Source organism: Molossus molossus, unplaced genomic scaffold (assembly GCF_014108415.1).
Source record: "Molossus molossus isolate mMolMol1 unplaced genomic scaffold, mMolMol1.p scaffold_m16_p_32, whole genome shotgun sequence".
NCBI lineage: Eukaryota > Metazoa > Chordata > Mammalia > Chiroptera > Molossidae > Molossus > Molossus molossus.
Window position 1 is genome coordinate 786,373 of NW_023425369.1, and position 576,716 is coordinate 1,363,088.

At 41.3% G+C, this 576,716-nt stretch overlaps 1 protein-coding gene and 1 pseudogene across 3 annotated transcripts; one reads left to right on the forward strand and one right to left on the reverse strand.

The window, feature by feature from the left end:
* Positions 1–21,280: 21,280 nt before the first annotated feature.
* FAM107B (family with sequence similarity 107 member B) lies at positions 21,281–293,452 on the forward strand. 3 transcript variants are annotated; one of them, XM_036281193.1, is made up of 5 exons: positions 21,281–21,694; positions 158,576–158,636; positions 280,252–280,435; positions 289,443–289,593; positions 290,693–293,452. In XM_036281193.1, the coding sequence occupies exons 1-5, from the start codon at positions 21,281–21,283 to the stop codon at positions 290,807–290,809; spliced, it is 927 nt and encodes a 308-aa protein (XP_036137086.1). In that variant the 3' UTR covers positions 290,810–293,452. The 3 variants fall into 3 exon arrangements, with proteins under 3 accessions (XP_036137086.1, XP_036137088.1, XP_036137087.1); XM_036281195.1 differs by lacking the exons at positions 21,281–21,694; positions 158,576–158,636 and adding an exon at positions 215,753–215,875 and having other exon boundaries at positions 290,693–293,445; XM_036281194.1 differs by lacking the exons at positions 21,281–21,694; positions 158,576–158,636 and adding an exon at positions 275,989–276,129 and having other exon boundaries at positions 290,693–293,445.
* A 101,420-nt stretch (positions 293,453–394,872) lies between these two features.
* On the reverse strand, positions 394,873–398,391 carry LOC118643221 (annotated as a pseudogene).
* Positions 398,392–576,716: the final 178,325 nt, after the last annotated feature.

Below are 576,716 nucleotides of genomic sequence, written 5' to 3' on the forward strand. Positions count from 1 at the left end.
CCCTGACTATTCCCTACAGGTAGTGGACACTGCCTGTGGTTGCCTCAGTCTTCTCACTAGCTATGCTGCTAGATATCATAAGATGCTTGGGATAGTAAAAGTAACATCAAATAAAAGGTGAAGGTAACTGTTATATAATAAGATTATTAACTTCTGCAGGCGAAATTGTTTTTACATTTTCAATTTTCTGGTTAATTGTGAGTAAACATAAAGAGCCGGTCAATACTGAGAGGTGTTGACATTTTTAATGTGTTATCAGTCCATTTCCTGGCTGAGTAAATGAAGTATATGAAGTATAATTTGCTCTTTGAAGCAAGGAGTTCTGTAACAGTTTATGTCAATATCAATTTCCGTTGCACAGTATTGATGTACAGTATAGATGATAACATGCTTTAAAAACATACCCTTGAAGTCTTTGAAATCATTACTTTTTCAAATGTTGCTGTCCCAAAAGTGAAATATAGATTATTAGGAAAATTGTGGGTTTCACCAGATGAAAAATTTTCTATGTGGCAGAAATTAACATTCATAATTTCCTTGTCTGATTCATGTAAACACACTGTCTTCATTTCCCAAGGCTGCCACCCCGAAGCACTGCAAAGGCTTACATACAATACAGATGCACTGTCTCATACTTCTGGAGGCTAGAACGTGGGGCCACGTTCCCTATGAAACCTTTAGGGGAGAATCCTTCCTTCGCTCTTCTAGCTTCTGGTGTTTGCTGGCAATCCTTGATGTTCCTAGCTTGTAGATGCATCACTCCAATCTCTGCCTCTGTTGTGTGACATTCTCCCCATGTGTCTGTCTCTGTGACTCTTCTTCTTTTAAAGACACCAGTCATAGTGAATTAAGAAGCCACTCTACTTCAGTATGACCTCATTTTAACTAATTATGTGTGCAATGACCCTATTTCCAAATAAGGTCACGTTCTCAGGTACTAGAGGGTAGGACTTCAAAGTATCTTTTTTTGGGGGGGACACAATTTAACCCATAACACATATTAATAAACTTAAAATTCATGAATTTTTTCCTGACCTATGTAAACATATTCTCCATTGGTCCTCCCAGAAGCATTCTCTATGCTTCTTGCCATGTTGTGTGTCTCAGGATGTTGACCTCTGTGGATTGCCTGCCTTCTCACTTCTTGTTGGGTTTGGCCAATGGGAGGCACCAGCCGGAGGAGAGTGAGAGGTTGGCTATTTATTTTCTCCATTCTCTGCTTGCATCTCTGAAGTTTTGGCTGTGGATGCATTTTGCTGGAACTATAGTTTCTAAGAGGCAACCCTGTTTCAGGGGACTCGAGCTCTCTCTGGGCCCATGGTATCTCCCCTTGACTGTTCTGACCCATGGGTCAGGATGCTTTGCCTTCCCTTCTTGGCTCCCTTATACCTGCCACACCTCTGTACAGTTATTCATTAAGCATCTTTAATTTTGCACTTTAAGTGTACCATCTGTTGCCTGCTTAGCTCCTGACTGATCAGTAACCAAAATATATTGCCTTGGGGAAATGGAAGTGCTGTGGTGGTCAATCTCTTCCTTTGGGGAATTATGATCCTTTATTCCACAGTAATTAACCTCAGTCCATGTGGTATTCCAATGGTGATTTCCTATCTTCTCACTTCTACCTTTATTAATTTGTGTTCTTCTGTAAGGAAGAGTTATCCCTTCCCTTCTATTTATTTATTCAAGCATTTATTTATATCATCAGTGGGTATTAATTTTGAGCTTCAAATTATAACTCAATATCATTATTGTTTATTTTATTACTTAATTTTTTCCAGCTTTAGCTCTTGGAAGCTCTTCCATGGTGGCTTTTGTGTTCTTTTAACATGCCACCTTCCCTTTTTAGTACTTCCTTACTTTCTGGTACCAGAAGATGCTCCAAGCTTATCTGATATTTTGTTTGCTCCAATCACTCCTCCAAAGAGCCCTGTTTCCTTTATTTGAGAATGGTATTTAGAAACCAGGATGTTGGAAATAGGTGTGCTCATTGCCACCAGGGTGTTTAGGTCCTCTCGGTGACAGAGCTAAGAAATATCTATATACTTATGGGTCAGTATAAACATATTATATATACATACATGTATATATATTTATTTCTGTATCTATTTCCTTTTTTTTTTATCCTCACCCGAGGACATTTTTCATTTTTTGTTCAGATAGAGTGGGAGGGAGAGAGAGGAAGAGAGAAACATCGATGTGAAAGGTACGCACTGAGCCAAACTGGCCAGGGCCCAAGGACATTTTTGCATTTATCTTCAGATAGAGCCAGAGGGTGAGAGGGAGGAAGAGAGAGAGAGAAATATCGATGTGAGAGAGACACATCAAGTGGCTGCCACTCACACGACCCCAACCAGGCCAGGAACAAACTGCAACTGATGTACGTGCCCTTAGTGGGAACCCACTCCCTCTGGTCCGCAGGCCAACGTTCTAACTGCTGAGCCAAACCGGCCAGGGCTCTGTATCTAGTTCTCTATCTGTATCACATATATTAGTCTTAGGGGTTTTGTGCAAGGTAGGGGAAAATAGCAAGCCACCTATATTTGTATTAACTGGACTATAAGAACGGGGAAATAATAGTATCCACATAGAATATATATCTCTGAATATACCCCTGTTATCCATTATATAACAGCTCCAGCCTTCTTGTCTCTCCCCCTTCAAATTACTCTCAAATTGGTTTAAGAGCTCCCAGGAGTCTGTATGAATGATATAACATGATACCGCCTTCAGGAACGAAGCTCTTATTTCTCCAGCTGCTGGCAGTGTGAGAGGCTTATAGCTATCAGCTAAGTTCCTCTCCCAGAAGTGCCTTCTTCTGAAGAGCTGGCTTGTCCAAAGTCAGGCTTTCTTTCTGGGGCAGGCCATGTTTAATGACTGGTCAATGTAGGTGTATCAAAGCCCTGCCCCCTGTATCTTAATTTGGAACAACTCTGAAGAGCCATCCAGCCCCTGAGCTCCTCATGGGACCAGCTGAAGTCTTTGATGTAAATGCATTGCAATTCATCTTCTCTCTTTGCCCAATCCTATTTCCTTTATTCTCTAAAAGAAACCACTCCCAAGAGTACTCCTCAATAATGTTTCTTTTTTATTTATTTATTTTTTCCTTTATTGATTTTAGAGATAGGGGGAGAGGGAGAGAGAGAGAGAGAAACATTGATGAGAGAGAACATCGATTGGCTGCCTCCTCCATGCCCCCCACTGGGGACTTGGCCCACAACCTGGGCATGTGTCCTGACCAAGAATTGAACTGGCGACCTCTTGATGCATGGGTTGATGCTCAACCACTGAGCCACACCGGTCGGACCTCAATAATGTTTCTACACATCAATCTCTGACTCAGAGTCTGCTTGCCAGGGAATCCCATCTGAATAGTCCTTTGCCAGAGTGGTCCTAGTAAACAGATTCTAAAATTGAGTTTTGAAGGTGGGTCACCTACCAGCCATCTGCTGATGAGAATCACATAATCGGTGATGGTAGAAGAGTGATAACCCCTGGTTGCAGCACTATTACCATTGTTAAACTTTGTACCAGTCTGAAATAGAGATCGAAAACTGGTAAAGGGATTGCACTGAAGAGTGCAATGTTTTAGACATTGTTGAAAAGAGGGAATTAGTAATTATAAGGAATATGAAGAAAACCAATGAGTTAGAGAAGACAGTGAAAGGCTCATAGTAATTATTTTTTCTTTTTTCTTCCTTCCCTTCTTCCTTCCCCTTTCCTCCCCTCCTCTTCCTTCTTCCTTCCTTCCTTACCTGAGAACATGTTTTTATTGATTTGAGAGAGAGAGAAATAAAGAAACATCGATTGGCTGCCTACCATATGCACCCGACTGCAGATCAAACCCACAACCTTTCCATGCACGGGACCGTGCTCCAACCAACTGAGACACATTGTCCCAGGCCTCCTTTCTTAATACTGTCTTCTCACTTGATTTCAGTATTTTCTCTTTCTGGTATTTCTACTCACCAGATATTGAACCTCCTGAGTTCATCTTCTCATTTTCTTCTCTCTTCTCATTTATTTCCATACTTTCCTCTTTTTCTAGATCCAAGCTCAGAAACTTTCTGATTCAATTTCTCCAGAGTAACAATCTAGTTTTTCGTGGGGTAAGGAGAAAGCAGTTCTTTGGCTGCCTGAACAAGAGAAAGAACATGGTGCCTAAGTGCTCTTTAACAAATTTTCAAACAATCCCCCACTTCTTCCAATCTCCAGATTACCTTGTGCCTCCTATTTCTAAGCCTTTGAGGTGGTGAGGAAGAGTAGCAGGTGAAGAGGAAGTTTATTGGAGAAGAATTCGCTTGTTTATTACCTTGTATATTTTTCAGACATATGGGTTTCAGTCAGTTACGAATTTGCCCTCTCCCTCCAATTTTATATCTCTTATCTTCTATTGTCTCTTTTGATATCCTCTTTGCCTTACGGATTTAATTTTTTAAATTCTTGTTATAGACTGAATGTTTGTGTTCTCCCCAAATGCATACGTTGAAGCCCTGTCCCCCAATGAGATGGTGTTTTGAGGTGGGGCCTTTGGGAGGTAGGTATGATTAGATGAGGTCATGAGGGCGGGGCCTCCATGATGGTATTAGTCGCCTTGTCAGAACAAGAAGAGACATGAGGTGAGGTATCATATCTCCCTCTGCCATGTGACAGCATAGTGAGGAGGTGACCATCTGCAAACCAGGAAGAGGGCCCTCACGAGGAACTGAATTGCCAACATCTTGATCTTGAACTTCTCAGGCTAGAACTATGAGAAATAAACGTCTGCTATGTAAGTCTCCCAGTCTGTGTTATTTTGTTAGAGCAGCCAGAGCTGTTACTTCAGTGAACTTCTTTTACTCTTATTTTACTATGTTTTAGCGATTTAGAAATTGCACTAGTGCTTTGAACCAGATGAATCAGGAAACACATTTGCTTTTTATTTCAAATTCAATTTCTCTTTATTTAACAAATGAGATTGTGTATGATGCTTTGTAATCTTTTCAAAAATTATGCAGTAAAGGATTTTAAATTTGCGGTCAAATTGCCAGGGGATCTTCCCTCCTCATTTATTTGTCACCACTTGCCCATAGTATATCATGCAGGGAAACAAGTGTGGTTAACACACCTGCCCCTGGGGAGGGCAGAGATTGTGAGGGACTCTAAGTCCTAAGTAAGGTGGGATGTGAGTACAGGATGAACCATTACCTGGGGGAAGCCAATGGGGAAGGACATAAGACATGTGGTTCAGAGCATGTGGTATTGGTCTTTATTAACTTCTCAGCACTGTCCCCCAAGCCCACTGCTTTTTCTTATGGCCATTCCAGGGAGATGAATGCACCACTAGAAGAATGGCGAAAGGAGCTGGGAAATGGGAATATCTGGGAAATCTCTGAATCTACCCAAAGATCAAAGGCAGATTGAAGGAGGCTAATTAGGAACCTGATAGATCAGTATTTCCTCAGAAGTGCTATAGAAGCTGTAATAATATAAATATGATTCTGAAGCTTGGAGCTTCACTGAGCATCAAATGGGAAGGATCTGCTTTCTTCAGCCTACCTAAGGCATCAGCCTTTTTAATGTCAGCTGTACTTTGGGTGGAAAGCAGAAAAACTTTGCTTTTGCTCCCTAAGAAAAATCACATAGTAATCGGCTATAACTTCTGTTTGAGGATTAAAGAGTGGTAAAGTAATCTAAAAATGTTAGAGTAGGGCAGGCTTAGCTCAAGGCACATCTCATGATAATCAAATCTAGTTTTGCAACAAATTTGTGCATTTTTGGTGGTCTCAGAGTGTTTGAGAAATTTTTATCAAAGGAAGAGTAAAAAGGGATGCATAACCCCATTTTTTATTCACTTTGATTCTAAAATAAATATGAGGAGAATAAAAAGATGTGAAATCAAACAATGACAATGTTATTGGCCTTATCTAGAACCACAGCTATGTTTCTGGGTCTTACACCTGAGTGACCTGTTTCCTGTCTCGTTACCCCACCATTCCTCTCTTGGTTAGTGACTTTCCTCCCTCCACCCTTAGAAGTAAGCCAGTCCCTCTTGCTACTTTTCAGGGACTGATACTGGACTCAGGAATTCTGTTGTGATTATTTGTCTTAGTGGAATGTGGGCTGAGGCCTGGAGGCAAGGGGAAGTCTCAGTGTCAATCCTACTGGGATAGGCAATGAAAGGTGGTTCTCAAGAGGGAGAGGGGGTTCCTTTCTTTCTCCGGGCTTTGTCTTTTAAGCCTAGTCTCTAAGGAGTCTAGATGGCATGAGGATAAGATGTAAACTTCCCCTTGGAGACTGGACAGGAAGGAAGCAGGGAGACCCTGAAGTGATAACATGGGGCTTTGGGACACTGACCTTATCTAGTAGTATGTAAAACAAACAAACAAACAAACAAACAAACAAAAACAACACTTTGCTTTTGAGAGATGTAATTCCCTTTTGTAATAGGTAAAATCTGTTCAAACACCACTGTATTAGTTAGGATTCTCCAGAAAAACAGAACCAATAAGATAGGTAGGTAGGTAGGTACATAAATACAAAGATACATAGATACATAGATAGATATAGGCAGACAGACAGATATAAGAGAAGATATATTATGAGAAATTGGCTCACATGGTTATAGAGGCTAGGAAGTCCCACGACCTGCCATCTGTAAGCTGTACACTTGGGAGAGCCAGTGGTATAATTCAGTCTGAGTTAGAAGGCCTGATCTGAATCTGAAAGCCTGCAAAACAGCAGAATGACATCCCAAAGCAGATGAAGTTGGATTTCTCCTCTCACACAGAGAGAGCAAATTTGCCCATCTGCCTATTTGTTCTATTTGGGCTCTCAACTGGTTGGCTGATGTCCACTCACATTGAGGAGAGTAGTTCTTCCTTACTCTTCTTTACTGATTTAAATGCTAATCTCTTCCTGAGACACTTTCTCAGACATACCAGAAATGATGTTTTACCAGCTACCTAGGCATCCAGTGGCCCAGTCAACTCGACACATAAAAATCAATCATTACAACCACAGACTAGTATAAGCTGTGTAGGAGAAGGGATAGGCTTGACTTTTCTTGGGCGGAGTTTGTAAAGGAGAAGGCAGTGCATTGTATCAGAACAGTGAATGGGATCCCCAAGGGGAAAGTGAATGTCAGGGGACAAAGACATGGGCTGTGAGGTCAGCCATCCTTCCCTACGCAAGTCATTACAGTATTTATTTCTGAAAGCCATGGGTTTTCTTTATTGCACTTAGCCCACTCACTCATATGCTGCCACTGGCCTTTGAGCTCCAAGAAAGTAAGGATCCTGTGTTGTCTGACTCATTTACCCATAGCAGCACTTAACTCAGAATCTGCTATATTTTGGGTTCTTAATAAATATTGCTTAAATAAATGAGTCATAATGTTGGTGTTTTACCTCTAGGTTCTATATGGAAAATGACTAATATTCTTAAGAAATTCTGATGATGGCGTGGAATGACTTCATTCACTCTTAGGTGACTGACATCAACCTTGCGGATCTTCTCTTTGAACAGTTCATGTAAGCCAAATCCTTGGCTTTTATCTGAGTCCCTGTCCAGAAATAATTACATTGGTGCTACATCATCTTGGGATGTTTCTATACTAGCTTTTTAAAATTGAAGAATTAATATTTGCATATGGTTTTTAAAAAAAAGTCAAACACTGTAACAGAGTAAATCACAAAAAGTGTCATCTTCCTAGGCCAGATGTTTAGTGTCTTTTCTCCAGAGGTAGATACTAACTTCTTAAGCACACTTCTATACATTTTCCTTATACATGTAAACACATACATGTATACACTTATATGTCCAAATTTACAGACATGTACACATATTTAATGACTTAGTTTTCAATTTGCTTTTGTCATTCAAAATATATCTTGGAGGTATCACACTTCCTGATTTCAAACTATACTACAAAGCTGTAGTAATCAGACAGTACAGTTCTGGCATAAAAACAGACACATACCAATAGAATAGAATAAAGAACCCACAAATAAACCCCTGTATATTCAATCAACTAATATTTGATAAGGGAGCCAATAATACTCAAAGAGAAAGGATACTCTCTTTAATAAATGGTGTTGGGAAAACTGGATAACCACATGCAGAAAAATGAAACTGGATTCCTATCTTATGCCACTCACAAAATAATTCAAAATGAATTAGACTGACATAAGCCTTGAAACTGTAAAACTCCTAGAAGAAAACATAGGTAAAAAGCTCCTTGACATTAGTCTTAGCAACAATTTTTTTGGATATGACACTAAAAGCGCAAGCATACAAAAGCAAAAATCAACAAGTATGACAACATCAAACTAAAAAGCTACTGCACATCAAAAGAACAGACAACAAAATGAAAAGACAACCTATGGAATGAGAGAAATATTTGCAAACCATATATCTGATAAAGAGCTAATATACAAAAAATATATAGAACACATAAAACTCAATGAAAATAGTGTGGTGAAGGCCTGGGTGGGGGACAGGAGCAGGGTGGAGGGGGTCAATGGGGGAAAAAAAGGGGACATCTGTAATACTCTCAACAATAAAAATAATATAAAAAATTATAAAAACAACAACAAAAAACTCAATGACAAAAACAACAGAAGCCAAACAATCCAATTTAAAAATGGGCAGAGGAACTGAATAGACATTTCTCCAAAGAAGATATACAACTGGCCACCAGGTACATGAAAATGTGCTCAACATCACTCATCATCAGGTAAATGTAAATAAAAAACACATGAGACATCACTTCACACCCATTAGAATGACTATCATCAAAAACACAATAGATAACAAGTATTGGCAAGGATATGGGGAAAAAGGAACCCATGCACACTATTGACAAAAATGTAAACTGCTTTAGCCACTATGAAAAATAGTATGGAGCCCTGGCCAGTTTGGCTCAGCGGTTAGAGCGTCGGCCTGTGGTCCCGAGAGACCCGGGTTCGGTTCCCGCTAAGGGCACGTACTTCGGTTGCAGTTTGTCCCCGGCCCTGGTTGGTCGTGTGGGTGGCAGCCACTCGATGTGTCCCTTCACGTCGATGTTTCTCTCTCTCTCTCCCTTCCTCTCTCTCCCTCCCACTCTATCTGTACAAAAAATGGAAAAATATCCTCGGGTGAGGATAAAAAAAAAAAAAAAAAAAGAAAAATAGTATGGAGATTCCTGAAATAATTAAATATAGGATTACTGTATAATCCAGCAATTCCACTTCAGGGTATATATATCCAAAAGAAATAAAAACAGAGTATTGAAAAGGTATCTGTGTTTCCAATACAGTATTACTCACAAAAGCCAAGATATGAAAACAATCTATGTGTCCATTGACAGATAAATGGATATATTTATCTGGATATAATGGGATATTATTCAGCCCTGTGGAAGATGAAAATCCTGCCATTTGTAATAACATAGATTGACCTGGAACATTATGCTAAGTGAGGTAAATCAGGTAAATCAGAAAGATAAAAACTGTATGATCTCACTTATACGTGGACTCTATAAAAAAGCTGAACTCATAGAAAGAGAGAGTAGAATGGTGGTTACCAGGGGCTGGAGTGGGGGGAGGGAATTGGGAAATGTTGGTCAAAAGGGTATAAACTTCAGGTTAGAAGATGAGTGCTCTGGGGAATGACACACAGCATTGAAAGTTGCTAAGAGACTACAGCTGAAATGTTCTCACCACAAAAAATAATGATAATTATGTGATGTGATTGTGATTGAGGTGTTAGCTAATGCAATGTTGATAATCATATTGCAATACATAAGTATATCAAATCAACATGTACATCTTAAGTTTACGTAATGTTATGTCAGTTATACCTCAGTAAAAATATATATCTTGGAGATTTTCCTTATTGCCACATATAAATTGATCTCATTCTTTTTTTAGATAAAAGTTATATTAAAGTAATACTTGCACCTGATTCAAACATGAAACACATGTAAGGGTTTATAATGGAAGGGAATCATCTTCTGCCTTACCTCCTTACCTCTAGCCCTGCTTTCAAAATTGATATTTATCTATCAATTTTAGACACTGTATTTTTTTTTTTTTTATCCTCACCCAAGGATATTTTTCCATTTTTTGTACAGATAGAGTTGGAGGGAGAGAGAGGAACAGAGAGAGAGAGAGAGAAACATCGACGTGAAGGGACACATCGAGTGGCTGCCACCCGCACGACCAACCAGGGCCGGGGACAAACTGCAACTGAAGTACGGGCCCTTAGCAGGAACCGAACCCGGGTCTCTCCAGACCGCAGGCCGACGCTCTAACCGCTGAGCCAAACCGGCCAGGGCTAGACACTGTATTAATTTTAGAATAAGATAGAAGAGTATTTAGCTACTTACTCCATCTTATCTCCTCCCAATATTGTTCCACCTCTATTTATAATCCCCCGTCTGGTTACCTCTGGAGCCTCAAACATCATACTTACAACTTTATTTCTTTTTGTATCAACTATAGAGACAATTTTCTGAATTTGAAATATGGCAATATTAGCAAGCCTATTATTCTCTGCACTTATATTACCCCTCCACAACAACCTTATCTTTCAGAATCTCTCAGCTCTCCCTTTGTTTTGCCATTGTCAAGGTTTATAAAGTTTTCATTCTATTTTGTAACCATAGTGAAGTCTTGTGTAATTTGTTGGTACCTATGGATCATATGGAGATTAGGATTCTTTTAGTAGCAAGTGACAGAAAACTCACTCAAAACAAATGAAGCAGGAAAGAACATTAATTTGCTCACATAATACCAAAGTGTGGGAAAAGATGCAGCCTCATGTGAAGTTTCATCCAAAAGTTTTATCAGGACCCAGTTGCTCCCTGTGCATTTATTTCTTAAATGCTACATTGGGCGGGTTCTATCCTGGGTAAGCTCTCCCTTCAAAGAATCAAGATGTTGGCAGCTGCTCCAGACTTTCACTCTTTTAACTTTAAACCCAGTAAACCCAGCAAATCAAATTTTGGGACTCAATCTGATTGGAACAATGTGTTCTTATGCGCAACCTTGAACCCACTGCTGTGAGCAGAGGCTTTGGGTATGCTGATTATCTAACTCTCATTTCTGGAATCAGGACTGGAGCTTTACCCAGAGCATAGAAAGGGTTCCCCCCAAAAGAAATAGGGGTACTGTTACCAAAAGAAAGGAGGAAAGGAGACTGTGCACCAACAATAACAAATACCCACTCTAGACCACAAACTCTAATGTCTTCAGGATTCTGTTTATATAAACTTAAGCTGAATGAGTGAAAGACAGAGAGAATGGTGGTTACTGTGATCTAACAGCAATGCAGTAAATTTTTAAAAATGTCATTAGCTGAACAAAACATATCTGGAGAACTAATTTTGCTTGAGAGCCACAACTGTGCAACTACTGGTTTGTATATTAATTCTGAAAGTTAAAAAAATGTAAATAGTATTTATAGTATTATGTTATATATAAAATGTAAACAGTTTTTATGGCAAAGCAAGTTGATGCTTTCAAATTCTCTAGGACCCCTGTTATGACTACTGTGGCACTCAAAGAGAATGTTCTTGGTATCCTGTTGCAAAGATTCCCCCCCCACCCCTTACTCTCCATCTATTGCTCAGAATCCAGTGGCGTAGTTTACTGCATATTTGTGTTATACTCTGAATGGCAGACAGTGTTGCCTACCCAGCTCCCAATCCCTCAGTCTTCCTTGTTGGGATCTTGTTGTTTGTTTGTTTTCCTTGGTTGTTGTCATTGATGTTGCAATTATTTTTAAATCTCTTGTCATGTCTTATAATCTATTTGTATTTTTACAAAAGGGAGGAAGGATTTTGAAGGTTGATGGGAAGCTCTGGGAATGCTGGCAGGACTCATCAACTGACTGGTTCACTTTAAATTAATAGACAGGAAGCTTTCTGCTATTATGTTGGATCCTAAATAGACCAAGAGATTCTTTATTCTTGGATACTGACATCCACACAAGCTACTCTTATTAGTTCATTAGACAGTTCATTCAATAGTTTAGATAAGACCCCATCATTTGTTTGTTTGTTTATTTTGTTAATCCTCACCCGAGGATATTTTTTCCATTGATCTTTAGAGAGAGTGGAAGGGAGGGAGTGATGGGGAGGGACAGGAAGAGAGAGAGAGAGAGAGAGAGAGAGAGAGAGAGAGAGACAGAGAGAGAAACGTCGATGTGAGAGAGACATTGATTGGTTGCTTCCCACACAAGCCCTGACCAAGGATGGGTATTGAACCCTCTGCCCTTTGGTACTTGGACCAATGCTCTAACCACTGAGATGGACCATTCAGGGCTATTTATTTATTATTTTATTTTATAAATTCATATATTCGTTTTATTTATCTATTTTGTAGCAGACAGAGGAGCATATAGGGAACTTCCAACTTCCATATTTAGACCTTCAATCAATCCCACATTTTCAGACCTATTAAGTTCTATTATACCTACTGCCTAAGTCAAGAACCTCTTTGGAGTTCTACTCAGCATGCTGGCTTTCTGTTTGTCTGTTTGTTTTTTATTTTATTAACTAATAATATTTTATCTGCTTTTTGTTTTATAGGAATTTGTTGAGTTTTCTTGTATATTAATGGCCTCTTTCTATGCTTCTCAGTATTGTGAATTTAAGCCTTTATAAGAAGTCCTTTACTGTTATCTTAATGGTTTCTTAGAGAGGGAATAACATGTACTTAATTAGCACACCATATTAAACCTGAAGTCTTTACATCCTTCTTTTTAATTGCTAGTAATTAGTTGTATATATCAGTGATTTTCAACCTTTTTCATCTCATGGCACACATAACCTAATTATTAAAGTTCTGCAGCACACCAAAAAATGTATTTTTGCCTGATCTGACAAAAAAAAAGGTATAATTTTGATTGCTTTTAAAAAAAAAGTAATTACCTACCCTTTTTTATTCCTAAGTGACTTAAAAAAAAAATCAGATGCCTATACTTGTAAATAAGGATTTCTGGTACCAATAATTAACCAATCAGATGTACACTTATTATGCGACATGACCAATAAGATGCAACTCTATCATATGACCTATATATTTATGGCTCAAGTCAGGGCATTCACACCAGACAGCTATTGTTGTGTTGGCTGTTGTCATTTTTTTATTTGACAATCTAAAGAAAAAGAAGTCAGTGCCCCTGACTAGTCAAGTATTGCATGTTTTAAAATTTCTTGCAGCACATCAGTTGAAAATTGCAGATACAGATGTTTTCTTATATATTAAAGTGTCTTCTACTGACTAATAATAAATTTTATGAGTCCAAATACTGCTGCTATGAACATTTTTTGACATACTTCTATGCACATGTATATCTGTAGAATAAATTCCTAGAGATACAGTGTTGGATTGAAGGTTTTTAGAAAGTTTCTCTTTGGAGTGTGTGTGTTTGGAAAGTGATATTGTATAGTGATTAAAAGCATGAACTCTGGGGCCAGGCTGCTTGGGCTCATAATCCTGGCTGTCTTCCTTACCCTTGCTGTGACCTTGGGCAAGTTACTTAAGTTTCCGTGTCTTGTTTTTCTAATGAGTAAAAAAGAGAATTAATAATATCACCTTTCTCCTAAGGTTGTAAGGATTAAATGAGTTAATTTGCTGAGATTTATACCTGATAATAAACACTCAATAATTATTATCTGTTAATGTTATTATTCTAGGTGAGGCTTAGCGACCACACTAGCAAAAAGAAGCCACTGTAAATTAAAAAAAAAGAAAAAGACTTACCAGCTACACTCGTGAAAAAAGAGTCACCGTTTTTGGAGAGCTGGAGAAGGCACTCTGTCCAGTGGCTCTGGCATGACTTTTGGGGGAGGTAAGGTAGAGCCCAGAGCAGGGCTGCAAATGGGGACAAGAAGAGAGATACATCTGGCCTTTGGGAGGAGCTTAGACTTTCTTACCTGGTAGTGAAATGTGGCCACATGAGAGTGGCATTGTTAACTGCTGTCCTTTTAATTCTAGACAGTGCTTGACACATAATTGAGTGAGTGAATGAAACCAGGCTTAAGAACTATTTTTTCTTGTCTTTAATTCCTTCCTGTCAATTTTAAGCCTTTAATAAAGTCTTGTTAACCATTACAACCTAGGTTTACTGTAAGCATGCTTGGGAGGGAGGGAACCTGGAAGAAGGAGCAAGTGAGGGAAGCATCATGGAGTTACTCTGCCCGAGGTCACTGTAGCAGCCGGAAAGAAGAGACACAAATACAATTCCTGGAGCTTGCTAAAAGCCTGGACCTCCTGCTACCCTGTAAGACTCGTTGTATTTAGATATTAAAAGGAGATTGATTTCTCAATACTGGAAATTCTTGTAGCACAGGGCCTGCTACATGATATGGTCTAAGTGACAGCTTTTTATATATTTCTAAGTTTTGGTAAAGATTAAAATAAAGCCCACATTTGATGCTGTAATTACTCTTACTCAAGGCATGTGTGACTGTGTGTGTTATAGATACCACAGCCCAAACAAGACATTCCCAGTACAGCTGTTATGTTGATAAAATGATTGCCAGACTGAGACATGAAGACCCGATAGGATAGCAGGGATGTTGGGCTTTTAACCAGCCCTCTTCAGCAGCTTAACCTTGCTTCTTGAAATTTCAAAGAATTGGATTCTGCCTCTGTAAAATGGGGATTAGTGCTATAATATCTACCACCTGTCTGGGCTTAAGAGTACATCTTGACATTAAATTAAAAGAGAGAGCAACCAAATAAATTAGAATGGGTAATATACCCTGAAATCTTGACCTGAAAGTCACCATTAATGGTAAAACCATTACAGTATTGTATTTCTCTAACATTCCTAGCAGATGCTTGGCTAAGGAAAAAAATCTCCATTTTGAGCACTGTCTTAGAATATGCCTACAATTTATTATTATTATTTTTACCATTCACATATTAATGTGTTGAAAAGTAGATCTATGTTTAAAAGGGTGTTATTTTCTGAAATTAAGTAATATATCCAGTAGATGAACAGAACACACATTCACACATACATAATACCTGTGTTAATTGTTCATGTTGGCCCATTTTGTTTGTTTTTTTGGTATTGTTGAAAATTAATCAAGGACTCAGCATAATAGAAATAAGAGCAAGTTAATAAAGACACATTATAGTTACTGTTATAACCCAGTAATTCTCCATCTGCTAGAAGAAGGAACCTCTCCTGGGTTCCTTGAGCCCGAGTTGTTTTTGCAAAAATTCTTAAAGAAATGCATCAGCCATGACCATGAGCTTAACTAATCAGGAGATGCCAGACGGGACGATGAGGCATTCAAGGCTAGGGTTTAGTAAATGTTAAAAAATATAAAACAAACAATTTGTGCAGCTACTAACTGCTGATATCTGCTTCTGTACACGTAGCTTGCTTGCTCTGCTAAACTCTTGAGTAACCCCTGTCCTATATAAGCAACCCGCCCCCTGAGCTCGGGGCTGCAGTTCTCCTCTGTGTAGGTTGGCTGCAGTCCCTGCGCAGGTAATAAAGCTCCTAATATTCAAAATTACTTGATGTCTGAGTGAGGATGACTCTCCTGGGTTACAACATTTGGAGGCCCCAGCGAGATCAACCGCGAGGTCCCCCTTTTCTGTGGGGTCGACCTCCTCAGACTACATGGAGGGCTGCCTCCTCGCCCTCTGCACCTACATTTGTTCTGGCTTTGATTCGGCTAATTCGGACTAAGACTTCAGCCTCGAGGATCTGGGTAAGGGATTTCCCCTTCCATCTGTTTTCTGTTCGGTAGCTCCGGAGCGTTCTGGGATTGTTGCGGGCGGGACGCCGCTCAACCGCACTTCCCCCTCAGGGTCGGGACGCCGACTCCTGACCTGGGAAACCCGGTGGGTTTCCATCTGTTCTGAAATTGGTACCAATCTGTTTTAATCTGGCACTTTCAGGTGCGTCTGGCACTTTCGGGTGCGTCTGGCACTTTCGGGTGCAGGAGACCCGGTGGGTTTCCATCTGGCACTTTCGGGTGCGTCTGGCACTTTCGGGTGCGTCTGGCACTTTCGGGTGCAGGAGACCCGGTGGGTTTCCATCTGGCACTTTCGGGTGCGTCTGGCACTTTCGGGTGCGTCTGGCACTTTCGGGTGCAGGAGACCCGGTGGGTTTCCATCTGGCACTTTCGGGTGCATCTGGCACTTTCGGGTGCAGGAAACCCGGTGGGTTTCCATCTGGCACTTTCGGGTGCAGGAGACCCGGTGGGTTTCCATCTGGCACTTTCGGGTGCGTCTGGCACTTTCGGGTGCAGGAGACCCGGTGGGTTTCCATCTGGCACTTTCGGGTGCGTCTGGCACTTTCGGGTGCAGGAGACCCGGTGGGTTTCCATCTGGCACTTTCGGGTGCGTCTGGCACTTTCGGGTGCGTCTGGCACTTTCGGGTGCAGGAGACCCGGTGGGTTTCCATCTGGCACTTTCGGGTGCATCTGGCACTTTCGGGTGCAGGAAACCCGGTGGGTTTCCATCTGGCACTTTCGGGTGCAGGAGACCCGGTGGGTTTCCATCTGGCACTTTCGGGTGCGTCTGGCACTTTTGGGTGCAGGAAACCCGGTGGGTTTCCATCTGGCACTTTCGGGTGCAGGAAACCGGTGGGTTTCCATCTGGCACTTTCGGGTGCATCTGTTCTGAAACTAATATTTTGTGTTTTGACCGCGGTTGTCTGTCTATTTGTGTTCCATGTTCTCTGCTGCTCTAACTGTTTTGCTTTCGGCAGGATGAGACAAGGACCATCAACGCCCCTTGAATGCATTCTTGCTAACTTTTCTGACTTTTCCAGGAGATCCCAAGGCTACAGAACACCAGCCAATCCTGGGGTCCTCCGGACCCTCTGTGAATTGGAGTGGCCAACATTCTGAGTTAATTAGCCATCTGAAGGGTCTTTTGACTTGAGTCTTTTGTTTGCTATGAGGTCCGTTATGTGTGGGGTTCCCCACCCTGATCAAAGGTATACATTGATATTTGGATTAGAAATGTCAGTGTCCGGAGGTTCAAATGAAAGGAAAAAACAGTTTTATTAACAATGCCTCCGCCTGCTCTGAAAGACAGTTAACTCCTCCCAGCCCCCGAGGAAATTCTATCTTGTCCTTCAGGACCTCTCTTGAGGATAGACTAAAATGTTAATTAACCTGAGTTTGCCTATTTTGGGTTCTTATCACAGAAAAGCTAGAAGATGAATTTGGATCTGTTAATGCTTTCAATGCCAGCCTGGGCTGCTCCTCTGCAGCAGGTTTGGTAGCAACTAATTTCCAACAGGCTTCTCTGAACTTTAGGGAATTAAATATAGGGATCCCAGGCACGGGTACAAAGTGCTCTTGGAGAGTTAAAAAACACTCTGCCCCGCATAAACATATGTGTTAGGATGTTGCTCCCCTTTCCTGCATCCTTTTGTAAACCTGGGGTCAGGGGAAATGTTCCCATTCCTCTGACTGTGGTACTGTTGGGGGAAGGGCTTCCTTAGACACTTTTCACCGTGTTCTCCTGTTAGGCCTATTGGCCCAATTGGCTGAATTAACAAAGGTAATAATAGCAGACTTAAGGGAAACAGGACACATAGAACAGGGTCACCCTAGGAAGGGAAACATGAGGAAGGGTCAGGATAGCAGGCCTAGGTCCCGATTAGAGATAAAAAAGACAAGGGCAAAGTCAGGTATAGAGGAACAAAATGAAAAGCCGTCCTTAATTTAGGAAAATGACAGGGCTAGGGCTCCTTCCAGCTGAGCCCTCTGGAGCCCAGAATAATACAAGACAATAGGGAACAAACTAGTTAGTTTCTTGGTAGACACTGGTGCAGCAGACTCAGTCCTGACCGAGCCAATGGGACCCTAACCTACTCCTGGACTTCAAAGAGGACTATGGACCTTGGGAAAATACTGTGACTCATTTGTTTCTGTTCCTGCCGGAATGCCCATACCCCCTACTCAGACATGATCTACTCCAGAGATCATTCAATTGCTGGCCACTGCCACTCCAGGCCATCCCTCACATCAAGTTCCCCAGGATATTGCCATCAATCCTGCCAGCCTGCCTCCAGATGATGACCCGGAGAAACCTCTGCAGGACTGCCTGGAGGCAATCAACACTGCAGACGACCACCCAGACCTCAAGGATGACCCACTGCCATCATCAGATGAGGTATTGTTCACAAATGGGAACAGCTATGTCCAGGAAGAAATCAGGTATGCTGGGGCAGCAGTAGTAACTCTGGATAGTGTCATTTGGTCTCAGTCATTAAACAGAGGAACTTCAGCCCAAGGGGCTGAACTCATAGCCCTAATCTAGGCTCTCTGATGAGACAAGGGGAAACTGTGCTGCAAATAAGGAAGCTTGACAGGTGGGGACCTCTCTAGATATCAGTCACTATGCCAAACCCAAGTTTGCCTCTGACTCCTACTTACACTGGGTCAGAAAATGACTTAGCCAAACAGAAAACAAGCCATGAAGAAAAGCAACGGATAATAGACACTGCCTGATGGGAAGTTATTAATCCCAGAGGCTCTAGGTCGGACTTTGGTCAACCAGCTGCACCAGACTACCCTGTTAGGTTACACCAAGCCTACTGAACTCCAGTAAGGTCACAGGGAAAAGGAGAAGGTAGAAGAAAACAAAAATATATAGGTCTAAATAGGGAAAGGAGAAGAAAAGCTGGGGATGTGCAGACAGCAGATAGATTAACAAGCTCTCAGGTTCACGTCAGGGGAGGGGCTAGGAAAGTCGCAGAGGGTCTATGTAAGTTGAAGAAGGGTTGTATAAGTCGTAGAGGGTCTATCAGCAAGCTGAAGAAGGATTATAGAGAGGGAAATAATATAAAGAAAAGGATTATACAGAGGAAATAAAAAGATAAGGAAAGGTAAAAGAAAGGGACATAGATATTACAGGAAGACAGGACATTGAAAAAATACTCAAGAAGGGAAGAAGATAGGACACTAAGAGGGGAGAGCTTGCCCCTAATAATAGAATAACAGTCTGGGATATAATAAAGAAAACCTTAACCAAATTTACTTTAGAAACCGGTGAAAACTGGACCACTCTGCTCCCCCTCACCCTCTTACAGTTCTTACAGGCTCTGCAGTCTTCCCAGAAGACCATCCATAAACACATCTGCGATGCCCTGCCTGTGCCCACCTCGAACCCTGTGCACCCTTTCCAGCCTGGGGACTCAATATAGATAAAGAAATTCACCACCCAGGGACTAACTCCGGCCTGGAAGGGACCATACACTGTCATCCTGCCTGCACCAACGGCTGTCAAGGTCAACGGCATCCTGCTCTAGCTGCACAATTCCTGGCTGAAGGCGGAAAAAGCAAAATAGACGGTGCAGGCTTCTCCAGATTCCTTAAAAATGAGACTCTTGCATTTATTGGGACTCTAATTTTTCTGATTATAACTGTACAGGGGAAATCTTAAAAATGTCACCACAAAGGGGATGTAATAACTCCATTCTGACCCTCAGTTACTACACGTACACACCCTAGCAGACTTTCTTTGTAAATATAAGGGCCTTGAAAAACCCAAAGAAAAATATGAAGATAAGGGGTTAATAATGGCCTTGGGGAACTCAGAGGAACCATGAGAAAAACGAGATTAAAAACTTCCCTGACAAAACAAGCTCCTCTTTCCCCCTTCTCTGTATCAGACCCCCCTTAACGGTGCCAAAAGCGGCACCAAAAAAATATAGTTTTTTTTCTGTAGTTTATGCCTTTAAAAAACAGACAACAAAGAAGGCAGGTTGCTGAGGATTTGGGGAATGCCCCCCCAGCCCGCCCATATAATAAAGTGCTCCTTTACAATCAGCTGTGTGTCTCTAGTTATCTCACTGACACCTTACAGCATTTCAAACACTAAGGGAAGCTTGCTGTTTTTATGCCAATAGATAGGAGTCATCAGAGGGAGTATCCAGGTTCTTAGGAAGCGCCTCGCAGAACAGGCCAGAAGCGAAGAGGCCTCTAATAGCGAATTCAAAGGCCTTTATAACTGGTCCCCCTGGCTCACTACTCTTCTCTCTGCTCTAGCAGGCCCCCTCATACTCCTATTTCTAGGACTATTTCTATAGACCTATAATAATAAACAAATTAATAACTTTCATAAGAGAGAGGGTCCAATCTATCAAATTATTAGTCCTGGCCTCTCATAACCAAAGGTTGCCATTAGATCAAAGATTTGATCTATGCATAAAACCAGTGGGGAATGTTATAACCCAGTAATTCTCCATCTGCTAGAAGAAGGAACCTCTCCTGGGTTCCTTGAGCCCGAGTTGTTTTTGCAAAAATTCTTAAAGAAATGCATCAGCCATGACCATGAGCTTAACTAATCAGGAGATGCCAGACGGGACGATGAGGCATTCAAGGCTAGGGTTTAGTAAATGTTAAAAAATATAAAACAAACAATTTGTGCAACTACTAACTGCTGATATCTGCTTCTGTACACGTAGCTTGCTTGCTCTGCTAAACTCTTGAGTAACCCCTGTCCTATATAAGCAACCCGCCCCCTGAGCTCGGGGCTGCAGTTCTCCTCTGTGTAGGTTGGCTGCAGTCCCTGCGCAGGTAATAAAACTCCTAATATTCAAAATTACTTGATATCTGAGTGAGGATGACTCTCCTGGGTTACAACAGTTACCAGAAGGGGCAATGTGTGATTCTGAAGCCAGGAAGTTTGAGGCAAAGAATCAAGAAAGATCCAGAAAAATCCTTGTGATGTCAAACCCAAACCTGGATCTCTCCAGACAAAAGATTCAAGTCTACCTCCTATTTGAATAATGAAACAGCTGCCAAGGTCAAGGACCCTCTTGGGGGTCTTCATTTGTGATAGATATCTGGGTGGTGTTTGTTTTGTTTGGGAGAATAAATATTTGAAGGGAGTAACTGAAGAAGGTTATGTGGCTGTTATGATGTTATTGATACACAGGCTGACGCTATTATGGCGGATACTATCAGGCTACATTATCTTTATGCCTCCAAGGTAACCTGAAGCAACTGCCTATTGACTTGGCACTACCTTACACTGAAGCGTTTGCCCTGCCTGGGGACTGTAACCCAAGCCAACCATATACCTCACAGACAGCTTTCTTTAGCGAAATCGCCCGGACAAACACTTCCGAAGGGTGATAGCCACTGAGTGACTCTCAGGGAGGGCAGCATGGCCATCTTCTAATCTTCTATTTAGGGGCAACTACTAGAAAGTCCTTTTCTTCAGGCAAGGAAATAGTTATTTATGATAAGGAAACTGAAGGTGATCTGAACCCCTGGAAAATTTTCTTTGCAAAACATGAACTTTGCTATGTTTCACTGCAGGTCATGTCCACATGGAAAGCAAGGCTCGCCAAAAGACTGAAATCTCCATCTAGAAGGATGCATCCATTTCCATGTTCAGCTCTGCTGGCCTGTTTTGGGAATACGAGGGAGAATGCTCCTTGCGATCAGCCCATAGTGTCTGATACTCATTCCACCATTTATGATCAGCCCATGGCCAAAGCCGGTCGACACCCAAGTCAGCAGAGAGGGGAAGAAGCATCTTCAGAGAAAAGGCAAGATTCCGGCACCCATTCAGACAGAAATGGCAGTGCAAATCGGAATTCAAGTAACCACATTGCTGTCCAGCCTGCCGAAACCGCTGAGGATGTGCCTGTGTCCCCAGATTGTGAATTGGATTGTGAAGTAGTGGCCTTTCAGACTTCTATCCCCAGACCATCAATTATTGAAATGCCAATGGTGAGTACTCCCGATGCTATTATAGAAGGAATGATGTTGGAGGAGAGATCTGATCATTTGGTGAATGACTTCAGGAGACAAACTTATTTAATATTATAAGTAAATAAGACATTGAGGGGAACTCTTATTAGTGAGAGGAAGTGTGTAAAGCCTCATAAAGTTCTCAAAGGATGTGGAGGGAGGCATTTACAATAAGTACTGGGGCCTTAGCAATGACCAGTATTGACCTTTAATTAACTGCCGTGGTGCTTCAGAGCCAACTGTGTCTCGGTAAAAGATTAGGGGTAATATAGTCTGGGAAAGGTTTTTTTTTTTTTTAAACTGGTCTGTGTATTTATAGGAAAATCCACACTGTGAAAGATTGGATTATAGGATTTAAGAAATTGCCTCTACTTAAAATGAATCAGGTGATATCAAAGCAATCTGGGAAAATTTGGAAATGATGATCACTGTATACAGAGCAATAAACAAAGGAACTGACCAATGTAACTATTCAGAATATGGATGTTTCTGTGATTGTTTTCAGAGACTTAAAGGCAGGACAAAGAAGTTATTTGAAAAATACAATGCTGCTACTCTTATAAAGCAGCATCTTGAGTTATTATCTCTCTTCTTTTTTTTGGCAATACTGAATTCTAATTGTTGAATATTCTAATTGGATTGAGCTGCACAATCATTTCAAAGTTTTTGGTAATTTCAAATTGGGGAGGCAGAGTAGAGGCAGGGTTTCTTGAATGGTGTTTTTCAAATATCAAGTACCCCTTGAGCATTTTTTTTGGTCATAGTCCTGGCAAACTTTTAAACATCATTTTCTTTCATGTAGTTTAACAAATCACTTTTGTTTGACTTGCTGACTTGAATCCAAGAAGCCTCATTAGCACCAAAAACTGCCAAATAGTGAAGTCAGGGTTAACACATAATTTAAAAAATAGTTTCATTTTACATCCTAAAAGCTTATATAAAATGATTAAAAAAACGATAATTTCACCAAGCCCTCTGTTACAGCAAGAACTATATTTTTCCAGTATCACTAAATCAAAATCCCAAATAAAATCCAAAAAATCTGTTCAATTTTCAGTTTAAGATTAAGATATTTTTAGTAGTACTGTAGTTAGCTGAGTGGTTGTCAAGGCCAAGTTTATATTTCTTGCATGTTAAATGAACTAATGATGTACTTGTTTTAATGAACTCAAGATTTTCTGTTGGGTAAACATTCTAGCAACCCAGGACCTACCCTATATTGCTAAGTACAGCAGCAACTACCAAGGTTTTTTTTTTTATTTTATCTTTGTTTTAGGGTTCTATGTGATACAGGGCATCAAAGTAAATATGTGTATTCAACTATAACTAATTAAACACAGTGAGGGAACATCCATATTTATTGTCTACTTGGTATGAGCAAAGTCATGGATAGATGACAGAGGTTAGATAGGAATTATGAAAGAATCAGCCCTAAGGCAAGGCTAAATATAAGTGTCCCAAAGAGAGATACACGTAATATGGTTCGAGGTTGGAGGGTCTGGAAGGTACTTTGTAAGGAAAGTGGAATTTGAGATTGGTCTCCAAAGAGGGGTAGGATTTTTAAAGGCAGAGATGAAGGAGAGGATGTTTAAATAAGAGGAAATAGTATGAACAAAATCGTGAATGTGGGGGAATGTAGTATGGCAACAGGTACATCAGATTGGCTAAATTGGAAAGATAGCAGGAAAGGTAGATTGAGACCCAAAGTGAGATGTCTTGAGTGATATAGTGAAAAGTTAATTCATTTGGCAGTGGTGATGCTTTGAGAATTTTGAGCAGAAAAATGTCATGCGTAAGATTTCATTCTGGGAAGATAAAAAGGTAGAGCTATGTAGGATGAATTAGAGTTGGGAAGACTGGAGCTGAGAGACCACTAGCCTGAGGACAGTTACAAAAGGAATAGAAGGAGGGTGAGGAAGGAGGGGCAAAGAAAGGACCCCATGGGGTAGCAAATGCAGTTGTTGACTCTGGGGTCCAGACTAGATCGAGAGTGTGGTGAGACCAAACTGGGAGTAATGAAATGAAAACACTGCAAAATCAAGTGTCAGGGTGTGCAGAAAAACTGGTTATGTGGGCATGGTAAATGAGCATCTAATCTAGTTGAAATGCAAGGAACTAAAATTTACGGAGCACTTGCTGTTTGCCAGACATTCTTCTAAGTGCTTTACACAGAGTATCCCATTGAATCACTATTACAGTGAGGTACATATTCTTATAATTCCCATTTAACAGAAGAGGACACTGACTCTTAGAGAGGATAAGACACTTGCCCAAGGTCACAGAGGAAGTGACAGAGCCAGGATTGGAGCCTAGTTCTGTTTGATTCCAAAGTCTGATCTCTGAATTATAACATACTTCTGCTCATTATTATTTGTGTGGTGTTTGAGGATTTCAATAAAATATTCATACATGGCCTGGCCAGTGTGGCTCAGTGGACTGAATGTTGTTTCATGGACTGAGATGTCTTGGTTCAGTTACCGGTCAGGACACATGCCTGGGTTTCGGGCTCAGTCCTCAGTGGGAGGTGTGCAGGAGGCAACTGATTGATGCTTCTCTCTCACATCGATGTTTCTCTCTCTCTAAAAAGTCAATAAAAAAAATAATAAAATAAAAGTCAATAAAAACATATTAAAATTATTTATACATGATCTCACTTTGTATGCAATGAAATTTATTTATTTGTTTATATATATTTTTAAAATCCCCACCTGAGGATATTCCTCCATTTATCCTCAGATAGATTAGGAGGGAGGGAGAGAGAGAGAAACATCAATGTGAGAGAGACACTTTGACTGGTTGCCTCCTGCATGATCCTGACCAGTGCCGTGGACCAAACTGAAACTGAGGTACATGCCCTTGACTGGAATCAGACCCATGACTCTTTGGTCCATTGGCCAATGCTCCAACTGCTGAGCCAAATTGGCCAGGCTGTATGCAATCACATTTAAACTCCATTTGTGTGTGTAGGAGTATATTTATATATAAATGTATCTTTGTGTATAATAATAATTACTACTTGATTTTTATTAATTTGCTTAACCTTTTTTTTTTACTTTTTAATCCTTACCAGAGGATATTTTTCTATTTATCTTCAGATAGAGTAGGAGGGAGAGAGGGGGGGGGGAGAAAGGGAGAGAGAGACATCGACGTGAGAGGAACACATCAACTGGTTGCCTCCCACACGACCCCGGCCAGGGCCAGGGATGAACCACAACAGAGGTAGTGCCCTTGACCGGAATTGAACCCGTGACTCATTGGTCTGCGGGCTGATGCTCTATAGCTGAGCCAAACTGGCCAGGGCAATTTTGCTTAACCTTTTTGATCTTAGTTTCATGGTGTATTACAGTGTAGAAAGGGACACTTTTCATCTGCATCCTACTTACAACAAGGCTGTGTTGATGACAGTGTGGGATTGCTTTGAGATCTTCTGATAAGTGCCATAGCACTGTCCAGATTTTTCATTACCTAGTAATTTTGTTCTGACATGTTTCCTTTCATTAGATGATGAATTAGCTTTTTTTTTTTTTTTATTATAATCTTAAGTGGTGGCAAAAATATTTTCCTTTGGATGCACTGATTCTCATCATTTAAGCTGCCTTGATAGAGGCAACAAATAATACTTCTTTTTTTTTTTTTTTTTTTTTTTTTAGTTCAGCCCCAGGACCTAACCATCACTAAGAAATGGGGACAAATGAGTTCCTCTATCTATCTTTAGTTAACTGGTGTTCAGACAGGAGGGCGATTCATTTAAATTTGAAACATCTGGTCTTAGAAGATAACTCAAGGTAGAGAAGACAAATGACTTAACTAGAAAGGAAAGGTGTCTGTGTGTGTAGTAGGCATACGTGTCCATCTATATAGTGACGCTGATTGGTCTTCAACATTTTTATGGCTGCCTCTTTCCTGTTCCAGGCCTGAAATCAAGGTGATGGCAACCCTAAAGTTGGAATGAGTCTTCTGATTTTAATTTTTTTCTTTCTTAGCGGTGTTGCATGTAAAGTGTCTTATAATTGGTGGGGGTCATACAGCCAATGAAATACAGAAGTATGCTGTTTATTTATTTTGGCCAAGAGTTACTGTGTTCTTACTGTGTGCCAGGACAGCACTAGCTGTCGGGAAACAAAGATGATTAAGACACAGTCCATGAAGTTGCTCACATTCTGGTGGGAGGTACAGTGTTAATGCAGTACGAAGAGGCTTATGAGTCAACAGTGGACGCCACAGGAGCACATGAAAGAGGCTCCCATCTTAGTCTTGGGAAGACAGAGGAGGTTGAAATATATAGAGAAGAATAGGTTTCTTCCTTATTCTATTATAATTTCACATAGAACCCAACATTGCACCCTTCCTAGTTGAATGGTACTATTTTTCTCCTCTTTCCCTGTTTCTTTACAATCGTGGCAGTTTTAAGAAAGACAACTCCCACACTAAGTGCCTTAAGAGTAGTTTGGTAGTTCCAGAAGGTCTTTCAATAACAGTTGTAAGTTTTTATCTTGTTCTTACCCTCCCAACGTAGTGGGCCTGCCACACGAAGAGAAAGTAATTGTGGTTTGGGAAATCATTTTTGGGTATTTTAACTAAAACTTGGTTTTACCAAAAGGAAGGGAAGCAGGGCCCATCTTGGAATTGACAATTGCTTGCTTTTTGTCACAGGCTGATTTTGCTACTAAACAGAGACATCCCCAGAACCCAGATGGTGGCCTGGACCAAGCCTCAGAGGCTCAGGTAGTCACTACTTTCTAGGGTTCAAGTTTCAGCTGTCTATAAACAGTTTTGTCAGTTATCTTATCTAAAAAATAGCCTATGGATACCCACATTTACAACAGCCTGATGTATAAATCAGAATGCCCTGATAGTTGTAAGCCTTGAGGACTGTCAGGATAGGGCTGACTAAGCCATGTGTGTTCTCCACAGGAAAATTACACATAAAAGGAAATGATGTTGGAGAGCATAGACTCAGAGAAAGGGGGAGTTACATTCTTTTATTGAAGCAAAATATACATTAAAAATGTACAATTTTAATTATTTTAAGCATACAGTTCTGTGGTATTAAGTATATTTACATTGTTGTGTACCATCACTGCTATCCATCTGCAGAACTTTTTTTCATCTTCTTCAACTCAAACTCTTTACCCATATAATGATTCCCCATTCACTCCTCTCCCCATCCCTGGCAACCACCACTCTACTTTCTGTCTCTATGAATTTAACTACTCTAGGTACCTCATAAGTGGGATCTCACAGTATTTGTCATTTGTGTCTGGCTAGTTTCATTTAGCATAATGTCCTCAAGGCTTATCCATGTTGGGACATGTCAGGGGCTTCCAGTCAAGATGGCAGCATAGGTAAAGGCAGTACTCATGTCCTTCCACAACCACATCAAAATTACACCTATGCCCTGGCTGGTATGGCTCAGTGGTTAAAGCACTGGCTCACACATCGAAGGGTCACAGGTTTGAGCCCTGGCCGGTTTGGATCCTTGGCCCTGATTGGGGTGCATGTGGGATGTGGGAGGCAACCAATCAATGTGTCTCTCTCACATCACTGTTTCTCTCCCTCTCTTTCTCTCTTCTACACTCTCTAAAAATTAACAAAGGATATAAAGAAGCCACATCGAGACTGGTAGGAGGGGTGGAGATGCCAATGGCTGGTAAAAATTGGGAGGGGTATCTCAGCTATGGAGGTCTCCTGTGAGGAACTAGGGGTCTCAGTCCATACCTCTAACCCAGGGTTCCAATGCCAGGAAGAGAAGTTCCCTTAAATTCTGGCTGTAAAAACTAGTGCAGATTGAAGCTGAGGGAGGCTGAGGCTTCTGGAGTCCCAGGTACCACCTTCTAAAGGGCCCGCACACAGACTTACTTGGACTCAGTCCCTTTGAGTCCCAGTACTGGGAGCAGCAGTTCAAAGGTACGAGGGACATATGGGGAGGAACTGAACTGTCTGGCATCAGGGTGAGAGCTGGAGGGGCAGCTTTCTCCCAGACAAAAGTGTGGTGGAGGCCACTGTTTCTTTTCTAAGTCCTTTCCCCACAAAGCCAGCAGAGGGGGTGCCATATCTGAGTCTCCATTAACTTGGCTATCACTGTTTGCCCTGCCCTGAGACCCTGCCCCACCAACCTGTGGGCCTACCCAAGCTATTTTCAGTGGTTTTTCTGTACAAATGCCCTGTTTTGGCTCATGCTTCAGCCTTTTCTAAAATCTCTCAAACAAACAGCATCTGGTGGCCCCAGGCCTGACACTAGTGGCAGCTGGCTTTGTTTTGTAGCTTGGCCACTCCTGCTTATCTCCAAGCCCAGCACAAGTAGCAGCCATCTGCAGATCGCTTTGCAGCTCATGCCAGGTGGCCCTGGGCAGAATATAGGTAATGGCTGATCTTGGCCTACACCTCCTGGGATGTTCCAGAGCCAGTGTACCGACTGGACAGCTTCAGACCACAGTGAAGCACCATCACCCAACCATCTCCACAAGTGCAAGCTCAGTGGGCATCAAGCCCTGCTTAAGTAAGTCCTACTTCGTGGGGTGGGCCCCTGATCTGTTGCAGCCGGTCCCTTCAGCCAGTTGGCCTGGGGGTAAATATCTCCTATTGACATGCCAACAGTAATCAAGGCTCAACTACCACTGGAGGGTATACACATCCCACATTGCAGGGGTGTGGGGCACACTTGGAATGCCCAGCTTAGGTGAATGGGGAGGCTGTGCCACTGGATCCTAAAGGACACCTACTGCTCTAGGCCACTCTACCAAGCCCTGGAGACATATTGTACATACCTAATATGTAGAAACAAACAGAGGGAGGCTGCCAAATTGAGGAGACAAAAAAACATGTCCCAAATAAAAAATTTAAAAAAAGAACAAAACTGCAGGGAAAGAACTAAACAAAATGGAGGTAAGCAATGTACTATATGCAGAGTTTGAATCACTGGCTATAATAATGCTCACTGAACTTAGGGGAAGAGTAGACAAGCTTAAAGAGAACTCAACAGCATTAAAAAGGACATGGAAACCATAAAAAAAGAACTAGTCAGAAATGAAGGATACACTAACTAAAATGAAAAATAATTTATAGGGAGTCAATAGTAGAGTAGATGAAGCTAAGAATCAAGAATCAAAACAGTGATTTGAAATATAAAGAAGCAAAACAAAACAAAACAAAACAAAACAAAAATACTCATTCAGAACAGCAAAAACAAAAAAGAAACTAAAAAATGAGGATAGTGTAAGAAGCCCCTGGGAAAACTTCAAACATAACAACAATTGCATCATGGGGGTGCCAGAAGGAGAAGAGAGAGAGAGCAATAAATTGAAAACCTATTTGAAAAAATAATGACAGAAAACTTCTAACCTGGTGAAGGAAATAGACGTACAAGTCCAGGAACTATATCCCAAACAAAATGTACCCAAAGATGCCCACACCAAGACACATCATAATTAAAATGCCAAAAGTTAAAGACAAAAAATCTTAAAAGCAGCAAGAGAAAAGCAGTTAGTTGCTTACAAGGGAGCTCCCATTACACTGTCAGCTGATTTCACAACAGAAAATTTGCAGGCCAGAAGGGACTGGCAAGAAATATTCAATGTTATAAAATGTAAGGACCCACAACCAAGGTTACTCTATCTAGCAAAGTTATCACTTAGAATCAAAGAACATATAAAGAGTTTCCCAGACAAGAAAAAGCTAAAGGAGTTCATCACCACCAAACAAGTATTATATGAAATGTTAAAGGGTCTTCTTTAAGAAGAAGAAAAAGAAAATTATATGAACAATAAAATGGCAAAGATATGATACATATCTATCAACAATTAAATCTAAAAAAGAGAATAAACAAACACACAGAACAGAAACAGACTCATAGATACAGAGAACATTTTGATGGTTGCCAGATGGGAGCTGGGTTGGAAGGATGGGTGAAAAAGGTGAATTATTAAGAAGTACAAGTTGGCAGTTATAGAACAGTCAAGGGGATGTAAAGTACAGCATAGGGAATATGGTCAATAATATCCTAATAATTATGTATGGTGTCAGACAGATAAGAGATTTATCAAGATGATCACTTAGTAAGTTATATAATGTCTAATCCAGTAGTTCTCAACCTTCCTAATACCACGACTCTTTAATACAGATTCTCATGTTGTGCTGACCACCAATCATAAAATTATTTTTGTTGCTATGTCATAACTGTAATTTTGCTACTATTATGTCTTAGGTGACCCCTGTGGAAGGGTCTTTCAACCCTCAAAGGGGTCACTACCCACAGGCTGAAAACCACTGGAATCACTGGGGTGTATACCTGAAACTAATATAAGATTATATGTCAACTGTAATTGAAAAATAAAAAATTATTTTAGGGGAGGAGAAAAAATGGCAGCACAGTGAATGAAAGCAACACAGACCATCTCCCAGGATCAAACTGGAATTACAACAAAAATAAAGACAAATCGTCAGAAAAAAGCAACAGAGAAGCAGCTTGCAAGGATCGTAAAACCAGGGACAGGGACCCAATCCTGGGCTCTGAGGAGAGGTGGTGACCTCTCCCTTGGAGATTCAACCCAACCTGGTGGCCATTGAAATGCAAATTGAGGCTCATTAATAACCAGCACCTGTCCCAGCCTCCAAAAATCCCTTTACGCTGAACACCTGAGGGATTTTTTTCATTCAACTGTGAAGCCAAGGCTCTTCAAGTAACTGTGACTAACAGCATCCAGGCAATAAGCTAGAGAATAAATGAACCATTTCTGGGCTTAAAACTCTGCTCAGGAAGGTAAGACTTGACAGTGGTGTTTACAATGGGTCCTCCCACGCTCATCCAAACCCAGTAGAGGGTGCCACAAACAGTAAAACACCAATACAAATGGGGAAAATTTGGCAGACTCCAAAGCCCAATGAGATAACCAAAATGGTGGAACAAAGAAAAAAATGCCAAATGAAAGAAAAAGAGACCTCTACCAAAGATGAAATAAATGAAGTTCAGTTAAGCAAGTTAACAGAACAAGAACTCAAAGCCATGATCTTGAGGAAGCGCCACAGCATGTGTAAGGACATGACGACCATGAGTAAAGACATAGAAATGTTGAAAATCAACCAGTTGGAAATTAAAAACCACCAAGAAGAAATGAAGAATGAGATATCAAAAATAAAGAACATTGGAAGGTCTAAACAGCAGAGTAGAGGAAGCTGAGGACCGGATCAGTGAATTAGAAGACAGAGTAGAAAAAATCAACCAATCAGAAAACCAAAAGGAAATAACAATTAAAAAACAGAAAGACAGCTTAACAGAACTGTGGGACAACTGGAAACGTAATAATATTCACATTGTAGGAGTCCCCAAAAAAGAAGAAAATGAGCAAGGGTTAGAGAATATATTTGAAGAAATAATGACAGAAAACATCCCTAATTTGGTGAAGGAAGAAGGCATTCAAATTCAAGAAGCACAGAGAGCCCCAAGTAAGAAGAACCCAAACAGGCCCACACCAAGACACATGGTAATCAAAATGCCAAAAATTGAAGGCAAAGAGAGAATCCTAAAAGCAGCAAGAGATAAGCAACAGGTTACCTACAAAGGAAACCCCATAAGGCTCTCAGCTGAATTCTCAACAGAAACACTACAGGCCAGAAGAGAATGGCATGAGGGAATCAAGGTAATGAAAAACAAGGTTCTGAATCCCAGACTACTCTACCCAGCAAGGCTATCATTCAAAATAGAAGGTCAAATGAAGAGCTTCCCAGACAAGAAAAGGCTAAGGGAATACATTAGCACCAAACTAGCACTGCAAGAAATGTTAAAAGGACTGCTGTAATTAGCAGTAGAAATAAGAAGAAAAATATAACCACACCAAACAAAAATGCCAATAAATAAGTACATATCAATAATCACCTTAAATGTAAATAGATTGAATGTTCTGATAAAAAGACACAGAGGAGCTGATTGGATAAGAAAGCATGACTCATCTATATATTGTTTACCCACCTCACAACAAAAGACTCACATAGGTTGAAAGTGAAGGGAAAAAAAAAAATCTTCCAAGCAAATGGAAAAGAAAAAAAAGGGTAGCAATACTCATATGTGATAAAAGAGATTTCAAAATGAAGGCCATAATTAGAGGCAAAGAAGGCTACTGCATAATATTGAAAGGATCTATACAACAGGAAGATATAACCTTGATAAACATATATGCACCCAATATAGGAGCACCAAACTACATTAAAAATCTTCTGGAGGACTTCAAAGAAGAAACTGATAGAAATACAATCATAGCAGGGGACTTCAACACCCCGCTGACATCACTGGATAGATCCTCTAGACAAAAAATTAGCAAGGAAACAGAGACTCTAAATGAAGCACTAGACCAAATGGATTTAATAGATATCTACAGAGAATTACATCCCAAAACTACAGAATTCACATTCTTCTCAAGTGCACATGGGACATTCATAAAGATAGACCACATGTTAGGACACAAACTAAGTCTCTACAAGTTCAAGAAGATTGCAATCATATCAAGCATCTTCTCAGATCACAATGGCATGAAACTAGAACTCAATTACAACAAAAACATGCAAAGACATTTGAAGACATGGAGGCTCAATAGCATGTTATTAAACAACAAATGGGTTACCAAGGATATCAAGGAAGAAATTAAAAACGTCCTGGAAACCAATAAAAATAAACACACAACAACACAAAATCTATGGGATGCAGCAAAAGCAGTTCTGAGAGGGAAGTTCATAGCACTACAGGCCTACCTCAAGAAACAAGAAAAATCTCTACTAGACTATCTAATCTCACAACTAAAAGAACTAGAAACCAAACAGAAAGAAAACCCCAGAGCAAGTAGAAGGAAGGAAATAGTAAAGATCAGAGCAGAAATAAATGACATAGAGACCAAAACAACAATTCAAAGGATCAATGAAACAAAGAGCTGGTTTTTTGAAAAGATAAACAAGATTGATGGACCCTTAGCTAGACTAACAAAGAAACAACGAAAGAGAACCCAAATACACAAAATCACAAATGAAAGAGGAGAAGTAACAAAGGACACCACAGAAATACAAAAGATCGTTAACAACTACTATGAACAACTATACGGCAATAAATTCGACAACCTAAGCAAAATGGACAAATTTCTAGAAACACATAGTCTCCCAGAACTGGGTCAGGAAGAGATAGAAAACTTGAACAGACCAGTAACAACTAAGGAAATTGAAGATGTAATCAAGAATCTCCCAGCAAACAAAAGCCCCGGCCTGGATGGCTTCACGGAGCAGTTTTACTGAACATTCAAAAAAGAACTAACACCCATTCTCCTCCAACTATTTCAAAAAATTCAAGAATAAGAAAAACTTCTAAACTTGTTTTATGAGGCTAGCATAATTCTAATTCCAAAACCAGAAAAAGAAAAAGACACTACAAAGAAATAAAACTACAGGCCAATATCCCTGATGAACATAGACGCCAAAATCCTCAACAAAATACTAGCAAATTGGATCCAGCAATACATCAAAAAAATTATTTCTCATGACCAAGTGGGATTCATCCCAGGGATGCAAGGCTGGTACAATATTCGCAAATCAAAAACTGTGATACACCACATAAATAAAATGAAGAATAAAAACCATGTGATCATATCAATAGATGATGAAAAAGCCTTTGACAAAATCCAGCATCCATTTCTGATAAAAACCCTCAGCAATGTGAGAATAGAGGGATCATATCTCGACATAATAAAGGCCATATATGAAAGAACTATAGCCCACATCATATTCAATGGGCAAAAATTAAAAGCATTTCCCTTAAGAACAGGAACAAGACAAGGACACCCACTTTTGCCACTCTTATTTAACATTGTACTGGAAATCTTAGCCACAGCAATCAGAAAAATAAAAGAGATCCAAATTGGAAAGGAGGAAGTGAAACTGTCATTACTCGCAGATGACATGATATTATACATAGAAAACCCCAAAGACTCCATGAAAAATTTACTAGACTTAATAAATGAATTTGGCAAAGTAGCAGGATACAAAATTAACGTCAAGAAATCGACGGCATTCTTGTACACCAATGATGAACTCACAGAAAGAGAAACTAAGAGAACAATCCCATTTACAATTGCTGCAAAAAAATTAAGATACCTAGGAATAAATTTAACCAAAGAAATAAAGGAGCTATTTGCAGAAAACTACAGGTCATTGAAAAAAGAAATAGAGGAAGATATAAAAACGTGGAAGCACATACCTTGTTCATGGATTGAAAGAATTAACATCATCAAAATGTCTGTATTACCCAAAGCAATCTATAGATTCAATGCAATCCCCATAAAAATACAAACATCATACTTCACAGAACTAGAAAAAATACTTAAAAAGTTCATACGAACCAAAAAAGACCTCAAAGAACCACAGCAATCTTGAAAAAGAAGAACAAAGTAAGAGGGATCACATTATCAGATTTGAGGTTATACTACAAAGTGACTGTAATCAAAACAGCCTAGTACTGGCACAAGGACAGGCACATAGACCAATGGAACTGAACAGAGAACCCAGAAATGGACCCAAGGCAATATGCTCAAGTAATATTTGACAAATGGGGGCAAGAGCATACAGTGGAGTAAAGACAGCCTCTTTAATAAATGGTGCTGGGAAAATTGGAAAGCTACATGCAAAAAAATGAAACTAGACCATCAACTTACAACATACACAAAAATAAACTCAAAATGAATAAAAGACTTAAATGAGACTCATGAATCTGTAAAAATCCTAGAAGAAAATGTAGGCAACAAAATTTCAGACATCATATGCAGCAGAGAAAATAAACACATGGGACTACATCAAACTCAAAAGGTCTGCACATCAAAAGAAACAACCATCAAAATGGAAAGTCAACCCACTGTATGGGTGAGTATCATTGCCAATGACATATCAGATAAGGGGATAATTTTCAATATATATAGAGTGCTCATACAACTCAACCAACGGAAGACAAAGAACCCAATTAAAAAATGGGCAGAGGAACTCAGTAGACACCTCTCCAAACAGGACATACAAATGGCCAAGAGACATATGAAGAAATGCTCAACATCAATAATCATCAGAGAGATGCAAATTAAAACAATAATGAGGTATCACCTCACACCTGTCAGAATGGCCACCATCAACAAATCATCAAACAACAGGTGTTGGCAAGGTTGTGGAGAAAAGGGGACTCTAGTACACTACTGGTGGGAATGCAGACTGGTGCAGCCACTATGGAAAACAATATGGTGTTACCTCAAAAAATTAAAAAGTTAACTTCCATTTGACCCAGTATCCCACTTCTAGAAATATACCCTAAGAAGACTGAAACACCAATCAGAAAGAATATATGTACCCCATGTTTGTAGCAGCACTATTTACAATAGCTAAGATCTGGAAACAGCCCAAATGTCTATCAGTAGATGAATAGTTAAAAAAGCTGTGGTACATGCCCTGGCTGGTTTGGCTCAGCGGTTAGAGCATCGGCTCGCAGACCAGAGAGACCAGGGTTTGGTTCCCACTAAGGGCATGTACCTCGGTTGCAGTTTGTCCCTGGCCTCTGTTGGGGTCGTGTGGGTGGAAGCCACTCGATGTGTCTCTCTCACATCGATGTTTCTCTCTCTCTCTTCCCACTGTGTCTGAGGATAAATGCAAACATGTCCTCAGGTGAGGATAAAAAAAAAAGCTGTGGTACACATACACAGTAGAGTACTATGCAGTTCTAAGAAAGAAAGATCTCTTATCCTTTGAGACTACATGGAGGGACCTGGAAAGTATTATCCTAAGAGAAACAAGCCAAACAGAGAAAGACAAGTATCATATGATCTCACTTATTCGTGGAATATAATGAACATAACAGTCTGAGGAGTGAGTTAGACCCAGAGACGTGGAAGTGGGGTACAGACTGACAATCCCCAGAAATGGGAGTGGTGGGGGAGAGATAAACCATAGAACTTATATGCATGTGTGCATGAACAATGGACATGGACAACAAAGCTCGGGACAGGGTGGGGAGCTGGGGGAGGGAGAAGGAGGGGGGAATCAGTGGGGGAAAATGGAAAAACATCTGTAACAAAAATTAATTAATTAATTAAAAAATAAAATTAGTAAATAAATAGAAAAATAAAAATAGTTATTTTAAAAAATCCTAGTCTACAATTTTATATAACACAAAGGATCTGAATATGAAATCAGAGTCACATGAATCAGAGATCCTGTCCAGTGTCAAGATTCATTAATAATTTCAAGAATAGGCAATCCAGAAGCAGATCTGAGGCATGAAGTGTGGCTCCTGCTGTGTGAGGTGACTTCACATGATCTCATGGCTGACCTCTTCTGGGCCAGAGAGTTACATGTCTATCACAGAAAGGAAGTTCCTGAGAGCCATCCTCAACTATATGTTTTTTCTTCTTTGACTTACTAATATGCAAAATACTTGAGTAAATTCCTAATGATTGAACTATCTTTGCTTTGTGATAGTATTTATCATTTCTAGGTGTTTTAAATTTTTGAATTAAAAAAATATTCCTGGATAGTCCAGCTAGTGTGGCTCAGTAGACTGAGAGTCATCCCATGGACTGAGATGTCCCAGATTGATTCCTGGTCAGGGTACATGCTTGGGTTGAGGGCTTGATCCCCAGGAGGGGGTGTGCAGGAGGCAGCTGATTGATGTTTCTCTCTCCTATCAATGTTTCTCTCCCCCAAGCCCCCCAAAATCAATAAAAACATATTTAAAAAAATTTCTGGATATAAAGTAAAAAAAAAAGAAAGAAAGAAAAGAAACATGTCAGAATACCCTTCCTTTTTAAGACTGAAAAATGAATGATATTCCATTGAATGTATATACCACTTTGTTTACACATTCATCTGTTGATGAACAATTGGGTCATTTCTACCTTTAAAAATGGGGAATAATACTGTTATCCACATGTGTGTACAAATATCTCTTCAAAACAATGTTTTTAATTCTTTTGAGCATACACCCAGAAGTGAAATTGGTGGATCATAAAGTAATTTTCTTTAATTTTTTGAGGAACTGACATACTGTTTTCTGCAAGTTCTACCACTTTATATTCCCAAGAGCAATGCACATGGGCTACAATTTCTCCACATCCATGCAACCACTTGTTCCTTTCTGGAGTTTTTGCTTGTTTTGATAATAGCCATCTAACGGGGTATGAAGTGCTGTCTCACTTTGGCTTTAATTTGCCTTAAAAAGAAATGATTAGTGATATTGGGCATCTTATCGAGTGGAAAAAGCACTGGCCATTTGAGATAATCTTTTTTTTTTTTTTTTTTATCCTCACCCGAGGATATTTTTCCATTTTTTGTACAGATAGAGTGGGAGGGAGAGAGAGGAAGGGAGAGAGAGAGAAACATCGACGTGAAGGGACACATCGAGTGGCTGCCACCCGCACGACCAACCAGGGCCGGGGACAAACTGCAACCGAAGTACGTGCCCTTAGCGGGAACCGAACCCGGGTCTCTGCGGACCGCAGGCCGACGCTCTAACCGCTGAGCCAAACTGGCCAGGGCCATTTGAGATAATCTTTGTAGAAATGTCTATTCAAGGCCTTTTCCCATTTTTTAATTATATTTTGTATGTATTGTTGCTTTACATAGTCTGAATATTAGCCCCTTGTCAGATATCTGATTTGCAAATACTTTCTTCTATTCAGTGGGCTGCCTTTACTCTGTTGATAGTGTCCTTTGATGTACAAAAATTTATAGTTTTGACAAAGTCCAGTTTTTTAATTTTTCTTTTGGTGCCTGTGCTCTTGGTGTCCTATTCAAGAAATCATTGCCAAATATAATATCTGAAGCTTTTTCTCTATGTATTCTTTTTCTGTATGTATCTCACCTGAGAATATTTTACTATTTATCTTCAGATAGAATGGGAAGGAGAGAGAGAGAAACATCGATGTGAGAGAGACACATCAATTGGTTGCCTCCTGCACGCCCCCAACCAGGGCCAGGAATGAACTGCAACTAAAGTACGTGCCCTTGACCAGAATCGAACCCGTGACTCATTGGTCTGGGGGCCGACGCTCTAATCCACTGAGCCAAACTGGCCAGGGCTCTCTATGTATTCTTTAAGAGTTTTAGTTCTTATTTCTTTTTTTTTTTCATCCTCACCCAAGGACATTCTTCCATTTTCTGTACAGATAGATTGGGAGGGGGAGAGAAAGAGAGAGAGAGAGAGAGAGAGAGAGACATCGATGTGAAAGGGACACATTGAGTGGCTGCCACCCGCACAACCAACCAGGGCCGGGGACAAACTGCAACCGAGGTACGCGCCCTTAGCGGGAACCGAACCGGGGTCTCTCTGGACCGCAGGTGGACGCTCCAACCGCGGAGCCAAACCGGCCAGGTTTAGTTCTTATTTCTTATAGTTAGGTCTTTGATCCATTTTTTTCTTTATTATTTATTTTATTTTTGTTACAGATGTTTCTCCTTTTTTACCCCATTGGCACCATCCTCTTCATCTCCCCTACCCCATCCCCAGCATTGTTGTCCATGTCCATTGGTTATGCATACATGCTTATAAGTTCTGTGGTTTATGTCTTCCGTCCCCCCAAGAGCCCCTCTTCTGATGGTTGTCAGTCGGTATTCTACTTCCATGTTTCTGGGTCTACGTATTCCTCAGACTATTATGTTCATTATATTCCATAAATAAGAGAGATCACGTGGTATTTGTCTTTTTCTACTTCGCTTGTTTCACTTAGGATAATACTTTCCAGGTCCCTCCATATCGTCTCAAAGGATAAGAGATCTTTCTTTCTTACAGCTGCATGGTACTCCATTGTGTATATATACCACAGCTTTTGTATCCATTTGCCTACTGATGGACACTTGGGCTGTTTCCAGATCTTAGCTCTGTAAATAATGCTATTATGAACATGGGAATACGTACATTCTTTCTGATTGGTGTTTCAGGCTTCTTAGGGTATATGCCTAGAAGTGGGATCACTGGGACAAATGGAAGATCAATTTTTAATTTTTTGAGGTAACACCATATTGTTTTCCATAGTGGCTGCACCAGTCTGCATTCCCACCAGCAGTGTACTAGAGTCCCCTTTTCTCCACAACCTTTCCAACACTTGTTGTTTGATGATTTGTTGATGGTGGCCATTCTGACAGGTGTGAGGTGATACCTCATTGTTGTTTTAATTTGCATCTCTCTGATGATTAGTGATGTTGAGAATTTCTTTATATGTCTCTTGGCCATTTGTATGTCCTGTTTGGAGCGGTGTCTACTTAGTTCCTCTGCCCATTTTTTAATCGGGTTTTTGTTTTTGTTACAGATGTTTCTCCTTTTTTATCCCATTAACACCATCCTCCTCATCTCCCCTACCCCATCCCCAGCATTGTTGTCCATGTCCATTGGTTATGCATACATGCTTATAAGTTCTGTGGTTTATCTCTTTCCTTTCATTCCTTTCATTGAGTAGTATGAGTACTCTATATATGTTGGAAATTATCCCCTTATCTGATGTATCATTGGCAATTATGCTCTCCCATACAGTGGGCTGACTTTCCATTTTGATGGTTGTTTCTTTTGATGTGCAGAAGCTTTTGAGTTTGATGTAGTCCATGTATTCATTTTTTCCTTTGTTTCTGTTGCCTTAGGTGTTGTATCAGTGAAAATTCTGCTGCATATGATGTCTGAAATTTTGTTGCTGGCATTTTCTTCTAGGATTTTTATGGATTCATGGGTCACATTTAAGTCTTTTATCCATTTTGAGTTTATTCTTGTGTAGGGTGTAAGTTGATGGACAAGGTTCATTTTTTTGCATGTAGCTGTCCAATTTTCCTAACACCATTTATTAAAGAGGCTGTCTTTACTCTACTGTATGCTCTTGCCACCTTTGTCAAATATTAAATTAGCATATTGCCTTGGGTCCATTTCTGGGTTCTCAGTTCTGTTCCACTGGTCTATATGTCTGTTCTTGTGCCAGTACCAGGCTGTTCTGATCACAGTCGCTTTGTACTATAACCTGATATCTGGTTATTTTGGATATTGCAATCTCACTTACTTTGTCCTTCTTTTTCAAAATTGCTGTGGCTATTCGAGGTCTTTTTTTGTTCCATATAAACTTTTCAAGTATTTGTTCTAGTTCTGTGAAATATATCGTTGGTATTTTGGTGGGGATTGCACTGAATCTACAGATTGCTTTGGGTAATATGGACATTTTGATGATGTTAATTCTTCCAATCTATGAACAAGGTATGTGCTTCCACTTTTTTATATCTCCTTCTATTTCTTTTTTCAATGACCTGTAGTTTTCTGTGAATAGGTCCTTTATTTCTTTGGTTAAGTTTATTCCTAGGTATATTAATTTTTTTTTTTTTTATCCTCACCTGAGGACATTTTTCCATTTTTTGTTCAGGTAGAGTGGGAGGGAGAGAGAGGAACAGAGAGAGAGAGAGGAAAAGAGAGAGAGAGAGAAACATCGATGTGAAAGGAACACATCGAGTGGCTGCCACCCGCACAACAGACCAGGGCCAGGGACAAACTGCAACTGAGGTACGCGCCCTTAGCAGGAACCGAACCCGGGTCTCTCAGGACTGCAGGCCGACTCTCTAACCGCTGAGCAAAACCAGACAGGGCTTTTTAAAAATTTTTTTATTTATTTTTTAGTTACAGATATTTTACCTTTTTTACCGCATTGGCACCCCCTCCCCACCCCACCCCTGCCCCGTCCCCGGCTTAGTTGTCCAAGTCCATTGATCATGCATACTTGCATATAAGTTCTGTGGTTTATATCTCCCCCCCCCCCACCCCCTCTTCTGAGGGATGTCAGTCTGTGCCCTACTTCCATGTTTCTGGGTCTACTGTATTCCTCAGACTGTTACGTTCATTATATTCCGTATATAAGAGAGACCATGTGGTATTTGTCTTTTTCTGCTTGGCTTATTTCACTTAGGATAGTACTTTCCATGTCCCTCCATGTCGTCTCAAAGGATAAGAGATCTTTCTTTCTTATCGCTGCATAGTACTCCATTCTGTATATGTACCACAACTTTTTTATCCATTCATCTACTGATGGACACTTGGGCTGTTTCCAGATCTTAGCTATTGTAAATAGTGCTGCTATGAACATGGGGGTACATATATTCTTCCTGATTGGTGTTTCAGGTTTCTTATTCCTAGAAGTGGGATCACTGGGTCATATGGAAGTTCAATTTTTAATTTTTTGAGGTAACACCATATTGTTTTCCACAGCGGCTGCAACAGTCTGCATTCCCACCAGCAGTGTATTAGAGTCCCCTTTTCTCCACACCCTCGCCAACACTTGTTGTTTGATGATTTGTTGATGGTGGCCATTCTGACAGGTGTGAGGTGATACCTCATTGTTGTTCTAATTTGCATCTCTCTGATGATTAGTGATGTTGAGCATTTCTTCATATATCTCTTGGCCATTTGTATGTCCTGTTTGGAGAGGTGTGTACTGATTTCCTCTGCTCATTTTTTAATTGGGTTCTTTGTCTTCCGTTGGTTGAGTTGTATGAGCACTCTCTATATATTGGAAATTAACCCCTTATCTGATACATCAGTGGCAATGATGTTCTCCCATACGGTGGGTTGCCTTTCCATTTTGATGACTGTTTCTTTTGCTGTGCAGAAGCTTTTTAGTTTGATGTAGTCCTATGTGTTCATTTTTTCCTTTGTTTCTGTTGCCTTAGGTGATGTATCAGTGAAAATTCTGCTCCGTATGATGTCCGAAATTTTGTTGCCTACATTTTCTTCTAGAATTTTTATGGATTCACGGGTCACATTTAAGTCTTTTATCCATTTCGAGTTTATTTTTGTGTATGGTGTAAGTTGATGGTCCAGTTTCATTTTTTTGCATGTAGCTGTCCAATTTCCCCAACACCATTTATTAAAGAGGCTGTCTTTACTCCACTGTATGCTCTTGCCACCTTTGTCAAATATTAATTGAGCGTATTGCCTTGGGTCCATTTCTGGGTTTTCAGTTCTGTACCACTGATCTATATGCCTGTTGTTGTGCCAGTACCAGGCTGTTTTGGTTACAGTCGCTTTGTAGTATAACCTGATATCTGGTATTGTGATCCCTACTTTGTCCTTCTTTTTCAAAATTGCTGTGGCTATTCAGGGTCTTTTTTGGTTCCATATGAACTTTTGAAGTATTTGTTCTAGTTCTATGAAATATGTCGTTGGTTTTTTGATGGGGATTGCATTGAATCTATAGATTGCTTTGGGTAGTATGGACATTTTAATGATGTTAATTCTTCCAATCCATGAATAGGGTATGTGCTTCCACTTCTTTATATCTTCCTCTATTTCTTTTTTCAATGACCTGCAGTTTTCTGCAAATAGGTCCTTTACTTCTTTGGTTAAGTTTATTCCTAGATATCTTAATTTTTTTGGCGTGATGGTAAATGGGATTGTTTTTTCAGTTTCTCTTTCTGTGAGTTCATCATTGGTGTACAAGAATGCCGTCGATTTCTTGACGTTAATTTTGTGTCCTGCTACTTTGCCAAATTCGTTTATTAAGTCTAGTAGATTTTTGATGGAGTCTTTAGGGTTTTCTATGTATAATATCATGTCATCTGCAAATAATGACAGTATCACCTCCCCCTTTCCAATTTGGATCCCTTTTATTTTTTCTTCCTGTCTGATTGCTGTGGCTAAGACTTCTAGTACAATGTTAAATAAGAGTGGCGAAAGGGGACATCCCTGTCTTGATCCTGTTCTTAATGGAAATGTTTTTAGTTTCTGTCCATTGAGTATGATGTTGGCTATAAGTCTTTCATATATGGCCTTTATTATGTTGAGATATGATCCCTCTATTCCTACATTGCTGAGCGTTTTTATCAGAAATGGATGCTGTATTTTGTCGAATGGTTTTTCAGCATCTATTGATATGATCATGTGGTTTTTATTCTTCATTTTGTTTATGTGGTGTATCACATTTTTGATTTGTGAATATTGTACCAGCCTTGCATCCCTGGAATGAATCCCACTTGGTCATGGTGAATAATTTTTTTGATGTATTTCTGGATCCGATTTGCTAATATTTTGTTCAGCATTTTGGCGTCTATGTTCATCAAGGATATTGGCCTGTAGTTTTCTTTCTTCATACTGTCTTTTTTTGGTTTTGGAATTAGAATTATGCTGGCCTCATAGAACGAGTTTGGAAGTCTTCCTTCTTCTTGAATTTTTTGAAATAGTTTGAGGAGAATGCGTGTTAGTTCTTTTTTGAATGTTCGGTAAAACTCTCCGGTGAAGCCATCTGGGCCTGGGCTTTTGTTTGCTGGGAGAGTCTTGATTACCTCTTCAATTTCCTTAGTTGTTATTGGTCTGTTCAAGTTTTCTATCTCTTCCTGATCCAGTTTTGGGAGACTATGTGTTTCTAGAAATTTGTCCATTTCGCTTAGATTGTCGAATTTGTTGCCATATAGTTGTTCATAGTAGTTGTTAACGATCTTTTGTATTTCTGTGGTGTTGGTTGTTACTTCTCCTCTTTCATTTCTGATTTTGTGTATTTGGGTTCTCTCTCTTTGTTTCTTGGTGAGTCTAGCTAAGGGTCCATCAATCTTGTTTATTTTTTCAAAAAACCAGCTCTTTGTTTCATTGATCCTTTGAATGTTTTTTTTGGTCTCTATGTAATTTATTTCTGCTCTGATCTTTACTATTTCCTTCCTTCTACTTGCTCTGGGGTTTTCTTTTTTTGTTTGCTTTGTAATTCTTTAAGTTGTGAGGTTAGACAGTCAATTAGAAACTTTTCTTGTTTTTTGAGGTAGGCCTGTAGTGCTATGAACTTCCCTCTCAGAACTGCTTTTGCTGAATCCCATAGATTTTGTGTTGTTGTGTGTTCATTTTCATTGCTTTCCAGGAAGTTTTTAATTTCTTCCTTGATCTCCTCGGTGACCCACTCATTGTTTAATAACATGCTATTTAGCCTCCATGTGTTGAAATGTCTTTGCTTGTTCTTGTTGCAATTGATTTCTAGTTTCATGCCATTGTGATCTGAGAAGATGCTTGATATGATTTCAATCTTCTTGAACTTGTAGAGATTTAGTTTGTGTCCTGTCATGTGGTCTATCTTTGAGAATGTCCCATGTGCACTTGAGAAGAATGTGTATTCAGTAGTTTTGGGGTGTAATTCTCTGTAGATATCTATTAATTCCATTTGGTCTAGTGCTTCATTTAGAGTCTCTGTTTCCTTGCTAATTTTTTGCCTAGAGGATCTATCCAGTGCTGTCAATGGGGTGTTGAAGTCCCCTGCTATGATTGTATTGTTGTCGATTTCTCCTTGGAAGTCCTCCAGAAGATTTTTAATGTAGTTTGGTGCTCCTTTATTGGGTGCATATATGTCTATCAAGGTTATATTTTCCTGTTGGATAGAGCCTTTCAATACAATGTAGTGGTCTTCTTTGTCTCTAGTTATGGTCTTCGTTTAGAAATCTATTTTATCAGATATGAGAATTGCTACCCAAGCTTTTTTTTCCTTTCCATTTGCTTGGAAATTTTTTTCCATCCCTTCACATTCAACCTATGTGAGTCTTTTGTTGTGAGGTGGGTTTCTTGTAAACAACATATAGATGAGTCATGCTTTCTTATCCAATCAGCTACTCTGTGTCTTTTTATGGGAGCATTCAAACCATTTACATTTAAGGTGATTATTGATATGTACTTATTTATTGGCATTTTTTTTTAGTGTGGTTCCATTTTTCTTCCCATTTCTCCTGCTAATTACAGCAGTCCTTTTAAAATTTCTTGCAGTGCTCTTTTGGTGCTAATGTATTCCCTTAGCCTTTTTTTGTCTGGGAAGTTCTTTATTTGACCTTCTATTTTGAATGATAGCCTAGCTGGGTAGAGTAGTGTTGGATACAGATGTTTGTTTTTCATAACTTTGATTACTTCATGCCATTCCCTTCTGGCCTGTAGTGTTTCTTGTGAGTAGTCAGCTGAGAGCCTTATGGGGTTTCCTTTGTAGGTAATCTGTTACTTATCTCTTGCTCCTTTTAGGATTCTCTCTTTGTCTTTAATTTGTGGCATTTTAATTACTATGTGTCTTGGTGTGGGCCTGTTTGGGTTCTTCTTACTTGGGACTCTCTGTGCTTCTTGAACTTGAATGCCTTCTTCCTTCACCAAATTAGGGAAGTTTTCTGTCACTATTTTTTTGAATATATTCTCTATCCCTTGCTCATTTTCTTCTTCAGGGACTCCTATGATGCGAATATTATTACGTTTCCAGTTGTCCCATAGTTCTCTTAAGCTGTCTTCCTGTTTTTTAAGTTTTTTCCTTTTGGTTTTCTGATTGGTTGATTTTTTCTACCCTGTCTTCTAATTCACTGATCCGATCCTCAGCTTCCTCTCCTCTGCTTTTTAAACCTTCGAATGTGTTTTTCATTTCTGATATGTCATTTTTTATCTCTTCTTGACGGTTTTTAATTTCCAGTTGGCTTATTTTCAGTGTCTCCATGTCCTTACTCATGCTGTTCAGCTTCCTCAAGATCATGGCTCTGAATTCTAGCTCTGTTAACATGCCTAATTGCTCCACATTGATCTCATCTTCAGTGGAGGTCTCTTGCTCTTTCATTTGGCTTCTGTTTCTGTGTTTCACCATTTTGGCTATCACTGTGGGCTTTGGAGCCTGTCAAGTTTTCCCTGTGGGTGTTGGTGTTCTCCTGTTTGTGGCTCCCTCTCCTATGTTTAGATGAGCGAGGGAGGACCCACGTTAAACACCACTGTCAAGTCTTACTTTCCTGGTTAAAGTTGCCAGCCCAGGAAAGGTACTGTTATCCTCTAGCTTTTTGCCTGAGGCTAGCAGTCTAGGTTACTTGAAGAGTTTTGGGTTGTCAGTTGATTACCCCCTCAGTTGCTCAGCACAAGGGGCGTTCATGAGGATGGGGCAGATGCTGGTTGTTAATGAGCCTCAATTAGCACTTCAATTGCCCACAGGGTGGGGTTGGATCTCGGAGCCAGGGGCTGCTGCCTCTCCTCAGAGCCCTGGGAAGGAGCAATGTGGCCACCGTCCTGGGTGGCTGGCACTCCGCAAACGCTCTGGGTGCCCTACAAATCCCGAGTGTCCCCACGCAGTTCCAGTCCAGTATGCCCTCCCTCTGCTGGAGCCCAAGGTAAGTGGCTGTGGCTGTTTTAGCCTCTGTCCCGGCTGCGCGGTGGAGCCGCCTGGGAGTGTAACCCGAGGGCACTGCTCCCAGCTAAGGCCGCTGCCGAGCTGCCGACCATGGGCTCCCAGCCCCCGTCTCGCGCCTTCGCAAGCCTACCGGGATGGAGTCAGTGTCCCTCGTTATATGGTCCTCGCAAGCTGCTTTTCTGTTGCTTTTTCCCGTCAATTTGTCTGCGTTATAGTTGTAATTCCAGTTTGGTTCTGGGAGACGGTTTGTGTAGCTCCGTTCACTCCGCCGCCATTTTTCAATCACTGGTATATTAATTTTTTTACAGCAATGGTAAATGGGATTGTTTTTTCAGTTTCTCTTTCTGTGAGTTCATCATTGGTTTATAAGAATGTCATCGATTTCTTGACATTGATTTTGTATCCTGCTACTTTGCCAAATTTAGTTATTAAGTCTAGTAAACTTTTGATGGAGTCTTTGGGGTTTTCTATGTACAGTATCATGTCATCTGCAAATACTGACAATTTCACTTCCTCCTTTCCAATTTGGATCCCTTTTATTTTTTCTTCCTGTCTGATTGCTGTGGGTAAGACTTCCAGTACTATGTTAAATAGGAGTGGCGAGAGTGGGCATCCTTGCCTTGTTCCTGTTCTTAATGGAAATGTTTTTAGTTTTTGCCCATTGAGTATGATGTTGGCTGTAGGTCTTTCATATGTGGCCTTTATTATGTCTAGATATGATCCCTATATTCCCACACTGCTGAGCGATTTTATCAGAAATGGATGCTGTATTTTGTCGAATGCTTTTCCAGCACCTATTGTTATTATCATGTGGTTTTTATTCTTCATTTTATTTATGTGGTGCATCACATTTAGGGATTTGCGAATATTGTACCAGCCTTGCATCCCTCGGATGAATCCCACTTGGTCATGGTGGACAATTTTTTTGATGTATTGCTGGATCCGATTTGCTAGTATTTTGTTCAGGATTTTGGCATCTATGTTCATCAGGGATATTGGCCTGCAGTTTTCTTTCTTTGTTGTGTCTTTTTCTGGTTTTGGAATTAGAATTATGCTGGCTTCATAAAACGAGTTTGGAAGTCTTCCTTCTTCTTGAATTTTTTGAAATAGTTTGAGGAGAATGGGTATTAGTTCTTCTTTGAATGTTCGGTAAAACTCCCCCGTGAGGCCATCCAGGCCTGGGCTTTTGTTTGCTGGGAGAGTCTTGATTACCTCTTCAACTTCCTTAATTGTTATTGGTCTGTTCAAGTTTTCTATCTCTTCCTGATCTAGTTTTGGGAGACTATGTGTTTCTAGAAATTTGTCCATTTCACTTAGGTTGTCGAATTTGTTGCCATATAGTCGTTCATAGTAGTTGTTAACGATCTTTTGTATTTCTGTGATGTCAGTTGTTATCTCTCCTCTTTCATTTCTGATTTTGTGTATTTGGGTTCTCTCTCTTTCTTTCTTGGTGAGTCTAGCTAAGGGTCCATCAATCTTGTTTATATTTTCGAAAAACCAGCTCTTTGTTTTTTTGATCCTTTGAATTGTTTTTTTGGTCTCTATGTCATTTATTTCTGCTCTGATCCTTTACTATTTCTTTCCTTCTACTTGCTCTGTGGTTTTCTTTTTGTTTGCTCTCTAGTTCTTTAAGTTGTGAGGTTATATAGTCTATTAGAGATTTTTCTTGTTTTTTGTGGTAGGCCTGTAGTGCTATGAACTTCCCTCTCAGAACCTCTTTTGCTGCATCCCATAGATTTTGTGTTGTTGTGTGTTCATTTTCATTGCTTTCCAGGAAGTTTTTGATTTCTTCCTTGATCTCCTCAGTGACCCATTCATTGTTTAATAACATGCTATTTAGCTTCCATGTGTTCAAATGTCTTTGTATGTTCTTCTTGCAATTGATTTCTAGTTTCATGCCATTGATGGTCTGAGAAGATGATTGATATAATTTCAATCTTCTTGAACTTTTAGATACTTAGTTTGTGCCCTAACATGTGGTCTATCTTTGAGAATGTCCCATGTGCAATTGAGAAGAATGTGAATTGTGTAGTTTTGGGGTGTAGTTCTCTGTAGATATCTATTAATTCCATTTGGTCTAGTGCTTCATTTTGAGCCTCTGTTTCCTTGCTAATTTTTTGTTTAGAGGATCTACCCAGTGATGTCAGCGGGGTGAAGTCCCCTGCTGTGATTGTATTGCTATCAATTTCTCCTTTGAAGTCTTCCAGAGGTTTTTTAATATATTTTGGTGCTCCTATATTGGGTGCATATATGTTTATCAAGGTTATATCTTCCTGTTGGATAGATCCTTTCAATATTACGTAGTGGCCTTCTTTTTCTCTAATTATGACCTTCACTCTGAAATCTATTTTATCAGATATAAGTATTGCTACACCAGCTTTCTTTTTTCTTTTCTGTTTGCTTGGAAGATTTTTTTCCATCCCTTCACTTTCAATCTATGTGAGTCTTTTGTTGTGAGGTGGGTCTCTTGTAAACAACATATAGATGAGTCATGCTTTCTTATCCAATCAGCCACTCTGTGTCTTTTTATGGGAGCATTCAGTCCATTTACATTTAAGGTGATTATTGATATGTACTTATTTATTGCCATTTTTGTTTAGTGTGGTTCTATTTTCCTTCCCATTTCTCCTGGTAATTACAGCAGTCCTTTTCACATTTCTTGCAGTGCTGGTTTGGTACTAATGTATTCCCTTAGCCTTTTTTTGTCTGGGAAGTTCTTTATTTGATCTTCTATTTTGAATGATAGCCTTGCTGGGTAGAGTAGTCTTGGATTCAGATCCTTGTTTTTCATGACCTTGATTACTTCATGCCATTCCCTTCTAGCCTGTAGTGTTTCTGTTGAGAAGTCATCTGAGAGCCTTATGGGGGTTCCTTTGTAGGTAACCAGTTGCTTATGTCTTGCTCCTTTTAGTATTCTCTCTTTGTCTTTAATTTTTGTCATTTTAATTACTATGTGTCTTGGTGTGGGCCTGTTTGGGTTCTTTTTACTTGGTGCTCTCTGTGCTTCTTGAATTTGAATGCCTTGTTCCTTCACCAAATTAGGGAAGTTTTCTGTCACTATTTCTTTGAATATATTCTCTAACCCTTGCTTATTTTCTTCTTCTTCAGGGACTCCTATGATGCGAATATTATTCGGTTTCCAGTTTTCCCACAGTTCTCTTAAGCTGTCGTCCTGTTTTTTAATCGTTTTTTCCTGTTGGTTTTCTGATTGGTTGATTTCTTCTAGCCTATCTTCTCATTCACTGATCCGGTCCTCAGCTTCCCCTACTCTGCCTTTTAGAACTTCCAATGTGTTTTTCATTCCTAATATGTCATTCTTCATTTCTTCCTGTTGGTTTTTAATTTCCCAACTCGTTGATTTTCAACATTTCTATGTCTTTTCTCATGGTGCTCATGTCCTTACACATGCTGTTGAGCTTCCGCAACATCATAGCTCTAAAATCTAGTTCTGTTAACTTGCTTAACTGCACCTCATTTATCTCATCTTCCGTAGAGGTCTCTTGTTCTTTCATTTGTCTTTTGTTTCTGTTTTACACCATTTTGGCTATCACAGTGGGCTTTGGAGCCTGCCAAATTTTCCCAGTGGGTGTTGGTGTTCTGTTGTTTGTGGCTCCCTCTCCTGGGTTTGGATGAGCCAGGGAGGACCCATGTTAAATACCACCTTCAAATCTTAGCTATTCTGGTTAGTGTTGCTAGCCCAGGGAATGGTAGTTATCCTCTACCTTTTTTTTTTGCCTGGAGGCTATTAGCAGAGGTCACCTGCAGACCCTTGGTTTCTGAGTTGCCTGATAAACTCCCTCAGGTGCTCAGTGTAAGAGGATTTCCTGAGAGTGAGGCAGCTGTTCGTCGTTAATGGGCCTCAATTAGCATTTCAATGGTTACCAGGTGGGGTTGAATCTCTGAGGGAGTGGCAGCCGCCTCTCCCCAGGGCCCTGGGAAAGAGTAAAATGACCACAGTCCTGCGTGGCTGCACTCAGGAAAGCTCTTAGCACCCTCCATATCCCGAGTGTCCCCACACAGTTCTAGTCCAGTCTGCCTTCCCTCTGCCGGAGCCCAAGGTGGGTGGCTGCTGCCAATTTAGCCTCTGTCCTGACTCTGCGTCATGGAGTCGCCTGGGACTTTTAACCTGAGGGCGCTGCTTCCAGCCAAGGGCGGTCGCGGCTGTGGCACCAGCCGAGGGGGTTGCACTCAGCAGAAGCCCCAGGACTGAGCCACTGTAGCGGGACACTGCAGAGGTAGCAGTAGCATCCAGCACAGTCCCTTGGTTCCCGCGAGTCTGTACGGTACCAGCCGAGGGCTTAGCACGCAGAGTTTGCGGGACTCAGCCTTGGTGGCAGCGTCCTGCCGAGTACCCTGGTCCCCGAGAGTCCGTGTGGCACCAGCCGAGGGCTTAGCAGGCAACAGAGTTCCCAGGACCCATGCAGGGTTGCAAGGGAGGCGGTAGCAGTAACTTCCTGCCGAGTTCCCTGGTCCCTGCCCAGGCCGCTGCAGACCGTGGGCTCCCAGCCCCCTCTTGCGTCCTGGAAAGCCTACCAGGATTGAGTCGGTGTTTCTGGTTATGTGTTCCTCCAAGGTGTCTTTCGGTTGCCCCTTCCTGACGATTTGCCTTTATTTTCGTTGTAAATCCAGTTTGGTCCTGGGAGATGGTCTATGTTGCTCCGTTCACTTCATCACCATTTCGGTTCTCATCCCTTCACTTTCAACCTATGTGAGTCTTTTGTTGTGAGGTAAGTCTCTTGTAAACAACATATAGATGAGTCATGCTTTCTTATCCAATCAGCTACTCTTTTTATTGGGGCATTTAGTTCATTTACATTTAAGGTGATTATTGATATGTACTTATTTATTGCCATTTTTGTTTGGTGTGGTCATATTTTTCTTCCTGTTTGGTGTGGTTATATTTTTCTTCCTATTTCCTCTACTTATTACAGCAGTCCTTTTAACATTTCTTGCAGTGCTAGTATGGTGCTAATGTATTCCCTTAGCCTTTTCTTGTCTGGGAAGCTCTTTATTTGACCTTCTATTTTGAATGACAGCCTTGCTAGGTAGAGTATTCTTGGATTCAAATCCTTGTTCCTCATGACCTTGATTACTTCATGCCATTCCCTTCTAGCCTGTAGTGTTTCTGTTGAGAAGTCAGCTGAGAGCCTTATGGGGGTTCCTTTGTAGGTAACCTGTTGCATATCTCTTGCTGCTTTTAGGATTCTCTCTTTGTCTTTAAATTTAGGCATTTTGATTACTATGTGTCTTGGTGTGGGCCTGTTTGGGTTCTTTTTACTTGGGGCTCTCTGTGCTTCTTGAACTTGAATGCCTTCTTCCTTCACCAAATTAGGGAAGTTTTCTGTCACTATTTTTTCAAATATATTCTCCAATCTTTGCTCATTTTCTTCTTCTTCAGGGACTTCTATGATGTGAATATTATTACGTTTCCAGTTTTCCCACAGTACTGTTAAGCTGTCATCCTTTTTTTTTTTAAATCGTTTTTTCCTTTTGTTTTTCTGATTGGTTGATTTTTTTCTATCCTGTCCTCTAATTCACTGATCCGGTCCTCAGCTTTCTCTACTCTGCTGTTTAGACCTTCCAATGTATTCTTTATTTCTGATATGTCATTATTAATTTCTTCTTGATGGTTTTTAATTTCCAATCAGTTGATTTTCAGCATCTCTATGTCCTTACTCATGCTGTTGAGCTTCCTCAAGATCCTGGCTCTGAATTCTAGCTCTGTTAACTTTCCTAACTGCTACATATTTATCTCATCTTTAGTAGAGGTCTCTTGTTTCTTCATTTGGCTTTTGTTTCTGTGTTTCACCATTTTGGCTATCACAGCGGGCTTTGGAGCTTGCCAAGCTTTTCCTGTGGGTGTTGGTGTTCTGCTATTCTCCAGGGTTTGGATGAGTGAGGGAGGACCCACCTTAAACACCACTGTCAGGTCTTACTTTCTTGGTTAGAGTTACTAGCCATGGAATGGTACACTTATCCTCTAGCTTTTTGCCTGGAGGCTATCAGCAGCTGCTACTTGAAGAGTTTTGGTTTGTCAGTTGATTGAAAAACTCCCTCAGGTGCTCAGTATAAGGCGAATTCTGGAGGGTGGGGCAGATGCTGGTTGTTAGTGAGCCTCAATTTGCATTTCAATAACCCACAGGGTGGGGCCAAATCTCTGAGGGAGGGGTCGCTGCCTCTCCCCAGAGCCCTGGGAAAGAGCAAGATGGCCATGGTCCTGCATGGCTGGAACCCAGCAAAAGCTCTGAGCGCCCTCCAAATCCCGAGTGACCCCACACAGTTACAGCGCAGTCTGCCCTCCCTCTGCCAGAGCCTAAAGTGTGTGGCTGTGGCTATTTTAGTGTCTGTCCTGGGTCTGCACTTTGGGGCTGCTTGGATGTTTAACCCGAGGGTGCTGTTCACAGCTACGGTTTCTGCTGTCTGTGGCCTCCCAGACCACCTCTCGTGCCTCCGCAGTCCTACTAGGATTGAGTCAGTGTCCCTGGTTATTTGATCTTTGCAAGCTGCTTTTCTGTTGCTTTTTCCCGTCGATTTGTCTGTGTTTTAGTTGTAATTCCAGTTTGGTTGTGGGAGATGGTCTGTGTAGCTTCCATTCACTCCACCGCCATTTTGGAATCTCCCAAGTCTTTGATCCATTTTGAGTTAGTTTTTGTGATATGGTGTAAGGTAGGGCTCCAAATGCATTTTTGTATATGGATATCTAATTTTCACACCATTTGTTGAAAAGACTGTCTTCCCCACTGAATGTTCTTGGCACCATTGCAAATAATCATCTGACCATATAAGTCTTTATTTTTGAGCTCTCTATTCTATTCCATTTGTCTATCTGTCTTTTTTGAAAAAAAATTTTTTTCTTTATTGATGTTAGAGAGAGGAAAAAAGAAAAAAAAAAAAGGGAGAGAGAGAGAAACATCGATGAGAAAGAACATCAATTGGCCACCTCTTGCATGCCCTCCACTGGGGATTGGGCCCACAACCTGGGCATGTGCCCTGACCAGGAAGAGAACCAGCAACCTCTGGGTGCATGGATTGACCCCAGAACCATACCAGCCAGGCTATCTGTCTTTCTTTATGACACTACTACATTGGCTTTGCAGCAGGTTTTGAAATCAGACTTACAACTTTGTTCTTCTTTTTCAAGATTGTTTTTGGCTATTTGGGGTCACTTGGAATTTCATATTAATTTTAGTATGATTTTTCCTATTTCTGGGGAAAAAATCACTGGGATTTTGATAGGAATTGCATTGAAACTATACATTATTTTGGTTAGTATTAACATCTTAACAATATTTGGTCTTCTAATCCATGAACATGGTTTGTCCTCCCATTTTTTTGTGTCTTCTTTAATTTCTTTCAGCAATGTTTTCTAATTTTCAGTATACAAGTCTTTTCCTCTTAGGTCAAGTTTACTCCTAGGTATTTCATTCTTTTTTATGCTATTGTAAATGATATTTTCTTAATTTCCTTTAGATTGTTCATTGTTCTATGTAGAAATGCCATGGATATTTTTGTGCATAGGCTTTGTATTCTACAATTTTGCCCAATTTGTTTATTAGTTGTGTGTGTGTTTGTGTGTATGTGTACTTGTGAACTCTTTATGATTTTTACCCATAAAATCATATCATCTGTGTATAGAAATAATTTTACTTCTTCCTTTCTACTTTGGATGGCTCCCTCCCCCTTTTTTGGAGGCCTCTAACAGGTCTGGTTGGAACTTCCAGTACTATTTAACAACACTGTGTTGAATAGATGTGGCAAAAGTGAACATTCTTGGTTCCTGATCTTTGAGGATAAGTTTCAGTCTTTCACCATTGAGTATGATGCTACCATTGACTGTGATGTAGGTTTTTCACATATGGCCTTTATTGTGTTGAAATAGTTTCTTTCTATTTCTAGTTTGCTGAGTATTGTTATCATGAAAGTGTGTTAAATTTTGTCAGTGCTTTTTCTGCATCAACTGATATTATATGTTTTTATCCCCTTCATGCTGTTAATGTGGTATTTCATATTAATTGATTTATTTTTTTGTATGTTGAACAATCCTTGTATTCTATGAATAAATAGAATAAATCACACTTGATCATGGTATAATCCTTTTAGTATATGGTGTAATTCTGCTTGCTAGTATTATTTTGAGGATTTTTACGTCAATAGTCATCAGAAATATTGGTCTGTAGATGTTTTTTATTTTCTTATAGGGTCTTTGTCTGACTTTGATCAGGGTATTGCTAGCCTGATAGAATGAGTTAAAAAGTGGTCCCTCTTTTTCAATTAAAAAAAAAAAAGTTTAAGAAGGAGTTAATTCTTTTCATGTTTGGTAGAATTCAGTGGTGATGCCATCTGGCCCAAGGCTTTTTGTTGTTGTTGTTGGGAGGTTTTTGTTTACTGACTAATCCCCTTAGTTTTATGGTCTATGCAGATTTTTTACTTCTTCATAATTCAGTCTTGATGAAAAGGAGCTACTTTGCCTTGGCCGGTTTGGCTCAGCAGTTAGAACGTCGGCCTGCGGTACAGAGAGACCCGGGTTCAGTTCCTGCTAAAGGCATGTACCTCGGTTGCAGTTTGTCCCCAGCCCTGTTTGGGTCATGTGGGAGGCAGCCACTCAATGTGTCCCTTTTACATCGATGTTTCTCTCTCTCTCTCTCTCTTCCTCTCTCTCCTTCCGATTCTATATGAATAAAAAAATGGAAAAATGTCCTCAGGTGAGGATATAAAAAAAAAAGACAGACAGAAAGAAAAGGAGCTACTTTGATAACATGGCTGAAGTATGGTGATTACAGGCACATAGAGAGCACTATCAATAGACTAGGCATGATGCTAAGTGCTTTACATGGATTAGCTCATCTGATCCTTCTAATTCTGTTTAATGTTAGTTCCTAATAATACCAATCAATGTTCTGCTTAAAACCCTCTGATGGTTCCCCATGTCGAGCGTTCACAGTAGTCACCAGTTCTATACAAACTATCCCCCACTATCTGTCTGAATTTACCACCCACTGTTATTACTGATGGGGAAACTAGGACTCGGGGCAATTACATATCTTATCATTTCTACCATTCCAGCAGATGGAGAAGCTAAAATCTTCAAAACATGACTTCCTTGGGCAGTAGAGAACTCACACTACCAATAACTTAATAGCTGCTTATTCTGCTTTCCATGTCTAGGTTCCATGCCCATCCTTCCTCTTTTCTTGGCACAGTATTTGTTAAAACCTAGCGTAGCTTAATTAATTGGGTTTCGGCTTCCTTGTTTAGAATCATATTTCAGCCATACTCTCTTTAAGCTATATCAAGGCCATGTTAATTAGAATATGGTGGACAGATTCCTGAATATCTATTAAGAGACAAGTTTTTGGAGGTGTTCACCACTACAGGCAACTGATCTTTCAACAATTTCAATATTCCACGTTTATAGTTGTCTTGAAGTCAAGCCTTGGGAGTGGCTATAGAGGGTAGTGCTGCTTAGAAGCGTATTGTAAACATTAGTGTAAACATCTATCATCCTTTATCTGAACCTAACTCTGCATCATCCCTATTTAAGCATTACTGGGGGCAACTCTGCTGGGCTGCATTTCTATTTTATAGTACAAACCAGTTTTCCTGTATTTATTTAGAATTAAATCCTTTCTTCATTTTTCTATGGGCCCCAGTACAAGAGAAAAGAATTCTAGGCTACTTATAAAAACAAATTTATTTTTATTTTTTATTTTTTTATCCTCACCCGAGGACATTTCTCCATTTTTTTTTTTTTGTTCCAATAGAGCGGGAGGGAAAGAGAGGAAGAGAGAGGGAGAGAAACATCGATGTGAAGGGACACATCGAGTGGCTGCCACCCGCACGACCAACCAGGGCCGGGGACAAACTGCAACTGAGGTACGTGCCCTTAGCAGGAACCGAACCCGGGTCTCTCTGTACTGCAGGCCAACGCTCCAAACGCTGAGCCAAACTGGCCAGGGCGAAAAAACAAATTATTAAGAAAGCTCTCTGCTAGACATATAACTTGACATACTTTTAAAATAGAAAGCAATTTACAGTTCCATGCAATTAAATGTTAGTTTTCTAGTTCATTTTCATGCTCCTGAGCAAAATCATGAACTGCCCCCACCCTGAACAAGGAAGATATCTAATGATCTGGTGGGAATCCCATTCCATTCCTTTTAAGCCCCGATAACTTCTTATGCTTGGTTTCTACTTTCAAAAGATGTTAAACATAGTGGCATGATAGTGCACGATATACCCAGTGTACTCAGACAAGAATTTTCCAAGCTAGATATTCAGTTGCATCCCAACTGGAAAAGAAAGAGAGAGCATCTTGGTTTCTCTTAGAATAAACTAAAGTAAATAGTCCTCCTAAAACCATGAACATTTACAGTGTACAGCTTTGACTATTGGAGACCATCCATTAATAACTGTAAAGAATGGCAAAAATGCAAAATTTTTAGACCATTTAGAGCTGATGGGCACATACATTCCAAACTAAGAAATAGGAGTTGAGTTTATAATTTCATTGAACTTTAAAGCGTTATTTCAAGTGAGGTTACTCTTGCATTTTTAATTCAAATAAGAATGATAAATATTTTCTAAGTAGGTGTTGATATGTGGGAAGGAGAAAGGTATAAAGGAAGATGTCAGACCAGTTTTGAGCAGCACATCAGAGAGAATCTGAGAATCTGCCCATGACCTAGTTGATCCTTTGCCCTCATTTTCACAAGTGGCTAACAAAAGAGCAGGGTTTACTTTGTACACAGCAGTGTTTAACCAAAGCACCACCAAGGATATTCCAATTCATTGACAAGACCCATTTTCCCCAAATACCTGCATCTGTAGAATTGGAATTTACATCTTCTTGATTATATAATATGCAGTGCACTATAGTTAGAAAAACAAAACAAAACAAAACCCCACCAATATTCTACTCACTGGCTATGCTGGAAATTTTAAAATTTCTTATGCTCTAGGTACCACAAGGGCTACTTGAATTAATGTGCTATATCAATCATGGGAAATTAGAAGTTCTTTTTTCAGCCAAGGACATATGTTATTAACCTGATCTAAATTGCCATAGATTTTGCACTCACAGTTCCTCTTTTCCGAAGAAAATAGAGCTCATCAAGTTAAGTTTTTCCAATATGATGTTGACATACTTGATTTTGTAATTCCATACCAGGAGAGGTGAGAGTTTGGAAATCTAAGGCAGTTAGAGGAAGGGGGAGTCTCCATAATGGGTATAGGAACTGCTGTAGGAAGTATTTATGACTTTGTTGTGGGAAGCTGGTTTGTGGGTGTTCCACATTCAGGTAAAAGGAAAATGACAACTCTGGCAACTGTTAGAATCTAAACACATAGGCATGACTTGGTTGTCCATAAAAAACAAGAACCTTCCCCTCAAATGAGCCACCTGCTTTAGGAGAGTCAGTTTCTGTAACTTAAAACATCAAATCTCTTGCCCTGGCCTGTTTAAAGCATTGGCCTGTGGTCCAGAGAGACCCGGGTTCGGTTCCCGCTAAGGGCATGTACCTTGGTTGCAGTTTGTCCCCAGCCCTGGTTGGGTTGTGAAGGTGGCAGCCACTTGATGTGTCCCTTTTACATTGATGTTTCTCTCTTTCCCTCCCACTCTATCTGAACAAAAAATAAAAAAATGTCCTCAGGTGAGGATAAAAAAACAAAACAAAACATCAAATCTCAAAAAGATAGCTCACATTATTTATGAGTAATACTAATTAATATACAGTAATTTTAAAATAATAAACTGACTTAAAAATTTAAATATTTTATTTTTATATAAAACCATGCATAGTCATAAAAAATTAAAATGTAATATAAGTACACTTGTAATTAGAGCTAATTCAAAGTTACCCTTTTTTAAAAAGTCACGATGATACATGATCAAGTAATCTTCACCAAATGCACCAAGAATACACAATAGGGAAAAGATAGTTTTTTCAATAAATAGTGTTGGAAAAACTGGATATCCATATGTAAAAGAATGAAATTGAACCCTTACCTTATGCTGTATACAAAACCAATTCAAAATGGATTAAAGACCTGAAAACTTAAATCTCTTAGAAGAAAACATAGGAAGAACGCTCTTTGACATTGATCTTGGCAATGAGTTTTTGGATATGACCTCAAAAGCACAGGCAGTAAAAGTAAAAATGAACAAAGTGGAACTATATAAAACTAAAAACCTTCTACACAGAAAAGAAAACTATCAAAATTAAAAGTCAACCTAAAGATTGGGAGAAAAATATTTGCAAACCATGTATCTCATGAGGGCTAATATCTAAAATATATAAGTCACTCATATTACTCAATAGCATTAAAGAATAAATAAAATATGGACTAAGAACCTGTATAGACATTTCTTCAAAGAAGACATACAAATTCCCTGATTCTGTATGCCAGAGAAGTTCCCCAACTTCTGTCCTTTTACATAAATAGCCTCTTGTATGCATATGATGTATAGGAATGTGACAATATTCTAATGGCAAAACCAGCAAACCTTATAGTCACATGGGGTGAAGGAGCCCTCTCTCTCTTTTTTTTAATCCTCACCCGAGGACATTTTTGCATTTATCTTCAGACAAAGTAGGAGGGAGAGAGGGAGGAAGAGAGAGAGAGAAACATTGATGTGAGAGAAACACATTGACTGGTTGCCACCCACACAACTGGGGATGGAGACAAACTGTAACCGAGGTACTTGCCCTTAGCGGGAACCAAACCCGGGACTCTTTGGTCCGCAGGCCAGCGCTCTAATCACTGAGCCAAGCCAGCCAGGGCAGGAGCCCTCTCTTAAAAGTTGGTCAAGGATCAAATGAAACTCAAGACCCAGGATACTGCTATAAAGGAGTTGGACTTCTGAACTTGCCACATTCTTACACTTCATTTTGCAAGGGCAAAAATGCTGGTCAGTCATGTACTCGAATACCATTCATTTCACAAGTGAAAAATGATTTCTAAAAAAATATCTTATGCGATTTAGTGAATCTTCTGGTTCAGATTTAGCTAACCTCATTTGAAACATTTGCTGTAGCCACCTCTGAATGCAAACCTCCGATTAGGGTCCTTCCCATACTAACTAACCACTGCTGAGCATTGACTCCAAAACTCTTTTGCTCTCAAGAATAAACACAGAAAACATATGTTTGAATTTGGTCTTCAAACATTGATGGATGAGGATGGGATGCTTGGCACCTCTGTGGCCATCCTGTAAGTGTGAGAGGACAAGCATGTATAAGAGCAAACAGTCTAGAGATGGCAGAACAGGAAGGCAGGAAAACACTTGGGTCCTTCAGGATGCCATGGAGTTGCTTTAAATGCAACTAACTGTCCTTAAGGTATAGATAATCTAAGTGTGTATGCTGAAGTATTTAAAAATAATTACAAACTGTTTCAACAAGGGTGATCAAAACCAAATACCTCTGGGAAACATTCAGGTGGTATTACAGCTATTTCAAACCCAGTATGTTCAGAAATGAACTCTCCCCCAAGATATATCACTTAGGATGCTTTTAGCTGCAAGAAACAGAAAACCTTAAAGTTAGAGCATATGGAAATGGATCATCTCACCTGAAAACAAGCCCCGTGGTAGGGTGGCTTTAGGATTGACGGATTAAGCAGTTCAGTGAAGCCACTGAGCATCTAGATTCTTTCATCTCTCCGCTCAGTCATCTACATACAGCATTGGCTTTATCCCGCCAGTGATTTCCTTCGTGGTTATGGAACAGCCACCAGTAGTGGGTGGGCCACATGCTTCCCTACCCTCCTCCACACTTTGGACAATTTCTTCTCTGTCACTGTTTTTTGACATTATCACCAGCACCCGGTTCCAGGTTGGTGTCTGCTCCTGGGCTCCCCTGGTAACTCAGTTAAAGCATTTATTAAACTGCATCTGTTTGTTTATGTGTCTGACTCTTCCACTGGACTGTGAAGGCCTTGAGGGCAGAGCCTGTGTGTGTGTGTGTGTGTGTGTGTATTTATTTATCTATTATGGGTAGTACCTAGAACAATGCCTGGCACTCAATAAATGTCTATTAGATAAATTAAAAGATTAATCAATAACATCAACAATCAGAAAAAGGTTTATGAGCCTTCATATATTCTTATCATGTAATCTTTGTTTAGTATTGTCAATGTCTTTGTGTTCTACTCATTATTTTAGAAATGGATGGAAATAATTTAAGACCACACCAGGGAGTAGGGGCCAAGATACTTTTCCCCCTTGAAGAGTAAACCACTTATTACTCAGGTTTGAGACAAAAGAGCCAGAAACATTTATTTTGAAGTGAACTCAGCCAGAGGAAGCAGTTTTCTTTTAACTGTCCTTCTAGTCCATTTTCTGGACCCCCTCAGTGAATTTCCCACATGGCAAAGCACCAAGTTCTTCATGTTTTTGTTTTCCTATTTGCAAAATGGGGATAATGACAGTTCTTATGTTTCTAGTACTATATTGGGGGGAAAAACTATCCAGAACTTTAAGCATTACAGAAGAAAATATAGAATATTAATATCACAAATAATACCATTCAAATGGGAGAAAACAAAGGCATGCATTTATTTCATTACTTTAATAGCATGTAAAAAGTATATGGATAATATGGTTCACATTAATAAGACACCTAGCTACATTAAAGACACTGCCAAGAATGGTTTAATTTATTTAATTTTTCACAATTTGGATTTACAAAGCTTTTTCTTGAAAACAATTATTTTTACTGATTTTCAGAGAACTCAATATTATAAAAGACGTTTGTTAATCTGATTTAAGTTTGAAGCATACAATTTTGTACTTAATGGCTTACTTTCTAAATCTGAGATAAAAGTCAGTGATTTATATATTATCGTTGTTAGAGGGTGTTAATGAAGTAATTTGATTTCATTTAGAACAGGCTATTTCTTCTTTGCTTTCGGTAATTAGTGTGACGTCTAACTTTGAAGCTTTAAAGTCTTCATTCACACCTTAGTTCAGCAAATTTTAGTGGGGGCCCAACACGTGCTGTGTCAGGTAGTGGGCATGCCACGAAGAACAAAGCACTAGTTTTACCTTTGAGTTGCTTGCTGTTAACACAGAAGTCATGCAACTAAATGGCTGCAAAATGATGTAACAATTGCCAAAATGGCACAAACATTTATTTTGTTTCTATTGCTTAGTGTTAAAAGCATTCATATAATTATATACACTTTTTTCTTTCTCATCCAAAGACATTTCCATAAACACTAACTGATCATATATGTTTTTCATAATCAAAATCTCAAATTTTTCCCATTTTGCTGTCTCCTAACTCCCTACTTGCATGCAGTCCTTTATTATTCTTTTCTCCTGTCTCATACTTACATGTCAGCATTTCTGCTGCCACAGAGAGTTTCTATCTCCAAGGTCATTCATCCATCCATCCATCCATCCATCCATTCATTCACCTTTCAACTATTGTGCCAGGGACTCATTTAGTTCTAGAAAGAACAAAATGATTGATACTTATTTCCTTCTCCTAAGGAGCTTGCAGCCTGGCTAACAAAACAGAAATATCCATAAGAACACAGGTGCCATGACAGAAGTATGGAGTACTAAGAAGGCAGGCAGTGAATCAACACTGCACAAGAGCAGAGTCTCAAAGCTAAGAAGGTGTTCACCCAGTGAGCAAGGCCAAGAAAGGCATTTTCAGCAGCCAGTGGTTAAGAACCTAACTCTAATTGACTTAAATAGGAAGGACATGTCATATCTTACATAACTAGAAATCCAGAGGTTGGTTGCCTTCAGAGTTGCTGAAAGAAGCAAAGAGAAAAATCATAAAAAGATATGAGAGAATATTATTTTTCCTTTATCTAGAGACATTATCAAGAAGAGACTCTGCCTGTTTTAAGAAATTCTCAATGGTAAAAGATTTTGTTTGCTGGAGATTTCCCTTGCCATGGTTTTCTCTACATGATATAGCAGCTTTGAAGTCTTATTCACACATCACCATCTCTCTGCAGAAGTCATTGGGCAGTTGTTTCTTTCATCCAAAGGATTTTCCTCTCAATTTCTTCATTTTCATCAGGGGAATTTTGGATTTGCCGTATCTGGCTCATTGAATAGTATATCAGAGTTCTCTAGAGAAACAGAACCAATAGGTGTGTGTGTGTGTGTGTCTATATATTTAAATATATTTCTATCTCTTTATTATCTATCTATATACCTACCTATTATCTATATACCTACCTATTGAGAGATTTTAAGGAATTGTTTCATGAAGTTGTGGGGACTTGTAAGTTTGAAACCCACAGGATAGGCCAGCAGGTGGACACTCAGGCAGGACTTGCTGCAGTCTTATGAAAGAATGCTTTTTTCTTTGGAAAACTTCAGTCTTTGCTCTTAGGCCTTTAATTGATTGGATGAGGCTTGCCCACATTATTGAGGGTAATCTTTACTAAAAGTAATCCGATTTAGGTGTTAACCACATCTACAAAATTCCTTCACAGCAACACCTAGATTAGTGTTTGATTAGATGCCTGGTTATCATAGCATAGCCAGGTTAACACATATGATGATCAGAGTTTGATGAAGAGAAAAGTTATCCTGGATTTTGGAGTCAGAAGACCTGGGCTGTAGTCCCAATTCTTGCTAAGTGGATCTTGAACACATCACACAAAGTTTTAGAGCATGATTTTTCTCTTTTGGAAATTTGGGGATGGAGTATAGACAAGAAGTTTCTAAGGCAGTGATGTCTCATTCGGCTCTAAAATCCTTAGAGCCTTTCAAGGTCACTCAATGTCCTGAATGTCTTCCCCCCTCATCTTAAAAGTACTCCTTGGTTATAGATTTTGTGATTCTTACTACAAGGGATCTGCAGCGAGTGAAAAGGTGTTCTCTGGGGAACAATGGATTCTCTGAGGTAAAAGGAATTGATGGAGTTTTTACTAGAGAGAGTACTTATAATGGAATTGGTTGGCAGGATTTAGATTGAGGAAGATGCTAGAGCATTGTGACTACAGAACCTCTGTTTTGGGGATCTCTGAATTCCATTTATTCCATTGCTGGCAGCTTTACTCTGCTGGAATCAACTATGGCCTATTGCCTTGTGTGATGTGTTCTGCTCAAGAGAGATTTCTCTAGGACCGCTGAGTCATTTTGAGCTTAATTTAGACCATAGTCAGTGTTAAATACTCTATAGAAGTGTCAAGTAACCAAACTTATACATTTCTTGACTTGGTTCAAATGGTCAGTTTCCAAGTTTCTATACCTTTAAAATCTGCTTTCCTCTGACAGTGAAAGTGTTGGCAAATAAATTACACTGTCATAAACCACACAACTTATATGAATGTATGCATGAACAGTGGACATGAACAACAAACTGGGGAAAGGGCAGGGAGGGTGGAGGAGGGAGGAATCGGGGGGGGGGAGGAGAAACATCTGTAACAATAATAAATTCATAAAAATAAAAAAAATTAAATTAAAAAGAAAAATAATAAAATAAAATAAAATGATTAATTACAAAACAAAAAAAAAATTAAACTGTCATAAAACAAGTGTTAACTCAGACCCTGGCCCTGGCAAGCAGAGGTGACCTCAGCCCTGTTTACTTACTACATTGTGTCCTTAGGAATCTAATCCAGGCTTTGGTGTTAAGTATTTTTAAATTTTCTCCAGATTTGTATTTCACCTTTGACTGAATAACTTTAAAAGGAAAGAAGTTCATAATTTTCAGTGTGTAATGGACTGCTACAAGAAAAATGAAATGCTCCATATGGCTGCAGACACATAGACGTACTGCACCTGGCAAGGTACACTGCACCTTCATTGAGGAAACCAAGTGAGGGAAGTAAAGCTTTTATTCCTGAAAAGTCCAGAGTCAGGACAGGGTTTACAGTGGCTTGATACAGGAGCTCAGAGATGGCACCAAAGACCAGCTCTTTCCATGTGGCTTCTCTGCTATTCACAGTGTCACTTTTTTTTTTTTTTTTTTTTTTTTTAAGGAGAGGCTCCCTTCATAGTCACTACATGGCTGTCAGTACTTCTTGGGGCTTTCACATCCTTGTTCAGTCAGAGGAGAAAGATCAGCACAGAGAAAAAACATTTCTTTTCCAGACATAAAACAAGACTTGAACTTTCTCTTATTGTCCTGATGTCCAAGGAGATGGAAATATACTGCTTGTCTAGGCAAGGCAGATCCTATCTCTGGAGCTGAACTCAAGACCATCCTAGCCAAAGTGCTTTGGTGTTTATTGGGGAAGGGTCACAATGGCTTCACAGGAGGCTCAATGACCCATACAGATATATTTCAGAAATTACTTGAATTAAAAAAAAATTTTTAATATGAAAAAAATTTTAGTTAATTTCCAGGTAAAAATTTCTAAGCCATTTTATATGGGGGAAGAGGATGCTGAAAATTTGGAAAACAATTCACAACACTCTCTTTGGTTATCAAAGTGGAAAAGTAATATTATTATTATTTATTTTTATTATTGAAAAGTATTCAATTTTTTTCCTCTCATTTTCCTTCCACTTATCCACAAATATAAATATAAGATGGATACAAGGAAAACTAAAAAAGAAGAATTCTAATTTACTATTAACTAAGTATTAAATAATTACAATGGCTCTCTACTGTAACTCTAGAAGTTCCTTCAATAAAGTGTATCTTACCCAAGCATCAACAAATCTGAGGAAGCCCTTTGCATGATTAAGGTGTGGCAAACAGGAAGGAGAACTTATTTTTTTAGTCTGATCTCCATGTCTTCAGTATAATGATGCTTTCTACTCCCAATTTGAACTTTTAGTTTCTGTTGCCATCCTGGGTAAGAGTGAATAGTAGAATTTGGTTTGTCAGATAAAGGGTGGTCATAAAAACTTAGTATAGAACTGTCAGAGACTACCAACCAGCTTTCAGGAGGCAGACATGGGTCTCTGGATGATTTGAACCTTGGACCTGGCTCGCAGTTGTTGGGTTTTGTGGCTCTGGGGACCGAGCTGTGAAGGCAGCTACCTAGGTCTCTGTGCTGAGTCATTAACCTATGCTGCAGAAACCATCTTTCTCAGGCAGAGTTTTCCTCTCAAAGCAGCTTTAGCCCAGGGGGAAGCAATGGCCCCACCCACTGGAAGTACTCTCACCCTGCCTACCAAGGGGTGAAGGGAAGCTTACGTACAGCTGAGGACTACAATCTGAGTCTTATTAAGTGACTGAAACTAACAGTCAGCCTATAGGTATAGGTGGATCTTTGAGATATTTGAATATTTGTTTGGCCTGAGACTCTACCTAGCAGAGTAAGACCAGACATTGGTGTTCATCTTGATCCCTTCCATAAACATCCAAGCCCAGCAGAGAGAGCCACAATCTGCTGAACATTGATACTCACAGGTAGATTTTTGCAGGCTCCAAACCCTGATAAACAGCCAAAATGGTGAAACAAAGAAACAAATCCCAAATGAAAAAACAAGAAAATTCTCCAGAAAAAGGGCTAAATGAAATGGAGATAAGCAGTTTATCAGATAGATTTTCAGAGTAATGATTATAAGGATGCTTAACAGCATGAGAAAAGATATAGAAATAATGAGAAACAACCAATTGGAAATCAAGAATGACATAGCAGAAATAAAGAACACATTGGAAGGACTAACTAGCAGATTAAAGGAAGCCAAGGATTGAATCAGCAAATTAGATGGCAAGGTAGGAAAAAACACTCAATCAGAGAACCAAATATTAAAAAACAGGAGAACAATTTAAGAGAGCTGTGGGACAACATGGAATGTAACAACATCCTCATAATAGGAGTACCAGAAGAAGAATAAAGTGACCAAGGGATAGGGAATTTGTTTGCAGAAATAGTGGCAGAAAACTCCCTAAATTGGTGAAGGTAAAAGGCATACAAGTTCAGGAAGCACAGAGAGTACCAAGCAAGAAGAACCCAAAGAGGCCCATACCAAAAATGCCAAAAATTAAAGACAAAGAGAGAATCTTAAAGGCAGCAAGAGAAAAGCAACAGGTTACATACAAAGGAGCTACCATAAGGCTGTCCGCTGGAAACCAAGACTATCCAGCAAGGCTATCATTCAAAACAGAAGATGAAATAAAGAGCTTCCCAGACCAAAAAAAAAAAAAAAAAAAAAAGCTAAAGGAATGTATCACCACCAAACCAATTATGCCAGAAATATTAAAGAGACTGCTGTAATAAGCAGAAGAAATACAGAGAGAAACATGGGCAAAATAAATAAAAATGGCAATAAATAAGTATATATCAATAATAACCTTAAATTGCTCTAATCAAAAGACACAGAGGAGCTGAATGGATAAAAAAGCATGACCAATATATATGCTGTCTACAATAGACCAACCTCAGAACAAAAGACTCCCACAAGTTGCAAATGAAGAGATGGAAAAAATTTTTCCAAGGAAATAGAAATTTTTTAAAAGTTGGGGTCCGACAGGTGTGGCTCAGTGGATTGAACATCATTCCATAGACTGAGAGGTCTCAGTTTGATTCCTGGTCAGGGCACATGACTGGGTTGCAGGCTCAATCCCCAGTAGGGGGCATGCAGAAGACAGACAATTGATGTTTCTCTTTCACACTAATGTCTCTCTCTCTCTCTCCCTTCCTCTCTCTCTCTCTCTCAAAAAAAAAAAATCAATAAAAACATATTTAAAAGAGAAAAAAGGTGGGGTAGCAATACTTATATCTGATAAAATAGACTTCAAAATGAAGGCCATAACAAGAGACAGAGAAGCCACTACATATTATTAAAAGAATTGATCCAACAAAAGGATATAACCTTGGTAAACATATATGCACCCAATACAGGCACACCAAAATATATTTTAGAAACTTCCGGAGGACTTCAAGAGAGAAATCAACAGTAATACAATCATAGTAGGGGACTTCAACACCCACTGACATCCCTGGATTGACCCTCTAGACAAGAAATGAACAAGGAAACAGAGACCCTAAATGATGCACTAGATCAGATGGATTTAATGGATATTTACAGAGAATTACACCCCCAAACTTCAGAATATATATTCTTCTCAAGTGCACACAGGACATCTCAAAGACACATCACATGTTACAACATAAACTAAGTCTCTACAAGTTCAAGAATGTTGAAATGATATCAAACATTTTCTCAGATCACAATGTCATGAAACTAGAAATTATTTTTTTTCTCAAATCTTTATTGTTGGATGTAAAATGTATTACAGATGTTCCACATTTTTCCCCCATTGACCCCCTCTTCCCCACTCCCACCCCGCTCCCACATTTTCCCACACTATTGTCAGTGTCCATTGGTTATGCATATAAGTTCTTTGGTTTATTTCTTCCCACCCCCCAACCCCTTTCCCTTTGAGGTTTGTCAGTCTAGCAATGAATTTGTGCTTCTTAATCCCTTCACTTTTTTCACCCATTCCCCCAACCCCCTTCCCAACTGGCAACCAACAAAATGTTCTCTGTATCTATGAGAATGTTTCTATTCTTCCTGTTCATTTTGTTTGTAGATTCCATTGTTGATAGATATGTATTCATTGCCATTTTGTTTGTTCATACATTTTATCTTTTTCTTCAAAAAGACCCTTCATCATTTCATATAATAACGGTTTGGTAGTGATGAACTCCTTTAACTTTTTCTTGTCTGGGAAAGTTTTTATATGTCCATCAATTCTAAATGACAGCTTTGCAGGGTAGAGTAATTTTGGTTGTAGGTTCTTGGTTTTCATCACTCTGAATATTTCTTGCCACTCCCTTCTGGCCTGCAAAGTTTCTTTTGAGAAATCAGCTGACAGCCTAATGGGTACTCCCTTGTAGGTAACTAGCTGCCTTTCTCTTGCTGCTTTTTTTTTTTTTATCCTCACCCAAGGACATTTTTCCATTTTTTGTTCAGATAGAGTGGGAGGGAGAGAGAGGAAGGGAGAGAGAGACAGAAACATCGATGTGAAGGGACACATCGAGTGGCTGCCACCCGCACGACCAACCAGGGCCGGGACAAACTGCAACCGAAGAACATGCCCTTAGCGGGAACCGAACCCGGGTCTCTCCGGACCACAGGCCGACGCTCTAACCGCTGAGCCAAACCGGCCAGGGCTCTCTTGCTGCTTTTAATATTCTCTCTTTGTCTTGAAACTTTTGCATTTTGATGATGATGTGTCTTGGTGTGGGCCTCTTGGGGTTCATCTTGTTTGGGACTCTCTGTGCTTCCTGGACTTGTATGTCTGTTTCCTTCACCAAGTTAGGAAAGTTTTCTGCCATTATTGTTTCAAACAGGGTTTCGATTTCTTGTTCTCTCTCTTCTCCTTTGGGCACCACCAAGATGCGAATGTTGGCACGCTTGAAGTTGTCCCAGAGGCTCCTTACACTATCCTCATTTCTTTGGATTCTTTTTTCTTTTTGCTGTTCTGATTGGGGATTTTTTGCTTCCTTATATTCCAAATCGATGGTTTGCTCCTTGGATTTACATACTCTATTATTGAAGCTGTGTAAATTATTCTTTATTTCAGTTAATGCCTCCTTTAATTCTAACTGTGTATCCATGATTTCTAACTGGTCCTTTTTTATGCTCTTGAGGCCCTCCCTAAGTTCACTGAAGTTCTCACTAAGTTCATTGAGCATCCTTATAAGCAGTATTTTGAACTCAGTATCTGTTAGGTTGCTTATCTCCCTTTCGCTTAGTTCTTTTATTGGGGTTTTGTTCTGTTCTTTCATTTGGGACCTGTTTCTTTGTATCCGCATTTTGGCTGCCTCCCTGTGTTTGTTTCTGTGTATTACTTAATGAGAGGTATGGGGCTCGCTGAGACCCGATGCTGCTCGTTTGAAAGAATTTAGGAAAAACCTGAAGCAGGATCCAAGACAGGCCAATCCTATGGTTAAGCAAGTGGCAACAGCTTGGGTGGGCTTGAAAGTTGTGTGGGGTGGGGCGGGGCGGGGCTACCAGTGTGAGCCAGGTTGCTGGAGTCCCAGATATGGCTTCTGTCTGCTGCCCCCGGGAAGGGCTCACAAAGGGAACAAAGGCCTCTTACAGCACGTTTGTCCCCGAAGAAGCCCCCTCTCCAGCCCTCACTCCAGTGCCAAACAGCTCAGTTCTTCCCTGTATGTCTCTGGTGCCCCTCGAGCTGCCTCCCCTCCGAGCTTAGAGGGAGAGAGTCCGATAAGTCCATGCGCTGGCCCTTCAGGGAGCTGCCTGGGGCTCCAGCCAGGTCAGCTTCCCTGAGCCTCAGTTTCCGCTGGTTTTTCCTGCCAGAAAAGTTATGGGGACTTCTCTTCCTGGCACTGGAACCCTAAACGGGGCACCTGGTGTGGGACGGGGACCCCTCAGTCCTCAGGAAGGATCTTCCCAGCCGCGGGAGCCTCCTGATTTTTATCCACCACGCTTGGGTGTGGGACCAGCCCGTCTCGCCTCCGCGCACAGCCACCACCCCTTGTGCCGCCCATCCTACCGGTCTGGATGTAGCTGCTTTTTTTAAAAAAAATTCCGTAGTTGTACAACTTCCATTCAGCTTGACCTCAGGCGGTTTTGAATGATGGTTGTTCTGTAGTTTAGTTGTAACTTTGATGTGGTTGTGGGAGGACGTGATACCGCGTTTACCTACGCCGCCATCTTTGCTGAGCCGAAACTAGAAATTATTCACAATAAAAACATTCAAACACATGGAGGCTAAATAGCATGTTATTAAATGGATTACCAATGAGATCAAGGAAGAAATAAAAAACTTCCTGGAAATTAGTAAAAATGAACATACTACTACATAAAATCCATGGGACACAATGAGAGCAATCCTGAGAGGATAGTTCATAGCATTACAGGTTTACTTCAAGAAACAAAAAAATTTTCCAATACACTATCTAACCCTACAATTTAAAAAACTAGAAAGTGAACAAAAGGAAAAATCTAAAGTAGGAGGAAAGAAATAATAAAGGTCAGAGCAGAAATAAATGACATAGAGACTAAAAATAAAATCCAAAAGATCAATGAAACCAAGAGCTCGTTCTTTGAAAAGATAAACAAGATTAATCAACCTTTAGCCAGACTCACCAAGAAATGAGAGAGGAGCCAAATAAACAAAATTAGAAATGAAAGAGGAGAGCAACTGACACTACAGAAATACAAAGAAAGGATTGTTAGAAAATACTATGAATAATTATACACCAACAAATTGGACAACCTAGGAAAAATGAAAATTCCTAGAATCATATAGTTTTCCAAAACCCAATCGGGAAGAGTCAGAAAACCTGAACAGACCAATAACAACTAAGGAAATTTAATCAGTAATCAATAAACCCAGCAAACAAAAGCCCTGGTCTGGACAGCTTCACAGGGAGTTTTACCAAACATTCAAAGAACTAACACCTATTCTCTTCAAACTATTCCAAAAATCCATGAGGAAGGAATACTTCCAAGCTCTTTTTAATGAGGCCAACATAATTCTAATTCCAAAACCAGATAAAAACACTACAAAGAACGAAAATTACAGGCCAATATCCCTGATGAACATAGACACCAACCCTCAACAAAATATTAGCAAATTAGATCCAGCAGCATGTTAAAAAAATTATACAATATGATCAAGTGGAATTCATCCCAGGGATGCAAGGCTGGTAAATATTCGCAAATCAAAAAATGTGATACACCACATAAACAAAGTTATAAAAATCACATCAATAGATACTGAACAGCATTTGACAAAATCCAGCATACATTTCTGATAAAAATGTTTCACAAAGCAGGAATAGAGGGATCATATATCACTATAATAAAGGCCATATGTGAAAAACATACAGCCAATATCATATTCAATGGGCAAAAACTAAAAGCAGTTCCCTTAAGAACAGAAACAAGAAAGGGATGTCCACTTTTGCCACTCTTATTCAACATAGTACTGGAAGTTCTAGCCACAGTGATCAGACAATAAGAAAAAAAAGGCATCCAAATTGGAAAGGAGGAAGTGAAACTATCATTATTCACAGATAATATGATATTGTACATAGAAAACCCTAAAGACTCCATTAATAAATGACTAGATTTGATGCTCAGCAGCATCAGCAAAGGCTCATCAAGAGCGGTGTCCCAACCCAAGCAGCAGGGCTAGAGCAGCTGAGACCTGCCCCTGACAACTGCAACAGCAGAGTTGGAGTAAAGCCCCTCCCTCCAGCAGCAGCAAAGTCCCAGGTGTGGAGCATCCTCAGCCCCCAACAGCAGTAAAGGATTGGGACCTGAAAGCACCCCCTAGCAGTAGAAACAGCAGTAGCATTGTGAACCAGGAGCTGACACTTGCCCCCAGCAGCAACTGATCAGGAGCTGGGCCCCACCAGGCAGCAGGGTTCCCCAACAGTACACCAGTGAGACCCACGTACCCCAGCAGCATACCAGAGGGACCCACAAACCCCAGCAGAGCACCAGTGAAACCCATGAACCCCAGCAGGATACCAATGGGACCCACGAACCCCAGAAGGGCACAAGCTGGACCCATGAACCCCAGCAACATGCCAGCAGGACCCACACATGCCAGCAGGGCACCAGACAAACCCACGTACCCCAGGAAGCAGCAGTACAAATTGGCAGCTAAGACCCATCCCCAGCAGCATCAGCAGAAGCTAATCAAGAGTAGTGCCTGAGCCCAAGCAGCAGCAAGTCTCAGGGAGCCAAGACCTGCACGACAGACCAATTCCAGCTGGCAGGTGTCAACCCTCCAGGACCCACAACAGGCAACAAGAGCCATACACCAGAACAGGCTGGGAGGCACAGCAGCCTTAGTTGATACACACCAACCTGCCTACACATTCCAACATCCCTCACTGGGCTTAGAACTACCAGACTGCTAAAATGGTGAGACAAAGAAACAACACCCAAATGAAAAAAAGAGAGGAATCACAGAAAAGGAACTACAGGAACTAGAAGAAAGCAACTTGTCAAATAAAAAATTCAAAGCAATGATTATAAGGGTGCTCAAACAATTTGATGAGAAATACAAGCAACTTAATAAGAATTATGAAGAGCTCACTGGGAACTACTTCAGCTTAAAGAAAAGTGGTAGAAGCTATGCATAAAAATCAAGAGGAAATAAAGAATGGCATAGCTGTTATGAAAAATACCTTGGAAGGGTTCAATAATAGATTAGAAAAAGCTGCAGATGGAATCAGTGACTTAGAAGACGAGGTAGAAAAAAACCACCCAAATAGAGCAGCAAATGGGGAAAAAAATTAAAAAGCAGGAAGAGAGTTTAAGGTAGCTGTGGGATAATGCAAAACGTAACAACATTCACATTATAGGTGTATCAGAAGGAGAAAAATCAGAGAAAGGAATAGAGAACCTGTTTGAAGAAATAATGACAGAAAACTTCCCTAACATGGTAAAGGAAAAAGTCATACAAGTCCAGGAAACACAGAGAGTGCCAAGCAAGATGAACCCCCAAAGACCCACAGCTAGACACATCATAATAAAAATGGCAAACATTAAAGAGAAAGAAAGAATCTTAAAGAAAGCAAGAGGGAGACAGAAAGTTACCTACAAGGGGGCTCCCATTTGACTGACAGCTGATTTCTCAATAGAAATACTGCAGGCCAGAAGGGAGTGGCATGAAGTATACAAAGTAATGCAAGGCAAGGGTCTGGTTCCAAGATTACTCTCTCCAGCATGACTATCTTTCAGAATTGAAGGAGAAATAAAGAACTTCACAGATTTAAAAAAAAAAAAAAAAAAAAGGGGGGAATTTACCACCACCAAACCAGCACTGCAAGAAATGCTGAAGGAGAAAGAGAAAGAGGAACACAGGCATAAAATAAAAATGGCAACTAATAACTATCTATCAGTAATAACCTTAAATGTAAATGGCTTAAATGCTCCAATCAAAAGACATAGGGTAGCTGACTGCATAAGAAAACATGACCCATATATATGCTGTCTCCAAGAGACTCACCTCACAACAAAAGACTTGGACAGGATGAAAATGAAGGGATGGAAAAATTTTTCCAAACAAATGAAATTTTAAAAAAGCTGGTGTAAAAGGAGAAACATCTGTAACAAAAATTAATTAATAAAAAATAAATAAATTTAAAAAAAATAAAAAGTGCTGGTGTAGCAATACTCATATCTGACAAGATAAGACTTCAAAACGAGGGCCATAATAAGAGACAAAGAAGGTCACTACATAATGTTAAAAGATTCGATCCAACAAGAAGATATATATAACCTTGGTAAACAGATACACACTAAATATGGGAGAACCAAAATATATTTTAAAACTTCTGGAGAACTTCAAGGGAAAGATTAACAGCAACACAATCTTAGTGGTTGATTTCAACACCCCACTTACGCTACTGGATACATCTTCCAGACAAAAACTTAACAAGGACATAGAGTCCTTAAACGATGACCTAGATCAGTTGGACTTAATTGATATTTACAGAACATTTCACCCTAAGCCTGCAGAATATACATTCTTCTCAAGTGCACACGGGACATTCTCAAAGACAGACCACATGTTAGCACACAAAATAAGTCTCTAAAAATCCAAAAAGATTGAAATCATATCACTTGATGAAACTAGAACTCAATTACAACAAAAACACACAAAAACATTCAAACACTTGGAGGTTAAATAGCATGTTATTAAACAACAAATGGGTTACCAACAAGAGCAAGGAACAAATTAAAAACTTTCTGGAAACCAATGAAAATGAACACACAACTAAAACCTATGGGACACAGTGAAAGCAGTTCTAAGAGAGAAGTTCATAGCACTACAGGCCTACCTCAAGAAACAAGAAAAATTCCTAATTGACTCTATAACCCTAAAACTTAAAGAACTGGAAAGAAAACAAAAAGAAAAACCCAGAACTAGTAGAAGGAAAGAAATAGTAAAGATCACAGCAGAAATAAATGACATACAGACTAAAAAAATAGTTCAAGCCCTGGCCAGTTTGGTTCAGCAGTTAGTGCGTCACCCTGCAGTCCAGAGAGACCCAGGTTCAGTTCCGCTAAGGGCGTATACCTCGGTTGCAGTTTTTACCCAGCCCTGGTTGGGTCGTGCAGGTGGCAACCACTCAATGTGTCCCTTTCACATCGATGTTTCTCTCTCTCTCTCTCCCTCCTACTCTATCTGAACAAAAAATAAAAAAATGTCCTCGGGTGAAGATTAAAATAAAAAACAAAACCAGTTCAAAAAAACAATGAAACGAAAAGCTGGTTCTTTAAAAAGATAAACAAGATTGATAGACCTTTAGCCAGACACACCAAGAAACAAAAAGAGAGGAACCAAGTAAACAAAATCATAAACAAAAGAGGAGAAGTAACAACTGACACCACAGAAATACAAAGGATTATCAAAACATACTATGAACAATTATACGCCAACAAATTGGACAATCTAGGTAAAATGGACAAGTTTCTAGAAACACACAGTCTCCCACAACTGAACTGGGAAAAGATAGAAAACATGAACAGACCAATAACAACAACAAAAGAAATTGAAGATGTGATTAAAAAACTCCCGGTAAACAAAAGCTCAGGCCCGGATGGCTTTACGAAGGTTTTAGTGAACATTCAAAGAAGATCTAATACCCATTCTTCTCAAACTATTCCAGAAAATCCAAGAAGATGGGAGACTTCCAATCTCATTTTATGAGGCCAGCATAATCCTAATTCCAAAACCAGATAAAGACACTACAAAAACAAAAACAAAAAACAAAAAACAAACAAACAAAAAACTACAGGCCAATATACCTAATGAATACAGATGCCAAAATCCTTAACAAAATATTAGCAATCCAGATCCAGAAATACATCAAAAAATTATTCACCATGACCAAGTGCAATTCACCCCAGGGGTGCAAGGATGGTACAATATTCTCAAATCAATAAATGTGATACACCACATAAACAAAATGAAAGATAAAAACCATATGATCATATCAATAGATGCTGAAAAAGCATTCAACAAAATCCAGCACCCATTTCTGATAAAAACGCTCAGCAATGTGGGAATAGAGTGATCATATCTCAACATAATAAAGGCCATATATGAAAAACCTACAGCCAACATCATACTCAGTGGGCAAAAACTAAAATATTTCCCTTAAGAATGAGAACAAAACAGGGATGTCCACTTTCACCACTCTTATTTAACATAGTACTGGAAGTCTTTCTTAGCCACAGCAATTAGATATGAAGAAAAAATAAAAGGGATCCAAATCGGAAAGAAAAAAGTAAAACTGTCATTATTTGCAGATGACATGATATTGTACATAGAAAACACTAAAGGGGATTCCAAAATGGCGGCAGAGTGAATGGAAGCTACACAGACCGTCTTCCAGGACCAAACTGGAATTACAACAAAATAAAAACAAATCATCAGGAAAAAGCAACAAAACAGCAGCTTGGAGAACCATATAACCAGGGACACCAATAGATCCTGGTAGGCTTGCGAGGCACAAGAGTGGGGCTAGAGGTTCACAGGCAGCAGCATCCTTAGCTGTGAGCAGGGCCCGGCTAGAGGTTCACAGGCAGCAGCATCCTTAGCTGTGAGCAGGGCCCTTGAGTTAAACTCCCAAGCAGCTCCACAGTGCAGAGCCAGGACAGAGGCTAAAATAGCCATAGCCACTTACCTTGGGCTCCGGCAGAAGGAAGGGGGACTAGACTGTAACTGTGTGGAGACAGTTGGGATTTGGAGGGTGCTCAGAGCTTTTGCTGAGTTGTGGCAATGAAGGACTTTAGTCATCTTACTCCTTCCCAGGGCTCTGGGGAGAGGCTGGGTCCCCTCCCTTAAAGCTTCAACCCCACCTGGTGGCCATTGAAATGTAAATTGAGGCCTATTACCAACCAGCATCTGCACTACCCTAGGGAAGTCCCCTCATGCTGAACACCTGAGGGAGTTTTTCACTCAACTGAGAAGCCAAGGCTCTTCAAGTAACCGCTACTGACAGCCTCTAGGCAAAAAGCTAGAGGATAACTGTACCATTCCTGGGCTAGCAACTCTAACCAGGAAAGTAAGACTTGACATGGGTCCTCTGTGGCTCATCCAAACCCAGGAGAGGGTGCCACAAGAGCAGAACACCAAAATCTACAGGGAAAATTTGGAAGGCTCCAAAGCCCACTGTGAGAGTCAAAATGGTGAAACACAGAAACAAAAGCCAAATGAAAGAACAAGAGACCTCTACTGCAGATGAGATAAATGAGGTGCAGTTAAGCAAGTTAACAGAACTAGAATTTAGAGCCATGATATTGCGGAAGCTCAACAGCATGTGTAAGGACATGACCACCATGAGTAAAGACATAGAAATGTTGAAAATCAACCAGTTGGAAATTAAAAACTACCAATAAGAAATCAAGAATTATATATCAGAAATAAAGAACACAATGGAAGGTCTAAACAGCAGAGTAGAGGAAGCTGAGGACCGGATCAGTGAATTAGAAGACAGGGTAGAAAAAATCAACCAATCAGAAAACCAAAAGAAAAAAAAACAATGAAAAAACAGGAAGACAGCTTAAGAGAACTGTGGGACAACTGGAAACGTAATAACATTCACATCATAGGAGTCCCCGAAGAAGAAGAAAATGAGCAAGGTTAGAGAATATATTTGAAGAAACAGTGACAGAAAACTTCCCTAATTTGGTGAAGGAAGAAGGCATTCAAGTTCAAGAAGCACAGAGAGCCCCATGTAAGAAGAACCCAAACAGGCCTACACCAAGACACATAGTAATCAAAATGCCTAAATTTAAAGACAAAGAGAGAATCCTAAAAGCAGCAAGAGATAAGCAACTGGTTACCTACAAAGGAAATCCCCTAAAGCTCTCAGCTGACTTCTCACAGGAAACACTACAGGTCTACCTCAAGAAACAAGAAAAATCTCTAATGAACTATCTAACCTCACAACTTAAAGAAATGGAAAGCAAACAAAAAGAAAACCCCAGAGCAAATAGAAGGAAGGAAATAGTAAAGATCAGAGCAGAAATAAATGACATAGAGACCAAAACAACAATTCAAAGGATCAATGAAACAAAGAGCTGGTTTTTCAAAAAAGATAAACAAGATTGATGGACCCTTAGCTAGACTCACCAAGAAACAAAGAGAGAGAACCCAAATACACAAAATCAGAAATGAAAGAGGAGAAGTAACAACTGACACCACAGAAATACAAAAGATCATTAACAGCTACTATGAACAATTATATGGCAACAAATTCGACAACCTAAGCAAAATGGACAAATTTCTAGAAACACACAGTCTCCCAAAACTGGACCGGGAAGAGATAGAAATACTTCAAATGTTCATATAGAACCAAAAAAGAGCTTGAATAGCCACAGCAATCTTGAAAAAGAAGAACAAAGTATAAGGGATCACATTTCCAGATTTCAGGTTATACTACAAAGCCACTGTAATCAAAACAGCCTGGTAACTGGCACAAGAACAGGCATATAGACCAGTGGAACAGAACAGAGAACCCAGATAAACCCCAGACAGTATGCTCAATTAATATTTGATAAAGGTGGCAAGAGCATACAGTGGAGTAAAGACAGCCTCTTTAATAAATGGTGTTGCGAAAATTGGACAGCTACATGCAAAAAAATGAAACTAGACCATCAACTTGCACCATACACAAGAATAAACTCAAAATGGAAAATAGACTTAAATGTGACTCATGAATCCATAAAAATCCTAGAAGAAACTGTAAGCAACAAAATTTCAGACATCATATGCAGCAGAATTTTCAATGATTCATCACCTAAAGCAACAGAAACAAAGGAGAAAACACACGGGACTACATCAAAATCAAAAGCTCTGCACGGCAAAAGAAACAATCATCAAAATGGAAAGGCAACCCACTGTATGGGAGAACATAATTGCCAATGACACATCAAATAAGGGGTTATTTTCCAATATATATAGAGTGCTCATACAACTCTACAAAAGGAAGACAAAGAACCCAATTAAAAAATGGGCAGAGGAACTAAGTAGACACCTCTCCAAACAGGACATACAAATGGCCAAGAGACCTATGAAGAAATGCTCAAATCACTCTTATCAGAGAGATGCAAATTAAAACAACAATGAGGTATCACCTCACACCTGTCAGAATGGCCACCATCATCAAATCATCAAACAAGTGTTGGCGAGGGTGTCGAGAAAAGGCGACTCTAGTACACTGCTGGTGGGAATGCAGACTGGTTCAGCCACTATGGAAAACAATATGGTGTTACCTCAAAAAATTAAAAATTGAACTTCCATTTGACCCAGTGATCCCACTTCTAGGAATATACCCTAAGAAGCCTGAAACACTAACCAGGAAGAATATATGTACCCCCATGTTTGTAGCAGCACTATTTACAATAGCTAAGATCTGGAAACAGCCCAAGTGTGCATCAGTAGACGAATGGATAAAAAAGCAGTGGTACATATACACAATGGAGTACTATGCAGCTGTAAGAAAAAAAGATCTCTTATCCTTTGAGACGACATGGAGGGACTGGAAAGTATTATCTTAAGCGAAACAAGCCAGAGAAAGACAAGTATCATATGATCTCACTTAATTTGTGGAATATAATGAACATAACAGTCTGAGGAATGGGGTAGTCCCAGAGATGTGGAAGTGGGGTACAGACAGACAATCCCCAGGAGAGGGGGCCGTGGGGGAGAGATAAACCACAGAACTTATATGCATGTATGCATAAACAATGGACATGGACAACAAAGCTGGGGACCGGGCGTGGAGGGAGGGGGAGTGGGAATCAGTGAAGGGAAAAGGAGAAACATCTTGTAACAAAAATAAATAAACTAATTAAATAATAATAAAAAAAAGAAAACCCTAAAGACTCCATCAAAAATCTACTAGACTTAATGAATGAATTTGGCAAAGTAGCAGGATACAAAATCAATGTCCAGAAATCATTGGCATTTTTATACACTAATACTAAACACACAGAAAGAGAAACTAAAAAAACAATCCCATTTACCACTGCCACAAAATATTAAGATACCGAAGAATAAACTTAACCAAAGAAGTAAAGGATCACTTCACAGAAAACTACAGGTCATTGAAAATAGAGGAAGATATAAAAATGTGGAAGCACATACCTTATTCATTAATTGGAAGAATTACCATCATTAAAATGTCCATATTGCCCAAAAGCTACAAATAGATTCAACACAAGTCCCATCAAAATACCAATGATATACTTCACAGAACTAGAACAAATCCTCCAAAAGTTTATATAGAACCAAAAAAGGCCCCAAATAGCCACAGCAATCTTCAAAAGAAGAGTAAGTAGGAGGGATTACAATACCAGATATCAGGTTATACTACAAAGCACTGTAATACAACAGCCTGGTACTGGCACAAGAACAGGCATATGGACCAGTGGAACAGATCAGAGAACCCGGAAATGAACCCAAGGCAATATGCTCAATTAATATTTGACAAAGGTGGCAAGAGCATACATTGGAGTAAAGACAGCCTCTTCAATAAATGGTGTTGGAAAAATTGGACAGCTACATGCAAAAAAATGAAGCTAGACCACCAACTTACACCATACACAAGAATAAACTGAAAATGGATAAAAGACTTATATGTGACTCATGAATCCATAAAAATCCTGGAAGAAAATGCCGGCAACAAAATTTCAGACATCATACGCAGCAGAATTTTCACTGATACAACACCTAAGGCAAGAGAAACAAACAAACAAAATGAACACATGGGACTGTATCAAACTCAAGAGCTTCTGCAGAGCAAAAGAAACAACCAGCAAAATGGAAAGGGAACCCACTATATGGGAGAGCATAATTGCCAATGATACATCAGATAGTGGGTTAATTTCCAAAATATACACAATACTCATACAACTCAACAAAAGGAAGACAAAGAACCCAATTAAAAAATGGGCAGAGAAACTAAGTAGACACCTCCCCAAACAGTCCATACAAATGGCCAAGAGATATATGAAAAAATGCTCAATGTCACTAACCATCAGAAATATGCAACAATGAGGTATCACTTCACACCTGTCATAATGGCCACCATCAACAAATCATCAAACAACAAACGCTGGTGAAGGTGTGGAGAAAAGGGGACCCTAGTACACTGCTGGTGGGAATGCAGGCTGGTTCAGCCACTATGGAAAACAATATAGTGTTTCCTCAAAATATTAAAAATTGAACTGCCATTTGACCCAGTGATCCCACTTCTAGGATTATATCCAAAGAAGCCTGAAACACCCATCAGAAAGAATATATGAACCCCTATGTTCACAGCAGCACTATTTACAATAGCTAAGATCTGGAAACAGCCCAAGTGTGCATCAGTAGACGAATGGATAAAAAAGCAGTGGTACATATACACAATGGAGTACTATGCAGCTGTAAGAAAAAAAGATCTCTTATCCTTTGAGACGACATGGAGGGACTGGAAAGTATTATCTTAAGCGAAACGAGCTAGAGAAAGACAAGTATCATATGATCTCACTTAATTTGTGGAATATAATGAACATAACAGTCTGAGGAATGGGGTAGTCCCAGAGATGTGGAAGTGGGGTAGAGACAGACAGACAATCCCCAGGAGAGGGGGCCGTTGGGGAGAGATAAACCACAGAACCTATATGCATGTGTGCATAACTGATGGACATAGACAACAAAGCTGGCGATGGGTTGGGGGAAAATGGGGAGGAGGGTGTCAATGGGGGGAAATAGGAGAAACATCTGTAACAATAATAAATTAATTTTAAAAATTAATGAAAAAATTGAAAAATGACTAGATTTAATAAATGAATTCAGCAAAGTAGCAGGATACACAATTAACATTCAGAAATTGATGGCATTATTATATATCAATAATGAACACCCAGAAAGGGAAACTAAAAGAATTCCATTTATTATTCCAACAAAAATATTAAGATACCTAGGAATATACTTAATTAAGAAAGTATAAGACCTGTACTCAGACAACTATTGGACATTGAAAATAGAAATAGAGGAAGATATTAAAAAGTGGAAGCATATAACCTGTTCGTGGATTGGAAGAAACCGCATCATTATAATGTCCATACTACCCAAAGCAATCTATAGATTCAATGCAATCTGTATTAAAGTACCAAGAGCATATTTCACAGATCTAGAACAAATCCTCCAAAAGTTTATATGGAACCAAAAAAGACCCGATTAGCCACAGAAATCTTGAAAAATAAGAACAAAGTTGGAGGGATAACAACAGTGGATGTTAAGTTATACTAAAAAGCCATTGTAATTAAAACAGCCGGGTACTGGAACAAGAACAGGCATATATAGATCAACAGAATAGAAAAGACAGTAAATAGACTCAAGACAGTATATGCAATTAATATTTGACAAAGGAGGCAAGAGCATACAATGGCGAAAAGACAGTCTCTTCAATAAATAGTGGTGGGAGAATTGTACAGGTATATGCAAAAAATTGAAACTAGACTACCAACTTACACCATAGACAAGAATAAACTCAAAATGGATAAAAGACTTAAATGAAAGTAGTGAAACCATAAAAATCCTAGAAGAAAAAGTAGGCATAAAAATCTGAGACATCCCACGTAGCAGAATTTTTACCAATATATCACCTAGGGCAAGAGAAACAAAAGAAAAAATGAGTAAGTGGGATTCCATCAAATTAAAACCCTTCCACCCAGCCAGTGTGGTTCAGTGGTTGAGTGTCAACCCATGCACCAAGATGTCACGAGTTCAATTCCAGGTCAGGGCACATGCCCAGGTTGTGGGTCCAATCCCCAGTGGGGGCATGTGAGGCACCCAATCAATGTTCCTATCATCGATGTTTCTTTCTCTCTCTCCCCCTACCTTTCTTAAAAAAAAAAAATCCTTAAGGGTCTCTGCAGGATGAGAACACTCAACACTTTGTAGACTATCCTGGTTCATCTAAAAACAACGAAAAAAAGGCTTCTGCAAAGCAAAAGAAACCAGCATCAAAATGAAAAGGGAACCCACTCTTTGGGAGAACATATTTGCCAATGATACATCAGATAAGGGATTAATTATCCAAAATATATAAAGTATTTATATAGCTCAATAAAAGAAAGACAAAGAATCCAATTTTAAAATGGGCAGAGGATCTGCGTTGACACCTCTCTAAACAGGACATACAAATGGTCAAGAAACATATGAAAAAATACTCAGTGTCACTAATCATCAGAGAGATAAATGACTATGAGGTATCACTTCACACCTGTCAGAATGGCTGCCATCAACAAATCATCAAACAAGTGTTGGCGAGGGTATGGAGAAAAGGGGACTCTAGTGCACTGCTGGTGGGAATGCAGACTGGTGCAGTCACTATAGAAAACAATATGGTGTTTCCTCAAAGAATTAAAACTGGAACTGCCATTTGACCCAATGATCCCACTGCTTGGAATATATCCTATGAAGTCTGAAACACCAATCAGAAAGAATATATGCACCTCTATGTTCATATCAGTACTATTTATAACAGCTAAGGTCTGGAAACAGTCCAAGTGTTGGTCAGTAGAGAAGTGGATAAAAAAGCTGTGATACATATATGCAATGAAATACTATGCAGCTGTAAGAAAGAAAAATCTCTTGCCCTTTGAGACCACATGAAGGACCTGGAGGATATATGCTAAGTAAAATAAGCCAGCCAGAAAAAGACAAATACCACATGATCTCACTTATATATGGAATATAATGAACAAAATAAGCTTATGATAAAAATATATCCAGAGACATGGAAGTAGGGAACAGACTGACAAACCCTAGAGGGAAGGGGGATGGAAGGGTGGGAACAAAGAAGAGGGGGTCAATGGGGGGCAAAAGAGGAGAACATCTATAATATTTTAAACAATAAAAATAAACAAAATAAAAAGAAAGAAGAAAGAAAAAGAAAGAAAGAAAGAAAGAAAGAAAGAAAGAAAGAACGAAAGAAAGAAAGAAAGAAAGAGAAAGAAAGAGAGAGGGGCAGGAAGGGAGAGAGGAAGGAAGGGAGAGAGGAAGGAAGGGAGGGAGGGAGGGAGAGAGAGAGAAAGAAAGAGAGAGAAAGAAAGAAAGAAAGAAAGAAAGAAAGAAAGAAAGAAAGAAAGAAAGAAAGAAAGAGAAAGAAAGAAAGAAAGAGAGAGAGGCAGGGAGGGAGGGAAGAAGGAAGGAAGGAAGGAAGGAAGGAAGGAAGGAAGGAAGGAAGGAAGGAAGGAAGGAAGGAAGGAAAAAAAAAAGAAAGAAAAAGAAAGAAAGAAAGAAAGAAAGAAAGAAAGAAAGAAAGAAAGAAAGAAAGAAAGAAAGAAAAAGAGAGAGAGGCAGGGAGGGAGGAAGGAAGGGAAGGAGGGAGGAAGGAAGGGAGGGAGGGAGAGAGAGAAAGAGAAAGAAAGAACAAAAGAAAGAAAGAAAAAGAAAGAAAGAAAGAAAAAGAAAGAAAGAAAGAAAGAAAGAAAGAAAGAAAGAAAGAAAGAAAGAAAGAAAGAAAGAAAGATTGATTTAAACATAACATTATTAAGTGGAAGCAAGGGTACATAAACAGCAAACAGGGCTGTTGAATTGTGGAGCTAAAGGCAAACAGACAAGATTGAGAAGGATTGTGTACTAAGTATCTTCAAAGAAGAAAAAAACCACACAACTTAGTGTATGTGTTTGTGTGAATGTGTGTGCACTGACATCTGTTAACACTTTTTTTATTTCTACCCTTTCAATAGTATCATAAATAGCTTTTGAAATAGAAATGTTGTGCTTAGGGAGCACTTATTAAAATTATACTTAGGCTGATAAAAATTGACCCTTCTTATACTTTCTTTTATACAATATTATGTTTGAATGGCTAAGATTCCATGAGCCTTATCTATCACATCTTACAATCATCAACAGATGTTGTCTTCACACAGAGGTTCTCACACACATGAGAGGATTATACACCACGGCACACATTTAGTTCATATTCCATAGTGGAATGTGAATTGGCTGTTTATAATCTATACCACTCTTATTAACAACAAAGGTTTACTAGAAGCTATATGTCTTTGCATCTGGACTTGGCCCTGGAGAGGAAGGAAAATTCTAGTCTGAACTTTTTGCAAGTGAAATGAGCAAAGGAAACCTTTTTGGTGTAAAGCTGGGTCTCTTCCAGGTATTCTATCCCTTCCTGGGGCTTTGTGCCAGGGTTGTTCAGAAAGCCAACTTTGGAGAGAGGAGGAGCAAAAAGGAAGAAACTCTGACATCACAGAGATTTGCTAGGCAATAGGATGAGTTTCTTTTTCCAGGCATCACCTTCCAAACTGCAGCTAAAACAGGAAGGAAGGATGCCCTCTCAGACCAGAGTGAATGGGTCAGTGTCTCTGCAGGAGTCAGCGGCATCAGCAAACAGGATATTGGGAAACCTGCAGGCCGGGAATGACATCAGCTTGAAATGGAAAAATCCACCCTGGCCCAGTACATTTAAAAGAGGGAGAATGTCCTATGTCCTGAGATGTAGCTCAGACTGGTCAGTAGTTGTCCGAGGAAGGTGTCTTTAGAAGACATTCATGGAGTGCCATCTGCTTCCATAAGAAAGGCCTTGGAGATGCCACCAGTGGGTTTTCATTCTAGCCTTGTCTCAAAATTGTTCTCCTGGCTCCAGGTGTTTTTTTTCCTAATGTTTTCCCTATGAACTGTTCGCTCTCATCTTTCCAGGTTCCCAATGCCCCAGCTCCTCAGGAGAATCACTAAGGTGCCTCAGCCATGATTGGCTTCCTTGATGGAATTAGATCTTCTCTTTTCCTTCCTTCATTCTTATCTTAAGCTTCATTCCCTCCAGGTCTACTAGCTGTGGTTGTGTTCATGGCTGTTAATGATCCCTCCATAACACATCTGCATCATTATAAAGTGGTTTGGGAATTATGCTTTATCTCAAAGACATGACTGCTGGTGATTTTTGGCACTACAGCAACATAATAGGAAGAATATTACTGGGAGAGGGTGGGTTCCTGGTGCCTCTGCTCCCTGAGAGGTAAGAGGCCGATGGTGAGAAATTATGTGACTAATGCAATACGGGCATATAGCAACTGCTGTACTTCTAACTCATCTCGTGTCTCTGAAGACACCACTATGACTGGGATGTGAACTTTGGCCATGACTCAGTTCTAATAAGGCCAGTACATTATTTCTTTGGCCAGGGAGTAAGGTGCTGGCACCAGGGGAAATTATTATATGAAGTATGTATATTTTACTTAGATGAGCTCACAGCTTTGCTCTACAGAGTACATTTTCACCAAGAAGGGGGAATGGGGCACTAGTATTTCATAAGCCCGGTTGATTGAGATGGGAAGGGGGCTGTCAGGGGAACGCAAAATCGTGAGGATCTCATTGAGGGATGTTGAGCATACAGTTTATTAGATCATGTGAGCAGGGAAAGGCTTTCCAGCCATCAGCTACCCCTCTGAGTGTCACTCAGGTTCCATGTGATCAGACAAACAGGCTTCTAGAGGCTGGCAGATCACATGATCTGGACTTTTGCTTCTTTTGAATGGCATTGTTCCCTGGCCGACAGACACAGTCATTCCATGTCAACAATTCATCTTCCCAGAAAGGCTGACTGGAACCAACTCCAGTTCTCTTGCAGCCATTTAAGAGGTGCCATCTGGTGCCAAACTCTGAGCATGCCACAGAACATGTGCGTTTTGACTCTACAAGCATTTGGGTTTTGTTTTATTTTTTCTTTTTTAAAAGGCAAGTTGCTCTAGATCCTAAAAGTCTAATTGGGTCTATTTTTACACCTTGCTTTGAGGAAGGAGAGGGTAAAATCCGGGCCAGCTGGCACTAGAGCAAGTAGGTCATACAGTCCCACTGGGACTGCTGAGGCTTTGGTGCCCCTGGAATTTTACCTGTTTTTCCATGTGCTGTATCTTGGTTAATTGCTGTACCTTTGAAATCTCTGGGTACCAATCAGAGTTTATAGTTGCAAGAGCAGAAATTAACTCCGGTTGATTGAAACAAAATTGATCAAAGAATAACTGGGTAGTTTATAGTCATCAGGAGGTTGAAAAATTAGGCTCTGGGCTACACAGCCTGGAACAACACCCCATGCTGTGCTGCAGAACTGGTCCTGTGAAGACTTCTATGGCCCCTGCTAGAACAGATGCTGCAGCTTACTCCTCCAAGTCTACCAGCTCTGGACACTGGCTGCGGCTACTAGCACCACTGCTATTGCTGGCCCAGAATGCAAATTTGCCTAATGGCCACTGCTTCCAGTTCCATCTATCTTAAACTGCTAGCTTCCCATTCAAAGTCTTGAGGCAAAGCATCTGGTTGCAGAAAGTTAGAGTAGAGCCTTTACTATAGCTACAGAAAAGACTGGGATAGTGAGCTTCTGATAACTTCTGCATCAAAAGTGGGAGGTAGGCTCAGCTTCCTATTGAGACTAAAAGGAATTCTTCAGACATAGGAGGAAGGTTCAGATACTGAGTGGCCAAAAAGAATGATGTCACTATCCTCTTTTAAAAAATATTTTTTATTAATTTTTAGAGAGAGGGAGACAGAGAAACAGATGTGAGAGTGACATTGATCAGCTGCCTCCCTTGGGATCAAGCCTGCAACACAGGCATATGTCCTGACTGGAAGTCAAACCTGCAACCTTTCAGTGCATGGGACAATGCCCAACCAACTGAGCCACACTGGACAGGGCTGTCCATTATCCTTTGTTAGATCTAACCTTGACCCTCATTCCCAGCTTGAAGACATTCATTCATTCAATAAGCATGCACTTATTAAGAGCCAGGCACTGTGTTTACTTCTGGGAGGAATACAGAGATAAAAGAGAAGGACCTTCTTCTCAAGTAGCCCCCAATCTAGTTGGGAATGTAGAAAAACAGAATAAGAATGGTATAGTAAGTAGTTTGACAGGAGTAAGCAGTGGGATACCTAATCAGAGGAGGTGACACATAACTTAAATCTTGAAGAAAAAATTGCAATTGCCAGGGCAAAGTCAGATGAAGGTGTTGTAGGAAAGAGAACTTCACTGTTGCTGTATATGATTGCAAGGAGGGACCTGGTGGGGGATGGGGTGGAGTGACAGGCAGACAGAACATAAAAACTTTGCATGCTTTTCTGAGGAGTTTGGATTTTATACTGAGGACAAGAGAGAATAACTGGGGACTTTTAATGAAAATCATTTTAGAAACATCACTTTATCATAGGAAATTAATTGCATGGGACAAGACTGAAAGTAACAAAACCACTTAGGAAGTTACTACAGGAATCTAGGGAAGAAATAATGACAGAGAGGTCCAAGAATGGTATAATTTAGGAGATGCTTTGAAGACAGAATTGACAGGACTTGGTAACTGCTTAAATGTGAGATTTATAAGAGAAAAATAAGTTAAAAATCACATGTAGTTTAATGGGTTGGACGGTGATGGAGAGAGTGATATCATAGATTTGAGATGGAGAAGCTGTGTTTGATTTTGGAAATGTTGAGTTTGAGGTGCCTGTGAGGCACTGGCGTAGAGATAGCTGGGAGGCAGAGAAAAGTAGGCTAAGCTGGAGATAGAAGGTGGTCATTGTTGAAGTCAGGGAAGGGGCTGGGATCACTTAGGGAGAAGCTACAGTGAGCAGAAGAAAAAAGGAAGTCCAAGGACTTGGACTTGGGTGGGGGTGACCAGCGTTTCAAGAACAGAGTAAAGGGAGCCTATGAAGGTAATGAGAAAGGTCAAACAAACAGAGGCAAGAGGAAAACCAGAACAGTGTGAAAGCTGAAGGAAGAGAGGCTTTTGAGAGGGAGGAAGTAGAAAGGTCAAGAGTCACAGGAAATAAAAAGTGCATTTATTTTGGTAGAATATAAGAACTTTATAAGAGTTGTTTCAATGGAATGGTGGCTGCAATATTGTAGTGAGTCTAGGAGAGAAGGAGGGTTAAACAGTGGAGATGAGGCATGCAGAATATTTGTCAAGAAGTTTGATTATAGAAGAGAAGGAAAAAGATGGTGCAGGGACCAAGGGGTGATATAGGGTCCAGGGAGGAATTTGCTAATATCTGGCCATTACTACCTTTCTAGCATTTTATTACCCAGTCCCATACTGACCTTTGAATGCTAGCAATCTATAGTCCCTATTTCCATTCTCTCCCATTATCTTAACCAAGAATTAAAAGAAAAGTAATTCATTCAGCATTTAACAAATATTTAGTGAGCACCTACCATATTCCAGGCAACGATTTAGGTTCACAAGTGAACAAAACAGACAAGTGCTGTCCTCAGTAAGCTCAGATTTTCCAAAATGGAATATAATAAATAAATTATATAGTTGTTAGTGATAAAATGCTAAGGAATAAAGAAAAAATAGGACAGGTAAGGGAGAGTGGGAGTCCCTACTGAGTGACATGCAACTGACATGTTACACGGTCTGTTCAGAGTAGGCTTCATTGCTCTTGATATCAGGCTTTTGCCTTTCTCCAGGGGAACTGGTTGTCTTGACAACTGTTCAGTATTTCAGCTCCCACCTTGCTCTTTCTATTCCCCATCCTGTAGTCTGGAGTCCTGCCCCTGAACCCTTACCTGGCACCTTGATTCCGGCAGTCATTTTTCTGATCACCAAAGCCATGGGAAGGCCTATCCTAGCACTTCCTGCTTTTTGGAAAATCCTAGTTTTTAAAATATATATATATATATATATATATATATATATATGTTTTTATTGACTTTTTAGAGAGAGAGAAAGGGAGAGAGAGATAGAAACATCAATGGGCTACCTCCTGCATGCCCCCACCAGGCATTGAGCCCACAACCTGGGCATGTGCCCTAACCACAAATCAAACCGGGACCTCTCAGTCCATGGGATGATGCTCAAACTACTGAGCCACACTGGCCATGCAATCCTAGTATCTTTGGACGAATGCTCTCTCCTTAGCCAGGTTCTGTCATAGTCTTTGCATGCCGTTTTGTGGCCACCAAACTGAATTTCCTCCCAAAACCTATCAAGACTAGTTTTTAAAAATCATAAGTAACAGAAAACTAACCCAAGTTTGGTTAAGCTGAAAAGAGAATGTATTGATTTGTAGCTGAACAGTCCAGAAGATAGACTAATTTTAGGCACAGGTATGACAAATGATGTCATTATAGAAAAATTGAACAGAAAATATAGTCTCCATATGCCCCTCTTCCCACTATCTCACCATCCGCCCCTCCCCCCGAACACAGTTTCCCCTATTACTAACATCTTGTATTAGTGTGGTATGATTATAACAATTGACAAGCCAATGCTGATATTATTATTATTTTTTTAAATCCTCACTTGAGGATATTTTTTTCCACTGATTTTTTTTTTTTTTGAGAGAGAATAGAAGTGGAGGGGACATCAATGTGAGAGAGATACATCAATTGGTTGCCTCCTGCACATGCTCTGACCAGAGCCAGGGATGTAACCTGCAACCCAGGTATGTGCCCTTGACTGGAATTGAACCTGCAACCCTTCGGTGCATGGGCTGACTCTCTAACCACTGACCCACACCGACCAGGGCAATACTAATATATTATTAAGTAAATCCATAGTTTACATTAGGGTCTGCTCTTTGTGTTTTATATTCTGTGAGTTTTGACAATTGTATAATGGCATGCATCCACTAATACTGTACAGTATTATACAGAATAGCTTCTGTGCCCTAAAAATTCGCGTGTTCCACCTATTCACTTCTCCTTCCCTCCCTCCCTCCACCTGAACCCCTCTTGAGTTTTGACTTTTCCAGAAAGTCATATATTTGGAATCACACAGTGTATGGCCGTTAGCCTTTCAATATTGGCTTTCACTTACCAATATCCATTTAAGTTTCTTCCATGTTTTGTCATGCCTTGATAGCTAATTTTTTTCTATGCCCGAAAAATAGTCCATTGCATGGATGTACCACAGTTTACTTATTCACCTATTAAAGTAAATCTTGGTTGTTTCCAATTTGAGGAAATTATAAGTAAAATTGCCATAAATATTAATGTGCAGGTTTTTGTGTGAACATATTTTTAATTCATTTGGGTAAATACCTAGGAGCATGACTGCTGCATAGTGTGGTAAAGACAATGATTAGCTTTGTGAAAAAAAAAACCTACTGAAATGTCCTCCAAAGTGGCTGTACCATTTTGCATTCTCACCAGTAATGAACGAGTTCTTGTCCCACATCCTAGACACATTTGGTGCCAGTGCTTTGGATTTTAGCCATTTAGCTGAATAGTCCATGGGATAGATTAATTTTAGGCACAGCTGGATGTCAAATGATGTCATCAAGACTCTGTCTTACTCTTTTCTTTCATCTCTCAGCTTTCCTTTCCCTTGGGTCGGCTCCATTCTCTTGCAGGGATTTACTTGTGGTGTTTCTCAATGACTCTAGGATACAGGCCCACAACTCCAAGTTCAGCATAAGGAGAATGTCTCTGTCCTAGTTATTCTAGAAGTTCTAGAATCATGAGTCCATCCCTGAAACAATCCTTGTGGCCAGAGGAATGAATTCTTTTCTTTCATGTATTCCTAGTGAGCATCTACTATGTGCCAGGCATTGTTTTAGGCACTGATGGTGATTGATCAGGCCCAAGTCACATGTTCCAGGGGTAAAATCTATCTGCTATCCAAACCACATGAACTGAACTAACAGCTGAGGAGGTCAGGTTCCCCAAGGTGCTGTTGCCAGAAGAAATCAGGTTAGATCATGGGTGTTGGACATGCAAAAACTACTGCTGAGTCTGCCCATAGACCCTGTCCTTGGTGGGTGGTTGTAGTTCTGTGTTCTGGATCACCCACTTTCTCAAAATCTAATTGCTACCCGGGTCTTTTCTGGCCAGATCCTGAGGTAGGACACCATGGTAGGTTGAAACACTTGCCATTGAGAAGTGGAGGCTGTTTCTTCTCCCTCTGAACTACTCTGTGATTGCTTTGACTAATAGGGTATGATGGAAGTAACACTATTCCATTCTGGGCATAGGCTCTAAGAGGATGGACAGCTTTTGTCTGGGTCATTTAGAAGCCACCCGCCATGTCAGAGTACGAATACTCTGAGACCTCTGTCCTGGGAGCAGTTTAAGCCACAAGAAGAGTCCAGGTGGATAAGAAGCCATATGGAGAGTCTCCAGACAAACAGATGAGGAATCTGCCCTCCCACACACCCTGCAGATGCTATTGACCTAATTCTGTAATCACTCACCTAACCTCCTTTTTCAGATGGTGAGTGACATGCTTCAGGCTATCCAGAAATAGGCTACTGCTGGGAATACCATGGGAATATTTCAGAGCTGAAGGGTCCTGAGAGACATCCCATTGAACAGATAAGATTTAAAAAGACCTAAGGAGGTTAAGAGTCATGAGTGTGGTCAGGAAGAAGAGCCTTGCCTGGAATCCAAGATAACCATCACTTTCACCACTTACCAGTCAACAATCAATTCTCTACAAATGCATGGACTCAAGGGTGGTATGGATAATTCCAACTTTGCTTTGAAATCCACTTATCTTTTCCCTAACTCTCACTCCCAACAAACTCACTATTCTGATTGCTTTATCTTATCTAATTTAAAACTATTTCAAGACAACCTGGGTTCTGGAATCAGATGTGGATTCAGGTCCAAATTCAGCTATTTATTACTCTTGTAATAAGTTATTATGCTTCAGTTTCCTTCGCTGTAGAATGGAGAAATCTTCCTCCCTGGTGGTTGTACATTTGTATGCATAAATAATGTTAAATTCCAACGAGGTCTTGTACTTACTTGTTTCTCACAAAGCTGGCATTCGGTAAATGTTCCACAATGGTGACACTAACTGCTGCTTCTTGTCATGGGAATCGAATGTGTAGAGATGTAGCTTTTGTTCATGAACAGGTTTCATTCCAAGATGTTCAGCATGCTTTTCAACATCACTCAGTCAGTGGGGTGAATCACATTTTCATATGGAGAAAAAAGAAACTGAGGCACTGCGGTGATGCCTGATCTAAGTACAGCCAACAAACTAGATGGAGAGAGCACAGGGATGGACTGGTCTGCTGGCCTGGGGAGCACTTTCAGATGTTAGGGAAGATAAATTTATCTTAGACCATTTCTGTGTGGAAATAAAATGCTTTTCTGATGAAAGAAGTGCTTTTCTTCATTCTTCTCCCCACCCCTTCTCTCTCTCCTACTTCCCTTTTCTCTCGATATCATCCTGGCACTGTGATATATGAATAAAAGAGAAACCATATGAACAAAACAAAAGGGCCTACTGTAAAGCAGAGATGAATGGAGTCTCTTTGCTTTTGTTCAGCAGCCTGATGAGGTCTCTGGCTCCATCATGCTCTGGGAATTTCTCTGGGCTCATTTGCTTTTTTTTTTTTTTTTTTTTGTCTCCTTCATTACTCCTTTTCTTATTTCTATCCTTCTGTGGGTTTACAGGACTTCACTTTCCTCACTCTTTATCAGGCAGTGAGATCTTTCTCCAGGCTGTCAACAAGGCCACCTGGTGCTGGCTTCCGACTTGACTGCTGGGAAATGACATTATCAAGGCCCCAGTGAGGCTTTAAGCCACAACATTCACTCTGTATTCTATTGGTAATATTTCCCATTGCATTCATTTAAGATCTATTTTTAGATGACCCTTTCAAAATTACAGCATTGACTGTCCTGAAATAATACTGCATGCCTGTGAGTGGGAACAAATCCCAGTACCTCTGGCTGGAGTTAAAATAAATTTTTAGAAATGACCAGTTAATGATTTATGATGTTTGCACTTAGTAAAGGTTTTTAGTGTATCTTGAACTTTAAAAAAACAGCATTGATTTATAGAGACAGTGCAGGATAATTCAGTGATAATGGAGGTTGTGGTTTTTTTGCACCAAACGTACTGTGCTTACATTAAGTATTGTTCAATTTAGTGCAAATGGAAGTTAAGAATACTGTATACATATGGAGAGCCTTAATTGTGAGTCTGTAAGAAAGCTATTCCAGTTTGGCTAATCCCTTAGAGGTGGCAGGAGGAAGAGAACTAGCCATATAGTCAGAGACCTGCTGGAAATAGATTACAAATTTACATAAAGATATTATTTCTTTTAACTTCTAGAAGCGAGACTGTAGAATGTGTTTTGAATTCTATCATTAATTCACTTAATTATTACCATCTCTTTGTTTTACCTACCCTTCTGTTAATTTATCCATTCATTCATTCAATAAATATTTACTGATTAGTGTCAAGCACTGAGTTATATAAATTAAGTGTATACAGGACAACTCAATCATGCTGCTGAACCACTAGCAGGGCAAATGTTAACTCTGAGTACTTCCTCAGTTAGTTTGTCCTCCCTTTCTGACTAGGTTTTTGACATAATCTTCTGGATATAAATGTTCTATTACTGTGTCAAGACCTCCAGTCTCCCCTCAGCAACAATATTTTCTCCCCAGTTCTATACATCAGTTTCTGAGGACTGCTGGAGGACGTTACATTTGGACCCCTGCTATCACTAAAGTCATACATTTATTCTGTATGCCAGGTATGGTGTCAGCAAAGGCATGGTAGTGAACAAACAGTGTTCCCTTTTTCCTGGAGCTCACATTCTTGTGTGGAAACACACAAGAAAGAAAGGAATAAAAAGAAAAATCAGACAGTCATAATTCCCCTGCAGAGAATCAAACTACATTGTAGGAAAGCCAGAGACCAAATGGCTATATCTGATCAGGTGTTCAGGGAGAGCCTCTCAGACATGGTGCTAGTAGCTTTACTTAGAATAACCCAACTGTAGGTAACCTAAAGGCCCATCAATGGATAAATAAACTGTGATATATTTATACACAGAATTTACTAATCATTCTTATTATCAGTTGCTATTTATTTTCTACTTATTTGTTCTTTAAAACTAGCACTTAGAAGTTTAAGTGATGCTCACAGTGTTTTTCACAGGCAATAAGTAAAATTATTTCTTGATCATTTACAACCACTTTTAAATTCAGGTTTCTAGTACGGATGAGGTATGAAACTGAAAGAAGTGAGAATTATAAGGGAGACTGTGTAGACAAACGGGAAGAGCATAGGGCCAGGAGTTATGCAATCTATGTTTTTGTTCAGTTCTGCCTCTCTCTTGACATGATAACTTGGCCTGATCACTTCCTTTTTATGGGCCCATTTCTTGACTAGAAAAATAGAGAATAAACCTGATGGTCTTTCAGGTCTCTTTTATTTATTTATTTTTATTTTAAGGCTGGTTATCATAATATACTATTTTAGGGGCATACATTTCTCTTTTGGCCAATGCTGTGCCAAAAGACAAACTCTTTTTTGAGGACTGCCATCTTTTCTGTCCACCCTCTCTTCCCACTGCTCTCTCTCCCGGCACCATAACTAAAATCTCTTGTAGTATTTTATGACATTTGACCTATAATCATGCTCTACCTTCCTCCTACTTTCCTGTAACAATAAGATATCATAATATATAATAGTGCTTTGGAAAATTATAGAGCATATGCAAAAATTAAAGATTAACATTACTATATTTCCTAGGAAGGAACTCTAAAATCCAACTAGAGCTGGACAATCACAGGTTCATGGAATTTGACTATGAATAGCATTCCAGTCCATGCTCTGGTTCAGAGAAGCTTGGCAGAACATTAGCCATACTTTGGCTTTAAACTCTTTGGAAAGGAGTCTTCCCAATCTCCCTAAATAATGAATTCCAATGTCTTATCACTTTCAAGGAAGGAATTCTTCCTAGAATCAGTCTAAAGCACATTGTCTTTTGCCTCAAATTTTCTTGCTAATCTTTTAATGATATATTTCCCCCAAATGGATCTGGAATTCAAGCTCTTTTTCCTTTACTGGGCAGACAGATATCCTGAGAGGTCAGTTAACCAGCTGTCACTCTGTTTTTAGTCAAGGCCACCCCTAAATAGTTCCAACAGATGTGTATCTGGCCCATCATGAAGACCATCAGATACTGGGGAGATGAATTCCACTTATTTTTCCCGCCAGCATGCATAGGACTTCAGAATAACTAAATACACTAAAATACAACCCAATTCCACAATATAAACCTTGAGACAGTAGGTGGATGACATCTTGCAGGACACCAGCCTGTGCAGCAGCCAACAGTGACTGGCTCAGGGCTGAACTGACTTGGCAGGTTAGACTGGGACAGATGGGCTTCTGTGTGCCAAAAGGGGAGATGACGTATATTAATTTGTTTTCTTGGAGGGATTTGTAAAACTGTACCCACTGCATTTCACTACCAAGGTACCAGACAAATGAACTATTTAAAAGCACAGAGCTGTAAGGAAATGCCAAGAGCAGTGCTAAATCTGTAGACCCAAGTTGTCACTCAGCTTAAGCAATAAAGACGTGCCCTAACCTTTGGGGCACAGGTCCTATTAATTCTTATTAATCACCTTTACAATAATTTAGTAGATGCTCTAATTCCCTCTCTGTCTGGATAGGCCGATGTAAGAAAGTGTAATTGGGCTATAATTTGGGTCTGACAATCTTGGTATCTGTGAGTGCCCCATTCATTACCAGGGAAACCTGTCAGCTTGACCTTTAATTCAGTTCCCCACATGGCTCATAAAATAATGATACAATGGATCTTTGATTCTGTGTATGGTAGGACATTTATTCTCCTTGTTCTCTTAATATTTTAATCTCATTACAATTGATTGGTGTTGCTTCAGTGAAGAAGACCCTATTGATTCTAAGTTCAAGTGTGTGTGCTTGAACAAATCTAGTCCCAAATTTATGTGGGTGTGGCTAGCAGTCCATTTATTTGATTTGAGGGCTCAAGTGATAACAACATTGGTTTAGCACCAGTTGTCTTTGCCAAAGTCCTGTATAAACACCAGGTGACCAAAAACTCTTTACAACCCTGGCCAGTTTGGCTCAGTGGTAGAGCATCGGCCCTTGGACCAATGAGTCACCAGTTTGATTCTGGCAAAGGGCACGTACCTTGGTTGCAGTTTGTCCCCTGCCCTGGTTGGGGTCGTTCGGGAGGCAACCAGTTGATGTGTCCCTCCTATGTTGATGTTTCTCTCTCTGCCTCTTTCTCCCTCTATCTCCCTCCCACTCTATCTGCAAATAAATAGAAAAATATCCTCAGGTGAGGATTAAAAGTAAATAAATAACAACAACAACAACAACAAAAAAACTTCTTTACAGAGACTGTGATAATTAATTCCCTCAATTTAACTGGATTACCAGATGTCCCAATATCTTGTTAAATATTATTGCTCAGTGTGTCTGTGAGCGTGTTTCTAGATGAAATTAGCATTTGAATCAGTGGATTTAGAATAGTGCCCTCCACAGTGTGGATGGACATCAACTGATCTGTTGATGGCCTGAACACAACAAAAAGTCAGAGGAAGGAGGGCTTGGCCCTGTTTTCTACCACACTGCTTGAACTGTGACATCTTATCTCACCTTCTCCTGCCCTTGGACTAGGATTTAAATCATCAGTGCCCTTGGTTCTCAGGTCTTTGGACTCAAACCAGATTATATCACTGGCTTCCCTGGGTCTCCAGCTTGCACACAGCAGACTGTGGGACTTCTCAGCTTTCATAATTGTGTGAATGAATTCTTCATAGTAAATCTCCTTTTATATCCCATTGATTTTGTTTCTCTGGAGAATTCTGACTAATATAGGAACGTTCACTGAAATCAATTCCAAAGGGCTTATGCAGTTAATATAACCAAACTGGAAATCAACTGAAGAAGAAAATGTTGATAAGCAGTGTGGTTTTCTGGAAAGAACATGAAATCCAGAGTTAGACAGACTCAGTTACTTATTTGCTGTTTGATCTTGGGCAGCTTGCTGGAATAGTTAAAATACTATGTGACTTGCAGAAGAAAAAATGGCGGCGGAGTGAATGGAGCTACACAGACCATCTCCCAGGACCAAACTGGATTTACAACGAAAATAAAGACAATCATCAGGAAGGGGCAACCGAAAGGCAGCCTGGAGGACCACATAACCAGGGACACTGACTCAATCCTGGTAGGCTTTCAAGGACGCGAGAGGGGGCAGGGAGCCCACGGTTCACAGCGGCCTGGGCTGGGACCAGCGGACTTAGCTGGAAGCTGCTGCCACCTCGGCTGCGTCCTCAGCTGAGTCCTGAAAACTCGGCTGAGTGCTATGCCCTCGGCTGGTGCCGCAGACTCCGCTGCCCTTAGCTGGGAGCAGCACCCTCGGGTTAAAAGTCCGAGGTGGCTCCATGACGCAGAGTCTGGACAGAGGCTAAATTGGCAGCAACCACTCACCTTGGGCGCCGGCAGAGGGAAGGCAGACTGGACTGGAACTGTGTGGGGACACTCGGGATGTGGAGGGTGCTCAGAGCTTTTGCTGAGTGCAGCCATGCAGGACTGTGGTCATCTTACTCCTTCCCAAGGCCCTGGGGAGAGGTGGTGGCCCCCTCCCTCGGGGATTCAACCCCACCTAGTGGCCACTGAAATGCTAATCAAGGCCCATTAACAACCAGGAACTGCCCCACCCTCGGGGAAATCCTCTTACACTGAGCACCTGAGGAAATTTTTCAGGCAACTCAGAACCAAGGTTCTTCAGGTGACCTCTACTAATAGCCTCCAGGCAAAAAAAAAGCTAGAGGAAAGTTAAGACTTGACAGTGGTGGTTAAAGTGGGTCCTCCCTGCCTCATCCAAACCCAGGAGAGGGAGCCACAAACAGAAGAACACCAACAGCCACAGGAAAAATTTGGCAGTCCCCAAAGCCCACTGTGATAGCCAAAATGGTGAAAAACAGAAACAAAACCAAATGAAAGACCTCTACTGCAGATGAGATAAATGACGTGCAGTTAAGCAAGTTAACAGAACTAGAATTCAGAGCCATGATGTTGAGGAAGTTCAACAGCATGTGTAAGGACATGAGCAGCATGTGTAAGGATATAGAAATGTTGAAAATCACCCAGTTGGAAATTAAAAACGACATACCAGAAATGAAAAACACATGGGAAGGTCTAAAAAGCAGAGTAGAGGAAGCTGAGGACCGGATCAGTAAATTAGAAGACAGGGTAAAAAAAAAAAATCAACCAATCAGAAAAACAAAAGGAAAAAAACGATTAAAAAACAGGAAGACAGCTTAAGAGAACTGTGGGACAACTGGAAACGTAATAATATTCACATCATAGGAGTCCCCGAAGAAGAAAATGAGCAAGGTTAGAGAATATACTTGAAGATATAGTGACAGAAAACTTCCCTAATTTGGTGAAGGAAGAAGGCATTCAAGTTCAAGAAGCACAGAGAGTCCCAAGTAAGAAGAACCCAAACAGGCCCACACCAAGACACATAGTAATCAAAATGCCAAAAATTAAAGACAAAGAGAGAATCCTAAAAGCATCAAGAGATAAGCAACTGGTTACCTACAAAGGAAACCCCATAAGGCTCTCAGCTGACTTCTCACAAGAAACACTACAGGCCAGAAGGGAATGGCATCAAGTAATCAAGGTCATGAAAAACAAGAATCTGAATCCAAGACTACTCTACCCAGCAAAGCTATCATTCAAAATGGAAGGTCAAATAAAGAGCTTCCCAGACAAAAAAGGCTAAGGGAATACATTACCACCCAACCAGCACTGCAAGAAATGTTAAAAGGACTCCTGTAATTAGCAGGAGAAATGGGAAGAAAAATAGAACAACACTAAATAAAAATGGAAATAAGTAAGTACATATCAATAATCACCTTAAATGTAAATGAATTGAATGCTCCCATAAAAAGACACAGAGTAGCTGATTGGCTAAGAAAGCATGACTCATCTATACGTTGTTTACAAGAGACCCACCTCACAACAAAAGACTCACATAGGTTGAAAATGAAGGGATGGAAAAAAATCTTCCAAGCAAACAAAAAGGAAAAAAAAGCTGGGGTAGCAATACTCATATCTAATAAAATAGACTCCAAAATGAAGGCCATTACTAGAGACAAAGAAGGCCACTACATAATATTGGAAGGATCCATCCAACAGGAAGATATAACCTTGATAAACATACATGTACCCAATATAGGAGCACCAAAACATATTAAAAATCTTCTGGAGGACTTCCAAGGAGAAATCGATAGCAATACAATCATAGCAGGGGACTTCAACACTCCACTGACATCACTGGACAGATCCTCTAGACAAAAAATTAGCAAGGAAACAGAGACACTAAATGAAGCACTAGACCAAATGGATTTAATAGATATCTACAGAGATTACACCCCTAAACTACAAAATTCACATTCTTCTCAAGTGCACATGGGACATTCTCAAAGATAGACCACATGTTAGGGCACAAACTAAGTCTCTACAAGTTCAAGAAGACTGAAATCATATCAAGCATCTTCTCAGATCACAATGGCATGAAACTAGAAATCAATTGCAAGAAGAACATACAAAGACATTTGAACACATGGAAGCTAAATAGCATGTTATTAAACAATGAATGGGTCACCGAGGAAGAAATCAAAAACTTCATGGAAACCAATGAAAATGAAGACACAACAACACAAAATCTATGGGATGCAGCAAAAGCAGTTCTGAGAGGGAAGTTCATAGCACTACAGGCCTAACTCAAAAAACAAGAAAAATCTCTAACAGACTATCTAACATCACAATTTAAAGAACTAGAGGGCAAACAAAAAGAAAACCCCAGAGCAAGTAGAAGGAAGGAAATAGTAAAGATCAGAGCAGAAATAAATGACATAGAGACCAAAAAAACAAGTCAAAGGATCAATGAACCAAAGAGCTGGTTTTTTTAAAAGATAAACAAGATTGATGGACCCTTAGCTAGACTGACCAAGAAACAAAGAGAGAGAACCCAAATATACAAAATCAGAAATGAAATAGGAGAAGTAACAACTGACACCACAGAAATACAAAAGATCGTTAACAACCACTATGAACAATTATATGGCAACAAATTCGACAACCTAAGCAAAATGGACAAATTTCTAGAAACACATAGTCTCCCAAAACTGGATCAGGAAGAGATAGAAAACTTGAACAGACCAATAACAACAGAAGAAATTGAAGATGTAAACAAGACTCTCCCAGAAAACAAAAGCCCAGGCCCGGATGGCTTCACAGGGCAGTTTTACCTCACATTCAAAGAAGAAATAACACCCATTCTCCTCAAACTATTTCAAAAAATTCAAGGAGAAGGAAGACTTCCAAACTCGATTTATGAAGCCAGCATAATTCTAATTCCAAAACCAGAAAAAGAAAAAGACACTACAAAGAGAGAAAACTATAGGCCAATATCCCTGATGAACATAGACGCCAAAATCCTGAACAAAATACTAGCAAATCAAATCCAGCGATACATCAAAACAATTATCCACCATGAACAAGTGGGATTCATCCCAGGGATGCAAGGCTGGTACAATATTCGCAAATCAATAAATGTGATACACCACATAAATAAAATGAAGACTAAAAACCACATGATCATATCAATAGATGCCTAAAAAGCCTTCGACAAAATCCAGCATCCATTTCTGATAAAAATGCTCAGCCATGTGGGAATAGAGGGATCATATCTCAACATAATAAAGGCCATATATGAAAGACCTACAGCCAACATCATACTCAATGGGCAAAAACTAAAAGCATTTCTGTTAACAACAGGAACAAGGGAAGGATGCCCACTTTCGCCACTCTTATTTAACATAATACTGGAAGTCTTAGCCACAGCAATCAGACAGGAAGAAAAAATAAAAGGGATCCAAATTGGAAAAGAGGAAGTAAAACTGTCATTATTTGCAGATGATATGATACTATACGTTGAAAACCCCAAAGACTGCATCAAAAATTTACTAGACTTAATAAATGAATTTGGCAAAGTAGCAGGATACAAAATTAACGTCAAGAAATCAATGGCATTCTTATACACCAAGGATGAACTCACAGAAAGAGAAACTAAGAAAACAATCCCATTTACCATTGTGGCAAAAAAATTAAGATACCTAGGAATAAACGTAATGAAAGAAGTAAAGGACCTACTTGCAGAAAACTACAAGACATTGAAAAAAAGAAATAGAGGGAACGTTGGCCTGTTGTCCAGAGAGACCCGGGTTCAGTTCCTGCTAAGGGCACGTATCTCAGTTGCAGTTTGTCCCCGGCCCTGGTTGGGTCATGTGAGTGGCAGCCACTCAATGTGTCCCTTTCACGTCAATGTTTCTCTCTCTCTCTCTCCCTCCCACTCTATGTGAACAAAAAATGAAAAAATGTCCTCGGGTGAGGATCAAAAAAAAAAAAATGTTAAAAAAAAAGAAATAGAGGAAGATATAAAAAAGTGGAAGCACATACCCTGTTCATGGATTGGAAGATTTAACATCATTAAAATGTCCATATTACCTAAAGCTATCTATAGATTCAATGCAATCCCCATCAAAATACCAACGACATACTTCACAGAATTAGAACAAGTACTTCAAAAGTTCATATGGAACCAAAAGAGACCTCAAATAGCCACAGCAATCTTGAAAAGGAAGAACAAAGTTGGAGGGATTACATTATGAGATTTCAGGTTATGCTACTAAGCCACCATAATCAAAACAGCCTGGTACGGGCACCAGAACAAGCATATAGACCAGTGGAACCGAACAGAGAACCCAGAAATGGACCCAAGGCAATATGCTCAATTAATATTTGACAAAGGTGGCAAGAGCATACAGTGGAGTAAAGACAGCCTCTTTAATAAATGGTGCTGGGAAAACTGGGCAGCTGCAGGCAGAAAAATGAAAGTAGACCATCAACTTACGCCCTACACAAGAATAAACTCAAAATGGATAAAAGACTTACATGTGACTCATGAATCCATAAAAATCCTAGAAGAAACTGTAGGCAACAAAATTTCAGACATCATATGCAGCAGAATTTTCACTGATACATCACCTAAGTCAATAGAAAGAAAGGAGAAAATGAACACATGGGACTACATCAAACTCAAAAGCTTCTGCACAGCGAAAGATACAATTATCAAAACGGAAAGGCTACCCACTGTATGGGAGAGCATAATTGCCAATGATATATCAGATAAGGGTTAATTTCCAATATATATAGAGTGCTCATACAACTCCACAAAAGGAAGTCAAAGAACCCAATTAAAAAATGGGCAGAGGAACTAAACAGATACCTCTCCAAACAGGACATACAAATGGCTAAGCGACATATGAAGAAATGCTCATCATCACTAATCATCAGAGAGATGCAAATTAAAACAACAATGAGGTATCACCTCACACCTGTCAGAATGGCTGCCATCAACAAATCATCAAACAACAAGTGTTGGTGAGGGTGTGGAGAAAAGGGGACTCTAGGACACTGCTGGTGGGAATGCAGACTGGTGCAGCCACTATGGAAAACAATATGGTGTTACCTCAAAAAATTAAAAATTGAACTTGCATTTGTCCCAGTGATCCCACTTCTAGGAATATACCCTAAGAAGCCTGAAACACCAATCAGAAAGAATATATGTACCCCCATGTTTGTAGCAGCACTATATACAATAGCTAAGATCTGGAAACAGCCCAAGTGTGCATCAATAGACGAATGGATAAAAAAGCAGTGGTACATATACACAATGGAGTATTACGCAGCTATAAGAAAGAAAGATCTCTTATCCTTTGAGACTACATGGAGGGACCTGGAAAGTATCATCCTAAATGAAGCGAGCCAAACAGAGAAGGACAAGTATCATATGATCTCGCTTATTTGTGGAATATAATGAACATAACAGTCTGAGGAATGGGGTAGTCCCAGAGACGTGGAAGCTGGGTACAGACTGTCAATCCCCAGAAGAGGGTGTTGTGGGGGAAAGAGAAACCACAGAACTTGTATGCATGTATGCATGAACAGTGGACATGGACAACAAACTGGGGACAGGGCAGGGAGGGAGAGGGAGAGGGGAATCAGTGGGGGAAAAAGGAGAAACATCTGTAACAAAAATTAATTAATAAAAAAAATACTATGTGACTTGAATAATTTATTCTATTTCTGAATATATAATATTATATAAAATATGTAAAATATATTATTAACTACCAGATTTAATGCTAATATTAAATGTTATATATATATTTTTAGATATTTTAATAATAAAATAATAGCTTCAAAATATTGTACTTTACACATAAACATGTTTTTATAAGTAGGAATTACATTTTGGATTAACTATGTGAATTACAATATAAAATATCAAGTGTATTGTACTTTCATATTTATAATACCTTACATTTGTGTAGAACTTTATAGTTTAGAGATACTTTCACATACATTTGCTTTTTAAAACAGCCCTCTAAAATAGTCCATGCAGGTATTATTATTCCCATTTTGAAGATAAAACCATTTATTAGGGCTCCAGTAAATGAAATGACATCTAGTAAATGACAAAGCTACCACTGAAAACAGATCTTCGGACTCCTGGTCTAATCAATATTTTCCCACGACAGCAATGCCTCCCCGACAAGCTGATGAATTATCCATCTCCTGGAAAGACTGATTTATAGAATGGAGAAATAGATGTGATTCATTTCCTTGCTCTTGCTCATGAGGTTTCAGAATGTAGTCAGTACTTGCTGAGCAGTGATATCTCTGCTGAGAAATAGCTGTTATAAGAAAACAAACTAAGAAAACCAATAGTGTGATTGAGGTGGTATAGAGATGGTTGTTATAGTCAGGTAATCACACAATTTACTACAAAAACGGAGGCACTTTTAAGAGTGAGAAGGGTCATTAATAATTACATGGGACATCAGGGTAAACTGGTATTGGCCCAAAGAAACCAGATGTTTGGTTACCTTAGATGTAACAGTATTACAGGGGAGTAATATGGTGAAAACAATGGAGTGTATGTGTTGAGAAATAAATTTGGGGGGCTAAAATTATTGATTTGGTTCCTCTCTCCCACAGGACTGAAAGCTTCATAAGGGAGGGCATCCTCTCTGTCTTGTTTTTCCAGTCCTAGCATCAAATGGGTGTTTAATAAATGAATCAATGAATTGACTGATATTTGTGTACCATTACCACATTTTGGATTTTCTCTTGAACATGCTCTTGAGAGTGTGAGTACGTTCAAAACAAAGCTGGAAGTGAGTATGAGTAGTTATATGATGATTGAACCCTTTAGATGTCCTCTTTAGCTGACTGCTTTGCATGCTTGTCTGTGATTCAGTTTTGCAAATAAATCACCATGCACTAAGAGGGAAATAGGACCTCCCAACCCAATATTCTAGTCTATAATAATATGTCAGGGTGGGGGAGCTCTTGACAAAGGGAAGGAATGTATTTCTTGATGCTTTCAGTGGTGGATAGCCCACCTCAATTACCCCTGCTGGCCCAGCTGGGCTTCTGTACCACTTGGAATCAATACCCTGGGATGGTTCTCTTCTCCTTTCCCCTTCATTTCTACTTAGTGTGTTTTGTCTTTATTTTTCTCACTGACTGTACTTCCAAGTTATGACTTCTACCACTGGTAATCAAACACACACACACACACACACACACACACACACACACACACACAGATATAATAGCATACAATGAAAACAGCACCACTGAAGAAATAGTCAAAAAGGGAGAAAGATAATTGTTGACTGTTCTTCAAAAAAGTTGGTGGATTGAAGTAAGCTTAAACAATGAAAAATCTTTGGCTAAAGAGAACAGTGCAAATGCAACTGATCTTAAAGATTCAAATAATGACCCAAACCATGGCTTTGAGTCTAGATCTGAGACCACCCACTAGCTTACCAATGTTGTGTTGGCTGGACATTCATTCCTTTTTACTTTTTGGATTATTCAATAAACTTCCTTGCTCTATAACTACATGAGGGTGGTTCCAGCAGTGAATGAGAGAGAGAGAGAGAGAGAGAGAGAGAGAGAGAGAGAGAGAGAGAGAGAGAGAATGAGAATGTGACAATGAATAATGACTGATGAGAGAGGTTGCTGATGATTGCAGTGCTTAGTGTGGCTCTCTTTCCTTTGTTTGGTATATAAGCGTTTCCTAGAGGGTATTTTATCTTTCATCTGCTCAGAGCTTTTATATTTACCTCAAACTTCCTGAAATAATTTTATAAGCTTCTTACTTAAAATTAGGAAGTGAGGTGAGCTGCTAAAGCAGAGAGATTTGGCTAAGCATTTGAGTGTCTGCTGTAGTGTGGGTTTCCCTAGAAGCCCCAGGAAGAGAGTGGGGAAGTGATCCAAGGAATAGAAACCGTTATTAACTTAGCTACCACAGTGGACAACCAGATCTACATACCACGGGGAAACTCTGGGAAGTGTGTAAACTACATGCTTCAGCATGATCCCATTAAAAGATGAGGGAGCTAGAGTATTTATACACCATCTCCTAAGAGTGATCAGTTGAGGGCTGCTAACTAGGAGGTGTTAACTTCCTGGTACTTCTGGCCTGCTATGCCTCAGGCTACAGTCTTTCTTAGTTCTAGAAGCCTTATGGCACAAATGCAGCTACTGACAGTTGGAAGTTCAGGCTGGAATACATTGTCACAGTTAAGATCTGAAAGACATAGCTTGTGCACTGTGACCAAAGCCCAAAGCATGATGGTGCTATTTCTGGAACAACATATATATGTTTTTGAACATCAGAGAATATCAGAGTTGAAAAGACCTCTTTATGGGGGAAGGCACAAAAGAGCAGTTGATACTTTGGGAAGCATGGCAGAGTCATTCAATCTGTCCTGGTCCTCTGAGGCAGTACCTACTGTGCAGGGCCATGTCATTTGCATAAAGTTGGCTAATACAGATTTCCAGCTGCCATGCAGGTAGACATGGTTTCTAGGAGGAAGTATGACACTATTGTGATTAATTCTGGAATATTACAAAAGTAAAATGTATTCCCAGAGATTTGACAAACAGCCAACCTTCCAGTTTAGTTTCATGTTGTCCAATAGCCCCCAGATTTATTTTGGAGTTGTTATGAACTGAATGCTTATGTCTCCTCTCCCCTGCTCCCCGAATACATGTGTTAAAATCTTAATTTCTAATGTCATAGTATTAGAAGGTGGGGTTTTTTGGGGGTAGTTAGGTCATAAGAGTGGAACCCTCAGGATTTGGATTAGTGTCATTATAAGAAGATGCTTGAGAGAGCTCTCCCCCGCCCCATCCCCACATGAAGATACAATGAGAAAATGGCCATCACAAACCAGGAAGCAGGTCCTCATTAGACTTTGGAACTGTAAGGATCTTGATCTTGAACTTCCCAGCCTCTAGATCTGTGAGAAATAAATATTTGTTGTTTACACCATGCAGTCCCTGGTATATTTGTTATAGTTGCCCAGCTAAGACAGGAGCTTTGATTTAACATAAAACCCAGAGTAAAAGATATTCTGTGCTTCAAAAACCTTGCCTTTTGAGGAGTAAATCTCAGTATCATTCTCCTTATCCCTCTCTCTCTTACTATCTTTAAGTGTCTCCAATATCAAGTAAAGATTCTAGCCTCTAGGACACCCAGTGAAGCTTCATTACCCAGCTCAGTGAGCCTGGCTTTGCAGGAAGCTAGATATTGCTGCAATTCTGAGATTCTCAACTGTTTCTGCAAGGCTCGTGGGTTTCAAAACACAAAGGCCCACCCAAAGGCATATGGCCCTCAGATGCTGTTTCTTTTCCCCCTCTGGAGTTGAGTTTATTTTCGTAGAAATCTAAATCATATGTTTCTGTTTCATTCATACCCAATTCCTAACAATGTTCCCTTGCAACCTTTTGAAGTTATGAGAGCCTTATATAGATACCACAGATGCACATTTTTGTGCTTTCATTCTCAAACTAGCTTTAGAAATGTTCATGCTTCATGTTCTCATAGTCAGTGACCTGGAAGAGAAGAGACTTGAATATTTGTGTTTGAGGCCTGGGAATTTCTCTGTTTTTCATGTGTGGATGAGCTTCTGTCACTGCATTTCCTCCTTAACCTTCTCCCTGTCCTCATTACTACCCAGCTCCTGGGAATTTGTGTGAAGACTAGGGACTGATTTTTCCTTCTGGGAGGGTTCTGGTCTAAACTTCTCATCCTACAGAATACTCTCCTCCTGAAAATGAAAAGTGAGCATATACTCCAGACAATTTCTAGAGTTGACCCAAAAATTCATAGTGGATCTGGTGTTCTGTGTCACACTAGTAGATAAACTATCTGAACATATGGAGTATCTGCAAAACTAGGCTAGAAGCTTTCTGTGAGTGCCTTGAGACTAGCAGACTAGTAACCTTTAGTCTACTTCTGTCAAACAGTGCCTGGCATATTGTTGGTACTTGATGTTTAAAGAATGAGCAGATGACTACTCAGTAGATAAGAGAGATACATATAAACATATGACTATACATACATATTCATGCATGTGCTCATCCATTAATCTCAAATTAACATGGCATAATAAACCCAGGTTCTAGAATGAATCAAGGTGAATATTTTTTCACTATTTAGGGAAATAAAAAGACTTTCCCCCCTGATAATGGTCTGAATGTTTGTGTACACCAAAAATTTATATATTAAAACATAATGCTCAAAGTGATGGGTTTAGGAGGTGGGACCTTTGGGAAGTGATTAGGTTATGAGAGGGGAGCCTTCATGAATGGAATTAGTGCCCTTGTAAAAGAGGACCCACAGAGCTAGCTTGTCTTTTCTACTACACGAGGACACAGCAAGATGGCCCTCACCCAACCCAACCATGCTGGTACCCTGATCTCAGACTTCCAGACTAAAGATTATAAGAAATAATTTTTTTTATGTCACCCAGTCTGTGGTAATTTGCTATACAGCAGCCCAGAGGGACTAAGATAAATGCTTAGTATAAAATCAACCCAAATAATAGAAATATTTGGGGTTTGTCAAAGTGAGAAAAGCTGAACTAGTTAGACAGTGATTTTCAACCTTTTTCATCTCATGACACACAAACAAAATACAAAAATTCTGTGGCACACCAAAAAAATATATTTTTGGCTTATCTGACATAAAAAATAGGTATAATTTTTATTCATTCACACTAGACAGCTATTTTGTTGGCTGTTGTCATTTTTTTATTTGACAATCTGAGGGAAAAGAGGTCAGTGCCCCTGACTAAACAGTCAGGTATAATGCATGTTTTAAAAATTCTTGTGGCACAGCGGTTGAAAATCGCTGAGTTAGAGAAATGCTAGCTGCTGAAACAGATGCTGAGCTTTCAGAAGTTTAACATAGTAGAATTTCATTTCTAACTCACACAACAGTACCGGTAGGCAGAGATCAGTAAAGTAGCTTCCTGCCTACAGTTGTTCAGGAACCCAGGGTGATGGAAGCTTTGCCATCTTCAACTCCTTGGGAGTTATTTATATGCCAGCATGGAGAAGGCCCACAATGTTTTATGAGTAGCACAAGAATTGGTATTGCTTCTTTGGACGTTCCATTAGTGAACATGGTGATATCCAGCTACACAGGAATATGGTCCCTGGCTGAGTAGCCACTTCCCAGTGACAGCTCTATTTAGGGAAAGAGAGTATGAATTTTGGGGTAACTATCTATCACTGCCATAAAAAAAAAAAAAAAAACAAGAAAATTTCAGTCCAAATTCCCCAAATTGATGGTGACATAGGTTCCCCAGTTCTGGCATTAAGAAGTTAAGAGACAGGGCTTGGAAATGGATTGTCCTCAGGGACAAGTCTCCCTTCCCCACAGCACTCCCAGCTTTGCAAACACTGAAGTAACAAGGAGCAAGAGTCCATCTTTGGGGCATGTTATTTGTATGTGGGAGGAACTATTTATTCCCTCTGGGACATGAAAAGTGTCTCATGCTCAATGTTTCTATTTAATAACATTGAGAAGGGACTTATTTTATTTTGTGCATTATTTTATTTTATTTCTAAGAATTTTTTTAAGCTAGTAAAAATGCATAGGATGAAGTAAAAATTCCATGGGTCTGAATTTTCAAAAAGACTTTCAATGATTCTGTGTCTAAGTTGATCTTTAAAACCATAGGCTCAGATATGGTTAATATTTGATAGATACTGATAACTGGAGGTGGTAACTTTTATGGTGTTTATTAGACTATTACAAACTTCCTTTCTGCTTCCTAAATGGTTTATTATTCATACACAAGTGTCAAATAACCTGTGGAATATGAAATAGAAACACAGAGCTCAAATGTGACTAAGTACTTTACATTAGTAATAAAATGATTCAAATAATAATTGGAACTAACTTCATTGTGCACTTGCCAAGCGTCAGGAAGTAACTTAAATACTTCACCTAGGTAGGCTATTTGTATCTTTATAAGTACTCAGGATCATTTTACAGAGTAATTAAGGTACAGAGACATTAAGTAATTTTCTCTAGGCGACAAAGTAAGAAAGCACAACCCCACTCTCATCTACTTCCTACCAATGACTGAGAAAAACACACTAAAGCCAATTGCTATGGGATAACTGGGAGAAAAAAAGGTTCAAGCAACAATAGACATCTGGCATTAATAAAACACAGATTTTGTTTTACCACATAACATTTTTCTTTGCTTGCTCTTTAAATTTTTGTACCATGTATGCTTTATACATTATAGAATACCCCAGATACCTTTCCAAGCAGTTTAACTGTTTTGTTCAATCTGAGGGAGTAATCTAGTTAGTGGAAAGAGATCAAATGTAGTAGCTATTTGCTGTCATTTCCATGGAAATAAAAGAAGAAATTCATTCAGAGCAAGAGGACTAAAAGATCTATGGGGTAGGCCAGGGCACAAGTGTATTCCTTTAATGATAAAAAGACTCAATAAACTAAAAGTAGAAGGGAACTTCATCAATCTGCCAGAGAGCATCAGTGAAAAACTTACAGCTAATATCATGCTTAATGGTGAATGACTGTAAGCTTTTGCCCTAAGATCAGGAACAAGACAAAGATGTCTATTCTTGCCACTTCTATTAAACATTGTATTGGTGGTTCTAGTCAGGGCAAGTGGGTCAGAAAAAGAAATAAAAGACATCCAAATTCGAAAGGAGTAAGTACAACTGTCTCTATCTGCAGATGATATGATATTGTATATAGAAAAACCTAAGGAATCCACTAAAAGAAAACTATTGAAACCAATAAAAAAGTTCAGCAAGGTTGCAGGATATGAGAGAAACATATACTAATAAATTGTATTTCTATACCCCAGCATCAAAACTCCAAAAATGAAATTAAGAAAAAGATTCTATTTATAATACCATCAAAAAGAATAAAATAGTTCAGAATAAATTTCACTAGAGGCACAATACTTGCACACTGAAAACTATAAAATATCATTAAAAGAAAATAAAGAAGATCTAAATAAGTAGAAAGATATCGCCTATATTCATAGATTGGGAGACTTAATATTGCTAAGATGACAATACTTTCCACACTGGTCTATGGATTCAACCCAATACCTATCAAAATCCCAGCCCACATTTTTGCAGAAATTGACAAACTAATTTTAGAATTTATATAAAAATACAAAGGACCCAAAACAACCAAAAACAAGCTATAAAAAATGATAAGGTTGAAGGACTTAAACTTCCTGATTTCAAAACTTAACTATAAAGCTAAAGTAATCAAGACAGGCAAGCATTGGCATAAAGATAGATATAATACATTTATGGAATATAATTAATAGTTTAGAAATAAACCCTTACATTTATGGCCAATTGATTTTTGACAAAGAGTTCAAGAAAATTCAAGGGGTAAAAATAGTATTTAAATAAATAGTGCTGGGACAGCTGGATAGTCACATGCAAAAGAATGAAGTTGAACCCCTACTTCACATACAAATATTAACCCAAAAATAGACCAAAGATCTAAATGCAATAGCTAAGATTATAAAACTCTTAGAAGATAAAGATGTAAATTCTCATGGCCTTGGCTATAGCAGTGCCTTCTTAGATATGACACCAAAAATATAAGCTATAAATAGAAAATAGAGAGCCCTGACCAGGTAGTTCAGCTAGTTAAAGATTGACCTCATATGCCAAAATTGCTAGTTCAATCCCCAGTCAAGGCACTTACAAGAATCAACCAATGAATGTATAAACAAGTGGAACAACAAATCAGTGTTTCTCTCTCAAATCAATATAAAAAGGATGTTTTTTATAAAAAAAAGAAAAATAAATTTGACATTATCAAAATTAAAAATTTTATACTTCAAGACTCCATGAAGAAATTGAAGAGAGCCCATAAACTGGGAGAAAATATTTTTAAATTAATATCTGATAAGAAAATTGTATCCAGAATATGTTAAGACCTTTTGCTACTTAATAATATACAAATAAACCACTTAAGAATGTTTTACTGATTTCAGAGAGAGAAAGGGAGAGGAAGAGAAAGAGAGAAACATCAATGAGAGAGAAACATAATCGGTTGCCTCCTGCATGCCCCCTACTGGGGATCTAGCCTGAAACCTAGGCATATACCCTGACCACTGACATCCTGGTGCATGGGATGACACTCAACTGAGCCACAATGGCCAGGCAAATAAACCAATTTTTATTTATTTATTTCAATACATTTTTATTGATTTTTTAGAGAGAAAGGAAGTCAGAGAGAGAGATAGAAACATCAATGTGAGAGAGAAACATCAGTTGGCTGCCTTCTACATGGCCCCTACTGGGGGTTGAACCCACAACCCAGGCATGTGCCCTGACCTGAATCAAACCAGGACTTCTCAGTCCACACGATAACACTCAATTCATTGAGCCAGACAGGCCAGGCAAATAAACCAATTTTTAAATGAATCAAGGATTTGACAGAGCATTTCTCAAAGAAAGACATACAAATGGCCAAGAAACATAAGAAAAGATGCTTAATATATTAGTCATTAGGGAAATGCAAATCAAAATCACAATATGATACCACTTCACAGCCATTAGGATAGCTATAATAAAAAAGACAATAATAATGATTGACAAAGATGTGGAAAACTGGGACCCTCATACACTGCTGGTTGGAAAGCTAAACAGTACAGCTATTTTGTAAAACAGATTGGCAGTTCCTCAAAATGTTAAATATAGATTGGCCATATGACCTAGCAATTCTATTCTTAGCTATGTCTGTATAAAAGTTGTACATGAGTGTAGTAAATAACAGCCAAAAGTGGAAACAACTTAAATGTCTAACTGATGAGTGAATGAAAAATATCTATACTATGGAATGCCTATTTGAATCTGAGAGCACACAGGCAAATGACTTGTTTGGGTTTTCCAGGGGAAATTACTAGTATTTTTGTACCTTTCATTCATCATAAAATATTTGCATGAACTTAAGTAACATAAATTTACTTTAGATTCTTAAGGAATAAAAAGTGTCACTGAAGGCAAAAAATTATGTTGTACTAGGACATTTGCGGTATTTGTAAAAGTCCTAATAATTTAATTAATTGATTGACTTTATTAATTTCTATTTCTTATAGATGTATCTCCTCCCCCCCCCCATGACACCCTCCTCCCATTCCCACCACCCCCACTCCCCAGCATTGTTTTCTATGTTAATTGGTTATGCTTACATGCATAAGTTCTTTGGTTTATCTCTCCCCCCGCCCCCATCAGCCCCCTCCTCTGAAGTTTGTCAGTCTGAACCTTACTTCTGTTTCTCAGGGTCTATTTTGTTCATCACCTTATTCTGTTCATTATATTCCACAAAAAAGTGAGATCATGTGGTATTTGTCTTTCTCTGATTGGCTGATTTCGCTTAGCAGGTCCCTCCATGTCTTCTCAAAGGATAAGAGGTCTTCCTCCTTCCCTTCCCTTCCCTTCCCTTCCCTTCCCTTCCCTTCCCTTCCCTTCCCTTCCCTTCCCTTCCCTTCCCTTCCCTTCCCTTCCCTTCCTTTCCCTTCCCTTCCCTTCCCTTCCCTCCTTCCTTTCCTCCCTCCCTCCCTCCCTCTTCCTTTTATCTTTCTTCTTCTTCTTCTTCTTCTTCTTCTTCTTCTTCTTCTTCTTCTTCTTCTTCTCTCTCTCTCTCTCTCTCTCTCTCTCTCTCTCTCTCTCTCTCTCTCTCTCACAGCTGCATAGTATTCCATTATGTATATTGACAACAGCTTTTTTATCCACTCATCTACTGATGGACACTTGGGCTGTTTCCAGACCTTAGCAAATGTAAATAGTGCTGCTATGAACATAGGGGTACATATATTCTTTCTGTCTGGTGTTTCAGGCTTCTTTGGATATATTCCTAGAAGTGGGATCACTGGGTCAAATGGCAATTCAATTCTTAATTTTTTGAGTAAACCACCATATTGTTTTCCACAGTGGCTGCACCACTCTACATTCCCACCAGCAGTATACTAGAGTCTCCTTTTCTCCACACCCTCACCAGCACTTGTTGTTTGATGATTTGATGATGGCAGCCATTCTGGCAGATGTCAACTGGTACCTCATAGTCATTTTAATTTGCATCTCTGATGAAAAGAGATGATGAGCATTTTTTCATATGTCTCTTGGCCATTTGTATGTCCTGCTTAGAAAAGTGTCTAAAATGGGTCCTCCTGCCCTGGTCAGTTTGGCTCAGCAGTAAAAGCATCAGCCTGAGGTCCAGGGAAACCCGGGTTTGGTTCCCACTAAGGACACATACCTCGGTTGCCGTTTGTCCCCAGCCCTGGTTGGGTTGAGCGGGAGGCAGCTACTCAATGTGTCCCTTTCACATCGATGTTTCTCTCTCTCTCTCTCCATCCCACTCCATCTGAACAAAAAATGAAAAAATGTCCTCGGGTGAGGATAAAAAATAAAATAAAATAAAATAAAATAAAATAAAATAGGTCCTCTGCCCATTTTTAAATTGGATTCTGTCTTCTTTTTGTTGAGTTGTATGAGTACTCTACATATTCTGGAAATTAACTCCTTATTATGTTCTCCTATTTGTGGGTTCCCTTTCCATTTTGATGGTTGTTTCTGTTGCTGTGCAGAAGCTTTTTAGTTTGATGTAGTCTCATGTATTTATTTTCCTTTGTTTCTCTTGCCTTAGGTGTTGTATCAGTGAAAATTCTGCTGCATATGATGTCTGAAATTTTGTTGCCTGCATTTTTTTCTAGGATTTTTATGGATTCATGAGTCACATTTAAGTCTTTTATCCATTTTGAGTTTATACTTGTGTATGGTGTAAGTTGGTAGTCCAGTTTCTCTTTCTTCTTTATTTTACATGTAGCTGTCCAATTTTCCCAATACCACATATTAAAGAGGTGGCCTTTATTCCACTGTATGCTCTTGTCACCTTTATCGAATATTAACTGAGCATAATGTCTTGGGTCAACTTCTGGGTTCTCTGTTCTTTTCCATTGATCTCTATGTCTGTTCTTGTGCCAATACCAGGCTGTTTTGATTACAACGGCTTTGTAGTATCATGTGATATCTGGTATTGTGATCCCTCCTACTTTGTTCTTCTTTTTCAAGATTGCTGTGGCTATTTGAGGTCTTTTTTTGGTTCCACATAAACTTTTCGAGTGTTTGCTCTAATTCTGTGAAATGTGTCATTAATGTGGGGAGTGCACTGAATCTATAGATTGCTTTGGGTAGTATGGACATTTTAATGATATTAATTCTTCCAATCCATGAACAAGGTATATGCTTCCACTTCTTTATATCTTCCCCTCTATTTCTTTTTTCATTGTCCTGTAGTTTTCTGTGAACAGGTCCTTTACTTCTTTGGCTAATTTTATTTGTTGCAATGGTAAATTGGAATTGTTTTTTAAGTTTCTCTTTCTGTATGTTATTGGTGTATAAAAATGCCAATGATTTCTGGACGTTGATTTTGTATCCTGCTATTTTGCCAAGTTCATTTATTAAATCTAGTAGTTTTTGATGCAGTCTTTAGGGTTTTCTATGTACAATATCATCATATCTGCGAATAATGACAGTTTCACTTCTTCCTTTCCAATTTGGATCCCCTTTATTTTTTCTTCTTGTCTGATTGCTGTGGCTAAGACTTCCAGTATTATGTTAAATAAGAGTGATGAAAGTGGACATCCCTGTCTTGTTCCTGTTCTTAAGGGAAATACTTTTAGTTTTTGTCCATTGAGTATGATGTTGGCTATAGGTTTGTCATAAATGGCCTTTATTATGTTGCGATACGACCCTTCTGTTCCCACTTTGCTGAGAGTTTTTATCAAAAATGGCTGGTGGATTTTGTCAAATGCTTTTTCAGTGTCTATTGATACAATCACATGATTTTTATCTTTCATTTTGTTTATATGGTGTATCACATTTATTGATTTACAAATATTGTACCAACCTTGCATTCCTGGGATTGATCCCACTTGGTCATGGTGTATACTTTTAAAAAATATATTGCTGGATTTGATTTGCTAAAATTTTCTTGAGGATTTTGGCATCTATGTTCATCCAGAATATTGGCCTGTAATTTTCTTTCTTTGTAGTGTCTATCTGGTTTAGGGATTAGGATGATGCTGGCCTCATAAAAAGAACTTGAAAGTTTTCCTTCCTCTTGAATTTTTTGAATAGTTGGAGGAGAATAGGTGATAGTTCTTCTTTGAGTGTTTGGTAAAACTTCCCTGTATATCTGTCCAGACCAGGGCTTTTGTTTGCTGGGATTTTATTGATTACTTCTTCTATTTCCTTAATTGTTATTGGTCTGTTTAGGTTTTCTGACTCTTCCCAGTTGAGTTTTGGAATAGTATATGATTCTAAGAATTTGTCCATTTCACCTAAGTTGTCAAATATGTTGGATATAATTGTTCCTAGTATTTTCTTATAGACCTTTATATTTCTGTGGTGCCCATTGTTACTTCACCTCTTTCATTTCTGATTTTATTAATTTGGGTTCCCTCTCTTGCTTTTTGGTGAGTCTGGCTAAAGGTTTATCAATCTTGCTTATCTTTTCAAAGAACAAACTTTTAGTTTCATTGATGTTGTGTATTGTTTTTTGAGTCTCTATGCCATTTATTTCTACTCCAATTTTTATTATTTCTTTCCTTCTACTAACTCTGGGTTTTTCTTTTTGTTCTCATTCTATATCTTTAAGTTGTTGGGTTAGATAGTTTATTAGAAATTTTCTTCTTTCTTGAGGTAGGCCTGTATTGCTATAAACTTCCTTCTCAGGACTGTGTTTGCTGTGTCCCATAGATTTTGTATTGTATGTTCATTTTCATTAGTTTCCAGGAAGTTTTTTTATTTCTTTCTTGATCTCCTTGGTAATCCATTTGTTGTTTAATAACATGCTATTTAGCTTCCATGTGTTTGAATATTTTTGCGTGTTTTTATTGTAATTGATTTCTAGTTGCATGCCATTGTGATCTGAGAAGATGCTTATATGATTTCAATCTTCTTGAATCTGTAGAGACTTAATTTGTGGTCTAACATGTGGTCTATCTTTGAGAATGTCCCATATGCACTTGAGAAGAATGTATATTCTACAGCTTTGGGGTGAAATGTTCTGTAAACATCAAATAAGTGCAAGTGATCTAGTTCGTCATTTAAGGACTCTGTGTTCTTGTTAATTTTTTGTCTAGAAGATAGATACAGTGGTGTCAGTGGGGTGTTAAAGTCAACTACTATGATTGTATTACTATTGAGCTCTCCCTTGAAGTCCTCCAGAAGTTTTTAAAATATATTTTGGTACTCCTGTATTTGGTGCATACATGTTTACCAGGGTTATTTCCTCTTGTTGAATTGATCCTTTTAATATTATGTAGCGACCTTCTTTGTCTCTTATTATGACCCTCATTTTTTTTTCCCCTCACCCGAGGACATTTTACCATTTTTTGTTCAGATAGAGTGAGAGGAAGAGAGAGGAAGATAGAGAGAGAAACATCGACGGGAAAGGGACACATCGAGTGGTTGCCACCAGCATGACCAACCAGGGCTGGGGACAAACAGCAACCGAGATACGTGCCCTTAGTGGGAACCGAACCTGCGTCTCTCTGGACCACAGGGCAATGCTCTAACCACTGAGCAAAACCGGCCAGGGCATGGCCCTCGTTTTGAAGTCTACCTTATCAGATATGAGTATTGCTACACCGGCTTTTTTTTTTTTCCGTTACCATTTGCCTGGAAAATTCTTTTCTATCCCTTCATTTTCATCCTGTGTGAGTCTTTTGTTACGAGGTGGGTCTTTTGTAGACAGCATATATATGGGTCATGTTTTCTTATCCAATCAGCTATCCTATGTCTTTTGATTGGAGCATTTAACCATTTATATTTAAAGTTATTATTAATAGATACTTATTAGTTGCAATTTTAATTTTATGCCTGTGTTCCTCTCTCTCCCCCTTTTCCTCCTCCTCCTCCTCCTCCACCTCCTCCTCCTTCTTCTGTCCCTTTAGCATTTCTTGCAGTGCTGATTTGGTGGCAGTAAATTCCTTTAGCTTTTTTGTCTGTGAAGCTCTTTATTTCACCTTCAATTTTGAATAATAGCCTTGCTGGACAGACCCTTGCTTTTCATTACTTTGGACACATCATGCTACTGCCTTCTGGTCTGCAGTGTTTCTGTTGAGAAATCAGTTGACAGTCTAATGGGTGCTCCCTTATAGGTAACTTTGTCTCTCTCTTGCTTCCTTTAAGATTCTTTGTCTTTAATGTTTGCCATTTTAATTATGATGTGTCTAGCTGTGGGTCTTTTGGGGTTCATCTTGCTTGAGACTCTCTGTGTTTCCTGGACTTGTGTCAGTTTTTCCTTTGCCAAATTAGGGAAGTTTTCTGTAATTATTTCTTCAAACATGTTCTCTATTCCTTTCTCTGATTCTTCTCCTTCTGGTACTCCTATGAATGTGAATTTTGTTACATATTGTATTGTCCCACAGCTCCCATAAACTCTTCTCCTGCTTTTTAATTTCTTTTTTCCCCATTTGTTCTTCTATTTGGGTGTTTTTTCTACTTTGTCTTCTAACTCACTGATTTGGTCTTCAGCATCTTCTAATCTACTATTGGGACCTTCTAAGGTATTTTTCATATAGGCTATGTCATTCTTTATTTCCACTTGATTTTTATTCATAGCTTCTCTTTTTTTAGGCTGATGTAGTTGCCACTGAGCTCTTTATAATTGTTATTATGTTGCTTGTAGTTCTCACTAAATTGTTTGAGCACCCTTAAAATCACTGCTTTTATTCTTTATATGACAAATTGCCTGCTTCCATTTCACGTAGTTCCTTTTATGGTGATCCCTCCTTTTCTTTCATTTGGGTGTTGTTTCTTTGTCTCACCATTTTAGCCATCTGGTAGTTCTAGGCCCAGTGAGGGATGTTGGGATGTGTACACAGGTCGGTGTGTATCAAATAAGGCTGCTGTGCCTCCCAGACTGTTTTGGTGCATGTTGCCTCTTGCCTGCTGTGGGTCCTGGAGGATTGGCAACTGGTGGCTGGTATTGGTCGGTCGTGGTAGGTGCCGCTGGGGTGTGTGGGTCCTACTGGTGTTCTGCTTGGGTGCGTGGGTCCTGCTGGTGCGTTGCTGGGGTGCCCTGCTGCCTGGTAGGGCTCAGCTCCTGATCAGTCGCTGCTAATGCTGCTGGGGCCAAGTGTCAGCTCCCAGTTTGTGCTACTACTGGCTGCTGTTGTTGCAAGGGAGTGCTCTCAGCTCTCAATCCTTTGCTGCTGTTGGGGGCTGAAGATGTTCAGCTCCAGGGACTTTGCTGCTGCTGAGGAGAAGCTCCACTCCAAATCCGCTGCTGCAGTTGTCAGGGGTGGGTCTCAGCTGCCCCAGCCTTGCTGCTGCTTGGGCCGTTGTGCCACTCCTCTGCTGATGCTGCTGGGGATGGGTCTCAGCTGCCACTCTGTGCTGCTGCTGCTGCCTGGGCATGGATGTCCACTCCTGGAGCCTCTGCTGCTGGGATGTGTCTTGGCTCTGGAACCTCAGCTGCTGGTTGGGGTGGGGTCCATTCCCACCCTGTCACTGCTGCTGTGGGGGCAGGTGCTGGGTTCCCAAGCTGGCACCACTGCTGCTGGGGTGGTTCTCGGCTCTGATCAGGCTGCTGCTGTGGGGAATGGTGCTCAGCTCCCTACTGGTTGCTGCTTCTTCAAGCAAGTACCTTGACAGTGCCATTACTGTGTGCCTGTCTGTGTTGACACAGCAGTGTCCACTGGTCTGATGGGTCAAGGTACACTGGTGGACTCAGGTTGGTTGGCCCTTGCTGCTCCCTGCTGCCTCCTCCCAGAGAAGACCAGCAGATCTTCCAAAATGGCAGGGCCTTCGGCCTGCAGGGAGAAGCACCCTGACAAGCCATTTACTGCAGTAGCCAGCTACCCCCTAGTCCACATCACAGGAACCCTCTGCCCCACATTTCTGCACTGCTCAAGGTTGCTCGTCCACACTCCTGTCCACTCACACTCTCTCTCACACCTTTAATTTCATTTAAAATTGTTCATTTCTTCCCTGAGGATAGACTAACAAAGTAGGTCAGAAATTTTATTTTAGAGGCATGAAAATAGGGCCAAGATAGAATGTGTCTCTGGCTGAACACCAAGGCCTCAACTCTGTGTGTCATTGGGTCAGGCTTTTCCCAGTGAACCCCAAATTAGTGGGCCACTGCTCTGACACCATCATTTGACTATGAAGGCTCATCCCCTCTTATCCCTAGCTAAGTGCCATGGGATGGCAAGGTGATGGGAGCAGCACTGGACCCCAGGAAGACCTGAACTCCAGTCTTAATTCTGTACAAATATGTACAAAATCAGAAATGTTGCTTCATCTTTTTGAGTCTCCATTTCCTTATCCATAGAACTGGGAATAAAATTTTTGACTTTTTCCCAACTCTCAATGTTGTTGAGGATCAAAAACACTAACAGCTGTGGAAAGTGGGGAGGCATTTATAACACAGAGTTAGCATTATCACTAATGTACTTCATCTATGACAATAATATGAGCCAACACTACCACAAAAAGCTCTTGTTTTTCCGTATCCTACATCTCTTATTTCACAAAAGCCAGGTAGGTTACAAATAAAGATGCATTTTCGTATTCAGGGAAGGTAGAGAACCAATCAGGCCTATATTTACCACTGGAAGCTAGTCTTACTGAGGAGTTTTGACTTAAGGATGGTTGATGCTTTCTTGCTACTCATGAAATCATGCTGTTATTGAATCTGTGAGGTTGGAGATCCAAACACATTTCTTCTCCTGATTTGGGTAAAGACCTCCCAAGAACTAAAAATTAAACATGACCTGTCATCAGCTGAAAAGTTTCTTCCAAATCCATAAGACCCATATACCAAAAGATTTCTCTGAGGTCTAAGCAGAATCCCTGACATTGTTCAGAAATGATAACACAGTACATTCTAATTGTTTAGCTGTCCATCACTGAGGATGTCCAGAAGGGGTTTTGCTGTTTTTCTGAGTTCTGGTTTGGGACTTAGCCAGGACTTCATAGCAGACCACATCCTTTCTATCTTACCTGAAGGTACCTCAATATTAATAATAATAATTGTGACTTATTGGGCACCTGACATGTGTAAGTCACTTTAAACAGTTTATTCACAACTTAATAAAGTCCTGTATAATGGCAATATCACACCCATTCTATAGAGGAGAAGACTGAGGAGAGGTTAAGTGATCTGCTTGAGGAGGAGCCAAGATTCAAGTTCATGACCATCTGACATCAGAACCCATGTTCTTTCCACCTCACCACATCACTACCTAGAATTGCTGGGAGTCAGCTCACTGTCTTTTTTTTTTTATCCTCACCCGAGGACATTTTCCCATTTTTTGTTCAATAGAGTGGGAGGGAGAGAGAAGAAGAGAGAGAGAAATTCGACATGAAAGGGGCACATCAAGTGGCTGCCACCCGCACGACCAACCAGGGCTGGGGACAAACTGCAACCGAGGTACCCTTAGTGGGAACCGAACCCAAGTCTCTCTGGACCACAGACCAACGCTCTAACCGCTGAGCCAAACTGGCCAGGGCAACTTACTGTCTTTAATCTTTTCTAGTTCTCTCTCCTTGAGCCAGATTTAATAACTTCTAGTAAAAAGAATGTGATGGAAGGGACTGTTACTTCTGAAAAGCATTGCAACTTCCTGCTTGCTCTTTCTTTTGGATTATTTGCTCTGGCAGAAGCCAGTTGCCATGTCATGAAGACACTCAAGCAGTTCCATGCATAGGTCCACATAAAAAGGAACAGGCCTGCTGCCGATGACCAGCAAGGAACTACCCTGTGAAGGAGCCATCCTGGAAGTGATCCCGCAGTCCTGGCCAATATCTTGACCACAACCTAGGACAGACTTTAAGCCAGAACCACTCACTGTGTGAGATAATAAATGTTTATTGTTGTTTTAAGCCAGAAAATTTGGGGGTAATTTGTTACATAGTGGTAAATAACTAATACAACCTCCTAAACTTATGTACTTTTCTTATATTTTTCTATCCTATTGAACTTTCCATGTCTCTTTTTAAATTTCCTGAGACATTTTGATTTTATCTTCCAATCTCTTTTCATTTTAGTTGTCATATTTGTAATCTCTAACAGTTCTTTCTTGAGCTCTGATTGTTTCTTCTTTTGCACTTAATCTGTCATTGTTTTAAGGATCTCCTTTCTCTCTGAAGATGTTAATGATTTTTTAAATGTTTCCCCTCTACCCTTTGTATTGTCTCTGAATCTTCTGAGTTCCTTTGTTTGTTTCTCTCTCACATGGGAAGTTGTTCTAAAATGTCTGCTGAGCCTTGCTTGTCCATTCATATTTTTAAAAGAGGAAGTACACAGGGGGTCAAACATTCAGGGAACTCTCTTTGTGAGGTATGGAGTTGCCAATTTGTGCTTTCAGCACAGAACAACAGGCAGGCCACCAGTCTTTTACTGTAAACATCCAGACATCAGTATTTAATGCACTTTCCTCTGGTTTAAGTATTTGAAGAAGGGTTGTCCAACCTTCGCCTTGGGAGTAACCTGGCTATATGGTAAATATAGTGGTTTGAAAATTTAGCACACCAATACTGAGAGAGAGAAGAAATGTAGTTTATTTTCCATCATTGATCCAACTCTGCTTCTCTGGCTTCCAACACTACTGTAGGAAGAAAACAATTCCCACCGTTTTTCCAGATTAAGTAGTCCCAATCACATCAATTTCTTTGGATAAATGCTCAGTTTCCAGAGCTCCTTCCTTAGCACCTTCCCAAGAATGAGTCTGGATTTCCAGGAGGGGGTTGGGCATGTTAGCTAAAGGCTTTGGATCCATGTGCTACCATCTGCACCCTCACTGCCCTCTAATTAAGATTGGCAGGTTTGGACTTGTCCTGGGCCTGCTGTCCGCTGAGGTGTGACAGTCTCTTATGGCATTTTTGAGCCATTATGTGGCTATTACTGGATTTCATGGTACTGGCCATTTGTATCTTGTCTTAGAGTCCCAGCACACTGTCACTTCTGTGTTCTGAGCCAAGACCACTAGCCCACCAATCCTCTGTACTCATAACAAGGCACACAAAAACTTGTAAAGTTCCTGAGCCAACTGTGAGGGTCCAATAACATGGCCTCAGAGTCCCTCAATGACCCCTTCCTACCACTAATGGTGAGCTAGTAGCTCTCCAACCCCATGTGGAATGTGGCTGTATAAGAACCTTTCCCAGATGCTTGCAGGAGCCTTCATACTAGACAACCATGAACCCTAAAGTTCTGCTCTTTCTGCTCAACCCATTTAATATGTATTCTAGAATTCTGGTGCAGAATAGGGAAAACAGAACACCAGCATCTGACAATTTCCCCCAACTCAGCTCTCCACCCTCTTTCCCTCTCCTCCAGAAATGTCAAGGGAGTTACATTATTTCTGCCTACTCACAGACTTTCTCTGTGTCACACATTCCTCCACCCTAGGTGGCATTCCCTCCCCGCACTCCTTGGGGGTTCTAATGGTAAATGTTACAAGGAAATTTTTTGAGTAGTTCCCTGTCACATATTTTCAAAATGTTTTCTGTATAACATTCTCTATGCTGCAAAATGAACATCCTTATAGATCAAGCCTTGCTGACATTTAGGAAATTGCTGGGCCAAGGGCCATGGACAATATAGAGGCTTTTGGGTATGTATTGTCAATTGTTGAGAGGGAGTAACATAATAACCCATTATCTTCCATTACAACAGTGTGGTGAACCTACTCTGCTTGGCCAGAGGACAGCATGGATTTGAGTGAGATTCTAAACCTGTACGTAGAACGAGTAGTGCAGGGAGTTCAGTTTTGGGGAAGGAGGGTCAGGGTTACCCTGAAGCTCAGTAGCCAAGACTGGGGCTACAGCAGAAATCTAAAGCTTAAGAACAGAAGTCCAAAGAGACAAGAAGCCCTAAAGGGAAAGATGGGCACACTTTTAGTCTTAGTCACCACTAAGAAAAGTGCCAGAATCTACAGCCCAAAGTGACTACAATTTTTTCTAAAATAAAGTCCTTCCTGGATACTTTCAAGGAAAAGGATTCCGAAAACACACACACACACACACACACACACACACACACACACACACACACACACCACTTCTTATCTGAAGGTCTGACTATTTTGTTCCTTAAACCTTTCCCATCAATTATTTTTATAACTCATTAAGTCTTAGACTCACTATACCAATGGTCTTGGCTTCCAGTTAGTCACCCTTATTTTGGAGAATTCCTAAAATATCAATAAACCTACACTTTTCTTAAGTGATGCTGACAGGCTAGGGTTGAAAATTCTGTCTTTGTAAACTTGCTCTTTGGCAAGAAGCTTGAATGTAAGCCTCCAATGACTTCAGGGAAACACATGTGTACCACTGGACACTAATCAAATCAGAATCTCTGGAGTGGTGCTTAGGCATTGGTACTTTTCATCTCTATCTATTTATCTATCTCTCTCTATATACATATTTAAATTAATAAACTTTTTTTTTTTTTGAGTTTTAGGTTTACAGAAAATTGAGTGGAAAATCCAGAGAGTTCCCGTATACCACCTGCTCCCTCCCCCAAGTTTCCCTTATTATTAACATCTTGAGTTGGTATGGTACATTTGTTAACAATCAAGCCAATATTGACACATTAGCTAAAGTCCATAATTTACATTAGGATTCACTCTTAGTGTTGTATATTTTAATGAGTTTTGACAAATGCATAATGACATGTATCCACCAATATAGAATCACAGAGAATAGTTTCACTGCCCTAAAATTTTGCTGCACTTCATCTGTTTCTCCCTCCCATCCCTATACTTTGATATCTACTGCATATTTCACTGTCTTCATAGATTTGCCCTTTCCAGAATGTTTTATTGTTGGTATCGTAGAGAATGTAGCTTTTTAAGATTCCCTTCTTTCACTAAGTAACATGTATTAAGATTCCTCCATGTCTTTTCATGGCTTGGTAGCTCATTTCTTTCTGTCTTTTTTTCCCCATTTCTTGTTATGCCTGATTAATATTCCATTTTCTGGATGTGTTGCAATTTGTTTATTCATTCACCTACTGAACCTCTTCATTGATTCCAAGTTTTAGCAATTCTTAATAAAACTACTATAAACACTCATGTGCAGGTTTCTATGTGGACATATATTTTCAACTCATATCAGTAAATGCTGAGGAGTATCAGGTGGTAAGAGTTATGTTTAGTTTTGTAAGAAACTGCCAAACTGTCTTCCAAAGTGGCTGTACCATTTTTCATTTCCACCAGTAGTGATTGAGGGTTCCTATTGTACCACATCCCTGCCAGCATTTGGTGTTGTCAGTGTTTTGGATTTTGGCCATTTTGATAGGTGTATAGTGGTATCAAATTGTTTTAATTTCCAATTCTCTAATGATGCGAAGTATCTTTTCATATGCTATTTACCATCTGTTTATCTTCTTTGGTAAGATTTCTGTTCAGATCTTTTGTCCAGTGTTATAATCCTTGTCCAGTGTTATAATCCTTGCCTGAGGATATGGTTTTTGTTGTTGTTGATTTTAGAGAGAAAAAGAGCCCTGGCTGGTTTGGCTCAGTGGTGAGTGTCGGCTTTCAGACCAAAGAGTTGAGGGTTTAATTCTGGTCAAGGGTACATACTTCAGTTGTGGTTTGATCCCTGGCCCTGGTTGGGGTTGTACAGGAGGCAACCAATCAATGTGTCTCTCTCACATGGATGTTTTTCTCTCTCTCTCCACCTCCTTCTCTCCCTCCCACTCTATCTGAAAATCAATGGAAAAATATCCTTGTGTGAGGATTATAATAGAGAGAGGAAGGCAGAAAGAGAGTGAAACATTGATATGAGATGCTGCCTCCCCTATGTGCCCTGACCTAGGATCAAATCCACAACCTAGGTATGTGCCCTGACCAAGAATTGAACCTGCAACCTTTTGATGTACAGGAGCAATGCTCCAACCAACTGAGCCACCCAGCCGAAGCTCTTTTGTGCAGTTTTAAAATTTTTGTTGTTGTTGTTTGAGTTTTAAGAGTTCTTTGTAGATTCTGAATACCAGTCTTTTGTATTTTTTTAATCCTCACTCAAGGATATATTTCTATTTATCTTCAGATAGAGTGGAAGGGAGGAGGAGAGAGAGAAACATCAATGTGAGAGGGACACATTGACTGGTTGCCTCCCGCATGACCCTGACCAGGGCTGGGGATGAACCACAACCAAGATACGTGCCCCTGACTGGAATCAAACCTGTGACTCTTTGGTCCATGGTTCCGACACTCTAACCGCTGAGCCAAACCAACCAGGGTGAATATCAGTCTTTTATCAGACACGTGTTTTTGCAAGTATCTTCTCCCTAGCTATTGCTTATCTTTTCATTCTCTTGGCAGTATCTTTTGCAGATCGGATGTTTTAAATATTAATAAATTCCAAATTCTCATTTTTTTCTTCAAATATACTGCCAGAGTTGAGATCTAATAACCAAAGAAAAGAGTAAATAAGGCCTGGCCACATTTCTACTTCACCATTGATTTCAAGAGCTGTTTTCCTGGGAAATTCAGCTCCATAGACCATGAAATAAGTGGGATATCATATCATATCCTTTCTACAGATGTCTGTCTGAAATGCACACAATGTTTTGAGAAAGGGAAATGGTCAAGTTGATCTGGGGTTCAAATCTCCTTTGGTAAAGAGACTAGGCAATTATACAAAGTGACAGCAAGATGGGAATTGGAAAGAAAAGCATGGGGATAGCATGTCATGGCTGGACTGTTGGTCAGCAATGTTAGGGGCTGAAGGCTCTGCCATTAATTGCCATTAACATGTGCTGTGCCTTCCACAGCCTGATCTGAATTTGTATTATTATTTTTTTCCCTCATAAGCTAGTTTTCTCCTCCATAAGATGAGATTCATTGTGAGAATAACATCTTTCTAATTACTTTTTTAAATATCCAAAAAGTATGAATATTTCACTATTAATAATTATAAACTGAGGGTAGGGAACCATGCTTATAAATGGCAAAAGTAAAGTGATTTTAACAGAATGAATAATAGAAAAGAATAATAAATATTTGGGCCCTCCTACTTATGGCAGTAGTGTGGCTCCTTAAAATATCCCAGCTGCCAAAGCTCTCAGAGGAAAGGGGAGTATGTGTCCCTTGAGATTAGAGTTCCCCACATTACAATATTGACTCATGGAGGGAAGAGCCTTGTCCTCTGCAGGAATGGGTTCACCTCTTTTCAACTGTGGGGACAGTACACTGGTAATCATTATTTCTTTTATCCTTGTTCTAAGCAGAGATCTCTGGGAGGTACTGGGAGGCACAAACTCTCTCAGCTGCTGCACATGATAATCACCCGACCCAGAGATCCAGTCTCTCTTTATGTCCTTGAAGAGAATCTCATTGTGGAACGATTGGAAGAAGCAAATGAAAGGTGGTTATGACAGCTTTTCAACTCATTTAACAGGTGGCTGTGATAGAATTAAAGCTAGACCATTAAAAATCATCTTTACTCCTTTTTAATGTGGTAAAAATACATAACATAAATTTACTATTCAAACCATTCTCATGTGTATAGTTCAGTGGCAATTAAGTACACTCCCACTGTTGTGCAACCATAACCACCATCCATCTGCAGAACTTTTTCATCATTCAAAACTGAAACTCTGTGCTCATTATAGAGTAACTCCCCAATTTCTGGTGACCACCATTCTACTTTCTGTCTCTATAAATTTGTCTATTCCAGTGGAGTCATACAATATTTGTCCTTTTGTGTCTGACTTATTGCACTTGGCCTAACGTCTACAAGTTTCATCCTTGTTGTAGCATATATCAGAATTTCAATCCTTTTAAAGTCTGAATAATATCCCAGTGGCTGTGTGAATGTATCTTTTCATATGTGAATGCTGCTGCTATAAACATAGGTCTACAAATGTCCGTTTCAATCCCTGCTTTTAGTTCCAGTAGTAGTACTGCTGGGTCACATAGTAATTCTGTTTAGCTTTTTGAGAAACCACCATATTGTTTTCCACAGTGGCTGCATCATTTTATATTACCACCAGCAATGCACATCTACACCAACAACTGGGTTTGTTTGTTTTTTAAATAGTAGCCATACTAATGGGTGTAAAGTGGAATCTCATTGTGGTTTGATTTGTATTTCCTTAATGGTTGATCATATTGAATATCTTTTCATGTGCTTATTGGCCATTTGTATATTTTTTTGGAGAAATATTTATTCAAGTTCTTTGCCCATTTTTTAAAAATACAGTGATACCTCGGTTCTCGAACATAATTCGTTCCAGGAGGACGGTCGAGAACCAAATTGTTCAAGAACCAAAGCAATGAAACCCAATAGGAAATAATGGAAACTGGATTAATTCGTTCCAAGCCCCAGAAAATGCCTATTTACTGGCCTAATTTGTATATAATATGTAGAAAAACATAAGTCTCAACAAGAAATAAAAGTGTACAGTATGTCTAAGGGTTAAATTCAGTGTAAAGCGTGACTCTCTCCACAAAGCGTGACTCTCTCTCTGCACTCACACTGACGACGCAAGCAAGGCGCGCTGGGCCGAATGAACGCCATTTGGCTCAACTCGGCTCATCTCGGAAGTTCGAGTTCCAAATATTTGTTCGGATTCCAAGACAAAATTTTCTCGAATCTCCTGGTCGAATACCGATTTGGTCAAAAGTCAAGGCGTTCGAGAACCGAGGTATCACTGTATTATCTTCTTTATTGATTTTAGAGAGAGAGAGAAAGGGAGAGGGAGAGATAGCAATATCGAAGAGAGAGAACATTGACTGGTTGCCTCCTGCATGACCCCCACTGGGGATTGGGCCCACAACCTGGGCATGTACCCTGACTGGGAATCGAACCTGTGACATGGGTCGATGCTCAATCACTGAACACCACCAGCCGGGCTTTGCCCATTTTTGAATTGGGTTGTTAGTTTTTGTTTCTGTTGTTGTTGAGTTGTAGGAGTTCTTTATGTATTCTGGATATTAGCCTCTTATCAGATACATGGCCTGAAAATGTTTTTCTCCCATTCTGTGTGTTGTACTCTGTTGTGATATCACCTCAGATATATCCACTTTAATTTGTACCACCCCAACTGGGCCAGATGTCCCCTCTATTTTTCCTGATTTTGTTAGGGAGCTGTCTCTGGGTAGACCCACCTTTTTGAGGATGGGCTACAACCTCTCAACATCTTTTAGAGTAAATAGTAGAAAATAATTTGTTAGTGGACTCTATGACTTCTAGACCTTGTTAGCTATCAGTTCAAACCGGTTCCTTTTTGTTTGGATGATTCAGTTGTGGTATTTATTTTGCATAGAGAATGGCCCACATTTTTACTATTACCCTCTTAGAACATTTAAAAATATAGGAGAAAAAAAGATAATAATTTGATTATTAAATCAAAGTCTTTATGAAAAAGAGCATTATTTCAACAGAAATTTAATCACATCAGGCTTAGGGAAAATGCTGAGCAGAAGACAGCCTTTAGCTATACATATACATATTTAACCTATGCATATAAAGTTGTGTTTATACATGGATAAATCATGTATTTCTCTTTGTTGCTTAAGAATTTTTCATTAAATGTGCTTGTTTGTGGGAAAAACTGTCATGATTCTTGCATTTAGTTATCAGTGTATTCCCTATTTTTCACTTGGGAAGATATTTTTTTGGCAGGGGCGTGGCTGCTATTGCCAGCAGCAGGAATGCAAGATCTCTAAAAGTTTGTTTTAAAACTGCTAACGTTGTGACGATTGTTTTATTCTATTTTGTTTGCTAAGAAGTACATTTGATTGTGCTTTAGCTACTCCTTACATCTCCTCAGCCTTCCATTTGTAAAGAACTGCTGCATTGCTGGTCTCAAAAGGCCACTAGAATTTTTGTTTGTTTTGCTGGTTTGTTAGTTTTAAAAACAAGCTCATGGATAAAAACAAAAGAACGGTGGTTACCAAAGGGGGAAAAATATGGGGGAAGACGAAGTGGGTAAAGGCAGGAAGTAACTAGACTTCGGGTGGGGAGCATGCATTAGTTTACGGACACCGAATTTTTATCTTGTACACCTGAAAATTATATAATGTCATTAACCAATGTTACCCCAACAAATTTAATTTTAAAAAATAAAATAAATTTACAAAAATGAAAAAAAGCCATCAGAGGGCCAAGTCTGCAATGGGCCAGTGTTGCAGAAGGTAACCCTGTAACACCACACAATTCCCTCCTTCCTCACCCTTCTTGTTAGAAAAGAAAAAAAAACCCTCGCCGGGGGCTAGCCATACCTTCTGTCTGGCCTCCTTTCCCAATGTGTAACGCAGGCTGATGGACTGGATGGCCTTTGCATTCCTTTTTTGTTCCCAAATTCCATGATTCTGCGAGAGACAGGAAAATAGAACCGGGGCTGTTGTTACCATTTAAAGTGGCAAAAACAGATGGAAAAATGGCGGCAGAGTGAACAGAAGCTCCACAGACCATCTCCCAGAAGCAAACTGGAATTACAACTACAACACAGACAAATCGATGGGAAAAAGCAACAGAAAAGCAGCTTGCGAGGACCATACAACGAGGGACACTGACTCCATCCCGGGAGGCTTGCGAAGGCGCGAGACGGGGCTGGGAGCCCACGGTCGGCAACTCGGCATCGGCCTTAGCTGAGAGCAGGGCCCTCGGGTTACACTCCCAGGCAGCTCCACAGTGCAGAGCCGGGACAGAGGCTGAAACAGCCACAGCCACTCACCTTGGGCTCCGGCAGAGGGAGGGCAGAGTGGACTGGAGCTGTGTCGGGACACTCGGGATTTGGAGGGCGCTCAGAGCTTTTGCTGAGTGCAGCCACACAGGACGGTGGCCATCTTACTCCTTCCCAGGGCTCTTGGAGGGGCAGCAGCCCCTCCCTCGGAGATCCAACCCCACCCTGTGGGCCATTGAAGTGCTAATTGAGGCTCATTAACAACCAGCATCTGCCCCACCCTCGTGAAATCCCCTTGTGCTGAGCACCTGAGGGAGTTTTTCAATCAACTGACAACCCAAAACTTGTCAAGTAACCTCGACTGCTAGCCTCCAGGCAAAAAGCTAGAGGATAACAGTACCTTTCCTGGGCTGGCAACTTTAACCAGGAAAGTAAGACTTGACAGTGGTGTTTAACGTGGGTCCTCCCTCTCGTATCTAAACACAGGAGAGGGAGCCAAAATATCAGAACACCAACACCCACAGGGAAAACTTGACAGGCTCCAAAGCCCACTGTGATAGCCAAAATGGTGAAACACAGAAACAGAAGCCAATTGAAAGAGCAAGAGACCTCCACTGAAGATGAGATCAATGTGGAGCAATTAGGCATGTTAACAGAGCTAGAATTCAGAGCCATGATCTTGAGGAAGCTGAACAGCATGAGTATGGACATAGAGACACTGAAAATAAGCCAATTGGAAATTAAAAACCATCAAGAAGAGATAAAAAAATGACATATCAGAAATGAAAAACACATTGGAAGGTTTAAAAAGCAGAGTAGAGGAAGCTGAGGACCGGATCAGTGAATTAGAAGACAGGGTAGAAAAAAATCAACCAATCAGAAAAACAAAAGGAAAAAATTATTAAAAAACAGGAAGACAGCTTGAGAGAACTGTGGGACAACTGGAAACGTAATAATATTCGCATCATAGGAGTCCCCTAAGAAGAAGAAAATGAGCAAGGGATAGAGAATATATTCAAAAAAATAGTGACGGAAAACTTCCCTAATTTGGTGAAGGAAGAAGGCATTCAAGTTCAAGAAGCACAGAGAGTCCCAAGTAAGAAAAACCCAAACAGGCCCACACCAAGACACATAGTAATTAAAATGCCACAAATTAAAGACAAAGAGAGAATCCTAAAAGCAGCAAGAGATAAGCAACAGGTTACCTACAAAGGGACCCACATAACGCTCTCAGCTGAGTTCTCACAAGATACTCTACAGGCCAGAAGGGAATGGCATGAAGTAATCAAGGTCATGAAAAACAAGAATCTGAATTCAAGACTACTCTACCCAGGAAGGCTATCATTCAAAATAGAAGGTCAAATAAAGAGCTTCCCAGACAAAAAAAGGCTAAGGGAATACATTACCACCAAACCAGCACTGCAAAAAATGTTAAAAGGACTGTGGTAATTAGCAGTAGAAATGGGAAGAAAAATAAAACCACACTAAATAAAAATGGCAATAAATAAGTACATATCAATAATCACCTTAAATGTAAATGGATTGAATGCTCCCATAAAAAGACACAGAGTAGCTGATTGGATAAGAAAGCATGACTCATCTATATGTCATTTACAAGAGACCCACCTCACAACAAAAGACTCACATAGATTGAAAGGGAAGGAATAGAAAAAAATTTTCCAAGCAAATGGAAAGCAAAAAAAAAGCTGGGGTAGCAATTCTCATATGTGATACAATAGATTTCAAAATGAAGACCATAACTAGAGACAAAGAAGGCCATTACATAATAGTGAAAGGATCTATCCAACAGGAAGATATAACCTTGATAAACATATATACACCCAATATAGGAGCACCAAAATATATTAAAAATCTTCTGGAGGACTTCCAAGGAGAAATCGACAACAATACAATCATAGCAGGGGACTTCAACACCCCATTGACAGCACTGGATAGATCCTCTAGGCAAAAAATTAGCAAGGAAACAGAGACTCTAAATGAAGCACTAGACCAAATGGATTTAATAGATATCTACAGAGAATTACACCCCAAAACTACAGAATACACATTCTTCTCAAGTGCACATGGGACATTCTCAAAGATAGACCACATGACAGGACACAAACTAAATGTCTACAAGTTCAAGAAGACTGAAATCATATCAAGCATCTTCTCAGATCACAATGGCATGAAACTAGAAATCAATTTCAACAAGAACATGCAAAGACATTTGAACACATGGATGCTAAATAGCATGTTATTAAACAATGAATGGGTCACCGAGGAGATCAAGGAAGAAATTAAAAAATTCCTGGAAACCAATGAAAATGAACACACAACAACACAAAATCTATAGGATGCAGCGAAAGCAGGTCTGAGAGGGAAGTTCATAGCACTACAGGCCTACCTCAAAAAACAAGAAAAATTTCTAATTGACTGTCTAACCTCAAAATTTAAAGAATTAGAAAGCAAACAAAAAGAAAACCCCAGAGCAAGTAGAAGGAAGGAAATAGTAAAGATCAGAGCAGAAATAAATGACATAGAGACCAAAAAAACCATTCAAAGGATCAATGAAACAAAGAGCTGGTTTTTTGAAAAGATAAACAAGATTGATGGACCCTTAGCTAGACTCACCAGGAAACAAAGAGAGAGAACCTAAACACACAAAGTCAGAAATGAAAGAGGAGAAGTAACAACCAACACCACGGAAATACAAAAGATCATTAACAACTACTATGAACAACTATATGGCAACAAATTTGACAATCTAAGCAAGATGGACAAATTTCTAGAAACACACAGTCTCCCAAAACTGGATTGGGAAGAGAGAGAAAACATGAACAGACCAATAACAACTAAGGAAATTGAAGAGGTAATCAAGACTCTCCCAGCAAACAAAAGCCCAGGCACAGATGGCTTCATGGGGGAGTTTTACCAAACATTCAAAAAAGGACTAACACCCATTCTCCTCAAACTATTTCAAAAAATTGAAGAAGAAGGAAGACTTCCAAACACGTTCTATGAGGTCAGCATAATTCTAATTCCAAAACCAGAAAAAGACACTACAAAGAAAGAAAACTACAGGCCAATATCCCTGATGAACATAGACGCCAAAATCCTGAACAAAATACTAGCAAATCAGATCCAGAAATCCATCAAAAAAATTGTCCACCATGACCAAGTGGGATTCATCCCAGGGATGCAAGGCTGGTACAATATTCGCAAATCAATAAATGTGATACACCACATAAACAAAATGAAGAATAAAAACATGATCATATCAATAGATGCTGAAAAAGCATTCGACAAAATCCAGCATCCATTTCTGATAAAAACGCTCAGCAATGTGGGAATAGAGGGATCATATCTCAACATAATAAAGGCCATATATGAAAGACCTACAGCCAACATCATACTCAATGGAGAGAAACTAAAAACATTTCCATTAAGAACAGGAAGAAGACAGTGATGTCCCCTTTCGCCACTCTTATTTAACATTGTACTGGAAGTCTTAGCCACAGCAATCAGACATGAAGAAAAAATAAAAGGGATCCAAATTGGAAAGGAGGAAGTGAAACTGTCATTATTTGCAGATGACATATCATACATAGAAAACCCTAAAGACTCCATCAAAAATCTACTAGACTTAATAAATGAATTTGGCCAAGTAGCAAGATACAAAATTAACGTCAAGAAATCGACGGCATTCTTGTACACTAATGATGAACTCACAGAAAGAGAAACTGAAAAAACAATCCCATTTACCATCGCGTCAAAAAAATTAAGATACCTAGGAATAAACGTAATGAAAGAAGTAAAGGACCTATTTGCAGAAAACTACAGGTCATTGAAGAAAGAAATAAAGGAAGATATAAAAAAGTGGAGGCACATACCCTGTTCATGGATTGGAAGAATTAACATCATTAAAATGTCCATACTACCCAAAGCAATCTATAGATTCAATGCAATCCCCATCAAAATACCAATGACATATTTCATAGAACTAGAACAAATACTTCAAAAGTTCATATGGAACCAAAAAAGACCTCAAATAGCCACAGCAATCTTGAAAAAGAAGAACAAAGGAGGTGGGATCACAATACCAGATATCAGGTTATACTACAAAGCGACTGTAACCAAAACAGCCTGGTACTGGCACAAGAACAGGCATATCGACCAGTGGAACGGAATAGAGAACCCAGAAATGGACCCAAGACACTATGCTCAATTAATATTTGACAAAGGTGGCAAGAGCATACAGTGGAGTAAAGACAGCCTCTTTAATAAATGGTGTTGGGAAAATTGGACAGCTACATGCAAAACAATGAAACTAGACCATCAACTTACACCATACACAAAAATAAACTCAAAATGGATAAAAGACTTAAATGTGACCCATGAATCCATAAAAATTCTAGAAGAAAATATAGGCAACAAAATTTTGGACATCATACGGAGCAGAATTTTCACTGATACATCACCTAAGGAAACAGAAACAAAGGAAAAAATGAACACATAGGACTACATCAAACTAAAAAGCTTCTGCACAGCAAAAGAAACAATCATCAAAATGGAAAGGCAACCCACTGTATGGGAGAACATCACTGCCAATGATACATCAGATAAGGGGTTAATTTCCAATATATATAGAGTGCTCATACAACTCAACAAAAGGAAGAAAAAGAACCCAATTAAAAAATGGGCAGAGGAGCTGAATAGACACCTCTCCAAACAGGACATACGAATGGCCAAGAGACATATGAAGAAATGCTCAACATCACTAATCATCAGAGAGATGCAAATTAAAACAACAATGAGGTATCACCTCACACCTGTCAGAATGGCTGCCATCAACAAATCATCAAACAACAAGTGTTGGGGAGGTTGTGGAGAAAAGGGTACTCTAATACACTGCTGGTGGTAATGCAGACTGGTGCAGCCGCTGTGGAAAACAATATGGTGTTACCTCAAAAAATTGAAAATTAAACCTCCATTTGACCCAGTGATCCCACTTCTAGGCATATACCCTAAGAAGCCTGAAACACCAATCAGGAAGAATACATGTACCCCCATGTTTGTAGCAGCACTATTTACAATAGCTAAGATCTGGAAACAGCCCAAGTGTCCATCAGTAGATGAATGGATCAAAAAGCAGTGGTACATATACACAATGGAGTACTATGCAGCGGTAAGAGAAAAAGATCTCTTATCCTTTGAGACGACATGGAGGGACCTGGAAAGTATTATCCTAAGTGAAATAAGCCAAGCAGAAAAAGACAAATACCACATGGTCTCACTTATATAGGGAATATAATGAACATAACAGTCTGAGGAATACAGTAGACCCAGAAACATGGAAGTAGGGTACAGACTGACATCCCTCAGAAGAGGGGGTGGGGTTTGGGGGGTGGTGGGAAGAGATAAACCACAGAACTTATATGCATGTATGCATGACCAATGGACATGGACAACTAAGCCGGGGGCGGGGCGGGGGTGGGGTGGGAAGGAGGGTGCCAATGGGGTAAAAAAGTTAAAATATCTGTAACAAAAAAATAAAAAATTAAAAAAATAAAAATAAATAATAAAGTGGCAAAACAAACAAATAAATAAATGGAGGGCTTGGCCTAGCACTAATATTAAAAAAAATAATTTTGTTAGAATTTTACCACAAAGTCAGGAGGTTAAATTTGGGGGTTAAAGAGTGCTTTCATAGACCTGGCTTAAAATCAGATGCGCTGCACACTTACTTCCCCAAGAAGTCAGCAGTAGAGAGAAATTCTCCAAGGAAAACTTGCCCGGGGTCAACTTCTGGTTCCAGTCTGGCGTCCCCGTGGAGCGAGGGCTAGTTTTAGGCACGTGACAGGCACGTCAGGGGTGAAGCACGCTGTGGTATGTATGCGTGCGCGTGCGCAAAGGTGTGAGTGCGCGCATGCGCGTGGGCGGGTACGTGCGCACCATACAGGTCAGTCTCTGTCCTGGTGATTCTCTGTAACCCCAAAGAAGGTTATTAGTGAGCTGAACTTTTGCGCTCGCCTTCAGTGGCATTTCCCCCTCTCGCTTGTGGCATCCAAGTGACCACCTGGGCCTGTAGTTCATCCAGAGCTGGTGAGATTTCACATAACTTTGCCTGTCAGAGCTGCCAGTGGGTAGTCCAAATTAGTCTGTTTCAAGACCTGGGAGGGGGAGTGTCGTTTGTGACAGAAAAGGAATGCCCTGGGAACCACAGCAGGTTATGCATCATGGATCCAGCTCAGGATACAGAGATAAGCCCAGGCTGGGTTTTTTAGCTTTCCCCCCATGTTCACCCCATTTTTATTGTCCTTTCAGAATCAGGACATTCATGTTTTTATTGGATCCAGTCTGATGTCGGCACTAATTACTCTCCCTACATTAAATTCTCTGCAAACAGTGAAATGCCTCTAAGGCTTCCATATGGAATTAAGCCATCCGCTCCATTTTTCTTGAGTTCTGAAAGTTAGAGGTTGTGGAGCCAGGTGCTTTCATCTCTCAAGGTGCCCTAGGGGATGCTAGGTTTGATGGCCTTTTAGTGTGACAGGGCTTCCCTCCAGCTTCAGAAATTGCCCAAAGAAATGGCTTCAAAGAATTGTCTTTCCACTGGGGATTATTTCTGTACTCTGTTGATTTTCTTCTGGATTTTGCTTGACCTCATTTTATCAGCTGCTCTCCCTGCATCACAATTGTCATTTCGGCTTTTCTTTTTTTTTAAAAAAAGACTCTTCATTGTCCTCCTCACTCAAAGGCTGGACACATGCCAATCTAGTCTACACGCAGTTTCCAAACCAATCTTCCTGATGGGCAATCTACACTCCACTGAGGGCTTCCCACAGCTTTGCAAATTTGAGTACAAAGGCTGACCGTGGCACTCAAACACTGTACTGTGTGTTTAACCTATTTCCCCTCCTCTACAAATGCCCCCTCTGCAGCCAGAACCTTTGTCTTATTCTCATCATGCACCATACTTTCCCTTCCTTTCCTCATATTGTCCCCTTACTGTGTATTGTGTCCCTACCTCCCATCGCTACCTGCTCACAGTATGCCCAGTTTCCATGCTCCAACTTAAACTTATTTCTGTCAGCCAGATTTTCTTACTCCTCCCAAAGAAATATTCTTCTGTCCTCAGACCCTCCACAGCATGTGCTCCTGCCAGTTTTGTGGTGTTCACATCTACTTTCTTTTACAAGTCATTTGTGTTTCTGTCTTAGCTTCAAAGAGAGCGGGGCAATGTTTTCTAATCTGTAGTTCCCTGAAACCTGGCACACTGCTTTGATACAGTGAACAAACAAGTCAGCAGGGATATGGTGAAATGAACCCCATACTGAAAATGAGACAGATCTGGAGCTGAGTATTAGCTGTATGATCTTGGTCCAATCACATAAACTTTTTGAGTCCTGGCATGCCTAAGTGTAAAATAAGTATGGTAGTTTTATCCTCAAAGGGCTATTACATAGCTCATATGAGATAACATGTGTGAAACAGCTTTTAAAATTATAAAATACAATGCACATATAGGTGTAAATGGTAAATATTTTGTGAATTAAATTTAGAAGTTTGCAAATAGTTTTTAAAAATCTCCAAGGCACAGGTATTATAATCACCCTCTAGGTTTTGCATTAGTTCTACCCACACTTAGTGTAACTTTCTTATGCTTTTATTCAAATAACTCTTTCAGTTGGGTCTTGGATCACTAAATTATAAAGACACGGAGAACTGTCCACAGTAGATTTCTGCCTCTCCCCAAGAAAATCTACCATGATTTAATGCTGTCTCTTGGCCTGCCAGGATTGGTGCAACGCAATGAAACTACAAGCACATGCTGCTTGGAGTGAGGGGAGCTTTGCAAGGGGACAAATGCTCCAGATTTTTGGACGCAGTCCCATTTATTTGCAGATTGGTACCCCCAGGTTACCAGTGGATTTATGTAAATTATTTCCTTGAGATGGCATTTCTGCAAACCATATACCCTAGCTTTGTCTCTTGCTTTTTACTGGAAGAGACTTTGAAGCCAAAAGATAACAAACCCTCATTCACATGCAAATGAAGCACTCAGTGCACCTGGGCAGGCCAGGTTTTTGCGAATGCATTAACATAAAGTTACAAAATGTCTATTTTCCAACCCCCAACCCCACAATTTAACTTGGCCAAGGAGTACTGTCACATGAATGATTTGTTTTCATGGATTTTTACATTACTGTGGACTATATTTATTTACTTGTTAATCCTCACCAGAGGATATTTTTTTCTATTGATTTTTAGAGAGAGTGGAAGGGAGAGAAGGAGGGAGAGAAACATCAGTGAGAGAGTGACACATCGATTGGTTGCCTCCTGCACATACCCTGACTAGGCCAGAGATCAAACCTGAAACCCAGGTACATGCCCTTGACTGGGCATTGAACCTGCAACCCTTTGATCCGAGGGCTAACACTCCAACCACTGAGCCACACTGGCCAGAAAGGGAAAGGGAGAGAGATACAGAAACATCAATGAGAGAGAACATCAACCAGCTGCCCCCTGCATGTCCACCACCGGGGATTGGGCCCACAACCTGGGCATGAGCCCTGACCAGGAATCAAACTGGCAACCTCCCAGTGCATGGGTTGATGCTCAACCACTGAACCACACCAGCCAGGCAATTTTTAATCTTGGTATTTGTTTTTCACGACCAGAAGTTGAATTGGGGCTGGGCCAATGTGTGGCACGTGGCCCAACAATAATAAAGGTGCAAAATTAGAGAAGCAGTCTAGGTAGAGACACATAGAGATGAATATCACAAACTACTTACAAGGGAAGAGAACAGCTACTTTCACTGAAGCCCATGGGCAACCCATTTTGCAGAGGGATAAAATAGCTTTCAAGGTCATCCTTACATTTTTCCTAGAAGTGAAGGCATTGTAAAGTGACTATTTTTATTTGCCCCTTCCCAGTTCCTCTATAGTTATTGTAAGAGGGAGAAAAACAGATTCTGAAAAAAAGCACTTTATAAATTATTGGCACCCAAATTAGAATTTAGCCCATGATTAATTTCTGGGCAGGTGTGGCCAACTTTTCAGCTCCATAAACACAAAATCCTATGTTATTTGAAAAGCCCATGGTACTTGCCCTGGAAATGATTCTAGATTTTAGGCCATGAAAATCTGAAGGAATGGCCCACTGCCATTTCTGGGACCCAGTTGGGTTTGGAGAAGTCAGGTTTGGGGCTCTGGGATGGGCCAGAGAGGAGGAAAGGAAGAATTAACCACAAGCAGATGAAGGAGAAGGGGAGCAGTCACTCTTTTCCAGCTCCTTCTTTAAAGAGCTGAAATGTTATATCCTTTCCATCCATAGTCTCAGCTAAAGGCCCAAGAATAGCACTGGCTCCTGTTCCAGGCTTTGGGCTGAATATCATGCACTTTGGTGGCTTTTTTCTTTCTTTTCTTTTCTTTTTTTTTTTTACCTCTGCACTACTAATTTATCAGCTGTCATCTGAATAAATTGTTAGGCCTGATTCAATAATGGGGATTGGGGACACACTTGATTCAGACTAAGAGTAAACAGGACAGAGGGAAGCAGACTGTGACAGTCTTCAGAAATACTAAAGAAACAAATCACTGGGACCAGTCACAGTGCCTCTGGTCACAGCCAACAGGTCTTTGTGGTTGGGTCCTCTGATCCCACCCTTATCTCTGAAGTCTGCTGATGATTTGGCAAGTGAAATCCACAATGAGAACCAGCCTCAGAACCCAGGTTGGACACCTTTCTGAGGTTTGTTAAAAGGGCAGGGAGACTGCTGGATATGTTGTTATAGTAAACACTGGCGAACAGACACAGTCTGGTTGGTAGTTAAAATTTCACTTGACAAAAGGCATCAGCTCTTTGCCATGTAGTTTACCATGGCTGAGTTGAGTTACCAGATTTCTCCAAAACAGCAGAGGGCCATGGTGAAGGCTGATTGCATCATCATGACTTCTGTATGTCTCTTCATAGCCCTGTGTGCTAAATGATCTCTCCAGGTTGTGTCTATCTCTAAGATCCATAACTTTATGAACTACTTTTATTTGTATTACTCATAAAAAGATAAGGGCCACATATTTTATTCTCACTTAGCATATAAAGGACCAGAGAAGTTAATTGAATCACCTAGACCCATGCAGAAAGACAGCATTCGTTCTGAAACCAGACTTGGGCTATTTGAAGCTCAGGGACCCATTGCCTCACCTTCTTTTATTGATCAGTTACATACAGCAAAGGTAGGGTGAAAATTTATTATTAAAATCAACACTTTTGAGAATGAAAGGGGACACAATTAATGGTCATTTGGGACATTAGGCATTAACCATTATATATGGGTATTTTAGGTGTAGGGGAAAGTAAGTAAGGTACATTTTTTATAAGGAAATCAACAGGTCTTGAGTTTGAATTCTTCAAAATCTATAGGATACTTTAAATTGACAAGCACTTATATTGCTTGCCTCTCATAAAAGGCAGAGTAGGTTGAGTAGGTTGGCTGCCTTTGTACCCAAAGGAAATATATGATGAATCTGCCCACCCCTGTCCCAATGTGACTAAATTTCAAATGTACCCTTCTCAGTAACACTTCAATCTCTACTACCTTCCCAAAGCAATAATTATTTCATAGTTCAAAGGGAGCCAGACCCTCCACAGAAGCAAATCTTTGGTGTGCCCCTGAGGTATATTTTGTTTGGCTTGCCCCTGCCCTTCTTTCTAATCCATTTTTCTAATCTAATCTGAGCACATGGTTAGCTGAGGACTGATTCTACCACATGGAATCAAAAAGGAGACTCCTGTGAGTTGGTTCCCCCGCCAATTTCTCACTATGTGGATATAATAACAGAGAGTAATCCAAGACTCCAAACCTGTAATTGTCTCATTCACAAACACCCTCTGGTCTTGGCTGTGAATTGTCTATCCTTGGAAGAGAAACTGCAGCAAAGTAGTTAAGAGCAATGGACCTTGGATATAGGCTTGGGTTTGAATTGGATATAGACTTGGGTTGTAAATGCTAACTACTGCTACTAGCTGCTTAATGTTTTAAGCCTCAGTTTTCTGCAAAATGAGGGAAACCATGCCTGTTTTATCAGAGTTTTCATGAAAATAAACTTAATATTGTACATGAAGCTTTCAGCTCATTGCCTGGTCCATTGTGAGCCTTCGTTATCACTGCTCATGCTTTTCACCCCAAAGCAGCAGACTCAGCCCTCGGCAGGCAAGTGAGGAAGCTTTGCCCAGAGTGTAATCTGCAGAATACAGAGCTGTTTCTTGGTCATGCCTTGGACTTTCTCCACTTGCTTTTGTATTTTAAAGACTTGGACTTTGGAGGACTAAACTAGATGAGAGTATAAACTCTGAGAGTACTAATTTTCCTCTTGCCCATAGCTACTGAGATCATATTTTATGAACCCTGAATTAAAATATTTAGTCTGACCATAACAGAGGATGTTGTGACTGATACTGTCTTATAAAATGCAGAATGTGTGGTTCCCTTGGACCCATTGTGCCTTGGCCCTCATAAATGTCTGTGGAATAAATGAATAAATCGATCAGACACCATCACTACTATCACTGGCATATATGTATACACAGAGAGTCCAAGAGAATGTATACAGGGTGTTTGCAGTTCTATTACATTTTGAAAATAAAGTGTGTTTTAATAAACACTGGCCTTATAATTAGTCAAAGTTGTATATACATTTTTGGGGACACCCTATACACACACACACTCACACACCCACACATAGACACACACAAACACATATATATTTATATAACTTTTGCATCCTGCTCTCTGTGATATATTTGCTATTTGTTCTGTCAGTTAAGGTCCCAACAGGAAACAGATGGCCCTCAAATTGGAATAATTCAAGGACAGCTTAATAAAGCCACTGTTTACAAAAGTGTGGGTGAGATGGAGAGGAACCACAGGGAGTATTCATAACAGTAAAGGAACTGTTACCACGCAGAGGCCCAAAGTGATGAGGATGGGAGGAAGCTGCAACAGGAACCTGGAAAAAAGAGCATTTCCTAAAAAGACTGTCTTGATAAAAGAGTGGCCTTGTTCTCCCTCCCTCAGATCTCCTGCTCATTATTGCCATGGACTGAACCCAGTGGGAAGCCAGAGGGTAAGAGAACCCAGGATATACTGATTAATGGGCAGACTGGGAAGAAGGATGGGGCATGTGGAAGTTATCAGGGACACAGCTATCTCTGAGATGCAAGCTACATTTTTAAGAGAAAATTAAAATGGAAAAGCATTATCAGAGGTTGTGTTTCTTGAACCTGTTTCCTACCTAGAATTCCACCATCTCCCCTTTCTGGGCACAGGGTGTTATCCCCCTGCCCTTCCTCAGATACCTGAGTGCCTTCCTCTTCACTCTCTCCTTGCACTCCTCACATTCTAGTGATTGGTTTCCTCCTCGAGGCATTCCTTGAGGCCAGTACTATGTTTGGTCCTTGTCTCTCCCACACATAGCCCAACAGCAGGTAGACACACAGAAGGAGTTCAGTCACTGTTTGCTGAATGAATAAGTTTCCCACAAAAAGAAAGCAGGCTTGCCATTTGACTTGGTTTTCTAGATTAAAGCCCAGAATCAACCCTTTCCCCAGTAAGCATGTCTCTTCCCCTTAGAGGAGTAGGCAAGAGAAGGCTGACAGAAAGAGGTAAGTACTGGTGAGCCTGAATATCTGGAGTGTGTCAGCAGCCTCTGTGGGAAGCAGTGCACCAGCAGGAAGGTGGGTGGAGGGTGCTTAGACCATGGAGCGATGTCTGGAAAAAGGCAACTCTGTTGATTAAAAGTTTGGATAACACTTAAGTTAACAGTCAAATTTTCAGTAACTTCCTTTTTCTTTCTGGAAGCTCTAACAAAATGAGATTCTGAAACAAATAGCATCAATCCTGATAGGAAGGGTAGAAGCATTGGCAGGAGGCTTGGAGAGGATGAGCAACTGAAAAATCTCTTTTCCAGACTTTTTCTTTGTTGTTGTTCAGTTTAGTTTTGGTGTGCTGTGTGTGTTTGTATGTGTGTTTGTACTTGTACATGCATGCACGTGTGTGTGCTTATATGTGCATGTGTGTTTCAGTGTATGTATGTACTTGTGTGTGTGTGTGCCCTTGTGTGTATGTGTTTGGGTGGGTATATGTTTGAATATGTGTATGTGTTTATGTGTGTGTTTGTTGATGAATGTTTGTGTCTGTGTTTGTACAAGTTACCCTGACCCTTATAGTCTAGGAATGAATCGTTCTATCAGGCTCCATCCAGAAGTAATAAGGGCAGAGAAGCATTTACAGGCAGAATGGAAATGAAAATGGCAGAAAAATCACTCTTAACAGCACTTTTACTATAACTTGCTTCCCTTCCCATACCACCTCACTCCCTAACACACACGTCTAATGGTCTGCATGGTTAGGTTAGCCCACAAACCATAAATATTTGCTCAGTGGTCACTGTGTGCAAGGTGACAGGATTCTATTCATTGTGTTGATTTTATATTGAAAGGGTTTGATTGAAGCAAAAAGATAAATACTGACATTTATAATAATCTCTTCCCAAATAATAAGAATTTGTTACTCAAAAGAGCTCAGGCTGCTTTTTCTGCTTCCTCCTTTATTTTAACTGGAAGCATGGCCATGACATTGCAAAACGCTGCTGCTCTCTCCATTTTGTTAATTGGTCAGGTTCCTCTTATCACGTGGGATGGAAGATGGTTCTTCTGACTCATTTTTCATTAGATGTCATTGCCCTTCTAAAATGATGTTAATAAGGATTAGTGGAGGGACATTATTATTTTTCATTGTTTTATTTGTAATACAGTCTGAAATATGACAGCTGTATATTGTCCCAGGGAAATCCTAAATCCTCTCTAGCAGGCTTTCCAGATATTTTGAGCATAAAGCTTCTGAGCGAAATTCCTGAAAAGCCATGAGTTCCAGGACACTACTTGAATTAAGAGCCAGTACAATTACATTTTAAAATGAAGTTTTAAAAGTTGCTTTAAAAGGTGTGCTTGGTCAGGACTCTGAATGTTGGTGGAACCTGGGAGAAGCAGGATAGCATTGAGTAACCCCAGTTTGGCATTTTTCCCCACGATGGATCCAGACAATATTTTAAGTTAATTTGGGCAATTAATAAATAGCACTTTATGTCAATTCAAGCTTCAAAAAGAGGTTGGGTTTTGGAACTTGAGTCTAAACTTCCTTACCAAGCTTTGGCTTGGACTAGAAAAATTAAGGTTTACCAAAAAAAAAATCCACCATCAAATTTTCACATATTCTGGAAAGTTCTACAGGAAACCAAAAGTTATTGGATATTACTGTCTAGGGGTATAATTTCTCATAGACATAATTCCAGTTTCCACAAATCTCATGGCTTAGAATACATTCTGAAAGTGATTTGATCAGGATATGGAAACCAGACCTCAAAAGTCTTCTCCAGAATTCTTACAAAAGCTCTAAAAAAGTGTTCACAATGGTGCAATTTGGGTCTCTGAAGGCATCCTTGTATCCTTCCCCACTGTCTGATTCCTAACAAGAGATTCCCTACTTTCTAATCACTTTGCCTAAACTCTGAGGGATGGATGGGAACGGATTCCTGTAATGGCTAATGAGCTGAGGATCTGGCCTTGCCTTTCTTTAAAGCTGTGTGACTATAATTCCTCATGTGGAAAATGAGGGTGTAAGATAAGAAAAAATATTATTATATTATATTATATTATATTATATTAGTCTCTGTCCCCAGGTCCTGACTTGGAATTCTTAAAACCCTTGTAAACAGGGAGAATCTTGGTTCTAATATTTGGTCTTTGACACCAGTTCTTTTTTTTTTTTTATTTATTTTTTATTTTTGTTACAGATGTTTCTCCTTTTTTACCCCATTGACAATCTCCTCCCCATTCCAAGCCGCCACGTCCCTGGCTTTGTTGTCCATGTCCATTGGTTATGCGTACATGCATATAAGTTCTGTAGTTTGTCTCTTCCCTCCTCCCACCACCCCCTCTTCTGAGGGTTGTCAGTCTGTACCCTACTTCCATATTTCTGGGTCTACCCTATTCCTCAGACTGTTATGTTCATTATATTCCACAAATAAGTGAGATCATGTGGTATTTGTCTTTTTCTGCTTGGCTTGTTTCACTTAGGACAATACTTTCCAGGTCCCTCCATGTCGTCTCAAAGAATAAGAGATCTTTCTTTCCTACAGCTGCATAGTATTCCATTGTATATATGTACCACAGCTTTTTTATCTGTTCGTCTACTGATGGGCACTTGGGCTGTTTCCAGATCTTAGCTATTGTAAATAGTGCTGCTATGAACATGGGGGTACATATATTTTTTCTGATTGGTGTTTCAGGCTTCTTAGGGTATATTCCTAGAAGTGGGATCACTGGGTCAAATGGAAGTTCAATTTTTAATTTTTTGAGGTAGCACCATATTGTTTTCCAGAGTGGCTGCACCAGTCTGCATTCCCACCAGCAGTGTCCTAGAGTCCCCTTTTCTCTGCACCCTCACCAACACTTGTTGTTTGATGATTTGTTGATGGCGGCCATTCTGACAGGTATGAGGTAATACCTCATTGTTGTTTTAATTTGCATCTCTCTGATGATTAATGATGTTGAGCATTTCTTCATATGTCTCTTGGCCATTTGTATGTCCTATTTGGAGAGGTGGCTATTCAGCTTCTCTGTCCATTTCTTAATTGGGTTCTTTGTCTTCCATTCGTTGAGTTGTATGAGTACTCTATATATTTCGGAATTTAACCCCTTATCTGATGTATCATTGGCAATGATGCTCTCCCATACAGTGGGTTGCTTTTCCATTTTGATGATTGTTTCTTTTGCTGTGCAGAAGCTTTTGAGTTTGATGTAGTCCCATGGGTTCATTTTCTCCTTTGTTTCTGTTGCCTTAGGTGATGTATCAGTGAAAATTCTGCTGTGTATGATGTCTGAAATTTTGTTGCCTACATTTTCTTCTAGAATTTTTATGGATTCACGGGTCATATTTAAGTCTTTTATCCATTTTGAGTTTATTCTTGTGTAGGGTGTAAGTTGATGATCTAGTTTCATTTTTTGCATGTAGCTATCCAATTTTCCCAACACCATTTATTAAAGATGCTGTCTTTACTCCATTGTATGCTCTTGCCTCCTTTGTCAAATATTAATTGAGCATAGTGTCTTGGGTCCATTTCTGGGTTCTCTATTCTGTTCCACTGGTCTATAGGCCTGTTCTTGTGCCAGTACCAGCCTGTTTTCATAACAGTCACTTTGTAGTACAACCTGATATCTGGTATTGTGATCCCACTTACTTTGTCCTTCTTTTTTAAGATTGCTGTGGCTACTCGAGGTATTTTTTGGTTCCATATGAACTTTTGAACTATTTGTTCTAGTTCTGTGAAACATGTCATTGATATATTGATGGGGATTGCATTGAATCTATAGATTGCTTTGGGTAATATGGACATTTTAATGATGTTAATTCTTTTTTTTTTTTTCTTTTTCTTTTTATCCTCACCCGAGGATATTTTTCCATTTTTTGTACCGATAGAGTGGGAGGGAGAGAGAGAAAGGGAGAGAGAGAGAAACATTGACGCGAAGGGACACATCGAGTGGCTGCCACCCGCACAACCGACCAGGGCCGGGGACAAACTGCAACTGAGGCACGCGCCCTTAGCGGGAACCGAACCCGGGTCTCTCCGGACCACAGGCCGACGCTCTAACCGCTGAGCCAAACTGGCCAGGGCAAATGATGTTAATTCTTCCAATCCATGAACAAGGTATGTGCTTCCACTTTTTTATATCTTCCACTATTTCTTTTTTCAATGTCCTATAGTTTTCTACAACTAGGTCCTTTACTTCTTTCATTAAGTTTATTCCTAGGTATCTTAATTTTTTTGCCACGATGGTAAATGGGATTGTTTTTTCAGTTTCTCTTTCTGTGAGTTCATCATTGGTGTATAAGAATGCTGTCAAATTTTTTTATGTTAATTTTGTATTCTTCTACTCTGCCAAATTCATTTATTAAGTCTAGTAGATTTTTGATGGAGTTTTTAGGGTTTTTTATGTATAATATCATGTCATCTGCAAATCATGACAATTTCACTTCCTCCTTTCCAATTTGGATCTCTTTTCTTTTTTCTTCCTGTCTGATTGCTGTGGCTAAGACTTCTAGTACTATGTTAAATAAGAGTGGCAAAATGGGAATCCCTGTCTTGTTCCTGTTTAAGGGAAATGCTTTTAGTTTCTGCCCATTGAGTATGAGGTTGGCTGTAGGTCTTTCATATATGGCCTTTATTATATCGAGATATGATCTCTCTATTCCCAGATTTCTGAGCATTTTTACCAGAAATGGGATTTTGTTGAATGCTTTTTCAGCATCTATTGATATGATCATGTGGTTTTTATTCTTCATTTTGTTTATGTGGTGTATCAGTTATTGATTTGCGAATATTGCACAAGATTTGCATCCCTGGGATGAATCCCACTAGATTATGGTGAATAATTTTTTTGAGGTAGTGCTGGATCTGATTTGCTAGTATTTTGTTCAGGATTTTGGCGTCTATGTTCATCAGGGATATTGGCCTGTAGTTTTCTTTCTTTGCAGTGTCTTTTTCTGGTTTTGGAATTAGAATTATGCTGGCCTCATAAAACGAGTTTGGAAGTCTTCCTTCTTCTTTAATTTTTTGAAATGGTTTGAGAATGGGTGTTAGTTCTTTTTTGAATGTTTGATAAAACTCCCCTGTGAAGCCATCCGGGCCTGGGCATTTGTTTTCTGGGAGAGTCTTGATTACATTTTCAATTTCTTCTGTTGTTATTTGTCTGTTCAAGTTTTCTATCTCTTCCTGGTCCAGTTTTGAGAGACTGTGTTTCTAGAAATTTGTCCATTTTGCTTAGATTGTCGAATTTGTTGCATTATAATTGTTCATAGTAGTTGTTAACGATCTTTTGTATTTCTGTGGTGTCAGTTGTTATTTCTTCTCTTTCATTTCTGATTTTGTGTATTTGGGTTCTCTCTCTTTGTTTCTTGGTGAGTCTAGTTAAGGGTCCATCAATCTTGTTTATCTTTTTTAAAAACCAGCTCTTTGTTTCATTGATCCTTTGAATGGTTTTTTTGGTCTCTATGTCATTTATTTCTGCTCTGATCTTTACTATTTCCTTCCTTCTAGTTGCTCTGGGGTTTTCTTTTTGTTTCCTTTCTAATTCTTTAAGTTGTGAGGTTAGGCAGTCAATTAGAAATTTTTCTTGTTTTTTTGAGGTAGGCCTGTCGTGCTATGAACTTCCCTCTCAGAACTGCTTTCGCTGCATCCCATAGATTTTGTGTTGTTGTGTGTTCATTTTCATTGGATTTCAGGAAGTTTTTTATTTCTTCCTTGATTTCCTCAGTAACCCATTCATTGTTTAATAACATGCTATTTAGCCTCCATGTGTTCAAATGTCTTTGCATGTTTTTGTTGTAATAGATTTCTAGTTTTGTGCCATTGTGATCTGAGAAGATGCTTGATATGATTTCAGTCTTCTTGAACTTGTAGAGATTTAGTTTATGTCTTATCATGTCATCTATCTTTGAGAATGTCCCATGTGCACTTGAGAAGAATGTGAATTTTGTAGTTTTGGGGTATAATTCTCTGTAGATATCTATTAAGTCCATTTGGTCTAGTGCTTCATTTAGAGTCTCAGTTTCCTTGCTAATTTTTTGTCTAGAGGATCTATCCAGTGATGTCAGCAGGGTGTTGAACTCCCCTGCTATAATTGTATTGCTGTCGATTTCTCCTTTGAAGTCCTTCAGAATAGTTTTAATATATTTTGGTGCTTCTATATTGGGTGCATGTATGTTTATCAAGGTTATATCTTCCTGTTGGATAGATCCTTTCAATATTATGTAGTGGTCTTCTTTGTCTTTAGTTATGATCTTCATTTTGAAATCTATTTTATCAGATATGAGTATTGCTATCCCAGCTTCTTTTCCTTTCTGTTTGCTTGGAAGATTTTTTTTCCATCCCTTCTCTTTCAACCTAATGAGTCTTTTATTGTGAGGTGGGTGTCTTGTAAACAACATATAGATGACTCATACTTTCCAATCTAATCAGCTACTCTGTGTCTTTTTATCATAGCACTCAGTCCATTTACATTTAAGGTGATTATTGATATGTACTTATTTATTGCCATTTTTGTTTAGTGTGGTTATATTTTTTTCCTATTTCTTCTACTAATTATAGCAGTCCTTTTAACATTTCTTGCTGTGCTGGTTTGGTGCTAATGTATTCCCTTAGCTTTTTTTTTTTTTTGTCTGGGAAGCTCTTTATTTGACCTTCTATTTTGAATGACAGTCTTGCTGGGTAGAGTAGTCTTGGATTCAGATCCTTGTTTTTCATGACCTTGATTACTTAATGCCATTGTCTTCTGGCCTGTAGTGTTTCCTGTGAGAAGTCAGCTGAGAGCCTTATGGGGTTTCCTTTGTAGGTAACCTGTTGCTTATCTCTTGCTGCTTTTAGGATTATCTCTTTGTCTTTAACTTTTGGCATTTTGATTACTATGTGTCTTGGTGTGGGCCTGTTTGGGTTCTTCTTACTTGGGGCTCTCTGTGCTTCTTGAACTTGAATGCCTTCTTCCTTCACCAAATTAGGGAAGTTTTCTGTCACTATTTCTTTGAATATATTCTCTAACCCTTGCTCATTTTCTTCTTTTTCAGGGACTCCTATGATGCAAATATTATTAAGTTTCCAGTTGTCCCACAGTTCTCTTAAGCTGTCTTACTGTTTTTAATCGTTTTTTTTTCCTTTTGGTTTTCTGATTGGTTGATTTTTTTTCTACCCTGTCTTCTAAATCACTGATCTGGTCCTCAGCTTCCTCTACTCTCCTGTTTAAACCTTCCAATGTGTTCTTTATTTGTGATATGTCATTCTTCCTTTCTTCTTGGTGGTTTTTAATTTCAAGTTGGTTGATTTTCAACATCTCTATGTCCTTACTCATGCTATTGAGCTTCCTCAAGATCATGGCTCTGAATTCTAGCTCTGTTAACTTGCTTAACTGCTCCATATTTATCTCATCTTCAGTAGAGTTCTCTTGTTCTTTTATTTGGCTTTTATTTCTGTTTTTCACCATTTTGGCTATCACAGTGGGCTTTGGAGCCTGCCAAATATTTCCTGTAGGTGTTGGTGTTCTGCTGTTTGTGGCACTCTCTCCTGGGTTTGGATGAGTGAGAGAGGACCCACGTTAAACACCACTGTCAGGTCTTACTTTCCTGGTTAGAGTTGGTAGCCCAGGAATGGTACTGTTATCCTCTAGCTTTTTGCCTGGAGGCTATCAGTAGTGGTTACTTGAAGAGCCTTGTGTTCTCAGTTGAATGAAAAGCTCGCTCAGGTGCTCATCGTTAGGGGATTTCCTGAGGGTGGCACAGGTGCTGGTTGTTAGTGAGCCTCAATTTGCATTTCAATGGCCAACTTGGATGGGGTTGAATCTCTGAGGGAGGGCCTGCACCTCTCCCCAGAGCCCTGAGAAAGAGTAAGACGATCATAGTCCTGTGTGGCTGCAACTTAGCAAAAGCTCTGAGCGCCCTTCAAATCCTGAGTGTCCCCACATAGTCCACAGCAGTCTTCCCTCCCTCTGCTAGAGCCCAAGGTGAGTGGCTGTGGCTATTTTAGCGTCTGTCCTGGCTCTGTACTTTGTTGCTGCTTGGGAGTTTAACCGGAGGGCGCTGCTCACAGCTAAGGCCTCTGCTGTCCATGGGCTCCCAGCTCCCTGTTGCGCCTTCGCAATCCTACCAGGATCAAGTCAGTGTCCCTGGTTATGTGATCCCCACAGGCTGCTTTTCCCCTTCGATTGTCTTTATTTTAGTTGTAAGTCCAGTTTGGTCCTAGGAGACGGTCTGTGTAGCTTCCATTCACTCTGCCTCCATTTTGGAATTTTTCCAACCCCAGTTCTTGATACAAAGCTCATAAACCCTTGTAATTTTGTGATAGGAGCATCTGACACAACGGTCCCAAATCCCTTGGAATTTTCTCATTGATAGGGGTGTCTTTTGTTCCAATTAGGCAACATTGGATGGGCTCCTGGATTGGATCACCCATGCTATGATTAATTAGAAGAACCTAGTCATGGTTAGAAACTTGGAAATTTCAGGCTCATGCCCTATTCACCAGAGAAGGAAATGGAGCTGGAAATGGAGTTAATAATTGTGCCCAAGTGAGGAAGCTTACATATAAATTCCCAAAGTATGGGTTTTGGAAATCTTCTGAGTTGGTGAACACATCTACACACCCAACTCTAAGGGGACAGAAGCTCCTGATTGGGGACCCTTCCAGACCTTTCCTTATGCACCTTTTTTATCTGGCTGTTCATGTATATTCTTTAAAATATCCTTTGTAATAAATTGGCAATAGAAAATGAACTTTTTTCCTGGATCCTGGGAGACGCTCTAGCAGTGGAGAGGGTCATGGGAACCTCCAGGTTGTAACTAAATTGGACAGAAGTTATAGGTAACCTGGGGATCTACTACTTGCAATTGGCATCTGAAGTGGGGGCATTCTTGTGGAACTGAACCGTTAACCCATAGGATCATTGTTAACTCCAGTTAGTGTCAGAATTGAATTGAAGTGTAGATAACTGGCTAATGTTGGACAATTATTCTATATGGGATAAAATCTCACACATCTGGTTTTATAAATGTGAATAGAATAAAACTGTATTTTTTCTAGACAGGGTATACCTGCTGTGACTACCATATAGAGTTACGAGAGGAATCAAATAAAGTCGTGTATTGGGCCGATAGCTAGATAAATATGAGTATACTAATTTTGCAAACCAACATGAAGACTGGTGCCCAAATTTTCAACAAATGTATGTATGACATTGGTTCACAATGTATGTATGACATCCTTTTGGCACATTCTCGCTCAAACTTGCATTGTCTTCCAGGGATATTTGGCCTTGTGCACTGCAGAGCTTGAAACAATATGATATGCATGCATAGCTTTCTGGAGTTTCAATTTTATGTAAAATAAAATTTGGGAGGGAGGTGAAAATTTTTTTTAAACAAATATTATTCATTCAGCAAGTGTTTATAGAGTGCCTATGGAGTATAAGCTATAAGTAGCTGAAGAGCCATGATTCTCTCTCATCACTCATTCAAGATTTGTAACACAAAACTGTATATGGGATATACAATTATCCTCAGTTAATCAGTGTCTTGTCTGTTCAGTTTGCTATACAAATTACCATAGACTGGGTGGTTTAATCAACAATCATTTATTTCTCACAGTCTAAAGGTTAAGAAAGAAGTCCAAGATCACCCTGGCTTAGTTGGTTGGGCATCATCCCTTGCACCAGGCGGTTGCTGGTTTGATTCCCAGTCAGGGCATGCAGGAGGCAGCTGATCGATCTTGTGCTCTCACTTTGATGTGAGGTGCTGGCAGATTTGGTATCTGGTGAGAGCCTACTTCCTGATTCATCTTCTTCCTGTGTCCTCACGTGATGGAAGGGGTGAGGAAGCTCTCTGGGGCCTCTTTCATAAGGGCACTAATTCCTTTCATAAGGGCTCCACCCCTGTGACCTATCTACTTCCTAATACCATTACCTTGGAGATTGACATTTCAGCATATAAATTTTGGAGAGACACAAACATTCAGATCATAGCAATCAGTATGGGCAACAAGTCTTACTCATTCCATTCCTCAGTAGTTTAAGTGTTTATTTGTTATTTATTTATTTATTTATTTTATCCTCACCTGAGGACATTTTTGCATTTATCTTCAGATAGAGTGGGAGGGAGAGAGGGAGGAAGAGAGAGAGAGAAACATCAATGTGAGAGAGACACATTGACTGGTTGCCACCCACACAACCCCAACCCGGGGCCAGGGACAAACTGCAACCGAGGTAAGTGCCCCTAGTGGGAAACGAATTCGAATCTCTCTGGTCCATGAGCCAACGCTCTAACCACTGAGCCAAACTGGCCAGGGCTTGAGTGTTTATTTTAATTTGAATATTTTTACAATCATGTAACTCTAAACTCAGGACCAGCATGTTGAAATATAGCTCTGAAGATTGTGTCAAACTTTCCTAGTTCATGGTTCTGAAATTTCCATATGATAAGAGTTGTTTTGTTCTGCGATTTTTTGGCCTGGGGCCCTATGGACCTCAAAACACTCAATCGTCTGTCTTTGAAATGGTCTTCCCTACTTCTGAGGAGCAATCACTCATTCCTTTGTAAAACTATATGATTTATGTGCTTCCTTATCTAGAGTTCTCTTCAGTTAACCCTTTCACTAAATATAGCTATGTAATAACTAGCTGCCCTTCCACTTAAGGTTACATTTTCTATTAATAACACCAGTGAGAAGCAAATATAAAAGAAAGGCAGCATGGTATGGCTGAGAAAGCAGGTGCTTTGACCCAGGCAGATAGTGTGAATTATGCCCCACTTAGAAGCATGCACACTTAGACAAAGTCATCACTCCTCCAGGTCCCCTGCTGTAAAATGGGGCCACAAATATCAACACTGAGTTCCTCTGATCATGTTTTTCAATCTTTTCCCCAGGAGTACCCTCTATCAGGGACCTCATGTCCCAGACTTCCTTGACATTCCATGGTCATTCTAAACATTTATATCTGTTCTACATACCTTTCTACAACGTACTAAAATTTGTCCTAATATACAAATCATGTTTTTCCTCCTATATCTGTGAGTGAAATCAATGCTCCAGAGAGTCTTTGCATACTTCTAGCATATTATAGCATGCTTTCAGGAGATACCCATCCTTTAGAAGTGTGGTTAAGATGATGCTCAGGACTGAAAATATTCAACAGGTGTGCATCAGTAAGAACATATTGGCTGTTAAAATATTAAAACAATTTTGTATCAATTGGTAGATAACTGCTCCCCAAGCCCTTGAGTGGTGTCCATGTCCCACATTACCTCTCTCTTCAGACCCCTGAGCTAAAGGGTTAAGACTTGTACCCCTGGGACCTGCAGTACCTGGTGGTCTGTACCATCGATGCTGTTAAATATTTTTAATATCATCTCATGTTGTGGGTAACATATTTGAAACTCCTGTTACACTCTGGGCACTAAATAAGCAGTAGGCATTTTCTTTCTTGTGGTTTTGGAGAATTCAGTCCTCTTGGGAATACATATTTTGAACAGCACTGTAGCCAGCATCCTTTCCTCCCCCACTTCAGAACACAGCCTTCCTTCTGTTAGGGAACTGCACCTTCCCTATACTCTGAGCTGTCCAACTGCAACACCCTCCCTACAGTGGCTCTTGGGATGGGCAGTGATATGGGTCTGGAAAATTATAGTCCCCATTCCCTCATAGAGATGTGCTTGTAACTTGGGGTATGTGACTCAAGATGGACCAATCATAGTCTTCCCCTAGAACTCTGGTTATGAATGCAGAAACTGGGTCACTCCTTGTCCCCTTTGATAGGAGCTCTCTGTCTACTGGGGTTCAGAGACACTGCTCTGAAATCTCAATGAACTGAAAGGATTTGGCCCCAGAACTTCTACTGGCCTTGACCATACAATGAAGGAGCAGCCTGAGAAGTGATAAGCTCACAGAAATAAACAAATGGAAATATTGCGAAAATGAGAGGTCTGAATAATATCACCTGAATACTAGACCCAATTTCCATCCTTTACAATAGTGATTCTCAAATTTGGGCGTGTATCAGCACCACTGGGAGAGTTAATAAAATAAGCCAGAGGCCCAGGCTTGTCAAGTTGGAAAGGGCTGGGTCCTCTGTATTTCTGCCATGTCCTCCAGGTGATTTGGATACACACCTAAGTTCAAGAACTACAGTTTACAAGCATGAGATCCAGTGCATCTCCTTGTTTTGTTGTAGTTATTTAAGTTTCCTACAAGCAGAGATGAAGAAAAGCACTTAGCACTCTATTGTACCATAGTGAATGAAGCAAACCTCTGCTCAAGGCCCCAGTGTTCCCAACCTTGGGTAGTTTAGTGAATTACAGTTTTGCTCATGAAGAATATAACCTCCATGGACTCAATGCTGGCCAGAGCGAGGTGCTGAAGTGGTTAAGGCAGGAGTGACACCATCCATCTTCTTGGGCTCCCCTGCATGTACAATTATCTGATGGGCTTTCCCTGCCTTGGCTTACCCTCTGAAACCCCAAGAAAGTTGGTGGTCTAAATGTTCCCACTCCTGACTACTGTAGTGTCTTTCCTATGTGAGGGGTGCCATGCTTCCTTCTCTAGGACCTGTGAGTGTAATGAACTTTGCATTTTTCCTGAACCTCTTTTCTACCTCCTGTTGGGGCCACACCTCACTGACCATCTCATAAAGTATACAAATCTCATGACCTCTTAATAAAACATCTTGGAATTAGTCCTCGAAAACAAATGAGAAGCCCAATTGTTTGCCAAATTGTAAGAGCAACTCTTCAGTGCATCATCCCTGTCACATTCCATTTCATTAGGTTGTGAAGTACAAGATGCCGTGTGAAGTACAGAAGTCAATAATCAGCACACCCCACTCCGGCTTCCCAGAACTAAAGTATCACCTGGAATCCTTTCTGTTAGAAGTGACAGGAAACCCAACAGAAATTGTTTTGATATATATATTTAATCCATGTAGTTTAAAAAAAATAAAAAGGATTGTAATCTCTGATTTAGACTGAAGAGTCCAGGGTTAACTTGCATCAGGCATGACTGGATTAGGGGCCCAAATGATGTCATGGGGCCTCTGTATCAGTCCATCTCTTGGCTCTGCCTTCCTTTGTGTGGACTTCTGTCTCAGCTGCAAGTGACAGAAGCAGCTCCAACCTTCACAATTGTCTCAGGTTTCAGGATCAGTGGGTAAGAATAGGAGTCTCATTCCTAAAAGTCCAGAGAATATCTCTAACCAGCCCTGACTGAGTCACATGACCACTGTGAACTAATCACAGGAAAATGCACTTCAGTCACTGACCACTCCTGGCATAGAGGATCAGGGGACTGTCCAGGGCATGGAGTTGTTTTATAGGAATCACAATTCACTGAGTGGGAAAGGGTGACTTTAAAGAGGAAATCAGGACACACCTACTAGACAGAGTGAGTGAATGCCAGGCAGCAAAACCAACAGATGGCTGCTACAGTTGGCCTCTTGTCATTTTATTCTAGCTTCACTGGGAAAAGCCAATAAGAAAAAATTCAGCAAATCACAGACTTGCACTGAAGAGAACACAAGAATCTAAGGAGCTCAGCCTTTTTTCACTACTACAGCATAGTTTATACTATCAAAGACAGATGCTTGTTTATTCTATGCTGCGAGCTCTCCAGTCAAAAATATTCCAAATATCCTTCAATCTGCAGATGATTCCAGGGCTTTGCAATTTTTACCAATTTATGAGAAAACTGGGGGAGGGGCAATTTAAAATGAAGTAATAAATATGTTTGGAGGAAAGCGAAAGGGCTAAGTTATTTCATCATTCTGGAATTCAGAGCAATAAAAAAGTAAACAGTCTTATTGGCTCAAAGGAGAACACTTTCATCTATGAAACAACTTTATTTGGGTTATTTTGGCATCTCAAGAGACTTTCCTTATGACTGTATTATAAAATAGCTCCTCATGTTGTTATTATATATTGTCTTGTTGGGCCTTGTGAAACAAGAAATTATTTGCTATATTTAGTTGCTGTGCAATGATGGGGCTTTAAAAAAACATTTATGTGTCTTTTGGTATAAACTCACATCCTTCTAAGAAATACAATTTTGAAAGCAATTTGTAAAAAATTTCTTACAACATATAAATTTGAGATAATTGAACTGAAGATTTGTTTACCCAAATTGCCCATGACAGTGCTATTTCATGGATTTTAAAAGCAGGACAAATTTTTGGAACTGGTCATTGATGATGAACATTTGAAGATGACTTTTGATCTCTAAAAAAAATTTGTTCCCAGGCAGGTGAAATCAGTTCCATTATGAGTTGCTACTGATCGTGATTTAAGGAAATTAATCTTTATGAATTGAAAAAGACATTTTTGGCCCTGGCTGGTTTGACTCAGTGGTTAGAGCGTCGGCCTGCAGACCAGAGAGACCCGGGTTCGGTTCCTACTAAGAGCGTGTACTTCGGTTTCAGTTTGTCCCTGGCCCCAGTTGGGGTCATGTGGGTGGCAGCCAGTCAATGTGTCTCTCTCACATTGATGTTTCTCTCTCTCTTCCTTCCTCTCTCCCTCCTGCTCTACCTGAAGATAAGTGCAAAAAAAAAATATGTCCTCGAGTGAGGAGAAAAAGAAAAAGAAAAAGACATTTTTGTTTTTCAACTCTTACTAACTAACTTTGAAAGACTGGTGGATTCTTATCACCAGCCATGAGATATTGCCAAGGAACTGCAAACTTAACAAATTAGAGAGTGCTCCTATGATGGATAATATCAGCGTTTGAGTTCATTGCAACACTGATTTCAGAATAGCTTCAGGTGTCATTTATGGAACCCATACCTATATGGTTTATTATGGTTCAGAATATCTTTGATCAGGCTAACTTCTTAGGTGGAACAAAGTATGCACAGAAAGTGTGCCTACCCAGGAAGGAAGCTGAGTAGCGATTGCCTGCAGTATATAATTCAAAGGATGTTGGAAGGGATCCTGCCTAAAGATTAAGGTCCCATAGAAATAGCCCCATAATAGGTATTCAACAAATATTTAGTCAATGAAGGAACAAATAAATGAAGAAATTAGCATAAAGCCATCTTGAAGACAAAATTCAAAAATGTAGACATTCCTCTTAATTTACCTCCCTTACTCCTAGCTGGATCTACTTGTATATTAATGCTACAGCAGTGACAATTGTCATTAAAGAATATCATACCAGAACTCAGAGAGTATGTTTACCCATCTTCCCAGAGATAAAAATAACAGATTCTGCAGGTCTTATTCTGTACTCCAAGGAGGATGCAACCAAATGGAAATTTGCCTTTATCACTGAAGATTATAACATGTTCAAAGTGTGTTATGAGAGCAAGGGAACTCTTTAAAGAAAATTTCATTTTAGAGAATTAAAATATTTGTGCTCAATGCTTGAGCTTTTTCTTCTTGTGTATTTATGTGTATTCAGTTCTATGCAATTTTATCGCATGTGTGGATTCACGTGACCACCACCACAAAATGCAGAACAGTTTCACCACACAGACCCCTTGTGCTACCCTTTTATAGCCACAGTCACCTCCCCTCCTTACCCCGAGCCCCAACCTCTGGCACCATTTATTTGTTCTCCATCTCTCTAATTTTGTCATTTTGGTAATGTTATATAAATAGAATCATGTAGTATGTAACCTTTTGAGATTAACATTTTTTACTTAGTATAGTTCCCTTGAAATGTATCACAGTTGTATGTATAAATAGTAAATTCTTTTTTATAGTATTTCATGGTATGGATGGACCAGTTTGTTTAACCATTCACTCACTGAAGGATATCAGGGTTGTTTTCAGTTTTTGGCTGTTACTAATAAAGCTGCTATAAACATTTAAAAAATAACAATTGTGAACAGTGATAGAATTTTTAAAAAGTCTTTGAATTATAAAAACTAAAACATAATTCTCTTATGTTTTACCATACTGGCAGGATTTCTGTTTTATGGATAAACACATCACCACTATGTCTAAGTAATTGAGGCCCCAAAATGTATTAGTTACAGAGGTCCCTGGGTTGTACGACTGAGGGGCAGCATTTATAGACACAGCCATACGTATGGCACCCTGCAGTTTGTAACCCAGTGCTCCCATAGTTATTCTACTCAAGAGCTATGGTTGCGTGTTGCTTCTCCAAAGTCTCAGTTTTTAAAAGGGTTTTGTCTAATTTTTTCAGATGTTGATCTCATATTAATTAGTAGATCAACAAAAGTATTGCTGTACATGAATGCATTATTTTACTTTCTCCTTATCTTTATTATTATTATATATATATTTTTTGGTTTGTGGATCTGGAACTCAGGAAGAAGAGGAATCCCAAGAAGAACCTAGATGCCTTCAGCTGGAACGGAAGACGACATCAGGTAGAGTACATGTTGTGTGATAATCCTTTCCTGGGCTGCTTTTGCTGACTGCAAGGCATGCAGCTTCCAGATTGCAATGGAAAAGTGATTGGAAACATGACTAGAAATGTCATTTGTGATGTATTCCAGGCACGATATCTGGACAATCTTGTCACAATGCAGGAAGTAGCTTCGTCTCTCCTTCCTTCTTTTATTGATTGCAGTTTGTGATAAATAAATACTTGCAATGAAGTACATGATAATAAGAATGAAGAAATTTCAAGTTCTGTAGTACTAAAATAAGTAGCATAATTATTCACTGAAATGTTTATGCTTACCTTGGAAGATGTTATTTAGATGCATTTGCTGTTTTTTTGTAATGTTAGTGTATAGTTAAGTATGCTGCTTTGCTAAATATATTTACCCCATAATAGGACTTCCTATGAGATAATATGGAAAGAAACAAATGATGGGCAAGTTTATAACTTAGTTTCTGACTATAACCAGCACCAATAATGAGATATAATTGTCATAAAAATAAATAATAATTGGATGGACCTAATAAGAATGAAAGCTACATCTTAATACTCTCAGCTTCTATTTTTCAATGGATTTTTGTTTGGTGTTTTATGTGATTCGAGTTTAGAAGAGGGCCCCAGATATGTCTGCCGCTGGTAGAGGTGCATGTTCTTGTAATTTAATGGAAATCAGGGAGCAGAGTTAAGAAAATGGAAATGGTAGTGAAAAGAATATGCAGAGTGAAGGAGGGCTGATGGTACCTTTCTTTGATATAGATGGTGGAGAGAATTAGCAATTAACCAGCTCAACCATCTCCCTCTATAGCCCTCCCACCAATAACAAAAATTGCTTTAGTTTAGTGCCTCTTTTTAGGACACGTCCCCCCTGCAGATCCTTGAATGACTGGCTCCTTCTCGTCAGTCAGGTCTTAATTGAAAGGTCTAGTGCTGCAGGCCACCTTTTCATTCCCAATCACTCTTCATACCGTTGTTCATTTTTATTTTTTTCATAACACCCATTATGATCAAAAATAATCTTTCTGTGTATTGGTTTATCTACTTAATGTCCCCTAGATAGTAAGGTCTTATACTTTAATGGTATCCCTAGCATGCAGGGCAGTACCTGGAACATAGTAATCAGTGGGTGAATTCTTACTGAGGCCCTCATGTCCATTATGTGAGATGCATTCTTTTTCTCTGTGTAACTGGGATGCGGGTGGGGTGGGTTTGATGCAACCCAACTCCATGCCTATTTTGGATTTCAGGGGAATAGAAGAAAATAAGACATGATGCTTGCCCTCTAGAAAACAAATCATGTCTGAGGGACAGATGCAGTTAGAACATGAGAAATAATGTAAAAAGGTTGATACAATTTAAAGTGTTACAGGGAGCACTGAGGAAGGGGCAAGAAAATTTGCATTGAGGAAGTAGGAGCTAAGAGGTCCTAGGCTTGGTGATTCGTGTATGGAATTTTGGAGTTTAAATGTAGGTATTGGAGAGCAGAGTTGGAGTTTACTGTTATACCTCTGAAAACTGTCCTGAGTGCCACTTTTGCACACGTACTACTGAGTTTTAGTTGCCCAGCTAGAGAAGAAGGCTGGAATGATGGCCATTGCAGGCTCAATGCAAATGAAGCCAAACAAGAGACTTTGTTTCTCAGCTGCTGTTGTAAGTGATGTTGTTTGCTCTCATGGCATAGCGTCCGCTATGTTCTGAGGACATCTGTTCACATCCAAAGCTTGATTGCCCCACATGTCACGTAGGTACCACTACTCATCAAGGCTTTTTTCTAAGACCAGTTGACTCCCATGAGTTCTACTGTGATATCGCAGGATGAGAAATCAGAGATTCCATTTTCAAACAGTCTGCTAGGGTTCCTAGATCGTTAGGGCCATGGTGAATTTTACTAGAAATCTAGTGTAGTGATAAAAATTTCCCTCAGCAAATACATTTAAAGTTGAAGATCTCGCCCTGGCCGGTTTGGCTCAGCGGTTAGAGTGTCGACCTGCGGTCCTGAGAGACCCGGGTTCGGTTCCCGCTAGGGGCACGTACCTCGGTTGCAGTTTGTCCCTGGCCCTGGTCGGTCATGCGGGTGGCAGCCACTCGATGTGTTCCTTTCACATGGATGTTTCTCTCTCTCTCTCTGTTCCTCTCTCTCCCTCCCACTCTACCTGAACAAAAAAATGGGAAAATGTCCTCAGGTGAGGATAAAAAAATAAAAAATAAAGTTGAAGATCTCCATGAACATCTTTCTATAGAACAGGGGGGACACAGTTTAGTTAGAAATCTATAATCCCAGTTTCTCTGTGACCAGATTAAATGGTTTTAGATTTTGGGTTGTAAGTAAAAGGATTATTTCCCTGTTTTCTTAAAAAACAAAGAAAACAAACCTAGTAACCTTATTCTCTAAGTAGAATTTTAAGCAGAAAATGCAGTTTCTCGCAATTTCTAAAAAACTTCTTGGGTCCACTGATTTTGGGGTGTTGTAGAGTCTCTCTTCTTTATTCAGGATTTACTCCAAATGTGTGTTTTTATGTGTGGCTTTAGTGTGCTTGTGTCTCTAGGTTTAGTCCATTCAATTCAAATCTACTGTGCTGAGCCATTACTTGAAATCCTATTAGGTATAAGTTATGTCTGTTGGGTTATTTGAAAAGTATGAACATATAATATATTAACTAAAATATGTTTCCTGAACGTCTACTATATGCTAAATATCATGCCGGAAATTATGCTATATTTACAGTGGTAAATAGAATAGACATAACTCCATGCTTTATGGAACTTGTGGGAAAATGAGAAATGCAGTCATTATACACCTAAAAAGAAAATGTAAATCATAGAAAAATTATAACCTTTAAACAAGTAAAATATAAGTTATAGATAAGACAGGTTGCTGTGGAAGTCTTGCCTTCATGAAGCTTAGTGTTAAAATAGGACCGTAAAACATGGACACAGAAAGCTACAACAAAAGGTAGGTTACAGTATGGGCTCAGACACGGCCAGGAGGAGGGGGGCATAGGAGTGCTAAAGAGATGGGAGACTTCCATTTGGGGGGTCCAGAAATTATCCAAGAGATCATGGCATATGAGCTGACTCCTGAAGGATAGATATAAAATCCATTTGTGAAGAGAGACACATTAGCTAGGGTATTTATAAAGTGAAAAGCAGATACTATAAATTGAATCCAAAGTGACATCTATTTGGAGTTCAGCCCATTTTTTGGTTGTTGACTTAATCCTTAGTCATCTGTCACTTTATCCTGAGGTCTGTAATTTACACTGGCAGGGCACACCCTTGGGGTAATGACAGGTTGATTCAGAATGTATTTAAACTTTGCCATCCTTATTACCTGTTTTTTGCTCTCTAGTAATTCTGTGTCTATATACATTTGAGGGTGGTAGTAGTTGTTGTTTTTTAAGTAAGTAGCCTGCCTGTAATAGAGAAGCCTAATGCCTACTCAGAATTGGATGGCATTTGTTCCTGACTTTATGGACATATTAACAGAGTGGATAAGGTAGTCCATTTATAATAAGTCCTTTTTAATGTGATACCGCATAAGTTGCTGCCTGCTGGTGCTCCATTTCAGCAAGACCGGCGTGGGGCAGCTCCATCAGATGGACAAAGTGTACCTTTGCCTCCAGCCTGCCCTCTCCATGCTCTGCCCTCCTCAGTGGGATTCTCTCCTCCCTACCGTCCCCAGTCTCTCTACCTTCAGAACATGCAATCAGTTCATATTAATTAACATCATTGTGTTGCCTCTTCTTCAGCCTATTGGCATTGTAACTTGTAAATCTACCAATGGAATGAAAAAATTTGGTGACTGCTGAAGGGATTAGAGACATCAGCAAACAGGTAAAGAAGGGAAGGGGCATTTCTGGCCACAGTCACAATGCGTGGTTAGCCACTTTCTTGACCTGAGCCTAGGAAGGCCCTGAATCATGGGGCACTTAATGAAGTTTCCATCAGATTCTGTGTTCAGCTGTTTGCAAGTGACATTATATCCTTTATTGAAGGTGCTATTTTAAAGATACAATACATCTGATATAGCAGTCAATGTAAAAAAAAAAAGATAAAAACCAAACCTGGGCTATGCACAAGGTAAAGAAATAATGAGGTAATGGACCCATGGAATGGTGATATTTGTGGAGGTATCGTGGAGGAAAAATGTCCATACTTTACAGTTCCTTTGATGTGACCCTGTTGTTGTTAATATCATAGAGGAAAAGTAAAGACACTTTAATAGTTACAAAGGAGAGATCATAATTTCAAACAGAGAGAACTACATTTCAGTGAGAAGGCACAATTTGCAGCCTGAGGTTAAGCCTGTTATTAGAAGTAGCTGAGGACAGGGGAAGAAGGTAGTTTACATGTTCTCACATGGGTTTATGCCTCATTTCTCAGCAACTGTTATATCAAAATTGTAAGACTTTTTGGTCTTTGCGGTTCCTGTCCCTCCCTCCCCTCTGGTCTTTCTTTCCATGGGTAGTCAGTCTCTCTTTCTTTTTTGCTTTCTCATGAAATGTGTTCCTTTTCTAGACCCTTCTATGGTTGCTCTGACTTTCTATTTTAGAAAAGAAGTTTTATGATGAGCCTGCATTTAATTTCTTTCTATTCCACTAAAAGTCCCTTGGAACAAGCACACATACATTACAACAGCTTATGAAAGGCATCACTTTTGAATAATAATATTAAAATTGAACATTACTGCCCTGGCCAGTTTAGCTCAGCAGTGTGAGTGTAGTCCTGTAGAGTAAAAGGTTTCGGGTTCGAGTCCTGTTCACGGGTGCATACCTGGGTTGCAGGTTCGATCCCTGGCCCCAATTGGGAGGCAACCAATCAATGTGTCTCTCTCACATTAATGTTTCTCTCTCTCATCTCTCTCTCTCTCTCTCTCTCTCTCTCTCTCTCTCTCTCTCTCTCTCTCTATCTTAAAAAATCAATGAGGAGCCGTGGCCAGTTTGGCTCAGCGGTTGGAGCGTCAGCCTGCGGTACAGAGAGACCCGGGTTCAGTTCCCGCTAAGGGCACGTACCTCGGTTGCAGTTTGTCCCCAGCCCTGGTTGGTCGTGCGGGTGGCAGCCACTCAATGTGTCCCTTTCACGTCGATGTTTCTCTCTCTCCCTCTTCCTCTCCCTCCCTCCCACTCTATCTGAACAAAAAATGGAAAAATGTCCTCGGGTGAGGATAAAAAAAAAATCAATGAGGAAAAATATCCTCAAGTGAGGATTACCGACAACAACAAAAAAATAAAATTGAACATTACTTTTTTAGCACAGATATTCAGGCTTACAGCCAACATAAAGAAACCACAGGTCTTGCCCATACTAATCTTATTTGTAGCCAGATGAATATAAATGATGTAGTACCAGTTTTCTAGAGACAGACAGAGATTAGCAACCTTTCAGAAGTGGCACATCATATCTTAATTTGTTCGTTTATCCCCTTGTGGAAAGGAAGACCAATGAATGGGCCAGTAATGCTCTCTGGAGAAAAAAATTTTTTTTTTTTTAAATCCTCGCCCGAGGACATTTTTGCATTTATCTTCAGATAGAGTGGGAGGGGGAGAGGAAGGAAGAGAGAGAGAAACATCAATGTGAGAGAGACACACTGACTGGCTGCCACCCATACGACCCCAACTGGGGCCAGGGACAAACTGCAATTGAGGTACATGCCCTTCATGGGAACCAAACCCAGGACTCTCTGGTCCACGGTCCAGTGCTCTAATGGCTGAGCCAAACTGGCCAGGATAAGAAAATTATTTTAAAAAATGAATTACATCCTTTCTGATAGTTACGTGTTTTCTTTCTTTCTTTTTGAGTAAAAGATGTTTTTTAAATGTTGGCTTGATCTTGCCATTTTTCTTGCCCATGCATTGCTTTAGAAGCAGGCCAAGTATTTCTGAATGCTGAAACAACTTTAAATGTGTTGAAAATTCAAGAAGACTTTGCAGAATCCTTATTATCTTTTGGGTCGCACTCAACTTGTGCTGTCAAGACCCCAAAATTGCAACACTTTGATCAAAAGAGGGGAGAATCCTAAAAGTTGAATCCATTTTATGACAGTGAAGAAGCTTCATCACACATGCTTTTTTTATTAAAGGTCACCTAGTGCTGAGTGGGGCCCAGCACACCCTCAGGGTTGGCTGTTTGTGTGATCTGCCTTTATTCAAGTTTTCATTTCCTGTGGTTTGTAGGCTTCTCAAGTGTGAAGTAATGAACCTCAAACGGTTAAAATTTTTCCACTAAAAATGGATGCAATGAGGAAAAAAAAGAATACATGTATTTTTGTAACCTTAATGAGGAAGTGAGACCAGGGTTCCAGTGAGCAGCTTCTTAAACAACGTGGTGTTACTACGTGTGAGGCCAGCCCCCTGAACTCAGAGGTCAGACTTTCTGGCTCGGAGTCTTGGGAGGTAACAAAATGAGACTCATTCTCTGATAATTCAGTCAAATAAAGTGTCTGCTTTTACTTTCATGTCATAAAAAAGTCAAAATGAGGTTTCCACCCCAAACAACCATATTTCTATTTTACCCTGCTTTGATTGTGCAAAAAAGTATCCTTTTTACCAATTTTTCCAAGGTTCTGGCCAAAGAATGAATAGAAAACGGTTCAGGTAGGAAAGTTAGGAAACAGAAGGGTGGTGTACTTTTTTTTCTCCTAAATTACTTTCTTTCCATTCCCTTAACCTTGGAACAGAAGGTCTGAGGGTTCTGGGAGGTCTACTAGAGACAACAGTTACTAGGATTGTAAATTACTAAATTCCTGTGTGAGATGTTTGGTCTGTAGGCTCACATCCTCACCTCCTGCTGGGTTTTTGCTCTCAGTAAGGCTTTTCCTGACCACCTTGAGCAGAAATACCTCCTTGCTTGTCTGAAAACCACTTACCACTCTCTGACACACCATCTCCTTGACTTGCTCTTTGTGTGTCTTCACCTCTAGAATGTAAGCTCCATGAAGGCAGGAGTGTTTGAGCCTTTTATGTGCTGCTGCAGACAGAAGGAATGCCTAGAACAAAGCCTGACATATGGTGGGCATTCAATAAATGTTTGTTGGATGAAAAATGAATGCTAGCTCTTTTCTTTTAAACTCTTGCTAAAGCAATTAGATCAATCAGAAACTGAACACCGAGTGTCTTCTGTTTGAGTTTCTTCCAGTTCCTAGCACAATGCCTGAAATATGAAAGAACTCAAAATAAATGGTTGTTTCAAAAATATATACATGCATGCATGCATGATGATTGAGTCTGGTTTACAACACAACTTTTGATATAAAACATATTGTTTGGTTGAGGATTTAACAAAGATGGAGTGAAACATGCTAACCCATGGGGTAGTCAAAGATGAGGTGGACGTGGTCTTGCCCTCAAGGCAACAAGTGTACTTCTTTTATCCTGAATTTTCCTTCTTTCCATCCCTTACAATTAGAACAGACAGTCTGAGAATTTCCTGGGAGGCCTTTTAATAGAGGAAATGCTAGTGGGCTTGTCGATGACTTTTAGCAAAGCTCTGATCCTTAAATTCCTTATGGGACTTAGCTATTATACTTTTATTTTAGTTGAAGGAATCCTACTATTTTGTCTCTACTTCAAATGACACTGATTGGAGGTTCAGTATCATATACATTCTTCCTAAGGAAGGAAAAGAGGCAGCCACATACTTGATGCAAGAGGTTTACCAGAGGAACACAGACCTATGAAGGTGACATATTCCTTAAGACACCACTGGACAGGAGGCCATGGGCTCTTATACTTTAACATATATTCATAAAGAGGAAGATGTTTTTAGAATTTAGTTGAAGATTCTGTATTATTATCATGAGTAGGAAAATAGTCTTCTTTTTTTAAAATTAGATTTTCTTCACCTGTAAAATCAGTGAACTTGCCTTAGAATCTAAGGAGATATTTCATTTGTGTCTAGAAATGGGTGAATGTGGGGGTGGGGGTGTTGCCTGCCTTGGACAGGAGAAGGAACAAGGCCATGCTTCCGGACTGAGGTGAAGAGAAACTTCCTGGCCTGCCCATTAAAATGTACTAGCCTGCTCCCAGCTCACTCCATTTTGCACTGAGAAGGTGTCAGACTAATGAAATTTGCTTTCCACATTTTCAGCACTTTCCTAAGAAACATCTATTAAGTGATATTACCACCCACGGCTCTGAACCACAGCATCCATTCTCCCCAGAGTCACCAGAGATCAGTCTCTGCTTTTTCTCCTCTCTTCTTGGGCAGATTATTTTTTTTACTCAGGAAATTCAACAGACCACTTATTATTCATAAATGGGAAAATACTAATGCAAATAAAATGACAGTTTGGTTTAATCATCTGTGTTCAAGTACACTTGACATGTTGTTGATCGACTGGGCACCTGTGACCTGAAGAGGAGCTGAAATGTACCTGCACAACAAATGTTTAGTTTTGGTATTGTGTCCACACCCCCATGAGACACCTCAGTAGTTTTATCACCTACTCTTCTCTATCCAATCCTGTGACCTCTCAGCACAGTACAGTTGGAGGCATGGAGCTTTTCAGAAGTTCATTCATTCATAAAGTGAAGTAGTCACCAGAAATGACATTTTCAGTGTGGTAATACTTGGAGCAGAATCACCTGATTTCTATGCTATTTCACTTTATTTTCCTGTTTGTTTGTTTAAAATTTGTCATTAGGCTTTTGTAAGAATCCCTTAGGGGAGAAAGAATTAGGAAGGTGACATTAATATACAAAGCAGCAATGATTGAAGTAGCACATATATTAAATGACTCAAGCTGTAAAGTGATGGTTTTTAAATGTTTCCATCCTGGCGGCATCTGTCTACCCACTTCTCCTTTCTCACTTCCTTTCCCCGCACATGAATAAAAAGGTGGAGCTTGTGCTGCATGCAATGCACTCTGGTGCCCACCCAGCTCTGTCCTTGGAGGGCACCTTTCCTCTCAGTCTCGGGATGTGGAGAGTGGAAATCACTGCCCTCTAGACATTCCAGATGATTATTGTCGCAGGTGCTCTTGGGGGAGAGAATGTGAAGTTTTTACATCTCAAAGATTGTTGTTGTTGCTATTTACCCATGTTTTCCTGCAAACATTTAAATGAGGTAGCATATTTGGTCCTAGTGTTTTCTGAAGTCAGCTTCATTTCCCCGCACTCACCACACCGCAGTTGCACGTGGCATCGTGGCATCGTGGCAATCATGCCTGACTACGCACTTAAACGGTTCCTGAGTGACAGCCACTGCTCCAGAATTTGTACAGAGGAGAGCACAGGCACAAGCAATAAGGTTGAAAAGACAGTAAGGAACTGGTCCTAAAGTTAGTTTTCAACCTTTCAACACCACGTACTATTGAGCAAATGTCATCGTCTGTGTGGAAGATAAGGGAGGCAGTGCTGCTGAAGTTGGGAGGGTGCAGACAACACGCAGCGCCCCGCCCAGCCGGCCCTCTGCCTTTCACTTCAGTGCACACTGGCCCCAGTTCCGACACCCACAAGTGTCTGCCTGAGGTATTTTCTTCCAGAAGCTGTTCTACTGCCCCTCAGCAGCAGTTCTCAAGGAATCACTGATGGGACTTGGTGAATAGCACCCTGCTCACTGGCCTCTTGGGAAGGACAGCTTTGGAGCACTCTCTGCACGGGTTCCCCAAGTCCACCCCCCCCCATGGTTAAGCCCCCGTCACCCACAGAAGTAACTGGCTGGACAAAGCCCTGTGCTGGCTCTTCTCCTTCCTGTCTCATCATCCTTCTCCCCTCCTGGTGTTCCCTTCACATCTACATAAATGCTTCTGGAGGAACCCAAACTAAGAGAGGGTCCCTTGGCACAGTCACTGCATTGAATACACCATAACATATTTAAAAGCATCAGTACTTCTGACAGAGAGCTCAAAAAACCCACACCTCTAAATGTAAAATAGCTGTTTTGATTACCAGTGCATTAACTGCTGAAAATGGCAGCTGGCTTAAGCTTCCTAAAACTCTGACCTTTACATGTTCTATCTTTACATGTCCACCGGGGGACATTTAATGTAGGAAAGAATGGTTTTTTTCCATCTTGAAGTTAACTATCACATAAAACATGTTTGTTTAGACACTGCCATATTTTGACTCAATTGGAGCATGCTTGATTTAAGAGTGGATTTGCCATAAAATCATTTATTCTTGAATCCCGAAGTGGCCTGAACGTTCAGCTTAATTTCTGACTGGATCTGTGTGCACGTGAATATTCAGTCATCCTGTTTGGAGTTTGATTTTAAAACAGCTTAGAACACCTCAGGTTCCTTATTCTTCATCACGGAGAGAGAATGAGGGAAAAAGTCAGTAAAATGCAATAGTAAAATGTTAACAAAGACCATTCTCTAACGAGTTATGGCTGAAGGTTGGTGTGCAGTCTACATACCATATACTCAGACACGGTGAGTAATTCTGAAAACCTGAAAGATGATTTTAATTGCTTATGACTAATATTACAATCAGGGCAAACTCAGCTTGTAGAAGTGTTTTGTTTGGCCTGCAATTTTTAAAATTTTTAACAATTGTTTGCCAATGTTAAAAAACTGGAAAACTTCCTGTAAAAATCTAAGCTCCAATTTCTCTTCAAAAACTGTAAGAACTGGACAACCCAGACCTGCATTCCTAGATGGTGAAAAAAAAGAAAAAGAAAAAGACAAATCAGCCGGCATTGCATCCTTTTGAGGCTCCTATTTCCATCCTGCCTGTGGTCTGAGGAGCAGGTAAGATTGTGTGTGGGCCATTGCTATGGGAACAGGAGAGGAAATGCTAACATCAAGCTGGGAAGCACATACCCCGGCCAGTGATCTTTACCCAATTCCCCAAAGCTCCTGCAGTTACCCTTTCTTCTGTGTAAGGGCTAATACTGTACTATTCAGAGGTTTTTCATTATTTCAGTAATAGAGAATTACAAACATTTTGCAAGTGGGTAGGATACCACTGAGAAACAAAATTACTTAATGGATGGATGTGGCCAAACAACTAGAAGTACAGTTCCAGTGGGCCCCTTGATGACCTAGGATGTTGAGGTCGCCAGAAAAGCTACAGACAGGGCCACGAGCTTCTCCTCCAGGCCTTCACCTATCATGGGAACCCAGAGGGCTATAGTGAAGGCCCTCTGTTTCAGCTTTTGCTCAGAAAGACTGATGTAAAATTCCTTTTGTGAACATTTGTCCATCTGGCTGTGTGCCCAGCACCTTCTAGATGGATGTCAATCTAGCATGACTCCAGAATATATAATCATCATGGAAAATTTCAGCTTTTCTATCCAAGGTGAAAGTGACAAAAGGGACAAATTGCCCGTGGCTTTTTATGAACCATAGCAGCAGAATAGATCAAGGACTCAAAAAGTCAGGGCATGTTTTGCAAAAGCCCAGTTCTAGTAGTTTGGCCATAATTATAAATACTGCGGCACCCATTCATTTGGTCACATGGTTAATTCGCTCGTGTGTTCAACAAGTGTTTACCGAGCCCAACCTTTATGCTGGGCACTGAGGTAGGGCCTTAAGTCTCGCCTTCTTGGTTTTGTGTTCATCTGGAGCCCTAATAGCCATGTTTCCAGAAGTTTATGCTTTACCATTTTTTCTGTGCCTGAATTATTTTCATGGCTGCCCTGCTCTAAGTAGATCTACAGTATGTAGTTCCTTCCAACAGTCTGAAAAAACTTAAAGAAAGTGAAAAATTGTACAGCTTTCTCTGCTCCTTGCCACTTATAACCCATTGATTGGATACTGAGTTCATCTGGTCCAGCTGCCATTTTTAATTTGAGCACATTCAGGTTCACATTATCTGAATTATTCTTTTCTAACAATTGAACACAAAACATCTGGTAACCATGGCTGCCTGATTTTCTAACAGTAACACTAGTTAACATTTATTAAGTACTTGCAGTGCATTAGGCCCAGTGCTAAGTGCTTTAAATGGATATCTTACTTAATCCTATTAACAGCCCTATGAATAGGTACTGTGTATCCCCACTTTGCAGATAAGGAAACTCAAGCTTACAATGTTAGTTTATCCCAATATAGTCCTGGTTGAGTTCGCAGCCCTATACTCAGCCATTTCAGCAATTCTGCAAAAATCAAGTACCATACTGAGAGGGTTCATTTTACATCCCTGAGTTGAGTACGTTTATCAGTAGGGATCTTAGATCTGACTTCCTTTAGAAAGCCTAACCCTCCTGGTTTCCTGTAAGAAGGGAGCATTGGGATTGGGTGAGTTCTTGGAATTTGTCCTAGGCATGTAAAGTCATACTTTAATTGAGATAAAGCATAGAAATGAGAGCCCCTCACTTGAAAAAAAAAGATTTGGTGAAGTTGCATATCTCTGTTTTAAGTGTTTCACTCTATTGGGACATTATGTTTAAATCTGGTAGAATCAAAGATAATAACAAACTTCTCCCAAACGTGGCTCTTCTTTCCAATTATACAATTTGTACAATTTCCATTAATGGTGTCAACATCCATCCTGGCTTCAAGCTTCAAGGTCAAGTTTGATTCCTTTTCTCGGCTTAACCTCCATATCAGTCTTAGTGAGTATCTGTGCAGTATTTCTCATTTCTATTTCAACTTTTCCTGCCCTGCTGTCACACTCCAATGTAGGTCATTATTCCCTTATACCCAAACTACAGTTGACCCTTGAACAACATAGATTTGAACTGTGTGGATCCACTTATACATGATTTATTTTTCAGTAACTACTGTGAATGTATTTTCTCTTCCTAATGGTTTTATTAATAATGCCTTTTCTATCTTACTATATTATAAGAACATAATATATAACACATAAACATACAAAATGTGTATTAATTCACTTTTTATGTTATCAGTAAGGCTTCTGATCAACAGTAGGCTATTAGTAGTTAAGTTTTGTAGGAATCAAAAGTTATATGCAGCCCTGGCCGGTTTGGCTCAGCAGTTGGAGCATCAGCCTGCAGACTAGAGAGTCCCGGATTCAGTTCCCACTAGGGACACGTACCAAAAAAAAAAAAAAAAAGTTATATGCAGATTTTCAACTGCATCAGAGGTTAAGGTCCCTAACCCCTGCATTGTTCAAGGGGCCACTGTGTTTTAATATTTTCCTAGCTGGTATTTCTGCAGCCAGGCTTTACCTGCTATTACATACCCTACACACCACCTATGGAGTGACTATTCACTTATTAACATCACACTTATGCTTGAAGGTCCAAGTCAAATTCTATAATCTCAATGGAGTTATGGAGTATATACCAATAACTAACCAATATCTGTCTTTGGCTCATAATTTTCAATTTTGTGTGGACATGTCATATCTCTGTCAGTTGTTTAGTCAGTGTTTATTTTCTCTTTTTTAGGCATAGTATCCTGACATTGTTGGGTGCAGTTTTAGGCCCAGCTATAAAACTACATTTTCCAGACTCCCTGCCAGTGATATATAAACTAAATTGTCAGGGAATGTCTTAATTTGGTTTCTCCAGAAGTAAATCCTGAGACAAGGATTCCAGCACAGCTTGTTTATTTTAGAGATCTCAGGAAGCATGGGTGGTAGGGAGGGGAAGTGAAACATCATAAGACAGGCAGCCAATCAAGGGTTGGTTAAGAAAACAATCAATTTAGTGACGGAAGCTTCGTCCTGTTGGGGAACTCTGAGATACACTTTAGGTAGTGGCAGTTTCAAGTTGGGGCACATTGAAGGGGAAAGGGAATGTGGCAGGGTTTTTTAATAGACTTTATTTTTTTAAAATATGTCTTTTTAAAATACGTTCAATCTACTGAGCCACACCGGCTGGTCTAGACTTTATTTTTTATAGCAGTTTTAGGTTGGCAGTAAAACTGAGCAGAAGGGCCCGGCCAGTGTGGCTCAGTGGATTGAGCATTTTCCCATGGACTGAGAGGTCCCAATTCGATTTCAGTCAGAGCACTTGCCTAGATGTCAGGCTCAGTCCCCAGTGTGGGGCGTGCAGGAAGCAGCTGATTGATGTTTCTCCCTCACTGATGTTCCTCTCTCTCTAAAAATCAAGAAGAATATTTTAAAAAGTGAGCAAAAGGTGAACAGATTTCTCGTATATCCCCTTCCCCCACATATACACAGCCTTCCCCTTTACCAGCATCCTGCACCAGAGTGGTACAGTTGTTGTAATTGATAAACCTACATTAACATGTTATTATCACCTGAAGTCCATAGTTAACATTAGGGCTCACTCTTGGTGTTGCAAATTTTATTTTATGGGTTTGGACAAATGTATAATGTCATGCACACACCATTATAGTATCATATAGGGTTTCACTGCCCTAAAAACCCTCTGTGCTCTGCCTATTTATCTTTCCCAACTTTCCATCCCTGACAACCACTGATCTTTTGGCTATCTCCATAAGTTTGTCCTTTCCAGAATGTCATATATTTGGAATCATATAGTATGCCATAAGGTTCATAATGGGAAAAAAAAAGTAACTGTATACAAATAAGACTAATTTCACAACCCCAAAATAATAACATGGGGGAAGAGACTTTAGTGTTGTTCATAGGACTTCAGAGGTAGCACTACTACTACGGGCTTCTGGAAAGCTCCTGCAAATAAGCACACCCTTCCTCGTTTGTCCTATCTAGACTATTGACAGGATATCATAGTGGCCACCTTGGACCTCATGGAGACTCTGAGAATCAAAGTATGAGTTAAAAATAGTGGAAGAAAAACAGGGCAATTCTGCGTCTCTAGTGACCCCAGGATCTCATACCAACTCTGGACTGCCTCCTTGCAGGCTTCTTTTATGTGTAAGAATGAAAAATAAAATCTTCAATCTCTTTTACACAACTCTTATTTGTATTCCTGTTATTTGTAGCCAAACCTAATCCCCTCTTACGTTTCTGTTATAAGATCAGGAAGCTTCTTGAGGTGAGGATTATATTGGTGCATTTTTTCTCATCATAGCATTCCACACACTCCACACAGAACAAAATCCTCATTAAATCTCTGTGAAATGAAAGAGTTGAATTCAACAAACTTGGAGAACTAAGTGTAAAGCACCATGTTGAATGATTTGGGCATCTGAAGATGAATAAAACATTGTCTCTGCTCTCAGGAAACTGATAATAAAATTGCATGTCTGTGCACACATGTGTTGTCACTGTTTGCAACCGACACACCTGGGTAGATAAAAGAGAGACAAGGTCAGCCCTCCATCTGTCTGAATAAAAACAAGATGCCCATTCACTCTTGGTTCTCTCCCGCCATCCTTGGCTCTTCAGCGTCTGCTGGAAAAGGCGAGCCTTGCCTGGTGTTACCATGACGTCTGAGCTTTGAGAGCTGTTTCCTTTCCTCCTAGACCGTAGAAAGATTATTCTAGTGATATCTGAATAGCTTGAGTTAGCTGTGTATGAGCACAGAGGAAGTGGTTCCCTAGCAACAGGAGCCTCTGAAAGCCTCTTAGCGCTCAGTGCTTCTCCCTGCTTTGTGTTCTCTCTCCTGCATGTTGCCCGTCAGCAATAGGCCAGAGTGACTGCACCTGCTCTGAATTAGGGCTGGTCAGTTAAACCCCAGCAGTTCAGTTCTACTAAGTGGAAGGGGCTCTGTTCCTCTTTTAGTTAAGCTTCTTCTTGAGGCCTGGGGCCTGTTTTGCTCCTGGTTAGACCATAATTACCTTAGATCATGCTTCTGTTTTTGTTTTTCAGATTTTGATCAGAAATGGAAAATACTGAGTTGCCTCAAGAAAATTTTAATTGTGTTGTTTTTTTAGAGGAAAAAAACCCCGTAGTTTTTGCATATTTTTAAATGATAAATCTCTTAAGAAAAAGTTTAGTAGACTTTTTCTTTCCTGAAGTGTTCCTTCTTACCCCATTCTTACTTTGTTTTTCCACAGAAACCAATTCTTCATTCCTTATATTTGTCAGCATCTCAATATGCAGTTTAATATACAAAATGGCTAGGGAAATAATAAAATATCTTCTTACAACATTGCCTCAGCCTAGCAAAACAGAGCTTTTAGAGACTGTCATCCTAGTTGGGGACACTGATCCTGCTCCTGTTCCAGTCCCAGTACCCTATTTTAAAGTGCAAATTTGTGCAGACAGTAACATAGTCCTGGCCTGGGTTCAGAATTACTGACTAGAAATGCCTTGCTTCATCTTCAAATAGTAATCTGTATGAGAACAATAATCTTATAGGAGATGCTTATCCATTTTTAACTACCAATCAGCTAGTATCTATTGGTGGCATTGGCTACCTGCCCAAGGCTGCTGGTGGGGCATGACAGCACATGGCTAATTATAATTGAATGTAACAGCTTCTATACTTTTTGCTATCTATACCTTTTATTTTTTTATTTTTTATTTTTATTTTTAATCCTCACTCGAGGACATTTTTCCATTTTTTGTTCAGATAGAGTGGGAGGGAGAGAGAGAGAGAGAGAGAGAAACATCGACGTGAAAGGGACACATCGAGTGGTTGCCACCCGCACAACCCAACCAGGGCTAGGGACAAACTGCAACCAAGGTACCTGCCCTTAGTGGGAACCGAACCCCGGTCTCTCAGGACCACAGGCCGACACTCTAACCACTGAGCCAAATCGGCCAGGGCTATACTTTTTAAAATATTTTTGTTAACACATTATCTTACCAACATGTGTTTGTAATTGAATGTGTCCGATGTGGGAGAGATCGTGTTGTGTCTTGTGGGAAAAACTCGAATGACACAATCTGTAATCTTAGGGAGGTCTCCATTTTAAGGAGGCGGTAAAATTTGTACACATGTAACTATCAAGCAAGATCACAGCCTAAACAAAGACAACGATGCAATGATAGACAATCTCTTTAATCAGCTCTTTCTACAAGGGGGCAGTGGTGGGGGTAGGGTGAGTCCAACTTTCTGAGTTATCCAGTAGAGTGAGTGTGAGGGAGGAAATCTGAGAAGTTACATCTGTTCTATAGATAAACAGAGGACTGGTCTACAAGACTATTTTTTTTTAGCTCTTTTTGTATTACCCTTACATTTATTAAAACAACAAAATGAATCAGCAAAATCCCCTGTGTCATGATATTCTGTTTGCCTCCAACTGGGATGTTTTTAATCAATGTTAAGAGCTTGACACATGTCAGCCAAAGTGACATAAACAGAAACCAGGAAAAGAATTTATCTGGGATCTGGGAAAAGTAAAAAATAAATCCTAACTTAGGGGACATTTGAATTGCCACTGTTTATCTTAGTTTCCTCCCAGGCATTATTTTCTACTAGCAAATGAGAAAGGAAGAAAAATGCATCTCAGGAGCCAAATCTTCTGGCTAGGCTCTCTCTCTCTCTCTCACTTTTTTTTTTTTTTTTTAACTCATCTTTATTGTTGAATGCATTACAGATGTCCACCTTTTTTCCCCATTGACTCCTTCTACCCAATCCCACCCCCTCCTGCCTTCCCACACTATTTTTGGTGTCCATTGGTCATGCATATATGCATAGAAGTTCTTTGGTTTATCTCATTCCGCCCTTCCTGCCCCCTTCCCTTTGAGGTTCATCAGTCTAACAATCAATTTGTACTTCTTAATTCCTTCATCTTTTTCACCCATCCCCCCAGCCCCCACCCATCTGGCAAGCAACAAAAAGTTCTCTATACCTATGAGTGTGTTTCTGTTCTGCTTGCTCATTTTGTTTGTAGATTCAATTGTTGATAGATATGTATTAATTGCCATTTTATTGTTCATATTTTTGTTCTTCTTTTCCTTCAAGAAGACCCTTCAACATTTCATATAATACTGGTTTGGTGGTGATGAACTCCTTTAGCTTTTTCTTGTCTGGGAAACTCTTGATATGTCCATTGATTCTAAAGGATAGCTTTGTAGGATAGAGTAATCTTGGTTGTAGGTCACTGCTTTTCATCACCTTGAATATCTCTTGTCACTCCTTTCTGGCCTGCAAAGTTTCTTTTGAGAAATCAGCTGACAGCCTTATGGGAACTCCTTTGTAGGTAATGAACTGCTTTTCTCTTGCTGCTTTTAAGATTCTCTCTTTGTCTTGAACCTTTTGCATTTTGATGATGATGAGTCTTGGTGTGGACCTCTTTGGGTTCATCTTGTTTAGGACTCTCTGTGCTTCCTGGACTTGTGTGTCTGTTTCCTTCACCAAGTTAGGGAAGTTTTCTGTCGTTATTGTTTCAAATAGGTTTTCAATTTCTTGCTGTCTCTATTCTCCTTCTGGCTCCCCTATGGTGCGAATGTTGATACCTTTGAAATTGTCCTAGAGGCTCCTTACACTATCCTAATTTTTTTGGATTCTTTTTTCTTTTGCTGTTCTGATTGAGTGTTTTTTGCTTCCTTATATTCCAAATTGACGGTTTGCTTCTTGGCTTTCCCTACTCTACTATTGATTCCCTGTAAATTATTCTTTATTTCAGTTAGTGCATCTTTCATTTTGACTGGACCTTTTTTATATTGTTGATGTTCTCACTAAGTTCATTGGAGGTCTCCTTAAGTTCCTTGAAGATTTCACTAAATTCCTTGAAGTTCTCACTAAGTTCCTTGAGCATCCTTATAACCAGTGTTTTGAACTCTGCATCTTATTGATTGCTTATCTCCATTTTGTTCAGTTATTTTCCTGGAGTTGTGTTCTGTTCTTTTATTTGGGACATGTTTCTTTGTCTCCTCAGTTTGGCTGCTTACCTGTGATTGTTTCTATGTATTAAGTAGAGTTGCTATGTCTCCTAGGCCTATTGTTGTAGGTGTCCAGTAGGATCTAGTGGCACAGTCTCCCTGATCACCCCAGCTGGGCCCTTGAGGTGCACCCCTGGTGTGGACAGTACACCCTTCTGTTGTAACTGAGTCTTGATTGCTGTTGGCACATCGATGGGAGAGATTTACTCAGGCTGATTAGCTTCCAGGACTGGCTGTGCCCACTGACCACTGGCCTCTGACTACCTTGGAGGATCAGTGATATAGGGGCCCAACACACAGAGCAAAAATTACTTCATCAGGGCTCTGGTATCCACTGAGTCCACTCATTAAGTGTGTTGCTTGTGGAGGTGGTTGGGTGGTAGGGCTTCAAGATGGTCTGAAGCTGTCCACTGGGTGTGCCGGCTCTGGGGCAAGGTCAGCCTCCACCTGTGTTCTACTGGGGCCACCAGGCATAAGCTACAAAGTGATCTGCAAATGGCTACTTCTTGTGATGGGCTTGGAAGTGCCAGGAAAAGCCAAATGGTGAACTAAGGTTGGCTGCTTCTAGTGCCAGGCCTGGAGCCACTTAACGAGAGGTATGGGGCTTGCTGAAACCAGATGCTGCTTTTTTGAGAAATTTTGGGAAACTCTGAAGCAGGATCCAAGCCTTTGGAAACAGCTTGGGTGGGCCCAAAAGTTGGGTGGGGCAGGGCCTCAGGGAATCATCAGGGCAGAGCAAACGGTGAGCCAAGTTGCTGGAGTCCCAGATATGGCGCCTGTCTGCCGCTCCAGGGAAGAGCTCACCAAAGAAACAAAGGCCTCTGCCAGCACGTCTGTCTAAGAGAAAGCTGCCTCACCAGCCCTTGTCCCGAGGCCAAACAGCTCAGTTCTTCCCTGTATGTCTCTAGTGCCTTTTTTTTTTTTATCCTCAACCAAGGACATTTTTCCATTTTTTGTTCAGATACAGTGGGAGGGAGAGAGAGAGGGAGAGAGAGAGGAAGAGAGAGAGAGAGAGAGACAGAGAGAGAGAGAGAGAGAGAGAGAGAGAGAAACGTTGATGTGAAAGGGACACATCAAGTGGCTGCCACCCACACAACCAACCAGGGCCAGGGACAAACTGCAACTGAAATACGTGCCCTTAGCGGGAACCGAACCCGGGTCTCTCTGGACCGCAAGCCGACGCTCTAACCGCCGAGCCAAATTGGCCAGGGCTCTAGTGCCTTTTATTTATTTATTTATTTTTTTGTCCTCACCCGAGGATATTTTTCCATTTTTTTGTACAGATAGAGTGGGAGGGAGAGAGAGGAAGGGAGAGAGAGAGAGAAACATCGACGTGAAGGGACACATCGAGTGGCTGCCACACGCACGACCAACCAGGGCCTGGGACAAACTGCAACCGAGGTACATGCCCTTAGCGGGAACCGAACCCGGGTCTCTCTGGACCGCAAGCCGACGCTCTAACTGCCGAGCCAAATCGGCCAGGGCTCTAGTGCCTTTTAAGCTGTCTCCCCTCTAAGCTTAGAGGGAGCAAGTCCAAATAAGTCCGTGTGCAGGCCCTTTAAGAGGAGCTGCCTGGGTTTCCCACAGCCTCAGCCTCCCTCAGCCTCAGTTCTGGTTGGTTTTACAGCCAGAAGTTATGGGGACTTCTCTTCCTGGCACTGGAACCCTGAGTTGAGTGCCTGGTGTGAGACAGGAACCCCTCACTCCTCAGGGAGGACCTTCCCAGCTGAGGTGTCCTCCTGATTTTTATCTACCACATGTGGGTGTGGGACCAGCCTGCCTCTCCCCCTCCTACCAGTCTCAATGTGGCTTCTTCTTTAATTTTGTAGTTGTAGGACTTCCATTCAGCTTGATGTTAGGCACTTCTGAATGATGGTTGTTCATCATTCTGTAGTTTAGTTGTATTTTTGATGTGGTTGTAGGAAGAGGCAATATTGCGTTTACCTACTTGGCCATCTTGACTAGAAGCCTCTTACTGAAGTCCAGCCTCTCTCTTTAATAGTCTATTCCCCCACAAACCGAGGAGTCTATCCAGAATAGTGTGCACTGTCACCACCATAGTCATGGGTAACCAGAAAAATCAAGTTATAAATCAGTGGAGGTGTGGGGAAGAAAGCACCAACTGAAGTCAGACAGCCACAGTGTGTTCTTTCTCAGGCTGGCTGAGACTAAAGGGGTACAGAAAAGTCATCTTAATATGTCCAGGTGACAAGCCTTTGGGGATAATTTCAGACTTACTGAAATAGTCACTATCTTCTGGAGTTGATACCTATTAAAGACTGATGAAGTGGAGAATGTGAGACAGGCAATAAAGGAGTTTTTCGTAGCCAGATAAGTGATTTTCATCCTAAGGCAGAAAGGACAGTTAGGTCTCAGCCATGAAAAGACCAAATTCCCCAAGGATATGTCCTAGATCATGAGGTTGGAGCTCTGATGAAACTAAGCGATTCCTGTGGCACAGTTCCCTCTTCCCACCACACTCAGGATTTTTATTTTGAGACCCAATTGCTTACAAGATCATAGCTGATTATTATTTTTAGGATACTGCAAACAGATTCCCCATGATGCTTGCTAAGCACGTACCAGGCTGTATTAGTCAGGGTTCTCCACAGTCAATGGTGTGTGTGTGTGTGTGTGTGTGTGTGTGTGTGTGTGTGTGTAGGGGAGGGGGAGAGATTTAATATGATAAGGAATTGGCTCATGTAATTAGGGAGGTGAGAAAGATGGAAGATTTGAGATCTGCTAGGTAAGATGGGAAGCTGGAGATTCAGGAGATCCAATGGTGTAGTTCTAGTCCAAAGACCTGTAAACTCAAGACCCAGGAAGAGCTGATGTTTTAGTTAGAGTCCAAAGGCAGCGAATATTTTCTCTTAGGAGAGAGTCAGCTTTTTGTTCTATTCAGGCCTTCAACTGATTAAATAAAGTCCACCCACCTTTGGGAGGGCAATCTGTTTTACTCAGTCTACTGATTTAAATGTTAATCTCAACCAAACACTCTCTCACAGAAACACCCAGAATAATGTTTGACCAAATATCTGGGCACCCCATGACCCAGGCAAGTTGACACATAAAATGAACCACCACACAGGCTCTGCCCCCTATGCCCATTCAAAAAATGTGAGGAAATTAATATTTATTGAGCACCTGCCACACCAGACACTCTATATATACCCATTCTTATAAATAAGGGAGAAATTTATTGCCTGTTTTATACAATTGGGCATGAAGATGATAGAATAGAGGAAGTATAAAGGAAGACCTCTCCTGTTTGTCAAACAAAAAGAAAGATGTCTGTATTTTGTAAACACAGTCATACCAATGCCCAGATTTGTATAGCATCCTTTGTAATGTTTTCACAATCACTTAATCGAATCTGTCATTAAAATATCTTGACATAGTGTGGAACCAATATAACTTTTACTTTACCAAGTAAAGAAACTGAGTCACAGAGAAACTAAGTGACTTGTTAAGGTCACATGGCAAATTTAAAGCAAAACCAAGATGAGAACCTTACATTTTCCGGCTTCTAGCACAGAGGAAAACATCAGCCATGCTTGTGATATTTATGTCTGCTAATCTATATGGTGCTGAGGGGCCTTAGCAGTGACAGGCAGCATAAGTGAGAGAAATCATGAGGTTCCAAGTACGTCAAGCTGGATGTGGGTCCCAGATCAAGCTCTGGTTTGTGGTTTGACTTTGGGAAATTTTCTTAGCTCTAAAATGGGATAACAAGACCTATATCATCAGCTAGGTGTGAGGTTTAATACAATATAGTATATAGAATGCACAATGCCATGTACAAAGTAAAGATTAAATAAAAATTAAATGAGTAAAGTGCCTGCAACCTAGTAAGCATTCAAGAAATGTTAGCCATCATTATTTCTGTTGTGATACTGTTGCAGATCCCCTCCACAACTCTGCCATCTTCCTGCAATAACACGATGCAGTGGACAGAGGGAGAGAGAATAAGTCACAGAGGGAAGGGAAATATCCCTCCTCCTTGCACTTGATCTCTCCTTCTTGTTACTGGCACCATAAGGTCATTTCCAAATAAGTTATATGAGAATAGCTTTTTATTTTTTTGGTACATGCCCCTAGCGGGAACCAACCAAACTCGGGACTCTCTGGTCCACAGGCCGACACTACAGCCACTGAGCCAAACCAGCCAGGGCAGAGAATAGCTTTGTAAACTCTTACATTGAACAGCTGTTTTCTTATGTCTTTGCCCAAAGTGACATTAAATTGCCCTCTGGAATTATTTCCTGGCTGCCTGCAGTGGCTGCTGAGGCTCTGTACCTGAGGGTCAGTCATCTGAAAGTGGCCTAACTTGTCTTTGCATCAATTTGTGTAACTCAAGTGTAGAGCTCAATCCAGCCACTTGTATTTTCCCAAACCAATGTTGGCTTAAATTATTCAGAAGTCTTGTCTGGCAGAGGACCCCAAACTCCTAACATGTGGTTTATCCGTTTATCTATCAAAATTGGTGGTTATTATTTATCTAATATATAGACTATGCATTATCATAATTGGGGTCATTAGAAAGTTTCAACTTGGTTTTATCTACCCAAGAAAAAACTACACAGTGTGTAGGACTTTGTTGATGATCAATTATATTATTTAAACAAACACATTTGGTTAAAGCACATTTTTCTCCTTCTGTTAAAGCTTCTGGTAAGGAAAGCAGTGTCTTCATTTGTGAAGCAAAAAAACATTCATGTAGTAGGATGTAATGGAACCAGCAGAAATCCTTTGAATCTAAGCCCACTTGGAAGTGGAAGCAAATTATGCTATGTAAAGGGGGAAATCATTGCAACTGGATTGTAACTCCTTTAAAGCAAGTTTTTATTTTAAAAAGAGAATGGGGCCCTGGGCAGTGTTACTCCCTGGTTAGAGTCAGCTCATGCACTGAAGGGTCTCGTGTTTGATTCCCATTCAAGGGCATGTACCTGGGTTGCAGGTTCAGGCCCTGGCCCCAGTCAAGGTATGTGCAGGGGGCAACCAATCAATATGTGTCTCTCACATCTCTCTCTCTCTCTCTCTCTCTCTATCTCTCTCTCTCTCTCTCTCTGTCCCTGCCCCATTTCTCCCTCCCTTCCACTCTCCCTAAAAAAAATAAAAATAAAAAAATAAATGGAAAAAAAATATTCTCAGGTAAGAATTAGCAACAATAAGAAAGAATGGAGAAAATGTCAGAACTGGGCTTTCCTTTGGAAGAAAAGTATATACCAATAGATTCTGGATTATTCTGTCTTCTTTAGCCTCTGTCCTGGGAATCACTAACTATCTGTGTGGCCATGGCCAGTTTGATGACTTTGCTGATCGGAGCCTCAGTCTCCCTATCATTAAATTAAAGGATTGAAATGTATTATCTCTAAGGCCCTTCTAGGTCTAAAATTCTATAGTGCTAGCTAAGATTTATGCAAGATGCTATCCTAAGAAATCAAGCAAGCAAAAAGAGAACTCACTGGTTTTATTTAACTTGGGGGAAAGCACCCTCTGATTATCCAGTATCTGCCACCCAATCAGCTCGTATCAGGCTCATGTAAGAGCTCTATTGGTGCAAACTGGTCTGTCCTCTGCTTTAGTTCTCTTGGAACTAAATCTCCCTTGAGGGATGTGGATCCAAAGAGAGTTCACGTAGGATGTGCCAAAGTCAGCAATAGAGGCAAATGAAAAAGAGAATTGATTATTTCCTGCCACTCTGGAGAAAATGTTCATTTATACACACACTCATTTAACCAACATTTATTGAGAAGAAGTATAGTATATGGTTCAGGATCTGGATTTAGATGTCCTGAGTTCAAATCCAGTTCCAGTACTTATGTGCCTTGAGCAATCTACTTAATTTTTGTTTCCTCATCTGTAGTTTTCATCTCAAAGACTTATTGTGAGGGATAAATGAGTTAATACATATAAAATATTGATAACAGTGCCCACCACAAAGAAGTCATTCAATAAATGTTGTGTGTTACTGTGGCCAAGCTCTACATTAGATACAAATAGGAACTCAGAGATGTCACTATGACAAGTTAACAGTAATCATAACTGCTTTCTTGTTATCTTTGCAAATAGTTCTTTGGGAAACAAGATTGCTTAGGCACAGTCCAAATGTTATTTTTTCCTGTTTTAACATTCCAAAGATTGAGTGTCATTCACAGAGAGGTTATATTTGAACTTTGTAAGTAGATACATTTTCTGTGGGAAGAATATAAAGAGAAAAGAGTATGATGCTTCCAGTTTGACTGGAAGCTTTTAATGAGCCCTTCCATTTCTAACAATATGGAGGACTTGATAACCTGAAAGCCATCCGTTGGAAAATAAATAAACAGATGAACAATCTAAATGTGCTACATTAAAAAATTAACAAAATTTTTTGTAAATACACAGCTAATTGTTAAAGAAATAATGGAAATTCCTAGGGGCAAAACCAAAGAGACGGCTAAAAACCAACCAGTAATCTCATAAACTGGGGCTATGGCAAGAGGTCTTGGAAATCTTGGGCCTTAGGTGTGATGCCCATATGAGTTGGGGGAGTATGTTAGCTATCTTCTTCTAGGTAACACAGTACACAAACTTGGCTAGAAGCAACACAGATTTTTTTATCTCACAGCTTCTGTGACTCGAGAGTCAGAATGTGGCGCAGGGTCTCCAATTGCTGCAATTGAAACATCAGCTGGGCTGAGGTCTCCAGAGAAGAAGCCACACTTGCTGGAAGAATTAAAGTCTATATGATTATAGGATTGAGAGCTTCAGTTGTGTTCCTGGTTTTTGGCCAAAGGCTGCCCTCAGTGCCAGGTGAGCTTCCTAAAAATGGCAGCCTCAGCAAGGCAGCTTTCGTCTTCACAGAAGTAAGAGCTCCAGAAGAATGGGTACTAGAATCTTATAAAGCAATTAAGTGCATGCCATCATCCTTGTAGTGGTCTGTTGGTTAGAAGCAGTCACAGGTCCTACCCACACTGGAGAGGAGATCACACAAGGGGTGAACACTAGGAGACAGAGATCATGGGGAACCACCTCAAGAATCTGACTGCCACAGGGCAAGGTCTGGGTCCCATGCGAGCCTTGGTATTGTAAATGAGACCCCTTCATTAAGCCAGGACCTTGAGGAACTTTCTTCTTTCTTTCTTTCTTTCTTTCTTTCTTTCTTTCTTTCTTTCTTTCTTTCTTTCTTTCTTTCTTTCTTCTCTCCTTCCTTCCTTCCTTCCTTCCTTCCTTCCTTCCTTCCTTCCTTCCTTCCTTCCTTCCTTCCTTCCTTCCTTTTCTCTCTTTCTCTCTCTATTTCTTCCCTCCCTCCCTCCCTCCCTCCCTCCTTCCTTCCCTCCCTCCCTCCCTTCCTTCCTTTCTCTTGATTTTAGAGAAAGAGGGAGAGAGAGAGAGAAATATTGATGAGAGCAAACATTGGTTGGCTGCCTCCTGCATGCCCCCCCCTCACCCCCCCGGGGATTGAGCTGACAACCTGCGCATGTGCCCTGACTAGGAATCGAACCAGTGACCTCTTGGTGCATGGGTTGACATTCAACCACTGAGCCATACTGGCTGGGCTACACCCTCATTTAAAGGGAGATACCAAAGAAACTTGTCTGTCTCAGCATGGGCTGCAGTGGGGGGAAAAAACCCCTCTCATGAAAATTCATGGTCAAAGTCTATACGATGCATAGGTTTAAGGTTCAAGCTTGTTGCAAAATCCTGTGACTCTCCAAGTTAAAAAATGAACATATAAAACGTTCTACCCTGGTCAATGAATAACCAGAAATGTTTAAAATTTCTTGTGAGAAATACAACAAATATGAAGTTAATCTGGCAAAGTAAATTCTCCGGGTACCTGGCAAAAACAAATGGAAACCCTTTTTGGAAGGATGTACTCACAGTCCTTTGAAAGGATACCCACCGATAAAGCTTCATTGAAGATATTACAATTTTAAATTATGAAAACTGTAAGGAGCTAATTCATTATGAGTTAGAGGCAGCAGTAGCAAGAAGCCAGATTAGATCTCCAAGAACTAAATAGAAAATGGTATGTATTAGGGGCTGAATTGTGTCCCCTCCAAATTCATATGTTTCAGCCCTGACCCCCAATACCTCAAAATGTGACACAGTTGGAGTTAGGGCCTATGAAAAGGTGATTAAGTTAAAATGAGGCCTTTAAACCCTGGCTGGTTTGGCTCAGCGGCGGAGCGTCAGCCCGCAGACCAATGAGTCACGGGTTTAATTCCGGCCAAGGGCATGTACTTCGGTTGTGGTTTGTCTCCAGCCCTGGTCAGGGTTGTGCAGGAGGCAACCAGTGGATGTGTCCCTCTCACATCAATGTTTCTCTCTCTCCCTTTCTCTCTCTCCCCCTCTGTCTGAAGATAAATAGAAAAATATCCTTAGGTGAGGATTTTTTAAAAATGAGGCCTTTAGGTTGGGCTCAATCCAATCTGACTGTGCCCTTATTAGAAGACAAGTTTGAGAAACAGTCACACCCAGGGAAGACCATGTGGACACAGCCATCTGCAAACCAAGGAGAGAGGCCACAAAGGAATCCAACTTGGTCAGCACCTTGATTTTGGATGTCTGATCTCCAGAAGTGTGAGAAAGTAAAGTTCTATTGTATAAGTCACCCAGTTTGCGAGATTTTATTATGGCAGCCCTAGAAAACTAATACAATATAGAAAAGGCTAAAAAATAAGAATGTTGCCCTGGCCAGTGCGGCTCAGTTGGCTGTGCATCATTCTGGGCATCAAAAGGTCACTGGCTCGATTCCCAGCCAGAGCACATGCCCAGGTTGCAGTTCTGGTTCTCAGCAACCAATCAATGTTTCTCTCTCACATTGATGCTTCTCTCTCTCCCTCTCCTTTTTTCTCTCTCTAAAATCAATAAAAAATATATATATATTTTTAAAAAGTGTGACTACAGCAAGACATGTTTTTAAAAAAGGAACATTAAAATGATAAGTAATATAAACAAAGAAATAAATACATAAGAATTAGACAGGCTGTCTTAAAAGCATAACTCAATGACAGAAAAACCCATCGTAGTCCATTCTGTAGTGCTAAGGGGGGGCCGTTGCAGTGGCTCCAACACTCCTTTACTTTTGGGCACGTGAGCTGAGACTTAGTCATTGCAACTCATTTCATCTCTTCCCTAAATTTTACTTATGCTCCACAAAGTGGCACAATAAATGACCAGAAATGGTTAAATTTCTTGTGAGAAGTACAACAAATATGAAGTTAATCCTGCAAAGCAAATGCCTATTGAATCATTACTTTCTCTGATTGCTTTGTGAATAAAATTTGTCAGCTTTCAGATTGGAAAATTATAATTCGGACATTTGGGGGCTAATAAAGAATTAATCTTCATTTATCTATTTATTAATTTACTCAACAAATATTTGTTAGACCCTTATTATGTATTATTTAATTTCGTTTGTTTAATGAAAGGTAATTTAGTAATTTGTGGATTAGGGATTAGCTGGTCTGTTCATGCTTTCATTCATCAATAAATTAACCTATTTCGTGAATTTAATTAATTAATTGATTGTTTTTTCTTTATTGATTTTAAAGAGAGGGAGAGAGAGAGAAACATTGATGAGAGAGAACATTGATTGGCTTCCTCCTGCATGCCCCCCACTGGGCATTTGGCCCACAGTCTGGACATGTGCCCTGGCCGGGAATTGAACCAGTGACCTCTTGGTACATGGTTGACGCTCAACCACTGAGCCACACTTGGCCAGGCTAATTTAGTTAATTTTTTAACAAGCAATGAAATAATTTAATTCATCCATGAATTTCTAATGTTTTTATTCCAAGGCACTGCAAGATTCTAAAGTATCAGATTGATTAAGATTTTCTCAGGATAGTTTTAGCATCATTTATATCTTCTTACATTATTATTTGAAAACAAGAGTCCATGTGTAGTATATTTACAGATTCTCTTAAAGTACTGTGTGAAGGTTATTTCTATTTGTCAGGTTCACTATGAAAGACCTATGTAAATTAGCCATGATCTCTTGAAGGAGACCTTCATTCAACGAGGTGCTTTTGACTAGCTGTATAGTTTTACATAGGTTGTTTATTTCTATATGGGCCTCCAGCTAATTTATGAACCCCTCTCCTTTCTGGCACTTCTTGTCCTGGACCACCTCTTCTCTGTTATCTGCTGAGCAGCCTCTCAATCCCTCTGCCATGTTGTGTGTTCCTGTTTCCCTGTCTTATACCCTATTTATTCTCTCTCTCCCAGCCCTTCTTCACTTCCATCCTTGTCCCAAGAAAAAGTTACTTTTGGATTTCTTTTATGTAATAATTTTTATATGCTTATTTCTGAATCCTATGGGAAGAGATTCTGATGGTCAGAAATTTGCACTTTTTTCCTGGACACATGACCTGCACAGTCCCACAGGACTAGAACTTAGAAGCACCTGCACTGGGCTTAATGCTATGTTGTCGCCATCTTGAAATGCTTAATCAGTTTTTCTTTTCTTTCTTTCTTTTTTTTTGTTCAGGTAGAGTGTGGGGGGAGAGAGAGGAACAGAGAGAGAGAGAGAAACATCGATGTGAAAGGGACACATCGAGTGGCTGCCACCTGCACAACCGACCAGGGCCGGGGACAAACTGCAACCGAGGTACGTGCCCTTAGCGGGAACTGAACCCGGGTCTCTCAGGACCGCAGGCCGACGCTCTAACCGCTGAGCCAAACCGGCCAGGGCTAATCAGTTTTTCTAACAAGAGGCCACACGTTTCCATTTTGCATGGGGCCCCACAAGCTATGTAGCCAGTCCTGCATTTTAGAGGGCGCTCAGTGGTCCAAGAGTTGTGCAATTCACTAGAAAAAAGGAACAGTCAGGATTGTTTATGACATCACTGGAGTGGGGGACTGGGAGTTTAGAGAAGGAGGGGGGATGGGATCCCCTTTCTGCAGTGCTCTCTTTTTCCTGAGAATTTCCTTAGCACACAGGGCCAGGGTTCAAGGGGGTGGTGGTAGTCTTCTTGTAAATCAATCAGGGATTATTTTGATCATAGTCTGTTTTGACCTACTTTTTGCCATAATCTAGAAAAGGAATCTATCACTAAAGACAGATCAATTCTAAAAGTCCTGCCATGAAATTTATACATCTCTTTCATCTAAACAGATAATCTAATATAAAAGATAGACAAGTCTATCCCAGAAAAGCCATGAGCAAAAAATTAGAAGTGGCAGTGAGGTAATTTTAATGGATGTTGGACATAAAATGTTATGGTTCAGAAAAGACATCCTGGGAGAGGAGACTTGGAAGAGGGGAATTATTTAAGAGGTGGTGTTCAGGCAGAGGTTTTCCCACGCAGAACTTTGGGAAAAACATTGAGATTCATAAGTGAGAAAGAAACAAAGGAAAACATGCAAGATAATTGGAGACTATCCTGGAAAAAATTTGTCTATGTTGATTTAAATAGAATGGTCTTTATAATGATCTGTATGATAGAAACAGAGGCATAGTTGAGATTGCAAATTCATGCCTTTTGCATGTTTTCTTTAAAGTCTTGATTATTGCACTCAGCTTGAGGTACGGAGGACAGGAAATTCTGCAGTGAAGGAAACTCTTATCCATACACAGCATCCTGCAGAAGGAGGAAAAGCTCCATCAGAGAGCTTTACCATGATGCATGTTGTTCATTTACTGTATAACCTCAGGAACATAGATTTTCTTAGACTGAACAATTATTCACACTTGTGTGAGTTATATGTTTTTTAACATTAATACTTGATTTGGAAAAGTAAACTTAAAAGACATAATTTCTTAATTTATAAATCTTATTTTTGCTATATATGATGTCAATACATTTCTTAAAATCACTTTAAAAGCCCTTTGATTAATCTTTGGTCCTATTTAAAATCTAAACTCCTTTAAATATTTTAAGTACATTTATATGCATGCAGTTTATATATTTATCTTTATTTCCAAGTCTTTCAATTACCCCTCTAACACCAAAACTTACTTAATATGAATCTAATACATATATATATAATGTATGTTATGTATATCAACTTAAATATAATGTTAAATTCTTCTAAATTTTTCAAGACTGTTTACAAACTGTTTTACTTTGTCAACTTAATAATCATGAAGCTCGTCCTAGCCAGGTGGCTCAGTTGATTGCAGTGTCGCTTTATAAACCAAATGGTTTCGGATTTGAATCCCTGGCAGGCCAAGTATAGGAGGCAACCAACTGATGTTTCTGTCTCACATCAATGTTTCTCTCTCTCTCTCAAATTAATTTTAAAAAACTCCTTGGGTGAGAATTAAAAAAAAAATAATCATGATAATAATTATGAGTATAAATCAATTATCCATGCTAATTATTAATTTAGACAATACAAACATTTCAAATAAAAGGCACACATAATGTGCGTAACACAAAAAATATGAATACTATGGCCCTGGCTGGTTTGGCTCAGCGGTTAGAGCATTGGCCCACAGACCGAAAAGTCTCAGGTTCGGTTCTGGTCAAGGGCACATACCTCAGTTTTGGATCAGACCCCAGCCCTGGCCGGAGTCATGTGGGAGGTAACCAATTGATGTGTCTCTCTCACATTGATGTTTCTCTCTCTCTCTTCCTTCCTTCACCCCTCTCCCCCTCAATTTATCTGAAGATAAATGGAAAAATATCCTTGAGTGAAGATTTAAGGAAAAAAAGAATACTATGAACTGCATTTACTTAATCATCTTTGAACTTAGTTCTAAGCTGGCCAAGAGTTAAACATACCCACAAAGGAACCAATTACAGTATCCCACATAAATTTTATTTTTCTCTCTGAGTGTTTTTGGGAATACTGTTTCAAGTAAGTAGGATTTCCATGGCAAGTGCAAGGGATCTTCAGTGAGATTGAGTTGCATATAAACTAGAGAGACTAGCCTGGGTGTAAAATGAAGAGCTGCAGACATCCAGTATAATTTTTTTCACCAATGGACTGTGTTACTGAGCCTTTAAACAATTATGTGACATAAAAATACCCATTTTGAAATAAAATATTCAATAGCATTTAGTCTATTCACAGCATTGCCCAGCCATCCCCTTTATTTAGTTCTAAAATATTTCCATCACTCCAAAATAAAGCTCTGTGCCCACTAAGCAGTTACTCTTCATTACTTACTACCCCTAATCCCAGATAACCACCAATCTGCTTTTTATTTTTATGGATTTACATTTTCTAGATATTTCATATGAATGGAAACATACAATAAGTAAACTTTCATGTCTGGCTTCTTTCTCTCAACATAATTTTTTAAAGTTTCATCCATGTTATAGCATGTATCAATATTTTTTATTTTTATGGCTGAATAATATTTCATTGTACGGATATACCACATTCATCCATTAATGGACATTTGGGATTTCTATCTTTTGAATATTGTGAATAATGCTGCCATGAATATGCCGGTGCATGAATTTGTGTGAACACCTGTTTTCAGTTCTTTGGAGTATATACCTAGGAATGGAATTTCTGGGTTATGTGGTAATTCTAACGTTCAGTTTTTTGAGGAACTAACAAATTGTTTTCCACAGTATCAGAACCATTTTACATTCTCTCTAACAATGTCTTCACATCTCCACTGACACTTGTTATTTTCCATTAAAAAAAAATAGCCATTCTAGTGGGTATGAAGTGGTATCTCATTGTGGTTTCTTGTTTTTTTTTTTAATCCTCACCTGAGGATATTTTTCTCAAATATCTTCAGATAGAGTGGGAGGGAGGGGAGAGAGAGAGAGAAAGAGAGAGAGAGAGAGAGAGAGGAAGAGAGAGAGAGAGAAAGAGAGAAACATCCATGTGAGAGGGACACACCAACTGGTTACCTCCCTCACAACTCCCACCGTGGCTGGGGATGAACTGCAACCGAGGTACGTGCCCTTGGCCAGAATCGAACCCGTGACTCTTGGTTCTCAGGCTGATGCTCTACCGCTGAACCAAACTGGCCATGGCTCATTGTTGTTTTGATTTGCATTTTTCTAATGACTAATGGCATTTGAGACTTTTTAATTAATGTATTATGCCAACAGGAACTCCAAGTCAGTGTCCTAAGCCTAGGTCCCAGGAATTCATGCTTATTTTTTTTCTAATTATTCTCAATTGTGCCCTCTGATTAGAGTAAATTATATCATGTGCCATTTCTTCCAAACACCAATTTCATTCCCCCCTCGTTGTTCCACAACCTCATTGGGTTCAACTAATATGTCAAATGTTCGTTTCTGCTCTGAATTCTTTTTACATTTTTCTGTCTCATGGAGCTGCTACTTTAAACGGATATTTGGATGACATCCTTTAGATTCTGCTGTCTGTTTACCAGCATGGTCAGTTTCTAAAGTCATTCTAATTATAATATTCTAAGTATACTATTAATGTAAACATATTGGAAACTAGGAAATTTTAGACTGTGAGAAAAGTATGTTTTGATAAAATGAGATTACAATACTTTAAGAACTAATAACCATTCATTTCAGAAAATTTTCTTTTTAATCATATGACCAAAATTTAGACTATGCTGCTCAAGCAATGGCAATTTACCTAAATTGCCTGGGTGGTAATTGATGCCTGGGAGGAAGTAGGCCCACTGGCGCCTGCCTTGTAAACGTCCTTTTTCAGGCCCACCTTTAGTCCACAGTCATATCTAATTAGGAGCATCCTGTGAGGGGAGGGATGTTGATGAGAACAGGCGCATAGCCAGTTGGTGCAGAAGAAAAATCTGGATAATAAATGAGGACTTAAAATGTGATGGCCAAGAGATGGAGTGAGGTACAAACAGCTCACATAGGGGCAGATTGGAAACAAATTCAGAGGCTGTTGATCCTGTCCTCAGGGGTACATTTTATGCCCAAGAGCTGTGCTGAGATACACAGAGATGTATAAGACACCTAAAGCTATAAAACAATGCATGTCAAATGCCATAGTCTGTTTCCATGAAGGCTTGTTCCTGTGATAACTATGACTCCAAATAAGAAACCAAAAAGCAGAAGTGGTAGGGAAGAAGATGTTCTTTCGCATCTAAATGTCAAGATCGCCTCTTACCCTTTGAGATGACATGGAGAGACCTGGAGAGTATTATGCTGAGCAAAATAAGCCAGTCAGAGAAAGACAAGTACCATATGATCTCACTTATTTATGGAATATCATGAACAAAATAAGCTAACGATCAAAATAGATCCAGAGACATGGAAGTAGGAAACAGATGGACAAACCTCAGAGGGACGGGGGTGGGGGGTGAGAAGAGATTAAACCAAAGAACTTATATGCATATATGCATAACCTATGGACACAGACAATAGTTTGGGGAAAGTAGGAGGGGGCTGGGAATGAGAAGGAGGGGGTCACTGGGGGGGGGGGGGGAAAGGGAGAGACATGTGTAATACTATCAACAATAAAGAATAAATAAATAAATAAATAAATAAATAAATAAATGTCAAGATTGCTAGCTCTTGGATAATTGTATGGTACAATGGAAAATTCTCAACTGCCATTCAAATATAAGACAGCATTGTTTTATTGTTCCTCTAATGCATTGTATGTTAGAAACAGAATAGAGGGGAGGGGATCTCAGTCAATTCATACTACAAGAAGGGTCTTGTGTAAACCTACGGCCAGTCAGGGGCTGGCAGTGGCCAGCAGTAGCCAGCAGTGACCAGCCCTCAAAAAACTAAGTAAAATCATCACCGTAACAGGAGATGGCTTTTCTCTTCTCTTCTGCTTTGGCAGTTTCAAAACAACCACTGTTTTAAAAGAATCCCAAGTGTACTTCAGGGGGACCCAGAGTCCCAGCCTCCCTTTCGCCCTAATGAGGGAGGAGAATATGCTTGGCTTTGATGTACAGCTGTAGATTTTCTAATGAGTAGTCAAGAGATCAGATTCCATTAGGACATCTCCTTTTAAGCCTTGATTATTCAGCAGCCCTGTTGAAATTAGCTGTTCATTTATCCATGAGCAGCTGCATGCAGGGTTGGACGATTTTGCTTGTAGTATCAAACTGAGTAGGTCTGGGCTAAAGCACTGCTGAATATTTATTTAACTCAATCATTTCTCTATGTCAATTTTTTTTTTCTTACTCTAAGCAATAGCACTAGATTCTAAAACCACTCAAATTTCACCATAAAAATGACCAAGAAATGTGATTTGGATTGTAAACCACAGATCAGTTCTAATACGAAGCAAATTCTTTCTGCTCTTATGCCTGTTTCTCTTCCACGCGACATTAATGCCTATTTTGGCACGTCATGTCACAGCTGCAAAGCACGGCTGGTCCCTCCTATTTTCCTGTTCCTATAAGCTCCCTGCAGAGCTGCCAGAAGAATCACATTCATGACTGTCAAGCCCTGGCTGGAGCAATTACAGATTTGGGGCCAGCTCTGTTCACTATCCTGGGAAGGTGTGGAGGGCCTAGATGAGGCTTTGCCAGAGGTCAAAGAAGAAGGAATGAAAGATGACCCTGAGACAGGGCAGAGATTTAGTGCCAAGTTGAAAAATTGGCAGGGCCTCAAGGGATTCTCTCTCTCTCTCTCTCTCTCTCTCTCTCTCTCTCTCTCTCTCACATACACACACACACACACACACACACACACACACACACAAATGACATTCTAATCAATAGAATTATTGCCATGCATTTCGGTCAATGGGCCACCAGGAGTACAAGTGTTTCTTCCTCTAAAATCTTACTGATCAAGATAAATAAACTCTGTTATGTGTGTGTTTTGGTTTATAAGACCTCTGTATTATTGATTTAACAGTTCCACTGCCTACATTCCCCCTGCATTTGTCAGCTGCTTGAGTTATTTTACCACATTTGTCGTAAGTGCAGCTTGTGGTGCCCAAATATGGAAAGCTACTCAGGGACCATCAAGCTTCTTGGGAACTGATTCCCAAGTTCTTTTTACTTTGAGATAAAGTGGGCTAAACAAAACTGTGGCCCCGTGGGAACTGGCTCTACCATTTCTCCTCCAGCCTTTTCAACCAATGTTGGAATACTTTCCACACTTCTCAAATCTTCTGAAGAATTTCATGGTTTTGTTTATTGTTTTCATCACTATTAGATTGTTTACATTGTTAACAGGTCTTTTTAAAGCTTCCAGTGGTTTCTAAATGGTTCTCCATATGTTTTCTGAGTTGGGCACCAACTGTACCTGCTTCTACATTGTTTTTGTTTTGAATATGTTTTTATTTATTTATTTTTTAGAGAGAGAGAAAGGGAGAGATGGAAACACTGATATAAAAGAGAAACATTGACTGGCTGCATCCTGCACCCGCCCTCCAATGGGGATCGAGCCCATTACCCCGGCATGTGCCCTGACTGAGAATCGAACCAGGACCTCACAGTCCATGGGACCACACTCAATCCACTGAGCCATACCAGCCGGGTATGCTTCTATATTGTTTTATGTTTGCTAGGAACCATTTGGGGGCATAGACCATAGAAGTTGATGACACAGACAACTGACATTTTACAATTCTCCATTATTCAGAAGTATGCCCTGTAATTGATGTTGGCAAGTTCATTAAAATGTGGGGTCCTAAAAAAAAAAAGCCCTGGCCGGTTTTGCTCAGCAGTTAGAGCACCGGCCTGCGGTCCAGAGAGACCCGGGTTCAGTTTCCGCTAAAGGCATGTACTTCAGTTGCATTTTGTCCCCGGCCCTGGTTGGGTCATGTGGGTGGCAGCCAGTCGATGTGTCCCTTTCACATTGATGTTTCTCTCTCTCTTCCTCTCTCTCCCTCCCGCTCTGTCTGAATAAAAAATGGAAAAATGTCCTCGGTGAGGATGAAAAAAAAAAAAAATGTGGGGTCCTCAGCATTGTTTAGTGTTCATGTTGAGAAAGATGAGTTTGACATTTTTTGTTAAATAAGAGGAAAATCAAGGAAAATGGACGGTTTTATATGCATTTAAAATGCAAAGTCCAGCTGTGAGATATTTAGCTTGAGGCCTGACCTCATCCTTCTCCACACATATTTGTGTGCATTGGTGCCTATCTCCGTATCTCTGTGCTACTTACTCTCCTTGGAATGTTTGTGCCTTTTCTGTAGTAGATGTCCTTTTAACAGATCTCCACTTAGTCACCTCCTGATTAACTGTCACTCTAAATCCTCCCTGTGAGGTGTGCAGGGTGAGTCCCAAGATATGCTAGACCCTTGCAGCTGATGACTATTCCTACATACTCTTGCTTTTATTGAGTTGTTTGATTACTGAAAATAAAACGTGCTTGCTTCAAACTTGTTTATGCCAGTTGTTATTGTAATATAATTAAACATTAAAAGAGGCAACAATATATGAGTGCCAAAAGAAAGAAAGTTGTCACTATTAAAATAAAATCAATTGCTTGGAAAAGAATGAAGATGGGCTGCCTAAGACAAATGCTATTGAATTAGGTGTGAGCAAGAGAATTATATAAGACAAATTATGTGCTAAAAATCAAGAAGGAGTCTCTATTGAGATTACTTTACAATTCTCTCCACATTTTGGCTCCCATTTAAAAAACAAACTGGAAATTGTGCAGTTAATGCATAATGAGTGTGATCTGTGCAGCAAAGAAAACAAGAGAACTCCAAGGAGAAGGCTTATGCTTGAAACAAAACCTTCACCCTACAATCAAGCAAATTGGTGAACAAATGCCCAATATATGTTACTGTTTAAATTAAGTGTTCAAGGCATCCATTATTTTTATAGAATGTACCACTCTGTTTAACTGCCCAGCTATCTGAACCAATAGCTGATAAAAGGATTTCTAGTGTACAGATCCTTCAACATATTTATTAGGTGCAGTCTCCCCTAGGAAGCTTTCTCTGACTCTCCAGTCTGGGTTAAGAATCCCTCATCCAGGCTTCTAGATGTTATTCCATGGCAGAATTTTATGTGGCCATAATTGTTTACTTTGTTGTCTATCTCCTCCACTGGGCTGCAACCTTGCTGAGGGCAGTGAACTCTATTAATCTCCATATTCTTAGGTCTTAAAATAGTGCCTGGGCCAGTGTGGATGTACAAATGCTTGTTGAATGAATGTTGAAAGACAGACTTCATTAAAATGTTGATGGAATAACCAAGATTAAAAATACTAGGTATATTATTTTATGGAAAGACCATGGAAAAACATTGTTGGTATGGGGGTTGGTTCTCTGGTATTTAAGATATGTAATGAGCTTCAAGGGAAACTAGCTGGGGGTCACGGAGCAACTTGAATATATTACTGTTAGTTTGCATTGTTTTGACAAACCTTCTAACTGCCAGATATTTTTGTAGATCTTTTCCATTCTGCAGAATTTTCCCTCCCCTGTTTTTTGTGCTCTCCATGTGCTGTGTTCTGGTTCCAACAGCTAATGAGCAAGCTGTGGAACAGGGCTGCTGCCACCCCGCATCGGCTGGGAAAGCTTCACAGAACCTGAATCCTTCCGTCTCAAATCCTGTTTATTCTTCTTACTCTTTTCCCCAACCTCAAGTGGCATATGCTTCTAGTCTGAGAATCTAGGAGAGTTCTCAAGGCCATGTATCCTGTTTCCTTGAATAGATTTCCAGTCTAACTAATTAAGTGTTAGCTTCCTTTTTGTCCTTTACGTTCTTTAAATCCCTGGTCTTAACTCTTTAATCAAATGTCTTGCTTTAATTTTCCCTTGCCCCGTGGCATTTGGCTTGTGTCTAGCCACAAAAGGTTCCATTTTGTATACATTTTAAAAAGTGGCCACAAGAGGATATATTTCATCCAAAGTGAACATGATAGTTTGGGCACTTAAGAGCTTCGAACCAAATAGTCTGCAGTGGGAGTCAGTCACAGAGCACAAATGACACAGGCACGGTTGCCCAGAAAAATTTTAAATGAATTCAGTTAATATAAGCAGCAGTGTAATATGGCTTTTGTCAGCATATAAATTTGGAGCTGGATCTGATTCTTCTTATTTGCTCCAGACATGCCCTTCCTGCAGTCCCTGAAAGAAATGCCAAATGAAAACAAACAAACAAACAAAAAGAACCTAAGAAATAAAATTCTCTTTATTGCAAATGACATGATTATTTACATTAAAAATCCCAAAATATTCTCAAAATAAACTACTAGAAGTAGCATGAGAGTTTATCAAGTTTATAGGATACAAGGTCTATATAAAAATCCATTTTTATATACTACAATAAATAATTGGGCATTAAAATCTTTAAATTTGCGCTGGCCAGTTTGGCTCAGCAGTTGGAGTGTCGGCCTATGGACCAGAGAGTCCCGAGTTTGGTTCCTGCTAGGGGCACATAAAAAAAACAAAAAACTTTAAATTTATCCTTTACGATAGCATAAAAACCATGAAATATGTAGGGATAACTGTACAAAAATATTTGCAAGGTTTGACTAAACAGAAAGATATAGCATGCTTATGGTTTAGAAGACTAAATATTAAGATGTCAGTTCTCTCCAACCTTATCTATAGATTTAATACAATCTCAGTTAAAATCCCAACAATTCTTTTGAAAAAAAAAATGACATGTTGATTCTAAAGTGTGTTTGGAGAAGCAAAGGATTTAGCATAATCAAAATAATTTTGAAGAACAAAGTTGAATGACCCACAGTGCCTGATTGTAAGACCTATAGTTATTTCCCTTATATAGTTTCACTTTCTGTGGTTTCAGTTACCCTTGGTCACCTGCAGTCCAAAAATATTAAGTGGAAATTTCCAGAAATAAACAAGTCATGGTATCGAGATGAAATCTCATAAAGTCCTGCTCTGTCCCACCTGGGATGTGAATCACCCCTTTGTCTAGCATCTCTACACTGTTGATGCTCCCCACACATTAGTCACTTAGTAGCTGTCTTGGTTATCAGATCTACTGCCACTGTATCAAAATATTTGTGTTTGAGTCACACTTATATTACTTAATGATGGCTCCAAATCACCGGAGTAATGATGCAGGCTATTCAGATAAGCTGAAAAGGAGACATAAAGTAATTCCTTTAAGTGAAAAGATATATAGGTATAGGAAAGCACATAGTATATATACAGTTGGTATTATCCAAGGTTTCAGGCATCCACTGTGGCTCTTAGAATATATTCTCTATAGGTAATGGGGGACAACATACTATATAAAGCAAAACAAATAATATAGTGTGGCATTGATGAAAGGATAGATATGTAGACACATGAAAAGAATAGAAAGTCCAGAAACAGACCTATACTTATTGCCAGAAATTCTTAGCATTCCTTGGTTTATAGATACATCACTCCAATCTCTGCCTCTGTTGTCACATGGCCATATTCTTCTTTTGTACCTCTGTTTTTGTGCCTCTTCCCCTCTTCTCATGAGGACGCCAGTCATATTAGATTAAGGCCCATACTACTTTGACCTCATTGATTAATTATATCTCAATGACTTTATTTCCAAATAAGATTCCATGAGGTACTGGGGGGGGGGGGGTGGTGGTGGTAAGGAATTTAACCTACCCTTTTTGGAGAACACAGTTCAACTCATAAGATCATGCAAACCAACAATCCCACTCCTAGGTATTAACCCAGGAGAAATGAAAACATATGTCCTTCTAAAGACCTGTATCACATGTTTATAGTCACCCAGAACTAGAAACAATCTAAACATTCAGCAACTGTAAATGGATAAATTGTGGCACATCTGTACAATGAAATGCCTGTTGGCAGTAAAAGAACCAAACTGCAAATATATCCAAGAACATGAATGAACCTCGAAGCATTATGTTAAGTGGATAAAGCTATATAGAAAAGAATAAAAGACATATAATACCATTTATTCAACATTCTGGAAAAGTCGAAACTATGTGTAAAAATCAGAGTAGTTGTAGGGACTAGAGGTGGAAGGAGAGCACTTTTCACAAAGGAGCAGGAGGCAACTTTTTCAGATAATGAAAATATTCTCTATCTTAGTTGTGGTGGTGATTATACAGCCCTATACCTTTGTCAAAATTCATAGAGATGTACATTAATTACAAAGAGTTAAGTTTTACTATATGTAAATTATACCTCAATAAAATGGACTTTTACAAAAATTCTGTGTACTACAATTTAAAAATCAGAAGTACTTAAAGAAAATAGGACCCAAGACTTTTTGAGATCTCACTGTAAGCAATCTGTACTGTTGACGCTTGAACAGTGGGGGAGGGGAGAGTAAGGGCCGCCAAAACTTAGCTGTCCCTTGGTATCTGCACAGATTGGTTCCAGACCCTTCGAGGATCACAAAATTCATGGGTGCTCAAGCCCCTTATATAAAATGGTGCAGAACAATGTGTACAGCCAGCCCTCCACATCGAAGGACTCCCAACTGTGGATGGAACAGTACAGGTATTTATTGAAAAAAATCCACATGTTAAGTAGATTTGTAAAGTTCAAACCCATGTTGTTTGTTCAAGGGTCAACTGCATATAAACTATTATAATTTGAGGGATTAAGGTTTCTAACAAAGACTGTTAGACATATTAAGGTTAATTGGAATTAGTAAACATCAGCTTAGCTTCCCCTGGCTGGAAATCAAGAAAGGAAATCTCTAAAGAGTTGGGATCCATACTTTGGGGGAATGGTGATCTGATAATTACAGGGAGCAGCCCTTAAAACAACCTGAGACTTAGAAAACCTAAATGGTGAATAGCAGTGAGGCCTCCAGCCAGGCAGATGCTATTTCTTTGGCATCTACCTGAATGCTCCCTACTTCTTATGTCTATTCTGACAGACCTTCCCCAGATCTGGCCGTGTTCCGCCTTCCCTACCAGGACAATTTGCTCTTGGTTTTCATTTGGCTTTGGACTTAACTTTCTATTTTTATCTGAACTCAACTATATATAACTAAGTAGGTTTACTGTTGTTCATGTGAAAACAATACAATAATTAAGAAACACTAATATAAGAATAAACTATTTTGCATACTCACAACTGTAAACCTACTTTTGCCCCACCTTGTACTTCCATGTTTCAATTTGAAGAAGCCATTAATCATGAAATTATGATATATTAAGCTTCATGACAGTACATAAAATGTTATGTTAAACCATATTAATGTATAACTTTTATTTAGACAATGTCTCTTGCATGGCTTGAGTCTTTCTTGAGCAAGACCAAGGCTCGCTCTCTCTCTCTCTCTCTCTCTCTCTCTCTCTCTTTCTCTCTTTCTCTCTTTCTCACTTCCTTTTTCAAGTTTAACAGACGTGTATCTTCCCCAAGGAAAGGGCCTCAGCCTTCAGGTGCAACCCCCTTCTCTTTGCAGATACTCTTATCTTAATACACAACAAGTGCTTATAAGGAACATAACAAGAATCACACACATGCAACAGGAAGGGTTGTTTCCTGAATCTTTAATTCACAGTAAAAATCAGGGCATGACCTTAAGAAAAAAAGAGTCTTAAAATATCAGATGTCTTTCTCCCAGCTAACTTCCTTTTCCTTCCCAGCCTTTTTAATTCCTCTTCTTCCTCCCACCCTACTCTTGTTCCTGGTCAGTTCTTCCTCTCTGTCTTCCTTCTTCTGTCTTTGTTCTTTTATTTCTCCCCCTCCTCTTCCTTCTCTTCCTCCTCTTGCTTTCAGCTGCTCATCTTATTTTTTCTACTCCTCACTCTCTGTAACCGACTGTTTTAAGGGACTCATGTGTACCCTTCATTATTGCTGTTTTTATTAAATAAAGTTTCGTGTTCTCCAAAAAGCCTAGGAGAAAATCTGCCATAAACTTGCCAACAATACACTCACTGGATCTTTCCACTTTTTTTTTTTAATACCAGGCTGAACTAGGTGCGGAATAATATCCTGTATGAGCTTCTTGGTGTGATTTCAGCTCATGCATATTTATATTTCCAACCTCATTAGCATTCCCCCGGGGTTAGTCTGTGTCATTGGGAGAGTACTGGGAATTGTGGAAATCTCAGTTAAGACAATGCCTCTTGTCTTTTCATTTGCCTTGATATTTTTTTGAAGCACAAGTTTCCAATCGCTCCATACAAGTGCTTATCAGATTTTTTTCCTACATATAAAACTGAGTCTTAGGAACAGTTATTCCAGTGAATGTGCAGTGTGCCCTAAATTCAGCTTTATGAACATTTCCAACAAAGATACCCAGTTCTGCCTTCCACAGGGAGATCGGAATCATTTTTTAAAATAATGCCTTTAAGGACCTTTCTAAAACACAGCAGGGAAATATCTAACATCTTTTAGAAAGACTTAACTGTTGTTGTTTTTTTATCCTCACCCGAGGACATTTTTCCATTTTTTGTTCAGATAGAGTGGGAGGAAGAGAGAGGAAGAGAGAGAGAGAGAAACATCAACATGAAAGGTACACATTGAGTGGCTGCCACCTGCATGACCAACCAGGGCCGGGGGCAAACTGCAACTGAGGTACGTGCCTTTAGCGGGAACCGAACCCAGGTCTCTCTGGACCGCAGGCCGGCGCTCTAACCGCTGACCCAAACCGGCTAGGGCAAGACTTAACTGTTATAAAAATGTTTGAAGGAATAAATTGTTAAGCCTAGCTTTTGGGAGTAGTTATTTCATATAATTGGGAAGTACTTTTTTTGTTGTTGTTAATCCTCACTCAAGGATATTTTTCCATTGATTTTTAGATAAAATAGAAGGCAGAGAGGGAGGGAGAGAGAAACATTCATGTGAGAGTGACACATCAATTGGCTGCCTCTTGCAGGACCTTGACTGGGGCCAGGATCGAACCTGCAACCCAGGTACGTGCGCTTGACTAGGAATCAAACCCAAGACACTTTGGTCCGAGGCTGGCACTCGAACTGCTGAGCTAAACCAGCCAGGGAAGTAATATTTTAAATAATTTAAATAAGTTTATCGTATGGATGCTTTTCATGGTGCTAAACAGAAAATGAAAGTATTGATTCTTGCCTGCCTTTAAGATTTATAAGGTAATTAGAAGGAAAAAAAGATATGTACAAAATATTATAATGCACAACAAATAGCAAGTTTATTAGCTTCTTGAGTATGGATACTGTGCTTCTTATTCAACTTATTCACCTCCCAAATCTTGCTTACAGAGGTAGATACTGATAAGTGTTTTAGAAATACTAGGTGTTATAAAGTAAAATAAAGGAAGCAATTAATCTAGATTACAAAGTTAGAGAAGCCTCCTGGTGGAAGTAGAACTTGAGCTGAAAAATAATATATGGGTAGAATTGGAAACTGTTAAAAGTGGGAAGGAACAGCATTCCTGACAGAGGGAACAGCATAAACAGGATTCAGAAGTGGGAGCAAGTGTGTTCATGTCAAAGTGAGGAAAATTGGCTGGAGCAGAGTGTTCACTTTAGCCAGGCCTGGGTTTAATATTTAAAAGAACAGTAAGGGTAATCATTAAGTCTCTCATAGAGGATCATTGCCATCAGCTTACAAAGAATCTAACAAGAATTAAACACAGATCTCAACATGACATTGATTTCTCCCGTTTAAAAAACCAAACCAAACAATTAAACAGAACCTTTCCTGGCCCTATATTCTCCTTCATTTACTGCCCTAGAAGAAGTTTCCTAGACTAGCTGCCTCCAGCACGTCTCCTTCCATTCTTTCTTAGAGCTGTCCCAGCCAGGTTTCCATCCCTGCTGCTCCAAGAGAGACACTCAAGTGGGTAAATCCAAGTCAACTCTCAGTTCCCATCTCACTAGACCTGCGAGAGACAGTTGACCACTCTCTCCTCCTTGAACCACTGGACTCACTTGGCCTCCAGGACACATACTCTTTCTCTCTCTCTCTCTTTAAATGTTTTTATTGATTTTCAGAGAGAGAGGAAGGAAGAGAAAGATGGAAGCATCGATGTGACAGACAAACATTGATTGGCTGCTTCCTGCCCGGCCGCCACCAGGGATTGAGCCTGCAACCCAGGCACGTGCCCTGACCGGGAATCGAACCTGGACCTCTCAGTCCATGGGAAAATGCTCAATTCACTGAGGCACACTGGCTTGGCAGGACCCATACTCTCTCTCTCTCTCTTTTTTTTAATTGATTAATTTTTGTTACAGATCATACTCTCTTGATTTTCATTCTTTCACTCTCCATTCATTCTCAGTCTGTTTTTCTAATTTCCACTCATCTCCCTGACCTCTCACTGTTAGGACAACCCAGGGCCCAGACTTCAGCCACTTACTTGGTATATATGCAGTCTCCTGGCATTCAGTATCATATACCCACTGATGACTTCTAACTTTCTAGCCCCAACCAGAACCTCTCCTCTTAACTCTAGACTCATCTCCAACTACTTATTTGATATCTCTTCATTTGGCTCACAAAGGGTTTCTCAGACTCAGTATACCCAACATTGAACTTGTGTTCTTTCTAATAACGGTTCCTCTCAGAGCCTCCTCCTTCTCAGAAAAAGGGAATCCATCCTTCTGGGTCCTCAGGCCCACAACTTTGGTTCTATCTTCAAAATATCCATAATGTAATTGTTTCTTATCACTCTTGTTCAAAGCACCACCTTCTCTCTCCTGGATCAGTGTGGCAGCTTTCTAAATGTTCCTTCTGAGTCTACCTTTGTTCCCCTAGAACCTATTTTCAACCCAGCAGCCAGGTGACTCAGTTAAAATGTCCATCAGACCAGTTCTCTCTTCTGTCCCAAACCCTCCAGTGGCTTCCCAGCTTGCCCAGAGCAAAAGCTAGACTCCCTACAGTAGCTTACAGGGCCTATGTGATCTGTTCTGCCTTCTCCCCATGACATCTCTGACCCCATCATCTATCGTTTTTCCTGCTCATGCTCTCTGGCCAGGCTGGACCTTTGCTGTGCCTTGAATTTTCCATGTGTGCCAGCCTCAAGACCTCTGCACTTGCTATTGTAGCTGCTCAGGGAGCTTGTCCTCTGGGTGCCTGCACAAGGAACTGCCTCGTGTCCTTCAGGTGTTTGCTCAGTATCACTTTCTCAGAGAAGCCTTGCCTTGCCACCCTATTTAAAATTACAAGTTCCTGCCACCACTTCCTGTCCCCTTCCCAGCGTTTTTATTATTTTTTCCATAGTGTAGCAATAATGAAGGCTGACAAACTATATGCTTTTCTGTCTTTCTTTTCTCCCTTCCTTCCTTCTTTCTTTCCTGTTTGATTCTATACATCCTATAATGGCAGGTTTTTTTTCCCCCCTGTATTGTTCACTGTTGTATTCTCAGGAACTAGAACAGTGCCTGGAACAAAGAATGTGCTCGAGAAACACTTGTTAAATAAATAAGTAAATCCCCATTCTACTGATGAGAAAACTGAGTCTTAGAGAAGTTGAATAACTTAGCCAAGGTTTCTCAGCTTGTAAGCAGGAGATATAGGACACTGACTCACATCAGTTGGACTATGGACCTAATCATTATGATATATGGCCCTCTGATCGACAAAGCAACCATTCCTTATCTTACACAAGGCATGACACTATTCTCTAAGGCATTTTTAATTATGTTATTTGATGAGTTCTCCATAACAAGAAAAAATTGTTTTTTTCCCCATTATCGGGAGTTATAACTTGCTCATAAATAAATAAGAATGGTATTTGTCTTTCTCCGACTGACATATGTCACTGAGCATAGTAGTCTCTAGGTCCATCAAATGGTAAGATTTCATTCTTTTTTATGGCTGAGTAATATCCCATTATATATGTACCACAGCTTTTTTATAGTTGGGATACTGGAAATACTGAGGGGAACATTATATAAAGTATATGATTGTCTAACCACTAAGCCGTATACCTGAAATCAGTACAAAATAAAATTGAAAGAAAAAAAAGCAACACAAAAGCAGCATCATTTGATAAATATTTACTAGTACCATTTTGTAGTCCTATCCACACCTATGCAGCATCTTCATGTTTATGTTTAAACTATTCCCTTGAAAATCCATAGCATCATGCAAGGAAGAGCACTATTGTATTAACCTCATTAAGATTAAGGAGAGTAAAATAAATAAATAAGGAGGATAAAAGAACATATTAATTCCAAATCCACATGTCATTTTATAGATTACTAAAGGTTTTATTTTATTCATTTGTATTTTGAGGAGACAGGAAAAATCAGAAATTGAATTAAATGTATTATCTAGAGTAGTACAGTAGGTAAAAAAGTTTCATTAAAGAAGAAATATTCAGAGTCCTTCATAACTTGGCTTATCTATTTTCATACTAAATATACAAAGAAAATAGCTAATTATTAAATAATTATCAAGACATTTATTTTGATATTATTCATATATAATAATATTTAAGACCTAGTCCTTTCTAAATCCTTAAGAGTCTACTATTTCTGAAGATGTGTAAAGTTCTTTTTTCAAAGTAGCAATTCTGATTAGCAACTACAGTTCATAAGAAAATGCATTATTCTATAGCAGTAAATTTCCCTAGCCTTTATATATTGAATTTATTAGCATTGGCTCCTTAGGACAACTGTTTAGGAAGAAAGAAAATCATTTTTAAATAAAAATGGTTATATTTAAAGTACATACATAGTAAAATGATTACTACAGCCAAGCTAATTAACATATCTCCTTACATAGTTACCATTCGTGTGTACATATGTGTGTGTGTGTGTGTGTGTGTGTGTGTGTGGTGAGAACACCAAAAATCTACTCTCTTAACAAATTCCCAGTGTACAATATAGTATTGATAACTATAGTCATGATGCTATACATTAGATCTCCAAATGCATTCATCCTATATAACTACCACATCTTCCATTTCCCCACCTCCCTACCCCTGGTGACCACCCTTCTACTCTCTACTTCTATGCATTCAACATTTTTAGATCTACTTATAAGTGAGGATCATTCAGTTCCTTTATTTTTGTGTTTGGCTTATTTCACTGAGCATAATGTCCTTTATCCATGTTGTTGTAAATGGCAGGATAGCCTTTTTAAAGGCTGAATAATATTCCATTGCATATATATACCACAATTTCTTTATCTGTTCATCCATCAGTGGACACTAAGGTTGTTTCCATGTGTTGCATTTGTGAATAATGATGCTATGAGGAGGTAGTGCTGAAATCTGGAAGTACTGTCTCATTGCCTTTGGGTATATACTCAGAAGAGAGAATGTTGGGTCATACGGTGGTTATAAATTTATGAAAACCATTTCTTAAAGGAATAAGTAATTTTGCATTTTAATAAGAGCCACTGCTCTGGACCTGAGGGGAGAAGCATTGTACAGTTTGTACTGGATTAGCATGGTGGATGTGGTCTGCTGGTGCTACAGCTTGGGCCATAGTATACACTGCGTGGATCAGTTGAAAGGAAAGCAGTATTAACTTCCAGTGGATGTCCATTCAATGAGGATTACGTATCTGTGGTTCAAGCAGAATTGATAGAAATGGAGAGGAAAATGTAGATATGAGAGAAATGATAGATAAAGTAATGGCTTGGTTTTATGATCTAGGTGGATCTGGAGCCTGAGAGAGGAAATGATTATCTTAAAGTTATGGGACCAAGAATATTAAGGGGTCTTCTTAAAAGGGTGCCAGGTATGGCTAAGTAGGAAAGTTAAGAGTGAAAAGAGAAGTTCTACTTTCTGTTAGTCATGGTGATAAACTGTCTCTCAGAAAGATTAAGAATATCTCTAGCAAAACTAAGAATTGCCATTAGCAAATCATCCTTTTTTTTTTTATCCTCACCTGAGGACATTTTTGCATCTATCTTCAGATAGAGCAGGAGGGAGAGAGGTGGGAAGAGAGAGAGAAATATCGACATGAGAGAGGTTGCACATCAAGTGGTTGCCACCCACACAACCCCAACCGGGGCCGGGGACAAACTGCAACTGAGGTACGTGCCCTTAGCAGGAACAAAACCCAGGACTCTCTGGTCCGCAGGCCGATGCTCTACCCGCTGAGCCAAACCGATCAGGGCTAGCAAATCATTCTTAAAATCAATTTCCATAGTACTAGGTTCCTCTTTTTTTGTAAGAAAATTTTAACTGCTGATTCAATTAATTGAAAATTTATGAAACATTCCATTTTCCTATTTCATCCTGAATCAGGTATAAGAAGTTGTCTTTTTCTAGGACTTTTTCCATTTCATCTACATTTTCAAATAAAATTTTTAATTGTTCGTAATGTTTTTGTATTATCTTTTTAGCCTTTGTGTATCTATAGTTATGTCTGCATTTTCATTTCTAACAGTTTCACTTGTTCTCCTTCGTGTGTCTTTGTCTGTCTCTGTCTCTCATCATTTTGGACAGAGGTTTGTCAATTTTATTGCTCTTTAAAGAAAAGATAATTTCCATTATATTTTTGCATTTCTTTCCTTCTTTTACCCTTTTAAGTAGTCCTTTATGCGCTGATGCAGACGATAGCAGATGGCTTAAGCAGTTGTTGTAGACAGAAGTGATCTGGGGAAAGCAAGTGTGTGTCAAAGTATGGTTTCCTGCTATGTTCTCAGCTGTTGACTTGCAAAAGGGAGGTCATCAGAGCAAGCTGGAACCAGGACAAGGCAGGTTGTTCTGGCTGTCTGTGAGGTGAATGAGGAGGATTATAAAACATCTCCAGAAATTGCCTTTGGGTGCCCCAGTAGACTCTAGCCTTTTCTCATTCATTTCTCCTTATAAAGTGCAAATCTTTATTAATATAACATTACCCAGCTAAAGATCACATTAGGTAGACTTTTAATTCATGTTAAGGATGGGTAAAATAAAAGAATGGTATCACTCAAGCCCATTAATTTTCACTTCAATGTCTGGGTGATACAATTTTCTAAGCAAAGTTAATGAGCAAACTTTCTCTCGCAAGATTTAACTTTAACTGTAGTTTGGACTTTACTTTTAAACTCAAAGTGTATCGAGCAGGTCCCCCTTCTAGCCAAGCCTAGCCAGTAATAGAAACACCATCTGTGCTATAATTTTCATATTAATTAATATATATAGATATTTATCTATCTTTGTATATATGCATGTATATATACATATATATGTATAGTAGAGTGCTGCAATGTTTATACATAAGATTATGTCTATATCTATATCTTGCTATATAATCATTAAGAATTAAATCCAGAGGAAAGAGCTTACAGTGAGTTAAATATCTTGTCCAAAGTCTCAAAGCCAGGTAGTAGCCGAATCAGGATTGAAATCTCTTCTGCGCTAGCCTAGTCTACATTTCACTACTCCATGAACTTACTTTATGGCATCGCTTAAAAGGTAGGTGAGTATATATAAATGGTATTACCAATGCAAGAGTTATTACCAATACAAGAGTTGTGTTTTTTTTTTTTAACAATTTTTATCTTTTTTGATTTTAGAGAGAGAAGAAGGGAAAGAGAGAGAGAGATAGAAACATCGATGAGAAAGAACATCGATTGGCCGCCTCCTGCATGCCCCCCACTGGGGATCAGGCCCACAACCTGGGCATGTGCCCTGACCGGGAATCAAACCAGTGACCTCTTGGTGCATGGGTTGACTTTCAACCACTGAGCCACACCAGCCAGGCAATACAAGAGTTTTAAGGGACACTTCCTGTTAATAGAAATGTGTGTATCTGGAATGTATATCAGAAAGAAGAGAATAATGTTCAAGCAAAATCTAGAATGTCCTCAGTGAATTGGCTACTTGTTTTATATGTTATTTATTTGAATTAAGACACATATAAAAATTGCCTTTATTAAGCTTAAATGCAGAGATAGTTGTTTACTCATTATTATCTACTATTAAGATATCTTAATATTTTTGACAGGATGAGAGTTTGAGTGTTTTTCCTCCTCTCTGCTTTTTGGAAATTTTAGTTTTATTATACAGGAAGACGCTCAGGAAATCCTTTTTTCTGGTTTCTGATTTATGTAAAGAAAAAGACATAAAACTCAGGTCTTTGCATCATTCAATAGTTGTTTATGTGACTAACAGCTGTTTTTCTTGATTCTTAGGTGATTTAGTTACAAATTTGAATCACCATTTTATAGAGTCCCTTTGATTTAAAAATCATGAATAAAAAGAGCAAATATTTTGTTAAAACTAAATTAAGCATTTTAGGCAACACATATATTAAAGGTTTTGAAATTAAAACTCTTAAACTTTAAAACTCTTAAACTTTAAACTCTCTAGAAATAGCGGTGTTCAGTTACATTATGAACTCCAGCTCTGATGTCGGGTTTGCAAAAATTTTGTAGTGGGTAAAAGAGAGGATTAAAAGAGAGGATATTCATTTTTCTCATTGGCACTATTAGCATATTTAATAAAATTATTCCATTCCTTTGCTCACAAATGCTAACTAAGGCAATTTTAACATAACAGCTCATGATCTTGCTTATAGCACATTCTTTTTGATTTGGGTATATCATTTTGATCCTCTCTAAGTACTACTAATTTTAAAAGGTACATACTCACTACATTTGTTTGACAAGCCATACATCTTTTGACAAAAATTTTCCACAAATGAGTTCTATTAAGTTGCTTCATTGAAAATCATTATCTTCATGGGTTATAGAACATTGTGTTACCATTATGGAACAACTGTGCAAACTAATTAAGCAAAATAAAGGAAATGCTATTATATTAATATTATGATATTTAAGTGATAAAATTAGTTAATATTCTTAACTTTGTATTTCTCTCTCTCTCTTTTTGGTAATTTAGTCAACAGGATTTAATGAAAACTTACTATCTATTGAGCTGTATGGGAGGTAGGTTACTACCTAATCAGAATTCCTTCTTTGGTTTGGCTTCTGGTTTATCTAAGTAACAGATGAACTTGTATGGGTATCTCCCCAAGACTCCCATGTTCTGCCTGCCTTCACATTATATGTTTTATACTAAGGAACATGGGTCTGTCTGCCTTTTTATCCATCTATCTATATTCCTAATGGTGTGGGCAGAATCCAAAGATAGGCTCTAAGATTTCTGGTCCTCCATGTACATACACCTTCTCCCAATTATTCAATCATACAATAATCTAGGTACTGCTGTAAAGGGATTTTGCAGAAGTAAGAAAGGTCTCAAATTAGTTGACCTTAAGGTAGATGATCTGGGTGGGCCTTACCTAATCATGTGAACACTGTAAATCAGAGTCTAGAGGCACAGGAGGGAGGTAGAGGTTGGGAGCAACAGAAGAATTTCTTGTGTCATTGCTGACTTGATGATGGAGATAGCCACATGGTAAGGTATGTGGACAGCCTTTAGGAGCTGAGAGTGGCTCCCAGTTGATAGCCAATAAGGAAACAGGGGCCTCAGTCCTACAACCACAAGAAACTGAATTCAGCCAACAGGACCTTCAGTTCCACACGAGATGAGCTATGAGTTCTGCCAAGATCTTGATTTCTGATTTGAGGGCCTTGAGAAAAGGACCCCACCAGGGAGTGTGAACTAAAGCAAGAAGGAGCTAATATTATGTGAGTTATCTTAAGCTGCTAAGTCTATGGTAATTTGTTATGAAGAAAAAATAATTAATACATCCACATATAACCTGGTCAACCTTAGCTTCTTTAGAGTCCTAAAACCTTAGTTCTTTATTGAATCTGTTGTGGGTTTTATTATGTTCAGTCACAAAGGGTTTTTGGCTTGTTTATAAACAGAATGATTTCCCTTGAGACTACTGTTATGACCTGTCATGGTTATCCTCCATTGTATAGTTGCACAACTGATTCAGGGGAAGATTATTTGTAAAAATGGACACAACAGTTCCACCTATTTTAGTACTCAGATCCCTTTGTAATACTATAACCAATTCTACCATCAAGGGGTAGAGTCCATTTCCCCAAACCTTGGATTTGGGCTGGCTCTGTAATATTTTGAGTGGTAGAATACAGCAGAATGACCTTAAGGCTAGACCTTGTGAGACCTTACAGCTTCCTTCCATCCTCTTGGGCCCAGCTGCCCTGTGAGGCAATCATACTGAGCCTGCTGAGAGCAGTGTGAGGGGCAGCTGAGGCACCCAAGCAGACAGCTCCAGTTAACATCTGGACTTTGAGGCTACCCAGGACAAGCTGGTACCTGGTTGACCTCCCAGCTGATCACAGATGCATGATAGAGCCTAGCTAAGACCAAATGAAGCAAAAATGAGCTGCCCTAACTTAGCTTATTCAAATTGCCAACCCACAGCATTGTGAGCAAATCATTAGTTCTTATTTCAAGCCATATGTTTTGAGGTGATTTGTTATGCAGTAAAAGATAACTAATACAGATATTAAAAAACATGAGTTAAAAAATATGATTTTATCAAACAAGTGTTGGTGAGGGTGTGGAGAAAAAGGGACTCTAGTACACTGCTGGTGGGAATGCAGACTGGTGCAGCCACTATGGAAAACAATATGGTGTTACCTCAAAAAATTATAAATTGAATTGCCATTTGACCCAGTGATCCCACTTTTAGGAATATATCCTAAGAAGCCTGAAACACTGATCAGAAAGAATATATGTACCCCCATATTCATAACAACACTATTTACAATAGCTAAGATCTGGAAACAGACCAAGTGTCCATCAGTAGACAAATGGATATAAAAGCTGTGGAGTACTATGCAGCTGTAAGAAAGAAAGATCTCTTATCCTTTGAGATGACATGGAGGGACCTGGAGAGTGAAACAAGCCAAGCAGAGAAAGACAAATATCACATGATCTCACTTATTTGTGGAATATAATGAACATAACAGTCTGAGGAACAGGGTAAACCCAGAGATGTGGAAGTAGGGTACAGACTGACAATCCTCAGAAGAGGGGGGGAAGAGATAAACCACAGAATTTATATGCTGTGTGAATAACCGATGAACATGGACAACGAAGCTGGGGATGGGGTGGGGGGGATAGGGAGGAGGGTGTCAATGGGGAAAAAAGGAGAAACATATGTAACAAAAATAAATTAATAAAAGAACATAAAAATATGATTTTAAAATTAAAAGTTTATATATTTTAATGGATTATTATCTATTCAAATGTCCATGTACATAGTGCAAAAGTTAACATACAAAGAGTATGTACATAAAAATAAATTTCCCTTCTCTAGGACTTTGTTAAGCTTTTTTCATCGCTTTAGAACTTTTCAGGATGATGGTTAGAGCATAAAACAACAATTTCAAGATTGTGCACTGGGAAAATGACCAAAGTAGATTAAAAAAACAACATAGCATTCCAAATTGATTGACTTTGCTCCACTTTATGTCCCTAAATGTTCGTTTCTGCTTTCTTCAGTTTTCCTTAGGAATGAATTTAAAAGGACCCCAGATGTTAAAGGTAAAAGGTGAGGTTAAAGCTGAGTATATGCCCAGCCGGTGTGTCTCACTGGATTGAGCATCACCCCATGGACTGAGAGGTCCTGGTTCGATTCCTAGAAAGGGCACATGCTGGGTTGCAGGCTCAATCCCCAGTGGGGGTGTGCAGGAGGCAGCCAATCGATGTTTCTCTCTCACATCGATGTTTATCTCTCTCTCCCTTCCTTTCTAAAAAATCAATAAAAACATATTTAAAAAAAATAAAAAAGCTGAGTATATGCCTGACTTTGTGGGTGAGTGTTATAGGATGAAAAATTATCATGTATGCTTTCCAGTAATGTGAGATTAGAGAATCTACCACCAGTGATGGGTTAAGTGACTTAAAAATTATTCAAAGTAGTATTTTTTTTGTCTTGTATTTGGAGAAGGCAAGTCCATGTGCCTGAAAAACAGTGTCAGCCCAGGAGCAGAGACCTATGTAGAGCACTAGGTGCTTGGGCCACTGACTTACCTGACCTTTCCTGGAGTCTTATCCACATCCAGAATATAAAATCTACAGGACATCAGACTCAGGCTGAGAGTTTGGTGTCACTTGGCATAACCCTGGGGAGTCTAGTTATGCCCTAAAAATACAGGCTTATTCATTCCATAAACATCTATCATGCACCTACTATGTTCCAGGCACTGTTGATAGATGATATGGATACAAAAATAAATATCACTGTAGTCCATAAATATAAAATTTTCATTTCTGGGGTCCACCCACAGTGATTCCAGGGACCCCAAACCAAATTGGATACTTCACCCTACATGGACCAAAACCCCCCTAAGATTCCTAAAGAATGTGAAATATTCAGCTCCAAAACAGTGGGTTTAATAAATGAGTGTTAGCGTCCTGTCTCTTAATGAAGCTTTGATGTAAGAAGTTCAAAGTAATGTTTGATCTCCTCTTATTGTTTTTGGTTTAAAAGAAATTATGGTTCCTGATATAAGAGAAGGGCCATGGCTGAGAGCCTGTGGACGTTTATACCTAAGACTATGGAATAAGCTGCATGTTTCTATTTCTCTCACAGGACAGGGAAAAGGCTGTGTGGTCATTATTACATCCAGACACCTTGCCCCACTAGCCTGGCATCATAGAATTTTGTCTAGGCTGCTTTGGAGGGACATTACAGGCTCATTGGTAGGTTAGTACTTTTCCAAGGAGAAGCTAATGCACATTTCTTGTATTAGTGTGCTTGGGCTGCTATAACAGTGGCTTAAACTACAGACACTTACATTGTCACAGTTTTGGAGACTGGAAGTCCAAATCAAGGTGCTGGCAGTGTTGGTTTCTGGTGAGATCTCTTCCTGGCTTGCAGATGGTGGCTTTCATATAACCTCTTTTCTCTGTGTGTGCAAACTGAATGAAATCTCTGGTGTCTCTTCCTCTTCTTATAAGGTCACCAGTCCCATTGGATTAGGGCCTTATCCTTATAACCTCATTTAACCTTAATTATCTCTCTAAAGTCCCCATCTCCAAATAGTCACATTGAGGGTTGGAGTTTCAACATACAAATTTGGAGGCGGGTGGCACAATTTAATCCCTAAACTTCTTATATGCCAGACACTTTGTTAAGCATAAGGATGCAAAGATATGTATATATATCAAGCACCAATTCTGGAAGCAATAATCACAAGACTGTACTAGGTGTGGGAAAGGCAGAAAAGGACTGTTCAGTTTGAGCAGGAGAGGGAAGGCTTTTCAGAAGAACCTGGGTCTCAGAGAGGAAGGAAGCTCTTGGAAGGTGAGGGGGTGGGGTTTAAGGTATACTAGGCAGAGGGGAGGCATGAGGAAGGGCATAAAGGTGACAGATTCTTTCATCCAGTCTTCATATTAACAGAGCAGGGCCATTTAGCAAATACAACACTCTGGCTGAGTGAAGCCCTGGGTGTTTGGGGGATGTAGGAAGAGCTCACAGAAGTGGTTAAGGTGATATCATGCTGACCTTTGGGGCACTGTACTAAGGAGGTTGGACTTGATCATGTAACAGAAATTGAACACCCCCATTTCAGAAGAGGAAGAACGCAGGCATATTTGCACTTGGAAAGTTCACTGGGGAAGCAGTTTGGAGGAAAAGAGTGTGTGAGATTGGAGGCTTGGGACAGTTGGGAGACCACCGCCACAGTGTGGTGACGGACCCCAAAGGTAAACTGTGGCAGTGTCAATGGGATGGGGATAGGGTTATCTGGACATCCTGTAGTATGCACAGGACTTGGAATTGAATCCCATGTGAGGAGTGAGGGGAAAATCTGGGCTGGATCCAAGGTTCTGGTTTGGTGACTGGTGGACCCATTGTCAAGAATAGAAACAATACAATGCAAGGATAGGGAGAGAAGACTGGTGGAAAACACCATGGATGAAGTTTACACAAGGCAGTTTCTTGGGCCAAAAAGAGCTTCTGTTTCTCTTAATCCTTTGGCTGGTGATTCCACCCCTTGTTGGGCTTCAGGGACTTAAGGATGGCCAGCGCCTTAAAGGGCTGTGGCTTTAGAATATCTTCAGAGTAATTTGTTTAATGAAATCCATGATATGACTTTTCTGTGTGATCATGACCCAAACTGATCAGAAAAGCTTCCCAATAAATAAACACTTACTCATCTGTTTCCAAGAAAATCAAATTACTTTTGATCTAATATCCATCAACCTGCTGTTCTTGTTCGAAACTCTGTATTTACAATTTTTGTATCTACTAAGATTCAGGTAGATTGTAACCTAAGAGTCTTGGGGTTGGGCAGAGAAGTAATTTACTATAGGAGAGTTGAAAAACAAACAAACAAAAAAGTCACAGAGAAAAAAAGAGGTAAAATAAACTCTTTTCTCCTTGCCCACAAATTAAAATCTCCAATTACCTTTGAATGGGGAGGGGAGAAGAAGGTGAAGCATATGAGTAAATTCCCAGATCACTGGGTTTCAAACTCCAGCCTGAAATTTGTAGAATTCCAGCAAATCTGTTTCCTTTACGTCCTTGATTCCTTTTAAGTTTTCTTCCGCGATATATTAGCAGGATTGCAATGGGGACCATGTCACTCACCTCTTGAGTGTCACAAATGTAAAGCGTAGATGGAGGCAGACACCCACCAGCCACCTTCTATTTCCCATCTCTCTCTGATCCCGTGACACGTAGTTTTTTTCTTCCCACATTCCCTCTCCTCTTTCGAGAGTTTCAGAAGCCAATCAAACTAAAGCAAAAAGAAACCTCCCGGAACCAAATCCCCAGACTTTCTCGGAGCTCCAGCGTCGGGGGCTCAGTCCGCTCGGGGCGCCGCAGGAACGCAGAGGTCCAGGCCAGCGCGGCGGGGCGGGGCCTGGGCGGGGCCTCAGCAGCTTCGCCCCGCCTTCAGCAGCCTAGCCCTGCCCCCAGCCCGCCCAGCCGTTTAATTCGGACGCGCGGGGCCGCGGGGTGTGAAAGAGCTGTCTTGCGTCGGACCGGCTGCAGCTGCCGTCTGAGCCGCCACCGCAGCCGCCCTGAGCCGTGGGCCATTGAGCGCTGCCGCAGCCTCCGGAGCGAGCGCCGAGGAGGGAGCCGAGCGCCTTTGTGCGCGCGCTGAGGTAGGTTCGCCTCCCGCACTTACTTTGCACACAAAGACTGGGAGCTCGGGGAAGGCGGGGTGCCCGCCGGGAGACTGCGCGGTCCCCGCCCTGCCCCGACCCGGCCCCAGGGACCCCCGGGTGCGCTTGGCCACTGGGCTTCTCCGCCCCGAGGCAGGCCGTCAGACCGACGTGGACGGCGAGGCTCGGGGGTCGCTGCGAGCTTGAGAAGGCGACGCGGTGGGCGTACGGTGCGCGCTGGTCACCCGCGTCGTGCCTGGGGAGAGCGAAGGGCCGGGGCGTGGCGGGGACCCGGCGCGGTGACCCCGAGCCCGAAGGGTGCAGGGGAGGCGGGGGCTCCGCGAGGGAGAGGAGCCCGGACTGCCGTTCCGATCGGCTTATTGTTGCTTCCTCGGCCTTGAAAATGGAGAGACCCCGCCTGGAGGTCTGCCCACTTGGTGCTCCACTCGCGGCCAGATGCCGAGTCCTCAGCGCCCTGCTCGCCTCTCGCTGCCCCGGGGCAGCCGGACGCGGGCTCCGGGCCGAGCGAGCCGCCGCCTGGGCAAACAAAGGAGGGGCCGCGGGGGGTTGCCTCGCTGGTTTAAAGGTGACAGTGGCACTGTTTGCAGTCTGTAAGTAACTTTTTCATTTTGACATATGCCCTCTCCTACCGCTCCAGTGAACCCAGTAGCTTGGGTAGCGTCTGCACCTAAGAAGTCCTGAAATGTTGGTTCCCAATTTCTCCCCAAACATCTCCGGGTCCTTCAGGAGGGCATGGGTGCTGCTGCTTAAGTTTTAACATACTGGGGAGAGGATGATAAAGCCCTTTCTGAAATGTGGCCAGCACTCCTTCAGAGGATAAATTACAGATCTTACTGTCTGCAGCAAGGTACCATGTCCTTCCTTCTCCCGAAAGACCTTAGTCAATGCTAGGAGAGCAGTCATTTGATTAGAATGAGTATGCTACTCAAGGAAGTACAGAAAAATGGGATGAGGACTGTTAGATTTACATTCTTAAACTTGAGGATTCTTGCTAACAGATACATTAATTTTCTCCTTTGGCCATGTTCCTCTTATATGGCTTTGGAGATTTTAGATGTCCAAGTTGTTTTAAGTTGAAATAGTATCCAGGGTGCCTATCTAGCTATTTCTTAGTGCTGGTACTTTCAAATTTAAAACTTTTAAGTAAAATATTATATATATATTTTAAAAATTGAAAAAAAATATATTGAAAGAAAAAGTTGCTTATATACCCAACCGCCAAGACAAGTCCTGAGGATGAAGGCATCTTTGCTTGATTTATGACTTGGCAGCCATGGTATGTGTGTGCGTAAGTGAGTGTGTTTGTGTGTGTTGTGTGTGAATAAATGAGGGAGTTACTGATTCTTCACCATTACCGTCACATCAGACTAAAAGATATCAAATAACCATAGTTCTACGATAGTAGTTTGGCATTTCCACACAGGATTTATACCAACAAATTGTTTAAATATCTTTTCTTATACCCTTGAAGATAATTACCTGTATAGAAAGGGGAGGGAAGAAACAGGAAAAACAATGCAAGTTCCACTGACTTTTGAAGAATAGACTGATAGAAAAGTTTTGTGGACTATATTCTTTGGATTTCAGCAGTATTTTGGGATTGGCTTTTTTTTTCTTTAATCCTCACCTGAGGATATTTTTCTGTTTATCTTCAGATAGAGTGAGAGGGAGAGAAAGGGAGAGAGAGAAACATCACCGTGAGAGGGACACCTTGACTGGTTGCCTCCCGCACAACCCGGACCAGGGCCAGGGATGAACTGCAACTGAGGTACATGCCCTTGGCCATAATCAAACCCGAGACTCGTTGGTCTATGGGCCAACGCTCTACCACTGAGCCAAACTGGCCAGGGTGGGATTGACTATTTTTAAAATAAAACTCAATCTTTCAGCCTTTAAAATATTTTAAAATTAAAATTGAAATCCATGGGAAATATATATGCTGGAAAGAACTCTTTGTAGCACAAGGAATAGTGGTTTTATAGCTGGATACATGCTTGCTTCTGAAAGGCTTTGGGATTGAGAAAGTAAATAAGAGAGTTCTCTATGAATTTTGAGTAGTTTTGATGTATGTCTTTTGTGTAAAAAACAAAACAAACTAAAAACAAAAAACAACACATTGTTCAGTCTTAGATTAACCACTGAATGCTTTTGTCATTGCATACTTTTATTTTCCACTTGTAAGGTTTTCAAACATTTCATTTCTCCAATGTGCAGTGTAAAAAGAGGTCTTGGAGACAACCTTTTGTAAGTAGATTGATCATTAGGATGATGCAATACTTCTTGAAGCTAGAAGAATTTAAAGAAGGAAGTTGTGGTTATGTACTATCAGGTGCAATTTTTGTTCCTGTTTCTTATTTGGGACTTCTTAATCTGCAAGCACACTTCGGGTGCTTTTGCAGTGCAATTGTGACCTGTAAGTGAATGTGCGAAGTATGTAGTCTGCTGTAGTGATCAACATCTTTTCTACATACAAAAGTGAAAAAAGAAACTCCAGTAGAAAATATCAGAATCTCGAAATCTTGTTTTTCAACCCTCTTGTGGCCTTGGGCAATGTGAGCAGCCTAGCCAAGCTGAATCTGAGGTCAGAGTTCAGTAGCTTTACTTTTTTTTGGAATGTTGCCTCAGGGAGGAGAAAAAGCTTGGAAGTGGGTCCAGTATGATGGCCTTGCTGTGGCTATTTGTGATGGCCAGCCTCATATCCCTGTGGACTGGAGAGTCTATTCCTGGGATATTTAAAAGTAGACTTGCGCCCTGGCCAGTTTGGCTCAGCGGCTGGAGCACCAGCCTGCGGTCAGGAGAGACCTGGGTTCTGTTATGCTATGGGTGCGTACCTCAGTTGCAGTTTTTTCCCCGTCCTGGCCCTGGTTGGGTCATGTGGGTGGCAACCACTTGATGTGTCCCTTTCACGTCTATGTATCTCCCTCCCACTCTATCTGAACAAAAAAATGGAAAAAAGTAGACTTCCTTTGTGCTTGAGAGAAGTACTTTGAGAAATCCTGTTCCTGAACTGTATAGGATAGACACTCTCCTTCCTTCCTTCCTTCCTTCCTTCCTTCCTTCCTTCCTTCCTTCCTTCCTTCCTTCCTTCCATTTCTTAATTGTTTAAACTAATATCACAAAGGTGAAAGAGATTTTTACTGGTTTTTTTTGGAGGTGGTTGAGGGGTGGAAGACTTTTCTCCAAAAAAAGAGGGAATGTAGTAGATTAGTATTATGGCTTATTGTCATTATTAATGTCCTTTCTGCCCCTCCCTCCAGAATTCTCTTAGGGCGAGGAAGTTTGGTTATATGAGATCTAGATTTCAGGCACTTGTAGAAGTCCCCAGTAACTTGGGGGAGTTATTACCCTTCTTTAAGTCTAGAGAAAGTAGCTGTGGCCGTGGGCACCGACCCACTTTGCATCTCACTTTGGGCATGCATCGCGTAGGGAGAGCTGCTGTGCCAGTGAGAAGGCTGTGTGCCCAGCAGAGTGCTGGGATGACTTGAGGAGACTTTCCTTCATTCCCCTGTGTAATTTCCTTGTCTAATTTAGGCCTGTTTTTGCTTTTCTTTCTTGTGTAAGAAGTGCTGGGCTTAATGCATATGAACTTTTCCTTATGCTAAGTACCTAAAACTCAGCCAAAAGACATCTACACTTCCACCTATCTGATATTGATTTCAGTACCCTATTAGTAAAGAAATAAACTTATTTAGCAGACTGGCATGGGTTTCCAGTTAGTCATGGTAAGTTGACAACGGGCTGTTTCTAAGGCTGATAGGGGAACCTTTACTTTTCATTCACTCAATTCATTTATCAGACATTTACTTAGAGCTGCTTATGCGCCAGCATTGGCCTAGCATTGGGTATACTGCAGTTGATAAGACTGATGGGGCCCCTCATGGCAGGACAGATGAGGAGATATTTAAAGAACTGCATGAAATTGCACAGAAGTTTTCCAATGACAGTTATGTTAAGAGCCATGAGGGGAAAGTAGGCACTTCCTGAATTATGATAACTCGGAAAGAATAATATAAATCAGAGCTAAGGCCTTGGATTTGGGTTCCTGACTGTAAAGTGAAGGTCAGGTTGGGAGAGGCATGAAGGGAAATGAGTGGGATTTGCTCAGGGCTGATCGACTTAAGAGCATGGTGGTGGGATCTTGGCTATTCGGTTTTGTCTGGAGGAGGGGCTGGGGACCTATGGTGTTGTCCCAGTGTTCTTGCTGAAGGGAAACCTCAAAGCAGTTGTGGAGACATGGTGTCCTGAGCTGTTCTGAGGAATTCCCAGAAGTTGAAGACTAGTATTTTGCAGAGGGAAACTGACTACATCTGTGACCACCAGAGGTTCTGTCACAAATGAGAAGATTTGATACGGGTTTGTGGGGAAATTGTGGGAAGACTTATTTAATAATATTTTTCAAACTCAGGTAAACTATAGGAAAGAAAGCAGGGGAAAGGTACAGACACAGAGTGTTGCCTTAACACTAGGTGAGCTCTTTAGCAGAGTGAGTGAGGTTCTATCAGAGATTTCATGTAAGGCGAGGCAGCTGGTGCAGAGAAGTAACCATTCTCTGTGCTCTGTAGTGTTGTGTGTGCATGGGGAGGTGGGACGGAGGCATGATTTGGTGACAGTAATGTTCCCTATGCATGGCAAAGTCTTGGGGTTCAGGGGTGTGAAGAAAATCCCCTCTAGAGGCCATGAAATGCAGGAGTCTCTGGCTGATTGTAGTGCTGTCCCTGCTACTGAGTCATAAATCCTTAGCAGACCTTAGGATGAGAAGTCTTAATGGGGAATGCTGAGCTCTTCTGGGCTCTGGAGCATGTGTTGAGAAGTCTCTAAAAACAAGATAGACAAAATGTAGGTAGACCAGTTATCCATACCCTGGCTGGTTGTAGGTACATGTAGTCTGGAAGATCTTTGTTGCTTCATTCTCTATTACCCTTTTTTGTTGTCAGTGCTGATTTATGTTACACCAGAGCTTCTACTAGGTACAGCCCTCCTCAGTGCCAGCCCTGGACTAAAGGGGCGGGATTGGGAACAGGATACATTTCCTAATGTGGTGTAGGGGAACAGTTTGAAGCTTTGAAGATGGACACGTCTGAGTTAGGCCCCAGTGTTGTGACCTCCAGCAAGTCGCAGAACCCCTGGCAGCTCTGGTACTCTCAGTTATGAGGTGAACTGAGTGAGATGTACCTCCCACAGCAAGGCAAGGGCAAATGCAAGGTCACGAGGCCCTGAACACACAGCCCCTGACAAGGCTGTCCATGGTATTTAGGCTGTTGTGCCGTTGCCCATGGCTTTTGACTCAAATTTTTAGTAACTTAGCAGCAGTAATGCCAAGAGACCAATGGAGGGACATGTGGGGAGGGTGGGGGACTTCTTCCATTCTCTTTTCACCCTGCTCCACAGGATGCCTCTCCTTCAGCATACCCCGGCTTTGATATTAGAAATGGCATGTTTTGTTCTATTTTGGGAACCAGATTTTGTTACAATAAATTATATTGGAGAGGGCGTGGCACTGGTGTAAGCTTTTCTTTGTTATTATATGAAATACAGCACACTGTGAGGATTAAAGCTAAAAGTCACATTTTATCCAGGTTTTTCAGGCCTTTGCGCTTGATGCATGCTAATGAGTTTACAAAATCATACAGTCATATTATAAACTCCTGCAGTGTACATAATCAGCAGTTGTTTATGAATGTCTCAGGTAGATGTATTAAAATTCCCATGTCCTGGAGGAAGTTAAGCGAATTGGCCTTATCGTCCTTTAGATTCCTGTTGTGGTAGGAACATCAGTTATTCTGCACTCTTGGAATAGAAATATGCATCTTGGAAATACTAGATTGTCAGGCTTAGCGTACAACCTAGGTTATTCAGTTAACCTAGAAGAACTCCCATATTCTTGCCTGTGATATATAATAATAAAAAATGTATAATACGCCCTGGCCGGTTTGGCTCAGCGGTTAGAGCGTCGGCCTGCGGTCCTGAGAGACCTGGGTTCGGTTCCCGCTAAGGGCGCGTACCTCGGTTGCAGTTTGTCCCCGGCCCTGGGGGTGGCAGCCACTCGATGTGTCCCTTTCACATCGATGTTTCTCTCTCTCTCTCTGTTCCTCTCTCTCCCTCCCGCTCTACCTGAACAAAAAAAAAAAAAAAAAAAAAAAATGTATAATACTATTTTTATTATTATCAACTAACAGTTCTTGAGTACTTTCTACCTGACAGGCGCTGTGCTCAGTGCTTTATGAGATTTCTTCATTCATTTAGCAAGTATTTAACAAATTTTCCTGTATACCAGGCGCTATGTATGCCAGACTCTGGAGGTATGTGAATAGGGCAGTGGGTAGGACTGACAAAATCCCTGCCTGCATGGAGTTTATATTCAAGGGAAGATGAGTATAAATAGATACATAGATAATATGATTCTAGGTAGTGACAGTGCTATAAGAAAAGTAGATCATGTCAAGGGGCTGGAGTCTGGTGGGAAAGGAGGTGGTGTTCTTAATGAGGTGAGGCCCCTCTGATGAGAATTTGAGCTCTGAATGAAGGAAGAGTGAACCTTGCTCCCATCTGTCTGTGCAGAGGCAAGTGCACATATCAGCCCAGAGACTGGAGGAGAAGCTCCATCTTGAAAAATGCCAGGAAAGCCATGTGGATGGGGCTAGGTTGGGGGAAGATATGTGAGATGAGGTCCACGTGGGGGCTAAATTATGTGGGGCCTGTCACCCATGGTCTGGACTTAGCTGATGGGGAGACCATGGGATGGTTCTGAGCAGGGGTTGGTAGAGGTCAGATCCACCTTGCAGTTTGTGAATACTCCTCTGGCCTGGATTGTAGTGGTCTCTGCAGAGGAGCTGAGGATGGAAGCAGGAGGACCTATGGGAAGCTTTTGTGAGTTCCTGGGGATATTGTCAGCACTGGGATGCAACTGGTGAGAAGTAGTTGGATGCCTAATATATTTGGAAAATGAAACCATCAGTACTTGCTAATGGATTGGAGCTAATATGCAAGAGGGAACGCAATCGTGAGTGACACCTACATTTTCAGCCTTGGTACCTGGGTAAAGGGTGGTGCTACTTACTGATATGGGAAACCTGGGGGAAGATTATATAATGATGTTCACAACAGCCTCTGATCTTAATACTGTTATGATTCCCATTTCTCAGATGTGGAAACCGAGAGTTAGAGAAGTAGGAAGTTTGACCTAGGAAGAAAGTCAGGATTAGTACCCAACCTAGTTCTTGCCCAAGCTTTGTGTTCTCAACAATTTTTGCTATACTCTGGAAATATCTGAATTTATCGTAACAAATTGGCATTAAAGTAACCTGTGCAAACACATCGTTTTTGTTTTAGTACAGCTTTATTGAGAAATAATTTATATACTGTATAGTTCACCCATTCTATGTGTGCTGTTCCATTATTTTTAATAAATTTGTGCTGTGAACAACCATCACCCCAATTCAGTTTTAGACTTTGTAGTAAACTTTTGTTCCTGCTCCCCATCTTGGGCAACCACTAATCTTCTGTGTCTTGAGTTTTACCTTTTGTAGAAAAATTTCAAATACATAGAATCATACAATATGTGTCCCAGCTTTGTTCACTTCGTAGAATGTTTTTGAAGTTTATTCATTGTTGCACAACACATCTGCTTTTAAGGAACATTCTTTGCCCTTGTCAGAAAGAGGTACTCCGTGGGCTGATGAAAATTATTTCCACTGAGATGGGCCTTGAGATGATAAAAATAATAGCTGGCATTTACTGTAATGCCAGGCATGATTTCATTCATTATCTTCTGTGATCTTCCAGGTAATTCTATGAGGGAACTACCATTTATTAGTGTTTCACTAATGAGGAAAATAAAACATGGAGAGATTAAAAAGCTTGCCCAAGGTTATAAGAACTGGAATCAAACTTGGGCCTTCTCTCCGAGTTCCCTTAACTGCGTCTATAAAACTTTGACTCCTTATCTTCAGAAGGGATCCCAGATGGAATAATCGACCTGCCAGGTAAATCTATAATTGTTTAAGGAGAATTCTGTACTATAATTTGATTTTGGCATTGCCACATGGAAATTATGTGTCTTAAAGTGATCCATTTGTGAAGTAGCTTTCCTAGGTATAATGTGAGAATGGCACCAAATGAAAAACGTGTAATTATGTCATTAGGCAGAGTTTGTGTGTTAAATATTTTATTTACCTGAAATGCCGTTTTTGTACAAAGTGTCCCAAGGTTATTGCCTTATTAATGGATGGCATTTAATTAGGTGTCATCCATTTTTCATGATGTTTATAAAGTTATGTCTTATATGAATACATTCTCTCTTTGTAGCAATTCTGTAGTTAAATGGTATTTTTTCCTATTCACATATAATTGTATTGGAAGATTTCATATTCTCTATTGCAGAAGAATTCTTTGTATATCATAAATATCTGAAAATTTGGAAAAGATTTTAAACACCTCATATCTTTCAGTCTGTTTAAAAAGATTATCAAATAGCTTGGTAAGAGCTAATTATATAATTTTAGCCATGCTGAGTGATAACCTCTTTGGAATAAGGGCTAACCTTACCCCAGTATTCTGCCCTTGGTCTCTGATAAGGCACTTTTTACTGGTATCACAAGTTCCTGACTTTTTTTTTTATCCTCACCCGAGGACATTTTTCCATTCTTTATTCAGACAGAGTGGGAGGGAGAGAGAGAGAAAGAGAGATAGAGAAACATCGACGTGAAAGGGACACATCGAGGGGCTGCCACCCGCACGACCCAACCAGGGCCAGGGACTACAACTCAAGTACATGCCCTTAGTGGGAACCGAACCTGGGTCTCTCTGGACCGCAGGCCGATGCTCTAACCGCTGAGCCAAACTGGCCAGGGCTCCAGACACTTTAAAATGGAATTGTGGCATCATTAAATTAACACTCTGAATGTAGTACATCTTTCATTTTTAGGAGTTTTTAATGGTAGTCCCAGTATCTAAGTTCAAAATAGCAAAAAAAAAAAAAAAAGAACGGCTTTTTAATTTAAGAATATCTGGTTTTAAGAGTAAAAAATTATCAGTATTAAATTTTGATCTAAAAAGATTTCCTTCACATCTTTATTAATCTCTTTATATGGTTACAACCACTATGTTTTAAAGGATGATTAATTAGTGAAATGCCAAGTCTTCAAAATTGGCTCAAGGGGGCAACCATTGTTCCAAACCCATTGGGCACTTTCAGGGAGTAGCAGGTTAAAAACCCTATGACTTGAATGAGTAGCTTTAGGAAAGTAGGATTTGGGGGCTGAGGTAGAGAATTATAAAGTACAGTAAAGAAGCTGTATCTTTAGTTGCCCTAGGACTGTGTAAGTTGACTCTCTGTGCCCTGGCCTGGATAGCAGAGCAGGCCACCAGCATGCAGGGCTCAGAAGTTGGAAGCAGGTCCCACCATGTTTCATTTTACATTCCAGGCTTTATGAGCAGCACTAATCTTGAGGAAAGGGCATGTTATACTGGAAAGCCAAACCAAATGAAATTATAATTGCAGGAGGTAAAAATTGATGGAGCTGTTTATGGAGCCTTTTACTTTGTATAAGTTATGCCTCAATTTTAAAAAAAGATAGAAACTGAACAAAACCAAAATGTTCCAGGGAATAGAGTTGCAGGGGTGGAGCGCTGCCCGAGAATGCAAAATCCAAGTTGCCATTTGGGTGTTGCCCGTCTCTTTTCTTCTGTCTCCTTTCACAGGTACCCTGCTTGCTTCAGATGCTCATTACCTGCTCAGAGCAGTGATTTTATGCTTTTACACGAATGGATTTCAGGTGAAACTTGAGGCTGCTAGAAGCCTATTGGCAAAGATTGCTGGCAGAGTAACCTGTAAATTACCTCTAGATTGTCTTAGGAACAGCTTCTTGTTCTGTCAACCATAAATCTTCTGAATCTTCTTACCTGAGAGTTTCCCTGTTGTGTGTGGAGCTGGGTGTCTGGGTATGTCCAGTTCCTGCTGATGGGCCCTGCCCTTTCAGTTGGGGAGTGGCTGAATGTGCAGTTCCAGAACAGATATCAAGGGATGGGGAAGCCCGGGTATCTATAGAATCCCCATCTCCCCAGCATTGATTTCACCCCTATTGGTTTAAAAATATCTTTTTACCAGTGTCTTCGAACTAGGATTTGAACAAAGCCCACACATTGCATGTGATTGTTACACCTCTTGAAGCTTTTTTTTTTTTTTTTTAACTCTATAACACCTTTTTCCCTCACTCTTTTCTCCCCATGCTATTGATTTGTTGAAGAATCAGGTCAGTGGTCTTGTAGGATGCCCCACATTCTGGACTTGGCTGAGATAGTTTTCTCTTTAAACCTGTTCCACTAGTCTCTCTATTTCTATAAACAAGAAGATAGCACTATAGCCTGATTAGCTTCATTAGGCGAGATTGCTTTGTTGGTGGTATTGTGTACTGCATGTTTCGTCATCTCAGGAATGTGTGTGGCTGCCTCCCTTGTAGTGATACTGAGGTTGATGGGTGGCAACTTGATCCCTCCATTGTAAATTTCCTCATCCACCATTCTCCCAATGTCTGTTTAGCATGCATTAAGGACTGTTGCCCGAAGTAATTATTTCATTAGAGCTTGTTGATTCTTCTCTCTTAATGAGCATGTTAGTAGCATGTGAGATGAAATTTAAACTGGCCAAGGTGTCAGGGAAAACGGTCAACATTGATGCAGCTTGGAGACATCTAGAGAATTAATAGAGAGGCAAGGATTGGCCTGGCTTTATTCAGGCCAATTGGGAATACTTGAAATCATTAGAACTAATTACCATTTTTACAATCTTTTATGAATGTTATCATGTCAGGTTAATTTTATTATAAGTCTTGTTTAACAGTGACATTAAATTCTGTCTGTATATGCTAATTCTAATTGCTTACATAACTTGGATACCTGGCACCCACCTAAATTAAGAGATTAGGACATGGGGTTATAAAATAGAATTCCACGTGATGGTGGAGACCATAATACATTATTTTTTTCAGTAATCATTTAAAATTTCCTCATATGTAAGGTCTTTTATGTTCTGTCTTTCCTTATAAAAGAAAAGGCAAATCATTGATGACTTTAAAAACACAGGAGGAGAATGATAAATCTGAAGTAGTTTTGTTTCTGTGCTGCCAAGATATGTATAAGAGAAATAGACCTCTAGTGGTTAACTTTCAACTTCATTGTTAAGGTAGGAAAGGATAGATTATTGCAGTGTTTCCAGCTGGAAGTAATTGGGAATCCCTTTTTTTTTTTTTATCCTCACTCGAGGACATTTTTATTTTTTATTTTTTATTATTTTTTTTTTTTTATCCTCATCCGAGGATATTTTTCCATTTTTTGTACAGATAGAGTGGGAGGGAGAGAGAGGAAGGGAGAGAGAGTGAGAAACATCGACGTGAAGGGACACATCGAGTGGCTGCCACCCGCACGACCAACCAGGGCCGGGGACAAACTGCAACCGAAGTACATGCCCTTAGCGGGAACCGAACCCGGGTCTCTCCGGACCGCAGGCCGACGCTCTAACCGCTGAGCCAAACCGGCCAGGGCTCGAGGACATTTTTTGATATTTTGTTCAGATAGAGTGGGAGGGAGAGAGAGAACGAAACTTCGATGTGAAAAGGACACATCGAGTGGTTGCCACCCACACGACCCAATCAGGGCCAGGGACAAACTGCAACCGAAGTATGTGCCCTTAGCGGGAACCGAACCCTGGTCTCTCCAGACCGCAGGCCATCACTCTAACCGCTGAGCCAAACCGGCCAGGGCTGGGAATCCCTTTTAAAGGAGGGTGGTGATAGGAAATGAATTTAATTTATATATACTTCATCACTACTAGGCTGCATATAAACACACTCCACCAGCAATCTGATTTTGGGACAACCTTAACATTTATAGGCCACTAGAATGAGAATAATTGATTCTTCCTATCATAGGCAGGCCTGCCTTTTACCCAGTGTGTTCCTAGAAACCATATTTTGAAAAGGATCGTCATATAGCAGGTTCTAGGATTCTTGTAGGCACAGCCTCATGATTAGGAGTTGTGTTTGTGACCACACACTTGTATTAAATAAATCTTGGCCATGACCAATGAGTCATAAAGAAAGTGTGAAAACCAGAAACTGAAAAGAATTTGAAATCATAAACTATATTGGGCAGTTGTTGAGCTTGGAGATGCCATAGAGATCAAGAGATCATTTAATCTAGACTCCTCATTTTTTGGTCAATAAGCCAACGCTCAGGTATGTTAACTAGCTTGCCTAAGACCGCACAGTCAATTACTAGTAGAGTTGAAACTAAAACTCATCCCAGAATGACAGCCACTAATACTTGAGTGTTTCTGACACACATCCTAAATGTTTTACATGCATTATTGTTTCAATCTTCACTCCGTGATGTAGGACTATAATTGTGTTTTACTGAGGAGGACACTGAGATACAGAGGCATCTAGTAACTTACCCAATATCACACAGAACTCAGATATACTCAATACAGAGAATGTGTGCTTATTCACTCTATGGTACTGCCATTCACTTGACTCCTTTCTTCTCTTCTTCCTTCCTTTGTATTATTATTTTTCTTTATTATATCTTATTAAAGGAATGCCTTATTCCTAACAGTCCATAAACATTGCCTTTCCAGGGCCTTCCATGTACTCTAAAGATTTGTATTAAACTCGCAAGCTTTAATTTATTGTACATAAATTATTTATTGGAAAGTGACACACTAGCTATGATAAATATTTAAATAATTAGTAATTTTGCTTGGCTTAGCATTTAAAAGAGCTTTTGGATGATAGATGATTTAGGACTCCTAATACATGTCTAGGTAGGTTTGAACTGATAGTTTCTTTCTTTGGTAAATACCCTATACCAACCTAAAGCTTTAAAAAAGAATTTCTTTGGTTCTTTTTTTAAAAAATCACTACTTACCCTTTAAAATTGAAAACATCACCAAAAAACTGACTTGTGGGTCTGGAAAGCAAAAGTTTCTTACATGAGAGCCTCCTTGTCTCTTTTATCTTCTTCCTCTCTCTCCTCCTCCTCCTCCTCCTCAGTCACATCCTGGGTAGTTTTATGGCAAAGGTTTCATAAAGGGCAAGTCTACTTTGGGGAGCAAGTGTGTGAAGGGTGATAGGCAGGGAACAATGGAGGTGAGAAGTCAGCCCTTTGAACAGGATAAGGCATTTGTGTTGATTTTCTGAGCGTTGGCAGCCTCTTCTTTCTTAAGACTAGTAGACTCACTTTTTTCTCTGTGCTGCCCACACAGCATGATGTGGGTGTCACAGAGATGGTTATTAGACTCTATGATCTGCGTTAAATGAGTACACAGGGAGGGAAATGTGGACTCTGGTCAAATCCAGGGAAATCTCCACTTGGATGTCTTGTACTCTGGTTCGTTGATGACTGAACAATTTGTGGTGAAGCAAAAATACAGTTGGCTTTGCAGCTATCAATGTATATATCCAAAGTAGGTTTTTGTTTGTTTGTTTTACTTGCTTCTAAATTTCAATTCTTCATGAACTTTCTGTTTTGTAACTACAGCTGGAATCTGTAATGATTGGATCCACCAAGATTGTACAATCCCCCCTCCCCCGCCCCCTGCCCGGTTTGTGCTGGAAACCAAACAGCTTGCAAATGCAGTCTGCAACATGTTGCATACATATGCATCTTGGTGAGCCATTGCACATAGCTGACTAATTTCAAATACTGCCTATTTATAGCCTCTTCAGAATAATTATAAAATGTTCTCTCTACTAACATCCTGTAGATTAACATGACTTTTTAAATGGAGATAGATTATTTTTTTACTTATGTATGATTCATTTGACAGTCCTCTTTAAATACACTCTTCATGGTTTCTCTGAAGTGTGTCACTCCAGTCATCAGCCCATGCTGGTGTGTTCACGGTAGTAATGGGATTAAGTGGGGAGGAGGCCTCATAGAACACGGAGCTCTCAGATTTCATAGAGGAAACCGAAGCTCAGGGATGCCGATGAAACCAGCTCTTACAGAGCTCCTTAGTGCATATGTAGGACTAGAACTCTCTTCCCAGTTCCTAATTGAGTAGTTTTCTTTGCTCTCACCTGCCTTCCCTCCTCCTACCTCCCCCATGTGCTTGCCACTACAAAAGAATAAAAACAAAACCAAAACTTCCTAGTTACTGGGATGATTGTGATGATTTTATTGCAGAAAATAATAATGTTTTAAAAACACCTGACACAATTCTGTCATCCTAAACATCTTTCTTTTTTAGATGTGTGTTCTTAGTTCTTGTTCACGCTAATACAAAGTATTGAAAACATTGAACATTAAAAATAGTTGTTCATAGCATAAACAACGCCTAGGTATTTATTTAAATGTATGAGAACTGTCTTTGCCGACTGTAGTCTGCTGTCTACATTTTGACTTCTAGGGCTAAGCAACTTCCTGAGTGAATATGTGTATGACTTCTTTCTAAATAAATAAATATAGTAGTTCTTTCCATGATTTTGGAAGGATGCTTTGCACATTACCATTCCCCATAAGGCTTTTTCAAGTGTTTGTTATAATTTATTTGTTCTAATACTGGCATCCTAGAAAGAACACAAACCTGATTTTATTTTTTAATTTTTTTTAATTTTTAATTTATTTTTTTGTTACAGATATTTTACCTTTTTTACCCCATTGGCACCCTCCTCCCCACCCCCACCCAGCCCCGTCCCCGGCTTAGTTGTCCAAGTCCACTGATCATGCATACATGCATATAAGTTCTGTGGTTTATCTCTCCCCCCCGCCACACACAGACTGACATTCTGAGGGATGTCAGTCTGTGCCCTACTTCCATGTTTCTGGGTCTACTGTATTCCTCAGACTGTTATGTTCATTATATTTCGTATATAAGTGAGATCATGTGGTATTTGTCTTTTTCTGCTTGGCTTATTTCACTTAGGATAATACTTTCCAGTTCCCTCCATGTCATCTCAAAGGATAAGAGATCTTTCTTTCTTATCGCTGCATAGTACTCCATTGTGTATATATACCACAACTTTTTTATCCATTCGTCTACTGATGGACACTTGAGCTGTTTCCAGATCTTAGCTATTGTAAATAGTGCTGCTACGAACATGGGGGTACATATATTCTTCCTGATTGGTGTTTCAGGTTTCTTAGGGTATATTCCTAGAAGTGGGATCACTGGGTCAAATGGAAGTTCAATTTTTAACTTTTTGAGGTAACACCATATTGTTTTCCACAGCGGCTGCACCAGTCTGCATTCCCACCAGCAGTGTACTAGAGTCCCCTTTTCTCCACACCCTCGCCAACACTTGTTGTTTGATGATTTGTTGATGGCGGCCATTCTGACAGGTGTGAGGTGATACCTCATTGTTGTTTTAATTTGCATCTCTCTGATGATTAGTGATGTTGAGCATTTCTTCATATGTCTCTTGGCCATTTGTATGTCCTGTTTGAAGAGGTGTCTATTCAGCTCCTCTGCCCATTTTTTAATTGGGTTCTTTGTCTTCCTTTTGTGGAGTTGTATGAGCACTCTATATATATTGGAAATTAACCCCTTATCTGATACATCATTGGCAATGATGTTCTCCCATACAGTGGGTTGCCTTCCATTTTGATGATTGTTTCTTTTGCTGTGCAGAAGCTTTTTAGTTTGATGTAGTCCCATGTGTTCATTTTTTCCTTTGTTTCTGTTGCCTTAGGTGATGTATCAGTGAAAATTCTGCTCCGTATGATGTCCAAAATTTTGTTGCCTACATTTTCTTCTAGAATTTTTATGGATTCACGGGTCACATTTAAGACTTTTATCCATTTTGAGTTTATTTTTGTGTATGGTGTAAGTTGATGGTCTAGTTTCATTTTTTTGCATGTAGCTGTCCAATTTTCCCAACACCATTTATTAAAGAGGCTGTCTTTACTCCACTGTATGCTCTTGCCACCTTTGTCAAATATTAATTGAGCGTATTGCTTTGGGTCCATTTCTGGGTACAAACCTGATTTTAGATAGATATGGTGGTATGTGGTAAGTTCTTTTACCTCTCTGAGCTCATTTTCTCATCTCATTCTACGATGTGAATATTAGGCAGGTAGTGCAGGTAAAGCCCTGGCACAGTGCCTACAAATATGTTAGCAAATGCTGGCATTCTCCCTGTGTGTGCTGCCTCCCAACTGGTGTCTGGATATGATGTCATACACGATTGGTTTTGCTCATCCAGTGAAACAAAACTATTCAATTCCATTAGGACTCAATTAGAGAGAGTTTGCCTCAGGTTTGGAATGAGTGCCTATTTCACCTGGACCATCCTCATGGGCCTTCGGCACCTGAAGTGCTGAGCCAGTTTTATAAGCAGTGGTAAAATAGAGAGCTGGGTTAGGAACTTGGGGGTGAAGGGCCAAAGCTGGAGCTCCAGGGCCTAATTGGAGAGTGGAGAGAGACCACTGGGCTCAAAGTTATGGATGGCTGTCTTAGCTATAACAAACACCATGGCCTGTGTGACCTAAACAACAAACATTTATTTCTCATAGTTCTGGAGTCTGGATAAGACCAAGATGCTGGCAGATTTGGTGTCTGGTAAGGGCCCACTTATTGGTTTGTAGATGGCCATGTTGTGTCCTCACATGGCAGAGAGAGAGATCATCTTTCTCATGTCTCTTCTTCTAAGGGCATTACTCCCACTCGTGAGGGCTCCACCCTCATGACCTCCTCACCCACGCTGGGATTAGGTCTTCACCATTTGAATTTGGGGGGAATAAACATTTGACCCATAGCAATGGCCAAGGTTAATAGAGGATTAGAATTTGGGCAGGCAAGGTTCTCAGAAACAAAGAAGTGTTTTGTAGAGAAGGTAGGTTTTCAATAGCCGGGATAGAAGTGGAAGAAGGAGGAGGATTAGATTATAAGTGAGAGTGAAGCTGTGGTCAGGAATCTGAGCCAGCAGAGGAGAAAATCAGGTCAGTAGGTCACCAGTAACCAGGAGTTCATAGTGATGCAGAGTAAAGGCTCTCACTCAGTTCATTTGTTGGTTCATGGGCTCCTGTAAACACAGGAACTGATTGCTGAGTGGGGGTAGTCCTTCATACCCAAACAAGAGGGGTCCAGGGTCAACAGGTAATGGCAGGAGAGTGGCCCACACTAGTATCTCATACACAAGGCGGGTTCACCTCCTGTTTTATCTGGAGTGAGCTTGGTTTCTATCTTTTTTGTCCAGGTGTAATTATTAGTAGAGCCTTCATCCACACTCCATCCAACCAGACCTGGTCTAGCTGACAAGTAATATATTCATCCTACACATATATCGATAGTTGCAGGTAAGTTTGTATGTATGAATAAACATCCTCATCAGAGGTTTGTCTGATGTGAGGTTCTGTGGTAAGCCCATGGCCTACTTGCCTCATCAGGGGAGCTTGGCTGCCATCTCTTTTCTTATTATTTGAACTCTGAAGAAGATTCCGCATTACATTTTTCAGTGTTCTTCTCTCTCTCGGTTTGTTTTTAATGACTGACTGTTTTGGCAGTGATGCTGTATACTAATGCTGAATACTAATGCTATATACTGTAATACATTCACACCAGCAGCATCTGCAATTGCACCCTCTGCCTGAGGTTCTCAGGAGATCTTTTCCTTCCCTGGGCAGAGACTGGTGAGGGAGGGAAGAGCAGGAGAGAAGGCTTCTCCTCCCTTTACTGGTCAGCCTGATTAGAAGTTTGGGGAAGTCTTATTTGAGTTCTTGGAACTTGGGGTATTAGGGATTGGAGGTAGGTAGGGTAGGGTGAGCAGGGCCCAGGGTGCCATCCTGGTGTTGTTGGTAATACACCCCACATGTGTTCCTTGTTTCCTTTGGCATGGGTTCTCTGACCCTTCTGGTAAGATCTTCAATCCCCAAAAGAAGAGTCGATATTTTCCTTGAGGTTCAGCATGAACTGTTTGATTTGGATACCAGCATAGCATGGGACACTGGTGCTTTGAGGCTGCTTTATTTATGATTAAATGTAGTGAAAGACTCAGGGAACTTGAGTGCCCTGGGGTGAGGAAGCAGGACTCGTCTGCCCTGCTGGAAAGTGCTTTTTTCCACCTTGGAGTTCTCTGTGCTCACTTGATCATGGACTGTGTTTTTCCATTTCTGATTGGAAATGCTGAGGGTGGGGACTCTCTTCCTAATCTCCTCCTATGGAGAGTTTATTTTTCTTCCTATGTTATTGCTGCTGTTCTGGCTGGTACACTGAGGGACCAGATTTGGACCCTGAGAGTTGCTGTCTGTTTAAATGGGACTGGGCTGGCTTCAGTCATAAAGTTACAAAGCACCTAAAGAAGGCTTGGCCTCTTCATTGGGTCTTTGTTTCAGATTCATTGTGCCAGCATCTAAGATCTATAGGAGTAGCTAAGAGTTCCTGTTAAAAACATTCTTTACTTCCATTTTTTTTATCATTTTAGTCCCACCTTTCTTGAGCTTAAAACATTCCCTCTTAAGGACTTCTTTAAACATTTTTTTTTCTTTATTGATTTGATTTTATTTTGTTTTGGTACGTGCCCCTAGCAGGAACCGAACTCAGGACTCTCTGGTCCGCAGACCGACGCTCCAACTGCTTAGCCAAACTGGCCAGGGCTTCTTTATTGATTTTAGAGCCAGAGGAAGGAAGAGGAGAGAGAGATAGAAACATTGATGAGAGAGAACCTCCTGCGTGCGGGAGAGAGGGCCTCCTGCTTGCCCTCTACTGGGGATTTGGCCCACAATCTGGGCATGTTCCCTGACCGGGATTCGAACTGGTGGCCTCCTAGGGCATGGGTCAGTGCTCAGCCACTGAGCCACACCAGGCAGGCTAAGGACTTCTTTTTAAACACACACACTTACATACCCACATATACAAACCCACATACCCTACCTCCTAAGGACTTGCCTTGAAACACACAGACATACATATACACACATGCACATTCACACACAAACAACAACACATCTTTTTAGGGGAAAGCATTGTCTTGTACTTTGTATTGTGTCTCCAGACCCTAGATCCCAAGAAGGGCCTTGTGATTCATTGCAGAGAATCTTAGCCACATCCAAATGCAGAAGACCGTTCTAGCCAGTGGAAGTTTGTGTGTTTTCCATTCCTGCTGTTGCTGAATTACATTCTGAACTTTTCCCCTTCCTTCGTGGCAGCTGATGTTGGCAAGTAAATGTGCAGGTTGGTGGGACTGACCCTTTTCTTCCTCCTCCATCTCTACCCACCATATCTTTAAGATTTGGTGTCAGGCCACAACTTCCATGACCCCTTTAAAAAAATAATAGTCAGATGGAGAGTCATGCAACAAGCTTATGACCCCCCACAGATGAAAGAATATAAAAATGTAAGAGAAGGGCAGCTGGTGGGTGGGTGGTTGCATGCCCAGGAAGGTGAGCCTGTATCCTGTTTTCAGAGTTTTGTGGTCTGAGCTGTGGTTCTGTATTTCATGTCACTTGTCACTAAGATGCAGTAGATTCTTTCCCTATAGTATTATATTTAGCTTTAGATTACATGTATCTCCCTAAAGAGTTTTGATTCTGAATGTTAAATAGCACACAGATTGTCTTATTAGCTAAATCGAAAAGGATATGTCCTCCCCTCTGTCCTTGGGTAACTTTGTCAATGAGTAATTCTTTTCCATCCAATTTCTTTCAATAGAGAAATAGTGTGATTTGGCAGCCTCTGGAATCAGACCACTAGGCTCACCTTCTGGGTCTCCAGTTTATTAACTTTATGAGCACAATGGGGATAATAATAGTACACACCTTATACCGTTTTACAGAAACCCAGCTAGTGTATTAGCAATGTGCCTGCATATAGTAGCACTCAATAACATTTAAAAATGTGGGTATGTTACTAATAAAAACACATACCTCAATACTCTGGTACTGTTGTTAGAAAAACTGTTATCTATCTCCTAGAGATATGGTCATCATCTATTCTCTAATCATGACTCAAGTCTATTTTGGAGAACTAGGCATGTATTTCTGGGGACAGAAAGGAAGCATATTTGAAATGGGAGTGTCCCAAGAAACCCACATCCCTTTGGTAACCTGCGGCAAATGAAATGATGAGAATATGCTCTGTGGTTGAAGAGTTTTAGTGTAACATATCATAACCTGGAGTTTTAACTGCAGTCACAAAGAATGTTACAATAGTATGCCAAAACTGAAACTCAAGCCTTTTACACATCTAAAACAATAATCCTAAACTCCCTACAGTGTGTCTTCTTATAGTGAATGGGCATTGATTTCAAAACTACTGCTGGTGTGGACAGCAGCAGGTGAAGGCCAAATTAGATGTCCCCTGGGACCCTCACAATGGCTTAATAAGGCTAATGCAGGGGGTTGCTTTAAGCATCTTTCAGGCCAGTTGATTTCCACTGGGTTCAGTGTCTTCAAGTGTTGAGTAAATGAGAAGCTGGTCTTGCTCCTGCCACCTCCCCGACCTAGTTTCCAACCACTTTCCTCTTTGGTGGCTCTAGGCACATTGGCCTCTGTTCTGTTTTTCCCAAACAAGCCAAGCTCACACTTGCCCAGGGCCTGTGGGGCTCTCCAGATCCACTTTCTGGAAAGCTCATCTCAGATTCCCAGAAGCCTCACTCTCACACTTTAAAAAAGTAGCCCCTTGACCTGCTGCACCTTCTTACCTGCTTTATTTGTCCTCCTGACACCTCACCAGATCTACTGCAGAGGGTTTGTATGCCTGTCTTTCCTTCTCCCCTCACCCCACCACTAGAACATGCAAGTCCTTGGAACCAGTGTGTTTTGTTCTGACAGCGGTGGTTACTGTAACCCCAAGTGTCCTTTCACCAGGTGAAGTGACTTCTCATGCTATTCTCCTAAAGCAACACAGGGTAAGAGCTCTGTGACTTTTAATCATCCAGGATTACTGAATCATCTGCTTCTCAATAAGGAAGAAAATATTTGGGAAGAAAATTCTGCAGAATACATTATTTTAAGTTCCATCTTGATATGAAGTCATATTTTGAAGGCCAAAGGAGGCGCAGGTAGCATTTTCTTCAGTGATTTAAAATTAATTAAAGGCCAGGCATAATCAAATGGCTTTGACCTTTAACAGGTTGTTTTTAATAGAAAATAGCCGTGTGGTCCATGAACTTTTATTTGTGGGTAAATGATTAAAGGATATTGTCCACACTGTTCTCATAGGTCCTTGTGTAAGGTCCCAAGTGGGGAACTTCTTTTAGACCCTCATGACACATGCCATATTTTTTCTTTTTATTGAGAAGGAAAATGGGATGCTGTTTTCTTTCCTGATGAAAATGAATATTACTTTTTTGGGGGTCTTGGCCAAAACCACATTTAATACTCAGATCTGGGAATTATATTAGCTTGAACGTGTCACACGTTTGCTATTTCTTCTGTAGTTGTGGCCTTGACTTTTTAATTCTATATATCTAGTTGCATTTATGAATTTATTTTGAGCTACTCCAAATCTTCTCTGGAAAGAACTAGAGAATGACAAACAGTTTTATCCCCCTCTCATCTCTTAATGCAAGGTATTGAGTGGCCAACTTGGTTTTGAAATTCAGTTGCCTTTGTGTGTTTTTACTTGGATAATGCTACTGATAGAAATATCTGTGTTTGCTTAGGTAGAATTTCCATTTATTTGGCAGATAAGCTCTGGGAAGCAATTTTAAATCAGTTTCCAGTTGGGTAGGGAGGTAGGAACCTGTAAATAATCAGAGTACAGTTTTGAGTTAAATACCTCACTGACTTTATCTGGTTTATTCTACGTGCGAGAGTTTGATTACTTTCCAGTCAAGGGCTTTACACTAAATATGCATTGTTACAGGAAAACCAGATAACTGGCTTTTGAATATTAAAATACAATTTTTTAAGCATTGCTATTTCCAAAGGATATGAGTTTTTTTCATTTAGTAACTGTGACTTCCTGTGTTCTAAGATTTACTAGTTTGTGTGGATGTTTACAAGTGAAGCTTAGCCAGCTGAATCTCCTTGTGAGAAGCTTACATTCTAGTAAACTGGTGTTCAAAATTGGTGTATCAAATTGGTAATTATTTCATAAGCAATTAAGGGAATATCTTCCCCTTAGCAAATCAGTTTAGTGACTTGACCTTAATGTTAATGTAGCAAGTAGGTCTTTTCCAGGTGTTTGTTACTAGAGTTTTCATGAGGGGCCTGTTAAAGTTAATAGAAAATCTTTTTTAAAATACTTGTTTTTCTTTTGCTAAACAAGAATTCCTAAGTAAATAATTTTTTCTGGTGACAGAGGATGCAGTTCATGTTTTCTTGCCTTATCAATGGCTCCTATGGGGTATTGATCCTAAAAGAAAAATGCTATTATTTACTTTATAACCCAGACCCAATACCAATAGTGAACCGTTGGGCAAGATCCCATCTCTTGGCAAGTCTGAGATGGATATTTTCCCCTCAATTAGGACTTATACTATTTATAACCTAGTGGTATGGTTTCAGAATCTCCAAAGGAAAGAGGTATCCATGATAAGGAAGGAACTTGTTTATTCTAGACTTTTCTTCACTGTATTTCTAACATTTGAGAAAATTACTCAAAGTCTTGAAGAAAGAAGGCAAAGTGAAGAAAGATGAATAAAATGGATTGAGTTTGTGGAGTGTATTAATCCAAGTAATGTTTATTAAACTGATGAAAGACCCAGTATCCTGGGCACAGATAAGTCTGTGGGGATAGTTTTCCTCAGGGAGTTTTTATCTGATCAAGGCAACTGGGCACACACTTAGAGTCAACAAACTGGTTGCACACTCCATTGGAAGTGAAGTCACTGCCATTTTGCTTAGTGAACTTTCTTGATGGAAGGAAAGCTTTGTATGTCCATGTGTTAACTTTGGGCCTGGAGTCTGAGAACCCCATAAGGCCCAATTTAAACATAAAAATAGGTGTCAGCTTTATAAAGGACTGAGTTCAATTGAGAATAACTGGGGGAAAAGAAACCATTCTTGGGTGGTATTGGTGACAGTACCTTTAATAAAACTTAGTTGAACTCATTGTATTTCCTGGACTGCTGCAACCACAGAAATATTAATTGCCTGAAAATGTTTATTTGGAGAATAAAAGGCTTTAATATTGGAATAGTATGTGAATAGAAAACTGTGGATTGTAAGTAAATACTTGTATTCACATATGTGGTAAAAACATTGGGCCTACTGAACCAGAATGCTTACTGCGGATATGTGTTGTTATAGTATAGGTTTATAGATCTAAGTTTAAAGGGCTTGGCATATGAGGAAACTGGACCTGAGATCAGGGTGAGAGAACAAGGCCTCTCCTACCCTCTGGAGAGCTAAATTTCTCAGCTCTCAACTTAAAAAGCAAGGGCAAGCACTGTGATATTAATCAGTGTATGCCGAATTTTTTATAGGCAGAGTAGAGTTGCACTCTCAAGTATTTACCAGTTCTTATGACACTTTTCACAGCGAGAGCTACACAATCTTTTCTGTGTTGTAGGAGGGACGGAGTGAGCAAGAAGGAATGGGAGCTGATAACTCATGGGGCCTACTTACTTTTTAAAAAATCACATGTCCGCAGTGATACATCTGGAAGGAATTCAAGTGAATCAGATGTGAGCCTAACAGCATTGTTCATAAACAGTCTTCAGGGTTTTCCATGGATCCTCTTTCTTCCCTGGTGAATGACACAGGGCTGTGTCACCTGGAGAGGCCTACCTCCCCTGTGCTATAAGTCAGGCTTGGGGCAGACAGTGTATTGGACCAGACCTGAAGTTAGCTCACTAAATCTATGTCTTATATATACCTCTGCAGTTGTAATTTCTCACCCTTGCCTTGATTTAGATTTGATAATTTCCTACTAATTTAGTAACAACAATCTAGACTGGAAGGAAATGTCCTTGGTTTAGAGAAGTGGACCTTTCAGCCCAGAGGCACGGAGGTAGTTAGAATTGGGACTGGAGTTCCAGGCCCTTCTTTCCGAGCACGGCTTTTCCCTACTATATTAAACTTAAACCAAAATAGGAAGATCTCAGCACATTTCATGAGTGGACTATACTGTCATGAATTCTGAACCTTAGGAGCGTGAGTTTTAGTTGTCTTAAAGCCTGTATGCTATAGGCAGTGCATTGTAATGAATATTAAAACTAAACCTCCTCTGGTTGGGGTTGGGGAGCGTGTTTTTAAGTAGTTTCAAAGGTGACCAGAGTATAGTTAAGGTGTGTGAATGTTGGGCTGGGATGGTGCAGTGCAGGCCTGACTTGTTTATATATGTCTATTTCACACCACTTAATGAGGGAGCTGATTCAGAGGGGGGAATGTTTGCTTTCCTTAAAAGATCTCAATTAACTTGTATAGAGGGTATTTGCTTTCAGGCAGAGTAACTGATATTCAGTACATAACTACATTATATTTGTGCTGTTGAAGACAGCGTGTTCCGTTGGTCTGGAAGGTCTGTAACTGGTACTACAGTTGGAACAGTTTGTTGTTTTCCATTGTTTGCCCTTGTTTCTGTGCCTTATGAAGTTGCTTCAGCGTGTTCCATTGGTCTGGAAGGTCTGTAACTGGTACTAGAGTTGGAACAGTTTGTTGTTTTTCATTGTTTGTTCTGGTTTCCATGCCTCATGAAGTTGCTACAGTGTCTCCCTTTGAACTTGAACTCTGATTTTTTTTTTCCCCAGAATCAGAGCTTCTGAGTAGGGGAGGGGAGCGGTGGTGGTAAATTCTTGTTTTAGGTGCTTTTCTTCACCACCAGAAGGAACTACTAACTGTTGGGAGGTGTATTCTTACACTGATCTTTTTATTTGTTGCCTTGAACAAGGAGCCTGCAAATATCCAAAGAAGTTAGTATTCATTCTCTGTAACCTTTTGTCTCTTACTCCTTGAATAGGTGACAAATGTAAGGCCATTTGTTTGGCAAACTTTATCTTACTACAAGATGATTTTTCAAAACTTTGAATGTTCATGATTAAAGTATAAACAAGAAAATGTATATTTGAAGAAAGAATAAACTTTGAGATCTGCCCATTAGTCACTGAATAATCTAGTCCTTCAAATGTGTGAACTTGAACTTGTGGATTTGACAAACTGCAGACCTTACAAGACTAAATAAAAAATCATGTCTTGTTATAGTTTTGAATATCATGTCTTTGCCAGGGAAAGAACTCTGCAATAGGATGTCTGCAGTCATAAATTATATTTTCCCCCTAAGGTTTCTTCAGAAGTCTAAACATCTCTGTCATGAGTTGCTCTTGGCTTACCTTTTAAAAATATCTTTTTATGTTAAGTAAGTTTTATCTCCATTATTTAATCCATATTTCATTCAGTGTCCAGGATCCTGATGATTAAATTGTACTTAAAAAAAAAAAAAAAAATGCCCACTTCTGGTAAAATGTGACAATCTAATGAAAATTACAGGACTTATATGTATTTTAACAAAATAGCATTTGGTTTGAAATTGTTTTGCTCATTGCCTTCACCTTTTCTCTAGCAGTTGTGGATATAAAGAAACACTAATATGTCACAACAACAACAAAACACTCTGCTGTGCCCTCAGTTTAATTTGCTGCTTATTCCTTGGTTGGGATTAGGAAAGATGATTTCTTGGTTGTCTACTATGTTGAATCTCTATTAATTCCTGTCTAATGAGAAGAGGTATTTAAATGTTCTCCTTCATTGTGGTGTGACAGTAATTTTCACAGTGGCTTTGGCTTATTTTGCTGCTACTTCCTAAAACCACCATATACTACTTCACCATATTTATGCTTCTCTTAGGTGTGCACAAATATTTGGTGGCAACGTAATGTTGATCTAGACAAACAGATTACACACCCACTTCATTTGAGAAAAAAACATGGACTACCCTTATTAATCTAGGATTCTCATTTACTTTGTATGCGATGATAAATGCCATCTTAATACTGGCTTAACTTTTTTTTTTTTTTTTTTTTTTTAATCCTCACTCGAGGACATTTTTCCATTTTTTGTTCAGATAGAGCGGGAGGGAGAGAGGGGAAGAGAGAGAGAGAGAGAAACATCGACGTGAAGGGACACATCGAGTGGCTGCCACCCGCACGACCAACCAGGGCCGGGGACAAACTGCAACCGAAGTACGTGCCCTTAGCGGGAACCGAACCCGGGTCTCTCCAGACCGCAGGCCGACGCTCTAACCGCTGAGCCAAACCGGCCAGGGCTTAACTTTTTGTTGTTGTTGTTAATCCTTGCCCAAGGATAATTTTCCATTGATTTTTAGAGAGAGTGGAAGGGAGAGAGAGAAAGAGAAAGAAACATTGATGTGAGAGAGGAACATCAGTTGGTTGCCTCCTACACCCACATGTGCCCTGACTGGAGCAGGGAATCTAACCTGCAACCCAGGCATGTGCTCTTGACGCGAACTGAACCCATGATCCTTCGGTCCTTGGACCAACGCTCTAACCACTGAGCAAGACCAGCCAGGGCCTGGCTTAACTTTTGAAAGCTTTAATTTATGAAAAGATTCTCTTTCTGTAGTGAATGAAAATGATTTATAAATATTTATTTATTGGTAAAGGCATTTGTGAAAAATGGTTTGGTTGGTGAGGGTTTTATTGCAGTTTCTGTGTTCTGGTTTTTGATGAGCTCTTTGCTGGCCCAGCCTGTGTGGTTGTATGTTGGGCCAAGGCTGGGGAGTGTCTGACTGTCACTCCCCTGAGTCCTGGGGAAGCCACAGAAGCTCACTAGTGAGGCACAGAGTCCAAGTTCTCCTTCCTGAAGCCCAGCCTTGAACTGCTGATGGGCTAGATGGGGAGAGAGAACTTGTAGGCTGTTTGAGAAAGGAGGCCGAGGGCCCTCAATTTCCTCGAGTGTCCAGTAATCATCATGTCTCCTGGTGACCTTTGAGCTTACTGTCCTTTTTTGTTTGGCTAGGGCCCTGTACTCTCAGGCCTGGCTTAACTCTGTATTCTCCCAAATTTGCGAGCAAGGTTAGACTGAACAGAAGTAACTTGAGTTGTTCTTGAGTCAAGGGAGTATTTTTTGCATATGTTTTTTTCTAAGTAATGCTAAAAGGTTTTTGCTGAAACAATATGTTTTATTACTGAGTTTTTCTAGTTTCCATAGGACTTAAATCTCCAGGTGGTATGCACACACCAAAAAACAGAAAATACAACTCACCATGATAAAACAACACAAACTCTCCCCTTCTTTCTTCTATGATGATGTGATGACTTTGGCATTTTATTGTCAAGAAATAGATTTCTGTACTTTTACTTCTGTATTAGTTATTGACAGTTATATCGGAAAACTCATGAGGATTTTTCTGGATTTAGTTAACACACGCATATGTGTTGGTGAAATGTGAGAGACTGAAGGAAAACCTTAGGATTGGGTGAAGATTTGAATATCTGAACAAAGATGATGATTTGTGAAACAGAGAATTGAGTCCCAAGAAAAACTTTTAGACAAGGACCAGAGAAACCTATTCTGGAGCTCAGAAAATTCTTAATCTCTTTTCTCCAGGATAAATATATATCTTTATACCAAATAGCCATCTCATTTTGTTAAATTACACCTATGCTTATATCCCACAGACATCAGGGGACACCAGCTTCCCTGGAGTTTCTATTAGTATGTCACCAGCCATCCTGCAAACCACATGGGGTGTCCCTCCCACACCATTCCCATTCTCCCATGGTCACCTCCGTGGGATCCCTAGCCCTGGGACTCCCAGGACTTTCCTCCTAGGACTCTCCGGTGCTTTCCCCCTTTCACCTAGACTTTTCCACTGTGTGCTCTGACTCTGCTTCATGATCAGCTTCTCCCCGCAAAGTTCCTCCTGGTCCTGACTGAATTCTGCTGTCTCAGCCCTTGTGAGTGAAGAATGAACCTTCTCCCACCTCCTGGCCACTTTCAGATTTTTATTGTTTTTCTCCTTGCCTGTTGGTTGCTCATTTCAACCATATTCTGTCTTCTGCTTCTCAGTGCTGTCATTTACTGGTCATCTCTTTCGTTAAAAATTTTGGCCCCTGGATGGTGATCTTCTGCTCCAGGTGTCAGTATTTGTTAAATGATGGCCAAAGATGGGTGACCAGCAGTCTCAATTTGCCTGGGACTGAAGTGTGGGGCTTTCTTTGATGAGAGACTTTCGGTTTTAAAGCCATCCCAGTTTGCCTGGGATTGGGGTATTTCCCAGGACATGGGACTTTTCAGTGCTCAACTCAGGATCACCCTGCTGGGTTCTTGTTAATACCAGGAACTTATTTCTGATTTGAAATTCAGAGATCCCACTTGCTGGCTAGAACCTTTAGTCCTTCCAGTTCATCTGACCGACTAACCCAGGAAACATCAGATTTGTGGTCTTCCAGGTTGAATTCAAGTCCCTGTCCCTGCTCTTACCCTGCATGTCAGGCATGTCTCACCTCTACTTTCCAGTTCCGTAGCCAGCATTTCTGCTGTGCATTTCTCATTACACCAAATACCCTTCCAATTGCTGTCTTCGCACATCCTAGCTCTGGATGATCGGGGGGCCCCAACATCTACACATCTGTTCCTGGACTGCCAGATTCTGCCAGAGAAAGTCACACCAATGCCATTAAAAAGTCCTGGTCTCCAGCTTTACCAGGGCCTCAACACTGCCTGGAAATTGTTTTCTTCATCAGCACTCTTAATCTGCATAATGACTATTTTCAACCTTCGCCACACTTCTTAAATCTTTCATTTCATAGTCATCCCATCCCTCCTACTTGTGCCTTGCCCTCAGCAGATACCCTTTCCACCACTAATAAGACAGTCATGTGAAGGCCAGTCTCTCTTCCTCCGTCTGCCCCTTTGCAAATCTGCTTGTTCTTGGGTCCTTTTCTCATTTTCTGTTTATAGTACAAGAGGTACTTCCCTCACTTTTTAAAAACCAGTTTTTCCACAACCATCTTCTCCCACCTCCGGTTTCAACTTCTATCCTGGCGTTTCTTTCTCATAAGTATTTACAAATTCTTAAGTCTCACCTGTCATAAAACAAAAACTGAACACTGTGAAACCCAGCCTTCTCTGGTGCCCTCCTCTTTTGTCTACCACTTTCTCCTTCCATTTAAACTTCTAAAGAGGATTATTCCACTTTCCGGCTTGTACTAGTTACTTACTGCTGTATAACACGTTATCATAAACTTAGTGGTTTAAGACGACACATTTATTATTTCACAGTTTCTGTGAGTCAGGAATCCAGGACCAGTTTATCTGGGGTTGGTGCTTCAGGGTCTCTCTAGGATGCAGTTTATATGTGTACCAGGGCTGTGGTCTCATTAGGCCCAACTAGGGAAGAATCCACTTCTAAGCTCATTCAGGTTATTAGCAGAATGCATGTCCTTGCAGTTGTGGGACTTAGGTCATCCTCAGTTCCTGAAGGTCACTTGCACTTCCATGCCATGTGGGATTTCATTTGCTTTGTGGCAGCTTGCGCAGATGGCAAGGAGGAGAGAGACAGACTTTAGTAAGGTCACAAGAGTGATAGCTTATCACCTTTGCCATATTCTGTTGCTTAGAAGTGACTCGTAGATCCTGCCAACACTTGGGGGTTGGGGATTATGCTAGTGGGTGAACATGAGGATCCCATGGGCTACCTGAAAGTCTCTTCACGTGTCTTGATTGACTTAATCCTCATTTATTTCTCAGACCATTATGTATTTTTTTAATCCTCAAACCACTATTTCCTTCCTTCCTTTCTTTCTTTCTTTCTTTCTTTCTTTCTTTCTTTCTTTCTTTCTTTCTTTCTTTCTTTCTTTCTTTCTTTATCTCTACCATTTAAACTTATCTCAGGGAGGCAGAATTGGCTACACAACATGCAGTGCCCAGTGCAAAGTGAAATTGTGGGGTTCTTCATTCAGAAATCATTAAGAATTTCAATACAGCAACAGCAAAGCATTAAACCAAGTGCAGGGCCCATCTGAGTAGGGACTGCGAAGGTCCCATGCCTGCCTGTGAAGCCAGCCCCCCAGGGACGCCATCCTCCCTGTTCTTAAGTCTGAAGGTGCTTCCTGTTCTCCAACTTGGTCACTCAGCAGTTTTGTTAACCAAGTTGACCATTGCTGAGAACATCTTTCTTTCTGAGACAGTCTTGTATCTCTCACCTGAGGCCTTGCTTTCTTGGATTTCCTTCTCTTTCCATCTCCTTTGAAGACAAATGAAGAGTATTTTTAAAAATTTTCAGTCTGTTTTTTTTTTTAAATGTAATTGTTTTGTTCCTTTGTAGAAACTTCAAAAACAGGACAACGATGTAGCAGAATTTTTGTTATTGAGATACTAGGAATATCTATAGTGTTGTTATAGTTTTGGGCCTTTGATTGCATTGTTGTTGATTAGAAAGTAAACAGGAACTAAATGGGTATTTTCTTTCCATTGAGTTCTGAACACTGATAGTTGGAAAGGGGCATGTGTCGTTTGGCCTGCAGACTTCACAGAACTGCTTGTGTAATTTTGGTAGAAAGAAGTAAAAACAAATGATGACTGTGAAGATAAGTGTGTATCAGTAGCATCATCTGGAACATTCCGCTCTGCAGGGTCAGATGTAGTTTGACATGTATGTTTTTTAAAGCAACAAGTGGAGAAGTAGCTGTGGTTAGAGATTTACATCTCTGATTTTCTGGGGTCCTGTTTACTTTGCAATAGCTACTTTAAAAAGTGTTTGGGAATAGAATGCTGACATATATTAAGCATTTGGGGATCTGATTATTTAGAGAGTAAATGTAGGCTAGAAGCGGAAGGATTCCACACAACGGAGATACTGCTCATCTAGGAAAGGTTTTGGAGCAGTCTCTGATTAAGCAGATGTCAGTGACAAGCAAACAAAATAATTCTGGGTTTATTTATTTGTTAAAGAGAGCCTTTTCTTTATAGCCTAGTGGTTCTCAAACTTTTTGATCTCAAGATCCCTTGTTTAAAAAGTGGTTGAGGCCCCAAAGAATTTTTTCTATTGTTATGTCTATTGATATTTACTATGTTAGACATTAAAACTAAAAAATTTAGAATTCATTTAAAATTAACAAAAATAACAATAAATGCATTACATGTTAACAAAAAGATCATTTGTAATGAAAAATAACTTTTCTGAAACAACAAAAGTAGTGAGATAAATGACATTGTTTTGCATTTGTACAAGTCTCTTTGATTATTATTGTTTTTTTTCCATTCTCACCCGAGGACATTTTTCTATTTATCTTCAAATAGAGGGGGAGTGAAGGGGAGAGAGAGAGAGAAACATTGACGTGAGAGGGACACATTGACTGATTGCTTTCCACATGATCCCGACCAGGGCCAGGGACAGACCACAAGCGAAGTATGTGCCCTTGACTGGAATCGAACCCGAGACTCATTGGTCCACGGGTTCACACTCCAACCACTGAACCAAACCGGCCAGGACTCTGATTATTTTTTAAATGAAAAATAACTATTTTTCCAAAACAGAAAATTTAGTGAGAAGAGTGACACTGTTTTATAATTTTGTAAATCTGTTTCATAATCAGCTTTAATAGAAAATAGCTGGGTTTCTGCAGGGTCTGTTGACACGTTGTTTTGGTTGAAGTGTATGTAGAAAATCCAGTCTCACACAGGTACGCAATTGGGAAAGGCAGGAGCGTTGAAACAGTCTTTTTGGATAGTTATGGATATTCTTTTTTGATACCAAACCCAAACTTGACAACTGGTAGTTTCTTAAAGGTTAGGTACAATGTGAATTCTGGAACCATAAACAGTGATCTTTTTTCTACTCTGTTACATTAAAATTCATTAATATATCTTGCATTTTGACTAGGACAGAAGAGGGATAGTTAAGTCAGTTGTAATACATCCATATAGTTGTGATAGACAGTTAGGCAGACATAAGCAGAGCAAGGATGATAGGCCCGGTACAGAAGGACACCAGGGCAGAAAGCCCCAGTGCCAAGCAATGGGCAAAACTGGTAAAACAAGAACTTGCCCGTAGGGTAACCTTTCCTCCCCTAGTATTTTGCTGGTCATGTGGTTTAGACCCCCTGACCTATCATATTGCTAGTCATGCGGTTTAGACCCCATATTGATGGTCATGCAGTTCGGACCCTCTCCTAGCATGTCACTAGTTATGTTGTATAGACCCCCTTAGAGGGGGAACAAGGGACCAAAGAGTGGCCTCATGTGACTCCCATGTGGGCCCTTGCTCGATCACTCCCTTAAGCATAACCCCTAGGGATAACATCTAGGACTCGGTTATGTTTCAGTTCCAGGCCCATAAAAGCAGCAAAACCAGACAAGCGATGCCATGGCTGCATGGCTGACATCAGGACCAGCTGCACTGATTAATGATGACTGAGTGGCCAATCAGTGGAGACCATGGCCCAGAAAGGACACACCTGGAAAGCTGATGACTATGCTATTGAGATCCTCCCCTGGAGCCTCCATTAAAATCTCCACCTCCTAAAGCCCTTAGGACTGAGGACTTTCTCACACCTCCCCGCATGTCAGTGCCTTTCCCCTTCTTCTCTTCTTCCCCTTAAGAGTGTTACATTTTTCTTTCTTTCTCCTAAGCTCAAGGGCCTTCTGTTGCCTCTCTAATGGGTTTCCTGAGCCCATTTCTTCTACGGCTCACTTCTACCTCTGTGACCTTCTTCATTTGTGTTACACCTCAGGCAAGCCCCGATTCTTATGGCAAAAGGATCTTGTCCTACAGTGAAAATAGAGCTACTCTCACAGTGGAGAAGTACCCTGGAAGTTAGAATGTCGTCAACCTCTGGGTCATGACTCTGAGTCATTTGGCCAGTGGTGTGAGTGTTTCTCTTTGTAATTTATGGCTGGAAGTTGAAGTGGGTTCAGAGAAATGAAAAGGGCAGCTGCCATCTGGGGATTAGTTCCCTGCTTTTACCCCTGGATTTAGAAAGGATGTTGGCTCACTGTTCTGTTGCTGATGCAGTGTTGTACTAAAGTGTTGTCGCATTAAGGCTTTTGTCCTCTGTCTGTAGATAGGAATCCAAATCTGCTGATGGTCTGTTTTCCTGAAAAATGGAAGACTTCATCCATTGTTGGTATTTCTTTGTTTTATGTTCCTCATGATATAATTAAGTGATTATTAAGATGTCTACAGGAGCTACAAAACATTCGTAAAGTAGGAAATTAGCAGTTTTGCATTCTCTGCTTAATCATCTTAAAGATGAAAACATCGTCACTTTGACATTTCCAGCTGAATTACAGTTCTATGGCTTTAGTTGATAAGTTGGTTTGCAGTCTCTCCCAAGGCTGTTTACTAAAAGGCACAGCTCACTTTGAAGTGTAAATTGTGATGGGAAACTACTTAATTGCCTATTCTAATATTGTTTCATATTAAGAGGCCATTCTGCCCTGGCCGGTTTGGCTCAGCAGTTGGAGTGTCGGCTTGTGGCCCAGAGAGACCCGAGTTTGGTTCCTGCTGGGGGCGTGTGCCTCTGTTGTGGTTTGTCCCCGGCCCTGGTTGGTCGTGCGGGTGGCAGCCACTCGATGTGTCCCTTTCACGTCGATGTTTCTCTTCCTCTCCTTCCCACTCTATCTGAACAAAAAATGAAAGGTGTCCTCAGGTGAGGATAAAAAAAAATAATAAACGGCTATTCTATGTGTTTAAACCAATGAATATTCTAGTTGGAGGTATCCCTAATGGTAAAAGTCATCGTTAAATTTGGAAATATTCTAATTTAATTTCCATCAGATTATATGAGTTTTGGAGGCTAGGAAATGGACTCCAAATATACCTAGTGGTTTCTTCTTTTTATTATTGAAACTGCTGTTTGTATTTAGTTATTTCTTGGATCTGTCATTGTCTTTTATGTAATAGGCTGTGTTGGGAAGGATTTGCAGAGTCTAAGGAAGGAATGAGGAGTGTTAGTATTGTATTGCCATAACCATAAACTGCAGGGGCATTTACCCTTGCCTACCTGTGGTAGTGAGAATAAAATCTGAAATCCTTGCCATAATCTGGTTCCTGACTACTGTTCCCATCGTCCCTCTTCATTGGCTCCCTATGCTGCAGCCCCTGGTGCCTCCTTGCTTCTGGCCTTGGCGTCTGAACTTCCTGGTGGCTCTGCCTGGAATGGAACTCTTTTCCCGCATAGCACATGGCTTGCTCCCTCCCTTCATTCAGATCTTTGCTCAAACACCGTTCAGGTATCTGCTCTCTGCTTAATGAAGTCTTCCCTGAATATCCAAAATAGCACAGCTGGCCAGTCTCTGTTTCCTTACCTGTCTTTTTTCCCATAATACTTATCAGTAGCTGATAATATATTTCTGTTTGCTTGCTTATTGTCTGCCCACCCCTCATAATATAGGCTTCATAAAGCAGGAGCTTGTTTCCTTTGCTGCTAATTGCTAATGCCACTCTATTTAGAACAGTACCTGGCACTTAGGAGATAGAATAAGTACTTTGTATGAATTAATGGAAGAATGAACTCAGATTGTCTCTTGTGTACTATACACAAGATTGCATTTGCTTCCCAGGTGTAGGTGTGACTCTTTTGAAAGACAGAGGATCAAAGGCTTTGTTGCATTTTAGGCTTGACTCAGACTTGCCAAAAACCGTGCCTGACATACAGTTGATAGTCAGATGTTTAGAGAACAATACTCCAGTTGGAAGGCCAGAAAGTTGGCCCTTTATGCTCATGTCTTGTCATTGTCTCCCAGAACAGTAATATCCTCTGTAGGTGGAGAAAACAAGCATGTGAAAAGTCCAGGAAGGTGGTTGGAAGCAATTTTGAACTCCTCATTTGTAAATGTTGGGCCTTTGGCATTCTTTGATGTGATTTTTGATGGTAGTAATGGAAGTGGTAGGAAAAACCTTGATGACGTTCTTGTTTAAAATAATTGGTGTGTCTGACATTTATCACAGGCTCCTACAGAGAGTTGATGGCAGTGATTTATCCACATAACTAAAACGGTTTCCATCATGCCTTACTCCTTCTCAGGGACCTGCCACACGTCTGTCTCCCTGTGTCACAGGTAAACCACATCTAGTTTCAGAGCCCTGTGTTAACTGTTCCTCCTACCTGTTCAGCCTTATATCTTGCCACTTATAGGATGAGTCTTCCTTGATTCAGCCAGGCTGGTGTCTCATTGTTCCTCTATCTGTGGGACCTTGGTGCTCCTTAAAATGTCCTGCTTGGCCATTGCTAACTGCCTGGCTAAACCCTCCTTTCTAGACTTACTTCAGTGAAGCTCTCACATACTGATCAACCTATTAAACAATTTAGTTCTAAATCAGTATGTGATATTCTGTAATATTAATATGTTATATATCTTGGTTTAGTATTTACTAAACACTCTCTAAAAGGGACTCTTGTATATCTTTTATATCCCCTGATCCTGTGATGGGCATTTGTTCCAAGTGGGAAAAAAAAAGAAAGAAAATATATTTAATCCAGAATGCTGATTGGACCAACTTTGGATTTGGGAATACTCAGTTACGCAGTTACGTGGGGCACTGAGCAAATACCGATTGATTGATCAAGCTGCTGAGTAGGGCCATGTGCTGGGCAGTGCCCGCCTGCCAGGTGAATGATGTTGAGCAGGCAGGGGTTGTGAATTTATAAACCTGTAGCTTGTGTGAAAAATTAAAAGAGCTAGAATTTTTCATCCTGGGGAGGAAGATGTTGAAATTTTTAAAATTTAAACTTGTATAATTTTCTTTACACTTAGAGAAGGCGCTCATCAGTTCCTTCATCACAACACACCACCTCACTTCTCAGGTGACTACATGAGAAGCTTTGGACTGAAGGGACTTAAGTTCAATAACATTGATTGAAATTGCTTGGGGAGGACTTTTATAAAAAGTTCCCCCCTTTTTTTTAAAGAATAAAGTAATTTAAATCTCCCTGGCATGGTTTCCACTAGAATGGAAGCTCCTTGAAGGTAGGTCCATCCATCAGGGTTGTTTGCCATGTGTCCTTGGTACTCGGTGCTAGCACGGAGGTGCTCACTGAAGGGTTGGTTGGTTCAGCTGCTTGGTCTTGGAGATGGAGGGAGAGGAGATGTGTGGATTAATTGGTTCTTGCAGTCCTGACCAGCTTTCCCTCTTTACATGGCTGTTATGTTATAGGTGTGACTGATCATGATTGAGTCTCCTTGAGTGGTGCTCTGCTGGATTTAGATGCTGCTTTTTTTAAGTTCTGGTGTTTCTGATGTGTGAGCCAGGGTTGAAAATCACAGCTGTAGAGTGGTTGAAAGAAAATGGAGGTTAAACTGCTTGGTTCACATTTTAATAAACAAGTTAACGTGTCCTTTTGGGGTATAGATTAATTTTCTGCTCTTCAGTTGGACCCATAGAACTCGGTAGTGAAAGATGTTTTCTTCCTCCTACATCTTCAGCTGCTACTTTGGGCTTCCTTTCACATTTAGCTCTGGGTAGCTAATAAGATTTAAGGTCTTTGGGCACATTTTTATTATACTACTTGGCAGAACATATTATTAAAGTGTTGATATGATTTTTAAAAATTAGCAACATAGTATAAGAGTGTAGGTCTCTAGTTCTAAACACTAGATTTAGAATCTTCCTGCCCAACTCTGTACCCATCCCCCAGAAGCACAGTTATGAGACTCTGAGTGCAGAATCCAAGGAAGGAATACAGTTAGGAAAATCTGGATCAGCTGAGTGGTTGCCAGTTGGCCTCTGTTTAATTAACTTCCTGGACATTTCTTGAAATTTCCATCCAATTTTGGTCATTTTCAGTCTATGTAATAATTCAAACTCTACTTTGTGCACAGTAACATTTTAAAAGTTATGCATTTTGGCATGTTTAGAAAGGTCAGGTTATTTATCTTTTACACCTAAGGATAAAAAGGTGGTTTATTTACTTCCTGACTTCTAAAAGCTAGAGAGCAAATATGAGCTTTGAAAAATGTGTGTGTGTGCACACGTGTGTGCATGCGCGCCTGCATGTGCACACACAAGTGGGAGAGGAAAGTCATTATGGACTGTGTCCTGAATTCCAGAGCGTAGAGGCGCCTTACTGGGGGAGTCCAGCTAAGTGGGAGGGCACAGGGAGGAAAAGCTGGAGGAATTAGGAGGAAATTACCTGAACTGACGTAGAGTGGATCGAAAGGTACTTTTTTTTCCCCTAAAATTTTAAAATAATTTTCTAGCCTGTGGATTACTTTAGCAAAGGAAAAAATATAGTGCGGTAGTGGCGGACCGCATTCAGGCACAAGCTTTGATATGGATTTCCTACGAGTTATAGATCTTTTAGGAGTCACCCTATTATTTTGTATTATAGCTACAGACAGATAAAATACAGATCACTCACAGTTCTGTTTTTGGGGGTGCTGGGGGAGTACATGTGGCTTTGAAAGAGCCTGCCTGTGGTGCCCAGTGCAGAACGTGTGTGTAAGTCTGCACGTTTGGATCAGTGTCCTGAACCTCTGATCTGGTGTGAGGCTCACAAGTAAGGAAATTGACCCCGAGGCCACTGTCATCTTCTGAAGGCACATGAGCCTGAGGGCAGCAGAGCTGGCGTAATAGGACTCGGCATTTCTGACGCTGGGACCTGTGCCCTTTGACAAAACATAATGTTTAGTTTACTATAAAGAAAATGGTCAGTAACAAATGTAATAAAGAAATGAATAATGCCCAATTATTCCAAGTCACTGCGTTGAATCTGTCTCTGCAGTGAACCATTTTAAACAAAATTTGTTTCTAATTGGGGGGGAGGGGGCAGAACTCGTTTAAACAAAATAAGAATGAGGCAAAATAAAACTAAAGACAGAAATAAAATGTTTGTCTAGGATTCTTTGTATGTTATTTTTTAACCAAGCATTAAATTATGTCAGTGGGAGTGACATTAATATCCTAGGTCATCAATACTTAATGTCATCAATACTTAATTTAATTCAAATAATAGATGTATGAGTGAATCTGCTTTTGTTAGATAATATTATTAAATCCGGTAGGTAGTTCCATAATTAATTTTTTTCCTAAGGCTGAGAAAGAAACATTGTAGCTCTTCAGATTATTAAATAGCTTTATAATAACAATGTCCTGATTTGTGAACATTTATAAATTCAATTTAAGTCATTTAGACTTATGGGTGCTTTTTCCAAGTCAACTATGGATTGTATCCCCCTTTGTTTTGGCAACTGAGTGATGTCTTATAAACTTAATTTATATAATAATTAGTGATAGATGTGTAATGTAAAAGAGCTTAACTACTCAGTACCAATCTGAGCAAGCATTATGGTCCACTATTGCTATAACAACTAAAAACTTAAGTCTAACCTTTGTAGTTAACTTGTTTCACCATAGAGGCACACATGCATGCTCACACAGTTACAGCATATTTGTTTTGAAAAATGACAGGATCAATAGTTAGGTGATGGTATATTACAAGCACATCTTTCACCAAGTTGGTTAAATTAACTTGGTTGATATACTTTTGTTATTTCCATTGAACAGCCTCTCAGTGCTTCTATTTACATACTTTGGGGGGGGGGGAGGTTAAGGAAGTAGAGAGGAAAGCATTGGCCAACTAATGTAGACAGGAAAGAAAGGGAGAATGTAACCCTATTTTGAAAAATTCTGTCCACACTTACTAGCTACTTGATACTGGTACTTCCTGTTTCCAAAACTGATGTTAATGTAATCCTACCCTCCATCCTGAGATTGTTTATTGCCTTCAGCAGAATTCCTGGCATATTTGAGGCCCTGCCCCTCTAATTTGTGCCAGATCCCCAAGCCACAACTAGTCCAATCCAGCTCACACAGCACTACCCACCTTGTCTCTCTCCCGCCTTCCTGCTGCCAGTGGTAAAAATCTCCTCAGATAAAAAAGTTAAACCCTAATGTTTGCTCCAGCGCACTCCGGCTGTACCCTCTGAGTCCCAGCCTTTCTTGCTTTCTGCCTGTCATTGTCTTGGCTTTGAATTAAACGTAACAACTTTGCCCTGTTTTACATTAGACACCCCCCTGCTTTCCTTGAGTAAATACACTCATGATAGGTGTATTACTCATACCTCCAGTACTAATGGAGGAGGTCATATTTCCTAAGGTCAGTGAAAGGTATTCCTGGGGGAGGTGTGGTTGAGGGACAGTAGGAGGGTAGAAGAAAAAAAAGATAAAGCATCTGACTCTGAACAAAAGATAAAGAAATTTCTGACTGTAAACAGATGAAACCGGTTTCCCTGAGATACTTCTGTGACCTGTGCTGGTGGCCACTGTGTTACTGGATTATGATGATAGTGAGTCTGTATATGACAGGCCAGAGGCATTTTGTTAATCCATATAGCAACACTGACAGAGAAAGATAAGGAGACCGGGGCTCAGAAGACAGTGTGTTCCCTTGCAAAGGTTTTGAAATGGGTCAGCCTGTGTTTGAATTCTGGCCTTCCCATGACTAATTGTATGAGTCCAGGCAAGTCTCTTAGCCTCTCTGGCCCTCAAAACCTACCTTAGAGAGTTGTGAAAATTCAGTGAGGTAATGGATGTGGGCATTTAGGACTGTGCCCAGCCCACAGCTAATATTTATTGAGTAATTAGTTTGAGTGTTTTTATTACTGAACTAAGGTCATACAGCCAATATGTGGCAGAGTTTCTCCGACTCTAAAGCCTAGGCTCTTTCTTCTGTACTGCCATCACTGTCACCCTATCTTTTTTTACCAGGAAGAAAAGTAGATCAATTCTTTTTTTTCTTACTGCTTCCTGTGTGGTGGGATAAATAAATGGCCTTGGACTGTTTGGGTCCAGGTACCTCCAGACTGGAGAACTTTCTTACTGGTGTTGACTCTAGCTAAAGTGTGTGGAATTTTGTTCTGCTTCTTAAAAAAATATGCAAACAGCCCTGGCCGGTTTGGCTCAGCGGTTAGAGCGTCCGCCTGCGGTCCGGAGAGACCCGGGTTCGGTTCCCGCTAAGGGCATGTACCTCGGTTGCAGTTTGTCCCCGGCCCTGGTTGGTCGTGCGGGTGGCAGCCACTCTATGTGTCCCTTTTACATCGATGTTTCTCTCTCTCTCTCCCCCTCCTGCTCTATCTGAACAAAGAATGGAAAAGTGTCCTCGGGTGAGGATTAAAAAAATAAAAAAAAATATGCAAACAGAATTATTGTTTTGATATTAAACATTAAGAAAGAGTTACACTGTAACTGATTTTAAAAAGGCAAGTGCCATTAAAGTTAGTTTTAAATATTAATATACTATATCATTTTGTTTATGGATAGATAAACTATTGAAACTGCTTTAAACAATATTTTAATAAGAAGAGGAAATACTTTCTGGGTCATCTCTATTTTTCATGTTCCATCATAGCAGGAAAAGAGACTTATGAACAAATATAACTTTCTATTCTTTAAGTGGTATCGCTTCACTCATTCACACATGGCCAGAGGATTTGAGGTAATTTTTTTTATCCTCATCCGAGGACATTTTTTTCAATTTTTTGTTCAGATAGAGTGGGAAGGAGAGAGAGAAACATCGACGTGAAAGGGACACATCGAGTGGCTGCCACCCGCATGACCAACCATGGCCGGGGACAAACTGCAACCGAGGTACGTGCCCTTAGTGGGAACTGAACCCAGGTCTCTCTGGACTGCAGGCCGACACTCTAACCGCTGAGCCAAACCGGCCAGGGCATTGAGGTCATTTTTTAAGGACTGGAGTAGAATGGTTCAAAGATCAGGCAGAAGTGAAGATAGTGGCTTTAGTATCATTACTACTGGCCCAAATAAAACTTTTTTAAAGTCATGGTTTTTAAGTGCTTCCCATTTGGAAGGGATGAGGACAATTGACATACAGCTGCCCGTCCACTTCGCATATGTGTTGGAAGTTTTCATAAGCCTTCCCTAGTCTTCGAAGTCCTGCCACATTACTATGGCAAGTTTAAGTACGTAAATTAGGGCAGGATTTTTCAGGCTGCATCCATTTAGTAGGTCATCAAATCAGTTCAGTGGGTTATAACAAACATTACAAAAAGTGAAACAATGGATATGTCAGAGTGTATAGCATATATAGTAAAAGCTATGTATTGCTTCTGGAAATTTTTATTTCAGCTAATTTTAGTGTGGGTATGTACTGGGTCACTGTGTGTAAAGAGGATTACAGACAGCAAAGCTTGAAAGCCATTGATCTGAGGTGTTTTATAAAGCTGATCCACAAGTCTCTGCATAGAAGGAAGTGCTTATGACTTTTTAGCATTGGTTTTCGTGTATTGCCAGCAGATACAATGACATTTAGAAATGATAATGCAGATTTTTTTCCAGAGCTACTATAGTTTATAAATGTACAATAAGGTTTATGATTTTAGTTCTGAAGATTCATAGATGAAATTAGGAAAATAAAGTTGTTAGTGTCCTTCCTGACTAACATGTTACATGTATCAGTATTTGTGTTTGTAGATTTTGTACCATAAACTGAATTTTAAAATCTTAGATAAATTGTACTCTAAAATACTTGGAATCTTATTCAGTTTGATATTTGTAGAATTACAGACTAAAGATTAGAAAATTTATTTCCAGATTTTGTTCTTTGAACTCTGAATTGCCTTAAAGACTTAAAAAAAAATTATCTCATTTTTCATGGCCTTTTGGCTGCATTTTACTTTGAATACTTAATTTAATTATGTGAAAATATCCTATCTTAATTAAGCTTTTCAGATTAGGTGTTTTTGTTGTTGTTTTTTTTTTTTTTTTTTTTTTTTTAAGGCATAAGGGAAGTAATTAGCTATCCTGATACATCTGTAGTTTCTTGTTGGGGAATTATTTTATAATTGTTCTTCCAGAAGTGATTAATGATTTCCTTTATAACCAGTTGTAAGCAGAGGACAAGTTTTCATTAGGAATGTGTTGGCATGTCATTTGTTCTTGCCCTTTTGAGTTAATTAACCAGTAACTCCTATTTGTGTGGATTTTAAAACAGATACCGTTAAAAAAAAGTTTTGAGCTTTTTGAAAAGAACTGTGAAAGAAGTCAGAGCTCATGAGAAGGTTCTGGAAGCTGAGTTCTTGAGTAATGGAACCTTTTGCCACAGAAGAAATGAAAATATTTAAAACTTGGGTCACTTCAGGGAGAGGGAGGAAAACAGTTCTCCATTTCATGTGAGACTGGTGTCAGGCACAGCATTTACTAGTTGCCAGCAATCCTGTTCTTTTACTTAATCAGTATTGCTGCTATAGGATTTAAGTAGCTTGATGATGTGTCAAGACTTGGGGAAAACATTATCCGACTGTAGTATTATTAAGTTGTAACAGGTTTGATTGAAATGCCAGAGTGAGTAGCCTGATGGAGGATGTGATGGTACTTGGGGTAAAAGTCTAATCCTTGGGCCCTGGCTGGTGTGACTCAGTGGTTAGAATGTTGGCCCATGCATCAGAGGGTTGCAGGTTTGATTCCCAGTCAAGGGCACATACCTGGGTTGCAGGTTCAATTCCTGGCCCTGGTCGGGAGTATGCAGGAGGCAACCAATCTGTGTGACTCTCTCACATCGATGTTTCTCTCTCTTTTCCTTTTCCTCCCTCCCTTACACTCTCTCTAAAAATCATTGGAAGAAATATTCTTGGGTGAGGATTAACAACAACAACAACAAAGTCTAATCTTTGGTTGCCAAAGACATGGAGACTATAGACACAGTGGGGTAGATGGTTAGAGTTCTACATACTTGCATGGGGGGAGGAAGGAGTGATTGTTAAGGCTTTATTTTTAAGAGAGAATTTACTTGAAGATGGAAGCTACAAAGTAAATACGAGACCGTAATCATAAACACAGTTTATAGCAAATATTGCAATAGTCATAAATTGTCCTTGAAAGCATCCTGTTCGAATGAAGGCGAATGAAATCACTCGGCTTTTATAGTATCTGGATACTGACTGAGGTATCTATTCCTCATCATTAAAATTCAGTGATTATTTCTCTCAGGCCTCTCTTTACTCCAGAAGTATTGAATTTTTGAAAGCTTGAATATTTTTTAAAACAGTGAACCTCCTCGCCATTCCAGTAAGAAAAAAGGCTGTCCTGCTTCTCACAGACATTGTGGCACCTGCTCTGCCCGTGTCAGCGCGGACTACTTGTTTTTAAGCATTCATTTTTCTGTGCTCCTGTTTGCCAGCTGGGTTGCTGTCACTTTTCCCTGTTCTCCTTTTCTTCTCCCTGTTACTGTATTCACAGACAGTCAAGGCTTTAGCGTAGCCCCACGGGGTGATCAGATCCAGTTTCTGGATTGAGTGTGCCTATGAGATGAGGGTGACTAAAATAACTGGCTGTGATAAGCAGACAGTCTCAAGGAGCTGGGGTGCCTTGCTTTTGTTTTTCTGTGACTGCAAGACAGTCTGTGGGAAAATGGTAAGGCCTGGCGTCTTAGAATGACAAGCCTCCGGAGGGAGTTGAATTAATGTGCAGAGTTCAAGCAGAGAAAGTTGAGAGTCAGTATAGTTTACTCCCTCTTCCGGGGCCCACGCCCACTACAAATGTGTTTACATTTGAACATTTGCCAAAACCCCTTTAGTTTAAAAAGGGAGGTTTTGTGGAAATGGAAAAGCTAAGCCTGAAAGGGTTTCCATTAAAAGTCTCCTGTCTTTGTTGCTTATTGAAGCTTTCGTTACAGATGCGGTGAGGACTAAACACTTCTAAGAAATTATCGTTGCTGCAGTTTCCCTTTCAGCTTTGGAGCCGAGGTCCAGAGTAGCTCAGTGACTTTGCCCAGAGGGGCCTGATGAGCCTGACGAGCCCATTAGGAGCTCATAGTGGCTTTGAGGACCACTGTATATGTGGCAGAGTTTGATTGTCTACCCAGCAGCCATGCTTTCCCCTATTCACTGCTGAATTGCCATGTTCCCATTTTCCCAGGTTCCTTTGTAGCTGTGGTCACATGGCACAGTTCTGGCCAATGAGATATGAGAAGCCCCCCAAAGGCTTCTGGGAGTGACTTCCTTCCTAGATAAAGAGAGATGCTTGTGAGGGGAGGCTTTCCCAGTCTGCCTTTCCTCTTGGAGGTGCAAGGGGCTACTGAGGCAGAGCAGGACAATGAAAAGAGCCCAGGGTCCTGAAATCTGAAACAACCTTGGACAGCCCAGTGCCACATGTGGTGTGAAGTAAAAATGAGCCCCTGTGGTTTCAGTGACTTTTCGTCTGGTATAGGTACATGTGTCCCAGAGCATCATCACTGATGTGTCTATAAGAGAGAGCCTTCTTCCTTTTGGAGGTAGAAGGAGGTACAGTCTTAGGAAGACCTGATGTCTGACATCTCCCTGATTGTCCCACCTTCAAGGCATACACATCACACTGTATTTACTGTATGTGCTTGTCTTCTAGCTTTGAGCTCTGGACATCAGGGACTACATCTCACTCCTCTCTAGTTCTTTAGGGCCCAACCCACAGCTCATACATAGGAAGGTCGTGGTGGTTGTCTAAGTAAATGCATGGACACTCTTGGTTATGGCCTTGCTGACAACTGTTGGTTTAATATTCCAACTTTGGTTTTGTTGCCCTCCATAACAAGACTATCTCTTCATTAGTCATAGAAAACCCATGAGGTAACTTAAGGAGAGGTAAGATGGAAAGTAGACTTAATTAAAAGTACCTGGGCTATGTAAATAGCCACTCTCTGGAGTTTAGTTAGAAGCAGACAATCCTCCCAAGACCCAGGCAGAGATATGCCCCATTTTAATTGTGAAAACAGAAGTCAGTTTATATTCTTATAATTATGAAGCATTTTAGCCATTTAGAAAAACACATAACCATTTAGGAAAACCTAACCATTTTTTTTCTGGCATGAAAGTCTCCCTTTTTCTTTGAGTGAGAAATGAAGTTCTCCAGACAAACTCTAACAGTGAAATTGGAAGTTGAGTGGTTGGAGGACAGAAAATGTCCTTCTATAGGAAAAAATCGATTTGACCCATAATATGGCTGACATTGAAAAATAGCAGATTTGAGGTGAAAAATTCTAAAATGATGGGATTACTGGCTCATTTTAGCAGTAAGGAAACAGACCCAGAGACATGGTGTCAGAACATGAATTTGTGGGCCTTTTATTTGAGGTTCTTTCTACTCTGCCACACATTACTAGTAACTTCTTAAAACAAAAGTGTGTTGAATCCCATCAGCCAGCAACCACCAGGACCACAGATGTAGTCATACCGAAGTTTGGTTCATTTAGCCTGCTGCAGTAGGTGGATAGAGACCAGAAGAATGTTGGGGTTTTCTTTTAGAAAGGCAGAGTTGGGTTGGTGCTTGTGCTGGGTGATCTGAAGGTGGGGTGAAGGGAAATGGGCCCAACCTAGTTAGGATGTATTCAGGAAGTAGGCACAATGCTGTGACTAGGTATCTTATTTAGGTGGCAGGAGATGAATGTGGGGTTATAGAATTGTCACTTAGTAAAGAATTCACAATTACACGTTAGTGAGAAAAGGGGGATGTATAGTGATTTTTGTAATGGGAGTGTGGGCTCATTCTGAGCATTCTTCATGTTCTCATGGCAATGTTGGGGTCAGTTGTCAGTAAGTCAGGCTTGTCTTTTCTGTTGTCAGTAGGACTGATGTTTGCTTTTCCAGTAGTATGTTATTTAATTATATCCTGAATGCTGATGCTTGAGGAAGAAATAGATTTTAATAAAAGCAGGATGAGGTGTAAATGGAGAGTCTAAAGAGGATGTCTGAAGTTACTGTGTCTAAGCAGTCACTGTTTTTTAATGTAGTTGCTCAGTGTTACTATCTCAGGTTAAAACAAAGAAAGGCAAATGAGTAGTTTTCTCCTACCTTGAGAAGCTGCTGCTTTTTTTTTTTTTTAATCCTCACCCGAGGACATTTTTCCATATTTTGTTCAAATAGAGTGGGAAGGAGGGAGAGAGAGAGAAACACCGATGTGAAAGGGACACATCTAGTGGTTGCCACTTGCACGGCCCGGGGACAAACCGCACCCGAGGTACATGCCCTTAGCGGGAACTGAACCCAGGTCTCTCTGGACCACAGGCCGACACTCTAACCGCTGAGCCAAACCAGCCAGGACTGCTTCTTTTTTAAATCATCACAATGACTTTGTACTCTTCTGGAATTTGGCCAGATACACAAGCAGAACTGTGATGCTGTTATTAAAGTATACTTATAATTTATATTATCATCTTCAAAGATGCCATCTAGTTATTGATCAAGTGATAATGTTAATGTGGTGTTAGTGCCCAAAACACCTCTCCCTGAATCAGTAGAAAATGTAGAAAAATCAGTGTAGAAAATTCAGTATAGGAGTCAGTGTGGTATAGTGAAGTGTGGACCAGAGTCAGATATTGGTTGTAGCCCAGGCTTTGCCACCTTCTCTGTGAACTTAGCCAAGCCAACTGTAAAAGTGGCCTGTTTTCTCATTTGTAATATGAGGATGTTGACAAATGGTCTCTGTGGTTCTCCCACCCTTACTCTCATTAAGTCCTTTTGAAGATAGTCTTCTCTTTTGAAAATATTTGTTTGGTTTCTCAATTGGGCTAGGTCATTATTTTTATAGAATTATTATTGAGCTCTTGAAGACAGGAATGTTTGAGGGCTTTGAAAGCTAGTCCAGCTGGAATATTTTTCTAGTCTGTGTAGTTTCCTTCCTCTCAGGGGTGACTAGACCTAAATCAACCATCTTCCCAGTTCATCTCCTTTGTCGTTTCCTGAAATGAATGACTGAGGTGTTTCCTCCTTAGAAAATAACATAATAAAAGTGCTAAGGGAGGCCTCTTTATTTAGGAACTTGAAGTCTAAGAATAAAGTCTGATAGCATGTTAGAAAATTTGAATTTTGTGAATATAAAATAGCATAATATAAAAATTTAAATATTATGTGTAAATTTTGAAATAATTTAGAACCCTCCATCCCCCTGCAAAAAAAAAAAGAAATTGATCAAAAGTTCCATGGTTTCAAAGATGGTGGGGCCAAGTGCTTTCAAGAGAGCGTTTATGGGATAGCCACATGGCAGCTTCACTTTAGCTGGCAATAGAAAGGCCATCTATATTTAGTGGGTATCATGCTGATTTGTCACTGGCAGGCATTAAGGTTTCTGCTGATGTGGCTGGTATTTAATGTGCATGTAAATCTAAACATGTTTTTATAGCCTTCAAAGATGTCAAGCAGGTATGTACCAAGAAGGGTGTCAATGGTGATACCAGTGATAGTGCCAAACACTTCCCACCCCAATCAATAACTTTGTAACAGCAGTGCTAAAATGCGGTGAAGAAGAAAAAGCAATAGGTGGGATGAATCATGCGGTCAATGTAGGAGAAAGAGCACAGAGCACATTTCTAAATCCTATATGAGTTAACGTAGAGAAGCACTAGATAGAGCAAAGTGGTTAAGAGTGTAGACTCTGGAGCTAGCAGTGTAATGCTTCTTACTAGCCTTAATGGAGTTACCTAGCTTTTCTGGGCCTCAATTTCCCCATCTGTACAATGGGGTGAATTTTAGTATCTACCTCAAAGCTTGTGTGGCATTAGTAAACATGAGCACAGGTTGCTGGGCCCACCCCCAGTGATTCTGATTCAGTAGCTCTCAGGTTGGCATTTGCATTTAATAAGTTCCTTGGGCCCTGGCCAGTTTGGCTCAGCGGTTAGAGCATCGGCCCATGGACGAGACAGTCCCGGGTTCGGTTCCTGCTAAGGGCATGTACCTTGGTTGCAGTTTGTCCCTGGCCCCAGTTAGGGATGTGTGGGTGGCAATCACTCGATGTGTCTCTCTCACATCAATGTTTTTCTCTCTCTCTTCCCCCCTTCTCTCCTGCTCTATCTGGAGATAAATGCAAAAATATCCTCAGGTGAGGATAAAATAAATATATAAATAAGTAAGTAAGTAAGTTCCTTGGTTGTGCTGATGCAGCTTGACTTTGGACTGCACTTTGAGTAACACAAAGGCACATGGTAGGAAATACAGGCATACTGTTTTGGAACTTGATATTTTCTCCCATTTGATACATTGTGACTATTTCCCCTTTCATTATTTATTTTAATAATATGATTTTTAAGCTGCATTGCATTCCATTATTAGATAGTTCATGGTTTCCTTTTTTCTCATTATCATAGATAAAATATACATACATTTTGTGTACACCTCTGATTATCTCCTTGGAGTAAATTTCTAGAAGTAGAAATTCAAGGGTGTATACACATTAAATCCCTTTGCCTCATACTACCAACAAATTCTTCAGAAAGGAAGTAGCGAAAATTTATCTTTTTACAAGTAGTCTGTGAGAGGACACTGATTTTCTAGATGTAAGAGAATGAGGATAAAACAACTTATTAACTTTATAAAACTCATGTATTTGGGATGTGGTGGGAGTAAGCAAGAAGAGTTTCTATGGATTTATAGAGAAGACAAAAGATAAATCAAGAAAAACTAGGGGCGGAGCAGTAAGGACTGTTTTGTGGCTTGATTTGAGTAGGCTTAGGATTCAGACTTGAATTAATTTCATTATGGTATAATATATAGTTGGTATAGGTGATTGTATGCAAAGAAGAATAAATGATACTTCATTTTTATTTATCAGCTATGGTATATGTGTGATTTGTGAGTGATATCTAGGAACCACCTGGATTTGGAGGTTTGGTTTAATAAAGTCTAGTCCATGCTCCATCCTCTGTGGACATCTCTAGCCCTGGGCTGAGCAGTTGGGACTCTTCTAAAGGACTTGGAGTGGGAGTGGCTGCACCTGGGGCAATTCAGCACCACTAGGAGAAAACCTACTCATGCAAAGTCTGTGATTTATAGGAACAGGGGTGAGTAGGCGTGGATGCCAAAGTGAGGCATGTGTGGAATGTAAGAGGAGTGTCCTCCTCAGGTCTGTCTGGCCCTAATAGGGCCCAAGCTCTGCAGCCCTTGACTCCTCAGCCCCTACAGTGGAGACAGCAGATAAACCGGATTCATCTGTAGTACCAGAATGTTAGAACTAGGAGGGATCTCAAGGGTCATCTGGTCCAGACTACTCTTTTTACAGACAAGGAAGTAAATAATTCATTATTTTCAATTAAACTTCACCTCATATGTTTTTAAAATCTGATAGTCAACCTTGCAACAGAATTGGCTGGTTTTCTGTTCCTTGTTCTGGAAGAGTTGAGCTTCTGAGAAGTGAAGTGGTTGAACGGTAGGTAGTAAAGCAGAAAGCAGGGGCAACTGGTCCTGTTGTTCAGACTAGGGACACTGAATTGTTTTAAAGTCAAACCTGCATCACCCTGAGTCACAGGAACTTCACTGTGCTTCTCTCTAGACATGCATGTTCCTGCATGGTCCCCAAACTTCAAAGGAACCTTGCACATAGGGTAGCTCCCTTCTCGTGGCAGTCCCATATTTTCTGGAATTTATAAACAATAGTTTTCTTAATGCAATTTTAAAAAATGGTCTTCTTCTTTTCCTTTTAGTAAAAAATACCCACATGTGATCAATATTTCTTTTAAAAAACAACAGCTGCTCTAAGCATGAACTGCACCTTCTACCTGCCACTGGTGACGCTGTTAGACCACATATTCTTCATTGGTCAAATGAAGGGTCCATGAACTTCAGATCTCGCCAAGGTGCTTTATGTAGGAGACAGAATCACTCCATGATCATCTATCAGATGTTATTTGGTCAATGTAATTTATCAGTATAAGGTGATTTTAAGGCCAGTGAGTTTAAGGTAATCAATTATTGAAGAAATCTGTTAATTGGACCACATTTCAGTTGCTTAGAGGTTTGTGCAGATTAATGGGCTGTATATTAATGAAGTGTTAATTACTTCTTGGGAATATTTACGCAAGCCAGTGTACTCATATTTATTTCCTGTCGAACAACAATCTGAGTTATCTTTCTGTGGCAAAAGATTCTTTGCTCATACACAGCAAATAATGTTATGGACCTTTAGGGATGTTTTTTTTGGGTCATCTAAAAGGGAGCATAATCAGCTGGTTTAGAAAAATGGTCATTTGGTTGGGCTCCCTGTTCTGATCTGTTATCAAGAGAAGCAGGCACTTGTCTAACTCATTCTGCCGTCCTTCAAGATCAAATGAGGATAGACAGTTGGTACAAAGCATGAGTTGACCTCTCCTTCCCTTCCCAGTTTTTGGCCCTTTCTGTAAATCTGTAAAACTCTACCCTTCTCTTGACCTGAGTGTCAGCTGGTCAGATTTAGTAGAGCAAGATGTTTCTGGGGATAAGTAATCAGTAGAAGTCAGGCCTTCCCTTTGTGAGTTTAATGTGACGGATAACAAAACTTCTGGTTTTAATGGAAGCAGATGGAAGTATCTTAAGAGAAGTATTAACGGTGTCCTGTGAGAATAGGGAGAAGGGAACCCTCTAGAGGAACCAGGAGAGGCTTCATGGAGTGAGTTACTGCATTTGGATGCTCTAACCCTTCAGGGTTTGCCCCCTGATTCAGTACAGTTTTGAAGAATGCCCACAGTGTGACACAAGCATGGTGCTGAGGATGCAGTAGGAGTAAAGCCAGATTCGTCGCTGTCCCCCATGGATCTCAGTGAAAGGCACAAGGTGTCTGCGGCCCCGGCTTTCTATCAGTTCTGTGTCAACTAGTCACCATGTGGCTACTGTATGGCTTATGTATGAGGCAGGTGCTAGAGCTGTGTGGAGTGATTTCAGTCAGTCAGAGGTCTTGTCCTTTCGAAAGGACACCCTCGAAGGAAGACAACATGGAGACACATGAAAAATTGACTCATGGTAAGTGTCAAATTTGTGGGGGAGGGAGGGAGATCGAGTCAAATTGTACTCGGTTGTCCAGATGAGCAGGGGATGGCTCTGGAGGAGTGGCCATGGGAAGACTCCTGAGAGGTAAGCATCACACACACTATAGAAATCGCTCCCCTAGTGGAAGGGCCAAGGGCATGTGGGGCCTCCAAAGGCAAGACAGAGAGAAGAGTGCAGGGCCAGAGCCTGTTCCTGAACTGTTGGTACCAACAGACTGAGGGGAGGAGGACGCTTGGGTGGACAGGTTAGGGGGAGAACCAGGAGAGGGTTGTCCAGGCGGCTGCCATTCAACTCGAGGAGACTGACAGTGGCCTTGAATTCCAGGGAGGGGCTAAGGGGAGTGTACCCTAAGAAGTCAGGAGCCCTGGGAGCCCTGAGGACAGCTCCTGAATGTGGACTGTTAAGCAGGTGGTGCACACTGCTCAGACAGTGTTCCTTGCAGTGTTTTCTGTCATGTTTTTGTTAATGATGTGTGGCTTTTTTCCTTGGCTACCTCACAGATAACAGCCCTTGGAGACATGTTGTTGGAAAGGGACCAGGCCTGTAGCAGGGTCTGCCTAGGGCCAGCCTGTAGTGTGTGGGTTCTTGACTTTGTGCAGGAAAGATTTCACAACATGAGTCCTGGTGATTTTGAGAGAACATTTATTAAAGCTGGGGACAGTGAAACATGGAAGGGCTTAGGACAGAATAAGCAACAGGAGACAGCCTAGGCGGAGTTGCTTTGGCTCTCTAGAAATGTTATAGGAAAGAAATGAGCCGAGGAGGGGCAGCTTTGGCTTACTGAAAAGTCTAAAGGAAAGGGGGTCTTGGGGACAGGTTCAGGGGCTTAGCCTGGGATGTGCTGCCACTGCCCACTGCTCCCTTGGTTGTTAGTGTCATGGGGTCCCTTAGATTCTAGGAGATGCACACCTGTAGGGGAAGAAAAGGGGGTAGGGAAAGGGTCCTTCGTCTTGAGGGTTTTAAAGGCAGGGAGTTTAGGGGAGGATCTCAATAGAATATTCATCAGCTTTTTCAGTTGTGCCCTTTCAGGGTCGATTCTCCACTGACTGGTCAGTACCAGGGCAGGGGGTCATAGTTGTTGCAGCTGGTCTTGGCATCTCTGGCCTGCTTTTGCTGCTTTTCTGGACCTAGAGTTGAGCTACAACTGAGGCCTAAATGTTATCTCTAGGGAGGAAAGGTCAGGGGAGTGTCCAAACTACATGACCAGTGATATCCAGGGGAGGAAAGGCCACACTGCAAGGGGCGGGGGTCTGGCACCAGTTTTGCCCATTGCTAGACAGCTGGGGCTTTCCGCCCTGGTGACCTGCATCTGGCTGTAAATTGCTTGGCCAGTTTGTTCATCTGTCTGTTTCCCCATTCAAGTTGCCAAGTAATTTTCCTAACTTACTATCCTGCCTCAGACAGACCTTGAGACCAGCACACAGGACCTTGTATTCGAAAGAACATCTGCCCAGTAGATAGCAGTTGGTAAGGAGGATATTTGCTAAGGCCATTCCAGGTTGAAATAAATATCTCTAGGACTTGCCCAACCTTTTTCTTGGGAATAAGCCCAAATGCTTGTGTTTGGTTAAGAAACCATTTTGTGCTTCAGAGAGGACTAAGAAGGCTGGGACATGCAGAACTGAGAAACTGGGGGGCTCTGACAAGCTCTGTGGTATGGGCTGCCTTTATCCAGCTGTGCTTCGTGTCACCACCCACTGTGGTGATGCCAAATGTCAGAGGTGGGCTGCTGTTGGCCAGGGCTGAGGGCCATTTCTCTCCCCATCACTCACCATGCACAGAACTAGGGCCATAGTACTGCAGTCTAGCAGGGAATCCTGGGATCTGCCCTGGAGGCGGAGGGTATCTGAGTGAGAAAACCACCAAGGATCAGCCTGCCAGGGGAGGAGGATGTTAGAGTTGGCTAGAGCCCTGTAAGATTTCATGTACCTCTTTAACCATTTCCACTTCCACGGCAATCCAGCAACTTAGTGAATTTTTATTTGTTTTATATTAATTTTATTCTACCTAGGGAGACTTCTTTTTTCTCACTCCCCCACCCCCCGTGTTTTTTCTTTTGGTTTTGGTTTTCTCTTTAGATTTTGTCTTCACACTTTTCAAAGTTAGCTAAATATGCAACTTTCCAGCAAACTCAGATTAGTCCAACAACCCAAACTTCCCTTTGTTGACTGTCAGCATCACTTTCTTCTGGTCTGGCGCCAGCAGGGTCTCAGGCACCCAACCTCGGTATAAGTGCTCTCTGGGCCCCTGCCTCCATTGCTTACTTTCTGGATATCCCTTGTATGCATTTGAGTAATTTTTATGTTAGATGTGAGTGCAGATGCATTGTTAATAGTATAGAAACTCAATTTGAAATGTATAAGAGCAGCAAGCTTTGTGTATGGTACCAGTAATAGAGGGAAAGGCAGAAGCATAAACTATTGCAGTGCTTTTTTAGGACATTCTTGTTATCTGTTCTCCACCCATTGCTTATGTGCTCACTCTTTTCCACAGCCTTGAATTGAGCAGTATGCAAAATATACCTCTAAAAAGATCTGACTGCTTTCTGTTTTGGCTTTTTGATAGTATTGTTATCCACCAGTGGGTCTTAGTTCAGATTTCAGGAGGGATTGGGGGGAGGGGGATAAGTAAATTGTGAACATTGGTAAGATTTACTTGATGATGAAGAGTTAAATTCTTTGTGTGGGGCAGGGTGGGGTGTGAGGCAAAAATCAGAAAAGCATTTAGTGACATGTAGCTCTCCTGATATCTTTACTGATCTGCAGAATTACTAATAATATGCATAACTTTTCACTCCAAACTGGCTTTCTTTCTGTGTTCCTGTATCTGCCTAAAGTGAGAAGACAGCTAATTGTCCTAGGATTTTCTTTCAACTTTAAAACCCAGTCAATCATCAGAACCCAGTTGATTCCATCTCTGAGCTAATTCTTTAAATATATATATATATATATATATGTTTTTTTATTAAGAAAAAACCTAACCAGGAGCAAACCCTGGGACACAGAAATCAGTGTTTCTTCTGAAAGCCAGCAACAATGGCCATGTTAAGGCACACACCTGAGAAGTCACAGGTGTCTCAGTCTAAGCATCAGATCTCAAATATTTTTCTTCTCAAATGCTAGTGGTCAGAATTAGCATTCAACAAGTTGCTGGTCTGTATAGACCCTGATTATTAGCAAAGACATCTGTTACAGCTGGACATCTGGCCACCCTATGTCCACTATCACAATCCACAGCCACCCCACAGCCTCCGAAAAGTTACACATCCTCAACATGTCACTCGGTAGTTCCTCTCTCAGGCCTTCTTGCTGGCAAGCCTGGCAGAGTGCTTCTGTTCAGATCCATTGGATCTGTCCACTTCATTCCAGCAATGCCCAGGCCACATACTGAATCTGTTGGGAGTAGATTCTGGGCCACTGTGAGCGAGGTCTCACTTTCTTGTTCTCCTTGGCCTTACTCTTCTTCATAAAGTTGGCCATGGGGTCCCCCTCTTTCTCTTGTTCTCTTAGCATCTGATCCAAATTTTCATCAATATAGTGGGCCAATATAGTGCATTTCCTTTATTATATCCTCCACATTTTGTTGCTGCTGGCTCTGGACAAGTACCTTTCCCCATTGGACACACAGCTCATCTCTCTCTGAATCTTCTGCTTTTCTCCTTTGCTCTAAATATGCCAGTTTTAAATTCCTCTTATGATCAGGCTTCTCTCGAAATAATGGCTTCAGCACATTGGAATTTAGCTTTAAATGCCATGATTTCTTGGTCCCATTTCTTGAGTTCCTGCTGCTCTTGCTATATGTCAGTTAACAGCAACCCAGTTTAAGCCACAGAATACATCTGTGCAGCCTTTTTTCCCAGAGGCCTAGCCCTTCAAGGTGGAGACAGGTTAGAACCAGAGGATGTGGCCCTCTGTTTCCTCTTGGGTGGAGAGAGGTCGCAAGCAGAGCTCTGGTGTCTAGGCCTGTTCCGTGGAGGCAACAGACCTGAATCAGGTGTGTTCCAATTGCCACTTGGGTAGGAAGAAGGTCCAATGTGTGACTGTGCTATCTTCTAGGTGAAGAACTTGTATGAAATTGCCTATGGCTGGGTGAAGAGCCTTTAGAATCATGCTGTTTATTTCTGCAATGGAATTTTGCTTGCTTTTTCCATTGAGAGAGGTTTGAGTCATACTCATATTTGCTCTACTTCAGACTGAAGGATGAGAGGTTCCTGGCCCCTCCCAATATGGAGAAGTTTTGCTAGAGGTTCTTTCTGGGGCTTTACTGCTTTTGGTTCTGGGCAGTGAATGAGGAACATTAGGAGCCAAATCAGGGGAGTCATGATGGGTCCTTCTGAGCTGCGATGTGTCCAAGGAAAAGTCCTTCTAGGTTGAGATGAGTCAGGAGTTGTTATGGACTGTTCTTTGGGGAGAGGTATCTGAGGAACTATGATGGGCCCTCCTAGGTGGAGAGGACTTGGGGTGTTATGATGGACCCTCCTAGGTGGAGAAGGACTTGGGGTATCATGGCAGACTCTCCTTGGAGGAGACAAATGGAGGACTTATGATGGAAATGTCTGTGTGAAGATAGATCCTCACTGTGGCCTCCCAGAGCTTCCATTTGGCACTAGAATGAAAAATTTGTATCTGCTTTACATGTTCTGGTTGCTCACCCACAAATTCAGCCACTACAGGCTAATCTCCATCATCTTCCTCTTCCTGCTTTCCTGGTTTAGTGGTAGAGATAGATGTCCAACTCACATCATCATCCACAGTTCACATTCCCTTGCCTCTGGCACGACCAGGCCTTTACGATGCTTGAGAAAGGAGTCCAAGCCCTGTGTATGCCGGCCTCTGCCTCCATGTAAGTTACGCTTCAGATACTCAGCCTTGGAGAGCAGCAAAGTTTAAGAGTTAAACTCTTTATATTGGGCTAACCTAAGAGACATTATGTTTTTGTAGAAACCTCATTTATATAATCCCGTGTGTTCAGAATAGTTATTTACACCATTACTAAGAAATAAGAGCCACTTAGTTGTGCAGATAAGACCAAAGCACAGAGATTAGGGCATTATCAGGATTTTCGAGGCTTGGAGGACTCAGGCTGCATGCTCCTCTCTGTGCTTTGGCCTTGCCTATCAGGGATTTCCTTTCCTCCCCCTCCTCCACTTTTTCTCTCCCGGTTCCTCTCTGTCACCCATCTAAGTCCAAACTGGAAAAATGTGCCGAGACCAAGATTGGGTTTATTCTTATTAAACTTGATCTCAACTAGCATACTGGTAGTGTATGGCCAGCCATTTTTACTTTGATAGGACATTGATTAATGGAGAGTTATTAGTGAACTGATTTGTTGGGACTAGTTTATTGAGCATCTGCCACATGGGCAAGTACCGTGTATGGTAAATGTTTTCCGTAAGTTTTCTTTAATGCTTATTACAAGTCTGCAAAGGCACATATGCGGGTTCTGATTTACAGTTGAGGAAATCAAGATTCAGGTATAGTAATTTGTACAAAATCATATATCTGGTAAGTATAACCGGGGTTCCTATCCAAGATAGGTGGTCTTCAAATCTGGTTCGCTTTTACATTATACTGTAGTACTTCTGTGGACTGCACACGGTTTAAGGTGGAAGAAATAACAAGATTGTAGTAATCTAGCAAGAACAAAATGATCTCTAGATAGAAGCATAGAAGTCAATAAAATGTACTGATTGGTGAATATTCAGAGTGAGCACACCTGTGTAACCAGAACTTGTATCAGGAAACAGTATTACCAGCCCCCCAGAAGCCCCTTTTATCCCATTCCACTCTCTGTTCACTCCCAAGATAACCATTATTGTGCTACCTAACACCAAAGGTTGGTTTTGCCTGTTTTTGAACATTATATTCATGGATTCATCCAGTATGGACTCTTTTGTGTCTAGCTTCTTTTGCTCAATGTTTTATTTGTGAAATTCAGCCATGCGGTTGCTTGTAGCTGTTGTCTCATTATTCTCATTGCTGTGTAGTATTCCAATGTATCTGACTGATAATGGACATTTTGATTGCTTCCAGTTTGGGGCTGTTAGCACTGGCACTGCTATGAACATTCTTATATTAATATTTATGTCTTTCCTGACTTTCATCCTCACTTTTTCATGGCCTTCAACAAAGATGTTTTCTGTTTGGGATTATAAAGCTATGATGTTTGAAAGCTTCTACAATCTTTTGGAGAGATGGAGAAAATCATCCTGTTAAAGTGAAACCTGGTTCTTCTCCCTCATTATTTCAGTCCAGAGAATGGAATGCTTAAAGAGCATCCGTTTGGAATCAGATAGACTCAAGTTCAAATCCTGGTTTTGTTATTTATTGCCAATAACAGCACTAACACAGGTGACGGTCACTGAAGGTGTACTATTTCTAGCACTGCATTTGGTGTGCATTCCTCATTTGCTCATCATAACAACCCTATGAGATCACCTGCTGTTCTTTTTTTTTGAAACTGGGGAGGAAACGTGCCCAGAGGCACATGTACAGTGAGTTAAGAAGCTGGAATTTAGACTTCGTCAGTGTGACTTGAAGCCCATGTTCTTGAAGCTGTCCGAGTCTCCTTCGTAGATTATTGTGAATAATAACCCCTACCTCATAGGGCTGGTGTGAGGATGAAATAATGGGGAGAAGCTTGTATACAACATGAGGGGCAGACACACACTGACTTCAAAATAGATTCCTTTTATGTCGTATCTCTAATGCTTTCCGTGTGTACTTTTACTCACAGTGCTGGGGTCCCTGGTGAGGCCGCAGTGCTCCTGGCTGAGGTGCTAAGGGACACCTAGTTATTTGTGGGGCCGTCGCCACCTACTGGTCTCACCTCACCCAGGCCAGCTTATCTTTGCTATTGCATGTGTTCTGTCTTCCTGAGGTTTCTTGCCTCTTTTCTCACTTTTGAAATATAAAATATGTGCCTTTTCTGTAAAAACACATGGGGGGGGGGTGGCAATGAAAAAAACTGATGAGAAAACACTTTTGATATTTTCTCAAGAGCTTCACTGTTTGACGTTTGTACGGCGGCATATTTACAGCCAGTTTGCTGAGAGTTTGGAGCTCCAGCAGCAGTGGGGCTGGCAGATGGGAAAAGTCACGTTCCTGCGCTGGTGTAGGTCACTCTGGTTGGGCGGCACTTGTAGTTAGCCTTAGCTTGGGTCTGTGATCCTAAAGGGCCTGTGGCATTTGTCCAGTGTGTATGGGTACCAGATGGTGTCACTGTTTCCTGGTCCCAAGACTGAATTTTAGGTTTACCTCAGGGTCAGGCAAGTCAGGAGTCTGTCAGCAAAAGGATTTGCTTTTTGGGAGACATTCCCACCTTAATTCATTCTGCTCTCTTTTCTCCGCACTGCACTCTCCCTACTGGGAACTGTGGGTGCTGAGCAAGTGGCTGGGGGTCCAGGGAGAGCCTTTCCCAAACATTCAGGCTGACCTAGGCCTAGAGTTTGTTGGCCTGCAATCAAAAGTGACTTGGACCTCTTAGATATTGTCAAGGGATTGCTAGGATGTATTAGAGACAGCCTGGGAAACAGATTGTCTTAAAGAATCTCTTGGAATGACTTTTAACTTTCTAGTAGTAGCAATACAAAAGTTTAATTGTTGAGCTTTGATTGGTTATAGAACACCTGAAAAATGTATACATTGCTATGCTTCGGGTATTGTTTGAAAAAGGATTCAACTATTAGTGCTTCAAAGTACAATTAGATTTTTTTAATTAAATGTATTGGGGTAACACTGGTCAGTTAGGATTATATAGATTTCAAGTATACATTTCTTTGATACATGATCTGTATATTGCATTGTGTGCCCACCACCCAAAGTCAAATCATTGAACATGAAATTTAACATAACCTCTAAGTTCTGATTTTTAAATCTCATAGGATGAGGTTTTAAATTTTACCTTTTTGATGTAAAAATATGCAAGTGAACAACTGAAGTCAAACTAGTATGATGGAAAACTCATATGTAATAAATGTTTATTAGCCTAGTTGTAAAATTTTTCTGTGGCAATGTTTATTAACCTCTGAAAAGCAATTCACACAGAATACCCAGGATATGCATAGAGCTGGGCCCAAAATGCACCTCTGGAAGGGGAAAAAGAAAAAGAAAAGCAAGACTCCAGATCCATCTATAAGGATGGAATTTCCTTATCCTTTGCGAGAGTGGAGTTTAGTAATGGCATCATTTATTGATTCACAGAACTTAATGGCAGAATTCCAACAGGTGGCATTTTCAGTGCATATTTATAGTATCTGTCTAAAATGCAATTCTTTGTTATTATTCAGCTGCTTAAAATCTTTGAGTCCCCTCCACCTCAACAGGCCCTCACCATCAGGCTTGTCTGTTTTCTTGCTACATACAGCCTTATAATCTAGCTGGAGACATTCAGAACTCCGTGTAGCACTATGAAGGCATAATAGACCTTTTTACACTGTCTAGAAGGTTCTCTCTCTTTTTTTTCCTTTCATTGATTTTCTGTTTTTTGTTTCTTTAGAGAGAGTGGAAGGGAGGGAGAGAGGAGAGAGAGAAACATCAATGTAAGAGAGACACATCGATTGGTTGCCTCCCACATGTACCCCCGCCAGGCCAGAGATCAAACCTACAATCCAGGTACGTGCCCTTGACCGGAAATCGAACCCATGATCCCTTGCTGCTCGGGCTAACGCTCTAACCATTGTACCGCACTGGCCAGGGCTCCAGACAGGTCTTTATGTGTATATCACAAATGGGTCTTAGGACTATTGAAGCTTACCAGTGAGAAGACCTGTGGGTCATTTAGTTGAACTCTTAATGTTTTTGAAGAAACCAAGACCTAGAAAATTGGAGTTTTGTGTACATGTTTTCCTAGACTGTTAAATAAAATATGGGATGATGTTGGTTACAGAGTTTGGCTAATAGTAGCTTCCACTGGCTGATTTCTCACAGATGTGCCAGGGTTTTATTATACAGAATACTCACATCGTGTTTCAGCCAGTTCTTGCAACCACACTCATTTTTACATACGGGAGAACTGAGGGTTAAGGGAGTTGTTACACTTTGCCCGAGATCTCAAGCCAGTTTTCTTTCTCTTACACTGAGTTGACACTAGTTTTTTGTTTTGTTTTGTTTTGTTTTGTTTTCATTAATTTGATACTTTAAAAATAAATTACTTGCCCTGGCCGGTTTGGCTCAGCGGTTAGAGCGTCGGCCTGTGGTCTGGAGAGACCCGGGTTCGGTTCCCGCTAAGGGCACGTATTTCGGTTGCAGTTTGTCCCCGGCCCTGGTTGGTCGTGCGGGTGGCAGCCACTCGATGTGTCCCTTCACGTCGATGTTTCTCTCCCTCTCTCTCCCTCCCACTCTATCTGTTCAAAAATTGGAAAAATGTCCTAGGGTGAGGATAAAAATAATAATAATAATAAAATTAAATAAAATAAATAAATAAATAAATAAATTACTTTATGAATCATTTACTTGACCAGAGGAGTGAATATGATAAGAATGTCTTCATGTTTCTTTCTGGAAGAATGTTTCTTGTAGTAATAATAATAACCACTGACAAAGTGCTTTTATTTCCAGACACTTGTGTCTCAGCTTTCCTATCAGGCCTCTTGCTCAGTGAGGAAAGGCTTGTCCTCCCAACTCCACATTCCTGCTGCTCTGGACTTGACAGGTCATGGGCTCCCTCTACTGGTAGTTAACTGTGACTTTGTTACTTCATTTAAGTAATTAGTATTTATTGACCCAGTCCAAGTGGACTGAGGAATGTGGATATAAACCAGATACAGTCTTTGTAGTGAAGAGATGATAGGATTTATAAATGTATTGCTATAATATACAAGGTGGAGATCAGTGAATACTAGGCAAAGGGAACAAAAAATTCCACAGATGTTTAGAGGTCAGAGTGTTTTACTGCATCTGGGATATTAGGAAAGGCTTCGTGGAAGATTTGACATTTATCTGGATCTGAAGGGGTGAGTGAGATTTGGCTGTGGCAGTCCAGGGATGGGTAGGAAGAGGATCAGCACCCCTGCTGGAGGGAGCCATGCTGCAGAGGTAGGTGCTGGTGAGGAAGGCAGAGCCCTGTGCGAACACAGGGAGAGCTCTCCTTTCCATTCCATCAGGACAGGGTCTGTGCGACGGAAGAGCTCCCTTAGGGTCAGAGTGGCACTTTCCAGCCTTGGTGGCAGTGAGGAACATAAAGGGAAGAAAGTTGAACCAGGGTCATTTAGGTGATTATTGCCACATGTTGGCCATGGCTCCAGGGGGAAAGTCACTGAGAAGTGGCCAGAAGCCCAGCCACCCCCACTCCTGTGTGCACACAGTGTGACAGAGGTTGCTCCCGGTCAGTTCAGTGTCCCTTACTAAGTGACCTTTCCTGGATCCCAGTGTGGTCTACTGCATGAGGGGTACGAGGACTCCGGCCTGGGCCACAGGCAGTCTTAAAAGTCTGCACACTTGACTCAGACCCAGGGGCTTCCATGCCCTCTTCCCCAACTCCCCTTGTGAAGCAGGGCAAACCAGTGAGAAAGAAGGAAAATGTTTGCACCTTCTTTTACAGCAGAACTCCTCCAGCCCCACCCACCAGTAAGAGACAGGCTGAGGCCCATCTTACTACACTGGTCCTGTAGGAGAAGAAGGGCTTACTAGACAAGAAATCTAAATAGAAATCAGGAGAAATAACCCAACCTAGAACTTGTTTCCTAGACTCAGAACTGAAGCCTTAAAAAATATATATATATATATATATATAATTGATTTTTAGAGAGGAGGGGGAGAGAGAGAGAGAGAGAGAAAAACATCCATAGGCTGCCTCCTGCACCACCCCCTACCAGGGATCGAGTCCAAAACCTGGGCATGTTCCCTGACCTGGAATCGAACCAGCGACCTTTTGGTGCATGGGACAGTGCCCAACCAACTGAGCCACACTGGCCAGGGCAGAAACCTTGTCATTCTACACACTAAAAGCTCAACCCACCTCTTTGCTCCAAGGCCTAAGACATACCTGTATCCTGGCGCTGGCCTTCAGGAAAGACTGGGAGTGGGATCTTGTGCTGCCTCTGCTTGTGGGAATAGGGAATGGAGAGGCAGAGGAGGGGCACGGGAAAGTCAGGGACCATGGAGGTCAAATCAGTTAGACAAGGAAAGAGTTGCCCAGGGTTTGAGTATTAACTGCCTTTGCCTTCTCTCTGTCACCGCTGGAGGTGTCTAGCAGACATCTCAACCTCAGTTTGTCCCATGTTGAACTCCTGATCTCATCTTCTGTCTGCTCCGCTCATAGCATGCCCACCTAAACAATGATAATCTAGTTGCTCAGGCCAGAAACCTAGTCATCCCTGATTTCACACCTTATCTCCAGTCCTGCAGGAAATCCCAGAGGCTTCACCTTCAAAATGCATTGTGACCTGCCCTGTAGCCATTCTGGTCTAAGCCATCTCTCACCTGCATTACTGTAATAGCTGTCTCCCTGATTCCTTCCTTGCCTTCTTCGTCTGTTCTAAACTCAGTAACTAGAGTGACCTTTTAAAAACATGAGTCAGATCATGTCACTTTTCTTCTCATAACCCTGAATGGCTGGCTCCCCATTGTCCCTCAGGGTGAAAGCCAGAGTCCTTACAAACTGACTTTGCTATTCCTCATACCTATCAGGCGTACTGCCATATGGCCTTTGCATGGGCTGTTCCCTCTGTCCAGAATGCTCTTTTCCTACACATCCACAGCGCTTCCCCTCCTCCACTGTAATACTGGCAGTGATCTCCTTTGATTTGGTGTCTTGGAGATTATCACATGGTTTAGGGCAGAGAAACAGATCCTCTTATGGAAGCATATAAGCCTTCTCGTTTAAAGATTAACTAGAATGAAACTGCTGTTAGCTTTTAAAGACAGTGGGGACTGCAGAGAGGGCTGTATGGTACATTTTATTTTCAACTGAGGACTACATTTTTCTGAGAGCATATCAGAGACGGGCTGGCAGGGATGGGATCACTGACTCAGCATGTACAAGGTTCGTACTCCTCCATTTGGGGAAAGTTGAAGGCATTCTTATTTAAAAGATCAATGCAGCCCTGGCCAGTTTGGCTCAGCTGTTAAAGCATCGGCCCACGGACCAAAGAGTCACAGGTTCAATTCTGGACAAGAGCATGTACCTCGGTTGTGGTTGGCCCCTGGCCCTGGATAGGGTTGTGCAGGAGGCAACCAGTCGATGTGGCTCTATCACATCAACGTTTCTCTCTGTCTCTCTCCCTCCTTTCCACTCTGTCTGAAGATAAATGGAAAAAATATCCTCGGGTGAGGATTAAAAAAAAAGATCAGTGGAGAAAGTGTTTAAGGAATGTCTGGTGTAATTTTTTTTTTTTTATGTGTATAATCATTTGGTAATTTTGAGCCTTGATTATACTGAAAATCTATAAACAATGACATGTCTACATTTTTCTGTTTTCATTGATTATTCTTTGGATGTTTATTCTCTTTATTGTCACAATATTTTTCTACAAAAGTAATAGCTTCATAATTTGGTAGACAGAGCATAGATTTTGAGATCAGAGGACATTCATTTTTATTCTCTTTCATTACACTACTGGCAATATTAGCATGGACAAATTACTTAGTTTTTGTTTCTCCATTTTGTTGTCTGTAAAATGAATGTTCTAATTCTGCCTTTAGGGTTCCTATTAGGCTCAGATGTGGTCACACACCCGTAAGTGCTGTATCTAAAGCACCAGGTCATTGCTGGCTGCCACTTGGAACAGCATTTCTTACTGGATGTATTAGAGTATGGCAGTGTGTCTTGGGACAGTTTAGGGATTCAGGAGAACATCACTGATGACTTTGAAACCAAAACTCCTGCTTGTAGCTAATGGCAACTGGACCTGGTTGTTTTTTTGTTTTGTATACATCTTTGTTATTTTCCAGTGCCCCCCTCACCATGCCAGAGTCTGTGGAAGCACACCCTGTGTTTCTCCTCCTGTCACCCCTATCTCATGTGTAAACACACACACACACTTTCCTCAGATGTTTGATTTCATGAGCTGAAAGAAAGATGGAGCCGTTCTTCTGTCTAGGAGCATGCTCATGAAGGACCTCTCCACTTTTTCTGTTTAGTGCAGATCTGATTTAGTTTAGCATTTATTCAGCTTCTACCATGTACCAGGCACTTTGCTGAACCTGGGGAAGCAAAACTGGGGAAGAAGTGGTTCTAGCTCTTGCAACGAATAGACAGAAGCCTGTGGTTATCCTTTTTTAAATCGCCTTTTGCGATGGAAGTACAAAAGTTCCTCCCAGATCTGGCCCCCAATGAGTATTTATTTTCTTCTCTCTCATTAAGTATAACATATATTCACAGAGCACCCCAACATGTGGGGTTGAGTTGGTCTTTAGATGTGGTGGTAGAAATGTCCTTTGTGACCTGAAATTCAAGGTGTGACTGGGGATCAGGGCCAGGTTAGGGGATTATTTGCTTTAGTCATAGGCAGCACAGAACACTATGGAAATTCTTTCTTCTTCTTTACCCCCCCCCCCCCACTTATTTTCACAAAGCCTCAGAAAAAAAAATTTTTTGATATATTTTTATTGATTTTTTGAGAGAGAGATGTGAGAGCGATACATCAGTCGGCTGCCTCCTGCACACCCCCATTGGGGATCGAGCCCACAACGCAGGCATGTGCCCTGACTGGGAATTGAACCAGGACCTCTCACTCCATGGAGGACGACAATGTGTTCAGCATGCGCACCGTGCACAGCTGTGCTGGGCCTCTGCATTTGTGCGGTTTGTCCTCTCAGAAAAGACCACAAGTGAGTCTCGTCTTTTTGTTTCAGACAGCCCATTTGAGGATCCTGACCTTAAGGACCCGTATTTCATTTCAAGAAACATCATGGCCGAGCCAGACTATATAGAAGATGACAATCCTGAACTAATCAGGCCTCAGAAACTCGTCAATCCTGTCAAAACATCCCGCAACCATCAAGATCTTCACAGAGAACTTCTTATGAATCAGAAAAGGTAAGATGCTTTCTTGAGCAGAGTTGCTCTCAGGGGGGCTTGTAAGGTAACTAGATTTAATTTTAATTATGTTTACAAAGCTTCAAAGAATTTTTTGTTTCTTAACTATACTTGAGGCTTCCTTATCCCTTCTGGATCCCCGAGCCAGGACGTCCCTCCTTGAAGTGAAGGAGCAGCAGGCGCAGCTGCCGCCACCAGTGTTGCTCATCAGTCTGCAGTGCTGTGTCCCCTTCTCAAACTGATGCCGATTTTAACACATGGGCGGAAGGGTCTGGACTGAGGATAAAAGAGAGTAGTGTCCTAAGTCAAAGAGAAATTTTGTACTTTTCCCTTATATATGTGAATATTGCCTGCGTTAGCATTTGTGAGTAGCAGGTGGAAGTCTCTAGAACCATATCAGTTATTAACAGTAGATAAGAACACTATTTCTTGCTCTGGCCTGTGTGGCTCAGTTGGTTGGGGTGTCGTCCCCTACATCAACAGGTGGCAGGTTCGATTTCTGGGCGGGGCACATATCCAGGTTTCTCGGGTTGATTTCCAGCTGTACAGCTCCCATTTAATGTTTCCTTCTCTCTCCCCCTCTCCCAGCTCTCTCTCTCAAATCAATTTTTTTTTTTTTAAAGAACACTCTTTTTTTTCTTTGTTTTTAAGCAATGTTTTAATTAGCACTATTATCATTTGTATTACTGTTAATTGTTGTGGAAAGGAGTAAAACAGCCCTGGTCGGTTTGGCTCAGCGGTTGGAGCTTCGGCCTGCGGTACAGAGAGACCACCGGGGTTCGGTTCCCGCTAGGGGCATGTACCTTGGTTGCAGTTTGTTCTCTCTCTCTCTCTTCCTCTCTCTCCCTCCCGCTCTATCTGAACAAAACAAAAAAAAAGAAAGGAGTAAAACATTTATCTTCTGTTTTCTTCGTAAACCATTTGTTAGTTCCCCCAATGTCATAAATCATTTTGGATGTTGGATTGGACCACTCTGCTTTTTTTTTTTTTTTTTTTTTTTAATCCTCATCCGAGGACATTTTTCCATTTTTTGTACAGACAGAGTGGGAGGGAGAGAGACGAAGAGAGAGAGAGGGAAACATCGATGTGAAAGGGACACATCGAGTGGCTGCCACCCGCACGACCAACCAGGGCCGGGGACAAACTGCAACCGAGGTACATGCCCTTAGCGGGAACCGAACCCGGGCCTCTCCGGACCGCAGGCGGACGCTCTAACCGCTGAGCCAAACCGGCCAGGGCGGACCACTCTGCTTTTTAAGTGATGCTGGTCAGGACCTGGAGACTGGGAGAACAGAGGGTACAAAGGTATTTTATTCATTAGGATACAAAGTTACCTCCTTTGAGATATGTTAAGCTTCATTTAGAACTGTTTTCAGATCTTCAGAATGAAACAGTTGATCTTTTAAAGGTAATGAGGGGGCTTTTTTTTTTTTTTTTGCTGTATAATACTCAGTTACTTTTTTTTATTGTTGAAAGTATTACAGATGTCTCCCTTTTTTCGCCCTTGACCCCCTCCTTCCTGCTCCTAACCCCCTCCTGCGTTATAAGGGGGTATTTTTATAGCAGTCTTCTCAACTGGACCTCTGGCAGAACTCCTGTTCTAGGAACTCTTTGTAAACACATCCTCCCTCTAGATCACATCCTCCCTCTAGATCACATCCTCCCTCTAGATCAGGGGTAAGGAATGTCTGGCCGGTGGGCCACATTAGACCCGAGAAATCAATACCAGCTAACATCACAGTCTTCACCAAATTAGCCTGACCAAATATTGCAGACTAATTTTTAAGTTGATAATTTTGTATGGCCCTTGAATGGTGTTATAAATATCCAAATGGACTTTGGCAGGATAAATGTTCTGCTTTAGATTGTGGGAATATGACTTACTCCCTTTTGGTCCCAGTGCTCACCAGCATGTTGCTGGGTTAATGTTTAGAAATTGAATGCTCAAGTTTGATCCTTTCATAGTGCTTAGCTTCTACTGGTGTTTGTCACATAAAAGGAAAAAAGTGGATTCATTATCATCATGCCCAAAGTAAAATAGGACTCTATAATTTCCTAAATAGGCCACAGAATTTAGAGACAATTCTGCCTATGTAAGTCTGCATTTTGGGGGAATGATCGAAAATTTAATATACTCCAAGCAGCAGACTGACTGAAGAATCTCAGAGGCAAGGAGGGAGAAGGGGCAGGAAGAGATTAACCAAAGAACTTATATGCATATATGCACTACCCATGCACACAGACAATAGTGTGTTGAGTTCCTGGGTGGGGAGTGGCGGGGTGGAGGGGATCAATGGGGGAAAAATGAGGGGACATCTGTAATACTCTCAACAATAAAGATAATTTTTAAAAGAGTAGCTAAATGGTTTTCTAAACTAAATGGTTTTCTAATTATCTTTACCTCTTAGACTTCAGTTCCCATATCTGAACTGAGTAGGGGATTTGAATGGAGTAGGCAAAGGTAAAACCAAAATTGGCAGAATAGCTGTTTTCTGAATTATAGGCTACAAATTATTCGCAAAAATTTATTCAGTAGCCTAGGTCATATCTCTGTAAAATATGTAGGATTGTACAATTGGATCTGTTGCCAAATATTTTAGAATAAGCAGTTTCTGTGAAAATGGAACACCCTCTGTCTGACTTTCTCTGGGTTATGCTTTCTTTTCTTTGTTTGCACAGGTGACTCTTTAGCCAGTCCCAGCTCAACTAATTTAGGAGAATGCTGGTGTTTCCTCAAGTACCATGGGGTAGAGAGGATGTGGGCTTTGAAGTCAGAGAGAAGTGACTTCATGATCTTGGACAAGGTTCCCTTTCTTGAGATCTGTTTCTTCATATATAAAATAGGAAGAAAAAACATCTTACAAAAATGAAAGTAAATAATAGCATGTATAAATACCTATTACAATGCATGTAGTAAGTGCTCAATTAGTCCTAACCATCTTTTACTTTCTTTGTAGTGTCATCTGGAAATTCCCATTGCTTTCCCCCCCTTCTTCTTTGAAAAGGTCTGGTCTGGCTATAGAAGTACACTTTGAAAAATAAAGAAAAAGGCAGATTTCAAAATCAAATGAATGTCTCTTATGTCTTCAGGTTTTTCAATGTACAATCTTAGTTTGGTAGGGTCCTCTTATTAGAAATACAACTGGTTTTTATTATTATTATTTTTGTATCCTCACCCGAGGACATTTTTCCATTTTTTGTTCAGATAGAGTGGGAGGGAGAGAGAGGGAGAAACATCGATGTGAAAGGGACACATCGAGTGGTTGCCACCCACATGACCCATCCAGGGCCGGGGACAAACTGCAACTGAGGTACGTGCCCTTAGCGGGAACCGAACCCGGGTCTCTCTGGACCTCAGGCTGACGCTCTAACCGCTGAACCAAACTGGCCAGGGCTACAACTGATTTTTAGAGTGAAAACTCCTCAAGCAATTTCTTCTTTTATTCATTTTCTATCACATATACGTTTTGGAGACTATGGGGTTTTCATTTCTAAATTTTAATGCTGGAAAATAGAAAGTATCACATCACTATATATATATTTGGTTAAAGGGTAATTATACTTGATTACTGGTTTTTACCATAATGAAAGTCTCTTTACTTTCTATAATTTGTAAAGGGCCTTTCCATATATTTTTTTGTCCAATCCAGTGATCTTTCCAGTGATCCAGTGTGTGTTATCTTAGGGTTACCCTACTTTGACATGTTAATAAGAAAAAACTCAGAGTAACAAGCTAAGGGATCCTCTCAAGATTTCACATTAGTTTTTTTAAATAAAAAGGGTAGACATAAACATAGAATTAAAGAGTTTAAATTAAAGGCAGAGATTAAACAAATATAGTAATAATAAAAATTAGAAAAGGGATCAGGAAATGAGAGGAAGACAGAAATGAGAGCAACACAAAACAAGCTTTCCATTGGAGCCCTGGACCTTTGCCCTCTATGGCCAAAAATTTGGCTCAAAGCCCTGTAGCAGTTAGTTCAAAGAGTTTTTCGAGTTACTCTTTAGAGATCATAAGATAAAAGCAAACTACTTAGGAGAACAAATACTCTACTTCATAGGTCTTCTAACTGAAATCTAAGCTCTTTAAAGTACATGATTCTCTTCTCTTTGCTATCTTTTGGACCAGCTAAGGTTCAGGTTAAAAGTTTTTACATTTCAATCTGCTCTCAGTTTGCCACAAGGTCTGATTAAGAGCATTTTCAGATTCTTAGATTCTATAGGTGTTCCCCTATAACATAACAAGGGCAGATTCTAAGAGGCAGGTTTAAAAAAATTTTTTTTTTTCATTGATTTCAGAGAGAGGAAGGGAGAGAGAGAGAGAGAGAGAGAGAAGTAGAAACATCAATGATGAGGAAGACATCAGTTGGCTGCCTCCTGCACACCCCATAATGGGGATTGAGCCTACAACCCAAGCATGTGCCCTGATCGGGAATCGAACCAGGGACCTCCTGTTGCATAGGTTGATGCTCAACCTCTGAGCCACACTAGCCTGGCAAGAGGAAAGTTTTTGTTTTGTTTGTTTAAAGTTGAAAGATTAGCCCTGGCCGGTTTGGCTCAGCGGTTAGAGCGTCGGCCTGCGGTACAGAGAGACCCGGGTTCGGTTCCCGCTAAGGGCGCGTACCTCGGTTGCAGTTTGTCCCCGGCCCTGGTTGGTCGTGCGGGTGGCAACCACTCGATGTGTCCCTTCACATCGATGTTTCTCTCTCTCTCTTCCTCTCTCTCCCTCCCGCTCTGTCTGAACAAAAAATGCAAAAATGTCCTCGGGTGAGGATTAAAAAATAAAAAAAATAAAGTTGAAAGATTAGTGTTTAAGAGGTTTTAAAAATATTTCTGTGATTTAGGTTCTGTCGTCTCTGCAAGAATAGTTTTGGGGGGCAAATATGGAATACCCAGCTATTCAAACACATTCCTAAAATTTGTTCTTTGGCTTGTACAATCAGTGGTTTTTATTCTCTCTTTGTTTTTTAAAATGTTTTTATTGATCGTTTTTTTTAGAGAGAACTAGAAACATTGATGTGAGAGAGAAACATTAATCAGCTGCCTCTTGCACACCCCCCACTGGGGATTGAGCCTGCAGGCCAGGCATGTGCCCTGACCAGGAATCAAACCAAGACCTCCCAGTCCATGGGACGACGCTCAATCCACTGAGCCACACCAGCTGGGCTATTCTCTGTGTTTTTAGTTGATATTCATATCTTCATTTGGCATGCTTTGCTAGACGAGCATTTCCTCAATAAATACTGCTGTACAACATTGAAAAATACAGGAAATTGAGATAAAAATATTTGCATTTGAATACACGCAGGTAGAAATAGTTCAGTCACAAATGTAGGCAAGGCAGGCGAGGGTGGAGGAGCCTAGACTACACTGCTATCTCTGGGTCCATGGGGGCAGGGCCTCGACCATGCTCAGTTTTCCGGGCCACCATTCACACAGAAAATTCCAAGATTAAAGATCAAGGATTTGAAGTCCAAATGCACCCTCCACCTCCACCCTAAGAAAAAAATTAGGCCAGGAGATGTTTGGCTGGGTGGGCAGGGGAGCATGTTCTGTTAGGATCTGTCCAGCCCTCGCCTCTAGCTCAGGCCTCTGAGGTGAGGAGGCAGTTTCACTTTTATGGGTTCAAGTGAATCTGGAGTGGATGTGCACCCTTTCTGTCAGCCCCGGGGTGTATTCAGTGCTTTATGTGAATTGTAAAATGTGCCTCTAAGAGTTGTCTGTATATTTTATCACTGGTGATGGAAATATAAAGTGCTGTGGCCTTTTGGGGGGGGGGGGGGGCAGTTGGGCAATATACATCGAAATATAAAATACAGACGTTTAGCCAGCAATTCTACTTCTGTGAATATAGCCAACAGCAATACTTACATAAGAATGCAAATATGAATGTGTAAGGAAGGTCATTGCCTCACTACTTTTAATAGGGAACTATTGGAAGCAACCTAAATGCATATCAATATGAGAGTGGCAAATTTATGGCACGTCTGTATTGTGATGTCTTGTGCACATGTTAAGAAGAACAAGAAAGAGCTTTGTTTGTAAAGGGGTAGAAAGGGTGGAGGAGCCTAGACCACACTGCTATCTCTGGGTCCATGGGACCAGGCCTCTACCTTGTTCAGTTTTCCGGGCCACCATTCGCACAGAAAAAAATACAACGTTAAGTGGTGCTTTCAAGATCTGTGTAATAAGGAGAATTCAGGTGTGCTTTCACTTTTTTTTCTTTTCTTTTTTTAAATCCTCACCTGAGGATATTTTTCCATTTTTGTTCAGATAAAGTAGGAGGGAGAGAGAGAGAAACATCAGTGTGAGAGGGACACATTGACTGGTTACCTCCTGCATGACCCCAACCAGGGCCAGGGACGAACCACAACCGAGGTATGTGCCCTTGACTGGAATCAAACCTGAGACTCACTGGTCTGAGGACCAACGCTCTAACCGCTGAGCCAAACCAGCCAGGGCTGTGCTTTCACTTTTTATTTTACATATATGTATATGTTTCCTAACCTATTTTTGTGCAAGGAGCACTTATTAATCTTAAAAATTGGCTTAACCCACTATAATAGTCACAGCATGCAGGCTCAGAAGTAACTGTTGGTCTTGAGTGGTACAAAGACCTCAGGACTTAGCACCTGTCAGTCGTAGAGGGATTAAAAGTACTTGTTAATTGTATACGTCAGAATTGATGAAAGAGAATCAACTGTTGTCACGCACAGAACGATATTGTAGTTTTTACGAAATTTTGAGAAGCTCATTTCTCTTTTCCATGTGACCCAGTTTTAGACTCAGAGATTCACACAGGCAGTATCTGCTTGACTTTTTCCATTCAGCACAGATTAAGTGATCGGCTATGATAAAATATTAACTAAATTTGTATGACTTCTCAACTGTTCCAAGTGCAGAACATTTATCATAGGAGCACCATTTCCTGAGCTTTCTGTTTCTAAATATTTTATCTTAACTGCCTCCATTGTGTAAAATCTTTGAATAGAAAATGAATACTGAATATTAATTAAACCCATTCATATGTTGGGATAGAATATCAGCTTAGTGTGTCATACATCAAAGTTTGTTCAATTGCTTTTGCATAATCCAGAAGAATTTAATAACAGTTGAGGTCAATTTTGCCTATGAAATACAGCAAAAGAAAAATGTTTGAAATTTAAATTATGCAGATAGCTAAATCCTTAATCCTAAAATTTAAATCCCTGAAGTTTGTCTGTAGTGTCATAGAGATTTTTTGATATTCATGAAACTGAGTGGGTAATGAGATTATTTACAAACAAAGTTTCCTGTTTGTTCAATGACACTTAGGTTTATTGACAATAACCATGAGCAATGTTTACTGTGTTAATTAAAGATTTAATTTTCAGAATAGTCTGTTTATACATTTTGTCCCCCCCATACAGCCTTAGTAATTGTGAAACCATTATTAAATCACAAACAAAAGTAACCTGTCTCTTTTGTTTTATTGGACATTTGGTTGAATTTAATGCCTGCCTGCCTCCCTCCCTTCCTCCCTTCCTTCCTCCCTTCCTTCCTCCCTCCCTCCCTCCCTCCCTCCCTTCCTTCCTTCCTTCCTCTCTTTCCTTCCTTCCTTCCTTCCTCTCTTTCCTTCCTCTCTTTCTTTACCAAAAGTTTTGCTAATGAAATTGGGAAAGAGGAGACATGTTATTTTGACTATGTGTCCTTTATTTTCAATGACAGAATATACTGATCTTCCGTAAACAACTGAAAAAAATAATTGTGATTTTTAAAAGTATGTAGCTTGGAGAGATGCTAGCATTTTAAGATTATAACTAAATAAATGAGGAAGTAAGATATTAAGGATTAGTTTACAGATGTGACAGTGTGAACTTGAAAGAAATTGAGACCAGTGTGTGGTTGAGATTCTTATAACCAGAGTACACATTTTGGAAGTTTACTTTATTTAACAGTTATTCAGATGATTAGTTGATTAGTCGCATTTCTTGATTCAAGTTGTTTGGAGAAAAGCCATCGAGGTAGACATCCCTGATGTACAGACTGGCCGTTGTCATTAGCAAGACCAGGAAGTGGTGGAAGGTGCACTGGCCCATCTCAGTCCAAGGTTTTCAGCAGCAGAAAAGCCCGAGTTACTGTTCGGTCAAGTACATGTGTGTGAATGCATGAGTGTGAATTCGCTAACCATCATTTACACCCTTTGCTCCCCGAGATTGACGGTACTTTTACTGTTCTGTGGTTTGTTTCATTTTCATTTTAAATGCTCTTAGTAAATATTACTATTAAGTGGAAATTATATAAGAAGTAGTGGAGACTGGCTGAAATGCTAGGGAGTGGTCTTTCCTTGACTTGCCACAGACTTCTAAGATGGAGGGTTGCTAGGCCTAAGTTTTGGTTTTGTTTCTCCCCATTTGAAGACATGGTAGCCTAAGTTATCCCTCAGAAATGTTGGACTTCCCTGGAGCCTGACTGCCGTGCATTGTCAGAAGTCAGCCATGCGTCTGAAATGGTTCAGCTGCAGGGATCACTAGGCTGGGAGTAGGGGGCTCAGAGTTCTACATGGCCAGTGATGATGAAACCTTGGACATGCCTTTATACATGAAAGAACCTCCTACAAATCTGGAACTTTGGCCATTTTCCTGTTTAAATTTCTGGGGAAGCCATCTCATGCCCATGTCCATCTTGGTGGTCGTCACACCCATCGAATGAGCATGATACTGTTCCCTACCTTCCCCGGCCCACCCCACCCCCACTAACTTCCTTTGTATAGCCTAGTGTCTGGCCCTCCAAATGCTTTTATTCAGTGAACGGATTTTGCTTACTTTTGGAAGGTTCTCTTGCCCTTTCTCCCATGCTTGTGAATTTCCGAGACCGCCAGTGTTGACTGTTAGCTGGTAATAGGGGTCACAGTCATGCTAATTCATTAGACCCCTCTTCTGTGGCTGATGAGTTAAATTTCTATTTATAAAAGAGGTGTCCATTAGATTACAACTTTTTTATTTTGTTAATGCTTTTTTTTTTGCAGGGGTCTTGCCCCTCAGAATAAGCCGGAGCTGCAGAAGGTAATGGAAAAGAGAAAACGAGATCAAGTAATAAAGCAGAAGGAAGAAGAAGCACAGAAGAAGAAATCTGACTTGGAAATAGAACTATTAAAACGGCAGCAGAAGTTGGAGCAGGTAGGGGTGACTGGGGAGAAAGTGGTTGTTTTTGTTTTGTTTTTTTAAATACTCACCCAAGGATATTTTTTTGTTCATCTTCAGATAGAGTGGGAGGGAGAGAAAGAGAGAGAGAGAGAAACATTGACATGAGAGGGACACATCGACAGGTTACCTCCCGCACGACCCCAACCAGGGCCAGGGACAAACCGAAGTATGTGCCCTTGGCTGGAATTAAACCCCTGACTCATTGGTCCAAGGGCCAAGGCTCTGCTGCTGAGCCAAACCGGCCCAGGTGAAAGTGGTCGTTTTTTATTGAACTGTATTTGACATACAACATTGTAAGTTTAAGGTATACAGCATATTGATTTGGTATATTCATGTTGCAATGTGGTTGCCATGGCACCCTTAGCTGACACCCCTGTTATGTCACATAATTATCCTTTCTTCTATTGCTGAGACCAATTAAGATCATCTCTTATCAAGTTTAATACTTATGATACAGTTTTGTTGACTATAATGACTATACTGTGCATTGGATCTCCAGGGCTTTTTAAAAATCCTCATCCCAGGATATTTTTTCATTTATTTTCAGACAGAATGGTGGAAGGGGAGAGAGAAAAAGAGAGAAACATTGATGTGAAAGAGATACATCGACTGGTTGCCTCCTGCACAACCCTGACCAGGGTTGGAGACCAAACCACAACCAAGGTATATGCCCTTGACTGGAATCGAACCTGCGACTCTTTGGGCTGTGGGACAATGCTCTAACCACTGAGCCAAACGAGCCAGGGCAGGTCTCCAGGAAATGGGGTAAAATACATTCAAGGTAAAGTCTAGAATTCTCTTGTAGACCTAGAAGAGACTCAGGAGGTAAAGCCAAAACCAGGGGCTGTCACTGAATTCATAGCAATGTTGAGAGCTCAAGTACTTAAGCGAAATTTAACTTCACTGAGGGTGCAGGGCAACTGTGTTGATCACAGTTGGATCTTGTCTTAACCTTGATTTTTAGATTCTCATCATCTCTTGGTATTGCTCATAGTAACAAGTCATCAGCTGCTGCTCCTGTGCAGAATTACCCCAGGACATACTAATTTTTCTGTTTCTGAATTTTATTTAGCTTGAACTTGAGAAGCAGAAACTGCAAGAAGAGCAAGAAAACGCCCCAGAATTTGTGAAGGTTAAAGGCAATCTTAGGAGAACAGGCCAGGAAGTGGCCCAAGCCCAGGAGTCGTAGGCCTACACCTCAGAGACCACACTGAAGCTGTGAGCAGGCGCCTCCTTCACACCTGAGCTCAGGGCAGAAGCCCCTGGGGAACATTCCAGCCAGCAGAGAGTTGTTGCTTAAAAAAGGACTTGTCTTGGTTCACCCCCAGCCTGGGTGGGTAAATTACTGTGACAGTTGCAGTTCCTATTCGCCAAACGAAGGACGTTGACCAGCACTTAAGTTGGGATATGGACCTGTGTTCAAAGACTTAAAAACAAACAAACAAACAAACAAAAAACCGACCAACAAGAAAAGGAAGAGGACACTGGAGTAAATTCTTGAGAGTTGCACTGCTTGGTTTTTCTTCCGAACCAAGTTTAGTGGGGCACAGAGCCTTTTTCTTTTAAAACCTAAAGAAAATTTGTTTCATTCTTCCTTTAGTTATCTGTTAGATAATTTAGGTCACATAGAAATACATTTTATCTGTTATAGTCAATATTCATCCATTGTTTTGAGAACCCAAAATGTTCTTGTTTAATTTATACCTTCACCCGTGTTAGGATTTACACCTGAGAATGTTGATGTTAATGTTGAGCACAGCTACAGCCTTGATTAACATTAGTAGGCTGGGAAGGTTAAAAATATATAAACAAGCATATGTAAACAAGCATACGTAAACAAAAATATGTAAACAGCCATCTTGATCCTATTTTAATTCCTTTTCATTATGCTCCATGGTAATATTCCAGTTCAGAGAAGGCACATTATAAATCCACTTATTGCTTTGATAACTAGTAGGGGTTTTTTTGTTTTTTTTGTTTTTCTTGCTGAGCTGGTCCTTTTATATGAAATAATCTAATTATCCTTTGAAGAATTAAAGCTAGTCCACATAACCCAACTTCAGTGTCAAAAGTAGAGGGTCCAAATCTTTTGATTTCTTTTGAGAGCAATGTGGGGAACACTCCCATTGGGAGCCTAGAAAGGAGGAGTTCTTTGAGTATTTAAATGTGAAGCAAATATAGATTGGTCTCAAGAGGCCTAGTTGGAAGATCCATAGCATTTGTACATGTTGAATGTTACCCATTTCTTTGCTTTTATTTTTTTTCTTGAGAAGCAAGACTGTTTTCCCGCTCTCTTAGTTATGATGATGCTGTTGATAACGATGACGCTAATGACTACTGTATTGCATCTCAGGAAAAGCCAAGGTGAAGGGAGAAGCTGCTCAGTTTTCACACTCTAGCTAGCAAGCTACTCAAAGCGAAACCCAAATCACCAATGACAGCAGAGTCCTTAGGCAGAATCCATTTTATACTGCTGGTGTAGTACACGCGACTTGGGGTAGTCCAGAGAATTTGTGTGCATTCAGTATGTTCTCCATAGAGACGATTCAGCTAGTAATTTCTACACTGAAGACTCTTCTTATAATTCCCATAAAGGCTAGTAGAAAGCTGGATTCTAAGCTTCTGAATCCTTAATAAGCATAGTAGAAATTGGCTTTCTGTGGGAATGCTTTAGTTTTCATAGCTGATGATTAGGCTCACATTCAATCTCAGTGTGAACAAGACATAAGTAAATGCAGTGATCATATCCTGCTGGTTCAAGAATATGTGGATTACACCTGAAATGGATGATTTCTCTCATCAGCAAGTATTATTTGAATAAAATAGGAGGTGCTTAAGATAAGATAGTGCTCTATTATAGTTTGCTTTTGAAGGATGGAATGGTAACTATTTTTATCATCGCTTTTCCTTTTGAGAGAAAGTATGTTAACTGATCATCTTGAAAGTACATTTCTGATTGCACATTGACTGGAGTTCTTTCTTTGTGCATATGACTAACGATGTGATTTGTAAAATGAGGATTCAGGACTGGCCCATACATAGCCTCTTACTGCATGTCAGACCTTTAGATCCTGTGTCCTTGAAGCGATTCTGCCACTCGGTAAAATTCTCAGGGGCTCTGACAGGCTCCTTTGGAAGGACCAGTTCTATTCCTAGAACTTACCTAGAATTCATTCTTCACTGGGAAAAAAATTAATTACAAAAGCATTTTCTTCCCACTCATTCACAAATCTGAATTCCTTGTAGTTAGTAGTACAAGGTCTGGCCAAAAGAAGACTTGTAAATAGCATACAGTGATGTCTTACGACTTACACGTAGAGAAGCTCTTTGAAGCCATCAGATCAGATCAGCCCACAGGCCTGAGTCGAAAAAGGCATCAGTCTCTCCGGCGCTTTAATATGGAACAGTACAAACCCCTAGGACTTGTGAACATCGAGCAGTTTTGTGCTTTGAGCCCCTTTTTGACAAAAATGGCTCCATTTTTCCACTCTCTGGTTTTTTTAAACTAGTTCAGTGTTTTATAGTCTCCTAGTAGTAAAATAATGTTGCTTTCTAAGCTATAACAGTTGACTTTATTCTTCTACTCAAAAAAATCTTGACTTGTTTGAGTGTATATAATATATATAAAGGGAGCCTTAATGGATTTGTTTTCATAATTTAATATTTTTTGTATTTGCTCTTGTATAATTTTTAATGGAAAGTATTACAGAATTGAGGGTGGAATTCTTAGAACCAAAGTTATTCTTAATAAAAATCACCACATGCTTGGACCACGCAGCTGTGTTTGTCTAATGTGTTTAAAATGGATGTCTGGCCCTGGCAGGTTTGGCTCAGCAGTTAGAGTGTCGGCCTGCGGTCCAGAGAGACCCGGGTTTGGTTCCCGCTAAGGACACGTACCTCGGTTGCAGTTTGTCCCCGGCCATGGTTGGTCATGCGGGTGGCAGCCACTCGATGTGTCCCTTTCACGTCAATGTTTCTCTCTCTCCTTCCCACTCTATCTGAACAAAAAATTGAAAAAAATGTCCTCGGATGAGGTTAAAAAAAAATTACCTCAAATCCTCTGGCCATGTGTGAATGAGTGAAGGGATACCACTTAAAGAATAGAAAATTATATTTGTTCATAAGTTGGGTCGTGCAGGTGGCAGCCACTCTATGTGTCCCTTTCACGTCGATGTTTCTCTCTCTCTTCCTTCCACTCTATCTGAACAAAAAATGGAAAAAAAAAAAGTCCTCGGGTGAGGATAAATAAATAAATAAATAAATAAAATGGATGTCTGGCCCTGGCCAGTTTGGCTCATTGGTCAGAGTGTGAGCCTGGGGATCGATTTGTTCAAGGGCATCTACCTAAGTTGCAGGTTTGATCCCCAGCCCTGGTTATGCAGGAGACAGCCAATTGATGTGTCTCTCTCACACTGAGTTTTCTCTCTTTCCTTCCCTCCCTTTCACTCTCTCTAAAATCAGTGGAAGAATATCCTCAGGTGAGGATTAAAAATAATAAAAATAATAAATAAAATAAAATGGATGTCTAGAACTGAGGGGAAGGGGGGAAGGTAGGCTGTGTTCAGTTCAAAGATCAGAAGGTGGTTCTAGGGTATCCCTTTGGTGGCTGTCCTTGAGAGCCTTGCCCCCAAATCAGGTATGTCCTCTGTGTCAGTCCAAGACCGACAGTTTATTATATGAAATTCACGTTAAGGTATCATGCTACACTTTGTGTAGAATATATGGTATTTTAGCAGCAGCTGTCAGTACTACAGATCAAAGCATTCTGAATTTTAGGTAGCTTGGTAGGACAGTAGAAGATTCATTTTGGGAAGGAACATTTTTTAGTGCTTGTGAACTAGTACACCTGTTATGTCTGAAGTGTGACCATAAAATTATTTTGTGTATACAGCAAAATTAATATAATCCTCAAAGAAGTTACTTTAGGGAACTATACACATGATTTATTATACTACTGGTCAAATTCATTTGGAGGTTTTCATCTCTTTACTTTTCTCAGCCCAAATGATTACTGAGCTTGATCACCTAATTTCTAGTATCTTTGGACTATTTTTTTTGAAAGTCAAATCTACTCAGGGCAGTAAAGCTTTGCTACCTCTAAGGTTATACTGTGAGTTCTAAAGGCCAGCACAGAAGATGTTTCGAGAAATAATGTGAACAGTAGCTGCTTCCTTGAAATAACTAGGCAGTTTCACAAGGTGACAGCTTTGAGGCAGTTAGTCCATTTCATTGGGCCCACGATGTTTGTTGCTTATAGTAGTAGATTTGAAAGGAGACAGGGGAATTCATGTGTTTGGTAAGACTTGAAATGCTATATAGTATAACTATGAGTATTAGAATATTATTGCCAGGCTTACATTTACTAGTATAATGAGAAACGAAGTGTTTTCTTTCTGAGGTCTGAGGGTAAATAAAATCTTTATGAGCTAGCCTCATAATTATAGTTTCTCCTTTTTTTTATCCTCATGAAAAAATGCATTCTGATTATCAGTTGGGGATGTTGCACCTAGATTTCCTAGCAAGATGGTAGTTGCTGGTAAAAATGGCCCTTGGTTATTTATGGAAAGTATGTTGATTGCTACTGGGATGTGATTGCTCCCAGGCCCCTCCAGGTTAGGAAATATTGTGTGTGTATCAGTGTAAATATGTATTCATACATTTGCATTGATATTTAGTTATATTTCTAGCTACTGAAAACCATTAGTTAATAGTGATATCTCCAGTTCTAACCCAATAGCACATTCGAGCTTTCCTCCTTTCCGTATTTGTAGCTCCCTTTTCTAGCAGCGGAAGCCAAGCTGCCACCCTCCTCCATGTTCTGACTTATCTTTTGTTGTTGTTGTTAATTCTCACCAGAGGATATTTTTTCATTGGTTTTTAGAGAGAATGGAAGGGAGGGAGGAAGAGAGAGAAAAACGTTGATGTGAGAGAAACACATCAATTGGTTATCTTCTGCAGGACCCCGACCAGGGCCCGGGATTGAATCTGCAACCCAGAAACGTGCCCTTGACCAGAAATCGAACCCAAGATCCTTTAGTCCTCAGGCTGATGCTCTAACCAGTGAGCCAAATTCGCCAGGGCCTTGCCTTCTCAGTCTTGTATGTGACCCATCTCCTGACTGCTCAGCCACCATCCTCACTCTGGCCTTGACTGAATTACTCAGAAGGGAAAGAAGAAAACATCATTTTTTTTCTTGAGCATTTAAACATTTTTTTTATTAATATAATTAAACTGCCTCAAGCAACATAAATTGTAGTTACAGATTGAATATACCTGATTGTGTTAAACTTTTCAAACTCCTTAAATAACACATGAACCACGCTTGAAGTATGAGTCAGGGTTCTCCAGAGAAACAAAGCCAATGGGAAATAGGTATATAGGAAAGGTATATATAAATATATGTATAAAACAAGATTTATTCGAGAAACTGGCTCGTGCCGTTATGTAGGCTGAGAAGTCCCATGATCTGCATCTGTAAACAGACCCAGGAGAGCAAGTGGTGGAGTTAAGTCTGGGTCTGAAGACTGAGAACCAGGGGAGCTGATGACGTGAATCCTAGTGTGAGGGCAGGGGATGACCGATGTTCCAGCTTTGCGGTCAGGCAGAGAGAGCAGAACCTCCCTTCCTCTGCCTTTTTGTTCTGTTTGGCCTACCCACAGAGAGGGCCATCCCAGTGAGTCCACCAGTCAGTTCAAATGCCGGTCTCATTGGAAACACCATCCAGACACACCCAGACGTAATGCTTTATCTGGACACCCTGCGGCCTGGTCAAGTCAACGCATAGCATTAATACAATTGAATACAACAATAAGCACATTTTAAAAAATCTGTTTTACAAATCAGCTTTTGAGCTTGAAAATGTTCAATTTTTTTACTTTAAAAATACTTCCGTACAATTATGGCCATATATATATATATATTATTATTACCATATCTCCCTAGGGATTCAGTATACTTTATTATTTTTCCTGGGCTTGTAGTAATTGTACCAAGCCTTAAAATAAACAAAAACAAAAGACAAATGAATACTTGCTCAGACTAAGAGAACATAATCTGGTAATCTGAGTTGTTGACTGATTCTTAATTAGAGCATGAAGCCTGGGTACACTGTCCACGCTGATTCCACCATGAGTCACAGCCCTTGGGTAAGTCCTTTTATGGGGGGTGGGAGGGTAGGGGAGAGGTATGTCCTTTTATAATTCTTATTTGCTTTGTCATGGGATTTAAAATATCTGGCCATTTATATTACTTTAATTTTTTGAAGTGTGATGTAATTCCCAGGAATTAGTTGTGCTTCAATTTTGCATGGCCAGCATTACCTCATTGTCCTGCCTTTATGATACATTGGTCTTGTTCATTAGCATTACTGAGAACAGGTATGCTTTATATAATTAGTAGGATGATATTGAGATTTCATCTACTAAGAGTCAGCAAGTTTGTGTGGTGAATTCTTTGGTTTGAGACATTCAGCTATTGTCTTGAACATACTATTGGGTCCCTTTAAATTCGTTATTATTATTGATCAACTGGACTTCTTTTCTACTTGGTTATTATATGTAACCACTGATGGTGATCAGTCTTCTTCTTGTACTATAGTTTTCTAGTTTCTTTATGTTTCACATTTCCTGTGTTTCTTCTTTCCTGTATACATAGCTAGAAATAAGATGTGCCCATAATTTATAAAAATGTATATTCTTAATAGAACAAGCTAACTACCCTCATATACAAATATTCCCTTAAATATATACTATAGTCATCCTTATTTTGTATTACAATTTCTTTTTCTCTTTAGTATCACACATCTGTGGCCTTTTATATATTCAACTTAAATTTTTCATCTTTTTTTTTTAGATGCTCAGAATATTAAAACTCAGCTAGCAGAAGCTCTTCAAGATGACTTCTTTTTTCTTAATTTTTTGAGTTTTATAAAATATTGCTTCTAACGGTTATGAAAGCATCCTTATTTTGTTGCAACCATAGGATGTTTCAGAGTATCCTATGTTTTTTCCTGACATAGACATAGGACTACGTGCCTCTCAAGGAGTACTGGTTCCTCTTGATGGGGAACAGAAATAAAGGTCATGGTCTCCATGAGGTTCACTGGACAGTTGCTGGTGGACAAAAGTGCTCCTGCACTTTGAGTAGTAATAGAGTTAAGGGACATGAAGCTGCCCTGACTTTTCCATTTTAACCCCTGATGTGGCTCTACCTTGTATTTATTAGAGCATGAGTACTACTGAACCAGAAACCTTTTCATTATACTTACAAAGATTTTTCTGAGAGATTTTCTTTTAAAACAGGAATTATGAAAGTGGACTTGCCTGACCAGATACCAAAACACACTTTCAAGCAATTGTAATGTACCTGGGTTGATATTGGCCCAGAGTAGACAAATAGATCAATAGAATGGAATCAAGTCCAGAAAGAGTCATTTACATAACTGAAATTTAAGATTGAGGTGGAATTTTATTTCAAATTTGTTACAAAAGGATAAACAATACAATGAAAGGTTTTGGGGCCATTAGAACCAAACAGATCTGTGTTCCTCTATTTTATACCATATGTAAGACTAATTTCCAATCTGTTAAAGTGCTTAGCATAAGAATAAAACTATAGAAGTATTAGAAGAAAATATAAGAGAATATTTTTTATAATCCTGGGAGTGGGAGAGGCTTGTCTAAACAAAACATCTAACCCAAAATCTATAATGAAAAAAAACTGACAGATATAGCTCATGAAAATTAAACTTTTTTTTGTATTAAAAAAAGGTTAGAAGACAAGTAACAGACTAAGGTATATTACATATGTGACAGCAAATGAATACTACCTATATTATTCATTTGTAGAATTGTCAAACCAATAAAAAATGACCAAGTATATAATGGGCAGTTCATGGAAAAAGAAATACAAATGGTCCATCAACACATGAAGAGATGCTCAATGTCACTAGTACAAATTTAAACAACAATGAGGTAATTTTACACAAATATTCACAAAGCAAAAATTAAGCCTGGCCGGTGTGGCTCAGCTGTTGGGCATTGACCCATGCACTAAGAGGTCGTTGGTTCAATTCCTGGTCAGGGCACATGCCCAGGTTGTAGGCCTGATTCTCAGTGGGAGGCATGCAGGAGGCGGCCAATCGATGTTCTCGCTCATCGATGTTTCTATTTCTCTCTCCCTCTCTCTCTAAAATCAATAGAGAAAAAAAAATTAAATTGATTGATAGTTGATAATGTCGGTGAGAAAATGTATAGAAACAGGTACTCTCCTATGCACACCGTCAGTGGGAGTACAAATTGGTAAAGTCAATTTCAAAACACATCTTTACATTCACTAGAATGGAGATAATAAAAAAGACAGCAGTTGTTGATTAGGATGCTGGTCATAATGTAAAATGGTGCAGCCACTTTGGAAAAGTCTGGCAGTTTCTTAGAAAGTCAAACATAGATCTATCACATGACTCAGCAGTTCCACTTTTAAGTATGCACCCAAGAGAAATGAAAACATACAGCCACACAAAGTCTTGCACACACATGTTCATGGCAAATTATTCATAATAGTTAAAGAGTGAAAACAGCCCAAATGTCTATCGACTGGTGAATAAACACGCAAATGGGTAGAGCCATGCAATGAAATATTATTCGGCCATAGAAAGGAACAAAGTACTGATACATTCTACATCAGTAAACCTCAAAAACGTTATGCTCAGTGAAAGAAGGCAAACAAAAGGTGACGTACTGTGTGGTTACATTTACATGCAATGTCCAGACCAGATAAAACTGTAAGGACAGAAGATAGAGTAGTGGTTGCCTAGGGCTGGGGGCGGTGGCCGGGCAATGACAGCAAATGGGCATAAGGTTTCTTTTGGGAGATGATGGAAACAATTTAAGATAAAATTATGATCATGGTTGCACAACTCATACTAATAATCATATTAGTGTGAATATACCAATACCCACTTAAACTGGGTAAATTGTGTGGTATTTGAGTTATGCCTCAATAAAGCTTTTAAAATGCACATATCCTTTGACACACAATGGCATCTCTGGGAACTTGTCCTTCAGAAATATTTATGTGTACCAAGATTGTTGTTCAAAGATCTATATTTGCAGCATTTCTCATAATTTCTCATGGAAACAACCCACCTGGTAGTTGACTGAATTAAGGAGACTATACTCCTATTCCCCATTATGGACAACAGTGGATGTTTATAAAAATAATAAGATTATTATTACATTATTCTACATGTACAGAAATAAGATTTGAAGCTATACTGCTGCATTAAAAAAAAAAGGAAATAATACACAAAGTATATTTTACATAAAAAAAATTTAAGTACATATATCCATACCTCCATATAAATGCTTATAAATGGGACTGGAAGTTTATTTATCGTGCCGACAGTGGGGAAGGAAAGGAGTTGGAGTCAGAAATAAAGGGGGACTTCTCTGTTTAATCTGCATATTTTTATATTTAAAAAATTTTGTACAACAATTGTATGTTCATTAATCACGTATTTATTTATTTATTTATTTTCTTTTTTTCTGTTTTTTAATGAATTTTTATTTATTTTTTTTGTTACAGATATTTTACCTTTTTACCCCATTGGCACCCCCCACCCCACCCCACCTCCGCCCTGTCCCCGGCTTAGTTGTCCATGTCCATTGGTCATGCATACATGCATATAAGTTCTGTGGTTTATCTCTTCCCACCCCCCCATCCCCCCATCCCCTCTTCTGAGGGATGTCAGTCTGTGCCCTACTTCCATGTGTCTGGGTCTACTGTATTCCTCAGACTGTTATGTTCATTATATTCCGTATATAAGTGAGATCATGTGGTATTTGTCTTTTTCTGCTTGGCTTCTTTCACTTAGGATAATACTTTCCAGGTCCCTCCATGTCGTCTCAAAAGATAAGAGATCTTTCTTACCGCTGCATAGTACTCCATTGTGTATATGTACCACTGCTTTTTGATCCATTCGTCTACTGGTGGACACTTGGGCTGTTTCCAGATCTTAGCTATTGTAAATAGTGCTGCTACGAACATGGGGGTACATATATTCTTCCTGATTGGTGTTTCAGGCTTCTTAGGGTATATTCCCAGCAGTGGGATCACTGGGTCAAATGGAGGTTCAATTTTTAATTTTTTGAGGTAGCACCATATTGTTTTCCATAGCGGCTGCACCAGTCTGCATTCCCACCAGCAGTGTATTAGAGTCCCCTTTTCTCCACACCCTCGCCAACACTTGTTGTTTGATGATTTGTTGATGGCAGCCATTCTGACAGGTGTGAGGTGATACCTCATTGTTGTTTTAATTTGCATCTCTCTGATGATTAGTGATGTTGAGCATTTCTTCATATGTCTTTTGGCCATTTGTATGTCCTGTTTGAAGAGGTGTCTATTCAGCTCCTCTGCCCATTTTTTAATTGGGTACTTTGTCTTCCTTTTGTGGAGTTGTATGAGCACTCTATATATATTGGAAATTAACCCCTTATCTGATACATCATTGGCAATGATGTTCTCCCATACAGTGGGTTGCCTTTCCATTTTGATGATTGTTTCTTTTGCTGTGCAGAAGCTTTTTAGTTTGATGTAGTCCCATGTGTTCATTTTCTCCTTTCTTTCTGTTGCCTTAGGTGATGTATTAGTGAAAATTCTGCTCCGTATGATGTCCGAAATTTTGTTGCCTATATTTTCTTCTAGAATTTTTATGGATTCACGGGACACATTTAAGTCTTTTATCCATTTTGAGTTTATTTTTGTGTATGGTGTAAATTGATGGTCTAGTTTCATTTTTTTGCATGTTGCTGTCCAATTTTCCCAACACCATTTATTAAAGAGGCTGTCTTTACTCCACTGTATGCTCTTGCCACCTTTGTCAAATATTAATTGAGCGTATTGCCTTGGGTCCATTTCTGGGTTTTCAGTTCTGTTCCACTGGTCTATATGCCTGTTCTTGTGCCAGTACCAGGCTGTTTTGGTTACAGTCGCTTTGTAGTATAACCTGATGTCTGGTATTGTGATCCCACCTACTTTGTTCTTTTTTTTCAAGATTGCTGTGGTTATTCGGGGTCTTTTTTGGTTCCATATGAACTTTTGAAGTATTTGTTCTAGTTCTATGAAATATGTCGTTGGTATTTTGATGGGATTGCATTGAATCTATAGATTGCTTTGGGTAGTATGGACATTTTAATTATGTTAATTCTTCCAATCCATGAACAGGGTATGTGCTTCCACTTTTTTATATCTCCCTCTATTTCTTTTTTCAATGTCCTGTAGTTTTCTGCAAATAGGTCCTTTACTCCTTTGGTTAAGTTTATTAGTAGGTATCTTAATTTTTTTTGCTGCGATGGTAAATGGGATTGTTTTTTCAGTTTCTCTTTCTGTGAGTTCATCATTGGTGTATAAGAATGCCGTCGATTTCTTGACGTTAATTTTGTATCTTGCTACTTTGTCAAATTCATTTATTAAGTCTAGTAGATTTTTGATGAAGTCTTTAGGGTTTTTTATGTATAATATCATGTCATTTGCAAATAATGACAGTTTCACTTCCTCCTTTCCAATTTGAGTCCCTTTTATTTTTTCTTCATGTCTGATTGCTGTGGCTAAGACTTCCAGTACAATGTTAAATAAGAGTGGTGAAAGTGGGCATCCCTGTTTTGTTCCCGTTCTTAAGGGAAATGATTTTAGTTTCTGCCCATTGAATATGATGTTGGCTGTAGGTCTTTTATATATGGCCTATATTATGTCCAGATATGATCTCTCTATTCCCATATTACTGAGCACTTTGATCAGAAATGGTTGCTGGATTTTGTTTAATGCTTTTTAGCATCTATTGATATGATCATGTGGTTTTTATTTTACATTTTGTTTATGTGGTGTATCACATTTATTGATTTGCGAATATTGTACCAGCCTTGCATCCCTGGGATGAATCCCACTTGGTCATGGGAAATAATTTTTTTGATGTATTGCTGGATCCGATTTGCTAGTATTTAGTTCAGCATTTGGGCGTCCATGTTCATCAGGGATATTGGCCTGTAGTTTTCTTTCTTTGTAGTGTCTTTTTCTGGTTTTGGAATTCAAATTATGCTGGCCTCATAAAACAAGTTTGGAAGTCTTCCTTCTTCTTGAATTTTTTGAAATAGTTTGAAGAGAATGGGCGTTAGTTCTTTTTTGAATGTTCGGTAAAACTACCCCGTGAAGCCATTTGGGCCTGGGCTTTTGTTTGTGGGGAGAGTCTTGATTACCTCTTCAATTTCCTTAGTTGTTATTGGTCTGTTTAAGTTTTCTATTTCTTCCCAGTCCAATTTTGGGAGACTGTGTGTCTCTAGAAATTTGTCCATTTGGCTTGGATTGTCAAATTTGTTGCCATATAATTGTTCATAGAGGCTGTTAACAATCTTTTGTATTTCTGTGGTGTCAGTTGTTATTTCTTTTCTTTCATTTCTGATTTTGTGCATTTGGGTTCTCTCTGTTTCTCGGTGAGTCTAGCTAAGGGTCCATGAATTTTGTTTATCTTTTCGAAAAACCAGCTCTTTGTTTCATTGATCCTTTGAATTGTTCTTTTCGTCTCCATGTCATTTATTTCTGCTCTGATCTTTACTATTTCCTTCCTTCTACTTGCTCTGGGGTTTTCTTTTTGTTTGCTTTCTAATTCTTTAAGTTGTGAGGTTAGACAGTCAATTAGAAATTTTTCTTGTTCTTGAGGTAGGCCTGTAGGGCTATGAAGTTCTCTCTCAGAACTGCTTTTGCTGCATTCCATAGATTTTGTGTTGTTGTGTGTTCATTTTCATTGGTTTCCAGGAAGGTTTTAATTTCTTCCTTGATCTCCTCGTAACCCATTTATAGTTTAATAACATGCTATTTGTGTTCAAATGTCTTTGCATGTTTTTGTTGCAACTGATTTCTAGTTTAATGCCATTGTGATGTGAGAAGATGCTTGATATGATTTCAATGTTCTTGAACCTGTAGAGACTTAGTCTGTGCCCTAACATGTGGTCTATCTTTGAGAGTGTCTCATGTGCACTTGAGAAGAATGTGAATTCTGTAGTTTTGGGGTGTAATTCTCTGTAGATATTTATTAAATCCATTTGGTCTAGTGCTTCATTTAGAGTCTCTGTTTCCTTGCTAATTTTTTGTCTACAGGATCTATCCAGTGGTGTCAATGGGGTATTGAAGTCCCCTGCTATGATTGTATTGCTGTTGATTTCTCCTTTGAAGTCATCCAGAAGATTTTTAATGTATTTTGGTTCTCCTATATTGAGTGCATATATGTTTATCAAGGTAATGTCTTCCTGTTGGATAGATCCTTTCAATATTATGCAGTAGCCTTCTTTGTCTCTAGTTATGGCCTTCATTTTGAAATCTACTGTATCAGTTATGAGTATTGCTACCCCAGCTATTTTTTGCTTTTTGTTTGCTTGGAAAATGTTTTCCATCTCTTCACTTTCAACCTATGTGAGTCTTTTGTTTTGAGTTGGGTTTCTTATAAACAATATATAGATGAGTCAAGCTTTCTTATCTAATCAGCTACTCTGTGTCTTTTTATCGGAGCATTCAGTCCATTTACATCTAAGGTGATTACTGATAGGAACTTATTTATTGCTATTTTTGTTTAGTTTGGTTATATTTTTCTTCCTATTTCTTCTGCTAATTACAGCAGACCTTTTAACATTTCTTGTAGTGCTGGTTTGGTGCTAATGTATTTCCTTAGCCTTTTTTTTTTTTTTTGGTCTGGGAAGCTCTTTATTTGACCTCCTGTTTTGATTGACAGCCTTTCTGGGTAGAGTAGTCTTGGATTCAGATTCTTGTTTTTCATGACCTTGATTACCTCATGCCATTCCCTTCTGGCCTGTAGTGTTTCTTGTGAGAAGTCAGCTGAGAGCCTTATGGGGTTTCCTTTGTAGGTAACCTGTTGCTTATCTCTTGCTGCTTTTAGGATTCTCTCTTTGTCTTTAATTTTTGGCATTTTGATTACTATGTGTCTTGGTGTGGGCCTGTTTGGGTTCTTCTTACTTGGGGCTCTCTTGTGCTTCTTGAACTTGAATGCCTTTTTCCTTCACCAAATTAGGGAAGTTTTCTGTCACTATTTCTTTGAATATATTCTCTAATCCTTGCTCATTTTCTTCTTCTTCGGGGATTCCTATGATGCAAATATTATTACGTTTCCAGTTGTCCCAAAGTTCTCTTAAGCTATCTTCCTGTTTTTTAATTGTTTTTTCCTTTTGGTTTTCTGATTGGTTGATTTTTTCTACCCTGTCTTCTAATTCACTGATCCGGTCCTCAGCTTCCTCTACTCTGCTCTTTAGACCTTCCGATGTGTTATTTATGTCTAATATGTCATTCTTGATCTCTTCTTGGTCGTTTTTAATTTCCAATTGGTTTATTTTCAGCATCTCTATGTCCTTACTCATGCTGTTGAATTTCCTAAAGATCATGGCTCTGAATTCTAGCTCTGTTAACTTGCCTAACTGCTCCACATTGATATCATCTTCGGTGGAAGTCTCTTGTTTTTTCATTTGGCTTTTGTTTCTGTGTTTCACCATTCTGGCTATCACAGTGGGCTTTGGAGCCTGCCAAGTTTTCTCTGTGGGTATTGGTGTTGTGCTGTTTGTGGCTCCCTTTCCTGGGTTTAGATGAGCGAAGGAGGACCCACGTTAAACACCACTGTCAAGTCTTACTTTTCTGGTTAAAGTTGCTATGAATGGTACTGTTATCATCTAGCTTTTTGCCTGGAGGCTAGCAGTCCAGGTTACTTGAACAGTTTTGGGTTGTCAGTTGATTGAAAACTCTCTCAGGTGCTCAGCATAAGGGGATTTCCTGAGGGTGGGGCAGATGCTGGTTGTTAATGAGCCTCAATTTGCATTTCAATGGCCCACAGGGTGGGGTTGGATCTCTGAGGGAGGGGCTGCAGCCTCTCACCAGAGCCCTGGGAAGGAGCAATATGGCCACCGTCCTGCGTGGCTGCAACTCAGTAATAGCTCTGAGCACCCTCCAAATCCCAATTGTTTCCACACAGCTCCAGTCCAGTCCGTCCTCCCTCTGCCGGAGCCCAAGGTGAGTGGCTGTGGCTGTTTCAGCCTCTGTCCCGGCTGTGCTGTGGAGCCGCCTGGGAGTGTGACCCGAGGGCGCTGCTCCCAGCTGAGGCCGCTGCCGAGCTGCTGTCTGTGGCCTCCCAGCCTCCGTCTGGTGCCTTCGCAAGCCTACCAGGATGGAGTCAGTGTCCCTGGTTATATGGTCCTCGCAAGCTGCTTTTCTGTTGCTTTTTCCCATCGATTTGTCTGTGTTTTCGTTGTAATTTCAGTTTGGTCCTAGGAAACGGTCTGTGTAGCTTCCGTTCACTCTGCCGCCATTTTGGAATCCAAAAGTGGGTCTGTTTTAGGAAACCGTCAAGAATCTCATTTTAAGGACACAGACCTGTAAATGATGAGTCACAGATAGAAAGGGCCCAGTGAAGGAACCAAGAGAAGCTTGGTCTCCAGAACGGCAGTGAGAAACTTTCGATTCTTTGTCAATCCCCTAATGATGGAACAGAGACCTAAGCTGGGGTTCCTTGTAAGGGACCCATTTGTAGGCTTCACCGTGAAAAAAACTCTGCCCTTTAGCTGTTTCCTCTGCTGCTAGAATTTAAGGTAATGTGGTCACAAGATTGTTTTTCCTGTTGTTTTTGTTGGCTGCGATCAAGGTGACTGGAGATGTGAGGAAATGCAGCTGTGTGATGAACTACTGTGCCCTTGCCCTGGGCCTTGGGGGAACTCCAGGTTGGCCAAAGAGGCCGGCTCGGCATGGAGTTTGCAGCAGAGAACGTAGACGGCTATGTCGCCTGTTCTTACTTCACTGGTGACGCCTGAGGTGCAACCACATGATGCCGCCTCCGTCATTGGCCCCCGGTGATTTATTCTCGAGGTTCCAGGAAACCATTGCACCTGTGCCAGCCAGGTGCCAGGTGCCAGCAGAGGGAAGCAGCATGGCTAAAATATCTGCTAACCAGGAGGGCAAAATCTTACCCGACAAACTGTGAGCCATAATCAGGGTATGATCACGGGTAGCCTCTTTGGGGCTGATAGCCACCCTAGGATCATAGCAAGGTCAAAATGTACCGTGTAAACTCAGATGAGCAAAGGTGATTTTCTGGCTGCTGTAAATTTGATGAGTCGGTGCTTTGTTATCTGGAGAGGGTTCTCTGGGTTGCTCTCTTTCTTCCATTCCTGTTTCCTTCCTTGGTGATTAACGTGTTTCTCCAAGATAAGCAGCCAGATAAGTCAACTAAAATTACCTACAGAGAATAGTTAACAAAGTATCTTGCTGGGGCAGTTCCAGCCCTTGAGGTGCTTATAGTCTTGTTCTGAGAAAAGACACTGTATAAGGTATAATAAATAATAAGCACTAAAGTAAATAAAATGCTGAATGAACACCTAGAAGATAAGAACAATAGGAACCAATGAAGGAAAGAAATAAACACTCTAAGTAAAACGGTTCTATTGCCACATATAAATTCTCACAGAAATGTTCTCTGAGGGAGGCAGTGGAAATTAACAGTTGAGACAATGTTTTAAATGAAATGAGACTCTTAAATCTTGATCTTCCTCTTCCCTTCACAGATTCTTTCCCGGAAATACAAATGGACAGTGGAAAACCCGGGTTCTTATGAGTATTAGTTACAGGAGAGTGGAGTGTGGTGAGGAGGAGGAGGAAAAAGAATCCACAGCCTCCCGTCCCCCAGTGACAGTAGTGATGCCTGGTAATGTCTGTCATGGTTTATTTCCAAAGAACTTCCTGAGGTGCTTGAGGTTAGGATGTGGTGAGTTTAGATTTGCTTCCTGGTGTGAACTGGAAAAACGGTGTGGTTGCTGTGGCATGATTAATAACAGCCAAGTGGCAGGCTGTCCCCACGCAGCTGCCTATGGTTGGTGCACAGGAATGCACGGGGTCCTAGGGAGGCACGCGTTCTGTGTTCAGGCTGTTGGCCCATTTTTATCTCAGTGCCCAGTGTTGGGGACGCAGTGTTGAGCAAAATCACATCCAGTCCCTGGCTTTTTGCAGCTTAACGCCATCTAGTTAGCAGACAAGTATTTTTGAAAGAATTACGCCAACACCGAAAACTACAGCTCTGGGGAGCGCAGCAAAGCCCCCTGAAGAAGCAGAAGCCAGGCAATGAGGGGGGCCAGTCACTGTGAACAAGTCAGTCAGTTAGAAACTGCTAGACAGACAGTAAAGTCATGGACAAGTCCAAGTAGAACAATATAACTGCCCTTTCTCTTCCACGTTGTTTTGTAGGCAAGGGAATTGAACCTATAATCACGACTTGGATTATTTCAGATGTAGGCTATTTATTGATTCTTACTCATAGCTATTAGTCTTAAAAATAAGTCCCCTTGCCCCTTACTCTCAACACAGCTCATTAACTTTCCCTCCCTTTTTACCTTTTCTCTCTCTTTCCTGAAACATAGTGAAGGAAATAAATTTTAAAAAGATATTGGAAGGGCTGATCATAAATTATTTAGCCAGGTGACTTCTCTTTTGCAAACTTGTGACCTCGAGGCTCCAGTGCATCAACTTTTGTGCTGGCAGTCACTGCTCTTTGATCTTACCTTCTACAGTGGCCTGTTTCTTGCACAAGGTCTTGAGGAACCTCACCTGCGCTGCGTTAATCCAAACTGCGTGGGCTTTCTGCAGCACTGCAGAGATTTCTTCCTGTCTTATTTTACACACGATGGCTTTGGGCCCTGGGTGTGCTTTCTCAGACCTCCTTCTGGTCTATCATGGAGCTGTGTGGGAGGAGGCCCCAGGGAGGCCCAGGGAGGGAGCAGCGAGGTTGGGGGATGTCATCCCAGGCAGTGAGGTGGCAGGAACCCAGAGACTCATTCTTCTCTGAGCCCACCCTCTCCTCTCCCAGGGTGTGTTCACACTTTACTGGGTGTCAACTAACATTTATTGAGAAGTGACTGTGTGTGCTAGTCAGCATGAAGATGAAATGTGAGTAGGACAGAGTCCCCATTCTTGAGCCAATACCCAGGCATGCAGGTTGTTTGTATATGAACATACCCAGACACAAACCTTGTTTGTATAAAAGCAAAATGTAGTAAAGCCAGGGGAAACAGTCAACTCCTGGGTCTCGGTGCTTCCTTTCCCCAGTTCAGAACTAATTGTTGGACTAACTCACTGGCTGACAGCCTGAACCTGGAGGTATCAGGGGCTGGCTGCCTTCAGTGGAAGGGTCGTGTGTGTGTGTGTGTGTGTGTGTGTGTGTGTAGGAATGAGTGTGTTTCCTCAACCCAGAGCTACCCCTTTGAGAGGGATCCAGAATGTCTCCCTGCCCTTGGATGGGCGAGATCCTCGTCTGTAGTCCAGTGGGATCAGCTGGAAACCAGGAGATTTATCAGCTCTCCTGTGAGGGGAAATGAGGGGAAAGAGCCAGCCAGGTTCCTGGGGCTGTGGGCAGATGGCCCTGCCGCAAGCCAGTCACTGAAGCCCCCTCAGTCGGTTCAAACCTGACGGCTTGGACGCCCTACGCTGTCTCCTCTGCAGGGGCGGGGCTGCAGGGTGTGATAGGGGCGGGGCTGCAGGGTGTGATAGGGGCGGGACTGCAGAGTGTGATAGGGGCGGGACTGCAGGGTGCGGCAGGGGCGGGGCTGCAGGGTGTGATAGGGGCGGGGCTGCAGAGTGCGATAGGGGCGGAGCTGCAGGGTGCGCAGGGGCGGGGCTGCAGGGTGCTGCAGGGGCGGGGCTGCAGGGCGTGGCTGGAGCTGGACTGCAGGGTGTGGCAGGTGGCTTCCTGAGGGTGGGGCCGGCCCTGTCCCCTAGGGCGGGGTCTCTTCTTTCCCTGAGCTATGGCTTCTGGGAGGGGCCTCTCAGGAGAAATGGCCGGTTCGGTTTGGGGAGGTATGAGTTCAGGTCACCCGGCCGCAGCTTTTCCACAGTCCCCAGTGTTTCCCAGCTCAGCTTCTCAGGCACCTCCAGTCCGCACTACTCCCTGCCCTGAAGCCTCGAGTAGCGGTCTCCAGGTGCTCTGTCCTTCCTTGATAGGTCTCCTCAGCTGGAACTCAGGTGGTCATTCCAGGTGAATCTTCCCCAATTTAGTTTTATTTCCAGTCTGGCCCCGAGAGAAGGTGCAAGAAAGTTCTGCCCATTTGGCCGCCATCTTATCTCTCTCTGAAAATCATCTACTTTGTTATCTATATGTTGTATTTATGAGGCTTGAGCAAGTCAAGACTCGGTCGTCAGACACCTGTGTGGAGTGGCATGGTTGTGGGACCGCGTTGCCAGAGAATCAGTGCACAGGGCCAGGGTGAGCCTCCTTCCAAGACCCTCCCTCCGCCTCGTAGGATTTAAAGCCACGTCAACTGCCTCCGAATTGCTGTTCTGAAAGCTACATCTGAACCATCTGAACCACAGCATAGACCTGTCAGAGTTCCAGTGTGCCATTACCTGGGGAGACATGACCGTTATCTGTTACCACCTAGCAGAGAACCCTTGATGCTTTCTCAGGCCCTGGGAACAGCCAGGACAATCCCTTTTGGCTTGGGAAGGGAGGGGACAAAGCCAGGCCATGAGTAGTCAGGCTTGGGGACACCAAGCAGGAGCCCTGAGGAATCTGGAAGAGGAGGTGGATAGCATAGAGGTAAAGGCATGTGGGGGTGGGAGGTTGGCAGGTTGGTGTTTGGGGCAGAATGCCTGGCACAGAGTAGGTGCTCAGTACATATTTGCCATTAAATGACAGATCCTGGAGTCCTGGCTGGGTGGCTCAGTTGGTTGGAGCATTGTCCTGTACAACGAAAGGGTGTGGGTTCAATTCCCAGTCAGGGCACATACCTAATCACAGTGTGTACGGGAGGCCACTGATGGATGTTTCTCTCTCTCTCCATTCCTCTCTCTCTAAAAACATATCCTCCAATGAGGATTAAGAAAAAAGACATATCCTAGAAAGGGGATCTTGAGCACTGGCAAGTGTGGGCTGTCCCAGGATTGGCACAGGGTTGGCTCAGCTCAGCTGAAGGGGCCAGGAAGGGAGGCGGGTGGGAGGTGTTGCCAGCTCATTCCAAGGCCCAGGAAGCCTGTGTTCCTGCCACACCTTCTTCTTCTTCTTCTTCTTTTTTTATAAGATTTTATTTTTAAAAAATTAATTCTGTCAACACAAAAACATCTTCCATTACAATGATCACAGCCTTCTAGTTTGGCCCAGCTTTACTAACTATCTCCATACAAACTACAGAACAAAAACATAACGTTTTAGAAAGGGTAAATAAGCACAAGATTAAGTAAAAAACTTTGTAAAGTATGTGACTTTTAAAAAGTGCTCTAACAGAGAATTTTTGTAGTTTTTGTAAGACTAAAAGACACATCCTATTATGTAATTCAATGGCCTGTAGATAAAGAACCATGAGATAAATTCCTCCTAAATAGTACTTAAGAACATGTTTACCCATGTGAAATAATTTGGAAAGCTTCCCTTGATCTGTCAATCAGGTCTTTGCTAGATCTCTTAGGATTAAAGTGTCTAACTTTGTCCTCTCAAATTTTATATTATTTTTTCAAAATGTTTAGCATTTTTAGGCTGTTTGTAATTTATTTTATAACCCATGGGTATTATCATTATGATACTACATATGTGCTGATTAGTTTAACCTTTAAATCTAACTGTCCAGGAATGCACTGAACAGGACAGTCAGTTGATACTATATTTGAAAGGGCAATACTCCAGGTGGCAGCTGCAAGTCCTTTGGATCTAGGTAAATCTATTCACAATCACACTGTACTCAGCATCTAACTGAATGTAAAAGGTGATGAACTAGTGTCTGATTTATCATTATGGTGAATGTATCAATGGGTTCCCTTTGGTAAAAATAAAGGCATTGAGGCTATGTAAATTAGTTAATACAGTTAAACACTTCTTACTAACTACTGAATGGGTTGTATGAAAGATTCCACTGAGGCCTATATCCTACACCTCTTAGAGACGGGGCCCATAGCTTTGCTGGACTAGGAGATTTTCTGATTGAATCATGCTGACTTAGAGCACAGAATTCTGCTTCTAGAGTATTGCCATGTCCTCCTCCAGTGAATGTTGCATACAAGGTGTGGTCCAAGTACCTTATTATGAGTCTGAGTCTGTCCAACCAGTATGAGGATGTTGGATGAGATGATAGACAGGCATAAGTTAATTAGAATTATGGACCTCTCAGAGCGTATGTACCTCCATAATGCTGCATAGACAACTGCTAGTGTGATCGAGACCAAGCAAGGAAGGCCACTGTCTACTATAAGGGTGACTGAAGGTGTACCAGAGGACTCCATGATTAATTCTCTAGGTTGCTGAGCCAAAATGGCAAAGGTAGAAACACGATCACATAAGCATTTTGTATGGGATGCATTGGTAAGCACAGTTTTACATCCCTGGGTGGACCACGTTCCCAAAGACTCGTTCCTGTAGCCCTAGACTGTGAGGAGGAGGACCGAGGTCTGGTTCTGCCACACCTTCTTAACTTGGAAAGACCCCAATTAAGAAGCTTCTAGGAATAAAGCTCCCTGGGGATGTCTTGAAGAGGCAAGGCAGCAGATGAAACCTTCCATGCCCACTCTAGCAACAGGAAGGTCGGTCACATCAGGCTTCCGCAAGTCAGGATTTGATGCTTTTTGCTGGGAGATTTTAATCTACAGTATTGAGTGGTTGTGAGGCATATAATAAAATAACAAATTCAAGCTCTAGTTTAGGGCTTGGTCTATGTAGACCCTCAAGAGGGGGGCGTGGTTGCTGCTCTTACTGTTCTTAAAACTGGTGCATGATGCTGCCATCTAGTGTGCATGAACAGAACTTTTTCACTCTAATTAGAGTTGAAATGTATTCAACATCATTATTGTGTAGTCGGATGGTCTTTGAATTTTTTTCTTAGAATGCTAATCTTCTGTTCTTGGTTGAGGTGAACTAATATAAAGCAAACCTTTCGGTGTGATAAGATGGGTTCCTTCATCCTTCACAAAGAGTGAAAAGTCGTCTTTCCCAGGCCCACGAATGCCTCCTACTGTAGGGTGGTGAACAAGTCACTGAGCTTCCTGATGTTTGCTTCTCCTTATCTATGAGGTGGGCCAACTGTCCTTTCCCTCCCCACAGCTGAGTAGCGTTTTAAGGGCCGCAGTTTCACCCAGTCATTCATCCATCAGTCCATCCATCCATCTGGTGATAGGTAGTGAAGCCGGCTGTGCTCTGGCACTGGACCCCAGGGGAGTACGGAAGGCAGGTGCTGCCATCGGGGAGCAGACGTTCTGTGGATTGAATAGAAATGCACACACAAAGTACAAACCATTAAACCTTTCCTCACACTGACTAATAGAAGCCTCTCTTCCCCCATTCTCTATGCTTCCAGACTTTCTCCTTTCATAATACTGCCAGTTCTTTCCTGAAACAGATCTCAGCATGTTACTGCCTTGCTCAGAAACTTTCTCTCTTGTCAGTATCATAAAGTCCAGGTTATCTGTCACAGAGGCTCTGGCCCTAATCTCACTGGCCAGCCTCATCAGGCTATTTACAGTTTTTGAAATAATAGCAGGTAGCCTTTACCATGTGCCAGGTATTTTGCTAAGTGTTTTACCTGTTATTCCTCACAACAACCCCAAAGCTATACCCTAATATTACCCTCTGTTTTTCTATGAGGAATCTGAGGCAGAGAGATGCAAAGAACATACCTGATAGACTAGTAAACAGCAGCACTGCAACTCAAACCCAGGTCCACCTGATTTTGGCAGTCTATACTCTTAGCCACTAGGTCACCCTGCCACATTGCTTCCTGCTTCTGCACCTCACACCTGGCCTGCTTGCCTTTCTACTGCCACCTGTTGAAATCTCACCTATTGCTCATGACCCGCTCAGATATCCTGACCACTAGGCTGCTCCTTAATCCACATGGCTCCTGCTCTGCTACCCCCAGCCCTAGAAGAGACATGGCATGCATCATGCCCTGTCGTGCATGATAGAGATGGTGCCTGTGTTTGCCTCCCTGGACACAGTTCAGGAGGTCTTGTAAACATTTTCAATAGTCTGAACTAAATGAAGGTTTGCTGAACTGTCGTAAATGAACAGCACAGGGGCAAGTGCTCTGGAAACTGTAAAACATCAAACATCAGCCAGCAGATGTGTTTAAAATTTCTTTATAAAATGTGAATATGAAATATTCACTGGTGCCTGAGCATAGTCTCCTTTTTTATTTTAGTCCGTTTTCCAGTATCAACTGAAGGTGGCTCCTGCCCTTTGAACCAGAGGTTACTGCATAGGGAAATGTTCTATTGTAACGGAGACAGAGATGTGAAACTATCCTATACAGACTTTGTACAAAAGCAAGCCTGACCCTCCTTGCAGAGCTTTAACAAGCTTCTGTGACGTGGTTTCAGCTGGAGGGAGAACCTTGCCAGGTAATGGAAGGGACCCTGCCCCGGAGTCAGGGACTTGGCTGGGGCTGGAGCTGTGGCCCTCACTGGCTGAATCTCATTAACTGTCTCATTGGAATGCAGGAGCTCAAAATGATTTCTGAGGTTCCTAACCAATCCTAAGGTCCTTAGATTCAGATCTCGGCTCTGCAGCCTCATTACTTGGAGTCACTTAATTGATTTTGGAAGTCAATTTCCTTGCCTATAAATTGGAGCCAAACTTATCGGGAAATGGTGGGCACTGCCGAGAAGTGTGAATGCAAATTGCTTGTGTGATTTAAAATCTAACAAATGCAGGGAAGCACAAAGGAGCGCAGAGTGTTGCCCTTGGTAAGTTAGAAAAGATGGCTCCATAGTGGCCAATTTTCTCTTTTTAGAAGAGGGGTTATGTAGGTTAAACCTGAAATCTTTTTCCTTTGGGGTAAGTAGTGAAGCATTTCTTAAGACAAAAATGACAAAGAAGATACTAGTAAAATGATCATTGACAAAGGACTGACATCCAGAATATATAAAGAAACCTTATCAATTAATAAGAAAACATAAAAAAAACCAATAGAGCAGTGGTTCTCAACCTTCCTAATGCCATGACCCTTTAATACAGTTTCTCATGTTGTGGTGACCCCCAAACATAAAATTATTTTCGTTGGTACTTCATAACTGTAATTTTGCTACTGTTATGTCTTAGGCAACCCCTGTGAAAGGGTCATTCGGCCCCCAAAGGGGTCGCGACCCACAGGTTGAGAACTGCTGCAATAGACAATTGGACTAAAAGATGTGAACAAATATTGCACAAAGGAAGGAAAACTCAGTAGCCAAAAAAGCATATGAAGAATGATCAGCCTCATTAGTAATTACAAAAATGCAAATTAAAACCATAGTGTAACACCATCACATGTACACCAGATTTAAAATTTTAAATGACTGAAAATATCATGTGTGGGCAAAAATATGGTGCAACTAGCACTACTCTGCTCTGAGAAGGGAGTAAATATTGTGGCTGTACTTTGAAAAACAGCAGTTGGTATTACTTTGTAACATTGAGCCTGTCCACACTCTAGGATCTAATACTTTTACCTGTATAGATGTTTTATTAGTTTGCTAATGCTGTGTAACAAAAATCACCTCTAATGTAGCAGCTTAAAATATTACACATTTATTGGCTGAGAGCTTTATAGGTCAGAAGTGAGATGAGCTTGACTGGGTTCTCTGCTTAAGCTCTCACAAGGCCAAAGTCGAGGTGTCATCTGGGTTGGGCTCTGATTTGGAGTTTTGGGGAAGAATTCACTTCCAAGTTCATTCAGGTTGTTGGCAAGATTCAGTTCCTTGTGGTTGTAGGACTGAGGTCTCTGTTTCCTTGTCTGCTGTCAGTGGGGCTGGTGTGGGAGAGGTCACTCTCAGGTCCTGGAGCCCTCTCTTTGGCCAGCAACAGCACATTAAATCCTTCTCCAGCTTTGAACCTCTCTGACTTCTTCAGTGACCAGCTGGAGAAAACCCTCTGCTTTTCAAAGGCTTATTTGATTTGATTAGGCCATTGGGATAATCTGCTTTTGGATGAACTCAAAGTCATCTGACAAGTAACTTTAATTACATGCAAAAATCTCTTTTCCAGGTAACTTATCATCCTGAGTATGCTGTCTCCTTATAGTCTCAATTCCAGGGAAGAGGGTGGGAAATCTTGGGAGGCATTTTAGGGTTTTGCCTTACTCCATATGTATCTATGAGAAAGTGTTCTATGGGAATACTAGGAGCCATATACAAGGATGTTCACAATCGCCCTGGAATGAAAACACACCAGTGTTTATCACCATAGGCTAGATGAGTAAATTGTGATATAGTCGTGAGATGAAAGTCTGTATAGCAGTAGAAATAAGTGAACTGCAACTACATTTATTAACAGGGATGAATCTCACACACAATGTTAAACAAAAGAAATTTATCACAAAGGAATGCATATGGTTTGGCTTCTTTTACATAAAGTACAGATAGAGGCAAAATGAGATTACTATGTGACAAAGATCTGCATAGGGATGCACTAAAATGTGGCAAAACTATAAGAAAGGGAAGGAAATGATTCTTACAAAATGAGGATGCAGTTGCTTCTCTTAGAGATTGAGAAGGAGGATGCATCAGGCAGAGTGCAGACAGCTCTCACCTTCCATCTCTTAGCCAAGGTCATGGTCGCATCAGTGTTTGCTTTATAATTGATTACAATGCAGACATTTGTTTCATACACTGTTCTATAATATGACATAGTTCACGTTACATTTTTTAAGTGTGAATTTTTAATGAAAGCTTATCTGGAAAGGAGAAGGAAGCCAGGGGCCAGCGCAAAGAAACCAAGCAGGAGGCTTTCACAGTATCATCTTTTCAAGAAAGGATGTCTGATTTCTTCTCAGAGCAGGCCTTTCTCCCGCTGCTCTGTAAAAATATCAACCAGCACTCCCAATGGGTTCTAGCAGCGGCCGATGCTCAGTGGCAGAAATACAATTTTTCTGTTCCAAGGGTTTAGATGTGGTTACATCTCCAGGGTGCATTATTATTGCAGGAAAGGGATTTAGGTAAGATTTGCTTTACCTATTAGTTTTTTCTAATCAATAGCACTGGCAACAATTGTAATGAAACTGTCAAATGTGTATTGGCCTTCTGTGTTTGTCAATACAAACCCAAGACCCCCTCACCTCCTTTTACTGGCCCCCTATCATGAGGCTAAGAGAGTACAAGCGTCTCGTGATAGGAAAGTTCATTTGAAATTCTCTAGAAAAAACATGTTTCTGGCCTGCTGATGGCCCTCTATTTCTAAGCACTCTTTTCTTTGCTTATTTTTATGTTCTTTGGTGGTTTCCATGGAAGTTTGAAAAGCAGAGGATGTACGTGGCAATCTGTAAATGATTCTAAAAGGGCAATTGCAAAATGGCGATCTCTTTATAAGAAGTGCACTCTGCTTATTTGAGGGAAAAACATGAATTTGGGTATACTGAGCTTGTTACAATATGTTTATTAATAAACAAAGCCATTCCTCTGAGCACACCAATCCCAAGGCCTTTGCACTACTCTTCCCCCTTGCCTCAGATGCTCACAGAGCGTATCCCCTCTTCACTCAGTTCTCTGCTTGGATGTCACCTTCTCAGAGGGACTATTCCTAGGCACCCTTGCCCTCCCTCTCCTTACTTGCTTTATTTTTATTTCTTAGCACTTATCACTCCTTGACATCGTATGATGTGTTTGTTTGCCCTCTGCCTTTCCTTACAATAGGAATAAAGTCCAAGAGGGCAGGGGCTTTGTCCACCAGCTCCTCTATCTGCAGCACCTAGAACGGTGTCTGCCTGGTACGCAGGAGTGTCTGTCATTATTTGTGAATATAAAGACCTGTGACAGTGGGGAAAAGTGACTAGTCCAGCTAGGGTAGTTGAGCGACTGTTCTCACTTTTTTTTCTGTAATGCCAAAGTCACAAACAACTTGTCTTACAGTTTTATTAGTTTTTCATTCCTGTGTTTACAAAATCTTACATTTCATTGCATAGTAATCAGTTGACATTTTGGCTAACAACTCAGCCCTCTGTTATGCTTAGTTACAGACCCTGGAGATGTAGTCATGTCTAAACCCCACTGCTAGTCTTCCTGGTATCTGGGGTGGGGTCCCTCTGAGGATAACCTCTTGCTTCTGAGTGCATAGCTCGGATCTGGCAGCGGGACGATCACTCAGAGATAACAAGGCAATGCAACAGTTCCCAGTGGCTGTGTTTGGTTGGTTCTGTCCTCGGCTGACATGATTTTATTAATATCAGCAATCACTCTTTAACATTGTTATTTTCCAGTGTGATTAATGGTGAGCCTATGGATGAAAGGAGCTTTACAACGCAAGCGATCATTGAAGTCATGCTTTGACTACCTCCAGCTGCCTGTTCAAATAGAAACTAACTCCTCAAGGTGGAAAGCAATTAGTAGATGGAGAATTTAAGTACCAAGAGGTGGTAAAGTGGAAAAGAAGGTTCGGAGGGGGACTGAGCATGTTTGTACACAGAAGGTTGATCTTCTGGAACAGCATTCGGGCAGCGGTAAGGGCTGGCCATCTTGTTAGCAATTTGCAGGTACTACTGGTACTCAAATTTCTCCAGGAGAAACACATAAGCCAGGAAAAATAATAGTTATAAGGAAGGAACAAGGGAGCAGAAGAGGCAGAGAGGAGGAAGAAAAAAGAGAAAATTGTTTTGCCCTGGCCGGTTTGGCTCCGCGGTTAGAGCATCAGCCTGCGGTCCAGAGAGACCTGGGTTCGGTTGCCACTAAGGGCATGTACCTCGGTTGCAGTTTGTCCCTGGCCCTGGTTGGGTCATGTGGGTGGCAGCCACTCGATGTGTCTCTTTCACATCGATGTTTCTCTCTCTCTTCCTCCCTCCCTCCCACTCTATCTGAACCAAAAATGGAAAAATGTCCTTGGGTAAGGATAAAAAATAAATTAAATTAAATTAAAAAAAAGAGAAAATTGTTTTCATTGCAAAGTAACAGATTATCTCAAGAACAGACTTTTGCTCACTGACCTCAGTGCAAGGTCTTCAATTCAGAACACTTACTAAGTAGGGCAAGAATTGCTTCTTGCTTTTCTGGAGTTAATTATACAGAAGTCAATGGAAGTGCTTTGATGTGCCCAAAATTGCTCTGGAGATCTTCAGTTCTTGAAAGAGCATTTCAGGGCATGGCGATCAGGCTTCAGGGACTTTCAGTTGTAAAATAAAGCTGGCACCAATGGACAGGTGTGATAAACATCCTGATGCCAGGTGCCATGTGGGAGCCAATGATGGGCAAGGATTGGGACTAGCTTGAAGGGAACATTTCTGATGAAAGCTATGTTAAAGGAAAATTTCTTCTCTCCTTGGAACCTTCCAGAATCCCCTCTTGATTTAGCGCCCCCTGTTGGTGCCAAGACCAGATGTGATGTTAACAGATGGGATATAATCAGGGAAGATGGGAAGAATCCCACGGTGCAGGTCTTGCCTCCAGGTCAGCCTTAAACTTGCCTTCTTAGGTTCTTCTGGTTAGGCTTTCTGAACACTTTCCAGACTTCACTTAACATGTTTGCAACAAGGATATCACTGATTCTTCCACCACTGTGTTCAGCTGTAACTCAGGCAAACGGCACAATTGCAGATATTTTAGCACAAGGGCTAGTCATCAACAAGGAGCCTTGATGAATGGTTAAAAAGATTAGAAGATTCTATAGATTTAAAAACGTGGACTTAGGAGTGTAGAAAAATTCAAGATCCCCTCCTTGGTAGTGATGCGAACTTCAGCTAATTACCTAGCTTCTGGGAGCCCCCACCTCTGTGCAATGGGAAGCCTGTCTCACATGGGTTTTCAGGTAAGGTTTTTAGTACCAGACCTTAAATGCACAATAAATAACTACACTTGCATGATTACTATTATTATCATTAATTTGAGAGAATAATGGGAAGAAATGTTAGCCCACACAAAATTGATTCCAGATCCTCTCCGGCCAGTTGAATTCCCCAACATTGAATTCGAGAATCCTGCAACGAAGCGTAACTGCAATCAATACACACTGAATGGGGTGGTGCACCTTCAATCCGTTTTTTATAAAATCTCGTTATTATTTAAAAGCGAAAATTTTACCATGTCACTTCCTGTCCCTACCTTCAGAGTTCTGAGAAAAGGCCTCCAGATGTCCCCATGGGGACCCCTGAGGACACCCCATCTTGGTCCACCTGTAATTCCATAGCCCCCAACTCCTGTGCTGGTTTGTGATCAGATGGAACCACCTGTTTACAGGCTCCTCCTGGATGTCCTCTGACCTTCCCTTCTTCCTCTTGACAACTTCGGGCACTGCTGTCCACCTTAAAGACTCAGCCCCATGGAGTGTCCTCTGTGAATCCTTGGCTCTGATCCCACCAGTACTTTCTCCATCATGCTGGGCCCTGGCATAGCTCTCTGCTGTGCTTATGCCATGGTATACATAGTAGGTGGCTGTTGCCCTTTCTTCTTCCCTACTAGACTGTGAGTTCTGAGGGGTCAGACCATGTCTTACTCCTCTTGGTGACCTCTCTGCAGAACCCAGGGCCTGAAAACAGCAAGTGCTCGGCAAGTCAGTTGAATGAGTCAATGAATGATAAACATTATATCATAGGAGAAGCAGGACGTGTGTGTTACCCTTCCTTCCCATCGTGCCCTACAGGAATCCTAACCTCAGCCAGACCTTAGCATCACCTATGCATTCCCAGCTCCTGCTTGCTCAGGCCCTCCCCTGCCTGCCAGCTCCTATCCATCTTTGAAGCCCTGGCTAGAAGTGCTGCTGTTCGACTATTGTTCAGTCCTACTTGTAATGTGTCTGCTCCCCTGATCATCCCTGGGTCCTAAGGATAGGGGCTGTGTCTTTCCTCTGTGGGGTTTGGGGCCTAATCAAGTGCCTGGAACATGGGATTTGCTCCACAAATGTTTGTTGAGTGTATAAATGAAAGATAGACATTTAAGAACCTCATTAGTCATTCAGGACTCATGCACTGCTAATATTTTGGTAGCCTTTTCATATCTTAGACTTCTTGAAATTGCTTTTAGTACCTATCCCAGGGCTGAAGATGTAAAAGGCCCTTAATGAATATTTTTGGCTACGTATGGATTTCCTTAATATGGTATGTTACAGCTTATGTTTTGCCATTCTTTTTTCCTTAAATCCTCACCAATATATTTTGATTGGTTTTAGAGAGAGAGGAAAGGTGGGGGGGAGGAAAAAACAAACAAACATTATTGTGAGAGAGAAATGTCGACCAGTTGCCTCTTGTATGCACCTCCACTAGGGATCAAACCCAAAACCCGGGTATGTTCCCTGACCAGGAACTGAAACCATGACCCTTTGGCACTTGGGATGACACTCCAACCAACTGAGCCATACTGCCCAGGGCTGCCATTCTTTCTTTCTTTTTTTTTATCCTCATCCGAGGACATTTTTCCATTTTTTTGTTCAGATAGAGTGGGAAGAAGAGAGAGAGAGAGAGAGAGAAACATCCATGTGAAAGGGACACATCAAGTGGTTGCCACCCACACAACCCAACCAGTGTCGGGGACAAACTGCAACCGAGGTATGTGCTCTTAGAGGGAACCGAACCTAGGTCTCTCTGGATCGCAGGCTGACTCTCTAACCTCTGAGCCAAACCGGTCAGGGCTGGGCTGCCATTCTTAAATGCATTAGAGTTATGCCAAAAGTAAAAGACAAAGGCTTCTTTTAAACTTTAAATCAAAGCTTTTCCAGGAAAACAGTATTGTAGTCATCGGAGAGAAATAAACACAGGTGTAAATAGTGCTGCCAGGTGGCCGAGAAGTAGCTCGGCACTAGAGGTCCCTCTCTCCATGTAATGCAGTGGCCTGCTCAGGATCCTGGCCAGCTTCAGTGGCTTAGGACTTGGAACAAAAAGTGAGGAGCAAAGGAAATTTGAACCCATGAATTCTCTGTGGCATCGCAAATTAGATCTTACCCATCAGGCTCACGTTGCTGAGGCCCTGGCCAGAGCCACAAGAAAAGAACCATTTTCTTCCCCCAAATCCTAGCCCTGGTTCAGTTTTATTTTATTTATATCTGGCTCTTGAATTAACCATGTGACTTTATTCAGATCCTTTTATCTCATCCCCATCTGGGCGGCAATCTGGCTCTGGCTGCTAGTTTTACACTGAAATATCACTGTGGAATATAAGCAAGGATGCTACTCCCTATTCCTCATAGTGGCATGTTCAGTGATGAAACTAAAACAGTTTAGTAGCAGGTTTGGTGTCCTTTATTCAAAGGAGAGCAGTCCATGGTGGAAGAGTGTGGTGCCTCACAAACAGTAGAGACTCCTCCCGAGGAATTTTGGGCAAGAGTGACTTTTATGGAGTGTAAGAAACAGTAACTTGAAAACTGGGCAGATGGATTAGGAGGTTGGGATCTCGGTCTAAGGCCAACAAGTCCTCTTTTATAGGATCAAGTGAGTGAACTAAAGCTTATTTGGAAGATGGTGATTGGTGCGTGTTAGGTCTCCTTGACATGTGTTCCCTGGATGTGCAAGCTGACTTAGGTTTAGATTTATGGCATGGGCTGGGCCACTGAGTGGCCTCCATTTCGTGGGTTTCCATATATCCAGACTTTATCTGTCATGAAGGATGTGGGAATAAACTCAAGGATACCAGGTTCTTGTAGCTCAGGCTGTGCCTTATCCAGGGCTGGCTTTTCACCCCAAGGGTCAGGGCTTCTCACAACTATAAAGCACCCTCATTATTCACATGCAACTAGCAAGTGGTGGCAAGGAAAACCTCAGTGGTTAAGTTAGTTTTCCACCAAAAATTAATAACTCATAAAAAATCAGGAGAGCACGTGAAAAGGGTAAACATTGCTTTTGAAATAAGAAACAGAAAATTTAACTTATGTTAGGAAATAAAAAATAATTCAAAAGATCAATGAAACAAAGAGCTAGTTCTTTGAAAAGATAAACAAGATTGATGGACCCTTAGCCACACTCATTAAAAACCAAAGAGAGAGGACCCAAATAAACAAAATCAGAAATGAAAGAGGAGAAGTAATAACTGACACCACAGAAATACAAAGGATTGTTAAAAAATACTATGAACAATTATACACCAACAAATTGGACAATCTAAGCGAAATGGACACATTTCTAGAATCACACAGTCTCCCAAAACTGAACCCAGAAGAAATAGAAAACTTGAACAGACCAATAACAACTAAGGAAATTAAAGATGTAATCAAGAAACTCCCAGCAAACAAAAGCCCGGGCCCGGATGTCTTCATGGGAGAGTTTTACTGAACATTCAAAGAAGAACTAACACCCATTCTCCTCAAACTATTCCAAAACATTCAAGAAGAAAGAAGACTTCCAAACTCATTTAATGAGGCCAGTATCATTCTAATAAAAAAAAAAAAAAAACAGATAAAGACACTACAAAGAAAGAAAACTACAGCCCAATATCCCTGATGAACAAAGATGTCAAAATCCTTAACAAAATATTAGCAAATTGGATCCAACAATACATTAAAAAATTAATCACCATGACCAAGTGGGATTCATCCCAGGGATGCAAGGCTGGTACAATATTCACAAATCAATAAATGTGATACACCACAGAAACAAAATGAAAGATAAAAACCAGATGATCATATCAATAGAGGCTGAAAAAGCATTCGACAAAATCCAGCACCCATTTCTGATAAAAACGCTTAATAATGTGTGAATACAGGAATCATATCTCTGACATAATAAAGGCCATATATGACATAATAAAGACCATATATGAAAAACCTACAGCTGACATCATACTCAATGGGAAAAAACTAAAAGCATTTCCCTTAAGAACAGGAACAAGACAGGGATGCTCACTCTTGCCACTCTTATTTAACATAGTTCTGAAAGTCTTAGCTACAGCAATTAGACATGAAGAAAAAATAAAAGGGATCCAAAATTGGACAGGAGAAAGTGAAACTGTCATTATTTGCAGATGACATGATATTATACATAGAAAACCCTAAAGATTCCATCAAAAATCTACTAGATTTAATAAATGAATCTGGCAAAGTAACAGATACAAAGTTAACTTCAAGAAATTGATGGCATTCTTATACACCAATAATGAACTCACAGAAAGGGAAACAAACAAATAAAAAAAACCCATTTCCCATTGCAGCAAAAAGAAGGTAAGATACCTAGGAATAAACTTAACCAAAGAAGTAAAGGACCTGTTCACAGAAACTACAGGACATTGAATAAAGAAATAGAGGAAGATATAAAAAAGTGGAAGCATATGCCTTGTTCATAGATTGGAAGAATTAACATCATTAAAATGTCCATACTACCCAAAGCAATCTATAGATTCAATGCAATCCCCATCAAAATACCAATGACATATTTCACAGAACTAGAACAAATACTCCAAAAGTTTATATGGAACCAAAAAAGACCACAAATAGCCACAGCGATCTTGAAAAAGAAGGACAAAGTTGGTGGGATCACATGACCAGATATAAGGTTATATTACAAAGCTACTATAATCAAAACAGCCTGGTACTGGTACAAGAACAGGCATATAGACCAGTGGAACAGAACAGAGAACCCAGAAATTGACTTATGCTCAATTAATATTTGACAAAGTTGGCACGAACACAGTGGAGTAAGGATAGCCTCTTTAATAATTGATGTTGAAAAAATTGGACAGCTACATGCAAAAAATGAAACTAGACCACCAATTTACACCATGCACAAGAATAAACTCAAAATGGATAAAAGACTTAAATGTGACTTGTGAATCCATAAAAGTCCTAGAAGAAAATGTAGGCAACAAAATTTCAGACATCACATGCAGCAAAATTTTCACTGATACGATGCCTAAGGCAAGAGAAACAAAGGAGAAAATGAATAAATGAGACTACATCAAACTCAAAAGCTTTTGCACAGCAAAAGAAACAACCATAAAAATGGAAAGGCAACCCACTGTATGGGAGAACATCATTGCCAATGATACATCAGATAAGGGGTTAATTTCCAAAATATATAGAGTACTCGTACACCTCAACAAAAGGAAGACAAAGAATCTAATTAAAAAATGGGCAGAGGACCTAAATAGACACCTCTCCAAACAGGACATACAAATGGCCAAAAGACATATGAAAAAATGCTCAGTGTCACTAATCATCAGAGAGATGCAAATTAAAATGACTATGAGGTATCACCTCAAATCTGCCAGAATGACTACCATCAACAAATCATCAAACAAGTGCTGGTGCAGGTGTGGAGAAAAGGGGACTCTAGTACACTGCTCGTGGGAATGCAGACTGGTACAGTCACTATGGAAAACAATATAGTGTTTTCTCAAAAAATTAAAAATTGAACTGTCATTTTACCCAGTGATCCCACTTCTAGGAATATATCCCAAGAAGCGTGAAACACCCATCAGAAAGACTGTATGTACCCCCATGTTCATAGCAGCACTATTTACAATAGTTAAGATCTGGAAACAGCCCAGGTGTTCATCAGTAGATGAGTGGATAAAAATGCTGTGGTACATATACACAACAGAATACTATGCAGCTGTAAAAAGAGAGATCTCTTATCCTTTGAGACAATATGGAGGGACCCGGAGAGTATTATGCTAAACAAAATAAGCCAATCAGAGAAAGCCAGATATCACATGATCTACTTATTTGTGGAATATAATGAACAAAATAAGCTGATAAACAAAACAGACCCAGAGACATAGAAGTAGGGTTCAGACTGACAAACCTCAGAAGAGGGGGGTGAGGGGCGGGGGAGGGAGGAGATAAACCACAGAACTTATATGCACATATGCATAACCAATGCCAATGGATGTAGACAACAATGCTGGAGGGGAGGGGAGTCAGGAGGAGGGTGTCAATGGGGGAAAAAGGAGAAACATCTGTAATAAAAATAAACTAATAAAATAAATTCCCCAAGTGCAAAAAAAAAAAAAAAAAAAAAAGGCAGCACAGAATAAAATCACTGAATCAGAGAAAAACAACAAAAATAATAGAAAAATGGCTTTCAAGGAAATAAAACTTTACAGGGTTTGTTATGGTGGAACTGGAGTAGTGGAGAAGAGAGTGAAAGGTGAAAGTTATCAGTGGAGGTGGAGTTCCTGGCGTGCCTTGAAGAAAATAATTTCCTGAGGCCCCCTCGGGAGGGTGGGGTTTCATGGAACACTTTATTGATGATGTAAAACTGACTTCCCCTTCAAGACCCTCTCTGTTTGTCCCACCATGAAGGAAGTCCAATCTTATCTTAAGCAGGGCTAGAATTAAGGCCACTACTCATGAGACAGGCCAGTAAGCCAGGACAAGTGGAACAGGGAAACAGATCTCTGAACAAGCTGACAGAGCAATTTATAGTGGATACAGAAGGTCACCTCCCTAGAAATAACATCTAAGTCTCAGTTCTATTTCAGCTGCAGATCCTGTAAAGCAGCAAAACCAGGTAGACAGCATCAGGACCAGTTGCATTGACTAGCAACTCCCTGCCCTGACACTGACCAATCAGTGAGGACCAGGATCCTGAAAATGCACACCTAGAAAACTGATGACTATTCTATTGAAACCCTCCCCTGGGACCTCCCCTACGATTCCTGCCTGCAAGAGAAATAAAAGCCTCAGGACAAAGGACCCAGCATGTGCTTTCCCTGCCCCAGAGCACACCCACTCCATACCCCTCTTTTTTTCCCCTCCCACATGCATGCATCTCCTTGACTGTAAGGGACCCCACGAGGCTTGCAACCAGGGCAGCAATGGGCAGTGGCAGTTCATCCCAGGCAAATTCCCTGAATCTGTTCTCAAAGCCTCCTTTTCTCTGACTTCTTAGTGAGCCAAAGCAGACCAACCTAGGCTCATTTCCCCATACCTTGTTTCACTGTCCCCAGCTTTAATAAATGTTCTCTCAAACTCACCTGGACTCGTGTTGTGAAACTTTTCCTGCATGAAGTCGAGAACCCACACACTACCGGCCTGGCCCTAGGCAGACCCACCAAGTGCCAGGTCCCCTTTCCGATAACACCCAGAATCCATATTAAAGCACAGTCCCGACCTGGCTGGTTTGGCTCAGCAGTTAGAACATCGGCCTGTGGTCCAGAGAGACCCGGGTTCAGTTCCCGTTAAGGGCATGTACCTCAGTTGCAGTTTGTCTCCGGCCCTGATTGGGTTGTGTGGGTGGTAGCCACTCGATGTGTCCCTTTCATGTTGATATTTTTCTCTCTCTCTTCCTCTCTCTCCCTCCTATTCTATCTGAATGGAAAAATGTCCTCGGATGAGGATAAAAAAGAAAAAAAGCATAGTCCAGTCCAGCTTCCTGTGTTTGGAATCTTCATGGCTACATGGCCGTGGAGAGAGAACGTGTGAGTTCATGGGGCAAGTGCAGGCCACAGGGAAGAGCATCAGAGCCCAAGAGCAGAACAAGAGAGAGGGAACTCTTTGGGGATAATGTATTCCCAAGTTTTCATGGGCTTACATTGGGGTGCACCACATAGCCAATCCATTGTTTCCCAGGCTAGACTGACAGGCAAGCTCCTTCCCTAGGTCACCCGATTTTACTGCGTAAGCACCCATCTCCCCCTTTGTTCTACCCCTTTCCCCAGTGATCTGCAGGGAATGGACAGGTGGTTCCCTGAGGAGTGTGAAGCAGTAGCTTCCTGGCGAAGCTGCCCAGATGACCATGCTTATAATGTCTGGCTTCCTGTTTGCTCTTTTCCTACTATTAATATTAATAACTAGCTAATTATGATGATAACAAAAGGATTGTTGTGGCTTCCTTGTTGCTACAGCAAGTGTAGCTTTTCCAGGACTAATCTTGTTTGAGTTCCCAATGGTAGAATTGCAGGCCCAGGAAAGAGCCTGTCCTCCTTCTCCTTCTGCACTGCAGGGGTCCTCCAGCCCTTTCCTCTGTCAGCACCCACACCATGGCACTGTTGTCCCTGGTGACGCATGTAGGCAGCCCCGGAAGGGTCTTGAGCTCTGGGACTTAGTTGGGGAGGGGATATCCTCTCAGCCTAGTGAACTCCACTTTCCATGTGAGGAGCTCAGCTAGAGAAGGACCAGCTCAAGGCCCTGGCAGGGACCCTGGTTGCCCAAATATAAGGTGGTACTGGGTTATTTCCAGATTTATGTTAGCTTTCCAGGTGTGCTCTTTTAGGGTCATGGTATCCACTGATTGGCCAGTGCCAGAGCAGGGGGTCATTAGTCAATGCAGCTGGTTCTGAGGCAGCCATGGTGTCACTTGTCTGGTTTTGCTGCTTTTCTGGGCCCGGAGCTGAAATACAACTGCGGCCTAGATGTTATCTTTAGGGAGGAAAGGTCAGGGGTCTAAATCGCATGACTAGCAATATAAAAAGTCAGAGGGTCCAAACCGCGTGACAAGTGAAATGCTAGGGGAGGACAGGGTACCCTGGGGGCAAGGTTCTTGTTTTCCCAGTTTTTTTCCTTGCTAAGCATCCAGGGCTTTCTGCCCTGGTGAGTTCCTGTACCTGACCCATCGTCCTTGCTCTGCTCATGGCTGTCTAAATGCCTACAACGTTTCTATTCTTGGTTCCTTCGTCTTCTGGTTCCATGTCCAGGGACCCCTGAGCCACAGCCTTCCCAACTCAGGACCAGGGAATATCCTGCAACTAACCTAAACAAAGTTTGCTTTCCTCACATCCAGTGGCTAAATCCTAGGGGATTTTTGCCAAATCCACTGGCGTTGGGCTTGGCAAGGAACGTTTGACCCGGCAAGTGCTGGGTGAAGGCGAGCTTTCTTCTGCTGGAGACTTGGGACCAGGTTTGGAAGCGGCAGTTGTGCGAGTTATCAGGCAATTCTACATAGGCGCTGGTGCCCGGACTTATTCCAAAATGATTTTGACTAGTTGCAAAATGGATTACACCAAGTGATGAGATCACACACGGGGGTGGGGGGCGGGGGGGACTGTGCCGAGCGCCTTTGAATGGGTTTTACAACCATAGGCCAAACAATGACCTGGGAGTGTGAAGAGCCCAAGAATAGATTGGGAGGGTTGGGATGCACAGACACACCCTTGTGCTGGCAATGGTGTTCTAGACTTTTCTGACACCTCAATTTCAAAAGCCTAGCATCTGATTCTAGATAGGTTAGTTGCCACCCTGGAATTCTGCTTGAAGGTTTTGGCAGAGCCTTTGGCTGGCTGTGACCCGGCCACAATTTGGGAGGAAGTTAATGTGTTTCACATGTTATTGGCAACTCTGGGCCCACCCACGGTAGTGAAATAACTCAGGAAATTCTTTTGCTAACTCCCTACTGCTTTGATATTTCCTACAAAGAGACACAACCCAGAGACCTCTGCAATTTACAAATCAATGAGCAGGAACACCTGTGAATTGCTAGTGGCTGGAAACTTTGGGGAAAGAAAGCCCAAAACCTGACAATGGCTTTAATTTAGGGAGAGGCAGTGTGCAACCTTGGACAGGGAGTGAGCTGAATTCCCCAGCATCTTGTATTTTGTTTGGTGATGAAGACGTACAATCCCCTCTGAGGTGCACAGACTCTGGAATGGAATTCAATTAACCTTTAGCAATATTTCAGCTGGGAGGCCAGAGAGCACATTTGTTTCACCTAATTCCGTAATGGTCATGATGCCAATAGATGATAGCACATTGAGGCACCTAATCGTCATTGCATTTTTATGGCCTTGCAATTAACTTCTCTATTTTACTGCAGCCCAGAGGGAACGCTGGAATCTCCTGGCAGGCTCTCGTTCACTGTGCAGGTGCCCGGAAACCCCCACGCCCACCTCCATCCCACACCCCCATCCCCTCTGCTCAGTGCGATTGCAGTAAAAACCACAGTTAAGCTTCAGTAAGAGGAATGTCATTGTCACAACATGGCAATCACTTTTCTACATGAAATGCATTTCTTTGGAAGATGTAGAGCCTCTATTGTGCCAGTAATTTAAAAATATGTGTTTCTGGGAGATTGGGGTGTTCTGGTTATAAATTGTTGTGTAGCAAATTACCCCAAAACTTTCGTGGTTTAAAACAACACTATTTATGGTCATTGTATTGATTCGCTAGGGCTGCCACAACAAAGTATCACAGACAGGGAAGCTAAACAACAGAAATTAATTTTCTACCTGTTCTGGAGGCTCGAAGTCTGAGATCAATATGTGGGTAGGATTGGGTTCTTCTGAGTATTCTCTCTTGGCTTGTAGAAGGCTGTCTTCTCCCTGTGTCTTCGTGTGGCCTTCCCTCTGTGTGGGTCTGTGTCTTAATCTCTTCTTTGTATAAGGACACCATTCATATTGGATTGGGCCTACTCTGGTGACCTCATTTTCATTTCATTACCCCTTTAAAGGCCCTTACTCCAAATACAGTAACATTCTGAGGGACTGGGGCTTTGGATTTTGATTTATGAATTTGGGGTGGGGGGCATAATTCAGTCTATACTAGTCATGAATGTACAGTTTGGACAGAGGTCAGCAGAGATGTCTCATCGCTGCTCCACAGCATCTGGGACCTCGGGTGGGAGCTGAAACAGTGGAACCAACTAGACACCTCTCTTTCTCCTTCATCCCTCTTCCCATGTGCCCTCTCTACTGTTGGCTGTGTCAACATCATAAACAGTCAAACCTGTGAAGAATTTTGTGAGTTTATTTGAACCAAAACTGCTGACAATTGCTGGGAAGCAAAATCTCAACGGGTTGAGATAATGCTCCAGAGAATGGCAGTTTTGCACCTTATTTTATACATTACAATCAAAGGAGAAGACGCAAGTGGTTACATGTTGTCATAGATGAAAGAAGACAACAGGCAGACACAGTTAAGGTAAAGATTTGTCAGGGAAAATGCCAGCCTAGGACATGACTACCTGCCATGAACTGCTGTTAGTTAATAAGTTTTCAATTCAGGCCATCCTTTGTGGTTACTTTAGGTCTCTGAGTTTACCAGGCGGCCACACAGGCCTTCCCTGAACTTGTCAGGTTAGCCTGTGTCCCCTTTTCATCCACAGCTGATTCAGGGCAGCTGGATTTTTTCCGTGCTGGGTCAGGGATCCCAGGAAACGAGGCCGAAGCTGCAAGGCCTTCACAGCCCTGCCTGAGCAATCAGCATGGTCAGTCCCCTATCCTGAGGTCACACAGGGACAGCCTCAGTTCTTTGTCTTTCCTGCTCCAGGCTCCACCATCGCCTTCTTCCTGCCTCTTCCAGCCATATCCAGACAATTCTCACCCTGTGCCTGGAGCCTTGCTCCTCCTGATTGGCTCAGGGATGCTCCGACTTCTCAGTGGTACTCTATGTATTTCTGTGAGCTGAGCCAACATTTCTAGAAAAGCCATCACCGGCCAGTCGTAGTGTGCTAGGAGCCAGGGGTGCACAGATATTTTCTGTCTTTGAGAAACTCAAGGTCTAGGACCCATAAACAGAGTTTCGACATGTTAGTGAAATACTGTTGAGGACAGGAGGTGAATCAGGGAAGGGTTTGTGGAAGCTTCATTGTCCAGACTCCTAGGGCTGTGTGGATTTGCAGTCAAAGAATGCAGGGCGAACTTGCTGCTGGCACAGCGCACAGCTTTAGCTGAGGCCATGAGGCGTGTGGATTACCGGGGACCATGCACTTGGGGTTTGGAGGGAGGGGTGCAGGTGTGAGGTATTGCATGCAGACTCAGGTGGAGCCAGAGAGCAGCTTGGGCACAGCCAGGGCTATCCTAGGACTCGGGAACCCAGGAAGGTTTGCAGAAGGGATCTGAAACTTTTAGTTCTGCTTTTATACACATTGCTTTGGGGTTAAGTGGAGGGATTCAGGGGGAGGTCAGGAGCCTGGGAATCTGTTGGGAGACTCTTGTGAGAGCTCAGGACATCATGAGTCTGACCTAAAACACTGGGCACAGCAACAAGGAGAAGGGAAAGATTTGAGAAATGTTTTTGAGCTGAAATTGGCAGAGCTTGCTTGCTGCTGTGGGGGTGAGTGATGGTGGTGGTGGTGGTGGTGGTGGTGGTCGTGGTGTGTGGGGGTGGGTCTATGGTGCTGCTGTTTTGCCCACTTCCAGCCAATGTTCTTTGTCCTTCCCACCACTGCTGCTGTCTTCTCCAGCTTCCTTTGCATTCTGGAAGAGTCCCTCTGGCCAGGTGGCCATGCTCTCTCTTCTGCTGAACCTCCCCTCCACAGGACACCCTGATTCAACAGAGAAGAGGCTGGTCCTCTTACCAGGAAGTCTCTCTTCACCCGAGCTAATTCCATCAGCCCCTTGATGCTTCCTTTCTGCCTTGACTTTACAACTATTAATTCACAATTGTGTGTGTGTGAATAAATACTTATATCGATACATTTATTCTAAGTGGTTCATTATTTTCTCAGATGGCTTATTGCTTTTTTTCTTTATTCTTTTTTTTTATTGTTGAAAGTATTACATGTCCCCCCTTTTCCTCCTCTGACCACCCCCCCATTCTTCCTGCTCTCACCACCCCTCCTGCCTTCCCCATTTAAAAAAATAAAATAATAATAACCTTTTTATTTTGGAAGAATGCTAGGTTTACAGAAAGCTGCAAAGCCGGGACAGAGAGTTCCCTCAGCCATTTCAGTTTCCTTTACTGTTATCATCTTACATTAGCGTGGTGCATTTGTCCAAACCGAGAATCCAGTACTGGTATGTTACTGTTAACTACACACAAGGCTTTATTTGGATTTCACCTGCTTCGCCTTTACTGCCTTTTTTCTACCCAGGGTCTCATGTCACTCTCAGTTCTCCTCTGAGGGTCTCCTCTGCCTCCTCGTGTCCCTGACTGTTTCTCATGACCCTGCCAGTTTTACGGAGTACTGGTTAGGTATTTGTGGGAAGGCCTTCAGTTTGGGTTTGTCTGAGGTTTTTCTCATTAGGCTGACGTTGGGGATCTTTGGGAGGAAGACTGCAGAGATGAAGTCCCCTTCTTGTCCTGTCATATCAGAGGGGCATGACGTCCACATGACAGCATGGAGGACCCCATCCTTTTGATCATGTGGTGTTTGCCAGGTGCCTCCACTATAAGATTCCTCTCTTACTCTTGTCCTGGTCTAGTTTTTGGAAGTGATACAATGCATGACTTTTTAAATGTAGGGTGTGTTTACCTCCTTCTATCGCCAGGACCTCAGGGCCGAGCTTGGTAATGGGTGTCACTTACACAGTCACACTCCTAACGTCTTATCTACTAAGCGAGTTGAGGGCACTGACAGCATCTGTTGAACGCCCCTTGTTCCTGACCAAGCACTGAATCGTGGGCAGTGACGCCCTCTGTGGGATGCAACTCTGCACGATGCACAGGTAGCAAACCTTGTGGTCAGAACTGGCTTCCCACCTGGCTTCCCCATTAGTCGCAGTGTGCCCTAGGACAAATGACTTAACCTCTCTGGTAGGTTTTCTTTCCTGTAAGATAGGATTCCTTTAACCCCTGAGGGCACATGAATTGGGGCTCACATCTGAACTGAGGGAATCACTGTCTGAATTGGGGAATGTTCTCATTCTCCATCCCTACAGGGGAAGAAGCAATTCTGGGGCTGAACTACTTTCTTTACCATTTCTTCCCTGTTGGCGTCTGCAAACTTGCATTTTCTTATCTTTAAAACAGACGTCCCTCAGGCGAACCTGCACTACATTTTGTCTTTGAATGTTTTGCCTTCACTTTTCCCCTAAATGACACAAAGGATCTCTGTGGTTTTGGTTTGTCATCTGACCTGCATGTAAAGGAGGATCCCAAGATCCAAATGTCTGTCTGAATGTTCTCCTAGCCTCTTGTACACAGGATGTGGTCAGGTTTGCTTTTCTATGGCCCAGTCTTGGTCAGAATGTCCACACGGATGTAGATATTCATGGTTTGGTTTCCAGGACATCCAGCTGGTATCATTTCAACACAATCTCCTTGGAACCCTTGGGGCCACATTGGTTTCAATCTTGAACTTACCTTAGGACCCCAGAGGTCTCCAGCTAAAGAATCAAGAGTCCTTGTACTATGACAGTGGCCACTTGGCAAGGTTTTCAGGATTAAATGAAGCTTATTTAATTTCTGTGAAGGGCCTGGTACCTGGTAAGCAATAAACTAAAGTTTATTTCTTCCCCTTTAAGGTCTTATGATAATTTAGGGTTTTAAAGTAACTTATTTTAAAAAAGAAGATTTTTAGCCCTGGCCAGTTCGGCTTAAGTGGTTAGAGCGACAGCCCATGGACCGAAGGGTTGTAGGTTCAATTCCCAGTCAGAGGCACACACCTGGGTTGCAGGCTTGATTCCTGGCCCTGGACGTGGTTGTTCAGGAGGCAACCTGTCGATGTGTCTCTCTCACATCGATGTTCCTCCCTCTCTCTCCCCCCCACTTCCACTCTCTCTAAAAATTAATGGAGAAAGATCCTCAGGTGAGGATTAACAACAACAACAAAAAAGATTTTTAAAGTAGTAATTCCACTTCCCTAGCAATTTCAGAGAGTTTATTTTAGATTTAGGCACAGTTTATAACTCTATATAATAGTGAACCAATGAACTACAGTTAATAGGGGCCAGGCCAACAAATTCACCCCAAAGGTGCTTGAAAACTGACTTGTGAAAAATCCTTTCCTTAATTACAGCAACTGTATTTTTTTTAGCTGGGTGGAAAACAAGTCACAAGAAAGTATGTAAAATGGTTCCCAAAGAAACGATAAAATCTATAGGGAAGGACGTCAGGAGGCTCTTCTGACTGCCAACGAAAAAGAATAAACACTACAATCTGTCCTGAATCCAAAGCCCAGCTTTTGGAAAATAAAGATTTATGATCTGGGTATAAATGGTGATGAATCACTTGGTGATACATGTTTTGTGGCCCAACCTGTCGAAAGTAACGAGCCATAGTGTGTCCCAGAGTTCATCTGGTTGTAAGCGTTCCCTGTAAAATATGGAAAAGATGGAACACAGTTTGTCTGAGTCTTTGCCCAGCTCTCCTCCAATTACTGTACTCTGTCCCTGTCATCGGTGAAAATAGATGGGCTGATAATTACAGCCTCAGATACAGTCTCCCAGCCTGTGTTTCCCTGGCCGTCGCCAGCCTTTGTGTCTAATGGGGTCACATGATGAGTCGTAACTCAAATTTTATTGTCTCCTGTTAATGCCCCCTGGCTCCTCTGCTCCCCCAGTGACCTCCATTTCAGTGCAAGGTTCTCCTAACACGTCTCAGGAGCTCCCTGGGGCATGCTCACTTGCCCTTGAATAAGGCTGCTCCTTGGAGTACTGTCCCTAGTCTGGGAGTGCAGTGTCCCCCTGGGCACATCTGATGTCCCACTATTTTTCCTGGACCTTAAGGTCTTCCACTGATACCATGGCATCTTCCTCTGGGCACTGCTTTCAGTCACTGGGGTACTTCTTGTGCCAAGCTGTGTGGTATCTGTGGCAAGGTAGGGGAGAACCAACACCTCTCTCGGTTACTCTGTGTCCTGTGCATGCGTGCAATCTGTCATGCTTGTGCCATGAAGTTTTCCAGCTCTTGTAATGAAATAGCCTGTCTGATTTTATTTGCATCATTCTTTCTCCCTCAGACCCCAGTAAGAGCCACTGTGCCCTTCCTATGAACCCTGCTCTCGATGCCTGGCTCCTTTCCCCCCAGAATGAGTTCTCTCCCAGGAAACACCAGTGCCCTGTGCAAACAGCAAGTCTGCCCCACCAGTGTGCCGGACAAGTTCAACAGAGATGAATTGCAGCCAAGGCTCACGCTGGGACCTGCATTACTTTTTATTTTAATGAAATATTTGTAGTCCTTTTGCAAAGGTTTTCATGGTTACCATGAGTCCCTTCTTAGAAGCAGGAGAAAAGAGCCCTGTGGAAATCGGGACATTGTGGTGCTTCTCCTGGTAGGCCCCCAGAACATTGCTCAGTGATTGTTCGGGACCTGGACCCTGGCTGTGTTGCTCCATCTGTCCAACAGACAGCTGACCCCATCCATTCTTTTCTCTCTCCAGCTGCCTCTGTTAGGGATGCTGTCTGTGTTTCAGGGAAGCCACCACGAGGCATCACAGGTGTAACGTTCCTTTCCTGTAGGCAATACTGAGGAAATGTGAGGGCAGAATTACCTGCATGACATATTCTGATTTGTATTGCTTTTATAAAAATATGTTTAATTGATTTTTTAGAGAGAGAGAGAGAGAGAGAGAGAGAGAGAGAGAAACATCGATGTAAGAGAGAAACACCCATTGGCTGCCTCCTGCATGGTCCACACTGGGGATCGAGCCCACAACCCAGGCATGTGCCCTGACTGAGAATTGAACTGGGACCCCTCGGTCCATGGGACAATGCTCAATCCACTGAGCCACACTGGCCAGGCATGGTTTGCATTGTGTTTTAATCAACTTTATTTACATGTCTAGCTTCAGAGAATATGTATATTTAAATTATGGATAGGGAAATTGAGGAAAAAATCCAGGAAATTTATTTATTTATTTATTTTATTTTATTTTTTTATCATCCTCACCCGAGGACATTTTTCCATTCTTTGTTCAGATAGAGTGGGAGGGAGAGAGAGGAACAGAGAGAGAGAGAAACATCAATGTGAAAGGGACACATCGAGTGGTCGCCACTCGCACAACCAACCAGGGCCGGGGACAAACTGTGCCCTTAGCGGGAACCGAACCCGGGTCTCTCCGGACTGCAGGCCAATGCTCTAACCGCTGAGCCAAACCGGCCAAGGCAAATCCAGGAAATTTAAAAAAGCTGAGCCATGCCAGGGTATCTTTCTTATAATCCTCAGTGACCCGCCCTGGAAATGAACTTCAAGCAGAGATTGAAAATGAGATGACATTAGCACCAAAACAAACTGATAACTGTTTCCTTCCAAAGGCTGGGCACTGTTCCAGGGTTTCAGCACACATTATCTGTCTTCATCCAGGATGACTTCATGTCACACTGTTGGTTTTCAAGAGCCACGAAGGACACAAGTCCAGGTCACAGATGGCTGGTCTGTGAGTCATGCCTCCAGTTCCAAGATCTCACTGTGTGGATGACTGATGGCTGCTTAGGGACAACTGCACTCCACCTCTCCAGAGGTTGCCATGGAACCAGTAAACCAAGCTGATAGTATTTAAAAAATAAAAAAAGAATAATCACATGAACCATGCTGTAATAGCAATAACAGAGATTCAAAAAAACAAAACGCCCAGAATCCCAATAACTACTTTTTTCCTGTGTTTATTCATAATATAAGAAGCAAATAATAATAATAATAAAACCAAAAACACCCCCATAAATGTATAAAGCAAAAAGGAGCGAATGAATGCACTAAATTGACTGAACACACATGTAAATAAAGCTACTAAAAAGCTATAGTTGATATCTCCCTAATTTATTCAAAGGGATTGAAAAACACAAAATGAGAAACATCTATATTATTTTTATACATCCTGGCAGAGTTTCCTTTAGTCTCAGAGCACAAGGGACATTAAATCCTTTTATTTTAAAGGAAAACAATCAGTTTATTACTTGCTAAGAACGTATTTTCTGATTGTAAAACTAATATATACATATGGTAGAAAATCGGTAAAAATAAAAAAGGGATGACAGTAATATTTTGTTTGTTTTTTATAGTGTCTTTTCTATGTATGTGTACTTTAAAAATGAAATTTGGTCGTGCTTTACTGACACTTTATTTTTCCTCTTTCATTCATTATTACTTCCATAGCATTTCCTCTGTGCCATTAAATATTATGGGAAGGCATCATTTTAAATGGCTGCACAATAGTTCACCACAAACACAGATTGTTATCATAAATACCACTGCAGTGAACAAGTTGTACATGGATCTTTGTTTGAGTTTCAGATACATTCCTTAGAAAAGATGCTTAGACACAATCTGCTCTTAGCTTAAAAGTTTACATTCTTTGTTGCTGTTTTTTTAAATTAAAAATTTTTTTTATATTTAATGGTTATCATAGGTTTTACAATAATCCTTGACTTCTCATAGCCTAATCAATGATTGATACTTTCAGCTCTTCTTGGAGAAAACAAGGTTCTTCTAACACTTTTCTAAATTTCACCTTTTTCCAACATATATGTCACTGCTGCAGATTTTAATTCTCTATTTTATATTCCACAAAAATGTTTTTGGGTTTTTAAATAGTCAAAAATGATTCATTTTTGCTCACATATTTACCTTTTCCAATGTGCTTCATTCTTCCTACAGTTATAAACTTTATCTGGGATAATTTTTCTTCTGCCTGAAGAACTTCTTTTCTTACCCTAGCTGGGTAGCTCGATTGGTTAGAGTGTCATCCCAATACTCCAAAGTTGCCAGTTTGATCCCAGGTCATGGCACATACAAGAATCAGCCAATGAATGCATAATTAAGTGGAACAACAAACCAATCTCTCTCTCCCCCTCTCTCTCCCTCTCTCAAATCAGTAATAAAAGATAGAACTTATATTTCTTGTAGTGTAAGTCTGCTAGTGGTAAATTCTTTGCTTGAAATTATCTTAGCTGACTATTTGTATTTTCTATTTTACTGGACATAATTAGGAGTTATTTCCCTACCTTGTTTTTAGTCTATCAGTCTAACTATTGCTCCTGTAAAGATAATGCCCTTTTTTGAGGCTGATTATAACATTAAATTCCCCCCACCCCCCGCTTTTTAAGTAGTTTTACTAATATGTACCCAGCTGAGGATTTCTTCTCACTTATCTTTAAAAAAATTTTTTTTTCCTTTTCTTATTGATTTGAGAGAGTAATGGAGAAGGAGAAAGAAAAAGAAACACCAATGAGAGAGAACATCGAGGGGCTGCCTCCTGCAGGCCCCCCACTGGGTATGTGCCCTGACCGGGAATCAAACTAGCGATCCCTTGGTGCATGGGTTGACACTCAAACACTGAGTGTCTTCTCACATATCTTGTTTGAAATTTGTAGGGCTTCAATTAATGGCTTAATATATTTTATTAGTTTTAGACAGTTTTAACTGAATATTTTTTTTCTTCATTTTCTTTCTAATCTCATTGTGTTACTTTAATTACACCATTTTAGACCTTCACACAGTACCCTATATGTTTTCTACCTTCTTTTCTGTGTTGTCTCTGTGGTTCATTCTGGATCTTTTATTCCTAGTTATATTTAATTTATTTAATTAATTAATAATAATAGTTATATTGTTATTCATTTATTCTTCCTTCATCTATCTAAACCCATCCTTTGAATTATGCATTTCAGTTATTGTATTTTTTAATTCTAGAATTTTAATTTGTTCTTTTTTTAAAAATAATTTCGAACAGTTTCACTCTCTTGGTTGAAATTCTCAATTTTGTTTATCTCCTTGAAAATATTTTAAAAATATTTTGATTGAATTTATTGGAGTTACATTGGTTAATAAAATTATATAGGTTTCAAGTGTACAATTCTATAACACATCATCTGTGTATTGTAGTGTGTTCACCCTCCAAAGTCAAGTCTCCTTCCGTCACCAGTTATCCTCCCTTTACCACCTTCTACCTGCCTCCAACCCCTTTTCCTTCTGGTAATCACTATACTGTTTTCTTGGTCTATGAGGATTTTGTTTGTTTGTTTTTTTATTTTTATTTTTTGCTTGATCCCTTCACCTATTTCACTCAAACCCTTAACCCTCTTCCTCTCAGTCTGTTCTCTGTATCTATGACTCTGTTTCTATTTTGCTTGTTCATTTATTTTGTTCATTACATTCCACATATAAGTGAGATCATATGGAATTTGTCTTTCTCTGACTGACTTATTTCACTACACATAATACTCTCCAGGTCCACTCATGCTGTTTCAAAAGTTAAGATTTCCTTATTTTTTTATGGCTTAGTAGTATTCCATTGTTTAAAGGAACCACAGCTTTTTTTCCCCACTCATTTACTTACTGATGGGCAGTTGGGCTGCTTCCAAATCTTGCTATTGTAAATAGTGCTTCAATGAACACAGGGGTGCATATGTTTTTTCAAAGCAGTGTTTCAGGTTTCATCGTATATATTAACAGAAGTGAAATAACTGGATCATAAAGCAGTTATACTTCTACTTTTTTAAGGAAACTCCATACTGTTTCCATAGTGGTTGTACCAATCTGCATTCCCATCAACAGTGCATGAGGGTTCTCTTTTCTCCACACCCTCACTGACACTTGTTGTTTGTTGATTTATTGATGATGGCCATTCTGACAAGTGTGAGGTGGTATCTCATTGTGGTTTTAATTTGCATTTCATTGATGACTAGTAATGTTGAGTATCTTAATATATATATATATTGGCTATCTATATGGTCTCTTTGGAGAATTGCCTGTTTAGGTCTTTGCCCACTTTTGATTGGCTTGTTTTTGTTTGTATGTTTTTTTTTCTTTTTTTTTTGGTGTTGAGTTATATATGTTCTTTATAAATTTTGGATATTAATCCCTTATCAGATGTATCATTGGTGAATATGTTCTCCCATTCAGTGGATTGTCTTATTTTGTTGATGGTTTCCCTTGCTGAACAAAAAATTTTTACTTGGATGTAGTCCCATTTGTTTATTTTTTCTTTTGTTTTCTTTGCCTGAGGAGATATATCAGAAAAAGTATTACTAAGAGAAATGTTCAAGATTTTACTGCCTAGGTTTTTTTCTAGGAGTTTTATGGTATTGCATTTTACATTTAATTCTTTAATCTATTTTGAATGTGTTCTTGTATATGGTATAAAAAGGTGGTCTAGTTTCTTTCTTTTTTTTGCATGTATTTTTTCAATTTTCCCAACACCATTTATTGAATATATTATCTTTTCCCCCATTATATGTTCTTTACTCCTTTGTCAAATACTAGTTGATCATATAGGCATGAGTTTCTTTCTGGGCTCTCTATTCTGTTCCATTGATCTATATGTCTGTTTCTATGCTAGTACCATTCTGTTTTGAACACTATGGCCTTGTAGTATAGTTTGATATCAGGTAGTGTGATTCCTCCAACTTTGTTCGTCAAGATTTTTGCGGCTATTTGGGGTATTTTGTGGTTCTATATACATTTTTGGATTATTTGCTCTAGTTCTGTAAAATATGTGATTGGTATTTTGATAGGAATTGTGTTGAACCTATAAATTGCTTTGGGTAGTATAGACATTTTAACAATGTTAATTCGTCCCATCATGAGCACGGTATCTGCTTCCATTTATTTGTATCTTCTTCAATTTCTTTCTTCAGTGTTTTATAACTTCGAGTACAGGTCTTTTCCCTCCTTGGTGAAATCTATTTCTAGGATTTTTGTTTTTTATTTTTGATGCAATTATAACTGGGATTGTTTTCTTACTTTTCCTTTCTGATAATTCATTATTGTGTATAAAAATGCAACCAATTTCTGTGTATTTATTTTGTATCCTACTACTTTACTGAATTCATTGATCAGTTTCAGTAATTTTTTTAGTGGAATCTTTATGGTGTATCATATTAATTGATTTGCAGATATTGTACCAAATTTGTATTCCCAGAATAAATCCAGTTGATCATGGTGTATGATCTTTTTAATGTATTGTTAGATTTGCTTTGCTAATATTTTGTTGAGGATTTTTACATCTATGTTCATCAGGGATATTGTCCTATAATTTTCTTTCTTTGCAGTGTCTTTACCTGGTTTTCAGATTAAGATAACGCTGACCTCATAAAATGAGCTTGGGAGTCTTCCTTCCTGAATTGTTTGGAATTCGTGAGAAGGACAGATGTTACTTCATCTTTTCATGTTTGGTAAAATTCACCTGTGAAGCCATCTAGTCCAGGACTTTGGTTTGTTGGATGTTTTTTGATTACTGCTTCAATTTCATTAGTTGTAGTTGGTCTGTGCAGACTTTTTGTTTTTTCTTGATTCAGTTTTGGAAGATTGTATGTTTCTAGGCATTTATCCACTTGTTCCAGTCTGTCTAATTTATTGGCATATAGTTGTACATAATATATATCTATATTTTTATCCTCACCCAAGGGCATTTTTCCATTTTTTGTTCAGATAGAGTGGGGCAGATAAAGTGGGAGGGAGAGAGAGGAAGAGAGAGAGATGGAGAAACATCGACGTGAAAGGGACACATCGAATGGCTGCCACCCGCACGACCAACCAGGCCCGGGGACTAACTGCAACCGAGGTACGTGCCCTTAGTGGAAACCGAACCCGGGTCTCTCTGGACCGCAGCCTAGCGCTCTAACCGCTGAGCCAAACTGGCCAGGGCTGTACATAATATTTTTTTATAACCCTTTGTATTTCTGTGGTGTCAGTGGTTAGTTCTCTTTTTTCATTTCTGATTTTATTTATTTCGGTCCTCTTTTTTTTCCTTGATGAGTCTGGTTAAAGGTTTGTCAATCTTGTTTATCTTTTCAAAGATCCAGCTCTTGGTTTCATTAATCTTTTGTATTATTTTTTAAATTCTATTTTGTTTATTTATTCTCTGATTTTTATTATTTCCTTTCTTCTACTCACTTTGGGCTTTGTTTGCTTTTCTTGTTCTAGTTCCTTTAAGTGTAAGGTTAGGTTGTTTATATAAGATTTTTTTTGTTTGTTTCTTGAGATAGGCATGTAATGCTATGAATTTTCCTCTTAGGACTACTTTTGCTGTGTTCCATAGATATTGGGTTGTTGGTTTCTTATTTTCATTTGTTTCAAGGTATCTTTTGATTTCTTCCTTGATTTTATTACTAACCCATTAATTGTTTAGTAACTTGTTATTTAGCCTCCATGTCTTTGCGTGTTTTTCAGTTTTTTTCATACCCGTGTGGTCAGAGACGTTGCTTGATATAATTTTAATCTTCTTAAATTTACTGAGATTTGTTTTGTGTCCTAACATGCTGTCTATACTAGAAAATGTTCCACATGCACTTGAAAATAATTCATATTCTGCTGATTTGGGGTGAAATGCTTTGAAGATTTTAGTTAAATTTATCTGATATAGTATGTCATTTAAGGCTGCTGTTTTCTTGTTGATTTTCTTTCTGAGAGATCTATCCATTGATGTCAGTGGGGGTGTTAAAATCCCCTATGATGACTGTATTACTGTTAATTCCTCCCTTTATGTCCATCAAGATTCGCTGTATGTATTTAGGCGCTCCTATGTTGGGAATGTAAATGTTTACAAGGGTTATATCCTCTTGTTGGATTGCTCCATTTATCATTATGTAGTTCCTTCTTTATCTCTTTTTATATCCTTTGTTTTAAAGTCTATTTTGTCTGATATAAGTATTGCTACCCAGGTTTTTTTTTTTTCATTTTTATTTTCATAAAGTATCTTTTTCAATCCTTTTACTTTTAGTCTGAGTAAGTCTTTCACCCTGAGATTGGTCTCTTGCAGACAGCATATGTATAGGTCTTGTTTCCTATTCATTTAGCTACCCTATGTCTCTTTTGATTAGAGCATTTAAGCCCTTTACATTTGTAGTAATTATTGATAGGTATGTATATATTGCCATTTTATTCTTTATAACTATGTCCTCCCCCCATTTTCTTCGTTATAAAGAAACCTATCAACATTTATTGTAATACTGGTTTGGTGATAATGAACACCTTTAATTTTTTCCTGTCTGGAAATCTCTTTATCCTTCCATGTTAAATCATAGCCTTGCTGAGTAAAGTAGTCTTGGTTGTAGGTTCTTGCTTTTCATTACTTTAAATATTTTGTGCCAATCCCTTCTGGCCTGAAATTTTTTTGTTGAGAAATCAGCTGATAGTCTTACGGGAGCGCCCTTGTAGGTAACTGTCTTTCTTTTGATGCTTTTAAGACTTGCTTTTTGTCTTAACCTTTGCCATTTTAATTATGATGTGTCTTGGTGTGGGCCTCCTTGAGTTTATCTTGTTTGGGATATTCTGCACTTTCTGGACTTGTATGTCTTTTTACTTTAGGTTAGGGAACTTTTCAGTTTTTGTTTTTGTTTTTAATCAAATAGGTTCTCCATCCCTGACTCTCTTTCTTCTCCTGGTACCCTTATGATACAGACATTGTTACACTTCATGTAGTCCCAAAGGTCCCTTAAACAATCCTCATTTTTTTTTTAAATTCTTTTTTCTTTTTGCTGCTCTGATTGGGTATTTTCTGTTACATTGTCTTCTAAATCAGTGGTTCAGTCCTCTGCTTCATCTAAATTACTGTTTACTCCTTCTAGAGTATTCTTCATTTCAGATAATGTATTCTTAATTTCTAACATTTTAAAATGGATTTTATTTCTTTTTTATGCTTTCTTTCTCTTTTTGAAGTTCTTACTGTGTTCCTTAAGCATCCTTATAACCACTTTATGAACTCTATATCTGGTAGTTTGCTTCTCTCTATTTCATTTAGTTCTATTTCTAGAGATATCTACTGTTCTTTCATTGGGGCATGTTTCTTTGTCTCCCCATTTTGGCTGTCTCTCTTTGTTTGATTTGTGTATTAGATAGACCTTCTGTGTTTCCCAGTCTTGGTAAAGTGGCCTTATGTAGTCAGTGCCTGTGGGACCCAGTGACACAGTTTCCTTGATCACCTGAGCTGGTTGATCCAGAACTGTTCATTGTGTGGGTTATGTGAGCCTTCCTGTGAATGACATTTTGTGTTGTAATTGAGTCTTGATTGCTATTGATCTGTGCATGCCTAGAGTCTATCCTCAGGCTTGCTGACTGTGTGAATTGACCCTGACTACAGTGTATGAGCTGCTGTATGGGTGCTGACCACATGAAGCAGAATTCACCTCATCAGGGTTTGGTGTCTGCCAAGATCTCCCTTTGGATGTGCCACTTATGAAACTAATTGGATCCTGCTTGGATGTTGTCTGAAGAGTGCCACTGGATGTGTTAGTTCTGGGGCCTCTTGGGAGGGACTCTGTTACAAGTCAATTTCAGACACTGCCTGTGACTGGCCCTGGGCAACCTGTTTGGAGCTTCCATGTGATCCACAGCTTGTGGCTACCTCTGCTGAACCTGTGTGTGTGTGGGAAGGACCTAGCTGCTCACTGATGCTAGCTTCTATCAGCCCCAAGCCCAAGGGCAGATCAGCAAAAGGCCCAAGGCACCCCAAGATCTGCCTCTGCCTGCCTTTACCTGCCAACTGCCTGTTAGGCTCAGTCATTGAATGAGCCTCTGGTGGTACTCAAGTTGCATGGGGTAAGTTCTCAGTGAGTCACCAGGTACGGGCAAGTGGTGTTTACCAGACTGATACACATTCAAACTTGATGCCAGTGCTGGGTCTGAGGCCACTCAGCAAATGTTCCCTGATACACCAAGGCTAGCAGTTACCTGCTGGGTGCCCACAAACCTTTGTGGTGGAGCAGGGTTTCAGGGAGTCATAAAGATGAGATCAGGCCCAAAAAGCCCACTCAAGATTTGCCTGTGTGAAGGGAGGGCTCTGCATTAGTGGGGTGTGTGAGGGAGAAATGGCCAATGGCTTAGAGCCACACAACTCAGTCTGTCCCAGATTCTGCCTATACCTCCCGAAGAGCCCAGAATCTGGAGAATGGGGTTAGTGGATCTCCTGTGAGAGGGAGGCCCTGGTCAGGCTTGTATGAAGGTGGGGGAATGGCCCCCACCCCAGAGCCACACAACTCACTGATACCCCCTGAGTCTACCTGGACCTCTACATCCAGGGCCTAGGCAGCTGACTTCTCCACAAAGGACAGGGCTATTGTATTTCCCAAGACTGATGCTGTAAGGAGGGGAGATACCACCCAAGAAAGATGGTATCTGAGGTATGGAAGAGGGACTCAGCACAGGGACCCTTGTGACTATCCCTTTAACTCTCTCCCTAGAACCACAAACCCTAGTCTGTCCTCACATGACTTTAGTCTACTCTGCCCTCCTTCTGCCATAGCCCAGGGCAAATGCTGTGAATGAGATTTTGTGCACTTACCCTTTCAAAAGATACCTAAGTTACTAATAGACTCTAGTCTCTCCCTGACGGACAAAAATCCTGCTGATTTTCACAACCACATGTTATGTGGGTGCCTCTTCCTGGCTCTGGTGCTCTGGGCAGGGGACCTGGCCTGGGGTTGAGATTCCACGCTCCTCAGGGGGAACCTTTGCAGCTGAGCTATCCCTCCAGAATCTTATCTGCTGCCCACCTGTGGGAGCAGGGCCAGCCCTTTTCACATCTCTGCCCTTCCTACCAGTCTGTGTGACTTCTTCTGTAAATCCTTAGTTATAGAGCTTCCGTTCAGCTAGTCTTTAGTTGGTTATTCAGGCTGATTGTTCTATATTATAGTTGTAATTTCAGTGTGGTCCTGGGAAGTGTGAGAGTAGTTTCCACCCACTCCACTGCCACCTTGGATCTCCTCTCCTTGAAAATGTGTACCTTAAAGTCTGTGTCTTGTAACTACAAAATATAGAATCCTATAGGTCTGTTTCTCTTGTCTGACATTTCCACTCAGTTTTATTCAGGTTGCCTTATCTATTCATGCGCTGGTTCATTTTTATTGTAAATTTACAGAAGTATTTGTAGAAATACTATGAGGCCCAGGATGATTTTATCTTCTTTTGCCAGTAGGCTGGGTGGCACTAACCATCTGAGATTTCCCTGACACATTTTCGGAGTTTGAAAACATCCAGAGGATTAAAAGGGCCTCTATACTTACAGGTTACTCTACTCCTAGGATGTAGCTCTTTAAAGTCCTTACCAAAAAAGGACATTCACTCAGACTTCTTCCTTGTTGGATTCTAGAGCTTAGTACATTTTCTCAAAGGCAGTGCTCAGTCTTTCAGCTATGGTCTTAGAAATTGGCAGACACTTCCAGGAAAAATCAGTCCTAAGCACCAGCTGATCTTCCCAAACCTGTTCTCTCCCAGGGTCTTTACTACCTTGTTATCTCTCTCCTCCCCCACCATTGCCCCTCTGCCTCCCTTTGAGTCCTAGAACAGTACCTGAGGAGATACTGCCGACAAGCCAATGGCCCATCACCCACATAGCACCAAGACAGAAGATGCACTTTACTGTCTACCTGAAATAATTTATCTACTTATATCTTGAATGTGAAGTTTCATTGTGCTTTTTTTCTTTCTGCCTTAAAATTAAGTCTAGAGAAATACCGTCCTTGATGGCAATATCGTGTTGCTTATGTCTTTGTCAGATCAGATTTGTCAGGTCTGCTTTCAGTGCTGTGGGAAATTTCTAGTGGGGCTGGGTCCTTTGCCAGCCAGTCATTCACACACACACACACACACACACACACACCACACCACACCACACCACACCACACCACACCACACCACACCCACACACTCGGTAACAACGAAGGATAACTCAAAGCAGAAAGTGTGAGACCAAAACCACAGCTTTCATGATCAAAGCCAGTCATCATCCTGGTTGATCTCAGGTCTGAGGTGTTCCAAATCCTCAAACACCACTCTTTCATTTCTCTCCATGTCTGTCAGCCAGGTCCGACTTTCAGACGGACAGAGAAATTAAGCATGCTTTCAAGAAAAGAATGACATGAGCTCAAGTCTCTTTGTTGCTTTTCATCCCCGAGGGCAGCACAGCACATTTCCCAGAAAACCACATTGATGATATTTGAGCTAAGGTTTCACAAATGTTAGGGCCCAAGGGTGCAGATCAGCCCACGATGTCAGGGTAGGCGCAATCTGACTTCTCTCACCATGCTCGATGAAACAGCAGCCTGTCAATGGGAATGAAAAGAAAAAAATACAAGTTTGACCACTTGCATATTTTATTTTGCTTACTTTTTTTGAGCAATATATATTCAACAAGAAATGACAAAATGGAACTGAGACCACGCAGGGCTGGATGGAGAGACTCAGGCACACCAGGGCAGGCCAGTGGGAGTATGTTTGAAGAGTGACATTACTCCAGTCATCACTTTGCTCTCCCTGCTGCCTGGCACATTTGTTCCTGGCCTGTGGCAAGTGCCTGGTGGGAGGGTAATGTTCAGTGTGGGCACGCTGTGCAGGGAAGAGCCAGCCCTCCCCACGTGGTGATGGGAATAGACACCATGGCAGAGTTTTTCCAGTGCTGCCCTTCATTCCTCCACTCCCAGGAACTGGCACCTTCTTCATATCTTGGTTTCTATCTTGTTCTCCATCAGTTCCTGACTAATTGTTAGTTGATTTAAGTGTAATTCCTACAGGAACAGTTACCCCACAGATGTTGTCAATGCCTAGTCCCCAGCTTCTGCTGTTTGCCCCACAGACGGGCACAATGTTATGTGTTGGGGAGGGCAGAAGTGAACAAAATGCTCCGTGCTTTATGGGATTTACATTCTAGTAGGAGGGATGGATAACAAAAGCATATGAACGATGCAATAAGTGCTATTAAATAACATAGCAGAGCTAGGCTGGTGTGGCTCAGTGGTTGAGCGTCAACCCTTGTACTAAGAGGTTGCCAGTTCGATTCCTGGTCAGAGCACATGCCCAGGTTGTGGGCCCGATCCCCAGTGGGGGGCATGCAGGAGGTGGCCAATCGATGTTCTCTCCCATTGATGTTTCTATCTCTCTCTTCCTCTCTCTCTAAAATCAATAAAGATAAATAAATAAATAAATAAATAAATAAATAAATAAATAAATAAATAAGTAACGTAGCAGACTCCTAGGGAGGCACCCTCATGGGAACTAGCACTTTCTACAGGGCGATCAGGGAAGGATGCTGATAAGGCCACCTGTGGGCGGAGACCCGAGGGAAGTGAGAGAGGCAGTGTGGGTATATCTGCAGGGACTGTGTTCTCCATAAGGGCCTGAGGTGGACTGTGCTTGGAGAGGCTGAGGCCCTGCAAGGTAACTGGTGGGGCTGGAGCAGGATAGGGTGGAGTGGGAGACAGGTTAATGCAGTGCTTTGAGGGCCATTGTAAGGAATTTGGATTTTACTGTGCGAGATGGACCATTTGAGGAGGGTAATGATAGGATCCAGTTGTTTTTTAACCTGCTCACTGTGGCTGCTAACTGGAGAAGACACCATCCAGATAAGGGCAGCATCAGGGGGACCAGTTAGGAGATTATTCTAGTAGTTCTCGAATATTCTGGCAATTAACTTCTAGTGACTTTCCCTGCGAGTCCCAATGAATGTATTCTTTTCTTATTCAAATCCTGCTTCTTATTGATTCTCTGGTGTCTGGGGATGGGCCCCTTCTTGGGCCCTGTGCAACTTTTTATAAGTTGCCTGGAGCCCCAAGGCTTCCTTTTCTTACCTGTCCACCCCTGGGAGGGAGCCTGACCCTGGAGCCCAGGCCTACCTGTCCCTGAGCCCAGATACCAGAGTTCTCCCTGCCTCCTACTGTACCATTGGCTATTTCTTATATCTAAGAAAGTTGAATTATAATAAATTCTGTTTGGATTATTTAAACTTAAAATAACATTGTAAGTTTTAGTTCATCTGCTTTTCAAATTTTTAGTAGTCTGAACTGCTTTAATGTTCTGAAAAATGTTACTATTAAAAATTTCCATATGAGCCTGCGGATAGAGGCACGCACTTTCCCTTAGCTTCAGGCTCCCGTGTGAGTTGGTGTGGCGCTGTGTATCACATCTTTATTCACAATTTTGATGTTGTTCATTGTGGATATGTTTTAAAGAACTTAGGTTTTAAAAAGATATTGCACTAAAGCATTATTCATCTTGATTCTTATGTTTTTCTGCACCCTATTATATTTTGTGCCCAAGCTGACCACTTGCCTCCCCCTAATTCCAATCCTGGTGGAGACAGGGTCAGTGAGAGCCTAGTGTAGACGCCCAGGTGCGGGAGATGAGGCTTGGGTCAGGTGATGGAAGGGGATGGAGAACACACCAAAAAAGTGGAAATGAGTATTAACCATGTAGGATGATGGCATTATGGTTCCTTGTTACTATGAGGGTAGTAATTTACTGATTTTATTCTGCCTTCTTTGGACATATGAAGTTAGGATGTAGTTTTATTTTACGAGTAAAGGTTTGCAAAAGCCCAGTTTTGATATTACATATTCATTTTTCACTTTGGGCCTACCTTTTTATTTGTTTGTTTTTTCAATCCTCACCCAAGGATATTTTTCCATTGATCCTCAGACAGAGTGGGAGGGAGGAAGAGAGAGTGAGAGAGAAACATCGATGTGAGAGAGACACATCAACTGGTTGCCTCTTGCATGACCCCATCCAAGGCCAGGGACCAACTGCAACTGAGGTACGTGCCCCTGACCAGAATTGAACCCAAGCCTCTGCGGGCCAACACTAACCACTGAGTCAAACTGGCCAGGGCTCTTTGGGCTTACTCTTTACACCCACAAAGCATCACTTTTCTGTTAACACTTTGCATATTGGAATAAAAAGGAAATATATTCAGCGGGCAGCTCTCTTTCATCGTCAGGCTACGCAGACCAAATAAATGGCACCAGAGCCGATCATAACCGCATCAAGGAAATAATGCATTCCCTTATAAAGACGTGTTCCATAAATAAACCAGCAGCTTCTGTTGCCTTACATGATCATGTTCTGTCTGAGACCTACAAATGTGGCTGGAAACTCAGCCCGTGGTAATTGCTATGAGCATCTGATGAGTGATTTTTATTAAGTCTTCTACATTTTAAACAGTGAGAGGTGAGGGGAACACATTAATGATACTCTGAGCGTAGTTCCCATGGATATGATCATTCTGGCATGGATCGGGACATATTCTGGTGATTTTTTTTGTCCCTGAATGTCTCATTAATTTTCTTTCTTTTATTCCCCCACCCTTTTTAAGGAAGCTTATTCTAGTTTAAATGACATGCTCCCATGGAAAGAGCATGTGCAAATTGTCTTTCATTAGAAATGAAAGGGCGTGTCATGAATGCTTTTCCACCATCGGTTTTCGAAGAATGCGTTCACTCTTCTGGACAGAGAAATAATTGGCTCTGAATTAGCTATGCAATGAAGATTAAAATATAATTTTTATAGCAAGGATCCTTCAGTTCCCTTACCTTCTGGCACTGTAAGGCGGGGCTGCCAGGCTTCCTTCTCTCTTAAGGTGCCATGTAGTGACATGGACACATTTCGAATTCTAAGGGGGTGTCAAATTTGGGGGTCACAGTGGCAGTTAACCAAATTGGTAGTAACCTTTTTATCTGATCCTTCCACATTCATCTGGGATCCAGTTTTGCAGTTAACAACCAATAATACCCCAAGTAACGTGTCTTAGGAGAACTGGCGACATCAAACACTTCTCTTTATTGCCTTTATTCAACAAACATTTGTCCCATGCTCATAACGGGCCCTGCGTGGTGCTAAAGCTGGCTGCTAGGGCTGAAGGTGCTATACCTAACCAATGTTTATTAAACACCTGTGGATATTGGGAATATGCTTTATAGAGGGAATCCTGCAATTCCAGATGGCAGAGAAGTCCCCATCTTAGGCAGCTTGGGTTACTATAATAAAATACCGGACTGAGGCTTAAACAACACACGTACATTTCTCACAGTTCTGGAGGCTGGAAGTCCAAGAGGAGCGTCCAATATTTGATTCTTGGGGAGGACTTGTAGACAGCATACACCCATCTTGCTTTATGCTCACATTACCTCTTCTTCGTTTTATTTATTTATTTAATTGATTTTTGCCAAAGCTATTTCTCCTTTTCTTCCCAATTGACACCTTCCTCCCCATCCCCCTCAGCCCATCCCCGGCTTTGTTGTCAGTGTCCATTGGTTATGTGTACGTGCATATAAGTTCTGTGGTTTATCTCTTCCCTCCCCCCAACACCCCCTCTTCGATGGTTGTCGGTCTGTACCCTAATTCCATGTCTCTGGGTCTACCCTATTCTTCGGACTATTATGTTCATTATATTCCACAAATAAGTGAGATCATGTGGTATTTGTCTTTTTCTGCTTGGCTTGTCTCACTTAGGATAATACTTTCTAGGTCCCTCCATGTCGTCTCAAAGGATAAGAGATCTTTCTTTCTTACAGCTGCATAGTACTCCATTGTGTATATGTACCACAGCTTTTTTATCCATTCGTCCACTGATGGACACTTGGGCTGTTTCCAGATCTTAGCTGTTGTAAATAGTGCTGTTATTAACATGGGGGTACATATATTCTTTATGATTGGTGTTTCAGGCTTCTTAGGGTATATTTCTAGAAGTGGGATCACTGGGTCAAATGGAAGTTCAAGTTTTAATTTTTTTTAGGTAACACCATAGTGTTTTCCATAGTGGCTGCACCAGTCTGCATTCCCACCAGCAGTGTACTAGAGTCCCTTTTCTCGACACCTTCGCCAACACTAGTTAGAAGATTTGTTGACAGCGGCCATTCTGACAGGTGTGAGGTGATACTTCATTGTTGTTTTAATTTGCATCTCTCTGATGATTAGTGATGTTGAACATTTCTTCATATGCCTCTTGGCCATTTGTATGTCCTGTTTGGAGAGGTGTCTATTCAGCTCCTCTGCCCATTTTTTAATTGGGTTCTTTGACTTCCTTTTGTTGAGTTGTATGAGTGCTCTATATATTTTGGAAATTAACCCCTTATCTGATGTATCATTGGCAGTGATGCTCTCCCATACAGTGGGTTCTTGTTCCATTTTGATGGTTGTTTCTTTTGCTGTGCAGAAGCATTTTAGTTTGATGTAGTCCTATGTGTTCATTTTTTCCTTCGTTTCTGTTGCCTTAGGTGATGTATCAGTGAAAATTCTGCTGCATATGATGTCTGAAATGTTGTTGCCTACATTTTCTTCTGGGATTTTTATGAATTCATGAGTCATATTTAAGACTTTTGTCTATTTTGAGTTTATATTTGTGTATGGTGTAAGTTGATGGTCTAGTTTCATATTTTTGCATGTTGCTGTCCAATTTTCCCAACAGCATTTATTAAAGAGGCTGTCTTTACTCCACTGTAAGCTCTTGCCCCATTTCTCAAATATTAATTGAGCATAGTGTCTTGGGTCCATTTCTGGATTCTCTGTTCTGTTCCACTGGTCTATATGCCTGTTCTTGTGCCAGTACCAGGCTGTTTTGATTACAGTAGCTTTGTAGTATAACCTGATATACGGTATTGCGACCCCCCTACTTTGTCCTTCTTTTTCAAGATCACTGTGGCTATTCAGGGTCTTTTTTGGTTTCATATGAACTTTTGAAGTATTTGTTCTAGTTCTGTGAAGTATGTCATTGGTATTTTGATGGGGATTGCATTGAATCTATAGATTGCTTTGGGTAATATAGACATTTTAATGATGTTAATTCTCCCAATCCATGAACAAGGTATGTGCTTCCACTTTTTTATATCTTCCTTTATTTCGTTTTTCAATGTCCTGTAGTTTTCTGCAAATAGGTCCTTTATTTCTTTGGTTAAGTTTATTCCTAGGTATCTTAATTTTTTTTGCTGTGAGGATAAATGGCATTGTTTTTTCAGTTTCTCTTTCTGTGAGTTCATCATTGGTGTATAAGAATGTCATCAATTTCTGGACATTAATTTTGTATCCTGCTACTTCTCCAAATTCATTTATTAAGTCTAGTAGATTTTTGATGGAGTCTTTAGGGTTTTTTATGTATAATATCATGTCATCTGCAAATAATGACAGTTTCATTCCTCCTTTCCAATTTAAATCCCTTTTATTTTTTTCTTCCTGTCTGATTGCTGTGGCTAAGACTTCTAGTACTATGTTAAATAAGAGTGGTAAAAGTGGGCATCTCTGTCTTGTTCCTGTTCTTAAGGGAAATGCTTTTAATTTTTGCCCATTGAGTATAATGTTGGCTGTAGGTCTTTCATATATGGCCTTTATTATGTCGAGATATGATGCCTCTATTCCCACATTGCTGAGCGTTTTGATCAGAAATGGATGCTGGATTTTGTCGAATGCTTTTTCAGCATCTATTGATATCATCATGTGGTTTTTATTCTTCATTTTATTTAGGTGGTGTATCACATTTATCGATTTGCGAATATTGTACCAGCCTTGCATCCCTGGGATGAATCCCACTTGGTCATGGTGGATAATTTTTTTGATGTATTGCTGGATCCAATTTGCTAGTATTTTGTCAGGATTTTGGCATCTATGTTCATCAGGGATATTGGCCTGTAGTTTTCTTTCTTTGTAATGTCTTTTTCTGGTTTTGGAATTCAAATTATGCTGGCCTCATAAAACAAGTTTGGAAGTCTTCCTTCTTCTTGGATTTTTTCAAATAGTTTGAGGAGAATGGGTGTTATTTCTTCTTTGAATGTTCGGTAAAACTCCCCCGTGAAGCCATCTGGGCCTGGGCTTTTGTTTGCTGGGAGTTTCTTGATTACCTCTTCAATTTCCTTAGTTGTTATTGGTCTGTTCAAGTTTTCTATCTCTTCCTGGTCCAGTTTGGAAGACTATATGTTTTTAGAAATTTGTCCATTTTGCTTAGATTGTCGAGTTTGTTGCCATATAATTGTTCGTAGTAGCTGTTAACAATCTTGTATTTCCGTGGTGTCAGTTGTTATTTCTCCTCTTTCATTTCTGATTTTATGTATTTGGGTTCTTTCTCTTTGTTTCTTGGTGAGTCTAGCTAAGCGTTCATGAATTTTGTTTATCTTTTCAAAAAACCAGCTCTTTGTTTCATTGATCCTTTGAATTGTTCTTTTGGTCTCCATGTCATTTATTTCTGCTCTGTTCTTTTTTTTTTTTTTTTTTTTTTTTTTTATCCTCACCCGAGGACATTTTTCCATTTTTTTGTACAGATAGAGTGGGAGGGAGAGAGAGGAAGAGAGAGAGAGGGAAACATCGATGTGAACGGATACATCGAGTGGCTGCCACCCGCATGACCAGCCAGGGCAGGGGACAAACTGCAACCGAGGTACATGCCCTTAGCGGGAACCGAACCCGGGTCTCTCCGGACCGCAGGCCGACGCTCTAACCGCTGAGCCAAACCGGCCAGGGCTCTGCTCTGTTCTTTACTATTTCCTTCCTTCTACTTGCTCTGGGGTTTTCTTTTTGTTTGCTTTCTAATTCTCTAAGTTGTGAGGTTAGACAGTCAATTCGAAATTTTTCTTGTTTCTTGAGGTAGACCTGTAGTGCTATGAACTTCCCTCTCAGAACTGCTTTCACTGCATCCCATAGAATTTGTGTTGTTGTGTCTTGATTTTCATTTCTTTCCAGGAAGTTTTTAATTTCTTCCTTGATCTCCTCGGTAATCCATTCATTGTTTAATAACATGCTATAGACTCCATGTGTTCAAATGTCTTTGCATGTTCTTGTTGTAATTAATTTCTAGCTTTATGCCATTGTGATCTGAGAAGATGCTTGATATGGTTTCAATGTTCTTGAACTTGTAGAGACTTAGTTTGTGCCCTAACATGTGGTCTATCTTTGAGAATGTTGCATGTGCACTTGAGAAGAATGTGAATTCTGTAGTTTTATGGTGTGATTCTCTGTAGATATCTATTAAATTCATCTCGTCTAGTGTTTCATTTAGTCTTTGTTTCCTTGCTAATTTTTTGTCTAGAGGATCTATCCAGTGATGTCAAAGAGGTGCTCAAGTCCCTTGCTATGGATGTATTGCTGTCGATTTCTCCTTTGAATCCTCCAGAAGATTTTTAATATATTTTGGTTCTCCTATATTGGGTGCATATATGTTTATCAAGGTAATGTCTTCCTGTTGGATAGATCTATTCAATATTATACAGTGGCCTTCTTTGTCTCTAGTTATGGCCTTCATTTTGAAATCTATATTATCAGATATGAGTATTGCTACCTCAGCTTTTTTTGTCCTTTCCATTTGCTTGGAAGATTTTTTTCCATCCCTTCACTTCCAACCTATGTGAGTCTTTTGTTGTGAGGTGGGTCTCTTGTAAACAACATATAGATGAGTCATGCATTCTTATCCAATCAGCTACTCTGTGTCTTTTTATTGGAGCATTCAATCCATTTACATTTAAGGTGATTATTATATGTACTTATGTGTTGCCATTTTTGTTTACTGTGGTTCTCTTTTTCTTCCTATTTCTTCCATTAATGAGAGTACAGTGATACCTCGGTTCTCGAACATAATTCGTTCCAGGAGGACGGTCGAGAACCGAATTGTTCGAGAACCGAAGCAATGAAACCAATAGGAAAGTGTGACTCCACAAAGCGTGACTCTCTCTCTGCACTCACACTGATGACGCAAGCAAGGCGCGCTGGGCCGAATGAACGCCATTCGGCTCAACTCGGCTCATCTCGGAAGTTCGAGTTCCAAATATTTGTTCGGATTCCGAGACAAAAGTTTCTCGAATCTCTGGTCGAATACCGATTTGGTCGAAAACCGAGGCGTTCGAGAACCGAGGTATCACTGTAGTTCTTTTAACATTTCTTACAGTGCTGGTTTGGTGCTAATGTATTCCCTTAGCCTTTTTTTTTCTTTTTGTCTGGGAAGCTCTTTATTTGACCTTCTGTTTTGAATGATATCCTTGCTGGATAGAGTAGTCTTGGATTCAGATCCTTGTTTTTTATGACCTAGATTGCTTCGTGCCATTCCCTTCTGGCCTGTTGTGTTTTTGTTGAGAAGTTGCCTGATAGCCTTATGGGGGTTTCCTTTGTAGGTAACCTATTGCTTATCTCTTGCTGGTTTTAGGATTCTCTCTGTCTTTAATTTTTGGCATTTTAATTACTATGTGTTTTGGTATGGGCCTGTTTAGGTTCTTCTTACTTGGGGGGGTCTCTGTGTATCTTGAACTTGAATGCCTTCTTCCTTCACCAAATTAGAGAAGTTTCCTGTCACTATTTCTTCAAATATATTCTCTAACCCTTGCTCATTTTTTTCTTCTTCAGGGATTCCTTTTTTTTTTATCCTCACCCAAGGAAATTTTTCCATTTTTAGTTCAGACAGAGCATGAGGGAGAGAGAGAAAGAAACATCAATGTGAAAGGGACACATCGAGTGGCTGCCACCCGCATGACCCAACCAGAGGTGGGGACCAACTGCAACCGAGGTACATGCCCCCAGCAGGAACTGAACCCGTGTCTCTCCAGACCGCAGGCTGATGCTCTGACCACTGAGCCAAGCCGGTCCGGGCTCTTCAGGGATTCCTATGATGTGAATATTATTACATTTCCAGTTGTCCCACAGTTCTCTTAAGCTGTCTCCTGGTTTTTAATTGTTTTTTTCCTTTTGTTTTTCTGATTGGTTGATTTTTTTTCTACCCTGTCTTCTAATTCAGTGATTTGGTCCTTCGCTTTCTCTACTCTGCTGTTTAGACCTTCCAATGTGATCTTTATTTCTGCTATGTCATTCTTCATTTCTTCTTGATGGTTTTTAATCTCCAACTGGTTGATTTTCAACATTTCTATGTCTTTAGTCATGGTGCTCATGTCCTTACACATGCTGTTGAGCTTCCTCGAGATCATGGCTTGAATTCTAGTTCTGTTAACTTGCTTATCTGCACCTCATTTATCTCATCTTCAGTAGAGGTCTCTTGTTCTTTCATTTGACATTTGTTTCTTTGTTTCACCATTTTGGCTATCTCATTGGGCTTTGGAGCCTGCCAAATTTTCCCTGTGGGTGTTGGTGTTCTGCTGTTGTGGCTCCCTCTACTGGGTTTGGATGAGTATGGAAGGACCCATGTTAAATACCACTGTCAAGTCTTACCTTCCTGGGCAGAGTTGCACACCCAGGAATGGTTTAGTTATTCTCTAGCTTTTTGCTTTGAGGCTTTAGTCGCAGTTACTTGAAGAGCCTTGGCTTCTCAGTTGAATAAAAAACTCTCTGAGGTGTTCAGCGTAAGGGGATTTCCTGAGGGTGGGACAGATGGTGGTTGTTAATTAGCCTTAATTTGCATTTCAATGGCCCACCTGGGTGGGGTTGAATCTTAAGGGAGGGGCTGCCACCTCTCCCCAGAGCCCTGGGAAGGAATAAGATGGCCACTGTCCTGCGTGGCCACAACTCATCAAATGCTCTGAGTACCCTCCAAATTCCAAGTGTCCCCACACAGTTCTAGTCCAATCCGCTCTTCCTCTGCCAGAGCCCAAGGTGAGTGGCGGTGGCTATTTTAGCCTCTGTCCCGGCTTAGCCACTTGGGAGTTTAACCCTGAGGGCGCTGCTCACAGCTAAGACTGCTGCTGTCTGAGGGCTCCCAGCCCCTTCTTGTGCCTCTGCAATCGACCAGGATCGATTCAGTGTCCCTGATTATATGGTCCTCGGAAGCTGATTTTCTGTTGCTTTTCCCTGACAATTTGTCTTTATTTTAGTTGTAATTGCAGTTTGGTCCTGGGAGATGGTCTGGGTTGCTTCCATTCACTGTGCCGCCATTTTGGATCTCCCTCTTCTTCTATTTTTTAAAAAAATGTTTATTGATTTTGAGAAAGAGAGGATGGGAGAGGGAGATATGTATAGAGAGAAGCAGAGAAACATTGATGTGTAAGTGAAACATCAATCATTTGCCTTCCTCACACACGAAACCTGCAATCTGGGCATGTGCCCTGACCAGGAATTGAACTGGTGACCTTTGTTGTGTGGAGAGATGCTCAACCACTGAGCCTCACTGACCAGGGCACACATGACCTTTTCTTTGTGCGTGAGGAGAGAGAAATCTCTTTTGCCTTTTCCTCTTCTTATAAGGGCACTCATTCCAGCATGGGGTTCCCATCCATCTAAATGTAATTTCTCCCAAAGGCCCCAATTCTAAACATCATCATATTGGGGGTTAGGGCCTCAACATATGAATTTAAGAGGACATGTTCAGTCTATAATAGTCTCCCTTGGAGAGGGAAGCAGCCCAGGAAACTCTTGAAGGGAGGTAATGATCGAACCCTGCCTGACCTCTAAGGAACCTGAAGAATGGATAGAGAATTACTCTGTGAGAAAACTTATTCTTCCCTCTGCCCCTCTGATCCCTGCCCTGAGCAGGGCTGTGGACCTGTACCAGCCACAGAAGAGGACATCTATTCAGGGGATTGCTCCCAGGACCAGGCCTGTTGATGTCTAGAGTTCCCTTTCTCTTGTTTAACTGGGGTGCATTGGGCCCTTCTATGCTCTGAGGTGACACTTGTCAGCTATTCACTAATGTTCCCAAACTTCCACTCAGTCCAAGCTTACCACTTCTTTGCTTGTACATCCTTTATGTCTCTTTCTCCTTCAGCTGTATTTCCAAGAGACAAGAGCTAGTCTGTTATCTGTTAGAAGGAAGGCCTTGCAGAAATGAAGCTACCCACCCCCACCCAAGCAGCATGAACTCTTGGCTCCTCGCCAGTCAGTTCACCCTCCTGCTGCCTTCTTGGCGCCTGTCTCCTAGACATGCCTCTCAGCTTCCTTCGCTTGTCTTCCTAAGTCAAGTCAGGCCATGGCCACGTGACCAATGCCCTTCAGAACAATGGCAGTCTTGCATTGTCTTAGCAGATGTCTTCTGCGGGAGCTCCTTTCCCCAGAGGCTTCCAAGAGCGTCTGTATTGTGAATGTGGCAATGCCAGGAGGAGTTCCAGATGTTTGCCTGCATTGTGATGTGGTTCAGTTTTAAAAGCCTTATCTGTGTATATGATTGCATTCTATTCAGGTTCCTTCTGGAGTCTTCCTTGGCAAAAATAGACTCCTCAGGGCTGGAGAGCTTGCACAGATGCCTGGGGGTCCAGGGCCCAGTGCTGAGCACTTTTCTTGGCTCTTCCAGCGTGCCCCTGGCTGAGGCTTTGGCTTCTACTGTCTGAGGGATTTACAAGGTTCGTGCCTTGTCCAGGGTGACACGGCAGAGCCTGGTCAGGGGTACTCAGTGCCTTGGTTTTAAGTTCACTTCTCCTTGCACCTCACGACACAGAAATTAGATCCAAATATCAGGAAGCACATGGGCTGGTGGCAAAGCGGCCTGGCTGCATGGCCCACCTTGGCCACTGACTCGCCATGGGGTCTTGGGCAGCGTCTCTGGGCCTCAGTTTCTTTTAGAACTGTAGTGGTCAGAAGGGTATACATATTCCTTATCCTCCACATCCACGGGCTGCAGAAGCCCTGGAACGCCACTGCTCAGGACTGGACTCCTCACATCCACATCCTGTGTCCTTCCCCTCCTGATACAAAGCGAGGGATAAAATAGCCCCTCGTTTTCCACAGTTGTTACAGCAGAATCCTTTCTCCAGATGATACCAGAAGTGGAAATCCTGCAGACAAGTGCAGTCATCCTTAGTATTCCTGGGCCTGCAAACCGCTCACTTGCTGTAATTTCTTCATAACCCCAAATCAACACCCATGGCTGGTCATTCATAGATATGCACACACTGATGACATATTTGAATGGCCCCATGGGCACATGACAGCTGAGGTGGACCAGGGGTCTGCCTTTTTGTTTCAGCCCCACCCAGAGATGAGTGGTGGAGGAGACAGATGGGCAGCGGCGGGCAGTGCCAGGAGCTCAGCTCTGGGGCCTGCTGACCGGGCTTGAGTCCCCACTCTGGCACCTGTTAGTGGGGCGGTGTGGACAAGTCACGTAACATGCTGAACCTCGTTTTCTCTTTTGTTAAAGCAGAAAAACAGAATGTACAGGATGAGTTGTTTTTCGAATTTAAGGTTATAATCAGCGTGTGTGTGTGTGTGTGTGTGTACACATGCATGCTTCCCCTAGAAGCTACGATTCAGAATTCACAAATTCGGAGTTCACGGGGCTTTGTAGAACATAACTACTGTGAATAATCAGATTGGCTGTAAACCAGATGCTGAGCTGGCCTGAAGCCCTATCAGACTGTTCTCATCCCGAAAGAGGGTGTGGGGAACCCAGCTGTGCGAGGCCTGGCCATGTCACCTTAAGGAGCCCCTCCATAACTGTCATGACAGGTGGGCGGGATCCTCCTGGTCTGCCCTGGTCGGGCCAGGGAGGAGGACTGTTCTACTTGGAGGGTCACAGGCTTGTTTCTTCCTGAAGAAGATTCCCACAGCTCTTCCGAGGAGGTCTCGACTGAATCAAAGGACCCACTTCTGATCATGTGGTCAAGATCTCAGGTCTAGAAACTCCTGTGTACTTGGCTTTCTTTCCTGTTTCCTGGAATTTGAGCATCAAATGTCACAGTGCATGTGTGTGTGCATGCATGTGTTTGTGTTTGAATACATGCCTGTGCATGAGTGAATGGGTTTGTGGACATGTGAATACATATGTGCATGTTTATGTATTTGCCCATGCACACACGTGTATGTATCTTTATGTATGTCTAGCTGTATATGTGTGCATACATGTTTGTGCATGCTTTGTGTGTCTCTGTGTTTATGCATGTGTGCATGTGTTTATACCTGTGTGCCTATCTGTATTGTTTCTATGTGTATGTACATGTGTATATGTATGTGCATGTTTATATGTGTGTTTGTGTGCATATACATGCGTGTCTGTGCATGTGTATGTTTGAATGTGTTATGTGTACATTTGAATGTGTTTGTGTGTGTGTGTGCACGCACACAGGGGTGTTATGATTTCAGGGGTGAAGGCAACCAGTACAAGAGTCAATGAAACATTTTTTTTTGGTTAATCTTCACCTGATGATATTTTTCCCATTGATTTTTGGAGAGAGTAGAAGGGAGGGAGGGAGGGAGAGAGAGAGAGGGAGAGAGAAACATCAATAGATTGGTTGTCTCCTGCCTGGAGTTGGGGATTGAACCTGCAACCCAGGTATGTGCCCTTGACTGGGAATCAAGCCTATGACTCTTTGGTGCATGGTCCAACGCTCTAACCACTAAGAAACACAAGCCAGGTGATATTTTAGAGGCAGAAGAGATGTAAACTTCCTCAGTGAGGCAGCTTCCATGGTGGGAACCAACTTAAAAGATGTCAGAATCCTTTCCTATCAGCGTTTGAACCACAGCCAGATGGTGTCTTCCGCATGATCAAAGAAGACAAATTCCTCCCTTCTTTATCTTTCCTCTGCTCTCTTCCTCCTGCACCTTTCTCCCTCTCCTGCCCAGGTCGTGACTGGGTTTCTTTGTCAATAACTGTCTATGGCATTAGAGCCAGCTCCAGCCACATGTCCCTGCCTTTTTGCCCAGCCTCACTGTCCTTTTTCTTTCTTTCTTCTTCTTTTTTTTATTAATATTCCCCCAAGGATATTTTTCCATCGATTTTCAGCTAGAGTGGGAGGGAGAGAAGGAGGGGGAAAGAGAGAAAAACATCCATGTAAGAGAGACGTATTAATTGGTTGTCTCCCGCACAACCCCAACAGGGGCCAGGGATCAAATCTGCAACCCAGGCAAGTGCCCTTGACCAGGATTCACACCCACAACCCTTCGGTCTTTGGGCTGATGCTCCAACTGCTGAGCCAAACCAGGCAGGGCCTCACTGTCCTATTTCGTTTGTAGAGAAGGGAGACCTTCGCTCATCCCCAGCAACTCCAGGGGGTGGGGGTCGTGGTCCAGCAGCACCAGGTTCTCCTTTCCTTCCCATGGCTTTTGGAGCCAACCCTCAAAGCTTACTGCACAAGAGAAAGTGGGTGGCCCAAGGACAAAGCAGGAAAGTGGGCACATCCAGCAATCTCAAAGGAAAGCACCCACAAATGGGAGGATGCCTGTGTCAACACTACAGTGTGAAAGGACATATAGGGCATGTGCTCTGATTTCATTCATTCATTTTCACCATGACAGATTGGCTAGGAGAGGGTTTAAGGTTTAGGTGCCACATTGGGGAGTAGATTAGGCACTGCTGCCCCTTCAGCACACATTCATATGCTCATCTGTTATTTGTGATAGATAATCACTGAGTGCCTGCTATGTGCCAGGCAGTGCTCTGGGTGGTCAGGATCCTGGATTCCCTCCTGACTCAGTCACTCCAGAATCGCTGAATGGCTTTGGAGAAAGCGACTGCATGTTTGGGACCAACAAAACGCCAGAATGTTTTGGGGACTAATCGCTAGGAAAGCTCCTGACACATGTCTCCCTGTCACTTTCAGCAACCTTTAAGGTGAGAAGTCCCTGGGCTGCCAGGGCTGGGGTGTGGTGATCCACCGCCTTGTCTGGGAAGGGGCGGAGCTGACTGTCTCCAGAATCTCTGTGTTCCAACCAGAGTTCACTCAACCTATATTTTGTTATAAATTTGCAGGACTATATTTCTTAAAAAGTTTTATGGGGTTTTTTGTTTTGTTTCATTTTAAAGGTTGAAAACCCACTATTCTGCTTTCTCAGCTTCAGATTTGGGAGGAGAATTGAAGTCTAACCCATGACAACTCCCCTTGTTTCCACCTCGCTTATTCTATCTGGGGGATAGGGATACTAATAATTGGTAGTAGTCTACATCGAGATCCCTTCATATATTCAAAATGTCATTAGATATAATACCTTTCCTTTCTCTCATGGTTATAGCAACAATGGCCAAAACAGTGATTGCCGTTTCCAGAAGGAAGGAGCAAAAGTTGAGAGTACATTTAAATGGATGGTTTCTGTGTGACCATGCAGTAGGCGGCGAGAACACATTTTTTCTATAGCACAGTCACATTATTAAAAATGTCCATATAGATTTGAGTCTTCAGCATATCAATAATTGAACAAGATAATCAGATAAATATTGCAGCAGTCACCCCTTCCTTCTTCTTTCCACATGGGCACGCTGACATTTTGTGCTGTCGGAAAGGCTGACAAATCTGTTTGCCACTGAAAAATAAACTGCTTTTCTGACCCAAAAGGGCACCCAAATAGTGTTCATTCTTATAAGAAAACCTAAAATATATACTTTGATTAAAAGAAAATGTCAACAAGGGGAAATATTGGGCTTTTCTCCTGACTGCTGCCAGTAGCCTTAAAGCAAAGGTTGAAACCATGAGAAATTACAAGTCGTCTGCAGAAAATGCCCCAAATCCCACAGCACTTTGTAACACAGTGTGCTGAAGGTATATTTTGTACAGAAGCAACATTTTACTGATAGATCTGAATTCCATGGCTATTTATTTATTCCTTCATTTAAAAGATATTTTTGTTTATTAATTTAAAAATTATTATAATGTGGTTCAGATATAAAAAAGATTTGTTTTAGTATCTGTATTTAAGGTATGAAGGGTCATTAACAGCCATATACTCATCACCCAGTTTAAGAATATTATGAGAATGTTATTATCATATTTCTCTCCTTTACATAAATATTACTTTGATTTTTGTGTTCAATATGCCTTTTCTTTTTACTGTCGTGTTACTGCCTAAGTATGAATCCTTAGACCAGATGGCTTTGTTTTATACTTTTAACCATTATATGAATAGTATCCTACTGTTTTTATTCTGTGACTAACTTTTTGCATTCCATGCTTTATAGATGCATTCTTAGAAAAATCAGTTAGTGTTTGCAATTGTGATTAGTTCATTGTAACTGGTCTATAATATTCCATAGGATGAATGGGCTGCAATTTATGTATCCATTTTCCTATAGAAGGACGCTGATTCCAGTTTCTTTGTTTTGTTTTTTTGCATTACAAACAATGCTGATATGAACATTCTCAGGCATGCTCGCCGGTGCTCCAGTGCAAGTGTCTCTAGAGTATACTTCTTAGGAGTGGAATTGCAAAATCATGCAGCATGTCCATCTTCAGCTTTACCAGATAATGTCAAATTGCTTTCCAAAGTGATGATTACACTGTAAATACACTGTCAATAGCAGTATATAAAAGCTTCTATTGGCCCTGGCCGGTTTGGCTCAGCGGTTGGAGCATTGGCCTGTGGACCAGAGTCCCGGCTTTGGTTCCTGCTAGGGACATGTACAAAAAAACAACAACAAAAAAACAAACTTAAAAGCTCCCATTGTTCTGCAAACGTGCCAACACTTGGTATTTTTTAATTTAAAACAATTTTGTCTTTTTGGGGAGTATAAGCTGGTATTTATATTGTAGTTTTCATTTACATTTTCTGTGCTATTATTAAGGCTGAGTATCTTTGCATTCTCCACTATTGACCATTGTGTTTTCATTTCTGGGAAAATGTTCATATGTTTTGTCCATTTTTCTATTAGTTGTCCTTTTGTTAATATTTTATGAGTTCTTTATCAATGCTTGGCACTAATCTTTTGTCGGTTATATGAGTTGCGTATCTTCTGGTTTGTGGCTTGGCTTTTGAATGTCTTTAGATCGTTGTTGGATAAAGAGATTGTCTTAATTATAATGTCAAAATTGTCAGTGTTTACTTTATGTTTTGTTCTCTTTACATATTGTGTCAGAAAACCTTTCCTATCCAAAGCTCTGAAGATGTTTTTATATAAAATTTTTAAATTTTTGCTTTGTACAGTTAAGATATGACCTGTAAAGTACAGGTCAAATATTATTCCCTAAATGGGTAACAGATGCTCCACATACACTTTTAAAAAATTCTTTCTCTCTCTACGATCTGCAATGTGCTGTCTGGGCTTTCTTTTATATTGCATTGGTTTAAAGACTTGTCTCTCATTCAGACCCAGGTACAGAGGGTGAAGTTAATCATCAAACATCTCATTCATGGCATGTTGTTATTACTGGCTTATTCAGTCTCTTCTATTGCCTTCTCTCTCTCTTTCTCTCTCTCTCTCTCTCCCTCTCTCTCACTCTTCCTCTGTTCCTTCTCTTTTACTTCATTTTGCACTCCCATTTGTCTCCTTTTCCCATAGGCAATTTTTCTAAACAATATAACGTGTGCCCTCTGCTTTTGTTTGCATATGTTATTATAAAAACATATACACCCATGCATATGTGTATGTGTGTGTGTGTGTGTGTATCAGATTTATTGAGCTATAATTGACATATAATACAATTCACCCAGTTTCAGTGTATAGTTTGATGAGTCTTAACAACTATATATAAGTTCCTCTATGGGTCTTTGTATCCAGGTCCTTTCTTCTTCCCTAGCCCCTGGCAACAACTGATTTGCTTCCTGTCTCTCTATGTTTTCTTCTAGAATTAAATATAAATGGAATAATATTGTATTCTTGTGTGTCTGACTTTTCTACTTGGCATAATGCTCTTGAGATCCACCCATGTTACTGTCTGTAGCAGTAATGCATTTTTTTTCATTAGGATTCCATTGTATGGATATATCACTGTGTTTATTTTTGTTATTATTATTTTTTTATGAAATAGATTTTGTCATCACCTTTTCTTTTTATTGACTTTATTGGGGTGACACTGGTTAACAAAATTATATAGGGTTCAGGTGAACAAGTTTGCATCCCTTCATCTACCCCAATTTTACCCATTCACTGACCGATTGATGTCTGGGTTGTTTCCAGTTGGGGGAGGGTATTATGAATAAAATAGCTATCAATGTTATGTACATGACTTTGTATAGACATATATCTTCATTGTTTTAGGTGAATAGAAGTAGAATTTCTGGATTATATGATAAGTATATATTTAACTTGATTAAAAGTTGTTAATGTGTTTTGCAAAGTGGTTGTATAATGAGAATTTTCACCAGTAAAGAATGAGAATTTTGGTTTTTTGCATCCTTACCAATAAAAATATTGTCAGTCTCAGAAATTTTTGCCATTCTAGTGGCCATGTTATAGCATTGTCTTATATTTTAATTTGCATTTCCTTAATGACTAGTAAGGTTGACCTTTTTTTCATGAGCTGTTTGCCATTCTTAAGGCTGGGAAGAATTGGTTAAAATCTTTTGCTTATCTTTTTTTTTTTTTTTAACCAGTTGATTTTCTTTTTCTTACTGAATTATAAAAGTTCATTATATATTCAAATAAAACTCCTTAATCAGATATATGTTTTACATATATTTTCTCCAGGATGTGACTTGACTTTTTATTTTCTTTCTTTTTTTTATTTTCTCTGGGATGACTTCTGGTTTTTTGTTGTTGTTTTTGTTGTTTTTGTTTTTTTTATTAATTTTTGTTACAGATGTTTCTCCTTTTTCCCCCACTGATTCCCCCCTCCCCCTCCCTCCCTGCCCTTTCCCCAGTTTGTTGTTCATGTCCACTGTTCATGCATACATGCATATAAGTTCTGTGGTTTATCTCTCCCCCACCACACCCCTCTTTAGGGGATTGTCAGTCTGTTCCCCACTTCCGCGTCTCTGGGCCTACCCCATTCCTCAGACTGTTATGTTCATTATATGCCACAAATAAGTGAGATCATATGATACTTGTCTTTCTCTGTTTGGCTTGTTTCACTTAGGATGATACTTTCAAGGCCCTCCATGTAGTATCAAAGAATAAGAGATCTTTCTTTCTTACAGCTGCGTAGTACTCCATTGTGTATATGCAGCCACTATGGAAAACAATATGGTGTTACCTCAAAAAATTAAAAATTGAACTTCCATTTGACCCAGTGATCCCACTTCTAGGAATAAACCCTAAGAAGCCTAAAACACCAATCAGAAAGAATATATGTACCCCCATGTTTGTAGCAGCACTATTTACAATCACTAAGATCTGGAAACAGCCCAAGAGTCCATCAGTAGACGAATGGATAAAAAAGCTGTGGTACATATACACAATGGACTTTTTATTTTCTAAATTTTTAAATTGATTTTTAGAGAGAAAAAGGAAAAGAGAGAAAGAGAGAGATAACATTTGTTATTCCACTTATTTATGCATTTTTGCTTCTTGTATGTGTCCTAACCAGGGATCAAACCTACAACCTTGGTTTATTGAAATAACATTCTAACCAACTGAGCTACCTGGCCAGAGCTTGACTTTTTATTTTCCAGCAGTGTCTTTTAAAGAGCAAAAATTTTTTAATTTTGATTTATCAAATCAGATTATTAAAGTTTTCTTTGATGGTTTTTGTTTCTGTGCCTTATCTGAGAAATCTTCCTCCCTCCCTCCCTCCCTCCCTCCCTCCCTCCCTCCCTCCCTCCCTCCCTCCCTCCCTCCTCCCTCCCTCCCTCCCTCCTTCCTTCCTTCCTTCCTTCCTTCCTTCCTTCCTTCCTTCCTTCCTTCCTTCCTTTTTTTTCTTTCAATTACAGTTTACTTTCAATATTATTTTGTCTTGGTTTCATGTGTTCAGCCTAGTGGTTAGGCAATCATATACTTTACATAGTGTTTCCCCCCAATATTTCCATTACCCGCCTGGCACCATACATAGTGATAAGAATGTTATTGACTACATTCCCTATGCTCTACTTTACATCCCATGACTGTTTTGTAAGTACCCATCTGTACCTCTCAATCCTTTCACCTCTTTTGTCCAGTCCTCTAGACCCCCTCCCCTCCACTCTCTGTGTCCATGAGTCTGTTTCAATTTTGTTTGTTTATTTGTTCTTTAGGTTCCACATTTAAGTGAAATTATATGGTAGCTTGTTTGTTTTTTCTCTGATTGACTTATTTCACTAAGCATAAAACCATCTAGGTCCATACATGTTGCAAATGGTAAGAAGAAATCTTTTGTTTTATTTTTTTAATTCAAGTTCACAAATAAGTTTTTGTGTTTTCTTTGGGAAGTTTTATACTTTAAGCTCTTACCTTTTAGGTCTTTGATCCACTTGAGTTATTTTTTGTATGGTGTGAGGTTGAGTCTTAGATAAAGCCTGCCTAGATTTTGAGGTTGTAATATGTATATCGCTCAATTCAGAAAGACTCAATATCTTAACAGTATTCAATCTTCTCATCTATGAAATGGTATATTTCTCAATTTATTTAGGTTTTCTTTAATTTTTCTCTGCAGAGTTTTTTCGTTTTCAGTGTATTTCACTTCTAATTGTGTGTTGCTTGTATATAGGAATGCAATTGATTTTTGTTGTTTGTCTCATATTTTGTAACCTTGTAAATTCCCTTATGAGTTCTAGTGGTGTTTTGCTGGGTTCCTTAGAATTATGTTATGCCATGTGAAGAAACAGAGTTTTCCTCCCAATTTGGTCCCTTTTGTTTGTTTGTTTTTGCCTTTTTACACTGGCTAGGCACAAAACTGAATAGAAGTGATGAGAGTGGACATTCTTACTTATTCCTAAATGAACATATTCCTTCTTGTATAACTATGTCTGATGTTAGCTGCAGATTTTTAGTGGGTGCAGTTAATCCAGTTTAAGGAGTTTCTTTTTCTAGTCACAGTTGGCAGAGAGTTTTTATCATGAATGGGTATGGAATTTTGTCATATTCTTATTCTATATGGATTTGAGGTGATCACATGACTTTAAAAAAAAACTTGTTGATATAATTACATTGTTTTAAAGTGTTAAATCAATCTTAAATTCCTGGAATATACCTCATCTGTTCACAATGTATATCCTTTTTACCTACTGATAGATTTGGTTTGTTAAAATTTTGTTAAGGTTTTTTTTCAACTACGTGTATTGGTTTCCTGTTGGCCTCTGTAACAAACTACAATACATTTAGTAGCTTAAAACACAAATTTATTTTCTTACAGTTCTGTAGGTCAGAAGTTCAAAAGCCATTTCATTGGGCTAAAGTCAAGGTGTTGAGAGGGAGGGCTGGTTTCCTCTGGAGGCTGCGAAGGGAGAACCTGTTTACCTGACTTTTCAGTTTCTTGTGGCCCCTTCTTTCCATCTTCAAAGCACGTTACTGCAGCCTCTGCTTCTGTCATGCCATCTCCTCTACTCCCGACTCCTGCACCCCTCTTATAAGGACCATAGTGATTACATCCGGTCCAACTGGATAATCTAGAACAGCAGTTTTCAACCTTTTTCATCTTGTGGCACATAAACTAATTACTAAAATTCTGTGGCATACACAAAAGTATACCTTTTGCCGATGTGACAAAAAAAGTAGGTATAATTTCGATTCATTCACACTGGACAGTGATTGTTGTGTTGACTGTTGTCATTTATTTTTATTTGACAATCAAAGGAAAAAGAGGTCAGTGCCCCTGACTATGTAGTCAGCTATTGCATGTTTTAAACATTCTTGCGGCACATTGGTGTGCCACGCATACCGGTTGAAAATCGCTGATCTAGAATACTCTCCCCATGTCAAGATCCTTCTTTTTTTTTTTTTTTTTTTTTTTATCCTCACCCGAGGACATTTTTTGTTCAGGTAGAGTGGGAGGGAGAGAGAGGAACAGAGAGAGAGAGAGAGAGAGAGAAACATCGACGTGAAAGGAACACATTGAGTGGCTACCACCCGCACAACCAACCAGGGCCGGGGACAAACTGCAACCGAGGTACGCGCCCTTAGCGGGAACCGAACCCGGGTCTCTCAGGACCGCAGGCCGACACTCTAACCGCTGAGCCAAACCAGCCAGGGCTCAAGATCCTTCTTTTAATCCCTTCTGCAAAGTCCCTTTTGCCATGTCAGGTAACATCACAGGTTTCGGGGATTAGGACATGGACATATGAGAAGGGCTATTATTCTGCCTACCACATATGTTCATGAGAGTGTCTAGTTATCTGTTTTGGTAAAGTTTTATATAGTTTTAGTATCATGGTAATCCTGACCTCATAAAATCAGTTGATCAGTTGAGAAGTATTCCATCTTATTCTATTTTCTGAAAGTATGTGGGTTGATCTGGTATAATTTCTTCCTTAAGGGCTTAGTAGAATTTATCAGTGAAGTGATCTACTCTTCAGCAAATACTTTCCTGACCAGCCAATGTGGATTAGGACCTCCTGTTACACTTAAAAAATTATATACTCCATACCCTTTCTTCTGAACACTCAACACAATTTATAATGATATATATATATTTGTGTGATTATTTGATTTATGTTTCCTACTAGAGTATAAGCAGAGAGTAAGCCTATCTCTTTCACTGATGAATCCCTAGAATCTACCACTAAACTAGGCACATATTAGTTACTCAATACATGTTTTTAAATGAATGAATGCATGCATGCATTTCTGTTCCATGACCCCCATGTAGTTGTATAATAAAAATTATCCCACCCCCCTTTTTTAAAAATAAGGGTGCTTACTTTTTTTTACTTTTAATAGTTGTTAAAACTTTTTTCAGCTTTATTGAGGTGTAATTTACAAAATTGTAAAGTTTTTTTTTTGGATTAAGCTAGCTCAAGTTGGTTCCTCTTTTCAGTAACTGAAAGTGTCTTAGACATGGTCAGGCAGGAGGCTAGTATTTTATGAAAAGGTGAGACTGGTATTATGTTTCCAGGCAAGTCTAGAAAGAAAGCTCCACAAGCCTGAGAATGATGGGAAAATACAGTGGTATGAAGAAGCCAAGTGTTATGGACTGAATGTTTGTGTCCTTCCAAAATTCATATGCTGAAGCCCTAACCCCAATGGGTTGATATTTAGTGGTGGGACCTTTGGGGGTTGATTAGAATTAAATGAGGTCATGAGGGTGGGTCCCATAATAGGTTAGCACTGAGGCAAGGCCATGCGAGGACAGAGTGAGAAGGTGGTTGTCTACAAGTTAGTAAGAGAGCCCTCTTCAAGCATTGAATCTGCTAGTACCTTAATCTTGGACTTCCCAGCCTTCAGAACTGTGAGAAACAAATGTTTGTTTTTTAAGCCGCCCAGTCTGTGATATCTATTATGGTAGTCCAGGGATGACTGAGACAATAAGCCATATGCTTTCTATTCCATTTACTCCACTCAAGCCTGCCCAGACCAGTGTCCACCCTGGGGCTACCTTACTGGGTATGCAAATGAGCAAGACCACAGAAAGAATGCATCCAAGGCCTTAGGGATAAAGGAGAAAACTGCAGTCTCCTTTCCTTTAGACACTACCAGGTCTTCAACCTTGCTTCTGTATGTAGGTCCATGCATTGCTGCACTCTCTCACCCTAACTTTTCTCCTTTCTTTCTCAAAGACACAGGCATACGTGCACGCACGCGCGTGCGTGCACACACACACACACACATCTCCAACTTTGTAAACACATCTTCAAACACAACAGATGCCATGGATAAAGAGAAATTCCTTAATTTTTAACACCTAAATGAGGATCAGCTCAGACTAAACTTTTACTTCCAACTTAATCTTTTTTCTTTGTTGCAATTCATAGATATCCTCAATTTCCCCTACTTGACTCTACCACTTTAACTGAGAGGGCTTCATAGGATGTAGAAGTCCCATGGTTCTAGCAGCCAGACTTGCCTACTTCATTCCTATGGCTCTGAGATCTGTCATCAACTACAAATTTTGAAAATTTGCAAGGAATTGTAAAACCTCTGTAGAAGAAAGTCAACAAAAATAAATGTGTCCTCAGATGACCTTTATTCACTCAATCTGACAAGTATAGATTAGGTTGTTTGAAATATTTCCCATTCTGGTAGGAAGTGTCCTCTAGTGGAGTCTATAAAGGAAATAAAGTCCTTGTATTGTTATATGCTGCTCTGCTATTTATGAAATGACATAAATTTGAAATTGAAAACTTATTGAGTCATCTGGTCAACTATGCTAGGACAGCTTCTTTCTTTCTAGTACTTCATTCAGCCTATAGTGTTTGGGCATTTTACTCTCTACAATTTCTTACACATAGCAAAGTTGCATAAGACCAGAGTAAAGTTCAATTTATCTTTAGATATACAGTATCCAACTTGGTAAGGGTACCAAATAAATGCTTAATAAATGTTTGTTGAATGGAATTAAATTGATATTTTATCTAAAGCCAAGTCTTTGGCATATTGCATATTTTCTAGTTTGCTTATTGAATTAATATTTATTACCTGCAATATATGAAGCATTGGTTACCTTATTTTTTTAAAATAAAAATAGACTCATCCCTCTTCACAAATAAATACAATAAAACAAAATACAATTGAAAGCTTAATACCTGACCTCATGCTGCTTGGCTAAAACAAAAAAAAAGAATCAATTCTTTTTTAAAAAAAAATGAGAGAGAACTGTGTAAAAAATGTAAAATAGACTCTCTCTTGTCTCATTTTTTTCTAAAAGCATGCCTTAATTGACACTATAGGCAAACAAAACAGACCAATGAGAAACTGAAAACTACTTAATGTATAAAATGCTCTTTATAATATAATATGAAAAATAGAAAAGTTAGAAAATATATATCAGGCTCCTCATAAAAAAAGGAAAGATTGAAATAACCGCCCTGGACAGTTTGGTTCAGCGGTTGGAGCGTTGGCCTGCGGACCAGAGAGTCCTGGGCTTGGTTCCCACTAGGGGCACATACCCCCCCCCCCCAAAGAAAATAAATAATCAAGGGACTTAAATTTTTTGCTCTACATGCTCAACATTTTATACAACATTATTGTATCAAAAATAAATACCTAAACATATGCCATGTACAGATTATTTTTAAAGAAATGCTTATGGGCAATGTCTGCACTTAAGTACTAGGATTCTTGAAGACTTATCTTAAAGGAATTGTTATAAGATGACTTCTGTGTCCCCACATTGCTACTTTGCATATTTATGCTTCTTTGGAAACTGCAAGAGAAGAAGAGGAAGGTTTTTAATCAAAAACACAGGTTGGGCTGCCTGCCACAATGAAAGCCAAACTTGTGAGATAGGTGCTGGTGCAAAAGGAAAGAGGTTTTATTCAGGTGCCCCACCCGGAAGAATGGTGGAATCCTGTCTTAAAGACCATTCCCCCTTCCTGCTGAAGCCCCCAGTTCTTATAGAGATAGGGAAGGGAGGGCTTTTTTTCTATTTAATTATCTTGCTAGCTTTCATGAGCACTGAGACCCTCTCTGTTCAACTTTCCAGCTTTTGGCATGCTGGGTGTAAGTCCTGCCACTATTATGGCCATATAGGGAGACTCCCTGGCACTCACTGTCTCTGGTATTGGGAGAGGGTCTGCAGGACCAGCCATCAGGAAGCATGGAGATACCACAGCCCTCAGCCCACCTTGATGATGGACATGACACCCACATATCCGAGGAAGTAGTTGGAGTCTTTGGGCACTCTGGATCCCAGCACATGCCTGTGTCCTCTGAGCAGCCCCTGCACAGTTGCCTCTCTGAAGTGGCCAGCCCCACCTATGCTCCAACTGATAGGTGTCTACAGTAAGAGTTGTTCATAGGGAGCACTGAATAAAGCATATGGTAAAATTAAAAATTGCAAAAGCAGAGTTGCCCATGTAGATATCCCAGAGCTATTCCACATTCCTTTAAAATCATCCTTGATGTGTTATTATAAAATAGTACATCCATTTTAAAGAGAATTATTTCCTCCCAGCCCCAGTAGGAAACAGCATAGCAGCCTCAAGAACCACAGCCTCACCACACTCCCAGAAGTGTTTACCTCTTTGTTAATTAGAACTCCATTGTTTCAGCCTAGGATTGTGATGCTGCTTAAACTCTTTGGTGATATGTGGTTCCACTCCTTTATTTCAGTTAACAGTGCTTGGGAAATCCAAATCCTTAAATCATAATCTCATATCACACTATGTTTTTAATCTGAGTCCACACTGATTATTCTTCCATCATCTTGTTACTATTTGCAATAAGAAATGTTAAGGGAGAAAATGCCTCAATGTATTTCCATGCAGAGCTAGCTTCATGGGTCACACTCTCCATGCTTCTTTTGATGCTTTGCTTTTGCCATCTTGAAACTCTTGATACTTACTGAACAAGGGACCCACATTTTCATTTTGCACTGAGCTCCTTGAATTATGGAGCTGGTCCTGTCACCACCAGCCCTGATCAATTTCTCAGACAAGCAGTAAGCTGGAATTGGATGAAACGCTAAGAAAAAACTGCCTTGATGTGGTTGAAAACACGGGATTTTTTGCTGTGCTTGTTCGTATTTGCTGAACAGAGTATCTCAGGGGAGTCCTGATTCTTTCTGGGAAATAAAAGTGGTGGTTCCTCATGCTGCTGGCTATTATTCCTTACAATGTACCTGAAATCTAGTATGTGTTCCAGGCATCATAAAAGGAAAATGTAAAAAGAGGGAGGAGCATAAAAAAGCAGCTAGGTGCAGGAGGAAGCCCACAACTGTTCATGCTGCCACATTTTTACCCAACATTTGTCTATCCTGGAACACAGGGTATAGCCAAGAATTTCAACCCACTTTGTGTTCAATTCTGACATGCCAAAGTAAATACAATCCATATGTTTCTGAAGCATTTATGCCTAACTTATCAAAATATTATTCTTAAAGGCCTGTTGAGGTCAAGAAAAATCTGAGAAGCTCATAAAAGTTTTCTTGACCCCTTTATGCTAAAATTAAAAATAGAAAATTGAGCATTATGCCAAATATTTGAAATAAAAAAGTTGTAGAATGTAGTTTGGAAATCAAAATGTGGCCAAGTATTTTCAGTTAGCCAAGGTATCTGACTTCATGCTCTCTGGCTCTCATTTCCAGCACAAGCTGTCACTTTCTGCACAAATGTGGCAGCTCCTTTCAGCTCTGGATGATTGACACTGTTTTAGTCAAGAGCAATCAGTCACTTCCTTCAAGGTCGCCTACTTTTTTTTTTTTTATCCTCACCCGAGGACATTTTTCCATTTTTTGTACATATAGAGTGGGAGGGAGAGAGAGGAAAAGAGAGAGAGGGAAACATCGAAGTGAAAGGGACACATCAAGTGGCTGCCACCCGCACGACCAACCAGGGCCGGGGGACAAACTGCAACCGAGGTACATGCCCTTAGTGGGAACCGAACCCGGGTCTCTCTGGATCGCAGGCCGACACTCTAACCGCTGAGCCAAACCGGCCAGGGCCAAGGTCGCCTTCTGATAAAGCTTCCTTAATGGTGAATCTAAAAGATGATAGGCAAGGTATATTCCATTTCTACATCTGGGTTTTTGGTGATCTTGGGTGAGTCCGTATCCTGCTAGGACCATGATTATCAGGACCAGGCTTAGATGACCCTCTATGCCACCGAGACTGTCATTTGCTCTTTGCTTCCCATTTTAGTCATCAAGGTGCGCTCATCTGAACCATAAGGGACTTTTTTTTTTAATCCTCACCTGAGGACATTTTTGCATTTATCTTCAGATAGAGCGGGAGGGAGAGAGGGAAAAAGAGAGAGAGAGAAACATTGATGTGAGAAAGACACATTGAGTGGTTGCCACCCGCATGGCCCCAACTGGGGCGGGGACAAACTGCAACCAAGGTGCGAGCCCTTAGCGGGAACCGAACTTGGGACTCTCTGGTCCACGGGACAACACTCTAACCACTGAGTCAAACTGGCCAGGGCACAAGGGACTTTTATTTAGCAAAAGGTAGAGTCACAACTCTATGATATTAATGAAATTATGATGTTACCCAACCATTGTAACATAAAGATGATAGTATTTTCCTTTGAAAGCATGTGTGGGTACAACCCACCAAAGGATAAGTTGACAGATATGTCTTCCATATGTTTATATTCCCTCCTCCTTCTTAGCATATACTCCTTGTCCCAGAAGAATCTTCCAGTACATATTTCTGGTATGAATACAATTGAATACAATGCTTTCAATACCATAAGTGGAAGCACAGATAGATTTTTTAGTGATGATGTCTAAGTGAGCGCCAGAAAAAAATTTGAAGATTTTCCAATTCTTGACACTATCACAAAATTTTCTGCTAAACAGAAATAAATAGGTATAATAATCAAAGAGTGTCCAAAAATCTTATTGTATAATTTCTTCCAGAAAGGAAGCTCCAGGAGAACAGAGATATTTGTCTGTTTTAATTTCTGATGTTTCCAAGAGTTTAGAATCTTGTCTAGCATATATGAGACTCAAGAACAATCATTGAATAACTATCATTAAGAATGGATGATGGACATTTCTAGAAGCCCTAGCTCCTCAGTAAGGATGAAGGCTAAGATTCAACACCTACCTTAATTCCCTTTTGCCCTCATCATCCCCCGAGAAAAAGGAATTTTTAAAATATAAATGTCCCACTGCTGCAAACCATTATTAGGTCAAATATGGTCTCCAAACCTAGCATATGAGAGCTTTGGGAAATGTTACAACTAATAATGAAATATAACTACCTGAATTCATAATTATTTATAGGAAAGTGCAGTAAAGACAGGATTGAAGCTTTGGAAACATATTTTATTTTTCAACAGAGCCCAAATTATATTTTTCTTTTTCTTTTAGTAATTTAAAATTTCTTTAAAAAATTGTTTTCAATGACAATTTACATCCAGTATTATTTAGTATTTAGTATTAGTTTTGGGTATACAGCATAGAGGTTAGATATTTCCCCCAGATATTTCCAGTACCTGGCACCATACATGGTTATTATACCAAATTATTTTTTTCTGATATATTTCTTTTTGTTTCTGAATCAATTTATTTACACTTTATACAAAGATAGTCACTGTGGTGTCCGAAGCAACATGCATCTATTATGATGTAATTGATGTGACTGTAAGGATAGTTTCTTTCACAATCTTTTGACTGCAACTCCATTATTAGGTTTTTAATTTACTTTTCCAAAAAGAGGGTTTTAAATTTCAGAACAGACTCACAGGACTGTGAAGAGCTCAACTGAATTTTCCTCCTACATTCTTACTGGTTTTGTGAATCTTAAAGTATACATCATCTAAATGTGACTTTTGTCCCGACAGTATGATCATTTGGGGCTGTATTTCAGGATGTGGCGCAAGAGTGAATCTGGGTTTAGGACAGGGCCATGTCTCAGCTGGCATGCATGGTCCTACCCTCCCTTCCAAGGCACAGGGCAGACTGCCCTTCAGCCTGGCTCTCCCTGCTGCTGCTGGGGCCTCCGGAGCCTCAGCATAGTGATGCCCACCAAGTGCCTGGCATTGGCTACTTGCCATCTTTAATTTAGGTTCTTTTCAAAATGCTACTCTGGAGAACACACCATTTAAAGTTGTTTCTGTGTGATTACAGTCAGTTTTAGTGGTGTTAGAGGTGACTAGAGCAATTCTGTAGATGTTCTGTTTTTAGACTGATGGACCTCAAGATTTCTGCCACATAAGCCTCCTTATAACAGCTTCAATGCACTTTCTCTTTGAAAGGGTCTCTACAGTGTAATGATAAGTTAAGCCCAAATGCTTCTAGCACAGAGAGTGCTTACTGATGGTTTCCTTAGCTCTTTTGCAATTCTAAGACCACTTTGCAGGTAGGTTTGGCCACATAACTAGTTCAGGCCAGTGATCTCTTTCTTTCCCTTGTGCAGTGACTTTGTTAACTTCGTTGAGATGGCAGTATCATAAGTTGGAGGGATCCTCAATCTGAGTCACCAGGTGGAAAAGAGTCCCCAGAAATTTCACTGGGACTTTATTGTGTTAAGTCACTGAGGTTCATTCATTCATTCATTAAATAAATATTAAGTGCTTACTATTGTCAAGAACTATTCTAAGCACTGAATGAAAAAAAAAAAAAAGCTGTAAGTCCTGGCCCTCATGGAGTTTATATTCTGGTAAGGGACTACTGTCTCCCACCTAGGAATCCATGAGGCATCTATTGTCTCAATCCAGCTCTTTCTGGGTCCACACGTACCTTCCTCCCTCGGCAGCCTCCTCTATTCCTCACTTGGTTAACCTCATTTCCTAGTCAGCCTTCTAGTTTCTGCTGTCAATAACTGCAATAGACTGAACATTTCCCCACAAAATTCGTTTGTTGAAGCCTAATCCCCAAGGTGATGGTATTAGGTGGTAGGGTCTTTGGAGGTGTTTAGGTCATGAGGGTTCTAAGGGAATTAGTGCCCTTATAAAAGAGACTCCCCTTAACTCTCTCCCACCTTCCACCACATGAAGACACAGTGAGAAGGTATCATGCTGAACCAGGAAGCGGGGCCTCACTACACACCAAATCTGCCAGCACCTTGATCTTGGACTTTCCAACCTTCAGAACCGTGACAAATGAATTTATGTTGTCTATGAGCCACCCGGTCTATGGTATAGGGTCAGCAGCTCAAAAGGACTAAGATAATAACTTGGCCTACTACTTGGCTTTTGTAGTACTTCTGTGGATCTAACTTGACACGAACCTCCAATTCCAATACCATCTGCCTGATTCAGAGTCTGATTCTTAGTTCCAAATTCCTGCATGGGAAGAGCTGATAGTCCAGTCTAGATCAGGGCTGCCTTCCCTACTCTTAGCAGAGGTCTTGGTAGTTGCCCCCCTGAGCTGTGCATGAGGCAACTTCAAGAAGGGACTGTCAGTGGGGAAGAAATGATCGATAACTGTGGTCCAGCAACACAAGTCCATGTAGTTCACAGTGATACTTAATCAATATTAGGCACTTCCAGTTTCAGGTTAAGATAATATCTTGAACTCATTATTCCTCTAAAGCAACTAAGCTAATCCTGTGAGCAGATTAGCGCAGAAGTGCAGGGAAGCTTACCTGAGATGCCTCATTCATTTCTGGCCCTTCGAGATCATCGAACAAATTCACAGTAGAGGTTTATTTTGAGTTTTCCTGGTTTTCACCCAGTTTAGTAAAAATATTAATATTTAACTTATAATGTTAATGGTGTTCTGATCATAAATTTTAAGAAAATTTTAGGGATACTGCAGACTCTTAAAATAGAAATGAGCCACTTACTTTGTGGTGGCTCATTAACTCTGGGGCATTGGAGATATTAATTTTAATAGGTTCAAAGCCAATAATTAATATTTATTGAGAGCCAGTGAGATGATGTTAATTTAGCATAATGTAGAAAACAAGTTTTTTTGCTTATAAACAGTATTTCTTAAATGTTCATCATATGAGACAACAATTATTTACATTATTGAATCAGGAAGTAAAAGTGAAACCATTTTTAGGTAGACAAAAAGTTAAAGAAAAAAAATCTGTCTTTGTAGTTATTATTAAATTGAAGACTTAAGAAATGCTATGAGCCCTGGCCAGTTTGTCTCAGCAGTTAGAGCGTCGGCCCGGGGACCAGAGAGTCCCAGGTTCGGTTCCCGCTAAGGACACGTACCTCGGTTGCAGTTTGTCCCCAGCCCTGGTTGGGTCGTGCGGGTGGCAGCCACTCGATGTGTCTCCCTCACATCGGTGTTTCTCTTCCACCCCTGCCCTCCTCTATTGAAGATAAATGCAAAAAAAGTCCTCAGGTGAGGATTAAAATAAATAAATAAATAAATAAGTAAATAAATAAATAAGTAAATAAATAAATAAATAAAAAGTACTCTGAATACAATTAAAACTCATCTTTTATTGAAATATAGAAAGATAGAGTTGACTGTGACCTTAGACCTACTCATAGTCTCTTACTCTTTAAGAGGACATTGAAGTCTAATGAAGGGGCTAAGTGACGGGTTTAAAGTCACATGGCTAATGAGGTCTGTATCCTGAATATCACATTCCCTTGGTGCTGTGGTATGAGGTTGTTAGGTGCTCTCTAGTTAGAGTAGAAAGTTGCTTGGTAAGAGAGCCCATCAATATTGCAAACCAGAGAGGTTTTCTTCCACATCATTTTTGGTGCTTTCCTAATTAGAGATCTTAAGATTCCCAAACACAAGTTTTTTTGGTTTTTGTTTGTTTGTTTTTAACTTACGCTGTGTCTAAATGTGTTTGACAATTATGTATTTATGTCATATTCTTTTAGGGTTTTTTTTGTTTTTTTTTTTTTACAGATTCAAGTTGCATGTTTGTTTGTTTGTTTTTCCAGAAAAGCAAGACAAATCTAGTTATCTGGGAATCATAAAAAATTTAAGTAAGAACTATTGAGAAATAGGACCAATATGTTAATACTAATCAAATCCCAGTTCATTAGGCCTAGGAATAAAGGATTTCCAAAACACAAAAGTAGAGAAAAGGTCTTCTGAAAAGAGAACAAAGCAGATTAGAATCATCATGCTGTAATCATTTACTATTTTCTTAATTGAGGATATCATAGATATAGTCACATGTAACATCAATCTTCAGTGTTGAGTGTTGTGAGTCTGTAGATGTGTCTGTGTCAATGTGTATATGTGTATGTATATATCTATCCCATGTAACCACTACCCAGATCAATACCTCCAGCGTCCCATAAGTTGTCCCATCCCTACAAAGGCAACTACTACCAGCGTCATTGGAGCATTACATTTCTTATCTAAATGTTTTAAAGTTTTAAACTATGAAGTCCCATAACTTATTTGCCATTGATTAATTTAACAAACATTTAATGACTACTCTAAAATAAGCTTCACATAGGGACTGGAGACTTGGTGGTGAACAAGACAGAAATGATTTCTCATTATTATAAATAATGCTGCAATCATTATTACTATATTTTGCAAATCTTTTCCTTAAATTTTGTTCTAATTGTGTATCATTATATAAGACATTACATATATCAATGTCTATGATCTCATAGCTTTAATATTGGGTTTGAACTAGTAAAAATCTTTCTTTCAGAGTGTAACAGGTTTGACATTAGACATAGAAAGAATTATAAGAACATCAGGATGCAACTATTTCTTAGTTTATCTGTTGAGAATTCTGGCTGTCGCGACCCGGCGGCCACAGCTATAGCACCATCACTAAAGAGGGGCAGCACATGCCATCCAGACAAAGTGCCTAGATGGAGTGAAGGCCGTGCTCTTGTTCTCAGTTATGCCCTGAGTCACTGTGGTGCAGAAGGAGAGGGACCAAGCCTGGGTTGTAGGAAGGTGAAGATGGAACGTCCCAGGGGAAGACTGCATGGGCAACAGCTGTCTGTAGGTGAAGATAAATCTCTACACCTCGGTTCATTGTTGAAATTCATTAGTTTTGCTCTAAGGGCAAAATGAGCAGGGGAATCTTGACTGTGGTATCAAAGGTGACCTTGCAGTCCCCATATCTAAATGATGACTGGATGCTTGCTGTGTGTATTTCCCCAGAAAGGAAGACCCTCCAAAAGTCACTATGAAGTACAGGTCCTGTTCTGGGCCAGTGCCCTCAGAGAGTTCAGCCCTGTCTTAGGCAGTCAGCTTGTGACTTTGTTAGAACTGAATTCCAGTGCAGGTGTTTTTAGGGAGGGGAAATGAACTTTTTGGTTTTTTATCATCTTAAAAATAAATGAGAGGATCTACCTTTATTCTTTCTCAGTGAGCACTACTGAAAGCAAACCTCATGGGAAATGGCTTCTGCAAAGTGGGACTCGGTCCATGTAGATTTATGGGATCTGCAAAAGCAATCAATAGACTGGTCATTCACCATTTGCAGAAAACGTTTGGGAAGGAAACCGTGGAGAAGTTCATGGACTAATTTCCCAAGAAGCTGCTGAGAGTTTTCTCTCTCTCCTCTTTTTTTTTTTTTAGAGGGAATGGGAAGCGTCCCAGATGATCATTTGTTTCAGACAATTAAGTAGACAGAGTCATGATTGACATGTTTTCATGTTACTCTTTCTTGGTTTGACATAGAAAATCTACTGGGATTAGGCTAATTTACAAATGAAGGGGTTTATTTTCCCTTTGGTTTGTGGACATAATTGTCTCTATTAACTTTAATGGGAGTTTCAGGGCCTAGTCTGAAAGGAGAACGGATGGCTTATAGTGCAGTGCTGGTCTGGCCATTAAACCCATGGGCAGGAAATGCAGTATGCATTTCAACACCCAGCTTCTACACCATGGAGAAAAAAGAAGCTGTTTGGAAGCATTCACATTTTTCTCTATCAATGCCTAAAAATAAATAAAATGGAAGCCCAGTGTACACAAGAACAATTTTATGTGGCCATTGAAAAGATTAAGGATCATCTTAAAAAACACCACACACATTTTGTCTTGAGTAATGGGGATGCATGCAACCATAAACGTGGACCAACAATGGGGAATCCAATTTCTGCATCTTGTAACCAGTACAAGTCCATATCCAGAAGGTCAGCTTGGCCTATAAAAACTTCCATATAATTCAGAGAGTGGCAATCTAATCTCCTGAGAAATGAATATGAAATATTATCAGGGAAGCATTTCACAGTGAGCGTTTCTTCTGTTTTGCCCTTTCTAAGATTGTGTATCAAGAGTGCTATAAGCATCTGGACAAGATAATGAAGTTACATTGAATTATGAAATCAACTTTATTAATGATATAACCATCACATGGCATTGTGTACTATGTGAAAAATAACATAAGGGCTCTGGGTGAACAGAACTCTGTTCAGGTTTTACTTTATCTCTACAAATGTTAATTGTCTTGTTTACTGCCTAATACATAGCATTTGTTGAATGAAACAATGAGTAATTGGTTGAGTCTTTATTAGAAGAGATCTCTTCTAATATGATCCTTGCTCTCAAGAAACCACAATCTAACAACTAAGGTGTCCTTTTTCTAGTTCTAATGCTTTAAACCCAATATAAAGTGTGTTGTCCTAAGTGCAGTAGTTTTTTAAAAAGTACAAATGAAATTTAATGGGAGAATATAAAAGTTAGTGATCAATTCTGTCTGAAAGAAACGGAAAAGTCTTCACAGAAGAAATACCAGTTGACTAAGACTTCTTGTGATTGGGAGAAAAACAAAAGAATGAGCTAAACATCAGAGATGTGAAGATGTACATCATTTTCAAGGATTAGCAAATGGTCTAGTCTGGCCAAAGCTAACCAGGTCTATATGGAAAGACAGTGGTAGGTAGCGGCAGGTGGAGGATGGTAGAGGAGCAAGTTCCAATAAAATTATAAAGAATTTTGAATGTCATATGAAGGGCTTTGGATTTTTTAAAAATGAAGAATAATTGATTTAAAAATAAAATAGGGTGATGGCATGATCCAATCTGAGTTTCAGAAGGATGACTCTGACATCAGTGTAGAGGATACATTGAGAGAGAAAAAAAGATTGTGGACCGTGATGTTTTTTATAACAGCAATTGTAATAACTTTGGTGATAGTGATAATCGGAGCAGAGTAGGATTATTTGCAGTAGTTTGCTCAACCATTCATCTATCCATCCTCCCATCCACCAGTTCAGCCATCTATCCATCTGTCCATACACCCATCCATTTACTCAATCAACAAATATTGGTAAAGTGCTATAGTTAACACCAGTACTTTCTTTTTTTTTTTTTTTTTTTTTTTTTTTTTTAATCCTCACCCGAGGATATTTTTCCATTTTTTGTACAGATAGAATAGGAGGGAGAGAGAGAGAGAAACATCGACGTGAAGGGACACATCGAGTGGCTGCCACCCGCACGACCAACCAGGGCCGGGGACAAACTGCAACCGAAGTACATGCCCTTAGCGGGAACCGAACCCGGGTCTCTCTGGACCGCAGGCCGACGCTCTAACCGCTGAGCCAAACCGGCCAGGGCAGTACTTTCTTAATAACTACTTTGTTTCCTTCCTTTTTTTTTTTTCAATAAATCTTGATTTCTTTTTGATATTGGGTTGTCATGTGCTTTGAAGACCCTGGGCTTTTCCTCAGTCCTGGGTAGTTGATCTTAATTAGTCTAAATAGTTTGTTTGTTTGTTTGTTTATTCATTCATTCATTCATTCATTCATTCATTCACTCACTCACTGTTGATTGAGCACCTTCTAGCATACCAGCACTGCTTTCAGAATTGGGGATATAGCAGTGAGGTGAATAATTATGATTCTTCCATTTAAGATAGCTCACACTCTTTTGTCGGAGACATTTAACTTGACTGGAATACAATAAAAATGAATTGCATTCAGATTTGTAATGCATTCATATTTTAAGCCTCTCTCCTAGGCAGACACTCCTTGCAGTTAGGAAAACCAAAGTGACTAATTATTGTTAGGTGGGATCACTGAGTCTGCATGGAGTATAGATGTTCTTCTCACCAGTACTTGAACAGATTTTGCTTGAAAGAAAAAATAAGCTTCTGTTTTTACAATAATTAAAAAATTTGGAGTTGATTATTACTGAAGCATAACCTAGCCTAACCTGACTAATACAGTGATCCCCCACCCCCACTCCTGTATTCAGGTATGAATGAGGTAAGTGTTATAGGATACCCAGGGGGAAAATTGCTCACTATCAGAATGAGTCAAAGGGAGGACTTTTGAGATGATACTTGAGATGAGTCAGGAAAAATGATCAGTAGTTAGTTAGGCAGATAGGTAATTGAGAAGCTTCATGTAGTGAAAACATCTGGGCAAAGGTGTGGGGGCTGGACATAGCTGGACATGGCTGGAGATTTCTTTGGCTGCATGTACAGCATGTGGTTGTGAGAATGGCTTTCATCCGGCCAGGCGTTAGCTCATTACTGCAGAGCGTGCCTTCCCAACATGCTGACTGTAGATGGTGGAACACAGTGAAAGTCCCAACTAAAAGGAGCAGAGGTTTTATTTAATCACAATAATTGGGGGTAGAATTGGGGGTTTCCTTTCCACTTTAGACTTTCAGCCTTTGCTTTCACAAAATACCATTAAATGAAGTGATACAACCTATTAGGGTCTTTCAGATATCCCTCTTTAGAGAGATTAAGTTTTGAAACCAATGGCATAAATAGGGATTATCCAGGCAGAATTAACAAGAGCAGGAGGGTGCCATTTGACTTGTATATATTTATAGTCTTCAAAAAGAAACCTAAAAATACCCTTCGAGCAGTGACAGGTTTTATAGCAGATTTAGTTCCCTGGAGAGGGACAATTAAACCAATCACCAGGCATAATTATTTTTAAAATGTCTCCTCTAATGCTCACAAACTTTATAATAAAGAACTACATGCTGTCATAGAACTTGAATGTCTCAAGAAAATAAACAGGCTAGATAATAATCTTCCCTCACTCTGTAAAACTAAAGAGAATTTTGCTTTTCCCTTCTTATTTTTTGACATTAAAAAAAACTCAAAACATGGTAACTAATAAGTGATTTCCTAACACTCTTCAAGACTATAAACTTTTCTACTTTAAGGCAGAAATGTGCTCATTATCATTATTTTTTTTATTTAATTAATTTATTTTTGTTACAGATGTTTCTCTTTTTCCCCCCACTGATTCCCCCTCCCCCTCCCTCCCTGACTTGTCCCCAGCTTTGTTGTCCGTGTCCATTGTTCATGCATACATGCATATAAGTTCTGTGGTTTATCTCTCCCTCACCACCCCCTCTTCTGGGGATTGTCAGTCTGTATTCCACTTCCACGTCTCTGGGACTATCCCATTCCTCAGTCTGTTATGTATATTATATTCTACAAATAAGTGAGATCATATGATACTTGTCTTTCTCTGTTTGGCTTGGTTTGCTTAGGATAATACTTTCCAGGTCTCTCCATGTCGTCTCAATGGATAAGAGATCTTTCTTTCTGACAGCTGCATAGTACTCCATTGTGTATATGTACCACAGCTTTTTGATCCATTCATCTACTGATGGATACTTGGGCTGTTTCCAGATCTTAGCTATTGTAAATAGTGCTGCTACAAACATGGGGGTACATATATTCCTTCTGATTGGTGTTTCAGGCTTCTTAGGGTATATTTCTAGAAGTGGGATCACTGGGTCAAATGGAAGTTCAATTTTTAATTTTTTGAGGTAACACCATATTGTTTTCCATAGTGGCTGAACCAGTCTGCATTCCCACCAGCAGTGTACTAGAGTCCCCTTTTCTTCACACCTTTGCCAACATTTGTTGTTTGATGATTTGTTGATGGCAGCCATTCTGACAGGTGTGAAGTGATACCTCATTGTTGTTTTAATTTGCATCTCTCTGATGATTAGTGATGTTGAGCATTTCTTCATATGTTTCTTAGCCATTTGTATGTCCTGTTTGGAGAGGTGGCTATTCAGCTTCTCTGCCCATTTTTTAATTGGGGTCTTTGTCTTCTTTTTGTTGAGTTGTATGAGCACTCTATATATATTGGAAATTAACCCCTTATCTGATGTATCATTGGCAATGATGCTCTCCCATACAGTGGGTAGCCTTTTCGTTTTGATGATTGTATCTTTCGCTGTGCAGAATCTTTTCAGTTTGATGTAGTCCCATGTGTTCATTTTCTCCTTTGTTTCTGTTGCCTTAGGGGATGTATCAGTGAAAATTCTGCTGCGTATGATGTCTGAAATTTTGTTGCCTAGAGTTTCTTCTAGGATTTTTATGGATTCATGAGTCACATTTAAGTCTTTTATCCATTTTGAGTTTATTCTTGTGTATGGTGTAAGTTGATGGTCTAGTTTCATATTTTTGCATGTTGCTGTCCAATTTTCCCAACACCATTTATTAAAGAGGCTGTCCTTACTCCACTGTATGCTCTTCCCACCTTTGTCAAATATTAATTGAGCATATTGCCTTGGGTCCATTTCTGGGTTCTCTGTTCTGCTCCACTGGTCTATATGCCTGTTCTTGTGCCAGTACCAGGCTGTTTTGATTACAGTGGCTTTGTAGTCTAACCTGAAATCTGTTAATGGGATCCCTCCAACTTTGTTCTTCTTTTTCAAGATTGCTGTGGCTATTCGAGCTCTTTTTGGTTCCATATGAACTTTTGAAGTATTTGTTCTGGTTCTGTGAAGTATGTCATTGGTATTTTGATGGGGATTGTATTGAATCTATAGATTGCTTTGGGTATTATGGACATTTTAATGATGTTAATTCTTCCAATCCATGAACAGGGTATGTGGTTCCACTTTTTTATATCTTCCTTTATTTCTTTTTTCAATGACCTGTAGTTTTCTGTGAATAGGTCTTTTATTTCTTTGGTTAAGTTTATTCCTAGGTATCTTAATTTTTTTGCTGGAATGATAAATGGGATTGTTTTTTTCAGTTTCTCTTTCTGTGAGTTCATCATTGGTGTATAAGAATGTGCCATCGGTTTCTTGACGTTAATTTTGTATCCTTGTGCTCATTATTTTTGTATTTCTCACAAAGTATAGTGCAAATCAGTAAAATAAGTTAATTTATTCAATCTTGCAACAAATATTCACCAAGTGCATACTTTGAGACAGGCATTGTTCTAAGTCCTGGGTGCACAATGGTCAACAAATTGGAAAGATATGGTGCCTTAAGAAACTTGTATTTTAGTGGGGGAAAGAGAGCCAGGAAGAAAGATCAGCCATGCAAAGACCTTGAGGTGAGGTGTACTTGGCATGTTGTAGGAACAGCAAGGAGGCCATTGAGGTGGAAATACAGTGAGCAAGGAAAGAACCATGGATACAAGGTCAGAGCAGTCTTGGGGTTGGATCCTGTAGGGCTGTAGATCACTCTAGGAACTTCACCTTTTATGCTGGGTGTTAAGAGGAGCCACAGACAGTTCAAGAGGACTGTGTTGTCTGCCTCTTATGGGCTGAACTGTGTCCCTCTGAAATTTAAAAGTTAAAGTCCTAATCCCCAGTACCTCAGAATGTGACTGTATCTGGAGACAAGGTCTTTATAGAGCAAATTTAAGTAAAATTGGGTGATATGGGTGGGTCCTAGTCCTATATGACTGGTTCCCTTGTATGAAGAAGAAATTAGGGCACAGACACACAGAGGGAAGATGATGTGAAGACACAGGGAGAAGGGAGCCATCTGTAAGCCAAGGAGAGAGGCCTCAGGAGAAACCAACCAAGTTCACACCTTGATCTTGGACTTCCAGCCTCCAGAATGGTGAGAAAATAAATGCTGCTTAAGGATGTCAGTCTGTGGTTCTTAGACATGGCAGCCCAAGCTGATTAAAGCACTGCCTTTCCTTTTAAAACAGTTATTCTTTCCTCTGTGTGAGTGTAGAATTGGGGAGGGGGACAAAATCGGGAAGAACAGGTCACTGTTGTTTTAATAATCTGGGTGAGATGTGATGATGCTTGGTTCTGAGAGGTAGAAGTGGACATGTGACATGATAGACTTAGGATATATTTTGAAGGTAGAATGGATGGAATTTGTTTTTGGTTTAGATGCTGGATGTGAGACAAAGTGAGGAGTCAATGCTGTCTCCAGGGTTTTGGGCCAGTGCAACTAGAAAAATGACGCTGCCGTTTGCTGAGATAGGAAAGACTGAATGGGAAGGCAGTATGGAATCCAGGAGTATGGTCTGGATGTGTGAATTTGACATGCTTATTAGAGAATCAGTAAATGCAGCTCCAAATCCAGGTACCAGGAAATAGAAGAGTTTTAAGAGCCTCTGTCTACTGAGCACCCAGTAGGTAATTAACAGTGGTCATTGACTAAATGAGTGGATGAATTGGAAGATGAGGGTTTTAGCTTCCTTCTTTTTTTTTTTAATCCTTACCCGAGGATATGTTTTTTTTATTGATTCTAGAGAGAGGAAAGGAGAGGGAGAGAGAGAAAATTTATTCTAGTTGTGATTTTTTTTCCTTGGCACAATTTTAATAACATTTGGAACTTACAGAAAACTTACAGAATATTACAAGGAATTTCTGAATACCCTTTATCCAGAATCACCAGCTGTTCACATTTTCCCCTTTCTCTCTCTTTGTACGCACACACACACGCGCGTGCACACACACACACACACTTTTTTTCTGAATATATGAAAGTTGGAGACACCATTCCCTTTAATCCCTAAATACTTCAGTACACGTTTTTTAAAATATGAATATTCTATTACATAGTCGTACTATTATAAAAATCAAGAAATGTAACATTGCCAATATTAAATCCACAGACCAATCATATTCAGTTTTTTAAGTAGTGACAATAATTTCTTTTATAGCCATTTTTCCCCCTGGCCCATGATCTGGTGATCCAAGAACACAGATTGCCTTCATTTGTCACAGCTTGTTTTCCTTGCATGGAGTTTCTCAGCCTGTCTTTATATTCTTGATCTTGACATTTTTGAAAAGTGGCTCTTGATTTTGTAGAATGTCTCTCTATTTGGCTTGTCTGCTGTTTCCTCATAACTAGCTTCAGGTTCTGGAGTTTGGCAGGCATAGCACCGAAGCGCTGTGCTGTTCTCAGAGCCTCGTGTCGGGAGGCTCATGCTTACTCGTGTCCATATTGGTGATGGCGACTTTGCTCACTTGGGAGTTGCTTGCTCCCTTTGTAGAGAATAAGTGATTTGTAAAGAGATACCAGGACACTTATATAAATGTCCTGTTTCTTATTAAGCTTTCATCTACTACTTTTAGTATCTGTGGGTGAGTTTCTGTTTCCAGGTTGATTGACTTTTATTGGTTATCCATTGATGAGTTTATATCTCCAGGTTGATGAAAGTGTATGACATCTATTGAACTAAACATGTGTAGGATAATTGTTTTCTAGCTCTGTCTGTAGAGCTCGATGGATCATAAATGAGGCATACATGTATTCATGGCCTTCATTAGTTATGAAGGCCATGATTAATTAAAATGCTCTGGCAAAGTGTCATAAAATTAATGGATCTCCTGGGAAGCTGAAGTAGTCAGTTTCAGCCTTTGTTTAATATTTGAAAAACATCTTATAGAGTTGACAGTTCTGTGTATGTAGAATGTGCATAATCTAGATATAATTCTCGGTGGTATAAAATATGTTAATAAAATAAATCCCTAATATGACTTTGCTTTGTTTTCCTTTACCTTTTCCATTCAAAAATGGAATGAGCAACATTCTAGTTACTTAAAGATTTTATTTATGCTTTAATAAATTGAAGTGTTGCATAACTAAATGTAAAAATACCACTTTCTAAGCAATTTTAAGACTATTTCTTATGACAACATAGAAGTATATAGATGCCATCACTCACATACGTAGATGCTGCTGCCTCCTCTTCTTCCTATTACATAAATTTTATATTATAGGGAGCATGCAGTATACTTTTTTCCCCTCAATTTTCATGAATAACAACTATGTAGAACCATGAAAACAAAATTAAGGTACAAATTATTCATGTGTTTAAAAGAAAATTTATGTAAAACAGTAAATATTACTGACCCAAGAATATTGGACTAATTCATAAACAATATCATAAATAATACAATTACTTTGTAAATATTCAGCAAAATAGAATATATATATATATTCTCAGAAGGTCTCAGCTCTTCTGTATATCTCAATGACTTCTGGGTTACCAGGCTTTTCTTGGGTGACTATGACATTTAAATGTCAACTCTGCCCTGGCAGGGGCCTAGCTAACCAGAGAGGTCCTGGACTAACCCACTCCAGCATTCAGTCACCGAGAGCTGGCCCCTTCCCAGCCTCTGCTCAGCCCTCCTCGGTCCCCACATAGACTCAGGGGTTCTCATGAAAGGTCTATCAAAGGAAGAGCAGAGCAAAGACTTGCCAACACAGACAGCGAGCACAGTGCCGCAGAAGGCTCTTGCTTGCCATGCACTAGGGCTTTCTGCAGGACCACCTGCTGAGTGTCTAGAGCCCAGTTTCTGTTCGGTGCTGTCGTAAACTTTATAAATGAGTCTCAAGCATCACTTCCAGTGATAAATGTCAGAGACTTAGAATTTTTAATGTGCTTTTATATTACAAGATTGAACTCGCAATCTGTTCAGAGACAGCAAGAAACAAGTTATTAAACTCTGATCTTTGTTTTATGTGCTTAAAATGAGAACTCCTAGGGTACAGTTTGATTATTGTGGAGGGGATGGGAATGGAAAAATTTACTAGGGTGTGGGAGCATTTCATTATGATGACAGTCCAGAGTTAACTCTTTTCGTACCATGCAGGAGATCCAGTAAATCTTCAAAGAGAATAGACACCTTGTGCACATGCTGGGATTACCATCTCAAGGAACCTTTAGCTTCCTTAGCGTGGACCATATTACTATATTACAAAAGGCTTTCTTTCCAATGTGATCTGTACTTACCATGCTTTACTCACAGGAGCAGCCAACTCAGCATCACATGAATGAATTAATTCTTTTGTAATATTTGGCACACAGATGTGAGATTGAGTAGTCCTTAAAATGAATATGCTCTTTATATACACACACACAGATTGCAGTAGTGTTCTTAAAGCTTTCCAATATTCAGTGGTCTTTTTTGTTTGTTTGTTTTTTAAATATGTGTTCATTGTTTTTTGTTTTTTAGAGAGAGAGAGAGAAAAGGAGAGATAGAAGCATCCATGTCAGAGAGAAACATCGATCAGCTGCCTCCTGCACATCCCCTACTGGGATCCGGCCTACAACCCAGGCATGTTCCCTGACCAGGAATTGAACCGAGACCTCTTAGTCCATGGGAGGATGTTCAGTCCACTGAGCCACACTGGCCAGGCTTCACTGAGTTAGAGTTCAATCACACAGTAATATTTTTATGCAAAATCAAACAAGGTATTTATAGACCCAAAGTGAAATCTTGACCATCTTTGCAAGGTTGCTCATGGATCCAGAGAACACAGCTGCCTTGCATCAGTTGTCCCCACAGATACTGCTCTCCTCCAATGCTTCTTTATTGAACTAGGTGGCTAATAGGCCACTGTTTTATTAAGTGGAAGGGCCTATGGGCAGCTGGATGGTCAATAACATTGATCATTCATAAATCAAATAATTAAGTCAAATGAAGCCCGCACAAGGTAGGTTGACAATTGCATGGAAAGTAACTTTCCAAGGGCACTTCAAGTGGTACAATGTATTTCGCTAGACTCCAGGTTATTCTGTGTTTCACTTGGAGTGGTAGCTTTGGTTTTGGGGGATATGTAGAAATACACACATGACAGCCTGTAACTGGGTATTTGTGTTGACTCCCCCTCTAGAGTAAAATCAGGCGTTCCCATTTAGCCTGTTCATTCATTCCTCAGAAGCACCCCACAGGGGACTTCTGCATCTGCTAGGACTCAGACAGGAAAGCTGAAACCGGTACACACACCTCACATTCCTACAGAGCTGTAGCTGCTTCAATGAAGAGTTCTTTCTCTCTGATTGTTTCCTCTGGGTAAGAACAGGAATGTTCTCAGAGCTTTTTCTCATCTTCTCTCCATGGCAAGGTAAAGGACAGGAAGTCAGGGAAACAATGAAATTCCCATTAAAGTCTGTGCTATCTCTTGTTTTGAAAATCATAGTAATAATAATGTTGTATTTGACACTTATGAAGTGCCTGTGATGGACCACATATTGTGCTGTAATGTTGACACCCATTGACTCAGATGCTCAAAATGGCCCTAGGATAGGTAGTGTCCTCACTTTATAGATGAACTAGGCTCTTCAGATTAAGTGATAAAGCTGGGATTCAAACCTGGATCACACTGCCCTCAATCAATATTTAGACAGAAGAATAAGTTAAGGCCAAGTGACTCTAAAGGTGGAATAAACCAACTTCACAGAGCTCCGTGCTCCCAATAAGACAATAACTACTGTTCACACAGTGTTTAGTAGATGCTGGTTATTATTCTAAGTTCTTGTATGTATAATTATGCAGTGAATCTTCACCACAACCCTATGAGATAGATACTGTTACGATCTCTGACACACCTGCTGCAGTAGCAGCAGACTCTGTGGTGCTTCAGACCTGGATGTGGTAGTGCGAACACACCAAACCTGACAGGAGCGGAAACACCAGCTGCTTCTGTTCCCGTCCCTGCACAATTCCACTTGTGTGAATACTTTTGGGTCAATGCGTGGATTGCTCAATAAAACCAAATCCAACAGTAGGTCATTTTGTAGTTAACGTTTGTCTCTTTTAATTACATATATCTTTCTTAAAATGGAGTTCTTTTTTTATTTTATTTTATTTTTATTTTTATTTTTTATCCTCACCCGAGGATATTTTTCCATTTTTTGTACAGATAGAGTGGGAGGGAGAGAGAGGAAGGGAGAGAGAGAGAGAAACATCGATGTGAAGGGACACATCGAGTGGCTGCCACCCGCACGACCAACCAGGGCCGGGGACAAACTGCAACCGAAGTACGTGCCCTTAGTGGGAACCGAACCTGGGTCTCTCCGGACCGCAGGCCGACGCTCTAACCGCTGAGCCAAACTGGCCAGGGCTCTTTTTTATTTTTTAAAAAAATTTTTGTGTGTTTAAAGTGAAATGTATTACAATGCAATAAGTGCAGATATTATTAAAAACGACGGTTAAAATTATAAACTGTTTATAATTTTTCTAATATAAATACTGGAAATAATAACTTCAATTCTATATATACATAGAATAACAAAAACATAAAATCATGCACAATGTCAAAGTATAACTTTGCATATTGTCGTTTTAGGTATCACGTTTATCTTCTCCTAGTCCCAATGTGATTCCAGAATATGAAGGGGTATGCTAATTACTCAGATTACAGACTTAAAGGGTGTTTTGAATGTGTGTCAGTTATTGCACATTAACAATATTCTAAAATCCCTGTTTTTGCTATTCTGATTAAGTAGTTCTAATTCCTGTATTTCTCTTTCTCATTAGGTCGTGGACATAAAGTTGAGCTAGAAAAACTGTGATTATAGGACCCAGCATGATATGTATTCCTAAGGATTCATTTAAAAGTGGCCTAGCCCTGGCCCGTTTGGCTCAGCGGTTAGAGTGTCAGCCCATGGACCAATGAGTCACAGGTTTGATTCCGGTCAAGGGCACGTACCTCAGTTGTGGTTCGCCCGGGCCCTGGTTGGGGTCATGTGGGTGGCAACCACTTTATGTGTCCTTCTCACACCAGTGTTTCTCTCTCTCTCTCTCTCCCTCCCACTCTATTTGAAGATAAATAGAAAAATATCCTCAGGTGAGGATTAAAAAAAAAAAAAGTGGCCTAAAGTAGTATCAAATAAATAAAAAGAGCTACAGGGCATAAAAGACAATAACTACATCAACACGTAAGTAAAATGAAGCAGCTCACCCTCTGCTTGCTTACTTGGTTCCATGTTTCTGTAGAAAGGAGGCACCAGAGCCATAAAGAAGCCAGGGAAGCCCTGGCCAGTTTGGCTCAGCGGTTAGAGCGTCGGCCTGCGGTCCGGAGAGACCCAGGTTCGGTTCCCGCTAAGGGCACGTACTTCGGTTGCAGTTTGTCCCCGGCCCTGGTTGGTCGTGCGGGTGGCAGCCACTCGATGTGTCCCTTCACGTCGATGTTTCTCTCTCTCTCTCTCCCTTCCTCTCTCTCCCTCCCACTCTATCTGTACAAAAAAATGGAAAAATATCCTCGGGTGAGGATAAAAAAAAAAAAAAAAAAGAAGCCAGGGAAAATCAGAACTTCTAAGAGTGTGTGTTTGGGGCAAGTGGGGACAGCACAGGGAAGGAGCAGGACAGAAGTGTCAGATTAGAAAAGGAAATTAAACAGAATTACCTATCCTTCCTTATCTTGCTAAAGCAGGGACTGGTTCCTGGCCTCCCTCCCCTGCATCCCAGCAGGGCTCTGGGGTCCTTCTGTCCGGAGCACTACATGTGATGCTTAGTCCTTTATGGCAGCACTTCTCATTCGATCCTTGGGATCTCATCAAAATGCACTAGGTCTGGGGTGGGGCTTCAGGTTCTGCATTTGTAGTCAGTGCCCAGGAGATGCCAGAGCTCTTGGTCTGTGGCCCATACTTTGAGAAACAAAGGTCTACCACACACAGAGGGAGCCACCTCTGTCCGCTTGGGCCACAAATGTATCTTAGAAATCCTGAGCAGAACTGGGACCTGCTCCTATCCAAGCACATCCCCAGGCAAAAGGTGTAGCTACATTGCATATGTGAGCAGCTGGCTACAAGACTGTGTTAATATATTTTCTGAGAGCACCATGACTGTATGAATAGCCAAATAACTTGAGTAAATGGAGTGGTCTATTTGCTGGTAATAAAATGAATCTCTTTCTCATGTAGTTCTCCTTAAAGTGAACATGATATAAAAGTAAAAAAAAAAAAAGAACCTAATATATTGAATTCACAGCAAAAGGCCACATGTGCACACACATACATATAGCATGAATGTTAAGAAATTAAATGCATTTTTTAAAAATCCTCACCTGAGGATATTTTTCTATTGATCTTCAGATAGAATGGGAGGGAGGGAGAGAGAGTGAAACATCGATGTGATAGAGCCACATCAACTGGTTGCCTCCTGCACAATCAGACCAGGGCCGGAGATGAACCACAACCGAGACACGTGCCCTTCACCAGAATCGAACATGCAAACCTTTGGTCTGCAGGTCCATCCTCTAACCACTGAGCAAACCCGGCCAGGGCTACATGCATTTTATCAGAATATAGTGCTACCACTGCTCCAAGCCAAAATCATCTCCTCTTCCAAATACAAGGAAAAAACCTTGAATTGTAAGGAAAATGACTGCATCGCCTGCCAGCACAAGGCCACAGGCTCTGCATTTGATCACAGCCACACGAGCAAGAACAACAGGAAATCCGAAGGCAGAAACAACAGTTCCGGTAGGGAAAACATGCCAGTTCCCGGCAGGCACTGCTCATGGCATCAGAGTCACATGTCACTCTTTTGGCAATGAAATGGGGAGCAGGAGCGATGGCGTGAAATATCAGGACGAACCAGAGCCAGTAAACACCACGATCCTCTAAGGCACGTCCCAGCATAAGAGAAGCCAGTCCAATAGCCCCTCTGAAAGGTAACGACACAAGAGCTTGAACGCCCACCGTATCTCCCCAGCTGGGGCCATGGCTGCTTCTGTTTCCCTGCCACTGGAATTATTTTTCAAATAGATAGAGCTATTAAAAATTTTTTTTTAACCAAGAGTTTTCTATGGGAGGCCACAGAATCTCAGAAAGTCCCTATTCTGAAGGAAAATCGGAAAGAAGCCATTCTGCCTCAGCCACCTGCTCGACACTAGAATGACTGAACAGAGAGAACCTCACCGCCAATAGAGTCTGCAGAACACAGGCTTTGACTGTAGCAGAGGGTACAAACAGGCTTCAACGTTCTTGATAGAAACTGTGATTTTTCTCACTCACAAAACCAACGGTGTCTCGGAGCTCCACAGTTACCCACCCACAGGATATCCGAAGTCAGCAGCAGCTCACCTGCCAATTAATGTAACAATCCAGTTATTAATTTACTTAAATACCATATAATTTAGAATAGAACAGTCATGAAAAAAATCACAAACATCCATCCCCTCCAAAAAAATTAGATAAAAAACTGTCATAAAATTCTTCATGTTTTTCTTACTATTCAAGCAATACATGTCCCTTTAGAAAAAATTAGAAAATTTGAATAAACAAGAACATTTTAAAGAAATTGCCCATCATCCCATGACTCAGAAAAAAAATCTTTGGTGGTTGTTTTTCATGGTTTTATTTCAAAGGACATCTGTGTTCTTCTAACATAGGCTGGCAACTGTGTGATTGATTCACTTTGGCTAATTACAAGTGCTTGTCGGGAGCTCTCCCGATTTCTAGTCACTTCCAGCGATCTCCCTGCGGAAGGTGCTCAGAGGAGGGTGGATGGTCGTACCATTTTTGCCAAATGGCAGGAAAGAAAATGAGAATAACAAGCATATTGGTTCTTGAAGATGATCTGGTTAAGTGAGAGATAAACTGCTGTCTGTGAAGTGATGGCCAAGTAACAGACCAAGCCAGTGCCTGAGACTCGAGGCCCTTCACTGCTTGTTCTCCATCCCCGTGGCTGACACCAGGAACTCTGCAGTGACCCTTGTTCTCCTCCCTGGCTTAATCTCTGCCTTCGTCTCAGCTCAGCTCAGCTCAGCGACTTTCTCCCCTCCTATCACAGGTTGTCAGATGAATGCATTTCTTCTTAGGAGCAGGTCCAGTTAAATCTGGTTTTTAAGCAAAGAGTTTTAGGTGAAAATGTTTTGAGTGTTTATATTTTTAACTTTTGGTGTCCATTTTAGCTTAATAGTAACAAGTGAGGAACATGGGGACTATTTGAGGGGACTAAAGGGGTAGACAAAAAAGAGACAGTCACCTTGGCCGGTTTGGCTCAGCGGTTAGAGTGTCAGTGGTCCAGAGAGACCTGGGTTTGGTTCCCGCTAAGGACTCGTACCTCAATTGCAGTTTGTCCCCCGCCCCGTTTAGGGTCGTGTGGGCGGCAGCCAGTCGATGTGTCTCTCTCACATCGATGTTTCTCTCTCTTCCTACTTCTCTCCCTCCCACTCTATCTGAAGATAAATGAAAAAAACGAAACAAAACAAAAAAGAGACAGTCCCTCGCTGCAGGGCAGACGGCCATGGACAGGGCGAAAGGCTGGGGGGTGAGAAGCATTCATGGCAAGTGGTGTGAGGACAGAAAGCAAGGAACAACTGATGTGTGGGAACAAAACAGATCAAGAAGTCAGATGAGCCCTGGCCGGTTTGGCTCAGCGGTTAGAACATCGTCCTGCAGTCGAGAGACCCAGGTACGGTTCCTGCTAAGGGCGCGTACCTCGGTTGCGGTTTGTCCCCGGCCCTGGTTGGGTCGTGCGGGTGGCAACCACTTGATGTGTCCCTTTCTCATCGATGTTTCTCCCTCTCTCTCCCGCCCACTCTATCTGAACAAAAAATGGAAAAATGTCCTTGGGTGAGGATAAAAAAAAAAAAGAAGTCAGATGAGAGGGTCTGGGTTTAAAATACTGGTAGGTTACTAGCTTTTATAGAAATGTAATTTCTTCTGGTTTGTTTTTTTTTTACTTAAACAGTTCTAAGACTGACTGCTGTCATTATATCACTTGTCAATTAACATTTATAAATAAAAAAATCTAAACTTTGTATGATATATGCAGTCTTCAAGCTTGTCCCCTTATGGTATAAGTGTATATTCAATGATAAATATTCTTATTTTATAAGTAATCCACGGAAATAGACTTAACATTTTAGAATTCAGCATGGCTATGTCAAGAGTGGAAAATATGTTTTCAGCTAAGTTAAAAAGAAAAAGGAATCTTTAGTTGAATTACTCTTAAAATATAAATAAAAATTGGAATGAAGAAAAAATCCAGGGAGGGTTGTAAAATGTACTGTGTTGCAGCGATGCTGGTCATGATTTTGATGGCAAGGAAAAAGTTATAGTGTTTCCCATGCCATCCAAAGGCTAATATCACAATTTATGGACCATATAAAATGTTTTATTTAAACTCCTGGGAAATTTAAAAACTATATATACCAAGATAATACTTGAGAAAATAAAGAACCCTGTGTTTTAATTCTGTGAGATGGTATAAACATTATTAATGTGTGGGAGTTCATAGCTCCCTGGGCCCCTTCGCCTCAACATCTTCTCCAACCCTGCTTTTTTCAAGGAAAAATAGGACAAAAGCCACATGCACAGATTTTTGTGGGGGAAAAAAAAGGTTCTTGGAGCTGGAGAGAGGAGAGGCAATGTGCACGGAGGAGCAAGGGATCTGGGGCAAAGATGGGGGCAGGAAAGGTGGCTGTGGATTTGGTGAGAGCAAACGGCTGAGCAAATCCTGGGGGATTCGGAGACCACAGCGGTTGCTAACAAGAATTGCATGGATTAATTTTGTGACCTATCTTAAATGTTTGAGAGAAAAATGAAGATTGATAGTCCCATCTGGGCCATTTTTCTTTCACTGTGACCCCGATCCAGAGTTAGCAGTGAGGGTCAGGACTGCTGAAGCAAAGCCGCAGGGGACCAGCTCCATTCTAAGCTAGATCCATATTGGAGGACAAAATCCCATTGCATCTGAGCTTAATGTATGTTATCTTACCTTCAGCCACTGTCTAGTGCTGATGCTATTTGACCTCATTCACAGGAAAGAGAAACTGAGACTTAGAGAGGATGCACATGTTGACCAAGTGCTGACAGGTCATGTCCCCGGGCTGTGACCCCTTTCCTCTCTTCCTAAACAACTTCTCAGTTAAGGATCAACTAACTCTTCCTTGATTTTTCAATTTGGGGGCCCAATCACACATCTTTCCTTTTCTCTCAGGAAAAGTTCAGCAGAACTTGTAGTGTAGCTTTGCTGACTGACTTGTGGACTTTAGGAGGCTTAAAAATCTCTGTCTCAGATCTTCCCAAGTGAAAAAACAGACATAAAAAATGTTCTCAGACTTACAGAGAGTTTGTGAAGAATAACAAGTCAATACCTGCTCTAAAACCATTCAGGAGAAAAGCACTTAGTAGAATTAGCAAGAATCAGGATATGATCCATGTTCATCCTGAGATCTTCCAGTCCCTCTTGGTTCTGTTGCTGAGGCAGAGTTCAGAATCCGAGTCGCACTTCTGCTGTGTGGAAACCTGGAGGTGAGAAGGGATGGTGCCAGATGCCCATTTAGAGGACAGGTCTTCGAGTTATACCATGATTGTGGTATAAAGCATCGCACCCAGCAGACTAAACCCTATCCAATCAGACACATGACTTGATGGATTCTGCCCAGGGACACCTGTCATATTACACAAGCCATTCCTTGTTAGCTTCCTTGTGATAAGTGGCAGTGGCAATAATATAGACTTAAATTCTAGGCTTCTAATGAAATAAATTTAGGGTGAATTCTCTTGCCATATTAATTTCAGAGAAAACACACATCCAGCAGAGGTGTACTCTTTCCTTTGAGAGCCTCCCTATAATCCAGGGACCGCTTGGAGAGTGGCGAGTCCTTTGATGCCAGAAGTTACTCAACCCATCTGAAGAGGAAGAGAACTCCAAATGTTTGGCAGTGGGAAGGGCACCAGATCTTGTTGGTTCTTTGTGGTCAGGCAGCTTTGTGGTGGCAGATTGCCTAACTTTCCTGCAGCATCTGAGACCAAGAAACTCAGAAAGTAAAGTCACTCCATCAAGAGAATAATAATAACTTGAGAGAAGCTTCTTTGTTTTTTGTTAGAGCTGATCTGATCCATGGCTGATTGGACCCAAAAGAAGAGACATACTGATTTGGTGTCCTCTGGCTGACTATGATAACATAATGAGGGTGTCCTACCTTGGTAGGGTGCAAGATAAGATCTTGGTATTTTAGCAGAAGACAACAAAGTAAAACAATAGATCACAGAATCCAGGGTGAGCCCAGGAAGTCAATGGGAACTTTGTCCTAGTTGGAGAAACAATGCATTTCAGACTATAGTCTTTTCTTCAAGGCTCTCGGAAGTCTCTGAAGCAATGGTTCTCTACCTTCCTAATGCCACGACCCTTGAATACAGTTCCTCATGTTGTATGTGGGTGTATCTGCATGTGGGCAGACCCGCCTGGAGACGGATAGAGGAGCTATGTTTTGGTTCCTAAGACCATCGGGAATATGTGTTTTCCGATGATCTTAAGCGACCCCTGTGAAAGGGTCGTTCGACCCCCAAAGGGGTCGCGACCCACAGGTTGAGAACCGCTGCTCTAAAGGGATAATTCCTCTCATAGCCCAGAATCTTTAACTGTAGGCTGACTTCGCACCTGACCCTAAGAAGACAAGAACATTGACAATAAATTCAGTGTCTCCTTAATTTACCCCTTGATTTAAACATTTAAATGTATTTAATTGCCGTTGTTGTGCTGTTATTTTTAAGTCAGAATGCGTATCCATCTTTACACTATCTATTTTGGGCTCCATGAGACAAGGAGCAGAGGCAGAAATCACTTCTGGCTGAGGCTTTCTAAATTAGTTTAAGGGACCCAAGGATTCTTCTGCACCCGAAGCTTTGTGTGGTGACTGGATAATATTGACTTACAGACCTATGTAATGTTCACGGATTTTATTGTAACGTCTAAGACACAAACTTGTTTATAAGTGTTATTAAATTCATACTAGTTTTCTCCCTTATTCAGTGTTTACTGAGAGTATAGTGATTATCATGACATATTTTTTGAAAAGGAAAAAGGGATTCTAATGTTGAAAATGTATGGAAATGAGTGGAACAGAAGAAGGAGATTCAAACTAGCCTCTGACTCTCCAAGACCCGCCATCAGTAGATGTGGTTTCTGAGAGTAGAACCTGCTCCCCCTACAGGAACCAGTGAGAATGGACCATGTACCAAATGACCTGGGTATGAATTCCAGCCCTGTTCCTCCATTCCTAGCTATGTAACCCTGGCCAAGTTCCAAGGCCTTTAACATCTCCATTTCTCATCTGTAATATGGGGACAATAATAGGGCCCAAATGTTTACCATATCTTTTGGAAGGCAGTTAATGTTCAATAAACAATAGCTGTTGTGGTTTTTTGTTGTTGTTGTTTTTTAAATAGTAACAACTGCAACTTTTCTCTAAAAGGCCTAGACTCTGCACTTCAGTTTGGACAGTCTCTGTTCACGGTCTGTGTGTCTGTCTTGCCTGAGCAGAACCCCTCACCTGTCTGCTTTGCCAGAGCTCCGTAATGGGGGCGTCCATATGTGGAAACGCCTTCCCACAAAGGACAAGATACTAAATTGATCGCCAGGAAACAAGGCTGATAAAAATGTCTAGTTTTGTTCTGAATGAATAAACTCAGGCCATGTTTAATAGTTCCTTTACTTTTGAAAAACAAAGAGAGAGAAGCCAAAGACTTCTAGACAGACCTGCCTGACAGTGTGAGATAACCAACCAAGGGTGGCCACTGAGCATCCAGGCTCCCGTTGGGCTGCCTGCCTCTGTTCTCCAACCTTGACAGCAGGTTCTGGAAGACAACCTGGCAGCCCTCACAGTCCATTAAGACAGCAGATGCAAACACACTCAGAAGCCAACTGCTGAAATCAGGTTGATTGCAGCCTTATCCTGCGCTGTCCTCTCATGGCCAATGCCAACACCACCCGGAACTCTGCAAGGTTAGGTCATGGAAAAGCTGCCTCTAGTGGGTACTTCTCAGTAGGGCGTGTGCTAAATAAATGCAAAACTGCAAAGCGGGGTGGCTGTATGGCTTCTGCTTGGAATGGAAATTTCCAGCCTATCACTAGGAGATGGAATAGAATAGAACATATAAAGTAGGAGACATGCCCAGAAGTGGGTTGGGCGAACAGAAAAATGTCTTAGGCTTGACCTGTGTTCCTTTTCTAGAAGATAAAAGTTATTTCAGGAGCAGTGGCTTAATTGGGTTATGTGACTGAACTTTTTATGAAACAACACGGTTTATTTGTATTTTGCTGTTATGACAGTAGTGTGTGTCTATGGAGAGAAACAGGAAGACAGAGTTGAGTAGTTCAATGATCCACCACCGACCACAGTTGGATTTTAGATCACTTTGGCTTGATCTCCTTTCTCTGCACTGTCTTTCGCTCACTTGTTGACCCAAGTTCGTACTAACATTGAGAAAATTTACTGTTAGGTTTTCTTTTGCGACTCACAGTCAAAATGATTTGAATTTAAATTTTGGAAAGATGAAAGAAGTTGAAGGCTGCTATGTTTCTGCTAATAGTTAATACACTCCAGGAAAATGTGATTCTGTTACGTGAAAAGGCAAATGATGTGCTTTTTCTCTCCTGCCATTGAATTTCTGCTGATTGGATTCTTCTGCCTGTCTTCTCCTATTTTCCTCGGTGGGGCGCCTTTTTCTCTCCTTCATTGCCCCAGCACCCAGTTCATTGTAGTTCAACAAATGGCCATGTGTGCCTGCTCCAGACTGGACATGTGGCTGAGCATGGGGGAGATAAGAAGCAAGTCTGGTCCTTGCCTGTAGAAAGTCCATAGTCAAGTGGTCTAAGACAGGCCTGCCTCTGGGGGGAGAGGGCACGCAAAGGGAGTGGAGAGTGCCAAGCACATACTCCAGGCTCATTTGGCTGCATGGATTGGTACAATTGCTGAATGCAAGCTTGGTTAACTGGGCATTTTCAGGAGTGAGGGTTTAAATGGCAGAGTTGCCCCTGGTTAAGAGCCTGAGCATTGAAAGTAGACAGGACTGGCTTGGAACTCTGGCTTTGCCATTAACCACAATGTGACCTTGAAAAATACACCTACCCTCTCTAAGCATCAGCTTTGTATGTTCCAAAATGGTATAATAATAATCACTTCATAGAGCTGTTGAGTGACCTATTGTAAGTACCTAACAAAGTGGCTAACACATAGTAGGTGCTTAATAAATGGTAGCTGCTATTATTTATGCATGCTTGTGAATGTATGTATGTATGCTTGTGGATGAGTGTGTTAGCGTCTGTGTGAAGGGTTGGACAGTGCTATTTGGAGACGAGAGCTGGGTGTCCAGGAATCAAGGTGGGTGTGAGGAGGCGGGGACACTAACGGCATCTTGGCTTTGGCAGCAGGTTTTCTCCTACGGAAAAGAAATGGCCTATTTGGCCAGTCAGCCAGCCAAGCTGTACAGTCCAAGAGCCTTTTAAATGGAGCTTTGCAAATGTGTTCCGTGCAGCCTGCAGTAATGAGATTCATGCTTCTTCAGTGGTAATCCTCCACTAGACAGCATTTTAAATCTTTTCCTATTTGGTGCACAGCGCTGAGGTCCAGGATATACATATTTTCAAGTGTCATTTTTAATTTAATGCATGATTGAACGTATTACCACTGGCACAGCTAAATAGTTAAACTAGAATCCATCAATTTGTCCTCAACTGTTGACATGCAGGGTGATGCTACGGTTAAATTAAATTTAAATATAAGAATGAGAGGCAGCTTGGTTTCCTGGCAGCCCAGGGCCTGCTTTGTCAGTGAGGCCTGGCTACAGGGGAAAAAGGACATTTTAAAATATGAGGTGCATTTCTCACCGCCCCTCCATATGCTCGGGGAACGTGCTGATTCTGTTCCCTTTTTGCTTATATTCTCCGACTGAGTGGCAAAGCCGACCAGGTGTCCAGAGCCTGGCAGGAGGGTACTGGGCAAATGGAGAGGCAAATCACTGATAATAGGAAACACCTGGTTTGCAGATCATAACACTTCAGAACTAGAAAAAATTGGGAGACCTCAGAATGTCAGAATTGGGGAGACCAGCCAGAGCTTCGATCCAGCTTAGAGAGGTTGGGAAGCCTTCCCAAGGACATCTGAGATGAAAACCAAGCCCTTTCGACCCAGAGTACATGTTTTCTCCTGTGTGTTTCACTGCTTCATGCAGAGTCATGGCCGAGTGGGCCCTGCTGCTCATTTCTATGAGAACCTGGGCAAGTGAGTGAACCACTTTAAACTCAATTTGCTTGTCTGTAAAATGGGGATAATGTCACTAGCTCTCTCACAGGATTTTCAAGAAGACTGAGTTCTAGGTAAGAAATGAATAGAACAGGGGAAAGCACTTAATGAGAACTCAGTAAATCTAAACTATTCTTGTCATTGTTGTGCTAATAAAAATAACTTACTTTTATTATTCACTTAACATTTTCTATGAACTCTTTTCCCAGGAGCAGGAACGTGGCCGAGTGTATACTCTAGTCTTAGTCCTCTGTTGTTCCCCTGTGGAAGTGCATGTTCCCCTGGTCCATGCAGTGGTCTCCTCAGGCTGCTGTAATAAATTAACATGAACTTGGTGGGTTACAACAATAGACACGTGTTCTCTCATAGTTCAAAAGGCCGGAACACCAAAGTCAAGGGGTCAGCTAGACTTTGCTCCTCCAAAGTCTCTAGGGGAGGATCCTCCCTGGCTTCTCCCAACTTCTGGTGGTTCCAAGAGTTCCTTGGCTCACCCTGGCCAGTTTGGCTCAGTGGTTAGAGTGTTGGCCTGCGGTCCAGAGAGACCCAGGTTTGGTTCCCGCTAAGGGCATGTACCTCGGTTGCAGTTTGTTCCCGGCCCTGGTTGGTTGGTCGTGCGGGTGGCAGCCACTCGATGTGTCCCTTTCACTTCAATGTTTCTCTCTCTCTCTCTCTCTCTCTCTCTCTCTCTCTCTCTTCCTCTCTCTCCCTCCCACTCTATCTGAACAAAAAATGGAAAAATATTCTCGGGTGAAGATAGAAAACAGACAAACAAACAAACAAAAAAAGAGTTCTTGGCTTGTTTCCACATCACTCCAATCTCTACCTCTCAATCTTCACATGGATTTCTCCTGTTCTCCATGGGCTTGTCCTCTGCATGTCCCTTATAAAGATATTTGTCCGCGGATTTAGGATCTATCTGGATAATCCAGGATCTCATTTAATCTCTGATCTCATTATGCAATCCTTAACTTAAATTATATCTGCAAAGACCCCTTTTTTCCAAATAAGGTCATTTTCACAGTTGCAGTTTCAGACCATGGATATATCTTTTTGAGGGCCACCATTCAGCTCACCTCAGCTGGATATTGTTGCTGTGAGATCTGGGTATTGGAAATGGAACAAAAATAGAAGGAATTAAACTCATAAACTTGGCTTTAGTTGAACTTTGTACTAACCCACCATAGTCTCTGATACTTAGCAGTGGTAGAAATGGTAGAAATGAGGAAATGCAACTGGAAAGATTTATCATTTGACTGACCAGAGCAAAACATGGATTGTGACTAGTAAATCAGATAGGATCTCATTCATTCAACAAACACTAATTGAGAGCCTACTATGTCCCAGTGTTACCGTATACTTCATGTCAGAGATAGAAAGATGAAGAGGATACTGTTTCTATCTTTATGAAGCCAGTAGTCTAGAGAGGAACAGATGTGAAAATAAAAAAAATTATAAAACCATTTGTGAGTCCAAAGCTTGAGCTATTCTCAAAGTAGTATAAGTGCAGAGAGGGTTGCGTGGTATGTCAGTTCAGACTTCTGGGGGAGGTGACTGTGGAGAAACCAAGCCAGACAAAAGGTGCCCTGGCGAAAAGGGTAGGAAGAGAGGAAGGGCTGACCAGGCCCAGGGCTGACTGCATAAGCAAAGGAGCAAGTCAACAATGCAGGGACCTAGAGCCCATACGGGTTCTTCCAGCACAGAGAGGAGCAGGGAGTGTTCCGTAAACCCACAGAATTAGGCAGGGCCGATTACAGAGAGCCCTGTACTCTCTACTTAGCACAGCTCTTACCCTACAGGATATCCTTCAGGGTTTTTCAGTATGTTAAGCATTGCAGAGCCATATTTCTTTGTAGAGGACACACTCTTAGCTATGTAGAAAATATTTGAGGGAGGGGGTAAGAGACCAGTTAAGGAGGATTTTGTAGAAACTCAGTCAACAGATGATAAAGACTTAAATTTAATAGTACTCTGAGAGCCCTGGCCAGTTTGGTTCAGCAGTTAGAGCGTTGGCCCTTGGACGAAAGGGTCTCATGTTTGATTCCAGTCAAGGGCACGTACCTGGGTTGCAGGTTTGATACCTGGCCCCAGGTGGGGTCTTGCAGGAGGCAACCAATTGATGTGTCTCTCTCACATCCATGGTTTCTCTCCCTCCTTCTCTCCCTCCCTCCCTCCCTCCCACTTTATCTAAAATTCAATGTAAAAATATCTTCAGGTGAAGATTAAACAAAATAAATAAATAGAAAACTATCCTCAGGTAAGGATTGACCAAACATAAATAAATAAATACAAACATTGTGAGAGAAAAGGAGAGATAAAATTGCCTTCCAGAGATGGATGAATGATATGGGGTGCTAAATAGTTATTAACAATAACTTTAATTTTCTCATTTCAATCACAATAACTTCACGTTTCACAAATTCTCTGTCAGTCCCACATTGGTGAGAGGGAAACACGTAAACCAGGTGAAGCGGTCGTGTGTGGGTCAAGAGATGTGGCTAAAAGGAAGTTCAGTGAGATTAGGAAAAGACATGAATCCCCAAGGATTATCCATGGTTTATAAACCGCCCACCCAGCTTTTTTTTTTTTTGGCAGAACTGACTTACCCAAAGTCACACAGATCATCAGTGGTAGAGCAGGGCCTAGACCCGGACAACATTGGTATCAGTCACCGTGATTCATATACACAATTCATTGCCAAACCTTGATGACTGTCCCTCCTCAAAGCACCTCATCACCCAGCCCTTCCCTTCCTGCCCACCACTTCTCCCTTAGTTCCACCTCACCACCCTATGCCCAACTTCACTTGGAAATGTCCAGGTGTTGTTCACACATCTAGTTCCCTCCCCTGATTTTGTTTCACAGGCCGTAGAATCATGGCGTTTCCAGAGAAAAATAATGAGACTTACAATAGGTTAGACTGCTTCTGTAGATCTTATACCTTTCTCTTGTTCAAAATTCCCCGTGACTCTCCATTTTCTACAAGGTCTCTGTTATCTGACTTCACATTACTGTTCTCACATTATTTATTTAGTTTTTTACAAACTGTCCTTTATAGCCAGACTGGCCAGATGGTTTCTTTCCACCTTGAAACTACCCTAATTATACTATTGTGTACCCAAATTGCCTACTTCTCTCCAACTAGCCCTCCTCTGCACATCTTCAAGCCCCAGCTCATATCCTATGTCCTTTGTGAAGTCTCCCCTCACGATTCCAGCCTTCCACCATCCTTTTTTCTTCTGACTTCCTTTGGCTTTATGAACTGCGCTAGTTACAGGGTATATGTTATATAATATTTTGCATTAGTTACTAGCACTTCTTTTCCTCCTGGCTAGATTGAGAAATTCTTGGGGGAGCCAACTGGTATGATGGAAAGTCCTGAAGAGAGCAGAGCGTAAGATAACCTGGGTTAAATCTAGTTTCATGTTATTAACTGCAATTTTTAGTAAGTCGCAGGGCACTCACCGCTGTCTCACTGTGCACACGTAGGACTGACCTTCATCTCTCTGGCCTTCATCTCAAGCTTGCTGAGACTAAGTGAGGTCACACAGGCAGGCGCTGCCCTGGTGAGCGCCTCTACGGCTTAGTGCTCCGCAGATAACGGGAGCTTTGTTCCGAAAGTCCCCTTTGATCTTCGTGAAATAAGCGACATCTAGGGGCGAGTGGCCACTTCGATTTCCCATGTGGCTCAGAACACCATGTTTGGTCAAGTGAGGTTATGCCCAGAATACAGCCACAAAGATGGTCTGTTTTTAAAGTATTATGAGAAAATAGACTCAGTGTATTTTATTACTGATTTTCTTTCACTTGTTGTTTGCCTGGTGCCAGGTACCACAAAGAGAGCAACGGCTGCCTACAGATTTAACAGAGAAAGAGGTTTCCATTACATGTGTTCATGAAAATGAACTGGAAGTTTTGCTAGGGTCCCTGTAGAATTTTTAAAATCCTAATTCCTTCAGGACTATCCTGTAGTATTTGGACTGGGCAGGAAACTCTGCTAAATCCCCTGCTTTCTGCACTGTTTGGCCTTGTGTCTTTTGTTAGTTTTGAAGCCAGAACTGAGTGGGTAGAGTAAAAGGAAGGTGAGGTCCATCCACAGCGGGACATCAGACACAGCTGGTGGGTGGCCCCGCTGGTCCCACTCAGCCTGTTGTATGCCGTGTTCAGAGCAAGCTGGGGGTGGCCAGCCCCTGGGTGGCTTCACGAGCTGTGCAGCTGTGGGCCCTGGCACGTCGCTGCTGGAGTTTGGTGGTAGCCTTCCAGCCACTGAATTGCTTATGAATAGGAGGAGATGTCCAGCAGATGGGTCGGGTTGCAGCCATGCGGCTTGTGGTCAGTAGCAGCCATGTGTATCCCTGTCCTGTTCCTGGAGATTGGAGCACTCAGGTGATTTCTTAACTTTTTTGGCCTCTAGCCTTTAAGATGACAGTATCATCTTGTGAGTCTTGACTTTCCTTTTTATAGTTAAAACTTCCACAGGCCAACACCCTTGACTCTCAGTTTTACATGGAACCATTGATGCCATCAGTTCTGAGACCGATTGTGCTGTAATTAGAACCCAAGAAACTTTTGAAGCTGATGTTTATATACTCTGTTCTTCTTATATGATGCCAGAACTTAGAGTGTTCTGAATCTTAGAGGGAATTTCAAAGCTGAAATAGCTAATTAAGCTGTGAGTTGGGGTGGTGGGGAAAACGGATATCAGACAAGTCAACAGGAAGGTGGCAGAGTATGGGGCCTCCTGAAGTGTGACGTCGAAGTTACCAGGATATCCGATCATGGCCACCAGGTAAATGAGTCCTGAAATTTGACCAGCAGAGACTCATTCTTTTGACTTAAGCCTGTTTCTTTGTTAAAAAGCAAGTGGTTCTGGGAGGGGTAGTCAGTTCATCTGTCTTCAGACATGTCTACTTATATGTGTATGAGTGTATCAGATCACTTCCTGAGATTAGGTGTTGTTGGAAGGATAAGAGAGAGAAAGAGGGCATTGGACAGCTGAGCAGCGTGAGGAGTGAGGAGCCATGGGTAAGAGAGGTAAAGAGAGTGACAGGAACCTCATATATTTTCTTAAGCTTGTCTCTGTTAAGGACCAGAGTGATGGGGAATCTTGGAGGACAGTGACAGGGAGAAAGAAGGGCGGAGTTAAAATTCTCCTCTGCTAGAGAGAGACAGGGAGCAATACAGCCTGTAGCTTAAAATATAGCAGTGTGTTGATCAAGTTCTAGGGGCCCTTTCTTACATAATTTTTCTCTGGACGTTAAACACAGACTGATACTTTTTCATATATTTTCCCTACTCCCATCACCCCAGATATAGCACTTTATAGACCGTTGCTGGAAGCTTAATACTCCTTCTCAGCTCTCCCGACGGCACGTGAAAGTAGAATAGGATTTTGCCACAGTGCCGTGCTATGCGTGTTAATTCGTGTTAAATACAATATTACACCTTTATGTAAATTAACAGGTATAAATATTATGATGTCTTCTTTATTTCCCCAAATGAAATTTAAACTAGCCAGTAAAAAATTTAAAAAACGATAAACTTAAAATTACTTATTTCAGTCTTGGTTAAAGCTAGAAAAAAATAAGGTTATGAAGGCTTTGATGGGGTCAAGTCTTGAAATAGAATAAACTTTGTTGATAAAAGTGGTTCAACAATTCAACATGCAATTACATAACTCAGCAAGATAACAAAGTAAGTTAAGTGGTGCTTATATTTGGTAGTTCATAAAATACAATGAACCAATGAATCCTGCTGAGGGAAAAAACTTTGTCTTTTAGTTTAAATTTTTATATGCTCTGAAGCTTGTAGATATCAAGACAGTTCTCCCTAAATTTTGATTAATGAAGGGCATAGAATACTTTAAATGAGATATAGTCTCTCCATCAGAAATTATTTATTTTTGGAAAATTATCCCCCAAGGTTGGAACCAAAAACTAGACGCCTGCCAAAAACTCAAAGTTTGTTAAAAACAAGAACAACAAAAAGTTCTTAAAGGAAAATTTATTTGTTGTCTCAAAGTTATAAACTCTGCCATCAGAAAATGAATTTACTCACTGATAACCAAACTGCTGTCTGTTATTTTACTAGCCATAATAATATCAACTGTGTAAATGCTCCTGCTGCTCAGAAAAATACCTCAGAATCCAGAATTTCTTCCTGGAGAGCCAGCTGCGTAAGTAAAATGAGATATTTTTTATGTTCACAACCACAAATGCTCTTCTTTCACAGCTCCGACCGTAAGACAGGTGTGAAGTCTGGGCTTTCTTGAGGCTCTGTCCCTTTCCGGATGATAAGAGAACCTTAGCAAGCTTCCATGGTCTGAAATGTGCACTGTCAAACTTTCCTGTTAAGCCTGCACGAGAGTACTGTGCTTCCCAGATACATTCAGCCACCAGAACTCAAGACATTGCTACCTGGTCGTATGGCTGCCCTTGAGCAGATGTAGGAGCCCGAGAACATGCATATACGCCCTCCTAAATCAGACACAACAGACTCATAAATTCAGTGAGATTAATATGTCTGGATTTGTCCATCTGTATCTAACTAGGACTCTGATTTTACATAAAGAAAGTAGGAAGTCAAGGTTATGTAATGAATACCGGGCACTTGCTAAAGTCACCTAACATGCTTACAGCTGCCATATTCTAGACCTTTAGAATAAATATAGCCTAGTAAATAATGTGTATGTGTGATAGGAGGAGTGAGTGAAGATTCCTTCCATGTGGCCCTGAGGACTCAATGTCATTTACAAAGTGCAGTTCACATTCTGATCCTCCAGCACTGCCTATCAGCAATCAGTACTAGAAATGATGCCTCAATTCTCCCAAGGGATCCAGTTCAGTAAACCAAACATATCAAGACATTCTTTGCTTACCTTGACCTTCTGAAGACATGTATACCAAATTGGAGAGGTTTACATTTGCCAGACACTGAAGTTGAGTGTTTGGCTCGTCATCTTCACCTGAGACTTCTCATTGGATTTTTTTCAAGGTCATTGTTCCCACCCTGACCACCAAATTCTGTTTACATTTTTTTAGATCTTATGATATATGACTAGGGGCTTGTGCCATAGCTTTATTTGAAGGAATGTCATAAGCTCTCCTCTTTTATTAAATGCTATTGATTCATTAATTTATGTATTCAGTTCTTTAATTAATAAATAATTTCTAAATTTTTCTTGGCCATTAGTCCAGAGTAAGTCAACATATACTTTTAAGCTCTAGGGATAAAGTAGTGAGAAAAATTGACATGTTTTCCATTCTCCCACTGTAGCAGGAAAGATAGACATTAACTATATAATGGCAACTAATTAAATGCGTGATCACAGGTAGATTAAATGCGATAAACAAGAACTGGGTGCTACGGGAACATTTAACAGGGAGACCTAACTGAGTCAGGGGAAGTCAGGGAAGGTTTCTTTGAGGAAGTTTATGTTGAAATAGGGTGGAAGCATTTGTATATTGGTGTGTAGCATGGATGCCACTTTTACTGGGTTTTAAGATGTGCCGAAAGCCCTGCCTCCCTGTTACTGTGCTCTAGTGGCCCCTTGAGTTGGCTGTAAAATGGTTTCACTTGTCTCTGCATTTCTGGAGGCCAGTGATTCAATGAGACACGCACCATGAAGCCAGGTCAGGGGTTAGCAGCAACCCTACAGCTTTTCTTCAACTTTGAGCCATGGCCATCACAGATTTTTATTTTTTTTTATCTTCACCCGGACTTTTTTTGTTTTGTTTTTATCCTCACCTGAGGACATTTTTCCATTTTTTGTTCAGGTAGAGTGGGAGGGAGAGAGAAGAACAGAGACAGAGAGAAAACATCTACGTGAAAGGGACACATCAAGTGGCTGCCACCCTAATGACCAACCAGGGCCGGGGACAAACTGCAACCAAGGTATGCGCCCTAAGTGGGAACTGAACCCGGGTCTCTCGGGACCGCAGGCCGATGCTCTAACTGCTGAGCCAAACTGGCCAGGGCAAGGACTTTTTTTTTGCATTTATCTTCAGATAGAGCGGGAGGGAGAGAGGGAGGAAGGGAGAGAGAGAAACATCAACGAGAGAGAGACACATGGATGGGCCGCCAGCCACACGACCCCAACTGGGGCCGGGGACAAATTGCAACGGAGGCACGCGCCCCCAGCGGGATCCGAACCCGGGACTCTCTGGTCCCCAGGGCTGATGCTCTAATCGCTGAGCCAAACTGGCTAGGGCCATCACAGATTTTTTTTATCCCGGAGTATCCTGAGTTTTCAGATTGTCCCTTACCTTGTTAATACCTTAGTACTGGTAATTAGGGTGATTCAAGTTTCCACTTCCCTACAGGCTGAGGAGGACAATCAGGTAAACATGGGTCTGTTAACAGTGGCTTCTAGTAAACAGCTCCTTCTTCAAACACAGCCTGTCCTTCCCAGCCCACCAGGACTCCTGAGGTCTCTTCTACCCACTTCTGAGAGTCCTTGCCTGACTGTCCCCAGTGACCTTATTTCTCTCACTGTGTGGTGTCTTAGCTCTCAATACCTTTGCTAGAGTGCTAGGTGGCGCCTCTTACTATTTCGACGTTAACTTGGGTCCAGGTTCTCTTGTTTTGTTGAAACTAGGCAGCCGTGACTTTGGGTCCCTGGGAGCCTCCATGCCTGTAGTATTCTTTCCTCTGTGTCAAGGTTCCAATTTACCACAACCAACCCACCACCCGTCCAGAACTTGAACAACTCCTCTGGGAAAGAGAGAACTAAGAAGCCATATAAATTATTGTACCTGATCCACCTGCAGGTCCCTTTCCCACCTTTCCCTACTGCCCCTAACACACACTTCTGCAGGGACAACGGGAGCTCTAGCTTGGAGAATTTCGACCCAAATGAAAGGACATCAGTGCAGATCATTTTGGGGAGAGGAAGCCCAATCTATTACACACAAGTTTAAAATTTCCAAAGCTCTGTGTGGGAGCTGCTGCTATAAATCCTGTTATCTGTTAATGGGATTTGAGCCTGAAACGCCCACATGCTGCTTCGAAATTTTCCTCCATCTGTTCATTTCTGCAAAGCTTATTTATTTATTCAGGACAAGAGAAGTGGCCTACTATCATTGCCTGCTGAACATTTGGGATTGTAGATCTGAGGAGAAAAACGAAGTTTCCGGGAGGTGTCCTGAGATGTATCTTTTTATTCCCACACCTCTGGTATCTTCGGGTGAGAAGGTTCCAGTGGAAGTGGAGCATGAGGAGCAATTAGCAACAGTTACTACCGGTGACTTGCCTGTCCTACAGATTAACGGTGTGGTGTCAACACAGGTCACCGGAACATGAAGTAATGGGTTTCAGATCACAGCACTGATGGGCAAGTGTGGTCCACACAACTGTGAAAAATCAGATCAAATAAATACTTAAGAGACACAGTTGTGACTTGATCCAACTTCGAAATAATTCAGGAAATAATTTGTTCATGAGTCAACTACATCTAAAAGGCTTCTGTTACCAGAAAATCTCCCCTACCCTTCATGCCAGGTGCGGTTTTGGTCCTGATGTCCACTCACAGGCTTTTGACCCATGTTTGGGCTTTTGACCCAGTTGTAGACACACTGAGGCTGAGGCTTGCAGAGCCCTGACCCTCCTGTCACCCGCCTGCTGCTCTTGACCACAGCACTTCTTCAGACCCAGTTTCTGTTCATGAATAAATAGAGAACTGCCCTAGCTGGTTTGGCTCAGCAGTTAGAGTGTCAGCCCGAGGACCAAAGAGTCTCAGGTTCAGTTTTGGTCACGGACCCACACCTCAGTTGTGCTTTGGTCCCTGGCCCCAGGCGGGGTTGTGCAGGAGGCAGCCAATCAGTGTGTCTCTCTCACATCGATGTCTCTCTCTCCCTGCCTCCGTCCCTCCCACTCTATCTGAAGATAAATGGGAAAATATCCTCGGGTGAGGATTAAAAAAATAGAGAACTAAGTCTTGTAGTTATAATTATAAAGCACTTCTGGATACTTATTCCTTTAGTAGATATTCACTGATGCCCAATATGAACCAGGTACCTGGGGATACAGAAGTGAAAATATAGACAAGGTTTTTGCTCCCAAGGAGCTTATGGTCAAGTAGAAGAGACCTACATTAAAGAAGATATATACATACACACATAGTTCCCCACGTGGAAAGAGTTGTGAGGAAGAGTGAAGGGAGGGATCAACAATGGGGGCTGAATGAGCTGGGGGCTTCCCAGAGGAGGTGTTACTTCTCCATTTGTGTTGTTTAGATTCCACTTCCATTAAGGGCATGACTAAGAATTAAAACAACTCTTGTTGCTATTAAAAGCAAATTTGGCTGGGTGTTGCTCTTCATCCCTATCATCTTTGGTGCTTCATTATGGAGACCAGGGAACTACATCTGGAGAGAAATTATTTTTTAACACCATGGTTTCAGTGTCTGAGCAACTCATTTAGAAAGTGCTGGATTCATAGTTCCACTCATCAGCCTTTTCTGCAAAGGTGACGAGGTACCTCAGGAGGGAGTAGGGTAGGTAGAAAGGTAGAAAGACTTTGTTGACAGTAAAGACCCCAAGTAGTCCTGGCCGGTTTGGCTCAGCGGTTAGAACATCAGACTGCGGACTGGAGAGTCCCGGGTTCGGTTTCCACTAAGGGCATGTACCTTGGTTGCAGTTTGTCCCCGGCCCTGGTTGGGGTGATGTGGGTGGCAACCACTCAATCTGTCTCTCTCACATTGATGTTTCTCTCTCTTTCCTCCCTCTATCCCTCCCACTCTATCTGAAGATAAATGCAAAAATGTCCTTGGGTGAGGATTAAAAAAAAAAAGACCCAAGTGACAGAGGAGGGACCTTTCTTTCCAAGTCCTTCAGGTAATTCCAGCTGCTATATGGGGGTGGCATTGATGAAGAGGAGGATGTGACAATAACTGGCTTGGGATCAAACACAAAAATATTTGAAATCTACTCTTGGGAAACCTCAGTCCTAGATGAGTTTTTCCCAAGACTCTGTGAAGAGAGAAAAGTCCTGGATAAGAGATGAGTGCCCTCATATTGACCACTTGGGATGGGCCCAAGAATCTGTGTTTTCATCAGATTGCCAGGTGATGCTGACCGCACCCTGCTGGTCCTGCAAGACACCCTTGTAACCTCTCTCCTGGTTTCTCTCTCTGGTCCCACTCTGCTTGCCTCAAATTTCTCAGTTCTCGTGTGGACACTTATTTTACCCACTATTCTCTTTTCTGTAACTCTACCTGGCCCCAACCACCATCTCAGCTTACACTCTGATCATTTCTGAAATAAGTGAAACAAAAAAAAGATATTCACTGTGCTTCGCCCATAATATAGATATTATAACTAGCGGTTAGGGGTGCAGGTGGGGCTGTCCTCTATCTAGAAAAGATATCCTTTCTTCTTGTGTCTTTCACTGTCTTCATCAAGATTGTTTCAGCCTTACAGTTTTTCGCTGCAATCGTTTTCTTTCTCACTAATAGTTTCAACCTAAAACAAACTGGTTACGAAACACAGTTGCATAACATCTTCATGAGTGTCTATTTACAATGAAGTTTCAATGCAGGTAATTCCACTTTAGTGACCTTTTTATGGATTTATTTCACAATGAATTTGGAGAATTCCAAAATGTTTTTCGAAGTAATGATTTATGTGTTCAAGTTTGGATTCTGTAGCTGGATCACCGCACTAATAATGGCACAGAATCGTGCTGTCCATATTGTTAGTCATGTGTGCAATTTAAACATTTCTAGTAACCACATTTAAAAAAGCAAAATGAAACGGGTAACATTAATTTTAATAGTATCTTTTATTAAACCTACTATATAAAAATATTATTTCTACATGCAATCAATATAAAAGTTATGAATGAGATATTGGCATGCTTTTTTAAAATGCCAAGTCTTTGAAGTCCCGCCTACATTTCGCAGTTACAGCCCATTTCAGTCTGGACCAGCTGCAACGCAAGCTCTCCGTACCAGGTGTGGTTAGGGCTTCAGAAATAGGCCAGACGGAGCATTGTTCTTTATTTCTTCTTTGGCTGCTCGGGTTTAAGTAATGTTATTTTAAAGTTAAAATGGTCTTTCAGTGTTGATTAGCCCAAATCCCATACTTTACAAATAAGAGATTTGAGTCTGGGAGAGATAAGGTGACTTGCCAGAGAGTGCACAGTGACTGGGGACTCAGTGGTCTCCAAGCTCCCCCGGCCAGGGCTTTTTCCAGAAAACACTCCATCTCTGGGATGCAGTGACTCATGACACTTATCTAGATGAGAAATAGGTCAAACTTACCAATGCCGTTGACTGGAGATGGGATCAGTGTCTGATCCTTCTGACACACTTACTTGCTCGCTCAATTCATCTCACTGCCTACTACATGCTAGACACTAGGAATGCAAATGCACCCCGGGGGAGCTCCGCCCGGGGTCAGACAGCATTCACTGCAGCATCGCAAAACAATGTGTGAAACGATTCAACACGAATGTGTGCAAGTTTCAAAAGGCTGTGAGACCGTCAAGGAGAGGACAGATGAAGATATTTCTGTAACATGGCATGACTGGGGAGGAGACTAACAGAATGGACAAGCACTACTGATACCTCAGCTGAAACTTTGACCTTTATTCATTCATATGGTATATGTTTATTAAGCTTGTATTAGACACTGGGAAATGCAGTGATAAATGCAGACACATAGTTTGGATCTCAAAGGTTACTAGCTAGTGGGGAAAACATACCAAAACTAATGTGTTAAAATGAATAAATAAGTTACAAACTATGAAAAGAGGCCAAGAAATTTCTTGGTCACACAAAATGATGGAGAGGGGGACAGCTTTTAGACATTGGTGGGACAGAGAATACCCCTACCTTTTTTTTATTTGTATTAGAGTAAGACTAGCTGTTTTAACCACAACAGAAACACCCCAAAACGGACAATGGCTCAAAGACAAGTTTGTTTTTTTCTCATGTAAAATCCAAAATAAATATTACCAATCAGTAGATGGCTCTTTTCTGTGGAGTGTTTCAGGGACCCTGACTCCTTCCATCTTGTGGCTCCTCAATTTTTAACACATAACTTCCATTGCCATTGTGCTCTTTCAAATCATGTTTTTTTCAGAGTGGTGTGTAAGCCCGTAAGTGGTGCATGTTGTTTTCGCTCACGATCACTTGACATATCTAACTGCAAGGGAGGCTGGGAAATAATATCTAGCTGCATGTCCATTAGGAAGAAGAAGCAGATTGGTGAACATCTAACTAGTTTCCACCACAGAGTCAAAGATTAAAAGAACTTATATCTACAAAGAAGACAGGGGAAGAATGTTCTTGATAGAGGAAAAGGTGTACAAAGGCTCTGAAGCAAGAAAGAGCTTATATGTTTGAGGAGCTCAAATAGAATAGGGTGACTGAAGCATGGTCAGCAAGGGATGGAGCAATACGAAAGTGGTGAAGAAATGGGGAGGGGTCAGATGAGGAGAGGGGCTTGGGATTTAAATGTTTTTTATTGTGATAAAATACACATAACATCAAATTTACCAGTTAAACCATTTTTAAGTGTACAGTTCAGTGGTATTAAGTAGATTCACATTGTTATGCAATCATCACCACCATCCATCTTCAGAACTTTTTAATCTTTCCAAACTGACTCTGTGTACTCATTCAACAATAACTCCCCATTCCCCCCTTCCCCAGCCCCTGGCAACCACCCTTCTACTTTCTGTCTCTATGACTTTGATGACTTGAAAAATCTCATATAGGAGGACTCATGTAATATTTGTCCCTTTGTATAGGTCTTACTGTAATTAGCATAATGTCTTCCAGGTTCATCTTTGTTGTCACATGGGTCAGATTTCATTCTTTTTGATGACTGAATAGTGCCCCACTGCATGCAACAGCACATTTTGTTTATTTATTTGTCCTTCAGCGAACATTTGAGTTGTTTCCACCTTTTGGCTGTTGTGAATAATGCTGCTTTAAACACTGGTGTGCAAATACCTGTTTAAGTTCCTGTTTTCAATTGTTCAGTATATATAAGAGAAGAATTGCTGGCTCATATGGTAATCCTATATTTCATGAGAAACCATCATACTTTTCCACAGTGGCTGCTCTATTTTACCCTCCCACCAGCTATGTACAAGGATTCCAGTTTCTCCACATTCTCACTAACACTTGTCATTTTCTGTTTTACTTTTAATAATAACCATCCACTGGTTTTTATTGCATTTCTCTAATTATTAGATGGTAAGCATCTTGTCGTGTGCTTGTTCACCATTGTATATCTTCTTTGGAGAAATGTTTATTCAAGTCCTTTGCCCATTTTTTAAAAAGTTTTTTAATTTGATTTCAGAGAGAAAAAGGGAGAAGGAGAGATGGAAACATTGATGAGAGAAAAACATTGATCAGCTGCCTCCTGCACACCCCCTACTAGGGATTGAACCTACAACTGGGGCATGTGCCCTGACCTGGAATTGAACCCATGACCTTCTGGTGCATGGGATGATGCTCAACCAAGTGAGCCACACCTGCAGGGCTCCTTTGCCCATTTTTTATTTGGTTTTGTTGTTGGGGGGGGGCGGGGTTAGGATTTTATTGTAAGTGCGATGGAAAGGCATCATGGAGCTCAAACAGGGGAGTGGCATTGTCTGTGTCTCTGAGCGATTGTGTGATATTCTCCAGTAATACTGGCTCCTGGATCGAGAAGCAGTGTGGGTGGATACTGATGACATCATTAACCACAGCAGGCCTTGTTCACCAGGAGCTAAAAGTATAGTGTAATTAGGACAGAAGCCTGAGCCCTATTTTCCTCCCACACACTTCAGCAATATCCTCTATTTCTAGGCTGCTCCAGAGTGTCCCATATTTCTCATATACAGGGCTGAAACGGGATGGGGGTGGGGTGAAGACAGCTTGGAGCCTGTGGAAGGTGACTCAATCTCCAGGACTCACTTAGTCCTTGTGATTCTTAAAGGACCTGACAAGAGCAGCCCAATTAGAGCAGGCGGCGATATTGGTTGCTGTGACGGTGGCAGAGACCCCTGTTTCTTGGGAAGCTGGTGACATTGTTAATTCATTTCACACCAGCCTGACAGGAACAGCTGGATCAGAGGAAAAGATCAGTGACGGGGAAGCAGTAGGATTTCCAGTCTCCAGAGAATCCTCATTCCCCTCACCCCTTATGCTATTTCAGGTTTATACAGCCTGAAAAATTCAAGTCAGAATCTGTATTAGACATCATGGCACTCGACAATTATATCAGTTGTTCATATTTTCTGTTCTTCTTAGATGCCCTTTTTATCCACTGAGGCAAGTGGTTCATAGACTTTAGTGACTTTAGTGCACCAGAATTACCTGGAGGGCCTGTGAAAACAGAGTACTGGGCCCAGTGCCCCCAACTTCTGAGCCAGTGGGTCTGGAGGGGTCAAGGATTCATATATCCAACGAGTTCCCAAGAGATGCGGCTGTGGCTTCTCTGGGCCCGCTCTTTGAGAACCACTGTGTGAACACACGCAGCATAGCTTTTTTTGGTCACCCAACAGGCTGATTTAGAGTTCTTAAAATAGCAGTAATTGCAGCTGCTTTTCATGGTGGCCTGGCAATAGACTGCCTATCTCCTTTGGTGAGGTTTTCTTCTTCATCACAGTATGCAAGTGTGTGTGTGTGTGTGTGTGTGTGTGTGTGTGTACACACAGACATGTGAGCCCTTGACCTCTGGGGATTTTTTTGAAGACCACTGCTTTTCTGTATGGAAGCAGCAAGTGAGAACTCCCTGGCCTGATGTGGCTGGGAGAAAATCACTTACGTTTTTTTCTATTGTTTCATGTGACGAAAAGGAAAAATGATATTGTCTTTATCACTCAGGAGTGTATGGGAAATAAGTAACACCCATTAAGACTTTTGATTTCATTCATACAGTTTATTAAAAAATATTAATCAAACATCTGCTTTATGCCAGCTTTGTGCTACATGCTGGAACTCTACCAGTGACCAAAAAAAGTAAGTCCTTGATCATTTTTTTCTAGTTACAGGGATAGAAAATAAACATATAGAAAATATATTGTGTGTCCAGTGCCAATAGATGTTGTGGGAAAAAATCCAGTGCCTATGGATAATAGAGTATAGTGGGAGGGTAGGAATTTACCATTTGTGTGTGTGTGTGTGTGTACACGTACAGGCACATAGTGGTCAGGGAGGCATCTCTGAGAAAGTGACACTTGGATATAAACTCAAAGAATGTGAGGAAGTGAACCATGTGAAAATCATGTGTTCCACGTAGAGGAAAAAACATGTGCAAAGGCCCTGGGGTGAGAGTGCCCTTGGCATTTCAAGGAGTAGCTAAGAAACTAGTGTGGCTGTTGTGAACTAGTGAAAAAGAGGAGGGGAGGAGAGAGAAATTCAGATCAGTAATCAGTCCAGATTGTGTAGGACCCTATCAGTAACTGTGAAGATTTTGGTGAGGTGGGTGTCATTAGAGGGTTTTGAGCACAAGAGGGTGCAGTTGGATTTGTATATTAAGAGGCTGCTGCTTAGGGAAGCATGCACTGGAGGAGAGGAGTGGGAAGAGCAGGAAGACCAGTTAGGATGCATGTTCAGTAACCAAGGCAAGTGGTGATGGTCGATTGGACAGGATGTAGAGGGGAAGGTGGTGACAGGTGATGGAGTTTTGAACAAGAGCCAACAGGATTTACTCATTTAGATGTGAGGCTGGGGAGAGAAGATCCAGGATGACCCAGGTGTCTTCTTTTTTTTTTTTTTCTTTACTGATTTTATTTTATTTATTTATTTACTTTTTTATCCTCACCCAAGGACATTTTCCATTTTTTGTTCAGATACAGTGGGAGGGAGAGAGAAAGAGAGAGAGAAACATCAATGTGAAAGGGACACATCGAGTGGCTGCCACCTGCATGACCAACCAGGGCCGGGGACAAACTGCAACCGAGGAGGCACGCGCTCTTAGTGGGAACCGAACCCAGGTCTCTGGACCGCAGGCCAACACTCTAACCGCTGAGCCAAACCGGCCAGGGCTTTTCATTGATTTTAGAGAGAAAGGAAGGGAGAGGGAGACAGAGATAGAAACATCAATGAGAAAGAACATTGATTGGCTGCCTCTTGCATGCCCCCCACTGGGGAACAGGCCCACAACCTGGACATGTACCCTGACTGGGAATCAAACCGGCGACCTCCTGGTGCATGGGTCGATGCTCAACCACTGAGGCACACCGGCCAGGTGACTCCAGGTGTCTTAACTTGACAGACTGGAAAAACAGAGTTTCCACTAACTGAGACAGGGAAACCTGCAAAGAAGCAGGCCTGTGGTCTAGCTGTGAGTTCAGGAGAAAAAGGAGATATCACAATAAAAAGAAAACAATGTAGATATAAAAGAAAGTCACCCCAAATCCTACATCCTCAACATAGCTGAGGTTTTTATTTTTTTCATGATTCTTTCCATGCATATTCATAGTCATTCCTAGTTTACAAAGAGGTATAGTTAACACTGAGTGGTTAATATATGACAGGTACCATAAGAAGCATTTCTCAGGCATTCTCTCGTTGACTCCTTGCAGCACCCTAGAATAAAGATGACAAAAGCTTAGGCAGGTTGGATAACACCCAGTTAGAAAGTGGGGAGCTGAAACTTTCACCTAGGACTGCCTGACTCCAAGTCTCCAGTGACTCCCCACATTACTCCATTTCTTTATATTTATTTATTTATGTAACCCAGAGAACCATAAATCTTAAGTGTTTGGAGTCATTCTGCGACTTCCACCTATTGGTGTGTACTTTCAGGGTCACTTTCCCTGGATCGCCTGAAAGAATAAACCTGGGGATCACCAGAGCATTGTGTTTCCACGTGAGGTTGATTGACTCGTTACAAGGACAATGATCCAGGGATCAGACTAACCCATCAAACAAAGGAAGCAACGAGGTTCTTACAGGACTTGGGGAAAGGGTGGAATTTTCCCCAAATTCAAATGAAGCTGCATTTTGATGGGCTCAAAGCAAAGCAGGGCTGAGCCCAAAGGAGTTAAAGCCGGACTAGACTGAGGATAGACTCAGCGTCCTATTTCCTTGGAACTTAAGAGAAATGTAGCTCTGCCACCTGGGCTGGGAATCCAGGCTGCCGCTCCATGTCCCAGATGCCTCGGATCTCCCAGGTAGCAGGTGACAGTCCCTTCTTAGTGAAGTGATTTCAAACAGAAAGTCTCTCATTTTAGAGAATAAGGTTTCTTAGTGCTGTGTGTTCTTGCTCGTTAAACAAAAGCAGTTCTTCACAGCGGAATGCGCTGGCTTCGGGGCACCTAGCTGCTGCTCTTGCCCAGCCGGCTGGCCCGCTGTGGTGCTGCGCCTCATCCCGGGACGTCCCACTGACATCAGGTTGCTGATGCCTGTTTGGGTGTTTGGGGTCATGGTGTAGGATTACAGTACAATGAAGACAACAATGCAAGGTCGCACTATCAAGATGACTGTCTAAAAAATCATTTCGGTTTCGATTCGGCCCCAGCCCTGACTGGGGTCATGCGGGAGGCAACCAGTCGATGTGTCCCTCTCACGTCAATGTTTCTCTCTCTCTCTCCCTCCCACTCTATCTGAACAAAAATGGAAAAATATCCTTGGGTGAGGGTTTAAAAAGAAAGAAAAACAATAATGTCCTGCTTCAGTTGGGCACATCTTGTTTTCTGCCATATTCTTGGGCCTCTCCCTCCTCGGTTTCTTCATTTCTCCTCCTCTTCCCCATTTTGGAGCTTTTTAGTGTCCCACCCAACACAGTTTCTCCAATGTGCCCCACTTCCCCTTCCCCTTCCCAATCATGACCTGGTGGCTGATGCCTCCCTCACCGGTCTCAGGCAAAAAGGCTCCTCGAGGTGGGGAGGGGACAGGAATCTACACGGGCTCGGAGAGGATGGGAGACGAACACAGAGACTCCGTAGGGTACATTCATAGGAGCGCCCAGCTCCCCAATGCAGGTACCCCATCCTGATGCTCTCTGAAGGTGCAAACGCAGGTGTAGCGTGTTTTGACTTAAACACAGGTGCTTTTCTTGGAGTTACAATAGCATTATATTGAAAAGATTTACCTGGTTTAGAATTGATGAGGCCAGGATGAGGATCTGGTGTCTTATCTTGACAGATTTGGGAGGAGCGAATTGGAAAGAGGGGGGTTGATCTATGGTTTTGTCTCCTCTGGTTGGCCTGGGTGCCAGGACCTCGCCTGCTTGGGCACGTGCTTTAAGTAATTAAAGACTCCGGTGGGGCTGCAGAGTGGACCTAATCTAAGCAAGAAAACCAGTACCGCCCTGGCCAGTTTGGCTCAGCAGTTAGTGTCGGCCTGCGATCCAGAGACACCTGGGTTCGGTTCCCGCTAAGGGCACGTACCTCGGTTGCAGTTTGTCCCCAGACCTGGTTGGTCATGTGGGTGGCAGCCACTCGATGTGTCCCTTTCACATCAATGTTTCTTTCTCTCTCTCTCTTCCTCTCTCTCCCTCCCACTCTATCCGAACAAAAAATAGAAAAATGTCCTTGGGTGAGGATTAAAAAAAAAAAAAAAACGGAGAGAGAGAAAAAAAATGGCGGCGGAGTGAATGGAGCTACACAGACCATCTCCCAGGACCAAACTGGAATTACAACGAAAATAAAGACAAATTGTCAGGAAGGGGCAACCGAAAGGCAGCCTGGAGGACCACATAACCAGGGACACTGACTCAATCCTGGTAGGCTTGCGAGGACGCGAGAGGGGGCCGGGAGCCCACGCTGGGACCTGCTGCGGCCTCGGCTGGGAGCTGCTGCAGCCTCGGCCGCCCTTAGCTGGGAGCTGCGCCCTGGGGTTAAAGTCCCAGGCGGCTCCACGGCCAGAGCCGGGACAGAGACTATAGTTATTTAAGTACATCATGATCATATAGAGATTATTTCAGGCATGTAGGATTTTTTAATATTTGGGGATCTACAATTATAATATGAAACCAGTACATTACAATTAAAAGTAAACATAAAGCCATCTTACTGCTTACAAAAATAGCGTTTGATTTAAATTTCTTTGTAGAAACTCAGAAAACTAGAATTGAAAAGACACATCACTGTCATTTTTTAAAAAACCCACCTCAGCCCTGGCTGGGTTGCTCTGTTGTTTGGAGCGTCATCCCATATACCAAAAGGTTGCAGATTTGATTTCCAGTCAGGGCACATACCTAAGTTGTGTGTTTGATCCCCAGTCAGGATGCAAATGGGAGGCACCCTATCAATGTTTCTCTCTCTTTCTCTCCCTATCAAAGATATTCAAAATAAAAATATAGGATGTGTAAAATCCTATAAAATAAAAATATTGGCAGCAGCCACTCACCTAGGGCTCCAGCAGGGGGAAGGCAGACGGGACTGGAACTGTGTGGGGACACTCGGGATTTGGAGGGTGCTGAGCTTTTGCTGAGTGCAGCCACACAGGACTGTGGTCATCTTACTCTTTCTCAGGGCCCTGGGGAGAGGTGGTGGCCCCTCCCTCGGAGATTCAACCCCACCTGGCAGCCATTGAAATGCTAATTGAGGCCCATTGACAACCAGCATCTGCCCCACTCTCAGGAAATACTCTTACACTGAGCACCTGAGGGAGTTTTTCAGGCAATTCAGAAACCAAGGTTCTTCAGGTGACCTCTACTAATAGCCTCCAAGCAAAAAAGCTAGAGGATAACTACCACTTCCTGGGCTAGCAACTCTAACTAGGAAAGTTAAGACTTGACAGTGGTGTTTAAAGTGGGTCTCCCTGCCTCATCCAAACCCAGGAGAGGGAGCCACAAACAGCAGAACACCAACACCCACAGGGAAAACTTGGCAGGCTCCAAAGCCTACTGTGATAGCCAAAATAGTGAAAAACAGAAACAAAAGCTAAATGAAAGAATAAGAGACCTCTACCGAAGATGAGATAAATGACGTGCAGTTAAGCAAGTTAACAGAACTAGAATTCAGAGCCATGATCTTGAGGAAGCTCAACAGCATGTGTAAGAACATGAGCACCATGAGTAAAGACATAGAAATATTGAAAATCAACCAGTTGGAAATTAAAAACCACCAAGAAGAAGTGAAGAATGACATAACAGAAATAAAGAACACATTGGAAGGTTTAAACAGCAGAGTAGAGGAAACTGAGCACTGGATCAGTGAATTAGAAGATAGGGTAAAAATCAAGGGATCAGAAAAGCAAAAGGAAAAAATAATTAAAAAACAGGAAAACAGCTTAAGAGAACTGTGGGACAACTGGAAACGTAATAATATTCATATCATAGGAGTCCCCGAAGAAGAAAATGAGCAAGGGTTAGAGAATATATTCAAAGAAATAGTGACAGAAAACTTCCCTAATTTGGTGAAGGAAGAAGGCATTCAAGTTCAAGAAGCACAGAGAGCCCCAAGTAAGAAGAACCCAAACAGGCCCACACCAAGACACATGGTAATCAAAGTGCCAACAATTCAAGACAGAGTAAATCCTAAAAGCATCAAGAGAGAAGCAACAAATTACCTAAAAAGGAAACCCCATAAGGCTCTCAGCTGACTTCTCAACAGAAACACTACAGGCCAGAAAGGAATGGCATGAGGTAATCAAGGTCATGAAAAACAAGGATCTGAATCCAAGACTACTCTACCCAGCAAGGCTGTCATTCACAATAGAAGGTCAAATAAAGAGCTTCTCAGACAAAAAAAGGCGAAGGGAATACATTAGCACCAAACCAGCACTGCAAGAAATGTTAAAAGGACTGCTGTAATTAGCAGGAGAAATAGGAAAAAAAAATAGAACCACACTAAACAAAAATGGCAATAAATAAGTACATATCAATAATCACCTTAAATGTAAATAGATTGAATGCTCCCATAAAAAGACACAGAGTAGCTGATGGATAAGAAAGCATGACTCTTGCCCTGGCCGGTTTGGCTCAGCGGTTAGAGCGTCGGCCTGCGGTCCAGGGAGACCTGGGTTCGGTTCCCGCTAAGGGCACGTACCTTGGTTGCAGTTTGTCCCCGGCCCTGGTTGGGTCATGTGGGTGGCAACCACTCGATGTGTCCCTTTCATGTCGATGTTTCTCTCTCTCTCTCTCTCCCTCCCACTCTATCTGAACAAAATATCAAAAAATGTCAAATGTCCTCGGGTGAGGATAAAAAAAAAAAAAAAAGAAAAAAAAAAGAAAGCATGACTCATCTATATGTTGTTTACAAGAGACCCACCTCACGACAAAAGACTCACATAGGTTGAAAGTGAAGGAAGGGAAAAAAATCTTCCAAGCAAACGGAAAGGAAAAAAAAGCTGGGGTAACAATACTCATATCAGATAAAATAGATTTCAAAATGAAGGCCATAACTAGAGACAAAGAAGGCCACAACATAATATTGAAAGGATCTATCCAACAGGAAGATATAACCTTGATAAACATTTATGTACCCAATATAGGAGCACCAAAATATATTAAAAATGTTCTGGAGGACTTCAAAGGAGAAATCGATAGCAATACAATCATAGCAGGGGACACCCCTTTGACATCACTGGATAGATCCCCTAGACAAAAAATTTGCAAGGAAACAGAGACTCTAAATGAAGCACTAGACCAATTGGATTTAATAGATATCTACAGAGAATTACACTCCAAAACTTCAGAATTCACATTCTTTTCAAGTGCACATGGGACATTCTCAAAGATAGACCACATGTTAGGGCACAAACTAAGTCTCCACAAGTTCAAAAGACTGAAATCATATCAAGCATCTTCTCAGATCACAATGGCATGAAACTAGAAATCAATTACAACAAGAACATGCAAAGACATTTGAACACATGGAAGCTAAATAGCATGTTAATAAACAATGAATGGGTTACTGAGGAGATCAAGGAAGAAATTAAAAACTTCCTGGAAACCAATGAAAATGAACACACAACAACACAAAATCTATGTGATGGAGTAAAAGCAGTTCTGAGAGGGAAGTTCATAGCACTACAGGCCTACCTCAAAAAACAAGAAAAATCTCTAATAGACTATCTAACCTCACAACTTAAAAAATTAGAAAACAAACAAAAAGAAAACCCCAGAGCAAGTAGAAGGAAGGAAATAGTAAAGATCAGAGCAGAAATAAATGACATAAAGTTCAAAAACACAATTAAAAGGATCAATGAAACAAAGAGCTGGTTTTTCAAAAAGATAAACAAGATTGATGGACTCTTAGCTAGACTCACCAAGAAACAAAGAGAGAGAACCCAAATACACAAAATCAGAAATGAAAGAGGAGAAGTAACAACTGACACCACAGAAATACAAGAGATCATTAACAACTACTATGAACAACTATGAACAATTATATAGCAACAAATTTGACAATCTAAGCGAAATGGACAAATTCCTAGAAACACATAGTCTCCCAAAACTGGACCAGGAAGAGATAGAAAACTTGAACAGACCAATAATAACAGAAGAAATTGAAGTTGTACTCAAGTCTCTACCAGCAAACAAAAGCCCAGGCCCAGATGGCTTCACGAGGGAGTTCTACTGAACATTCAAAGAAGAACTAACACCCATTCTCCTCAAACTATTTCAAAAAATTCAAGAAGAAGGAAGACTTCCAAACTCATTTTATGAAGCCAGCATAATTCTAATTCCAAAACCAGGAAAAGACACAACAAAGAAAGAAAACTACAGGCCAATACATAGATGCCAAAATCCTGAACAAAATACTAGCAAATCGGATCCAGCAATACACCAAAAAAAAATTATCCACCATGACCAAGTGGGATTCATCCCAGGGATGCAAGGCTGGTACAATATTTGCAAATCAATAAACGTGATACACCACATAAATAAAATGAAGAATAAAAACCACATGATCATATCAATAGGTGCCGTAAAAGCCTTCTACAAAATCCAGCATCCATTTCTGATAAAAACGCTCAGCAATGTGGGAATAGAGGGATCATATCTCAACATAATAACAGCCATATATGAAAGACCTACAGCCAACATCATACTCAATGGGCAAAAACTAAAAGCATTTCTCTTAAAACAGGAACAAGGCAAGGATGCCCACTTTCACCACTCTTATTTAACATAGTACTGGAAGTCTTAGCCACAGCAATCAAACAGGAAGAAAAAATAAAAGGGATCCAAATTAGAAAGGAGGAAGTGAAACTGTCATTATTCGCAGATGACATGATACTATACGTAGAAAACCCCAAAGACTCCATCAAAAATCTACTAGACTTAATAAATGAATTTGGAAAAGTAGCAGGATACAAAATTAACGTCAAGAAATGGATGGCATTCTTATACACCAATGATGAACCCACAGAAAGAGAAACTGAAAAAAACAATCTCATTTACCACTGCGGCAAAAAAATTAGGAATAAACTTAACCAAAGAAATAAAGGACCTATTCGCAGAAAACTACAGGTCATTGCAAAAAGAAATAGAGGAAGATATAAAAAAGTGGAACCACATACCCTGTTCATGAATTGGACGAATTAACATCATTAAAATGTCCATACTACCCAAAGCAATCTATAGATTCAATGCAATCCCCATCAAAATACCAATGACATACTTCACAGAACTAGAACAAATACTTCAAAAGTTCATATGGAACCAAAAAAGTCGCCGAATAGCCACAGCAATTTTGAAAAACAAGGAAAAAGTAGGTGGGATCACAATACCAGATATCAGGTTATACTATAAAGCCACTGTAATCAAAACAGCCTGGTACTGGCACAAGACAGGCATATAGACCAGTAGAACAGAACAGAGAACCCAGAAATGGACCCAAGGCAATATGCTCAATTAATATTTGACAAAGGTGGCAAGAGCATAGAGTGAAGTAAAGAGAGCCTCTTTAATAAATGGTGTTGGGAAAATTGGACAGCTACATGCAGAAAAATAAAACGAGACCATCAACTTACACCCTACACAAGAATATACTCAAAATGGATAAAAGACTTAAATGTGACCCATGAATCTATAAATATCCTAGAAGAAACTGTAGGCAACAACATTTCAGACATCATACGCAGCAGAATTTTCACTGATACATCACGTAAGGCAATAGAAACAAAGGAGAAAATGAACACATGGGATTACATCAAACTCAAAAGCTTCTGCACAGCAAAAGATACTATCATCAAAACAGAAAGGCTACCAACTGTATGGGAGAGCACAATTGCCAATGATATATCAGATAAAGGGTTAATTTCTAATATATATAGAGTGCTCATACAACTCAACAAAAGGAAGACAAAGAACCCAATTAAAAAATGGGCAGAGGCTGGCCGGTTTGGCTCAGCGGTTAGAGCGTCGACCTGTGGTCTGGAGAGACCCAGGTTCGGTTCCCGCTAAGGGCACGTACCTTGGTTGCAGTTTGTCCCCGGCCCTGGTTGGGTCGTGTGGGTGGCAGCCACTCGATGTGTCCCTTTCACGTCGATGTTTTTCTCTCTCTTTCTCTCTTCCTCCTGCTCTATCTGAACAAAAAATGAAAAACTGTCCTCGGGTGAGGATAAAAAAAAAAAAAAAAAGGAAAAAATGGGCAGAGGAACTAAGTAGACACCTCTCCAAACAAGACATACAAATGGCCAGGAGACATATGAAGAAATGCTCAACATCACTAATCATCAGAGAGATGCAAATTAAAACAACAATGAGGTATCACCTCACACCTGTCAGAATGGCTGCCATCAACAAATCATCAAACAACAAGTGTTGGCGAGGGTGTGGAGAAAAGGGGACTCTAGTACACTGCTGGTGGGAATGCAGACTGGTTCAGCCACTATGGAAAACACTATGGTGTTACCTCAAAAAATTAAAAATGGAACTGCCATTTCACCCAGCGATCCCACTTCTAGAAATATACCCTAAGAAACCTGAAACACCAATCAGAATATATGTACCCCATGTTTGTAGCAGCACTATTTACAATAGCTAAGATCTGGAAACAACCCAAGTGTCCATCAGTAGTCGAATGGATAAAAAAGCAGTGGTACATATACACAATGGAGTACTATACAGCTGTCAGAAAGAAAGATCTCTTATCCTTTGAGACAACATGGAGGGACTTGGAGAGTATTATCCTAAGCAAAACAAGTCATACAGAGAAAGACAAGTGTCATATGATCTCACTTATTTGTGGAATATAATGAACATAACAGTCTGAGGAATGGGGTAGTCCCAGAGATGTGGACATGGGGTACAGACTGACAATCCCCAGAAGAGGGGGTGCTCAGGGAGAGATAAACCACAGAACTTATATGCATGTATGCATGAACAATGGACATGGACAACAAAGCTGGGCACAGGGCAGGGTGGGAAGGGGAGGGGGGAATCAGTGGGGGAAAGAGGAGAAACATCTGTAACAAAAATAAATAAATAAATAAATTAAAAAAAAAAACAAAACAAAAAACCAGTACCGACTCATCTCACAGAACTTCCACTTGATTACTGAACACAATTTTGTTAGGGCTCACGTTATGCCAGGTATGGTGTAGAAAGGTGAGTCAAGCCCTGGCCAGTTTCGCTCAGCAGTTAGAGTGTTGGACTGCAGTCCAGGGAGACCCCGGTTCGCTTCCCTCTAAGGGCACGTACCTTGGTTGTAGTTTGTCCCTGGCCCTGGTTGGGTTCATGTGGGGAGCAACCAGTTGATGTGTCTCTCTCACCTTGATGTTTCTCTCTCTCTCTTTCCCCCTCTCTCCCTCCCGCTCTATCTGAGGATAAATGCAAAAATGTCCTCAGGTGAGAATAAAAAAAAAGTGAGTCAAATACAGACTTGCCCTCAAGTAGCAAGACTTGCCCTCGAGGGGGAGAGACAGATAAGAAAATACACAACTAAAATAAAATAAAATAATTTAAATGAAATGAAGGCAACAGGAACAGAACTTGATTAGCATTATGCCCACAAACAACTGGAAACCAGAGAAGGACTAGAACTTATCTGGGTTAAAATGTCAGACAACCGGAGATAAAATCTGGGTGGAGGCTGTAGACACCAAGCGGCAGCAGAGGGTGAGCGATGCTCAGGGCGGAGAATGCAGGTAGGGAAGTGGCTGGCAGCCAGGCTGGGAAACAGGCAGGGGCTGCTGGAGAAAGACTTTGCCAGGCTGAGAAGTTGGCGGTTGTGGAGAGCTATTAACACCCCTTCAGCTGTCCTTCTTGAAGACAGGGAAGGGTCTGATACCTCACTCAGTGAATGTTGGACTGATGTGCCGCGAGCGAAGGGCCCCACTTATCCTTTAGAAAGGACAGTCCAGACGTACATGGATGAACTTCTGGGGCAGGAATGACACAGGATAGGGCAGCACTGGCCTGCATCTTGACTGAACAAACTCCATCTTTGAGGCCTGAACTCCTTGCTTTCAATAAAATTCCGTAGTTGAAATGAACCTCACTGCATCCTTAAAGAATGTACAATGATAACATTCTTTCTCAACATCATGTCCTGCAAACTAGTTGTTTTGTCAATTAAATGGTAACTAGAATATTTGCGCAAGCATTGTTTTATGGCCCCTTAGGTAGTCCACTGACCATGAAAAACATCTTTTGAGTACCCTGGGATCAACTGCAGCCCGATGACAATCATGGGACAACTGACCTCATTTTTTTTCCCAAGCCCTACACCACTCCCCAAGACCCCTATATAAGTCATCCCATCCACAAGAACCCCTCTGGGAGCTCAGCTTCTCTTTTCTGTTCACCTCCCTTGTGCACAAGCTCTTTCAGTAAACTCCATCAACTTGATCTTGTACTGAGTTCAGCACTTATCTCTATGACCTCGAGACTCTAGAGCTTGGCATTCAAAGTCCGGTAATGGGAAGACCAATTAGAAGGCAACTTGGAAACCAGGTGACTGAGGGAACAGGGAGAACTGGAGAGGAGCAGAAAAGGAAGTTCTAGAAAGAACATGTGAATGGCTGAGAGTGGCTAGTAAGGAGTCTTGGAGGACACCAGGGTCACCCTGAGGACAGGCATCAAGGTGGGAAGAGCCCAGACTCTTAAAGGTGGGAGTATGTGCTATGTCCCCAGAGATCACCAAGAGGTACTGCCCAGCTACTCAGGTCACAGCTGGTTGTGAGAGAGACCATTTCAGGGTTGTGTTCGGGGCTTGTATGTCTGCGTTTCTAGGTGGATGTACTAGATGGATTATTTCACCATCATTTCACATTTCCACTTCATCTGCAGTGTGGCCAGGCCCAGCAGGGGGGACTGATGTCCTCCACTAGGCTGCTGCCTGCAGCCACAAAGGGTGCTCGGTGATGTGTCATTAACATCTGCTAACAGCTCTGTTATAATGAACACTCAAGAGTCAGCCATCCCATTTATCTTCACCACAAAAATAAGAAGCATTATTTAATGAGATATTTGAAAAGTATACTGAAAGAAGTGCCCATGATATAGTGTGAAAATAAAGAACAACAAAAACCCTGGCTTTTTATAGGTGCCTGACATGACTTATTTACTCAGTGGCAATTTGTTGAGTGCCTACTATGTGCCAGGCACTGTGCTTGGCACTGGGGATACAGCAGTGAAGGAGGGAACCCCCTTTTGATGGAACTGACACTTGGGGGAGGCAGGCAATAAACAAGTGACAAGCAAGATAATTAAACTGTGGTAAGTGCACGGAGGACAATGGATTAACAGAGCAACATGATGGGGCGTGTCAGGTAGGGTTGGCAGCGTAGGCCTTTCTGATAAGGTGACAGGGAGGCTGAGCCCAGAAGATGAATATGAACCAGTGGAAGAGGTGCTCAGACAGAGGGCACAGGAAATCCAGAGAGCTTGTGTGGGGGGATGAGCTTTCTGAGGGGAGGCAAAGGAGGTGATCGCCCAATCACAGAGCCTTTAACATGCTTTTGAATGTTAACTTTCTTCTCACAGGAGTCAGGAGCCACCACAGGGTTTAAGCAGAGGAGACACCTGGTGTGCACTGTTAGAGCATCATCCTACTGCTGAGGGAGCATGAACTGGAAGGGTGGGAGTGGGAGCCGAGAGCCCCGTTAGGAGATCGAGGCAGTTGCTCAGAGCAGACGATGAGGTTGGGAAGTGTTGTTGAGGCAGAATAGACAGGGTTTGTTGCTCCATCCAAAGTATGGGTTGAGGGAAAGAAGGATCCAGGAATAGCCCTGCACTTGGGCTTACTCAGTTTGGGTGGAGGATGTCATCATTCACAACGATGAGGCATCCAGGTGAGGTGGGAACAATCCGTATGCCACATTGGACATCTAATGTCCAAGGTACTCCTTGGCCATCCAGGTGGAGACACTGAAGAGGTGAAGTTGGGCTGTGAGCCTGTTGCCCAGGAGCCAGGTGTAAAATAGAACAACCGAGAATCATCCATATACAGATGGTTTCATTCAGACTGTAGCACTGGGCAGTATACCTCACACATAGAGGCTGGGAGAGGAAGAGGCAGCCAAGGAGATGGAGCAGGAGCAACTGGTCAGACAGAAGGGAAATCCAGGCACCCAGAACACAAACAGGCTAGAAAGGAAGACTTCCAGGAGGCGAGCAGTGGATTAGCAACCTAGGGCTTGTTTTAGCAATGTAGAAAATGCCCCGGCTGGTTTGGCTCAGCGGATAGAGTGTCAGCCCATGGACCAGAGAGACCTGGTTCGGTTCCCGCTAAGGGCACATACCTCGGTTGCAGTTTGTCCCCGGCCCCTGTTGGGGTTGGGTTGGTGGCAACCAGTCAATGTGTGTCTTTCACATCGATGTTTCTCTCTCTCTTCCTCTCTTTCGCCCTCCCACTCTATCTGAAGATAAATGCAAAAAATGTCCTTGGGTGAGGATAAAAAAAAAATGTAGGAAATGGCCAACCCAGAACTTTTATTAATTTTCAAATTGATAAAGGAACTTCAGTCTTCCTGGAGCGTGGATTAGAGAAAAGTAAATGATTAAGATATGTCAAACACCTTTACAGCGAAAACCTTTTCTGAAAGAAAGGGTTTACTGAGACACATGCTAGCCAGAAAAGGGCCAGGTCCTGGGTCGTGTGGTCTAAACCACAGCAGCAGGGAGACCACAACACACCTGCCACCCTGGAATTTACAGGGCTCTTCACTACCTTAAGTTTGGGGGGGGGGAGATATTAGTTGTTTTGAAAGAATTTACATTGGCTATAAATAAAAGTTCTGAACTAATCCTTAAGGAAAGAGTGTTTGCTCTGTTGGATTGGTTTGGGCAACAGTCTGGAAAGTTCATGCAAGACAGGGTGGCACCTGGTGGTTGGCTATTCAGTCATTCTCTCTAGATAATCATGGAAATAGTCACCTGGAAGCTAATTCAAACTTTCAACATACTGTACATTCAGGAACACGAGTAGTCTGTTGTTGGTTTTAGCCTACAGCTGTTGACTGATTAACCTCTCCTGTCTCTTCCTCCCCCTATCGGCCTGCTGTCATTTCATTTAGGACATCTCAGAACTTATTCTTGTCAGCAATAATGATTGTGGCAAAAGCTGAGGATGGCTAGTTGTCTATAGGGTAAAACAGATATGGGCTTTAACCATCCATCTGTCCTTTCTCTAAGCACATGTGAGAGCAGACAACACATTCTGACTCGAAGTGGGTTCCAGAGAACTGGGCCACATGTTATCACCCAGATAAACAGTTCATTTCTGACTATATCAGACCCTGGAAGGCTTGATGGAAGGCAAGTTGGGAGCACTGGCGCTCTAGGCTTCGGGCAACTTTGGTTTGGATCCCTTCAGAGCTCGTATAATCACCTGCTTCTAGTAGCCTCTTTCCACACTCCTTCATGGCCCGAGTTGAGGCTGCTTCGGCCTTGATGAAATGTGCCATTTGGAAAAGACCTCAGAGTGAGTCTAGCATAAGACTCCTATGATCACCACAAGAAAAAGAAGTTTGGAGAGTCACAGACATCCCCAGGTCTCCTGGCTCCCTGGGAAGAAGGAAGGACTGCCACAGAGGACTTCGGACTTCCTCTCCTGGGTTCTGTGTGTGTGTGTGTGCATTTTTATACAAAATTTATAGCATTTTAACTTATTTTAAATATATATTTATCTTTATTATTGAAAGTATTATGATGTCCCTCTTCCCCCCCCCCCTTTGGCCCCCTCCTCCCCACTCCCACCCCCTCCTGCTCTCACCAAACTTTTTTTTTTTATCCTCACCCTGAGGACATTTTTCGATACTTTGTTCAGATAGAGTGGGAGGGAGAGAGAGAGAGTAACATCGACGTGAAAGGGACACCTTGAGTGGTCGCCACCGACACAACCCAACCAGGGCCAGGGATAAACCGCAACCGAGGCACGCGCCCCCAGCGGGAACCGAACCTGGGTCTCTCTGGACCTCAGGCCAACGCTCTAATCGCTGAGCCAAACCTGCCAGGGCCTCACCAAACTATTATCTGTGTTTATTGGTCGTGCATATATGCATAGAAGTTATTTGGTTTATCTCTTCCCAACCCCACTACCTCCCTTCCCTCTGAGGTTTGTCAGTCTGTTCCCTACTTCCTTGTCTCTGGATATATTTTGATCCACAGCTTATTTTGTTCATGATATTCCATAAATAAGTGAGATCATGTGGTACTTGTCTTTCTCTGGCTGGCTTATTTCGCTTACCATAATACTCTCCAGGTCTCTCCATGTTGGTTCAAAGAGTAAGAGATCTTTCTTACAGCTGCATAGTATTCTATGTGTACATGTACCACAGCTTTTTTATCCACTCATCTCCTGATGGACACTTGGGTTGTTTCCAGATATTAGCTCTTGTAAATAGTGCTGCTATGAACATGGGGGTACATATATTCTTTCTGATGGGTGTTTGAGGCTTCTTAGGATATATTCCTAGATGTAGGATCACTGGGTCAAATGGCAGTTCCATTTTTAATTTTTTGAGGAAGCACCAAATTGTTTTCCATAGTGGCTGCACCAGTCTGCATTCCCACCAGCAGTGCACTAGAGTCCCCTTTTCTCCACATCCTCCCCAGCAGTTGTTGTTTGAGCATTATGATGATGGCAGCCGTTCTGGCACATGTGAGGTAATATCTCATAGTTGTTTGAATTTACATCTCTCTGATGATTAGTAATGTTGAGCATTTTTTCATATGTCTCTTGGCCGTTTGTATGTCCTGCTTGGAGAAGTGTCTATTCAGGTCTTCTGCCCATTTTTTAATTGGATTGTTTGTCTTCCTTTTGTTGAGTTTTATGAGTACTCTATCTATGTTGGATATGAACTGCTTATATGATGTATCACTGGCAAATATGTTACCTAGAGAGTGGGTTCCCTTTCATTTTGATGCTTGTTTCTTTTGCCATGCAGAAACTTTTTAGCTTAATGTAGTCCTATATATTAATATTTTTCCTTTGTTTCTCTTGTTTTAGGTGAGGTATCAGTAAAAATTCTGTTACGCGTGATGTTTGAGATTTTTCTGCCTACATTTTCTTCTAGGATTTTTATGGTTTCACCAGTGACATTTAAGTCTTTTATCCATTTTGAGTTTTATTCTTGTGTATGGTATAAGTTGGTGGTCTAGTTTCATTTTTTTGCATGTGCCTGCCCAATTTTTCCATCACCATTTATTGAAGAAACTGTCTTTACTCCATTATATGCTCTTACCTCCTTTGTAAAATATTAATTGCCCATAATGTCTTGGGTCAGTTTATGGGTTCCCTGTTGTGTTCCATTGATCCATATGCCTATTCTAGTGCCAGTACCAAGCTGTTTGATTACAATCACTTTGTAGTATAACTTGATATTGAGCATTGTGATCCCTCCAACTTTGTTCTTCTTCAAGATTGCTGTGGCTATTCGGGGTCTTTTTTGGTTCCATATAAACATTTGGAGTATTTGTTCTAGATCTGTGAAATATGCCATTGGTACTTTAATAGGAATGGCATTAAATCTGTAGATTGTAGTATGGACATTTTAATTATATTGATTCTTCCAATTCATGAACATGGTATATGCGTCCACTTTTTATATCTTCCTTTGTTTCTTTTTTCAATGTTGTTTTCTGAGAACAGGTCTCTTACCTCCTTGGTTAAGTTTATTCCTAGGTATCTTATTTTTTTTGTTGTTGTTGCAATGGTAAATGGGATTGTTATTTTAGTTTCTCTTTCTGAATGTTCATTATTGGTGTATAAAAATGCCATCGATTTCTGGATGTTAATTTCGTATTCTGCTATTTTTTCAAATTCATTTATTAAATTTAGGAAATTTCTAGTGAAGTATTTAGGGTTTTCTATGTACAATATCATGTCATCTGCAAATAATGACAGTTTCACTTTCTCCTTTTCAGTTTGGAAGCCTTTTATTTTTTCTTCTTGTCTAATCAGTGTTGCTAAGACTTCCAGTACTATGTTGAATAGGAGTGGCAAAAGTGGGCATCCCTGTCTTGTTCTTGTTCTTAAGGGAAATGCTTTTCATTTTTATCTATTGAGTATGATGTTGGCTGTAGGTTTTACATATATGGCCTTTATTGTGCTGAGATATGATCTCTCTATTCCTACTTTGCTGAGTGTTTTTATCAGAAATGGGTGCTGGATTTTGTCAAATTCTTTCCCAGCATCTACTGATATGACCATATAATTTTTATCTTTTATTTTGTTTATGTGGTTTATCACACATATTGATTTGCAAATATTGTATCATCTTTGCTACCCTGGAATGAATCCCACTTGGTCATGGTGAATAATTTTTTATATATATTGCTGGATTTGATTTGATAATATTTTGTTGAGGATTTTGGCATCTATGTTCATAAAGGATATTGGCCTGTAGTTTTCTTTCTCTGTAGTGTCTTTATCTGGTTTTGGAATTAGGATTATGTTGACCTCATAAAAAGTGTGTGGAAGTCTTCCTTCCTCTTGAATTTTTTGGAATACGTAATTTGAGGAGAATAGGTGTCAATTCTTTGAATGTTTAGTAAAACTCCCCTGTGAAGCCATCCAGGCCTGGGCTTTTGTTTGCAGGGAGTTTATTGATTACAGCTTCAGTTTCCTTAGTTTTTATTGGTCTGTTCAAGGTTATGGACTCTTCCTGGGTTCAGTTTTGGAAGATTGTGTGATTCTATGAATTTTTTTTTTTTTTTTTTTTATCCTCACCCGAGGATATTTTTCCTTTTTTTTTACAGATAGAGTGGGAGGGAGAGAGAGGGAGAGAGAGGAAGGGAGAGAGAGTGAGAAACATCGATGTGAAGGGACACATCGAGTGGCTGCCACCCGCACGACCAACCAGGGCCAGGGACAAACTGCAACCGAAGTACATGCCCTTAGCGGGAACCTCTCCGGACCGCAGGCCGAAGCTCTAACCGCTGAGCCAAACCTGCTGATTCTATGAATTTTTTAATTTCACCTAGGTTATCCAATTTGTTGGTGTATAATTGTTCATAGTATTTCCTAACAATCTTTTGTATTTCTGTGGTGTCGGTTGTTACTTCTCCTCTTTCATTTCTGATTTTGTTTATTTGGGTCCTCTTTGTTTCTTCATGAGTCTGGCTAAAGGTTCAACAATCTTGTTTATCTTTTCAAAGAACCAACTCTGAGTTTCATTGATCTTTTGAATTGTTTTTTCATCTCTATGTCATTTATTTCTGCTCTGATCTTTATTATTTCTTTCCTTCTACTTGCTCTGGGTTTTTCTTGTTGTTCACTTTCTAGTTCTTTAAGTTGTAGGTTTTGATAGTCTATTGGAAAATTTTCTTTTTTCTTGAGGTAGGCCTGTAATGCTATGAACTTCCCTCTCAGGACTGTTTTCACTGCATCCCGTAGATTTTGTGTTGTTGTGTGTTCATTTTCATTGATTTCCAGCAAGTTTTTAATTTCTTCCTTGATCTACTTGGCAACCCATTCATTGTTTAATAACATGCTATTTTGCCTCCATATGATTGAATGTTTTTGAGTGTTTTATTGTAATTAATTTCTAGTTTCATGCCATTGTGATCTGAGAAAATGCTTGATATATTTCTATCTACTTGAACTTGTAGAGACTTAGTTTGTGTCCTAACATGTGGTCTATCTTTAAGAAGGTCCTGTGAGCACTTGAGAAAAATGTGTATTCTGTAGTTTTTGGATGTAATTCCCTGTAAATATCTATTAAATCCATCTGATCTAGTGTGTCATTTAGGGTCTCTGTTTCCTTGTTAGTTTTTTGTCTACTATGATTGTATTGCTGTTGATTTCTTTCTTGAAGTCCTCCAGAAGTTTTTAAAATATATTTTGGTGTGCCTGTACTGGGTACATATATGTTTACCAAGGTTATATACTTTGTTGGATTGATCCTTTTAATATTATGTAGTGGCCTTCTTTGTGTCTTGTTATGGCATTCATTTTAAAGTCTATTTTATCAGATATGAGCTACCTCAGCTTTTTTAAAATATGTTTTTATTGATTTATTTTTAGACAGAAAGGAAGGGAGAGAAAAACAGAAACATTGATGTGAGAGAGAAACATCAATTAGTTGCCTCCTGCACAACGCATACTGAGTTTTCAAACCCATAACCCAAACATTTGCCCTGACTGGGAATCAAACTGGGAACTCTCAGTCCATGGGATGATGCTCAATCCACTGAGTCACACAAGCTGGGCCCCAGCTTTTCTGTCATTTCCATTTGCTTGGAAACAATTTTTCCATCCCTTCACTTTCAACCTATATGAGTCTTTTGTTGTGAGGTGGGTCTGTTGTAGACAGCATATATATGGGTCATGCTATTTTTATCCATTCAGCTACTCTGTGTCTTTTGCTTGGAACATTTAATTCATTTACATTTAAGATTATTATTGATATGTACTTATTTATTGCCATTTTTATGTATTATGCCTTTGTTTCTCTATATATTTCTTCTGCTTATTACAGCAGTCCCTTTAACATTTCCCAGCAATGCTGATTTGGTATTAATATATTCCCGTAGCCTTTTATTTTGTCTGGGAAGTTCTTTATTTCACCTTCTATTTTGAATGATAGCCTTGCTGGATAGAGTAATCTTGGATTCAGATCCTTGTTTTTCATTACTTTGAATAATTTATGCCATTCTCTTCTGGTCTGTAGTGTTTCTGTTGAGAAATCAACTGACAGCCTTATGGAAGTTCCTTTGTAGGTTTCCTGTTGCTTATCTCTTGCTGCCTTTAGGATTCTCTTTGTCTTTAATTTTTGGCATTTTGATTATGATGTGTCTCAAAGTACTCTTTGAGTACTTCTTGCTTGGGACATGTGCTCTCTGTGCTTCCTGAACTTGTATACCTTTTTCCTTCAACAAGTTAGGGAAGTTGTCTGCCACTATTTTTTCAAATAGATTTTCTAACGCTTGCTGACTTTCTTCTGCTTGTGGTACTCCTGTGATGCAGATGTTATTACATTTTATATTGCCCCACAGCTCTCTTTAACTGTCCTCCTATTTTTTAATTGTTTTTTTCTTTTGGTTCTCTAATTGAGTGATTTTTTTCTACCCTGTCTTCTAATTTACTGATCCGATCCATGGCTCCTAATCTCTTAGTTATTCCTTCCAATGTATTCATTATTTCTGCTATCTCATTCTTCATTTCCAATTGGTTGTCATTGTTTCTATATCTTTACTCATGCTGTTGAGCTTCCTCATAATCATTACTTTGAATTCTATATCTGATAACTTGCTTATCTCCACTTCATTTAGCCCTTCTTCTGGAAAAATTCTCTTGTTTTTCATTTGGGATTTATTTCTTTGTTTCACCATTTTGGCTGTCCCCACAGGGTTTGGAGCCTGCCAAAATCTCCCGGTGAGTGTTGGTGTTCTGCTGATTGGGGCTCTGTCTCCTGGGTTTGCATGTGATGGAAGGGACTAAGCTGAACAGCAATGTCTGGTCTTACTTTCCTGGGTAGAGTTGCAGGCTAGGCAAAGATTCATTTATCCTAGAGCCTCTGCCTGCAAGCTGACTGTTAGTCTCAGTCACTTAAAGAGCCTCTGGTTGTAGCCCTCAGCTGAATGAAAACTCCCCCATGTGGGGAGGATAAGAGGATTTCCAGTGTGTGAGGCAATTGCTTCCCCCTGGGCTAAAGCTGCTTTGAGAGGAAAACTCTGCCTGAAGAAAATGGCTTCTGCAACATGGGTTAATGACTCATCACAGAGGCCCAGGCAGCCACTTTCACAGCTCTGACCCCAGAGCCTGGAACCCCAAAGACCATGAGCCAGACCCAAGGGTCAAAGCACCCAGAGAATCCTCTTAACCTGCAGGCTGGCTAGCAACCTCTGACAGTTAATGAGGCTCAAGTTACAGTTCCAAGCTAGGAGCTGTCTCCTCCTGTCTGGTCAAGGTTAAATTCCAGTGGGTGGGGCAGTTGCTTCCCCTACCCCCTCTTCTAGGCTATAGCTGCTTTGATAGGAAAACTCTGCCTGAGAAAAATAGTTTATGAAGCATAGGTTAATGGCTCAGTCCAGGGGCCCAGGCAGCCCCCATCACAGCTCAGTCTCCAGATCCACAAAACCCAACAACTGAGAGCCAGGCCCAAGTCTCAAAGCTTTCAGAGTCTCTAGTCTCGCCTACTGGCTGACTGGCAGTCTCTGACAGTTAATGACCCTCAGGCTGTGCTTCTCCTGGCCAGGTGGGGTTAAATTCCAAAGGGTGGAGCAGCTCCCCCACCACCCCCAGCTAAAGCCACTCTGATGGGAAAAGACTGCCTTAGAAAAATGGTTTCTGTAGCATGGGGGGATGACTTAGCATAGGGCTCCTGCTGGCCTCCTTCCCAGGGCCATGAACCCCTGACTCTCCTCCTGAAGCTCCAGTCCAGTCCACTCTCCCTCTGCAGGAGCCCAAGGTGAGTGGCTGTGGCCATAATTTAGTGCGGTGGTCCTTCAGGCAAGTGCCCATGTCCCCAGTGCCTCTCCCTGCTGGACAGAACTTCTGCTCTGGTGTTTTTCACAGCCGGGTGTTATGTGGGCACCTTTTCCTTTCCTGCCACTCCATGCTGGGGGGCCAGCTTGGGGTTTGAACCCAGACTTCTCAGAGGGAACTTCTCACAGCTAAGAAAGCCTTCAGCTGCTGCCTGTGGGTGCCCAGCCTCCCTCTCAGACCTCTGCACTTCCTACCAGTTTCAATTTGGGCTCCTCTTTATGACCCTGATTAAAAGGGTTCTCTCCAGCTGGACTTCAGTTGGTTATTCCAGATAACTTTTCTTTATTGTAGTTGTAATTCCAGTTTGGTCCTGGGAAACGGTCAGTGTAGCTTCCATTCACTCTGCTGCCATTTTTTTTCTCCTGTCTCACGCCCACCATGCTCCTATGTGGTGCTGAGCCTCAGAACCAAGCTGGGCTGGTGTGGCACCCTGTGGAGATGACCAAGGGCCAGCGGTGGCCTCATGGTGTGTCCACCTGTGTCAGGGTCACAAGACAATGCTATATTTTTTATTTTGTGATAAAATTTAAAAAGCATCAACCACCATTAGTTCACTTTAGAAATGAAATAGTTTTTTTTTTTTTTTTTTATCCTCACCCGAGGATATTTTTCCATTTTTTGTACAGATAGAGTGGGAGGGAGAGAGAGGAAGGGAGAGAGAGTGAGAAACATCGATGTGAAGGGACACATCGAGTGGCTGCCACCCACACGACCAACCAGGGCCGGGGACAAACTGCAACCGAAGTACGTGCCCTTAGTGGGAACCGAACCCGGGTCTCTCTGGACCGCAGGCCGATGCTCTAACCGCTGAGCCAAACTGGCCAGGGCGAAATGAAATAGTTTGAAAGTGACTGTCATTCAGCCTTGATGTCTAATACAAATGAACTAGGACCAGTTGGCTCTGATGGAAGTGGTGGAAGAGGAACAGTGTCCCCAGCTGTTTGCTCGTGAAGGTCATAGCACCCGAGCTCTGGTGAACAGGCTCTTGGGTCACACTTGGCTGACGCTCCTGAGGCATCAGAGTTCACCTCCCGGCACGTGATATGGTTTCATAACTACTTTGTCTCCTATAGGTCCCACCTGGCTGTGCAGGCCCAGGAGGTGCGCCCTTCACTGTGTCGCTCCCCGAGGCTCACCTGGTGCAGACACGAAGGAAAGCTCTCTCTCCAAAACCGTCCTCCTCACGGTGGCATGAAGCAGCAGTGTTAGAGATCTTTCCCTCTGTGTTCAACACTGGCCTTTCCCATGGAAAATGTAGCCTAGAAAACACGTCATTTCTGACAGTGCTGGAGGGGAGGGGAACAGTGATCCAGCCTCACTGTCTACGGGTCTCTAGATGGTTTTCTTTTCTTCAGTGGCCAGGGAGACAAGGTAACTTAGATGAAATACCTCCCCTTGTTTCTTTCTTCATTCATTCAACAGATATTTGAGCTCCTTCTGCATGCCAGGCACTGTTTTAGATGAGGGGGATAGTGGTAAACAAGGCAGACGCTAGCCCTTGCTCTCACAGAGCTTACATTCTAGTATGGAGAGGGGGACATAATGAAGAAATAAGTAAGCAAAAGATATAGTGGGTGTAGATGGTGATAAGTCCTTTGGTGGAAGATAAAGCAGAGGGAGGTAAGGAATTCCAGAGGAAGAGGGATTATTGATGCCCTTTAACTAGGATGGTCAGGAAAGACCTTGGGGAGAAGCAGAGACCTGAAGGAAAGAAACCTCGTGGTTATGGGAATGGGAGGTGTTCCAGGCAGGGATAACTGGAGGTGCAACAGCCAGGAGGTGGGACTCTGATAGGACTGAGGGGCAGCAAGGAGGCCTGGAGGCTGGTGTAGAGGAAGTGGGCAGAGTGGTAAGGATGAGGTGCAGTGGTTCTCAACCTTCCTAATGCCACGACCCTTTAATACAGTTCCTCATTTCGTGGTGACCCCCAACCATAAAATTATTTTTGTTGCTACTTCATAACTGTAATGTTGCTACTGTTATGTCTTTGGCGACCACTGTGAAAGGGTTGTTTGACCCCCAAAGGACTCGCGACCCACAGGTTGAGAATCACTGGGTTAGAGGCTAGGGTAGGCCAGCTCATGCGTGACCCTTTGCTCTGAATGAAACGGGCAGTTTCATTCTGAGCTGCCTGGCCAGACTTAAGTGGGAAAGTATCACTCTGGCTGCTTGGGCCACACTCCAGGGGGGAAATGACAGCAGGGACACTGGAAAGAGGGGTCTGTATAAAGGATTCAGAGGCCTGGAGACAAGCACTACCTTTGCCATAACTTGGTCTATGCCAAATCTCCCTGGCAGACATATGTGTCTCCAGAATCACCTAAGAGTCCACGGGAGGGGTCACCACTCACCATGCTGTCTCAGGCCCTGTCATGTGTGTCCTGGGCAGAAGCTCCCTGTGCTGTGGCAAATGGCACCTCCCTGCCTCCTACACAAGCATGTTAGGATTTAAGTGTCATTTGTGGCGGAGTTGGAGACACTAACTCTCTCTACCTCTTTCTAGTCCTGGACACATGTGCAACTCTGGTCTCTTTGTGACCTCAGGCACGCTACTAAATATGTGAGCTCCCTGAAGACCGGCTTTCGTGAGGAGGATGTTTAAATTGGTAGTTTCTGTGCTTGTTCAGACAGGAGGCGAGGAGTCTGAGCTCATGGCAGGGCATCTGTTGGATGGATGCAGATGGCTGTGGACCACGGCCCTGCCCCAGCACATTTGCTGAGGTCCAGAGAGGCGGCTCCTGTCCCTCCCACCTATGGATAGGAAACCACAGATGGCCCAGGATTTGACTGGCTGTGATGTTTACAAAGCTCCCAGGGAGGCACGTGCGGCCGCACTGCTTGCTTCCAGGAAAGCACCTCCAATGTGGGGAATTTGTCATTTTGTCTGTGGCACCCTTGAACACTTTGTTTATAAAAAAATATTTTTCTTTATTGATTTTTTAGAGAAAGAGGAAGGGAGAGGGAGAGAGAGATAGAAACATCAGTGAGAGAGAACATTGATTGGCCGCCTCCTGCATGCCCCCCACTGGGGATCTGGCCCACAACCTGGGCATGTGCCCTGACCGGGAAGCGAACCGGCGACCTCTTGGTGCCTGGGTCGATGCTCAACCACTGAGCCACACCAGCCGGGTCCCTTAAACACTCTGTAGTGGTACAAACCTGAGGCAGAAACAGCCTTTTAGTAAATGCTAGGAAATCACCAGGTTCAGATTCACTGTGTTTGTAAAAAGAGCTAAACCAGAGTGATTTTTCACACCTGGTGCTTCTCCTGCTCCACTGTGAATGTGACAAAACATTTCAGTGACAATGAGATCATTTGCCCTGACTATCTTCTGGTCTGTTTTCTTAGAAAAGGTGATTTTTCAATTGCTCAGAAGATAACCTTCGTCAGACTTGGGTTTTTATTTTTATGTTTAGTAATGCTATGCCACAATAGCTACCAAATGACAAACGTGTCTGTCCTTTCACGTAGACATTTTCCCTTTGGGAATTTATAGGTACACGTGCCTGTATGTGAATACCATGCTCAGCATTGTTTGTAAGGAGAGAGGAACTAAAAGGGCAGAGCCGCGCGCACGGGACCCGTGCCCCTGGGAGGGAAATCAGGAGGCACGTGCCCTTAGAGGGAACCGAACCCGGGACTCTTCGGTCTGCGGGCCGACGCTCTAACCACTAAGCCAAACTGGTCAGGGCCCCACAGAAATTTTTTTTAAATAAGGAAAGACACACCAAACCATGTCTAGGTTTCAGTGGCTCACTACTTGGCTTCTGACAGTGGTACAGGGCAGTGCAAAGTGTTTTAATAATCATTTAATTTTTAAAAATATGTTTTTTATTGGCTTTTTTTAGACAGGAAGGGGGAGAAAGATAGAAACATTGGTGTGAGAGAGAAACATCGATTGGCTGCTTCCTGCACGCCCCCCTCTGGGGATCGAACCTGCAACCCGGGCATGTGGCCTGACTGGGAATCGAACCAAGACCTCTCAGTCCATGGGGCGATGCTCAATCCAGGGAGCCACACCTGCTGGATGATAATCATTGAATTTTTGGACACCAACATTTATAAGGCAGGGGCTGAGAGGGGGCTCCAGAGGGAGGGACAAAGACCCAGAACCTGCCCTGGAGGCACTTGCCTGTCAACAGGTGAGTTAACAGCTGGTGAGAGCACACTGTCCTGAGAGGCACTTCAGGGGAGAATACAGGGAGCTGTGGGGCTGGGAGGAGCAGCTAGCTGGGAGGAGGGCTTGAGATGGTTGTCAAAGCCCCCACAGGAGAAATGCTGGAGAAAGACTTAGGAATGAAGAAGCTGGGAAGAGAAAGAATATACAGACGCTCAAAAAGGCAGAGAACAGAGGAGCCAGGTGTGGCAGAGGTCAGTGTCCTGGGGAAATGCAAGTAGTTCAACATGGCTGAGATGGAGCGGGTGTTAATGTGGGACTGGTGGGATGTCAAAGGCAGGGAACAAGTGACCTGATCATGAAGGTCCTGGTCTGTCATTCTGTGACAGGTGGTGCTTGTTTGACTACCAGTATCCTTTCTCCCTTCATACAGTCTCCCGTTTTTGCTTAGCATATGGCCTCTTGGATTAAAGACTATACATACTAGCCTCCTTTGCAAATGGTATGGTCATGTGACTAAGCCCTGGCCAATGAGATGTAAATGGAAATGATGTGTGGAACTTCCAGGAAGTGTCCTTCAAGGGAGGGGGTGGGCCTTTTTCTTCCTTACCTTCTTGATGGCTGGAATGCAGATATGATGACTAGAGCTAGAGCAGCCGTCTTGGGCCGGTTGGCATACACATGCAGAGGTGACTAGAGCATTGAGACTTAAGTGCTGACATTTATTTAAGAGAGAAATAAATTTCTGACCTACTTTTAGTTACTACACGGGTCTTCTGTTTCTTTCAGATAAATACAATACCAATTAACCTGGGTTTTAAATGTCCACTCTATATCATCTTTGGTGATTTAGGACAATGTTTCGGATATATCTAACTTGCCTTTCATACCTCCGTCTCAAGCTAGAAACCCAGAGTTTAGTCTCTGAATATTTCTGGTCTAAACAATGTCTTTGAATGAACAGCTCCTTATTGTCTTTGTGGTAATGTTTTCTGAACCATTGAAAAGCAATCTCCTTCAAGTTTGATATATATACATGTTGAAATCAAGTCAGTACTTGATTTCAGAGTGTGTAAGAGTGTGGAACACCAAATTGCCAGGATTCAAATCCTGCTTCTGTCACTTACCAACTGTGTCTCCCTATCTTTGAAAAGAGGAAACTGGTAGTCCTTTCTTCATCTAGGTGAGAGGATCAACTGATACACTGTAACGCACAAAGAGCAATTAGCACAGAGCCTGGTGCTCAGTAAACCACCCAGTAAATGTTAACTGCTATCACATTTATGGTCTTCCATGCTTGAAAATCTCCAGGCATATTTCAGACATAGTCATATGAGTCAATTACATGTGTCCTCTCTGTATAGGTACAAAGAAATGACATTGCAGTACCCATAACACATGGACATGAGTAGAACCCTTATCTTCTTATGTTCCCAGAGTAAAGATAATACATGTGAAAGGATTTGGTTAGCTGTTCAGAGACTTATAAGAGAAAGAGTTTGGTATTATTTCCTTAGCCGTGTTTTCTCTGAGTGCTCACAGGCAGGCTTCATAATGCCTGCCCTTCCCTTTTAGATTTGTTACCTTTGATCCTTTCCCATCTGGTTCCCCTGAATGACGGAAGCATCACGGGGGGAAGGGGGGACAGTTCCCCACCAAACCCTGGGCCACTCTGCCACTCCTTATCTGCCACCCCCAAATTGGTGCAGTAAATGGGTAAAGTTATTTCCTTGGACATTTGCTCTCATTGGCAGGAAGAATGGGGTAAACATAAAGTATTTGGTATGGAATTATAGGGGTGCTCTGTCAAGAGGTGTCTCGCAGCTGACAGGCAGGGCACAAGAACGCTTCTAGAAGATGCGTGCTGGATTGTGCGTATCTGCCCTCGAATTTAGGAAAATTATTTGATGAAGTACATATGTTATCTCCTTTAATTTTCATACCAAAACCTCTGTGAGATGGTGTGATTAGCTCAATTTTTGCAGAAGTGGAACTGGGATTCAGAGACAGCAAGTGACTTGTCTGAGGCCCACAGATGGTAAGGGGCAGGGCTGGGACTCGGACTGGGGCAGCAGAGCTCTTTCCCCCTAACTGCTGCAGCAGAGCCCCGGGGAGCGCAGACGACTTGTCTGTAACACGCCCCCCAAGCAGTCCACTGAAGCCACACTTGCCCACAAGGAAGAGCATTGGCGACATGGAGCCCGGCTGGGAAGGGGGCCTCGGCAGTGACAAGGCCTCAGCACAGTGTCGTGAGCGAGGAAACAGCCAGCGATCCACCGGCCGGAGGGCAGATCCTTGGCTGAAAGCCCACTCTGTGCGGGGAGAATTGGCTGTTTGCTGGAGATAATAAAACAGGAAACATTTCAATATTAAGGTATATGAGTTTGGCAGGGAAAGATTTGATGACTTAATGAGGAGCACTGGAGGCTAATTTGGAAACAGCAGATATCTCCCGCTATACCTAAAATAGTAGGCTGGTCTGTTAACAGGAGTGTGCCGACGAGCCTGGAGACAGTGTTAGATAAATTGGATGGCGTATGAATGCTCAGCGCCAGATGATGGCTTTTTCCCATTTCGGATTCATGATGTGGTGCTGGGCCTGTTCAGGTCGGCAGCCCGGCTGTGTGGGTGGCACCTCCTGAGGCTTCATTGACTGGAGGCAGCTGTCAGCCCTGCTGGAGGGCTCCTCTGTCTTCAGAAAGGGACAGGGGAGAAACTGAAGCCATCAGCAGCTGGGGTGCCCTCCTCACATCTGAGCGCCCATTTCCTCCTCCGCCTCTGGATCTGTACGGCCAGTTCTCAGGGAGGAGGGCTTGGCCAAGCTGATTCAGTTTTGACCAGTGCTGCTGATGTCTCAGTTTGAGGTTGATTTCTGAGATGCCACGATGAATTAAACACCTTTCTTATCCTGGCCCTCCCTACAGTACAGTTACAGGAGGGAGGCGAACAGGCCAGTTCAATGTGACAGGCTACGTGACTGGACAGCACCAAGCACAGGCAGCATGCACTGGGGTGCTGGTCTAAGCGTGAGTCAGCCTGGAAGGTGTCCTGCGAAGGCTGTAGCTCCCACATTGGACAGGTGAAGGGATGCTGAGGGAGCACTGGCTGGCAGTGGGTGGCTATGTCCTCAGGGATCGTACGGCTGCTACCAGGAGGCATAGTGGCATTTGCCTACCAGGGTGGGTGGTCATCTCCCTTGCCACTGTCCAGCCTCACTCTGGCTGAGGAGGCCACCTGGGGCAAGGGACCGTAGGGTGGTTTGGTGGGGACACTTGGTGGCCCTGGGATAGCAGTTCTTCACCAACCAGACAGTCGAGGCATGCTGTGCTGTCATCTTTCCACACCGAATCGGTGTCACAGGGAGAGCACCCGGGCAGCACCTGGAAGAAAGGACACAAATGCAAGGGGTGAACTGAGCATCCCAGAAGGAGCATCGGTTTATACAGAGCCACAGAGCTGAGTGGGGACTCTGACGATGGGGATTAGAGTGAGGTGATGAGGCTGGGGACATAGGTAGAAGCTTTGAATGCCATTCTTGGGAGCCTGGAATACTTTCTGTTGGTGCTATTTAAGGGTTTTAAGTAGCCAAAAATAATAACAGCTATTTAGTAAGTACTTATGTGCTACATAATGTACTAAATTCTCTACAGACTTATGAGTTAGAAATGACTATTTTCTATTTTACAACAGAGGAAATCAAAGTGCTGATAAGTCAACTTCCACAGGTTACATTTGAGAAGGTGCTAGCAAGTCCCTCTTCCACAAGGGTGTCTGCTAAAGAGCACCTGCCTGAGCCACGTGTCCTCGGCTTCACGTTGGCACCTGATGACCGAGAAAAGGAGTGGGACTGAAACACAGAACGCTCTGCGCTTCGCACTCGGCTTCACATCTGACTGTCGCTTTCTAGTTGTGACCCTGGGAAAATTGTTTAACCTCTCTATCTCGGTTTTGTCATCAGTAAAATGGGTATAATAATAATAGCTAAAATTACTATGTAAAAGGCATTGTACATGAAGTACCTGCTGAGTCTTTGCAACAATCCAGGAACTTCATTTTCTCTCCTCTAGTGAGAGCTCTTCTTTACAGTGATACTACGACATATTTGCCCTTCTCCACTCTTGTTCTTTCATGAGTGTATGGAGTTTTCCAGAAACTATAGGATGTGATATTACAACCGAGTGAATGTAGAAGCAAATATGAGAATCCAGCTGTTTTCTTTTAAACCAGACACTTAAGAGTTTTTGCAGAAAATGCAAAACCATGCCATGCTTCTCACTGAAATGTTTTTTGACTGAAAAATATCATCATTTGGGTCCTGTAAAGGGTTTTGTTATTATTTTAAAGAAATTAATAAGTAGCTATTTTTAAGTTTTCTCAGTTTTGAATTCTATTTTGTATCATACTGATAGATAAAATCTCCATACACAAAAACTCCCTAGGCCCTCAGTTATTTTCAGAGTGTGCACAGGGGTCCCGAGATGGACAAGTTGAGGAACACAGGCTAGGGGCATCCGGTTTCCTTTTTTTTTTTTTTTATCCTCACCCGAGGACATTTTTCCATTTTTTGTTCAGATAGAGCGGGAAGGAGAGAGAGGGAGAGAGAGAGAAACATCGATGTGAAAGGGACACATCGAGTGGCTGCCACCCGCACAACCGACCAGGGCCGGGGACAAACTGCAACCGAGGTATGTGCCCTTAGCGGGAACCGAACCCAGGTCTCTCAGGACCGCAGGTGGGGCATCCGGTTTCAATGGGCCTGCTTGTGAAGCGCTCTGACGTCATCTGGGCATGGCACCAAGGCGGCCTCAGCCCTGGCGGGGGTGGAGCCGGAGGCAGCACTGTGGCGGTCACAGTGGTAGGCAGACTATTGTTCCACAGCCCTGCTTGTGGCCTGTCACAGCCTGGATGGGACCCCACCGGAGAACAGCAGAGGAGTCGGCATCACTAAAAGCACTGCAGTCGAGGGGCATAAATTAATTAACTTATTTATTTAAATATAGGTGTTTTTTTAAAAACACTGATGTTTTAGGCCTGGCCAGTTTGGCTCAGTGGTTAGAGCGTTGGCCTATGGACCAGAGAGGCCTGGGTTCAGTTGCGCTAGGGGCATGTACCTTGGTTGCAGTTTGTCCAGGCCCCAGTTGGGGTTGTGCGGGTGGCAACCAGCCGATGAGTGTCTCTCACATGGATGGCTCTCTCTCTCTTCCTCCCTCTCTCCCTCCCACTCTATCTGAAGATAAATGCAAAAATGTCCTCGAGTGAGGATAAAAACAAAAATTTGATATTATAGAAAGATAAGAAGAGAGTGAGAGATAGAAACATCCATGTGGGAGAGAAACATCAACCAGTTGCCTCCTGCATGTCCCCTACTGGAGATCGAGCCCACCACCCGGGCGTGTGCCCTGACCAGGAATCGAACTGGGACCTCCCAGGCCATGGGACAATGCTCAATCCACTGAGCCACATCAGCCAGGCCAGGGGCCATTTATTAGTGGCCATTTAGCGTGTCCAACAAACACCCTCATTGCAACCCAATTTTATTGTTTTTCACTTCACTGGCCACCATCTTAAGGGTACAGTGTACTTACCAGTAACATGAGTGGAGCCGTGTGACAGAGACGCTGTGCTGAAGCAGACGCTTCGGGAAGCATTCCTCCACACGCCGAGGGCAGCTTGCAGTGGAAAACTGAGACTCTGCCCACAGGCTTCTTCCTGGTCCCAGGACCACACGCAGCCTGCTTTCAGGGCAAGCCAGAAGCGCTGGAGAGGAAGTGGCCCAGGGAGCATCTCTGAACCCCTGACAGAGAGAAAGCTGGGGGGGGGGGGACACTGGCTTTGTTGCCCCTCACTGTGCCCCAGAGCACAGTGGAATGGAGCTCTGGTTGCCCCTAGTGGCTACTGGTTTGATAATGATCCTTTATTGGCTTCCTTCCTTTTCCTACTCCCTTCTCAGTGTTTCCTGGGTCTACCTCCTACAGATCTCTGACTCAGGGGCTGCTTCTTGGGACACCCAGACTGGGACACCTCATGTAATGGCTCTGGGCTCCAAAGTCCTCATGACTATCCAGTTAGGTCCTCCAAGTGTAGATGCTTTTGCTTAGCAATATCCGAGAGGGCTATTAAAGAAAAATACTCAAACTTTTTGGAAGGACTATTCATAAAAGTACACAGAACAAAATACACAGGTAATGAATTTTCATGAAGTAAACACTTAGACCAAGGTCCAGAATGTTACTGGCATCCCAGGAGTTTGCATATGTTCAGCTCTACTAAATACTATGACATGGTTTTCCAAGTGGCAGTGTGATCTACATCCCCCTCAGCAGTGTGTGAGGGTTCCACTTCTCCACATTTTTACCAATACTTGATACTGCCTGTCTTTTTTGTTTACGCCATTTTGGCAGGTATGTATCACATTGCAGCTTTAATTTGCATTTTCCTGATGGCTAATGGTGGTGCACACTTTCAGTATTTTTATGGCCACTTATAAATCCTGTTTTGTCAAGCACTGGCTTCCAATCTTTTGCCAGGTTTTCTATTGAATTATCTGCCTTTTTCTTATGGATTAGTAGGAAATCTTTATATATCCTGGATATGAACATTTATCAGATACATGTATTGCAAATAACTTCTCCCACTCTGTGGTATTGTCTTCATTTTCTTGATGGTGACTTTTCGTTGGTGTTAATCCTCACCAGAGGATATTTTTCCACTGATTTTGAGAGAGAGTGGAAGGAAGAGAGGGAGGGAGATAGAGAGAGAGGAACATTGATGTGAGAGAGACACATCGATTGGTTGTTTCCCTCATGACCCTAACCAGGGTGGGGGATCAAACCTGCAACTCAGGTACGTGCCCTTGACCGGAATCAAACCTGTGACCCTTTGGTCCACAGGCCAATGATCTAACCACTGAGAAAACTGGCCAGGACTTAATGGTGACTTTTGATGGAGGTAGAAGTTCTACAGCTTTGACCATCTTCTCTGAGAATACCTTTGCTCTTTTGGGCCTTTTGTATTTTCATAAGAATTTTAGGATCAGCCTGTGAATTTCTTAAAAGAAAAAGAAAAAAATCTGGATTTTTGATTGGGATTGCATGAAATCTTTAGATTCATTAAGAGAAAAATTGACATGTTTGCAATATCATGTCCTCAGGTCCATGAATATAACATGCCCCTTGATTTATTTAATTTAAAAGCATTGTTTTCTTTCAATAGTGTGTTTTTAGTTTTTAGCATAGAGGTCTTACATATTATAGGGGCAATTGAAGCTCTGAGTTGTTTCAAGGCAATAAAAGGGTCAATTGAGATGCTAGGCACATTCTATTGAGTAAAGTTGAAATGTCATTCAGTTCACTCAGCAACCACCAAATGAGGCAGCCATTACCACAGTAAGAATTTGAAGAGAACTTCAATCCTAGACAAAGGGGGAAAAAAACTTCTTTTTGTGCCCCCCAAAATGAGATGGTGAAGACCAAACCCCTTTATGTGGACGCAGGAGACTCTGAGACCTGTGGTGTTTGACATTTGAATCTGCAGCGCAGGCGGCGCCCAAGGGAGCGGAATGGATGCTGAGCGAGCCAGCCTGGGCATCTGCTAGAGGCGGAAGGAGGCTGCTGCACACTCCCAGCCTGTGTGGGGACGAAGGGGCCTCCGGATCAACCCAGACAGACCTTCCTGTTTCAGAACGTCTCCATCGCGCCTTCTTCTGGCACCTGTTAAATTCTGTGCACAGTCCTTGTCCTCTGGCAGCCTCCGGACTTGGAGATGTAACTCCTTCCTGTCCTTTTCTTTGTGAAGGTGACCTAAGCACTCTGGTTTAGAAAGGTCTGTCCTCCCAACGTGTTAGAGTCAGAAGGTGATTCTGGAAACCTCTAAGCACCACCTCCCTTTGGCATGGCTTTTGTTCTCGCAGTTGGTCCCTGAGACAGGCTGCAGCTCTAACAACAGACATGCATTCTGCCTCCAAACCCACCTCTGATGGGCAATACATACTGCTCTCCCTGGTGCAGCTGACTGTCAGGCACTTTTGAAATAGGATCAACACCACATGCTAATTGGCACCAATTCCCACTCACACATATGTAATGTGTGTGGTCTAGCCACTGTCTTCCACTCTGGCAACTGGAGCACAAACCTGCCGAGATCGCCCGAGCACAGCCCACAACAGCCAGTGGGGTGCACGTGGGCTCCGGCAATGGCACCTGTGTGACCTGGTGAGGAAGAGCTTGAGGTGGTGATGGTGCCCACACCCAGCCTACCATCCTGCCCCTTCTCTTCAAGTGTGACAATGGCAGACTCTGCGTTTGTTTTGCTTTGCTGTGAAGTAAGGAGCAGGGCTTTTCACGGAGCTGGGACTGTTGGCTCCATGCCATCCTGCAGAGCAAGCTGCTCACTGATCTATGCAGCCCTTTGCCAGACATGAACTTGCTGCTGTAGCTACTCACATCATATTTAATTTGGGGAGAAGGAGACACTGGCACTTGGCAATAGGGAGTGATTGGCTGAGTCACCCTGGCTATGGCTTTCCTGATTCTTCCACTTGGATTTGTTCGTACTCCGTGTATCAATCAGGGTCTGTGGGAAACAGATGGGATATTTCACTGGAATAATTGCAGAGAGTTAATTAAAGGGACTTTTTTTATAAAGTGGGGCGGGGACTCGTCTGGGGGTAGCAACAAGGGGTGGTGAAAGACCCTTTGGTGAGCTGAAGCTGGTATCTCCCCCAAAGGGCAGGGGACGGGAGAAATCCGAGAGCCTGGGAAGAATAGTTCCAAGGAGAGGGCTGCCTGACCGGAGCCGTGATGTTCAGTTCAAAGATGCAGTCACTCCGTGGCCACCCAGCCGGGAGAGGCTGGGGAATGAACACCCTAACCTCTTACTCTGGCTCCCCAAATTCTTACCCCTCATTGGCCCAACCCGGTCAGAAGCCAGAGGGCAAGGACACCCTTTTGCAGCCAACATAGGTCAGCCTCCTGGGAATCACTGAAGGCCACAAAGTGAATGTGGAGAATCAAATGGAAAATTACCAGCAACTACACTGGAACATACTAGAACGAATTTACTCTACTATGCTTGGGCACAAGAAAAATCACATTGATTTATTTTTCTAAATCAAGATAAAACTGGCTCAAGATGCCATAATTGTAGCAGATCACACAAAAAACATCAGTCATTAGGAGGTTCCCCTGTATGACACTGGGTCCTATAAAAATCCTGGCTCCAAGTGACTACAGAGAACAATGGGAAGAGGCCTTAGCCCATAGTGGTCTCTACCTGCAGTAGACACTGATGGTTTTGCCAGAATGTTTACTTCGTTTTGCAAACAGTCCCTTGTGTTCATTTGGGAAATGACTCCCCCTCAGTTGTATAGTTCTTGGGGGGATATTCAGCTAAGAGCCCCACCCTTTCTTGGCCAGGGGTGAGCATCCAACTCACCAAGCCAATCACACTCAATTTCGTGGGTGTTTGAATTGGAATCCAGTACTTGACACCTGAACAGAAAAGAGTTTGGAACCAAAGCATTCTAACAGCAGCCCCGGGGAGAGGAGACTTTGCTGGTTCTCTGGCTATCCTGAATTGCCCTGATTTCTCTCCTCTCGGAGACCTGGTTTTTCTGTTTTCCCTTTGATTTGGTGGCACCCTTTATCTTTTTTTAATCACTGGTGTCGTTTTTGTTGTTGTTTACAACCAAAGCATCCTGATAGCCACACTGTTGTTGCCATGGCTATGCTACATGGTGCTTCGGTTGCCCTGGTCTCCAGCCAGCGGCCTCGGCAGAGCAGCAGGGAGCTCCTTAACCAGGTCTTCGCCCGGCCATGAGCTTGGTCACAAGGGACCCTTACTGCAGCTTTTAAAGCTGTGGGCTTAATGTCCAGCCTCCATCTCCAGGGAGCTGCCTGGGTACAGAAGGCATGTCCCCACCACTTGTACAAAGTGCTATCCCTTTGCAGTCCCCCTTCCCCTCCTTTTGTCCTGAGGAATCAAGATTGGGTTGGGCCAGCTCCCTCTCTTCCAATCCTCAGATCCCTCCTCTTGGACAAGTCACCTCTCTTACCTTAGTAACTTACCCTGTCAAACAAAATCTGTTAGCTCTTCCCAGGCAAGATAAGTCTTGATTTCTCAGGTTCAAAGGCCTTGGACTGTCTTCTTAAATGGTGGAGTACTGGGAAAATACATTATTCTGTGGTGAGAAAACTTCAGTGCAAAAACAAAACAGAACAATACAAAAAAATAGTTAATTTCTTAATCAGTTTATCCTGTAACATTGCTTTCTATCTTTTGACAGGATGGATCTAAGTCTACAATATGAGTATCAGTGAGAATCCTCCCCCCTCACCCCATCTCTCTATATGTATATATATGTGGGGTGTGTGTGTTTGTCATGAACATAATTTGCTTCTAACCTATGAGGGTTTCTGTGTATGCAAATAAATTATATTTATCCATATTGAGTATATGTCATTATGTATAAATAATATTCCTCTTAAAACTACTGAAAAAATGAATTTAACCCTGACTATAGTAAATGAATCCTTACCAACCCACTGGCACTGATCTTTAATGACTTAGTCAAAGTAATTAAGATTAAAACTCACTCTTTTGCTCTGACTTCTCTCATGGAGCCCATTTGTCATTCACTCACCTGGCTACGGAGCTCATCACCAGCCCCTCGCCAGCCCTTCGTAAGCCTCTCTTTCCAGCTGAGTAATCTCCCTCTGGTAAACCTTCTGTCTTTCCATATGTATTTTTTTTCATGTCTAAGTCATGAAAGAAATTTTCCAAGATTGATTGGCATTTTGCCTTTGTGCTATATGAATATGCAATATAAATCCAAATTCATGTTAATCTTCCACTCATATCTATTTATGTCAGCCTGTTTATCATCTATATATCTATCAATTTATCATCTTAATGCTGATGTAAGCAAGGATGTGTTAAAACTTAATTATAAACAAGAACCCATTTATAAATAAGCAGAAGAAGCCTCCTCAAGGACAGAAAAATTCTTCTTTGCATTGAATACACCAATTTGCATTTATTAACGTTTAGACAAACAGAAATCATTTACCGTAATTTCTTGTTTGAAAAAAAAGAACTTGAAACCATATATAATTAATAGTAATAGATTAGGAGTCTATATTGACATAGAATCATGAGAGTAAAGAAAGGCACAATGCCAGGGGTAAGCAAAGTTGATCTAGGTAAAGCTTATTGTCACTAAAACTAGTGGTAATTCTGGTAGTCTGGAAGATTGAGAACTTTCTTGAATTGCTGAAAATTTAAGTTAGTATTGGGAGAAGACAAAGACTACTGTATTGTGATTTATAATTATGGCTCGTACAATGTTAAATTTCAATATAAAAGGGAGAGAAATTAGTTATGATTATGTTTTATGTCCCAGAAAGCCAAGAGTGATTTTAGTTTCTTTGTGGGTTATGTCCCTTAAATACCTTTCAAAGAATGCTTGTAAATTTACACATGTCTGCAGACGCTGATTAGATTCATAAGACAAGACTTCCAGGTACAAAAAGTCCTCCTATGCTATGTTCAGTTGTCACAGAAATTGAAATTCTGTTAGAAATGATTCTGTGGAGTTATGAATTGTCCATTTTTCATGTGTTTATTAATTTTGCAAATCTTTATTGAGTGTCAACATTTTCAGCATCCTGCAGGAGAACATAAAGATTCAGAAGACTTGGTTCTGCCAAAGAATACACAGCTTGGCGCCATAGGCACCTTAGTAGGTAACTGCAGGGCAAAACAGGATGTGTACCCCATGGGGATGTGAACACAGTGGTGAAGGAGGGGGCTGGGGACGCAGTGAGGACTTCCCACAGAAAGAGCTCCTGTAGGCTCCTGATGCTGCTCACCTGCAGAGGGACCCAGAGAACAATGGAGGCCGAAGGTTGAGAGTCCCCAGAGCACTGGGGACACAGTGCCCTCAGCATGACTTTGTTTAGTGTTGGCCCTGTTTACAAAATCACAAATGGAATACCAACTTGTGAACACATGCCCTGACATTTCCGAGCTGGCCTTCTCACATGCATTTTTATAGAATTGCACTGTGTTTTTTGAGCTTCCAGGTCCAGAGGTGAAGGTGTTAGCAGGCAGTCTGACCTGTTAGGTTGGCTGTTTGCTTCGCTGCCTCCCTCTCGCTCCAGTGGTCTAGTTCCTTCTGTTCAGAACCTGTTTGAATTCCGTTTGAGTGCACCCTCATGCTGGCACTGCCTCGTAGACTTGTCCCTGTTTCAGGATGTCAATGTACCGGCCACCTAAGAAGCTGGGAAAGTTAAGCAGAATAACATAGCTTTCATGTCAGGTCATTGGTCCCAACCCCATTATAGTTATTCCAACTTCTTTCACCTGCTGCCCACTGCGTATGCCCCAGAATTTCCCTGTCACTACGGGAATTCATACCATCCAAGAGGGAGTGAATAAAAAAAACAAAAATCAATTACTATATTACATTTCAAATAAACCCATTGTTCAAAGTCCACCAGGCTGTCAATGGTTGTGGGCCTTTGGGCTCTGGGCCTTCAAGCTAGTATTTCTTTTAAACTTTGGGGTAAGCAGCTGGATTTGGGTACTGGGAATAAGAAGGGTTCTGAAGCACAGCACTGGTTGCTGCAGAAGCAAACTTTTTTTACACTACCAGCCCTGATGGATGACTCAGCAGTACTGGCTCCTGCCTCCTGTTACAGGCAGTAACATGGAATTTGTCCTGGGCACCTGACCTGCAGAAGCCCTCACCCTGAGTTCTTCTATCCCCTCCCCAGGAAGAGGGGCCATGCTGCTCTGGGAAGAAGCAGTTGCATAACCCATTGTGTAATTGAAGTCCTTGGAATGGGCTGTGAAGACTTGGCGGTGCTCTCTTTGCAAATTCTAAAAACTTTAAAACTCTTTAAAAAGTATGCAAGCTTGGGAATGGTTTTATCAGGCCCTAGTGAGCAGGTAATTGGGACATAATGAGACCTGTTTGGTCACTTTGATAGAAAATGAGAGAGATCGGGTGAGGATTAAAAAAAATTAAAAAAAAAAAAAAAGAAAATGAGAGAGATGAATAGATAACATGTACAACTGGTCTTAATCTTAACTACATTTCATCCGTATACTCAACACCTACCCCCAACAGCAGCTACATATGAAATAGACAAAACTTTAGTAATTAAAGTAGAATTCCCAACATTTATGTTTTCTCTCATTTTATGTGAACAAATGGCATGTAGGACCATTACTATTTAACATAACTGCGTGGTTAAGACCATTTCACAATAGATGGCTAGAGGAGTCTGAAATTTACCAGCTAGTTATTAATCCTTCGGGCATTTGGTATTAATTTATTTTATACTGAATATTTTCTGCATTTTTTTCAGGGTCTAATTAGGTTGCATTTCCATTTCCATTTGGGAAACCTGACGGGAGGAGAGAATTGACCTTTGGGCATTACATCATTCATTCTCTTTTAGCTCTTATTTTAGCAAAAATAGGGAGTGAAGATACCTCTTTTTTCTTCTCTCCTCAACTGTCTTTTGTGTCTGTATTGGGGCTGACCCAGGGTCTCCTAGGCCCCTCTTGTTAACAACCAAGAAAAGGAATGAGGTGTGTGCTGCCATCCTGTGTGGTGTGACCGTTTCTCATAGAAGCACAATATTTAAATTTCATGTTAACCCTGGGCCTGCCCATATACAGCCCTGAGAGAAATCATTGCTAAGATGGGGATTATTGTGAAGAACAAGTAATAAACATAGAAATAAGGCACTTAATGGCAACTATTTCATAAGATGGTATCATAATATTCAGGAGAGAAAGGAGACTATGTGACATTTTTTCTAGGAATTTAAAAAAAAATTTTTTTAGGTTAATTTCTCTCTGCTTTCTATACTACATGATTTGAATAATTTTATTTTTTGAATATTCCGGAATGGAAAATTTTCTATATTGAATATGGTTAATTTATTATTTTTCCTTTAATATTTTTAGTGTTCTTAGTGAACTTCTTCCGGAGAACTTCAATAAAAATATCATATTTAGTACTTTCCTATAAAAAGCTAATATTGCTATCTTTTTATATTAGTAAATATTGAAAATATAGGAACATTTTTTAAAAATAGCAAGTCAGTGGTGAATTTGCTCTTGGATATAGAAGTCCTTCGGAAATAAATCCTGACACTTATTCCAGATCCCTTTGCACCTCTTTTATATTAGACGCATTGCTAGGGAATGTTTGCTCTCGATTCTCCTGCGAGGGAACTATCAGGAGTCTACTCTATAAGATACAGACACAGAGAATCACAGTTTAGGGATATGTTTACTCAACTTCACAGCAGTGCTGATTTATAAACTGAAACTTTCTGTGCTCCTAGCTCTTTGTTTGACTGTTTTGTCTTGGCGTTAGCTTAGGGTGCTAAGTCTGCTGCTAACTTCATGGTTTGACTTGTATGTCTTCAATTTGTTGACCTGAAAGGGCCCAATCCTGTTAGCTCCTGTGGAAGGGTGATGGATTTATTATTCACTGTCAAGTTGCAGGAAATTTTCCCTTTGGCTGATGCACTGCTTTCAACTGTGTGAGGAGGGCCCAAGTTCTCTGATCCGTGTTTTAAAAAATTTATTATTTTCAATTATGGTTGACTTTCAGTATTATATTATGTACAGCATAGTGGTTAGACATTTATATAATTTATGAAGTGACCTCCTCCCCATAAGTCTAGTGCCAACCTGGCACCAGAAATAGTTATCACAATAATATGACTCCATTCCCTGTGCTGTACTTGACAAGGCTCAGTCTCTGCCCTTGACTGCTCTGCAGCTGCCATTTGTACTCCTTAATCGCTTCATTTTTTCCACCCATCCCCCTCAAATCTGGCAACCGTCAGCTTGTTCTCTAAATCTGTTTCTATTTGGATTGTTCATTCATTTTGTTTTTTAGATTCATATATAAGTGAAATAATATCATATTTGTATTTCTCTGTCTGACTTATTTTACTTAGCATAATACCCTCTAGCTTATCCATGTTGTTGCAAATGGTAAGATTTCATTCTTTTTTATGCCCAAGTAATATTCCATTATATATATGTATCACCTCTTCTTTCTCCAATTATCTATTGATGGACACTTATATATTTATGATTATTACTTGTCTGCTGACACCTGACTCCTAGGGTGATTTTTGGTTTGACACCCTGGATATACTGTAGAGACTGCTATTTATAGAAATATGCATTGTATTAAGTATGCAGTGCATGAAAATCACAATTTTCAAAGAGAAAAATCCAATGGTCATATATTTTACAAAGAGATCATCAATTTTAAAAAAATATTTATTATAACATTTTTTTAAAAGTTGGATTCAAAGCTGTTCCTTATTTACTGTCAGTTAGAACCAGTGTTGCTATCTCATTTATTTGGATTTTTATAAAGATAGATACTTTCACAAATATAAGCAACATGGAATAGTAAGAAAATCCTCTAGATAATTCAAGCCAAAAATTACCTGAAGTCTTAAAAAAACTGAGGGTAAAGTATACCCAAATCTACATTACCACTTACCTATAAAATATCTTATTGAATTTTTCACATACAGGCTTAGAACTCTTTTTATCACCAATTATGAAAACAAATCACAATAATAATTAATATTTTGACTAAGTTTAAACCATGTTCTATTCTATAAATTTTATAAATTTGAGTTTATAAATTTTTTATTAAAATTATATTTTTAAATAAAATAAATTTTTATTTTAGAACATTTAGATTTACAAAAATATTGAGAAGATAATACACAACAGTTTCCTCTATTATTAACATCTTATATTAGTGTGGTACATTTTTCAAAATTAATGAATCAATATTGATGCATAATTGTAGCTGAAGTCCACACTTCATTCAGATTTCCTTAGTTTTTCTCTACCGCCCATTGTCTGTTTCAGGCTACCACCCAGAATACCATGTTACATTTACATTGTTATATCTCCTTAGGTTCCTCTTGGCTGTAGCAGTTTTTTTAGACTTCCCTTGTTTTTGATGACTTTAACCGTTTTAAAGTACACTGGTCAGGTATTTTCTAGAATATCCTTCAACTGGAATTTGTCAAATTCTTTTCTCATGAGTAGACTGGAATTATGGGTTTGGAGGAGAAAGACCACAGAAATAATGTGCCATTTTTATCATATCATATCAAGGGTACATACTGTCAGCGTGGCATCATTGTTGCTATTGGCTAAGGTAGTACTGATCAGGTCTAGAATGCTTTTAAATGCCAAATTTGCATTGCATATTTGAAAGATGATAAAGGAATTTATTCATGTGCTACTTGTCAGGAACACAGCTTTTACCTGAAACAAATTATGACCATAATGTTAATTCAGCGTAGTGAGAGATTGCATTGGCATGGAATGAACCAAAACTACTTAAAACTGACAAAATGTTTGAATTTCTGACCAGGTTTAAATTTCATTCTATTTTTTAATATTTGCAGTTGTATAAAAACAACACAAAAATTATTACTAAGTATTCAGAATTCTATACTGTTTTAAATAGAAGTAAACACACTTTTGCCACTGAAAGACAAAGATTAATATAATTTATCAATTATAATATTCTAACACTTCTTGTGCTAGTATCACAGATAGATGCGTTAGAATTAAAACCTAACATATTGCTTCTTACCTGTGGGCTTATTATTTGTAGGAAATAGTGGAGACTAGGGAAACTGCCAGATGGTGGTAAAAGAGTCAGGTAATCAAGGAGATTAAAAGAAATTATAACTCATGGGCTATGTAATATGACTATGAAACACTGTATGCACAGAAGTAAGTGGTTGTTGATAACTGGAATTCCATCAACTAACCCAGACACAGCCATTAATCAATGTAATATACACAAACAAATACAACATTCACGGGTGTCAATTTGAAATATGTTAGCAAAGCATTTTCTCCCAATCTTGCTTATTTTTCATGCTGGCTAAATCATTAGAATTTCCTCTTCTTTGCTCTCTAGTGGAACAGCCTTTGGCTGGTATCCATGAGAAGGCAATAAGCCCAGTCAAACAATATATTTGATATTTTTAGGAATATCCCTGGAGATTATTTTTATTTAATCATCTAAGGAAAAAATGTTTAGTGAAATACATAAACCCACTGTAGAATGACGTAGAACATAAAATTACACCTGACTGATGAATTGTTTAACAAAAATTCAGCATCAATTTCTAATCAAACCTATGAAAAAAATGAATAAAAACATTCTTTATTATGATAAAGATCCACTTAATCGATAGATAAAAACTGTACTGAATTCAAATATATTGAGAGTGAGTCACCTTGACCTGCGACAAAATAATATTATTGAGCATCTATTTTCTAATGCTAAGGATACAGTAATGAGCAAAACAGACAGAAATCTTTGCTCTCTGAAGCTTATATTTTACTTTTGGGGGTGGGGAATATAGGAAGGAGGTAAGTAAACAGATTAGAAATAAATACATGTAGTTGTTCTTTATCCACAGTTTTGCTGTCCTGGTTTCAGTGGTCAACCACAGTCCAAAAATACTTAATGACAAATTTCAGAAGTAATCAATTCCTAAGTTTTAAATTGCATGCTATTCTGAGTCAGGTGTTGAAATCTCGAGAGTCCCATTCTGTCCCGCCAGCAGACGTGAATCATCCCTTGTCCAGTGTCTCCACGCTGCCGGTCAAGCTCCCCGTCCATTACTCATTGAGTCGCCGTCTTGGTTATCAGATCAACTGTCAGAGTATCATAGTGCTTGTGTTCAATAAACCCTTATTTTACTTAATAATGGCTCCAGAGCACAAGAATAGTGATGCTGGTGGTTCAGTTATGCTGAAGAGAAGCCGTAAATGTTTCCTTTAAGTGAGAAGGTGAAAAGTTCCCAATTTACGGAAAGAAAAGAAAAATCATAGGCTTAGGTATCTGAGATCTATGATAAGAAAAAATTTATCCTTGAAATGGCCTCATTTATAAATTACATTTTATGTTAGGTATGTATGTATAGGAAAAAATCATAGTATATATAGGGTTCAGTACTATCTGTGGTTTCAGGCAGCCATTGGGGTCTTGGAACATATACCTCATGGATAAGGGGGGAACGATTGTGTATAGAATGTCAGATGACAAAAGTGCAATGGAGAAAAATAAAGCAGAAAAAGCTTAAGGAGCACAGAGAGGAGAAGGTAATTTTAAATAGAGGTCTCAGGGAAGGCCTGACTGAGAATTTGACGTTTGAGTGAACACTTGGAAGAGGTAAAGGGGTGTGCCATGCAGACACCTGAAGAAAAGCTTTTCAGGCATTGGGAGCAGCAAGTGCAAAGGCCCTGAGGCAGGAATATATTTAGTAGGCTCAAGGAATTGCAGAGTTTCCTGTGGTTAGAAAGAAATTAATGAGGAGTACAGTAGAAGGTTAGACAGATGGAGGGAGGAGACCATACAGGGCTTTGAGCAGAAGTGTGACAATATCTGACCTGAGTTCTCAAAATTACTTGGGTTGCTCTTTTGGATTGTGATTAGGAAGCTATTGCAATAATCCACGTGAGAGGGGGATGGTGGCGGAGAATAGGGTGGTGGGGTGGGGTGGTGAGAAGGGGTGGAATGCTGGATGTATTTGGAAGGTAGAGCCAGTGAGTTTTGCTGATGGACAAAATGTGGATTTGAGTTTATTTTTGGCATGAGTAGCAGGAGGTTGGAATGGTTTCACAATGACTATTTTGTAGAGATTTATATTATCCTGTACATGTAATGAAGAACAGAAAAGACATAAGGTTTAAAAGGAACTTCATTAGAAAACTGTGGTTATACATGTAGAAGAGCTAAAGTAATCAACCAAAAGCTATTAGAGGTAATAGAAAAATGGGGAAAACTGCTGGTGAAAAGATAGAAAAATACAAATCAGTCCTACACTCAAATGCCTTTATTATCCAGCTAATAATATGATCATAAAGACTTCCAATTTATGATAGCCATAACATTGAATTATGTGTTAATTAAACTTGTGTGAGGGTATATAATACCTATCCAAAAACCTACACAATTTTAATGGTGAAAGAAATGCTTGAATACATAGAGAATTATATCCTACTCCTGGATGGGAAGATTAAATGGAAGTAGCCATTATTTCTGGTTTAATTTGTAGTTTTAACACAAATTCAGTTAAAATATCAATGATGTCATAGGCATTTTATAGAATTCAAAATAATTGATTCTACAGTATACTTAGGAAAATAGACAAAAATATAAAGGGGTAAATGAAGAAATAATAATTATCTCATGACATAGACTGTTTTCTTTTTTAACAATAATAACTTCCTGATCAGTGTGGCTCAGTGGTTAAGCGTCGACCTATGCACCAAGCAGTTGCCAGTTTGATTCCCGGTCAGGGCACATGCCCAGGTTGCGGGCCCGATCCCCAGTGGGGCCATGCAGGAAGCAGTCAATCGATGTTCTCTCTCATCAATGGTTCTCTCTCTCTCTAAAAATCAATAAAGAAAAAAAGTGTTCAGAAAAAAAAAAAAACAATAATAACTGATCAATGTAACACTGGATTAGAAGAAGAAATAAAATAGAGCATACATAAATAACTTTAAATACATATGAAAATGTAATATATGGCTAATGAGTACAATAGAATTATAAACATAATTATTTTATACATGCTGCTAGAGTAACATTATTTCAATATGGCAAAAAAATAACTTTATCTCAAAGAATTAAATGAAAACATGAAATCATATACAAAGAGAGAGTTTATTTATCTAAAGAATAAACCACTTTCAATAATTCAAGAAATTATGAAGAAAAGATGGAGAAAGGTATATAATAAATCCAAACATCTGTACAATTAAAATGAAGTAAAGACAAAATTGTAGCAAATAAAGAAAATATTTTTAAGAACTTGTAGGAAATCCAGATATCACATGGGTAGTGTTAATGTTCTTTTAGTTTCTGAAATTTTACAAATCTATTAATGCAAATGATAAAACATAAAGAGCTTATAAAATAAAAATTATACTAAGTCTTGCCCTGGCCAGTGTCATTCAGTGGTTACAGCATCAGCCCCAAGCACTGAAGGATCTTGGGTTCAACTCCTGGTCAAGGGCACGGGTATGTGGGTTGTATGTTTGATCCTCCGCTCAGGTCGGGGTGCTGGCAGGAGGCAACCAATCGATGTGTCTCTCTCACATCGATGTTTCTCTCTCTCCCCTTCCACCCCTCCTTCCCTCCCTTCTACTTCAAAAAATCAATGGAAAAGTATTCTTGGATGAGGATTAACAAAAAAATATTACATCAAGTCCCCAACAGACAAATATATGTGTGTGTATCCACACCCAAAATAAAAATATACTTAATGCCATTTAAAAGGAAATAAATAGAAATTCATTCAGAAGCAAATGAACTATTTAAGCGAAATGTTAAATCAATTACTACATAAGCCAACATCAGGGGGAAGTGCCAATGAATATCAAAGGAAAGGTGACTCGTGACTTGGAGATGATGCGATAGACGTGTCAGTATAGGCAGCACTAGCACACTTTTAGCCTTATTCTAGGACTCTCATTATGGGGAAATTACTGTACGAAAATAATTTAAAAAGAAGATAAATATTACCTATACAAAGGCACTTCATAGTAGTATAGCTAGAAACCAAATAAGTGTTTGACAATTGAGAATGATGGAGAACCCTATCTGATTCGAGGCTGTTTATTGAGTCTGAGGTGGGAAATTGGAAACATATTTATCAGATAAAGATTACAAGGGAAAATAGCAGAACACAATATTTTGACCATGGTCCAATATTGGAGAACATTTACCTAGGGTTAAAAATGGGAGGTGCGCCCTGGCCAGTTTGGCTCAGCGGTTAGAGCATCGACCTACAGTCCCGAGAGACTCGGGTTTGGTTCCCGCTAAGGGCAGGTACCTCGGTTGCAGTTTGTCCCCGGCCCTGGTCTGGTTGTGCGGTGGCAGCCACTCGATGTGTCCCTTTCATGTCGATGTTTCTCTCTCTCTTTCTCTCTCCCTCCCACTGTACCTGAACAAAAAATGAAAAAATGCCCTTGGGTGAGGAAAAAATAAAAAAGTGGGAGGTGATCTTGAGAAAGGTAGTTAATTCTAGATGAAGGAATTTGGATTATAATTTGTATAACATTTTAAGAGTCAATATTAAAGAACTTAAAAAACCCTGATGGTTGCCAGAGGGGAAGGGTAAAAAAGGGGAAGAGGTAAAAATTTTCAGCTATAAGTCAGGGATGTAAAGTATAGCATAGGGAATGTAGTCAGTAATGTAATAACCTTGTACGATGCCAGGTGGTTACCAGACTTATGGTGATCATTTTGTTAGGTATATACATGTTGAATAATCATTCTGTACAACTGAAATAATATTATATATTAAATATAATTTAATTTAAAATTAATGTAAACATCAACGTATATAAATAGATTAATTGGAAGTATTAGCATGTTACGAGAAATGTATTGATTTACCCACTTTCTATGCTTTGACCTCCTCAAGCAGTATCGCTCATTTCATTTTGGAACTGGGGTGGTGAAAGCACTAGGCACCTTCATTCTGTGGGTCCTTGGGGCAGGAGGTCCTGGGGTGGATGGGGCTGGGGAAGTTGACCCAGGCTGCTGTGCCACCTGCGACCTAGCGTTTGGGAACAGGGCTGGAGTATCTTGTAGAACTGGACTGCTGGATAGAGGACAAAGGTGGACAGACGGCAAGTACCAGATCCCAGTACCCAGCAAGGATGTAGCAGAGGCAGGCTGCAGGTACCAGGTCCCCACGGACAATACAGAATCCAGTGGGCTGCTTGCTCTGGTGCAGAGCTGCAAGGACTGTGCCTGCTGGTGAGAGGCATCCCTAGCCCCGGGAGGCCTGGGGGAGGCCAGGGGTAGGGCTACCATGGACAGTTCTACTTAGGTGGCGCAGACCTCTGGAGGCCTATCTCTGAGCCTGGGTCTGGGCTGCAGCAGGATGGGGCCAGATCTGGGCTGGGGGCTCTGACATGGCATTAGGAAGAGTGCCCTGGAAGCTTGGCCTGACACAGGCATTGCACAGGGTGGTCATCCACTCTGGGCCCATCCATTCCTGTTAGGTAGCAGCTCTTAGTGAGAGGCCTGCAGGGATGAGCCACCCTTCTGGGACCAGCAGCTACCGGTGCATGTCATTATTGTGGTGAAGCAGAACATGAAGTGGAGACACGTGGGATCTCTGTTGAGATAAGACCCTGAATGAAGGTGCTTCCTACCCCTTAGCAGACTAAAATGTCTCTGGTTACACTCCCATGTTTTCTCAACAATGCTCTGCATTTTCACTTTTCTTTTCATCTTTCAGGGAACAGGCCACCCTCTTCCCTGTGAAAAGAAGCCCCTCTCCCTGGGATTCCATTCTCCCTGGACCCCTTCCGGATTCGCAGCATCTTTTTGTCTTTTCATCTTTCTGGCTTCGTGTTAATGTGCCTTAAAGCACACCCAGGGCTCTCTGCCTTCGACAACAGCAACACCTTCTCATGATTCCGCCCACCCCTCAGCCTGTACCTTCCTTCTCATTTAAGTAATGAACAGTTTCTAAAATCATCATTTGTTTTAATTATTGAAAACACGAGGTACACACAAGTCGGCAAGCTTGAAAGAGGAAAAATCACTCTTCATCTCACCCGTCTAACAAAACAAATTTAATTTAGTTTTGCAGTGATCATACCACTCCTGTCCCTTACAAAACAGCTTTCATGAGGTGAAGCACACAATTTGGTCACTTATGACATATGTACATCTGCGAAACCATCACTATCATGACAACATTACCCTTAAAAAGTTTCCTCGTGCCCCTTGGCAATCCTTCCCTTCTGCCCCATGCTACCTGCTCACCCCACACTGATTCCCCAGGCAACTGCTGATCTGCTTTTAGTCCCTATACATTCATTTGAATTATCCAGAATTTTATATAAATGGAATCACTCAGCATGTATTCTTTTTTTGTCTGGCTTCTTTCACTCAGTATAATTATTTTGAGATTCATCCATGTTCTTGCCTGTTTCAGTAGTTTATTCCTTCTCTTTAAAAAAACCCCACAAGTCCAGCCAGTGTGGCTCAGTAGATGAGCATCGACCCATGTCACGGGTTTGATTCTCAGTGAGGACGCATGCCCAGGTTGTGGGCCCGATCCCTAGTAGGGGGCATGCAGGAGGTGGCCAGTCGATGTTCTCTCTCATCGATGTTTCTATCTCTCTCTCCCTTTCATTTCCTCTCTTTCTAAAATCAGTAAAGGAAAAGAAAATTTAAGAAAACCCCACAAAACCCAGCTTTTTAGAGGTATAATTTACATATAATAAAATTCACCCATTTAAATGTATAGTTCAATGACTTTAGGTCAATTTACAGAACGGTGCAACCATCACCACAATTCAATTCAAGAATTCTTCTACCACCCCAGAAAGACCCAGTGCCATCTGCAGTCAGTCCTATCCAGGTAACCCTAATCCACTTTACCTTTTTGTGTGTGACCTATAAATGTGATAAACAGTATGTGGTCTTTCACATTTGGCTTCTTTCACATAGCATCTCATTCTTGAGACCTATCCATGTTGTCGCATGTAACAGTACTTCGATCACTTTTATTGCTGAGTAGGATTTCATTTATGACTATACAATGTATTCAAACATAACCCATTGATGGACATTTGGGTTGTTTCAGGGTTTGATTATTACAAATAAAGTTGCCATTAATATTCGTGTAAAAATCTGTATAAACATTCATTTTCATTTCTCTTGAGATGGTTGGATCATAAAGCAGGTGTATGTTTAAATTTTTAAGAAACTGCCATACTGTTTTCTAAAGTTTTCTACTGTTATACAATTTTACAATTCTACCAGGTCTCCATGTACTGCCTAACACTTGGTATGCTGTCTTTTTAACTGTAGCCATCTGATAGGTGTGTTGTGGTGTCTCTGATTTTAACCTGCATTTTCCTAATTATTAAGCATATGAGGTTTCTTTTCATGTGCTTATTTGTCCTACATATATATTCTTTGGTGAAGTGTGTGTTCAAATACTTTGTACATTTTTTATTAGGTTGTTTGTTTTTTTATTATTGAGTATGAAGAGGCCTTTACATGTTCTGGATACAATACCGATACCTAAATTATGCTTTGCAAATATTTGCTGTTTTTCCATGGGTTGTGTTTTCATTCTCTTAGTGGTGTCTTTCAACGAATAGAAGTTTTAATTTTGATGAAGCCAAATTTATTGAACTTTTATTTTATGGAGTGTGGTTTTGGTAGCATATGTAAGACATTTTTGCTATACCCAAGGTCACAGGGATTCTCCCCCATGTTTCATCTATAAATCTTATATACTTTTAGGTTTTACAACTAGGTATATGATACGATTCATTTATTAAGTTTTATACATGTTGCAAGGGCTGGATTGAAGTTCATGTTTTTGTGCGTGGATATACTATTGTTCCAGCAACATTTGTTGAAAAGTCTGTCCTTTTTCTACCAACTTACCTTGGTACCTTTGTCAAAAATCAGTTGTCTGTATACCTGTGAGTCCCTTTCCGGACTCTGTTCAGTTTTGTCGAACTATTTGTCTGTCTTTATGATAATAATACACTGTTTTGATTACTGTAAGTTTGTACCAAATCTTGACATTAGTTCTCCAATTATATTTTTTCTTTTTCCAAGTTATTTTGGCGAGTCCTTTGCATTTCCATATCAATTTAAAATCAGCTTGTTGATTTCCAAAATAAAAGCCTGATGGGATAGTGATTGAGATTCTGTTGAATCTATTAATCAGTATGGTAAGAATTGATATCTTAACAACACTGAATTTTTTGATCCATGAGCCCAGTACATCTCTCCATTTATTAAGTCTTTAATTACTCTCAACAATGCTTTGCAGTTTTCCATGTACAGATCTTTCACATCTTTGTCAGATTTACTCCTGAGCATTTCATATTGTCTGATATTATTATAAATTGTATTGTATTTTAAATTTGAATTTTTTATTGCTCATTGTTGGTGTATAGAAATACAATTGATTTTTGAATATTTTTGTGTCCTTCAAGTTTGCTAAACTTGCTTATTAGATCTAGTAGCTTTTTTGGTCAATTCCATCAGGTTTTCTATATGAAAGATCAGGTTGGCTGCAACTAAAGACTGTTTTACTTTTTCTTTTTCTTTTTCAATTTCAATAGATTTTATTTCCTTTTCTGGTCATATTGCACTGTCTAGAGTCTCCAGTATAATAATGTTAAGAGAAGTCCTGCTCAGCTGGTGTGGCTCAGTGTATGGAGTGCCATCCCATGAACTGAGAGGTCCTGGTTCAATTCCCGGTCAGGACACATGCCAGGATTGTGGGCTTGGTCTCCAGCAGGGGACATGCAGGAGGCAGCTGATCGATATCTCTCTCTCACATCAATGTTTCTATCTCGCTGTCTCTTCCTCTCTCTCTAAAAAATCAATGAAAACATTTTTTTCTTTTTTCCTTTTTTTTAATCTTTATTGTTGAATATATTACAGATGTTCCTCATTTTTCCCCCATTGACCCCCTCCTCCCCACTCCCGCCCCCCTCCCACCTTTTCCCACACTATTGTCTGTGTCCATTGGTTATGCATATAAGTCCTTTGGTTTATTTCTTCCCACCCCCCAACACCTTTCGCTTTTAGGTTTGTCAGCCTAGCAATGAATTTGTACTTCTTAATCCCTTCACCTTGTTCACCTATTTCCCCAACCCCCCTCCCATCCGGCAACCAACAAAATGTTCTCTGTATCTATGAGAATGTTTCTGTTCTGCCAGTTCATTTTGTTTGTAGATTCCATTGTCGATAGATATGTATTCATTGTCATTTTGTTTGTTCATATTTTATCTTTTTTTTTTTTTATGAATTTTTATTTATTTTTTTGTTACAGATATTTTAACTTTTTACCCCATTGGCACCCCCCCCCCCCACCCTGTCCCCGGCTTAGTTGTCCATGTCCATTGGTCATGCATACATGCATATAAGTTCTGTAGTTTATCTCTTCCCACCCCCCCACACCCATCCCCTCTTCTGAGGGATGTCAGTCTGTGCCCTACTTCCATGTGTCTGGATCTACTGTATTCCTCAGACTGTTATGTTCATTATATTCCGTATATAAGTGAGATCATGTGGTATTTGTCTTTTTCTGCTTGGCTTATTTCACTTAGGATAATACTTTCCAGGTCCCTCCAAGTCGTCTCAAAGGATAAGAGATCTTTCTTTCTTACCACTGCATAGTACTCCATTGTGTATATGTACCACTGCTTTTTTATCCATTCGTCTACTGGTGGACACGTGGGCTGTTTCCAGATCTTAGCTATTGTAAATAGTGCTGCTATGAACATGGGGGTACATATATTCTTCCTGATCGGTGTTTCAGGCTTCTTAGGGTATATTCCCAGCAGTGGGATCACTGGGTCAAATGGAAGTTCAATTTTTAATTTTTTGAGGTACCACCATATTGTTTTCCATAGCGGCTGCACCAGTCTGCATTCCCACCACCAGTGTATTAGAATCCCCTTTCCTCCACACCCTCGCCAACAATTGTTGTTTGATGATTTGTTGATGGCGGCCATTCTGACAGGTGTGAGGTGATACCTTATTGTTGTTTTAATTTGCATCTCTCTGATGATTAGTGATGTTGAGCATTTCTTCATATGTCTCTTGGCCATTTGTATGTCCTGTTTGGAGAGGTGTCTATTCAGCTCCTCTGCCCATTTTTTAATTGGGTTCTTTGTCTTCCTTTTGTGGAGTTGTATGAGCACTCTCTATATATTGGAAATTAACCCCTTATCTGATACATCATTGGCAATGATGTTCTACCATACAGTGGGTTGCCTTTCCATTTTGATGATTGTTTCTTTTGCTGGGTAGAAGCTTTTTAGTTTGATGTAGTCCCATGTGTTCATTTTCTCCTTTATTTCTGTTGCCTTAGGTGACGTATCAGTGAAAATTCTGCTCCGTATGATGCCTGAAATTTTGTTGCCTACATTTTCTTCTAGAATTTTTATGGATTCACGGGTCACATTTAAGACTTTTATCCATTTTGAGTTTATTTTTGTGTATGGTGTAAGTTGATGGTCTAGTTTCATTTTTTTGCATGTAGCTGTCCAATTTTCCCAACACCGTTTATTAAAGAGGCTGTCTTTACTCCACTGTATGCTCTTGCCACCTTTGTTAAACATTAATTGAGCGTATTGCCTGTTCCACTGGTCTATATGCCTGTTCTTGTGCCAGTACCAGGCTGTTTTGGTCACAGTCGCTTTGTAGTATAACCTGATATCTGGTATTGTGATCCCACCTACTTTGTTCTTCTTTTTCAAGATTGCTGTGGCTATTCGGGGTCTTTTTTGGTTCCATATGAACTTTTAAAGTATTTGTTCTAGTTCTATGAAATATGTCGTTGGTATTTTGATGGGGATTGCATTGAATCTATAGATTGCTTTGGGTAGTATGGACATTTTAATGATGTTAATTCTTCCAATCCATGAACAGGGTATGTGCTTCCACTTTTTTATATCTTCCTCTATTTCTTTTTTCAATGACCTGTAGTTTTCTGCAAATAGGTCCTTTACTTCTTTGGTTAAGTTTATTCCTATGTATCGTAATTTTTTTGGCGCGATGGTAAATGGGATTGTTTTTTCAGTTTCTCTTTCTGTGAGTTCATCATAGGTGTACAAGAATGCCGTCGATTTCTTGATGTTAATTTTATATCCTGCTACTTTGCCAAATTCATTTATTAAGTCTAATAGATTTTTGATGGAGTCTTTAGGGTTTTCTATGTAAAATATCATGTCATCTGCAAATAATGACAGTGTCACTTCCTCCTTTCCAATTTGGATCCCTTTTATTTTTTCTTCATGTCTGATTGCTGTGGCTAAGACTTCCAGTACAATGTTAAATAAGAGTGGCGAAAGTGGACATCCCTGTCTTGTTCCTGTTCTTAATGGAAATGCTTTTAGTTTTTGCCCATTGAGTATGATGTTGGCTGTAGGTCTTTCATATATGGCCTTTATTATGTCAAGATATGATCCCTCTATTCCTACATTGCTGAGCGTTTTTATCAGAAATGGATGCTGGATTTTGTCGAATGCTTTTTCAGCATCTATTGATATGATCATGTGGTTTTTATTCTTCGTTTTGTTTATGTGGTGTATCACGTTTATTGATTTGCGAATATTGTACCAGCCTTGCATCCCTGGAATGAATCCCACTTGGTCATGGTGAATAATTTTTTTGATGTATTTCTCGATCCGATTTGCTAATATTTTGTTCAGGATTTTGGCGTCTATGTTCATCAGGGATATTGGCCTGTAGTTTTCTTTCTTCATAGTGTCTTTTTCTGGTTTTGGAATTAGAATTATGCTGGCCTCATAGAACGAGTTTGGAAGTCTTCCTTCTTCTTGAATTTTTTGAAATAGTTTGAGGAGAATGGGTGTTAGTTCTTTTTTGAATGTTCGATAAAACTCCCTCGTGAAGCCATCTGGGCCTGGGCTTTTGTTTGCTGGGAGAGTCTTGATTACCTCTTCAAATTCCTTAGTTGTTATTGGTCTGTTCAAGTTTTCTATCTCTTCCGGGAATAGTTTTGGGAGACTGTGTGTTTCTAGAAATTTGTCCATTTTGCTTAGATTGTCGAATTTGTTGCCATATAGTTGTTCATAGTAGTTGTTAACGATCTTTTGTATTTCCGTGGTGTTGGTTGTTACTTCTCCTCTTTCATTTCTGATTTTGTGTATTTGGGTTCTCTCTCTTTGTTTCTTGGTGAGTCTAGCTAAGGGTCCATCAATCTTGTTTATCTTTTCGAAAAACCAGCTCTTTGTTTCATTGATCCTTTGAATTGTTTTTTTGGTCTCTATGTCATTTATTTCTGCTCTGATCTTTACTATTTCCTTCCTTCTACTTGCTCTGGGGTTTTCTTTTTGTTTGCTTTCTAATTCTTTAAGTTGTGAGGTTAGACAGTCAATTAGAAATTTTTCTTGTTTTTTGAGGTAGGCCTGTAGTGCTATGAACTTCCCTCTCAGAACAGCTTTCGCTGCATCCCATAGATTTTGTGTTGTTGTGTGTTCATTTTCATTGGTTTCCAGGAAGTTTTTAATTTCTTCCTTGATCTTGTCGGTGACCCATTCATTGTTTAATAACATGCTATTTAGCCTCCATGTGTTGAAATGTCTTTGCATGTTCTTGTTGCAATTGATTTCTAGTTTCATGCCATTGTGATCTGAGAAGATGCTTGATATGATTTCAATCTTCTTGAACTTGTAGAGATTTAGTTTGTGTCCTATCATGTGGTCTATCTTTGAGAATGTCCCATGTGCAATTGAGAAGAATGTGTATTCTGTAGTTTTGGGGTGTAATTCTCTGTAGATATCTATTAAATCCATTTGGTCTAGTGCTTCATTTAGAGTCTCTGTTTCCTTGCTAATTTTTTGCCTAGAGGATCTATCCAGTGCTGTCAACGGGGTGTTGAAGTCCCCTGCTATGATTGTATTGTTGTCGATTTCTCCTTGGAAGTCCTCCAGAAGATTTTTAATATATTTTGGTGCTCCTATATTGGGTGCATATATGTTTATCAAGGTTATATCTTCCTGTTGGATAGATCCTTTCAATATTATGTAGTGGCCGTCCTTGTCTCTAGTTTTGGTCTTCATTTTGAAATCTATTTTATCAGATATGAGAATTGCTACCCCAGCTTTTTTTTGCTTTCCATTTGCTTGGAAAAATTTTTTCCATACCTTCACTTTCAACCTATGTGAGTCTTTTGTTGAGAGGTGGGTCTCTTGTAAACAACATATAGATGAGTCATGCTTTCTTATCCAATCAGCTACTCTGTGTCTCTTTATGGGAGCATTCAATCCATTAACGTTTCAGGTGATTATTGATATGTACTTATTTATTGCCATTTTTGTTTAGTGTGGTTCTATTTTTCTTCCCATTTCTACTGCTAATTACAGCAGTCCTTTTAACATTTCTTGCAGTGCTGGTTTGGTGCTAGTGTATTCCCTTAGCCTTTTTTTTGTCTGGGAAGCTCTTTATTTGATCTTCTATTTTGAATGATAGCATTGCTGGGTAGAGTAGTCTTGGATTCAGATTCTTGTTTTCCATGACTTTGATTACTTCATGCCATTCTCTTCTGGCCTGTAGTGTTTCTTGTGAGAAGTCAGCTCAGAGCCTTATGGGGTTTCCTTCGTAGGTAAGCAGTTGCTTATCTCTTGCTGCTTTTAGGATTCTCTCTTTGTCTTTAATTTGTGGCATTTTAATTACTATGTGTCTTGGTGTGGGCCTGTTTGGGTTCTTCTTACTTGGGACTCTCTGTGCTTCTTCAACTTGAATGCCTTCTTCCTTCACCAAATTAGGGAAGTTTTCTCTCACTATTTTTTGAATATATTCTCTATCCCTTGCTCCTTTTCTTCTTCGGGGACTCCTATGATGCGAATATTATTACGTTTCCAGTTGTCCCATAGTTCTCTTAAGCTGTCTTCCTGTTTTTTAATAGTTTTTTCCTTTTCTTTTTCTGATTGGTTGATTTTTTCTACCCTGTCTTCTAATTCACTGATCCGGTCCTCAGCTTCCCCTACTCTGCTTTTTAAACCTTCCAATGTGTTTTTCATTTCTGATATGTCATTTTTTATCTCTTCTGGTTGGTTTTTAATTTCCAATTGGCTTATTTTCAGTGTCTCTATGTCCTTACTCATGCTGTTCAGCTTCCTCAAGATCATGGCTCTGAATTCTAGCTCTGTTAACATGCCTAATTGCTCCACATTGATCTCATCTTCGGTGGAGGTGTCTTGCTCTTTCATTTGGCTTCTGTTTCTGTGTTTCACCATTTTGGCTATCACTGTGGGCTTTGGAGCCTTCAAGTTCTCCCTGTGGGTGTTGGTGTTCTGCTGTTTGTGGCTCCCTCTCCTGTGTTTGGATGAGCGAGGGAGGACCCACGTTGAACACCACTATCAAGTCTTACTTTCCTGGTTAAAGTTGCCAGCCCAGGAAACGTACTGTTATCCTCTAGCTTTTTGCGTGGAGGCTAGCAGTCTAGGTTAATTGATGAGTTTTGGGTTGTCAGTTGATTGAAAAACTCCCTCTGGTGCTCAGCCAAGGGGCTTTCACGAGGGTGGGGCAGATGCTGGGTGTTAGTGAGCCTCAATTAGCACTTCAATGGCCCACAGGGTGGGGTTGGATCTCCGAGGGAGGGGCTGCTGCCTCTCCTCAGAGCCCTGGGAAGGAGCAATAGGGCCACCGTCCTGCGTGGCTGCACTCAGCCAAAGCTCTGAGCGCCCTCCAAACCCCGAGTGTCCCGTCACAGCTCCAGTCCAGTCTGCCCTCCTCTGCCGGAGCTCAAGGTGAGTGGCTGTGGCTGTTTCAGCCTCTGTCCCGGCTGCGCTGTGGAGCCGCCTGGGAGTGTAACCCGAGGGCGCCGCTCCCAGCTAAGCCTGCTGCCGAGCTGCCGACCGTGGGCTCCCAGCCCCGTCTCGAGCCTTCGCAAGCCTACCGGGATGGAGTCAGTGTCCCTCGTTGTATGGTCCTCGCAAGCTGCTTTTCTGTTGGTTTTTCCCGTCGATTTGTCTGTGTTATAGTTGTAAATCCAGTTTGGTTCTGGGAGACGGTCTGTGTAGCTCTGTTCACTCCGTCGCCATTTTTCGGTTCCCCCCATATTTTATCTTTGTCTTCAAAAAGACCATCATTTCATATAATAATGGTTTGGTGGTGATGAACTCCTTTAACTTTTTCTTGTCTGGGAAACTCTTTATATGGCCATTGATTCTAAATGACAGCTTTGCAGGATAGAGTCATCTTGGTTGTAGGTTCTTGCTTTTCATCACTCGGAATATTTCTTGCCACTCCCTTCTGGCCTGCAAAGTTTCTTTTGAGAAATCAGCTGACAGCCTTATGGGAACTCCCTTGTAGGTAACTAGCTGCCTTTCTCTTGCTGCTTTTAAGATTCTGTCTTTGTCTTGAATCTTTTGCATTTTGATGATGATGTGTCTTGGTGTGGGCCTCTTGGGGTTCATCTTGTTTGGGACTCTCTGTGCTTCCTGAACTTGTATGTGTGTTTCCTTCATCAAGTTAGGGAAATTTTCTGCCATTATTGTTTCAAATAGGTTTTCGATTTCTTGTTCTCTCTCTTCTCCTTCTGGCACCCCCAAGATGCGAATGTTGGCACGCTTGAAGTTGTCCCAGAGGCTCTTTACACTATCCTCATTTTTTTGGATTCTTTTTTCTTTTTGCTGTTCTAATTGGGCATTTTTTGCTTCCTTATATTCCAAATCAATGGTTTGCTTCTTGGATTTACATACTCTACTATTGAATCTGTGTAAATTATTCTTTATTTCAGTTAATTCCTCCTTCATTTCTGACTGTGCATCCATCATTTCTGACTGGTCTTTTTTTATGCTCTTGGGGCCCTCCCTAAGTTCACTGAGGTTCTCACTGAGTTCATTGAGCATCCTTATAAGCAGTATTTTGAACTCAGCATCGGTTAGGTTGTTTATCTCCATTTCACTTAGTTCTTTTCTTGGGGTTTTGTTCTGTTCTTTCATTTGGGACCTGTTTCTTTGTCTCCTCATTTTGGCTGTCTCCCTGTGTTTGTTTCTATGTATTACTTAACGAGAGGTATGGGGCTCGCTGAGACCAGATGCTGCTTGTTTGAAAGAATTCAGGAAAACCTGAAGCAGGATCCGAGACAGGCCAATCCTATGGTTAAGCAACTGGCAACAGCTTGGGTGGGCCTGAAAGTAGGGCGGGGTGGGGCGGGGCCTCAGGGAATCACTAGGGCGGGGCTACCAGTGTGAGCCAGGTTGCTGGAGTCCCAGCTATGGCGACTATCTGCCGCCCCAGGGAAGGGCTCATCAAAAAAACAAAAGCCTCCGACAGCACGTTTGTCCCAGAGAAAGCCCCCTCTCTAGCCCTCACTCCAGTGCCAAACAGCTCAGTTCTTCCCTGTATATCTCTGGTGCCCCTCGTGCTGCCTCCCCTCCAAGCTTAGAGGGAGAGAGTCTGATAAATCTGTGTGTGGGCCCTTTAAGAGGAGCTGCCTGGGGTTCCAGTCGCCTCAGCCTCCCTGAGCCTCAGTTCCTGCTGGTTTTTCCAGCCAAAAGTTATGGGAATTCTCTTCCTGGCACTGGAACCCTTAGCGGGGCACCTGGTGTGGGATGAGGACCCCTCAGTCCTCAGGAAGGACCTTCCCAGCCGAGGTGTCCTCCTGATTTTTATCTGCCACACGTGGGTGTGGGACCAGCCCATTCGCCTCCGCCCCTCCTACCAGTCTGGATGTGGCTGCTGCTTTAATTTCGTAGTTGTAGGACTTCCATTCAGCTTGATTTCAGGCAGTTTTGAATGATGGTTGTTCTGTAGTTTAGTTGTAACTTTGATGTGGTTGTGGGAGGACTCGATACCACGTTTACCTACCTGCCATCTTGACCAGAAGTTTCGAAAACATACTTAAAAAAAAAAGTCCTGAGAGTAAATATCTTTGCCCTGTTTCTGAATGTAGGGGGAAAGCATTTAGTCTTTTACATTAAGTATGATAATAGCTGTACTTTCTTGTAGATTTTTTAAAATTAGGAATAGATTTTGAATTTTATCAACTGATTTTTTTTCTGTGTCTACTGAGCTGACCGTGTGGGTTTTTTGTTTTTTGTTTTTCTTTTAATTTGTTGATATGATGAGTTACCCTGGTTACTTTTAGAATGTTAAACCAACCTTGTATTTCTAGGATAAGCCCTGGCTGGTCATGATGCATTATCTTCTTAAAACACTGTTGGATTTTATTTTCTATGATTGTGTTTAGAGTTTTTATATCCTTGTTCATAAGGGATAATGATCCTTATCTTTGTTTCTCTGTGTGTGACAGATACTTGCCCCCCCCCACCCCCCGTGGTTGCTTTCAACATGTTCTCTTTATCACTGATATTAAGCATTTTGATTGTGATGTACCTTGGTGTAGTTTCTTCATGCTTAGAATTTATTCAGCATATTGTTTGGGGAAATTTCAGCCATTATTTCTTCAAATATACTGTGTGTCTCCCTTTGTTCAAGTATACACATTACATGTAGATCAGGCTGCTTGAAGTTGTCGCCCGGCTCACAGATACTCATTTTGTATTATTTAAACATTTTTTTAATCTCTATGTTTTGATTGGAATAGTTCTATATTTTCAAGTTCACTTATTTTTTCTTTTATAATGTACAATCTTCATTAATCCTAACAAGTGTGTTTTTTTACCTTTTCATTTTTTAGTAGTTTTTAATCTTTGGAAGTTTAAATTGGTTCTTTTTCATGTCTCAACTGAACTTTTTGAACATATTTAATAACATTATAATAACTGTTTAATTTTTTTATCCTGCTAACTCTCATATCTGTGTTAGTTCTCAGTGATTTGGGTTGATCTGTCTTCTGTTTAGTGGTCATATTTTCCTACTTCTTTCCATACTTGGCGATTTTTATTAGAGTCAGTAATTATAAATTTTACCTAGTTGGATACAGACTATTTTTGCATTTCTTTAACACTCTTTGTCTTTCTTTTGGAACAGAGTTAAGTTACTTAGAAATAGCTTGATCCTCTCAGGTCTTGCTTTTCACATTTGTTAGGCAAACATGGGGGAATGATCAATCATGGCTAATTATTCCTCACTACCAAGGCAAGAACCTCCTGAGCATCCTATCCAATGCACCATGAATCATGAGGCCTTCGCTCTGGCTGATCAAACAGGCATTATTCCTGGCCCTGGGTGAGCACCAATAACCAATCTTTTTAATTCTCTTAGGTGACTCTTTCCCCAGCTTCAGATAGTGTCCTCTTGTGCATGTGGTGGTCTGTACTCAACTGAATACCCAAAGGGGGCCCTTTTAAAAGTCTCTGAAGTTTCCCCTTTCTGTACCTCTCTCCTGTCTGGTGATCTGCCCAGTGACTCTACCCATCGCAATCTCCCCTGACTCTAACTGTGTCTCCTCCATTTAGGGAATTCATTTGATTCTACCTGGGTTCCCACTCTCTGTCCTGTGGCCTGGAAACACTCTTACTGCAACAGCCTTGGACAACTGTGCGGCTTCTCATGAACCATTGCCCGTTGTTTTGTTTGTTTCTGGTGGGAGGGTAAACTTCATCCCTGTTCCTCCACCTTGGCTCTAAGTATTCGTTCCCTTATATCCTCCTATAATACTGACATGTTTGTAATGAGAGTATCTGTATCATTTCATGGTCAAATAAACATTATAGCTTAGACAGACAGTTTCCATATTTCTAAATAGTTTTCATAATTGCCATTGAGTAGCTGCAAAATATTCCATGGTGTGCCAAATTTATTTGAGAGCTGTTTATACATTAAGGAATGATTTATGTTCTACCTCTTTCCAAAAAAGAATCTCAGATGGCTAACGGACAAAAGGGCCTACTAAAAAAGTGTTACATTATGAATTAAAAGGAAGGAAAGAAGGTTACGAAAAACCAAGGAAGCAATAATGTCAACTATGATCATATCTGCTCTAATTGAAAGTAAAATCGGGCTTTGGGTATCCTGGCAGCCAATGTACCAACTGTGATTAGGTCCTTATTTTTATTATCAGAAGAAAAAGGAGACATAGGGGGAATTCACAGTTATTGAATGCCCACTGTGTGCCGCTTAACAAAGGCGATAATGATATTTTATTTGATTTCCACCTCACCCTTGGGGCACTTACCCTGGGTCACAGAGCAAAAAATAGAATAGGCATTCTGATTTCCCCAGGAAAATGGCCCAGCAGGGCATCAGGCTAGTGCCATCCTGCACACAGGCTGCCCCCGGAGAGACAGGCATTTTCCTTGTGCTGAATTTCGAGAGACATTTCTTACAGGGAGCAATTTATACAGGCAAGTGCGAGTGATCCAATGATCAATGTCTTCACAGCAGCTTCCTAGGAAAAGAAGTTCTTAATGACTATTTATTTTGTAACGGCTTTTGATGGGTATGACATTGAACTGCCCTTCAGTTGAGGAACTTTGGGGAAGAATTATGTTGCTGAAAGGAATTATGTCATTTTCTTGGGAGGTAAGTTTAGCCCAGGATGGAATTGATTTACTTGGAGAAAAGGAGGGCTGTCCCCATGTCGTCTTCCTTCTGTGATTGTGATTTGCTCTTGAACAAGGTTTTGAAAAGACCCAGAGAGCTCATATCTCACTGGTTTGGTTTTTTTTTTTTTGGATGAGGGTCTATTTTACATGAATTAACTCCTCTTCCTTACAAACTTCATACTCTTTTGTGCTTGGATTTCTCTGTTTGTTAACTGCTAAGAGCTCCAGGCATCCTGGTGGAGCCGCCATCAGCACTGGGATTCTGGGGCTCCCTCCTCCTCTGACCCCTCCTTCTCTGTCAGGTGCTACTTTTCAGCACTGACTCCCATGTTCTACCCAGCAACACCCCACCCCCACCCTGGGTGCTGTCCTTGCCTCTTTCTCTTTGTACTTCACGTTTTAGCACCTCTGTTGGTGCCCAGTTTAATGTTATTGAGCATCTACTGCTCTCTGAGCGATGCTCCCAGCTGTATGAATGCACAGAGGCTGGCGGTCCTAGTCCTGACATCAGGTTGCTCACTCTCCAGGAGGGGGATAATAGAGGGAAGTGAATAAAAGTGAAAAAACAGCCCTGGCGGGTTTGGCTTAGCAGTTAGAGCGTTGGCCTGCGGTCCAGAGAGACCCGGGTTCGGTTCCCACTAAGGGCATGTACCTTGGTTGCAGTTTGTCCCTGGCCCTGGTTGGGTTGTGCGGGTGGCAGCCACTCGATGTGCCCCTTTCTCGTCCATGTTTCTCTCTCTCTTCCTCTCTTTCCCTCCCACTCTATCTGAACAAAAAATGAAAAAAATGTCCTTGGGTGAGGATAAAAAAAGTGAAAAACAGACATTAAAAAAAAAACCCCAGTAACTTAAAGTCATGCAAACAAACCAAATATAAAAGTCTAAATGGAAAACATCAGGAAATATTTTATGGAGGCTTTTGCTGTTGAACATTATGTAAACGTGCACACTTTCGTGAGGCTCAGTCTATGCCCCTTTCAGATTTGCTTGGCTTCCCCAGGGCCCCAGAAATGCGCTACTCCTTGGTGGGGAGCCCATGTCCTGCCACGGTCACTTCAGCTCCTAGTACTGCCACCACCTGCCTCCTCCAGGGTGTGAACAAGGCCATTTGGGACAATTTCCATAACAAGCTGTGAGGAAGGAGCCTCAGCTGCTCCAGTGCCCGAGTCCCATACCACTGACCCGCAAAGGCCATGGGGTCTGTCTTGAAGGGCTCAGAAGCCCTTCGGTTCACGGCTGCTGCGAGGAGCTGGTAACATAACTTCAAATTGCGGAGGGAGCTCATGCCCTGGGGAGTCAGTCTGACCAACAAGCCTCAGTAAAAAAGCAGGAGCAGGCTGGTAACTTACCCCCTTCTCCTCTCCTGGATGGCCTAGCCCCTCCTTGCAAATGAGCACCTGTACTATGACCAGATCGCCAGCTGTGCCCACTGTCATGGCCCCTGATGTACCTTCCCAGCCCCTTCACTCCTGTCGCCCGACATTGCACCTCCCAACAGTGTTTTCACACGTGAGGTCTGCCCAGGCTCTGTCTAGGGAATCTGAGCCAAGATTGCGGCGAGGCTTCCCCAGCGGAGTGCAGAGAGGAGGGCAAGCGTGCTGAGGCCTGACATCAGCAGTGGGCGCGTTTCCCAGGCTGACCTCTCCACCCTGAGCGTGCCCTGGACCTTCCCACCCGGGTGCTGCGGGTGCTGCCCCTGCGGAGCGCTCTGCGGGGCCCTCTGTCTCCGCCCACACCCGCAAGGTGCATTGCACCAGTATTAAAATTTTCCCTTATGCTTTCCGTAGTTCTCAAGCACCTAATCCGCGTAAAATTATAAAACAGAAGTCATAAAAATGACGTTCTGCTTATTCCTCAAGTTCCAGCTCAAAAACAACCATGTCCTTGAAGCCAAAAGTAAACTCTCCCGGCTCTGTGCTGCCCACACTATTTGTTTTTAAGTCACTTTATAGCATTTATCACATATTGTCTTGTATCATACATGCGCCTTTGGTATTATTGCATCTACCTGTTAAAAAGCCCATGAGGGCAGGGAGTATGACTTAGCTTTGCATCTTCTGCAAAGCTTATTGTGGAACACTACGCACAGTAGGCACGCAGCAAATATCAGCTGCATACATTTAGAAACCTACCTGCAAGGTTAGGGTAATGCTGTAGATGTGTTCTTTAAATAAATTATTATTAACATTTTAAAAATTATTTTATGAAACCCATCAAGGCAAAAATGTTTTGGGAGCTCAGTACAAGGCCACACTCACATCAGATCTTACTGTGACTTTCAAGCACCTGAGAGGAGGGAGTGATTCTCCAAGTTTCCTGAGGTAAGGGCATTAGACTTCAATCATATAACAGGTGCAAGAAGAAACAGTGAGAGAAGAAACTTTTCATTCGATTAATGAATCTTTCTGAGCAGTTACTTTGTGCCAAGCACTGTCATGATCAAATACATGCTTTTAAAAGCATAAATTATATAAGGATAAGGACAAAACCTATATTTATCCATAGCAAGTTGAAAGCCTATTAATTTCTTCCCCCTGGTTTCTATTTAGAAAGTTGACTTCTGCGTTTCTACATTTCACATTGTCTCATTCATATCAAGGACTTTTTGGAGTCATTGCAGCAGGTGAGTGAAAGAAGAAATCAGAAAAGGATATGAAAAATTATTACTATAAGTATTAGTAATGGCTATTTTTAGTTGCTGAGTAGACTCCATAAAAAGATGGAAGCTTGGCAGTGCTCATAAAAAAGAAGCTTTAATTTTCTTAAATTTTGTACTCCGAGAAGTCTTTTGAGCCACTCACTAAGTAAAAAGCCTGCAGACTTCCTTTTTTTTTTTTTTCCTCCATTGACATCTTCCAAGGAAAAAGCTGCATAATATGATTTTCAAGGCTAATTTGCCTTTTTGTGTTAAGCTGTGTCCCTTGCTACAAATTAGCCTCCCTGAGCTAGAGAAGCTCCTTCAAAATTCCTAACAGGCAGCCTGGAGGAGAGATGGGAGGGAAGGGAAGGGCGGGAGGAAGGGAGGGAGGAAGGGAGGGAGAGAGGTAGAGGGTGTCTGTCTTCTGCGTACATGTGGTGCAGGCAGGCAGATCTGAACGCTCACAGGACAGGCAGTGTAATTACATGTTCCTCGGAAGTACATTAGCCCCACCGGGAATTAAGCTTGCCAGTCCACTTGGGGAGGAAAAAGTAGATTTGGGGATGGTGGAAAGGGTCAGTTCATAACTGACTTCGTACTCAGTTATAATGAGGGCATTTGCTGATCTCCAGTGACCGCCTGGTGCTGGTGGTCAGGCTCGGCTCCCTGACTCCCAGATACTTGATTTTGCAAAAGGGACACACCTTTCTGCAGGAAAGAAGACACTGACCAGATTGCAAGCGGTAGGTTGTAACATTCAGCTTGTTTATGCAGCAGAATTGCTGAGAGATGCAGAGAAGGGGAGGGGGTTCGGGCTGGCTGATTTATTTGCAATAGGAAATGTTTTATTTTAATTGTCAGTTAAAAGCAGAGTTGCTGCCTAGGCTATGGTGTCAGTTAAGAATTCTGTGTTCTAAGCTTTTATATCTGTGTTTGATGTGGTTTCTGTGCTTGTTCAGCTGAGCGAAGCTAGGCAGGGCTCACCTTTAAATAACCTGCAGCTTTCCTCCTTTTTTTTTTTCTTCCTAAACCCGGTTCCCACCCCTCTTCCCAACATCCCCCTGACCTCCCCCCACCCCATGTGAAATGTGGCCTGAGTGCATCTTGAGCCTTTTGCACTCTGAGTCTGGATTTGTGGCTGGTTTTCTGCAGGTATTTGTGGATGCTTTGCAGTCACCCAGGGCCCAGGCGGACTGACTGTGCAGAAGTGCTTGTGCATGGGAATCGGAGACCATGGCAGTGCAGCTGGTGCCAGACTCCGCGCTCAGCCTGCTGATGGTGAGTGCTCCTCCGGGAGGAGGTGGGGCCCAGGCAGCGCCCAGCTCAGTCTCTGCGGCATGGCGTCGCACCCCTGTGTGGTCTGCTGCTGCAGCCATAGCTGCAGACACGTTAACAATTGCCCTGCTTTATCTTGCAGGCTCTTTTGAAATGACTTCTTAGGTAAAGAGTACCAGCCATGACAAAGCACTCCCAGGGAAAAGAAGCACTAGATTTGCCATTTTAGAAACTTGTTGCTTAATGCTATTTTGAGAGATGTGCTTGCAAACAGGTGCTAAGAGCCCCTGGAAATAGATTCCCAGCTATGCTTCTCGCTGGCTCTCAGCATCCTTTCCCCCATGCCTTTGCTTCTAAATTGAAGTAATCATGTTTGTTTGGTTTTTGTTTTGTTTTTAAATATCTTCTCATGGCAACTGTGGAATTTTTTGCCCACAGGGCGATTGACTAGGAACCTCTTTCGAGGTGCCCACGTATCTGCTCAGATTTCCCTGTAGAAGCAGCCAAGGTGGTTCGCTGTGACCTTTTGTGACACTAGAGCTCGGGGAGGCTCATCTCCCAACTACAGTTGCTGGGGAGACCAGGCCTTGTCTGGGCATTGGTCCATGTGTGGACCACTGACCTACTTAAAGCTGCTGTATGTGTCCATCACATTTAAAGGCCATTTAAGCAAACAAGGACAGTGGCATCACCTTGTTTTAACCTGATGGATATTTGCTTGACCCTGGGTTCAGAGTTTGCTTTTGCTCCTCCCTGGTCCTCAGGGGCAGCCCACGTGCCTGGGTAACATGACGGAGTAGCCCCTGTCGGTGTGGTGTGGGAAGGTTCCAACAGTCACACAGGAGGTTTCATGAACAAACACAAGTGCTTCTGCTGTGAATATTGATCTATATTTTCTGACTGAGAAGGAGAAACGTGGCTTTGCGTGGTCTCATGAGTTTATTAAAGCCACTTGGAAGGGAAGGGAATGGGGACCCAACCTCCCCAGGGGCCAGCCCGGTCAAGTTAAGAGAAACAGATATCTTGGTTCTTTGTTACCCCAAATGTCATTTAGGCCACAGAGGTCTTTGAAGTGCCTGAGATCTCATGGGCCTCTGCTGACTTCTGATTTCAAGGGGGGAGAAGAAGTGAAAAGAATGAAAGTTGTTTTCTGGAGAAATTACCATTTACTTGTCTTTCTTCCTTCATGAATGCTATTGTCTGATGCTACTTTATCCTCGCTGTCTATCTGTGGTTACATAAGTGGCTGCAAACATCTGATGAGTATGTGTGCGTGCAGCAGGTACTGAGGTGGTAGTGTCCACAAGGACCGGAGACCCCTGGGGAACTGGGAGTCCGGGTTACGTGCAGAGAGTATACATGTGTGCGCTCACAGGTATGCAGGTGCGTGCTATCTAATACTGCTAAAAAGAAGGCAATCCCGCCTATGTTAACAGAGAGAAGAAATGTGTTCTTGGAAATAGCTCCAGGGAGAGCTGGGCCTGCTGCCTCCAGATTTCTGCTCCGAATCTCCCTGTGCTTCTGAGCACTCCGATGAGTGTCTGTTTTACTTGGGCCCTAAGGATAAGTCCTCAGCACCCAAACAGAATGGAGCACAGCATCCCAGTCCAGCTGCTCCTGCCGCACACACTCCTGTTCGCCTGTTCTTGGGCTTCACAAATATTCTGGTTGCTGTCCTGGAGCTCTCTGCAGCTGAGACTTTGTCCTCATTGTCAGCAGCTTGTGCCCTCAGATCTCTCCCTAGTGCTCCCCTACTGCCCAGGCTAAAGGATTATGTGCATGTGTCTCCTGGAAGCTGGGGAAATAGCTCTTGACACCATGATGGACCATAGATTACAGCCCCCTGGAGTGTCTTGTGGAATTGGAGTCAATACATGTTTTCTGGTTCAGGACTGGTTTAGGGGATTTTCCCCTATGGATTTCACTCCTTTTTTTTTTTTTTTAAGGGTAAATCCCAAAGTAATTGCTTCCCTGACCTATTGCATGATGAATCTTAAAATTTATAGGCAGGTCGAGAAGGAAAGAAGGAAGAAAAAGGGACCATTTAGCAGAGCTGTTCTGGCTGTGAGTTCAGGAAGGAAGCTGTAAATATTATTACTTATTAGCTAATCAATCAGCCAATCGGATCCCAGTGCTGAGAGTGCCCGCTGACCGAGAAGCAGCCTGGTGTAAGAGCCGTGGCAGGAGCAGCTCGTAAACACCCATCTGGGGAGGTCGATATCAAGTGGCCTGATTGCAGTTTTGATTCTGTGCCATAGAGTCACTGGGCTGCGGGGAACCAGGGGAGAGCATTAGGCCATGCCCCTTGCTTTTGAATAAAGAGGCAGCTGGAAGTTATATTCAGTGTGGACTCTAATGAATCAGTGCAGAAGTGTTTGGTTATGGGAGGGGCAACGGAGTCTGGAGGTGGAGGCCCTGTGCTCTCTTCCCAGCTTCGAAGCCCACTGTGTGATCCTGGGCACGTCGCTTCCTCTCTGCATGCCTTAATTATGTCATTTGCTAATTGAGGTGTTGTACTCATCACTAGGGTCTCTTTCAGCTCTGTTAAACACCATTTAAGACCACTAGGAATGGTGTCTAGAACAGAGCTTCTTGGGAGGCAACTCGGACGCTTCATTCGGAATTGTGTCTTATTTGCACCCTAGCACATGAACAGTGTTGCTTTTAGACGGTGAAATTTGTTCCCATCCATATGGCTTTAATGACAGAGCAAATATGTTTCAGATTATCTGTCGGTATGGGTGATGGTAACGTTCGCACATACTCTGCTTCAGGAGTTCTACCCCATGGCATCCTCATTGCTTCTGCTGGACAAGAGCAGGTGACCTTTGAGAAGTACCTAAGGTGCCTTTCCAGCTGGTGCAGAGTTTGGGCATCTGAGACAGGTCCTGGGTTGTGAGCATGTGCTGACTGTCTTGAGGTGGGAGGATTTCACTGATGCTGTCAATGCAGAGTTAGTGTGGGGGTGATGAGCCTCCAAGCAAGACAGAGCCCCTCACGTGAGAAAAGGTGGAGGCAGATAGAAGACAGGTGCTAATGATAGGACAGCCTCACCTGCATGGAAAAGCCCATCTGTGCAGAAATCTTGGGAGGCAAGAAAAGCTACAACTGTGTTTACCACACTGATGGGAGCCTTCAGCCCGATGGGACTGATTGTAGAGCAGGAAGCTGTTGGCTGTGTCCTTTGCTGAAGCCACGTGACTCTGAGGACCTCTGCAAGGGCTGGAACATACTAGAGCTGGGGATTTCTTGATTATTTCTTTAATTACAGGATAGAGATACATAGCCAAGGGATTATGGAAGTAGTATTATGCCATTTTGACTCCTAGACTCTGAAAGCTCAGACAATTGGATTAAAATAGATTTTAATGTAAGTTAACTGGCTAGGTAATAATGCAAGTTACGCTTTTCTGCAAAGTGTCTTTACATACATTATCTCACTTATTCTCTTTAAGAACCATATTTTAAGACATGTACACACACACATTAATATTCAGAATTCGGAAACCTGTCAGTGGTCACACAAGTGAAATTGATGGTTCAAAGTCTCAAAATTGAGGTCCTCAGACTTTAAGCCAATGATTTCTTCAATACCACATCAAAGCTCGAGAACTTGACTACCAGGGTCTTGTAACACTGGATCAGACCTTTAGGGGGCATCACCTCGGAGCCATTTTGCATTTTCCACATTTCTAGTGAGTAATCCTGTCTTCCTGTTTATAATTGTTCTTTTCCATATTGAAATATAAAATTGAAAAATGATACCACAGGTCTGGCTCAAGAGATCTGGTTTGACTCTAGCAAGAAGAAATCTATTTATATCCATAAAATACGTGCTGCGTTTTCAAGGCTCTATTCTCTTAGACTCTGTTTCTAAGAAATTGCCGAGAGTCATATTCTACAATAGGAAAATTAAATATGTAAAAACTCGAATTCACGAGTTAGAGAAATTAACGGGTGATTATATTCACTGAATGAAGGGTGTAAATTAGATTATCCTAAAAGTTTTTTCCCATTCCAAAAATTGGATTTCCCTGGCTACCTTATCCACTGCCATCATAGTCCCAAACTTCTCAGAGCTCTGAAACTAATGTTGTAAAAGTGGGTGGAAACGTAACATTCACTCAAAAATGCTTAAGGGAAGAATGCTTAGAAGTTTGTGTGTTTCCAGGAAATGTGTTCATTTTCTTCCAGACCATACTTTCTATCGAAATTTCGGTGGTGCATTGAAAGTTGCCAACTCCTTCTGAAGCTATGTGAGAACCCGTTTCCCATGCTAGTCAGAGATGTTTGATTACTGCCTGATGGAAGAGTTGCCTTCGGTACAACTTTGATCACCTGGTTCAAACATTTACATATGGTGGAAGAAAGTTCAATGAAGCCAAAAATTCAAGTTGATGTGGTTAAGGTTTTAGGGTTAATGATGAAAAAATACATTTTGTCATAAATCTTTAGCTACTACTATCAAAAGAGGAAGTATATTTAAAGGGTTTTTATTTTTCACCAGTACTTTCTATTTAAGTCCCTGAATTAAAAAATATAATATTTGGATAAATTTTGTTTTGGGGTCCTTTTGAATAGACTAGCTTTCTGGTCTATTTTGAATAGATCCCAATTGATAACCTGCTATCCTATAACTTCATCTCTTTCATTTCCCTTTGTTTTATATAGGTTCTCTTTTCTTCAGCTATTTCCTCGTTTGGACATTTTTTATTATTTTTTAATTAGACATTTTTATTTTTAATTAACAAAGAAAATATTTGCTAAGCATCTACTCTGTACAAGAAGAATACAGGCCTGTCACTGGCTTTAGTGAACTAAAAATCTAATTGGAGAGACCAGACAGAGACCTGGGGAGATTGTAATAAAAGGAATTCACAAGACAATGTCAGAGAATCATGTAGGAGCTGTACTAAGACAACGTGTAACCCATTACCACATGAGCCCTGGGTGATCTGAGTTCAAAAGCCCTGGGGTGCACTGCTTGTCAACATGGAGGAACTAGATCTTTGTGTATAAGTAGTATGTTGAGGGATGGATGAGTTAAGAGAGCAGATTTGAGGTGAGGAGAGTGATTGAATTACAACAGGGTCTGGATTGTGCTTGGCAGGCAGGAAGTCATCTGGTTTGGATGGAGTTCCTATAGGTAACAAAGGGCTGAATGGTCAAAAGTCAGGTTGGAGGTCCTAGATCTATCACTATAACCTAATTATTCTCTACATTTGAACTCTGATGGGTGTTAATTCTGAATTTCTGATAAGATCAAGGGTTTTTTCCAGATCCCATTGGCAAAAGGCACAGGATAAAATTGAGTTCTGTTTGAGGAATCTTGCTCTTGAGTTGATAAAAACAACCCTACTATTTTTCAAAGTGCTTTTGCACCTGTTGTCTCACAGATGTTCTCTACAAGCCAAGCAGGATGGTTACTGTATCTTTCTTTTACATTTTGAAGCTCAGACCCAGAGATGTCAAATGGCTTGCCCAAGATGATACAGCTAATTGGTGATGAAACTGAGATACTTCCAGGTTTCCACAATGGTTAATGTGTATGTTTGAGAATGTGATATTGGAGATCTTAATGGAAATGTAGAGAATAATGACTATATGGGAATAAGGGGTATATCCATTTCTGGCATTGCACGCAGAGCGGAGCCATGGGGCCCAGGACAAGGCCCTGGATGTTCAGATCGATGGGGGTGACTGGTTCTTATCACTTATTGTTCTGGTTTATTTAAAATAAGATAATTATCAAAAAGTCTCCGGGAAATGTCAGGTTATGGTTTTATCTAATTCAGTAGCTAAAATCCTTCTTCAATTCAATTATCTACCTTCTAAAATACAATTTCTTAATGGACATATCTGAAATTTTGATGTTAATAATTTTTGTAGTTAGTGTTTATTATACATATTTGTCTGTCTCAGAGGGTGAAGTCTGAAATCAATGATACTCAAAGCAACTCTCTCAGATCACTTTTTTCTAAATATATTTTCATCTTATGTCTAATCTGTTTCTCTGGTTATAAGTGACAGAGACCTACCCAAACTAGCAAAGAGGGAAATGTATTGACTGATGTAACCAGAAAGTCCAAGAAATGAAATAGCTCCAGGAAAAGCTGGACCAAGGACTTTAGGTGACAAAGTCAGGACCCTGTTTCTCTGCTTCTCCCTGTGTCTTGATTCTACTTTGCTCTGTGTTGACTTCAGGCTCTAGCAGATTCTTTCCCCAGAAGCTCTGGGGTTACTTGTCCTTAAAGTTAGCGAACCCAGACAAATGAGCAGGACTTTCCTTACAAGGCCATCTCTTACCACCTGTTTGGCTCTTTTGAATAACAGACTTATCTCAGGCCAATCACTGGGTCCAGGGATGGGTTCCCTGATCAAGTAGATTGGTTTCTCTGTGTAGACCTGTGGGGAGGAAGGAGGTAGATCAACTGGCTGATAACTCTACCAGAGTCACATAGAAAAGGAAGGGGAGATTCCAAAAGGAAAAAAAAAACTCTTTTACCAGAAGAGGGGAAGGGATGTAGCAAGGCAAAAACAATTGAAGTCTATTACAATGGTCTTTGCATCATGTACGTATACCATTACAGGGTCCTGGGAAACTACTGAGGGAGGGAAAGCATCTGTGAACCCTAATTCATGGGTTCAGTTTCCCTCAAAATAAATATAAATGAAAAACCCCAATCATCTAAATCATTTATGCTAGGTTGAACAAGTCTCGTCATCTATAAAGTGGGATAATAATAACTACCACCTAAGATTTGGCATGATAATTTAATGAGATGTGCATGTAAAGTACTTGGCCCTGATCTTGGACCAAAGCAAACACAATAAGTATTAGCAATGACTTGTTTTATCTTAAAATAATGTGAAACGACCATCCACCCAAACTCATCTCACTGGACCCCTGAATAAGTTGGAGTCAGTCTAAAAGAAAAAAATGCCCACTTTCCTCTTTCTGCATCCCAGTCTCTGGACAATCAGTGACCACCTTTGGACAACCAGCCCATAGTTTTAGAAAAACAGATGCTCATAGGGTCAGGTGAAGATTTAAATTTTTATTCCAGTTTTAAATAACACAATTTTCTTATCCTTCAAGGGGAGATGATTAAAACATGAGCTGCAATATGTTCTCTCTGGCAAATGCAAAATGCATACCATCCAGTTCTGCTACACATGATTGAGTGGCTATTCTTGCATCTCTGCTAAAAATTAATTGTATGCCACTTTGCAAAGTTTAGTAGTGGTTTGGAAAGCATATGTTACTAGTGCAGGTAGCAGTTTCTCATTGAATTCTCTGCCAAAATATGGAGTCTAATGGAACATATGGTATTTAGCCTGGTCGTAATCAAAGGTCCTGGAAACATGCTTGACTAAGACCATGTGCTACTTACTGAGTGAGGAGACTAAATTCCAATGTCAAAGTAACACTGGCCTATGACTCATGTTGCATAGCAATGAGTGCTCTTTATGACCCTGGATATTGAAATCTCAGTCTCTCGGTCTAGACCTGGAGAAACAATTTCCTGAGCATGAGATCCAGTTTCCTCCTCAAACAAAAGCATGCATGGCCATGGTTTCAACTCTCGTCTCATTGTATCTGTGGCTCAGGCCTTGCCCCCAGGCTCCTGATGACTACCAATGTAAATGCTAATCAGATTTATCCTCCGCTTGTCCCATAGGTACCTCAAACTCAATTCACCCAAAGAGGATTTATGATCTTAGTCTACACATGACTTACCTCCATTTGTGGTAGCATCATTTTTCCTGTCATCCCAGGATTCACCTTTGACTCCTTCCTCTCCCTCATCCACCTTGTCTAGTTATCACTAAGTCCTGTTGTTTCTGTTCCCTCCTTTTCTTTCTAATCTGGGTCCTCCTCTCTGTTTCTCCCTCCAAGCCTTAGTTCAAGCCTGTCATCGCTAACTGATAGGCTCTCTGCAAAGCTGCTGACTTGATCTGCTTCTACCCTCTTTCATTATGTCAGTCCTCTGTACATTTTCCAGAGTGATATTTATAAATTGATGGTCTACTTTCTCTACATAAAATCCTCTGATCACTGATTACACATGGGATAAAGCTCAGCTTTCCATATGCCCATCGGCCACTTCAAGCTCTTCTTACCTGCCCAGCCTCATGTCCCCCTGTTCCCTCCACCACCCCTGAATATTTAGTGTTGAACAGTTCCCACCCCCCCATTAACACCATGCAGTTTAAGCCTCTGTACTTTGGATGTGCTCTTTCTACTATTGGGATCGCTACTCTGTCCATCTTCCTCAGTTTCTCTTTTATTTCATTCATATATATTTTTCTACTATTTCATTTATTAATAATACTGCTATATGATGTTTGACTTTTATATTTGTTTTCCTTAGTAGAATGTGAGTGCATCAAAAGTATAGTGCATTTGCCCAGCCGGTGGGGCTCAGTGGTTGAGTGTTGTCCCATGCACCAGGAGGTTGCCAGTTTGATTCCCAGTCAGGGCACATGCCTGGCTTGTGGGCTCAACCTCCAGTAGGGGGTGTGCAGGATGCGGCTGATTGATGTTTCACTTCCATCAATGTTTTTTTTTCTCTCTCCTTCTCCTTTCCTCTCTCTAAAATCAATAAAAACATATTTTAAAAAATAGATTCCTTAAGAAAAAAGTATTGAGTATTTGTCATTCATTCATTCAACAAATATTTATTAAGCACCTGCTCTCTTCCAAATACTGTATTAATGTGAGGGATGCAGTGGTGAACAAGACAGACGAGGCTTTGCTGTCCTGAGTTCATGCACTCCCAGAGAGAGATAAAAAATAAATATATTAAAAATAGATAGAGATATCAGGGAGTGATAAGTGCTCTATCGCAAATTAAAAATGATGATGGGAAGACATTATGTAGGTAACAGCTTTGGAGTGCGTGACCAAGGGAACTGTCTCTAAGGTGGTGGCATTTAAGCTGAAAGGTAGGTAACTGGCAAGAAAAAACAATGGTGGAAAGTTATGGGCAGGGCATTCCGACTAGAGTAAAGGCCGTAGGACTGGAAGGGATTTAGCAGGTCCTAGCACTTTGTTTTTTTTTTTTATTTTGGTACTTTTCTTTTTTTTTTTTTTATCCTCACCCGAGGACATTTTTCCATTTTTTGTTCAGGTAGAGTGGGAGGGAGAGAGAGGAACAGAGAGAGAGAAACATCGATGTGAAAGGAACACATCGAGTGGCTGCCACCCGCACGACCAACCAGGGCCGGGGACAAACTGCAACCGAGGTACGTGCCCTTAGCGGGAACCGAACCCGGGTCTCTCAGGACCGCAGGCTGACGCTCTAACCGCTGAGCCAAACCGGCCAGGGCTAGCACTTTGAACTGTACTCAGTATTTGGTAAATTAAAGTATTAATTGACTGCTCTGGCAGCTTAGCACTGGACCAGGCTCTGGGAGGAATTTAACACATGGTCCTTGCCCCAGAGCTTACGTCCAATTCGACAAATGGAATTACAGAAAACACCATGTGGGAGGAGATGGCCTCACATTGAAGTGTGTAGGAAGGAATTCAGAGGGGTGGTAGGGGAGGGACAGGGGAGTGAGACCTGAAGATCTAGTTCGGACAGAGTCTGTGGAAGAAAAGGACATCAGGCCATTTTGAATGGTGCATTTGTTTTTTGGTTTTTTTTCCAGTTCTATGGAGATATACTAGGCATACAAGACTGAATAAATTTAAGGTGTGAAACGTGTTGATTTGATACATTTATATATGGCAAAATGATTACCCTTGTAGTATTAGCTCACACGTCCACCATGTCACATATTTACCATTTCTTTCTTTCTTTTTTTTTTTTTTTATCCTCACCCAAGGACATGTTTTGTTCAGATAGAGTGGGAGAAAGAGAGAGGGGGAGAGAGAGAGAGAGAGAGAGAGAGAGAGAGAGAGAGAGAGAGAGAGAGAGAGAGAGACATCGACATAAAAGGGACACATTGAGTGGCTGCCACCCGCACAACCAACTAGGACCAGGAACAAACTGCAACCAAGGTACATGCCCTTAGCAGGAACGGAACCCAGGTCTCTCTGGACCGCAGGCTGACGCTCTAACCACTGAGCCAAACCGGCCAGGGCCCATTTCTTTTTTTAATGAGAACATCTAAAACCTACTCTCTTAGCAACTTTCAAGTATATAATACAGTATTATGTATGGTCACCATGCTTGACATTGGATATGATCCCCAGAACTTACTGATCTTGTAACTGGAATTTTGTACATTTGACCTACAACTCTTCATTTCTTCCACTCCAGCTCCTGGCAATCACCACTCTTCTCTGTTTCTATGATTTTAGCTTTTTCGGATTCTACATGTAAGTGAAATCATCCAGTACTTCTCTTTGTCTGTCTGACTTATTTCACTTGGCATAATGCCCTTAAGATTCATTCATGTTATTGCAAATGGAAAGATTTCCTTCTTATTTTTGAGGTTGAAATATACACATATCACATTTTCTTAGTCTAGATCACCTTACCTTCATTTGTGATAATACCATTTTCCCTGTCACCTCGGAATTCACCTATGACTCCTTCCTCTCCCTCATCCACCTTGTCCAGTTGACACCAAGTCCTGTTGTTTTTGCTCCCTCCTTTTCTTTCTAATCTGGGTCCTCGTCTCTGTTTCCCTCCCCCAGACTTAGTGCAAACCTGTCATCTGATTCACATGTTCTTTTTTTTTTTTTTGGTAATCTATTTATTTTTTTTAATTTTATTTTTGTTTCAGATGTTTCTCCTTTTTTACACCATTGGCACCCCCTTCTCCATCCTCCCCCCCATCCCCGGCTTTGTTGTCCATGTCCATTGTTCATGCATACATGCATATAAGTTCTGTGGTTTATCTCTTCCCACCCTCAACACCCCCTCTTCTGAGGGTTGTCAGTCTGTACCCTACTTCCATGTTTCTGGGTCTACCATATTCCACAGAGTGTTATGTTCATTATATTTCGTACATAAGTGAGATCATGTGGTATTTGTCTTTTTCTGCTTGGCTTGTTTCACTTAGGATAATACTTTCCAGGTCCCTCCATGTCGTCTCAAAGGATAAGAGATCTTTCTTTCTTACAGCTGCATGGTACTCCATTGTGTATATGGACCACAGCTTTTGTATCCATTTGTCTATTGATAGATACTTAGGCTGTTTCCAGATCTGAGCTATTGTAAATAGTGCTGCTACAAACATGGGGGTACATATATTCTTTCTGATTGGTGTTTCAGGCTTCTTAGGGTATATTTCTAGAAGTGGGATCACTGGGTCAAATGGCAGTTCAATTTTTAACTTTTTGAGGTAACACCATATTGTTTTCCATAGTGGCTGAACCAGTCTGCATTCCCACCAGCAGTGTACTAGAGTCCCCTTTTCTCCACACCTTCGCCAGCACTTATTGTTTGATGATTTGTTGATGGTGGCCATTCTGACAGGTGTGAGGTGATACCTCATTGTTGTTTTAATTTGCATCTCTCTGATGATTAGTGATGTTGAGCATTTCTTCATATGTCTCCTGGCCATTTGTATGTCCTGTTTGGAGAGGTGTCTACATAGTTCCTCTGCCCATTTTTTAATTGGGTTCTTTGTCTTCCTTTTGTTGAGTTGTATGAGTTCTCTATATAGTTTGGAAATTAACCCCTTATCTGATGTATCATTGGCAGTGATGTTCTCCCATACAGTGGGTCGCCATTCCATTTTGATGATAGTTTCTTTTGCTGTGCAGAAGCTTTTTAGTTTGATGTAGTCCCATATGTTCATTTTCTTCTTTGTTTCTGTTGCCTTAGGTGATGTATCAGTGAAAATTCTGCTGCATATGATGTCCGAAATTTTGATGCCTACATTTTCTTCTAGAATTTTTATGGATTCAGGAATCACATTTAAGTCTTTTATCCATTTTGAGTTTTCTTTTGTGTATGGTGTAAGTTGATGGTCTAGTTTCATTTTTTTGCATGTTTCTGTCCAATTTTCCCAACACCATTTATTAAAGAGGCTGTCCTTACTCCACTGTATGCTCTTGCCACCTTTGTCAAATATTAATTGAGCATATTTCCTTGGGTCCATTTCTGGGTTTTCAGTTCTGTTCCACTGGTCTATATGCCTGTTCTTGTGCCGGTACCAGGTTGTTTTGATTACAGTCGCTTTGTAGTATAACCTGATGTCTGGTATTGTGATCCCACCTACTTTGTCCTTCTTTTTCAAAATTGCTGTGACTATTCGGGGACTTTTTTGGTTCCATATGAACTTTTGAAGTATTTGTTCTAGTTCTGTGAAATATGTCGTTGGTATTTTGATGGGAATTGCGTTGAATCTATAGATTGCTTTGGGTAATACGGACATTTTAATGATGTTAATTCTTCCAATTCATGAACAAGGTATGTGCTTCCACTTTTTTATAACTTCCTCTATTTCTTTTTTCAATGTCCTGTAGTTTTCTGCAAATAGGTCCTTTACTTCTTTGGTTAAGTTTATTCCTAGGTATCTTAATGTTTTACCTGCGATGGTAAATGGGATTGTTTTTTCAGTTTCTCTTTCTGTGAGTTCATCATTGGTGTAAAAGAATGCCATCAATTTCTTGACATTAATTTTGTATCCTGCCACTTTGCCAAATGCATTTATTAAGTCTAGTAGATATTTGATGGAGTCTTTAGGGTTTTCTATGTATAATATCATGTCATCTGCAAATAATGACAGTTTCACTTCCTCCTTTCCATTTTGGATCCCTTTTATTTTTTCTTCCTGTCTGATTGCTGTGGCTAAGACTTCCAGAATTATGTTAAATAAGAGTGGCGAAAGTGGACATCCCTGTCTTATTCCTGTTCTTAAGGGAAATGTTTTTAGTTTCTGCCCATTGAGTATGATGTTGGCTGTAGGTCTTTCATATATGGCCTTTATTATGTTGAGATATGATCCCTCTATTCCCACATTGCTGAGCGTTTTTATCAGAAATGGATGCTAGATTTTGTCGAATGCTTTTTCAGCGTCTATTGATATGATCATGTGGTTTTTATTTTTTATTTATGTGGTGTATCACGTTTATTGAATTTTGGCGTCTATGTTCATCAGGGATATTGGCCTGTAGTTTTCTTTCTTTGTAGTGTCTTTTCCTGGTTTTGGAATTAGAATTATGCTGGCTTCATAAAACCAGTTTGGAAGTCTTCCTTCTTCTTGAATTTTTTTGAAATAGTTTGAGGAGAGTGGGTGTTAGTTCTTTTTTGAATGTTCAATAAAACTCCCTCGTGAAGCCATCTGGGCCTGGGCTTTTGTTTGCTGGGAGAGTCTTGATTACCTCTTCAATTTCCTTAGTTGTTATTGGTCTGTTCAAGTTTTCTATGTCTTCCCAGTCCAGTTTTGGGAGACTGTGTGTTTCTAGAAATTTTTCCATTTTGCTTAGATTGTCAAATTTGTTGCCATATAGTTGTTCATAGTAGCTGTTAACGATCTTTTGTATTTCTGTGGGGTCGATCGTTACTTCTCCTCTTTGATTTCTGATTTTGTGTATTTGGGTTCTCTCTCTTTGTTTCTTGGTGAGTCTAGCTAAGGGTCCATCAATCTTTTTTATCTTTTCGAAAAACCAGCTCTTTGTTTCATTGGTCCTTTGAATTGTTTTTTTGGTCTCTATGTCATGTATTTCTGCTCTGATCTTTACTATTTCCTTCCTTCTACTTGCTCTGGGGTTTTCTTTTTGTTTGCTTTCTAATTCTTTAAGTTGTGAGGTTAGACAGTCAATTCAAAATTTTTCTTGTTTCTTGAGGTAGGCCTGTATTGCTATGAACTTCCCTCTCAGAACCGCTTTTCCTGCATCCCATAGATTTTGTGTTGTTGTGTGTTCATTTTCATTGGTTTTCAGGAAGTTTTGAATGTTCGGTAAAACTTCCAGGAAGTTTTTAATTTCTTCCTTAATTTCCTTGGTAACCCGTTCATTTAATAACATGCTTTTTAGCCTCCATGTGTTCAAATGTCTTTGTATGTTCGTCTTGCAATTGATTTCTAGTTTCATGCCATTGTGATCTGAGAAGATGCTTGATATGATTTCAGTCTTCTTGAACTTGTAGAGATTTAATTTGTGTCCTATCATGTGGTCTATCTTTGAGAATGTCCCATGTGCACTTGAGAAGAATGTGAATTCTGAAGTTTTGGGGTGTAATCCTCTGTAGATATCTATTAAATCCATTTGGTCTAATGCTTCATTTAGAGTCTCTGTTTCCTTGCTAATTTTTTGTCTAGAAGATCTACCCAGTGGTGTCAACGGGGTGTTGAAGTCCCCTGCTATGATTGTATTGCTGTCGATTTCTCCTTGAAAGTCCTCCAGAACATTTTTAATATATTTTGGTGCTCCTATATTGGGTACATATATGTTTATGAAGGTTATATGTTCCTGTTGAATAGATCCTGCAAATATTATGTAGTGACCTTCTTTGTCTCTAGTTATGGCTTTCATTTTGAAATCTATTTTATCAGATATGAGTATTGCTACCCCAGCTTTTTTTTGCTTGGAAAATTTTTTTCCATCCCTTCACTTTCAACCTATGTGAGTCTTTTGTTTTGAGATGGGTCTCTTGTAAACAACATATAGATGAGTCTTGCTTTTTTATCCAATCAGCTACTTTGTGTCTTTTTATGGGAGCATTCAGTCTATTTACATTTAAGCTGATTATTGATATGTACTTATTTATTGCCATTTTTGTTTAGTTTGGTGCAATTTTTCTTCCTATTTCTTCTACTAATTATAGCAGTCCTTTTAACATTTCTTGCATTGCTGGTTTGGTGCTAATGCATTCCCTTAGCCTTTTTTTTTTGTCTGGGAAGCTCTTTATTTGACCTTCTATTTTGATTGATAGCCTTGCTGGGTAGAGTAGTCTTGGATTCAGATCCTTGTTTTTCATGACCTTGATTACTTCATGCCATTCCCTTCTGGTCTGTGGTGTTTCTTGTGAGAAGTCAGCTGTGAGCCTTATGGGGTTTCCTTTGTAGGTAATCTGTTGCTTATCTCTTTCTGCTTTTAGGATTCTCTCTTTGTCTTTAGTTTTTGGCATTTTGATTACTATGTGTCTTGGTGTGGGCCTGTTTGGATTCTTCTTACTTGGGCCTCTCTGTGCTTCTTGAACTTGAATGCCTTCTTCCTTCACCAAATTAGGGAAATTTTCTGTCACTATTTCTTTGAATATATTCTCTATCCCTTGCTCATTTTCTTCTTCAAGGAGTCCTATGATGCAAATATTATTACATTTCCAGTTGTCCCACAGTTCTCTTAAGCTATCTTCCTGTTTTTTAATTGTTTTTTCCTTTGGGTTTTCTGATTGGTTGATTTTTTTCTACCCCGTCTTCTAATTCATTGATCCGGTCCTCAGCTTCCTCTACTCTGCTTTTTAGACTTTCCAATGTGTTCTTAGTTTCTGATATGTCATTTTTGATCTCTTCTTGGTGGTGTTTAATTTCCAATTGGTTTATTTTCAGCATCTCTATGTCCTTATTCATGCTGTTCAGCTTCCTCAAGATCATGGCTCTGAATTCTTGCTCTGTTAACTTGCCTAACTGCTCCACATCTTCTGTGGAGGTCTCTTGTTCTTTCATTTGGCTTCTGTTTCTGTGTTTCACCATTTTGGCTATCACAGTGGGCTTTGGAGCCTGTCAAGTTTTCCCTGTGGGTGTTGGTGTTCTGCTGTTTGTGGCTTCCTCTCCTGGGTTTAGATGAGCGAGGAGGACCCACGTTAAACACCACTGTCAAGTCTTACTTTCCTGGTTAAAGTTGTTAGCCCCGGAAAGGTACTGTTATCCTCTAGCTTTTTGCCTGGAGGCTAGCAGTCGAGGTTACTTGAAGAGTTTTGGGTTGTCAGTTGATTGAAAAACTCCCTCAGGTGCTCAGCACAAGGGGATTTTCCGAGGGTGGGGCAGATGCTGGTTGTTAATGAGCCTCAATTAGCACTTCAATGGCCCACATGGTGTGGTTGGTCTCTAGGGGAGGGGCTGCTGCCTCTCTCAGAGCCCTGGGAAGGAGCAAGATGGCCACTCTCCTCCGTGGCAGCAACTCAGCAAAAGCTCTGAACGCCCTCCAAATCCTGATTGTCTCCACACAGTTACTGTCCACTCTGCTCTCCCTGTGCCGGAGCCCAAGGTGAGTGGCTGTGGCTATTTTAGCATCTGTCCCGGCTCTGCGCTGTGGAGCTGCCTGGGAGTGTGACCCGAGGGCGCCACTCACAGCTAAGGCCACTGCTGTCTGTGGGCTCCCAGCTCCCCTCTCACGCCTTTGCAATCCTACCAGGATCGAGTCAGTGTTCCTGGTTATATGGTCCTCTCAAGCTGCTTTTCTGTTGCTTTTTCCTGTTGATTTGTCTGTGTTATAGTTGTAATTCCAGTGTGGTTCTGGGAGATGGTCTGTGTAGCTTCCGTTCACTCAGCCGCCATTTTGGAATTTCTCATTCACACTTTCTTTATCTATTCGTATGTTGGTGAGTACTCAGGTTTTTCCCATGTCTTGACTATTGTGAATAGTGCTGCAATGAACATGGGGGTATCGATATCTCTTTTATCTCCTTTGGATCTGTACCCAGAAATGGGGTTGGGGTACATTTTTTTTTTTTTTTTTATGAGGGAGGGAAGAGAACAAGTGCCTTCCCAGCAAAGTAAAAATATGATGAAGGAAATGATTATAAATGACCAAGGGTGGGGAGGGGACAAGGGCAGAAGTGAGGTGGAAGAAGAAATTAGTAGGAAGCATATGGGACTGAATGAAGAAGATCTGCATTGTGGAGAAGAGGAAGCTGGTGAAATAAGATGGAACCAGATGAGGGAAGACATTGCAAATGCGCCCTGCAAGGACCTGAATTGGAGCCACGAGCCCTTCGGAGCCTCTCTGTGACCTGGATGGCGACTGACTTCATGGGTGTGGGAGCTGTAAAGTTTGACCTGGTGGTGGCAGGCAGGGTGCACTGGAGCGGTGAGAGGGACATGCCAGTTTAGGATGCAACTGCAGCAGGTCAGGTGAGAGGTGAGGCAGCATGGTGATGGCCATGAGAAAAGAGGAAAGTGCGTGAATTCAAGGAACATTCTGAAGGCAGGATCGTCAGGACCATATGATGGGTTGATCATAGGGGACCATGCACAGGGAGGAGTCAGCCAGGACTGCAGGCAGGGTGTTGGATATTGGAGCTGCAGGGAGTGGTGACAGAGGCACATTGGGGTGGGAAACAGAATATGAAGAAAAACTGTCTGTGATTAACTTAGCACCACCAAGTTGAAGGTGATAATGGGATTTCCCAACAGAGATGGCTGATGGGCAGTTGGAGATAATGGTCACGTTAGCTCAGTGATGAAATTTGGAGGGGCAGATCTAGGAGCGAGACTAGATGCACAGAAATCCTGAATAAAGATTATAGCGAGAAAAGAACAGATGGTCAAAAGAGGACTTCTAACAGCCATGGTTAGAACGAGGTCATATGACCTTGTGATGAGGCCACATTTGTACCAGATCAATGTTACCTCGACTTTAGCATTAATTTTTCTCATGATAGATGTGCCACGTGGCCTCATCAAAGTGGCCTCAGAGCTTTTTCACTAGATGCAGGCTAAATGCAGTTCTATTAGATGACTGTACTTCTTCACAGATTTCTCTGGGCATGATTGAGCTAGGAAAGCATATATGCAAACTGTTACTAAACTTCACAAAGCAGCTGGATGTGTCGTGTGTGTGTGTGTGTGTGTGTGTGTGTGTGTGTGTGTGCCAGTTACTATTGCTGCATAACAACTACCACACACTTTGTGACTTAAAATTACCATTTTATTATGCTCACCAATTTCATGGGTCAGGAATTCCAAAAGGTGACAATGGGAATGGCTTGTCTTTGCTCCATAGTGTCTAGAGCCTCTGCTGGGAAGAGTTGAAGTCTGGGGTGACTCGACAGCTGGAGTCTGGAATCTCCTGAAGGTGTCTCCACTTACGTGTCTGGCAGAGAGTGTTGTTGTCAGCCAGACCACAGCTGGTTCTGTTGGCCGCAGAACTTTTTCAGGCTTCTCCACATGTCCTGTGCTTCCTCACAACATGGCAGCTGCAAGGTAGTTGCACAGTTACATAGTGGTTCAGGACCCAAAACTGAGCATCTGAACTAACAAGGCTGACCTGCATGACCTTTTATGACCTGTTTTCACAAGTCACACAGACTGGCCTCTGCTGCATTTTATTGGTGGCAAATAAGTCACTATAGTTTAGACACAAAAGGAGAGGACATAAACCCCCTCTTGACGAAAGTGTGCCAACGTATTTTCTGATATGTTTAAAACCACCACAGTGTGTATTTATTCTGTGTAACAATTTCTTGAGGGTATTTTCCTTTTTGAATTTCTCACATCTTGTCTGTGGGACTTTGTTCAGAGGAAGCAATCAATAAATATTGATTGATTGAATGATAGGTTGATATCAGAAGAAGCCAATTTTTAATTTTTTGCCTATTAGAAAAATGTTGCCTTTGAATTTGCAGATTACCATCCCTTTAAACACCCAGGGAGTAACATGTATTTAGTGCTTTCATGTTGTACCTTTAATGAACATCCAGAGGATATATGGGTCATGACGAATGTTCTGATCTGCCTGCTCTGTGACTTCTAAGGTCCCCAGATGTAGTTCCCACAGGTTGGGAGCTAATAAAGCAATACTGCTGTTTCCTTTACATGCTTGGTATTTGGATGGATAACTTGTTTTGTGTCTTTATTGCCCATGTGTCAAGGTAAAAGAAGGGACATAGCTTGGTATTAGGACTGAAATGTTTTTTTCCTTGTGAGGAGTGTGAGCATAATTGAGCTGTAATGAACACAGCTGAGGTCATTTCCCGGGGATTAATGAGAGGGAGAATGTGTTCATGGCCTGAGGCTTAGTCTTCGTCATTAACCTGGTTGGTCATTAATATTGTCTGGGAATGCTTTATGTTAGGCCATTACAACCAGCGCCATATGCTGCTACAATTGGGAACATGAACATTACCTGTATCAACAACTATTTGTTTTCCCCTCCATTCCCCACAATTACTGAGCGAGGCAGCCTTTTAATACATACTCCAAAGGCAGGAAGCACCAAGGGCAGGACGAATTTAAAGTTTCCCTTCCCTCCTCTCCCCTTGGTAAGCACCAAGGTTATAGGGACATATATCTAAATACCACCTGATCCCTGTTCTCATGAAGTTTGGAGTTTAGTTAGGAAGTCCAGTAAGCAAACAATTTCAACACAGTGAGATAAATGTTATGACAAAGACATTGTCCAAGTTCCTTAGAGCGCAGAAGCCCAGAGTCGGAAACTCTAAAGGGCACTGATGTTCAGGTAAGTGAAGGACCAGGCGTGGGCTAAGTGGACAGTCATGGAGGAAGTTCCAGGTGTAGGGAAGAGCAAACGCAAGGGAGGGGCTGTATGTTCCAGCAGCTATGTGACATGTTGGTATGGGAAAGGCAAAAGGGAAGGGAGGAGGTGAGGCCAAACCCTGGCTGGGGGCAGACACAAACTGTCTTCCGAATAAATAGTAAGTCTTTATCTTGAATTTTATTAGCAATAATTAATGATTTTAAGCAGGGAATGGCATGATCAGAATTGAGTTGCAGAAACATTACTCTGGAACTAATATGGAGAATGGCTTGAAAGAAGGGTGACCTGAGGGGAGGGAATCTGTATTAGAAGATACGGCAGTTGAGCAATAAAGTGGTCTGGAACTAGTGCCGAGCCGGTGGGAATGGAGGAGAGAGCTAAGATTTGTGAGCTTCTGAAGTGGGAGAGAGAGGTAGGTGGTTAGTAATGACTCTCATTAATAAATAAAATAAATGGCTGCTCAAACTGGCTTAAAAATAGAGAAATTCTTTAGTTCATATATCAAGTCCAGACCTGCAGTTTCCAGGCTCTGGCTCTGGGCCCACCGCCACCCCCACCCACCCCCTTGAATCTCGTGGCCTTGCTGCTGTCAGTGGGCTTTGTCTTTAGGCTTTTCCATTACATGGTCTCAAGATGGCAGCCAGCAGCATCTGTTCAATACACTTCCTTGTTTAAGCCCAGTGGAGAGGGAAGAAATGTCTCTCCTCAAAATAGGAACAATAGATTCTTCCTTTCTTTTTGAGAGAGCCAACTCAGATCATCTGCCCTCCCCAGGAAAACGTCAAGGACCGATTGACTTAAGTCTGGGATGCTGAACGGGTCACTAGCGAAGAGTCTTGGAGGCACCATGCTTGACTTGATACCTCAGTGTTTGCTGCTGAAGCTTGGAAAGGGGTCAGTCCTACTGACTCATACAGGGGAAGGACAAAGGTGGGTGTGGTTGCTGTATAGACAACCGACAGTATCTACAACTGGAGCACAGGAAAGGGCACTCAACCCACCCAGGAGAGCTGGAGGAAGCGGAAGTCAGTGTGTGGAGTATACGTGTTTGAGAGCACAGACTACATCTCGTTCATCGGTGATTCAGTGAACAGTTGTTGAGTGAGTAAAGGCATCTAGGAAGAGGTAGTGTCTGAGCTTGAAGTGCAGACCTGGTGATGAAGTAGAGGAAGAGTTTCCAGCAGAGTTAAAAGACTTGGCAAAAGTAAAGAATCATATAGTCAGTTGCATGATACATTTGAGAAAAGTCAAGGGGGTTCGAATTGCAAAGATCCAAGGGAGGGAGAGGCAGAGGTTGAGGCTGGAGGGGTAAGGAACCACTGTTCTCTGCTGAGGAGCTTGAACCACATCTTGTAGATAATGAAAGGACATTAGAAAAGTTTGAGGCAAGAGAATGAAATAATCATATCTGCATATGTGTACACTACTCTGATAACACTGTGTAGAAAATGGCTGTAGGAATGCAAGTAACAAATGGTGAGGTGAGATCAGGAGCTGAGGGGATTTTTGAATGAATAAGTGAGGCAGAGGGAGGAGTCCAGGATGACCTCAGAGCTTTATGCTGGATGAGGACCCAGGTGGAGGTCACAGGGAAGAGCAGGTTTAAAAGGACTAATGATACCTTCATTTTGTATAGATTCATTTCAGGGGCTTGTCAGACATTCTATTCTAGTGAAGTGTTCAGCCATCATTGGATGTATGCGTGTGAAGTTGGATAACATTTCTGATTAAACATACAGATTCAGAGTCATCAGTATTCAGGTGATGGTTAGAACAACATGGGAGAGTGAAAACCACCTGGGGAGCGTAGACTATGTGAAGCTGTGAACCATGGATGAGGAATCGAAGGGGCAAGGAGGGGAAGGAAAACCCAGAAAAGAGGCAAAAAAAAAAAAGAAGTGAGAGAGATGAAAGGAGGTTTAGGAGCATAAATTATCTTGGAGGACAAGAGAGTAGAGGATTTCAAAAAGGACCGAAGTGATGATCAAGACTGTCAAGTGTGCCCTGGCTGGTCTGGCTCAGTGGTTAGAGTGTCAGCCCACAGACCAATGAGTTGCGGGTTCGAGTCCAGTCAAGGGCATGGACCTCAGCTGCAGTTCATCCCTGGCCCTGGTCGGGTCATGTGGGAGGCAACCAGTTGAAGTGTCTCTATCACACTGATGTTTCTTTCTCTCTCCCCCTCTCCCCCTTCCCTACCTTCTCTCTCCCTCTTTCCCTTCCTCCCACTCTATCTATTGAGAAATACAAAAATATCCTATGGTGAAGAATAAAAAAAATAAAATAAAAGACTGTCAAGTGCTGCAGAGAGGTTAAGGAAAAGAAAAACTGAAAAATATTTAGTGGATTTTCCAGTCAGAATGGCAGTGTTGACCTCAATGTGAGATACTTCCTAAATCAGAAACCAGATTTCAGGTAAACAAAGGGAGACTAGGAGGTGAACAAGTAAACACAGAGAGGAGAATATAGGAAGGAGATGAGGAGAAGAGACACCGGTTGGTAGCCTAAGGAGTGGGAAAAAACAAGGCAGGGATTTCAGAGATGGGGAAATTGGGAGCATTGCTATAGATTCAAGGATAGAGGTTCACAGAAATTGAAAGATAAAAAATACAGGGGTTTGGGGAGAATGTTAGCAGTGCTTCCCCTCACTGTTCCAATATGGCTGCTGCAGCTCCAAGCATCACGTCCCTTATTCCTGGGTCCAAAAGCAAAGAGAAGGACAGTAAAGAGAGCTCTCCTGTGTCTCTTTATTTTTGTCAAGGAGGAAAATCTCTCCCAGCAGGCCCCAGAACAGTTCCCCATAATTTTTGTTGTCCAGAACAGAGTCACTTATGTGACATGTTGCAGATTAGTTCACTCAGCCCCCTCCCTCAGCTCCTCTCTAGAATGCTCTCTTAAACTATAGAGGCTGAGGATCTAAAAAGTACATTTCCTATCCAAATGTGTGTGTGTGTGTGTGTGTGTGTATGTATACAGCTGCCTACCTCCCACTCTTATTCTTTAATCCTTTGGATTCTTGTGTACCCTGCAAGAATTTCTCTACTAATAAACATTGTTATTCTCTGTAGTATTACTTCAATGTTTGTAAAGGCTATGTAATATTACACTGTATGAATACTTCATAATTTATTTATTAACTTTTCTTGATGGACCTTAGGCATTTTCAATATTCTGTAATTGCCAACAGTCCTGCAGTGAACATTTGTGTGCATCCATCCTTGTGAAGACCACTTGAGTATACAGTAGAACAAATTTCTAGATGGAAAATGCTGAATCGAGGCCATATCATTTCAAGTTTTTATAGATATTGTCATGCTACTGTCTTCAAAAATCATCATGCACCCTGGCCAGTTTGATTCAGCAGTTAGAGCATCAGTCCATGGATAGAAGTTTTGTGGATTCAGTTCTGAGTCAAGGGCACACACCTAGGTTGCAGGTTTGATTCCCAGCCCCAGGGCAGGAGGCAACCAATCTATGTTTCTCTCTCTCTCTCTCCCTACCTCCTTCCCCCCTTCCTCCCTCCCTCCTTCCTTCTCTCCCTCCCTCCCTCGCTCCCTCTCTCCATTCCTTCCACTCTATCTAAAAATCAATGGAAAAGTATCCTGAAGTAAGGATTAACAACAACAACAACAAAGGCATCATGCCAATTTCTACTTTTGAATTCTAGAAATATAAGAACTGACTCTTATCTGTTGGTAGGGAATATAGGGACTACAGGAAAGTGAGCTATTCTCCAAAGGGTATTTACAATCTTACTGTATAAACAATTACAGCATTAAATGTCTGCAAAATTCAAGTGGCAAATGAGCAGTGAATATCAATTACACAGCTGCTGCATCTCAAAGGCAGATGGCCTTTTAATTTTATGTCCCAAGAATTATACCCAATTTCATCTCTTCCTCAGATTGCATCCCCCCTTTTCTTTTTACTTTCGAGAAAATGGTTTATTGCATTTTTACATAGCCAACTAATTTTAACCAAAAGCACAAAGAAACTCTTACACATTTTACTAAGCCAATCCATATATATATATATATATATATATTTTTTTTTTTTTTTTTGCTAGTTCTCCCCCCCTTTTTTAACTTCTTTTTATTGTTAAATGTATTACAGATGTTCCTCCTTTTTCCTCTACTGATCCCCTCCTGCCTTTCCCCTCACTGTTGTCAGTGTCCATTGCTCATGCATATATGCATAGAAGTTCTTTGGTTTATCTCATCCCGCCCTCCCTCCCACCTTCCCTTTGAGGTTCATCAGTCTAATAACCAATTTGTACTTCTTAATTTCTTCATTTTTTTCACCCATCCCCCAAGCCCCCACCCATCTGGCAAGCAACAAAAAGTTCTCTGTATCTATGTGTCGGTTTCTGTTCTGCTTGCTCATTTTGTTTGTAGATTCAGTTGTTGATAGGTATGTATTTATTGACATTTTATTGTTCATATTCGTGTTCTTCTCTTTCAAGAAGACCCTTCAACATTTCATATAATACTGGTTTGGTGGTGATGAACTCCTTTAGCTTTTTCTTATCTGAGAAACTCCTTATATGTCCACTGATTATAAATGCTAGCTTTGCAACATAGATTAATCTTGGTTGTAGGTCGTTGCTTTTCATCACCTTGTATATCTCTTGCCACTCCTTCTGGCCTGCAAAGTTTCTTTTGAGAAATTGGCTGACAATCTTATGGGAGCTCTTTTGTAGGTAATGAACTGCTTTTCTCTTGCTGCTTTTAAGATTCTCTCTTTGTCTTTAACCTTTTGCATTTTGATGATGATGTGTCTTGGTGTGGGCCTTTTAGGTTCACCTTGTTTGGAACTCTGTGTTTCCTGGACTTGTATGTCTGTTTCCTTCACCAAGTTAGGGAACTTTTCTGTCATTATTTTTTCAAATAGGTTTTTAATTTCTTGCTCTCTTCTCCTTCTGGCACCCCTGTGATGCAAATGTTGTCACACTTGAAGTTGTCCCATATACTCCTTACATTATCCTCATATTTATTTTATTTTTTTTGGATTCTTTCCTCTTTTGCTGTTCAGATTGTTTCGGGGTTTTTTTTGCTTTCTTATATTCCAAATTGATGGTTTGCTTCTTGGCTTTACATACTCTACTACTGATTCTCTGTAAATTATTCTTTATTTCAGTTAGTGCAGTCTTCATTTCTGACTGGTCCTTTTTTATGTTGTTGATGTTCTCATTAAGTTTCTTGGAGTTCTCCTTAAATTCCTTGAAGTTCTCACTAAGTTCCTTGAACATCCTTATAACCAGTGTTTTGAATTCTGCATCTGATTGATTGTTTATCTCTATTTTATTTAGTTCTTTTCCTAGAGTTTTGTTCTTTTCTTTCATTTGGAACATGTTTCTTTGTCTTCTCATTTGGGCTGCTTTCCTGTGTTTGTTTCTATGTATTAGGTAGAGTTGCTATGTTTCCTAGGCTTTGTTGGGTAGCCTATTGTTGTAGGTATTATGTAGGGTCCAGTGGCACAGCCTCCTTGATCACCCCAGCTGGGCCCTCAAGGTGTACCCTTTGTGTGGACTGTACACCCTTCTTTTGTAATTGAGTCTTGATTGCTGTTGGCACATAAGTGAGGGGGATTTACTCAGGCTGATCAGCTGTAAGGATTGGCTGTGCCCACTGGCCACTGGCCCCTGACTACCTTGGAGGATCAGCTGTGTAGGGGCCCACCACGCAGAGCAAGACTTACTTCACAGGGTTCTGGTATCCACTGAGTTCACTCATTGAGTGTGTCACTTGTGGAGGTGGTTGGGTGGTGGTGTTTCGATGTGGTCTGAAGCTGTCCACTGGGTGTGCTGGCTCTGGGGCAAGGTCAGCCACTGCCTGTGTTCTACCTGGGGCCACCTGGCATAAGCAACAAAGTGATCTTCCGATGGCTGCTTCTTGTGCTGGGCTTAGAGGTGCCCAAGAAAAGCCAAGTTGTGAACCAAGGCTGGCTGCTTCTAGTGCCAGGCCTGGGGCCACTTAGCGAGAGGTATGAAGCCAGATGCTGCTCGTTTGAGAGATTTTAGGAAAATATGGAGCAGGATCTAAGACAGGCCAAACCTAAAGCCTTTGGAAACAGCTTGGGTGGGCCCAAAAGTTGGGTGGGGTGGGACCTCAAGGAATCACCAGGGCAGGGCCAATAGTGTGAGCCAAGTTGCTGGAGTCCCAGATATGGCGCCTGTCCGCTGCCCCATGAAGGGCTCACCAAAGGATCATCAGCCTCCATCAGCACATCTGTTCAAGCTAAAGCTGCCCCTCCAGCTCTCGCCCCAATACCAAACAACTCAGTTCTTCCCCTATGTCTCTGGTGCCTTTCAACCCCCCCCCCCCTTGCTGGAGCCTGCAGGGTGCAAGTCTGAGTAAGTCTGTGCTCAGGCCCTTTAAGAGGAACTGCCTGGGGCTCCTGCAGCCTCAGCCTCCCTCAGCCTCAGTTCCCACTGGTTTTACAGCCAGAAGTTATGGAGACTTCTCTTCCTGGCACTGGAACCCTGAGCTGGGAGCCTGGTGTGGGACAGGGACCCATCACTCCTCAGAGAGGACCTTCCCAGTCGAGGTGTCTCTCCTGACTTTTATCTGTCACACATGGGTGTGGGACCAGCCCGTCCACGCCTCTGCCCCTCCACGCCTCTGCCCCTCCTACCAGTCTCGATGTGGCTGCTTTTTAAATTTCATACTTGTAGGACTTTGATTCAGCTCGATGTCAGGTGGTTCTGAATGATGGTCATTCTGTAGTTTAGTTGTAATTTTAATGTGGTGGTAGGAGGAGGCGAGTACTCCATTAATATGTATTGAGTCCCAATAATTGTTTAACACTGAGGAATGCCATACAAGAAAAATTATAACACATGGTCCCTACCTTCAGTGACCCTATAATCTAGGTTGAGAAATCAAGATATAAAACTAAAGGATTAAAGGCCAAACAAAAACCAGTCTCCACGTACTAAGCTGCATACTTTAACTATTCATGCTTGGGAGTACAAAGAAGGAAGAGGTTGCTTTGTGTGTTAGCCACAAGGGCTTCTGCGAGACAGATGAGTGTTGGCCTAGTTTTGTGGGGCTGGAGGGAGAAGGTGGGAAAGCACTAGGAGCCAGGTGTGGGAGCCATGAGCAGATGGAGCCGAGTAAGGCCTGGGCTGAGCAGGGAGTGTGTGTGAGTGAAGACTGAAGGAAGTTTGGGTGGATGGGGTGGGACCACGTTACAAAAGGGATGCTTGGTAGGATATATAGGAAATAATAGGAAACAAATGGGATAAACTGGAAAGAGCATTTGGGGGAAAGACGTTATGTAGTGTATGCAGAATGGTCCTATACATCCAAAATGTATCATGCTCTGGGCTCTCATACTCAGCAATTCAAATTGGAATTTGACCCTTCTTAGTGTCCCACATAAAAAAAAAAAAAAAAATTAAAAATGCCATCCTTCTTTCGTTCCAAAGCTTTTTGAGTTCTTTAAATATGTTGAGCCTTTAGAAGTTAAGACAGCTGTTTTTCCGGACCTAGGTAGATGTTCAAGAAATTCTTCAACCAAAGTCTTGGAATGGCGGTGGGAGGAGGAGGTTGAGGTTAGGACCACGGGTGGGGGTCTGGGCAGTACTGCAGGCACAGGGCCACGCAGGGTCTGTGCTAGTGGTATGCTGGTGGGATGGCAGCACCGGTGCAATGCAAGAGGAATTTCAAAGCCAGAAGCCACAGGCCTTGGTGATGATACATGCAGAAGGTGAGGGGTGAGTCTACTGAACAATCCTATAAGTATTCATCTAGGGTTCACTGTGTTCAAACGCCATGCTGGGTGCTGGAAAGTAGTGAAAAGCTGAGCAAGAGCATTTCTTCATTCAAGAAGATACAGTGTGAGCAAACTTAGTGTACAGAGGAAGAAAGGGCAAGGTCAAATAAGGTGAGAGTCCAGGAAAGGTATCAACAAAGTGCTGCAAGGTTTCCAAGCAGAAACAGATCCCAGCTTACTGGGGGGTGTCAGGGTGACATTTGAGGTTGTGAGCCTTGAACACATGGTGGAGTTCATCTTGTTAGGTTGAAGAAGAGGGGCTGGGAGAGAGGGCACCCACCAGAGAGATTAAGAAGAGGAAAGGGGGGAGGGATGAGATAAACCAAAGAACTTATATGCATGTATGGGTAACAAATGGACATAGACAACAATGTTTGGCGGGGGTCGGGATAGGGAGGAGGATGTCTGTGGAGGTGGGGTGGGGAGAAACATCTGTAACAAAAATACATTAATAAAAAAAAAAAAAAAAAGAAGAAGAAGAGGAAAGCGATGGGACCTTAGTGGTACGCTGGAAGAGTAACCAGTCATTCAGATTTCGATGGAGTGGGGCTGGGGTGGGCATAGGAATTCAGGCCAGAAAGGGATCTTCTTTCAGTCTTTGACTTCTAGGCTGAGAATTTTGCTTTGAATTTGGTAACAAATGAGGATCTACCTCGGATTCTTGAGCTGGAGGGGATTTACTGGGGAAGGGAAATGGAATAAGCTGATTAGTTGGGGATGATCACAGGAGTCCTGAAAGACATGAGGAACCTGAGTTGTGAAAGTGGTGTAACATCTACTGGGGATGGAGCCAGGAAGAAGGTCCAGGGTGGCTGGAGTTTTGAAAGCCGCCCAGAAAAGCCCTATGACAGTAGACGTTGAGCTACCATGGAGGTTCGAAGAACTTAAGACAACCCCGGGAACCTCCATGGAAGTTTGCTTAGAACTCAAGTTTAACCTCTGAGATTCTGATTTTCTGGTCATGGCGTGGCTCTATAACTGTGTAATTATTTTAAACCACCCCAGATACTCAGTTGCAGATGGTTCAAAACCCCATGTTGAGAAATTCTCTGGGCCCTAATATGTCTCTCTGTGAATGGACTGTGGTTTGGATATAGGTTTATGGAAAGTATCTCCTCCACCTCCTCACCCCCCAAAAAGAAGGGCATGGATGAAAAGGCAATGTCAGAGAGAAAATACTAAAATCCTTGATTAACTTTTCTAATACATAAAAAATGGGCCTCTGCTAAATGAATTTTCACAGTTGTTCTAAATATTAGCTGTGGCCTACTAAGATGTCTTTTATGATGGCTGATCTAAGGGTAATTTGATAGGTTACATTTTCATTTACATGAAAACAATTTGTCTGGCTCTTTCAATTTCAATCTGATTTTGTCAGCATTCTGTAATTATTGGGTGGTGGTCTTTTGCTTATCTTCACCAGGAAGACGCCAGTGTATCAGGGCAGTATTTCATAACAATGGTGTTCATGGTCAGGAACACACTTCCCAATGCTTGAAACTTCAAAGAGTCCACTTTTCATTCAACCTGCAAATAGATTTAAAAGAGGCCCAGTAACTACTCAGAGATGAAAGATATATGCGCAGGGAGAAAAACCTTTGAATTTAAAAAAGAGTTAGCTATTACATATGAAAGCAGGGCTATATTTTCCCCTCAGTCTGTTCCTGTGTAATCTTATTCTACTTTTCTAATTATGGTAACAGAACAAGAAAAATCCAGCCTGCTGCTCACATTCTCACTGTTTTCTCAAAATAAATAAATAAATAAGTAAGTAAATTGGTAGTCAGTGTCCATGCCAGAGAAAAGGAAACAAAGACAAAATGTGAATTTTGTCTGTCTGAGTTTTCCTTGGCATGTTTCTCATTTCTCTTCCTTTTCTTCCCAAAGTCGTTTAAAAGGGTGCCACTCAAGACCAATGAAAGGGATTTGGATCAGAAACTGAGTGTACAGTTGATGCCAATCAATAGTACAATTTGTCTATCAATAGACTTTGAAATGCTCTTCAAAAATGGCTGCATTTTACTGTGGCTAAATGATTAGAAAATGAAATTTAATGAGCAAGTCCTCCTTTATTTAAAAGACTGAGCTTCCACCCAGCCTGTGTGGCTCAGTGGTTGAACATCAGCCCATGCACCAAGCGGTTGCTGGTTCAATTCCCAGTCAGGGCACATGCCTGGGTTGTGGGCCTGATCCCCAGTTGGGGGGCGTGCAGAAGGTGGCCAATCTATGTTCTCTCTCATCAATGTTTCTCTCTCTCTCTCCCCCCCTCTCCCCCTCTCTCCCTCTTCCTTTCCCTTCTTCTCTCTCTAAAATCAATAAAGAAAAATAAATTAAAAAAATAAATAAAAGACTGAGCTTCAGAGTATCTAAAATCATTTTTTTCCCTTTATTGTGTCAAAGGCTGTTGGTTGAGCAAGAAGGAGCTGTGTGTGGCGCATCTCAGCTATTTCCCAGCATAGGTCTTGCCACTGACTTTCAACGTGTGTCTTGCAATGAATCCTGTGGAGAAGAGAAATAAGAAATAGGAGTCGGGACCTCAGTAAAGAACTAGGAACCAGGACTAGAGCTGGTTTTAAGAGGAAGGCAACTATAATATTCTCACCCAGACAGTGTGTCAGAGACATAAGGCCCCACTAAGATGAATTTCTTTACCTTCTGTGGTGTTTGGTGAGAAGAAAGGCTTGGGAAGGGAAATAAATGTTGCTCAACAAAAACTGGCCATGGGATTTCCCTAATATTTTCTCTTCATTTCTGAAAGAGCCTCAATGGAATCAATGGTGCCTGCCACACAGCTGTCATCTTCTGCTTCTTCCCATCCAGGTTTTCTTTTGCAGTTATGAGAACAGGTGTAGCAGGTGAAAGAGGTGTCTTCTTAGTCCCAACAGGAGAGAAAAAGGGTGTTTGTAGTTCTGGCTCTGGAAAGTGTGGCATTAACAGAAGAAACAGTCTGGCTGGTGTGGCTCAGTGCTGAGTGTTGACCCATGCACCAAAAGGTCGCAGGTTCAATTCCCAGTTAGGGCACATGCCCAGGTTGTGGGCCCGATCCCCAGTGTGGGGCATGCAGGAGGCAGCCAATCAATGTTCCCTCTCATCGATGTTTCTATCTCTCTCTCCCGCTCCCTTCCTCTCTCTCTAAAATCAATAAAGAAAAAAAACATTCAAAACAAAAACAAAACAGGCAAAGAAACAGAAGTTGAACATTTGCTCTTCGAGATGTATCTAAAGAGCACTGTGTAAATGTCACTCCCAACAACCTCCAGCCAGAATGAGTAGAATGTGTCATGAGTTTGTACTTTCTCCCATTTTGTAGTTCATTTTTAAAGAGAGTGATTTCTCTCTTGGGGATATTCTCCTTGACTGGCATCTTAGTCAGCTCGGGCTGTCATAACAAAATACCAAAGACTTAGGGGCCTAAAAAACAAATTCTAGAGGCTGGAAGTCTGAGACCAGGATGCTGGAGATTCAGTGTGTGGTGAGGATTCCCTTCTGGGCTTGTAGCTGGTGCCTTCTCATGTGGCACAGAGGAGCTCAGGTGTCTCTTCCTCTTATAAGGACACCAGTACAATCAGATTAGGGCTCCATCCTTGTGACCTCATTTCACCTCATTACTTCCATAGCCCCAAATATAGTCACATTGGGGATTATAAATCAACATATAAAAATGCAAAATAATTGAAATGTAACCAAATTTTGAGACACAAGCATTCGGTCCATATCAACTGGTTAACATAGCTTCACGCAAGGCCCAGCCCCTTTCCGAGGTGTTGATTTTCATCTCTGTGTGATTGTCTCTGGCTCATCCTTAGACTGAAATTACTAGCTTTACTAATGTGTATTTTGTTGCTTGTGACAAACAGATGCATTTTATCAAGAGCAGTATCAGAAGTCAGAAACCAAGAATCAGAGAAAATTAATAAACAGAATTAATAGCTAATACATGTGAATAGATTTGTAAATAGCCAAAGCATTTGCCTTTTACCAACATGGTTACATTTCAATTATTTGCATTTTCCTGCATCCTACATTAGTCATAGGAGTAGGGTCTTATCGGAGGCTAAAAACCTTTTCTCTAGGAATATGATTTTGTTAAATATTGTTGGTTATTCTCTGTGGTTTCCCCACCCTCCTGCCCCCTACTTACACGCACTGAAAGTGCTTTGGGTTCAGAATTTCGGATGTATAATGGACACATTATTTTACCTTTTCAAGAGCTAGAGATTGAAATAAAAATTTTTAACCACTATATCTTAAACAGAGACAACTGCACAGAAAGCTTACTGAGCTGTTACTTTGGCATTTCTTCTTTTTACTAACCTGTGCGTAGGTTCAAACATGGACTTACATCAAAATGTCAGAACAGGCTCCCTTAGCTCTTTTCCACGGAGAAAATGAGCAGGTGCTTGGTAGAGAGACCCCCAGACCCTGTGTATTCACATCCTGAAATTCAGAATTGCTTGGGTACTATTGCTTTCTGCTATTCTGACCACAACCTTGAAAACCAACATTGGAACTTTCCCGTGTCATCTCAGTGTGCTCAGCTGTTTGCTACATAATAGGCATTAACTGGTTACTATTTGTGGCTCCCTTTTAGAGTCGTCTTCAAGCTTCTCTTGGGTAAATTTTACTTTCCCAGGATGCTATGCTGATGACCTCGTCTTCAGAAAAAAAGTTTCCTCTCTTTTCCATTTTGAACTTAGCTAATTTTAATTTTCACTCATCTTTGAAAAGTGTCTATAATGCTCTTTGGGAAAAGTTTTTATATTTCTCATAAAACGGTGGCTTTCTGTAGTCTTACTTTTTATGTAATTATTGTGACTAGATATTTATGGGGGTACAGCTAACCACCAAGGGGAACCCAGCAGAGAACACCTGGCATGCAGGATTGCCATGATTACTGAATGCGTCACCTTATTACTGTTAAACACTATGAAGGTGTTTCCTTGGCATGAAAGATTTGGGTTCTAATATGTTATATTATTGTACTTGGGACTCCGGTATTTTTTTTTTTTTTTAAATCCTTACTGAAGATATTTTTTCATTTATCTTCAGATAAAGTGGGAGTGAGAGGGAAAAAGAGAGAGAGACACATCAACTGGTTGCCTCCCGTAAGACCCCGACCAGGGCCGGAGACCGAACCACAACCGAGGTACGTGCCCTTGACTGGAATCGAACCCACGACTCATTGGTCCAAAAGCCGATGTTCCATCTGCTGAGCCAAACCAGCCAGGGCAGGGTTCCAGTATTTTAACGGGAAAGTGTACAAACCATATTACTTAAATATATAAACTGCTTTGCCATTGCTCAATAGCTTCCTGAGCGCAGTGTGCTACCTTCAAGGACTTTATAATCAGAGGCGGTGCAGGGTGCCCCCAAATCTGCTCTAGGCATGTGCATGTTTTGGGAAAATGTAAACAATGGAACTCAGCAGAGGGGGTGAGGGGAAAGCATAGACTCTCCTGAGCATTATCACAAACTGAAAATTCTTTCACTACATTTTTCACACCAACCAAGAGCAGGCATGTGCTGTTAACAAGTATTAGTACTGGGAAGAAGTATAATATTGCCTGTACTGATCTGCATTCCCCAGAAACACCCTGGGGCAAGGATCCGCACACAGGTTGTGTGGTTAGGAGGTGATCTGAGAAAACACTTGAAGGGGAAGCGGGTCAGGGAAGGGAAGGAAGCAGGAAAAGGAGGTGTTGTCACACCAGTTCCACCGTGAGCGTTTGCCACTCAGTCGGAAAATTCTTGTAGACAGTGTGTCAGATGCCTCAGAGTTACCCCAGTTGGGGCAGGAGGCAGCTGGGTCTTTGTTCACCAGCCCTGCATCCAACCCTGGTTGGAAGCTGCTCTGGGGCCCGTTTTCCCTCCAGCACTTCTGAGTTTGTACTTCCATTACGCTCAGTGGCAGAAGAGGCTTCTCCCTCTACCAGGGACAAAGTCCTCAGGTAGAGTTGTTAAGCGAGTCGTAGTGATTGGGGAGGGAATCTGAGGGGACCCAGAGGGTGCCTGCCGTAGTCCATGAACAGAGCAGCCACTCTGGCTTGGCTGGGCCCTATGTGCTCGGAGGCCACAGGAGAGAGGTGGCGCGTCTCCTTGATTCATGCAACTTCACTCTGGCCGGGAGCTAAGACCAACCCTCCTGGTATAAGCAATGGGAGGCTGCCTACAAATGCTGAGAGTAAGAGTATTCGTTTTTATTAACCTACTCCTCCTGACATACAAGTCATTAGGGAAGTGCAAATCAAAACCACAATGAGATAATGACCTCACACTCATTAGAATGGCTACTGTTTAAAAAAGAGAAAATGACAAGTGTTGGCAAGAATGTGGAGAGATTGGAACCCTTGTGCGCTATAGCGGGGAATGTCACACGGTGCAGCTGCAATGAAAACAGTTTGGCAGTGCCTCAAAAATCTAAAAATAGAATTACCATATTATTGTGCAATTCTATTTCTAGAACTACACCAAAGAGAATGGATAGCAGGGTCTCAAAGAGATATTGATATACTAATGATCATAGCAATACCATTCACAAGAGCCAACAGGTGGAAACAACTCCGGATCCTTCGACAGATGAAGGATAAACACAGTGGCATCCATACATACAGTGGATATTATGCAGCCTTAAAAGGCAGGAAGTTTGGACACATGCTACAACATGGGTGAACCTTGAGGATGTTATGCTATGTGAGATAAGCCAGTCACCAAAAGACTAGCATTATATAATTCCACCTGTATGGAGGTATCGAGGGTAGTCAAATTCACAGAAAGAAAAAGTAGAATAATGGCTGTCTGGGGCTGGGGGAGGGTGCAAGTGGAGAAAAAAAAAAATGACTGCTGCTACTCACCTGGTTCCTCTACCTCTTTTTACTTGCAAGTCTTGGATCCCTTCATTCTGGCTACAGGTGCTGCCTGTGTTATCCCCTCTCTGCTGCCCAGCCCTACACAACTGCATTCACTGGCTGCCCGCGTGCGCAGCCTGAGACCTACACCAGGATCTGAGCGTCCTGAGAAGGATGCGATGGGTTTCCGTGCGTCTTCCTTCTTGTCCAGTGAGGCTCAGCACCAAGACACACTTTTTGACCTTGGGATCTAGTAGCCAAGTTACAATGACTGAGCACCCACTTTGCGCTTTTCTCCAAACACTGTCTCTGCTGCCTGGCCCTTCCACCACAGTCAGCAGGGTCAGCATCACCTGGGAGGGGAGTACTGCGTCTCCCCTCAACTTACTGAATCAGAATCTTCATTTCAACAAGAACTCCTAGTGACTCCTGTGCACATGAAAATCTGAGAGGCAGTTGGGCAGAATGTAGAGCAGTGGTTCTCAACACTGGCTACACATTAGAATCATGGGGATGGAGGGAGCTCTTAACAAATAGCCAGTACTCTGAAATTCTAATTGTGTTGTCTTAGGGTAGAACATAATGGTTCAGTCCTTTACTGAACAATTATTATGGGCTACATGCTATTCTAAGAGGTTCATATGTATTAACTAAGTTAAGCCTCACAAAAATCCAATAATGTAGGTCCTATTATTAATTTCATTATGCATTGGAAGCACAGAGTTCAGTAACTTGCTCCAGGTCACACCGCAGGTCCTTGACAGAGTTGGAATCTGGAGTCTGACTCCAGGGCCCATGATCTTAACCATTATGCTATTAGTGAGTAATGTTTCTTTAATACAAAGTGAGCATGTCTTATGAATATACCATGTGATCCCACATTGAAATATCTCATGATGTGAACGCCGTACTGTCTGGTAATCAATCATCTGTCACTTTGTACAACCGTCACACTATTATTGACTATATTCCTCTTCACCTTTTTCATCCATACCCCCCACACCCCTCCCCTGTGGCAACCACCAGTTTGTTCTTTGTTTCTACAAGTCTGTTTTTGTTTTGTTTTGTGTGTTCATGTGTTTTGATTTTTTTAAATTCCACATATAAGTGAAATCATGCAGTATGTATCTTTCTCTGTCTGACCTATTTCACTTAGCATAATGCCCTCAAGGTTTAGTCAAGTTGCCACAAAAGGCAGGATTTCCTTCTTTCTCGTGGCTGAATACGATCCCATTGTGTGTATACACCACATTTCCCCATCCAGCCTTCCACTGGCAGCCGTTTAGGCTGTCTCTGTATCTGGACTCTTAGGAGTAATTTCAGTCCCCTTGGCTATGTGCCAGGAGTGGGATTGCTAGATCTTGTTGCGTTGTCCTTTCCATGGGATCAGGATGGAGTTCTCCTTGTACTGATGTTTGACAATATGCACAGAGAACTGCCTACCAGTGAAGCTCGCCTGAGCCTTTGGTGTCCAGTGTTTACTGGAGTTCGAACATATACTTCCCATGTGGCTGACCTTTCGTCTCCAACCCTGCCCGAGGCAGAACGAATGCAATATAGCCCAAAGCCCCCATCATAAATCACAGTGCTCGACTGTCCGGTGACCAAAGCCTCCAGGCAAACAAAGACATTCCTATCAAGCATGGCAGTCCCGGAGCCTAAATAGAGAGCGCCTCCCAGAAGCTGGGGACAAAGGTGAGACCTCTCCTTGGGGAAGGTTAATCCTTCACTGCACAGCATCTCACGTCCCACTGAACATTCAGGCCTCAGTTTCCCCCTCTATTCCTCAGGGATGCCTTGCTTTCTCCTCAAACTGAGCTGTCCATTTGTTTTACGGTCTCATAAACATCATATAGTTTCCTTCTTAGTATTTCACACCATTCATTTACATCAATGCCTTGAGTAAGTATCACATTAATGTCTGTCTCTCTCCTTGAATTATTCATCCCATGAGGGCAGGGACCAAGCCTTGGTCACCACTACTAGTCCAGCTGTAGGCACAGTGCTGGACTCACAACATGACCTAGGAAACAAATTAGTATAGATTGGTGCCTTTAGGGAAAAAACATAAAACAAAAAAAATCTTGCAGACTGACTAACCACTTATGTGACTTTGGATAAGTGAATCAAGGACCGAATGTTTGTGGGATGCTTGGGACAGGGCCCAGCAAGGTGGGAGTCTGTTAGCCGCCGTGTTCCCAAGCCCACTCTCCCTTGATTAATTGAGAAGGACTCTGTCTGGAATAAAGGAGTTCAGTCCAGATGTGAGAGACCTGGGGCAAGACCTGGAGGCCGGAGAGACCAGGGAAAGACCTTGACTGTGATGCTTTGCTAAGGAAATGCCATTCCACTTGGAAAGAGGGAAAACAGAGGTCCTGAGCTTTTACACATTCGCTGACCCGTGTCTAGTAGCTCTTTATGGATTATATTACACAGGTGGGTGTCTAGACTGTGTTTCCTTCCGAATTCTGGGACAAAATTTATCTCCTGGAGACTATTCTAGAACCTTCCCGTGTGCTTCCCCTTTGCCTGTCTTCCTCTCGGCGATGCGTCCTGTGCTGTAGTGCGCGGAAAGCCACCCATTCCGTGATGACTGCTTGCTTTTTCCCACCCCAGCCTCCTCCTCCTCTGTCTCAGCAGCCAAACTACACACTGAATTCTTGTCTCCTTCCTGACAGAGGAGCCCGCAGCCCTAATTACCCAGGTGGCTTTCATCTGGACTCCCTCAGGCTGCGGGCTCTTTTCTGGCAGCTGAAGCGTCTTGTCTAAAGCAGCTCATTTAGTTTTGGGAGGCGGACATCAGTGCTTATGGCCCGGACCCCAGAAGGACAGACGAGGTGGTGACGGGAGTGAGGGGTAAAGGGTGCTGCAGAAGCAGAGGTCGGGTTGGCTCAACCTAAATTCTGGCTCCCACACTTAATCGCTATCTAATACCAGGCACGTTACCTCTTCAGCTACCTCACTTGCAAAATGAGATAAAAATCATACTTGCATTGTATGAGTTATTATAAATATTAAGTGAGATGCTGGGCCATAGCAAGTACTTCCTGCATGGGAGGTTTTATTATCATAGCAGCAAGCTTACGTCCTCCTCCCCGCAGCTCCCTACCCAATAGCTCCTCCCGGGGCCGCCATGTCCCACATTCCTGACTAAATCATGTCATCTCAGCCTAAGGTTTTGCTGCTAGGAGGTCCTAGTTAGAATGCACCTAGAACCGCGCATAGGGAGAGGAGCTTTTTAACTCTCAAGAGCCTGGCACAAATACCTCCACGTCATGTCGCCATTCATCCTCTGCTGGGTCAGCCTGCCCCGGGCTTTGATCCTGCCCTGCTGGACACGGTGATATGACGGCAGCCGTGGGCTTCAAGGGTGGAAGGTAGAGGTGGGGAGCTTAGCTGATTGTTCTCTTGGTAGTTAGGACGCCTTGACGCTCATGTGCCTTAGAAGTACTACATCCCTCACTTTTTTTTTTTTTTAATCCTCACCAGAGGATATTTATTTAGCTTCAGGTGGGGAGGGGGGGAGAGAAACATCGAAGTGAGAAGGGCACATTGATTGGTCACCTCCCGCACGACCCGGACCAGGGCTGGGGACAAACCGCAACCGAGGCACATGCCCTTGGCTGGAATCGAACCTGGAACTCACTGGTCCACAGGCTGATGCTCTACCGCTGAGCCAAAGCAGCCAGGGCTATCCTTCACTTTTGCTCCAAGTTATGACTTCTTAAATTGGAAGCCTGAGTGATAAGCATATTCTTCTTTTTTTTTTTTAAATCCTCACCCGAGGATATTTTTCCATTTTTTGTACAGATAGAATGGGAGGGAGAGAGAGGAAGGGAGAGAGAGAGAAAAACATCGACGTGAAGGGACACATCGAGTGGCTGCCACCCGCACGACCAACCAGGGCCGGGGACAAACTGCAACCGAAGTACATGCCCTTAACGGGAACCGAACCCGGGTCTCTCTGTACCGCAGGCCGATGCTCTAACCGCTGAGCCAAACTGGCCAGGGCAGCATATTCTTCTTTATGTCTTATTTATCTTACTAAGAATTTAGAAAAAGGACATCAGAAAGAACCTGTTGAGAGCTGGGGTCTCTGCATCTGGCAGACTGTAGTTGGCAGAGTGGAGGGGGAGAGCACAGACCGGGGCGCAGTGGCTGTTCTGGTCAGTTGTTCCCAGACACCCAGGCTGCCTGCAGTGCTGTGATGGGAAGTTCTGTGAGGTGTATCCAGGCTCACAGGGACCGCTCCGTGATCACCCAGCGGCGTCTGCCGTGGCACAGAAGCTCCATGTTTTCATCACTAAGTTAGGGCAGGAGGATAATCGGGGAATGGGGAGTTGCAGCAGCATTCTGCCCCTTGCTGTTCCTGTCTGGGACAGTAATGAAGACAAAGCTGGAGGAAGGAGGATCTGTGAAGGAGAGATGCCCACAGGGGCCGAGGCGGGAACAAATGTGTTGTGATTCATGGTAATGACTCTAAGAAAGTAAATGAGGAGGTAGACAGGAATTCATTGTTAATCCCCTTTTGGCATTAAGCCCTGGGTCTCTCTTCTCATTTGGTTTTCACATTAGCATTTTGTATTAATAAGCAGCCGGAGGTACTAATCCATTTTTCTGGTGTGTCTGAGATCATTTGAGTATTCAAGGCATTTCAGTGAGATGGAGCTCTCTGATCACCAAGGGCAGATGGAGGCTGATAACCAAGGCATGGGGATCAAAAACATGGCCTCTGGGTGCACAGAGCTATAGATCTGACCAGGCAAGGAGAGGAAGGCCTTCCCGAGCAGATGGCAAGAGGGCTATGCAGAGGCAGAGAGTTCCTACTGCAGGTCGGAGGCCACGCTGCACCCCACGTCTTGGAGCAGACGACCCAACGTTAGGTCTTCCCATTGGGCACAGGCCCTACCATTCCATCTGTATGTGCCTGCCTGTGAGTAGCCTTCTTGGGTCGGGCCAGAATTTTATTGCTTTGGCCAAAGGCCTTACCAGGAAATATCCTCATCTGACAAATGCTATGAGTCTATACACATTACCCAGTCCCTCTTGGCTTTGTTTATTCCTGTGGTGGGATTGGGAGGTGGATTATGACTACAGTAGTTCCCTGGTATGCCAGGTGATTCCAGGTTGCATTCTCTCTCATAAACATACTTCTTGTTAAGTAATTTAAAAGGCAGACTAATAATAGGAAAATAATTTCTTAATAAAGGGCTTAGTCAAAGAGAACTGTAACATGCTGCTATACTTCCAAAATAATTATGTCATTTTGTTTATTTTGACACAGTTTAAATTGCTGCATCCTGGTTTCTGCAATTATTTTTGAGACAATATAGCTTTTTGATAGCTAACAACATTCAATTTACGTATATTTCGGTATATGCAGAGGTTTTGCACATTAAGCAGGAAATTGAATTAAACTACAATTTCCGTATTTCCGCCCACCTCCTCTCCAAACTCCTTTTTAGGGAGAGCTGTCCATGGACAGCCCTCCTGGAACCATATTTTATAGGTTGTGCCCCCTCCCTGTCTCCTCATACCCCAACCCCAATGGACAAGGTGTAACCCCGAGTTTATGCAGTGCCTTTCACATGTGACTCTGATGGGCCTGTCACAAAATGTGAGCTGGGTGCAATTTCTTGGCTGCAATTGGGAAGCTTGGAGAGACTGAGGCAGCAGAAACTAAAATGAAAAATTCACAGAATATATGGGCTCAGAGAGACTATAGAGGGCCTATCTTTTGCATCCAAAAGCAAACAGAAACAGAATCAGCCTGTATTTATGGTTTTGTATTCACGTGACTTTCCAGCAACCACAACTTCCTGGTGAATGAGCTCTTTAGTGGAAGTTAGGAGCCTCAGCAGCTGTGGGAAATCCTCCAGGTAAACCAGGGCATCACACGGGGGCTCACACGGGGGCAGCCGTGAACCTGTCCCTGGCGCGGCTTCCCCACGTGCCTCACGCCGAGCCCCTGGGGAACCTGGACCTGTCATGTTATGTCGATGCCCTCCTGTGTCTTCTGCTCCATCCACACTTGTCCCAAAGCTGAGTTTATAGAAGCTGCCCTTCTTGGAATCAATACTTCAAGGAGGGAGAGAATTAATCTCATTACGAGAAACATTCTGTCATGGAGTCTAGCTTCTCCCATTTACGAAAAGTGGGAAGCCCAGCCAGAGTGGGTCAGTTGGTTGAGCATCATCTTGTGTAGGGAAGGGTTGCCAGTTCCATTCCTGGTCAGGGTTCGATCCTGGTCGGGGCACATACAGAAGGCAACCAATAGATGTTCTCCCTCCCTCCCTCCCTCCTTTCCTCCCTTCCTCCCTTCCTCCCTCCCTCACTCTAAGAATGTCCTCAGGTGAGGATTTAAAAAAAGCAGGGAACCCCAGTTTATCACATCTCTATGTGGCCAGGGTGGATAGAAGATTAATGTGAGACGCTGAGCGAGACGCTGGGTGACTCAGAGGGCAGACGCTATGCAAATGAGGGACACAATAACAGCCGTGCTCCACACACCTGAGCCCACCTAACCTTTGGGTGGCCTTCTTGGAAATAAATGAGAGCTGATATTTAATAAAGCTGGTGATTTTGAGAAGATTGTGGTGGGGAATCTTGCCGAGCAGATTTAGGCTTCAGCGACCTTTTCATGCCATTACAAACAGTGTCAGCAGGTTAATACAATGCCGAATGTGCTCACTGTTGTAGAAGAAAAGTCTTTATTAGACTTTCTTGAAAAAGAAAAGAGATACTAAAGGCCTCAATTTCACTGGTTTGTCCATCTGACTCTGCCTGAATTTGGGGCCAGTTTAGGCTACGCATGAAGGGAGCATGGTAATCATTCCTATATCAAGGGTCAGTAAACTCTGGATTGCAATACTTTGCAGACATATTGCATTACTGCAAAGCCACAGGCATGGCCTTATTATTTCATCCGGGTGATGCGGAGGACATCTAATATGTTTGTTTACTTGTCCTTTTTTTATTACTCCACGCAAGGCCATCTGGAACTCTGGTCTTCAAGGCCCTGACTTTTAGCATCACTGATGGCTTGAAGCAAAGCAGGCCTATTTCTTTGATTAAAAAGTACGAAATAGATCATACATACAAAAGAAGATATTCAAAGTATGTTTATTTTAAAGAGGAAGAACAAACTAAACATCCATGTGCCTACCATTCTGAGTAGGAAGCAGACTGTCCCCTGCACTTAGAAGCCTGGGTGCCCCTCCCTGCTCGCACCCTTTCGCACCCCACCCAGGGATCAAACAGCATTCTCCCTGAATCACGCCATTGATTTTCTTGGCAGTTGCACTGTGTAGCTGTCCCCAAGTGATACATTCATTTTTGCCTGTCTTTGAATTTTATATAGATGGAATCTTCCTGTATGTACTCCTCCCTGCATTTATTCTTTAACTTACCAGTATCTTTGCGGTTCCTTCACCGTCGTATAAAGTTCAGTTGTGACTATGCCACTCATTATGTATTCACTGACTAGTGATTGACTCTCTGGGTTGTTCCTGGATTTTTGCTGGTATGATGTTGCTGTATGAATGTATTTCAGTATGTTTCCTGGTGCCTACATGCAAGAGTTTCTCCAGGGTTTACACCAAAGAATGGGATTGGTAGGGCTTGGGATAAACACAAGTGTAATGCAGAATGTCTCCAACAAGGCAGCACTGATTTAACCTCTAACTAGTAGTAGACAAGCATTACGTGTTTTGTCTGTATACACAACTTAGAATTGCCAACCTCATACTATGAAATAATAACTGAACTCTAAGTGTTAAATAATTTTTGTCATTTTCCTGTCAGTGAAATCGAGCATTTTTTGTTTAGTGGCTATGCCTCCCTCCTACTATATAAAATTCCTGTTCTCTGGCACATTTTTCTATCAACTGTCTTTTTCCTATTAATTTCTATCACTCTGTTACACGCTCATGGTGCTAACCCTTTTGTCAGTTGTAAGTGTTGTGATATCTCCATTTAATGATGGCTTATATTTTCACTCTTCTTAACACAATAGCTTTTAGAGTACAGAAATTTCTGATTCTAATATAGTCAAACACATACGTCTTTTCTTTATGGATTACACATTGGTGTTTTGTTTAAGAAATTATACCTGGAGGTCATAAAGATGACTCCTGTTTATTCTAAAGGTTTTATCATTTTTCCAATGGAATTTAATAAAATCTACCAGGGACTTATTTTTGTGTAGCATGTGAGGAAGATAGGCAATTTAATTTTTTCATCATCTGGAATGATGTCCCTGCAGCAGTTATTGAATTGTCTATCCTCTCTCCCTTCCTTCAGTGCCCTTCTGTGATACACCAACTCTCCATATAAACCGGGGCACTTTCTGAGCGTTCTAGTCCCTTCAGTTGGCCTGTTCCTCATACCCAGAGCCAGCATCTCACTGTCTTAATTATATAGCTTCATAAAAAGTGTGATATCTGTCAGACAAGCCCTTCGAAGTTGTTCTTTAGGAGCATCTTGGTTATTCTGAATCCTTTATGTTTCCATATAACCTGTAGAATCAGCTCATGCAGCTCCATAAAATATCCCTTTTGGTATTTTCAACAGTATTGTATTGACTACATGGATCAGTTGGGGGAAATTAACATTTTTACTACTTGAGTCTTCTTATTCATGAATTATTTAGGTCTCCATTTATTTAAATCTCTGAAGTCTTTTATTAAAAATTTCTCATTTTCTTTAAAAGCATTTATAGGTACTTAGATTTATTTATGAGAAATATGTATATGTGTATAACTACTATGATGGTAGCTTTAACACATACCATTTAAAAATTATTAGGTTTAATATGTTGTTTAAATTAATCTTTATAAAATCCCTTAGTAATCATTCATCCATAGATTTTTTTTGAGTTGTATACAAAAAAATGGTAATTGATGGCAGGTTTTTTTTTTCATTTCAATTCTTATAAATGTTTTTATTTTACTAACTAGGACTTCTCTTCTTAGCTTATTCCTGTTCTTACAATGTAATAGAATGCTTTTAACATTCCACCATAAAATGTATTATCTTTACAAAGATTTTTATATAGATATACTTTATTAGGATATTAGAAAAATGAATTTTTCTTCTATTTCAAATTTGCTAAGATTATTCTTACCATGAATAGATGTTAAATTTTGTTGAATTATTACTATTATTGTTTTGCATCTACAGAGACGATCAGATATTATTTAGCCTTTAAGTTGGTAATAGGGTGAATGACATTAATTTATTAAACCAATCTTGCATTCCTGGCATAAAACCAAAAAAATATGATGAATAGCATTTAAAAAGAAAAAAACATTGCGGTGTAGTAGAAAGATCCAACCTTGAGTCAGAATATCTATGTTTAAGTCTCCCTCTTGCTTACTTTTTTTTTCTTTTATAATAAAATCCATGTCTCAATGTTATTGTATCCCACCAACTTTTAACTGAGTAAACACTAGTTTTCCTCTGATTTTCAATTTCCTCATTTGTAAAAAGTTAGACATTTCTTTAAAAATTTTAGATGGTATAACAAATACATGTAATTTCTATATTTTACTATTTGTTTGTTTTAGTAGTGCCTTAATTTTGGATCTATGTCCAGGGAAAAAATAATTCATGTTCTTTATTCTTACTATCTTGATACAACTAAAAATTGCAAGAAAATCACTGATTTAACCAGCATCTTCCCTTTCTCCAGGCCTCCCTCGAAGGAGGTGAGGGTTGAGTGTGAAAGGTCACAATCAGGTTTTCTCATTCTGTGTCTCTTCCCAACTTGCTGTGGATAAATCCCACATTCCTAAGGTGCCAAGTATGTATAATGGAATCACATTTCACTAGTAGTATAGAGACCTTCTATTGAGTTCCTGTGAGCTGGACATTGTGCTAGGTATTTTTCATATATTTTACATATTTTGAAACCCAAGACCCTGTGAGGTAGCTATCATTATATCCATGTTACAGTTGAAAAAACTAAGTTTAAAAGAAGTTAAACAACTTGTCCAAGATCCCACAAGATGGATCCACACCAGACAATTCTTTTTCTATATCACAATGCCTCTCTCCTCAGTTTGTTGGGGTTTTTTTTAATATGTGCTGATGGTTGTGGAAAGTCTAAATTCCAAATATAATATTGTACTTATTTTTTCTTGTATGAAAATTGTGCTTTGCCCCAACTTTAGGCAAACTACATCAATACATTTTAAGAGGGCTGGGGACTTCACAGTAATATTTTGCAATTTCTTTTTGGAGTAATGGGATACCCAACTTTACTTTCGGGAAGTTGGACTGTGAGGTTCATTATGAATGCCTCCACTCTTAACTACCTGTTTAAATACACTAGGTCATAATCACAGTTTTTGCAAAAAGAAATGGTGAAGATGAAAAGGTTGATGAGGAGGGTGGGTTGACATACGTCTTTCTTCTCAGTGTCGGTTATTCCTATTTTTTCACTGGAGAAAGTCATTTCATCTAGAGATTCAGTTTCTCTGAAAATGGAAGATAAACACCAGGAATCTCCATCGGGTCTAGGGAGGGTCCCTATCATTAGTCTGTAAGGCTCTTTGAGTTTCTTGGATAAGAGTTGTTTTGTCATTTCTGATTGATATAAAAGAATTATTGCCGTAATAGCCTATTGCTCTTAAACCTGACATTTACCATTCTTCCCGTTTGCCAAGTCTTTGCAAAAGAGACCTCAAAATCTGGCAGAGGGAAAAGCCTTAAGAAGATCGAGAATGCTGCTTCAACAGGGTGAGTGGTGTGTAGCAAGAAAGACATGTGGGCAGGGTGAAGAGGGACCCTGTTTCCTCATTACTGAAATACCTTTGTAATAGGGACTGTCTTATTTTAAAGAGTTGCTGGTAGCTACCAATATGACTGGGTCTGAGAAGGTGTTGGGTGAGCGATCCTATGCCCCCCACCCCCAACTGTCATCCTAAAGATCTTGTGATCCTTTGTAGGTAAACATTTTTAGTAACTACTAAGTATCAAAACCACTGCTAAGGTCCGGGTATATAAAAAGGAAGGAATCAACCTTCTCCCTTAAGGACCTTGCAGGCTGGTGCGATACACACCAGAAATCTGTATTTACAGCAATGAAATCAGTGTTTACACACACACACTCACTTTCTAAAGAAACATGAAAGCGGAACATCATGACTAGTATACCCTTCAGCAGGGGTGACTTGATGGCCATCTGAGAGCGTGATTGGGTCACGGAGGAGGCATGCCAAAGAATAAGGCCGCAAGAATAAGGACTGGAACACTGGTAGGTGAAACTAGAAAATAAATTTCACCTGCAATTTTATTTTATTTTATTTTTATTTATTATTTTTTTTAATCCTCACCCAAAGACATTTTTGCATTTATCTTCAGATAGAGCGAGAGGGAGAAAGGGAGGAAGAGAGAGAGAGAAACATCGATGTGAGAGAGACATATCGACTGGTTGCCACCCGCACGACCCCAACCAGGGCCAGGGACAAACTGCAACCAAGGTACGTGCCCTTAGTGGGGACTGAACCCAGGACTCTCTGGTCCACAGGCCGACGCTCTAACCACTGAGTTGAACCAGCCAGGACTGTTTTGCAATTGTTATTAAAGATTGATCCTAGCAGCCCTGGGTGGGTAGCTCAGTTGGTTGGAGCATCGTCCCAATACACCAAAGTTGCAGGTTTGATCCCCAGTCAGGGCACATACAACCATACAGGAATCGACCAGTGAATGCATAAATAAATAGAACAACAAATTTATGTTTATCTGTCTCTCTCCCTCTCCCTCCCTCTCCCTCTCCCTCTCTCTCTCTCTAACTCCCTCTCTCTCCCCACTCTCCCACCTCCATCCCCACTCTCTCTATAAAAGTCAGTAAATAAAAAAAAAAAATAAAAAGATTGACCCTAACAGAACAGAACCCCAAAGGCAACTTGAAATACACTCCGTGAGAATGAAAATATGCTGTTCCTGCCACTTAACAGGAGGCCATGTGACCTCAACCCTTTCATATCTTTCACTGGCCCCGCTAGTGAGGACAACCAGGTTCCTGTCCCTCACTAGTCCTTGGCACACTTCCCCATGTGGACTTGGTCTCTTCCTACCACCTCTCTTGGCCTCCTCCTTGCCTCCAAACCAATCTGAATTTTTTGAAGGTTTAATTTTTTTAAGCTTCCTTAGAGCAGACTGAAGGCTTTCCAACGCCCCCTGCTGGGGAAAGATTGTGGCCTTGAAGAGACCCATTTGCAATGATGCAAGTGACTTCTGGCATCCAGGCAGATGTGCTCCTGGTCTGTGACTGGAAACCACAGCTGCTTGACTTTTGGGGTGTTATTAGGTATATAGCCTCACCAGAGAGTGGGCAATTGTGTTTCTTTTCATGTATCTCTTTTCCTATCATAAAATTATTTTTCTGGCACACATTTTCTTAAGCCATTATTTAAGAGAGAGCAGCATGAATATGAACAATGTATTTTCAGCAGAAAACTTGTAATGGCAAGTGGCTCACTTAGCCTGGAGATTTGACAATATTGTGAGGGACCCAAGGAAGTCTTGTCCCACCCATGCTTTCATTTCAGAGACAATTCGGAGACAGTTGAGCAAGAAAAGAATCCAAAGCTATAATATCCTTTTTCTTCTTTTTCCGACTGCATTTCTCAATGTTGAGAGGATGAGAGTAGAAATATCTACCGAGCTTTTGCAATTCCCTTTCTCAGCCTGCCAAATACAAATCTGTTTACTGAGTCCAAGAAGAACCGGGGCTTAGGTGAGAATGCCAAAACTTTGAAAAGTAAAGTATCGAAAGGCAATTTCTGGTCTTGAATTAGCATCATCATGCATGAGGAGAATTCTGATGGTCCATATGGCGTGTTGCATAGCTATGATATTTTAGGAACTGAAGTTCTTTCACAGATCTGCCATTTTGTGGTTTTGATTAGATCTGTAGGAAACTAGTATTTCCCACCCCAAACTGTTCAGACCAAAACATCATCACCATCATTTGATTGTTTTATTGGCCTTTGAGGCAAATGAGTGTCTGATCTATTGATTGCCAATAAGCTGGCACTGATCCATGATCTTAAAACATGACATGAGCCCTGGCTGGTTTGGCTCAGCGGTTAGAGCATCACCCTGTGGTCCAGAGAGACCCGGGTTCAGTTCCCACTAAAGGCATGTACTTTGGTTGCAGTTTGTCCCCAGCCCTGGTTGGGTCGTGCAGGTGGGAGCCACTCTATGTGTCCCTTTCACATTGATGTTTCTCTCTCTCTCTCTTCCTCTCTCTCCTTCCCGCTCTATCTGAATAAAAAAATAGAAAAATGTCCTTGGGTGAGGATAAAGAAAAAAACAAAAAAACATGAGATGAGATGAGATGAGATGAGATGAGATGAGATGAGATGAGATGAGATGAGATGAGAGAGAGCATTTTAGGGGGAAAGCTGGTGAGAGTTGAAGAGCAAAGGAACTATTTATGGAGCCTACTGGGTGCTATGTTCAACAGTAGGTGCTTAACATATAGTACTTTCTTAATCTTCACAGCAGAGTTGAGATGTATCATTATCCCATTTCACAGATGGTCAGATAATCTGAGTAGCTTGCTGTGGTCTCACAGACAGCGTGTGGTAGAACCAGGGGATAGAGCAGTTCACTCTGAAGCTGCCCTGTTTCCACTGCACCAGGGCTGAGACGGGAGCAGCAGTGCCAGCCAGGTTTCTGCTTCCCGTGTGCCACCACGGTGGGCACTGTTTCACCAGTGAAATCACAGAAAACTTCATTCGGATTAAAGGGAGAGCTCACCTCCAAGCCTCTGATGCTCCCCTCAGGTGCCCCAATTGAACCTCACTGCTCAGAGTCGTCTTTTCCAGCCATATCTTTTCTTATGTCTAAAAAACTGGCAGCTGCTAGAGCTTAGCTTGTAGCCCCAGCCTGACCCTCAGTCCTAGAGAAGGCTTTGTGAAGACAGGAGTTGGGTTCAGATCTAAGACTGTGAGCATGGGAACGAGGCAGGTGAGCTGCAGAGCCCTGATGGATTTCCTCCGGGGTCTGTAGTACACTTTGCTCATTGCTCCAAGTCTGACCCTGCAGTACAGCCAGATTGAGGAGTGGCATTGCTTATTCCAATGCAGAAAGTCTAATGAATGTTAGACTCTGATTACCATATATTAAACCCTGCTTTACGTGACCTCAGGTATTCAGCTTATTAGGAATTCAAAATCAACTCAAAATGTTCCTTCATTAAATAAACAATTAGCATGCACCTTCTACGTATCGGGCCCCATGTTGAACCTGGGTGTCAAAGTTTCAAAGACCTGTCACTGCTCTTGAGTGTCTCGTGGAGTTCTGTGGGGTGCAGAGGAGAAGGCAGTTCCCTTCCATGGAGGCAGGAGAAGAAGGCTGAGGGTGGGACCTGAAGGATGATAGGAGATTTGGGCAAGAAAGCAGGAATGAGGACTCGAGGTATATTATCACCACAGAAGCGTATAGAGGAAGTACTGCACAAGTACGTATAGTACCACACAAGTGTTACAGTCACTATACATGGTTCACTACTGAGAGATCGATGCATTTAGCTCTGTAACAATATTACATAGTTGAGGTTTTTTTCTTTTGTTACTGTATATTCCAGTTTTCATCATCACTATCTAAAAGTGTTATTTGGCGTGCCTACATCAAGTTTGAGTAAGTAGAGTTATTTGATGGTGGTAGTCATTGTGACAACTCTGCCCTGGGAAGGTGTACAGTATTTGCAGCTGGCGTTTACTGAGTATACTTTGTGTCAGCCCCTATGATCTCGTTTAAATTATACAACAATTCTATTAAGTATTTCTGCTCATATTCTACAGTTGAGATAACTGAAACTCCAAGGTAAAACGTGTAGTTGGATTATTTGTGTTTAGATAACAACTTCTTACAAGCTATTTGTTTGACCATAAGCAAGTCATTAACCTCTCCAGATATCACTTTCCTCATCAGTGATCAGGGAGTAATAATAATGTACTCATCAGCCCTGGCCGGTTTTGCTCAATGGTTAGAGCGTCAGCCTGCGGTTGGGAGAGACCCGGGTCCAGTTCCCGCTAAGGGCGTGTACTTGGTTGCAGTTTGTCCCCGGCCCTGGTTGGTCGTGCGCATGGCAGCCACTTGATATGTCAATGTTTCTCTCTCTCTCTTTCCCTCTCTCCCTCCCACTCTGAACAAAAAATGGAAAAATGTCCTCGGGTGAGGATAAAAAATAATAATGTACTCATCAACAGGTTGTTGAAGAATTAATGGAGATGATCTCTATCCAGCCCTTGGCCCAGTACCTCTGTGTTCAATGAAGTACAGCTATGTTTAGTTATTACTACAGAGGTTAAGAAACTTGTTCCAAATTGAACACTGTTATATCTGATTCCAAAGCAGGTAATTGCCTATTTTTAAATTACAGCTCAGAGTCAATGACCTACAAGGAAGATTTTCAAAATTAACAAAGTTATTGAAACAACACTTATGATAAGTAAATAAGTACAGGTCCACATTACACACAATAAAAGAATTCTTGTAATTATGACGTGGTGAGTAAATGGAAGTGGACATAAGAGAAAATAAATACTCAAGAGTGTTGAATACCAATACATGGGGCCAATTCAAAGACATCTTCCCTTCTTTTTTTTCCTAGTCTCTGTGTTGGGCACCCCCCTCCCAAGTCTTTTTTTTTTTTTTCCTAGTCTTTTTCACCTTTACCATGACGTAAGAATATATAGATTAAAGCAGTGATATAAGTCTGTAATTAAGTGTGCTATGTAATTTCCTTTATATTTAGCCTTATTTCTTTCAGTGATCAACTTTTTGGCTATTACCAATTTGAACTCTGCTGCCTTAATCATTGCAAAATTTGGCAGTGGTCATTCCAATGTGAAGCCATTCAAACCCTGAAGCGTCATTAAGTTCAAGTCAGCTCTTACTAGAACCCAGATCTGAAGCTGGGAGAGGGAGCGGAGAACTGGTTGGAGGAGAAGCTTGTGAGTGCTGTGCGGCCAGTGCTTCTCTCCACGGACACTGCTGACGGATAATCCCTGCAGATCTGTGCATCTGAGCCTCAGGCTCGTGCCTGGGACTCACACGTGTGCGTAGGAGATACAGCTCTGTGTCCAGCGGCAAAGTTATTTGGACGTTAGCTTTCGCAATTCTTTCTGGAGGGATGCACTTTGATGTTAAGTCAAACCCCAAGAAACCACTTTTTCTGGTTGTAGCTAAGGCTTAAGCATCGTTTCCAGGCTCAATAATCGGGGGGAGGAGGGGAGAGGACTTGCCTGCCTGTGTAAAAAGATCTCTCTGAGAGCAGTAGGCAGGAGGGCAGACGTCGTGTATATACATTGGCTTGGAGGGCCCTGTTTCCAAATCCTCACCACTGCTGAATGATTGATCAAATGGCAAACAATCTTGTACATTTCTCTTTTGAGATGTGTTCTCATCCAACCTGTTTCTTTCCAGCTTCAAAGTTCACATATGACCTGGAGTCTGAGTGTTGCTGATTCCCAGTCTCTCTCTCTCTCTCTCTCTCTCTCTCTCTCTCTCTCTCTCTCTCTCTCTATATATATATATATATATATATATATATATATATATGTAGTTTATTTCTGCATTGTGTCCTAAAGGTTCCCACATACTCTCAGATTGTGGTTAGCTCCGTGTAACACTGGAGGTAACTCAAGAGAGATTGAAGCCTGTGATAAGGCTGTATTAGAGTGTATTTGTTTCCCCGTCTCTCATTCCCTTGCTTAAGCTGCTGGGTTGTTGCTGCTTCCTTGTGGCTAAAGCAAAAGCAATTACTCATTTTACTAGAGGACTTGCCTGGAGGCTACTGAGCCCTCTGGAACGATAGATGGACCACAGTTCCTAGTTTATCTCGTCTGCAAGCAGGAGAGTTGACTATGCAGACCATGAGTTTCTTTGTATCAGGTCTGGATCAAGCCCCAAAACCTTTAAAAAGGGCACTTGCACCCTGGCCAGTTTCACTCAGTGATTAGAGCACCAGGCTGTGAACCAATGGATGGCAGGTTTGATTCCAGTCAAGGGCACGTACCTCAGTTGCAGTTCGTCCCCGGCCCTGGTCAGATCATGCGGGAGGCAACAAGTCGATGTGGCTCTATCACATCGATGTTCTGTCTCTCTCTCCCTCCCTCCCTCCCACTCTATCTAATGATAAATGAAAAAATATACTCGGGTGAGGAATGAAAAAAGTGGGGAGGGGGTGCTTGCCAGCCCCTGATAAATATCCTCACATGTATTTTGTTTAATTTATTAACTTGCTTGTTCCTACATGTCCCTGTATGAGTTCACCATGTCTGGGTTGGGATGAAGTAAGAAGAGATTGCACTGACTCAGAAAAAAATAGAACGGGGAGTTAGTGTTTAACGGGTACAGAGTTTCCGTTTGGGAAGATGGAAAAGTTCTGGAGGTGGACAGTGCTGATGGTTGTACAACAACGTGAGTGTACTCAATGCCACTGAACTGCACACTTGACAATGATTAAAACGGTAAATTTTGTGCTGTGCGTGTTTACTGTGGTTGTAATAGGACGGCCATAACAAAGTACTACAGACTGATGGTACTTGGAATGGAAATTCATTTTCTCACAGTTGTGGAGGCTGGAGGTCTGAGATCAACGTGTTGGCAGAGTTGTTTCTTCTGGGGCCTCTCTCTTTGGCTTGTAGATGATGGTCTTCTCTCCCTGTCTTCACAGTTCTCCCCTCTGTACCTACTTGTGTCCTAATAGTCTCTTCTTAAAGGGACAGTGACATTGGACTAGGACCCACACTAATGACCTCATTTTAAATTAATTACCTCTTTAAAGACCCTTTCTCCAAATATAGTCACATTCTGAGGTATCAGGGGTCAGGGCTTCAACATATGAATTCAAGGAGAACACAATTCAGCCTATAAGCACATTTTTTTTTTAAAGAGTATTGTACTGGGTTAGTAGAAGGAGACAACATATTCATTTCTAGCTCAGTGGTTCTCAAATGAGGCATGAGAATTGCCCAAAAGCTTTTTCAAAACTCACACACTGAAGGACTTTCAGAATTATGACACAGGAGTATGTTGAAATACCTCCCTGGTAGCAAAGTCTGGAGGTAGCACAGGAGATAATGGATACAATCACCTACTCTCATAGCCAGAACTAAAACTATTGGTCAGTGGAGTCTGTTTGGAAATGACTATTGTCTTTCATTTAAAAAAATGGATTTGTGTAAATGTAAACTGTTTATGCATACAAATCACTTACACGGTGAGTTGGAGCTGGGTCAGGCCAAGAGATAAGGACTTGAATAATGTGTATGGCCAAGGTCAGGGTGGAATAAAGCCAGCCCAGCACGAGAAGAGGGGGCTCGCCATGGTGCTTTCCCTCCAAGTTGAGGTCACAGGGCAGCAGGCAGCTCTCTCTGGGACACATGAGTTTGGATTACTGCACTCCCCAGCCCCAGGCATTGCTATCCTGAGAAACAAAGGACCAAGATGTCCTGGGTGGGTCAGATTCTGCTCAAAATAGGTAAAGAGTTGTCGGAAGCTCTCACCCACCACTAATTAATATGGTGACATTGAACAATGGCACCTCTCTGGGCCTCAGTTTCCTCATTTATAACACATGGGACATGCACTAGATGGCAAGAGTGCATGGTGGTCACGAATGTGGGCCTGAGATCGACAGACCTGGGCTGGGAGACTGTGTCATGTTAAGCAGGTTACTTAATCTTGACCCTCAGATTCTTTGAAATGGGGAAATGACTAGACTCTCGCAGCGTAGTGTGGGGATTAACTGAGAGTGCACGTGGATATCTAGCAAATGGAAGTGTTCATGATTCCCATCAACATTCCTGCCTCACGTCCACTCGAGTACGGAACATCCTGGGGCTGTGATTTTAAATCACAGTGCTGGACACTGCACCTGCTGGGGTGAGTAATTGTCTCTCTTGGACGAAGTATGAAGGAAGAATATTATGAGTAGTAAAATCAGACTCTTTTCCTGAGTTTTATAAAAGTTGAAAAACCCTACTTCTTCGGCGAGATAGTTTACTTTGATAGTGAGCTGGGGTGAATCGCCTCATGCTTTCTAAATACTCTCACGTCAAGGCCGGCGGGGGCCGCGGTGGCGCATGGGCCAGGCGGGCCCTGCAATGCTGGACTCTGCTGGGCCCATGCCTTCCCAGCTCACACACCAAGGAAGCCGAGGTCCTAAAGGGGAAGGGGAGAGGCACACAGCACAGCTGGGATGAACTGGGAAAAAGAAATCTATACACTTCATCCTGAGAACACAAAATCAAATGCAAAAGCGCAGAAAATAAAGATTGCCCTCCCACTCTCCTAGCTGCCGGCCTCCTCGTAACATCTGTCAGACGGAGTGGAATCGGCCACCTCACTTGGCCAGGAACTTGCCCTGGGAGCTGCAGAGACTGCACAGCCTACTTCACGTGTGCAGCTGGAACACGCAGGGCCCCGTTCAAACCCCAGGCCGAGAGCTGGCCAGATTCGTTCCCGGCCTTCTCCACGGAGCCTCCCCAGGTGTGCTCCCTTGGTGTTGAATTTAAACTGCCCTGATTACAACCAAACTGTGTGTTCTAAGTGCAGAGCTCGAGCCATTGGGAGGAAATGACCTTGAGAAGTCAGAAAGCCTGAGCTCCCCTGTCCCTGGGCCCTGCTGGGCTGGGACCCCCTCCCCTGGTGGGCAAAGAAATTGTGACTCAACAGCGTGTCCTCAGTAGGCAAGTTGGCATGAGGGGAAGAGGCTGGGAAGGGAGACAGGATAGAGAGTACAGTGTAATAAAAATGAGGGGGAGGACCTGCTTCCCTGACTGCTAAGATGATTCTCTCCATCTCAAACCTGACTTGTCAGCCCTCCTGAGGCTGTGATTCAGAACCGTCTCTTTCTCCCTAAGGACTGCGGGGGCTTCTGAGCATCTCATCTGGTCGGGACAGGCGGGCACTGCGCCTGCGGCACCCTCTCCCTCCAATGTGGGGACTGTGGGATGTGGAGAGTGGAGGGGGCGTACCCACTGCTGGTCACCTGGCCAAGGAAGACCAAGGCTCGCAGCCAAAGAGAAGTCGATACATAAACAGACAGGAAATAAAGCCCTCACTGGCTCTGGGCATGCGATTGCCTCTTCTTCCTGCCTGGGGGGCCCGTGACTCAGGGGCCAACTTGCCTCACACGATTTTAAACAACTTCCCAGGGCAGGAATGGAAGCCAGAGGCAGAGCGCCAAGGTGGCAGACTGGACCTTGAGAACGGGGACACCGAGTTCCTGAGCTGTGAGACCAAAAGACTGGGCCTTCTCACTGAGAGATTCTGAAGGGAGCTCTCCCCTGAATAGGTTTCCCAAGAGGTGGGGCAGAACGCAAAAGAGGGTGTGAGGTTGGTGCCAAGTGGCTTTTGGGGGGGGTCTTGGGAAGGCTCCTGAGAGGAAGTGTCCAAGTCCAGTCAAACTCGAATTGTGAGGCTGGTCACATTTAACTTCTGCTCAACTGTTTTCCTCTCAGAAGTGCAAAATGTCCCAGGTGGTCAGTGTCTCAGGCAGTGTCTGATAGTCATGACTTCGAGGCATGACTTTTAGGGCTGAAGGGTCCTTACAGGTTAACTAATATAAAATACTGTTTTCTGGTAGGAAAAACATATCCCCTCGAGGTCTTGTGACTTCACCAATGTCAAACACCATCAGGGCCAAACAGGGCCTCGGAGTCCTGTTGCAATCTACTGTACTGTTTTGTGTTTTTAAAGACCTGAGATGGACTCCTGATGGAAATATCTTACATTTTTACCTGAATACAGAGCTGTTTGCATATTCAGCCACCGTCAGTGTCTCATATAAGTCTGATTACACATGAGAAAAGGTAAAAATTTCAGGACACATGGAAACAACCTCAAGATCATCGGCAAGTGTACATTGGCTTGATTCCCTGCTCCTGGACGTTTTCCTTTGTCCTTTGCATTGCCCGATGTAGTTGACATGGGCTCAACATGTTTAAATGTCCACCAATCACGTTGTTGTTATGGAAATACAAGTTGTGTTTGCATATTTTGGCTAAAAAGAAAGGCAATATTGCTGTACTTTTGTTGTTGTTGTTAATCCTCACCCAAGGACATTTTCCCATTGATTTTTAAAGTGAGTGGAAGGGAGAGGGGAGGGGGGGGGAATTGGTTGCCTCCCACACGCACCCTGACCAGGGCCAGGGATTGAACCTGTAACCCAGGTGCATGCCCTTGACCGGGCCGATGCTTGCCAGGGAGCATTATGCTTTTTTGATCCTTTCCTTACAGAATTAGGTGGATATGATTATCTTTAGTCCTGTGGGAGAGGTTGAGACTTTGGCATTCACTATTAGCTGTTTCTCATGTTGTCTAGGTCCTACGACCTGATTGTAAGTCCTGGGAGGTCACTGATCATGAGAGGTTTCCTTGAAGGTCTCCATGTGCCTAGGATGGGCCAGAGAGCCTGGCACCCGAGAAGTCAGACCCGCTCCTCACAGAGACAGGGTGGAGCTGCCTGGCACCGACCAGCAGCTGGAGTCAGAGTTTGGGTTCTGAAGTGTTGACCAGGACAGAAAGTGTCTTACCAGAGACTGAACAGAAACAGGGACACCTTGCTAGAATGGTTCAAGACCAAAAATCAAGGAAGAGACAGATGTCAACCTAGAAATTGAAATGTTAACACCAAGACCAGAGGGCAAGAGTAAGAACCGGTTTGGGTTTCAAGTGCTGAACTGTAACAGGAGCAGGGCGAGGCCTTGGAGAAGGGAGGGTCGGATGAGTCCTGGAAACAGCCTGGTACACCCTGGGCTGCCTGGTGCTGGAGCTGGGCTGGGCAGGAAGCACTTGAAAAAGCCACCCTGAAGTATGCGCGCAGGATTATGGTCTAAACTGAGGAGTGGATCCTCTTCCTTTGTCCCTTCCTGCATCCATCTCCTCCCCTCAGCACCCTGGGTTGGTTCAGGTGCAGCCCTTGTCTTCCCAGCCATGCATATAAATATGAAGAGTCCCAGTTAGACTCCGAATCTGGGTGCTCCTTTCTCCTTCTCCAAGCTTCAGGGTCTTCCAGTCTCTCCTCTCCTCAGAGGGCTCTGCATCTCTCTCAAGGTAAGACAGCAGGGTGGATAAGAGTGTGAGCTCTGGAGTCAGTCTGGGTTTGATGTCTGGCTCTGTCCCTGTGTGACCTGGGCTGAGTCACTTCACCTGTCTGTGCTTCAGTTTCCTTATAGGTAAAATGAATTCACATGTGTGCCATGCTGAGAGCTGGTCAGTCCTCAAGAAATGGTTTGATCATAAGCTGCAAAGGGCTGAGGGTGGTCCTCGAGTTCTGCTGTCCTCTTCAGGGACTGGTCACATGTGCAGCTCCCCAGGCCTGAACTGATGGCCTGTCTGGCACTTTCGCCTGCATCGTGTATAGAGCAGGACACCAGCCCTTTGTCCACACAGCTCTTCAGGTGGTGTTCCCCGTTTAGGCACAGTGCCTCCCTTCGGAATTCTCTGGATTAGCTACGCAATAAACATTAGCATGTTTATTGTCTCCATGGCAATCAGCATTACTCAGAATTATTTTATTGGAGCTTTTTATTTCCCTTCACCATTTCCCTTAGCATCATTCTCACCAGACTTTAACCAAAAAGGGTCAGGGATGGTGTCTTCCTTATTCATTGTTGTATAACAGATTCTAGCACAATGTAAGGACACCACTGAGGTCTCTAAAGTATTTACTGAATGACAGAATAAATCTCAACTTCTCTATGAGATGGTCTGAGTCTTGATATCCAGAGACTTTATCAAAGGAACCAAAGTCCCTATACCCATTCATTCCCAGGACATGGAGACCTGTGATAATTAAGAACCCTGGAGCTAAGTCTGACCACACAGAGCCCCAAGATGAAGGTATGTGGAGATGAGGTCCCGCCATAGCTCTTGTCACATCTGTGTCTAGTGTTTGGATCTGGAAGGATCTATTAAAAAGGTTAGAATTCACTTCCACCTAGAATCCAGGATCTATTTTAATTTGAAAAGGTGAGCAGGGAAAACGGCTCATTTCATTCACCCAAAAAAGAAACTACTAGCTTATGTGAGTTGATACATTTTATAGCCCCTGGTTCAGCGGTTCTCAGCCTGTGGGTCGCGACCCCTTTGGGGGTGGAATGACCCTCTCACAGGGGTCTCCTAAGATATAACAGTAGCAAAATTACAGTTATGAATATAGCAATGAAAATAATTTTATGGTTGGGGGTCACCATAACATGAGGAACTGTATTAAAGGGTCGTGGCTTTAGGAAGGTTGAGAACCACTGCGCCTAGTTTAATGTTTCATTTACAAAAACAATTTTGTTGAATTTTGTAGGAAGAAAATAATATGAGGAAGAGATGATTGAATATTTGAACATAGATCAATAGAGTCACAGGGAATCTTTAACTGGCATTTTTCCATCTGGCTTTATAACTTCAAATCCCCATAGCTCTTTAAGGTGGCAGAATTGGTTACATCATTGCCCCCAGGAGAAGTATGGTTTGAAAGGCAACAAGAAGATGTTTCAGGGCCTAAGATGTCTACCTGAGTAAAATATTTGCAAATTGAATTGATTAGAATATTAACTTGAATCCTATTTGAGAACATGGCATTCAAGCCCTTTTATGAAGTATGAGCTTTGGAGAAATCACCTTATTGACCATCCTCAGGGTAAATCATTCAGGGAAAGACAAATGATGTGACTTCCAGGTGTAAATCACTGAAATTACCATGACTTTGATGGAAATTAGTCATATTAGGCAACCTCGAGAGACTCTCTCTTAAAGAAGAAAATTATCCCACCTTCAGAAAATTCCAGAGTTTCAAGATGGCAGAACCTGAATGGAGGTGTGAGGACAGAGGGCGGCTTGGTTGGTTTAGCTGCAGCTCACTCTGTTTCTCCTTCCATTCGCTCATCTTTCACAATAAGAAGGCAAAGGAAGTCAATGAAGGGTATGAAGGTGAGAGAGTGGCACAGACAGCTAGCCCTCACCAATGACCATGCACGCCCCTCGATTTCCCAGCCTCCTTGCAATCAGGTTAGTGTCTTGTGGCTATTTCTGGCCAGTCCTGTGAGGGGAAGTGACATGGGCTATTTTCTAGCCAAGGTGGTTAAGAGCGGGTATACCTTCTCCATCTCTCTCTTCCTGCCTACAGCAACCTTGGCAACCATATTTTCCTGATGGCATAGCTACAGGGTGGGGGAAGACGACCTGAACTGCATTGGGCTTTGCATGAAAAAATAAATAAACACTGATTTTATTCAATTTTTTTGAGATATCAAGATTTGTTGATTGCTGCATCCTGACCTGATCAGAATAATAGGTCTCTTTATAACTCTTCTGCCAACGTGGTTGGACAAAGTGGAAATTAATTATAAATGTGCTAATTAATCTAATTATTAAATAACAGCCATAACAGTTGCATAGATAAGACTTGAGAAATTCCATGACATTGTCACTCTGCAGTTTTCAGAGCAGAACTGGCTACTTTTACCCCAGTAGTCTCCTATAAAGCATGTGTTTAAAAATGCTGTTTATGTCGCAGAACACCTCACGGCCTTCTCAGTTAGCTTAAGATTTTTATAGATGCTGATCATTGAGTAAGAAAATGATTTAACCCAAAGATATCCCAAACCCAATATTATAAGATGTTGCTCTTAAGCATAAAGAAGACGGTTGTCATAGAGAATAACTATATCCCAAGAATCGTCATAACGGCATCCATCAGGAGAACCTTTGAGAGTTTGCTATATGAATGAGTAATGATAATGGCTTCTTGGGGTTAAGATACAGCAGGCAAACTCACTCCCTGCAGTGGTGGAGGGATTTCCTGTTAAAGGGAATAGATGGGTAATGGATTTGGGAATCTTCAGATTGCGAACCATTTTGGGAGGCAGGTTAACATCTCCCCAAAGATATTCTCATCCTAATTTCTAGAATATGTGACTATATTACCTTCCATGGCAAAAGAGATTTGCAAATGTGACCAAGGTTAAGAAGCCTCAGATGGGGAGAGTAGCCTAGATTACCCAGGTGGACCCAATGCAATCACTGAAATTTTTAGAAGCAGAGGACTTTTCCAGCTGGGGTCAGAGAAAGAGATGTGAGGATGGGAGCGGGTCAGAGCAATGCCTCTCTGCTGGCTGTGAAGGTGGAGGGAGGGAGACACGGGCCAAGGAATGCCAAAGCCTCTAGAAGCTGGAAAGGACAAGGAAACAGATTCTCGCCCGGAGCCTCTAGAGTGGAGAGCAGCCCTGCTGACACCTTGATTTTAGCCCAGTGAGACCCATGTCAGACTTCTGACCTACAAAACTACTTGACCTACAAAACAGATGATAAAAGTGGCTTGTTTAAGCCACTGAGTTTATAGTGATTTGCTCCAGCAGCAATAGGAAATGTACAACCACGGACTAGTTTAAGACCTCATAAAACAGCCAGCTTTTCTCACGCAACTAACCTATGATGTGGTTACATTGCAAACATTTCCTTTGTTGAGTTTATGAATAGTGTGGCATTAGTAATCCTGCCCACCTGTCCATCACTCCTTCACGAAGAGCCAGCACCCTGTCTCATGGCCTTGCCCAGCCAAGGGCTTTCACAGAGCTACTGTGGCATGACTTACAGCTCAGTGTGCAGTCATCTTACCACGAGAGGCAGACGCTCATCTGAGGTTTCCCTCTCTTGTCCCCTGATTTTTTTACCTGACCCTCAGATAGTTTGCCATTGGTCACCTGCCGTTGGCTTTTCTCCCAAAGAGCTGTGTTTAATGGACAACTATTACCCAGTGGTTGCTTCAAATACGGAACTATTTTTAAATGCAGTTGCAATTTGATTTGGACCATTTATAAACTGAGGAGAAACACAAAATGTGTAAAAATTCTGAAAAATTAGCCTTGGCTCCCCAGATGGATTGGCATCACAGGACATGCTGACTTGCTTCTATTGGCCATTGGCTTAGCCTGGGCCGCCATCACCTCTGACTGTCATGTTCATGCACATGAATTGCAAATGAAGAGCAGCCACACTCTGCATTTCCATAGGGAGATAGTGTAGATTTCATAATGCATCAAATATTTCAGAATATAAGTGGCTTTCTTCAAATATTAATCTTCACTAGTTTGCTGGAGCCCCTGGCAGGTAGGGGCACATGAAGAACTATAGCAATTTACTGCTATTTTTTTTTTTTTTTTGTAGTAAAGATGAGTAAAAAAATAAGTGAATTGAGGGAATCTTACAATATATTACATTTGCAGTGTTTAGGCCTATTTGCAGAAAATAAGTAGATCTAGAGCTGAAGTATTATAGGTGAAGAGAGTCTGAGGTGTTCATTGATTAGACCAAGACATCTACCAAAAGAAATCACATTCAGTGATCTGTTGTATGTATTACTGTGGGCAGTACAAGTGGCCTATGACATCGGGAAAATCTGCCCTTCGCTGCATAACATTTTTATTGAGAAGTATCATGAGATAACAGCTGTATTTTAGACTTGAAGTAAAACAAAACAAAACAAATAATACACACACACATCAGTAAAGTTTCTTTCCTTAGTTGAAAGTCATACACACATTTAAATAATAATAGTAATGATAGTACCCTTCTAATCACTTTCCAAAGCACTTTGACATATATTATCCTATTTGACACCCACATCATAATCATGACAACCTAGGTAAAGTAACATTGTACAAATTAAGGCAGTCAGACAGGTAATTTTAGTAATAAATGGCTAAACTCAAACTAGATATTTAAAATCTTGGTATCCTCTGTTTAATGTTAGAATATATTCTAGCATTTGTAAGTCAGTTGTTTAGAACCTAGAGGCATTATTTCCTATAAATAATCCTACATAGTGATCAGGTATCCCGACTGGATCACCAGTGTCTGTATGTCACAATAAGGCATTCGAGTCTCCACAAAGCTAAGTGGCATTCTCCAGAAACAGCTAGTAAGTCAGAGAGTCAGGACTCAGATCTAAATTCTGAAAACCTGTTTACCTGCTTGTATTTATTTACACTAACACGCACATGATTTACAATCATTTAACTCACAGTTTTTGGAATTTTAAACGAGGTTATTTGTTAACTTTAATGCGCTCCTAATTAGTTGATTTGCAGATGCTGAAAGAAGATGAAGAGAGTAGGCCATTCTGGAAATAAAAATACATATTTTGGCCAGAGAGACTACCCGAGTGGCTTATGAGTAAGAGGAGGGCCTTGGAATTGAACAGCCGAGCTTGAGCTACAGTATAGTGTCTGCACTTGATCGCTTGGCATTTGGCAAGTTACTGAGCCTCTGGTTTCCTCGTCTTTAAAATGGGTCAAGGACATGGACTTCCTCGAGATATGAGAAGGATGAAATGAGACGATATATGAAGATTCACTGTTGAGCTACTTTTGTTTTCCTTGCTTCTTCTCGTTCTCCTTTTAAACCTGCAGACGTGTATTTGCAAGAACCACACTGCACACACAGTCTCAGTTGTCTGAAAGAGACATGAAGTATATAAAATCATAATTTTAAAAATTCCAAGGTCTTGCCCTGGCTGGTTTGGCTCAGTGGTTAGAGCGTCGGCCTGTGGTCCGAAGAGACCCGGGTTCGGTTCCCACTAAGGGCATGTACCTTGGTTGCAGTTTGTCCCCGGCCCTGGTTGGGTCATGTGAGTAGCAGCCGCGTGATGTGTCCCTATCACGTCAATATTTCTCTCTCTCTTTCTCTCTTCCTCCCACTCTATGTGAACAAGAAAATGGAAAAATGTCCTTGGGTGAGGATTAAAAAAAAAAAAATTCAAGGTCTTGACTTCTTTTTTTTTTTTTCCAACCTCTCTTTTTATTCTTTAACCATAGACGTGATTTGCAGAACTTGAACGAATTTGTCTTCCCTGCGTGTTTTTGTTCTGACTCCGTTGTTAACGTGTCTTTCTGCCTGCCCCAGGCATGGCGTCTCTTGAATAAAATGTGTTTTGTCAATATACAGTGCTAGCAATACTGAAACTTCAATGTTGCTTAGAAATTCCAAAGAATAAACAGTTCTGTTCTTGGTTATTTCCATGACATGGTGTGTGAATTTATTATATTTAATGCTAGCTCAGTTTTATAAATTGTATATTAACTACAACGTGCACATTTGTACACATCTATTCACCCTAAAATTCTTAGTGTTCCCCAGAGAGTAGTAAAAGGATATAATTTATAATAGTATTAACTTTTGACTATATTTACAATTATACTTTTTTGGAGTCTTTTCATAAGAAAGAAAATAAAGGCAGTTAAACTAATGTGTACTCTCAAGTATGAAAATATAGTTTTTTTTCTCTTGCCTCATTTTTTCTCTTTTATGAATGTGTTCCATTTATGTCATTAATCTACGGGGGAACATTTTTCAAACAGCCTTTTCTGCTTTATGCTTTTCTGAGCCTTACTCCCTCCCTCCCTCCCTTCCCCCCCCTCCCTCCCTCCCTCCCTTCCCCCCCCTCCCACCCAGAGTTCCAAGCACCCAGGGAAGCAGAAATGGGAGTACTGAACTCAGTGGCTCAGTGGCATATTGTACCTGAAAATGTTGTTGATCTTAAGGCACCTCCTCCAACATCTGACTTAGAGAGAAACTAGTTGAAGGATAAGCAGTGGTTTTCAATGAGGGGCTATTTTATGCCCCCAAACCTTACCCCTTAGAGAACATTTGGCAGTGTTTGGAGAGATTTCTGGTTGTCAGAACTGGAGGAAGGTGCTTCTGTTATCTTGTAAGTAGAGACCAAGGATGCTGCTAAATACACCACAATGCACAGGACAACTGCCTGGTACAAAGAATTGTCCAGCCCTGGCCGGTTTGCCTCAGCAGTTAGAGCACTGGCCTGCAGTCTGGAAAGACCCAGGTTTGGTTCCCGCTAAGGGCACATACCTCGATTGGAGTTTGTCCCTGGCCCTGGTTGGGTCGTGCGGGTGGCAGCCACTCAATGTGTCCCTTTCACATGGATGTTTCTCTCTCTCTCTCCCTCCCACTCTATCTGAACAAACTATCGAAGAATGTCCTCGGGTGAGGATTAAAAAAAAAAAGAAGAATTGTCCAGCCCCGAGTCTCATGACATGAAGATCCAGCCCTTATATATCTGCCCTCTTCAGAGATACTCATATCAATGAGGGAGCAGGGAATAAAAGAAAAGACAGAAATACAGTAGCTCTGAGACCTGTGCTCTGCTCTGTGGACCGGGAAGGGCTGCCATGAGCCAGGAACTCCAGACACTTGCTTCATCTCTGCTGGGTTGCCCCATCTCTGAACCAGGCACAATAAGAAGTACCAGCTTCATGGGAGGGCAGTGTGGATTAATGAGCTAATCTTGCAAAGTGCTTGGCAGGTGAAATGTTTTGAGCTGTGCTGTGATTGTGCTCATTAGTTTTCGTAGACACTTGGGGAGAGAATCTTTAGTGAGGAGACGTAATTAATGCAGCAACTCTCGTGCTTAGCATGATGCTCGCTCAGGGAAGAAGAACCCAGTGCTGCTGTGACCGTGACCGTTTTCTTCCTTTTGATGCCCACAGACTGCGTATTCTTCTGCCCCAGTCTACCCCCAGGTGCCTTCTTTGGGTTTCCTTGCCTGACAACTGACATGGCTGCTGGAATGTCTTAATTAGGCTTGGGATTTGCTCATGGCTGCTACAACAGAATACTATAAACTGGTGTCTTATAAACAACAGAGATTTGTTTCTCATGGTTCTAGAGGCTGAAAGTCCAAGATGCTGGCATACTCCGTGTGGTGAGGACTTGCTTCTAGGTTCAGAGATGACTGTCCTCTAGCTGTGTCCTCACACAGGGCAAGTGGCAAGGCGGCTCCACGAGGTCTCTTTGTAAGGGTGCTAATCCCATTCACAAGGGCTCTTCCCTCATGACCCAATCACCTCCGAAGGCCCCGTCCCCTACTACCATCACCGTGGGGTTAGGTTTCAACACATGAATTTGGGGTGGAAGGACACAGACATTTAGTCTATAACACTTATCAAGGGCAGGCAAGAGTCACATGGAAGTGTGTCCTATAGCTCTCTCACTGACTCCAAGGGCTTCCTTAAACTTTGTCCCTTCTTTGCCCACACCCTAACCCCAGAACACGAAGGCGTTTAGAGAGCCAACGTTGGGATCCAGACCTCTTACTATGAAGAGGACAGCTGTCTGACCACCCCCACAGCACCTTCCTGGGGCAGGGGGCAGATGGTGTGTGGTGCAGGCACAGAATCAGGAGACTTGGAGCTACTGTGAGTGGGGATGACTTTACAGTGAAGGGTGATGGATATTGACACTGAACAACCAGGATATATACTTTTTAATCATCACCCAAGGATATGTTTTTATTGATTTTAGAGAGAGAGGAGAGGGAGGAAGAGAGAGAGAGAGAAACATTGATGTGAGAAGAAACATCAATTGGTTGCCTCTCGAACATGCCCGAACCAGGGATCAAACCCACAGCCTCTTGGTGTATGGGACGGTGCTCCAACCAACCCGGTCAGGGCTGGATATTTTATTGAAACTTATAGTATTTTTTATTTTTTAATTAAGCAGCTGATTTATATCTTATTAAGTGATCATCCTGATAAATCTAGTACCTATCTGACTCCATACATAGTTATTAGAATGTCATTGATTGTATTTCCTATGCTGTACTTCACATCCCCATGACTATTCTTTTACAACCAATTTGTACTTCTCAATCCCTTCACCTTTTTCACCATCCCTCCAACCCCCTACCCATCTGGCAACTGTCAAAATGTTCTATGTTACCTGGATATTTTGAGGTTCCAGAGAACATGGAATGTATCTACTTATTACATTTTTTTTTTTAAGTTTATGAATCAAAGGAAGAAGATGGACATTTTGGGCGATTGTTAGCACCTAGGCTGTCCAGCAGCTTCACTTGCTTTATGTGGCCTGTCCCTACCTCCTGCACTGGATGGAGTTAAGGCCAGGTGCTCTGTTCTGTGCAGGGGCCTCGCTCTGCCAAACAGGAACTTCACTCGCATGGGGCTGGCGAGGAGGGAACCAAGCTGGGTCATTGGGCTTTCATTGCTAACTCAAAGGGTAGGCGTTGGTGTCCTGCTTTCTCAGATCGAGTCGCTCCAAACTCTCTGGCTCTATCTCCTTGTTCTTTATTGATTTTAGAGAGAGAAGAAGGGAGAGTGAGAGAGAGATAGAAACAGCGATGAGAGAGAACATCGATGGGCCACCTCCTGCATGCCCCCCACTGGGGATTTGGCCCACAACCTGGGCATGTGCCCTGATCGGAAATCAAACTGGCGACCTCTTGGTGCATGGGTCAACGCTCAACCATTGAGCCACACCGGCGGGGCTGGCTCTATCTTCTTTAACACAGCCATCAGAAAATAGCGCACAGGTCACTTACAGACCATTTGTCCTGAGCGGAGGTTTCTGAGCAGGGACGGGAAGGGACCCAGGCCAGGAGGACGCTGTGCTGGTTGATTTACCCTTCTTGCCGGCTCTGACAGAATGAGAGCAGCTTGGACCGGATTTGCTGTGTCCTTTTATGACTTGCCCTCTGGTTTTCCTGATGAATCACAGAGCTATTCGGTATACTGCCTTGTTGAATTTACTTGTACAGGAAATGCTCTTTATAACAGGGTGCTCTTCACTGTGAGGCACACACACCTGAGGTCCTTATCCAACAGCACGATGGTCTGCGACCCTGGACAACCGCGGGCTTCTGATGGGCTGTGTGTATTTCTCCCCATTCTTGGAGAACGACTGTTTGTCTCTCAGCCCCTCAAAGAAAGGGAAGAGGCTCATTTCAAATTTCTTCTGCTACTCACCACCCAGGAGTCTTTGTGTATTTTTAAATCCTGAGCTCTGGCAAGGGTCTGAGTCAGGAGAATGAGGCAAGGGCAGCTTCGCCCTCTGAGGAATAACACACAACTCCTGCCCCTTTGTGCCTCTGACCACGCTGACAGCCCCACACATGCTCGTGGTCCTGAGCCTTCTGGACGAACCTCAGTACAGAAAATATCACTACTAATATTTACACATAATAATTACCAAAAACTTACACGATGCCAGGTGCTAAAAATGTAACACTCACAACAGCTTCATGCAGTAAGTATCTGAACCCCAGGATTTTATGGAACCAGGATTCATAGAGTGAGGTCACTTGCCCAGGGTTACCTAGTTGGTGTGAGGGCCCAGGAGAAGAGATAACCATGCGAGGTGGGGGAGGGAAGGCAAGTTCTCAACCCAGTTTTTATGTCAAAATTCAGAGAAAGCCAAGACTACAGTATGACCTCTATATTTTGTAGTTTTACCATGTGAAGATTTTCTACTATGAACCAAATATTACTTTTTAAATTATGGTAGAGGAAGTATGTTGAGGAATGATAAAAAGATGAAAAGAGAGAGGAGTAAGGAGTAGAAGCAGGTGAAAAGAGAGGGGTGTGTGTGTGTGTGTGTGTGTGTGTGGTGTAAATAGCTACCTCTCACCAGCCACAGGTTGGTTAACAATCCCCCTTGAGACCAGTGTCTGGGTTGGAGCCTCTTAGTTTGCTTTCTACACAAGTGGTCACTAAAGAACCCAGGAGAGTAAGTATTGAAAGATCTTTACTAACTACATTAATGCTGGGGGTGGTGGGGGGGTCACTCCTGGCTCATCTATAATCTTTCAGGTTATAGATGGAGGAACTAAGGTGCACAGAAGTTAAATGATTTACCCAAAGCCATGCAACCAACAGTCAGCAGAGCTGGGACGGGAGCCCAAGTCTTCTCCATTGCACGGTGCTTGCTGCCTGGCTCCCTGGGGGCTGAAAGGCTCCAGACTGAAATGGGACAGGGTGGCATTGCAATGGCATGCTCCTTGGAAGGGACAGTATTTGGAAAAGGCAACTCTTGGGAAACTGCTTCTCTGCAGCTGTTTCGATGATGTAGGGAAGAGACAGGCAGTAGGACCTTTCATGAGTAGGTTAGTTTTCAGTTTAGGACTTACCTGGATAAGAAGATAAGAGGGCCCTGGCCGGTGTTGCTCAGCAGTTAGAGCATCAGCCTGTGGTCCAGAGAGACCTGGGTTTGGTTCCCGCTAAGGGCACGTACCTCGGTTGCAGTTTGTCCCTGGCCCTGGTTGGGTCATGTGGTTGGCGACCACTGGATGCGTCCCTTTCACGTCGATGTTTCTCTCTCTCTCTCTCTTCCTCCTGCTCTATCTGAACAAAAAATGAAAAAATGTCCTTGAGTAAGGATAAAAAAAAAAATTTAAAAAAAGAGAAGATAAGAGGGACACAGTCTGACAATCCATTTTGTAGGAAAATACATCCCGGGCACACCATAGAGCAGTGTCTGCTTACTTCTCAGGACTGTGATCAGAGAAAGTAATCCCAGGAAATGGGTTGTTCCAAAGCGACTTAGGAATGTTAGGCAGGCACTTCTCAGTGCCTTGGGGTGTCTACTTCCTTTGAGCTTCCAGAATGTTTGGTTTCTTTTTATTTTCCTCCTCCTTCTGAAAGGGCAGCTACTAGATGAAGAATAAGACTTAAAAACAAATACCTCCTCCCTTCCATCCCTCCAAGATACAGGAGCTCATGGCAGCAGGGCTATGGCCGTGGACTTGGAGGTGAGGCTGCCTGGGTTGGAATCCTGGTCTGTCTCCTACCTTGCGTGGAAGCCGATAGTTAACCTCTCCTGAACTTCTCTCCCTCGCTTCCTCCTCCATAAAATGGAGATCGGAATGGTACCTATTCCATAGGACGGTTCATAAAGATGAAATAGGTTAACATTCATAGAACATTTAAAACTCCCTGGCACACAGTTAGCATTGGATTCTTATTTGTTAAATAAAATAATAATGATAATTACGAACTATAAGCCAACGAAAATGCAGAGGTGGTGAAGACTTCATGCATCATGACCCTGTCCCAGGTTCCCTTAGAGAAACTGAACGTGTCCCCTGTGTTGGCAAATGCTACGGCCATAAAGACAAGTCCACTCTTCACTAGTTTGGATGAGTGGCCCAAATAGCAGGTTTGTACGAACCTTGGGTTAATAAGTACCAGTCAGTTCTTTTTGATACCTGCAGTTGAAGGCATGGACGGCCACCACCTTCGCAGCTGGAACTCGTTCACCTGAGTCACGCTTGCCAATTGTTCTGGGAGGCTCCCAGAACACATGCCCTCACATACCTGTCAGGCCCTCCCTGCTCACACACGGCCAAGACTGCTGCCTTCAGAGCTGCTTGGAGCAGCAGCATCTCTCGTCTTACCCTCATGGGCGAGCCAGCGCCCACGCCCACATAAGCCAGTCCACACAACTAAAAGCGGGCCTGGCAGGCAGTACGTGCTCAGTAATTATGCACTGTTATTAATATCAAGCCCCCTGCCTCTGGATGCCTCCCAAGCTTTCGGTTCTCAAGGTGCCGTAGCTGGTTAGTTTCTTGGCAGACATCGAGAGTACGGTGCCTCCTACTCAGAAACCATTCATCTCTGCATGTGCTGTACCTAGCATTTTACAGTTTTTCTTGAATAGTTGAGTTGGTTTCTGGCCCATGCCTCTCACCCAGACTCTCATTAAGTCTTTCCTGAATACCTTTTCTAGGTCTTCCTTGCCTAATCATATGGCTCAAACTCAATTCAAAGGGCCAGGTCATAGTAACAGCCAACATGTTTGAGCTCTTACTATAAGCCCGGCACTCTTTCAAGCACCAGGCTACAGTGATATCATTTAATCCTCACAGTGACCCAACAAGTTGGATGGGAGCATTCATTTGACATATGATGAAGCTGAAGCCCAAAGAACATATCTTTCTCTTGGTTACCCAGCTAGGAAATGGTGCAGTGAGAATTCAAACTAGCATTCTGTTTCTAGATCCCAGTTCCTACGGAGCAGACCACTCCGATGGGGAACATATGTCAGGCTACCCTTATCATACTCTGATCCCCATTTTCTTCCTACCTTGCCCACTAGTACCAGAATTCCTTCTTCATTTCTCAATACTAGTGTGACTCTTTCCCTCTATCTCAAATTGATGGAAACATTTACTGGGATGCATTGGGGCAGAGGAGTTGCTTACATGTTTGGAGCCCCAACTAGCCAGCAAAACTGTTAATAGAGACTGGTGTCATGAAACACAAACAGTTGATTCAAGTGACGGAGGTCTTACTCCCAGGACTCAGAACGGCATAGGTGTCTCTTATATGTAATCCTTAAAGACATTGTCCATTGTTCTGTATGCATCACTTGCTCATTTAATAATGGTGTCATAGCCCGGCCGGTGTGGCTCAGTGGTTGAGCATCAACCCATGCACCAAGAGGTCACTGATTTGATTCCCGGTCAGGGCACATGCCCAGGTTGTGGGTTGATCCCCAGTCAGGGGCATGCAGGAGGCGGCCAATCAATGTTCTCTCTCATCAATGTCTCTTTCTCATTCCCTCTCCCTTCCTCTCTCTCTCAAATCAATAAAGAAAAATTATAATTAAAAAAATAATAATGGTGTCATAATGCTAGCTATGTAATAACTCTACTACATATCTGTTAGTAAAACTTACTGAAGATCTCTTCTTCACTTTACAATATTTGTTCTTTCATTTATTGGTTTCTGCTGATGCCCAAACAGACAAGAGCATCATGTTAGCTACATTAAAATGTGGTCCACGGAATTCACATTTCATTCATTCATTCATTCATTCACTCACTTACCAAATGTGTATTTAGCCCACCATGGGTAAAAAAATCTATGAGCAAGCATATAAGCAAATGTAATAGGGATGATATTCCCAAATATTTAACCTGTATGTTTTGATGTCCCCTTAAATAGTGGTTCCATGCAACCTCTATTTCCAAGGCTGGGTCATGAGATGTATTGTCCCCTCAAGGAAGGAAAGATTGGACCCTGTCTGGAACAGAGAGACTGTGGACCCCTTTTAGGACTCAAGACCGGGTTCTATCCTCTCAATCCCATACATCCATTGACGAGATCCCATCTTTTATTAGAACTCTTCCCAGGTGATGAGGCGTAATGCTTTTAGAAGATCATGTCCTTCAACACATTCACTTTACCAGTGAGAAAACTGAGACCTAGAAAGGTGAATGACGTACCAAGGAAAAATTAGGGCAGAATCAAAAAACTTGACCCCAATGTTCCACTTGGAATCCAACATTCTGACCTATCTTCTTTGTAACTTGGGAAAATATCCAGGTTTTTACCCATATTCATGTTTTAACACATTTTTATGGTCAAGGAAATCGTTTTCTTTGACAAAATCCGTGTTTCACCATTGCTGGGTGTTTCTCTTAAGTACAAAGTGAAGATTGCGAGCGTGGCTGTGAATGTTTTCATCTGTTCTGTCACTTGAATGGAGGTAGCCAGAGGTGGCCTATTTGAAGTGGTTAAGATCACCATGTGCTTTTGGATGGTAATATTTCTGGCTTCAGTTCTGATCTTAAAAATGATTCAACCCTGTTATTGAGGTGTCAGGCCATGAAAGAAAACACTCTTTACTTGTGAGTATTTAGGACAACTGATAATCCTCTGATTAAATCAGGGTGTGAACTCTGAGCCCAAGAGGACATTTTAGGCCTTTTCTATGCTGTTGCAGCTGTGCCTGCGGCTTGACCCATTGACACAGTCACTATTTGGTGTCAATATTTGCAGACTGGACAGTCTCCATCTGCTAGACGAGTTGGCTTGTGGGACTTAAACTCCTTGATTAGTTTACTCAAGGATAAATAGATCTCCATCCAAAACTTAGAATCCTCCAAAAGCAAACAAGCACGTGGTACAGAAGGGATAGATGGCGAGGGTTGAAGCTGGGATTGTGGCAGGCTACTACACCGGCAGCAACCTCGTACCTCTCTTCATTTTCTCTTGTGCTTGATTTAACCTCTTGCTGTATTGTATAGTAACATGCTGTCCAAGCTTGTAGCCTAGGAGCAGTAGGCTCGACCATATAGCCTGGGTGTGTGGTAGGCTGCACCATCTAGGTTTGTGTAAGTCACTCTGTGATGTTCTACAATGACAGAAGTGCCTAACAATGCATTTCTCAGAAGGCATCCCCGGTGTTAAGTGGAGCATGACTGTATAGCATGAAGTGAAGATCACGTTTTAGTTATTTTTTTGTCCATATGGCTATCCAGTGTTCCTAGAACCATTTGTTGAAAATACTTCCTTTTTTCCACTGACTTTTATATTACTGTTCTTGGGCTTCCTTAACAAATGACCACAAACTGGGTGGCTTAAAGCAATGGAAGTTAATGTTCTTATAATGTTAGAAGCCAGAAGTTCGAAATCAAGGTGTTGGTCAGGCTGTGCTCTCTCTGGAGACTCAAGGGGTGGGTCCTTCCTTCCTCTTCCCAGCTTCTGGTGGTGGGCGGCACAGGAGTCCAGCCCTTCGAGTCCCACGGTTTGCAGCCCATCCCTTCACATTTCTGCTCCCATCTTCATGTGCGTCTCTACATGTGTGCCTCTGCTCTCTCCTCTTACAAGGACACCCGTCATACTGGCAGTAGGAGCCACCCTACTCCGTGTGAACTCCTCTTAACATGACTAATATCTTCAAAGACCCTATTTCCAAATAAGGTCAGTGTCTGAGGTTCCGGTCGAGATAAATTCAACCCACTATAAATGACTCGGCCACCTTTGCTGAAAATCACATGACTGTATACGTGACTTATTCTGTGTGATTTGGTTCATTGCTTTAAGCTTAGAAAGTCCTTGCTCATTCTGAGATCCGTTTATTTATTTATTTTTAAGTATGTTTCTATCGATTTTTTTTAGAGAGAGGAAGGGAGAGAGAAACATCGATGTGAGAGAGAAACATTGATTGGCTGCCTCCTGTACGCCCCCTACTGGGGATCGAACCCGCAACCCAGGCATGTGCCCTGACCAGTAATCAAACCAGGATCTCTCAGTCCATGGGGTGATGCTCAGTCCACTGAGCCACACCAGCCAGGCCTGACATCAGTTGAAACATTAACCTGTTTGTTGAATGATTTAACGTTTTGAAATCTGGAGTAAATTTTGGAATATGATATGTAGTTACATTGTAAGCTTTTCCCCCAAATAATCAATTTCTCCCCTGCTTCACACTAGTGCCTGGTATTTATTTTGTTACTTAAATTGTAAATATACGCACATGATTATAAATTTATACAAATGCATGTACGTGATCCCATATGTTTGTAAAAATAGCCAATCTCTACTTGTTGGATAATTCATCTCCTGCCCTTTCTGCTGCTTCCTTTCAGTTCTTCTAAGCATATATATTAGGGCCAATCTAATGACCACTTTGTTCTAGTACTGCTTTTGAGATTTGTACTAACTAGTGCTAACTTTTGTAACTTTATAATCGGCTTTAATAATTATGCGAAAAAAATCTCTCATCAGTTTCTTTCTTTTTTTTGGCTTATTCTTCAAGATGAACCTTTAAATAATTTGTTCAGAATGTTAAAGTTTTAATTTCTACCAAACCAGCACTGTACCAAAGCATACTTTTGGTGAGAACTGTCCCTTCTTCGATTTTAGTCACGCCGTAGAGAATCTATATATGCCTTCTCTTGTGTAAGTCTTTCATATCTTTCATTAAAGTTTTCTAGTTTTCATCATATGGGTTTCTATTACACTTTTCTTATTAACATTGTCCCTAGATATTTTCTACTTATTGCCTTCTATTATAAATGGAGTATTTCTTCCTATTCCATTTTTAAAACCAGTTCTTTCTGGTATTTAGGAGCATGTGCTTTGGGTATACTTATATTTCATCTGGTCCCTTACTAAAACAACATTTATCAATTCTGTAATTCAAAAAATTACTTCTATCAACCTTTGGCATCCAAAATTTAAACGCTCTATATTTTTTTCTTTTGGTCCCTTTCATATTTCCTTTTCTGGTGACTGGATTTATCTCCTTTTCAGACCTGCAATTAGAGGACCTACATTCCCAGTGTCTGGCCAGTGCTGCTCGGCTGGTCTGACTGTCTCCTGCCTCTGCTGCTTGGTTCTCTGAGCCTCCCGATGTTATGGGGCTCTTCTTGTGCCCCACCTTCCTCTCCTTTCGGACATCAACCTTTGATACAATGTCCCACTACAGTTTCTAGTCTAGTTCATGACCGATTTGTTTTCCGGGAAGCCTCTGTGCAGTCACGCGCAGGAGGGCAGGGGCGTGGACAGAGCTGCGGCCGCCCCGACGGCAGCGCGAGGCTGTGCAGGGGCTGCCGGCTCTCCGCCTGGGGACACTGATGCGCAGGGAAAACAGACGAGGGAGGTGCGAGGTCGGTTTTTCCCCCATCTCCTTCGCAGGTGTAGAAATCCCCTCCCCCCGGATTTTAGCAACAAATCCGTAGCCACTTCTAATTTTGAAAGGGTTGTGAATTCTCAGATTTTTCTCCTATTCCACAGGAATTTCGGTGGAAAGCTGGTAGAAGTTGTTTCCTGGGCTGCAGACCAGAAGCATCCCTAACAGGACGTTAAGCAGTTTGGGGGAGAGGCAGTGAGACTTGGGAAGCCAGGGCCCTGCCGGTTGGGACCCTCCGTCGGGGGCCTTCGTGGGAAGGAGCGAGTTCTGTCGACACCTGTGCGGGCCTCCACTGCCCACCTGCCTTCCCCCTGAACCTCGTCTACCTTCTTACAAGAGTTTAATTAGCAACCAGGAATGATACAATCACAAAGCGTTTCTTTTACACCAAGTGTCAGACACTTTTCCTGTCTGGAGGGCCAGAAAGTGACAGAAACCCTTAGATTCTAGAGAAAGGAAAACAGTGACTGGACCGCGTCCTCCTGCTGTAGCCAGCTCGCGTTTCCAGCCCACTGCAGGAGAGAAGGCGGGACTGTGCCGAGGGGGCTGGGAGTTCAGAGGGCGTCGTCGGGTTGTCCTGTGTCCCCCTCCTGAGCCGGGACGCCCTTCTCCCGCCTCAGACCCACGGAAGGCCACGTCCTAAGAGTCACTTGTAGATAGTGCGGGTATCGTCAGTAGGAGAAATTGACATCATCCTCCCACACCCTGATCTCAGACTTCTAGCAGAATTGTGAGAAAATAAATTTCTGTTGGTTAAGCCACCCAGTCTGGGGTTCTTTGAATGGCGACCTTAGCAAATGAATACAAACCTCACCTGGTCGCCAGCGACCAGAGCAACTTCGAGAACTCTCCTTAGACATGACGCTGGAGGACAGAAGCTGGCTTTGCCCTAAGTCCTGGACTGGACACAGCAGCTCCTCGGCCACAGACTGGCCCCCTCACCTGCCTTCGCTGCAATCGTCCTGTGAGCTGACACAAAGGGAGGCTTCAGGGGCTCTCCCCGGGGCTCCCCAGATCCACTCCCAACTCCCCAAAGACAGATGCAGCAATGGCTCGGTAGTAACCATCTGGAGAAACTGTGGACCAATGCTGGGTTTCTAGTTGAAACGCCACGTTTTCCTCAGGTCTAACTAAAGATCTAAGTCTTCGACTTAGGAGTGTGACGGAGAAATGGAGGCAGGGGCCGTTTATCCAGAAGAAACTTTCTGTCTGGCTGGAATGGCTCAGTCTCTAGCCCGGCTGGTGTGGCTCAATGGTTGAGCACCGACCCGTGCACCAAGAGGTCACTGGTTCAATTCCCGGTCAGGGACATGCCCAGCTTATGGGCCCCATCCCCAGTGGGGGGCATGCAGGAGGTGGCCAGTCGATGTTCTCTTTCATCAATGTTTCTGTCTTTCTTTCTCTCTCCCTTTTTCTCTCTCTAAAATCAATAAAGGAAAAAATTTTTTTTTAAAAAAAGAAACTTTCTATGATAGCCAAACACAAACCCCAATGTTATTAGTAGCTGGAAAGTACTTTTCCAGTACACACACACACCCAGCCCACTGACCTGTAAGTAATTAAATTATTTTGACAAGACACCAAGTCCACTAGGCAGAAACATTTATCCCTATTGCCAAAGAGCAAAGGAGGGAGGTGAGAACCCTCCTCAAGAGAGATCAGGAAGAGAGAGAATATGGAGACAATGAGGGAACAGACACCTGGAGGAGAAAACTGAGCTTCAAGTGGGAGCAAGTCGGTGGCAGGAGGAGGAGGCGCCCAGGTAGGAGGCTGGAAAGGGAGGCAGCTGTAGTCACAGGCACACAGCAGGGCTGGAGGGACAGGGTAGCCTTTGGGGGCCCATGAAGCCATAGAACCTTCAAAGAAGGCTTTTCCAAAGGATCGAATGGCGATGGCAGTTCTCACTTCATTTTGCATCTTTCTGTGTACACCAATGTGAGTTACAGTATAAACGGCTGATCTCCCCCAGCATCCACGTGTCTAAGTTGCTAGCTACTCAGAGGGTCTAATGACCTAAAGAGACCAGTGGGAGACTGAGTGACCATCTCCAGTGAAGGTCATTTTGCTACCTACACAGCTAGAGAACGTTTCAGAAAAACCCTCAGTTTTCTCCCAAATGGTCCCCACTGCTAAGCATCGGCACAGCAGAACTGAATTACTGAATTCAGGCCACAGGCCCTGGGATAGAGACATTTACCCGGTGCCCAAAGCAATGGCAAATTGAAAATTCAGCTCATAGCACCTGTCAAAAGAAATAAGATCACATTTAAATTCTTGCCATTTCCTTTTTCTGCTAAACAAGGTAAGTTAACATGCAGATAGCTAGCGTGCTCTCTCTCTCTCTCCCTCCCCTCAACAGTCAGTTTTCTGGAGAGTGGCCCAAGGATCCATATGTCACCACCTGGCTGAGGAAGCTGGTAGGAAAGACACATGTATTCTTTCCCTTCGAATGCCTCGGGGAATCAGCCCCATTTAGAGAGGTTCAAATGAAGATAAGGAGAGGAGGTGGAAGGCCTCCTGGAGCCCAGGTCCCACTCTGAATGTTGAAATCTGTCTTGAACTGAAGCCCAGCCCCCACTCCATGCTTGTATTTGTTGTGAAGGAAGAGAATAGCATGGTTATAATTGTTTAAATGCTTGCAAGCGTTGTACAAAAGTCAGAAAGCTCTGCTGTACCCTAATACAAAACAGTGCTTTCATGAGTTACAAAACAATGATTTTGGTTTGGGGATCAGGCAACTGCACGTGGCCAAAGCCTCTTTTAAGCCAGTTTGGCTTTTGCTCCCTCTGTCCGAAACCCTCCTGCTTCCTTCCACCCCCAGCACCCCAGTGGGTGCTCATCCAGAGTGTGCACCTGCCATCCGACTGCCCGCAGAACATGAGCTAGCATTAACTGAGCACTTGCTATGTGCTAGCAGAGAGCTCAGCACCTTGTATATATCACACTTTATTTTCACACAATGTTGTGCGTTAAACAACTAATATATCTGCCCAGCCATAAGGAGACCTATCTCAGCTAATGAAAAGATTCCCCCAGCACCACTTTTTAACAAACTGTTAGGACTGTCGCTAATGTAAATGTGACTTATGAAATTTAATTTATTAATTCCAGCTGCACATACATATTTAAAACCACATACTATTTAAATAATACATTAATGTAGAAATATTGCCCTTTTTCAGTCTTACGTATCATTACATCATTTTATTCGCCAATGTGTTCCTTACCTCTAGAGCCTATTCTGAGTCATTCAATTCATTTTTCCAGGACATGTAATCTTCATTTCCATCTCAGTGGTTTGAGACATAGCACACTGTCACTGGAAATTGTATCCCAAGCCATGAATACCCATTAGTATGACATTAGGGAGGTTGTTTTATTTATCCAAAGTATAGGTGTATATTTATGAGCTCCACAATATAACCATTTACCTTATTACCTTTTAAAGGAATGTTCAGAAAGTTTGGATACAATGGCTTCTGCTCTTTGCTTTCATGAGGTTGTATTCCCAGAAATAATTGTTAAATCTGTTCCATTCATTTGCCTCTTTTCTGTTTACTGGTTCTGTCAGGGAACCTGTGTACACATCCCCAATGAGCACTGAAGTCATTTCAAGCCAATGTGTTTTCTTTAAACAATGCTGTGTGTGTGTGTGTGTGTGTGTGTGTGTGTGTGTGTGTGAATGAAACAGCCATGGTACAGCATCTCACAGCCATCATCTGCTGGTATGTGAGAGTAATGTTCAGTAATGTCCAGTACCAAAATCTGAGACACTGTATAAGAATTTTAGTATTGGGAACTGCCATCTTTTCTAAGGGATGATCTTGGTAAAAACCCTTGGACCTATGTTCTGATTTACATGAAATCATTAACCTCATTTTATAGATCGTGAAACTGAGCTTCAGAAGTTGAAAGAGCTTTGCTAAGATCAAAGAGCTAGTGTTGGAATGAAATGGGGCTGGGACGGCAGGCCTGGAGCCACCTGTCGAAGGCCAGTGCCTTGGTCTCCCACCGTGGCCTGACCCCACGTCCACTCGGCAGCTCGTCCCTTCCCACAGCGCCCATGCTGCTCCTGGAATCCACAATAATTCTCCTTTCTTCTCTGACTCGGTAATTTCACTTATAAAAAATTATCTGAAGGAAATCATCAGAAACATGCACAATAATTTAACCGGAGGATATTCATAATAGCATATTTTTAAGGCCGAAATCTTAGAAACAAACTAAACATCCACAGTGAGGGACATTTTAAACCAACTTTATGCTCGCATTAGAATGCTAAGCAGCCAGTTTAATATTTATGAAATATGAAATAGGAAAATGAGAAGTTGTATAATATGATTCTAATTTTATTTTATTTCTTAATAAAAGCATATATACTCCAAAAAAAGACCAGAGGGGAACACAGCATGCTAACTTGGATAATCCCTGGGAGATGGAATTAAATGCGATGGTTATTTTCTTAATTGAATTTTTCTTTCCCCCCTTCCCCCCAAATCATGCCTATTCCAAAAGAGTAACTTCAACTGTGAGAATTCAGGGACAAAGAAAGAGGAAACGCGCCACATGCGCTGACAGGAGAAATACCTGGGAGAAGACGATGTCTTGTTTTATAAACTGTGGCCCATGCTGTTTTCACAAAGGTATTGCCCTGCAAAAGGATTTTCCAATTAAGGGGAAAAGATTAAGGTTGTAATCCTGGGAAGTTATCAAGTCCGAAATCTGTTTGGCCTCTGTTACAATTGCGCAGGTATAATAGCCTGTCTTAGAGAACCAGCTACGTGTGCAAACCACTTGGCCACATTTCAGACCCTCTGCGACGGCCAGAAACCAAGCAAGCTCTCCTAGAGAATTAGTCAGGGCTCTTTTAACCCGGTCCCTGGCTCAGGGTTGTGCTAGGTGAGAAGTGACAGATTTAGCAAAAGTGACACATTCTTCACCCTCAGGGAGTCCACTAATCCAGCACAGACATGCTGATGAAGACATGGACACTATGAGCAGGAAGGGAATGGGCACTCTCTGGGGGTGGCCCCAAGTCACAGCCAGTCACCTGCTGGTATGTGAGAGTAATGTCCAGTACCTAGAGGGCTAATGCACTGGATGGAGAAGGTCGTGTGAGGCCCATCTGCGTTCATTGCCAGGCTGAAACAAGGCTGTCTCTCGGAAAGGTACCACTCCATACCCCGTCACGATGTTTCTGGCTGCACTCAGACACTAGCCTCTTGACTACCGAACCAGTACTACATCTGTCTTTGGGAAGTCGGGAGTTGATCTGGGGAGCCCCGGGGAGAGCCCCTGAAGCCTCCCTTTGCGTCAGCTCACAGGACGATTGCAGCGAAGGCAGGTGAGGGGGCCTGTCTGTGGCTGAGGAGCTGCTGTGTCCAGTCCAGGACTTAGCAAAGCCAGCTTCTGTCCTCCAGCGTCATGTCTAACGAGGGTTCTCGGAGCTGCTCCACCTACTGGCAACCAGCGGAGGCTTGTATTTGTTTGCTAAGGTTGCCATACAAAGAACCCCAGACTGGGTGGCTTAACCAACAGAAATTTATTTTCTCACAGTTCCCCTGGAAGTCTGAGATCAGGGTGTGGGCAGGGTTGGTTTCTCCTGAGGACTTTCACTGTGGGTTGGAGATGGCTGTCTTCTCCCTGTGTCCTCCCATGATCTTCCCTCTGTGATTTTCTGAGTCCAAGTTTCCTCTTCTGATAAAGATAACCTACTCTAATAATCTCATTCCACGTAATTACCTCTGTAGAAACCCTATATCCAAAGAGAGTCACGTTCTGTGGTACTGAGGTTGGGACCCCAGCATGTGCATTTTGGAGAGGGGACACAGTTCAGCCTCATGAGGCTTCCAAAAAGCACTCTCCTCTCTTCTGATGCCCAAAATTTCCCTCCTCAATTTATAACCTGATCTAGATTTCCCTCCTTAATTTATAACCTGGGGGTTTAATATGTAAGAACTAATTCTCTCTATACATCAGTCTATTAGGGTAGACATCACATATGAGGAAACAGGAGAAGGACAATATGCCCAGACCTCGGAGCTGGTACTCGGCCCGTGAACCGGAGGCCTGACTCCAGCCCCACGCTTTTTCTTTGCTGGCCCACCTCCCTACCTCAGTCACCACCCTCCATCACCTCTAATCCCCAGCCTAAGAAAGGCGCATGACTTAACTTCCTCCTCAGGACCCAAGCTGGACTCTGGCTGCACAGAGTCAGTGAACACACTTTTCGGGAGAGCGAGCACCAGGGTCATGATTACCCCCATGTTCCACCCTGGGCCCCAGGACAGTGAGCCTTTTGTGCGAGATCCTCCACTCAGGGGCTCAGAAGGTCTCTGCCTACGAAAGAAGATTGTTCTTCCGGAAAATCGTGCTTATTTAGACACTAATAAAGCAAGACAGAGAAATCATCTTTTTTATCTTAAGGAGAAAGAAGGTTATAGCCATTTACAGGTGACCAAAATGACTCATAGTGGGTCTTCATGGCCAAATGAGACATGAATGGCAAAGGCAACATTCTGTTACAGGGGAAAATAGTAGTCTTGGAGTTTTCATCATAAGTGCTGCCTTACTGAGTGTGCTGTTTCAGCCTCAGTGGCTTCATCTGAAAAATGGGTATATAATATATTAATCTTTAATCATTGTGGGATTATAGATGAAGGTGCCCAGTTCACTACAAGGCCGTTTATTTGTTTTGTATCAAAAATAGGCTAAGCTCAGTAAACTGTGGGACAAATGACTCCCAATTTTAGTAGTTTATAACTATAAATATTTGCATCTCATATAGTATATCTACCCATGACTCCTTGCTCAGTAGAACAGCCACCATCTCAAGAGTTCTCTGGAGAATCTTGTACAAGTTATTAAGTGCTTCAGTTAGGAAGTAACACCTGTCACTTCTGCTTAAAGTTCATTAGCTAGACCGAGTGACATGCCCCACTTGGGATTTTGGTGGTGGGGGGGGGGGTTGACCTGCAAACTTTCCAGTGCCTGCAAGGCGGAGCCAGGAGCAAGTGAACAGCGGTGATGATGCTTCACTAGCTTATAGTAGGTGTTCAGTAAACGGTACGGACATTCTTATGACTTGCCCTGTCTTTTCTAGAAGCGATTATATTCTGTTCCGTTTCTTTCTTTCAAGTAAGACTTAATTAATCCTAATTAAGTGGACAAATTGATTTAGCCACATGTCCTCTTGCCCCCTCACCCTTGGGGAAAAGTACCAGTGACTATCCCAAAGTCAATTATTATTCTCTGAGCTGTCGTGATGGAGCTGTGTAGATTCAGTTATAAAAAGGAGGCATTTTGACCATATGTTGAAAGCAATCATTTGCATGTGACAAAGTGTGAGCGTTTGTATGTCTCAGGCAGGTAATGGAGCACAGAGACGGTCATTTTTATTTGAGACATAAAACTGAGGGCCACACGACTTTTTAGCCCTGACCTGGATGTGCTTAGATTGCACTCAGTGCTGACATCTTTCTCCCTTTTACTTTTTTTTTTTTATCCTCAATTGAGGATATGTTTATTGATTTTATTTTATTTATTTATTTATTTTTTATCCTCACCCAAGGACATTTTTCCATTCTTTGCTCAGGTAGAGTGGGAGGGAGAGAGAGGAACAGAGAGAGAGAGAGAAACATTGACGTGAAAGGGACACATCAAGTGGCTGCCACCCGCACGACCAACCAGGGCCGGGGACGAACTGCAACCGAGGTACATGCCCTTAGTGGGAACCGAACCTGGGTCTCTCAGGACTGCAGGCTGACGCTCTAACCGCTGAGCCAAACTGGCCAGGGCGGATATGTTTATTGATTTTAGAGAGAGGAAGGGAGAGAGAGAGAGAGAGAGAGAGAGAGAAACGCTGATCAGTTGCCCCTGCACGTGCCCTGACCAGGGATGGAACCTGCAACCTGGGTAGGTGCCCTTACTGGGAATCAAACCCGTGACCCTTTGTTGTACAGGATAATGCTCCAATTAGCTGAGCCACACTGGTCAGGGCCTACCTTTTACTTAAAAAAAAAAAAAAAATTGTGGTAAGTGCTCATAACATAAAACTTACCACTTTAACCATTTTTAAGAATTTAGCTCAGTGGCATTAAGTACATTCACATTGTTGTACAACCATCACTACCTTCCAGCTCCAGGACGTTTTTCATCTTCCCAAACTGAGACTCCATGCCTGTTATAGTGACTCCCCATTTCTCCTCCCCCTGTCCCCCGCCAATCCCCGTTCTGCATTCTGTCTCTGTGGATTTGGCCACTGTAGGTGCCTCATTCGGGTGGAATCACACAGTGTTGAACCTTTTAGGACTGGCTCGTTTCACTCTGCATAGTGTCTTCAAGGTTCACCCATTTTAGCATGTGTCAGAATTTCTTCCTTTTTAAGACTGAGTAAGATCCCATTGTATGTATAGACCACATTGGGTTTATCCATTCATTCATCAATGAACACTTAAGTTGCTTCCACCTTCAGACTGTTGTGAATAATGCACATAACTGTTCAAGTCCTTGCTTTCAGTTCTTTTAGGTCTATATCCAAAAGTGGAATTGCTGGAGCTTATGGTAATTCTATTTTTATTTATTTTTTAATCCTCACCTGAGGATATTTTTTCATTGATTTTTAGAGAGAGTGGAAGGGAGGAAGGCAGAGAGAGAGAGAAACATCAACGTGAGAGAGACACATCGATCTGCTGCCTTCCACCCCACCCCACTGGGGCCGGGCATTGAATCTGCAACCCAGGTACTCGCCCTGGATCTGGAAATCGAACCTGATACCCTTCGGTCTGCAGGCCATTGCTCTAACTGCTGAGCCGCACCAGCAGAGCAGTTATTCTATTTTGAATTTTTGAGGAACTGCCATATTGTTTTCTGTAGCAACTGCACCACTGGACATTCCCACCAAGAGTGCCCCTTCCCCCCACCCCCCACCCCAGCTGACCTTCCCATGACGAGCCTGTGACTACCAGCTGCTTTCCTTACATTATTGTACAAAGGACAGGGTCCCTCTGGCATCCCATCCATCATGACTTAATTTGGCATTTATTGCCTCCTTATCCTTGTTTTACTTTATAATTTTGCTCAGAGGTCATGTGATAGAGCCATAGGTTATACTTTAAATCCTCACAAAGAACATGTGAACACTAAAGTTATCCTTTGTATGTCTTTATTGGACTTTTGTCATTTTTTATTACCATTAATATACTACCTATACCTTTGGGCTATCTATCACTGAATTTCTTCAACATCCTTAGCGACAACATGTAAGAAATATCAGCAAAACCTAATACAGAAATGCAGCCCCTTAGAGATTTGTGGGAATAAAATGAATCTGAGAAATGTGCTTGATGTTTAGTTAGAGTCTGACTTCAAGGTGCACAGGACGTATCTGACTACATGCTACCATACTGGGGGAAAAACACTTGGGGAATATAGTTAAATTTGCAATGTTCTCTTCATCCTTGTCCATCACTCCAGATGGGCATTAATATCTTATCAGTGGAGTTTGTCCCATTTTTTCAATATAATCTGTCCTTTCACTTTTGAACTGATGAGGTTTTTTCCCACATCTCCTGGGTCCCAAACCTGAAGGTGTTTTAGTTTCCTAAGATTGTGTGCTTAGCCTGCGAGGAGAGGTGCAGATGCTTCCAGTCGTGGTGTAGAGATAACAGTGACAGGCCCTCCCACAGTCGGGTACTCACTTCTGCAATCAGACTGTCCTCCACCAGCATCTTAGTAGTAAACAGCAGTCCCCTCCCACCTGTGTGCTTAGCATTCCAAAAAAAAAAAACAAAGAACAAAACAGGTTGATTGTGACACATGCTTAGGGAAACAAAAGATAGCATAACAATGGCTTTGCTCTTCTTAGGTGGCCCCAGAAATCCCCAGAGGGTTTTCTTGGAGTCTTCAGGAAGCCACCTCCTGGACCTCCCAGGCAGCAGTGCACATGAGTGACGGTTCTGCTGTTGCTCAACTTGATCTTATTTTTTTGCCATCTCTGTTCCTGACATCACCTCTGCTTAATTCTCAGTGGCTTTTGTTTTTTCCAAGGGAAAAACAAATCCCCTTCCAAGACTCTGTAGAAGGGAATTAAGATCAATGTGAAATTCCATGCTGGCGGACCAGAGAGTTCCGGGTTCAGTTCCCGCTAGGGGCACGTACCAATGATAATAATAATAATAATAATAATAATAATAATAATTTGAATGTAAATTATATAAACTCTGAACACAAGTGTCTGAATTCATGGGTGTCCTTTAAATCATTGCAATTTCTGTATTTCTGCTCTTTAAGAATGGAAGACTTTTAAACCAAGAATTAAAAATAAACCCATCATTGAAATCTCTTTTATGCAAAATAGGAATCTTAATTATTGTTGAGGAATCAGCCTCAACTAAATATAAGGTTATCCTCAAAATGCTGACAATAGCGAAAGGGTTTTAGTAACTATTTTAAATAGCAGTTTTAGGTAGTTCCAACTGCTTCACTATTGAGTGGTTTAATGTAAAGAACTCATGTCAAAGCCGAGCTTTTTTGACATGCATTCTTCTTTACTCTGAATGGAGACTGACTGGCTATTTTATAAATATGGTGACATGAAATTAAATTTTACACTAGCTGGCTATTTTATTATAGGCTATTTTTAATATAGGCTGTTTTATGATCAGCTTGAGAGCACTGCATTCTGGTAGGAGATGTTCTGCTCTCATTAAGCCAGCAGAAACCTAGGTAGACTGAATTAATTGCCAACAGAATTGGGGTAACTGCCTCTTCATTTGCAAAATGCTGAGCCATTAAGAGAATCAATCAGTAGGGGGTGGTGTAATCCACAAATGCAGATATTTTCAGCGCGATGATGGGTTGATGTATCTGAATGCAAAAAAATTTTTGAAGTGCATTAAAGAGAAAAATATCCCGGCAGGGGCTTAATAAAACACTTTTTTCTCCTCTTTTTACTTTTTATTTTTATACCAGGTTTCTTAGTTTGGAAACCAGTTGAAGTCAGCGTTGTGAATATTAAGCAGGGAAGAGAATGAGGCCAAGCTGTTACCTTGTAGCAGTCAGATAGGAACCCTTTCCCACTGCCTGTGTGGAAGGTGTGATAGGCTCAGAATGACCCTTTTGATCTTGTTAAATGGGCACATTTAGTAATAACTGTGAAACCTTATGCAAGTGCATAAGGTGTGGACTTGTGGGGGCAGGGGGTGTCTTCATCTCTAGGGCATAAACCTGAACCTCCACCAGGAGACCAAAGCTGTCCTGTTGTACTGAATTAAACTAAACATGCTGGTGTTGCCCCTAACAACAGTTGCTAGGCGACCTTTGCCAGCATGTGGAGGGGTGGGAATCACTGCAGATCATGGCATTATTTATCATCATACACCAGCAGTACTGTTTAGGGGAAGGCCTGACACAGATAGCAAGTGTCCCGCATGATAGAAATGTCACGCACACACTGCGAGAGGAAAGCGTGTGGGGGGAGGTCTGGGAAGTCAGAAACAGTCGTCATGCAGCTGATCCCTCATTCCTGCCTGTGTGATTTCTGACTAGAACTTCCAACATGGCGTGTCAGTTGTGTGACCCCATGAGATGTGTGACCATTCTGCCTCTGATGGGGGAGTCTGGGAAGGGAAGGGAAGAGAGAATTGGCAAGAAATAATGGCTGTCATTGCTGTATCAGTATTGGGACTGTGACTAGTAACAGTCAACATCGTACCATAGGTTCTCAGTGTGCAGCCCAAGTGAGCACACACAGAGCATTCTCTAAATCAATATACAACCTGATTGACCTATCACCAAATGTGTGGTGAGGTAATTCACTTTCTGAGATACAAAGGACCCTATTAAGACTAGTTGCTCTTTAAAAGGTGTTACATCTATCTCAGCACAAAATGTCACCGCTGTTCATAGAATAGATTGGCCCAATGTTGTCAGAGCCGAAGGGGGTGTTTCCAAAAATCACAGCACTCTGAGTGGAGCACATGCTTGGAGCAGTGTCTTCTCCCCCTGTTCTCTGTCCACTTGGCTGGTCTATGCGATCTCAGGGGCTGGGATGGGACTCGTGGTCTAGTAGTTAAGTGTAGATCAATAGACCTGCCTGACCCCACCCTGCCTTTCCCAGTTTTAAAGAAACAATTGTGAAAAAGGCTTTTTTTTAACCCATTAAAAACTATTTTTAATTAGAGCAAATTGAGGTGGTTCATAAACGTATTCATCCCTGTAGTTTGACGTAATCTCAACAACATCCCTGCTTCAGAGGGTTCACCCCTTACCAGTGGTTCTCAACCTTCCTAATGTCGTGACCCTTGAATCCAGTTCCTCGTTTGTATGTGGGCGGACCTGCCTGGAGACGGATGGAGGAGCGGTGTCTCGGTTCCTAAGACCATTGGAAATATATGTTTTCCAATGGTCTTAGGCGACCCCTGTGAAAGGGTCTTTTAACCCCCAAAGGGATCACGACCCACAAGTTGAGAACCACTGCCTCAGACGATCCAGCTATGTGACCACTAAGGACAAGAAAAGGAAGCTCTCTGGGCCATTCTTCTGTGGATGTGCCAGATAATGAAAATGACAGGAGCTTCAGGGTGAAATATCGTACCTGCCTTTCTGTGTTCTCAACATTAGAATTGTATTTAGAAGAGACTTTTATAGGTCACCAAGAGGAAAAGTAGAAATAAACAAATGAGGGGGAAAAGTTCATCTTACTTTAAAAAGGAGTAAAAGAAACAGAAATTTAAAAGGTCCTTTGGAGGCCTGGCCAGTTTTGCTCAGTGGTTAGAACGTTGGCCCTCAGACAAAGGATCTGGGGTTCAATTCCCGGTCAAGGGCATGTACCTGGGTTGCAGGTTTGATCCCCAGCCCTGGTTGGGGTCATGCAGGAGACAACAAATCAATGTGTCTCTCTCACAACGATGCCCCCCCCACCCCCCGCTCCCACTCCCTTCCACTCTATCTAGAAATCAATGGAAAAGTATCCTTGGGTGAGGGTTGACAACCAAAAAAAAAAAAGATCCTTTGGAGAAATGATGGGTCAGAGTATATTATATTTCCCTAAGGAACAAATAAAGCGGGTGATGATCTGATTTCTGGACCAAATGTCACACGTTGGTTCTGGACTCCGACTCTGGGATCAGACCTGGCCTCATTTACCAGCACCGCCGCTTACTGCTGAGCCACTTTAGGCAACTTATGTAATCTAGATAAGCCCCCAAACTCCCATTTCTCCTATAAATTTGGAATCGTCGATATTTATTACATAGATTACATAATCACCATATATAATTATGAGATTAGATGACACACAGTGTAGAAAGTGCTGAGTACCGCGCCTGGTAGCGGTGAGCTTGCAGCAGCCCTTAGGGTGGTGCCGCCCTATTGTTGCTGTAAACTGCTGGGAAAGTTCTCTGGCAGAACTCCAGGAGGGTCAGTACATTGTTTGGATGGGGGGTGGTGCTTACAGTCTGTCTGTCCTGTTAGACTCGGAGCTTACAGGCAGCTTGGCAGGGCCCTGTTGGTGGCGCAGGCCTGCTGTGGAATGAAGGCCCGGTGGAGAGGGGCTGAATGCTGTCCACAGCAGATGAAACCTATGCCCGTACTGGGAGAAGCTGTCGGGGGTGGGGCTTCTCCAATAACCTGAGCAGCCTCCCAGTTTCAATGCTCACAGACCCAGAGTAAATAATGGAGTCCCAGAAGGGACTTTAAGTGGTCAACATAATGAATAGCATTTGCTCAACACTTCATGGCTGCTCACATTATCCTATTGGATCCTAGCAACAGCCCTGTGGCATGGATAGGGCTGGGCTCTTCCCTTCCTCTCTCAAGATCTCTCTCTCTCTCTCTCTCTCTCTCTCTCTCTCTCTCTCTCTCTCTGCCTCTCAGAGACATTGATGTTCAAAATCTGTGGCTTACTTCCGATTAAATAAATCAGCCTAAGAAGTATAAGGCCCAGGACCTAATGCATGTCATCTGCTCCCACATCCCACATTCTAGAGTCTTGACTTACTATGACAATGCTTGTGTCCATGTCATATCCCTGTGTCCCATTTGGCTTCGATGCAGCTGTGGGGACAGCGCCTGCATGTGGCCTGAAACTCACCTAAGCACAGAAATTCCTCCAGAATTTCCCCGGAAGCCTCCTGATCCTGAAGTAGGACAGGCAACACCCTTGGAGGCAACCCCTAGCCAGTGGGCGTGGGAGCCTGCATAAACACCCCAGCTTCCAGTCTCTAGGGGGACACGTTTAGTTTCGGGTTTTTTTTTTATCCTCACCCAGGGACATTTTTTCATTTTTTGTTCAGATAGAGTGGGAGGGAGAGAGAGAGAGAGAAACATTGACATAAAAGGGACACATCAAGTGGCTGCCACCCGTACGACCACCCATGGCCAGGGACAAACTGCAACCGAGGTACGTGCCCTTTGCGGGAACTGAACCCGGGTCTCTCTGGACCGCAGGCCGATGCTCTGACTGCTGAGCCAAACTGTCCAGGGCTAAGGGGACACATTTGAGGGACAGTCCACAGGCTCCTTGTGAGACAGGCCCTCCTCACAGCAGTGCTCAGCTCCACTCAGTAATGAGCCTTTTTCAGCTTTTCGTCCTTTGGTCACTCACTGGCCCGCTTACTGCTCATTCCTGAGATTTCCTTTACAAACTACTCACAGCCTGCGTTCAGGGAAACCCAGGCTAAGACAGCTTTGCAAGCCTTTCACAAAGAAGCTCTCAAGCCAATGTATCAGGGAGAACAAAAAGCATATTATTAGGAAGGTGCCAGTTTCCTATTCAAAGCTGCTCATTTAGTACATTTTGGGGGAAAAAAAATGTACTGGGATTCAAAATTCAACAGGGCACGAGGAAGACTTGCTCTTGCCATGCGCTGTTAGATGGGTTTATCCTCCGTGGAGTCAGAGGGCCTGTGTCCTTGCGGATCTGTTGTCCCTTAACTGTGGTCCTGTCCAAACACAGAAGGTACTGCTCAGGGCCCTTTCTGCTTCCATGGAGTCTTTTTGCTGGATTCACACAGAAATGTAAACGATCTTCATTTCCCCCACCCCCGCCCACCTTGGAAATCCCACCACAAAGCTGTGTGTGTGGGGCCAGCGAAGGCCAGAGGAGGATCAGAAAGGCTGGGCGCTCAGATTTGGGCACCCCCGCCCCCGCATCCTTCCCCACCCTCACTCCGTGGGGTGTGCGGGGGATGTAGAGTGAGATTTTCTGTGGTTGAGTTCAGGCTCTTTTTTCTGCCTGCTGTGTGGACATGAGCAAGCCCCTTAAGCTCTCTGGGTCTCTAGTCTTCACTTGTAAAAATGGAGCTGAGAAAATAAAGACGAATCTACATACCTCACGGGGTCGTTGTAGGCGCAAAGACAGGAGGTGTCTGTGAAAGCATTCAGAAAACCGCAGGAACAAGACAAGTGTGACTTAGTACTTGCTGGGAGGTGGGGAAGGGGAAGTAGAAGGAAGAGGGAAGAAGGGAGGTGACAGGAGACTGCTCAGTGAGTTCTGTCCCTAAGGCTGCTGCTCCCTGTCCTGACCGCTCCCGGCTCCCTCCACCTCCACCCCCCTTTTGCCTGGCCCATTCCTCTCTTCCTTCGGTCTCAGCTTAAAGGCCGCTTCCTCCAGGAAGCCTGCACTGACCACCCCTTCACTGACAGGTGCCTCTGTGCCCTCATGCCACTGTGAACTTGACCCTTCAGAGTCCTTCCTTCGCTGTCTCTGGGTCAATGACTAATATGAGAGTGAAACTGTTCTTTTAATCACACCACAGGTGAGATTTTAGAGACCCAATATCCTTGGCTCGAGTCATCTTTACCAAAACACCAGAAAGAAAAACCCATCAGGTGGAATATTTTTCTAGTAGAGGAACAAATAATTTATTTACAAGCATTAGAGTTGCTGTGAGTTGGGAATGAGGAGCTCCAGCTACTCCGGAAGCTAAGGAAGCCCCAAGTTCTGCACTCCTGATCCATTGTGTAAACACTGCCTATTGAAGTCGTGTCAATAGACCAAACAAATACTTATCTTACCAACATCCGAGGTAGTAGACTTTGAAAAATAAGTTCCCACTCTATCTAATGCCCCTGAGTGGAAGGGACACTTTTCTTCAGTGTTGAAGGCACTGTAAATATTGATAATGAAACATAGACTGAATCTTGACAAACTTCAGCATGTACATAATGTGCATATTTTAAATATACCTTAAAACTTAAATTCAGAAACATTGCTAACTCTGTGCTTAGCGTCTAAATATTTTTACAGATTTTTCTTGGGGGAAATCACACTCAGTGCAGTTAGTCTAGTGGACAGTCTCTGTAGTGATTCAACACACGTGCATGTTTTCTTGTACCTGTCACGTTTGTAGTTCATCCTAACATCATAAGAGTAACTACTACTAAAGGCACAATGATAGCTATTGATCTTCTCTGCCCGATTAAGTAAGAACGGATATAAAAGGTGCAAGGTGGATCATTGATGCATTTGATAGCAAATTATGATCGATATGCACCACTAAACCCTTGAGGGCTTCAGGTTTTCCCTGGGCTGTAGCCTAAACTCCATGCTCACTGCAGTACTATTTGCAATAGCCACAGTGTAGAAACTATCTAAATGTCCATCAGCAGGTGAGTTAATAATGACAATGTGGTATATACACATAAGGGAATATTATTCAGCTTTAAAAAGACCAGAAATTCTGCAATGTGCAATATATGGATGAGCCTTGAGGATATTATGCTAAGTAAAATCAGTCAGTCACAGAAAGACAAATACTCCATGGTTCTACTTAAATGAGGTACAATATCTAAATTTGTCAAATTCATAGCATCAAAGAGTGGAACGGTGGTTGCCAGGGTCTGGAGGAAGGGAGAAATGGGAAATTATTAATCAATGAGTACAGTTTTAATCAAGTAAGATAAAAAAAAAAAACTCTAGAGATCTGTTGAACATCATACCTATGTCCACAAACAGTACTGTATCATACATTTAAAAATTTGATAAGAGTATAGATCTCATATTAAGTGTTCTTACCACAATAAAATAAAATTTAAAAGCAAACAAAACAACAAAGCACCTCCTGGTGGGCTCCAAATATGAAGTGTTTTGGTAATACTTGAGGTTTGTCATTTCCTGTGGTCATTCCTTATTTTCCTTATCAATGCAGAGGAACTGGTTTAGCAGCGAGCATCCAATCAGGAGCTCCGCATTGGTGAGTGGTAATTAGGCACACAGCTGGATGTATGAGACTGGCTTAGGAGAGAGATCTGAACTGGAGGAAAAAATCTGGGCAACATCAACATGCCTCTGCCATCCAGAGCTCGGGCGAGGTGCAGTCATCTAGGGAGTGGAGCTGGTGACAGAAGGAGGCTCGCCAGGCCCTGCAACATTCAGCAGTTAACCAGATGTTCCCGGTGCATTTCACCCACCTTGGTCCTTCTGCTTAGCAGGAGGGTCCCACATTGCTTCTCTCCAGTGTAGCAAGAGCCCACCGGGTTCCCAAGCACGGTAACCCCAGTGTGTTGTGGAGGACAGTTGCCAACCGCAAGCCCGACATGGTAGTTATTGCTACTGTGGGAGTCTTCACCACCAAGCTTGCCCCAGGACCCCTGGGGGTGGTGTTCCCGCAGCCCTCTGCTGCATTTGCTCCTGGAAAGAGAGGTCTCCCTTGCTTCTGTTCATCTCTCTCAAAATACCCTGGAGCCCCAGGAGGTAAGGGGGCGGCGGTCGGTCCTCAGCCTCCTCCCCCTACTTCTGGCCACCGCCTGGTTGCTTTGCTTCCACTTGGAGTTTCCACCAGGGATCCGAGCCTAACACTGGGGGCGGGGCGACCAACTCATCCCAGTTTGCCTGGAAAGGCCCACCTTCTAGGGAACCCCCTAGACGGTTGGTTGGTCACCCTAACAGGAAGGAAACCCAGAAAATAATTTCTGCCATCCCCTAGGACCTAACCCATGCACTCTAGGGCTCCTCATTGCTTTCTAGACACTCCTCATAAAAAGTTTCTGCCCTCTGCTAGTCAGGCTGTGGTTGCAGCCCCG

Bases quoted from the DNA above. Each gene is read 5' to 3' on its own strand.
- FAM107B (XM_036281193.1), top strand. From the start codon at position 21,281: ATGTCCACATGGAAAGCAAGGCTCGCCAAAAGACTGAAATCTCCATCT. The intron at 280,436-289,442 runs GTAAGATGCTTT...TTTTTTTTGCAG, and splicing joins CTTCTTATGAATCAGAAAAG to GGGTCTTGCCCCTCAGAATA. The intron at 289,594-290,692 runs GTAGGGGTGACT...AATTTTATTTAG, and splicing joins GGCAGCAGAAGTTGGAGCAG to CTTGAACTTGAGAAGCAGAA.